At 45.1% G+C, this 576716-nt stretch overlaps 4 protein-coding genes across 8 annotated transcripts; 1 reads left to right on the plus strand and 3 right to left on the minus strand.

Annotated features, from left to right (window-relative positions):
* Positions 1–56481: 56481 nt before the first annotated feature.
* Positions 56482–294623, minus strand: HNRNPM (heterogeneous nuclear ribonucleoprotein M). Of its 3 annotated transcripts, XM_033956536.1 has the most exons (15): positions 294430–294622; positions 258394–258563; positions 215581–215633; positions 214331–214338; positions 214138–214231; positions 189516–189797; positions 175580–175733; positions 159416–159465; positions 153430–153490; positions 153216–153308; positions 122487–122531; positions 107500–107595; positions 87070–87824; positions 58827–58878; positions 56482–56871 (listed from the first exon to the last, which is right to left on the minus strand). In XM_033956536.1, the coding sequence occupies exons 1-15, from the start codon at positions 294510–294512 to the stop codon at positions 56708–56710; spliced, it is 2160 nt and encodes a 719-aa protein (XP_033812427.1). In that variant the 5' UTR covers positions 294513–294622; the 3' UTR covers positions 56482–56707. The 3 variants fall into 3 exon arrangements, with proteins under 3 accessions (XP_033812427.1, XP_033812428.1, XP_033812430.1); XM_033956537.1 differs by lacking the exon at positions 122487–122531 and having other exon boundaries at positions 294430–294623; XM_033956539.1 differs by lacking the exon at positions 58827–58878 and having other exon boundaries at positions 294430–294623.
* Positions 294624–294662: 39 nt separating this feature from the next.
* Positions 294663–388700, plus strand: LOC117365759 (ras-related protein Rab-11B). Of its 2 annotated transcripts, XM_033956541.1 has the most exons (6): positions 294663–294785; positions 316365–316484; positions 368703–368898; positions 371186–371379; positions 381059–381139; positions 387588–388700. In XM_033956541.1, coding segments are annotated over exons 2-6 (618 nt in total). In that variant the 5' UTR covers positions 294663–294785; positions 316365–316483; the 3' UTR covers positions 387734–388700. The 2 variants fall into 2 exon arrangements, with proteins under 2 accessions (XP_033812432.1, XP_033812431.1); XM_033956540.1 differs by lacking the exons at positions 294663–294785; positions 316365–316484 and adding an exon at positions 330851–331008.
* A 12189-nt stretch (positions 388701–400889) lies between these two features.
* Positions 400890–486027, minus strand: MARCHF2 (membrane associated ring-CH-type finger 2). Of its 2 annotated transcripts, XR_004540317.1 has the most exons (6): positions 485915–486027; positions 454830–455062; positions 438489–438684; positions 423914–424123; positions 423392–423655; positions 400890–406907 (listed from the first exon to the last, which is right to left on the minus strand). XR_004540317.1 is itself a non-coding variant. In XM_033954405.1 (5 exons), exons 2-5 carry the CDS (start codon positions 455030–455032, stop codon positions 423497–423499), a joined length of 768 nt encoding a protein of 255 aa, XP_033810296.1. In that variant the 5' UTR covers positions 455033–455062; positions 485915–486027; the 3' UTR covers positions 421697–423496. The 2 variants fall into 2 exon arrangements, 1 of the variants encoding a protein (XP_033810296.1); XM_033954405.1 differs by lacking the exon at positions 400890–406907 and having other exon boundaries at positions 421697–423655.
* A 34027-nt stretch (positions 486028–520054) lies between these two features.
* On the minus strand, positions 520055–557003 carry LOC117365907 (ras-related protein Rab-11B-like). Its single transcript, XM_033956848.1, has 5 exons — positions 556815–557003; positions 540888–541083; positions 530328–530521; positions 522399–522479; positions 520055–521289 (listed from the first exon to the last, which is right to left on the minus strand). The coding sequence occupies exons 1-5, from the start codon at positions 556852–556854 to the stop codon at positions 521144–521146; spliced, it is 657 nt and encodes a 218-aa protein (XP_033812739.1). The 5' UTR covers positions 556855–557003; the 3' UTR covers positions 520055–521143.
* Between the last annotated feature and the right edge of the window lie 19713 nt (positions 557004–576716).

A 576716-nucleotide genomic window follows, 5' to 3' on the forward strand; every position in this document is an offset into this window, starting at 1 on the left:
ATGGCAATTAGGAAAAGCACCTTCCATGTAAGAAGCCTGAATGAAGCTGTGGCAAGAGGCTCAAACGGAGGTTTCATGAGAGCAGAGAGAACCACATTCAGGTCCCAGATGACGGGAGGAGGCTTGAGAGGCGGTTTGATGTTGAAGAGCCCTCTCATAAATCTTGAAACCAGAGGATGAGCCGTGAGGGGTTTTCCGAGAATAGGCTCGTGAAACGCAGTGATGGCACTGAGGTGGACTCTGATGGAGGTGGTTTTGAGGCCAGCGTTGGACAGCGAGAGCAAATATTCCAAGACAGTTTCCACCGCCAAAGAGGTGGGTTCTTGATGATGCCGGAGACACCACGAGGAGAATCTGGTCCACTTCTGATGGTAACATTGGAGAGTGGCCGGTTTCCTGGAGGCGTCCAAAATGAGGCGGACCGGTTGAGATAGATTCTCAGGAGAGGTCAGCCCGAGAGAAACCAAGCTGTCAGGTGGAGGGAAGACAGGTTGGGATGTAGTAGAGACTGATTCTGCTGTGTAAGTAGAGTAGGAAACACAGGAAGAGGAATGGGCTCCCTGGAGCTGAGTTGAAGCAGAAGGGAGAACCAGTGTTGACGAGGCCACCGAGGGGCGATGAGGATCATGGTGGCATTGTCCTTGCGGAGTTTGGACAAGGTCCGCAACATCAAAGGAAGTGGAGGGAAGGCATAGAGGAACCGATCCCTCCAGTCGAGCAGGAATGCATCCGGGGTCAGACGGTGAGGAGAGAAGAGTCTGGAACAGAATTGGGGCAGCTGATGGTTGTGAGGTGCTGCAAAGAGGTCCACCTGCGGAGTGCCCCATCGAGCAAAGATGGAGAGTAGAGTCGGAGGGTCCAACGTCCACTCGTGAGGTTGAAGGATGCGGCTGAGATTGTCGGCCAGAGAGTTCTGTTCGCCCTGGATATAGACCGCCCTGAGAAAGAGATTGCGGTCCGTGGCCCAGGTCCAGATGCGCAGAGCCTCCAGACAAAGGGGGCGAGATCCGGTGCCGCCTTGCTTGTTTATGTAGTACATGGCGACTTGATTGTCTGTGCATAGGAGGAGGACTTGAGGACAGAGAAGATGTTGGAAAGCCTTGAGGGCGTAGAACATGGCTCTGAGTTCCAGGAAATTGATGTGATGACGACGCTCCTGTGGGGTCCAAAGTCCCTGGGTGCGTAGATCTCCCAGGTGAGCTCCCCACGCGTAGGGGGACGCATCTGTGGTGATGATCATAGAGTGGGGGGGCAGATGGAAAAGTAGACCCCTGGAAAGATTTGAGGAGTTCAACCACCATTGGAGAGATTGCTGAAGAGATGATGTCACAGAGATGGGATGAGAAAGAAGATCCGTAGTCTGTGACCACTGGTTGGCGAGCGTCCACTGAGGTGTACGAAGGTGGAGACGAGCCAGAGGAAGGACATGCACTGTCGAGGCCATGTGACCCAGGAGGACCATCATCTGTCGAGCAGGAATGGAGGGATGCATGAGTACCTGACGGCAGAGATGGAGCAGGGTCTGCTTGCGATCGGAGGGGAGAAAAGCCCTCATTAGCGTGGTGTCCAGAACTGCTCCAATGAATTGAAGTCGCTGGGTGGGAAGCAGATGCGACTTGGGGTAGTTGATCTCGAACCCCAGGAGGTGGAGGAGAGAGATGGTGTGATGAGTAGCCTGTAGCACAAGTGGAGACGTAGGTGCTTTCACCAACCAATCGTCCAAATAGGGGAACACCTGGAGGTTGTGAGACCTGAGGAAGGCCGCTACCACTATAAGGCACTTGGTGAAGACCCTGGGTGAGGAGGCGAGGCCGAACGGTAGCACCTTGTACTGATAGTGGTGGTGCAGTACCTGGAACCGCAGGTAGCGGCGAGAATGTTGATTGATGGAGATGTGAGTGTAGGCCTCTTTGAGGTCCAGGGAACATAGCCAGTCGTGTTGAGAAAGAAGAGGGTAGAGCGTGGCAAGGGAGAGCATTCTGAACTTCTCCTTGACCAGACACTTGTTGAGGTCCCTGAGATCGAGAATGGGACGGAGGTCTCCCGTCTTTTTGGGTACCAGGAAGTAGCGGGAGTAGAATCCCTGCCCCCTTTGATCTGGAGGTACTTCTTCGATGGCATTGAGAAGGAGGAGGGATTGAACCTCCCTCAGGAGGAGGGGGGTTTGAGATGAGTTTGAAGCAGACTCTACGGGAAGGTTGTCCGGAGGCAGAGTCTGGAAGTTGAGAGAGTAGCCGTGGCGGATGATGTTGAGGACCCACTGGTCCGACGTGATGACTTCCCAACGGCTTGAGAAAATGGTGAGACGACCCCCGATAGGCTGTGGAAGAGGCAGCGAGGGTGGATGACTGGCTATGCCCTGGAGAGAAGAGTCAAAAGGGCTGAGATTGTTTAGCAGGCTGAGGAGGCTTGGAGGGTTGAGTGGCCTGAGACCGAGCCTGGGCATGGTGCTGCTGTTGACGGGGTCGCCGAGATTGTTGGGGAGGTGGATTGAGTGGCCTGGCTGAGAACCTCCGCTGGTAAGATGATTGAGGCCGATAGGGTCGAGCAGGCGGAGCCTTCTTTTTCGGCTTGATCAGGGTGTCCCACCTGGTCTCATGGGCGGAGAGTTTCTGGGTGGTGGAATCCAGTGACTCTCCAAAAAGCTCATCCCCGAGACAGGGGGCGTTGGCCAGGCGGTCCTGGTGGTTGATGTCCAGGTCGGAGACTCTGAGCCAGGCCAAGCGACGCATGGCTACAGCCATGGCAGAGGCCCGAGAGGTGAGCTCGAAGGAGTCGTATATCGAGCGGACCATATACTTGCGCATTTGGAGAAGGCCAGATATGTGCTGCTGGAATAGCGGGACCTTGCGCTCAGGTAGGTACTTCTGGAGGGCAGACAGCTGTTGGACCAAGTGTTTGAGATAAAAGGAAAAATGGAAGGAATAGTTGTTTGCCCTGTTGGCAAGCATGGCATTTTGGTAAAGCCTCTTGCCAAACTTGTCCATGGTCTTACCTTCTCTGCCAGGAGGGGTAGAGGCATAGACACTGGAGCCCTGAGTCTTTTTTAAGGTGGATTCCACCAGAAGGGACTCATGGGGCAATTGAGATTTGTCGAATCCTGGAATAGGGATGACACGGTAAAGGTTGTCCAGTTTACGGGGAGCTCCCGGTACCGTGAGGGGATTTTCCAAGTTTTTGTAGAATGTCTCCCGTAAGATGTCATGTACGGGAAGTTTGAGGAACTCTTTAGGAGGTTGCTCAAAGTCTAAGGCTTCTAAAAAGGCTTGGGACTTTTTGGAGTCAGATTCAAGGGGAAGTGACAGAGCAGCAGACATTTCCCTCAGAAATTTAGAAAAAGAGGACTGCTCAGGTTTAGAGGTGGCATCAGGTGCCGATGGTTCCTCATCAGATGAGGAGGGATCCTCCTCGGTACCGAGAGGAGTCTCCTCCCATAAATCAGGATCCCTGACCTCTGGTGCGTGTCGGGACACCGGGGTGGAGGGTGCGGTGTGGCGAGTCTTGGACAAAGATTTACCAGAGCGCACCGAAACGGCACCAGGGGAGGACGATCGGCGTCGTTCTCGGTCCCGAGAAGAGTGCCGTACCGCCTGGTGCCGAGCAGGATCCACTGTGGGTTGAGAATGAACCACAGGATCATCAGGAAGTTGTTGGGCCGAAAGGATCGGCATCGAGGTGTTTACCGGTACCGAAGGAGTGGACACCGGGGGCTCGATGCGGGGCTCGGGCCGGTCTGGTACCGGAAGGAGCGGTGCCAGGATAGAGGGTAGCAGTTGTTCAAGCTGTTTCTTCAACTGCTCCTGAAGCTGAGTTTGCAGAATGGCCGAGATACGGTCATCCAGGGGTGGCATCGGAACCGCTTTCTTTTTCTTCGGTTCCTTGGATGCCGCTCCACGCCCCGGCGATGAGGAGGCCGATGACGAGGCACTCACCGTTATCGGGGCGGAGCGTTTACGGGACCGGTGCGATGCCGGTATGGACGGTGTCGTCACCGTAGCTGGAGGGCGCTCGAGGGAAGAGGAAGGCTTCTTAGCCGGCTTACCTGGCGCCAGTGGCGCCGATGCGGGATCGGTCGGTGTCGAGCTGGACGGTGCCGATTTCTGCGGTACCGCCGTTGAGGGTGATGAATCCATCGCCGACTCGGAGCCGAAGAGCAGGGTTTGCTGGATTCTTCGGTTTTTAAGTGTACGTTTTTGTAAAGTGGCACAGCGGGTGCAGGAATCTGCCCGATGCTCCGGACCCAGGCACTGCAAACACCAATTGTGTGGGTCAGAAACGGAGATCGGGCATGCACACCGCTGGCACTTCTTAAAACCGACCTGCGGGGGCATGAAGGGGAAGATAGCCTCCGCAAAATCGAAGTCCGAGGCCTGTATAATGGCAACAGGCCCCGCCGGGGCAAAAACGAAAGAAACAATAAAAATCAAAGTTTTTTTTTTTTTTTTTTTTGCAATTGAAAGAAAAAGGAAACCCGAAGGTAGAGGAAGAAAAATATATAACAAAAGCGCGAGCGGGAAGGCAAAAAGTGATTTCAACGGCCGTTGAAAAAATACACGCGTCTTCTTCGCTCCGCGGAAACGAAGAAACTGGGGACCACGCACTCCTTCGTCGGGCGGGAAGGCACTCGCGCACGCGCGGTGCGGCCAACTAGAAACTTCTAGTTAAAAGGTCCGTACCGAGGGCTCCGTCGGTGACGTCACCCATGTGTTAAGAATATGCTGCCTGCTTGTCCTGGGATAATGTACCTATTACGGGTATGCATAATGTGACCATTAATTTTTTTTTTTCATCAAAAGGGGGCATCTATTAATTGTCGGTCCCGCCCCCAATCTCGCCCTAGCCCCACCCCAACCATGCCCTAGCCCCGCCCCAATTTCTTCCATTCATGTACACATAATATCTTCATATTAATTCATAATGGTAACCTTAAAATAAAAATAAAAAAATACTACAAAGCACACTATACACAGAAAAAATGTTAATCATCATTTACATTTGGGGGGGTTTCAAAGATGTCAAGGCAAATGACTTTAAAATATGCAATGTCACCTCAGTAACTATAGAAAAATAGACAAATATAGTGCAAAATATAGACAGCAGATATAAATTCTTAAAACTGACACATTCTGATCACTTGAAAATAAAATAATTTTTCCTACCTTTGCTGTCTGGTGATTTCATGCGTCTCTGGTTGTGTTTCCTTCTGACTTTGTATCTTTTCTTTCATTTCTTTCTTTCTGCACTCAGGCCCAACAATTGTCCCTTTCTATTCCCTCCCTCCTTCCTTCCTATGTCCTTAGTGCCCCCAGTGCCTCCTTCCCGTGTCCATAGTGCCCCCAGTGCCTCTGTCCTGTGTCCATAGTGCCCCCAGTGCCTCTGTCCTGTGTCCGTAGTGCCCCCAGTGCCTCCTTCCCATGTCCCTAGTGCCCCAGTGCCTCCTTCCCATGTCCCTAGTGCCCCCAGTGCCTCCTTCCTATGTCCCTAGTGCCCCCAGTGCCTCCTTCCCATGTTCCTAGTGCCCCCAGTGCCTCCTTCCCATGTCCATAGTGCCCCCAGTGCCTTTGTCCTCTGTCCTTATGGGGCGATACGAGGAGGCCCTTAACGGGTCTTTCCCGGGCTTAAGCAAAACCACAATCTGAGCAATCTGAAGAGAAGGCGGGAGAGCCCCATCGCGGACCGCACTGTTAAACACATCAACCAGAACCAGGGCCACGTCCGCAAGTAGAAGTCTGTAAAATTCGTTGCGAAAGCCATCAGGCCCCGCCGCCTTTTGCAACGGAGAACTACCAAGAACCAACGATAGCTCTTCGACTGTAAAAGAAGCCTGCAATCGCGCATTCTGAGCGTCAGTCACCACTGGGTGAGAGACCTGATCCAAATAAAGATCCCCCGCCAATGAAGGAACCAGTGGAGCAGCATACAACTCCTGGAAATAATGGTGAAACACCGCCGCCATATCCTCATCCCTGTGGACCAGACCACCATCTGCCCGGCGAAGATGTAGAATTGGGGAAAACCCCTTAGCACGCCGAATTAAGTTGGCCAAAAGCTTACCGCTCTTATTAGCATGCAAATACAGTTGAAATTTATAATATGCCAAAGATTTCATAGCCCGATCATGTAAAAGTTCCCGCAACGACAACTGCGAGGCCAGCAATAACGCTCTATTGATTCCGGTGGGATGAGCCCCATAGCGGCGATGGTCATCCTGAACCTGGCGCTCCAACCGGAGCACCTGACGGTCGCGCCGTTTTTTCTTCCGGCTTGAGTAAGCAATGATCTCACCCCGCAACACCACTTTAGCAGCTTCCCAGTAAAGAAGTGAGTCACCTCTATGAGACGCATTATGAAAAGCATAGTCCTTCCATTTGTCTACCAAGAAAGTATGAAACTCCTGGTCAGAATATAGCGAGAGAGGAAACCGCCAGTGAAAGCCTCCAGGGGCATCTCCAGGAAACTCTAAAGTAAGAACAATCATAGCATGATCCGAAACATCATATCCCCCAATCTCCGCCGAGCTCACCTGCGAAAACAGGGAGTCCGTGAGCAACCAATAATCAATACGGGACTGCGTTGCATGGGCGCTAGATGTATGAGTGTATTCGCGGTCTCCAGGGTGTAACACCCGCCACACATCAATCAAAGACATAGAAGAAGCAAATAAGGGAAGGCCTCTAGTCGGGGCATACCTGTCATGAGGAAGGGGAGTAGAACTTGTCAATAGTGGGATCAAAAACTTGATTAAAATTCCCCCCCAACACCACTGGGAGATCCTGATGAAGGAGTCTGGTGAGGGAATGCATAAAGGGCCCATCCCAAGTGTTAGGAGCATATATATTACACAAGAGCAAATCCTGCCTATTAAGTGTGACTTTAGCTATCAGATATGCCCCTTCGGGTCAGACCATACCTTATGGGTAGTCAGATGCAGACCCTTGCGACATAAAATGACCACCCCTGCCTTCCGGTGCAGACCCGGAGACTCCAAAACCTCGCCCACCCACCAACGGCAGAGTTTAACATGTTCCGCAGAAGAGAGGTGGGTCTCCTGCAAAAATGCTATATCCGCCTTTTGTCGATTCAACGCACTAAGAATTTTTTGGCGTTTAACAGGAGATGTGATACCATGGACATTCCAGGAGATAAACTTAATTACCATGAGTAAGAAAAGCTAAGGTAAAAAGAAAGATAGCTGAATAGACATCCGGGGGAACCGTCCCAGCCAGCGGATCCTTCCCGGAATAAAAGATCACCCATAGTCCAAAAAAAACAAACAAAACCAAACTCCAGCACCCCGGGTCTCACAGCCACCTCCATTCACACCCAAGTACACCCATCCAAACACTCCACACATACAAACCCCAGCCCCAGACCACTTAACCCCCCCCCCCCCCACCCACCCAGCATCCTCCCAATCTCCAACCCCCAAAATCCCATGCACGGATCTGGGAGATCCAGATACAAGTCACGCTGAAAAGCCCTCCCGAGCCCACCCCCAACTTCCAGGTCAACAAAACACCAGCCCACAAAGAGGAATTACAGGAAAAATAGAACTAAAGGAATAACTCAACAAATAAAATAAGAATAAAATAATTACTGAGGAGGAACAGGCAGCTATGTGGGGGAAAACTCTCCCAATACAAAACCCAAAGAAGACAGCAAAGCAGAAAATAAAATAAACACGCAATATTCTGAGAGAGAACAGAACGAGAAGCTACATCAAAAGCAAAAGGCACACCATGGCAGGAAAACAGTCTATCCACAACGGAGGATCAGTGCCATGAAATCCAATACACAGTCAAACAACGACAGCAGAAACATAACCAAAGGGCTGGAGTCCGCGTACATGGGTCAGGCGGAGAAGATGTCAGCATCCCCCAAAACTCCAGCAACGCCACTCCACCGGCAGCCCATGGCAAAGTCCCGAGGCTGCATGCTAGCAGCAGCAAACCAGCAAGAAAGCCAGCCTAGTACAGTCCAGGAACTAGGAAGAAGAGAAAGGTCAAGGGCTATGTGCCGCTCCCGCTAGGCGTTGCACAAAAGCCAAGGCAGCGGCCGCGGATTCAAAAAAGTGAGAGCGACCCTCATGTTTAACTTTGAGACGTGCAGGATAGAGAAGCGCGAACTGGATGTGCAGCTCATGGAGTTGACGGCAAACAGCGGCAAACTCCTTTCTCCGGGCAGCCAATTGAACTGAAAAGTCCTGGAAACACAAAATCTTCTGATTTTCATAGGTGAGGGGGCCCTTCGCCCGAATAGCCCGCAGGATCTCCACCTTGTGGGCATAATTCAACACCTTGAAGATTACCACCCTAGGACGGGTAGCATCCTGGCGGCGAACTCCCAGACGATGCGCTCTTTCAATCCGCAGGGGCCCCGCAGTCGAAGGAAGCTGAAGAGACTGCACCAACCAGGATTCCAGAAAGGAATGCAGCTGCCCATCCAACACCGACTCGGGAACGCCAACAAGTCGCAAATTGCTGCGCCTGGAGCGATTCTCCAGATCCTCCACCTTAAGTTCCAGCTGGCGTATTTTTGAGTCTGCCGCTATCTGTGCCTCCCGAAACTGCCCAGCCGAATCCTCCAAATCAGACACCCTTTGCTGAAAGGAGCCAAACTCCGCTCTTAGATGGCTCACAGAATCATCCAATCCATCCAGTTTATCAGAAAGCTTTTGGAGCTGGGAGGTAAGGGTGTCTTGAATCGCTGCCCGCACCTCCGTAATAATATCTGCCACCCACTCAGAGCGTGGCGAAGAAGGAGACACGAGGGCCGGTTCCGCCATCTTGGAATCAGCAACCCGAGGCTTCTCCCGATCTTTGCGGGTCACTTTATTCAAGTTTCAAGTTTATTCATATTATTTGATTGAATGCTTTTCCAAATTACAAAGCGTTGTACAAAAGATAAAAAATATGATTTTAAAGAAATCACTTATACATAATATATTAATCAGACCTACAAGGGTAATTGCTTTTAAAACCACGGGAAACAATAGGAAAGAGGGGAGGAAATACAATTTTTGAAGAAAAAGTACATAAAAGGGAAGTACATTAGGAGGGTACATTTAGCCGCCATAGCTCCCCAAACAGAGCGCTAAACGCTGCTGGGATGTCCCCTCCGAAACCGGAAGTCGGGGAAAGCAAACCGCGCCGATAGCAACGCCGGCAGAGCACAGCAAAAGCGAGCGGGCCCGGAAGCTCCCTTCACACACGTCGGCTCACCAAGACGGCATCACGTGACCCCCTAGCGTGACTTTGTAAAACAGACCCAAAGTTTTTGTAGCAAGCCAGAAAAAAGGTAAACCAGCTGCAGACGCAGAACAGGAGGAAGAACAGACAAACAAAGGTGAGGAAAATTCACTACCATGCCAGAGCAATACCAATAGTGCCCCTATAAGTGACACAGCACCAGTAACAGTAGTACTACAGGGACATATGAAAGACAGTGACATTGAAAGAATAGTGGAGAAAGTGGGCCCTATGCCTTTTAACATAAATAAATGGTACAAATGGGCTACTGATATACTGATTCACTGGGGTCTAGGGAAATACAAAAGGAACAATGAAAATTTTGATAAGCGTATGCACCTAGCCCTGGGACCACACTATTATAAATTTGTCTCTCTCACTCATCCATACCAGTTTGTAAAGATGGGCATTGAACAACTATTTCACTGTACCTCTTTGCAAGTACTTAGAACTCTTTCACCCCTGCCAACTGATAACTAGAGCAGTTTGCATATAGAGTGTGGCTTAAAGAGCATGAACACTGGCCCAGTTCAGCAGATTATGGTCAGAGAGCTTAAATAATTTCTATTAGAATTATCCCCTGAGATTACTAAACACCTTCTGTTCTTTTCTGAGGACCCTAAAGCTACCCCTTTCGACACTTAACTGCTCAGGATTGGGTCTGTGTGGAAGACCCAGCCAGCTTACATTATTTCAGTATCAGAAGCCAAGAGATGGCGTGTGGAGGGATCTCCCCAATACAAGAAAACCACACACACAGGAAACAGAGGGCATGGCAGGGGTACTTACAGAAATTTCTCCACTTACATTCCTTTCCATGAACTCAGAAACCAAAAGGAAACATTAGAAAAAGATAAAATTAAATGGGAACAGGATAGACATACAGTGCAGTTAGAATTGGACAAAGTAAAGAGTGATTTGACAGCCAGGAAAGATAGCACGCATAGGGATGTCCTGACTTTGTCCAAATACCAAGGTTACTCAAGCCTTCACAGCTCTGCCAAACTCCTTTCATAACATAACATAATAAAAGATTTCTATACCGCATAACCCTTAGTTCAATGCGGTTTACAAAAGATTATGCTATGAGTGAATACAGAGATAATGCAATACACAAGAATTAGCTAGCTACAAATTTAGAAAAAAGAAAAGTTTTCTGTAACGTTTATAAGATATTGATCTGGTCAGTAATGGGCGGAATTCTTTATCAAATTGAGCTGCTTGATGGGAAAGACAGTGCCCATGATATTTCTTATTTTTACAGCCCTTAACAGAAGGGAACATAAATAGGGCATGGGATTGTCTACTGTTCCCGTGAATCATAGTAACAAATGTATTAACAAGGTAAAGTGGTGCGGCACCAAAAGCGGCTTTATAGTATAAACATCCCAATTTAAAGATCACTCTGTGGACTCACTTCAGAAGATGCAGGATAAGGGAAAGAAGTCAGACTTAGAATTCAGCTTGAGGTATGTGGCACCTTTGATATGGACACTTGCGGCCGCCCCAATGTTAATACTACCATAGAGGGTGAGGATAAATTAGCTTTGATTGATACAGGGGCCAGAATCAGTTTTACAGATAGAGCACCTCTTACTGGAGATAAGAAAAATGTGGAAATTTATGAGATTTAGGGTATAAATGACACAGCTTCAAAGTGTGCATCTATCCCTGTAGACAAGGAACATATGAAAGACATTGTAGAGACTACTGCCATCATGAGTGAGAATGCAGAGACAGAAATAATGGATGTGGCTAGCCTTGCATTGTGGCAGGATACAGGAATTCCAAATGTTTCTAAAACTTTGGTTCAGGAGATCATTCCTATGCAGATAGTCAAAGAATGCACTATTCCAGCGCAGCAGTATAACCTTAGTGTTACTCACTTAGAGGCTGCAGATGTTTCAGTTTGGGCACAAGAGAAGCTAGATTGTGGGAAAAGGTACACAGGAATTTTGTTAGAGGGCGAAGATCCTTAACACAAAAACAGCACCCAGTACTTCCTCCAGCAACAGAACTGGTGCCTAAGATGGAGGAGAGGGGTCTGAATGGACCTATCTCTTCAGCAGGTGGCTATCCAGCTTGGTCAGTTGCTAAACCAGAGGGCTCACTATAGACTCTCGGGCCCTAAATAAGGTTTCAAAGTCTGTAGCACCAGTGGCAGCCTCTTACTCTGAAATTTAACCTCAAATGTGCATTTTTCTCTGTCCTAGACATATCTAATGATTTTTGGAATCTGCCTTTTGCCTCTGAATGCCAGGACATGACAGTGTGGACAAAAGAAGACACATCTAGCCTGTACCTGACCTCTGCACAGCAGTGCCCACTCCTGAGTGCAGAAGAACCCAGGTGGCAGTGGGTCCAGGTCGGCCTGAATGGAACATGGACAAATTTTGCTCTAAGGGACTTGAGGATGTTGTAGATTTAAAATATTTCTTCTGCCTCATCCAAAGATGCTCTTCACTACTTCGGCCTTGACTCATCCAGTTCCGAGAGGCCTACGTCTTTTCTTGAAGCGTGCCTTATTGTTTGGGGAAAAAAGCTATTTTAGTTCATTGGCTGGATGTTCATCCTCCTACTTTGGTACAATGGAGATCCTTGATGATTTATCAATTGAGGATGGAACGTTGTGATGTTATGATTTGGACTCTGTGAAGGGCCATCAATTACAAATTACTTGGGATCCTTTCTGGGCCTCTTTGACCGGGTATGCTCGTAGCAATGTATTTAATGTTTGATTGTGAGATTCATTTTAGTATGGTGTGTGCTAAGTACTCTTCTACTGCTTTATGCCTTTAATTATTATTAGGTTTTTGGTTTTTTTTTTTTTTTATTTTGTTCTTTTCGGGTGGGGGGGAGGGTTTTATGGTATCAAAATGTGGTCTCTGTTATTTTCTGTGTCTGGTGGTTTTTTGATTGTGCTTTTGACCAATAAAAAAGTTTTTGCAATAAAATATTTCTTCTTTTCCTTAGCAGCCAGTTAGAATACATACATAGCTAGCCCAGACAAGTTTTGATACAGATATATTTTTAATGTACTCCAAGGATCCTTTTTATCACTGCAGAGATAGACGCTCCAAGGGGATAGTAGTGTTATACCTTTTCTGAATATGGGATGTTTATGCTATGCTTTATTTGTACATATACTTTGCTCATGTGCACACATTTTTGTTGTATAACAATGTGTTTATTTGCAGAGTTAAGTTCAGCCCTGAATCCTTGACAGATGGAAGAATAGTTTCAAGCTAAAACTTTGTGTTTTCTGTTGTGTCTGTGCCATGTGGTCTGTTTTGTCTATTTGTTTTAGTTTATGGGATACCCCAGGAAAATATAACATTGGCCATTCCTAGAGCTCTTTTCCTACTTTTTACTAGCCCAATTGGGCAATGTCCTTTTAGCTATAGTTTTCATAGCCAAAGTGTAGCTTAGTTAGGGGTTATATCATTAAGAAAAGGTTTTATACAGTGTTTTTGCCATGGTGCTTACTAGATATGATCAATTCAGCACGCATTTCTGACATTTTTTTTTTAAAAATAAAATCAGTACATAATTATGATCTCTGGCGTGCCATAATAGTTGTGTGCGGCTCACAAAAACATATCTTTTTGGAATGTCTGATTACGAACATTAAGTACCTGAATATTGTCTCTCTCTCTTGCAATACATATAGCAAGCAAATGCATTAATATGGTCACATGTTGTCACACTCAGTACAGGCAACATGGTTTCTCTCTTTTTCTATCTCTTATTTGGATCACACTGGAGTACAGCTGCTGAATGATACCTGGACTCCTTTCAAGCTGGTGTATCCCTCCCTGTATGCACAGACACCATTTCATCCCAAGGGTGAACTTTACCAGTTTAAAGAGACTGACAGATCCTGTGCAGGCATAATTTCATCCCAAGTATGCACCTCACCAGTTTAAAGAGATTGTCAGCTCCTACTGGACTAATTAATTTTCCTGCACCCTGACTGACTTCTCTACTTCCTCATACATGCTATATCACCTCAAAGCTGGACACTTTTGTTTTCACCTGTTCTTTCCACAAAATGTTTCTTGTTCGTTGGATCCCCAGATTCAGGACAGCCACCTTCCTAATAACGCTTTGCTGTACAGTTCAAGCTATTTACTGAACAATACCTGGTGTAGTCATTTATTTCATATGCTATGCATCCACTCCCTCTTGGTATGGGGAACGAGACATTTCACAAGCTGCTCAGTGTACAGAACTCCATACCTACAATGAATAACTTAAGAAAACCTCCAAATCATAGCATCACTTTTGAAAATGGACAGATTGCACAAACTTGAAAATTTGTTATGAGACGCTCATGTCTCAGTTTGGGAACTTTTATTTGGGTATTCGCCTACTGCAAATCATGTCTTTAATGTTTTAATTCACCCTATCGTTATCTTACGTAATGTACAAATTTTGCTATGTATTATTGATTTCCTTTGCTGTAAAATGAAACACATGTACATTTCTTTACAATGCATTTCCCATAAAGTTCCCCCTACCTTTTAAGACAGTTATACATGATTTTCCAGTATCTTCTGACACTTGCTAATTTGGTTGATCTGCCATGACCTATTGCATAACATACCAGGGTCAGACATAATATATGATCTCATATCCCATACTCATGGCATATTGGTACCTTTAGTGTACTTCCTTGAATCTAATGGGTTACAGGATCCGAGACAACATGGCTTTACAAAAGGTAAATCGTGCCAAACGAACCTGATTTAATTTTTTGATTGGGTGACCAGAGAGCTGGATTGAGGACATATGCTAGATGTAATTTACTTAGATTTCAGTAAAGCCTTTGATACAGTTCCTCATAGGAGTCTGTTGAACAAACTTGAAGAGCTGAAGTTAGGACCCAAAGTGGTGAACTGGGTTAGAAACTGGCTGTTGGACAGGCGCCAGAGGGTGGTGGTTAATGGAAGTCGCTCGGAGGAAGAAAAGGTGAGTAGTGGAGTCCCTCAGGGTTCGGTGCTGGGGCCTATCCTGTTCAATATGTTTGTGAGTGATATTGCTGAAGGGTTAGAAGGAAAAGTGTGCCTTTTTGCAGATGATACCAAGATTTGTAACAGAGTGGACACCGAAGAGGGAGTGGAAAATATGAAAAACGATCTGCAAAAGTTAGAGAAATGGTCTAATGCCTGGCAACTAAAATTCAATGCAAAGAAATGCAGAGTAATGCATTTGGGGATTAATAATTGGAAGGAACCGTATATGCTGGGAGGTGAGAAGCTGATATGCACGGACGGGGAGAGGGACCTTGGGGTGATAGTGTCCGAAGATCTAAAGGCGAAAAAACAGTGTGACAAGGCAGTGGCTGCTGCCAGAAGGATGCTGGGCTGTATAAATAGAGGCGTAGCCAGTAGAAGGAAGAAAGTGTTGATGCCCCTGTACAGGTCATTGGTAAGGCCCCATTTGGAGTATTGTGTTCAGTTTTGGAGACCGTATCTGACAAAGGATGTAAGAAGACTTGAAGGGGTCCAGAGGAGGGCGACGAAAATGATAGGAGGCTTGTGCCAGAAGAAGTATGAGGAGAGACTGGAAGCCCTGAATATGTATACCCTAGAGCAGGGGTGTCAAAGTCCCTCCTCGAGGGCCGCAATCCAGTCGGGTTTTCAGGATTTCCTCAATGAATATGCAGGAGATCTATTAGCATACAATGAAAGCAGTGCATGCAAATAGATCTCATGCATATTCATTGGGGAAATCCTGAAAACCCAACTGGATTGCGGCCCTCGAGGAGGGACTTTGACACCCCTGCCCTAGAGGAAAAGAGGGACAGGGGAGATATGATTCAGATGTTCAAATACTTGAAGGGTATTAACGTAGAACAAAATCTTTTCCAGAAAAAGGAAAATGGTAAAACCAGAGGACATAATTTGAGGTTGAGGGGTGGTAGATTCAAAGGCAATGTTAGGAAATTCTACTTTACGGAGAGGGTGGTGGATGCCTGGAATGCGTTCCCGAGAGAGGTGGTGGAGAGTAAAACTGTGACTGAGTTCAAAGAAGCATGGGATGAACACAGAGGATCTAGAATCAGAAAATAATATTAAATATTGAACTAAGGCCAGTACTGGGCAGACTTGCACGGTCTGTGTCTGTGTATGGCCGTTTGGTGGGGGATGAGCTGGGGAGGACTTCAGTGGCTGGGAGGGTGTAGATGGGCTGGAGTAGGTTTTAACGGAGATTTCGGCAGTTGGAACCCAAGCACAGTACTGGGTAAAGCTTTGGATTCTTGCCCAGAAATAGCTAAGATAAAATATTAAAAAATTTAAATTGAATCAGGTTGGGCAGACTGGATGGACCATTCGGGTCTTTATCTGCTATCATCTACTATGTTATGCCTGAATTTCTTTAGAAAGCTTCCTGCATCCCTTATACATTGTTCATTTGCTCAAAGATGGGGAAGATGTAGCATATTGGGTTTCCCCACCCAGATGACTGTACAACCTAGACAGAGGTCTGAACTCATAATGGAAACTGTTTATCTTCATAGGTTGAAGATTGTGCAGGACAAGGAGATGTGCTGATATAATGTTGGAGGTAAGAGAGGCATTTGCAAACTGTTTACCAAACATTTGCAAAAATGCATGCCATATAGACAGGTACCGCAAGCTTGCCTTCATTTCAAAGAATAAAAAAAAAGGTATGGAGTGTCAGCCCATCCTTAACTTTCTGGCCTTACTAATGTCAGCAAAGGCCTATGGGATATCATATCATTTATATCTGACCTTAGGGCGGGGTGTCAAAGTCCCTCCTCGAAGGTCGCAATCCAATCAGATTTTCAGGATTTCCTCAATGAATATGCATTTGCATGCACTGCTTTCATTGTATGCTAATAAATCTCATGCGTATTCATTGGGGAAATCCTGAAAACCCGACTAGATTGTGGCCCTCAAGGAGGGACTTTGACACCCCTGCCTTAGGGCATGTCAGTGCAAACAGCCTCAGACTGCCCCAGACAGCCTAAATTTACATCAGTGCTTAAAGGTAACAAAGGAGCTTGGTATAGCTAAGAGGTGCGAAGAGGTGGAGGGATTTGAAACAAGAACCCTTTGGAAAGATTGGAGGAATTCATCCACCACTGCAGAGATTGATGAAGTGATGTGACTGTAATCTCTTGTGAGTGGGTCTAGAGCTCGAGGCCATTGAGATGTAAGGGACCACTGAGGTATCCTGAGATGGAGCCTCGCAAAGGGGGTAATATGGACTGTGGACACCATGTGACCTAATAGGATCATCATTTGTCTGGCTGACATGGATAGAAGATGATAAACTTGATTGCAAAGTTGAATCAAATTGTATTAGCTTTGTTGAGGTAGAAATGCCATGAGTTGAATCGTGTTAAGCAGGGCTCCTATAAATTGAAGTCTGAGAGGGTTGATGTTGAGATTTGGGAAAGTTGACTTCGAACCCCAACTGCTGAAGAAACAGAATCGTTGACTGTGTTGCGGAGAACATCCCTTGAGGAGAGGCATCTTTTATGAGCCAATCGTCAAGCTAAGGAAAAACTTGGAATCCTTGAGCCCTTAAAGCTGCTGTCACTACTACTAGGCACTTGGTGAATACTCTGAGCAAGGATGCCAAGCCGAAGGGCAGAATTTTGTACTGAAAGAGTTGATGGGCTATCTGAAATCTTGGAAATTTTCTGTGGGCAGGATGAATTGGTATGTGGGTATAAGCTTTTAGATTCCGAGAGCATAGCCAATCATTTTGATCTAAGAGGGGATATAGAGTCGCTAAGGACACCATGCAAAACTTTATTTTTACTAAGAATTTGTTCAAGTCTCCGAGGTCTAGAATTGGATGGAGATCTCCCGTCTTCTTTGGGATGAGAAAATGCCGGGAGTAGAAGCCCTGATTCTTTTGAGAAGGGGGTACCATCTCTACGGCATTCAGAAGTAGAGATTCTATTTCCCAAAGAAGGAATGTCTGCTGAGGGTTGAAAGAGGACTGTCATGGAGGATGATTTCGAGGTGTAGTGATGAAATGAAGACAGTAACCCTCTTGAATGACTTTGTAAACCCACAAATTGGTTATCAGCATCCAACGTTGATGGTATAATTGGAGCTAACCTACGATTTGCTGAGAAAGAGGCTGACAGAGAGGAACAACGGCTATGCACTCCATGAGCACATCGAAAAGACTAAGCAGGTTTTTGAGGAGCTGTTGGCTGAGATTTTTGAGGTCGCTGTTGCTTTTTCTGCTGAGGTGGACAAGGGGCAGAAGGTTTAGCAGAATATTGCCTCTGATATGAGGAGGCAGGTTTAGATGACTGTGAAGCCGAGGGAGTCTTAGTCTTTGTTTTGACCAAAGAATTCCAGTTCTTTTCATGTTGAGTCAACTTTTGCGTGGCTACTTCAATAGAATCACCAAAAAGTTCTCCTAAACACAGAATGTTTGCCAATCTGTCTTGGTGGTTGATGTCCATATCTGAGACTATCAACCACGCTAGGCATCTCATAGTCACTGACATAGCAGATGCTCTGGATGACAACTCAAAGGCATCATAAGCAGACCTCGCTAAGTGCTTTCTAATTTGGGAAAGAGTGCAAAAGATGTTGTGAAATTCCTGAATATGTTGTGCAGGAATATATTTATCAAAGGTGGGCAATTTTTGTACCAGATGCTTAAGATAACAGGACATAGAAATTGAAATTAAGGACCCTGTTCACCATCATAGAATTTTGCTAAAGGTGATGTCCAAATTTGTCCAATAGTCCGGCCTTCTCGCCCTGGTGGTGCTAAGGCATAGACCCTCAAAGCAAAATATTTTTTCAGGATTGATGCCACAAGTAATGACTGATGCTGAAGCTGTGGTTTATCAAACCCCCCAGAGAAGAAATGTTTTCTTGGAGCTACTGTAACAGTCAGAGGCGTTTCCCAATTTTTTAAGAGTCTGTTTGAGAATGCCATGCAGCAGTAATTTGAGGAGCTCTTTGGGAGGCTTAAAAGTCCAAAGCTTCCAAGTATTCAGCACTGATGCCAGAGTCAGCTTCCAGTTTGACAGGTAAGTCTGTGCCTGTCTAATACATTTAGTAAAAGATAGTCTTTCTGTAGATCTTGTTTTCAGAGGAATTTTCTGTGGAGATGGTCCGAAGGGGCGTCATAAGCCTCAGTTGCAGAACCAGTGAGGTCACCTTCTGATTCAGAATGTAACTCAGAATCATATAGAGGCTTTGGAGAAGCTGTGCATTGAGGGGATCGATGCTTATAACGCTCTTTTGCGCTTTGAAGTACACGATGAAGATTGATTCTTCCTTGACCTTGAGCGCTAAGTAGAATGCCAATGTCTCAAAGTAGTGGATTGATGCACCAATGGAGAGCTGGACCTTCGATGCAATGATCGGGGAGTAGAACATCGAGCTGAGGATCGACGATGTCTCAGTGATCCATGTCAACGTTCTGAAGGAGAGCTGACTGTGGTACTGTGGGGCCTCATGGCACTATGCTCAGATTAGGCTGGTACCAAGGGAGTCGACATAAGCACTGGTGCTCTGTGCAGTTTGAAAAGATCACCGAGCTTCCTCTGAAGAACTCATCAAGCTTCCCCCTAAATGAAAGCACCGGTACTGTTGGTTTATCTGCCGGTACCATCGGTTTATCTACCAGTACCCTGGTAAGCTTAACTCAAAGAGGGTGACCTTGACAAGGATGCTTATCTTGAAGGAGACAATCGGCAATAGTGGTGAACTTTGGCGTCGCTGTTTGGTCTGCATCAAGGGACTCAATGCTGTTGTGACCTACGATGCTGGTTGGGAAGTAGATGGTTTCTTAGCTGGTTTCCCTGATGGTGCAAGATCTCTCGATACCGATGTCAGTGTAAGAGTCTTTGATGTTGATGGCTGTGAGATCTTGTCGATGTCCATGGCCATGCCAAACAACTTTTCCTGCTGAAGATGACAGGCTTTAATAGAACGCTTCTGTAAGGTGGAACACCAGGCCTAAACAGGGCAAACACCAATTATGAGGGTCGGTGACAAATAGGCCGCCAACACCTACAGCACTTTTTAAAGCCTTTTAACAGTTTTGACATGGACGGAAAAATGGCTTCAGTGAAATTAAACTCAATTTTGGCCGGAGGGAAAACCACGAAGGCCGAAGCCACCAAGAAAAGAAAACATTTAGTTTTCTTTTCTACAGATTTGTTTTTTTAAAGAAAAGATATACGACAAAAAAACAGATATACTAAAAAAACTAGTCATAAAAAAACGTGAAGCAGAATGGCAACACAGACTGATGGAGTTCAGTCAGAAAAGAACTTATTTGCTCTGCGAAAAACAAGGAACTGATGAACCGCAAGCCTATGTCGGGAGGGTAGGCATGTGTGGTGCGGACAGTTGCAAAGTTTCTAAAAACTTAAAGTGGCAATACACTTTTAATACTGTCTGTACCAGGGCTCAATGGATGATGTCACCCCACATATGAGAATATGCCTACTTGTCCTGAGATAAAATGGAGATACTGAATCTGTGCCAAGAATGGCTGCTTTATTGACCACAGACAAAAATGTTGCAGGCTGTTGCTGAGTTGATAGATTTGGTTTAAATGATTGATTTGCCCTAGACAGTGCCATGAGGACTGGTGAGAGGAATGTCTCTGATAAAGAGATTTTGTACTTACCCTGGTAAGCTCTTTTCCAATAGATATACGAGTCATTCTAGACAGATGGGTTATTTCCCCATAACAGCAGGATGCTGCAGAAGGAATCCACTCTGGATTTTTCACTCTGCCTCTGCTGTACTTCACTGGGTTCTCTAGCTCCACCTAGTTAGTACCCAAGCACCGAGAGCCACCCAATACACATGAAGTAGAGGCACCTGTAGCAACAGGCTTAAACAACTCAACAGTAAAGTTATCTGAAAAACACAGGCTACAAAGGAGCACAGAAACTACTCCCATAGAAAACAAACATATATACAAATTCTTCCCAGTCCCCATGGGCTGATGAGCATCCAAGAATCAGCTTGGAGAAACATGAACAGTAGGTAGGCGTAGTAAGGACTGGGCAGGGGTCTAGAAATGTCTCACCTATCTACTGCAAAAGGGCTTACCAAGGTAAGTACATAATCTCTCTTTCCAGTGCTAAAGGTGAGACATTTTAGACAGATGGAATGTACAAAAGCAGTCCCCCAAAAAGCTAGGGCAGGCTTGCTGCGCTGACCTGAAGACCAAGGACCCAGAAGCAGAGTCCTGTCTTGCTGCCACATCCACTCTGTAGAATTTGGCAAACGTGAACAGAAGACCACGTTGCCGCCCTGCAAATCTCTGAGGATACAGATCTAGCTTTGGCCCACAAGGAAGCCACACCCCTGGTAGAATGTGCCTTGATGGAAACAGGGGACCATTTCCCAGAATGTAGGCTGACGAAATGACCCTACAGATGCTTCTGGAAATCGTGGCTTTGGAAGCAGAAGCATCTTGCTTAACTGAATGAGTCAGCACAAACAAATGGTCAGAGAGATGAAACTCATTTGTGACTTCCAAATAACGCAGAACTCTGCGCACATCCAGTTTCTTTAAAGGTGATCATGTGTCCTGGAGCTAGTAGGCTGAAAGGCAAACACAATTTCTGATTAACATGGAAATACAAAACCATCTTCGGCAGGCAGGAAGGAAGGAACTGTCCGAAGGGAAACTCCAGTCTCCAAAATACAGAGGAAAGGGTCTCTGCAAGACAAAGTCTATAATTCCGACATACGACGCGCTGAAGTAATGGCAACCAGAAAAACATTCTGAAGCATCAAGTCCTTGAGGGATGCATCTCAAAGGGGCTTAAAAGAAGCCTTGGTAAGGTTAAACAGCACCAGTTAAGGTCCCAGGAAGGGAGAGATTGCTTAACCGGCAGTCTGACATGAAGAGCCCCCTTTAGAAATCTAGCAACATCAGGATGAGACGCCCACGAGGACAGACACTCCCAGGATCTAAAACAAGAGAGTCCAGCCACCTGGACCCAAAAAGAAACCACAATGAGGCTTTTTATATAGACCGGCATGAAGAAAGGCACAAATCAATGAAATCAGAGCTGAATAAGGGTCTACCTGGTCCTGGGCGCACCATTGTTGGAAGACCTTCCACACCTTAGCATCAGCTGATACCGTGGACAACTTCTTAGACTTCAGAAGAGTATCAACAATCATAGAAATACAATGTTTACAAATATTCAGAATTCAGCAATAAAAATCATTACTAAATCAAAGAAGTTTGAAGTTTTTAATACACCCCTCTTAAAAAACGCCCACTGGCTGCTGATTCTGCATAGGATAACATTAAACTAGCGCTTCTGCCATTTAAAATCCGGCATTCAAATCAACCTATTTTTCTTGACAGACTACTGTTGCCTTATGCTCCATCAAGAACACTTAGATCGGCAGAACAAAATCTTTTAACAATTCCATCTTTGAAAATCATAAATACAAGAAGAGCGGAGATTTTCTCTATAACAGCCCCACAAATTTGGAATTGTTTCCTGTCTTTTTCAAGAGAAGAAAAACAAATAGATAAATTTAAAAATATTCTTAAAAGTTTTCTATTCAATGATGCCTTTCAGAATTAGGTTCTGAAATAGTTGAAATCTTAAATTGATATTATCCATTAACAGTGATAGATAAGACTCTTCAAAATACCAGAAACTAGCCTTATAAGGCTAAAATCCCTCCCTCCCTTAATGTGCTTACCTTAAATGTTTATTTAAGAACATAAGCAGTGCCTCTGCTGGGTCAGACCACAGGTCCATCGTGCCCAGCAGTCCGCTTACGCGGCGGCCCATCAGGTCCAGGACGTGTATAGTAATCCTCTATCTATACCCTTCTATCCCCTTTTTCTTCAGGAAATTGTCTAATCCCTTCTTAAACCCCAATAACTCTGTCCTATCACACCCTCTAGAAGCGTATTCCAGGTGTCCACCTTTGGGTGAAGAAGAACTTCCTAGCATTGGTTCCGAATCTGTCCCCTCTCAATTTTTCTGAATACCCTCTCGTTCTTGTAGTTTTCGAAAGTTTGAAGAATCTGTCACTCTCTACTTTCTCTATGTCCTTCATGATCATGTAAGTCTATCATGTCCCCTTTAAGCCTCCTCTTTTCCAGGGAAAAGAGCCCCAGTTTCTCTAATTTCAGCATATGAAAGGTTTTCCATACCTTTTATCAATTGCGTAGCTCTTTTCTGAACCCTCTCGAGTCGCCATATCCTTTTTAAGGTACGGCAACCAATATTGGGTGCAGTACTCCAGATGTGGGCGCACCATTGCCCGATACAACAGCAGGATAACTTCTTTAATTCTGGTTGTAATACCTTTCTTGATAATACCAAGCATTCTATTCGCCTTCTTAGAGGCCACTGCGCACTGTGCCGACGGCTTCATTGCCCTGTCCACCATCACTTCCAAGTCCTTTTCTCCAGCCCTCCCATCGTATAGCTGTACTTTGGGTTTCCGTTTCCTACATGTAAGACTTTACATTTCTCTACATTAAACTTCATCTGCCATTTCGTCGTCCACTCTTCTAGTTTGTTCAGATCCCTTTGTAAATCCTAACTGTCCTCTTTGTTCCCAACTCCACTAAATAGTTTGGTGTCGTCTGTGAATTTTATTAATTTGCACTTCGTCCCAGTTTCTAGATCGCTCCAAGTACCGACCCCTGCAGAACACCACTCGTCACCCTCCTCCAGTCTGAGTAGTGTCCCTTCACTCCTACCCTTTGCTTCCTACTCGCCAACCAATTTTTGATCCATCTATGTACTTCTCCTTCCATCCCATGCTTCTTCAGTTTCTGTAGTAGGCGGTTATGGGGTACCTTGTCAAATGCTTTTTGGAAATCTAAGTATACGATGTCTAAGGGGTCCTCTTTGTCCATCCTTTTGTTAATTCCTTTGAAGAAGTGCAATAAGTTCGTTAGGCACGATCTTCCCTTGCAGAAGCCATGTTGGCTTGTTTTCATCAGTTTATTTCTTTCTAGATGCTCATCGATGCTGTTTTTTTATCAGCGCTTTAAAAAATTGTTGTTCTCCCCTTTTTCCTTGTGTTTCTTGTAAGTTAGTATTAACATAAGTACTGTCTATATGTCTTCTTTTATGTATCTTTTTTAAATGTAAATTGCTTAGAAATTATATAAGCATTTCATCAAATTTTTAATAAAACTTGAAAACTTAGATAGCAGACTATCCTTTGTGCTCTAGGGCTTTGCACTCAAAAGCCATGCCATAAGAGAAAAGTGACCTGGATCTTCCATGGACACTGGACTCTGCAGGAGGTCCAGATAGGTGCTCAGCCAAAGGCTGCAACCTCTGTGCAGACACATCAGATCTGCGTTATCACATTCCGCGAGGCCAATCTGGAGCCACCAGAATGATGTAGCCCAGATGGGCTGCAATCTTTCAAATGACCTGGTCAGTCATCGGCCAAGGAGGAAAAACACACTGGAGAATTTCCTGAGGCCACAGCTGCACCAGAGCAGTGAGCCCCTTGCTTCCGGGCTCAGATCTTCGACTTAAGAAGCGATCTGCTTTCTTGTTTCTTACCGTGGCCATAGGGGAGTGGTTAGGGACACTTTTTTGATTTGCACGATGTATGTGCCCAAGACTTTATAATAATGCCACCTGGAGTTGTCCACGTTGATCCTTCTAATATTTTATCACACAGTGCTGACCCTCTTCCACTTTTTCTTTCTTTTGTTCATATCAATATTTCGCCAGAAGTTCTATATTTCTCCCTCTCTGGTAGGCTATCATTGGAAACTCCTCAAATAAATCTTGGTTCAATTGTAAAATGTGCCAATGTTTTTTCATACTATCCACTAATAATTTAGTCTGTACATAATAAGGAAGCATACACACTAATCTCTCATCTTGTATCTGTAGTTGTTCCTGAAGTAGTAAATCACAATTGGCTTACTTAGCCCTTAAAAAGGCTTTGTGAACTGCTGTAAAAGGGTAGCCTCTCCATAATCCGTGCAGTTAGAATCTTAGATTGCTTCAGAAATTATTCTTCCTCCGTGCATATTTTTCAAAATCTCAAAAATTGACTCACCGGCAAATTGTATCTCAAACTATAAGGATGGTGTCTAAGGAACTGTAACAAAAGTGTTCCTTTCAACAGGTTTACGATATAGTGTAGTAATTAAAGAATCCTGTGCTTTTATGCTAAGCAGATCCAAAAACTCTATCTGATTCATACTATAATTTGCTGTAGATGTGGATTCAAAGAATTTATCCATCATATTTATCCATCCATCAGTGAGTCCTCTGAATTCTCCCAAATGAAAAATATATCATCTAGGAATCTCTTCCATAGAATAATTGGAGTAGACATACTTAGATTCAAACTGATCCACATATAGTATGGCAACTGAAGGGGCTAATGTTGCTACCCTCTGAATTTGCAAGTAATAATCTCCAGAGGACCAAAAATAATTCTTAGAAATTACCAAGTTGGCCTATTAAACCAAAACGTGGTGGAAATCAGAGGGTCACTCCTAATCAATAAATGTTATTCCAGCCGCCAGTGCTGCCAGCAGCACTAATTCTTACCAGCCTTGCAGGCAGCCACCCAGCATCCAGTGCCGACAGAGGGGTCCTTGTAGACCCCATAAAGAGAAGAGGGAGCCGCCAGTAGCACTATTTCTTACCAGCCTTGCAGGAAGCCCCCGCAGCCACCCTGCATTCAGCGCTGATGGAAGGGTCCTTGTAGACCCGATAAAGAGCAGCGGGAGCTACAGTCATGTGTCTGAAGGGGCAGGACATGGTTGAGCAAATAAGTGAGGTGAAGACTAAAGGATTGACCCCTGTCCAGATGGTCAAGGAGCCAACCCTTGATGTTTTTCCTAAGGACAAAGTTATCACTTCAAATGATATATGGCTGTTAATAGAATTGAGTCTTCTCTCCAAAGCAGTTTTGAAATTGTGTCAGTTTTCCTCAGATGTAACAGTTAAAATGAATGAGCATAATCAAATAGCAGAGTTAGGAGGTAAATTGGATAAAGTGGATAAGTCTGTGGGTAACCTACAAAGTACAGCTCTATCTAACATTAAAGAGTATATTGTTTCATGCAAAAATAGAAAAATGGAGTATATTAGAGTTTGGAATCTTTGTTTTCTAAATTTCCTGATCACGCATTTCCTTTCTCCTTTGGAACTAGTAAGAATGTACATGAGGGAGATTTTGCAATATTTTGAGGTGGATAATTTTCAACATGATAACCTCTATTTTGTTCTGAGGGCTTCTAGGGAAGAGAGAGTGGAAGGGGAAATTGATAAATTAGGCTCCTCAGATAGTTTAGATCTTTCTCAGTTTTTAGAATCATCTAAAGACACAACAACAAAATGCTACACTTTTAGTAGTTTTCAAGACAGTTAGATCTCTATTTTGAAACTCTATTTTGCTAAAAAAAACAGGCTGTTTTGTGGCCAAAGAATTCTTATATTTCCTGATATCTCTAAGCAGACTCAAATGAAGAGGAAGCAGTCCCTAACACTCAGGCCTAATGTCTTGGCAGTGGACGCAACCTTCTTCTTAAAATTTCCCTGTAAATCTCTCATATGCAAGTGATAAGTATGTCTTTTTAAATCCAGTCCAGTCCAGCTAGGTTTTCTAAAAGATAATATCCTAGACTAATAACATCCTAGACTTATTTGGTTATCTTTAACTGGGGAGGATAATTGAAGAAACGCATAGAAATAGATGCCACATTCTGCCTACTTAGTTTTTTTCCTTTACTAAATTTATGTTGCTATAAGGCCAGATAATGTGGGCTAGATCATTGAATGATTTTATTTTCCTCTTTGTAAATGTTTATCATGATACTTGTGGATTTTCCTGAGTTTGTTATCCTCTATAATAAAACCCTTATCCGCACATGCGCAGTTGACATGGCGAGATCCCTGCCACCGTGATTTGTGCTTCCGTGCCGTGCTCGATATGCAGCAGCAGGCTTAAGAACTGGAATTCCACTCAGGAGATAGCGGAGAGGGTGAACGTCAACTGGCGGGGCTTCCAGGAGCGCAAGAAGCAAGTGGCCTTGGCCATGCTGAGCCAGCAGGGAGGCAGACGGCTGTCAAAGCGCTCGAGCAGATGCAGGCCCGCGAGCAGCGCATGGGAAGAGGCCGTGGTGCAGATCAAGGGGAAACTACTGAAGCTGCGTCAGAAAATCACCAACACCATGCACACCCTGGCCCACCTGAAGAAGCTGCAGTTCGTGCAAGCCGAGAACCAGGTCAAGGAGCGTCTGGCTGAGGTGGAGGTGGCTGTGGTGTTTCAGCGTGACTTTCTCACCAAGACCAAGCAGGCCCGTGACAGCCTGCACATCAGTAATGTGAAGTTGCGCCAGAAGTGCAGTTTGCTGGGCAATGAACCGCTGCTGCGAGACTTTGAGGGCAAGATAGATGCTGGTGAGATGAGCTGCCAACTGGAGACGCTGAAGAATAGTCATGCAAAGCTCACCCTTAACTGCAATGCCATGAAGAAGAAAATTAAGGGGGCAAAGGACACCAAAGAGGTCAAGGTGACCAAAGCATCCTTGCAGTAGTGACACCAGGACTTCAAACCATCTTCTGTGGCATAGTTTGAAAAGTATGAATATTGCAGGGGGCCAGGGAGAAAGACAGACAGAAAGAATAACAAACAGACAGGGGGGCCAGAGAGACAGCCAGTTAAGGAGAGACAGAAAGACAGACACATCTTTTCTAGCACCAGTTAATGTAACAGGCATAAAGATTAGTATATAATTTGTAACAAATGAATAAATAAATAAATGTTGTTCCACAATCTGTAGTGCTTCATGCTGAGGTATCATGGTATATAAAGAAGTAACATCAAGTCACCAAGTAAGCTGTCTCCAAGATATTATTTAATTCCCCCAGGATGCATATAAGATGTGAGGAGTTCTGTAAATTTGAAGCCATCTTAACTGTTTCTGGTTGTAGAAAGTGATCAATGCACTGTGATAATGGTTCCAAGACTGACTTTTTTGTTGATACTATGGGGCGTCCCAGAGGATTCCGCAAATTCTTATGTACTTTAGGTAGAAAATAGATATTTGGAGTACTGGGGCTAAGTTCCACCAAAAACAATAATCATCCCTCACTGAAGTACTGGTTGAACCAGTTTGATTTCATACTGTAATTCTTTTAATGGATTAGATGTCAATTTTTTATATGCTACTGTATCATTTAACTCTAAGCTTAAGTACTGTATTGGGATCTCAACTGTATAATTGTGGCTCCTCCCATATCCGCCTTAGTTATCATGTCATCCATCGCTATTACTTGTTATAATGCTGTCCACTGTTCCTTCTTTGAATTGAATTTTCTTTCCCCTGTGTTCCATCTTTTCACCATCATGGAGATCCTTTAATACTAAATCTCTGAATGTCACTAGTATTAAAGGATCTCCATGATGGAACACAGAGGTGAATATGACACTGTATAGTGAAGAGATGGTATGATTTTGCATATTTATATAGTAGAGTGACACTTTAGTTAAGCAGCATCTGACTATATTACTCTTCCTCTTCTATAGAAAGAAATGTGTAAGAGAAAACATACTTGTTATTTATGTTAGTGTACTGATTAATCTAAAGGTTTTCAGTGCGTGTAGTGAATCACCTGAAGATTCTCATAGGCTGAGAATGAAGTATCCTGGTACCAGGTGCCCAATGAACTTCAGTGCTGATGGGTGTGGCATTCTTGGCACCAAGATCTCAATAAATGCAGGTATGTAAGAGGCACCAGTGTTTATGCCGCAACCAGTGGTAAGGTGGAAGGAGGCAAACTTTTTTTTTTTTAATAATAGTCCTTCGGATGAGGAGGCTGTCTGAACACCTGGGAAATTTGACTTGCAGGTCAGGTTGGAACCTGCCCATTTTAGTCAGAGAATGTCCCTGGAAACTGCAGCACCATTGATATGGATGGAGGCAGTTTAATGTAAGTAGGGTGAATGCTGTTTGGACATACAAGTCCATTGGGTCAACTTGCAGTAAGCCCACAGATGAGTTTGAAGAGGCTAAATGTCTAAGAACTCCATGTATTGAAGTTTTAACATATAGGCCTCTTTTTAAGATTGCATTGTTTTGGAGGCTGAATTGACTGGCTCACAAACTCCAAGGTGAACCTACACCACCTAGGGTATGGGTGGAGGTCTCAAGTAAATGTAGCTGTAATTTATGGTTTCCCCATCTTTCCCTCCCCTCCTTCTGCCAGGTCCAGCAGTACTTCTCCCTTCCCTCTCCCCCTGTCCAGCAGTACTTCTGTCTAGCGGCAGCTCAGTGTGCTTTTAAGTTGGCCACAGAGCTGCCACGAAGATTAATTTAGACGCAGTTTTCATCAACAGCGTCTAAATTAATCCTTACGGCAGCTCTGTGGCCAACTTAAAAGCACACTGAGCTGCCGCTGCTGTTCTGGAGGGTGTGGAGAAGATGCGGAAGGCAGGAGTCCAGGGAGATACATGGCACACTTGGAATTCTCAGGAAGCACACAGTTTGCAATACACTGGTGTAATCTAACAGAATGAGTCAATCTATGATGAAAGTTATGGGAAACAGCAAGTTATCTAAGTTGCTGCTTCATCTATATGGTCTCTAACAGCTGCTTGATATGGAAATAGAAGCACTCAGAGATCCCAGGCTTAGACTCATTTTGTTCATCCATTTTTTTATTTGCCGATAATGGGGAGGCAGGGAGTAAAAAGACAAAATAATAATGCAGATAAGGATAGTACTGTCCACAGCTGGTTGTAGTTTCATATTCAACATTCACAAAAGAACCTTTTATTTAATTTTAATAATTATTGTGCTTTGGTAAAAGTGTTTAACATCATTTGCACATATTAAAGTTGCAAGAATAGAGTTGGTTATAATATAGATCAGGGGTGCCCACACTTTGGCTTGCAAGCTACCTTTAAAATGACCAAGTCAAAATGATCTACCAACAATAAAATTAAAAAAAAATACAAAGCACACTATATGCAGAGAAAATGTTAATTATCATTTACATAAGAACATAAACATTGCCTCTGCTGAGTCAGACCATGGGTCCATCTCGCCCAGCAGTCCGCATCCGTGGTGGCCCCCCAGGTCCATGACCTGTATGTGATCTTTTACCTAAAACATTTTATTCCCTAATTATTTAATATCCTGTATAGAAACCATCTAACTATAAAAGATTATTTTATGGGAAATGGAGTTACAATATTTCCAGATTTGGCTAAAGCCTTAAAACTACAAAGAAAATTATTTCTTCAATTAACCTAGGGCTTTTACTAGGGGAGCTAATTTCCTTTTGAAATTCCCCTGCAAGTGCTTGATTACATTTCCAGTTATTAAGTTTGTCCTGCACGCAAATGTCAGCGCGCCACTGTCCTCCATGCTTTTGACGGTGTACCGCTCATTATAGAGCAGGGAGCATGGGGAACCTGCTGGGAGACCAAAATTAGCTCCCACAAAGAATCAGTATTCGGGATTTTTTTTTCAGAGGTCAAGGCAGATGACTTTAAAATTTGCAATGCCATCTCAGTAACAACTATACAAAATAGACAAATATACCCCTCCCCTTTTACTAAACCGTGATAGTGGGTTTTAGCGCAGGGAGCTGCGCTGAATGCCCCTCGCAGCTCCTGATGCTCATAGGCTCCCTGCGCTAAAAACCACTATTGCAGTTTCGTAAATGGGGGCCATAGTGCAAAATATGGACAGCAGATATAAATTCACTAAATTGAAAATGAAATCATTTTTCCTACCTTTTTGTCTGGTGATTTCATGAGTCTCTGGTTGCACTTCTTTCTGTAAATCCAATATTTATTTCTATCTCCCCCTGCCTTCCTCTTTATTTCTGTCTGTCTTTCTCTCCCCCTGGCCATCATGCCAATTTCTCCACTTCCCAGATTCTCTCTCCCTGCCCCAAGCCACCACGCCGATTTTGCCCTTCTTTCCTGAGCCAGGCCTGGCACGTAGAAGCGCCAGGCCCACAAGGCTCCCCCCCCCAACATAAATTCTGATGTCAGAGAGGAAGTTCCAGGCCAGTCAAGCAGTGATTAGCTGGCCCAGAACTTCCTCTCTGATGTCAGAGTTGGCGTCGGAGGTGAAGGCTTGTGGGTCCGGCGCATGTATGCACCTGGCCTGGCTCGGGGAGGTAGGACGAACAAGATCACAAAGGCAACACGATCAACTTGCGTTGCCTTTGCGATCTACTGGTTGATCACGATCGACCATTTGGGCACCCCTGATATAGATGCTGTGAGAAACTGATTGGTTTCAGCTATTAAGTGAGTGAATCATGTGAAACCTCTAGTTCCCTTAGGGTAGAGTAGCAGTTCTTTACAGTACTTGAAATACTCATCTCTGAAGAGACTGTGGGCTGCATTCACTAAAGTCAGCAATCGACGATCGCAGCTAACTGACCCAATTCACTAAACTGCCTCCACATGATTTTCCCCTCGATCGCCCATTTTCTGATCCGGCCATGCAAGTTAGTAAAACCTCATGCAAAATAGCCAAGCGATTGATTCACTTACATTGCTTGGTTATTTAGCATCAGGTTTTACTGATCCTAAAACTCGATTGCTGTAGCTTACTCATGCAAATGTTCGATTTGTTATCTGGGGGTTTAGTACATTTTCTTTGTACCATCACAGTTAAGAGCCTTTCTAGACCTCAAAAAGATTTCTGGTGATTTACAGACTTAACTGGATATATAATATATGGATATATAATATTTGGTTGTTCGTAGTTAGCTTTCTTTAAATATTATATGCTTTGCTGTAATCCTCTCCATGGGTTTAATGGATTCCCCTAGCCTAATGGTGGTCTAAGAAAGCAGTTACTTACCGTAACAGGTGTTATCCAGGGACAGCAGGCAGATATTCTCCACATGTGGGTGATGTCATCCACAGAGACCCGTTGCGGACAGCTTCTCAAGCAAACTTGATTGAAGATCTTGAAGTTTGCTAGTGCTGCACCGCGCATGCGCGTGTGCCTTCCCACTCAGCTAGGGTGCACGTCTCCTCATCGTGGCCTTCAGTTCAGATGGCTAGCAAAGAAGCCACCCAGGGGAGGTGGGTGGGTTGTGAGAATACCTGCCTGCTGTTCCTGGATAACACCTGTTATAGTAAGTAACTGTGCTTTATCCCAGGACAAGCAGGCAGCATATTCTCCACATGTGGGTGACCTCCAAGCTAACCAAAAAGGGACGATGGGATTGTTGGCAAATTAGGAGAACAGATTACGCAAACAGACTGGCCGACTTGGCCATTGCATCTGGAAAAAGTATCCAGACAGTGGTGAGAGGTGAAAGGTTGAACTGAAGACCAAGTGGCAGCCTTGCAAATCTCAATAGGCGTGGACCTGAGGAAAGTGACCGATGCCGCCATTGCTCTGACTTTATGCCCCGTGACCCGACCTTGCAGAGGGAGACCCTCCTGAGCGTAGCAGAAAGAAATACAAGCAGCCAACCAGTTAGATAAGATGTGCTTGGACACAGAACGCCCCAAACAATTCGGATCAAAAGATATGAAGAGTTGAGAAGCTGAGCGATGAGCTTGAGTACGTTACAGATAGAAAGCCAATGCCCTCTTGCAGTCAAGAGTATGTAGTGCCACTTCACCAGGATGAGAGTGGGGCTTAGGAAAATCCACAGAAAGAACAATGGACTGATTGAGGTGGAAATCCGAAACTACCTTAGGCAAGAACTTAGGATGAGTACAAAGGACCACCTTGTTATGATGAAAAACAGTAAGAGGGTCCGCAACCAGAGTTTCCAGTTCACTGATCCTGCAAGCAGACGTGAGGGAAATCAGAAACACCACTTTCCAAGTGAGATACTTCAGATGAGCCTTATCAATGGATTCAAACGGAGGTTTCATCAACTGAGCTAGAACCACATTAAAATCCCAAACCACTGGGGGAGGTTTGAGAGGAGGATGGACATTGAAAAGACCCCTCATAAACCGGGAAACAGCCGGATGGACTGAGAGCGGTTTCCCATTAAGTGGCTGATGAAAAGCAGCAATCGCACTGAGGTGGACTCGAACCGATGTTGACTTTAGACCAGACCGAGACAAGTGCAACAGATAATCCAGCACTGAAGACAAGGAGGAAGACAGTGGTTCCAGGGAATGAGCAGCACACCACGCAGCAAATCTAGTCCATTTCTGAGCGTAACACTGTCGAGTGGATTGCTTCCGAGAGGCCTTGAGAACATCCATTACAGACTGAGAGAAAGGGAAAGATGGAATCACGTCGAGAGGAACCAAGCTGTTAAGTGCAGAGACTGCAGATTGGGATGAAGCAGAGAACCTCGACTCTGAGTCAGCAGAGAAGGAAACACAAGGGAAGCAGAGGCTCTCTGACAGAGTCGAAGCAGAAGGGAGAACCACGGCTGTCTGGGCCACCGAGGAGCTATTAAAATCATGGTGGCATGGACAGACTTGAGCGTGACGAGAGTCTTCAGAATGAGAGAGAACTGGCCCGTCCAATCCAGAAGGAAAGCATGCGCCTCGAATCGGAGCGGGGAGTAAATTCTGGAGCAGAAACGAGGCAACTTGTGGTTGAGGGGGGATGCAAACAGATCAATCTGCGGAGTACCCCACCGAGCAAAAACCTGACGCAGAGCGGAAGAATGAAGCGTCCATTCGTGAGGCTGGAGAAGGCGGCTCAATTTGTCCGCCAAACAGTTCTGTTGACCCTGAATGTATATCGTTCTGAGAAAGATGTTGTGAAGTATCGCCCAGTCCCAAAGCTTCAGAGCTTCCCAGCAAAGAGACAGGGATCCCGTACCCCCCTGTTTGTTGACATAATACATCGCCACCTGGTTGTCCGTTCGAATCAGGACCACGCAGTCTCGAAGCAAATGACGAAAAGCCTTCAGCGCATTGAAGATGGCCCGAAGCTCCAGCTTGATATGGCAACGACGATCAGCCTCGGACCAATGACCCTGAGTATATAGACCGTCGAGGTGAGCTCCCCAGGCGTACTCGGAAGAGTCCATCGTTATGTCCTTCTGCGAAGGGAGAGAAAACCTCTGGAAAGATTGGAAGAGAGCATCCACCAGCAGAGAGACGTCCGCAACGAATGAGTCACCACAATGTGCTGAGACCGGATCCTGGTCCTGCCTCCACTGCGACGCCAGGGTCCACTGAGGAATCCTGAGGTGGAGTCTGGTAAAAGGGGTCACATGCACCGTGGAGGCCATGTGACCCAGGAGGACCATCATGAGCCTGGCTGAAACAGTGGACAGAAGAGAACCTACTGGGAAAGACGAACAAGCGCATCCTGCTGAGGCAAGAATGAGCGAAGACGAACCATGTCCAGCACTGCCCCGATGAACTGAAGGGACTGAGAAGGACACAACTGGGACTTGGGGGAAGTTCTCCTCGAAACCTAGATGCTGAAGGAACAGAATAGTCCGTTGGGTTGCTGCAATAACCTCCGTCCTGGACGATGCTTTGATGAGCCAGTCGTCGAGGTACAGAAACACCTGAAGACTGGCCACAGCCACCACCATGAGACACTTGGTGAAGACTCTCAGGGACGATGTTAGTCCGAAAGAAAAGACCCGGTACTGCAGATGGAGATCCCCCACCCGGAATCTGAGTAATCTGCATGAGGCCGGATGTGGGTGTAGGCCTCTTTGAGATCCAACGAGCATAACCAGCCCCCTTCGTCCATCAGGGGGTACAAGGTGGGAAGGGAGAGCATGCAGAACTTTTCCCTGACTAGAAATTTGTTCAGCGCTCTGAGGTCCAGGATAGGGCGCAGGTCCCCGATCTTTTTGGGGACTAGGAAATACCAGGAATAAAACCCCGTGCCCTGCTGTGACAAAGGAACCTCCTCGACCGCCTGGAGGCGAAGGAGAGCATGGGCCTCCTGCAGAAGAAGGGGAAGCTGTGACCTGTTGGAAAGACACTCGATTGGAGGCCAATCTGGAGGCACAATCAGGAACTGAAGAGAATAGCCGTCCCGAATGATGGAAAGAACCCAGAGGTCTGATGTGAGTTTCTCCCACTGGGGATAGAACAGGCGGAGATGACCTCCGATGGGCAGAGGGGAGGGCTCGTGGATGAACGGGGATGGAATGCTCGAACCAGGATAGTCAAAAAGGTGGGGCTGGCTTAGCCGTCGCAGGGGCCTGAGGTTTCTGAGAGGCCCTCTGCTGCTGTGGGCTCCGAGGCGACGGCTGCAAAAATGCAGGCGTAGACTTCTGGGGTAACGCCTCGGAGGCAACTTGTATGGTTTTGGAGGAGGTGCTTTAGCTTTCAGACATACCAAGGAGGCGAAGGAGTGTTCATGATTAGATAGGCGCTTGGTAGCCACCTCAATAAAGTCATTGAAGAGTTTGTTGCCCAAGCACGGAAGATTCGCCAAGCGGTCCTGAAGGTTCGGGTCCATATCAACTATGTGAAGCCAGGCTAGGCGACGCATAGCGACCGCAAAGGCCATCACTCTTGAAAGAGGTCAAAGGCATACGCCGCTTGCAGCATATAAAGCCAGATCTGAGATAGCGTATCCCGAAGCTGAAGAATCTCCGAACGTGATGGGCAGGCAAATCATCCTGGAAAGATGGCATGGATTTGAAGCAATATTTGAGGTAGGACATGAAAGTAAAATTGTAGTTCAGGACCCGGTTCACCATCATGGAGTTTTGGTAAAGGCGCCGGCCAAACTTGTCCATGGTACATCCCTCCCTGCCTGGGGGACGGCTGCGTAGACCCTGGAGGGGTTCGATTTCTTCAAGGAAGACTCGACCACAAAGGACTGGTGAGAAAGTTGGGACTTCTCAAACCCCTTACATGGTACAGTCTGATAGCGGGACTCCATCTTGGATGGAATGGTGGGAATAGTATAAGGCGTTTCCAAATTCCGGAAAAAAGTCTGCTTCAGTACCGGGCTCAAAGGGAGAAGCAGAGATTCCTTTGGTGGATGGGAAAGATTCATTTCCTCCAAATACTCCCTGGTGTATCTGGAGTCAGACTGGAGGTCCAGACCAAGCGCCGAGCCCTTATCCACAACAAACCCGGTGAAGGAAGATGGCTTGGCCGAGGAGCGCCCATCCGGTGGCGTCGAGGAGCCAGACCTCGGAGCAGCGGAAAAGGAGGGAGAAGCTTCCCTTGAATACTGCACCGGCATATTAGTGTCTGCCCGCAGAGACGCCGAAGCTCGACTAAGAGACAAAGGGGGCGTTGAGGAAAGCTTGCATTTAACCAGCATGCTGGGCGAGGACCCCGGAGTCCCAGAAACGGAGGCCCGAGGGTCACACCTCAGAGAACCCCGGAAGAGACCTGTCGACGCTGCGAGGGGGATCTCGATGAGCCCCGACCCGGGGACTGCGAGGGCACCAGAGATAAGCGAGGCCAAGAGGCACGCTCTGAGTGTGCCGGTGCCTCGAGGGCCTTCGAGGTCCAAGTTACTGGAGACCTGCCCCTGTGGGGAGGAGAGCCCCTCCGCCGCTTTGCCTGGGATGCCAGGTGAAGAATCACTCGAGGACAAATGGCGAGACTGCCAAGGCTGGCCCCAGGGAACCTCGACGCAATGCTCAGGCTGAGTCCCAGGGGATCAAGGTCGAGGCAAGCTGTGCCAGAGCTGAGGAGAGCTGCGTGGTCAGGATCGCCTTAAGCATATCCTCAAACATCGGCACCGAGACCAGGGACTCATGTCGGGCTAGTGCAGCAGTACGCTCCAATGAAGGCGATCTCAAGGTAGAGTATTCCCATAACTTGGAGGCACTCTTCGTCGGAGGTCTCGTTGAGGCTGGCAGGACTGCACTCACTGCCGAGGACGCCTGAGACTCCGTGGGAGGCTTCTTTGGTAACGGAGCTGACCCTAAAGGAGGAGCAGGTGCAGTCGAGACCTTTGAGGTTGAGGGAGACTTGCTCGGGGCCGAGGCCTTCGAGGTCGAAACCGAGGTCGAGGCCTTGTCAACCAACTTATCCATGGCACCGAAAAGTTCAGCGACCCTGGCATGCCGACGCCGAAGTACCTGGGGCTGGAGGGTGGCACAATGCGGTCAGTCGGTAGGGTGATTGGAACCAAGGAACAGGATACACCAACAGTGCAGGTCGGTAATTGAAATCACCCAACCAAACTTAGTGCACTTTTTAAACCCGGAAAGAGGCCATGACATAGGTAGTGAAAAAAACCCACAGCCGCACGAAGCCAAGCAGCCAGACAACCGGGAGCCCGCAGTTGAAGTCCAACAAAGGAAAAAAAACAAGAAAAGACGCGATGCACAGCGACTCCGATACTGAAAAAACAATAAAAGAGCTGCGGTGAAGAAGGCATGGAGAATCAAACACAGAGAACAGAGACAGGGCTTTCTTGCTCCGCGGAAGACTAAGAACTGAAGGCCACGATGAGGAGATGCACCCCCTAGCTGAGCGGGAAGGCACACGCGCATGCGCGGTGCAACACTAGCAAACTTCAAGATATTCAATCAAGTTTCCTTGAGAAGCTGTCCGCGACGGAGCTCTGTGGATGACATCACCCATATGTGGAGAATATGCTGCCTGCTTGTCCTGGGATAAAGGATATAACTTGATTTCCTCTGTTAATGTTTTTGTAGTATTTCTTTTATTGCTATATAGCATTACATTCCTGTGTTTCTGTAACAAGTGTTTACTTGTGATGTTATTTGCAAAATTAAATAAAGGAGGAAAAATCAGGACAGCAAAATTACTCTTCAGTGTTGACAGAAACTGCAGACTACTAATAAGCAATCACAAATCAACATATACGTTCAAATTTTATTTGGGTAAGACCACTCAATCACAATTTAAGGAGCCACATCACATTTGATTTTAAACAGAAACATGAAGACAGATAAAGCATCCACTATCCCCTCCTGTTCCATACATTCTTGAACTCAGTCTTCTCCATCACCTCTACTAGAAGACTATTCCATGCATCTATACCAGTGGTCTCAAACTCGCAGCCCTCCAGGTGCTATTTTGCGGCCCGCGGTCTGGACATGATGATCAACTGCTCCCTTGCTGCAGTCGATTGTTCTGGCCAAAGCTGAGGCCGCCGGCGGCTCCTCACACCATCCACACCAGCATTTCTCTTCCCCCTTCCCTTCCTTGTGAAGCAGTAGCATGTCTGACCGGCTCCCTTGCTGCAGTCGATCGTTCTGTTCAAAGCCGCTGGTGGCAGCTCCTTGTACTATCCACACCTGCATTGGAAGCCTCTGACGTCACATCAGAGAAGCTTCTGATGCAGGCGCAGATCACACAAGGAGCTGCCACCCGAGGCTTTGAATGGAACAATCGACTGAGCAAGGGAGCCGGCCAGACATACTGCTGCTCCACAAGGAAGGGAAAGAAAGGGGAGGGGAAAGAGAAATGCTTCTGCTGCACAGGAAAGGGGGAAAGGAAATGCTGCTGCTGCTGCACCCAATTGGGGAAAGAGAGGGAAGAAGGAAGACAAGGGAGAGGAGGAACAAGAGATGCCAAGTAGAGAGCTGCACGGGAACGGGAATCCCACGGGACCCGTGGGTTCCCCCTTTGGGTCACGGGGATCCCGTGGGGACGCCCCCTAGGGTCGTGGGGTTCCTGCGGGGTTGGATGGCACTCAAGCCGCGAGGCTTGTCTCCTTCTCCTTACCTGCCCTGCCGCAGCACACAGCCGAATGGAAGTCTTCCCGATGTCAGCGCTGACGTCGGAGGGATCAGCGCTGACATCGGGAAGACTTCCGGTTGGCTGAGTGTGGCAGGGTAGGTAGGGAGAAGGCAATGGTGTACCAAAAGGGGGGGGGGCGGTCTGCCCCGGTTGCAGCCATGGGGGAGAAGTGTGCACAGCCGGTCAGGTCCCCTTACCTTTGTGGCACTTCCCCCGACCGACCGACCGACCACAGGCCCGGCCAACAAACCTCCCTGCCCTGTAGCCACGAATCTAAATTACCTTCTTACAGCAGCTTCAATACTAAAGCTGCTGTAAAAAGGTAATTTAGATTCGCGGCTACAGGGGAGGGAGGTTTATCCGACCGGGCCTGTTCTGTTGTCGGTCGAGTGGGGAATCGCCACAAAAGGAGCAGGGAGGGAGAAAGGGAGGAAAGGTGGAGTGGAGAAGAAAAGACGCTTAAGGGATATGGGTAAAACTGAGGGGGGGGGAGGACGCTGAAAGGACATGGGAAGACGGGAGGGGGGGAGAAGGATGCTGAAGACAGAGGGGGGAGAAGGACGCTGAAAGGACATGGGGAAGACGGAGGGGGGAGAAGGACGCTGAAAGGACATGGGGAAGACAGAGGGGGGAGAAGGACGCTGAAAGGACATGGGGAAGACAGAGGGGGGAGGACGCTGAAAGGACATGGGGAAGACAGAGGGGGGGAGGACGCTGAAAGGACAAGGGGAAGCAGAGGGGGAGAAGGATGCTGAAAGGACATGGGGAAGACAGAGGGGAGAGAAGGCCGCTGAAAGGACATGGGGAAGACAGGGGGAGAGAAAGATGCTGAAATGACATGGGGAAGACAGGGGGAGGACACTGAAAGCACATGTGGAAGGCAGAGGGGGAGAAGGATGCTGACAGGACATGGGGAAGAGAGAGTGGGGAGAAGACGCTGGCAGGGAAGAAGAGAGATGCCAGGCTATGGGGGGAGCAGAGGGAAGAAGATGGGTGCCAGACCAATTTGGGAGGGGGGAGAAAGGGAGAGGCACAGTAACAGAGCAAATGGAAGACACAGAGAGAAGAGAGACAGTGGATGGAAGGAATTGAATGAGAACATGAGGAAAGCAGAAACCAGGCAACAAAGGTAGGAAAAGAATTCTATTTCTTTTTTTTTTTTTTGCTTCAGGATAAAGTAGTATATTAGTTGTGTTGATAAAAATTTATAAACATTAGAGGCTCTGGTAGAAACCCATTTACAAAGTATGTATTCTTCTCAATTAATATTTCCAAATTAATAAAGTCTTTTTGCTTATTTTTAAATGGGTTTCTACCAGAGCCTTTAATTAAGTAGCATAATTAAATGAAATAACTATTTCTGTAGTTTATAGGGATGGGCGGGGACATAGGGGATTCCTCACGGGGACGGAGGGATTCCTCACGGGGACGGGTGGGAGTTTGGCGGGGACGGGTGGGATTTCTGTCCCCGCGCAATTCTCTAATGCCAAGTTCATGGAAGGGAGGGAAAGGAAAAAAGATACCAGACCATGGAGGGGGAGGGAGAGATGCCAGGGTATGGGGGGGGGAGAGAAATATGCAGACCAGAGGAAAGGAAGAAAGGAGGGAGGGAGAGAAAGGAAGGAAAGAGATGTCAGACCATGGAAATAGGGACGGAAGAAGAGAAAGGGAGGGAAGGTAAGACATGGAAACGTAGATTTTGAAAAGAAAGCAGAAAAATTGAATATTAAGTTAATGCCAAAGATGGATGCAAGGCAGAAAGTGAAGATGGAGAGAAAAACAGTCAAAGAACAAGAAGGCACTTTGTGCGCAACTGGACAACGTTCTGGGGGAAGAGCAAGCTCTACAGGAAGGATGGACTCCACCTCAGCAGACGGAATGAGGCTACTTGCAAGCAACATCAAGAGAGAAATGGACAAGTTTTTAAACTAGGAAGAAGGTTCGGGAACCGGTATACCCAGAGGATAACATGCAAGAAGATAGAGGGAAAGACTCACTGGATTACAGGCAAGAGAGATCGAAAAGGACACAAGAGGGAAGGAAATGCAAGAAAGGAAAAAGCTACAAACTCAAGTGTATGTACACAAATGCAAGGAGCCTTACAAATAAGATGGGTGAATTAGAAGCCATAGTACAAAAAGATAACGTTGACATCATAGGCAACACGGAAACATGGTGGACTGAGGAAAACGTCTGGGGCACTGTGCTACCGGGATACAAACTATACCGCAGAGACAGAGTGGCTCAAAAAGGTGGGGGCGTTGCCATATACGTCAAAGAGGAAATTGAATCTGCTGGAGAGAACACGCCACAACTGACCGATAAGTTAGAGTCTCTATGGGTCAAAATTCCAGGAACAAATGGCCTGGAAATGAAGATCGGCATCTACTACCGACCCCCAGGGCAGTCCAAAGAAATTGATGGAGAAGTGACAGACGAGATTAAACGCAACTGCAAGGGAGGCAACACAGTTATCATGGGTGACTTCAACTATCCGGGAAAAGACTGGAACCTAGGCACCTTCGGCTGCATTAGAGAGACCAAGTTCTTGGATGCTGTAGGCAATTGCTTCCTGGAACAACTTGTCAAGGAAAATACTAGAGGAAATGCTATTCTGGACTTAATTCTAAATGGCCTGCGAGGACCAGCACAAGATGTAGAAGTAGAAGGGACGCTGGGAAGCAGCGATCACAATATGATCCACTTTGATCTGGACGCAGGGGAGAAACATCAGTCCAAAATGACAGCCATGGCACCAAACTTCCGAAAAGGGAATTATGAAGGGATGAGACTCATGGTAGGGAAGAAGAGGATAACCACTGTAAAAACGCTAGAGCAAGCTTGGTCCCTTTTTAAGGACACAGTCACCGAGGCGCAAAATCTATATATACCACGTATCAACAAGGGATCCAAGAGGAAAAATAACAAAGAACCGGTGCGGCTCACTGTAGAGGTGAAGGAAGCAATCAGAGACAAGAAAACTTCATTTAAGGAATGGAAAAGGTCAAAAACGGATGAAAACTGGAACAAGTGCAAACAACATCAACGCAGGTGCCATAAGGTGGGTAAAAGGGGCCAAAAGAGGAAAAAATAGCCAAGGAGACGAAGAACTTCAAGCCGTTCTTTCAATATATTAAGGGGAAACGATCCGCAAAGGAAGTGGTGGGTCCATTGGATGACCATGGAATAAAGGGAGCGTTAAAGGAGGACAAAGCAATCGCTGACAAACTGAACACATTTTTTTGCATCTGTATTTACCGAAGATGTACACAGCATACCAAAATCCATCAGGCTTTATGCTGGAAATGAAGACGGAAAGCTGACAGGATTGACGGTCAGTCTAGAGGAGGTATGTAGGCAGATTGATAGGCTTAAGAGCGATAAATCCCCGGGACCGGATGGCATCCATCCGATGGTCATCAATGAACTGAAAGGGACCATAGCTGAACTGCTTCAACTAATAGCCAATCTGTCGATCAATTCTGGAAAGATTCTGAAAGACTGGAAGGTGGCGAATGTTACACCGATCTTCAAGAAAGGTTCGAGGGGAGATCCGGGGAACTACAGACCGATAAGTCTGACCTCGGTACCGGGAAAGATGGTAGAGTCACTGATAAAGGACAGCATCATTGATCACCTTGACGGACATGGGCTGATGAGGACCAGTCAGCACGGTTTTAGCAAAGGCAGATTGTGTTTGACAAACTTGCTGCACTTCTTTGAGGGAGTAAACAGACAGATAGACAAGGGCGATCCGGTCAACATTGTATATCTGGATTTTCAGAAGGTGTTCGACATGGTTCCGCATGAACGACTACTTTGGAAAATTGCAAGCCATGGAACTGAGGGTGAAATACTCATGTGGATTAAAAACTGGCTGGAGCATAGGAAACAGAGTGGGGGTAAATGGACAATACTCGGACTGGAAGAGCGTCACCAGTGGGGTGCCGCAGGGCTCGGTGCTTGGACCCGTGCTCTTTAACATCTTTATAAATGATCTGAACATAGGTACGACGAGCGAGGTGATTAAATTTGCGGATGATACGAAATTATTCAGAGTAGTAAAGACGCAGGGGGATTGCGAAGATCTGCAACGTGACAATCAAGCTCAAGGAATGGGCATCGACATGGCAGATGAGGTTCAACGTGGATAAGTGTAAAGTGATGCACGTTGGTAACAAAAATCTCGTGCACGAATACAGGATGTCCGGGGCGGTACTTGGAGAGACCTCCCAGGAAAGGGACTTGGGAGTTCTGATCGACAAGTCGATGAAGCTGTCCACATAATGTGGGGCGGCAGCAAAAAGGGCAAACAGAATGCTAGGAATGATAAAGAAGGGGATCACGAACAGATCAGAGGTTATCATGCCGCTCTACCGGGCCATGGTACGCCCTCACCTGGAGTACTGTATCCAACACTAGTCGCCATACATGAAGGAGGACACGGTACTACTCGAAAGGGTCCAGAGAAGAGCGACTAAGATGGTTAAGGGGCTGCCATACAGTGAAAGATTAGAGAAACTGGGCCTCTTCTCCCTCGAACAGAGATTGAGAGGGGACATGATCGAAACATTCAAGGTACTGAAGGGGATAGACTTAGTAGATAAGGACAGGTTGTTCACCCTCTCCAAGGTAGGGAGAACAAAAGGGCACTCTCTAAAGTTGAAATGGGATAGATTCCGTACAAACGTAAGGAAGTTCTTCTTCACCCAGAGAGTGGTAGAAAGCTGGAACGCTCTTCCAGAGGCTGTTATAGGGGAAAACACCCTCCAAGGATTCAAGACAAAGTTAGACAAGTTTCTGCTGAACAAGAACGTGCACTGGTAGGGCTAGTCTAAATTAGGGTGCTGGTCTTAGACCTGAGGGCCACCGCATGAGCAGACTGCTGGGCGTGATGGACCACTGGTCTGACTCAGCAGTGGCAATTCTTATGTTCTTAGCACAGAAAAATAAAGTCACCAGCCAACAAAGGTAGGGAAAATGATTTTATTTTCAATATAGTGATTGAAATGTGTCAGTTCACCTTCCTTTCCTTTTGTACTGGTAATTATTTGTACGTATACACTGTGTGTTTATTTGTATAAAGTTGTTTTATTGCTTGTTACCCAATTTTAAATTGTCATATGCATTGAAGTATTTGACATTGCGTGTACAACAATTTGAGGGCTGCAGAAAAAATAGGGTACTTGGAGGGTTGCAGAAAAAATAGTTAATGTCTTATTAAAGAAATGACAATTTTGCATAAGCTAAAAATCTTTATAGTTTATAAATCTTTCCTTTAACTGTTAAAGGAAAGATTTATAAACCATAAAGAGTTTTACCTCATACAAAATTGTCATTTCTTTAATAAGACATTAACTATTTTTTCTGTGGCCCTCCAAGTACCTACAAATCCAAAATGTGGCCCCACAAAGGGTTTGAGTTTGAGACCACTGATCTATACCCTTTCTATAAAAAAGTATTTTCTTAGATCAATCCTGAGCCTATCACCTCTTAACTTCATCCTATGCCCTCTCAATTCCAGAGCTTCCTTCCAAATGAAAGATTTGCCTCTTACGCATTTATGCCATGTAGGTATTTAAACATCTCTATCATATCTCCCACCTTTCCTCCAAAGTATACATATTGAGATTTTTAAGTATGTTCCCATACACCTTATGATGACCACCGACCATTTTAGTAGCCATCCTCCGGACCGACTCCATCCTGGGTAATATCTGCCAAGTACGTTGATGCATTTGGTGGTGGTAAACCTTGGTGCACATAAGAACATAAGAAGTTGCCACCACTGGGTCAGACCAGAGGTCCATCACGCCCAGTGGTCCGCTCCCGCGGCAGCCCATCATGTCTGTGACCTGTGAAGTGGTTCCTGACCATTTCTGTAACCTACCTCTACATCTATCTGTAACCCTCAATCCCCTCATCCTTTAGGAACCTATCTAAACCTTCCTTGAAACCCTGTAGTGTGCTCTGGCCTATCACAACCTCCGGAAGCGCGTTCCATGTGTCCACCACCCTCTGGGTAAAAAAGAACTTCCTCGCATTTGTTCTAAACCTGTCCCCTCTCAATTTCTCCGAGTGACCCCTTGTACTTGTGGTTCCCCACAGTCTGAAGAATCTGTCCCGGTCCACCTTCTCTATGCCCCTCAGGATTTTGAAGGTTTCTATCATGTTTCTTCAGCCGGTGCGGGAGGAAGCAGGCCCGGCGAAGACAGCGGCGGAAGAGGGAGAGAGGAGAAGCCGAGAGAGGGAGAGGCAGGACACGGCGGCAGGCAGCGAGCGGTAGCGTGGGGGAGCGAGAGGGAGCTCCGCCCACCCCCAGCGCGTCACCGCCAGCGTCACCAGCAGAGCGCCGGACTCCCCCTTAACAGGAGGAGAGCGCGGCGCTTCAATCTTCATCTTCAGCCGGTGCGGGAGGAAGCAGGCCCGGCGAAGACAGCGGCGGAAGAGGGAGAGAGGAGAAGCCGAGAGAGGGAGAGGCAGGACACAGCGGCAGGCAGCGAGCGGTAGCGTGGGGGAGCGAGAGGGAGCTCCGCCCACCCCCAGCGCGTCACCGCCAGCGTCACCAGCAGAGCGCTGGACTCCCCCTTAACAGGAGGGGAGCCAACGGCGCACAGCCGTTCGGCGCACGGTAAAGGCGCTCGCCTTAGCAAGAGCGCCTTTGCAAAGGAGCCTGCAGAAGGAGCCAGGAAGCTGGGCCGACTAACAGGGAGCCCCAATACGTAAGTTACATTCCAGTTATTGTTCCTTTGTTTACTATTACCTAGCCACACAGCACACACCGAGACAAGCACTCTCAAACAGCTCAACAGCACCAACACAACCAAGACCAACGATCAACAGGAGGAGGACTGCTATCAGGAGGGCAGGACACACACAATTGAGAAGGAGAACAAGACATGAGCGCCCACGGAAGCCAGAAGATGAGCTTTCCAGTCTTCTGCACCGGCTGCAGTATGTATGACTACCTCCCCTCGGGGACTAGGGCATACGTTTGCAGCCGATGCGAGGAGCTGTACAGCCTGAAACTGCAAGTTCGGCTGCTGGAGGTAACTGTGATGAAACTCGAAGAACTCCTTGCCAGGAAGGAGGAAAACTGCATGCAGGAGAAGTTGCTAGGGGAGTCCGATACCAGCAAAGGGATCATGGAACTAGAAAGATTCATCGAGGAAGCCCACCAGCAACATGTAGAGATCCCAGGGCTGGAAAACTGTACCCAGGATACCCAGAAAGAAGGCCTGGAAGAGAGGAGAGAAGACACCCATGCAAACACAGAAAAAACCGAAGATGAGGTAGGAGACATCCGCACACCAGGAGGAAGAGAGAGAACGCAGGAAGACGTCCCCCCATCTGAAGAGCCGAAAACAATTTCAAGAGTAGCACTAGAGGAAGAGGACTGGCCCTATACCATAGACGTGGACTTACGACCCCCAAGAAACCCCCGAATAAAGAAGATGGGGATCATTATAGGGGACTCCATTATACGTCACGTGGACAGCCACACCGCAGGAGGAAGAGAGGACAGAGTCGTCACCTGTCTGCCTGGAGCAAGAGTGAAGGACGTGGCCAATAGGATCTCCAGGATCATAGACAGCACAGGGGGAGAGGATACTGCTGTGCTCATCCACGTGGGAACAAATGATGTGAGCGGACGGAAGTATGACAGGGAAAAGATGAAGGGCCAGCTCCGCTCACTTGGAAGACAGCTGAAGATCAGGGAGGTGAAGGTGGCCTTCTCCGAGATCCTCCCAGTACCAAGAGCGGATGGAAAGAGACAAGGGGAATTGCAAGCTATTAACGCCTGGATGAGACGATGGTGCGAAGAAGAAGGCTTTGACTTTGTGCGCAACTGGACGGCGTTCTGGGGAAAAAGCAAGTACTACAGAAATGATGGACTACACCTCAACAAGGAAGGAGCAAGAGTTTTGGCAGGCAACATGAAGAAGGCCATCAAGAAGGCTTTAAACTAACAAATAGGGGAAAGCCGACAGTCGACCACCAGTCAATGGCACGGACGACAGGATGCTCCGATGAAGGAGCCATGGGCTACTACTCATACACAGGAGGGGACGACCTGACAGCAAATAAGGAAGACAAGGCAGGAAGGGACAACTCAGACACAGGAGGGGATGACCGCACAGCAAACAAGGGAGACAACACTGGAGCAGTTAGGGATAACGTGAAAGAAACAGTAGGGACAGCAAAGAGTAGAAAGTCCAAAAAGGTAACACGAAGCGAACTCAAATGTATGTATACGAATGCTAGAAGTCTAGGAAACAAAATGGGGGAACTAGAGACAATAGCAAGACATGATAAGTTGGAAATCATTGGCATAACAGAAACATGGTGGAATGAAGAAAACAAATGGGACACCGTACTACAGGGATACAAACTATATAGAAGAGATCGAGTAGGGCAGAAAGGTGGAGGTATTGCCCTATATGTTCAGGAAGGAATAGAATCTGTTGAAGTGGCTACGACAGAAACGAAAGAGAAGCTAGAGTCCCTCTGGGTCAAGATTCCTGGCCAAAACAGCGCAGACACGAAAATTGGCCTTTACTATCGTCCCCCAGGACAGGCGGAGGAAACTGACTCAGAAATGATAGAGGAAATTAAACAAGAATGCAAGACGGGCAATGTAATAATATTGGGAGACTTCAATTTCCCGAGGATAGACTGGAAACTAGGAACCTCCAACTGCGGCAAGGAGGCCAAGTTCCTGGAGGTGCTAGGGGATTGCTTCCTGGAACAAATGGTAAAAGAGCCGACAAGAGGCAACGCCACCCTGGACTTGGTACTAAATGGCCTCACGGGACCGACAAAAGAAGTAGAAGTTACGGTACCGCTGGGGACGAGCGATCACAATGTGATCAACTTTAAGCTTGACATCGGGAATAGAAAACGTGCCAAAACCTTAACCAAAACCTTTAACTTTAAAAAGGGCAAATACGATCGCATGAGAGCCATGGTGAAACGACGACTCAAGAAAAAGGTGGACAAACTTGAAACGGTAGACCAGGCATGGTCCCTACTGAAAAATACAAAATCTCCACATTCCAAGGATCTCCAAAGAGGGGAGAACAAAAGGTAAGGGAGAACCGGCATGGCTTACCAGACAGGTGAGGGTAGCCATAAAAGAAAAGAAGGACTCTTTCAAAAAATGGAAACACATGAAAACAACCGAAGCATGGAAAATACATAAAGATGATCAAAAGAAATGTCACAAGGCGGTGAGGGATGCCAAAAAGGACTATGAGGAAAAAATAGCGCAAGAAGCCAAAAACTTCAAACCCTTCTTTAGATACGTGAAAGGGAAAAAACCCGCAAAAGAGGCGGTGGGACCCCTGGACGACCAGGGAAGAAAAGGGTACATCAAGGAAGATAAACAAATTGCTGACAAACTAAATTCCTTCTTTGCGTCCGTCTTTACGGAGGAGGATACCGCTAAAATACCAGAAGCAGTGAAAGTGTTTAGTGGAGTAATAGAAGACAGCCTCACCACAGTTGAAGTGGAGTTGGACCAGATATACTACCAGATCGACAAACTTAAAAGTGACAAATCCCCTGGACCGGATGGAATTCACCCAAGAGTCTTAAAGGAATTGAAGGTTGAAATCGGAGAGTTATTGTACTCCAGATGTGGGCGCACCATTGCACGATATAGCGGCATGATGACTTTCTTCGTCCTGGTCGTGATACCCTTTTTAATGATACCCAACATTCTGTTCGCTTTCTTTGAGGCTGTCGCACATTGTGCTGATGCTTTCAATGTTGTGTCCATCACCCCCAGGTCTCTTTCAAGGTTGCTCACCCCTAGCAGTGATCCTCCCATTTTGTAGCTGAACATCGGGTTCTTTTTCCCTACATGCATGACCTTGCATTTCTCTATGTTAAAACTCATCTGCCACTTTTTTGCCCACTCTTCCAGTCTCATTAGGTCTCTTTGCAGGTCTTCGCAGTTTCTAACCCTGCTGCAGAGTTTGGTGTCATCAGCAAATTTAATAACCTCACATTTCGTCCCCGTCTCCAGGTCGTTGATAAATATATTGAACAGGAGCGATCCCAGCACCCACCCCACTCCGCTCGTGACCCACTGCCAGTCTGAGTAATGGCCCTTTACTCCAACCCTCTGTTTCCTGCCTGCCAGCCAGTGTTTGATCCATCGGTGGACATCCCCCTGCACCCTGTGGCTCCACAGCTTCCTAAGCAGTCTTTCGTGAGGTACCTTGTCGAAGGCCTTTTGGAAGTCAAGGTAAATGATGTCTATGGATTCCCCTTTATCCACTCGGATAAAACCTTCCACACAATTCCCACTTACTGATGTAACACTGTTTATAATTTCTAACCAAATATTTGGTATAAGGGGCTCAGTTAGCCCGAAACCCTTCAGGTGTCTGGAGAATAGAGAGCAGGTCTGGTTTTTGGAGTTTCATACACATTTATGCCACGTTGGTATTTAAACGTCTATCATATCTCTCCTCAAACTTTTCCTCCAAAGTATACATATTGAGATCTTTAAGTCTGTCCCCATATACCTTATGATAAAGACCACTGACCATTTCAGTAGCCTTCCTTCGGACAGACTCCATCCTATTTATATCTTTTTGAAGGTGAGGTCTCCAGAATTGTACACAGTAGAGAATGACATGGGGACAAATTTTTCCCCGTCCCCGCGGGAACTCATTTTCCCATCCTGGTGAGTTCTTTTCCTGCTCCTGCCCCATTCCTGCAAGCTCTGCCTCATCTGCACAAGCTTCAAACACTTTAAAATCATAGGTGTGGAAAAATTAGGTCCTTACCTGTTCATTTTCTTTTAGTCCCTCCAGACTGGCACAGAAATGGATGGGTTTACGTTCCTCTGTCAGCAGGTGGAGACAGACACTAACTTTTGGATACAGTACAAGTGAGCTGTGCAGCCCCTCTTACAATCAGTCTTTATGAATAGCCAAGCAGAAATCAACTAGGCTGAATCAGAACATATAACGTTACACTCACATGGAGAAGACCAAGGAACAGTCCAAATTGGGCCGGGGACACTGTTGGATACCGATTAGAACAAGAACCTTTCAGAACTCCCCACAGTTCGCCAGCTAAACCGGCCAAACCAAATATCACTGCACTTAACTCCCCAAAACAACCAAATCCTGCAGAAAAAAACCTGTACTCTGCGAAAATACTGAACAGGGTAGGGTCTGTGCCAGACTGTAGGGACTAAAAAAAAAAATTAGCAGTTAAGGACCTAATTTCTCCTTTAGCATCCTCCAGACCGGCAGAGAAATGGATGGGATGTACCAAAGCAATACCCATCATAGGTGGGACCCCCGAAGGACCCTTACAAGAACACGCTCACCGAACACTGTGTCCAGACACACCTGAACGTCAATATGGAAGTGTTGAACAAAGGAATGGAGAGAAAACCAAACTTCAGCTTTACAGATATTCACCGGAGGTACAAGAGAAGATTCAGGCCGAGAAGCTGCTTACCCTTGAGTGGAATGAACTTTGAGTAACTCCGGAACATGCTTCTTTTGGAGAAGGTATGCCAAAGCGATAACCTCCTTGATCCAGTGCCTTGAAAGCACCATCCCCCTTACCAGGACCCGCTAAGAGGACAAAAAGGCGATGCAACTTATGGAACTCCTTGGTCTGCTGAACAAAAGGACCCTATGGACTCCAACTTGTGTAACTGCCTCTACTTCAATGAGCCCTCCCAATTACCCAAGACCGGGAGGACCATGGACTGGTTGACATGAAAAAACGACGAGACCATCTTCGGAAGAAAGGAGGAAACTGGCCGCAGCACGACCCGCTCACTAGAGAACTCCAGGAAGGGACTAGAGGTTATTTCAGACGGAGAAGAACCTGGCCAGGAGGTGGAGAGTGAAGCAGGGGAGTTTATGGAGACAGAAGATGACTATAGTCCCAGTGACCCAGGAGGGTGGTGCAGTTAGGCTGGAGCAGAGTTAAGTGTGCCAGAGGAATGTATGGAAACCTGATTTAAAAGTTATAAGCTGTGACAATCCTCCATCTAAAGCACAGGTGTGAAACTCAATGCCCATGGGCCAAATCCGGCCCGCCTTGTCATTTTATGCGGCTCGCAGTCCGATGTCCCAGTTACCTTGTGGCCGGCTCCTTCCTCCTCACAGGCATAGTGTGCATGGAGCCGCGAGTAGAGGCTCTTTGCATTTCCCAAATCTCATCCAGAAGCATTCCCTCTGACATTGTGACGTCAGAGAGAAGGCTTCTGGTTCAGGTGCAGGACGCACAAGGAGCTGCTGCACACTACGGCTTTGAGGAGGGGTTCAGCCACAAGATAACACTGGGGGGGGGGGGGGTATTGGACCACGGGCTGCATAAAATGGCCAGGTTGGAGTTGGCCAGAAGGTTAGACACCCGCCGGAGGGAGGCACAGCATGGAGGGAGGGAGACAACAAAGGTAGGGGGGAATGATTTTATTTACAAGTTTGTATTTGAATTGTGTCAATTTTGAGCATTTTAATCTGCTATCTTTAGCATTGCTCAGTAAGAAATATATTTGTTTCTTTTTCTCTAGGGGTTGTACTGCATGCAGAATCTTGAATCTTAGGGTGTTTTTAAAAATAGTTTTTGGTCCTGGATTTGCATAGGGGTTATCTGTGCTCTAGTAGGAATGAATGTTGAGAAGCATAGTGTGTGTTTTGTATAGTTTAATTTTGTGGTTAACCATTACCATTATGTGTTAAGATTATATTGTGTGTGTATATATATATGAAAAATGAATGGAAAAAATGGTGTTATAATTAGTATTATTATGAGGCCGTGGTTTGGGACGGAGATTGGGCGGGGTCTGGCCCGTGACTTAGCCTGTGTTTTGGATTTCAGCCCCTTAATGTGATTGAGTTTGATACCCCTGATCTAAAGTAAAGACTGCACCGAGAAGCCTGCACTTAATTAATGCCACAGAAGCAGCAAGGCAGCAGTGCCTGTCCATTTGAAGCAGCTTAAACAGGGTCCCCAAGTAACAAAGGTTCAAGGACTGTGGGGGCATTTGGGAGGGCCTGAACATCTGGATACAAAAGGGAGGCTTGCTTCCACACAGACTGCAGTGAAAGTCTTTAGTGGGACAAATTGCTGGTAAGAATAAAAGCCAAAAGAAGAAGTTGTTTTTTCCTATGGTGTAGAGAAGTGTGGGCACCTGAATTGCCAGAGCTGTGCTGGCAAGGACTGTTGTACAAAGTAGCCAGTGGTCCTAAGAGGGACACACTAGTATATTGAGGGAAAGAGAAGTCCTATTTTGATTTTCGTTTTGCTGCTAAAGTAGGGACAAGGACTGTCCGGTCCCTGAACTATATTACTGATAATAGACTCTAGACCTGTGGAGAGGGAACTGTATGATACATGCATATGGAAAGCAGTTTTGTTTTAAATTTTTTTTTTCTTTATAATAAACCCGGGAGAGGTTTTGTTCGAACTGAATTTGTGTCCGTGTTTTCCTTACACCAGCCATATATAAAAGGCGCATAAAAATCTTACCTGTGGCCCGAGTTGGTTTTTCCCATATGCTCGGGGCCTGGCCCAGCCACAGCAACCACTGTAAAAGCGCATCCGGAACGTTCCACGGAGCACGCACTACATCCCGAATATCCTAAGGCATAGGGAAAGAGCAGGATGCTGACCAGATCCCTCTAAGAAGAGAGTCCACCACACGAGAGTCCTTAGCTGCCTCTTCAAAGTGTAAAACTGAAGACACCTGAAAAATGAGCTCCTGCTACTCTGCCCGAGAAAAAATGCACCTCAGGAAAAAAAAACAACCTCTCTCTATCCAAAACATCAGACACCCCCCCCCCCCCAAACAAATCTGAAAAATCCTCCCCAAGATCCAAGTCCCTATCTGAAGGAAACGGATCAGCCATAAAAGAAAACCTCATCCCAAGACACATGCAGCTGCTTGGACGATGGCTGAAGGGGCCAGATAGAGACTGAACAGGTTGGCTGTGGAAGGGAAACCCCCCCAGAACCGAAGCAGGACCCCCAGTTACCTGTAAATAAGCCTTGCAAATGGCTAACAAAATCAGGGCTCAACAACTCAGGCAGCAATCTAGAAATTGTAGCATGAGCAGAAGACATATTTAAGACCTGTTCCCAACTCTCTAAGACAGGAGGAAGGTCGCCTGAGGCAGTGGGCAAAATAGACGAGTTTTCCGCCATAATTAAGGGAAGCACTGTCGCTAAACTGGCACCTGAAATCAAATGCAGAACTGAAGTCCAACTCGACCCCGCCGCAACAAACACCACTAGCAGCTCCAGCCACAAGGGAATCCCCAGCCTCCCCAGCGGTCCGCAAGCCCAAATCTGCCAGACCGCCTGCAGCCGAGGAAACTCCGCCATGGGCAACAGGAGAAGCCCGGGCGTCACTAGCACCTCCTGCCAATGAGCAGTGCATGCACAAATGGGAGCTGGACATGCCGACACCCAAAGCCAGGTCCCCCCGGAGGCAACAAACATTTTGTGCACCTGTCAGCTGCATTCACCGCTCGGCGTCCACATAAAACACACTTGTGCTGCTTTTTTGAAGCGCTCATACTGAATGTTCCAAAAACCCATATACAACAAAGCCATACAAAATGGCGGCCTGAGGACCACTTTATGCTCTATTTCTTGTCTTTTTTTTAAACTTCTCAGCTCACCAACTGTATCAAGTTAGAGTAGATCCCACATGGAACTAACTGTAGTCAGTGCCAGTATCTGTGGCAATGCATACAGTTGAGGCTCCTCTAAATACAGAAAACCTGGGGAGATGGGGAATGTGGGAAAGGACACGACCCTTTCAAGTGTAGCACCCCCCCCCCCCCAAGAGGGTCTCCCAAACTCTATCTGGACAGCAAAAGAGATCAGAATAATTCCCTAATCAGATCCAACAGGCCCAAAACAAGCCTCAGCATAGACTGCACAGTCTTACTACTCTACCTGCTGGAGACTGAGAAAAGACTGATTGCAAGAACAACTGCACAGCCCACTTGTACTGTCGCTTTCCACTCAAGCAGTTCCTGACCCAGTCTGTCAATCTGGAACCTATCCCGAGGGCATCCAGTTTATTTATCAGATGCCTGTGTTGAACACTGTCAAAGGCTTTGCTAAAAATTTAAATACACCACATCTGCACACTTCCTATATGCAAATCTCTGGTCACCCAAATAAATTGATCAGATTTGTCTGAGAAGACCAGCCTCTAGTGAATTCATGTTGCCTCGGGTCCTGTAATCCAATGGATTCCAGAAACTTCAGCGTTCTCTGTTTTAAAAGTGTTTCCATTAATTTACTTACCACAGAAATGAGACTCACCGGCCTATAGTTCCCTACTTCTTCCTTCCACTTTTGTGGAGGGTCCACATCCGCCCTTCTCCAGACCTCCGGTAACACTTCCAATTCTAGAAAAGTATTGAAAAAGTCAGCCAGCCGAGCTGCCAGAACTTCCCTACGTTCCTTCAGTATCCTCAGATGTACGCCATCCAGCCCCATTGCTTTTGTCCACCTTTAGTTTAGCTAGCTCTTTATAAACACAATCCTCTGAAAATTGATCAGTGTCTACCTCACTTTCATCCCTACTTGCATTTGTCTTCTGTGATCCCACACCCGGTTCTTCAGCTGTGAACACAGAACAGAATATTTGTTAAGCAATTCAGCTTTATCTTCTATCAACTTTACATATTTCTCCCCTTCACTTTTGAGTCACCACTTTTGTACTTATCACTAATATAGCTAAAAAATGTCTTGTCCCTCATTTCACTCTGTTGAATAATTTTTCTTACATTTACATCTTTGTATTCCTGACTACTTGACCAGCTTTTCAACTTTTCCAGATACTTTAGCCTATCTTCCTCTTTCTACCATCTTTTGTAGTTTATGAAAGCTAACCTCTTTTTCTTTACCTTTTCAACAACTACTTTTGAGAAAAAATGCAGCATTTTTTCCCTTTTTTACTTACTTTCCTTAACATATGGTTTGTTGCCCTTACAATAGCTCCTTTCAGTTTTGTCCACTGCTTTCCTACTTCTTCCAGATTTTCCCATCCAGACAATTCCTTGACATAATCCCTCATCTGAGCAAAATTAGTTTTTTTTTTAAAGTCTAGAACCTTTACTTATGAAAGAGCCATCTCTACACCTATCTTAATATTAATCACCATCATGGAGTGATCATTGAATGCCAGATCACCCACTGTAACATCAGAAACACTTTCCCTATTTGTAAGTATGGTTCAGTATGACCTCCATCCTGCGTGGGTTCCATTACTAATAGCTGAAACAGTTCTCCCTGTAGAGAATTCAGGATCTCCCTACTTCTAGGGGACCCTGCACTGCAGTCCACCATCCAGTCTTGTCAAAGAAAGACTGGATGGTGGGGCTGCGGTACATTCCAGGGATAGCCTTGAAAAAGCCTGAATAGGCGAAACATGTCGGCAAGGGTCCCCAAGCCGACAGTGATCCAATTAAAAAGATAAGTGCTGTAAATTAAATTAAGTTTTAGTATAAGAAGAAAAAAAGATATGGTTTACATAAGTTAAATAAAAAAAAGGATTGATGATGATTCTGCACAAAACAATGAAGGATTACTGGAAGAGTTTCCGATGATCCTAAAAAAATATATGAGATGATATGAAAGAATTTGTGAAGGTTCCAAATAAAACTAAACATTTTCAGCATGGATAAAACAGGAAGCATGCTAGAATGGGGAAAGCAGATGGCATTTGATTTATCGCCTTTCATGGTTACAAAGTGATTTACATCTCACATACAGGTACTTATTTTGTCCCTGTGGCAATGGCGGGTTAATTGACTTCCCCAGAGGCACAAGGAGCTGCAGTTGGGAATCGAACCAGTTCCCCTGGTTCTCAGACTACAGCACAAACCATTAGACTACTCTTCCACTCCACTACTCTGAGCAGGATGCATACCATAAGCTGTCTTCTGGATGGCTGTACTATCCATCTGCAAGTAGAATTTTGGTCTCAGTAGGCAAGTAAACAGAAGAGGCAATTAAAAAAATAACAAGCCCCCCTCAAAAAATAAAGCCATTACCAGGAAGCTTAAAATTTAACAAGCTGACAGTCTAATCTTACATGTTTCCAATGTGGAATAATATACCAAGGAATACTGTCCTAGAATAGTTAATAAGAGTGGAGCCAAAGATCCAGTGATAAAAACAGATCAGCACAACGTGTTAAAATTTATGACAAAAGCCATTAAAGTCAGTCACAAATGTTTTGCACAAGCATGTTTACTATATTTTCATATTTTACAATTTTTGTACCATGCCTTGAGCTATAGGAAAGGTGTGTTCCAAATATAATTTTTATTTTATTTTTTTAAACTGAGCCAAAAAAAATGCATGTATCTGAAAATCCATCATTTGAGCCCCAGGCCCCTCCCAACATACATACTCCAAACAGAAGGCTACATCCACGAAAATTAACTTCTAGAATCAGACTTTTCATATTGAAATCTGACACTTCCATCTTTCTGAACTCCTTTAAGTCACTCAAAAGTAGATGGCATTGATTGAAGGATGCAGCTAGAAAGCTCAGGCTCTCTTAGGATTGTGTTCAACTACTTTCTGGTATCATCTGGTATGAGGAGGGGGAACCATTTGTAAAACCTCAACGAGGCTGAAACATACAATCTTGATGCTTGACCTTGGGACTACTCAAAATGCCTATGTTCCACTATGGAAAAAAAAAGTGTTCTGCTATACTCTGGCCACACGCAGCAAACTTGATAGAGATTGGCCCTGATGATTCAGTATGAAATTAATGAAATCTGGGCAGTCTAGCAGTCCTGAGTTCAATCACCCATGGCACCAAAGAGGCCACACATAGCACTTCCCTAAATTACAAGAAAATCATGATGGAAAAGTTAGGATTTCTTTGTACTTACCAATATATAACCAAAAATTATCTTGGTTTAAGACCTCAAGGTTTCCTGCTCAAAAAGTAGTAGGTGTTCTTCGAGGACAGCAGGCATATATTCTCACACCTGGGAGACATCATCCAAGAAACCCAGTATGGACACTGCCAAGTGCGCTGTCACTTTAAATCTATAGACAGTGCCCATACGACGTGCATACCAGTGCCTTCCTGCCTGTCTGCTTGCAGGACCTGCAGTTCAGTAACAAAGCTAAAAAGCCAACTAGGGGAGGTAGGTGGTCTGTGAAAATATATGCCTGCTGTCTTCAGAAAATGGCAGTTATAGGTGTCTCCAAAGAGGTTGCTGGCAAAGAAGGGGCAAGAAAAACCTACAGCTTAGGGAAGATCCGTAAAGTAGTTCTTACCTTCCAGGTTTAATTGCTGACTGCAAAGCAGAAATGCTGCTCAGTGCAAGTAATTTGTTTCATCTTTATACCTGCTTAGATGGTTCCTTTAACCAGAGCAATAACATGGCTCTTTCTCCAATGGAGAATAGTATTAAAGAGGGGAAGGAAGGACTAAGACTAACACTTATAAGATTTTCTGCTGTCGGTCTGACACTTCAATAAACCGAATAGGCTTCCTCCTGCCAGGACTGCATTCACTTACACTTGCTTTTTTCCCCCCCAGATAACACCACACATTCTCAGTCCAATAACAAACATCACGCTGAAGCTTTTTGGTAATAGATATTTATTATCAAACGCACATTTTGTACATCTGTCAACAAAATCTCACGACTACAAACAGAAATGCTCTGCACAGATCTGTGCCCATTAAAAAAAAATTCTAAAATTATTCCTTGTTGTTGTCTCCTTATAAATCCATTTAACAATTTAAAATGTGGTTAACAGAGAAAAACAAACCCCAGACTCTACTTCCTAAGAACCAGAAGCAGGGAGTTAGGCATTTCGATCCATTCGTACATCAATTTCCCGCCCGTTGACTTTTATCCCATTCATCATCCGACAGGCTCTCTCAGCAACTTGGGGGGAGTCAAACCTAACTACACCGCAGCCCTTGGACTTCCCATTCTCCAGCTTGATGTCGGCATACATCACATGACCTACAAATGAGCAGTGCTCTATTAGTGGTATGTTAAAGTATATTAGACTACAAAAGCCAATACATGGAAAGATGATCCCAAATCCCTGTCCCCCTCCCAGCCTTTCCTAATACAGCTGCCAAACACCAGCACAAATTAATTAAAAGCTTTTAAGTCTCAGAATTACTCATCCTGACTGGCAGTTCTAGTTCTGGTCATAACATTTGCATTTGTTCAAGCCAACACACTACATATTTACTATTTGTACATGTCTATACACAAGCACATACCGGCTGGAGAACACATGTTAAATGTCTCTTAAGATACCTCAACAGATTTCTTGTAAATTTCCCTCATCCCACCTGCTAATCTAGAAATCCAGTCGCCACAATCATCCATCCCACAGCACTTCCAAATATAGTAAAAGCTTGGTTTACAAACATAATTTGTTCTGAAAACATGCTTGTAATTCAAAACACTCCAATATCAAAGCAAATTTCCCCATAAGAAATAATGGAAACTTAGACAATTTGTTCCACAACCCAAAAACTTTAATACAAAATATGGTATGTACTCGTATTGCAAGACTTTGCTTGTTTAGAACAATCATTACACTCTTGCTGTGTCAGACAGAGAAGAGCCATCAGCTCAGTTGTGATGTGACGTGTGTATACTGTATGTACTCATATTGCAAGACTTTGCTTGTTTAGAACACTCTTGCAGTGCCAGAGAGAGAAGAACCATCGGCTCAGTTGTGATGTGTGTATACTCTATGTACTTGTATTGCAAGACCTTGCTAGTATATCAAGTTAAAATTTAATAAAACGTTTTACTTGTCTTGCAAAACACTTGCATAGCAAGTTACTTGCAATCCAAAGTTTCACTGTTTCTCCAATGTTCCAGCACACCACCACTATTTGCTAGGAAATGCTATCCTTACCTACATGAAATAAGCATAGGAAGTGGAGATGTACTATATGGCACCCATTAATGCAAGCCAATGCACAATGGTTAAAAAAACACATCACATTCTCATCAATAGCTCATTCACATCAGTTACACCACCTTTTGCCAATCTAAATTGCAGCCAATGATGAATAATAAGCACAATATGCAGATGACATATGGCAATCAAGATATTAGTGACCATCCTCCATTCAAGCACCTCTTTTGGGTTTCCTACAGTCTACTTCTCAGAATCAGTCCCCGGTCTTTGATAAACAAATATTGCCACACTTGCTTACCACTTCCATCCACCAATTTATCTGTCGGTCTGTCCATACCAGAAATCAGTTGTCACTGACAGGAAAGTACGCTCTTACCTCATACTCCCCAAATACCTCAGCCCTACAAAATCAGCCTGATTGAACTGGTACTTGCAATGCCAACCACACCACCTCTCTCAGAGTCTCTTTCTTACTACATTTTATCCACATCTAACATGTTCCCAAGATTTTATCACTATAGAGACTGAGCCCTTTTTGTTCATCCCCTGCAGGCCTCATCTGTTAGCTTGTTCCTATCATATAGGGTATTCAGCATTTTCCTTGTTTTCCATCACTGCCTCTCTACAACTATTTTATGTCCAAGCACTAGATATAAACTATACAGCATTTATTTGATTTTTTAGCCCGTCCTCCCAGAACGGATTACAAATCAGGTACTCAGGGTATCTCTTGGTGAGCTCACAGTCTATCTAATGTACATGGGGCAGTAGAGATTAAGTGACTTGCCCACAGTCATAAGGAGCAGTGCGGGGTTTGATCCCACAACCTCAGTGTGCTGAGGCTGTAACTCTAACCACATTCTTATTCCCTCCTCCTACAGCATTCATGGACAAAGGAGCAGATTGTAATCATTACACTGTCTTCAGACTGGCTTTACCCCTAGCAGCCATCACATTGATGCGGTGATGGCTTTGTCTTTAAGGACCCATCTTAATGGGCATTATAGACTTTTCAGTAACAGTAACTTACCACATTCATTAAATTTATCCTTTAGCATTTTCCATGTGAAATCAAATGGCAGCTGGGGGGAAAAAAAAAAAAAATTCAGGGTCATTTTAGAGTTTGTTCGTTTTTAATCTTTATTCACTGGTACAATTCCCAATAGCAATTGTATCCCTTGGCTATGCACTTAAGACTACACTTTTCAAGATGTTTAAGGTAGAGAATAACATGGGGACAAATTTGTCCCCGTCCCCACAGGAACTCAATTTCCCTGTCCCATCCCCATGAGTTTTGTAGCTGCCCCATTCCTGCAAGCTCTGCTTTAACCGCACAAGCCTCGAACACTTATGATTTTAAAGTGTTTTAGGCCTGTGCAGATGAGGACAGAGCTTGCAGGAATGAGGCAGGGACAGGAAAAGAACTCAGTGGGACAATGAGTTCCCACAGGGATGGGGAAAAATTTGTCCCCGTGTCATATGCTGCTTTCATGTAGGTATTATTTCTATTAACATATCACCACAAATTAGGTCATTATGTAAGTTGAAGTGCACAAATTCTTTACTCATTTATAAAAATAACTGTCAAATAGAATTCATTTTTAAAACCATGGTACACTATAAAAGCCAAAAAGTAAGAACATGCCAATTCTATTTAAGCCCTCAGGAGCTGTCAAACCTTACACAAACTAGAAGTCAATAAGATATGCAACACACAGGAAAACCTAACACAAATTACTGTAAAATGTGCTCTGCTTTCTCACTAGGATGTTATGTATGGAGATGGGGCGGAGGTTCCAAAAAGTGATAAATTATACTTGTGCTCACTTGATTTCCATCATCTGTTACTGATGGATGTAAAAATACCAGAAACCATGCTTCCTGGAAGTATCCTCAAATGTAAACAGTGAATGAGGGGCATAGAGGTCTGCTGAAACACATACACAACCCTTATGGTGGAAGCAGAAAGCTTCCCATCTTTTCTATCACAAGTAGCTGATCACTTACTGTTATATTGAAATTCACGGACTAGGGATGTACATTTTCATTGTGCTCTTATTTAGTGTGTATTTGAATGCTAAAGATTCTACTCACTCCTCCCCACCCCCACAAAGAACACCAGGGAAATAAAATCCAAAGTGTCTTCTACCTGCAAACTTTTAGTACACAACTAGCCAATTACTCCCCATTTTGTAGCTTAGTTCACTATGTTTTTATGCTATGAAAAGGAGAGGGAGTAGCGTTTTTACTTTAATAAAAATCATATTAAAGCCGGGGAGAAAAAGCAAGATGGTGCTCGAGCAGGACGCGAGTTGAGGGAGCTCCCGTTGTTTTGGAAGTTTTTTCTTCTGCCTTATTACTTTTAATTACCTGCGGAATGCCCAAAAGACGGGGAAGGCCAAGAGGCAATCCTCCAGCGGCTCCAGAAACCTCAACGCCACGGCAGACTGCGATTACATCGCTCGCAGTCCATCAAACTTCTGCGGGTGTTCCTGTTGCTGTGCCAGGGGAAGTGCACAGCTTAGGCAGCGATCTTTCGATGAGCCTGCGTGGGCCGCACACTCCCCCTATGCCCGGAGATACTGAGGCGGGACAGACAAGTCTGGAGGACTCACAGATTGGTGAGGAGCGTTTCGAACGTCCAGCTAACCCGGATGTCAACACGTTGTCATCGACTAAGGCCTTGGAGTCGATGCAAGTTGGGTGTTTTCTCCCACTGAGAACGAGTGGTGGTGAGGGTGAGGGAACTTGCGGGTTCACCCGCGTGGAAGGAGCCACATTCCAACAGGCTGATCTTTCCCCCCTCAAGCCACTCGTGAAGCCGTCAGTGGTGACTTTGGATTCGATTTGGACCGCTATAGAAAACCTACATGTGGTATGTACTAACTTTGTTATAAACACTTTAAACTTATCTGCTAAGATAACCCATTTGGAGATTTCCTCTCAACTTCAGAAGGAAGAGTTATCTAAATTGGAGAAAACAACAAAAGAAATGAAGACTATGTTTGTAAAACAAACATCTGACAAAATGTTACTAATGAGGAAAATTGAAAATTTTGAAAATCAACAAAGGAATTTAAACTTGAGACTTTTAAATTTTCCTATTGCTAAATATTTTTCCCCTCTAGAACTGTTTAAAAAACTTTTGGTAACGGTGCTGAAAGTTCCAGACTCTAACTTACCCCCTGTACAAAAAATTTACTATTTAAAAAAGATTAGAGAGGACACTCAAGGGGAAAAGACTGAGTTAGACATCTCTGCATTTTTTGAATCATCTGTGATAGAGGTCATGCTACATTGGTAGTTACGCTTGTGTTTCTACAAGATAAAGAAATGTTACTGAAATTATACTTTAAAATGAAACAGGTCTTCTATTTAGGTGAAAAGGTGAATATATTTCCAGATGTATCTATATGGACTCAATCTTGCAGGAAAGAATTTTTTACATACCGTACAAGAGTGATTTCTTTAGGGGCAAGTTTTCAATTAAGGTTTCCTTGTAAGTGTTTTATTTCCTATCAAGGGAATAAGTATATCTTTTTTGAACCGGCCCAATTGGGTTTCTTTTTGGAAGGTAAAGGGCTTTTTACCGTGGCCCAGACTGAAACCATATAATGTGGTCATAAAATGTATGCTCGAGCTTATTTTTCCTTTTTATTATATATTTAGTTTTAAATCCTTGATTCCCACAAGGAGGTTTCTTAAAGCTTTTTCTCCCTTAATAGGTGGACTATATTCAAGAGATTTTCTTCTTTATTTTTGTTTCATATTCATTTGTTTAATGATGAATTGAAAAAGATGTATTCAGTATTCCTTGTACAATTCTGTATGTAACTATTTGAAAATTATTAAAAAAAAAAAAAAAAATCATATTAAAGCCACACAACTGCAGGATCTGCAAGGCAAGGAAGAGGCACTGTGGATCAATTTGGAAAGAGAGAAAGCAATGTTACTTACCGTAACAGTTGTTATCTAGGGACAGCAGGCAGCTATTCTCACTAATGGGTGATGTCATCCGACAGAGCCCCGATACGGACATCTTGCAAGCATGTCTTGCTTGAAGAAACTCAGAAGTTTCGAGATGCCCGCACCGCGCATGCGCCAGCGCCTTCCCGCCCGATGCTCCGGGCGTGTCTCCTCAGTTCAGGTAGCTAGCAGAGAAGCCAACCCAGGGGAGGTGGGTGGGACGTGAGCATAGCTGCCTGCTGTCCCTGGATAACAACTGTTACGGTAAGTAACATTGCTTTATCCCAGGACAAGCAGGCAGGTATTCTCACTAGTGGGTGACCTCCAAGCTAACCCCAATGGGATGGTGGGAGAGTTGGCAACTTAAGAGAACAAATTTTGTAACACTGTTTGGCCAAACTGTCCATCCCGTCTGGAGAAAGTATCCAGACAATAATGAGAGGTGAATGTATGAACCGAGGACCAAGTGGCAGCCTTACATATCTCCTCAATCGGTGTCGATCTGAGGAAGGCTACAGAGGCTGCCATTGCTCTGACCTTATGGGCTGTGACCTTACAGGGAAGGGATAATCCAGCCTGGGCATAGCAGGAAGAGATACAAGCCGCCATCCAGTTAGAGATGGTGCGCTTCGATACAGGCCGTCCCAACTTGTTTGGATCAAAGGAGACGAAAAGTTGAGGAGCAGTTCTGTGTGGTTTGGTGCGATCCAAGTAGAAAGCCAACGCACGCTTACAGTCTAGAGTGTGTAGAGCTGATTCTCCAGGGTGAGAATGAGGCTTTGGAAAAAACACTGGAAGCACAATGGATTGGTTGAGATGAAATTCCGAGACCACTTTAGGCAGGAATTTCGGATGAGTGCGGAGGACCACCTTGTCATGATGGAAAACTGTGAAAGGTGGGTCCGCCACCAAGGCCTGAAGCTCACTGACCCTGCGAGCAGATGTGAGGGCCACTAGAAAAACCACTTTCCAAGTGAGAAACTTTCGGGGAGCCTTGCTCAGAGGCTCAAAAGGAGGTTTCATAAGCTGAGAAAGGACAACATTTAGATCCCAAACCACTGGAGGCGGTTTGAGAGGAGGATTGACATGAAAAAGTCCTTTCATAAATCTGGAAACCACAGGATGAGAAGAGAGAGGTTTCCCTTGTAGAGGCTGATGGAAAGCCGCAATAGCACTCAGGTGAACTCATATAGATGTCGACTTGAGACCAGACTGAGACAGATGTAAAAGATAGTCCAAAACAGAGGATAGGGAGGCTCGCTGAGGCTCCTTAGAATTGGAAATACACCATGAAGAAAATCTAGTCCATTTTTGGGAGTAGCATTGACGAGTAGCAGGCTTCCTGGAAGCCTCCAAGACATCCCTCACCGACCTGGGAAAACTGGTGCGGAGTTACGTTGAGAGGAACCAAGCTGTCAGGTGGAGAGACTGCAGGTTGGGATGAAGCAGTGAACCTTGATGTTGAGTAAGCAGTGAAGGAAACATTGGGAGAAGGACCGGTTCCCTGCTGCTGAGTTGAAGTAGAAGGGAGAACCAAGGTTGTCTGGGCCACCGAGGAGCAATCAGAATCATGGTGGCATGATCCGATCTCAACTTGACCAGAGTCTTTTGAATGAGAGGAAATGGGGGGAACGCATACAGGAAGCGATTCCCCCAATCCAGTAGAAAGGCATCTGCCTCGAGACGATGAGGAGTGTAGATCCTGGAGCAAAAAAGAGGCAGTTTGAAGTTGTGGGGAGCCGCAAAGAGATCTAAATGAGGCGTTCCCCACTGAGCAAAGATCTGATGAAGGGGCATGGAATGGAGGGTCCATTCGTGAGGCTGTAGAAGCCGACTCAGCTTGTCCGCCAAGACATTGTCCTTCCCCTGAATGTAGACAGCTTTGAGGAAGGTGTTGTGGCGAACCGCCCAATCCCAGACTCTGAGAGCTTCCTGGCAGAGGGAGGCCAAGCCCGTGCCCCCTTGCTTGTTGACATAATACATGGCGACCTGGTTGTCGGTGCGAATGAGGACCACCATGTCGTGCAGTAGATGTTGAAAAGCTTGAAGAGCATTGAAGATGGCTCTGAGCTCCAGAAGATTGATTTGATGAAGTCGGTCTGCACAGGTCCAGAATCCCTGAGTGCGAAGCCCATCCAGATGCGCTCCCCAGGCATAGGTCGAGGAATCGGTTGTGAGAACCTTCTGGTGGGGAGGAGAATGAAACAGCAAACCTCTGGATAGATTCGAAGAGGTCATCCACCAGAGCAGAGACTGCCGAAGAGCAGGAGTGACTGTGATGTGTCGAGTCAACGGATCCGACACCTGAGTCCACTGAGATGCCAGGGTCCACTGAGGGATTCTGAGGTGGAGTCTGGCAAACGGCGTCACATGAACTGTAGAGGCCATGTGGCCCAGGAGGACCATCATGTGTCTCGCCGAGATGGTCTGGCGAGAAGACACAGACTGGCAGAGATGAAGAAGAGCATCCATGCGCTGAGAAGGAAGGAATGCTCTGAGACGAATGGTATCCAGGACAGCCCCGATGAAGGGCAGAGACTGGGTCGGCTGTAGATGAGACTTGGGAAAGTTGATCTCGAATCCCAAACTCTGCAGGAACAGAATCGTGGACAGGGTCGCCGAGAGGACCCCCGAGGCCGAGGGAGCCTTGATCAGCCAGTCGTCGAGGTAGGGGAATACCTGAAGACCCTGGTTCCTGAGTGCTGCGGCCACCACCACCAGACATTTCGTGAAGACTCTGGGAGACGAAGACAGGCCGAATGGAAGCACTCGGTACTGCAGATGGAGATGTCCCACCCGAAATCTGAGGAACTTGCGAGAGGCCGGATGAATGGGGATATGAGTGTAGGCCTCCTTGGGATCCAGAGAGCATAACCAGTCGTTCTGCTCGAGGAGGGGGTAGAGAGAAGCAAGCGTCAGCATGCGAAACCTCTTTTTGACAAGGAATTTGTTGAGGACCCTGAGGTCCAAAATGGGTCGCAGATCGCCCGTCTTCTTCGGAACAAGGAAGTACCGAGAGTAAAACCCCTGGTTCAGTTGGTCCATAGGCACCGGCTCCACGGCGCGAAGCCGGAGCAAAGCCTGAGCTTCCTGAAGAAAAGGGCGGTCTGATTCAAGTTGGAAGGATACTCTCTTGGAGGGTGGTCCGGAGGGACCCAATGGAAATGAAGAGAGTATCCCTCCCTGATGATAGTAAGGACCCAGAGGTCGGTTGTTATGGTCTCCCAGCGATGATAAAAATGATGGAGACGCTCTCCAATGGGAAAAACAGGGGGAGGCAGAAGGAAGTTGGTTATGCCCTCGACGAGACAGTCAAAAAGGCTGAGTGGTCTTAGGGACAGCAGGCGACTGAGACTTAGGCTGACCCTTCTGGGGAGGCTGACGCTTCGCCGCTTGCCTCGCAGGAGGAGTTTGCCTCGGCTGATAACGCCTCTGATAAATCAACAGTGGACGAGAAGGTCGAGACTGCTGAGGCTTCAGCTTCGGCCGAAGGATAGATTGGAAGGACTTTTCGTGGTCAGACAATTTCTTCGTGACAGTCTCGATGGATTCGTCAAAAAGATCCGCCCCAGCAAACGGCACGTTCGCCAGGCGGTCCTGAAGATTCGGGTCCATATCAATGGTCCGCAACCAGGCCAACCTTCGCATCGCCACCGAGCAAGCCGCCACTCGGGCTGAGAGCTCGAACGCATCATAAGCAGATTGCATCAACTGAAGCCGGAGTTGGGACAACGAAGCAACCACTTCCTCAAACTCAAACCTAGCCTGGGACTCGATGTATGGAGTGAACTTTTGAAGCACAGGCAGAAAAAATTCCAAGTAGGTTGCAAAGTGGAAGTTATAATTCAGGACTCTAGACGCCATCATCGAATTCTGATAGATGCGTCGCCCAAACTTATCCATGGTTCTGCCCTCGCGACCCGGAGGCACGGAAGCATAGACCTGGCCAGGATGAGACCGCTTGAGCGAAGATTCGACCAGGAGGGACTGGTGAGAAAGCTGAGGACCCTCGAAGCCTTTATGATGTACCGTGCGGTACCGCGAATCCAATTTGCCAGGGACCGCAGGGATAGAGTAAGGAGACTCGAAGCAGCGCATGAAGGTCTGGTCGAGGAGCTTGTGCAGGGGAAGCCGCAAGGACTCCGCCGGAGGCCGAGGCAAGTACATGGTATCGAGATATGCCTTGGAATATCGAGACCCCGCATCTAGAGTAATGTCCAAGTCATCCGCCATCTGCCTGAGAAACGATGAAAAGGACAGTTGGTCCGCTGTCGCCGGTCCGCGAGACGGACTAGAAGAAGACGAAGCTTCAGGCTCTAAAGAGGCCTGCGAGCAACAGGACGAGTAGAAAACCTCGTGGTCCTCGAACTCCGGCCCGGAGGGGGAGACCCCGTCGAAGCAGCATACCCCAACCGAGGCAACTTCTTCTGAGGCGAGACGGTTGAGTGTCGAGAGGAATGCTTCGAAGAATGCCTGGACCGATGCCCCTCTCGATGCCTGGAAGGGGATCGAGTCCTTCTGTGAGAGACTGGGTCAGACGCTTCCAAGGAGCAGATCGGACTCGATGCCGTCGATCGCAAAGGTGGAAGAGTCGGTGCTTCTCTGGACGTCACCCAGGCTTGATAGGGAGTTAGGAAGAACTCGTTCTGCTTCCTGCTATGCCCTGGACTGGATGGCCCCGAAGGTGGATGCCACACTAAATCATGGGGCGGAGTAATCGGTTCCAAGGGAGGCAGGTCACTAAACGAGGGTTTCCTCGAGGGAATGGGCTCCAAGGGAGGCATATCACTAAGAGAAGCCCTCCTCGAGGGAATCGGTTCCAAAGGAGGCAAAGCACTATCGGAGGACCTCCTCGAGGACCTGGACACCGCTCGCTGCTCCTCCTCGCCGAGCAACGAGGGAGTCCATCTTGAACATGGACTCCCAGAGCAGACAGCGGCGCTTAAACGCTCTCGCCGTCAGAGTGGAGCAAGGCCGGCACGATTTCGGAAAGTGATCCGGTCCCAGACACTGTAAGCAGCGTCGATGAGGGTCCGTGAGCGAAATCGCGCGCTGGCACTTGCTACACTTTTTGAAACTGGTAATCGGCCGGGACATAGGCCGGAAAAGCTCCGCCGCAAGGTCGAAGGCGCGGGGCCTCAGCCACGCGGCCGACCCGGAGTCGGAAGGAAAAGTTTTGGTTTTTTTTGAAAAAAGAAATCAAAGAAAGAAATAAACGCACAGGAGAGCCCAAAAGAACTCAACCCGCGGCAAAAAGAAGACAAAAAAAGATATTCAATGGGCGCAAATTGAAGATAGACTTCTCAGCTCCGCGGAAGAAAAAGAACTGAGGAGACACGCCCGGAGCATCGGGCAGGAAGGCACTGGCGCATGTGCGGTGCGGGCATCTTGAAACTTCTGAGTTTCTTCAAGCAAGACATGCTTGCAAGATGTCAGTATCGGGGCTCTGTCGGATGACATCACCCACTAGTGAGAATACCTGCCTGCTTGTCCTGGGATAATAGTAAATATATTTGCATTGCTATGATATACAGGCCTCCACAGATGGAAGAAGTGGACAGAGATTTAATAGTAGACATTCAGAATATATCTAAAAAAGAGGAAGTTTTACTAATAGATTATTTTAACATGCCGGATGTTGATTGGGGTATCCCTATTGCATGATCTTCTAGAAATAAGGAGATCCTGGATTTTCTACAAGGAGAACTGTTCCAGGAGTTGGTAATGGAACCCATGCAGGATGGGGTCATGCTGGACTTAGTACTTACAAAAGTATTTCTGATGTTATAGTGGGTGATCATCTGGCATCCAGTCATCACTGCATAGTACAATTAAATATTAAGACTGGTATAGAGAGGGCTCATTCAAAAGTAAATGTTCTAGACTAAAAAAAAAACAACAACTTTGTTCAAATGGGGGATCACATTAAGGAATTGTTGTCTGGATGGAGTAGAAATGTAGTGGCAAGTAAGTAAAAGACGGAAAGAAGGCAGCTTTGGTTCTCAAAAGTAGTAGCTGAGAAGGTAAGGAATAAAAGTTTAGTTTTTATAAACTACAAAAGATTGCAGAAAGAGAAAGACAGGCAAAAATATCTGGAAAAGTTAAGAGAGGCTGGTCGAGTAGTCAGGAAAGCAAAGATAAAGCTGGATGAAAAAATAGCTGACACGGTAAAACAGGGAGATGAGATTTTTTAGATATATCTGTGATAGGAAGAAGTGCAAAAGTGGCATTGTGAGACTCAAAAGTTAAGGGGATAAATATGTAGAAGCCAATAAAAAAAAGGGTTGATATGCTTAACAGATACTTCTGTTCTGTGTTCACGGCTGAAGCACTGGGAGCGGGACCACAAAAGACAAACGTGAATAGGGATGGAGAAGTGGTAGACCCTGATCGATTTTCAGAGGGTTGTGTTTGTGAGGAGCTAGCTAAATTAAAGGTAGACAAAGTGATGGGGCCAGAAGGTGTACATCCGAGGGTGCTGAAAAAACTTAGGTGATGTTCTGCTCTGCTGACACTGTCAATGCTTCTCTAGAATTGGGAATGATACCAAAGGACTAGAGAAGGGCAGATGTGGTCCCTCTACACAAAACTGGAAAAAGTAGGGAATTACAGGCCAGTAAGTCTGACTTCTGTGGTAAGCAAATTAATGGAAATGCTTTTAAAACAGAGAATGTTGAAGTTTCTGGAATCCGGTGGATTACAGGACCGGAGGCATCATGGATTCACTAGAGGTAGGTCTTGTCAGACAAATCGGATCATTTCTTTGACTGGGTGACCAGAGAATTGGATAGAGGGAGTGAGCTAGATGTGGTGTATTTAGATTTTAGCAAAGCCTTTGAGAGTGTTCCACACAGACGTCTGAGTGCCCTCAGGATGGGCCCCAAAATGATGGGCTGGGTCAGGAACCGGTTGAAAGGAAGACTACAGAGGGTAGTATGGTCAATGGAGATTGCTCTAAGAAAAGGGATGTTACCAGTGGTGTGCCTCAAAGTTCTGTTCTTGGGCCTGTTCTTTTTAACATTTTTATAATCGATATTGTTGAAGGGCGGTCAGTTATTGAATATTTTTCTTGCTCCACTAACTCTTCTTCTTCAATCTCTAGGGTTTACATTTTTTTAATCTAATGTACATTTTTATCTAATGATTTCCACCTTATTTTTCCACTTGACTCTCATTCAGAGCTTAGTTACTAATCTATTTTTGATAAGTTGGATAAAATCGCAGATTGGCTTACGCAAAATAAATTGAAAGTAAATTCTCAAAAAACAGCAGTAATGCTTTCTTGAAGGGACTCCACCCTTAAAATTATTAAACTTTAGTATGAAAGGTATTTGTTCCTTTAACATTTTCTACAACAACTCAAATTCTAGGTGTTATGATTTATGATAACTTAACCTTTCATTCTCACATTTCAAAGGTGGTTTCTTCCTCTTTTTTTGCTCTTCGTCAAATTCAATCTGTTCGTTCATTTCTTCGATTAGATTTTCTTCGTATTCCTATACATTCTTTAGTATTATCTAAACTTGACTATTGTAATTCTATTTTAGTTGGTCTTCCAAAATACCAGTTACATCGGTTACAACTAGTAGTTCAAAACACTGCTATTAGACTGCTTTACTGTCATTCAAAATTTGATCACTTTACACCTTTTAGAAGCTGAGCACTTGTATTCTTCCTGTTTCCTATTGAATTCCTTTCAAGTATAATATTCTTTCACACCAGGTTTTATCAAGTGGTCTTCCATCTTTTTTATTTAGTTTTTTGGCTCCATATCCCCCACAGAGAACTCTTCGATCATCACATCAACAGTTGTTGACAGTTCCCTCATTTAGGCAATTATTTCTTTATGGTCATAGAAACTTCTCAATTATGGCTCCTACCCTCTGAACTCTCTGCCTCTTTACCTTTGTACAGAAAGTTCATTTCAGACATTTAAGGTTCAATTAAAGGCCTATTTTTCTCAGGCATTCTGTTCATAGAACACATTGGGCATATAACTGCACAACACTTTTTTTTTCTCACAACCCTGTGTGCCTTCCTTTTCCCACCCTTGGAATTTAATTTTTTATTGTAATTACCCTTATTTCTTTTCCTTATGTTTGGTATTTATATGTAATATACATATTGATTTACTGATTTGTTCCATCTTCCCTCCCCTTTTTATATATTTACTATGTTGTGAACCGCTTAGATTTTATATTTGCGGTATATCAAATAAATTGTACTTGAAACTTTGCCTCTTTGCGAATGATACCAAAATCTGCAATAGAGTAGACACACTGGATGGTGTGAACTACATGAAGAAAGACCTAGCAAAGCTTGAATGGTCTGAAATTTTAGCAGCTAAAATTTAATGCTAAGAAATGCAAGGTCATGCATATGGGCTACAAAAACCCAAACGGTACAGTTTAGGAGGTGAAGAACTTATGTGGACGACAGAAGAGTGTGACTTGAGTGTGATTGTAGGTGATGATCTTAAGGAGGCCAAACAGATTGAAAAGGTGATGTCGAAAGATAGAAGGATGCTAGGATGCACAGGAAGAGGTGTGGCCAGTAGGAAAAAGGAGGTATTGATGCCACTGTATGACTCTGGTTTGACCTCATTTAGAATATTGTGTAAGTTCTGAAGAATGCACCTTCAAAAAGATATAAAAAGGATGGAGTAGGTCCAGAGGAAGGCTACTAAAATGGTGCATGGTCTTCACCATTCCCTTAGTTTGTTCAAGTCCCTTTGCAATTCTTCGCAGTCCTCTTTAGCCCGAGCTATTTAGTGGAGCTCGGAATAAAGAGGACTGTGAAGAATTGCAAAGGGACTTGAACAAACTAGGGGAATGGGCGACGAGATGGCAGATGAAGTTCAACGTTGAGAAATGTAAAGTATTACATGTGGGAAACAGAAACCAGAGGTACAACTATACGATGGGAGGGATGTTATTAAATGAGAGTACCCAAAAAAGGGACTTTGGGGTAATGGTGGACATGACAATGAAGCCGACGGCACAGTGCGCAGCGGCCGCTAAGAAGGCAAACAGAATGCTAGGCATAATCAAGAAAGGTATTACAACCAGAACGAAAGAAGTTATCCTGCCATTGTATCGGGCGATGGTGCGTCCGCATCTGGAGTACTGCGTCCAATATTGGTCGCCGTACCTTAAGAAGGACATGGCATTATTCGAGAGGGTTCAGAGGAGAGCGACACGTCTGATAAAAGGTATGGAAAACCTTTCATACGCTGAGAGATTGGAGAAACTGGGTCTCTTTTCCCTGGAGAAGAGGAGACTTAGAGGGGATATGATATAGACTTATAAGATTATGAAGGGCATAGAGAGAGTAGAGAGGAACAGATTCTTCAAACTTTCGAATAATAAAAGAACAAGAGGGCATTCAGAAAAGTTGAAAGGGGACAGATTCAGAACGAATGCTAGGAAGTTCTTCTTTACCCAATGTGTGGTGGACACCTGGAATGCACTTCCAGAGAGCGTAATAGGGCAGAGTACGGTACTGGGGTTCAAGAAAGGATTGGACAATTTCCTGCTGGAAAAGGGGATAGAGAGGTATAGATAGAAGATTACTGCACAGGTCCTGGACCTGTTGGGCCACCGCGTGAGCGGACTGCTGGGCAAGATGGACCTCAGGTCTGACCCAGCAGAGGCATTGCTTATGTTCATCATAAGGCATATGCGGACAGACTTAAAGATCTCAATATGTATACTTTAGAGGAAAGATGGGAGAGAGGAGATAAGATAGAGACGTTTAAATACCTACATGGTATAAATGCACAAGAGTCAAGTCTCTCATTTGAAACGAAGCTCTGCAATGAGAGGGCATAAGATGAAGTTAAGAGGTGATAGGCTCAGGCTCAGGAGTAATCTAAGGAAATACTTTTTTTTTACAGAAAGGGTTGTAGATGCGCGGAAGTGTCTCCCAGAAGAGATGGTGGAGACAGAGATTATGTTTGAATTCAAGAAAGTGTGAGATAGGCATGTGGGATGTCAAGAGAGAGGAAGAGATAATAGATATTGTGGATGGACAGACTGGATGGATCATTTGGCCTTTATCTGCCATCATGTTTCTACGTCTATGTTTCTATTTGTTTTTTAGGTCATTTTTCCTGCTCACCAGAAAGCTCTTTTGTAATGGGATGGAAAAACATATTACTGTATATGAAACAAAGATTTTTGTTTCAAGTATTAAAGACTATCCTGCATTTGTAAGCATCCCAATTCATTCTCTAATTATCTTTACAAGAATCTTTTAGATATGTGGGATCCTAAGCAGCTAGATTGCCAAAGTTAACACTAACAAATTCCATTTGTTAGATCAATTTAACTTTGTATGGATCCTTAGGGATCTATAAATAGAATGTTCTACTTTCCATATAAGATGTACAGAAGGTCCATCTTGTAGTGAAGCACAATCAGCAGCAGATAGTCCAAATCTTGTAAGATTTCAGAACCACCCATCTGAAGATCTGATCATGCTGTTGATTTGTATCTGAATCAACTCATGAGACTTTCACTATAGTGGCAATTTATGGTATTTGGGATGTTTCTTCATGATTGATATAGAGCACAAAGTTTTAGCAGATGTGCCAGGAAATTGTTACATGGTAAATATTTAAATGCTTGAAGAGTATGCAAAAATCTGGCTATACATCTTTTTGATCTTAAATACCTTTGTTTTCTCGATGCCAAGATTGCTCAACTATGGTTTTATCTTCTAACCAAGAGCTAGTGTTGAACTGAATTCTCAACTTCAGAATCAATTTAATATCTTCTGTCATTTCCTTTCTCCCTTACTCTTTTAGAATCTCTGCAGATAAAGTAGCCCCCCCCAAAAAAAAAAACAAAAAACACAAAACACCCTTCCTCTCTGCTCACTATAGGTCTTACATTCTCTGGAAACATTTTTCATTTTAAGACAATGAATGATATGTAACGTTGAATGAATTAACAGTACTTATAACCCTAAGGACCTCTGAAATGAAAAGAGAAACTTACTCTTACCAAAGAATAAAATGCATGTTAGCAGAGCAGACCTGTAAAGAGACCACTCTGTCTATATTTAGGGAAGAGCTGAAACTCTTAGCACCTGGTTTTATTTTTACTCACTGCTCAGTCAACTTTTAAGGAGGCTTTTAAGAAAAAGAGATTATGTACTTACCCTGGTAAGCTCTCTTCCAGTAGACAGGTGAGACATTCTAGACAAGTAGGTAGTGTCCCCATGGCTACATGCCATCTGCAGAAGGAATCCAGTTCAGATTTTTCTATGTGCACCAAGGGCCACCAAATCAGTGTGAAGTAGAGACACCCATACCAATCAAGGTCAAAGGAGTAACATGAGAATATCAGCTGCAAATAGCCAGCAAAATCTCAAGGGATCTCAAACTACTCCTGCCGAAAAGAGAAACATATGCACAATATACTCTCCAGCCCCAAGGGCTATCTGTTAACCAATGTACAACTTGGAGACGCATGAAAAACTGAGGCGCAGGATGGACAGGGCAAGAGTCTAAAATGTCTAACCTATCTACTGGAAAAGCGCTTACCAGGGTATGTACATAATCTTTTTTTCCAATGCAACAGGTGAGACATTCTAGACAAGTAGGACATACAAAAACAGTCTCCAAAAAGCCAGGGCAGGCCGACTGCACCGACCTTCAAGATTAAAGACCCAAAGGCGAAGTTCTGTCTCACCACCATATGCACTCTGCAAAACAGGGCAAACCGGTGTATAGAGGATCACATTGTTCAGTGCCTTTGTCCCGACGCACTTTTGACCTGACACCGGCTGAGAAACAGGCACATGCAGTTCCTGATCAACATGGAAAGTCAAAACCATCTTCGGCAGGAAGTAAAGTACTGTTCACAAGGAAATCCCAATCTCCGAGATTTGGAGTAATGGTTCATTGCAGGAACGAGTCTGGAGTCCAGAGACACAGTTCACTGATGGAGCAGCGATCAGAAAAAACATCTGGAGCATCAAGGTCAAGAGGGAAGCATCCCGAAAGGGAACAAAGGAAGTCTTAGATAGACTAAACAGCACCAGGGTGAGGTCCCAGAAAGGGAACTGTAGATAAAATCGGTGGTCCGTTGCAAAGAGCTCCTATCAGAAATCTAGCAACGTCAGGGCAAAACACCAAAGACGAATGATGACCCTGGGCATGAAAACAAGAGAGCCCAGCCACTTGGACCCAAAAGGGAGCCGCAGAGAGGCCTGTATTAAGACCAGCCTGGAGAAAGGTCAGCACCATAGAAAGTGGATCAGAATATGGCTCCGAGTGGTCCTGAGTGCACCAATGCTGGAATGTCTCCCATGCTGTAGCGTAAGCAGATACAACAGACAACCGCTTAGACATGAATAAAGTGCCAAGGACCACAGCAGAAGAGCCCTTGCAAACTAAGATTGCACGCTCAAGCGCCAAGCCGGAAGAGCAAAACGACCTGGGCCCTCCACACAGACCGGACCCTGCTTAAGTATGCCAGGATGGACGCTCAACCGAAGGCCACTACTCTAGTGAAGAAACAGCAGAGCTGTATAGAACAGCCTGCAAGGTCAGTCTGGAGCCACTAGAATGACATGACCTGGATGGACCGTGATCCACCAAAAGACTTGGTTTAGCACGTACGAGGGAGGAAAGACATACAGGAGGATTTCCTAAGACCACAGCTGCACCAGAGCATCGAAACTCTTGCTTCCAAGGTCGGATCTTTGTCTGAAGAATCAAGCTGCTCTGAACGTGCTTTCCCATGGCTGTAGGAATGCCCCACAAAGGAAACACACACACAATCTTAGAATCGGGAGGAGGCGCTAGTAAGTACTAGCTCCGAGTCCCTATTTATTATGCTTCTAAGCTAATGACATCACAGTAACTCCCTCGTTTACACATCTTATGATTGGTGGGTACAAAGGTACATGGTTTTACATTGGGGGATACAAAGATAGGTACATGCTTTTTACCTCGTGATTACCTCGTGCTTTTACCTCGTGATCATCCTCCAACTCAGCACTTAGACAACGCCCTGATTAACACGTGGACAGGGCCTGAGTCTATGCACATATACAATGTCTGTCAGCTGATGTCCTTACCAAATACGGACAGCTCAAATAAGATAAGCATGTGACAGTCCAAAGGTTATAATGCATGCTCCATAGCCTTAAGCTGTATGCAAAGTCTGATTGTTGCCCATATAAGGGATGCTTATACAAGATAAGGAAAAAGGGTAAATGTGTGTCAGGTTAATATGTGACAAAAGTCTTATGACAAGATGCTTGTATTTTTCCTTTACTTAGAATGGCTGCATGGCAAGGAAGGGAAAGGGAATAAGAGATAGGGCCTCAGATCCAAACACAGGCCTAGATCCACACACAGGCCTAGATCCGTACACAGGGCCTAGGTCAGTGTGCCGACCTGGCCTGCGTTCAGAATCGCCTGTGTGTTGACACTGCCCGTGTTCTGATGCCCTGGATCAGAACTTATCAGATCTCCATCCCTACATGGCCATGAAGTTGAAGCCCTGAGAGCACCTGGAAACCTTGTTTATGGAATGCTTTGAGTGGCTCCTTGAGGCAATGTAAAAATTAGAAGTCCTTCAAAAATCTCTGAAAACACATTTGTCAAAGCATTCTTTTAAACCAGGGGTGTCCAACCTGTGGCCCCGTGAAATATTTTGTGCAGCCCTGATCAAAGGCAATGCGGTGTTTTCCTCTGCTGTCCCCGGGTGTTTACCGTCTTGCCGGCTCCCTCCTTTGTCTTGCTGCAGCGTTTGCGCGTTTGTGTAGCCCCCAGAAACATTTTTTTTCGGCCAATGCAGCCCAGGGAAGCCAAAAGGTTGGACACCTCTGTTTTAAATCATAAGATGTATCCCTTACTTGATGTGTCTGAGTTTTGTACAGATGTATTATGTTGTTTTACTCTTTGTAAGATGTATTTTTGTTGTTTTTATTCTGGTTTTGGGTATGTGAAGATTGTAAACTGCTTAGGATATAAGCGATAGAGAAATTTTTAAAATAAATTGATATAGGCTACCGCTGTTGCATTGTCGGAGAAGACAATGACCACTTGGCCCTCCAGAGTCTTCTGCTAGTGCACTAGAGCCAGCTGAAGGATTCTGAGCTCCAACTAGTTGAGCAATCATTTCCATTGAGGGCATCCAATACCCCTGAATAGGACACCGAGTGCAGTGGGCTCCCCAGCCCCGAGGGCTGGTATCTATCAGCACCATGACCAAACTCAAGGGCCACATTTTGGATTTGTAGGTACATGGAGGGCCTCAGAAAAAATAGTGTCTTGTTAAAGAAATGACAATTTTGCATGAGGTAAAACTTTATAGTTTACAAATCTTTCCTTTTGGCCAAGTCTTAATATCAATATTGTTATTTATAGCTAAAGAGACATATGATCAAGAAACTTTTATTTTACTTTTGTGATGATAAACATACTAAGGGCCTCAAAATAGTACCTGGCAGGCCGTATGTGGCCCCCAAGCTGCGAGTATGAGACCACTGGGCTAGACAGACTCCAGAGACCAGGGACAACTGGTTTGTAATGCATCCCAGTGCGGAGTCCAGCGAGAGATAGTGAGACAAGTTGGAAAGAATGAATATGCACTCTCGCCCAAGGAACCACATGCAACATGGTAGTCACAGATCCCAGGATCTGAAAATAGTCCCACGCCAAAGGAGCTGGAGAACGGAAGAAATCTGGGAACACTGATGTTCCGCATGTCCCTGGAAGACAGATGCGGCCTGTAGCTATATCAGAGAACACTCAGGTATTCCAAGACTGCCCCATCTGTAATGCACAATCCAACCAAGGTCCTCTAGCACCTGGATCACCTGATCCACCGTGTGCCGACCCTTGGCCAATGGGGGAGCTCTGACTAGCCAGTCGACCAAGACTGGGTGTACTTACAGACCCATGTTACTTAAGTAAGCCGCTACAACCGCCATCATATTGGCAAAAGTACGAGTTGTTGTTGCTAGTCCAAAGGACAGAGCCAAAAACTGGTATGCTTGTGCAAGAAAGATCAGAATGTGCAAGTATTCTCCCATGAATCCAGAGAGGAAAGGGACTCTCTCGGGGCCACTGCTGCTTTGACAGATTGCACTGTTTCCATGTGTGAGCGTGGAATCTTGAGAACCTCATATACGTGCTGCAGCTTCACAATAGGCCTCCAGCCATCGGAGCCATTTAGTAGCACGATAAGCATATGGAGTATCTCTGCCAGAGCCTGAAAGATCAGGCGGCACCTGCTCTAAAACTTGAATATCCAGCAAGTGCTGTAAGGTGGCCTGTACTTGGGAGCGCCTTGTCTGGATGCCCTGTGAGAGATTTCATGAATCAATTGGTCAGAGGTCAGGTGAATTCCAATTGCAGCCTGACCAAATAAAGTTCAAATGCTGACAACCTGCTCCTATCTGTAGAGAGGAGTCCCCTAGCCTGGCGCAGTGTGCCTTCTTGGAGGGGGCACAGGACGAGAGCCAGATGGCTGGGCAAGTCTGTAGCTGGAAAACTGCTGCCAGGATCTATGGTCCGAGATGTTGCGCTGGAATACAAGTGGTAATGCCTGGAGCCACAAAATTAGAGCAACCAGAACTGCTAGAGGGTCTGGGTCTACTATCAGGCAGGGCCTTAAGGGGACTAACACTACAGAATCCATGAGGTGACTAGGCCCTTGCCAAACAACCGTCCTGGAAAGGGAAATCTCACCATAGAAACCTTTGGAAGTGAAATCACCAGCTCATTGTCTAATCCAGAGCATTCTGTGGGCAGAAATGGAAAATGCCAAAACCTGCATAAGGCATATAAAGCAGAAGTCACATAAACTGACCGAGCTAAAAGGAAGAGGGGAATCTACAGCCTCATTCTCCAGGGGGCACAGGCGAGAGACAGGCGCATGTCAGACAAACTTCAAATCCATAAATTAATTACCGTATTTTTCGCTCCATAAGACGCACTTTTTTTCCACCCAAAACTGGGTGGAAATCTCAGTGCATATTATGGAGTAAAGATACAATTTTTTAAACCCCCCTTCATAGTACCTGGTGGTCCAATGTGTATCCCTCCCTCGCGGTGCACACGTCAGGAGCAAGCTTTCTGCGCTCCCGCTTGGGCCCGCGACACTGGGAAAGGGAACAGGCGCACGGCATTAACGTGACACCTAGGAGTCTTTCCCACAATAGCAAAAATTCAGGTCACATACTCACAGCCCAAAGACTTTTTTACCTTTTGGAACCAACACAGCTGTTATCCTGCTGCGATAATTCCAACTACTTGACAACCCCTTCCCTGCGATGTCACTGTCCTCGTCCCACCTAGATTCACACACTATCGAGTACAACGCATCACTTGCCACTGAGCGCTACGACGTACCTCGGAAGTAAGGTTCCATGTTGCCAGAAGAAATACTACTGAGCCCGGGTAACTTTTCCAAAACCTGCCTCCTGCAGTCAATGAGAGGAAACCAGTCTTCTACTGTAACCAATCAGTGAATCCCTCTTGTCTTGTAGCCAATTGGAGCATTGTATCCTCACCTGCGTTGAGTATCTGTTTGTTCGAAGAGGAACAGGAGGTACCACAGGAGAGTGCAGGGTAGTTTTAGTCAACCTCAGTGATCCTTTGCTGTTTTCTTGCTGTAAGGTGGTTGGAATTGGGGTTATTGTATAGTTGTATTCGTTAATTCTGCTCAGTGTGAGATAATTCACAAATGTTATTACATAAGGCTAGGCTATACAAAGCTGGGTAAAGAAAATGATGGACTTTCTTTATGTTCCTTGCACAAATTCTGGTGATGGCCTTTAATGAACTCATTCTATTAGGGACGATACTAGAGCATTTGGAGTCCTAGCGAAATTTAAGCTTTGTGCTCCTGAGAGATGCAGTTTCTTTCTTTAGGAATGGGTCATACTTATTTGAAGGCACTCTGACACCCTATGAGCTTCTTCTCTCACTAATTAAAGTAATGATCTTCCTAATTTTGTTTAGCTGGGACCACATTAGCAAAAGAAAAAAAAAAAAATAGCCAATGTGTGAGAGCCAAAATTATTGCTGGACCTGATGTATGGGGGAAGGAGATGATTTAAAAGAACTAGGGGAGGGGTACAAGGGGATGATTTAAAAAGGTACTGGGGGTACGAAGGGATAATTTAAAAAGATATTGGAGGGGTATAAAAATTTTTAGTCGGCTGGGACGGATCCCTCCTGTCCAGGCCTACCATTAGGGGGGGTGGTGGAAGGGCAGGGGGGGTACAGAGCCTGGCAGGGAGTGGGGACAGAGTGCAGAGCTTGGCAAGGAGTATGGGGTTGGGTGCAGAGCTTAGCATGGAGAATTTGGTTCAGAATATTTTTTTCTTGTTTTCCTCCTCTAAATCTAGAGTGCGTCTTATGGTCAGGTGCATCTTACAGGGTGAAAAATACAGTAATACTTCCACTTAACACTCCCTCACATTTTTACCCATTTAATGTTACTTTCCTATCACATTTGTAGTTCTACTCTCCTTCCTTTTTTTCTCCCATGACTGTCTTGTTTTTGTTTGGTATGATTTAAGTAGTTTTTTTACTCTAGTTCCTTTAATGTAAATCGCTTAGAAATATTTATAAGCGTTTTATCAAATTTTAAATAAAACTTGGACAAGACGCTGCTAAAGCAGCCTGAAAGCCCAAAGCAGCTGCATCAAAAAGTCTTCGAAGGTCTATATCCACACAGCAGTCCTGCATATCTGTAAGCATCACAGCACTTTCCCTGGACAGATAGATACAATCAGGCACCTGCGTATCCAAAGAATCCACTCTAGGCTGATGCAGAACCTGCAGGTGCTCCAGTGTCAGAGGGTACAAATGAGACATGGTCCTCGCTAACATAAGAGCGCATTCCAGATATTCACATTGCTCTGATATTAAAATGATCATATCAGGGTGCCAGGGAAAGGTGGAAGACTGCAAATGTGCAACACAAAGCCAGTCGGAAAAAGAGGATGGAGCTGGCTGAGTGACTAAATGCAATTCTGCAAAGACTTAGAAATAAGATCCGGCAAAGACACAGACTAAATTAAGCTGAAGATCCATCAGTCTCTGGTACCCCTTTCCTTGGAAGTGCTGTATCTTGAAATAATGGGTCAGCAAGTTGGTCATCAACATAAAGACCAAGATCAGGAACAACGGCTGACTGAGACAAGGATGTGTCCAGAGAAGCAACGCCACTGGGAGATACAGTGGATGCGGAATGGGACCGCATAGGGGAAGAATGCCTGCTTTGAGAATTTTTGTTTTCACAACTGTTTTAGAAACTCTGAGAAAATCTCTGGCTCCTGGGGCGCATAGTCACCCTCTGATGACTTAACCATGCGCTTCAGAGAATGCGGATGGATCACAGCCGTGCTGAGCTCCAAAAATAAAGAAGGCTGCCCCATTGAGCTAGCCGAGTGTTGTCACCTGCTTGACCAGGGGTGAGGCTAAGCTTTGCGCTGCTGTCCTTCCCAGCTGCGCCACGCAGCACATGAACACTCCTGAAGCACCTAATTTGCATTATCCTGGCAAGAATTCACATTAGGAGAGCCTAAGGACTCCATCCCAACAAGATTTGAGGCAAAAAATTGCAGTTTTGGAGAAGCACAGAGCTTTTGAAAAAAAGATAGTTAAAAATCCAAGAAGGCCACCGCTGTGAAATTCGTGCCAAAATCATGATATTTTCCACATTTAGCAAACTTAAAAAACAGCGATTTTAGGATTTTTCAGATGGGGAAACACAGGGGGACATGCAGAAACCTTGAAAACCCCATTTTTCAGATCTTGTCCGATCCATCTCATAGGCTGTAATAGCCTGTACTCACTATGACCTGTTTGTTGATCTGTGCTGCAGCCTACTTGTATTAGAGAATCACTGCCTCATGCTGGGAATGAAAATTGATCTTCGGGTTGTCAAACAGACCCCATCCTAGACTGCACCTCCATCCCTGCGGACCAACAGACACGCACCGGATGGGCAGAAGCGAGACGACGCAGCTGGAACATTGTGAGACACCAACGAGCCTCCTAAAGGCAACAGCCTATACTCAATCCCTGCTGAACAGGTGAGAACTTCAGGGATGGCCCCAAGTTCCAAACAAACTAAGTAGCCTAGCTAACAGGTACTCACTGTGACTAGCCTGTCAGCTACAAATGTAAATCTGTATGTTCTCAATGCAAGGCAATGTAAAACGCTCAGAGCACAAGAATCCCAAAGAGAGAAAAAAATACTAGAAACACTGAATAAAATGTGGAGAGCAGAACGAACACAATCCTGCTGGAACGCGTGAAGAAGGGTAAAACTGTAGGTAGAGCCAAGGAGCTCAGTGAAGAACAGAAGAGGCACAGAGAAAATTCTGAACTGGATTCCTTCTGCAGATGGCACGTGGCATGGGGATACCATCTACTTATCTAGAATGTCTCAACTACTACACTAGAAAAAGCTTTACATATTACAAATGAAACTGTCTACCTCTTGTTCACTTGAAAAGGGGAAAAATTAGAAACCAGATTTGCCATCAATGAAATAGTGCCACAAATTTGTAGGCCTTAATTATCCACTCAGGTATGAAAGATTAACTATTCTATAACCAAACTTAAGCATAAATTCTTGGCAGATAAAAACCCAATGATTCATGGGGGATGGAAAACCAGAACTATCTGCTTCCAGTATACATTCGTTAAGACAAGAGTGATGAGTTAAGACATGGAACACTTGTAAACACCAGTAAATATAAGTACAGTAAAACCTTGGATTGCAAGTAACTTGATTTGAAAATGTTTTGCAAGACAAGCAAAACATTTGATTAAATTTTAACTTGATATACAAGCAATGTCTTGCAATACAAGTACATATAGTATACACATGTCACATCATCACAATTGAGCCGATGATTCTTCTCTCTTTGACGCTGCGGGAGTGTAATGACTGTTCTAAACGAGTAAAGTCATGCAATACGAGTACATACAATATACACACATCACAACTGAGTCAATGTTTATCTCTCTCTCTGACGCTGCAAGAGTGTAGTGACTTTTCTAAACGAGCAAAGTCTTGCAATACAAGTACATACACGTCACATCATCACAACTTCTCTCTCTGACGCTGCGGGAGTATAGTGACTGTTCTAAACGAGTAAAGTCGTGCAATATGAGTACATACAGTATACATGCGTCACATCATCACAACTGAGCCGATGGTTCATCTCTCTCTCTGACGCTGCAAGTGTAGTGACTTTTCTAAACGAGCAAAGTCTTGCAATACGAGTACATACGGTATACACGCGTCACATCATCACAACTTCTCTCTCTGACGCTGCGGGAGTGTAGTGACTGTTCTAAACAAGTAAAGTTGTGCAATACGAGTACATACAGTATACATGCGGCACATCACAACTGAGCCGATGGTTCTTCTCTCTCTGACGCTGTGGGAGTGTAGTGTCTGTTCTAAATGAGCGAGGTCTTGCAATACAAGTACGTATAGTATTTTGTATTAAAGTTTTTGGGTTGTGGAACGAATTGTATGAGTTTCCATTATTTCCTATGGAGAAATTTGCTTTGATATACGAGTGCTTTGGATTACAAGCATGCTTCTGGAACAAATTATGCTTGCAAACCAAGGTTTTACTGTACAAGTCAGTCATTTGTTTTCATTGATAGCAGAAACAGCAATGTTCATGTCTCTCTCTGTTTCACAAGACACTTATTTTTATTTTAACAAATAGTAAGCTACCTCTATCAAACTTTGTTTGTTTTTTTGTTTTTTTAAACTTACAGCCTCAATTTTGCTAAACCTATAAACAGCTATATTCATAGGTATTAAAACACCTCACATAAAATGGAGTTTGAGTGTGACATTGTGCAGGATGTGATTGTCATAAAACAAATGAAGCAATTTGGTTTTAACTAATGCAACTGCTCTCAATATTTGAGTTAATAGTCATATTCAAATCAAGTCTAAAAGTCCACCTTTTTGAGGCTGCTTTTAATTCCTAACACCTATTCACTTGTTCAGTTCCCATGTGTTTTATCATTCCCACAATAAGTAATTCCCTAATCCCTTATTTGTCCTGTTAGTCTGACAAGCAGGGCTTTAATGCTTAGTGTACAGTGCTGCATGCATCTAGTAGTGCTACAGAAAAGAGATTATGTCCTTACCTTGATATCTTTTTCCCAGTAGATAGGTGTGTCATTCTACACATGTGGGTTATCTCCCTAGGGCCACAAGCCATCTGCAGAAGGAATCCACTCTGGATTTTTTTCTGTGTCCCTCCTCTACTTCACTGGGAGCTCTACTGCCACCTATAGTTAGTACCCAAGCATAAAGAGCTCCATCAACAGTAGGGGCAGCAATGGGAACTTTCCCAGGTATCAACTGCTCTGCTTAAATAAAATAACCTTAAAACATCAAAGTTAAAAACAGCCAACAGAAGCATCAAAGAAGCTCAGGAATAACCCTTTATGCAATTTGAACATATCTACAGCATTCTTCAAGGCCCAAAGGGCTGACTGGCATCCAAGAATCAAACTTGGAGAAGCATAAACAGAATGAGTTGGGAGGTGCAGGAAGGACAGGGCAAGAGTCTAGAATGACATACCTATTTACTGGAAAAGTTATTATCAAGGTAAGGACAATTTCTTTTTCCAGTGCAATGTGTGTCATTCTAGACATGTGGGACATACAAAAGCAGTTCCAAACTCCTAGGATGGGCTGACTATGCCAACCCTCAAGACCAAAGACCCAAAAGCAGAGTCCAAGGCACATCTATTGCGGTGAAGATAGTCCCACACCAACACAGCTGTCTTGTCCAGGAGACAAGAAATCTGGGAGTACAACTTCTGTCTGCGTGCCTCTGGAAGATAAGACGTGACCCGCTGCCGTGTTGAACACCACACCCAGGTATTTCAGGGAATGTGTTGGCATCAAATTGCTTTTCACAATCAACCCAGCTCCTCTAGGACCTGGATCACCTGATCCACCTTGCGCTGACCCTCTGAGAATTAAGGGGCTCTGGTCAGTCAGTTGTCCAAATAGGGGTGTACCTACAGCCCCATTTTGCACAAGTGGGCTGCCACGACCACCATCACCTTGGTGAAGGTACGAGGAGCTGTTGCCAGGCCAAAAGGCAGAGCTGAAAACTAGCAATGATTTTCCAGAACATGAAACCATAGAAACTTGTGGTGCTCCAGGAAAACTGTAATATGTAAGTAAGCCTCTGTAAGATCCAGAGAGACCAAGAACTCTCCTGGGGCAACCACCGCTATGACAAAGCACATTGTCTCCATGCAAAAGTGCGGATCTTAAGTGATGCACTGATGTGCATAAGGTCGAGGATGGGCCTCCAATCATCCGAGTCTTTCTTTGTCATAATTAAATATAAGGAATATCTGCCCAAGCCTCAGTCTTATTGTGGCACCGGTTCTATGGCCTGACTATCCAACAATCATTGTACAATGGCTCGCACTTTGACCGCCTTGAATGGTAGTCTACAATCCAATCTGTCAGAAGCCGGGCAAATTCCATCTTTTAGCCAGACTGAACCCACCAATTGGATGAAATTTGAAATCAGGTCTGCAGGAATCCTGAAAGCCTGCCCCCTATATTTATTTATTTTTAGCATTTATATACCACTTATAGTGGTGTACAGTACATTCAGGTACTCAAGCATTTTTCCCTATCTGTCCTGGCAGGCTCACATATATGCAGAAAGGCCTCCCTCAGCCTGGTGTCATTGTGATTTCTTGGCAAAGGAAGTTGTACGGGAGGTTATGCCTGGGACCGGAGAACCTTTGCCTGTAAATCTGAGTTGTGGAATTGGAATACAGGTGAGAATGCCTGGAGCCACAAAAATTAGAGCGTCCTGAACCTCTTGAGGTTCTGAGTCTGCTGTCAGACAGTGTCCTAGAATAATGGTCCACCACAGAATTCATGAAGTCATCCGGGCCTTTACCAAATAACAACTGCCCCTTGAAAGGGAACCTCGTAAGAGTAGCTTTATAGGTGGGATCACCAGCCCATTGTCTGATCCAGAGCATTCTGCAAATAAAAATCAAATATGCAGACGCCTTACCCAGTACCCACATAAGGTCATACAGAGTGTCAACAACATAATCCACAACAGACAAGAGAAGCTAAGGCGGCGGCTCTATGCCCTCATTCTCTAAAGTGTGCACCCTGGACAAACAAGCTCGAGTAACAAAGGACACTGCTGAAGCAGCCTTGACTTCCAGAGCAACTGCTTCAAAGTGTCTCCTGAGAACCACATACACCCCAGCAGTCTTGCATATCCTTGAGCACCACACCACCCTCGCTGGGAAGGGATGTGCACTTAAGCCACTTGTGCAACCAAAGTCTAGTTTAGGCTTACAAAAGCTGCTGGAACTCCTATGCCACAGGGTACAGACGGGACATGGTTCTCTCCACTTTGATAGCACCTTCTGGAGAGTTCCACTGTTTCAAAATCAGAATACTATCAGGATGCCAGGGAAATACTGAAGACTGATCTAGCTCTCCACTTAGGAGAGAGGAGGTAGAAGGAAACGGCTAAGTGTCAAAATTCAACTCATGCAGAGACTCCGAAATGAGATCTGGTATGGCAACAGACTTAAAAGCAGAACCCTGAGATTGTCCCCAGGTTTGAAAGCTAGAAAAGGATCCAAAGATCTGGCACATGGATCCGGGCCCCAGCCATGGGACGAGTATTCCCAGAAAACAAGAGGTTAGTAAAATGATCATCATAGAGATTGCCCAGATCAGAGTTTGCCAGATCAGGAATAGCGGGTGACAAAGAAGAGGTTGTGCCTAAAGAGGCAAAGTCATTGAGAGAAGTCCAAGGTGGAAAGGGACTGCGCAGGCGAAGCACGACTATCCTGAAATGCATTCTTTATGAAAGAAATTTCATAAAGACTGAGAAAGCCTCCAGTCCTTGGAGCATAAAGTCACCTTTAGATGAATTAACCTTCACTGCGGGGTGTCTGCATCTTTCCACATGGAATGGTCAGCATTGCCAGGCCCTGAAAAGAGAAAAGGCCACCACAATGAGATACCCACTTGTTTTCTCACCTGCTTAGTCAGGCGAGAGGCTAAGCATGGCGCTGCCACCTCTCCCGACCAGGCCACGCAGCGCAAAGATGCTCTGGAGGCGCTAAATTTGCACAATCCTCGCGTGAAATTGGTGCAGAAGAACACAAGGACTCCATCCCAACAAGTTTTGAGGCAAAAATTGCAGTTTTGAAAGTGCAGGGAACTTTAGAAAAAGAGAGTGCTAAAAATCCAAGATGGCCGCCGATAAGAAATTCACACCAAAACTCGCAATTTAAACAAAATGCAAAGTCTAAAAACAGCAATTTTAGGATTTTTCAGGTGGAAGAACACAGGGGTCATGCAGAAGCCCTCAAATTTCCTTTTCAGATTTTCCACCCCCACAGGCTGTAACAGCCTTACTCACTGCAACCTGTGCTGGAAATGTGCTGCAGTCTGCCTCAGATCTCTTACAGTAACTAGAAGTAGAAGAATCACTGCCTCATGCTGGGAATGCCTCGCTGACGCTGATCTTCAGGCTGCCAGTCAGACACCGCACCTGACCGCACCCCCACCTCATTGGACTGGTGGATACATTAACAGATAGGTGGAGGTAAGGAATGCAGCCGGCACCCTGCGAGAGACTGTTGAGCCTCCAAAGGGTGCCTAACAGCCTGCGCTCAAACCCCTGTTAAACAGGAGGTGAGGATAAAGCGAGGACAGCCCCAGGCTCCAAACTAATGCAGGCTGGCTAGCAGGTACCATCAGGGATTGGTCTGTCAGCTGCAGACTTTAGTCTGCGTTTTCTCTATACAGGTAGAGCTGAAAAGAACGCTCAGAGCACAAAAAAACTTGAAAGGGGTTAAAAAACAAAACAAAAAAAACACAGAAGAAAATAAGAAAAAGGGGAGAGCAAAACAGAAACACTCCTTCAGGCTCACATGAAGAAGGGAAAAACTACAGGTGGCAATAGAGCTTCCAGTGAAGTAGAGGAGGGACATAGAAAAAATCCAGAGTGGATTCCTTCTGCAGATAGCTCACAGTCATAGGGAGATAACCCACATATCTAGAATGACACACCTATTGCATTGGAAATAAGTAATAATAGTAGCAGCAGCAGCAATAATAGCAAAAATGATTAATTGTACCACATGCCATTATTTAAGCAGCTCTTAAAGAGACAGGGTGGTTGCTGCTTGTCAGAAATATTTTAAAATTTTCAAATAAAACACAATTCTCTTTTAAACAAGTTAAAGAGCAAAACAAACAGAACCCACTTACATTTCTGACAAATATCTGGCAGCCTTTCCTCACGGTAGCAGCCGTGTGTCCTGCTGCTTGAGTCCCTGCTCCTCCATAAGCAGCTCCATAACCAACTCCAAAATTTCCTCGCTCCATGTCCATTGTTCTGTCAAAGTTGGCTCCCACACCAAGGCCCATTCGATCCAGTGAGGTTCCCATTGTCTGGCCCAAGCCTGTCCCCATTCTGTCCAAAGTACTGGCACTAATATGATCCAAGCCTATTCTGTCCATAGTCCCAGAACCCATACGGTCCATCCCTGCTGGCATTCTATCCATAACTTGACCCATTCCACTTCCCAATCTATCCATTGCAGAAGAAACCATACGATCAAGTCCTACTCCCATTCTATCTATACCAGCACCCATACGGTCTACACCTGTGCCCATTCTATCCATAGTAGAGCTTACACGATCAAGAGAGGAGCCCATTCTATCCATCCCATAACCCATCCCAGAAGTCATTCGATCCATATTTGAAGTCATTCTATCTAAATTCTGTCCCACCCTGTCAATGTTTGTAGGCAGAGGATCCATAGACATGGAACTCATCCTATCTATCCCAGTACCTATACGATCTACACCAGAACCCATACGATCCATCACCAGACTCATTCTGTCAATGTCAGGCCCTACTCTATCTATACCACGGCTCATATTAGAAGTCAGTCGGTCTATCCCGGAGCCCATGCCAGTCCCCAGCCTGTCAATGGCAGCCATGGTGCTGCTTGCAGTGCCTATATAAAGAGTTGCAGAAAAATGGTTAATGTTCTTAGGATCTTAGGATAGTTTTAAACAAATTAGAAAACATTTGGCAAATAAACTGAGCTGCAGCACCTTTTAAGTTCAGCAAGGAGCACAGAACAAAAATATTTACACATTTTTAATTTTCAGTGTGGTAAAAGAACCAGGTAAAATGTCCTTCCTCCACCTGTGAAGAAGAAAATAATTCAGTGTCCTTTCTATTAGCTCCTATAACAGTCAGGACCAATGGCCATTATCATTTGAGGAATGAAGTAGACCAGTAGCAGTAAATCATACAACACTGCTTCTGGTGCAACACCATCCTACTTCCAATTGCATACAATCCCTTCCCCAGTGTAAACACTTCCTCAAATTCTGAGGCTATAAAGAATTCAGAACAGTAAAAAATTGTGATTCATTTGTGTTATCAAATTTATGACACCTTTCCGGTAGCTCAAGGCGAGGTACAAAAAAAACTGAAAATAAAAAGATTCAGTAGTAAAACTGCAAATATTAAAACAGGCAAAACCACATGATTACAGCAACAGTGAAAAACTACAAGACTGCCAGCTCTACAGAGAAAATATACATTTGATGGGATTTATTATACGCCTTTCCAATGGTAGCTCAAGGCAAAGAACCACCAATCAAAATAAGCTAAAAAGTAATAGAACATAATATACATCAGTGATACATTTGTAAAGACCACTGAGGCTACACAGTAAGAGGTGAATGTGTCATTAAAAAGCCGTAATTTAATGCTTCTAGTTCTGGCAGCTCACAATCGGTTGCATTTTTCAAACTATGAGCCATTCCAGAATACTCGCACTAGCTAGGTATTACTATTAATTTGGTTGCTTTTATAGATGGGGATTCCAGGTGGTCCTCATTAGTTGATCTAAAAGGCTCTCTTAAGGATCTATCATATTGAACACTTAAAAAGTTGACATTCAAGTTAGTTTAGGGTCCACTGACGTCTTTTGTGGATTTGTTATAATTATCTTTTATCCTTATTTCTGTTGGTATAATACACACACATCTGGGGGGGGGAAGATGGGAAGTGGGGGTAGATGGGTATATCTTGTGTGATTTTATTCCCTGATGAAAATGTTGAGTGGGTGGGTGGGGGGTTATTGTTCTATGGATACTGATTGATTCTAAGTGCATATATGATTATTATTATTTGTATGTATATTGTATTGCATTTTTTGGTAGCTTTGAAAACTCAAAGATTTATTTAAAAAAAAAAAAAAGTTGACATTTTCAATTGAGCTTGACTGTGTATTGGGAACCAGTTTATTAAGATTAAAGGCCATAAAATAGAGCAAGACAGCAGTATCTAGAGGATGAGTACCCAATGTATTTCTTGGGTTAAAAGTATAGTGTCAATATCTGCAAATTCAGCAGAGTAGCCAAAAACAAAAAACAACAAAAAAAAACAACCTTTCCACTACAGCTGCAATTTGGGCCTCCATAAAAGAAGTGAAAAACGTGTCAGATCTTGCAGGTTTTAGAGCTTCTTTTATTATGAAAACACTATTTTGAATACTCAGATTATCTGATTTTCTTTGGATAAGAGGCATACAACTTACTCCCCCCCCCTTTACTGGTTCCACTGGTGGATGCTGGATATTATGCTGGATTTAATCAAAATTTAAAGCTTTAGACAGAGTTAAATGAATCTTTGTTCAACTGCAATTCCATGATTTAGTACTAACTTATGGTAATATGTCTATCAAAATAATCACAATATATTTTGTAGGATGCTCCATTTCTTGGCCGTCTGATAATAAATTGAAGTCTAACCTTCAACCCAAGTCTCCTGGATAAGAATCTACATCCCTTCCACTAAATTTATTTTTCTCAAGTACTTTAGCAAGAATGTGAGCCTTTGGGACAGTCAGGGAACTCTAAGTACTCTCTCTTCATCTTAATTAATCTTACTTATTTCATTTCTTCTTTCTCTACTGTAAACCGCTTAGAACTTCACGGAACAGCAGTATATAAGAAATAAAATTATTATTATTATTATTTTGCTTCCTGAAACTACACGGTCAAGTATACAGATTAGAAATCATTATCTAAGGAAACAGTGATTTCTAGAAATATTTTACCATTCACTGTAAACATACCTCTTTCAAAACAAGATTTGACAACTGTTACTTAGCTTTATCATACTTCTGCTAGTCTGTAATATCCAGACGTTAGTGCTAATTCAGAAAATTGCAGTTTGGGTAATAGTGTTGTAATATGAGCACACATTAAGCCAATAGTTGCTACCTATTTTCAGGCTCGATTTAAGATTCATAGTAACATTGTATAGAAATATAGAAACATGATGGCAGATAAAGGCCAAATGACCCATCCAGTCTGCCTATCCATAATATCCACTATCTCTTCCTCTCCCTAAGAGATTCCACATGTTTGTCCCACACTTTCTTGAATTCAGACTCAGCGTCTCCACCACCCCTACTGGGAGACACTTCCACGCCATCTACCAACCTTTCTGTAAAAACATATTTTCTTAGATTACTCCTGAGTCTATCACCTTTTAACTTCATCCTATGCCCTCTCTGGAGTTTTTCAATTAGAAGACTCTCCTCATGCATAATTATGCCATGTAGATATTTAAACATATATCTCCCCTCTCTCACCTATCCTTCAAAGTATACATAATGAAATACCTTGAAAGTTTTACTTAGATTGGGTCACTGTGGTCAGTAAACAAATCACATATATTCCTTGTCCAAAAGCGGACAAATGAAAAACACTATAAACATATATACGACAGAATTGTGTTCACCTGTTCATTTGGTTGCCTTCAGAAAAGATATAAAGGCAAAGATATTGTTGGTTTTTAGGGCTTCAATTGCACGTATGCTTTTGAACTAGTCTTACTGTCTACTATTTGAGGTATGGCTATTGCTGTAGTTTTAGCTTAAGTACTTTCAAGTATTTCTATTTTTCATTTTTTATGATGCCAAAATGGGTTTAGACTTTATCCATTTCTAGGTAGTGGTGAGAGGGGTTGAATATTAATTCAAGTTTTAAAGATTATATATTTAAAAATAAATATCAAGATAACAAAATGTTTAGTCGATACCATGAAGTTTTCTAATAATGCATTTATGATGTCTTCAAATTGGATATTTTGTTGCAATATATCATTGACTACAATGTTATATTTAACTTTAATTTTATGCTTGCATGGTGAAACTTAAGTGCCTTGAGCTGTAATTGGAAAGGAGGTACAGAAAATTTGAAGTATAAACCCCCACAACTGCCACCTGTATAAACACTATTGTCTAATGTTGCATATCTATTAAAGTAAAGTAATGGTGTCTAATTCATCACAATTTTTTTTTTACTTTTTATTTAGTAAGACACAACAAGAAGATCACAGATACTGAGTATTTCTCAAATCTGATGAGAATTTGCAGAATCATTACTACAAAGCTCTATGGGCAGAGGATGGTCTAATGATGGATTAGGCAGAAAATTACTAGCTTTCAGTAGTTTTTTGTGTGGCATTAGGCTCGGCTGTTTTTTCAGTGGAATCAGAGTCAGAGTCAATTGTATTTTCAGTAGAATTAGCAGCTGCTGCTTTTTCTTTTCCAAAATATTTTTCCTTAGCTGCATTAATTGCCTCACTATACACAGCTTTATGTTTTCTGCAAAGATCTTTATCCGACTCTAAGTTAGACTTCCTCCATCTTCGCTCCAACCTACGGCCTTTTCGCTTCAATTCCCGTAGCTCTTCAGTGAACCACGGGGCCACTTTAGCTTTAGGGTCTAAAACAGAAAAATTGACAACGTTTTTAAAGACTCCCTGAAATTCTCCTGTTGTCCCACACTCATCTGCAGGATCAAAAGCCAGAGATCAAAGATTGTGGAAGGACCACATGCAGTAAGAAGTAGGAGGGGCATACATGTGGTTAAATTTTTGTTGCTGATCTATTACGCTCCCCATGAAACAGCACACATCAGCACCAACTGTTGTGGAGTGTAATAGAATGGAAGATTAAGTTCTTACCTTGGTAATCTTCTTTCTGCTATAAAAGACATAGGATTCTGTACTGAAGCTATTGTCCTCCTTTAGTCACATACTTTGCACTTTGCAGAAGGGAGTCACTCATATCTTTCAACTCCCCCCCCCTTTCAACAGTGGGGAATAGCTCCCTCTTCAGTTAGTACCAAAGCAATCAAACTCCAATAAAACAGAAGAAAAGAGAAGGAGCATAGGGACTTCTGAGACAAACTACATTTCTGCTCTGCTCTGTAAATCATGACAAAAGAACAATAATTAACATGAACTCAAACTTAGGAGTATCCAGAAACCAACCTATTTGCCACTAGCACTATCGCATAAAAGCCCCAAAGGTTAAGAAAGCACAGTTATTTACAGGTGTTATCCAGGGACAGCAGGCAGATATTCTTAACTGATGGGTGACGACACCGATGGAGCCCCGGTATGGACAATCTTAGAGTGATTGCACTCTAAGAACTTAGAAAGTTCTAGGTGGTCCGCACCGCGCATGCGCAAGTGCCTTCCTGCCTGACAAGAGGCGCGCGGTCCCCAGTTAAGATAAGCCAGCTAAGAAGCCAACACGGGGAGGTGGGAGGGTCGTAAGAATATCTGCCTGCTGTCCCTGGATAACATCTGTTACGGTAAATAACTGTGCTTTATCCCAGGACAAGCAGGCAGCATATTCTTAACTGATGGGTGACCTCCAAGTTAACAAAGAGGGATGGAGGGAAGGTTGGCCATTAGGAAAATAAATTTTGTAAAACAGATTGGCCGAAATGTCCCTTCCGTCTGGAGAATGCATCCAGACAGTAATGAGAAGTGAAAGTATGAACCGAGGACCAAGTAGCAGCCTTGCAGATTTCCTCAATAGGTATAGATCTGAGGAAAGCCACAGATGCTGCCATAGCTCTAACCTTATGGGCCGTGACAGAACCTTCCAGTGCGAGTCCGGCCTGAGCTTAACAGAACGAAATGCATGCAGCAAGCCAGTTGGAAATCGTTCGTTTAGAAACAGGGCGATCCGGCTTATTAGGATCAAAAAAGAGAAAAAGTTGGGGAGATGATCTGTGAGGTTTGATGTTCTCTAAATAGTAAGCCAAAGCACGCTTACAGTCCAAAGTATGCAAAGCCTGTTCCCCAGGATGGGAATGAGGTTTAGGAAAGAAGACTGGTAAAACGATGGACTGGTTAAGGTCAGAGACAACTTTAGGCAGAAACTTAGGATGAGTACGAAGAACCACCTTGTCATGGTGAAAAACAGTGAAAGATGGGTCAGCCACTAGTGCATGTAACTCACTGACCCTTCTGGCAGAGGTGAGAGCGATAAGGAAAACCACTTTCCAAGTGAGAAATTTGAGATGAGCTGTGGCCAATAGAAACATAGAACATAGAAAGATGACGGCAGAAAAGGGCCACAGCCTATCAAGTCTGCCCACTCTATTGACCCACCCCATTGAGTCTGAGTGCTAGTGACCTAGTTCCTTAACTTGACCCTCGTAGGGATCCCACGTGGATGTCCCATTTATTCTTAAAATCAAGCACGCTGGTGGCCTTGATCACCTGCACCGGAAGTTTGTTCCAGTGATCTACCACCCTTTCCGTGAAGAAATACTTCCTGGTGTCACCACTAAATTTCCCCCCTCTGAGTTTGAGCGGGTGCCTCCTTGTGACCGAGGGTCCCTTGGGAAAGAATATATCGTTTTCCACCTCGACACGACCAGCGACGTACTTAAATGTCTCAATCATGTCACCCCTTTCTCTGCGCTCCTCCAGGGTATAGAGCTGCAGTTTGCCCAGTCTTTCTTCGTATGAGAGACCCTTGAGTCCGGCGACCATCCTAGTGGCCATCCGCTGGACCGATTCAGCTCGAAGCACATCTTTCTGGTAATGTGGCCTCCAGAATTGCACACAGTATTCCAGATGAGGTCTCACCAAGGTTCTGTAGTGGCATTATGACTTCAGGTTTGCGGCTGACGAAGCTTCTATTGATACATCCCATCATTTGCCTTGCCTTAGATGAGGCCTTCTCTACTTGTTTGGCAGCCTTCATGTCTGCACTGATGATTACCCCGAAGTCCCGTTCCTCTGAAGTCCTAGCTAGCGTTTCTCCATTCAAGGAGTATGTTCTGCATGGATTTCCGCTGCCGAGATGCATGACCTTACATTTTTTAGCGTTGAAGCCCAGCTGCTATGTCGAGGACCAGTTTTCCAACGTGAGCAGATCCTGCGTCATACTGTCCTTGAGGTTGCTTTCACTTACTATGTTACACAGTTTGGCGTCGTCGGCAAACAGTGTAACAGCAAACAGTGATACTTTACCCTGAAGCCCCCGGGTCAGGTCCCTTATGAATATGTTAAAAAAGGATGGTCCCAGGACTGAGCCCTGCGGCACTCCGCTAGTCACCTCCGAAGTCTCAGAGAGGGTGCAGTTGACCACCACCCTCTGAATTCTTCCACTCAGCCAATCATTGACCCATGCAGTTAGTTTCTCACCCAACCTCATCGATTTCATCTTGTTTAATAGTCTACGGTGTGGGACACTGTCGAAAGCGTTACTGAAATCCAAGTATACTATGTCCAGAGCCTCTCCTGAGTCTAGCTTTCCTGTCACCCAATCAAAGAAGCTTATAAGATTAGATTGGCATGACCTGCCTCTGGTGAATCCATGTTGACAGGGATCCCTTAGATTCCCTTCATCCAATATCGAGTCTAATTTACCTTTAAGTAGAGTTTCCATGAGTTTCCACACTATTGATGTGAGACTCACTGGTCTGTAGTTCGCAGCCTCTGCTCTGCAACCCTTTTTGTGCAGAGGAACGACGTTTGCTGTTTTCCAGTCCAGGGGTACTCTCCCTGTACTTAGGGAGAGATTGAAGAGCATGGCTAACCGTTTCGCCAGAACATCGCCTAGTTCCCTGAGCACTCTTGGATGCAACTCGTCTGGTCCCATGGCTTTGTTCATCTTGAGTCCTGACAGTTCTCTGTAAACATCAGCTGGTGTGAACTCAAAATTCTGAAATGGGTCTTCCTTGCTTTGCTTTCAGCTGTGGCCCGTGCCCTGGTGCTTTGCAGGTAAAGACTGAGCAGAAGTAATCATTCAGTAGTTTGGCTTTTTCAGAATCTGTTTCCACATAATTCCCGTCTGGCGTTCTAAGGCATACTATCCCGTTTGCGTTCTTTTTCCTGTCACTAATGTACCTGAAGAATGATTTGTCCCCTTTCTTGATGTTCTTCGCTAGAGTTTCTTCCATTCGAAGTTTGGCCTCCCTAACTGCTGTTTTGACCGCTGCAGACTTTGTCCTGTATTCAATGTTTGCTTCTTTTTCCCCGGTGCGTTTGTACGAGAGAAATGCTCTTTTCTTCTCCTTGACGAGGCGCGAGACCTTATCAGTGAACCATTGGGGTTTCTTTCTTCTTTGTTGTTTAGTTACTGATTTTATGTAGCGGATAGTTGCCTCATGAAGGGTCGATTTCAAGGTTGACCACATAACCTCCACATTATCCGTTCCTTCTTGAACCTGAAGCGTCTGATGGACGAAGTCTGCCATGTGTGCGAAGTCAGCACCCCGGAAGTTGAGTACCCTTGTTTTTGTTTGTGATCTAGCAAAGCCTTTCCTAAGGTTAAACCATACCATGTTATGGTCACTGGTGGCTAGCGGTTCTCCCACCGAGATCTCTGAGACACTTTCCCCGTTTGTAAGTACCAGGTCCAGGATGGCCTGGGCTCTAGTGGGCTCTAGTACCAATTGTTTGAGCCGTACTCCCTTCATGGATGTCAATATCCTCCTGCTATCACAAGTTGTCGCTGAGAATGTGTTCCAGTCTACATCAGGCATGTTGAAGTCCCCCAACAGAACAACGTCCCCCCGTAAGGTGATATTTTCAATGTCTTCAATTAAATCAGCGTCCTTGAGCTCCGATTGTCAATGGTTCAAATGGAGGCTTCATTAAAGAAGAGAGAACCATATTAAGGTCCCAGATAACAGGATGAGGCTTAAGAGGTGGTTTCACATTGAAAAGACCCCGCATGAATCTGGAGACCAAAGGATGAGCAGTGAGAGGTTTTCTGTGAACGGGCTCATGAAAAGCAGTAATTGTACTGAGGTGGACTCTGATGGAGGTAGATTTGAGACCAGAGTCAGACAAAGAGAGCAAATAGTCCAACACTTGCTCCACCGCCAACGAAGTTGGATTATGCTGATGAAGAAGACACCAGGAAGAGAACAGATGGTAACATGTTGGTAACATTGGAGAGTGGCCGGCTTCCTGGAGGCATCCAGAATATGACGAACAGGCTGAGAAAGGAGTGTATGAGCCGAACTCAGCCCAAGAGAAACCAAGCTGTCAGGTGTAGAGATTGCAGATTGGGATGTAGAAGGGACTGCTGATGCTGAGTAAGCAGAGTAGGAAACACTGGGAGAAGTATGGGCTCCCTGGAACTGAGTTGAAGAAGAAGGGAGAACCAATGTTGCCTGGGCCACCGTGGAGCAATGAGAATCATGGTGGCTGTCTCCCTTTTGAGTTTGAAGAGAGTCCTCAACATGAGAGGGAGAGGAGGAAAGGCATAAAGAAACCGATGCGTCCAATTGAGGAGAAACGCATCTGCTGCCAGACGATGAGGGGAGTAGAGTCTGGAACAAAATTGGGGCAGTTGATGGTTGTGAGGCGCTGCAAATAGGTCCACCTGAGGAGTGCCCCACTGAGCAAAGATGGACTGAAGAGTGACAGGATCGAGAGTCCATTCGTGAGGTTGAAGAATTTTGCTGAGGTTGTCTGCTAATGAATTCTGTTCGCCCTGAATGTAGACAGCCTTCAGAAAGAGACTGCGAGCTGTCGCACAAGACCAAATCTTTGGGGCCTCCTGACATAACAGACGAGAGCCCGTCCTACCTTGTTTGTTGATGTAGTACATGGCGACTTGGTTGTCTGTGCACAGAAGAAGAACCTGGGGAGAGAGAAGATGTTGAAACGCCTTGAGAGCATAAAACATCACCCTGAGTTCCAGGAAATTGATGTGATGTAGACGCTCCTGGACCGTCCAAAAACCCTGAGTACGGAGATGGTCCATGTGGGCTCCCCAGGCATACGGGGAAGCATCTGTTGTGATGATCATGTGATGAGGAGGCAGATGAAACAGAAGACCTCTGGAAAGATTGGAGGAGTTCAACCACCAGTCCAGAGACTGCCGAAGAGACGATGTCACAGATATGGATCTGTCGCCTGCGACCATTGAGTGGCCAGGGTCCACTGAGGAGTACGCAGGTGAAGACGGGGGGAGGGGAGTAACATGAACTGTCGAGGCCATGTGTCCCAAGAGTACCATCATCTGTCTGGCCGAAATGATACATTGGAGGAGCACGTGATGACAGAGTTGGAGGATGGTCTGAAGACGATTGGATGGAAGAAACGCCCTCATGAGAGTGGTGTCCAGGATCGCTCCAATGAATTGAAGTCGTTGAATGGGAATGAGATGAGACTTCAGGTAATGATTTCGAAACCCAGCAGGTGAAGAAAAGAGATGGTCTGGTTGGTGGCTTGAACGACTTGCTGAGATGAAGGAGCTTTGATCAACCATTCGTCCAGGTAAGGAAAAACCTGGAGATGGTGAGATCTCAGAAAGGCAGCCACCATTGAGACACTTTGTGAATACCCTGGGAGACGAGACTAGGCCAAAGGGTAGCACTTTGTATTGATAATGACAGTGATGGATCAGGAATCTGAGGTACTGTCTGGAGGTCAGATGGACAGGGATGTGAGTATAGGCCTCTTTGAGATCTAGGGAGCATAGCCAGTCGCCCTGATTGAGAAGAGGGTAAAATGTGGCTAGGGAGAGCATTCTGAACTTCTCCTTGACCAAACACTTGTTGAGATCCCTGAGATCCAAGATGGGCCTGAGATCTCCGGTCTTTTCTGGAACCAGAAAGTACCGGGAGTAAAATCCCTGCCCCATCTGATCTAGAGGAACTTCCTCTTTAGCGTTCAGAAGAAGGGATTGTACCTCCTGAGCCAATAGGGAGGATTGAGACATGTTGAAAGCAGACTCTTTTGGAGGACTGTCGGGTGGGAGAGTCTGAAAATTTAGAGAGTAACCGTGATGAATGATGGAGAGAACCCACTGGTCTGAAGTGATGAATTCCCAATGGTTGAGAAAAAAATGGAGACGTCCCCCGATAGGCTGAGGCAGAGGAGATGAAGGGGAGAGACTGGCTATGTCCTGAAGAAGCATGTCAAAAAGGCTGAGCAGCTTTAGGCGGAGCAGTTGTTTTCACAGGTTGCTGCTGTTGTGGACGAACCTGTTGCTGCTGCTGACGTGGCCTACAAGATTGGGCACGTGGTTGAAGAGGACGAGCAGAATAACGTCTCTGATAGGAAGACTGCTGTCGAAAAGGGCGAGACGGTGGAGGTTTCTTTTTGTTTTTCAATAAAGTGTCCCACCTGTTCTCATGAGCCGATAATTTTTGCGTGGTGGTATCGAGAGACTCTCCAAATAACTCATCACCCAGGCAAGGAGCATTAGCGAGGCGGTCTTGGTGATTGATATCGAGTTCTGAGACCCGAAGCCAAGCTAAACGCCGCATGGCGACAGCCATTGCAGTAGCCCTGGAGTGAGTTCAAAGGTGTCGTAGATAGAACGGACCAGGAGCTTCCTAAGTTGGAACAAACTGGAAGTATACTGCTGAAACAAAAGGACTTTACGTTCAGGTAAATATCTTTGGAGGGTAGAAAGCTGCTGAATTAAATGTTTCAGGTAAAAAGAAAAGTGAAAAGCATAATTACCCGAATGATTGGCCAGCATAGCATTCTGATATAAACGCTTGCCAAATTTATCCATTTCCTTACCCTCTCTGCCAGGAGGGACAGAGGTGAACACACTAGCGCCTGCAGCTTTCTTTAGAGTAGACTCTACTAGCAGGGACTCATGTAATTATGTAATACGCATTGAAATATTTGATATTGCGTAAAATCAAAATTTAATAAACTTGAACTTGAAACTTGATGCGAGAGCTGAGGCTTGTCAAACCCTGGAATAGGAATAATTTTGTAAAGGGTGTCAAGCTTACAGGGAGCTCCAGGAATGATTAAGGGAGTTTCCAGGTTTTTATAAAAGGTTTCCCTCAGAATATCATGGAGAGGTAACTTCAGAAACTCTTTTGGAGGTTGGTCGAAGTCCGATCAGGCTTACTGCCAGGCTCCCGGACAGCAGGGTCATCCTCATCAGAAGAAACCTCATCATCAGTACCGAGAGGTTCTTCAGAATCATCCCATAGGTCAGGGTCTCGCACCGATGGTAGTCGTCCTCGAGAGACCGGAGTTGAGGTGTCATCATGCAGGGACTTGCGCACCGACTTGCCCGACTGCATCGATACGGTACCCAGGGAAGTGTGGTGTCGAGTCGGCTCCAAAAGCGGTACCGGCTCGGAGACCGACTGGACGGTACGGTGTGCGGCTTTCGGTTCTGCCGACAGTACTGGCATGGATACTGAGGAAGCCGAATGGACCGGTGCCGAAAAGTGTTGACGCTGATAATACAGACTGAGCAACAATCGGTACCGAAGGCTCAGACCGAATAGGCACTGGAAGGTTCAGTGTCAATAGAGCAGGGAGGAGGAGTTGTAACTGCTCCTTGAGTTGGACTTGCAAGATAGCCGCTATGTGGTCATTCAAGGAAGGCACCGGTATCGCTTTCTTTTTCTTCAGTACCTGAGGTGCCGCTCGACGCTCTGGAGATGAGGAGGCCAATGTCAAGGCACTCACCTCAATAGCAGCGGAGCATTTACGAGGACGCCTCGTGGTCTGCAGGACTTGGCTCACTGCGGATTCGACCGGAGGGCCCACCAGGGTAGGGGAAGGCTTCTTAGCCGGTTTACCTGGAGGATGCGACACCGAAGAAATTTCTTGCGGTGTCGAAAGAGTCGGTATCGATGGATGTCGGCACCGAGTGGATGTTGATTCTATAAACCAGAGGAAAGGTTTTCTGCAGGAGCGAGCCTGTAATTCGGATATCAGCCTTGCTGAGACAGCGACCACAAGAAATACTGTCTTATCCGTAATGTCCAAAAAGGACGCATTTTGCAGAGGTTTGCATGGAGCCCGAGAGGCCCTTCAAAACATTAAAGGTCCCATAATCGGAAAGGCAGACAATGGAGGATGCAATCTAAGCCTCCCCTCCTCCCCCTGTGAACTGAGTGACATCTGGATGAGACACCAGCGATTGTTTACCTCCACGAGCCCAAAAGCACGAGAGGCCTGACAAGGCTCTAGCTGCTCCTTAGTGCACCAGAGCTGGAAAGCCTTACAAGTTATAATGTAAGCCACAAACATCAGGCTTCTTTGCTGTAAGGAGAGTCATGATGACTACTTCCGAGAAACCAAGTTAGGGCCAAGTGCTCAAGAGCTATGCCATAAGCCCAAAGCATTCTGGATTCTCCATGGGAACTGGGCCCTGAAGGAATACCGGATGAACCGGCAGCTTGAGACATCTGCTTCTTTGTAATTGCACCAGATCCACATGCCACGACTGACGATACCAGTCCAGAGCTACCAGTATTACCAGATCCTAGTGACTTGCGACTCTGTGGATGATCCAGCCGACCATGGACACATGGTGGGAACACAGAGTAGCTTCTCTGTGGGCCAGGGCTGAACTAGGGCATCCAGCCCTGCACTTCCTGGTTCAGCTCTGACTGTAGAAGCAATCTACTTTCGCGTTCTTGGCTGAGACCATGAGATCCATTTCCAGTCTTCTCTAGCACTGCACAATGAAGCTGAATGCTATCTGGGACAAAGATCACTCCTCTGGATCCAGAGTCTGCCTGCTTAAGAAACTGGCTTGGATGTTCTCAACTCAAGAAAGATGGGCTGCTGAGAGTGCCTGTAAGATAGCTTCTGCCCACTTGATCATCATCTGAGTCTCGAGGCATAAGAGTTGCTTCTGGTGCCTCCCTGATGTTCACATAAGTGATGGTAATGTTGGAGAATACATTTGACTGATTTTCCTATCAGGAAAGTCTCCAGTGCTTTCAATGCTAAATGAATGGCTCTCAGTTCCAGATGATTTCTGGACCACTTGCTTTCCGATGGCCTCCACTTGCCCTGGAGCGGAAAACCACAGCAGTGAGCTCCTCAGCCACTCAAGGCTGGTATCGGTTGTGAGCGTCACCCATGAGCGTCACACCCTTCGACAAGGCACCCCCCTGGAACTATAAATGTAAGCTGTTCCTTGCCCATGACCAGGAGAAGCTGTATCTATGGAAAATGTCACCGGGGGTAACTGTATGCCCATCCTGCAAAGGTGAGCTGCTACCACCACCATCACCTTGGTAAAGGTGCGCAGGGCCCTGGCCAATCCAAAACGTAGTGCCACAGATTGGAAGTGCCTCTGGAAAACATGAAATCTCGGATATCTTCGGAAAAATAGGAATGTGAAGATTTGTTAAACCCAACAAGACTAGGAATTCCCCTGGAGCCACTGCTGCAATGACTGACTGGACTGTCTCCATGCAGAAGCAGGTAACTCTTGGTACCTTGGTTTACTCACTTTAGATCCAGAATAGGCTGCCAATCTTCTGTGCCTGTAACAGAGTCCGATTCATCTTTGGGAATTGGTTCTATGGCATGAATATCCAAAAGACATTGTACCGTTGCTTGGACCCTGGCCTCTTCCTTTGGCCATCCGGATGGGGAGCTGAGACCAGATCTGAATGGAAGGCGAGAAAACCTGATCTTGTACCCCTTCCAAATGTTCAGAACCCAACAGCCTGATGAGATCTGTTCCCATTCTCTCTAGAAAGCCAAGATTCCTGCCAATGCAAGGAGGCATGGCAGGAACCTTGGAGGCTGAATCGCCTGCCCACTGCCTAATCCAGAGCATCTGCCAGGCAAAAATGGCTTAAGCAGGCAACTTGCTCATGACTACGATGTCAAAAAGCATCGGCCTCAATCCACTCCCTCCATAATCAAATAGGGACAGAGGTCTTCCACCTCTGAAGGATTACACCGCAACCTGGTATGACAGGCCATACCATAAACAAGGTAGCCACTGCCGCTTTGATACTCAAAGCCACCGCTTCAAACTGTCTTTTAAGGACCAAATCCACCTTCTGATCCAATGTTACCTTCAGCATCACCCCTCCCTCACTAAGAAGGGAGATGGGGTGGGGGGGATGCTGGCTTCGGCCTAATCCCTGGTAAACCCCTACCACCAACTCCCACTGTACTTCATAGAAACATAGAAATAGATGGCAGATAAGGGCCATGGCCCATCTAGTCTGCCCACCCTAATGGCCCTTCCCTTTTAATTTTTGTAAACCGTGTTGAGCTCTATATTTATAGAGAAGATGCAGTATATAAACTTAAGGTTTAGTTTAGATTAGTTTAAGAGAGATACAATTAAGTCACTTGAGATACCACGATATCCACCTTCAGCTGCGAAAACAGCTGTTGGAAATCTGGAGCCATAGGATAGAGCCTAGACATAGCCTTTGCAACCTTTAGGGAGCTTTCTGGTGACATCCATTGGTCAGTGACTAACGAGGTAATGTCCAGATGTGCTGGAAAGAAGGTAGTCTGTGCGTTTGTACCATTCATAACGGAACATTGGGGATGTTGAGGATCTGACTTCAACTCAGAGTGTGTGAATTGACTTATGATAATCTCCCCCCACCCAAAAAAAAAAAAAAAAAAAGTGGAGGACTTCAAAAAGACTGTACACTGGGGAATCGTAACCCTGATCAATAGCAGCCAAAGTCTCCTGACCTCTGGCCCCAAACAGGGACCCTAGATCATTCAAGGACGCAGCAGATTCTTGAGATGATAAAAGCATGGAAAGGAACTTCCAGGCCTCCACTGAGTGGTCAGTGAGACTTAGAGCCAGCTTGTTCTGAGGCAGGGAAAACTGCTTTGGATGGAACTCTCCCTGTATTGGTGCTGGCACACTCACTGGCAGCGCAGCACTCCCCAGGCCCGTCAAATAGGCTTTCCACAAGAGACTGAAAGTCTGAAAACTCTTGGACAGGTGCCCTTAAGGACCCCTGACTGGGATAGCTGGACCTCCACTGCCTCCTCATGCTTGCAGCTTCTGAATAGGATCTCTTCCCTATTGGGCCAGGCTTTTGGGAACTAAGGAGACTAAGCCCCAAACTCCTGCCCCTTAATCCCGCAGCCACTCCTCTGCTGACAAAAGCTGCACAAAAAAGGTATAAAGCAGCGGCAGATTGAACTGGTGAATCCACTGCCAATGATCTCTGGGCAAAAGTCCATGTGGCACGTCAGGAGGAGATAATTCACAGCTGGCTCCCTAATACCTAAAGGTGTTACACAAGGGCCCCCACAGCCTGCGCTCAAGATACATCACTGGTGAGCAAGCTCCCAGAGCTTTCGATGAATGACAAAGATTGGCCTGTGATCGGCAGCCCACCCTTGTGGGTCTGTGTTCTTTCCTCAGCAGAGTAAGCCTAAGAAGGGGACCTCCAGGCAACGAAACCATACAGGAAAAAAGAACCAATGGACAAAAAGACCAGACAATAACAAGTAAGAGAGCAGATCAGAACACACCTTCTCAGTTCACTTGCACAAGGAAAAACTGAAGAGAACGCTATTCTCTGCTGGTGAAGGAAAGGAGTTGAAAGATATGAGTTATACTTTCTGCAAAGTTCATAACTAAATGAGGACAACTGCTTCAGTACAGAATTCTATGTCTTTACAACAGAATGTGTAATTTCATTTGATATTCATACAAAATGAGTTTACACTAAAATAATACATCAGGATAAATAATTTTAGATCCCATATTTTACCTATGTTCCTTAAGCTATCATATTTAATGTGTCAGAAAACTTTGGCCTTTAAATGCTTTCAACAAGGCAATTCCTGACACATGCAAATACCTTTATAAAGGTTACTGTGTTAATGGTGCATGGTGAACAGGTCTTCTAGAGAGTAATTTTATAATAGGATGACTAGACAAGACAGCACCTACGTTATATGACAAAGATACTAACCTGTAGCAGGTGTTTTCTCGAGGACAGCAGGCATATATTCTCACAAGTGGGTGATGCCATCCACAAAACCCATTAGGACACCAGCAAGTGCACCATCACTTGCCCATACCACATGTATGCTGGTGCTCTCCCACCTGACGTCAACTTGCAGGACCATCAGTTTAGTAACAAATCTTAGAAGTCAACTAGGGGAGGTTGTGATGTACTCTGAGAACACCTGCTAAAAGGTATGTATCTGTTTTCTCAGAGGATATGCAGGCATAATATTCTCATATTTGGGATTCCCAAGCTGCCAGAATGATGACTCCTGGCAAAATTAATGAACAAATATGAGCCTGGTGAATCCCAAGGGGCTGGAGGAAAAGTTGGCACTCAGGAAGTAAAAAGATTCTACAGAACTGCTTGACTAAACTTTCTCCTGAGGTTTTGTTCCAAGCAATAGTGAGAAGTAACAGTATACAATGGGAAGCAAAAATTTGTGAACACCCATTCAGCAGTGCTGCCCAATTCAGGAAAAAATATTTCGATTCGATTCAGCCTATTGAATCGATTTTTCGATTCAATTTTCCTGCACAATTGGATGTTTTTTTTCCCCAAACATCCTGGTGAGTTTATTTTATAGCCTCTTCACCCTATCCTACCCACACTGGTGCTGTGGTGTAAACAAAATAAACAAACCAAACAGAATTTTCCTCTCTCTGTTAAATCCTAGCTCAGCTCTGGCAGGTTACAAATTTCAAATCTGGCACATTATAATCACAAAACAGAAATATATATATTTTTTTTAACCTTTTGTTGTCTGGTCATTTTTCAAATCATGTTGGTCCCAGGCTCTGCAATAAACGTCTTCTGATAACTTGCTTGCCAGAGTCTCTTGCCCAGATCCACCATCTCTCCTTTTCTCAACTACCCTGTTATCCAGCATCTCTCCCTCCTTCCCCACCAGCTCTCCCTTTCTCTTTCTAACTACCCTCCTATCCAGTATCTGTATCCCTCCCACCATCCCTTGAGTCCAACTTCTCTTCCTTTCTGTTCCTTCCCTCCCTAAATCTCATTGTCTATTTCCCTTCCATCTACCTTTTTTTATTTTTTTTTTTATGGTACACAAAATATTTATTGTGGTGTAGCACAATTATTAAAGATTTTAGCCAGAAAAGAAAAAGGCTTTACACTATTTCTCTAAGGCACATAAATGTGAGACACATCAGAGTGGCTGGGACAAGAACATTTCCTTGTTAGGGTTAGCCAGTGTGCCACTCTCCTGCCACCACCCCACTGGAACTTCCCAATCCCCCCAATCTGCGACACCCCCTCTCCAGATCCCCCTACATCAATAGACCTCCCCAAACCTGTAGAACCCCTAGTACTCCTAAGCCCCCCCACCACCACCACACCCCTGCACCTTTCCCAAAGAGAGTCCGGCAGGAGGGATGCTTCTGGGAAGAGGTCTGCCAGTGGCGGTAGTGATCCACTCCTGCCACCACTCCTTGTGTCTTCTCTCCACTGCAGCCTGCCCTCAGTGAAAACTTCCCGTTTCCGCTAGGGCGGCCGAATGGAGAGAAGACGCCCAGAGTAGTGGCAGGGTAGTGAATTGCATTCGCTACGGCCGCTTTTGCCTGGCCAGGGAGGAGAGGAGAGAGCCTTGCTGCCGGGAAGGAGAGAGCCTTGCTGCTGCCGATCTGCACCAGAAATCCGTTCAGGATTTTCCTCTGCCACTGGAGTCCTTGCTTCGTTGTAACTTCCAGTTTTGCAAAATCGGAAGTTACATCAGAAGCAAGGACTCCAGTGGCAGAGAGAAAGCCCGAATGGGTCTCAAACAAGGGGGCCAACGAATCGTTAAGTCCGATTTTCTTCAATAACTGATTTGAATCGTGAATCGGGCAGCACTACCAGTCAGAAGTTATAGATCTCACAAGTGTGCTAAGGAAACTAAGGCTATAATGATCTATTTTATTTCCCTGTGTTCTTCAGTAAATGTTTGTTTATTTGAAAGCATGTTTCTGTATAAACATTGTGATAGTTCAGTGTTTTTTTGACGAAATTCGGACTAAACCCATCAGAACACAGGTGAATAGATTTAAATCTTACATATACTGTACAAGTAGACTGAGGACCAAGTAACCTCTTTGCAAATGTCCTCAATAGATGCAGAGCAGAAATGAGTCACCAAGGCAGCCATAGCTCACTGTGGCTGTTATAGGGCCTGAAGTGTGAGCCAAGGCTGCATATATGCAAAGCAGACAGTTCACTAGCCAAGCAGATACCCCATATTAAGATCCCAAACAGATGGAGGCTTGATAAGTCTATTCCATATGAAACCACCTTTCATGAAAGGGCTACCAAGGGATGCATAAAAAAAGGTTTCTTGTCCAAGAGTAAAATGCACTGATAACACTGAGATGTACTCAGGCAGACTGTTTTTAGACCAGAGTTGGAGAGGGTAGGCTAGAATGGATGGCAATGGACATGTCACTGGAGGTTGAGCGTCAGGTTCCAAATCCCTTGACATGCTTGATGGGAGTTTTCGGGCTTTCAGTGACATAGAGGGGGAATGGTCAATATGAAGTCTAAGGGCTCAGTGAGGTCAAATACCTAGGATTCCAAAAATGGTTGACTCTCCTGGGAGGGGGAAAAAAAAGGACCGAGTGGCTCGAAGATCAAAAAACAAAAGCTGACAAAAATGAACCAAACTTGGGTAAAATACTAAAGCTGGATAAAGAGTGAATTATAAGGAAAACAATGAAAAATAAGTAAGAGAAGGCACAAGAGAATGGTAAACATTTAATATGATGAAGAGAACTGAACATAGCTTCTCAACTCTGCAAAAAGAACAACCCCCCCAAAACCTGATGGTCACACGAGCCAGCATTGGGTGGCACGGCACTGCCTATAAAATTTAAACCAACAGTGTACTTAGCACTGTCCATACTGGGTTCTGTGGATGATTTCACCTACATGTGAGATTATTATGCCTGCTTGTCTTCAAACTATTTTTATGAAGACAACTATGTACCCAACTTCATAAAAACAGTCTACTTTAAAGCTCCTGCACAAATTTACACTTGCTCGAAGGCCCACGCAACTCTATATATGTGCCATTAAGATAACACATGGACTTTAACACATTCAATTGCTGATCTCACCTACTTTGCCTGTTTTTCTACCCTAGAATGCCTTTCCACATAATGCACAACAATTGGTGTACATACTCCCCCATACAATTGTCCAAGTGCCCGCATGAGCTTTTCTACATGAGTCATATAAAATTATCTCCTGAATGAAAAAAAATGTACTTTAAGGATAACTATTATGTATTCTTTACATGATGAGCTTGCTTATAGTTTATCAAAAAAATTTTAATTACAAACATTACATTTCAGTCTGCTTTGGTTTTACAAACCCTACAATGACTGACTTGCTTTTGTAAAATTAACCTCATTTGATTGGACAGATATGGTCTACCACAGCTGTCTGCTCAGCACTTAATTCTTAGAAAAATATGAATTAAAGCTTTTCTAATGGGTGCTCAAATGTAGTAGAGGTTTAGTATTTATGAATTAAACACACTTCATAAAATGCAAAAAAAAAAAAAAAAGTCTTATTTAAGGTCTATGTTATCAGACAAACACTGCTTCTGCTTACCTATTCCTCTATCAAGAGCATCTCCAAAAGCTCGAGTCATACTTATGTCACCCCTGCTGAAGTCTCTCTCAAATCCTCCCATTCCACGTTCTAATTCTATGGAAAATTAAAGCATTAAGTGCACAGTTAAAAGCAATGAACATATACTTATCAAACAAAATAGAAAGAAGAGGGATATGCTAATGTCTCAACATGTTAAGCAATCTAACATTATAATATTGACCTTTGCAAACAGTAATTTCTCATTTTGGCCTCAAGTATCATGAGATGAAATGTTTGTAGGCATTTATTTTCCTACAGATCAACACAAACGAGAACAGAAAGACCTTCTAATCCATGTAGCTTGCTCAGTAATTCTGTCCACATTGCAAAGGATATACCGTATTTTCACGCATATAACGCGCGCGTTATACGCGTTTTTACCTACCGCGCATTATATGCGTGAGCGCGGTATACAAAAGTTTTTTAACATAGTTCCCACCCCGCCCGACGCCCGATTCACCCCCCCAGCAGGACCGCTCGCACCCCCACCCCGAACGACCAGCTCGCACGCGCTCCCACCCGCACCCGCATCCACGATCGGAGCAAGAGGGAGCCCAAGCCCTCTTGCCCGGCCGACTCCCCGACGTCCGATACATCCCCCCCCCCCCGGCAGGACCACTCGCACCCCCACCCCGAAGGACCGCCGACTTCCCGACAATATCGGGCCAGAAGGGAGCCCAAACCCTCCTGGCCACGGCGACCCCCTAACCCCACCCCGCACTACATTACGGGCAGGAGAGATCCCAGGCCCTCCTGCCCTCGACGCAAACACCCCTCCCCCCAACGACCGCCCCCCCAAGAACCTCCGACCGCCCCCCCAGCCGACCCGTGACCCCCCTGGCATCCCCCCACCCCCCTTCCCCGTACCTTTGGTAGTTGGCCGGACAGACAGGAGCCAAACCCGCCTGTCCGGCAGGCAGCCAACAAAGGAATGAGGCCGGATTGGCCCATCCGTCCTAAAGCTCCGCCTACTGGTGGGGCCTAAGGCGCGTGGGCCAATCAGAATAGGCCCTGGAGCCTTAGGTCCCACCTGGGGGCGCGGCCTGAGGCACATGGGCCCAACCCGACCATGTGCCTCAGGCCGCGCCCCCAGGTGGGACCTAAGGCTCCAGGGCCTATTCTGATTGGCCCACGCGCCTTAGGCCCCACCAGTAGGCGGAGCTTTAGGACGGATGGGCCAATCCGGCCTCATTCCTTCGTTGGCTGCCTGCCGGACAGGCGGGTTTGGCTCCCGTCTGTCCGGCCAACTACCAAAGGTACGGGGAAGGGGGGTGGGGGGGTCGTGGGGGTCGGCCAGGGGGGTCGCGGGTCGGCTGGGGGGGCGGTCGGAGGTTCTTGGGGGGGGCGGTCGTTGGGGGGGGGAGGGGGGTTTGCATCGAGGGCAGGAGGGCCTGGGATCCCTCCTGCCCGTAATGTAGTGCGGGGTGGGGTTAGGGGGTCGCCGTGGCCAGGAGGGTTTGGGCTCCCTTCTGGCCCAACTACACAAAGGTACGGGGAAGGCGGGTGGGGGTGTCGTGGGGGTCGCGGGTCGGCTGGGGGACGGGCGGAGGTTCTTGGGGGGGGGGCGGGCGTGGGGGGGGGGGGGTTTGCGTCGAGGGCAGGAGGGCCTGGGATCCCTCCTGCCCGTAATGTAGTGCGGGGTGGGGTTAGGGGGTCGCCGTGGCCAGGAGGGTTTGGGCTCCCTCCTGGCCCGATATTGTTGGGGAGTCGGCGGTCCATCGGGGTGGGGGTGCGAGTGGTCCTGCCGGGGGGGGGGGGAGATGTATCGGACGTCGGGGGGGGGGCATCAGGCTTTCAGGATGGGGACAGACCTTCAAGGGGGGACAGTGCACGGAAAGTCATGGCGGGCGAAAGGAGCGTCGGGCATCATGCGCGGTATACCCGTGAGCGCGGTATACAAAAGTTTTTGTACATATCATCGTGATTTCTGCGCGCTATACCCGTGTGCGCGTTTTACACGGGTGCGCGTTATTTGCGTGAAAATACGGTATTCCTTCCATGAGACAAGCAGAACAGAGGCAGTTCAGAGAAGGGCTATGAAACTGAATGCCTGCATCAAAAACAGCTAGCTGTATGAGAGATAATGTTTTAAAACATATACTGAAATCGACAGTACCAGAAGAACTTGCAGTGTTAGGCTCAGTCATCAATGGAGTAAAAAGATTAAACTTATCCCCATAATCCTCACAGAACAGAGCATTGAGCTTCTGTTGGAAAGTTAGCACTTGTACCTTTTGCTTGCTCGCAGGTACCACTGGTGCTGCGACACATTCCGGAAAGGATGACTCAGAAGTTGTCATCACTCCTCAATGGTGGAACTAATCACTTAAGGGGTTTTTGCTTGACCGGCATGAATAGGGAGGGGGAAGTGTATACACTTGCATAAGTAGTGGATTAAGCACAGTTACTTACCATAACAGGCGTTATCCAGGGACAGTAGGCAGATATTGTCACGTATGGGTGACGTCATCCATGGAGCCCCAATGTGGACACAGCTGCAAAAGCATTTTTGCTTGAAGAACTTTAGAAAGTTCGTGACTGATCACACCATGCATGCGCGAGTGTCTTCCCACCCGACATAGGGCACGCATCTCCTCAGTTCAGATAGCCAGCTAAGAAGTCAACCAGGGGAGGTAGGTGGGTTGTGATATATCTGGGCAGTCCAAAGAAATTGATGAAGAAATGACGGCTGAGATTAAACACAACAGCAAGGGAGGAAATGCAGTTATCATGGGCGACTTCAATTACCCAGGGATAAACTGGAACCTAGGCACCTCCGGCTGCAGTAGGGAAACCAAGTTCCTGGATGCAGTGGGCAATTGCTTCCTGGAACAACTTGTCAAGGAAAACACGAGAGGAAATGCAATTCTGGACTTAATTCTAATGGACTACGAGGACCGGCACAAGATGTAGAAGCAGAAGGGATGCTGGGAAGCAGTGATGACAATATGATCTGCTTCAACCTGGACACGGGAGCAAAACAACGATCCAGAACGACGGCCACGGTGCTGAACTTCCGAAAAGGAAATTACGAAGGGATAAGACTCATGGTGGGGAAGAAGATTAAGAAGAGAATAGGTGCTGTAAAAATGCTAGAGCAAGCGTGATCCCTTTTTTAAGGACACAGTCACCGAGGCGCAAAATATATATATATACTGCGTATCAACAAGGTATCCAAGAGGAAAAAGAACAAGGAACCACCATGGCTCACTGTAGCAGTGAAAGAAGCGATCAGAGACAAGAAGATTTCTTTTAAAGTATGGAAAAGGTCAAAAACGGACAAAAACTGGAAAAAGCACAAGCAACATCAACGCAGATGCCATAAGGCGGTAAGAGGGGACAAAAAGGACTGAAGAAAAAATTGGCAAGGAAACAAAAAACTTTAAGCCGTTCTTTCGATATATTAAGGGGAAACGACCCGCAAAGGAAGCGGTGGAGCCATTGGATGACCATAGAATAAAGGGAATGCTAAAGGAGGACAAAGCCATAACCGACAAACTGAACACGTTTTTTGCATCTGTATTTACAGAAGAGGATATACGCAACATACCAGAAGCTGACAGGCTATACCTAGGAAACGAAGACGGGAAACTGACAGGGTTGACGGTCAGTCTGTAAGAGTTATCAGGCAGATTGACAGTCTTAAAAATGACATATCCCCTGGACCAGATGGCATCTATCTGAGGATAATCAAGGAACTGAAAGGGGTTATAGCTGAACTGCTTCAACTAATAACCAATCTGTTGAACAAATCAGGAAGCATTCCAGAAGACTGGAAAGTGGCGAATGTTACGCCGATCTTCAGAAAGGTTCAAGGGGAGATCAAGGAAACTACAGGCCGGTGAGATTAACCTCGGTACCAGGAAAGATGGTAGAGGCGCTGATAAAGGACCGCATTGTTGACCACCTTGACAGACACAATCTGATGAAACCAGCCAGCACGGCTTCAGCAAAGGAAGATCTTGCTTGACAAACTTGCTGCACTTTTTCGAGGGAGTTAACATGCAGATAGACAAAGGTGACCCGGTCGACATTGTATATCTGGATTTTCAGAAGATGTTTGACAAGGTCCCGCATGAACAACTACTTCAAAAAATTGCGAGCCATGGAATCGAGGGTGAAATACTCATGTGGATCAAAAAGTGGTTGGGGGATAGAAAACAGAGAGTGGGGGTAAATGGACAATACTCGGACTGGAAAAGTGTCACCAGTGGAATGCCGCAGGGTTCGGTGCTTGGGCCTGTGCTCTTCAACATATTTATAAACGACCTGGAAATTGGAACAATGAGCGAGGTGATTAAATTTGAAGACGATACGAAGTTATTCAGAGTAGTGAAGACGCAGAAGGATTGCGAAGACCTGCAACAGGACATAAACACACTCGAGAAAGGGCCGCGACATGGCAAATAAAGCTTAACGTGGACAAATGTAAGGTGATGCATGTCGGTAACAAAAATCTTGTACACGAATACAGGATGTCTGGTGCAGTACTCGGAGACCCCCCAGGAAAGACTTGGGAGTACTGGTCAACAGGTCGATGAAGCCGTCCGCGCAATGCACGGCGATGATTAAGAAGAGGATCACGAACAGATTGGAGAAGGTTATCATGCCGCTGTACCTGGCCATGGTGCACTGGTCACCGTACTTGAAGGAGAACACAGTACTACTCGAAAGAGTCCAGAGAAGAGCGATTAAAATGGTTAAGGGGCTGGAGGAGTTGTCGTACAGCGAGAGATTAGAGAAACTGGGCCTCTTCTCCCTTGAAAAGAGGAGACAGAGGGGACATGATTGAAATGTTCAAGATAATGAAGGAAATAAACTTAGTAGAAAAAGACAGGTTGCTCACCCTCTCCAAGGTTGGGAGAACGAGAGGGAACTCTCTAAAGTTAAAAGGGGATAGATTCTGTACAAACGTAAGGAAGTTCTTTTTCACCCAGAGAGTGGTGGAAAACCGGAACGCTCTTCCGGAGGCTGTCTTAGGGGAAAGCACCCTCCAGGGATTTAAGACAAGTTAGACGAGTTCTTGCTGAACTAGAACGTACGCAGGTAGGGTTGGTCTCAGTTAGGGCACTGGTTTTTGACCTGGGGACTGCCACGGGAGCGGACTGCTGGGCACGATGGACCACTAGTCTGACCCAGCAGCGACAATTCTTAAGTTCAATGATCTGTGGTGGACCAATGCTCCTAAGTACGGAGGCCATCTAGATGAGCCCCCCAAACAGTAGGTTGATGAATCTGTCATGAGAACCTTCTGGTGAGCGGGCATGTGGAACAGCAAACCTCTGGAAAGATTGGAAGACAGAATCCACCAATGAAGAGATTGCCGCATGAGATGTCACTAATCTGCTGGGAGAGCTGGTTGAAAGCCTGTGACCACTGAGGAATCCTTAGGTGAAGTCTGGCAAAAGAGTCACATGAACTGTAGAAGCCATGTGACCTAGGAGAACCATCATGTGCCTCGCTGAGAGTGAAGGAAGGGTGGACACTTGTTGGTAAAGTTGTATGAGAGCATCTTGACGCTGCTGTGGAAGGAATGCTCTGAGTTGTACAGTGTCTAGAAGAGCTCCAATAAATTGCAGAGTCTGAGAGGGCTGCAGTTGAGATTTGGGAAAGTTGATTTTGAATCCCAGTCCATTTGTCACTACAATAACCCCTTGAGACATAGGGTCTTTGATGAGCCAATCGTCCAGATATGGAAAAACCTTGAGTCTGTGATTTTGTAAAGTTGCTGCTACTACTACCAGGCACTTGGTAAAAACTCTGGGAGATACCAGGCCGAAAGGTAGCACCTTTTATTGATAATATTGATTTCCCACACGAAATCTGATGAACTTGCAAGAGGCTGGATGAATGGGCATGTGAGTGTAAGCCTCCTTGAGATCCAGAGCATAACCAATCGTTGTGATCCAGAAGGGGATACAAATACGCAAGAGATAGCATCCAAAATTTTTTTTTGCTGAGAAATTTGCTGAGAGCTCTAAGATCCTATATCGGTCGGAGACCTCCTGTCTTCTTCGGGACAAGGAAATACCGAGAGTAAAACCCCATGTTCTGCTGTTCCAAAGGAACCTTCTCGATGGCATTGAGAACGAGCAGAGCTTCAACTTCCTGGAGAAGGGAGGCTTGCAGAGGGTTGGAAGGAAACTCTCAGGTTGGGCAGACTGGATGGACCATTCGGGTCTTTATCTGCCGTCATCTACTATGTTACTATGTCTCTTGGTAGGTGATCTGATGGAGCGTGAAAGAAATGAAGATAATGACCTTCTTGTATGATCGTGATAACCCAGAGATCGAAAGTGATTAATTTCCAGCGATGGTAAAAATGGATTAGATGACCTCCGATGGGAAGAGGGGGGGGGGAGTCAGAGATATATTGACTGAAGTTATGCTCTGCATGAGATGGTCAAAAAGGCTGATATCCCTTGGAAACAGCAGGTGTCTGAGCCTTCTGAGGACATTGCTGGTGTTGTTTTTATCTGTGGAGGTCTAGACAAAGGCTCAGACTTTGGGGAGGATAATGCATCTGGTACGATGAAGATGGTTTGTACCCCTTAGAGACTGAAGACATAGATTTCAATCTGAGCAACGAGTTACATGATTTTTCATGCTCCGAGAGATTTTTGGTTGCATTTACTATAGTCTCCAAACAGCTCATCCCCCAGGCACAGAATGTTGGCAAACCAGTCTTGGATGTTAGGTCCATATCCGCCACTCTCAACCACACCAGTCATCTCATGGCTATTGAGATTGCTGAAACTCTGGCTGACAGCTCAAAGGCATTATAAGAAGATTGTACCAGATTCTGCCAGAGCTGTTTGAGGGAGCAGTACATATAGTAGTCGATGGGAAGGCAAGTATTTCAAATATAAGGTGGGCATACTCTTAATCCAGTATTTCAAATACGAGGTGGGCATGGTATTAATCCAGTATTTCAAATATCAGGTGAAGTAAAAGTTATAATTTAAGACTCTATTGGCCAACATAGAGTTTTGGTATAACCGCCTCCCAAACTTGTCCATCGATCTACCTTCATGCCCTGGAAGTACCGTAGCATAAACCTTAGAAGGGACTGACTTCTTCAGAGTAGACTCCACTACCAGAGACTGGTGAGACAACTGGGGTGTTTCGAAATCAGGACAAGGTATAACTTTATACTGAGAGTCCAGGTTCCTAGGAATTGCTGGCACAGAGTATGGGGGGTCTCCAAATTTTTACGGAAGGTGTGCTTCAGGATGCCATTCATAGGAATTCTTTAGGAGGATGCTTGGTATCTAACTCCTCCATGTACTCCTTGGAATATTTGGAGTCTGCTTCCATCTTTATCAAAAGGTCCTTACCCATCTGTCTAATGAAACGAGTAAATGAGACAGGTTCTGATGATGAAGGTTCCCGATGAGAAGTGGAACGAGGAGAACACTCTGCTTGGGAACCGTAAGCCTCATGAGTAGATTGGAGGAAGGTGAAGCCCCATGAGTAGATTGGAAATTAAGATTTGAATCCTCAGGCATGGGAGAAGGGTACTGGCTCTTGGAATTGTACCAAGGTGAAGAAGCAGGTGATGCAGATTGCTTACGCTTGACTTGAGCATGTAGGGAAGAGATGCTTGGATTTGGTAGCATGTTTCCCAGATTTTGAGGGTGGAAGGCACGGAGATGAATATCTGGAAGGACCTGTGCCCAGAAGCACAACAATGTTTTCACATATGCTCTGGAAAAGCTGAACGGTACCTAGAAGAGCAATGCTTGGCAGAAGATGACTGATACTTCATGGTTGACGTTTTGGAGGAGTTGAACACCGATGCTTTGGTGCAGGTGAGGACCAAGGACTCTGTGAAGGTGAGGAATAAAGGTGAGGAGCAACACTTTGATGCAGGAGACCGAAGCCTTGAGGAGTAATGCTTTGGTGAAGCAGATCGATGCCTCGAAGACCAATGTTGAGAAGCATGACAATTATCAGTGTCAAGGCAATACCGATGGGACAATCTTGGTACCTTCACTTGGCATGGAGAGATGCTCAGGCTGGGACTGTACCGGAGGAGCCGACACGAGTGAGCATTTGAAACATGCTCCCAAACTCTAACTTAAAAAGAGCATCGAGATTCTCTTTAAAAGCTTGTACTGATACCTGGGTTGTGGAAGCCAGTATCACTGGCGCCGTGGCTCGTTCCGGTGAGGAAGACATCAAGGAAAATTCACCTCTAGATGTGGAAGCAATTTTATAATTTCAAATAAAATTCACAAGAACATCTTGCTACATGAAACACAGAGAAGGAAAATATTTCAAAAGAAAAAAGAAGAAAAAATTCTTACAATATAACCAAATCTTAATCCCCTTTTCTTAGACTACAATTTCAATAAGGGTAGTCAAACATATTAAGGGAGAAATTAATTACATATCATTTGCAGTAAAGCTTAGTGTGAATCAACGACTAATTCAATAAATCCCTTTTCCATTCATTCCTTGACGATTTTCTTAATATCTAGAAACTGCTTCAAGTGTTCTGGAGAATCTATAATAATAAAATGCTAAGCATGCATGCGCACTCTTATCCCGTGTTCCCTGAGTCCTGATATGTCGGGATGTGGCCACAAAAGTGCGCATTCGCGCTTACAAGGATCTTTAGTCCTTCCTGGCAAATGGTGGAGCGGCGAATGGAGGGTTAAAATCTGCCCCTTCTACCAACCGGACAAGTCGCCCCGCTGCATCTCTTCCCGGGGCCCGGGCTGCTTGGTCCATGTGTCCGGCTGGCTCACCCACCAAAGCCCCCCATGGTGGCTGCTCTTCCCTCATCCGGCCCCGCATCTAAAGCCTCCACGAAGGCTGGCTCCCATGAAAATGCTACCCTTCCGTTCAAAGCCGCGGCGGCAGCCCCCCCCCCCAAGAGCCGCACCAGCGTCGGAAACCCCTCTGACGTCACAACGTCAGACAAAAGGCTTCCGACGCCAGTGCACCTCCGGAGAGATGCTGCCGCCGCGGTCCCGAACAGCAACACAACATTTTCATGGGAGCCAGCCCTCGGAGAAGCCCAAGAGGAGACAACACCGCGAAAAGCTACAGCAAGGGAGCCAACCAGACTGCGAGTGCGGGGCTGCTGTAAGTGGGGATTGGGTGAGGAGCTGGCCAGAATGGGGTGGGGGACTTCTAAAATGTAAGGCTGCATGGTTTACAGATAAGGGAGAAGGGTTCCTAATGGACAGTGGGGAATGTACAAGTAAGGGAGAAGGGCTACTGCTGGACAGGGGGGGAGGAGGAAGTAAAGGAGAAGAGCTACTGCTGGGCAGGAGGAGCAGGGAATTGGGGGGGGGGATGCTGGACAGGGGGAGATAAAAGGAGAAGGGCTACTGCTATATAGGGGGAGCAGGGAATAGGGGGGGTGCTGCTGGACAGGGAGGAGGTAAAAGTAAGGGAGAAGGGCTGCTAGCACCCGTTAATGTAACGGGCTAAACAACTAGTAAAATGTATATTTGACACCCAATTACCTGACCAGGCACTTACAGGGATAAGCAAGAAGAAATGTAGCACCTAATTTAATTGTCTCTTGACGCTGAGAGAGGAAATACTTTCTTCGTTCCTGAGTAGTTTTAGAAACATCGGGCTATATCCATACTTTCCGACCTCCAAATAATTTCTGAGAGTTCTTAAAGTATAGTTTCAAAATCATATTGGCATCTTGTTCAAAAACAAAGGACACCAAAAGAGTAGTTCTTTCTGTGTCAGCTGTTAAAGTTTGTTCAAGAAGACACATTATCAAAATCAATCCGAGTCCCTTGACCATTCTTTTTCCCTAAATCCTTTTGTACATCCTTTCTATTTGGGAGGTAATATAGTTTATTAATTGGAGGAATATTATTAAGGGAAATTTTTAAATTCTCAGATAGATGCCTCTTAAGATAATCAATAGGTAAAACACCTGGAGCCAAAGGAAAATTCAGGAAACGAAGATTTAGCCGACAATTATAATTTTCTATCTGTTCAAGTTTCCTATGGATCATGCTATTATCCTTAATTGTAGCTGCTTCAAACTGTTGTAAATGTGTTATTTCTTCCTGTGTTTGCCTGGCTTGGTCTGTAAACTCCGTTTTCATTAAATCCACAGTCTTAGTATTGAGTTTGGTTGTAATATTAGTTACCTCCTCTGTGGTCTTAGTCATTTTAGTCTCCATTCATTGGAGCAGCAGCCAGATATCATTCAGGGACGCCTCCGTGGGAGCTGATACTTCCTCAGTTCTCTTGGTTGTAACCATCAGCTGTTCTTCCATTGATGCTGTACCCTCGCTGGGAGACCCCGTATATCCACTTCCTGGATCACGGCTCTCCTGCCCCAGAGCCCCAGTTACAGCTGGACACAAAGGCTTAAGGGAGGAAGGAGGTGAGAGAGGTGTTTCAAGGCCCGAAAGGGCAATAGGCTCTCCCATGCCTATGTCCAACGCCGGGATGTCTAAACCTCCGACTACTTGCGTCATCGCTGATAGAGCTGGGAAGAAGCAATCGACAGTCTGCTGGGCTGGGGTGGACGTTAGTGCCAGCGAGGATGTGGTTCTAATCACCCCCTTCCTCTTCGTATGCAGCATAGCGGGAAGCGCTGGAAAAATTCTCTGCAATCACCAGGTAATGAGGAACTCCAGCAGTTGTCGGTTCTTAACTGCTCACACACCGCCGCCATCTTGGCTACCCTTGACTCTCTACTTTTAAGGTCTGAGACCCCGTCTGGGAAGCTGGTAGCTTTTTAGCTGGCTTACCTGATGGAGTATTCGATGGCAACACAGACTTGGACACCGGTACTTCAGGGATGTCAATGCCTTGGATGTTGAGGGTTTGGTCAGTGTTGGGGATACTGAAGCAGCAAGCATGGTACCGAAAATCTGCTTCTGCTGTAATATACAGTTTTTGATGGACCGCTTCTGTAGCGTTGCAGAGAGCTAACAAGGCTCCACATGGTGATCTGGCCCTAGGCACTGGATGCACCACTTGTGGGGGTCTGTAAGGGAAATCATGCGCTGGCACCTGCTATACTTTTTGAAGCCGGCTAATGGGTGGGACATGGAGGGAAAAACCGCCTCAGCCAAATCAAAGTCCAAAGGCTGAGGTGAAGGACAATGCCCCGCCGTCATAAACAGCCGAAATAACAAAGAAGATATATATATATATATTTTTTAGTTTTATTATAGAGAAGAAAAAGAAGATTAAAAAAAAGAGAGAAATTCCATGGCAAGAAGGTACAAAAATCCACGCTGAGCGTTGGAACACGACTTCACCGCTCCGCAGAAAAATGAGAACTAAGGAAACGCACACCCTACTTCTGGCGGGCAGGCACTCGCGCATGCGAAGTCAGTCGCAAACTTATGTTCTTCAAGCAAAAATGCTTTTGCAGCTGTCCGCATCGGGGCTCCGTGAATTACATCCCCATACGTGAGAATATGCTGCCTGCTTGTCCTGGGATAACACTTATGATTTTAAAGTGTTTGGGGCTTGTGCAGATGAGGATAGATCATGCAGAAATGGGGCAGGGACAGGAAAAGAACTCGATGGGATGGGAAAATGAGCTCCTGCAGAGACGGGGAACAATTTGTCCCTGTGTTATTCTCTACATTAATATCTACATCTGAAGGCAAAATTAAAAGAAAAATTGAGACATGAAGACAAACTCATTTGGACAAAGTCCAGAGACAACTTTTTCGCTCTGCGGGAAATGAACAACTGAAGTATAGCTAGTCATCGGGCGGAAAGGAACTCACGCATGCATGCTGCGGGCAGTCTCAAAACTTCTTAGAAAGCTTAGTGAAAGTACACTACCGGGCTCCATGGATGATGTCACCCACATGTGAGAATATGCTGCCTGATTGTCCTAGGATAACAAATAACCCCTAGCAAAGAAAAAGAAAAAAGGGGGAGGGTGTGCTTGAGGATTCAGATGTTTGATCTGCTCTGCAATAGTAACTAAAAAAAATAAAATAAGGGGGGGGGGGGGTGCTTGAGGAACTCCCTGATCCAGATGTTTGATTGGCTCTGCAATAGTAACTAAAAGTTAACAACCATCCAACAGAGCAACAAAACGATGGTGAAACAAAAATCAAATAAATCCCCCCCCCCCAAAAAAAAAAGTGACCCCCAAAATCTCCACAGAGAAGAAAATCTAGAAGAAACCAAAAGAAACTCTGTGGAATGACGATGTTCCTATATGGACTTTATTTGAAAATGTCAAAGTTCCAAAGGTACACTAATATCATTCACATAAAAGTAAAATGATCCACATAAAAATCTTAAAGGACCTAGTCCGCTAGGTATGCAGGACCCAACACGGTCCACGTTTTTACAAAAAGTCTTCTTCAGGAGTCTCTGGGGATCCTATAATGATGAATACATGAGCTTGCGGACAGTACAGAAGTCCCAAAGGCCCCTAGGTGCCACCACGTCCACTCTGTAAAATTTTGTAAAGGTGTATTATGTGGCTGCCCTACAAATTTCATCATGCAGGACTGTCCTGGACTCTGCCCAGAAGATGCCACTTTCCACAGCCAATGTATGTCAAGAAATAGCCATCAGGAAATAGAAGCTCTAGAGACTGGTCTGCCCCAACTGCTAGCACTGGTCAAGACAAATAGATGATCCGATAGACGAACTCGCTTGTCACCTGGAGGTCCAAAGGGTTCAGGTCCTCATCAATAGAAAACTGCTCCTCCTACAAAAAAATCAGTGTCCCAAGAGGCGCTTAGACGAAAGAGGAGGAGATGGGGACGAAACCGGCTCCAAGGGGGCCCAAATCAGAGTGGACACCCCCGGGGCGGAATCAGGATCCTCGGCAGCATGAAGATAAGTCTTGCACAAGGCTAAAATAAAATCAGGTGAAAAAGAGGCCCAATGGAACTCAATGTCAAAGCAGAGGATCAGCAGAAACCTGCCCCTGTCTCTCCAATACAGGAGGATGGTCACCTGAGGCTGCAGACAAAATGGAGGCACTTCCGCCAAAATGGGAGCAAAGCCTGCTGAGAAAAAATGCCGAGGCCTGTAGCAGCTGATAAGCCTAACCCACCCCAGCTGCTAAAGCAGGCAAGCCAGCAGCAGCTGTAAGGAAGTCCTCAGCAGCTTTGGTGGTAAGGGAAACCTTATTTTCCTGACCGTTAGCAGCTGAGGAAATCCTTGCGTGGGTGGTGGGGCTTCCCCGCTGTCAGCTGCTGTTCTGCGAGGTGTTCGCAAAGGGGACAAGGCTTCCCCTTCACAGTGGCCTGCACACCATGAGCACAGGTGGGCCGAAGCTACCTCACATTTGGAGCACAATGAGCACTTTGTCCCTTTAAAAGTGCTCATTGCACAATATGTGACCTAGCTGAAAGAAATGTGTTGGTTAACAACAAAAATCAATTACAGTCAATTGAAGGCTCCCTTCAGACCGGCACTGCCTAAGCATTTTTTTTTCTGTCAGAACAGATTCCACTGGCTCTCTAAGCCATATGCCTTGTCAGCATCGGTGGCAAGGCTTACAGCTGAGGTACCTGTAGAAAAATTTGGGGGAGGTTGAGGACATGGGAGGGGGAGGAGAGACTCAACTCATGATATGTAGTGTGACACCCCGAGGTTGAATGGACCCTCGAAAGGGTCCCCGCAAGCTCAGCCTGGCACCAGACAGGGACAAGGCGGCCACTAAACAACTTCCAACAGGCCTACACTAACCAAGGAAAGCCTGGAAACTGGGCCTCTTCTCCCTTGAAAAGAGGAAACAGAGAGTACATGATCGAAACATTCAAAATACGGAAGGGAATAGACAATAGATAAAGACAGGTTGTTCACCCTCTCCAAGGTAGGGAGAATGAGAGGGCACTCTCTAAAGTTGAAAGGGGATAAATTCCGTACAAACATAAGGAAGTTCTTCTTCACCCAGAGAGTGGTAGAAAACTGGAATGCTCTTCTGGAGGCTGTTATAGGGGAAAACACCCTCCAGGAATTCAAGACAAAGTTGGACAAGTTCCTGCTAAACCGGACCGTACGCAGGTGAGGCTGGACTCATTTAGAGCACTGGTCTTTGACCAAAGGGCTGCCGCGTGAGTGGACTGCTGGGCACGATGGACTACTGGTCTGACCCAGCAGCGGCAATTCTTATGTTCTCAGTCTCAGCAGGTGTGTGGCAAGAAGACTGGTTAGACTAGAGGGAAGCACAGCTACTTGTATTACAGCCAAAAGGTTTTGTCTCAGTCCTCACCTGCTGGTCATGGTGAGCTATTACCCATCAGTGAACTGTACAGATCTGGAGAGGTGCTAAAGAATATGAGCTTGCTCTCTCTGCTCTTGAGGCTCACCAGATGCTTCACACAGCCCCCCAGCAACCTGATCTCCTGCCATATGAAATGTTTACTGGGTAACCAAGCCTTCAACCTGGCAGAAACTAAGGTTAAGAGGAGAATCTGGATTCCTCCAGATATCTCCCAAACAAGCAGCCACCATTGGCTGTACTTGGATGTTATTCCCCCACCCTTCCCCCATGGACACTCAACCAGAAGGCCTGTTCTTCGGCCTGACCCAGGAGCCTTTCCAGCCTGACTAAAATGCTGGAAACAGAATATTGAGCATATAGTGGTTGTATAGTGCCTAGCCTAATGGTAAGAGCAACAGGTTGAGATCCAGGGAATCCCTGTTCAAAACCTACTGTCTTTCTTTGTGATCTGTCTCAGGTACAAACTTAGATTGCAAACCCTCTAAAGAAAGGAAAATAACTATCATACTCTGAAGGTAAATATCCTTGAAATGAAACAGAGGAAGGCATGAGCTAAATCCAAAATTCCTTCCCTCCCTCTATACTGGGCAAATCACCACCAATTCATTCTCAATCTCTTCTGCTAGAGAATAACCAGTCTAGAATGGTCTGGTGGTAGAAAACGAATGCAGGATTCTCTACCATGACACAGTAGTTCAATAACTAAGTGCAAGTTCTACAAACATCTATTTCAGCTTACCTCCCATTTTGCTCATGGGAAAGCCCATTCCATCTATTCCCATTCCTAGAACAACAACATTATTTTATTAAGACAGATACACTGAATTCATAATGATACCTTGAACTCTTATAAAAGTGAAACATGACATTCAGGAAAAAGATTAGGTTCTTAACTCGATAATCTTTCTTGTAGATGTGTCTAGTGGTCTTGAATGCTAGAGTTTTGCATCTGAACTTGCAAGTTGCTTGCAGAATGCTGTCAGTCATATTTTGAAGTCCACCTCCTGCCCCCTCAGTTTGTACAAAAGCAATCAATTAGCATTAAAGAGAAATAATCGGAAGAAGGTAAATAGGGAAAAATCCGGCACTACAATTCTATTCTGCTGTAACATATCCATTAACATTCAAGTAACTGATCAAAACAGACAAAAATTGTGTGCTACCAGTACTAATCTTATAGAACTCTTGGCTAGAGAATGACATGGTGACTGTTACCCGCAGCTAGCCAAGGGTAACCCGCAGGAACGGGAGAAGAAATAGACTAGTTGCCATAGGTACGGGGACAAGGCCATTCATCCCTCGTAGAACAGTGAATGGCCTTGTCCTCGAAATAAAGTATCTGTCGCAAGTTGCCTCCTTTCCCACCCCTACCAATCATCAACCCCTCCCCCTGCCCTCCTGCCCCCTCATGAGTGCAGCAGCAGCCCTCCCTTCTTTCCTCTCGTAGGTCCAACATCCTTTGCACCCTCCCTCTATGGCTCCCTGAACGCTGGCAGGAAAAAAAAAGCTAGCCCACTAAACACAACAAACCCGCGGCCTCTTCGTACCTCCCAGGCCAAGCCCACTAGCAAATGGGAAGCTTCTTGAACAAAGTGCTGCTCTGGGAACCATGTAACTTCCGGCAAAACCGAAAGTTACATCGGAAGGAGGGTATCAGCAGCAAAAAGGATCCTGGAGCAGCACTGCGTGCAAGAAGCTTCCAACTAGCTAGTAGGTCCAGGTTTCCAGAGCAGCGCTGCGTGAATGAAGCTTCCAACTAGCTAGTAAGCCCGCCTTGGGAGGATCAAAGAGGCTGACCAAGGAGAATTGCAGATTTGTTGTGGGTTTTTTTTTTCCATCGTCGATAGCATTCAGTGAGCCACAGAGAGGGAGGGTGCGTGAGCTGCTGGACCCGCGAGATGGAGGGGGCTGCTGGATTAGCGAGGGGGGCTGCTGCTGCACCCACAAAGGAGGGAGCGGATTGCTTGGACTGCTTGACTGGCTGGAGCTGAAGGGGATGGAGACAGTTACTGGATCTAGTCTGGGAATTGTGAGGGAGAAGGGAAACATATTCTGGGCCCATGTGGTGGGTGGATTGGAGCTTGAGGGAAGTGAGAGGTGCCAGACTCATACCTGGGAGCTGAAGGGAGGGGCTAGAGCAAAGGGAGGAAGAGAGAAAGGGAAAGAGAAAAGCTGAACCAAAGGGATGAAGGAAGAGTGAGTGCAATATTGAACATAGCAGAGGAAAGATTGTGACACACATTGGTGTAATGGAGTAAAAGAGAGGAGAAGCTGGACACAGGGAGATATACAAAAAGAGGGGAGATGGTGGGCATGAATGGGAACATAGGAACGCTGCATGGAAGGGTATATGGACAGAGAAAAGATGGCTAGACATGGGGGGTAGAATAAGAATGCAGAAGGAAGATGCTGGATTTCGTGGGGGGCATAGGGAGATAGAGGAGTGATATATACACAGGGGGAGGGGATCATAGAATGGTGATATGATGAAGGCAGGGAGATGGGTACAGGGGAAATACTAGAAAGAGACGTATAGGAGACATGGAGAAGAGAGATGAACATGGGGAACAATACATACACAGAGACAGAAGATGGATAGTGAGCATGGAGAAAGAAGAAATGTCAAATGGTCAGGAGACCCTGGCAAGTGAGTAAAGAGAAGACAAAAGCAAACAAGAGACCAGCGCCTGAGACCAACATGATTTGAACAATAAAATGGCGAGACAAGGTAGAAAAAAAATGTATTTGTGATTAGAATATATTAGATTTGAAATATGTATCCTGCTAGAGCTGGTGTTAGACATAACTGTGGACAGTAAAGCCCAGGCTGTGCATCTTTAGCTTCCAGCTGGCTTAGGGCTCTCTGTCCAGGGTGAGTTGCCCTGTTTGCACTCCCCTAACACTATTCCTGCCATATGTGAGTAAAGTATTCTTTAAGCTAGATTTTTCTATGTAGCATTCTATAGTAATTTGACTTCAAATTTTTTGATAGTGGAGGGGATATTTGTAAGGGGAGGAGAGGGGAGACGGGTTTTGTTGATCCTTGCTCTGTATTATTTGTGATTTATAAAATGACAATTGTACAGAATATATATATTTTTTATAAGTTCAGTGTAAAATCACAACTATTCGAGGATTGTGTAGATGGGATCAGATGGTTTGCGGGGATGGGATGAGGACCGAGCTGGCAACAAAATTTTTTCTCCACGTCATTCTCTACTCATAGCTACTTGCATGTCCAGCTAATAAGCAGAGACTTAAACCAGACTTTAAGCATTTTCCTCTTTGTTCATCCAAGAGACAGAATTCTCCAAATCCAGACTGATCTTAAGGCAGGCAAAGCCTACTGACAAGGCAGGTCTTCAGGACCACTAGACACATCCACAAGAAAGCAGATTATCAGGGTAATAACCTAATCTTTCATTTTAGTGTAATGTGTCTAGTGGTCCTGAACACTACAGACATACCAAAACAGTCCCTAGAGTCTAGGGTGAGCCCGCTGAGCCTACCTTCAAAATGGCCATCCCACAGAACCTGGTAAAGGTATGAGGGGTACACTAATTAGCTGCTCTAAAGATTCTTAGGTGAAATTGCCTGAGTCTCTGCCCATGAAATAGTGACTCCTCTAGTGGAGTGCGCTTTCAATGTGACCAGTGGCTGCCTTTCACAGCCCATATATGCAGAGGAAGGAGAAATTAGGTCCTTACCTGCTAATTTTCTTTTTAGACTCTCCAAACCAGTACAGTTCACTGATGGTTAATAGCTCACCATGGCCAGCAGGTAGAGACTGAGACAAAACCTTTTGGCTGTAATACAAGTAGCTGTACTTCCCCCTAATATAGCAGTCTGCTGAATAGCCAAGCAGAACTAAGAAGTGCTACCTGCAATAGTAACAACATAGAAGCCCCTTCAGCAAACATCCCCACAGCTCGCCAGCTGAGCCAAAGCCACTGTATTTTTTAACCTCCCCAACCCTATAAAAATACTAGAACCCACAGAAAAATGATACTCTTCACGCAAATCCCATAAGAACAGACAGACCAACAGGGTGGGGACTGTACCGGTATGGAGAGTCTAAAAGAAAGAAAATTAATAGGTAAGAACCTAATTTCTCCTTCTTTAGCACCTCTCCAGACAGGTACAGTTCACTGATGGGACATACCAAAGCAGTACCCATCATGGATGGGACACCCGGAGAGCCGCCACCAGAACATGCTCACCGAACACCACGTCCCAACACACCTGAACATCCACACAATAGTTTCACACAACGGAATGCAGAGAAGACCAAACCGAGGCTTTACACATATCCACTGGAGGCACCAGAGAAGACTCAGCCCAAGAAGCAGCCTACCTGACCCGAGTGGAATAAGCCTTGAGAAAGTCCGGAACAGGCTTCTTCTGAAGAAGGTATGCAAATGCGATAGTCTCCTTGATCCAATGCGCAATGGTAGCCTTGGAAGCACCATCCCCCTTATGAGAACCCACTAAGAGGACAGAGATGATCCAACTTCTGAAAATCCGCAGTCCTGGTAAAGGTATGAGGGGTACACTAATTAGCTGCTCTAAATATTCTTAGGTGAAACTGCCTGAGTCTCTGCCCATGAAATAATGACTCCTCTAGTGGGGTGCGCTTTCAATGTGACCAGTGGCTGCCTATCACAGCCCATATATGCAGAGGAAGGAGAAATTAGGTCCTTACCTGCTAATTTTCTTTTTAGACTCTCCAAACCAGTACAGTTAATAGCTAAGAGCAACAGACATCCAAATTGCACAACTGCCTCTGCTCCGAAGAGCCCTTCCGATTACCCAAGACCGGGAGGACCACGGACTGATTGACATGAAAAGGTGAGACCACCTTCAGCAGAAAGGAAGGAACAGGACGCAACACAACACGCCCCTAGAAAACTCCAGGAAGGGAGGCCTACAAGAGAAAGCCTGCAGCTCAGAAACACATCTCACAGAAGTAATGGCCACTACGAAAACTGCCTTGAGAGTAATATCCTTCAACGAGCAGGAACCCAGGGGCTCAAAAGGAGGGCGCACAAGCCCGGACAGGATCAGATCCAAAGGCCGCAGTAAGTTGGCCGCTCTCAAAAAGCGAAACACATCAAAAAAAAAAAAGGTTAAACGCTTACCCTGTAGCAAACCGCGAAACACAGACAAAGCTGCAAGTTAAACCCGGAGAAGGCCAGGCCCCAGTCCAGGCCATCCTAAAATAAGATGCAAGGCAAAGAGGTGCGAAAGGAAACTACTCCACACGCAGCACACCACTCCTAAAAAATACACCAAACACATACATAAGCTCGAGACGTGGAAAGCCTCCGGGACCCCAAGAGAGTGGAGATCACTTTATCTGAATAACCTCTCTGATCTAGGCTTTCCCTCTGAAGAGCCAAGCCCAGATCCAACATTGGAATGGGGCCCTGAGTCAGAAGGTTGGGTGAGAGAATCTGCCACAAGACAAACCAGATTTGTGTACCACGAGCACCTGGGCCAGTTCGGAGCCACCAGGATCACGCGGCTGGGGTGCCAAGCAATGCAAAGAATTGCCCACCATTGGCCATGGAGGAAACACAAACATAAGGCCTGCCACCGGTCAAAGCTGTACCAGAGCATCCAGCCCCTCGGCCTGAACATCCAGCAAATGCAACTCTTTCATCATTTTCTTAGACCCCCCCCCTTTTGGGTGAAAATCAGGCAAATGGACTTCCTGATTAACATGCAAGGCAGAAACTACTTTCGTTAAGGAAGAACCATGCACAAGGAGAGACCTGCTTTCATAAACCTAAAGCAGAGAAAGCAATGTTACTTACCGTAACAGTTGTTATCCAGGGACAGCAGGCAGCTATTCTCACTAGTGGGTGATGTCATCCGACAGAGCCCCGATACGGACATCTTGCAAGCATGTCTTGCTTGAAGAAACTCAGAAGTTTCGAGATGCCCGCACCACGCATGCGCCAGTGCCTTCCCGCACCCAAGTACCGGGCGTGTCTCCTCAGTTCAGGTAGCTAGCCTGAGAAGCCAACCCAGGGGAGGTGGGTGGGACGTGAGAATAGCTGCCTGCTGTCCCTGGATAACAACTGTTACGGTAAGTAACATTGCTTTATCCCAGGACAAGCAGGCAGGTATTCTCACTAGTGGGTGACCTCCAAGCTAACCCCAATGGGATGGTGGGAGAGTTGGCAACTTAAGAGAACAAATTTTGTAACACTGTTTGGCCAAACTGTCCATCCCGTCTGGAGAAAGTATCCAGACAATAATGAGAGGTGAATGTATGAACCGAGGACCAAGTGGCAGCCTTACATATCTCCTCAATCGGTGTCGATCTGAGGAAGGCTACAGAGGCTGCCATTGCTCTGACCTTATGGGCTGTGACCTTACAGGGAAGGGATAATCCAGCCTGGGCATAGCAGGAAGAGATACAAGCCGCCATCCAGTTAGAGATGGTGCGCTTCGATACAGGTCGTCCCAACTTGTTTGGATCAAAGGAGACGAAAAGTTGAGGAGCAGTTCTGTGTGGCTTTGTGCGATCCAAGTAGAAAGCTAGAGCACATTTACAGTCCAGAGTGTGCAAAGCAGATTCCCCAGGATGAGAATGAGGCTTTGGAAAGAACACTGGAAGCACGATGGATTGGTTGATGTGAAATTCAGAGACCACTTTAGGCAAAAATTTTGGATGAGTACGAAGGACCACCTTGTCATGATGGAATACAGTGAATGGTGGATCCGCCACTAGGGCCTGAAGCTCACTGACCCGGCGAGCTGACGTGAGGGCCACCAGAAAAACCACCTTCCAGGTGAGATACTTAAGTGGAGCCTTGTTGAGAGGTTCAAACGGAGGCTTCATAAGATGAGACAGGACAACATTGAGATCCCAAACCACAGGAGGAGGTTTGATAGGAGGGTTGACATGGAAAAGTCCTTTCATAAATCTGGAAACCACAGGATGAGCAGACAAAGGTTTCCCCTGTAGAGGCTGATGGAAAGCCGCAATAGCACTCAGATGGACTCGTATAGAGGTAGACTTGAGACCAGACTGAGACAGGTGTAGAAGATAGTCTAATACAGAAGATAGGGAAGCTCGCTGAGGTTCCGTGGCATTGGAAATACACCAGGAAGAGAATCTAGTCCATTTTTGGGAATAGCATTGTCGAGTAGCAGGCTTCCTGGAAGCCTCCAAGACCTCCCTCACTGCTTGAGAGAACTGGTGAGGAGTTATGTTGAAAGGAACCAAGCTGTCAGGTGGAGAGACTGCAGGTTGGGATGAAGCAGTGAACCTTGATGTTGAGTAAGCAGTGAAGGAAACACTGGGAGAAGGACCGGTTCCCTGCTGCTGAGTTGAAGTAGAAGGGAGAACCAAGGTTGTCTGGGCCACCGAGGAGCAATCAGAATCATGGTGGCATGATCCGATCTCAACTTGACCAGAGTCTTCTGAATGAGAGGAAAGGGAGGAAACGCATATAGGAAGCGATTCCCTCACTCCAGTAGAAAGGCGTCTGCCTCGAGGTGGAGAGGAGTGTAGATCCTGGAGCAAAACTGAGGCAGTTTGAAGTTGTGGGGGGCTGCAAAGAGGTCTATCTGAGGCGTTCCCCACTGAGCAAAGATTTGATGAAGGGGTTTGGAATGGAGCGTCCATTTATGAGGCTGGAGAAGACGACTCAATTTGTCTGCTAAGACGTTGTCTTTCCCCTGAATGTAGACAGCTCTGAGGAAGGTGTTGTGGCGAACCGCCCAATCCCAGACTCGAAGAGCTTCCTGACAGAGGGGCCGAGCCCGTGCCCCCTTGTTTGTTGACATAATACATGGCGACCTGATTGTCTGTGCGAATAAGGACCACCATGTCGTGAAGCAGATGCTGAAAAGCTTGGAGAGCATTGAAGATGGCCCTGAGCTCCAGAAGATTGATTTGATGGAGTCGTTCCGCACTGGTCCAAAACCCCTGAGTGCGAAGACCATCCAGATGGGCCCCCCATGCATAGTTCGAAGAATCGGTTGTGAGAACTTTCTGGTGGGGAGGAGAGTGAAACAGCAAACCTCTGGATAGATTCGAAGAGGTCATCCACCAGAGAAGAGACTGCCGTAGAGCAGGAGTGACGATAATGTGACGGGACAACGGGTCGGACACCTGAGTCCACTGAGATGCCAGGGTCCATTGAGGAATTCTGAGATGTAGTCTGGCAAAAGGCGTCACATGAACTGTAGATGCCATGTGGCCCAAGAGGACCATCATGTGTCTCGCCGAGATGGACGGGCGAGAAGACCGACTGGCAGAGTAGAAGGAGAGCATCCATGCGTTGAGGAGGAAGGAATGCTCGAAGTTGAATGGTATCTAGAACAGCCCCGATAAAGGGGAGAGACTGGGTGGGCTGAAGATGTGACTTGGGGAAGTTGATCTCGAAGCCCAAACTCTGCAGGAAACAAATTGCAGTCAAGGACGCCGAAATGACCCCTGGAGCAGACGGTGCCTTGATGAGCCAGTCGTCGAGGTATGGAAACACCTGAAGACCCATGTTCCGGAGTGCAGCGGCCACCACCACCAGACACTTTGTGAAGACTCTGAGAGACGAGGAAAGGCCGAATGGAAGCACTCGATACTGCAGATGTAGATGTCCCACCCGAAATCTGAGAAACTTGCGGGAGGCCGGATGAATCGGGATGTGAGTGTAGGCCTCCTTGAGGTCCAGAGAGCATAACCAATCGTTCTGCTCGAGGAGGGGATAGAGAGAAGCAAGGGTCAGCATGCGGAACCGCTCCTTGACCAAAAACTTGTTGAGGACTCGAAGGTCCAAAATGGGACGCAGATCGCCCGTCTTCTTCGGAACCAAGAAGTACCGGGAGTAGAACCCCCGGTTTTGCTGATCTAATGGCACCGGCTCGACGGCCCGAAGCCGAAGAAGAGCCTGAGCCTCCTGGAGAAGAAGAGCGGTCTGCGTCGAGTTGGAAGGATACTCTCTTGGCGGGTGGTCCGGGGGGACCCGTTGGAAATGAAGAGAGTATCCCTCTCTTACGATGGTAAGTACCCAGAGGTCCGAGGTGATGGTCTCCCATCAATGACAAAAATGATGGAGACGACCCCCGATGGGAAAAACGGGGGGAGACAGAACGAAGTCGGTTATGCTCCCTGGAAGAGAGTCAAAAAGGCTGAGTAGCCTTGGGTGCAGCCGGCATCTGAGGCTTCTGCTGAGGCTTCTGAGGAGGCTGTCTCTTTGCAGGCTGTCTCGCAGGAGGAGTCTGTCTCGGCTGATAACGCCGCTGGTAAATCAGAGGCGGCCTAGAGGGACGAGACTGCTGAGGCTTAGGCCGCAGAATAGACTGGAAGGACTTCTCATGGTCCGAAAGTTTTTTAGTAACAGTCTCGATAGATTCATCGAACAGATCAGCCCCCGCACAAGGCACATTAACAAGTCTGTCTTGGAGGTTTGGATCCATATCAATGGTACGAAGCCATGCCAGGCGACGCATGGCGACCGAACAGGCCGCAGCACGTGCCGAGAGTTCAAAGGCATCGTAGGAGGATTGCATCAGCTGCAGGCGTAACTGAGACAGGGTAGCCACCACCTCTTCAAATTCAAATCGAGCTTGAGCATCGATAAAAGGGATGAACTTGCGGAGCACCGGCAAGAAAAAGTCCAAATATGAAGAGAAGAAAAAATTATAATTGAGCACTCGAGTCGCCATCATTGAATTCTGGTAGATACGTCTACCAAATTTATCCATCGTCCTCCCTTCACGGCCCGGAGGTACTGAGGCGTAAACCTGGGAGGGATGAGAGCGTTTGAGGGAGGACTCGACCAGAAGTGACTGATGAGAAAGTTGCGCCCCCTCAAACCCCTTGTGATGGACGATGCGGTATCGAGCATCCAATTTACTGGGAACTGCAGGGATGGAATACGGTGTCTCAAAACAACGCATGAAAGTCTGGTCAAGCAGTTTATGCAGAGGAAGGCGAAGCGTGTCCGCTGGGGGGTGAGGCAAATGCATGGTGTCCAGATACTCCTTAGAATATCGAGAACCAGTGTCCAACGTCACATCTAAATCATCCGCCATTTGTCGAAGGAAGGATGAAAAAGACAGTTGGTCCGCCAGCGCCGGCCGGCGAGACGGACTAGAAGAAGTGGAAGCCTCAGGATCCAGAGAGAGCTGAGAGCGGCAGGGAGAATAGGAGGTAGATGGTTCCTCATACTCCGGTCCCTCAGGCGGGGATAAATCTGACGAGGAGTATCCCATAAGCTGGATCTTCTTTTGCGGGGACACCTCCGAATGACGTGAGGAGTGTCGAGATGAGTGTCGAGATCGATGCCCCTCCCGGTGACGGGATGGGGAGCGAGATCTTCTGTGCATCGCACGATCCCCCGAAGCCTCCAAGGAATGGATGGGACTTGATGCAGTGGATCGCAGAGGTGGTAAGGATGCGGACTCACGCAGGGCCACCCAGGTCTGGTATGGAGTGCGGAAGAACTCTTCCTGCGATGCAGTATGCCCAGGACTTCGACTATCAGGGGCTGACACAGCACTCTGCTGTCGAGGGGGCGTGATGGGCTCCAAAGGCGGCATATCACTAAATGAAGCCCGCCTAGAAGCACCCGCCGCCCTCCGCCGATCCTCCTCGTCGAGCAGAGAGATCGTACGACGAGGAGGAGGGGGAGGGGGCGGACCGCCCCCCGGGACCGAGACCGGGAGGTCACCCTGAATGGAGGCGATAAGCCGGGGTCCCATAGACTGCATAAGCTCGACAAACTGAGCTTCCAGCAGGGATCGCAGCGAAGCCGATATGGAGGGATCCGCACCGAAAGGGGGTCCTCCAGCACGGTCTTCGCGCTCCTTTGTGGCCAAGTGCTTCTGCTTGCTAGCTTTAGGCACTTTGATGACCACCGGAGGGACAGTGGAAGGCGGTACCTGAGCCGAGGAGACAGGGGCAGGCACCGATGCTGAACCGGAAGCAGAAGTCGGAGTGAACGATGCCGGCTTCACGATGCCCGATGCAGGGGTAGTCGATGCAGGCTTCGAACGAACTGGCGAAACCGCAGTGGAAGTTGAAGCAGACGGCTCTTTGGCAGACTCCATCATAAACATTGACTCCCAAAGTAAGCAGCGCCGTTTGAACGATCGCGCAGTGAGCGTGGAACAAGGCCGGCACGATTTCGGAACGTGTTCTGGACCAAGACACTGAAGACAGCGTCGATGCGGGTCCGTCAACGAAATCGCACGCTGGCACTTGCTGCACTTTTTAAAACCGGTGATTGGCCGGGACATAGGCCGGAAAATCGTCGCTGCTAGGTCGAAGGCGCTCGGCCTAAGCCACGAGGCCGGCCCGGCTGAACCGCCGGAAGAAATAATTTTTACTTTTTTTTTATTTTTTTTTTTAAAACAACTTAAAAGTGAAATAAATCAAATAAACAACAAAACGCGGTAGTAAAGAAGGCAAATATACTGAAATTCAGTCAGCGCAGAATGAAGTGAAACTTCTCAGCTCCGCGGAAAGAAAAGAACTGAGGAGACACGCCCGGTACATCGGGCGGGAAGGCACTGGCGCATGCGCGGTGCGGGCATCTCGAAACTTCTGAGTTTCTTCAAGCAAGACATGCTTGCAAGATGTCCGTATCGGGGCTCTGTCGGATGACATCACCCACTAGTGAGAATACCTGCCTGCTTGTCCTGGGATAACACAGGAAACCATAGTAACTGTGGGAACAGGAAAATTTACTGTCAGTTTACCGTGGGAACAAGACCTTTTACCACTCCACGGTAGCAGTAAAAAGTCTTGCTCCTGCTGTAAAAAAAAAAATTGCACCCGGGTCAGACTTGGCATCGCCTCCCCAACTCCCCTCATGCTTATTTTACCTTCAGGAGCCAGCCATGTCACTATGAAGACAGAAGGAAACAAAAACCAGAGCCTGAGACCAATGTGATTTGAATAATAAAATAACCAGACAACAGGTATAAAAAATAATTTTAGTATCTATTTTGAGATTTAGAATATATCAGGTTTGAAATGTGTAGCCTGCCAGAGCTTATGTTAGACATAACTGGGGAAAACAAAGCCAACTACCTGGACATGCTTCTTTAGCTTCCAGCAGGCTTAGGGCTCTCTCTGGCCAGGGGGCAGTTGCCCTAGTTTCACTCCCCTACCACTATTCCTGCCATTTGTAACTGAGGTATTCTAATAGCATGATTTTTCCATGTAGCATTCTGTAGTAATTTGGCTTGTTCAGTTTTCTCAAGTGATGGGAATATTTGTGAGAGGTAGGGGAGGGGAGACGGGTTTTATTGATCCTTGTTCTGTATTTATGATTTCTAAAATGATAATTGTACAGAATATTGTTTCTTTTCATACTTTAATAAAATGATTTCAATATAAAATAGCAACTTGTGTGGATGGGATCAGACAGATTTTGCAGGTACGATTGTTCCAGTGTCGTTCTCTGCCAGAACAGAGCTTGTAACTCAAAAAAATGGTCTCACTGACATAACTGCCACCAGAAACACTGTCTTGACAAATTGCCGGGCCCGGATGGAATCCACCCAAGGGTTCTGAAAGAACTAAAGGAGGAAATAGTGGAACTACTACAGCAAGTTTGTAATCTATCCCTGAAAACAGGCGTGATCCCGGAGGATTGGAAGATAGCCAATGTTACGCCCATCTTTAAAAAGGGATCGAGAGGTGACCCGGGGAACTACAGACCGGTGAGACTGACCTCGGTTGCGAGGAAAATAGCGGAAGCGCTGATAAGACAGCATCGATGAGAATTTTGAAAGAAATAAACTTCTAACCACAAGCCAACATGGCTTCTGCAAGGGGAGATCGTGCCTAACGAACTTACTGAACTTCTTCGAAGGAATTAACAAACGGATGGACAAAGGGGACTCCATAGACATCGTATATTTAGATTTCCAGAAAGCCTTTGACAAGGTACCCCATGAACGCCTACTTCAGAAACTGAAAAATCATAGGGTGGAAGGAGACGTACACAGATTGGTTGGCGGGGAGGAAGCAGAGGATAGGAGTGAAAGGCCACTACTCGGACTGGAGGAGGGTCATAAGTGGTGTTCCGCAGGGGTCAGTGCTCGGACCGCTGCTATTCAATATATTTATAAATAATATAGAAACAGGGACGAAGTGCGAAATAATAAAATTTGCAGACGACACCAAACTATTTAGTGCTGCTCAGACTAAAGAGGACTGTGAAAAATTACAAAGGAACCTGAACAAGCTAGGGGAGTGGGCACGAGATGACAGAGGAAGTTCAATGTAGAGAAATGTAAAGTATTGCATGTGGGAAGCAGAAACCTGAGGTACAGCTATACGATGGGAAGGATGTTATTGACTGAGAGTACCCAAGAACGGGACTTGGGGGTAATAGTGGACAAGACAATGAAGCCGTTGGCACAGTGCACAGCGGCCGCCAAGAGAGCGAATAGAAAGCTGGGTATAATCAAGAAGGGTATTACAACCAGAAAAAAAGAAGTTATCCTGCAATTGTATCGGGCGATGGTGCGTCCACATCTGGAGTACAGCGTCCAATACTGGTCGCAGTACCTTAAGAAGGATATGGCGATACTCAAGAGGTTTCAGAGGAGAGCGACAAGTTTGATAAAGGGTATAGAAAACCTTTCATACACTGAGAGACTGGAGAAATCGGGGCTCTTTTCCCTGGAGAAGAGAAGAATTAGAGGGGATGTGATAGACTTACAAGATCATGAAGGGCATAGAGAAAGTGGAGAGGGACAGATTCTTCAAACTTTCAAAAACTACAAGAACAAGAAGGCATTCGGAAAAGCTGAAAGGGGACAGATTCAAAACCAATGCTAGGAAGTTTTTATTCACCCAGCGGGTGGTGGATACCTGGAATGAGCTTCCAGAGGGCGTGATAGACAGAGTACGGTATTAGGGTTTAAGAAGGAATTGGACAATTTTCTGAAGGAAAAGGGGATAGAGGAGTATAGATAGAGGACTACTACACAGGTCCTGGACCTGTTGGGCCGCCGCGTGAGCAGACTGCTGGGCACGATGGATCTCTGGTCTGACCCAGAAGAGGCACTTATGTTCTTATTCAGAAGGGAAGCCTCCCATAAGGCTTATACAGAGCTCTGAGACCTTGTAATACAGTGTTAAGATTCCAGGAAGGGAAGACAACACACCGGAGGGTGAACTGAAGAACCCCTTAAATGTATCAAGCAACATCTAGATGAGGCCAGAGAGAGTATTCCATTCGCCCCCCCCCCCCCCCACAAAAATAAATAAAACAAGAGCTCATAAGGGCTCTACATCATACACAGCAAAGCAATGCTGAAAGGACTTCTATGGAGAAGTGTGTAGCGCAGTGGTTGAAGCTATAGCCTCAGCACCCTGGGATTGTGGGTTCAAACCCCATGCTGCTCCTTGTGACCCTGGGCAAGTCACTTAATTCTCCATAGCCCCAGGTACGTTAGATAGATTGTGAGCCCACTGGGACAGATAGGGAAAATGCTTGAGTACCTGATTGTAAAACTGCTTAGATAACCTTAATAGGCAGTATATAAAATCCTAATAAAACTTGATGCTGATAATAAACTTGATACCATCAATGGCTTCTTAGCTCTAAGCAGAACTGAAACTACTATGTTTGAGCAAACTTTGCTCATCAGGGCTTCCTGTTCAAGAGCCATACCATAAACCCAAAGTGATCCAGATTCTTAAGAAGGACTGGACCCTGAGTAAGAAAATCTACTTGGAACGGCAGTCTGAAGCCTTCGTCCCTCTGGAGGCAAACTAGGGGAAAACACCCTCCAGGGATTGAAAACAAAGTTAGACAAGTTCCTGCTGAACCAGAACGTACGAAAGGCTAGTCTCAGTTAGGGCACTGGTCTTTGACCTAAGGGCCACCACGTGAGCGGACTGCTGGGCACGATGGACCACTAGTCTGACCCAGCAGCTGCAATTCTTATGTTCTTATACTATGGTCTGCGGGGCCAATCGGGATGAGGGGGCTGAAGGAACTTCCAGCTTCAATTCTCATAGCAAAGTAGAAATAATGTTTGAGAACACAGAGATTTATAATAGTCCGCACATCATGGAGGTCTTCCCTCTGGTCCAAGGCCACTACTACTTCTTGACCACTGTTCTCATGCAGAGAACTAGACAATGCCAGAGAAACTACATCCTGGGACAATAGTGGTATGGAATTAGAAACATAGAAACATAGAAAAAAAGCGGCAGAAAAGGGCTATAGCCCACCAAGTCTGCCCATTCCATGTATCCCCCCCCTGAGTTTACTCACTTAAAGATCCCACGTGAGTATCCCATTTTCTCTTAAAATCCGTCACGCTGCTGGCCTTTATCACCTGGAGTGGGAGTCTGTTCCAATGATCCACAACTCTCTCGGTGAAGAAATACTTCCTGAAGTCGCCACGAAACTTCCCTCCCCTGATTTTCAGCGGATGCCCTCTGGTGGTCGAGGGTCCCATGAGCCGGAAGATATCATCTTCTGACTCGATGCATCCCGTGATATACTTATACGTTTCAATCATATCTCCCCGTTCTCTTCTTTCCTCAAGTGAGTACAGTCGCAATTTCTTTAGTCTTTCTTCATACGTGAGATCCTTGAGCCCCAAGACCATCCTGGTGGCTGTTCGCTGCACCGACTCGATTCTCAGCACGTCCTTTCGGTAGTGAGGTCTCCAAAACTGAACGCAGTACTCTAAGTGAGGCCTCACCATGGCTCTGTACAACGGCATCACAACTTCAGGTCTCCTGCTGACGAAACCTCTGCGTATACACCCCATCATTTGTCTTGCCCTGGAGGAAGCCTTCTCCACTTGATTGGCAACCTTCATGTCCTCGCTAATGATCACTCCTAGGTCGCGTTCCGCTGTGGTCCTAACCAAGGTCTCACCATTTAGTACATAAGTTCTACGTGGGTTACTCTTTCCCAGGTGCATTACCTTGCATTTTTTAGCATTGAAGCCAAGCTGCCAAGTAGTTGACCATTGTTCCAGCAGCAGTAGATCGTGTGTCATATTATCAGGTATTAAGCTTCTGCCTACTACGTTGCAAAGTTTGGCGTCGTCAGCGAACAGCGATACCTTTCCCCTAAGTCCTTGCGTCATATCTCTTATGAATAAGTTGAATAGAATCGGACCCAGGACCGAGCCCTGCGGCACTCCACTTATCACGTCCGATGCTTCAGATGGAGTACCATTCACCACTACCCTCTGATGTCTGCCGCTCAGCCAATCCCCAACCCATGTAGTTAGAGTGTCTCCTAATCCTATCGATTTTAGCTTGTTCAGTAATCTTCGATGAGGGACGCTATCAAATGCTTTACTGAAGTCCAAATACACTACGTCCAGTGACTCTCCTGCATCCAGTTGTCTAGTAACCCAGTCAAAAAAGCTAATCAGATTAGATTGGCAGGATCTACCTTGGGTGAACCCGTGTTGGTGTGGATCACGCAGTTTTTCTTCGTCTAGGATTGTGTCAATATTCTGTTTGATCAGTGTTTCCATGAGTTTACACACTATAGACGTGAGACTCACTGGTCTGTAGTTTGCTGTTTCTGTCCTGCAGCCCTTTTTGTGGAGTGGGATTACGTTGGCGGTTTTCCAGTCCAAGGGGACCCTTCCTGTGCTTAGGGAAAGATTGAAAAGAACAGATAATGGTTCTGCCAGGACTTCCCTTAACTCCCTGAGCACTCTGGGATGCAGGTTATCTGGTCCCATGGCTTTGTTTACTTTGAGTCTTGATAGTTCGTTGTAGACGCTACTGGGTGTAAATTCATAATCTTGAAACGGGTCTTTCTGGTTATCTCCCGTCTGTAGCTGTGGACCAACTCCCGGCGCTTCTCGGGTGAATACTGAACAGAAGTATTGGTTTAGTAGTTCTGCCTTCTCAGAATCTGATTCCGCAAAATTACCGTCCGATTGCTTCAGGCGTACTATCCCATCTTTGTTTCTTTTCCTGTCACTAATATAGCTGAAGAAAGATTTATCCCCTTTCTTAATTTTCCGTGCTAGCTCTTCCTCCATTCGGAGTTTGGCCTCTCTGACTGCTGTTTTGACAGCTTTAGATCTGTCTAGGTAGTCCTCCTTCGCCCCCTCCCTGCCTAGATGTTTGTAGGTGATAAATGCGTCTTTTTTCTGTTTAACTAGGTCTGAAATTTCTTTACTGAACCATTGGGGTCTTTTGTTTCTCCTGCATTTACTTACTGTCTTTATGTATCGGTCTGTTGCTTCGTGTAGTATGGATTTCAGAGACGACCACATATCCTCCACGTTGTCAGATTTTGCTTGTTTATGTAGCTCCCGATGGACATAATCTCCCATGCGGTTGAAGTTTGTACCTCTAAAGTTGAGAACCCTTGTTGCTGTGGTTGTCTTAGGGAAACCTTTCTTAAGGTTGAGCCATACCATATTATGGTCGCTGGAGGCCAGTGTGTCTCCTACTGAGACTTCCGTGACGCTATCTCCATTGGTGAGGACCAGGTCTAGTAATGCCTGATCCCTGGTGGGCTCCAACACCAATTGCTTGAGACGTGCACCCTTTATGGAGTTCAATATTCTTTTGCTGCTACCCGTAGTCGCGGAGAGTGTGTTCCAATCTGCATCTGGCATGTTGAAGTCTCCTAGCATTACTGAGTCTCCACGCAGCGTGACGTTCTCTATGTCCTCGATTAATTCCATGTCTTTGTCCTCCTGTTGCCTGGGAGGTCTATATATCACACCAAGGTATAGGCATTTTTGGACTTTCCATCCTTCAAGTCTATATTAGACTGAACCTCCTGGAAAGGGTCTCTTCCCTTGGGAATGCACTTCCTGCAACTCCCCAGCCCTGGAGGACTTGGAAGAGGCTGAGCCCAGGGCTCCCACCCCTCCCCCATACGCTCCGTCGTATGTGGGACCTAGATATTCCTCGGCTGGCCATCCAGAACAAATCTGACATGATATAGGGATAGGAATGTCTTAGGGGTCCATCCTTGTCGATTTTAAGTATATTTTTAGGGGTTTTAAGGCAGATGGAGGCTTTATGTCCGCTGCACATAAGAACGAAGGACCCGACCAACATCCAACTTGCGCAGCTGTCTTAGCTCAGAAGAGCCCTCCCGACTACCCAAGACCAGGAGGACCACAGATTGATTGACATGAAAAGGAAAAATTACTTTCGGCAGAAAAAGAAGGAACAGGCCTCAAGACAACCTGCTCCCTAGAAAACTCCAAGAAGGGAGCCCTACAAGAGAAAACCTGTAGCTCAGAAACACGCCTAGCAGAAGAAATGTCCACCAAAAAGAACGCATTCAGAGTAAGGTCCTTCAAAGAGCAGCCGCCCAACGGTTCGAAGGGCGGGTGCATCAGAATAGAGAGAACCAGACTGAGATTCCAAGAGGGAACAGAGGGCCGCACGGGAGGCCTGAGCACCTTGGCCGCCCGCAAAAAGCGAATCGCATCAGGAATGGCTGTCAAACGCTGACCTGTCACAAACTCCCGAAAGGCTGACAAGGCCACAAGCTGAACCCGGAGAGAAGCCGAAGCCAGGCCTCTATCCAAGCCATCTTGTAAGAACTCTAGGATGTTAGGCACAGAAACGCGAAGAGAGACTACTCCCCGCACCTGGTACCACCCCTCAAAGAAGTGCCAAATCCACACAGAAGCCTGAGAGGTAGAAAGCCTCCAGGACCCCAAGAGTGTAGAAATCACCCTATCTGAATACCCCTTCTTACCAAGGCGACCCCTTTCAAAAGCCAAGCCGTAAGACAGAAGGGAGACGGGTCGAACATGGGAATGGGACCCTGTGTCAGAAGGTCGTCCAAGGGAGGCAGAGGAAGAGGATCTGCTACCAGCGTGTCACCAGATCTGCGTATCACGGATGTCGAGGCCAATCTGGAGCCACCAGAACCACCAGACTCGGATGGCGAACAATGCGGAGAAGAACTCTGCCCACTAATGGCCACGGAGGGAACATGCACAACAGCCCCTCTGTTGGCCATGGTTGAACCAGAGCATCCAGACCCTCGGCCAGTCCATCCCTGCGACGACTGAAGAAGCGGAACACCTTGGCATTGCCACTCGGGGCCATCAGATCCATCAGGGACTGACCCCAAGCCTGCACTATCAACTGAAAAGCCACGGGGCTGAGACACCATTCTCTGGGATCTAAGATGAAACTGAGTTAGTTCGCCTGAACATTCTCCACCCCGGCCATGTGAGAGGCCGAGAGGTCCAGAAGGCGTGACTCCGCCCAAAGCATGAGCCGAGCCGCCTCCTCCACCACCTGAGCGCTCTTGGTGCCCCAACGATTGACATAAGCCACTGCTGTGGCATTGTCAGACAGGACTCTGACCGACTTGCCCATCAAGAGGGAGCGGAAGGCTAACAGCGCCAGAGGGACGGCTCTGGAACTCCAAGCCCCCCCGACGGGCTCCCTGAAAGGACTGCATGCGCTAAGCCAACCAACTCCGGGGAAAAACCGGAAGCCTTGAAAGAAGCAGTCCCATGCCCCAGGCGAAACTTGCGAAATTCCCACAGACGCCCCCGGGCAATGCCAACCCGAGACGCCGGGCGGGCACGGTCCTCAGGCAGACGGGGCACCTCAGAGTCCGTCAGAGTCTGAACCACCATATCTAAGTCCTCTCCAAACAAAAACAACCCCCGAAAGGGAAATTTTGGGAAGTTCAGTTCTGGACGCAGCAACCGCCGACCAAGCGCGAAGCCACAAGGTACAGCGTGCGGCCACCAAAAGTCCAAGACTTAGCCGCACCAAGTCACAAAGAACAACCGAGAGGAACAAGGCAGTCATCTCAATCTTCACCATCTCCTGATCCACTAAGGACCAGTCATCAGACTCACGATCCAGGACACGCTCAGACCACCGAAACACGGTGCGAGCCACCAGCTCCACACAAATAGCCGCCTGGACCCCGAAGGCAGAGACATCAAAATTATACTTAAGAAGTGTCTCTAACGTACGCTCCTCAGAGACCCTAAGAGCAGAACCGTCCATAACAGGCACGGTATGCTGCTTAGTAAGTGCCGAGACCACCACGTCCCCCATTGGCGAAATTAAGGTAGCCCTATCCCCCTCCAGGATGGGATACCCATGAGCCAAGGCGCACACCAACCGAAACGGCACCCGTAGTCCACTGTGCCAGCACAAAATCCCGAAAATCCTGACGCACAGGAAAAGAGCGGGAAACAGGACAGACCCCCTGAAGCAGAGGGGCTCCCATACGCGGGGTCTCCGGTGGTGTAACTTCAAAAATGCAGCACCAAGGAGACCTGCTACATCAGGTCTAAAAGCTCATCCCTCTGAATAAAAAGCGCACCACGGACGCATCTGCTCTGGAAGATGGGAAACCCGCTGCCCCGCTGCCAGCGGGCGTCCCCTCTAGAGGATCCTGGAAGCCCGCCAAAGCGGCCAGGTCCTCAATCATGCCAACACGCTCCTCCAACCACCAATTTGCATTCCAAGCCCCCCGCGGGCGCTTGGATGAGGGAGGAGGAAGAGGGGACGCCAAACGAAAAGAGGGAGGCAAAGCCACAGGGGGCGCGGAGGGAAACCACCCCCGAAACCCCCCAGGTGCACGTGGGACCCCCAATTGTCTGCACAAAGAAATAAATTAAATTGGGGGCAAAAAAACCCCTGGGGGTCCCCAGAGACTCCCTGCCCCAGCAGGGGTCCCTGCTGAAACCTGCCCTTGTGTTTGCAATACAGGGGGAAGGTCACCTGAGGTTGCAGACAAAATGGAGGGGCCAGACAGAGAAAATGGCGAAGTTCCCGCCAAAATACTCCCTCCATGGCCTTTAGCGGCTGAGAAGCCTGAACAGTCCCAGCCGCTAAAACAGGCAAGTCGGCATCAGCTGTCAAAAAATCAGCTGAGAGGGAATCCTTCGGGGAATCCCTCCGTGGGCGGTTGGGGAAGACCGGGCTTCCCCACTGCTCCCCGCCGACTCGCAAGGCACCATCGGCGGGGAGCTCTGGGCGCCTGCAGCCGACGGAGCTCCACCACCTCACCGGCCCAAACCGCCGAGTTCAGGCCGGCCGCGAGTGCCTCGCGGCTGGACCAAATTGTGTCCCACTCCCCCAGAGAAGGGCACAATTGCTCCATACGCGACCTAGCTAGAAACAAAGTGCCGGTTAGATGAAAAAATACAGTAAAAAACAGTAAACTGACAGGGAAGCAACCCTGCAGACCGGCACTACCTCAGGATTTTTTTTTTTTTACAGAACAGACTCCACAGGCTCTCGAAGCAATATGCCTTGCTTGATTTAGGGGCAAGGCTTACTGCTGAGGCTCCTCTAAAAAAATGTGGGGAGGTGGAGGAAGGGGACCCCGCTCGAGACCCGCCAGGTTTGACACTCCCGAGGTCGGACGGACTCCCAAACAGGGCCCGCCCAAGCTCTGTCCGGCCAAAAACAGGGACTAGAAACCCCTAAACAAATTCCAACAGCCCTACCAAGGGAGATGGGTACAGAAGATCACTCAACACCTGCTGGAGGCTGAAAGAAGACTGATGTAAATAGAAAAGGGAGTATATTATATACTGTCCCACAGTTTTGTTTTCAGTCTCCACCTGCTGGTCATGATTGGATATATACCCATTTGTAAAGATTAACCTCTACTGGTCTGGAGAGTGCTAAAAATGTATATTTTTAGGGGTTTTAAGGCAGATGGAGGCTTTAGAAAAAAGATAATTTAAAATCCAAGATGGCTGCCACAAGTAATATTGCACCAGAAACGGTCCCTGACTTCCCTGAAGTAGAAAAATTGAAGGGAAAGGGGTTTTAGAGGTGGAGGACCTTGGCTCTGGCTTTAGAAACCTTTAAAATTTCAGTTTTGGAAACCTTCCCCCCAAAAAAAAAAAAAAAATTCACATAGGCTGTAATAGCCTTACTCTCTGTGCCATGTGCCTGCCTGCTTCAACTCAGGGATGCAACTGGAATAAATGGAGATGAACACTGCCTCACAGGTTCACCGGACGAACTTGGTCCTTGGGCTGCTAGTTGGACCAAGGTCAGACTGAGCCTCAAGCCAAAGAAAACCTCACAGCGCGAAGGGAGAGAGGACCACACAGATAGCCTACTATTTATCACAGCTAAGCCAGGAAGGAGCTAAACAGCCTGCACTACTGATATATATCAAGGATGTGAGCAGCTATGCAGAAGATGGACCCTGAGCTCAAAACCTACAAAAGCAGGCTGGCTACCTAGGTGTCCCTGAGAGGTGATCCTGCTAGCAGCAGACTTCCGCAGTGGAAGATGGATTCCTTGGTGGTGGAGGTTAGCAAGTGTACCTCTCTCCCCAATAATGGCAGAGTAGTATTAAAAGAGTTGCATCTTTTCCCAGACAGAGGTTCCAAAAATAGAAACCTCTGGGGCACTGAACCTCCGACTGCTTAGAAAACAATACCTGAAAGCAATAAAACCCAGAGTAGAAACATTCTGAGCAGCTTGCTTGCAGAAAAAAAAATTAAGGAGGCAGGAGCAGCTCCCTGGGAAGGAGGCAGAGTTCAAAAGATGATTGCCAGCATTCTACAAGCAACTTGCAGGCTCAAATGCAAAACCCCAGTGTTCAGGACCACTAGACACACTGCACTAGAAAAAGTTATTTAGTACTCTGAGCCCTTAAATTCTCCGTGGCTTTATTTAACAAATGCAATGAGAAAATATATCAAGCCACCAGATGCCATAATCTAATTTGTAGCAATTTTTGCCTTTTTTGAGAACAGAATAAACCCATGTCTTGACAAATGAAAATGCAGCTTAGAACACATGCTGGTGTAGTGCTACTTGCATTTCTATCCAGGCTTGATAGCACTGTATGTAAATATTCAAGCATGGTACTAATTCAATTGATTTTAAAGTTCACACCCTTATTAGCTCTTTTCAGTCAAGCAATGTTTTTGAAATAGATATGATTTCCAGTAACTTGATTTCAGATACTGTGTGAAACAAAAGCACAGTTACTTATCATTACCATTAACAGAAGTACAGTTACTTACCATTAACAGGTGTTATCTAGACACAGCAGGAATATATTCTCACATGTGGGTGACATCATCCACGGAGCACAGTACGGACAGTGTTAAGTGTATTTTCACCAAAACTTCAAGACTGCTTGCACCACACAATTGCCTTCCTGCCCGACATCAGCTTGTGATTCTTCAGTGCTTTATCCTAGGACAAGCAAGCATCATATTCTAACACATGGGATTCCCTAGCTTAATTGAGAAAGGACGGAGAGTTGGCCTTCAGGAAGAAAATAAATTTTGTTTACACTGCTTGGCCAAACTGGCCATCTCGTCTGGAAAATCTCCAGAAAGTAGTGGGTTGTAAGTGTGTGAACTGAAGATCAAATAGCTGCTTTGCAGATGCCCTCAATGGAAGTGGAAAGCAATAAAGGCCACCGATGCTGCCACTGCTCAAACTTTGTGGGCTGTAACACAATCCGCTTAGGATCAAATGAGATCAACAGCTGAGGTGAAGTTCCAAAAAGTAAGCCATGGCACGTTTACAGTTCAGAGATCAAATGAAGCTTCAGGAAGAAAACAACCAGCACAATGGATTAAGGTGACATTCCATGACTACCTTCAGAAGAAATTTTGGATGAGTGCAAAAGACAACCCTGTCGTGGTGAAAAACAGTGTAAGACAAGGGCTCAAAGCTCACTTACACGACAAGCTGAAGTGACACAGATCAAGACTAATTTCCAAACAAGATTCCTGAGATGAGTACCGTATTTTCACGCATATAACGCGTGCGTTATACGTGTTTTTACAAACCGTGCATAGCCTTGCGCGGTATACGCGTGAGCGCGCTATATAAAATTTTTTTTACATAGTTCCCCCCCCCACGCACCACCACCCCGAAGGACCGCTCGCACGCACTCCCACCCGCACCCGCACCCCCACCCTGAAGGACTGCTTGCACCCCCACAGCCTCCCGACCCCCCCATCATGTAGAAGCTCCTACCGGTGTCCTGCTGCTTCCTCTTCCGGCGGTTCGCCCTTTCTCTAACGTCAAGCCCTCTTGCTCCGCCGACTCCCCGACACGATCGGGGCAAGAGGGAGCTCAAGCTCTCTTGCCCCAGTCAACCGCGGCACCCCCGACACGATCGGGGCAAGAGGGAGCTCAAGCCCTCTTGCCCCTGCCAACGGCGGCACCCCCGACACGATCGGGGCAAAAGGGAGCCCAAGCCCTCTTGCCCCGCCGACTCCCCAACTCCCCCACAATATCGGGCCAGGAGGGAGCCCAAACCCTCCTGGCCACGGCGACCCCCTACCCCAACCCCGCACTACATTACGGGCAGGAGGGATCCCAGGCCCTCCTGCCCTCGACGCAAACCCCCCTCCCCCTAACGACCACCCCCCCCCAAAGAACCTCCGACCGCCCCCCCCCCCAGCCGACCCGCGACCCCCCTGGCCGACCCCCACGACACCCCCACCCCCTTCCCCGTACCTTTGTGTAGTTGGCCAGACAGACGGGAGCCAAACCCAACGACGGAATGAGGCCGGATTGGCCCATCCGTCCCAAAGCTCCGCCTACTGGTGGAGCCTAAGGCGCCTGGGCCAATCAGAATAGGCCCGGGAGCCTTAGGTCCCTCCTGGGGGCGGGGCCTTGGGCACATGGTCGGGTTGGGCCCATGTGCCTCAGGCCCCGCCCCCAGGAGGGACCTAAGGCTCCCTGGCCTATTCTGATTGGCCCAGGCGCCTTAGGCCCCACCAATAGGCGGAGCTTTGGGACGGATGGGCCAATCCGGCCTCATTCCGTCTTTGGTTGCTTGCCGGACAGGCGGGTTTGGCTCCCATCTGTCCGGCCAACTACACAAAGGTACGGGGAAGGGGGTGGGGGTGTCGTGGGGGTCGGCCAGGGGGGTCGCGGGTCGGCTGGGGGGGGCGGTGGTCGTTGGGGGGAGGGGGGTTTGCGTCGAGGGCAGGAGGGCCTGGGATCCCTCCTGCCGTAATGTAGTGCGGGGTGGGGGTAGGGGTCGCCGTGGCCAGGAGGGTTTGGGCTCCCTCCTGGCCCGATATTGTCGGGGAGTTGGGGAGTCGGCGGGGCAAGAGGGCTTGGGCTCCCTTTTGCCCCGATCGTGTCGGGGGGGCAAGAGGGCTTGATCTCCCTCTTGCCCCGATCGTGTCGGGGGTGCCACGGTTGGCTGGGGCAAGAGGTCTTGAGCTCCCTCTTGCCCCGATCGTGTCGGGGGTGCTGCGGTTGGCTGGGGCAAGAGGGCTTGAGCTCCCTCTTGCCCCGATCGTGTCGGGGAGTTAGGGAGTCGGCGGGGCAAGAGGGCTTGGACTCCCTTTTGCCCCGATCGTGTCGGGGGGCAAGAGGGCTTGAGCTCCCTCTTGCCCCGATCGTGTCGGGGTTGCCGCGGTTGGCTGGGGCAAGAGGGCTTGAGCTCCCTCTTGCCCCGATCGTGTCGGGGAGTCGGCGGGGCAAGAGGGATTGACGTTAGAGAAAGGGCGAACCGCTGGAAGAGGAAGCAGCGCAGGCGCAGGGCTCATGGAAGGGCCGGGACCGCCAAGAGAAAGCAGCAGGACACCGGTAGGAGCTTCTACATGATGGGGGGGGGGGTGCGGGAGGCTGTGGGGGTGCGAGCGGTCCTTCAGGGTGGGGGTGCGGGTGTGTGTGAGCGGTCCTTCGGGGTGGGGGTGCGAGCGGTCCAGCGGGGGGTGAATCGGACGTGGGGGGGGCATCAGGCTTTCAGGGTGGGGACAGGACTTCAAGGGGGAGGGGAGAGTCGGGGCGGGCGAAAGGAGAGTCGAGGTGGCCAGAGGAGTGTCGGGGCGGGCGAAAGGAGAGTCGGCCAGCATGCGCGGTATACAAAAATTTCTGTACATAAATTTGTGTTTTCCGCGCGCTATACCCGTGTGCGCGTTATCTACGTGAAAATACGGTAGTTGCAAGAGGTTCAAATGGAGGCTTCATCAGGACGGTGAGGCTTATTGTTAAAAGAACATGGAAGGCAGCAAAATGGTGTTTACCTGTGAGGATGTGTTCAGCTGAGCTCTGGATTCCTCTGAGCCTATTTCTTTTCCTTTAAGTAATTTTTTTCCTGCTTTTTTTAACTGAATGTGTCTCTATAGAGGAAAGGAAAGGTGCAGAGTTATCCCTCTGAGCCTTCACCCTAGCCTGAATTAAAGTAGCAGCTGATACTGGCGTTCACATTGAACTCCCCAGTTTCAGAGCTAGCCGCGACTTCTGGGCTGCTGCAGGACGATTTGACCCAGCAGCTGTTTGAGGCTTCTTTGAGCCCGATAGTACAAAACACTCCACTCAGACCCAATTCTAGAGTGCTATCGGCTCAGTTCACCGAGTCGAATTCCGAAAAGATTGAGGTACAGCTCAGAGAGAAACCCCAGGAAGCAGTTAGCTCCCAGATTTGTTGTCGGTAGAAGCACCAGCTTTCTCCAGAATAGAAACAGCTGGGAAGGAGTTAACTGTTTTAACTTCTCTTAATGAATTCAAATCGGCAGGAATGGTGACTTGAGTCCTAGATGCACCAAGACGATCGGTAAGACTAGGTGGGTCTGCACCGATCCGATTTTTTGGCCGATTTAAAAAGCTAGAGGCACTAAAAGGTTTATATGCAAATGATTCACACGGATGTTCGTTGTAATGCCTGACTTGGCCTCCGATTACACATGTGCAGAGCCAGTAAAGCCCTAACAGCTGAGAGACAGGGGAAGCCCCAAAAGCAGCCTCCTGCCACTCAGATGTTTGGGTCAGGAAACTTTTCTTTTTAATGGGCAGATGCTTTTTGTGTTACACACGCATAATATCTAACCGTGCTTCCCTCCTCCTTACAATGCTAAACGGTACCTGGGGGGAGCCTCCAGTGGTAGGAGGGAGTGGGCATCCCTTCTGACTTGACTTTTTTTTTTTTTTTTTTTTTGGGGGGGGGGTCATGGGGAGGGCTGTCATTGGTGCGGGCGAGGGGGGTGCGGAGGGGGTGTTTTTTTATGAGGCAGATATTGTGCATGTGTGCTCATTAAAAAAAAAAAAATGTCGCACAAGTAAGCCACTGGTCTTGACCAGTCACTTTTTTGGATTGCTACAAAAGTGATCACTTTTTTTTTAGTGGATTAGGAAACCATGTTAGAGCGTCAACCGCTCTACTAGTTTACATGTCATTTTAATATTAATTAGCTTATATGCATGGTTGGATCAGTGAATGAGCGATCGTGCAGAAAACCAGGCGGTAAATCGTTTTCTGCATCAGATTGGCAAATGCTATCTTCGCTAAAGCTGTTAAAATAGGTTTAGTGCATCTGGGCCTGATCGATTGGCAAATGTGATCTTCGCTAAAGCTGTTAAAATAGGTTTAGTGCATCTGGGCCTGACTCAGTCAAGTTAGTTTCTAAACCTGGATCATCAGGCCATTGGAGTATTGATCCTCCATTGGAGACATTAGATTCAGTTTGGGCAGCTCTTCTACAGTTGGAATCTTTGGTAATGCAATGTTCCAATGAACTGAGTGCATTCTCAGCTGAATTAGATTTAAATATTTCTCAGCAGGAAGAAAAAATGAGTTGTGACTCGAAGGGTGGTGACTTTGAATAGCGTGTAGAACAGGTTAATTTGGCAATTTCTGTTTAAGATCGGCTGGTGTCTCGTCAGAGAATGGAATCCATTGAAAACAGGATAAGAATTTCGAATTTAAGATTTGTGAATTTTCCTAGGATGCTTTAATGAAAATCCTAGACACACTTTAAAGCACAGGTGTCAAACAAAAAGCCCGCAGGCCATTTTATGCAGCCTGCAATGACTGTGTGCTGGCTTGAGGGTGATGCGGCATTTTCCTCTGTCACCCCCGGGGGTTTTACCTTCTGGCCAACTCCCTCCTCCTCATTGCCACAGTCGTTTCTGTGCACAAAGCTGCAGGCAGCGACTCCTCGGGCATCCCGCACCTCATCCGGAAGCCTTTCCGCCGACATTGCAACATCAGAAAGAAAGCTTCTGGTTCAGGCGCGTGACACGTGTAGGAGCCACCGCCCGTGGCTTTGTGCACAGAAAACTGTGGCAGTGAGTAGGAGGGAGCTGGCCAGAAGTTAAACACTCGCCGGAGGGAGCCACCTAGTTAAAGCACAGAATGGAGGGAAGGAGAGGGGTGTGTTGGAACTCGAGAAAGAGGGAGGGAAGGAGGGAAAGGGCATGAACTTGGGACATAGAATGAAGGGAAGGAGAGAGGGGAGCATGAGCCATAGAATGGAGAAAGTGAGGGAATAGAAAGGGAGAATTGGGTGTCAGAGAGGGAAACAGATGGTGCACATGAGAAGATGAAAAAAGAGGAGAATTGTTGGGCAGAGAGGGAGGGAGACAAAATTATTGGACATGGTGGTGGGAGAGGAGTGAGGTAGAGATGCATGGGGACGAGATATGCCAGACCATGGAGAAAGAGAGATAGAGATAGAGAAACACTTAGAAAATTAGATAGATTTTGAGAAGAAAGCAGAAAAATGGAAGAAAGTTGAATGTTAAAAGTTAATGCTAAAGGATGTATGGCTAATCTCTGTAAACAATGTCAGATATTTCCTTATGAACTCTTTACATTTTAAATGTGCTCATAAGCTCTTTAGCAAGGTGACACAACAGCGATACTATGTCGCTGAAACAATGCTTTAAATAACAAATATCACATTTAGATAGAGGGAAGAAATTTTGCTTCCGCTGTTATGGCAATCATTTGACTCTACAAAGATTTTGAATTACTCACAGGGATGGGAAAAGGACAAATTTTTTTTCCCCCATGTCATTCTCTACATAGCATCCTTAAGCAAATGGAGTGGTAATTTGAGTAGTCTTTAGGTACATCATCATAGTCCAATGCTTCCAGAAGCTCTTCCCTAGGTTTAGAATCTGTTTCTAGTTTTACTGACAAAGCATCTGCCGAATGAACTTTGCCTCCTGAAGTCCTCCACAATCTGCACCTAGGTGGAGGAGGAAATGGATCTGATGGAATTCCATACGATTCTGGATTAGATAGTTCAGGATCAGTATCATCATGTATTGAGATGGCTGAGCCCACTGTCCACTGCAGGAGACTCCCTGTATTAGACAGGAGACAGAGATTTGTGTCTTTCATGTGATGAAGTATGGCGATGATCAGTGTCGTGAAGAACTTTTATGAGGTCGCTGGGATGCAGGAGAGAGGATCTTGGTTTGTGTTGAGGAGTTTAGGAAATGGTACTTTGAGTTTTCCATGCTCCTTTAGCTGTAGATTTAGCAGGAGAGGAGTGTGATTCAGGACCATGTGATGTCTATGCTCTCTCGGTACCAGAAGGAGAGCAAGGATCGATACCATGGGGTCTCGAGGCACCATACTCAGGCAGCTTCTTAGCAGGCTTACCCAATGCAGGAACTTAGTCCAACATCGAGGGGAGACATCGATGCTGGTACCGCTGAAGCGGCAATGTCCTCTGAAAACCTTGCAAGACTAAAAATCTTTTCCTGCTGGAGACATTGGGCCTAAGTGAGCGGTTTTTGGGTTTTTTTGAGCGTAAGGCAGCAGGTATAAGGAGTCCACTTGATGCTCTGTCCCAAGACACTGAATGCACTAATTGTGCAAATCAGTGAGCGTAATGGGCTATTGGCAACGAACACAGTTCTTGAACCCACTGGAAGGCATTGACATGAGAGGGAAAATCGTGGTAGCAAGGTCAAAAAGCACAATTGTTGCTCAACGCCGAAAGGCTGAACAGGAGGGCACAAGGCCCGAGAAAGGGGGGGGAACCCCCTAAGTTAAATTTAAAGTCAACGAAAACCAAAACAAAGAAAATAAGAATTGCTAGTACAGTAATACAAAACAAAAATAAAGCACCTGAAGGGTAAAACCAAGACAGGATGGCAACTTGTATGGACAGAGTACAAATGCTACTTTTTCGCGAAAAATGAAGAACTGAGGAACCACGAGCTGACTTTGGGCTGGAAGACACGCGTGCGTACACGAAGCGGACAGTCATAGTTTATTAAAATTTGATAAAATGCTTCTCCTAGAATACAAAGTGTGGTATATTAAAAATTTAAATATAAATAGGGAACAAACAACAAATAATAAACACAGACCTTCGAAGACAGACATACTTGATTGGGTTACGACATGAGAACAGGGGAAAAAAAGGGAGGAACTACAATTAAGAAAAAGCACATAAAGGGAAGTACAGTAGGGAAGATGTGACAGGTTGAGTAATAATAATGTAAATGTTTATGAAAGATAAATCAATTGTAGGCATCTTTAAAAAGAAAGCATTTTCAACTACTTTTGAATTTATCCAAGTTTTGTTCAGCAAAATCCTTAAAGTGATAGTACTATGCTCTGTGGATATCACCCACATGTAAGAATATACTTGTCCTAGGATAAAATCTAGTACATATGCAAAAGATACAGTAGCACATAAAAACCATATAGCCTAACCAGTCTGCCTGAGACAAGGTATCCATTTGACAGTAAATTTATGAAAAAACTTAGGTCTCACCTGCTAATTTTCTTTCCTTTACTTCCTCCAAATCAGTTCAGATTAATGGGCTGTGCACTCCTATGAGCTGATAAGAAACTGAGAACACACTAGCCACAAAGTAAGTCTGTAAGTACCCTATGCAGTCTCTTACTGGCCAGTATTTTCTCAGTCTCAGCAGATGGTAAGTACTTGTGCAGCCTGGCTCATGTGAAGGGGCTGGTCAGGCTTTTTTTTTTTGGGGGGGGTGTCAGTTTTCCTCTCTTCCCTTCTCTTCCTGAGAGCAGTACTTCTTTTTTTTTTTAATTTGTATAATAACACTAGCACCAGAGACATTGCCAAAGTCCTCAAAGAGAGTTCACTGGGCAGCATCCACACCAGGCTTTGTTGGATATCAGTACCCAGTTGGGAGATAAGGCCTGCTTGTACTCAGAAAAAGGGAACAATGGAAAACCTTCAACCCAAACCTGTTTTCCTTTCCAGGCAGAAAATGTATTTATTGTTCATAACCAAAACCGAGCTCTATTATCAAGTTGATGGAATTATTCCAAATCTTGGGATATAGTTTTTTTGCTCATTATACAAATGGCTGCAAAAGCAGAACCCCCCCCCCACACCACACACACCTCACAAATAGTGGAGTTAAGTTTTCCTTCAAGCCTTCACTTTGAAAGCTTGGGGAGTTGGAGAACAGAAATGGTCATGAACCAAAAAGAAAGTACCAGGAACCAAATAGGATTTGGCATGTCATGCCATACTGCAATTTATATACTCTTATAACATAGCTTAATTGTAAAATAAAACACTTCCCCCACAGCCTTCCAAGTCTGAGACATGAAGTGCCCATTTTACCAAAACTTAGCACTTGCTAATAGCATTATGTAATACCACCATGATCTATTTTATTCCTGTAGCTATGCCATCAAGATAGCATGCATGCTGACTCATTAGTACCACTAAACCTTTGTAAGAGGTCCCTAAATGTATCCTAAAGCAAAAGATTTGAGGATGGGAAATATGTCAACTATTTCAAGCACCTCACCTGGAGGGCCCATGCCTATGCCTCGGCTCAGTTGATTTGCATCAATTGGCTGTCCTCCAGGGCCCAATCCCATGCCAATCCCACCAAGTCCTCCTGAAGAATAGAAGGGGAAGAAAAGGAAAACCACATTTCATGCTCTGATAAAGTAGTAAAAAATAAAGTTGCATTTAGACACTTAGAAAAATACATTAAAAAAAGATGAAATGAGACTTACGAGGAAGTTGTGGTGGCCTATCTGGAGGGAAGCCATCTCCTTTGGGAAGCGATTTATCATCCTAAAAAGAAAGGTAGATAAGTTCTATGAATTAATCAAATCATTCTGCATGGAAGAGCTAGGGAGAAAGAATGCAACAAAATTTAAAGTATTCCTAGAATCTGAAATTAATTTATTTTGTTACAGATACTTTGGTCATGATGAAAATAATCAGAATGTTGTTTGGCTTGTTTTTTGTGGGGGGGGGGGGGGGTGTTAAATTCTCCCAACAGTAATACAAGCTTGATGGCAGCAGAGATAAACTTATGTCACAAGATAAACAATTGTTTAAACTAAGGAGAAGACTTACATGTTAAATTTCTTCCACCAGACTAGTCCAGAACCTGTGGGCTGTGCCCATCTACCAGCAGATGGAGACAGAAAAAGTCCTGTGAACTTAACAGTGCATGGTCCCTTTATGAGGTGAAGTTTTTAGAATCTTGAATAACCAAAATAATCCACCAAATATACCAGTTTCTGCCTTTTTTTATTTTATGCTTATATTATAAATTTTAGATAGCAATAACAAGAAAATCTTGGTAATGGAGGGGGGGGGAAGGAGCCATCATTACCTATGTAATTACTATAGAAGCAGACCAAAATTTCAGTTTCTGCACCAAAACCAGCTCAAAATATTTTGCCCAATTTCAGCTATGTTTTCCGTTTCAACAAAAAAACACCATGTATTTTTGTTGTAAGCAAAATTTGCACTTTATCTGATTTGCTTCCCTTCCTCCACCCACCCTCCAAAAATAAAATGGAGTTGCTTCTCCTCCCTGACCCCCTTCAGTTCTTCCACTTCCCCCCAGAAGAGTGGAGATCACTTTATCTGAATAACCTTTCTTACCTAGGCGTTTCCCCTCAAGAGTCAAGCCATAAGACAAAAAGGAACCCGGATCGAATATTGGAAAAGGGCCCCGAATCAGAAGGTCATGCGAGAGAGGCAGCGGAAGAGAATGTGCCATGAGAAGACAAACCAGATCTGCATACCACGGGTGCCTGCGCCAGTCCAGAGCCACCAGGATCATGCGCCTGGGGTGCTGAGCAATGCGAAGTACTGTGCCCACCATCGGCTACAGAAGAAACACATACAGGAGGCCCTCTGTCAGTCAAGGCTGTACCAGAGCATCCAGCCCCTCGACCTGAACATCCCTGTGCTGACTGAAGAACCATGGCGCTTTGGCGTTGACATTCATGGCCATCAGGTCCATGACTGGTGGCCCCCAAGACTGCACAATCAACTCAAAGGCTGCGGGACTTAGATACCACTCTCCGGACGAAGCACATAATGACAGAGGAAGTCCGCCTGGACATTCTCCTCTTCTGCTATGTGGGAAGCCGAGATGTCCCAAAGATGAGTGCACACACCAGTAGCAGAGCAGCTTCCTGCACCACCAGACGACTCCTGGTTCCCCCACGACTATTGATATAACCCACCGCTGTGGCATTTTCCGAGAGAACCTGAACAGACTTGTCTGTCAACAACGTACATCTGGAACACTAGCAACACCAGCCAGATGGCTCTAGTCTCCAGAACACTGATTGACCAAGACACCTCCTCCAGAGACCAGCTGCCCTGAGCTGCGCAACCAAGGAGACTGATGCCCATGAGAAGCACTGTCCACTGGGGCTGATCCAGACTCACTCCTTGCATCAGATTGAAAAATTGTAGCCACCAACGAAGACTGCAGCGAACTAACACCCGAAGAACGGGAGGGTCCAAATCGTGCACTTGGGGCAACCAACAGCTGCAGCGGGCACATGTGAGCCTGGGCCCACCGAACCACGTCCAAGGAAGCTGCCATCGACTTTCCCCCAAGCTGATGTCAAAAAGAACCCCAAGGTACTCCAGGTGCTGATACGGAGCCAATCGGCTCTTGGACAAGTTGACTACCCATCCCAGCAACTGCAGGAACTCCACAACCAGAGTTGTAACCCGGAAACTCTCCTGAAAGACTTTGCTCAGATCAACCAGTCATCCAGATAGGAATGAACCAGAATGCCCTCCTTGCGCAAGGCCATCGCCATGACCACAATAATCTTGGTGAACATCCACAGTGCCGTGGAAGCACACAAAACTGACAGCGCTGTCCCAAGATCACAAAGCGAAGGAACCGCTGATGGGAGTTGCGAATTGGAACATGCAAGTAAGCCTCTGTTAGATCAAGAGAGGTCAGAAATTCCACCAGCTGAACTACCAAAATGTCAGATCTCACATGCAAATAGACAGAACTCGCAGAGCCCTGTTGACTCCCTTCAGATCCAAGATGGGCCAAAATGTAAACAAATACCGACCGGTGCCTCACTCTTGCGGAGGAACGGACACTACCACTTTGAGATCTAGCAATCTTTGAAGCATCTGGCGAAAGGCCCACTTCTTCCATGCCGCCTGACAAGAAGCGGGAAAAAATTCCAGAGCATAACCGTCCCAAATCACCTCCATGACCCACTAATCTGCTATGATCTCGGCCCAACCCTGGTAAAAGTCTCGCAACCTAGTGCCCACCGGAACCAAGGGAGGCGCCAGCAAGGAGTCACTGGGCAGGATGGGCGGAAGGGGAATCATGTCCCCCTCTCCCAAAAGGGCTGCATGCGCTGAAATAAACTGCCCCGGGGCGACCCAGAAGCAGGGAAAGAAGCAGCTCCTCAACCAGGGTGTTATCTGTGGAAATCACGCAAATGCCTACGAGCAATGCCACCCTGCTCATGCAGGCAGGCATTGTCTTCCGGAAGACAGGGCACCTTAAGGTCTGAACCAACTTGTCCAAAACCTCGCCAAACAAAAGAGACCCCCGGACAGGAAATTTCATCAGCCTAGTCTTAGATGCTGCATCCGCCTACCAAGCCCAGAGCTACAAGGTACGACGAGCGGCCACCCCGAGAGCCATGGACTTGGCTAACACCTGTGACAGGTCATACATGGCATCAGAGAAATAAGAAGCACCCATCTCAATTTTGGCTACTTCCTGTTCCACTAAGAAACAGTCATCAGACTCACGGTCAAGGACATGCTCTGTCCACCAAAAAGAAGCCTAAGCTACCAGACCGCCACAAATTGCCACATGGACCGCAAGAGCAGTGAGAGCAAAATTCTGCCGAGACCACCGAGTCCACCACTAGCGACTTCAAGGTATCCCTATCCCCCTCTGGGATGGAATACAGGCGAGTCATAGAGCGCGCACAACGAAAGGGTACTTATGGCACTTTACACTGCGCAAGCACAATATCCTGATGCATAAGAAAAGTGTGGGATTCTGAGTAGATCCTCCGAAACAGAGGATCCACCACACATGGCATCTCCTTCACGTCTTCCTCAAAACACAATACCAAGGAGACCTAAAGAATAAGCTTCTGGACTGGAGCCCTTCCCACTGAAAGATGCGCACCAAGATCCTCAGCAGCTGACGGAACCGTAAAATTGGCACCTAAAAGGATCCTGGAAGACTCCCAAAGGGTCCAGGTCTTCATCAACAGAAAACTGCTCCCCATAGAAAATTTCATCGTCCCAAGAGACTGGACACTTGGAAGAGAGAAGGATGAGGAGGAAACAAAAACGTCGTTGAGGGGGGCCGAACCGGATGCAGAGGGAACACCCTCCGAGGCGGAAGCAGAACCCCCGGCAACCTGAAGATAAGCCTTACAAAATCAGGAGAAAACCCCCTAGCAGCCCAATTGGACTCATTGCCAAAGCAGAGAACCCAGCAGAAACCTGCCCCTGTTTCTCCAATACAGGGGGAAGGTCACCCGAGGCTGAAGATAAATTGGAGGTACTTCCTGCCAAAATCGGAGCAAAGCCTGCCAATAAACATGCCCCTGAGGCCTCTAGCGGCTGAGAAGCCTGAACCGCCCCAGCCACTAAATCAGGCAAGCTGGCAGCAGCTGTAAAAGAGTCCCCAGCAGCATCAGCGGTAAGGGAAACCTTATTTTCCCGACTGTCGGCAGCTGGGGGGAATCCCTGTGTGGGCAGCGAGGGAAGCCCAGGCTTCCCCGCTGTCAGCTGCGCGCGTGCGAGGTACTCCCGAAGGGGATCCCTAGATGCAAGCACCCGAAGCCGACGAGGATGCCACTTTGCGGTGGCTGGTACACCGCAAGCACAGGCTGGCCGCATCGACCTTGCGTCTGGAGCACTTTTTCCCTTTAAAAGTGCTCATTGCGCAATACGCAACCTATCTAAGGAAAAAGGTGCCGGTTAGCAATAAAAATGAACTGATGGCTCCCTTCAGACCGGCACTGCCTCAGGATATTTTTTCTTTCATAACTTACTCCACTGGGTAAGCCATATCAGTATCAGTGGCAAGGCTTAGAGCTGAGGCACCTCTAGGTGGAGGAAATGGGGGGGAGGGACTCAACTCATAACCCGTCAAATGTGACACCAAACAAGGACAAGAAAGCCACTAAACAACTTCCAACAGGCCTACACTAACCATTTTCAGGGAAGACTAGCACAGCTTACCACACCTGCTTGGAGATTGAACAGACTGGTTAGACTAGAGGGAAGCACAGCTATTAGTATTACAGACAAAAGTTTTGTCTCAGTCTCCACTGTACCAGTCAGGAGAAATGCTAAAGAAAAGTCAATTAAAGCTAATTAAAAGCTTCCTTCCAGACTAGATGCCTCAGGCCTTTTTTTTTTTTTTTTAAATGGACAAGATAGCAGACCCCACAGGCTCTCAAAGCTGTGGCTTTTGCCTGAACTGTGGCAAGGTGTGTACAGCTGAGGCACCTCCAAGAAAAAAAATTTTGAGGAGGTGGGGGGAGGGTCTTGACCACTTGAGTGTGGCACCCCCAATGATGGATGGACCCCCAAAAGAATCCCCCCAAGCTCTGTCCAGCAACCAAAACAGGAACAATAAGGCCACTAATCAAATCTAACAAGCCCTAATTAACCAAAGGAAAGACTGCACAGGCTTACCACCTCCACCAGCCTACTTCTATTACCGCAAAAGTCAGTGTGTTCTCAATCTCCACCTGCTGGCAGAGGAGTGAAAACCCATCCATTCTGTGCCGGTCTGGAGGGATGATAAAGAATGGGAAGGTTTCAGAGGGAAGATCAAGGGACCTCTCTACTGAGAGAACATCTAGACACTGAGAAGCATCCTAAATCTGATTCATAGAAGTACTCTTCTGGAGACATCCAAATCTCAGCCCATGACAAAGAACTGGAGATCAACACCAGCACAATGCAAGTTGATTCAGATGCCCTTGGAACATGGCCCAGAGTTGCTCTCAAGGGCTGTCAATGAAGGCTGAGGTTTAGACTTGTCATGTTCTTCAAAGGCATTTGGGATTATCAGTGACCTGTTCTCAGCTCAATGGAGACTGTTGCACCCTGCCTGGTTCACAAAATACCCTCATCTCAGGGGGAAGTGGCCTTCAAAGCTATCCGTGACAGATGTCTCAGTGCTGTGCTTCAAAGGAGATAAATGCCAATGCTTTTTGGCCTCCACATGACACAATGGAATCCCCTGGCATTCAGGATGATCAATCCTCCCACATTCAAAACAGAAAATCCCAGTTAACTATATATGTGCCTAACCTGTTAACATACTCGTGCTGGTCTCACTGCTTCAAAACAAAATTAAATCTTGTTATATGTTAACAGACTCGGATGAAAAAGATAAAAGGAGCTCCGACTCTTGTGTATGTATATCTTTCTCCGTCAAAAACTCATACTTGAATTAGAACATTCCTTTTGCTACATTGGCAAGCAGTTCTCCAAATGACCAAGGAATTGCAAAGTATGGCGGTACCATCCACCAGAGATATAGAAAATACTAAAGACCTAGTGATCCATTATGCCCAAATGGGCACTATTTCTCTGTCTCCATCTGCTGGCAGGTGGGTACAACCCACAGGTTCTGGATTAGCTGATAAAGAAACTAAACAAATTTGTGTTGCTCCCAATTAGCTATATAATACAGCAAAAGTTTGGAAGGATTTTACTTACAATTTTCACAAGCATCGGACGGTCAAACAGCGACTGGCCATGGAACATTGCTGATTATACATTAAGGCGTTTATAAACTTTAATAAAAATTCCTGAATTTAGTGGCTGAATCATTGAATCCTGGCCAAAGACTTTGAAAATAATATGAAAAAAACAGATTAATTAGAGAAGTCACTAAATGAAAAATGTCACTCTTAGAAACTAGTATTCAAACATTACTGCCTAATTATAGCAGCTGGACAAAATTTTAAAAAGAGGGATAGCTTAATGTTGTAGAAATCTAACGTAGTATCTGAAACAGCTAACTGAATGACAGGATGAATAAAAAAAATCTGCTTACCTGTAATAAAGTTTCCCCACAGACATTACTCTCCCTGTGACCTTTGGCAATTCACTTAACACTCCATCGCCCCAGGTACAAAAACAGATTGTAAATCCACTTGTCAACAGCAGCAGATAAATCCAGAGATTGAGTGGGTCCTGTGGCGGTATCTACGATCGGGGCCAACTGCACTGCTTCCTCCACGATGTCATGCGGCTCCAGTGGGGATCTGAAGTCCAGTCCCTTGTTGGGGTCTGAATGGCAGTCAGAAGAAGCAAGCCATCTGTTGGACTCCAGGCTTGTAAGAGGCAGAAATCTTCATACCTCTAATCTGAGGTTTCCCTATGCAGCTCCAGCACAGCAGCATGGCATTGTGGGCAAGGCTACTGCAGCCTGTGCAGATAATCGGGGCGGGGGGGTCCATAAGTTATTTTTGAAGTTTCTGAGGTTAGGAATCAGGTCCCCTATCCCCAAACCCCTTCCCTGCAATTTTTGTGTTGACACTTTTTCTTCACGGGTTGTTTTAGGTGCTAGAAAGCACAGTTACTTACCGTAACATTTGTTATCCAGGGACAGCAGGCAGCTATTCTCACATATGGGTGACGTCATCCATGGAGCCCAGATGCGGACAGCCTCGCAAGCAGACTTGCTTGTAGAAACTCAGATGTTTAGAGTCTGCCACACCGCGCATGCCTTCCCACCCAGCACAGGGCGAGTCTTCTCCTCAGTTCAGATAGCTAGCAGAGAAGTCAACTAGGGCAGGTTCTGAGAATAGCTGCCTGCTGTCCCTGGATAACAACTGTTACGGTAAGTAACTGTGCTTTATCCCAGGACAAGCAGGCAGCCTATTCTCACATATGGGTGACCTCCAAGCTAACCAGAATGGGATGGTGGGAGCGTTGGCAGCTTAGAATAAATTTTGTAATACTCTCTGGCCAAAATGGCCATCTCATCTGGAGAAAACATCCAGACAATAATGAGAGGTGAAAGTATGAATCGAGGACCAGGTGGCAGCTTTGCAAATTTCCTCAATAGGAGTGGATCTGAGGAAAGCTACTGAAGCCGCCATGGCTTCGACTTTGTGGGCTGTGACTCGACTCTGTAGATGCCGTCCAGCCTGGGCATAGCAGAAAGTGATACAAACAGCCATCCAGTTGGAGATGGTACGCTTAGAAATTGGATGTCCCAACTTGTTCGGATCAGAGACAAAAAGTTGAGGAGCAGATATGTGTGGTTTGGTGCGTTTTAAGTAGAAGGCCAAAGCATGGTTACAGTCCAGAGTATGAAGAGCCGATTCTCCAAGATGAGAATGAGGCCTTGGAAAAAACACTGGTAGTACAATAGATTGGTTGAGATGAAATTCTGAAACCACTTTAGATAAGAATTTTGGATGAGTACGGAGGACCACCATGTCATGATGGAAAACTGTGAAAGGTGGATCCACAACTAAAGCTTGCAGCTCACTGACTCTTCGAGCAGATGTGAGGGCAAAGAGAAACACCACTTTCTAAGTGAGATATTTCAGATGAGCCGTAGACATTGGTTCAAATGGAGGCTTCATCAATTGAGCAAGGGGGCGGAGCCAAGGGCGAACGCGGTGCAATAGCATCAGGCAAGAGGAGCAGCAGAAGCAAAGAGGAAAGCAAGAGAGTCAGCAGGAGAAAGGGAGAAAAGCAGTTTTAAAGCTGTTTTAAAGCAGAGGAGGGAGACAGAGAAGAGCAGGAGGCTAGGGGCAGGGCGAGAGTTAGCTCTGCCCACCCCCACCGCGTCGGAGAGTCAGCAACCGAGCTCCCTCATAAAAGGGGGCGGAGCCAACGGCGCGCGGTGAAGGCGAGCGGCAAAAGCGCTCGCCTTAGCGAGAGCGCCTTTGTGAAGGGCCTCAAGAAGGGCCAAGTCACTACACCAAAGAGCACAGGGAAGGACTGAAAGGTAAAGAAGCGGCAAGCACAGAAGGTAAGAATAAGCAGGAGCAGAAGGGACGAACACATTCAAGCAGCAGTAAGGTAAGGAAGAGAAAAGACAGCACACACAAGAAGGCATCAAGGCAAGAAGCAGATATAGAAGGAACAACCACACACAAGCAAAAGTTAGGCAAGGTTGTGCAAAAGCAGCAGGCACAGAAGGAACAGAAGGAACACGTAAACTTAACTGTTTTCTTAAAGTAGTAACTCCGATGGAAGCAGAAGGTAACCAGAAGATGAGCTTTCCAGTGTTCTGCATGGACTGTCATATGTATGACTACCTCCCCTCGGGGAGACAGTCATACGTATGCAGTCGGTGTCAGGAGCTGAAAAGCTTGAGGAAAGAAGTCAAGCGACTTGAAGACAAGATACAGGAGCTAGAAGGAATGTACACCACAGAGGACCCTACCAGGGCATTTGAAGACTTCAAGAGTAAGAGACACATCGAGAAGGAAGTCAGGGAACTTGAGGAATTCATTGAGGAAGCATACAGGAGGAGGCTGGAAGAGAACGAACTCCAGAGGAGAGATGAAGTTACACCAACACCAACTTGGAAGGGGGAGCAAGAAGCAGGTGACCTCATAGAAGACACCCACAGAAGAATACCGCACGAGGGGGAAGAATTGGCTAGTCGATGCCCAGAAGAAGAGAGAGTGAAGCACGCTGAGGACATTGACCTGAGACCGAAACAAAAATTGAAGAAGGGAAAGTCAACGTTCCTGGTGGGAGACTCGATACTGAGGCATGTGGACAGCCACATAGCAGGAGGGAGAGAGGATCGACTGGTGACCTGCCTCCCAGGAGCGAGAACCAAGGACATCGTGGACAAAATTGGGATGATCCTGGATGGAGCGGAGACGGAAGAGACCGCAGTAATGATCCACATTGGGATGAATGATGTCAGCAGGAGAGACTACAGAAGAGGCACGCTGATAGAACAGTTCAAGATTCTGGGAAGGAAGCTGAAGTTGAGGGCCCAGAAGATAGTATTCTCAGAGATCCTACCGGTACCGAGGGCAGATGTGAAAAGGCAGGAAGAACTACAATCAATAAATGCGTGGATGAGGAGATGGTGTGAGGAAGAAGGATTCCTCTTCATGAGAAACTGGACAACGTTCTGGGGCAAGAGCAAGCTCTACAGGAGAGATGGACTGCACCTGAGCACGGCGGGAACAAGACTTCTAGCAAACAACGTCAAGAGAGGAATAGAACAGGCTTTAAACTAAGAGAAAGGGGAAAGCCAACAGTCGACCTAGCGTCGATGATTCGGAAGAAGGTATCCCGTGAAGATACTGAGGGGAAAAAAGGCAGGGAAGAAACAAGAGACAAATTACAGGAGTCAACTAACCCAGAAGAGGAGGTTAGAAAGATTGTAGCAAAAGAGAAGACACCAAAGACCGAAGCACAGGGAAAAGAAATGAAGACGACAAAATGCCAGGATCTAAACTGCATATATACTAATGCAAGGAGTTTAAGAAACAAAATGGGGGAACTAGAAGCCATGGCCAATGCAGAGGACATAGACATCATTGGAATCTCTGAAACGTGGTGGAATGAGGAAAACAAATGGGATACAGCACTGCCGGGGTACAAGCTCTATCGCCGGGACAGGTCAGGTCAGAAAGGAGGAGAAATAGCCCTATACGTAAAAGAAAGCATACAATCGACAAGAATGGACACAGCGGAGATGATCAACAAACTGGAATTGCTATGGGTTAAAATACCGGGTAGGAAAGGGCATGAAATAAAGATGGGCCTATACTATCGTCCACCCGGGCAAACCGGAGATAGCGATAAAGAAATGGATGCTGAGATGAAGCGAGAATGCAAAAGCGGTTACACAGTTGTTATGGGAGACTTCAACTATCCTGGGATAGACTGGAGTCTTGGAAGCTCAAGATGCGCTAGGGAGACAGAATTCCTGGAGGCTATACAAGATTGCTTCATGGAGCAGCTTGTTAGAGAACCGACGAGAGGAAATGCCACTCTGGATTTAATCCTAAATGGACTAAGGGGACCTGCAAAGGAAGTGGAAGTAGTGGGACCGTTGGGAAACAGCGATCATAATATGATCAAGTTCAAGGTTGAAGTAGGCATACCGAACGGAAAGAGAACCATAGCAACATCTTTCAACTTCAGGAAAAGAAACTATGAAGCAATGAGGGAAATGGTAAGGAAGAAACTTAGGAATACTTTCAAAAAATGGCAAACAGTAGAACATGCCTGGTCTTTTTTCAAAGACACGGTGAGCGAGGCACAAAATCTGCACATCCCCAGATTCAGAAAGGGGTGCAAAAAGGGTCGAACAAAAGACCCAGTATGGATGACTAAAATAGTGAAGGAAGCGATAGGCAATAAGAAAAATTCATTCAGGAAATGGAAAAAGGACAAAACTGAAGGGAACCAGAAGGAGCACAGGAAGTATCAAAAAGAATGTCACCGTGTGGTTCGAAAAGCCAAAAGAGAGTATGAAGAGAGGCTATCCAGGGAGGCACAAAATTTCAAACCGTTCTTCAGATATGTTAAAGGGAAACAGCCAGCTAGGGAGGAGATGGGACCGCTGGACAAAGGAGATAGGAAGGGAGCAGTGAAGGAGGAAAAAGAAGTCGCAGAAAGACTCAACATGTTCTTCTCGTCTGTATTTACAAACGAAGACACAACCAACATACCGGAACCTGAACAAATCTTCAATGGAAATCAAGCAGAAAAATTAACATCCATGGAAGTGAGCCTTGATGATGTACACAGGCAGATAGAAAAACTTAAAACTGACAAATCCCCGGGTCCGGTCGGAATCCATCCCAGGGTTCTGAAGGAATTAAAGGAGGAGATAGCGGAACTACTGCAGCAAATTTGCAACCTATCCTTGAAAACAGGCATGATCCCGGAGGATTGGAAGATAGCCAATGTCACGCCCATCTTTAAAAAGGGATCAAGAGGTGACCCGGGAAACTACAGACCAGTGAGTTTGACCTCGGTTCCGGGGAAACTGGCGGAAGCACTGATTAAAGAACACATCGATGAACATTTGGAAAGAAACGAACTTTTGGAAACAACCCAACATGGTTTCTGCAGGGGGAGATCGTGCCTAACGAACTTATTGCACTTCTTCGAAGGAATTAACAAACGGATGGACAGAGGAGACCCCATAGACATCATATACCTTGATTTCCAAAAAGCCTTTGACAAGGTGCCTCACTAACGTCTACTCCGGAAACTGAAGAACCATGGAGTGGACAGAGACGTACATAGATAGATCAGAAACTGGTTGGCAGGTAGGAAACAGGGGGTAGGGGTGAAGGGCCACTACTCAGACTGGATGAGGGTCACGAGTGGTGTTCCGCAGGGCTCAGTGCTCGGGCCGCTGCTATTTAATATATTCATAAATGATCTAGAAACAGGTACGAAGTGTGAGATAATAAAATTTGCGGACGATACAAAACTATTTAGTGGAGCTGGGACTAAAGAGGAATGCGAAGAATTGCAAAGGGACTTGAACAAATTGGGGGAATGGGCGGCAAGATGGCAGATGAAGTTCAACCTTGAGAAATGTAAAGTATTGCATGTTGGAAACAGAAACATCGTACAACTATACGATGGGAGGGATATTATTGAATGAGAGTAACCAAGAAAGGGACTTGGGGGTAATGGTGGACATGACAATGAAGCCGACGGCACAGTGCGCAACAGCCACTAAGAAAGCAAATAGAATGCTAGGCATAATCAAGAAGGGTATTACAACAAGGACAAAAGAAGTTATCCTGCCATTGTATCGGGCGATGGTGCGCCCGCATCTGGAATACTGCGTCCAATATTGGTCTCCGTACCTTAGAAAGGATATGGCGTTACTCGAGAGGGTTCAGAGGAGAGCGACACGCTTGATAAAAGGGATGGAAAACCTCTCATACGCTGAAAGATTGGAGAAACTGGGTCTCTTTTCCCTGGAGAACAGGAGACTTAGAGGGGATATGATAGAGACTTATAAGATCATGAAGGGCATAGAGAGAGTAGAGAAGGACAGATTCTTCAAACTTTCAAAAAATAAAAGAACAAGAGGACACTTGGAAAAGTTGAAAGGAGACAGATTTAAAACGAATGCTAGGAAGTTCTTCTTTACCCAACGAGTGGTGGACACCTGGAATGCACTTCCAGAGGGAGTAATAGGGCAGAGTACAGTACAGGGGTTTAAGAAAGGATTGGACAATTTCCTGCTGGAAAAGGGGATAGAGGGGTATAAATAGAGGATTACTGCACAGGTCCTGGACCTGTTGGGCCGCCACGTGAGCGGACTGCTGGGCATGATGGACCTCAGGTCTGACCCAGCAGAGGCATTGCTTATGTTCTTAACATTGATATCCCAAACCACTAGAGGTGGTTTGAGAGGAGGGTTGACACTGAAAAGTCCTTTCACAAATTTTGAAACCAACGGATGAGCAGAGAGGGGTTTCCCTTCAATAGGCTGATGGAAAGCAGCAATTGCATCGAGATGAACTCGAATGGATGTAGACTTGAGGCCAGAGGTAGGTAAGTGCAGGAGATAATCCAAAACGGAAGACAAGGAGGTATCTCGAGGCTCCTTGTCATGAGATGCACCACGTAGAAAATCTAGTCCATTTTTGGTGATAGCATTGTCTAGTGGCAGGCTTTCTAGAAGCCTCTAATGTGCGTCTCTTACAGGTTGAGAAAACTGAAGAGGATTTATGTTGAGAGGTACCAAGCTATCAGGTGCAGAGACTGCAGGTTGGGATGAAGTAAAGATCCTTGACTCTGTGTAAACAGAGACAGAAAAACTGGTAGAAGGTATGGCTTCCTGCTGCTGAGTTGAAGTAGAAAGGAGTACCAAGGTTATCTCGGCCACAGAGGAGCTATCAGAATCATGGTGGCATGATCGTTCTTCAACTTGACTAGAGTCTTGAGAATGAGAGGGAATGGAGGGAATGCATACAGGGGGAGATTCGTCCATTCCAGTAGAAAAGCATCTGCCTCGAGGCGATGAGGAGAATATATCCTGGAGCAGAACTTAGGCAGTTTGTGGTTGTGGGGAGATGCAAAGAGATCTGAGGAGCTCCCCACTGAGAAAAAATGTGATGATGAGGTGAAGAATTGAGTGTCCATTTGTGAGGTTGCAGAAGACGACTCAATTTGTCCGCCAGACAGTTTTTCTCCCCTTGAATGTAGACAGCTTTCAGGAAGGTGTTGTGAAGGATTGCCCAAACCCAAACCTTCAGAGCTTCTTGGCAAAGAGGGAGAGATCCCGTTCCTTCCTGCTTGTTGACATAGTACATGGCGACTTGGTTGTCCGTCCGAATGAGGACTACCTGGTCGTGAAGATTATGTTGAAAAGCTTTGAAAGCATTAAAGATCGCTCTGAGTTCCAACAGATTGATGTGACACTGACGATCCATGCTGGACCAGTGGCCTTGAGTACGGAGACCGTCGAGGTGAGCCCCCCAAGCATAGATTAATGAATCTGTCGTGAGGACCTTCTGATGAGGTGGCGTTTGAAACAGTAAACCTCTAGAGAGATTGGAAGAGAGCATCCACCAGCGGAGAGACTGTCTCAATGAAGGAGTGACTGTATTGTGTCGAGAGAGTGGTTCGCAAGCCTGCGTCCACTGAGATGCCAAGGTCCACTGAGGAATTCTGAAGTGAAGTCTGGCAAAAAGAGTCACATGAACTAGTAGTACCATCATGTGACTCGCTGAGAGTGAAGAGTGGGAAGACACTTTGTGACAGAGCTGAAGAAGAGCATCCAAATGTTGTTGAGGAAGGAATGCTCCGAGTTGGATAGTGTCCAGAACAGCCCCGATGAACTGTAGATTCTGAGGTCTGAAGTTGGGATTTGGGAAAGTTGATTTTGAATCCCAAGCTTTATATGAACCACGTAGTTCATTGGGTCGCAACAATAACCCCCTGAGATGTTGAATCTTTAATGAGCCAGTCGTCTAGGTAGGGAAACACCTGAATACCATGGTTCCTTAGAGCTGCTGCTACCACCACTAGGCACTTGCTGAACACTCTGGGAGATGATGCCAGGCCAAAGGGTAGCACTCTGTATTGAAAATGCAGATTCCCCACCCGAAATCTGAGGTACTGATGGGAGGCCGGATGAATGGGAATGTGAGTGTAAGCATCCTTGAAATCTAGAGAACATAACCAATCATTCTGATCTAGAAGGGGACAGAGGGATGTCAGGGACAGCATATAAAATTTTTTCTTTGACTACAAATTTGTTGAAAGCCCTGAAATCCAGAATGGGTCGCAGATCGTCTGTCTTCTTCAGAACTAGGAAGTAACGGGAGTAAAACCCCCTGCTCTGCTGTTCCAGAGGAACTTCCTCAATGGCACGGAGATGAAGCAGAGCTTGAACTTCCTGACGAAGAAGGATGGTCTGGGATGAATTGGAAGGATACTCTCTTGGAGGAAGCTCTGGTGGTCGGATGTAATGGTCTCCCATCGATGGTAAAAATGATGGAGAAGACATCCTATGGGGGGGGGAAGGGAGAACAGAGGCAGAACGATGGAGATTATGCTCTGTTTGAGACAGGCAAAAAGGCTGTGCAGCCGAAGGCTGAGGTTTCTGCTGCTGAAGTTGTTTCCTGGGGGGTGCTCGAGTGCAAGGAGCCGCCCTTGGAGGATAACATCTCTGGAAGAATGGAAGAGGTCGAGAAGGTTTTGCAGGAGCTGGCTTGGGCTTTGGTCTGACAATTGAAGGAAAAGATTTTTCATGCTTAGACAAGTTCTTGGTGGCAGCCTCTATGGATTCATCAAAGAGGTCATTGCCCTCACAAGGAATATTAGCCAGATGGTCCATCGCTACTGAGAAAGCAGTGACCCTGGAAGAAAGTCCGAAGGCATCATAAGGTGACTGGAGAAGATGTAACTGAGTTGCGCCAAGGTTGCAGTAAGTTGTTGAAACTCCAAATGCCTATGTTGATCTAGATTTTTTGTAAAATCTGGAAGGTGATCAATCAGGAACTTAAAATTAGTCGTGAAGATAAAATTATAGTTGAGGGCTCAGGAAGCCATCATGGAATTCTGGTAAAGGCGACGGCCAAATTTGTCCATGGTCTTACCCTCTCTTCCAGGAGGTACTGTGGCATAAACCCTGGAAGGATGGGTTCTTTTCAATGAGGATTCCACAAGGAGGGATTGGTGAAATAATTGTGAATTCTCAAAACCCTTGCAATGTAGAGTTCTATACCTCGATTCCAATTTGCCTAGAACAGCAGGAATCACATAAGGAGTCTCCAGATTTCGTATGAAAGTCTGAGACAGAAGCCTGTTAAGAGGAAGCTTGAGAGACTCTGCAGGAGGTCAAGGCATACTCATTTCCTCTAAATACTCCTTAGAGTACTTCGATCCAGCGTCCAATTGAATCCAGAGCATGGCCTCGAGGCGCCTCAAGTGGAAAACGAACACGAGGCCTCTCTGGAGTATTGGTATCCCAGGGAATAGACAGACTTTGATGAGGCATTGGAATCAGCTGAGTCCTCGGGTTCTGCAATCGATGTCCACGATCGAGGAGTTGGAGGCCTCGAAGAGCTGGAAGGCATGGATGAGGTAGGCTTCCCTCTGGAAGAGGACCTGCACCTCGATAAGGGCCTTGACTAACGACAAGATGCTGCCTGGAACAGGTCTCGTGTGAGGTCAAGACTTCGCCCTGTGCCTCGAAACGGGCAATGCCTTTGGAGAGGGTATAGGGCTGGAAGCTGTAGATTGAAACCCCATAGACTCAGTGGTTTGGATCGAAGAATCTCGAAGCACTCCCAAAGACTCGGCTCCTTGCATGGAGTGCGTCGATTCCAGACCAGACACTCGCAAAGACTCGGCTCCTTGCATGGAGTGCGTCGATTCCAGACCAGACACTCGCAAAGACTCGGCTCCTTGCATGGAGTGTGTCGATTCCAGACCAGACACTCGCAAAGACTCGGCTCCTTGCATGGAGTGTGTCGATTCCAGACCAGACACTCGCAAAGACTCGGCTCCTTGCATGGAGTGCGTCGATTCCAGACCAGACACTCGCAAAGACTCGGCTCCTTGCATGGAGTGCGTCGATTCCAGACCAGACACTCGCAAAGACTCGGCTCCTTGCATTGAGTGCGTCGATTCCAGACCAGACACTCGCAAAGACTCGGCTCCTTGCATTGAGTGCGTCGATTCCAGACCAGACACTCGCAAAGACTCGGCTCCTTGCATAGAGTGCGTCGATTCCAGACCAGACACTCGCAAAGACTCGGCTCCTTGCATAGAGTGCGTCGATTCCAGACCAGACACTCGCAAAGACTCGGCTCCTTGCATAGAGTGCGTCGATTCCAGACCAGACACTCGCAAAGACTCGGCTCCTTGCATAGAGTGCGTCGATTCCAGACCAGACACTCGCAAAGACTCGGCTCCTTGCATAGAGTGCGTCGATTCCAGACCAGACACTCGCAAAGATTCGGCTCCTTGCATGGAGTGCGTCGATTCCAGACCAGACACTCGCAAAGACTCGACTCCTTGCATGGAGTGTGTCGATTCCAGACCAGACACTCGCAAAGACTCGACTCCTTGCATGGAGTGTGTCGATTCCAGACCAGACACTCGCAAAGACTCGACTCCTTGCATGGAGTGTGTCGATTCCAGACCAGACACTCGTAAAGACTCGACTCCTTGCATGGAGTGTGTCGATTCCAGACCAGACACTCGCAAAGACTCGACTCCTTGCATAGAGTGTGTAGATTCAGCTCGAGGCACAGGCAAGGACTCGACCTCTTGTGAGCCTGCTGAGTGCCTAGGTTGGACTAAAGTAAGCAGATTCGAGGCAGGACAGTATTTACTCAGTAACTGAACAAATTCCCACTCTCGAATGGTCTGGATGGTAGCCTGCAATTGTGGATCATAAGAACATAAGCATTGCCCCTGCCGGGTCAGACCAGGGGTCCATCGTGCCCGGCAGTCCGCTCCCGCGGCGGCCCCCCCAGGTCCATGGCCTGTAAGTGCTTCTAACCTAAAACGTTCATACCCTATTCACCTAATGTCCTTTAAGTAACCCTCTATCTGTCCGAGTCTGAAACTGGACCACTTGCTGAGGCTAAAGGTGGCAGAGGAAGCATGCCTCGACTTGGAGGAATGAAGCTTGAGGATCACCGCCGGAACTGTCTGCTGAGGTATCTGACCTGAGGGAAGCTCAGGAGAAGACTTGGCAGATTTACTTGAGGTTGAGGAAGGTCTAATGAGTCTCAAGGTCGGAGTTGTGGAGGCAGGACACCTTGCAGCAGGCTTGACCAAGTCAGAGGTCGAGGGTATAGCAGGGGTTTCCATACTAAAAATCTTCTCCACTTGAACTCGACGATGTTTGAGGGCTAACACTGGCTACACTTCTTGAAGCCTATGACCAGTTGGGACTTAGAAGGAAAGATAGCCGACGCAAAGTCGAAGCCCGCAGGCTGAGGGAGTGCGGCAGGCCCAGCCAGTCAGCTGACGAAAATAAAACTTTTTTTTTTATACACAATAACTAAAAGAAAAACACAGCGACCCAGTAAGAGAAGGCACAAAGCAAACTAAGTTCAGTGCAGAGCATCAAAGACGGACTTCTCAGCTCCAAGGAAAACTGAGAACTGAGGAGACTCGCCCTGTGCTGGGCGGGAAGGCACTTGCGCATGGTGGTGCAGCAGACTCGAAACTTCTGAGTTTCTACAAGCAAGTCTGCTTGCGAGGCTGTTCGCATCTGGGCTCCGTGGATGACGTCACCCAGATGTGAGAATAGGCTGCTTGCTTGTCCTGGGATAATCGCTATAGTGGTGGCCATCTTGGATTTCTCCATTTTATTTTAAAAGCCTCCACCTGCCTCATTACCCAAACAGTACAGATGTACGGTACTTAAGTGGAGACACTTAGGTATCCACCACAAATCTGTCATGAATCTGATCTGAAGGAGGTCGTTCCATAAGCTGTATGGCATGTTGATTGGGGAGGGGGGGGGAGAGAGCTTTGGGCTTTGCCTCCCCTTCTGCTGGCTTAGGTGTTCAGAGCATTTTCTGGGCCAAAAATTCCAGCGGGAGCCAGAAAAAGCAGACTTGGTGTTTCCAGCAAAGTGCAACCATGTGTCAGTGGAAAAACACCAGAAGCCAGTGAAGGAGACGCTGCCAGGACCCTCTAGGCAACCTGGACAGTGGTTGGTTCCCGAATTCATACACATGTACGAAGCCTTTTCAGGTTTCAAATGCCAACCTAGCTCCGCAGGGGTCTTGGCGGAGGTAGTGCCAGGATTTTTAGCGAAAAGCACAGGATCCACCCCAAGGAACCATGCAGATTTCATTGGGAACCAAGCTCTGGTGGACTAGGAAGACGAAGGTTCAGAGTCCATGCCTTTAATTTTTCATTTAGTGTCCTCAGCTCTGGGAGATTAGCATCCCAGCTATGAGAGGCTGACCACAATCAGATGGCAGCCCTTGATTTCGGACAGGATCCAAGGGTGTAACGGTTATTCAAACTCTCCAAACTGTAAGGTATGATTGCAGAGGTACTCCAAGAACTATAGTTGGAGCTACCTCAAGCTTCCATAGCTCAGTGCTCACTCATTAACAGCACAAAAGAACAGAATGCAAGTTTTCCCTCACATCCAGATAGAGAATGACACGGTGATTATTACCCATGGCTAGCCGCGGGTAACCCGCCGAAAAGATGAAGAAAAAAACTGGTCACCACAGGCACAGGGTCAACGTCATTCACCACCCTGTGGAGCAGTAAAAGGCCTTGTCCACACAGTAAAGTATCTGCCTCATTGCTTCTCTTCCCACCCCTCCTAGTCAGCAGCCCTCCTTGCGATACTAGCTCCCTCCCACCGGCAGTGGCATAAACCCCCCCCCCCCCCCCAAAAAAAAAATCCACATCCGGGCATCTCTTTGCTTCTTCTGTACACCTCCCTCCCCCCTCACCTTCACGGGTGCTCTTTAGAATGTTCTCTTTCTGAGGTGTCCAAACGTGGTAACCTTTCTCACAAGCCCCAAAGCTTCTCTAACGCAAGCCACCCAGGCGGAAACAGGAAATGCATCAGAGGAGAAGCTTTGGGGCAGTCATGTGGGACTTGTGAGAACGGTTACCATGTCCGGACACCTCAGAAAGAGAACATTCTGAAGAACGCCCGCAAAGATGAGGGGAAGAGAAGGAGGTGGCGGCTAGGCGAGAGGAAGAGGGAGATGGCAGCTAGGCGAGGGGCAGAGAGGAGGGAGGAGGCGGCTAGGCGAGGGGAAGAGAGGGAGGAGGCGGCTAGGCGAGGGGAAGAGAAGGAGGTGGCTAGGCGAGGGGAAGGAATGGAGGTGGCTAGGCGAGGGGAAGGGAGAGAGGTGGAAGCTAGGCAAGTGGAAGAGAGGGAGGAGGCTAGGCGAGGGGAAGAGGAGGCGGCTAGGCGAGGGGAAGGGAGGGAGGTGGCGGCTAGGCGAGGGGAAGGGAGGGAGGTGGCGGCTAGGAGAGGGGAAGGGAGGGAGGTGGCAGCTAGGAGAGGGGGAGGGAGGGAGGTGGCGGCTAGGCAAGTGGAAGAGAGGGAAGAGGCGGCTAGGCAAGTGGAAGAGAGGGAGGAGGCGGCTAGGCAAGTGGAAGAGAGGGAGGAGGCTAGGCGAGGGGAAGAGGAGGTGGCTAGGCGAGGGGAAGGGAGGGAGGTGGCGGCTAGGCAAGGGGAAGAGAGGGTGGAGGCGGCTTGGCGAGGGGAAGGGAGGGAGGTGGCGGCTAGGCGAGGGGAAGGGAGGGAGGTGGCGGCTAGGCGAGGGGAAGGGAGGGAGGTGGCAGCTAGGCAAGGGAAGAGGCGGCTTGGCGAGGGGAAGAGAGGGTGGAGGCGGCTTGGCGAGGGGAAGAGAGGGTGGAGGCGGCTTGGCGAGAGGAAGAGGGCAGCTAGGCGAGGGGAAGAGAGGGAGGAGGCGGCTAGGCGAGGGGAAGAGGCGGCTTGGCGAGGGGAAGAGAAGGAGGAGGCTGCTTGGCGAGGGGAAGAGGGAGGAGGCGGCTAGGCGAGGGGAAGAGAGGGAGGAGGCGGCTAGGCAATTGGAAGAGAGGGAGGAGGCGGCTAGGCAAGTGGAAGAGAGGGAGGAGGCTAGGCAAGGGGAAGAGGAGGTGGCTAGGAGAGGGGAAGGGAGGGAGGTGGCGGCTAGGAGAGGGGAAGGGAGGGAGGTGGCGGCTAGGCGAGGGGAAGGGAGGGAGGTGGCGGCTAGGCGAAGGGAAGGAAGGGAGGTGACGGCTAGGGAAGGGAGGGAGGTGGCGGCTAGGTGAGGGGAAGGGAGGGAGGTGGCGGCTAGGCAAGGGAAGAGAGGGAGATGGCGGCAAGGCGAAGGGAAGAGAGGGAAATGGCAGCTAGGCGAGAGGAAGAGAGCGGCTAGGCGAGGGGAAGAGAGGGAGGAGGCGGCTAGGCGAGGGGAAGAGAGGGAGGAGGCGGCTAGGCGAGGGGAAGAGAGGGAGATATTGGAAGAGGTGAGCATAAGAGGTGGCAAGCTGTTGGTAGACAATGAAAGGGAATTTGAGGACTGGAAAGAAAGTAGACAAGAGGTAGAAAAATTGAGAAGGAATAGCAGAAAAGGGAAAGGGAGAAGAGAGAGATACTAGAGAATTGGGGGAGAAGATAGATAATCTGAAGGGAATAGAGAGGTGCTAAAAACCTTGAGAGAGGCACCATGTAGAAAATCTAGTCCATTTTTGATGGTAGCAGTGTCTAGTAGCAGGCTTTCTAGAAGCCTCTAAAATGTCTCTTATAGGTTGAGAAAACTGAAGAGGAGTTATGTTGAGAGATACCAAGCTGCAGGTGTAGAGACTGCAGGTTGGGATGAAGTAGAGATCCTTGACTCTGTGTAAGCAGAGATGGAAAAACTGGTAGAACTCTGCTGCTGAGTTGAAGTAGAATGGAGTACCAAGGTTGTCTCGGCCTCAATACAGAGTGTCTTATTTGGTGAAGAGCGAAGGACTGATGCTTTGAAAAAGTGCAACCACTTTTTTTATGAGTGTCAATGCTGTGATGTTGAGGATTGATGTTAATGTCTAATGAAAGATCGATGAGAGGTAGACCGACACCTCAATGGAGATCTGGAATCGGTACCCTGTGACATCAAGGCTATGCTTAGAAAACTAAGAACTGACCACGAGCAGACATCAGGCAGAGAGGTACTCGCTCATGAGCAGTGCAGGCAGTCATGAAGTTTCTTAAAACTTAAAAGTGATAGTTCACTTAACACATTCATACTGGGCTCTATGGATGACATCACCCACATGTGAGAATATGCTGCCTGTTTGTCTTAGACTATATATAAAATCCTCATTTCACTAAAGCATCCCAGATAAAGACTACTGACGAACATCTGTGGCTGCACTGTTTGGCTTATCTTAACTAAACTACACAGACTAGACCACATCTATGATCTGCTTAATATGAGGATTACTGGCTGGTTGTGAACTGCACAGGACAGTTATAGGTTCAGGTTCAATTTATTCTTGATACACCATGAATCATAATAAAAATGGCTAGACGATTTAAATGACAAAAGAGATTCTCAGCTTCCATCTGGTGGTAGGAAAGCATTAAACCTTAGCATCTGGACCAGTCTAAAGGACTTTGATTTCTATCCCGTTTTCCCCAAACAGCTCAGAACGGGTTACAGGTTAAACATACATAATAAAGGAACTAGTAACAAAATTAGCATGTATAAAATCCTTGTTTCATTAAAGCATTCCAGACAAAGACAATTGACTTGAACATCTGTGGCTGCAATGTGCTGAAAGTTCTTGATAGCAGGTTCATAAAATGTGAACAGTATTTATGGCACATCTAATTAGCATGTAAATTGAATTTTAAGCAAATTCTAAAATCAAATGTTATCTTAGAGACTAATTATATAAAAATGTTACACAAAGCTAGAAGGATACAGATAGCTTGCACAGCTTCAATGGCTTGTTCATAGGTAACTGTGCCAATTCCACGACTTTTCCCTTCTTTGTCTTCTAGTATATCCGCTCGCACCACCGCACCAGCCATGTTGAATACTTCCTTCAACTTCTTCCAAGTAACCTTATAGTCAAGCTAAAAGGAAAGTATTCCAGGTATCAAAAATGTCATATCATTTAATTCAGTTTAAATACAACCCAAAATTAAAACTACTTTCTATTTCATTTAGTTTATTGGGTTTTTTTTTGTTTTAGGTTTGGGAGCAGGGACACTAAGAGGGCAAGGGTTACAGAAATATAAGTGGAAAGATTAGGTTCTTACCTTGATAATATCTTTTCTAGCACAAGGGAATGGTATGCTGAACCATAGGGCTGTCCATGCCTACTCACAAGCATTCTGTAGAAGATGTAAATCACAGCTTTTCAGCTCCTCCTCCCCGGTATCAGCTGCCCTTTTCAATTCGTACCAAAGCTGGCAATAGCCCCTACAGAAGAAACAGGAGAAGGGATACAAGGAATTCCCCAAAACATAAATGTCTGATTTGCTCTGAAGAATTCAATGCTCTGAAGCATTGAATGAACAGTAATGTGAAAGCATTAACAAGCCTCTAAGAGAAACAATGAATGTTAGATAAATACAAATAAGACAAGAACATAACCTGAACATTTACACACAGACTTCATAATCCAGAGTCAGACAGGAAAAAAAACTTAGCTGTGTAGCTAACCACTAAACTGAGTCAGAAAGCAGGCGCATCAGATAATTGTTCGGCTATTGGAAAAGATATTATCAAGGTAAGAACCTAATCTTTTTTTTTCCCAGTGCAATAGGGATGGTATCCTGAACCATAGGGACGTACCTAAGCAATCTCAAAGGTCTACAGTGGGAGAGATGAGCCTGCACATAGCACCAAAGACTCAAAGCAGCATCTTCCTGTACTGCTATGTCCACCCTGTAGAGCTTGGGGAAAGTATGAAGGGAAGACCAGGTCGCTGACCTACAAATCTCCTGAGGAATAATCGCCCTGGCTTCCAACCAAGGAGGCTGCTACTTTAACGCGCCTTCAATGAGATAGGTGGCTGTTTGCCGCAACTGATGTATGTAGAGGAGATGGTAGATTTGGAAGAGGGTCTGCCTCGTCTCACCTGACTGGTTAACAGGAAAAGATGATCCCAAACACGAAATTCATTGGTCACCTCCAGGTAATGCAATAGTACTTAACATTCAAAAACTATAAGGCCTTGTCTTTTTTCTTGGACCCTGTGAGGTGAAATGATGGCAGTTTAACTTCTTGGTTGGTATGAAATGCCAAACTGACCTTTGGCAGAAAGGAGAGAACCGTCCACAAAGTCACTCCCACTTCCGTGATCCAGACAAATGGCTCTCTGCACGGCAGGGACGGCAATTCTGAGACTCTCCTGGCAAAAGTAATTGCCACCAAGAAGACTGCTTCAACCATCAGATCCATGAGGGAAGCTTCCTGTAAGAGCTCAAGCAGGGTTTCACCCTGTAAGATGTTAAGGTTCCAGGATGGAAACGGTTCTCGAATCAGAGGAGTGTCAGGACACCTTTTAGGAACCTGACTATATTCAGGTGGGCCGCTAGAGAAGCGCTCTTCTCTCAGCCTCAGAAACAGGAGATTTCTGCTATTGGAATTCTAAAAGATGCTACTGCTATTCCCTTGTCAAGGCCTTCCTACAGAATGCCAGTACAGATGAGATGGGGGAATTGCCCGGCTCTAACTTTTCTTTGCAGCACTGAAATGTCTCCCATGCCTTAGCATACACTGAAATAGTCATCAGCTTTTTTGGCTCGAAGAAGAGTAGCAATGATTACTTCTGAGTATCCTTTTTGGACTAGAGCTGTGTGCTCAAGAGACATGCCATAAAGCCAAAGTGTTTTGGATCTTCTAGGGCAGTAGTTCCCAACCCTATCCTGGAGGACCACCAGGCCAGTCAGGTTTTCAGGATAGCCCTAATGAATATGCATGAGAGAGATCAGCATATAATGGAGGTGCCAGGCATGCAAATCTGCTCCATGCATATTCATTAGGGCTATCCTGAAAACCCAACTGACCCGGTGGTCCTCCAGGACAGGGTTGTGAAACACTACTCTAGGGCACCTACGAGGGCAAGTCTAGATGCACTATAAAACGAGTGAAGTCTCAGACTAACGATATCTGCATACCATGATCGCTTGGGCCAATCTGATGCTACAAGAACTATTGTTCCTGTATGATGAGCTATCCAGAGGGTCACCCAGCCTACCACAGGTCAAGGGGGAAATATGTACAGTAACCCGGTCTCTGGCCGTGGTTGAACTACTTCTGGACTTGTATTTGGCACTGAAGAACAAATCCGCCTTCTTGTTCTTTGTAGTTGCCATGAGGTCAAATGTTGAACGACCCCTTTTTCTCACAATGGCCTGGAATGCTTTCAGAAACAATGTCCACTCTCCTGGGTCTAATGACCGTCTGCTGAGATAATCCACTTAAATACCGGCCACTCCAGTCACATGCACCTCAGATCGCCTGCAGGTGTATTTCTGTCCAACAGAACAATGCCTTAACCTGTTGGTGTGGTGTGCTCCTGGTACCTCTCTGCCTGTTTACATAAGCCACTGCTGTGGCATTGTCAGAGAAGACCGACTGCTTCACCCGCCCTCAAAGACTGCAGTCGGACCAGCACCATCCAAACTTTTTAGAGTTCCAGTCTGCTGATAGACCACTTTCTGCTGAGACTGAGTCCATTAGCCTTGTACTGAATGACCACTGCAATAAGCCCCCAAGCCAAACAAGCTGGCACCCATTAAGATGACCCATGAATTGATCCGAAGCAGGATCCCTTTTGTCAGAGACTGGGCGCAGCCAATAATTCATGTTGCATCTGGTGACCAATGAGATAGCAATACGTCCTGGAGGGGGCGCATGTGGGCCTTTGCCCAGGGCACCACTAACCCAAGGACTTGTAATGAAAGGTAATGCCATGTAGTAGACTTTGGCTTGGTCAACAGATCTGCAATCTGACCACAAAGCTTCTGTTTGCGTACTTCTGGAAGAATGACTTAGCCTTCTGCCATGTGGAATAAGATTCCACGATATTCCAGGGATTGTGTCAAAACCAGGCAACTGAAGCAAGAGACTGAACAGAGTGGCTGTGGAAAGGAAAAAAAACCCAGACGACCCCTGGAACTGAAGCACAACCCCCTGTAAATAAGTCTTGCACATGGCTAACATAAAATCAGGGTTCAAACAACAATCTAGAAATCGTAGCATGAGCAGAAGACAAATTTAAGATCTGTTCCTGTCTCTCTACGACAGAAGCAAGGTCGCCTGAGGCAATGGGCAAAAGATGCGTTTCCCGCCAAAACTGAAGGAAGCGCTGTCACTAAATCAGCACCTGAAATCAAACCCGGCACCAAAGCAAAACTCCATTGCTACAAAAATACCACCAGCAGCCACAGCAACAAGGGAATCCCCTGCCTCCCTAGTGGTCTGCAAGCCCAAATCTGCCAGACCTCCTGCAGCCGAGGAAACCCCGGTGTGGGCAGCAGGTGAGAGTCGGGTGTTACCAGTGCCTCCTGCCGACAAGCAGTGCACGCACGAAGAGCAGACAGATATGCCAGGTCCCCCTCAAGGTGGCTGGAACAATTTTGTGCACCCACCAGCTGCATCCACCACTGGGCACCCACATAAATCACACTTGTGCTACTTTATTTTTTTGAAGCGCACATACTGAATGTGCCAAAAACCCATATACAACAATGCCATACAAAAAAAAAAAAAACAGCAGCCTCAGGACCACTTTATGCTCCATTTCTTGTCTTTTTTTTTTTAACTTTGTCACAGCTCACCAACTGTATGAAGTTAGAGCAGTCTAGACCAGTATTCTTCAACCTTTTTACACCCGTGGACCAGCAGAAATAAAAGAATTATTTTGTGGACCGGCAAACTACTAGGACTAAAATTTAAAAACCCCGTTTACGCCCCATCTCCGTGAGCTCAGTCCCCACAAACCATCTGATCCCATCTGCATAAGCCGCAATTATGATTTTATATTGAACGTATTTTATTAAAGTATAAAAAGAAACAATATTCTGAACAATTGTGATTTTATAAATACAAATATACAGAGCACGGACCAACAAAACCCCTGTCTCCCCTCCCTTTCACATATATCCCCTCTACTATCAAGAAAACTGAACAAGCCAAGTTATTATAGAATGCTACATAGAAATATCATGCTAACAGAATACTGCAGTCCCCAGTTATGTCTCTAGCAGGATATATAATTCAAATCTGATATATTCTAATGACAAAATAGAAATAAAATTATTTTTTCTACCTTTTGTTGTCTCTGGTTTCTGCTTTCATCTTCTTTTCACTATTTTCCTTCCAGCATCTGCCCGTTCCATCCAATGTCTGCCCCCTCCCCCTTCCATATGTATCTGACTTCTTTCTATGCCCCTCTTCCTTGTCCATCCTCCTCTCTCCTTTTTACATCATTCATTCCAGCTTCACTGCCTTCTTCATTTTTATCTCTCTTACACCAGATCTAGTATCTTTATCCCTCTCTTATTTCTCTGCTGACCCCCTTTCCAGCATCAGTCTCTCTACTTTCTCATTTCTCTCTCTCCCCTTTCTCTCATCTGATCTCTCCATTCCACCCTGACCCCCTTCCCTCCTGTAATCTCCCTGCCAGCTGTTTCCTTCATTTTTTCTTTCTCCCTACCCTCCCTTTTTTTCCTTATCCCTTCCCTCCTCCCTCTATCCAACATTAACTCTCTTCCCATCCCTTTCCCTCCTCCCTCCCAGCAGCATCTCTCCTTCTTCTCCCTTCCCTCCTCCCTCTATCCAACATTAACTCTCTTCCCATCCCTTTCCCTCCTCCCCTCCCAGCAGCATCTCTCCTTCTTCTCCCTTCCCTCCTCCCTCTATCCAACAGTAACTCTCTTCCCATCCCTTTCCCTCCTCCCCTTCCAGCAGCATCTCTCCTTCTTCTCCCTTCCCTCCTCCCTCTATCCAACATTAACTATCTTCCCATCCCTTTCCCTCCTCCCTTCCCAGCATCTCTCCTTCTTCTCCCTTCCCTCCTCCCTCTATCCAACAGTAACTCTTTTCCCATCCCTTTCCCTCCTCCCCTCCCAGCAACATCTCTCATTCTTCTCTCTTCCCTCCTCCCTCTATCCAACATTAACTCTCTTCCCATCCCTTTCCCTCCTCCCCTCCCAGCAGGAGAGATCCTTCTAACTCCCTTCAAGTCCAGTAACAGCTCTCCCTTTTCCAGACCTTTCCCAGCCTCCTAAAGTGGCTTCCGGGTTATTCCATGTCAAGTGATCAAGGGCTCCCTGCATGACCATCACGGATTTTGATAAAACTTTATGCACAAAGTCCCACATGTATCAAACGAACTTTGGTAAAGTTTTAGTTTCGCCTGTGGAATATTCATGGAGATATAGCCATTTGTTTGACCCCATACTGCAATGACATACAGTACGACAGTGACATTCTGACAACTTTGAGACATAATATCTCACGAGCTATGTTTCCAAAAAAACTGAAACTTAGCTACCCTGCACAACTTTTGGAGCTCTATTCAGTGCTACCAATAATAATTTTTGTCGAGCACTGAGTGAATGGCTGAATTACAGTAAACTTGGCTGAAAAAATTAGTGCTCCAAAAAAAGTCAAAGTTTGACATTACTTAGCTCCCACAATAATTGAGTAATAAATGCGAAATTTGGCGCATGTCTCAGTACAACGTTGTTTTCAAAAGTACAATTTCAACCTCCAAGCTCTTTCCATTAGTTTACAAATTAAGTGTAAAGTTGCTAATTTGTGTAAAAAGGCCAAAAATAGGGTATTTTCAGCCTGCTTTTACAGAAAAATACCTTTCAGAAACTCTTTCAAATCAGTCTCATTAGAAAGAGCATATTTCAAACCCCCTAGAAAAGTGGGCTTCATTTTTCAACGCAGGTTAACAATGCCCGAAAAAGGGGGACAAAGTTGGGAGATGTCACCATGGCAACGGCCTACGTTACAACTTACAATTATGTCACTTTTCACACTGTTTTTCCCTGTTTATTTTTACTCAAGCTTTGGGTACAATTATAGTGTTCTTAATTAATGATTATTCCTAACTAGAAATTGAGGTGATAATTTTGTTGCATGCAGATCACAAATTACAACTTGTTTTCTTTTTCAGAGCCACATTATTATTAATTCAGTTTAAAATGGATGCCAACGAATCGACTAATAATAATCCTTTTCTGCCAGACTGTGCCACTGGCCAAAAATTGTTGTCAAAGTGTCATGACGGCACATTTTATTCTAAAAAATGGGGGCTCATTTTTTTACATAATTTGTCAACCGATGAAAAATTGCTTATCACTCGGCGCTCTGAAGTTGAACTGATGGATAAAGACCAAATCTGCCTCCACCACAAAGCAAAGTATCTCGACAAATACGAATTAAAGCAAACATCGTGTTGCAATCCATTTGAAAAGAAAAATCACATTGTTCAAAGTGGATTGTTAAAAGTCGATCTTGCCATGTCTAATGATTTTAGAAAAGTGGCAAAAATAAATATCAAGCCAGGTCAGAAACTTTGCAGTAGGTGCAAAGCCCAATACGTTTCAATGAGTGAAGCTACTGCAGCATCTTCATCTTCAGACGATTTTGATATCAGCATCTCCGATGCAGTTGATCAAAGCTTGACTGCTTTAGGAACCTCTCCATTGAAAATTCAAAGGTTAGCTAGTAGAGATAAAGCCGGCTATGTGATACGAAAAATTGAACGTGTGAAGAATGTGATAGCCAAGAAGATTACATCTGCTGCTGGAGTTTCAGCTGAAGAAGTTGGGCCGTCTCGTCAGTCTGTAGAATGCAATTTATGTGAAGATTATACTGACCTCATTGAAGAAATGAAAACGAAAATTGCAATATCCAACAGGTCAATGAAAGTTCAATTATTTGGGGACGATGGCCCCAAAAAGTTGGTCAATAAAGGAAACAGCAATGAAGTTTGGCGTTTCAGAGCGCATGGTCAGAACAGCCCAAAAAGTAAAGAAAGAGAAAGGCATTTGTTCTATACCTGATGCAAAAATTGGCAAGTCCCTTCCAAAAGAAATTGCAAATAGAGTTCAAGATTTTTATGAAGACGATGAATTCAGCAGAATATGTCCTGGCAAAAAAGATTGCATTTCAGTCCGCCTCAATGGTTTAAAAGTACAAAAGCAAAAGCGGCTGCTGTTGTGTAATTTAAAAGAGCTGTACATGGCGTACTGTAACAAATACAGAACTGAAATTGTTTTTCCAAATTATGTGAGCTCAGGCCAAAGTGGTGTGTAACCGTTGGTGCATCAGGTGCACACTCCGTGTGTGTCTGCACGATACATCAAAATGTAAAGCTCATGCTACAAGGCGCCAATGTCAAAGAGAACTACAAAGTTCTTATGGAAAAAACTGTGTGCGACCTAAATGTCAAGGACTGTATGCTACAACGATGTCAAAACTGCCCTGGTGAAGAAGCACTAACAGCATACCTGGAAGAAATATTCAAGGATTTAGATCCAGAAGAATCAATAGAATTTAAGCAATGGGTTCACGCTGACCGTGAAACATTAGAAACAAGCGTACTAACCATGGACAACTTTATTGAAAGACTTGCAAGCAAGATTTGGAAGTTGACAAGCCACCATTTCATTTCAAAACATCAAAGTGAATATTTGAAGATGTTGAAGACAGGCTTAAAAGAAACGGAAATGATCGTTTTGATGGATTTCGCTGAAAATTACTCATTTGTTGTACAGGATGCCGCCCAAGGCTTTCACTGGGAAAATTCACAAGCTACGGTACATCCTTTTGTTGCATATTACCTCAATGAAGTGGGCACATTGCAAGTTGTAAACTGTTGCATTATTTCTGATCATATGCAACATGATACGATATCTGTACACGTGTTTATTCAAAAGTTGATCGAATTTTTGGTAACTCAAACAAACATTACCAAAATATACTACTTCAGTGACGGCTCAGCTGCACAATATAAAAACTACAAGAACTTTGTGAATTTGTGCAATCACAGAAATGATTTCAACATTGAGGCTGAATGGAATTTTTTTGGAACTAACCACGGAAAATCACCCTGCGATGGAGTTGGTGGAACAACTAAACGACTGGCTGCCCGGGCTAACCTCCAAAGACCATCAACGGATCAAATATTGACGCCAAAGGATCTATTTAACTTTTGTGACCAAAATATACACGGAGTTAACTACATTTATGTTCCAAAAGAAGAAATTGAAGAAAGCAAATAGTTTCAAGAAGAAAGATGGCATAAAAGCAGCACAGTAGCCGGTACCAGAGAGCACCACCAATTTGTACCTTTCAATATTTCCTTTATCTTTGGGTAAAGAAAAAAGTCACTGTGGTCTATATCAGGTGAGTAGGGAGGGTTTTCTAGCTAAAAGTTCCCTCATAGGCAGTGCCATGTGAACTGATACATTGCTATGATGCAAGAGCCATGAGTTGTTGGCAAAAAGATAAGACTTTTTATCTTTCACGCAGCCTTTTCAGCACTTCCAAATAGTAAACTTGGTTAATTGTTTGTCCAGTTGGTACAAATTAATAATTAACAATCCCTCCAATTTCAAAAAAGGTTAGCAACATCTTGATTTGGACTGGCGTAACTTTTTTGGTCAGTGAAATGTCTGGCTTCCATTGTGCACGCTTTGTTTCAGGGTCGTATTGGTACACCCATGTTTCATCACCCGTGATAACACGGCCCAAAACATCTTGTCTCTCCAAAAGGTCTCAATAAACTGATTTGCTTTTGTTAAGCGGTGAGCTCCTTCAGAACCATTTTTGCGCACACCTTTCTCATTCCAAGATTTTCAGTTAAGATTTCCTGTTTCTCTATCGATGTTTACTTGGTCTGCTAAGCTTCTCGGTCAGCTGATGATTTTGTTGCACACTTCAAGGAACTTTTGCAATGTTTTTCATCAATTATGCTCGTTACTAGCCGCTCTGATCTTTCATCATCAGTGACCCTTTCTCTCCCCTCAGAAAAATATTTAACCCATTTGTACACTGCTGTTTTCTTCATGGTAATATTCCCATAAACTTGGACTAACATGTCCCTGATTTCACTTTCACTCTTGCCAAGTTTAACAAGAAACATTTTTAATGTAAATCTTTTTTATTAAACAGTGACAACAGCAGATACAACTATAGCAGAAAACAAGGTTTATAATAACAACCAGCTACCGCGGAGGACTGGACTCTTATGTCCTCCACGAGCATAAACAACACCCTGATACTGATATACCAAGGTTATGAAACCTTACCAAATTGTTTGCACAATGCTACTAACGTAAGCACATGGAGGCAAATTTGCGAACTTAAGTTGTCAGACTTTGTAAAGTTCCCAAAAAGAGCATTCGGAATTTCTTTGACTTAAGCATTTGTTGAGAGCTCAGTGGTAGAGTACTGGACGTAAACCTCCCATCTTCTTTGCTATGAGTAAGTATTTGGAATAGAACTCCTGATCCTTCTGCTGAGGGGGGTACTGGTTCGATGGCATTGAGTTGCAGAAGGTTCAAGAGTTCTTGAAGAGAATTCTGCTGGGAGTTGAAAGAGGACTCTCTCGGTGATCTGTTTGGAGAAGGTTCTCAGAGGTGAAGAGCGTACCCTGTTTCACCACCTGTAGAACCCACGTGTCTGTAGTGACCAAAGACCAATGTTGATGGTAATGGGCGAGAAAACCTCCAATGGAAAGAGAAGGGGTAGCATTGGCTGAACAGCCTCAAGGCTCTCTAGCTGTTAGAAAAAAGACTGAGTTGACTTTTGGTGAGCAGAAATCAACTCACTTTTGGGCAGGAGCCTAAGAGAACATTGGTGGTAGAGTGTAGCGCCATTTAAAGAACAATGAAATACTTATTTAATACAGTCCACAATCTGTAAGAAGGAGCAAAATTAAGGAAAACCCCTCGGGAAAAGGGGATTCATATACAATGAAATTTTAAAAAAATAAAGAAATGGAGCAGCTATTTGGTGTTAACCTGCCCTTTTAAATTAATCACCGCACTAAATAACATGTTTCATTCTGGCTGAGTTGAAACTCCTTTACCCTCAAGAAAGAAGCCTTGGGCAGGTTCAAAAAATATATTTACTCCCTTGATAGGAAACAAAACATTTACAAGGAAATCTCAATTGAAACATAGCCCCCCAAGGTAATTACTATTGGACGAAGTAATAAAAATTCTTTCCTCCTGGATTGTGTCCATTTGGAGACGTCTGGAAATATATATACCCTTTCACCTAAATAGGTGACTTGTTTTAAATTAAAGTATAACTTCAACAGCATTTCTTTGTCCTGTAGAAATACAAGAGAGACCAACAATGTCACCTGTCCCTGAATTTCAATATCAGAGGATTGCAATATAGCAGAAACATCCAACTGTGTATTTTCAACTACTACAGCTTTTCCCTTTTGCATTTGTTTTAAATAGTAAATTCTCTGTAGTGGGGGAAGGCTTGTTTCCGGAACCTTTAAGACTGTTAACATAAAGTTCTTAAAGAGTTTTTGTAGAGACAAACTTCGCAATCGAAAAATTAAGAATCCTTAAATTCAAAATTTTTTGTTGATTTTCTAAGTTTTCAATCTTCCTCAAGAGCATCATTTTATCAGTCATTTGTTTAGTAACCAAATTCGAGGTCTCAGTTGTTAACTTCTCTAAATTATTCAAATCCACCTGGTGCTGTTGAACAGAAGTCTCTAAAAGACTTATCCTAGAGATTGAATTTAAGGTAATAGAAACAAAGTTTGTGCATGCCGAGTGCAAGTTCTCAATCGCAGTCCAGAGAGAATCCAATGTTACCGCCTGTGGTCTCACCAGCGGCTTGAGGGGGGAGATAACTGCCAGATTTTCTTTGGCTTCTTTCCCGGAGAATGGTCTCCGTACTCCAACAGCTTCACCACAGCTTGCTCCCACTGGCTCCACACTCCCAGCACACAACGGCTCCAACCCAGGAGTCGGCGTTATAAGAAATAGACGAGTGCCAAGGATTGTAGTAGCATCTCGTACAGTGATGCTTGGATGACACAGCTAGAGGCACTAAAGTTGGTGATCGTCGCTAAACCTGTTTTTACAGCTTTAGTGACGATCGCTTTTATCGACCCGATGCACAAAACGGCCTACTATGTGTTTTTCCCATCAATCGCCCAATTTCTGATCCAGCCATACAAATTAGCTAAAACCCTATGCAAAGTAGCCAAGCTATTCCAAAACAATAATATAATAAAATAATGAGGTTTTAGCAATCAGAAAAATCGACAGGTCTGCCTAGCTTTTTTTTCCATGGCACTGTCCTATTAAAAAAAAAGAAAAAAAGTCCCCCCACCACTGATGGCCCTCCCCGATGACCTCCAATAAACATGGCACGAGAGAAAATTGGCAGGAGGAAACCACTCCCTCCTGCCACAAACACCCCACCCCCACCAGCCCCTCTCCCAAACAATGGCAGAAGAGATGCCCCCTCCCAACCTCCCCATACCTTTTTAAAAAGTTGGAAGCAGGAAGCCTGCTCTGAAGCTTCTGCTTCAGGCCGAGTCCTAAATGACTTGCCTTCTCCTCCCCGGTGGCATCATGTGATGCACAGGGAGGGGCCAAAGGATTGATTGGTTCAGTCACCTAAGGACCTAAGGAATATTCGCCAGGCAGTCTTGTACGTTGGAGTCTAGATTGGATCTCATAACCATGCTTGCCTGCACATAGCAATAGGTAAAACTGATGCTTGGGAGGTTACATCGAAGGCATCAGAGACTGACCGGGCCATGAATTTGAGTCTCCAGAAAATCACAGGTAGTTTGTTGAGAATCAGGAAGCTGAGCATCAGGAGCAAAATTAGAGGTGTTGAACAAGCTGCTTTAAATAAAAGGTCATATAGAAATTGTAACTGAGGATATGGCTTGTAAGCATGGAATTTTGGAAGAACCAATGACCAAATTTAACCAGAGTGTGACCCTCCTTGCCAGAAGTACTGGCATAGGTTCTGAAGCTAGATGACATTTTTAATACAGATTCTAGAGAAGACATTGATATATTGTAATTGAGGTTTGTCAAAACCAAGACAGGATTGAACTCAATATAGGGAGTCTAATTTACATGGTGCTACAGGCACAAGACTCCAAAATCTTAAATATGAAATCTTTCATGAAATTATGAAATGGGAGTTTGAGAAGATCCTCAGGAACTTGGTCGAAATCCAGGGCATCAAAAAGCTCAGCCTGTGGTTCAGATTCAGCCTCTGTTTTAACTGATAGAGCATAACTCAGTTGTCGAATGTATTTAGTAAAGGAAAGACTTTCCAGAGGCAATCTATGTCATAATGGAGTAGATGGATCCGAGTCCGGTCACATAAGACTTTGGTGCTGGGTAATCTGGGTCAGTATCGGTGTGTGAAGAAAGATCAGAGTCAAAGTCATCGATACCACAAGATTTAGCATGTCCACTCCTAGAAAATGTAAGACGCTGAGAAGTCTAATGGCTACGGTGCCGATGGGAGCGTCGAGAAGGACTTGATGTCTTCTTCCGTGCCGATCTGACAAAGTAGCAGTGTGGCACTGGGATCTGGATTTGTGTCAGGAGGAGACAAGGAGCGGGTACCATGAGGCCTCGATGAGCCTTGCTCGGGCTGGGCCGGTATCACTGAAGTTTGTGCAGCAGATATGCCGATTGGCTTCTGGAGCATGGCTGCCAACTCTTTCTTAAGTAGTTCTCACAGCTGATTCTCGGTTGGACAATTGTGGTGCCAAAGATTGCAAAGGTACCACAGGTTTTAAAAGGGCGTTGAGGTATTGGGGACCTCGATGTAGAAGTGAGCCTCAGTGATGACAACAGTGTGGATGGCAATCGAGACTGCTTACAATGCATTTTGGCCTTCATCGACTTACTCGATGATAGAGAAGCTGCTGACAAATGTTGAAAAGGACAAGAGTGCTTCTTAGCTGGTTTATCAGCTGGAGCCGGTACCGATAATACCAACGTCGAGCAAGGCTAGGACGCTGGTGTCGAGGCAGCCTTATCAATGTCAGACACAGTTGACATCATAGAAGTTTGAGGAGAACTGAAAAACTTCTCCTGTTGCAACTGTTAAGCCTTCAAGGAGCGCATCTTTAGTGTTGAACAGTGAACACAAGAGTCGACTCAATGCTCAGGGTCAAGGTACTGAAGACACAAGTTGTGTAGGTCAGTGATGGAAATGGCCCTGTTGTACGGAACACACCTCTTGAAGCCCACAGAAGGCTTTGACATGAACAGGAGCACCGCCGAAGCTAAATCGAAGGACTCAATGTCTACCAAGGGTTGCATGAAAATGAGTCAGAAAAAGATTCAAGGCACCCACAGAAACCCTGGCTTGAGAGGAAACATGGGGGCCTAGTCCCGGAAGAATAAAAACAAAAATTCAAAATTTTTTTGAGAAAAAGAAAAGTAGTAAATAAACTAAACGTAAAAAAAGGAAACACAGGAAGGAAGAGCTCCATAAAAACACGTCATTTTAGCTCTGCGGAAAACTAAGAACTGATGGTCCCGTGAGTTGACTTCAGGTGGGAAGACAGGCAGGCGCATGTGCAGTACAGGCGGTGGAGACTTCTAAGTTTAAAATGAAAATACACTTTTGTACTGTCCATACCAGGCGCCGTGGATGATGTCACCCACATGTGAGAATTTGCTGCCTGACTGTCCTGGGAAAAGCAACGATATAAAGAAAACAATTTCAAAGCAATCATGCAATGAATGATTAATGCAGATTATTCAACATCTGCTCTGTTACAACCTCAGAAAGTGGTACTTTGCAGACAAGCACAAAAAAAAGGAAAATCTGAGAGCATTTAAAATTATTTCAAATATACTTACATTTGCAATAAACACTGTACTGCCAAGTCTCCCAGTCTGTAAAGCATGGATGACTTCATTGGGAATGTTAGGGTTATTGAGGATACTGGGGGGAATGTTCACACCAGGTCCAAGTGGTCCTGGACCTGGCCCCATCCCCATTGGTCTTCCCATAGGGCCAGGTCCTCCCATAGGTCCCATGGGACCCATAGGGCCTGGACCCATGAAACCCATAGGACCAGGGCCTCCCATGCTGTTTATCATTTTTTGCACTGCTCTTCTGGCATGTTCTCCATCAGGATCCTGTTTAGGGGGTAGAAGAGTATAATGATTAACAATTAGGATTAAGAAGGAGCATCTGTGTATTAATGAACTTCTCAAGATTATGGTCTAAAAACTACATTTTCATCTATCTATCATATTGCATGCATAAAGTCTCAAGAGAATGAAAATTTTCTGGATTAGAAAGTACAGTGGTGCCTCGCATAACGGACGCCTCGTACAGCGAACGCTGCGCATAACGAACTTTTTGTCTTGCTCCCTATAACGAACTTCGTTTCACACAACGAAGTCGCCCGAGGGGCCCGGGGGGGGGCGGAACTACTCTCGCCGAAGCCGGGAACAGCAGCACCCTCCTGTCTGAATGCAGTGTTCCATCATCTCCCTCCACCTTACGTTAGATGCCGAGTTTTCCGGCTTTCTTTTTCGGCCAGCCACACACTTTCAAAGAGCAGCACATGCGCGCATGCTCTGTTGTTCAATCTTCTCCTCTGACGCAACCGGAAACCGGAAGTTGCAGGAGAAGAGAACATTGATCAACTTCAGCAGCTGCGCGTGCACAGCTTTTTGAAAGCGTGCGGCTGGGTGAAAAAGAAAGCTGGCAAACTCTGCATATAAGGTGAGGTGGAGGGAGGGAAATGTAGGGCTGCAGAACGAATTATTTTCTTTTATATGTATTCTTATGGGAAAACAGGGCTGCAGAACGAATTATTTTGTTTTACATGTATTCTTATGGGAAAACGCGTTTCACACAACGAACGTTTCACATAACAAACTTGCTCCTGGAACGGATTAAGTTCGTTGTGTGAGGCACCACTGTACTCTAGAACAGTGTTTCTCAACTCAGCCCTGGAGTACCCCCTTGCCAATCAGGTTTTCAGGATATCCAAATGAATATGCATGAATGAAATGAAATAGAGGCAGTGTATACAAATCAAGTTTATGTATATTACATTACATTAGAGATTTCTATTCCGCTATTACCTTGCGGTTCATTGTGGCAAAAGGAGTCACATGAACTGTAGAAGCCATGTGACCGAGCAGAACCATTATTTGCCGTGCAGAAATGGATGGAAGATGAGAGACCTGATGCCAAAGTCGAATGAGGGTGTCCTGACGTAGTTGCGGAAGGTATGCTCTCAGGTGTACAGTGTTCAAAGTTGCTCCAATGAATTGGAGAGATTGAAATGGGGTTAACTGAGACTTTGGAAAGTTTATCTGGAACCCCAGACTTTGGAGGAATATAATAGTCTGTTGGGTCGCTGCAATAACCCCTGGAAGAGAGGGGGCTTTGATGAGCCAGTCGTCGAGGTATGGAAATACTTGAAGATCCTGGGTGTGAAGAGCTGCAGCCACCACCACTAGACATTTTGTGAATACTCTGGGGGATGAGGCCAACCCGAAAGGAAGAACCGTGTACTGCAGATGAAGGTTTCCCACTTTGAATCTGAGGTACTTGCGAAAGGCTGGATGAATGGGGATATGAGTACAAGCCTCCTTGAGATCCAGCGAGCACATCCAATCTCCCTGATCCATCAGAGAATACAAGGTCGGCAAAGAGAGCATTCGAAACTTCTCTTTGACTAGGTATTTGTTGAGAGCTCTGAGGTCCAGAATAGGTCACAAATCCCCCATCTTCTTTGGAACTAGGAAATAGCGGGAGTAGAATCCCAAGTTCCGCTGGGAAAGAGGAATCTCCTCTACGGCTCGAAGGAGAGCCCGGGCTTCGTGAAGAAGAAGGGGAAGTTGCGACTGATTGGAAGGACACTCTCTTGGAGGGTGATCTGGAGGTACCTGAAGCAAGCGAAGAGAGTATCCCTCTCGTAGGATGGTAAGAACCCATAGATCTGAGGTGATGAGCTCCCACTGATGATAGAAAGTGGACAGGCGACCCCCTATGTGAAGAGGAGAATTCTAAAATAGGGAGATTGGAATGCTCAAGCTGAGAACATCAAAAAGACTGAGCTGGCTTGGTGGCAGCAGGAGTTTGTGACTTTTGTTGACGTAGCTGTTGCTGAGGGCAGCAAGGTGGAGGTCTAGAAAAAGCAGGAGTCATTTTCTGAGGGTAACGACGTGGAGTTTGTTTAAACGCTCTAGCTGGTGTAGTCTTAGGTTTAGGGCAAATGAGAGAAGCAAAAGAGCGTTCATGTTCTGAGAGACACTTAGTGGCTGCTTCAATAGAATCATCAAATAACTCATTCCCTTGACAAGGTAGGTTTGCCAAACGATCCTGGAGATTGGGATCCATGTGAACAATACACAGCCATGCCAGGCTACGCATGGCTACAGCAAAGGCAAAGACTCGGGAAGACAGTTCAAAAGCATCATATGAGGCTTGCAACATGAAGAGTCTCAATTGAGAAAGAGTCTTGAGGATTTGTTTGAACTCAGAAAGACGTGTCTTGGAAACATCCGGATAAAAGGAAGGCAACAATTTGAGAAAATGGTTGAAATAATTGGTGAAAATGTAATTATAGTTAAGAATCCGATTAGCCATCATCGAGTTCTGGTATAAACGGCGACCAAACTTATCCATAGTACGACCCACCCTGCCTGGAGGGACTGCAGCATAGATCTTGGAAGGATGGGCTTTCTTTAAAGATGATTCTACTACCAAGGATTGATGAGAGAGTTGGGACTTCTCAAATCCCTTACAGGGAACAGTACGATAACGGGATTCCAGCTTAGATGGGATAACAGTGATGGAATAAGGAGTCTCCATGTTACGGATGAAAGTCTGTTTAAGGACTGGAGTCATAGGCAAGTGTAAAGACTCTTTAGGTGGATGAGGAAGTTCCATGTCCGCCAAATATTCAGGAGTATATTTGGAATCTGAATGGAGGTCTGAGAGCCTGTCCCATGTCAAACACAAACTTGGCAAAGGAAGTTGACTTAGAATCCGATGTTTCATCAGGGGAAGGACTTCGAGACTTTGGAGCCGCCGAGTAGGAAGGAGAAGCCTCTCTAGAATATTGAGAGACTGGTTCAGACTCAAGATGCATGGTTACAGAAGAAGCTGCACTGTGAGGTGGAGTCATAGAATGTTTTTGCTTCAGGCTCCGCGATGGAGAAATACCCGGAGTGCGAGGCACAGAATGAGTTGAAGTAGGAGGAGAAGAGTCCTGGTGAGCTGGCTTCGAAGGAGGAGTCCTCGATCTGGAAGGACTTCGGGTCGAGACAGAGTAACATAGTAGATGACGGCAGATAAAGACACGAATGGTCCATCCAGTTTGCCCAACCTGATTCAATTTAAATTTTTAAATTTTTTTCTTCTTAGCTATTTCTAGGCAAGAATCCAAAGCTCTACTCGGTACTGTTGCATGAGAGACCTGTGCTTCGAGGTGGAAGAGCGAGGCAGAGAAAGCACAGTTACTTACCCGTAACAGGTGTTATCCAGGGACAGCAGGCAGCTATTCTCACATATGGGTGACATCATCCAACGGAGCCTCGATGCGGACGCCTCACAAGCAGACTTGCTTGAAGAAACTAGAAATTTCGAGTTGCCCGCACCGCGCATGCGCGAGTGCCTTCCCGCCCAATGTACAGTGCGCATCTCCTCAGTTCAGATAGCTAGCAGAGAAGCCAACCAGGGGAGGTGGGTGGGTTGTGAGAATAGCTGCCTGCTGTCCCTGGATAACACCTGTTACGGTAAAGTAACTGTGCTTTATCTCAGGACAAGCAGGCAGGTATTCTCACATATGGGTGACCTCCAAGCTAACCAGAATGGGATGGTGGGAGTGTTGGCAACTTAGGAGAATAAATTTTGTAATACTGTTTGACCAAACTGTCCATCCCGTCTGGAGAAAGTATCCAGACAATAGTGAGAAGTGAAGGTATGAACCGAGGACCAGGTAGCAGCTTTGCAAATCTCCTCAATCGGTGTCGATCTGAGGAAAGCAACAGAAGCTGCCATTGCTCTGACTTTATGGGCTGTGACTTTACTGTGAAGTGGTAATCCAGCCTGGGCATAGCAGAAAGAGATACAAGCCGCCATCCAATTGGAGATGGTGCGTTTAGAAATTGGATGCCCCAACTTATTTGGATTAAGAGACAAAAAGTTGAGGAGCAGTTCTGTGTGGTTTGGTGCGTTCCAAGTAGAAGGCCAAAGCACGTTTACAGTCCAGAGTATGAAGAGCTTATTCTCCAGGGTGAGAATGAGGCTTTGGAAAAAAAACACTGGAAGTATGATAAGATTGGTTGAGATGAAATTCTGAGACCACTTTAGGTAGGAATTTCGGATGAGTACAAAGAACCACCTTGTCATGATGGAACACAGTGAATGGTGGATTAGTAACTAAAGCTTGCAGCTCACTGACTCGTCGAGCAGAAGTGAGGGCAATAAGAAACACCACTTTCCAAGTGAGATACTTCAAATGAGCCTTATCAATTGGTTCAAATGGAGGCTTCATGAGGTGAGAAAGGACAACATTAAGGTCCCAAACCATAGGAGGCGGTTTGAGAGGAGGTTTAACAATGAAAAGTCCTTTCATGAATCTGGAAACCACCGGATGAGCAGAGAGGGGTTTCCCCTCAATAGGCTGATGAAAAGCTGCAATTGCACTGAGATGGACTCTAATGGATGTAGACTTGAGTCCAGAGTTGGATAGGTGCAAAAGATAATCCAACACAGATAAGGAGGAATGTTGAGGCTCCTTATGATGAGAGAAACACCATGTAGAAAATCTAGTCCATTTTTGGTGGTAGCATTGTCTGGTTGTAAGCTTTCGAGAAGCTTCTAAATATCTCTTACAGATTGAGAAAATAGAAGAGGAGTTATGTTGAGAGGTACCAAACTGTCAGGTGTAGAGACTGCAGGTTGGGATGAAGGAGAGAACCTTGACTCTGTGTAAGTAGAGAAGGAAAAACTGGTAGAAGATAAGGCTCCCTGCTGCTGAGTTGAAGTAGAATGGAGTACCATGGTTGTCTCGGCCACCGAGGAGCAATGAGAATCATGGTGGCATGATCGTTCCTCAATTTGACTAGAGTCTTGAGAATGAGAGGGAATGGAGGAAATGCGAAGAGGAACAGATTCGTCCAGTTCAGAAGAAAAGCATCTGCCTCGAGGCGGTGAGGAGAGTATATCCTGGAGCAAAACTGAAGCAGTTTGAAGTTGTGGGGAGCTGCAAAGCGGTCTATCTGAGGCGTTCCCCACTGTGAGAAAATGTGATGAAGAGATGAGGAATGGAGAGTCCATTCGTGAGGTTGTAGAAGACGACTCAAGTTGTCCGCTAAGCAATTCCGAGTTCCCTGAATGTAAACAGCTTTGAGGAAGGTGTTGTGACGGATCGCCCAGTCCCACACCTCCAGAGCTTCCTGACAAAGGGAGGCAGATCCTGTCCCTCCTTGTTTGTTGACATAATACATGGCGACTTGGTTGTCCGTCCAAACGAGGACTACTGTGTCGTGAAGCAGATGTTGAAAAGCATGGAGAGCTTTGATATGACACTGACGATCCGTACTGGTCCAGAGGCCTTGAATACGGAGACCATCGAGATGAGTGCCTCAAGCATAGGTGGAAGAGTCTGTCGTAAGGACTTTCTGATGAGAGGGCATTTGAAAAAGCAAGCCTCTGGAAAGATTGGAAGAGAGCATCCACCAACGGAGAGACTGCTTCAAGGAAGGAGCGACTGTAATGTGTTGAGAAAGAGGATCGCAAACCTGCGTCCACTGAGAAGCCAGGCTCCATTGAGGAATTCCGAGGTGAAGTCTGGCAAAAGGAGTCATGTGTACTGTGGAGGCCATGTGATCTAGAAGCACTATTATATGTCTCGCTGAGATGGAAGAACAGGAAGACACGGTGTGACAGAGTTGAAGAAGAGCTTCCAGGCGTTGTTGAGGAAGGAATGCTCTGAGTTGGACAGTGTCCAGAACAGCTCCAATGAATTGTAGATTCTGAGAGGGTTGAAGTTGAGATTTGGGAAAGTTGATTTCGAATCCCAAACTTTGGAGGAACCATGTAGTCCGTTGGGTTGCTACAATAACCCCTTGAGATGTGGAATCTTTGATGAGCCAGTCGTCTAGGTATGGAAAAACCTGGAGACCATGATTCCTTAGAGCTGCGGCTACCACTATCAGACACTTGGTGAGCACTCTGGGAGACGAGGCCAGGCCAAAGGGTAGAACTCTGTATTGAAAATGCAGATTCCCCACCCGAAATCTGAGATATTGACGGGAGGCCGGGTGGATTGGAATATGAGTAGAGGCCTCCTTGAGATCCAGAGAGCATAACCAATCGTTCTGCTCAAGAAGGAGATATAGAGATGCCAGAGACAACATTTGAAACTTTTCTTTGACCAAAAATTTGTTGAGGGCCCTGAGATCCAAAATGGGTCTCAGATCGCCCGTCTTCTTCGTAACTAGGAAGTAATGGGAGTAAAAAAAACCCTGTTTTGCTGTTCCAAGGGAACTGGCTCGATGGCATGGAGCCGAAGCAGAGCTTGAGCTTCCTGAAGAAGAAGGGCGGTCTGGGATGGACTGGAAGGATACTCTCTTGGAGGAAGGTCTGGAGGAACTTGATGAAAATGAAGAGAGTATCCTTCTCTGATGATGGAAAGGACCCAAAGGTCGGATGTTATGACCGTCCATCTGCTGTAAAAAAGATGGAGACGACCTCCGATAAGTGGAAAAGGAGACAGAGGCAGAACGATGGATGTTTTGCTCTGGAGTAAAGAGTCAAAAAGGCTGAGAAGCCTTAGGAGTAGCAGAAGGTTGAGGCTTTTGTTGCTTCTGCGGTGGCTGTTTCTTCAAAGGAGGGCGAGTGTAAGGCGCCGGCTTTGGAGGGAAACGCCGTTGATAGATGACAGGAGGGCGAGCAGGCCTAGATGGAGTTGGTTTAGGCTTTGGTCTGACTATGGAGGCAAACGATTTAGCATGGTCAGACAACTTTTTAGTGGCAGCCTCGATGGACTCATCAAAGAGGTCATTGCCTTCACAAGGGATGTTCGCCAGACGATCTTGAAGGTTAGAGTCCATGTCTATAGTGCGAAGCCAGGCTAGACGACGCATGGCCACAGAGCAAGCCGCTGCTCGAGCAGAGAACTCAAAAGCATCATAAGATGATTGCAGAAGATGGATACGCAATTGAGAAAAAGAAGCAATGACTTCTTGGAATTCAAAATGCATGCTGTAATCCAGATAACTCACACATTTTGGCAAAAGAGATAAAAGAAACTCAAAATACGTAATAAAATGAAAGTTGTAATTGAGTACTTTTGAAGACATCATAGCATTTTGATAAATGCGACGTCCAAATTTATCCATGGAGCTGCCAGGAGCAACTGTGGCATACACTTTAGAAGGATGGGATCTCTTTAAAGAGGATTCCACAAGCAAGGATTGATGCGACAATTGGGAACTGTCAAAACCTTTATGATGCACGGTTTTATATCTAGCATCCAACTTTCCTGGAACTGCTGGAATGGAAAAGGGGGTCTCCATGCATCGAGTAAAAGTCTGATCAAGAAGTTTGTGCAATGGCAGTTTGAGAGACTCAGCCAGAGGTTGAGGAAGGTGCATGGTCTCGAGATATTCTTTAGAGTATTTAGATCCAGTGTCTAGGGGAACATCCAGATCTATAGCCATCTGTCTCAAAAATGAGGAAAAAGATAACTGATCTGAAGTCGCACGGCTTCGAGAAGGACTCGAAGACGTCGAGGCAACTGGAGTCGAAGAAGTAGAAGCCTCAGCATGAAAGAACCTGGAGACCTAGACGATGCAGTAGACATCGGGATGTCTTTGAGAGCAGGCATTGGAGACTTGGAACGAGGAGTTGGAGGTCTCGTCGAGGCCGGAGAGGACCGAGGCTTTGAGGAATGATGTCTCGAAGAATGCCTCGAAGTAGGCCTCGAATGATGACGAGAACTATGTCTCAAACTGGATCTTGAAGATCTAGCAGAGGTTGCCTCGGAAGCAGTTGATCGAAGATCTATAGGCGTGGAAGATCCCTGAAGCAACTTTGAAGACTGGACTCCCTTGGTAGAATGGGAGGTATCCTGTCAATGCACTCTATGTGTTTCGTGCTTGGAAGCCCGACCAGCCACTCGCAGAGACTCCGTCCCCTGCATCGAGTGTGGAGGATCAGACCGGGGCATAGGCGGCTCGACCTTGTGGGAGACTTCTGTATGCCCAGGCTGAAGAAGATTAAGCAGTGTAGGTTCCATGGTAGTGAGGACTTTAAGAATCTGCTCCTCCAAAGAGGGTTGGGGTACAGCCGGCAAGGAGTGTACCACGTCTAAAACCGGCCCACCTGCCTTGGCTGGAGGTTCTCGCCCAGTGGTGTGAGAATGTTTCGATTTTGGAGGCTTCGAAGCTTTAATCACCACTGGCGGAACCGAGTGCTGAGCTATCTGACCTGAGGAGACAGGAGAAGATATGGCAGCCGAGGATGTCGAAGCAAGAGCCACTCCAAAAGACGAAGGTCAGATGAGGCTCGAGGTGGAAGCAGTAGAAGGAGAGGCATCGACCGGGGCCGATGCCGAAGACACCTTCGATGCCGAGAGATTAGAAGACTCCATCTCGAAGAGGTTATCCACCAGGAAGCAACGAGGCTTAAGTGTTTGGCAAGGCAGGCACGAGGTAGGATGATGAGTCGGCCCAAGGCACTTGAGGCAGCGTCCGTGAGGGTCCGTAAGGGATATTGTGCGCTTGCACTAGCGACACCGTTTGAAACCAGTAACAGGCCAGGGCATAGACAAAATGAAAGCTGACACAAAGTCGCAGGCCGCGGCTGAGCGGCCTGCACCGAACGAACGGATGGAAGTAAAATATATATTTTTTTTTTATAAAAGAAAGAAAATAAAGAACACAGCGATTCGTGAGAAAAATAAACACAAAACCGTGGTGAGAGAAGGCACGAACGATGAAGCAACCGGAGAGAGCCAAAAAGATGGACTTCTCGGCTCCACAGAAAACTAAGAACTGAGGAGACGCGCCTGTGCACTGGGCGGGAAAGCACTCGCGCATGCGCGGTGCGGGCGACTTGAAACTTCTAGTTTCTTCAAGCAAGTCTGTTTGTGAGGCGTCCATATCGAGGCTCCGTTGGATGACGTCACCCATATGTGAGAATACCTGCCTGTTTGTCCTGGGATAAGTTTCAGTATCCACAGAAGAATGCAGTACAGAGGACTTGCGACGAAGCTTGGAAGCAAGATGCTTCGAATGCTTCGAGCGGTGCTTCGAACGAGGCAATTCAGGTGAAGAATCACTGGAGGATAGTCACTTCGAAGTACGAGACCTGCCTCGAGATATGAGGGACTAGAGCAGTGTTTTTCAACCTTTTTTGGGCAAAGGCACACTTGTTTCATGAAAAAAATCAAGAGGCACACCACCATTAGAAAATGTTAAAAAATTTAACTCTGTGCCTATATTGACTATATATAAAGTAATTCTCTTGAATAGGAATCAAATAAACACAAAGAAAGTATTTTATAATTACTTTATTATGAAATATTAAGTAAACAGAATAGTGAAAAATTATAAAATACTTTATTCAGTGCGAAACCTGGGCCTGTTTGGCTGAACACAAAGCTGATATTCTGGCTGGAATCGAAGAAAGACACACACGTAGCTCTTCGTCAACAGCCGTTCCCTTCACCGCCCCGTCACCGTCATCCCTTTCACCGCCCCATCACCGCCACTGTCATCCCATTCACCGCCCCGTCACCGTCCCCGCTGCATCCATATAAGCCTTAGTACTGTAATATTTAGCTTATTCCTTTCTTATAAATCAAAGTTCCTGCTGCTGAACTAGAGAAAGAGATGTTCAGCTGGCAGGGCTTTGTTTATAAATTTTTATCAACACAACTAATATACTATTTTATCCTAAAGCAAAAAATAAATAAATAAATATAATTTTTTTTTTCTACCTTTGTTGTCTGCTTTCTGCTTTTCACATCTTCTCATTCAATTCCTTCCATCCACTGTGTGTCTTCTCTCTACGTCTTCCATTTGCTGTTACTGTGCCTCTCCCTTCACCCCCCCCCCAATTGGTCTAGCACCCATCTTCTTCCTTCCGCTCCCCCATAGTCTGGCATCTGTCTTCTTCCCACTCTGTCTTCCACATTTCCCTTCGGGGTCAGTTCCTCTCCACCCTCCTTCAATGTCTGTCCTATTCCTTTCCACCACCACCCTTCCCTCCCTCCTTTACCATCTGTTCCTTTCTACTACCCTTCAGCTCCTCTCACGTGGCTTATCTATCTACCTTCCTCCCTCTTATTTTCATGGCACGTTACAATGTAATTTGTGCAAGCCACTGGAGCCTGCGAGCTCGGTCCCTGTCCCATCCCCACAAACCATCTCGCTTCTGTGCTCCTATTTTCTCCATTTCTAATATCTCCCCTATGTATCTGTCATTGCCCCCCCCCCTGTGTCCATATACCATCCCCATGGCATGTCCCCTTTATGTCTCTGTCCCTATGCCCCATGCACATAATCTCCCCTCTTTCTGTTACCTTCCTGTGTCCAGATTTCCCCTATCTTCCTCTTCCATACCAGTGTGTCTCTTCTTTTCAACCCCATCTAGCTTTTTTCCCTCTTTCTTCCCCCCCCCCCTGCTTCTAGCATCTGGCTCACCTGCCTGTCCTTCCCTTTCTTTCCTGCTGTGGGTTTTTCTTTCCGTCTTCATCCCCTTGGCCCAGAATCCTTTTCCCTTTCACTCCCTCCTTCCAATTTGAGCCGGGAACACGAGCGATCGCACGGTCCCCGCAGCCACCACTCGCCTGCCCAATCGATCCTACTGTTTAGCCAGCTCTCTCCCTTCGCTTCGCCTCACCTTAGTTTGTAGGTTTTGTTTTTCGGTGACATGCACACTTTCCCAAAGAGCCGCGCAGCCACTCAGTGTTCAATCTTCTGCTCTGCTGCAACTTCCTGTTTCCGGTTGCGTCAGAGCAGAAGATCGAAACTGAACAGCAGCGGGGACCGGGGGAGTCTCATGGGAGCGCGTGCGGGACCCGGCCTGAGGCCTAATCAATGTCTGCACCGTACGGCACACCAGGCAACATCTCTAGTGTGCCGCGGAACAGCGGTTGAAAAACACTGGACTAGAGGATCCAGCTGGGTCTCAGGCTGGTCTACCCGAGGCAGAGTCGAGGACGGTAGCAGTTGAGCCACGATAGAGGATAGAGTGGTCAAGATATCGGCACCGAGACAGAAAGATCTGACCTCGTAGGTGTAGCAGTGCGCTCCAAAGAGGGCGACCTCGAAGGTGAGTATTCCCTTATCTTGGAGGCACGCTTAGATGGAAGGCGCAAGGAGGTCTATGGTGGCTTCTTAGGTACAGCACCTGAAAGAGACACAGGAGACTTACCCACCAAGGACGTCTTCACAGAGGTCACTGTCGAAACCTTCGAGGGCGTCGAAGTCGATGCAGGTATGGAAGTCACGGTCGAGGCCTTCGAGACCGAAGCTCCAGCCGAAGCCAAGTTCGAGGCCTTCGAGACCGATGTTGTCGTCGATGTCGGAGTCGAGGCCTTTGAGACCGGGGCCGCCGCCGGGGTCGAAGTCAAGGCCTTGCCCGAAGATTGCTCCTTGTCGCCGAAAGGTTGTCTAAACTGGGCACACCTACGACGAAAAGCTTGAGGTGTAAGAGTAAAACACAGTGACAGTCTTCTGGGGAATGGACCGAACCTAAACACTGTAAACTACGACAGTGAGGATCGGTGACAGAAATCACTCGATTACACTGACGACAGCGCTTGAACCCGGTAAGAGGCCGGGACATAGAAAAAATAAAGTCCGTGTCGAATGAAGTGAGCGGACGGGCCTAGGCCCAAGGCTCACCGACCGGACGAAGAGGGAAAAAAAACAAATTGTTTGTTGTTTTTTTAGAAAAGAAATAAAAGAAATACACAGCGACCGAACTTTTAAAAAGAAAGAAGCAGCCGCGGTGAAGAGAAGGCAAATTTCACTGCAGAGCTGAAGAAACGCGTCTTCTTGGCTTCTCGGAAAATAACGAACTGAGGATCCTCACAGGAAATGCGCCCCCTAGTTCGGGCGGGAAGGCACGCGCGCATGCGCGGTGCAGCACTCGAAAGTTCAAGATCTTCAAGCAAGTTTGCTTTCGAGGCTGTCCGCTGCGGGGCTCCGTCGGTGACGTCACCCATGTGTGAGAATATGCTGCTTGCTTGTACTGGGATAATACAAAAGTGCCGGTTAACAACAAAAAGCAATAACAAGCAAGGGAAGGCACCCTTCAGACCAGCTCTGCCTCAGGATATATATATATATTTTTTATTTTTCAGAACAGACTCCACTGGCTCTCAAAGTATTGGTGGCAAGGCTTACAGCTGAGGTGCCACTACAAAATTTTGGGAAAGGGGGGGGAAGAACTCAACACAAGACTTGTCAAGTGTGACACCCCCGAGGTCGAATGGACCCCCAAACAGGGGCCCTCCAAGCTCAGTCCGGCACTAGAACAGGGACAAGGAGCCCTAAGCAAATTCCAACAGCCCTAACAAGAGGAGACTAGCACAGCTCACCTACTACCTGCTGGAGACTAGAGAGCTGCACGGGAACGGGGATGACAGGAATCCTGCGGGACCCGCGGGGATCCCGCGGGTTCCCCCTTTGGGTCACGGGAATCCCGTGGGGACGCCCCCTAGGGTCGCGGGGATCCCGTGGGGACGCCTCCGAGGGTCGCGGGGTTCCTGCGGGGTTGGATCGCAGCGGGGTTGGTCGAGCCGCGAGGGTAGTCTCCTTCTCCTTACCTGCCCTGTCACAGCACACATCCGAACGGAAATCTTCCCGATGTCAGCGCTGACGTCGGAGGGAGGGCTTAAGCAAAGCCCTCCCTTCCTCCGACGTCAGCGCTGACATCAGGAAGACTTCCGGTCGGCTGTGTGCGGCAGGGCAGGTAGGAAGAAGGCAATGGCGTACGAAAGAGGGGGGAGGGGGCGGTCCGCCCCGGAGAATGTGCACAGCCGGTCAGGTCCCCCGATCGACCGACAACAGGCCCAGCCGACAAATCTCCCTGCCCTGTAGCCACGAATCTAAATTACCTCTTACAGCAGCTTCACTACTCCAGCTGCTGTAAGAAGGTAATTTAGATTCGCGGCTACAGGACAGGGAGATTTGTCCGACCGGGCCTGTTCTGTTGTCGGTCGGGTGCAAAAGCGCCACAAAGGTGGAGGCAGGGAGGGAGGAAAGGTGGAGTGGAGAAGAAAAGACGCTTAAGGGGGGAGAAGGCCGCTGAAAGTACTGGGGAAGACAAAGGGGTGGAAAAGAACGCTGAAAGGACATGGGGTAAACGGGAGGAAGGGGGGGGAAGGACCCTGAAAGCACTGGGGAAGACAAAGGGGTGGAGAATGCCACTGAAAGGACATGGGGAAGACAGAGGGGGGAGAAGGCCGCTGAAAGGACATGGGGAAGGCAGAGAGGGGAGAAGGATGCTGCCTGACAAGACATGGGAAAGATGGTGGGGGAGAAGGACACTGAAAGGAAATGGGGAAGAGGGAATGGGAAGAAGACGCTGGCAGGGAAGAAGACAGAGGTGCCAGACTATGGGGGGAGCGGAGGGAAAAAGATGGGTGCCAGACCAATTTGGGAGGGGGGAGAAAGGGAGAGGCACAGTAACAGAGCAAATGGAAGACACAGAGAGAAGAGAGGCAGTGGATGGAAGGAATTGAATGAGAACATGAAGAAAGCAGAAACCAGGCAATAAAGGTAGGAAAAAAATTATTATTATTTTTTTTTTTTGCTTAAGGATAAAGTAGTATATTAGTTGTGTTGATAAAAATTTATAAACATTAGAGGCTCTGGTAGAAACCCGTTTACAAAGTATGTATTCTTCCCAATTAATATTTCCAAATTAATAAAGTCTTTTTGCTTATTTTTAAATGGGTTTCTACCAGAGCCTTTAATTCAGTAGCATAATTAAATGAAATAACTATTTCTGTAGTTTATAGGGACAGGCGGGGACGTAGGGGATTCCTCGCGGGGACGGAGGGGATTCTCGCGGGGACGGGTGGGGACGGAGGGATTCCTCACGGGGACGGGTGGGGACGGGTGGGACTTTGGCGGGGACGGGTGGGATTTCTGTCCCCGCGCAACTCTCTACTGGAGACTGAGAGAAGACTTAAGATAGTGGGAGGGACAGCTATTAAGGACTATAACCAAAAATTTGGTCTGTCTCCACTTGCTGGTCATGGTGAGCTATTACCCATCAGCGAAGCCTGTACCGGTCTGGAGAGGTGACAAAAGAAATAAGTATTATTTCCCCATTATACAGCATGTGCAGCACCTTGGGGATTAATCCCCTCAATTACCTCTCCTTAAGGGGCTCCCTCAGAGACAGGTCCCTGGAACACAGTGAAGCTGCCTCTGATAAGGACAAGGAAGGAGAAGAGCCTCTGTCTGACAAGTCCCAAGTCTACACACACGCTCGCTTAGGAGGAGCCAACTGCACAGAGAGAGGTAAAGATATCTCTTTCAGACACTGCTTCAACAGATAATCCTGGTGAAGCAGAACAAACTTGGGTGGGGGGAGGGCGCAGAACATAATCCCTGAATCTGAAGCCATGCCTACTGCATCTGAACTGCTCTGCAAAGAAATAGATTCCAGTTGTTTGATTGCGGCACTAATATGGCTGCCTTTCATGCACTCAACAGTGGCGAAGCATGGCTTGAGGCCTCCAACGGACCTGCTTGCCCGGGCCTTCCTTGCAGCAGCAGCAGCATACTTTCCCCAGAACTCCCGTCTCTGGCCAAATTTCCCACATCCCATGGGACCACCGGTTTACAGGCCGTGCAGCATCCCACCATCAATTGATGTGTTCTACACCAGGAACTGTACTTCCTCCATTCTGCTGGCATTGCCACACTTTGCACGCCTCTCAGCCATGTGGAAGTTGCTCCAGCTGGAGTTCAAAGGAAAAGAAGGATGCACCAACACCAGCTGCCAGGTAAAGCTCTCAGACCTGCTTCCAGGTCCAGAGTAAGGACAATATACAGTGGCACTCTGCTCACACTGAAAGACTGCAAACTGACCCTCCCCTCCCAAGCATGTTGTGCCCAGCAAGAGAAAAGAAGGAGCAAGAGGGAGGCAGAGGGCTACCAGAAGGAGAACCTGGAGACTTCCAGGCAAGTCCAACTGACCAAATGGACCAAGAACACAGAGCCAAAACTGGGAACTGCAAGCTATGACCATTACCTGCTGGAAATAGAAAATACTGAAGAGAGACCGTACTGGTGAGGCTTATGAGGTGCTCATCGAGGTTAGTGCTTTCTAGATCTATCTGCTGGTCAAGTTTGGGATAGTGTGGAGAAATACCAGTGAACAAATGAACATGGTCAGCCAGACAAGATACTATAGTAGAACTTTAATAATATCATGAGTAACTAAATTCCTTCTTTGCCTCCGTCTTTACTAAGGAGGACACCTCAACAATACCTGAAGCGGAGAAACTGTTTACAGGAGAAATAGAGGACAGCCTCACCACAGTTGAAGTGAACTTGGATCAGATATACTACCAGATCGACAAACTTAAAAGTGACAAATCCCCTGGACCGGATGAAATTCACCCGAGAGTCTTGAAGGAATTGAAGGTTGAAATCGGAGAGTTATTGCAAAAACTTGCAAACCTGTCAATCAGAACTGGACAGATACCAGACGACTGGAAGAAAGCAAACGTCACACCAATTTTCAAAAAAGGATCGAGAGGAGAACCGGGCAACTATAGACCTGTGAGTCTTACGTCTGTCCCCGGCAAGATGATTGAATCACTGATCAAGGATAGCATAGTTCAGCACTTGGACACACACGACTTGATGAAACCCAGTCAACATGGATTCAGGAAAGGGAAATCGTGTTTGACGAATTTACTCCAATTCTTTGAGACCGTGAACGAGCAAATTGATAGTGGAAAGCCGGTGGACATAATATACTTGGATTTCCAGAAAGCGTTCGACAAAGTTCCACACGAAAGACTTCTCAGGAAATTACAAAGCCATGGCATAGAGGGAGATATACAAAGATGGATAGGCAAATGGCTGGAAAACCGAAAGCAGAGAGTGGGCATAAATGGGAAGTTCTCTGACTGGGAGAAAGTGACTAGTGGTGTACCCCAGGGCTCGGTACTTGGGCCGATCCTTTTTAATATTTATATCAATGACTTGGAAAACGGAACATCCAGTGAGATCATCAAGTTTGCAGATGACACAAAACTCTGCCGGGCAATCAGATCGCAGGAGGATAGTGAGGAACTCCAGAGCGATTTGTGTCGGTTAGAAAAATGGGCGGAGAAATGGCAAATGAGGTTCAACGTGGAGAAATGCAAGGTAATGCATTTAGGCAGTAAGAATAAGGAATACGAGTACAAAATGACAGGTGCAACTCTGGGAAAAAGTGAACAAGAAAGAGACCTGGGTGTACTGATAGATAGGACCCTGAAGCCGTCGGCACAATGCGCGGCAGCGGCAAAGAAGGCAAATAGAATGTTGGGCATGATAAAGAAAGGAATCTCGAGTAGATCGGAGAAAGTAATAATGCCGCTTTATAGGGCAATGGTCAGACCTCACTTGGAATACTGCGTCCAACATTGGTCTCCCTACCTAAAGAAGGATATAAAACTGCTGGAGAGGGTGCAGAGACGAGCAACTAAACTAGTGAAGGGTATGGAGAAACTGGTATATGAGGATCGACTTAAAACACTGGGATTGTTCTCCCTTGAGAAAAGGAGACTGCGGGGGGATATGATCGAGACTTTCAAAATACTGAAAGGAATCGACAAAATAGAGCAGAGAAGATTATTTACATTGTCCAAATTGACACGGACAAGAGGACATGAAATGAAGCTAAGGGGGGACAAGTTCAGGACTAATGTCAGGAAGTTCTGCTTCACACAGAGAGTGGTGGACATCTGGAATACTCTCCCAGGGGAGATTATTGCGGAATCGACAGTCCCAGGCTTCAAAAGCAAACTAGATGCATATCTCCTTGAGAAAGGCATATAAAGATATGGTGGCTATAAAATAAACCAGGTGTATACCTGGCGGGGCCTCCGCGTGTGCGGATCGCCGGACTTGATGGACCGAAGGTCTGATCCGGAGATGGCGCTTCTTATGTTCTTATGTTATCATTTAGAATGAAAATTTAGGTTCTTACCTTTGATAATCTTCATTCTGTAATAGAGAGCTGCACGGGAACGGGGACGACGGGAATCCCGCGGGATCCGCGGGCATCCCGCGGGTTCCCCCTTTGGGTCACGGGGATCCCATGGGGACGCCCCTAGGGTCGCGGAGATCCCGTGGGGACGCCCCCTAGGGTCGCGGGGATCCCGTGGGGACGCCTCCGAGGGTCGCGGGGTTCCTGCGGGGCTGGATGTACTCAGTCGCGCGGCTCTTCTCCCTACCTTCTCTGCTTGCAACACAGAGCCGAACGGAAGTCTTCCCGACGTCAGCGCTGACGTCGGAGGGGAGGGAGGGCTTAAACAAAGCCCTCCCTCCGACGTCAGCGCTGACGTCGGGAAGACTTCCGTTTGGCTCTGTGCTGCAGGCAGTGCAGGTAAGGAGGAGAGTAGCCTCGCGGTTCGAGTGGCTAGCAAGGGAGGGGGCGGTCCGCCCCGCCACACCCCGCCCCGGTTGCAGCACAGCCGGCCAGGTCCCCTTACTTTTGTGGCACTTCCCCGACCGACCGACAACAGCCCCGGTCCGACAATCCTCCCTGCCCTGTAGCCGCGAATCTAAATTATCTTCTTACAGCAGCTGTAATAAGGTAATTTAGATTCGCAGTTAAGGGCAGGGAGGTTTGTCGGACCGGGGCTGTTGTCAGTCAGTCGGGGAAGTGCCACAAAAGTAAGGGGACCTGGCCGGCTGTGCTGCACCCGGGGCGGTAGAGAAGGAGTGGGGAGAAGGACGCTGAAAGGCCATGGGGAAGACGGGAGGAGGGGGGGAAGGACTCTGAAAGCACTTGAAGACAGAGGAGGGAGAAGGACGCTGAAAGCACATGGGGAATACAAAGGGGTGGAGAAGGACGCTGAAAGGCCATGGGAAGGGCGGGGGGGGGAAGGAAAGCACTTGTGGAAGACAGAGGGGGGAGAAGGATGCTGAAAGCACATGGGGAAGACAAAGGGGTGGAGAAGGACGCTGAAAGGACATGGGGAAGACAAAGGGGTGGAGAAGGACGCTGAAAGGCCATGGGAAGGGCGGGGGGGGGGGAAGGACTCTGAAAGCACTTGTGGAAGACAGAGGGGGGAGAAGGATGCTGAAAGCACATGGGGAAGACAAAGGGGTGGAGAAGGATGCTGAAAGCACATGGGGAAGACAAAGGGGTGGAGAAGGACGCTGAAAGGACATGGGGAAGACGGGGGGGGGTGTGGAGAAGGACGCTGAAAGGCCATGGGGAAGACAGAGAGGGAGAAGGACGCTGAAAGGACATGGGGAAGCAGAGGGGGGAGAAGGACACTGAAAGCACATGTGGAAGACAGAGGGGAGAGAAGGACGCTGACAGGACATGGGGAAGATGGGGGGGAGAAGGACGCTGAAAGGAAATGGGGAAGAGAGAGTAGGGAGAAGACACTGGCAGGGAAGAAGACAGATGCCAGACTATGGGGGAGCGGAGAGAAGAAGATGGGTGCCAGACCAATTTGGAAGGGAGAAGAAAGGGAGAGGCACAGTAACAGAGCAAATGGAAGATGCAGAAGGAAGAGAGACAGTGGATGGAAGGAATTGAATGAGAACATGAGGAAAGCAGAAACCAGGCAACAAAGGTAGGAAAAGAATTATATTTCTTTTTTTTTATTTTGCTTCAGGATAAAGTAGTATATTAGTTGTGTTGATAAAAATTTATAAACATTAGAGGCTCTGGTAGAAACCCATTTGCAAAGTATGTATTCTTCCCAATTAATATTTTCAAATTAATAAAGTCTTTTTGCTTATTTGTAAATGGGTTTCTACCAGAGCCTTTAATTCAGTAGCATAATTAAATGAAATAACTATTTCTGAAGTTTATATGGACGGGCGGGGACGGAGGGGATTCCTCGCGGGGACGGGTGGGGTCGGAGGGGATTCCTCGCGGGGATGGGTGGGGACGGAGGGATTCCTCACGGGGACGGGTGGGGACGGGTGGGATTCCTCACGGGGACGGGTGGGACTTTGGCGGGGACGGGTGGGGACGGGTGGGATTTCTGTCCCCGCGTAACTCTCTATTCTGTAAATCCACAGAGGAGTCAGTACGACAGTTGTTTTATCTCAACCCACGAACTAGGTCTTGCAGAAAACCACATTCTTTCTCTGCACTTCCCAATTAGCTAAGGAACATAAAGTCCCCTACAGTTGAGCCCAAAAGCAAATGAATAGCACTGGAACAAAGTATATACACACAGGGGACATAGGAAACTTCCCTGCCAACATAACAGCATTCTGTTCTGCTGCAATATATAAGAAAATAATTAATGAACAGGAAACATGAAAAACAGGCAAGAACATGGCAGCAAAATGGAACAAACCTGCTGCATGCAACAAGAACAAAATGGAAAAGCCAGCAGTATAGATATGACCCACATCTGTAGAACAATTCCCCACAGGGTCCATCTGCTGGGCAAAAGATACTCAAGTTTGAAAAAAGAAACATCGGAGGCAGAACAAGGCAGTCAATGCAGAAAAACTGGCTCCTCCATGGATTTACAGAATGAAGATCAAAGGCCTGGAAGAAAGCCAGGATCACCAAAAAGGAAACAAGCAACGGCACCACCCGGTCCCTGGCACACCACTGCTGGACAGGAGTCTTGACACAAGTTCCCATAGTAGAGGGCTTCTTTGACCTCAACAGAGTGGCAATGATCATGTCTGAGTAACTTCTCAGAATCAAGGCTTGACTAAAGCACTGGGGATTCTCCACGGGAACTGAACCTGAGTGAGGAGGTCTCAAAGAGAGAGCATGAGCTTCCAGTTCTTCTGAAGTTGGAGAATGTCGCATGCCATCCTGGAGAAACGTAGGACAGCCAGCCGCCATACTAGCCACGAGGTCATACCAGCCCCAAGGTCATGGCAGCCCCTTGCCAAAAAGAGTTTGGCATGGAGAGCATTTGCCAAAAAGGGGAGCCTGCTCAAAGTCACCTTAGAGGTTGAATCTCCAGTCCAGTGGCAGATCCAAAACTACCTGCGAGCCAACACTGCATAAGCTGAGACCTTGCCTAGAACCCTTGAGGTCATATACGGTATCTGCTATATAGAAACATAGAAAGATGACGGCAGATAAGGGCTACAGCCCATCAAGTCTGCCCATACCATTGACCCACCCTTTTAAGTCTACTGGCCCCTAAACTTTACTGACCTGCTCTATTAAGTCTATATCCTAGCAACCCTATTCATTGGTATGACCCTCGCAGTGATCCCACATAGGTATCCCATTTATTCTTGAACTCTGGGATACTGCGGGCCTCGATCACCTGTACTGGAAGCTTGTTCCAATGCTCTATCACTCGTTCCGTGAAGAAGTACTTCCTGACGTCTCCACGAAACTTCCCTCCCCTGAGTTTGAGCGGAGGTCCTCTTGTGTTCGAGGGTCCTTTGAAAAGAAAGATATCATCTTCCACCTCGACTCGTCCCGTGATGTACTTTAATGTCTCAATCATGTCTCCCCTCTCCCTACGCTCCTCGAGAGTATAGAGCTGCAATTTGTTCAGTCTTTCTTCGTACGAGAGACCCTTTAGCCCCGAGACCATCCTGGTGGCCATCCGCTGAACCGACTCAATTCTGAGCACATCTTTACGGTAATGTGGCCTCCAGAATTGCACACAGTATTCTAGATGAGGTCTCACCATGGCTCTGTATAATGGCATCATGACCTCAGGCTTCCTGTTGACGAAACTTCTCTTGATACAACCCATCATCTGCCGTGCCTTAGATGAAGCCTTCTCCACTTGAGTGGCAGTCTTCATGTCTGCACTGATGATCACTCCCAAGTCTCGTTCTGCCGTAGTCTTGGTCAAAGTTTCTCCATTCAAGGTGTAAATTCTGCATGGATTTCCATTTCCGAGATGCATGACCTTACATTTCTTGGCGTTGAAGCCCAGCTGCCAGATAGAGGACCAACTTTCTAAAGTACGGAGGTCCTGTTCCATAGTATCCTGTAGATTGTAGCCGTTTACGATACTGCATAGTTTGGTGTCATCAGCGAATAAGGTTACCTTGCCTTGAAGCCCTTGAGTCAAATCCCTAATGAATATGTTGAAGAGGAGTGGACCCAGGACTGAGCCCTGCGGCACTCCGCTGGTCACTTCTGACGTTTTAGAGAGGGTACCGTTAACCATCACCCTCTGAAGTCTGCCACTTAGCCAATCTTTAACCCATGTAGTTTGTGTTACTCCTAACCCCATTGATTCCATCTTGTTCAGCAGTCTGCGGTGTGGGACGCTATCAAAAGCCTTGCTGAAATCAAGGTATACAACGTCTAAGGACTCTCCCGAGTCCAGCCTTATTGTTACCCAGTCAAAGAAGCTGATAAGATTGGACTGGCAGGACCTACCCTTGGTGAATCCATGTTGACTGGGGTCCCGGAGATTCCCCTCATTCAAGACCGTATCTAATTTATGCTTAATTAGTGATTCCATGAGTTTACACACTATTGAAGTGAGACTCACCTGTCTATAGTTCGCAGCCTGAGCCTTGCAACCCTTTTTATGCAGAGGAACGACGTTGGCTGTTTTCCAGTCCAACGGAACTTTCCCCGTGCTTAGTGAGAAATTGAAGAGCACAGCCAACGGTTCCGCCAGAACATCTCTTAATTCTCTAAGCACTCTTGGGTGTAAATTGTCCGGTCCCATGGCCTTGTTCTCCTTGAGCCTTGTCAGTTCGCTGTAGACGTCTTCAGGTGTGAACTCAAAATTCTGAAACGGGTCTTCCGCAATTTGTTTTGTCTTCAACTGTGGTCCGTGTCCCGGTGCCTCACAGGTGAAGACCGAGCAGAAATATTCATTTAGTATTTCGGCTTTTTCAGAATCCGCCACCGCGTAGTTTCCGTCCGGTCTTCTAAGGCGTACTATGCCATCTGTGTTCCTTTTCCTATCACTAATATACCTGAAGAAAGATTTGTCCCCTTTTTTAATGTTTTTTGCCAAAGTTTCTTCCACTCGAAGTTTGGCCTCCCTAACTGCTGTTTTGATCGCTGCAGACCTGGTCTTATATTCTATTTTAGTTTCCCTTTGCTGCGTACGTTTGTAGGAAAGAAATGCTGTTTTCTTCTCCTTAATGAGGTGCGAGATCTCCTCAGTGAACCATTGGGGTTTATTGTTTCTTTGCCGTTTGTCTATAGATTTTATGTAGCGATTAGTAGCTTCGTGTATGGATGATTTCAGGTACGACCACATAGCATCCACACTACCGGTCTCTGCTTGGTCCTGCAGCATCTGATGGACGAAATCTCCCATGCGTGTGAAGTCGGTGCCCCGGAAATTAAGTACCTTTGTTTTTGTGATTGATTTAGGGAATCCTTTCCTAAGGTTGAACCATACCATGTTATGGTCGCTGGAGGCTAGTGTATCTCCTACCAAGACCTCCGAGACGCTTTCCCCGTTGGTGAGTACCAGGTCAAGTATCGCCTGGGCCCTAGTGGGCTCCGTTACCATCTGTTTTAGTTGTGCACCATTTATGGAGGCCAAAAGCCTCTTGCTGTTACTGGTGGTTGCTGAACATGTGTTCCAGTCTGCATCAGGCATGTTGAAGTCCCCTAGCAGTACAGTGTCGCCCCGTAGAGTGATATTCTCTATGTCTTCTATTAATTCCGTGTCCATGTCTTCCATTTGTCTTGGGGGTCTGTATACCACACCAAGATACAGGCATTTATTGCCACCTCTTACCAGGTTAACCCAGAGGGACTCCCCAGTGTATTTGACATCTGTGATCCTGGTGGTTTTGATGTCTTCTTTAATGTATAGTGCTACCCCACCACCTAACCTGCCCTCTCTGTCACGACGAAGTAGATTGTACCCCAGTATAGCCATATCCCACCCATGTGAGTCCGTAAACCATGTTTCGGTTATTGCCACATCTAGGTTGGCATCCCTTATTTCAGTTTCCAGCTCTAGAATTTTATTGCCTAAACTGTGAGCATTAACATACATGCCCCTCCACACATTGTGTTTGCTAGGTCGCTGTAAGGCGTTTTCCACCTGAGTCTGTGTGGCTCCTAGAGAACTGTTTGCTATGTGGGCCCTTACCTTGGAAGCAGAGTGTCGACTCATCCCATCAGGATAGTTCCTTTCCGCACCAGTACATGAGTAAGTACCCTCCCCCAACTTACCTAGTTTAAAGCCCTACGAAGCAGGCGGGCTAGTCGGTGTCCAATTCATGGACCTATATCAGCTCCTCAACCCTAGAGGACCTGGAGGCGGCGAAGTCCAAAGCTTTAGTCCCCTCTCGTGTGACGCAGAACATGGACACTCCTCCGACGGAAGACTGGTGCAATCCACACATGAAGTCATCAGATTAGAGGTTGAGTCCATCCCTAACAATTTTTCACAAAAACGAGAGGTAACAAGGCAGGGAGAAGAAGCTGGGAGAAGAAAATGATCGATAAAATCCAAGATGGCCACTGGAATTAAATCTGCGCCAAAAACAGCCAATGAAAATGAGTTAGAAAGATAAAATTTGCTGAAATAGGGGTTTCAGAGCTGGGAGATCTGAACCCTAACCCCAGAAAGTGATAAACACCATGTTTTTAGACAACCCCCTCCCCCAGCCCGATTCTCGCATAGGAAGTAATGGGGCTGTACTCACAAATCTCCAAAGTGCCTGCCTCACAGCACTATCTTGCAACAGCCAGCAGCAATGAAGGGAAAGGAATTTCTGCCTCAAATTTTCTCCAAACATAGCAATCTTCATGATCTTCAGGCTGCTAGTTGGACGAACCCCAACTGAAGCCTTGCCACACGACCAGGGGCGGGAAAACACAACCTGTGGCCTTATACCCCAAAGGATCTTACCCATGCACAGCCTGGGCTTAAGCCTCTGACAAGGTCAGTAGGCAAGCTTGTTCCCAGGGGAAGAGACCCCGAGCCAAGAGATGGCACAAGCAGGCTGGCTCCACAGGTCCACCCAAAGTTGCCCTGTGAAGCTGTAGTCCGACTCCATGGAAACTGCATCCTTTCCCAGGCAGAGAACCCATCCGAAAGGGGTTTCAAACCACCGAAGCCACTGAAAAAGGACGAACTTAAGCAAATAAGAAAAAGCAAATCAGAAGACCTTCTGCATGGTCCGCTTGCAGAAATAAGAACTGTAGAAGAATGTGTTTTCTGCAAGACCCTGTACATGAGTTGAGATAAAACACCTATCTTACTGATTCCGGCGTGGATGTAATGAAGATGGATTAAAAACCCCAAACAAGTTTTAAAAACCTAGAGAGACTCCAACACAAATGAAATTCTCTACCACTTACTTCTTTAGCTTTCAGAGGTCTTCCGTTAAGCATATATTTGTTCAGAACTTCAGCAGCCTTTCTCATATTGTCTTCTTGTTTAAACTCAACCACCCTGTCAAATAAAATATTCATGAGTTAATTTTTTCTGTCTTCAAAAACATGACTATAAAATCAAACAAACAACAACACACACCTCAAACATGATACTTACGCGCATCCCTGGGTATGCAGAAATCATAGCAGAGTAAAGGGGAGGGGGGAAAAAAAAGAACAAATTAAACACATAATCAAGTATTTCAGTATTCCTAAATTTACAGGCTTTTTTTTTTTTAACATTTAACCTAACAGCTTAGAATCAACATAATAGATAGCATAAATATTTTAACTTCATATACAGAGAATGACACGGGGACAGAATTTGTCCCCGTTCCCGCAGTTAACTGTGGGAAACCATCCGTGTCATTTTTTAAGGAGGGAAGAATCAGAGTATGAATAGGCACAGCTATTGACCCTCAAAAGCCTTACATTGTAGGACTGAGATTGAGATAGACACTAGAGAATGACACAGGGACAAATTTGTCCCCGCAGGAAACTCGATTTCCCCGTCCCATCCCCACAAGTTTTGTCACTGTCCCTGTCCCTTTCCTATAAGTTTTGCCTTAAACACATAAGCCTCAAACACTTATGATTTTAAAGTGTTTGAGGCTTGTACAGATGAGGACAGAGATTGCAGGAATGGGACAGGGACAGGAAAAAAAAACCTGACAGGATAGGAGAGTTCCCGGGGACGGGGAAAAATTTGTCCCCGTGTCATTCTCTAATAGACACTAAAGAATGACACTGGATGTTTCCCACAGTTATCCACAAGGGGAAATTCTGTCCCCTTGTCATTCTTAGTGTGGCCAATTCACATTTCATAGTATTTCATTAACCATTTTACTTCAAAATCCCCCCCAGGACCATCTCATCTACCTGTGCCAGTATTTCTAGTCTCCTGCGTCAAAACTTGCAGTGATTTTGTCTCATCTGTTCCTGTGCATACATGCACACAAAAACCTTAACATCTACTACCGTGTAATACATTTGGGCCTCTTAACAGGTTTGATTACAGATTTTGTCAAACAAAGGTGTAACATTGTCAGCTACTGTTAATTCTGTCTACTGAACTTCCATGAACAGCCACCAGTAAGCTTCCTGTATAAATACACTTCACATGAAAATGCTTCTACAAGGTTCCATGCAGAACCCAAGCAAACAACGGCACCAATTATGGTTCACGATCACCTATGAAAAATGGAATACTATTTTTATCTGAAAACCCCTCCCCCAAAGATAGTAGTCTGTGCCAAACATTATCTGCCATGAAGTACCCAATTACCTTCCTGAATTCATTTCATACCACCATAGTTACATTTTGTCATGTAGTAAATCCACAGAAGAAGTAGTTCTCTCAACACTTACCCTTGACTTTCCTTCAGCGTCCATTAAGAGCTCCACGTATGTTACCTCACCAACTACAAATCAGATTCCAGACGACACATATACCAAGGGAAAAAAGCCAAGAAAACAATGGGAATTTAGAACAATCATCAACCTTGAATGGAGCCTGAGCCCTATAGAAGCCCAGAAGCACTCCATGTTCCCTAAACCACCACACTGGGCATTACAGGTGTGCAGTAAATCTCGAACATGCTAACGATATGCCATTGATTCTTCTCCCACCACGGCAAGCTGAGTTTCCTACCAATCAAATCACTCAAATACCAAATCACTAAATACAAAACACTGAAATGGCTGCTGAGCTGGAAGCAAGTCCAAAAATATAGATTTGTGATTGACTGTAAATTTGAACTGGCTAAAAGAAAGATTATATACCTTTACAAAGTTTTAAACATACATTATCACAGCTTCATCCTCAGACACTTGTAAGGACATTAGTAGTTAAAAAAATCAGCACATTAATAACTATTGTAGTTACTATTTCAGTTAACTAATTTTACTTTTAGTTAAGTAATTATTTTTAAGTTGCAGCTCTCTGGTGAGTGCCGAGATCCCCATTTAATAACTATTGTAGTTACTATTTCAGTTAACTAATTTTACTTTTAGTTGAGTAATTATTTTTAAGTTGCAGCTCTCTGGTGAGTGCCGAGATCCCCATTTAATAACTATTGTAGTTACTATTTCAGTTAACTAATTTTACTTTTAGTTGAGTAATTATTTTTAAGTTGTAGCCCTCTGGTGAGTGCCGAGACCCCCATTGTGTCTAGCACCAGAGATGTTATGGCACACTTCTAAACTGAATGGCAACCTTCCCCTCACTACCTACCCCCCCCCCAAAAAAAAAAAAAAAAATCAACTGGTTCATTAGTTTATCTCCTAACCCACCCCCAAGATGCTGCTTATCTCCCCTTCAATTGTACAATAGAAAGGAGGCAGGCATGACTCCCATTCACTCCTATCCCTAATTAAGTATGTCTTTTTAGTACAAGAAGTTTACAAATGTTCACTAATATTATAAACAGTATCATCCTACCAGTAGATGAGGCAGAGAAACAACTCTTTTCTATGATATTACCAGTATAAATGAGTGCTGCAGCCAGAACTTGTCAGTACACTACTGCCAAAGCAAACTTTATGTAAAGCTACTAAGTGAACCTTCTACAGATTACTACAGAGGGAAATCTGTGCAATTAGCAATGCAGAACTGGTGCACGTTAGTTTATTTTTCTTTCCATTAGTTCCAACCGATGCTATTTAACTTATTTATAAACGATCTGGAAATTGGGATGACGAGTGAGGCGATTAAATTTACAGATGACACTAAATTGTTCAAAGTTGTTAAAATGCATGCACTGTGAAAAATTGCAGGAAAACCTTCGGAAATTGGAAGACTGGGCGTCCAAGTGGCAGATGAAATTTAATGTGGACAAATGCAAAGTAATGCATATTGGGAAGAATAACCCAAATCAGTTACCAGATGTTAGGGTCCACCTTAGGGGTTAGCATCCAAGAAAGAGATATGGGTGTCATTGTACACAATACGATAAAACCTTCCGCCCAATGTGCGGCGGCGGCCAAAAAAGCAAACAAGATGCTAGGATTTAAAAATGGGTGGTAAACAAAGACTAACGATATTAAAACGCCTCTGTATTGCTCCATAGTGCGACCTCAACTGGAGTATTGAATTCAATTCTGGTCTTATCTCAAGAAAGATATAGTGGCACTAGAAAAGGTTCAAAGAGCGACCAAGATGATAAAGGGGATGGAACTCCTCTCGTGTAAGGAAAGACTAAAGGTTAGGGCTCTTCAGCTTGGAAAAGAGACGGCTGAGGGGAGATATGATTGAAGTCTACAAAATCCTGAGTGGAGAAGAATAGGTACAAGTGGATCAATTTTCACTCTGTCAAAAATCACAAGGACTAGGGGGACACTCGATGAAACTGCAGGGAAATACTTTCAAAACCAATAGGAAAAAAATGTTTTCACTCAGAGAATAGTTAAGCTCTGGAACGTGTCACCAGAGGTTGTGGTAAAAGCGGATAGCGTAGCTGATTTTAAGAAAGGTTTGGACAAATTCCTGGAGAAAAAGTCCATAGTCTGTTAAGACATGGGGGAAGCCTCTGCTTGCCCTGGATCGGTAGCATGGTATGTTGCTACTCTTTGGGTTTGGCCAGGTAATAGTGACCTGGATTGGCCACCGTGAGAATGGGCTACCGAGCTGGATGGACCATTGGTCTGACCCAGTAAGGCTATTCTTATGTTTATAGATCAATCCAGAGACTTGTGAAATTGTGCCCATCTACCAGCAGGAGAGAGAGAGAGAATACCAGAGCTCTGCCTTATAGTTATTTGTGCAGCATCCTCACTTCCAGTATTGCTTGATAAAAGAGCAATAGAAAAATCACTAGAAAAATATGAAATCTTCTGCCCGAAAAGAATAATGAAACCCAGTCTCAGAACTAGACTCAGACTGCAACTGTGAAGCCAACATGCATTCCTGAACCCAAACTAGGTCACTATTCTCATGTCCCCTCTCCAAAGCTGAACCACATCAAAACAGGCAGTTCAGTCACCGAGAGCACCCAGGGGATGGCTATGGTCCGAGTACAGATGGAAGGGGAACCAGGACGGAGGGCAGAGGTCTCTGTACAGACCGAGGCCATCCCCTCAAAGAGGTCTACAGTCTCAACGCAGACAGAAGTAATGGATCAACCAGACGAAAGCCTTTTGATGGAGCTGAAGAGCCTGAGAGAGGAGGTTCAGCGTCTAAGGAGCATCCGAGATGACGAGACCTTCATCGATGGAGTCATCCAGGAGCTGTCTCAGATCGCTGAACAGGAACCTGACAAGACCACCCTGGGAACACCCAAAGCGTCCAAAACGGCCACCTTGAGACAAACCGCTGGAATGCAGGAAGTGGTTGGGGACGCTGACTCCTGGCAGCTGGTGACTTCCTCCACAGGAAAACGCAGAGGACCTAACTCTGTCTCTTTTTCTCTCACACAGGACAGCTCTACATCGACACAACAAATCGCCCTGAGGAACAGATATCAACTGCTACAGGAAGGTCCAGAGACAGAGGTACAAGAAGATGTTCAGCAGACGATTCCAGCTCCGGAATCAACTGTACGGCTTACCCCTAAGAAGCGCAGAGTGGTGGTCATCGGAGATTCACTGCTGAGGGGCACCGAGGGACCAATCTGCAGACCAGACCTACAATCAAGAGAGGTCTGCTGTTTGCCAGGGGCCAGGATCCGGGATGTCACTGCTTGCCTTGACAGACTCATCAAGCCCCGAGACCACTTCCCCATGATTCTAATCCACGTCGGAACCAACGACACCGCCAGGAGCACCTCGGACAACATACCTGAAGACTTCAGGGCCCTGGGGGAGAAGCTGAGGAGGATGGATGCGCAGGTAATCTTCTCCTCGATTCTCCCAGTGAAGGGCAAGGGCAGAGCCAGAGAGGATCGAATACGGAGGGCGAACGACTGGCTGCGAGGATGGTGCAAGGAGATGAGCTTCGGGTTTCTGCACCATGGAGAAGCACTGCAAGGGCTACAGGGACATGACGGGCTACACCTGACCAGAAGAGGGAAGAATGTCCTTGGACACCGTCTAGCCCGCCTTCTCCACAGGGCTTTAAACTAGGTAAGTCGGGGGAGGGTACAGGCATAAACAACATACCTGGCGAATTAAACTGCCAATACTTTTTTGAGGCTGAGGTAAGTAGTCACCAAAATTCTGGGTCGGGGGTGAGTGCACACACTTTCAAGTCGGGAGTAGGGTCACATCATATTTATGGGTCACATTGTAATTCTGGGTCTAAGGGGAGTACACACTGTAGTTCTGGGTATATGGGGAATACACATTGTAGTTCTGGGCCTAAGGAAAGCACAAATAACGCAAACAATGCTAAAGGTGTTCAAATAGCTCAAGCAGAAATATCCCCATTGAGACGTAACAAAAATACAACGTGGAGGGCTATGTACGTCAACGCACACAGTTTAGGAAACAAGATCCTGGAATTGGAAACAGAAATAAGGAATGCCGACCTGGATGTGGTGGCGATATCTGAGACCTGGCTCACAGACTCCCACGGGTGGGATATGGTCATACCGGGTTACAACTTGCTTCGCCGGGACAGGGAGGGCAGAATGGGAGGAGGTGTAGCATTATATACTAAAGATGACATTAAGGTCACGAGAATCACAGATGTCCAGTATACTGGGGAATCCCTTTGGGTTAATTTGGCCAGAGGGAAAGACAAATGCTTGTATCTTGGCATAATTTACAGACCCCCAAGACAACAGGATGACCTGGATATGGAAATAATCGGAGATATAGAAAATATCACCTTGCGTGGGGACACAGTATTGCTATGTGACTTCAACATGCCTGATGTGGATTGGGTTACACTTACCTCTGCTTCCGGCAGCAGCAGGAGGCTATTAAACACTATGAAGGGAGCAAGACTCAGGCAACTGGTGTTGGAACCAACAAGGGATCAGGCAATACTGGACCTGATACTTACCAATGGAGAAAGTGTCACAGAGGTCTCGGTGGGCGACACATTGGCCTTCAGTGACCACAACATGGTATGGTTCAATCTCAGGAAAGGTTTCACTAAATCTACCACACTGACCAAGGTCCTCAAATTCAAGGACACAAATTTCAAAGAAATGGGAGACTTCGTTCACCAGGCGCTACAAAGCCAAGCAGAAACTGATAATGTGGAAGAAATGTGGTCGACTTTGAAAGCCACCATACAAGAAGCAACAAACCGCTATGTTAAATCAGTAAGTAAACGGCGAAGGAACAATAAGCCACAGTGGTTTACTGCGGAGATCTCAGACCTCATCAAGGAGAAGAAAAAAGCATTCATCTCTTACAAAAAATCAGGGAAGCAGGACTCTAGAGCAGACTACCTGACCAAATCAAAAGCCGTCAAAACAGCAGTCAGAGAGGCTAAATTCCACATGGAAGAGTCTCTGGCAAAGAACATCCAGAAGGGAGATAAATCCTTCTTCAGGTATATCAGTGACAGAAGAAAAAACTCAGGCGGGATTGTAAGTCTTAGGAATCCAGACGGAGACTATGTGGATAAGGATTCGGAAAAAGCCCAACTATTAAATGAAGCTGTGAGCTATGGAACGGGGAGTGGGTTTGGGAAAGGTAAGGGGATGTTGGCAAGGTAAGATAAAGAGAAGAAAGCAGGACCCAGAGGTGGAGGGGAAGGACAGAGGAGAGGAGTAATGTAGGACCCAGCCTCAACTTATATATATGTCACAGCATTTTTGACCATTTCTAGTCCTGAAATTGCTCTTGAATTATAGATGAGTATATATTGTACAGTAGGTCACAAGATGAAGATTTACACATCTAGTTGGATCAAGGGGAATGAGAAAAAATGTTAGATAAATGAGGAATATAGATGAAATTAAAACGCAAAATGTCAATATACTATGCAGCATAAATAGCCAACAAGGAAAATCAGTAGCAGAATTTGTAAAAGTTATATTCATTTGCTAAGAGGACCTAATATATTCTTATCTAAAGAGGCAATCATAACTGGCCCAAAATCAAATCAGGACGAAGGTGAATGAAGATTTAAGACTAATCTAACCCAGTTGATCCCAATCCTGTCCCAAGAGAACTGCAGTTAGGTTTTTGAGATAAATGCAATTGTGGGTATCCTGAAAACCTGACTGGCTGGAGGTCCCCTGGACAGATTTGGAAGCCACCCATTTAAATTACACTCGAATATTATACATATCTGTGCACGAGCAGATCTAAGGAAGAAAATAAAAGAGTACACATTAGAAGACAGTATGGATGGGCAAACTTATGGTATATTTGCTGTTTTCGCTTTTTCGTCAATACTCTTAATCAGCAAAGTTTTTTTCCACTGTTATAACAGATTTGTTTCTAAAATCAAGTATTACCAGCAATTTGAATAGCTCCTGATGATGTGCTATTTTCCAAAAACAACCAGTTAGCTAATGAAGCAAATCTTTCTGCTGAACAGCAATCCACATGAATGTTGTTGCAGATCAAAGAAAAGCCACCGACAAAACCTGTATTGAGGAACATAGACTTCCTGTTCTCACTCCACCTGCCATTTGGTACCAGTGGGCTTTCAAGAGATCCTTACTTGTCCCCAAATTGTAATTTGCCTTCTAAAACTTTGCTGTTATAAAAATCGAAACATTTGTATCTATAAAATGATAAATTCTGAAAATTGTGCAACTCAACAGCAGCAGCCATTAGTGGTTTAACAATGTTATATTATACTTCAAAATGAAAACTACATAAATTTTCAAAACACCTCCAATGGCCTTTTAAAAAAATAAAAAATAAAAATCAATCACTGTTGGCAGGCTATTTGTTTGTACTTGAATTTGCAGGTCAGTTCCAATAACATAAGATTACAAGTAAATCTCCAGTACCTGTCACCAGGTTTTCTGCTAGGATACACCAACTGCACCGTGATTCGAAGTCAGTATGCATGTGAACTGGAACTTACATTTGGATACAATGCAAACTTTCAAATCCAGATTTTAAACCACTTAAAAACTGTTTACCAAGAAATCTGAAAGGAAAACAACTCTCCTTATGTTTCTGAATTTATAATTGCTTAACTTAACCAGGAGCAAAAATAACAGCTACCAAAGTTGGGAAATATGGCTAGGTAGGGGCCATGGAAACCAGAATGTGTCAGAATAAGTAAAGTTGCTTACCTGTAAGAGATAAAGTTATACAGCCATATTCTAGTTTACATCACTGACAAAGCCTTGTGTGGCGTACTCCTTCAGCTCAGAGAAGTCTAAATTTGAATGTTTTCATCTCCCTTCCCCCACTGATCGATAATAAAAGCTAAATGCGAACTGGCATGGGATGGTCAATATATATAGGGACCTGGATTGGCCGTGAGAACAGGCTACTGGGCTTGATGGACCATTGGTCTGACCCAGTAAGGCTATTCTTGTGTTCTTATAACCCCTGTTACAGGCAAGCAACTTTGTTTCTCTCCAGAGAGTACTCACAGGAATGGAGTCACTCACTAGTGAGTTTCAAGCTGAAAGTCAGGTAGTTATGCTTGCTTTGGTGGCCGGGGAAACATCTGAATAGACAGGGAGTGCACCAGCAAAGAGGATGCAGAGAATAGTGGGGCCAAAAAGCTGTGTATTGAGCTAATGATCTTGGCAGTAATGTTCAATGAAGGTGTGAAACAATCACAAAGTCACAATACAAGTCATCTGTTATGGAGGCTACTCAGATATTTGCCATGAAGGGGCCTTACTTAGCTTGGAGCACATATGGCTGTGTTCAAGAGGAATTCATTGAGAGAGTGTGTATAATAGAGGGAAATGCAGTCTGAAATCATCTTGCTAGGGTTTGTTTGGAAGCCAGAGAACCAGGATTTCTGAACATTATGAACAGTTCGGAAGGCTTTGAGGTCTTTTGTTCAGTGAAGGTAGCAGAACAAAGCTCACCTGCAATTCAGGGTATGAAGAAAAGCCTCTCAGTCTAGTACGAGGTGGAAAAAAAAAATAAAAAAAGACATGGGTAAGATCACAGAATGATTTAGATCCGTGGTTCCCAACAGGGGCACTATCGCCCACTAGTGGATGCTGAGAAGTCTAAGGGGGCATTTTGTGTCCAAGTCATATTGAGGGGAGTGTTGAGGACCAGCCGCCGCCCCCTTGAGCAATTGGTGAATCCAATGGCCACTGATGGCAGCACTGTCTATGTTTTGATTCTTCAACTTTTGACACTTCACCTTTTTGACGCAAGGCACCCCGGCAGAAACAGGAAGTACATCGGAGAAGAATCTTTAGGACAGTCGCAGGGACTTGGTGAGAATGTTGCTGCATCCAGATACCTCAGAAAACTATGAAGAGCACCCGCGAAGGTGAGGGGAAGGGAGGAAGGTGGCCCGATGAGGGGAAGAGGTTGAGTGGCGCTGAAGGGAAGTGGAGGGAGGGGGGGAAGGGTAACAGATGCCACCACCAAATTTCCCCACCTGGCTATTTTTCATGCCACCCGGCTAGAAAAAATTTCCGGGGAGAACACTGAAATAAGCGAAAAATGAAATTACTACTTACAGTATCTTCGACTTTTACATACATGATGGAGATTAATATCTCTAAAACATATCATGTTTATTACAATATTTCCGTACATATGGATCTCTCTCATAATAATCATATTATCAATATTGTTATTACCTTCTAATAAAATAATTTAAAAATTTTGTCCTTGTTTTCCAATATATAGTATGTACAATATTGTTTATCCAAGGGGGGGTCGCTATCGAATCATTCGCTGAAAAAGTGGGCTCTGATTCAAAAAAAGGTTGGTAACCTATGATTTAGATAAAAATCTAAATCACCTTGGGGAGGAACTTGGGCTAATACTCAGAACTCTAGACGCTAAAAATACTGCAGAACCAGAATACAAAAATTAAATTTTACAATGTTCAACGTTAACAGAATGTAAATGATATTCATACTGTGCAAAAAGAAGGAATGTGCCTGGCACATGCACACAAGAGTTTTGCAGTGTGCATATTGAAGCCCAGAAGTACAGATGTACATCAGCACTGTTCCTCTGTTCCTTAAATAAGCTTTTCAAAATAAAAAGCCACTTAAAATCTTGTATTTAAAATGCAAAAACAGGTGCCAGTCTTCTACTTTTTTTGCTCAGACTCGCACATTTATTCCCTATCCCTGGAACTCAGGTTTGCACCAGCTTCCTTCTTTCAAATAAAATCAAAATCTACAGATTTTACAAGGAAAATTAGGAGAAATCATCCCTTTTAACTCTTCCCCCTCACCCAACACAACCAGCATCAGAGCATGTTTATTTTTAAGCACTGTTTCTCTGAGCATTGAGAGAATAGCTACATCCTTTTGCCTACAAGTAAATGCAATTTGTGCTAATCTTTGGTGCACACACTATGCATGGAATGCTTAGAAGATTCTAGTGCAGGAAAACATTAGTGCTGGCACTAGTCCATCAGTAATAATTTCTAACACTAATGTTAGGTTTTGAACATCTGCCCATTAAGAGTACTGATTTAGATTCATCCCATTAAGCAACACTGGTCTAAGGAAGGCAGTGAACTATTGCTTGGAATTTGCTGACTCAACCTTGTAGGGAGATGGGGACTGTTCCCCACACCTGGATACAAACATTCCAGATACTCATAGGAGGACCAAGTCACTGTGGGGGAAAATCCACACTTCTCTAACCATCATCTCTCAATGGTCATACTGCAAGCCAAAAGGGATCTAGGCCCTTACTGGAGCAGACCCCAACTCTTGAGCAGAAGTGGGTCCACCACTGGCAGATGCTGGATACCTGTATACCAAGGTCTGCAAGGCCAATCCAACACCACCAACAAGACCAGATGAATTTGACATGGAATCCTGAGCAACAAGCGGCCATGGAGGGAAATTAAAGAGGCGCCATCAATGGCCAAGGCATTTAATTGCCGAGAGAGACTGGGTCCTCTGTGACTGAAAGGGCACTCCACCTCCACATTAGCTCTGGACACCAACAAGTCAAACTGAGGCGGCTCCCAGCTGTCAAAAATGGGCTGTAAGGCTTAGAGCCCCAGCTTCCATTCTCCTGGATCCAGTAGAGCATGACTGAGAGAAGTCCACCTGCACATTGTTTTTGCCTGCAGATGTGTCTCCACCAACTGACAGACTCCTGGTCCCACCCTGCTTGTATGCCACCACCATATCATCACTCAGACTACCTTCTCTTTCAAGAGCGACAAACTCCTGCAGAGCCAGATGGACCTCCCGGTCTCCGGGCAGTTCATGGACCGGGATACATTTACAAGGTGCTCTGTGCCACATGTTCAAGGTGGTGAGCTCCCCTAACCAATGAGACTCATATTTGTGGAGACCAGTACCTACTGAGGAGGATCCAGAGGGAACCCTCTCATAAGGTTCAGCAGACAGCCCTGGGCGTGAGCAGGAGAAAATTACTCCCGAGAGGCCAGTGCCCACCAGAGCCTGCTGTAGAAAGCATATGTAAGTACACACCAATGGCACCACCTCCAGTCATAGCTATGGAACTTAAAAGCTGCAAATAGTCTTGGACCATGAGCTACGGAAGTTCACACAACTGGCACATCTGCAACTATAACTTCCCCACTCACTCCTGCAGAAGGAAAACCATCCCCCAGCTCATGTCAAAGTGGACTCCCAGGTATTCCAGAATCTGAGACATGAAGTGGTTCTTGGATCGAATTATGACCCAGCCCAGAAATTCCAAGAGAAGACCTAACTGACCTCCACCAATGAATCTGCTCAAATCAGCCAGTCGACCAAATACGGGTGAACCTGAACCCCTTAGCACTGAGGATGCACAGCCACCACCCCCATCACTTTGGAGAAAATGTATGGCACTATAGCCAGGCCAAAAGGTAAGGCCTAAAATTGAAAATCCTGACCCAGTACACAGAAGTAAATAATCATATAAAGGATATAACCCACTAAATATGGAAAGTGCAATACAAACTTAAATCCTAATCCAGGAAAAGGCCTCAGAATTGGAGCCTACGCGTAGTCCTATCATGGACTGAACTGTCAGCGTAGTAAAACACTCCACGCTCCAGTCATAGGCCAAAAACCTGGAGTCTATAAAGTTTTTTTCTAACTAAATATTAATTTTTGTAAATTTTTTTTCTTTTTTCTCTCTAAGTTAAACCCTAAAAGTCCATATTAAAATATTCATATCAAAAATGTTCAATTAAATAATGTTTTAAATAAACCTTCAGGGTGTATATTCTGCAGTTACTTTATTAACATAGCCTCACACTAACTAAATGTAGACGTTGCAGTTTCTTAAGGTTAGAGAAATGAAAGGAAACATAGTAGCAAATGGTCAAAAAGTCTCATACTGATTTTACAATTCACTTATCTTAAACGGTGTTCATTTGTAGCTTTAGGAGACAAGTCGCAGTCTAATGCCTGTGCACTGGCTATGCCGCCGACGCGGCAGCGTTTCGTGGACAATAATATAAGTCCACTGCTTCAGGGCTAATAGCCAAAGTACATTAAGGCATCTAGAATATAGCAAATAAAGGCATTAGTGTACGTTCTATATAAAGAATACAGTAACAGATGTAACAATACTCACTGCGTGCATGTCAGCTACCAAACATTCTCTAGCAAAAATAAAATGGCGACAGCGTTTAATTTATGCACTTCCATTCAAGGAAGTAGTCATGTGGCACTATGACCTCACAGTCATGTTCAAGTTAGAGCACTGAACTCCTATCAGAATAATGGCATAACTGGAAAGATATATTAATAAAAGTGTTGCCATTCTAAATTTCTGTTAAGACCACAAGGGTCTAAAGTCCCTAATCGATTAATCCAGCGTTGTTCACACTGAGCTAGATAACGTCTATAGTCCCCTCCTCTGGTGTTCCGATCGACAATCTCAATAACAATACCCTTAAGAGAAAGGAACCCATGATTTTTGTCAATACAATGTTTTGCCAACGGAGCAGTAAGCACTTGATTTTTAATGTTACTCTTATGCTCAGTAAGGCGAATGTTAAATCTCCTAGATGTTTGTCCTACATAGAGCAATTTGCAGGGGCATTGTAGAATATATACGACTCCTTGAGACTTACAATTGGAGGTATGTCTTAATTGATAGTTTTTATTATCTCTAGGGTTACAAAATATACTGGTGCTCATCATGATTATACACATTTGACAACTGCCACAGCCATGATGACCTTGGGGAGAACTGTCAGTATATTTCAACAATCCAGGAAGCATAGGTGGACATAAGATTTCCTTAAGATTTCGTTTTCTACGATATGCTATCCTTAGATGGAAATTTTGAAATATCCCTGAGATTTTTAAAATCTCACAATGTTTTCTCAGGGATCTAACGGTTTGATAACTATCATTTGAAAAAGTTAAGACACAAGTCATCACACGTTCCTCCTGAGATGAAGAGTTTTTATTTTTGGGAATCAGTAAATATTCACGATGGTTATATAATGCATGTTTATATGCCGCTGTAACAATTTTCAAAGGGTACCCTCATTGAAGAAATCGATTTTTCAGTATATTAGCTTGCCTCTTATATTCTAAAGTAGAGGAACATATTCGCCTAATTCTAAGGAATTGGGAATACGGTAAACTCTTCTTCAAGGTAGAAGGATGTGCACTAGAAAAAAGAAGTGCAGAGTTACAGTCAGTAGGCTTAAAATATACTTCAGTCTGAAATCTTCCATCTTGTATGGTTATTTGAACGTCAAGGAATGAGATTTTATCAACACTGTAAGAGTGAGTAAATTTCACTTTGGAATGACATGAATTTATATATTGCAGGAATTGGATAAGTTCTTCTTCATCTCCATTCCAAACAATAAAAATATCATCTATATATCGTATCCATATTTTAATCTTATTGAAAAATATAGAGGGATATATCCAGCTCCGTTCAAACTTATCCATAAAAAGATTCGCCAACGAGGGGGCCATAGTGATACCCATAGCTATCCCAGTTGTTTGTTGGAATAGGGAATTCTCGAACATGAAAAAACTGTCTGTAAGAACAATGTTGGCTAATTGAAGCAAAAACTCAGTTGGTACTTTAGGATTTATTCTTTTCTCCAAAGTTTCTTTCATTACATCCATTGCCTCAGCATGTGGAATGATTGTATAAAGAGAATATACATCAATCGTCACCATAATTGAATGGGAGTCCGGGACGATCGTTTCCAGTTTACCAAGGAACTCTGTAGTATCCTGAATATACGCAGTAGTTTGTTTGACAAATGTTTGTAAAAATTTATCAATATATATTGAGGAGGCCTCAAGTAAAGCACCACAATTTGAAACAATAGGCCTACCAGGTGGATCAGATATCGATTTATGAATCTTAGGCAACAGGTAAAGGATCGGAATTTTTGGATAAGGTACATTAAGAAATCTGAATTCTCTTTTAGTAAGAAAACCCTTATCAAGAGCTTGTTTTGTTAGATCATTAATTTTTAACTGTAAAGATGCCGTAGGGTCATCGGTCAAAATGATATAGTCATCACTATGTAGTTGTTTATATGCTTCTTTCAGGTAGAGTTCTCTACTGAGGACAATCTTACCACCTTTATCCGCTCTTTTGATTACTAGATCCTTATCCTGTGTAAGTGCTTTAATGGCTAGATATTCTCTTTTGCTCATATTGTTGTGTTTTCTATAGTTATGTATAGATTGATGATTCTTATCAATATCAGCCATAACTAGTTGATGGAACGTCTCTAATATCGGATCCGTTGGGCCTGGCGGGATCCATGTCGATTTAGGAGTTACAATAGATTCCCCTTTATCAGTAGATTCAGCATCAGTTTTAGAAAAGAATGCTTTAATCTTTAGCACCCGAAAAAATTTTTCAATATCCACCTTTGTCTGAAATATATCAGTAGGGGTACTTGGCACAAAAGAAAGGCCTTTAGATAGTACCAAAATCTCATCCTCAGTTAGAACATGATCAGACAAATTTACAATAGATGATTTATCTACAAGTATTTCAGGCTGAGTGGTACGATACTCAGAATTCCTCAATATAGAGGTCTGTGACTGCTATGGATAATTTTGACCTCGCTGGGAACGCGTCTGTGGTCTTTGCGGTCTCGGATTTGAATATTGATATTGATTTTGATAGTAATTGGGATTTTGATCTTGGGTCTGAGTACGATTACCACCTCTACGCCATCTCCCTCTACGTGATTGTCTTGGACCAGAATTAGATAAGTCCTCATCAGAGCTATTGCTGAAATTAGAGGATTCCGAAGTATGATCGAAAGTCACTTTCTTCTCTTTAGCAGAATGTTCTGGTGCTTTAGGTCTTAACCAGGGATAGACTTTTTGCAGAAGGTAATCCTGTTCATCCCTCTTATATTTTTTAAATGTATGTTTCTGGATTTCCATTCTAAATGTATCCACTTTCACTTTCATATTATCTTGATGTTGTTTGAATTCCACTTCTGTTGAATTTTCTCTCAAAGTTTTTAATTTCTCTTCAATTTCAATCTTCATGGAGGTCATGGCTTTTTTAGTCCGATCAATAACCAATACCATTAAATCTAATGAGCATTTATTGAGAATAGATACCCATTGTAAATTAAATTCAGTGTCATCATTAAACATCCGTGGTTCCTTAAACACACGTAAGCCTCTAGGAATGTATTCTTTTTTACAGTATTCTGTCAAGGTAGCTCCGTGTAATTCCGCACGGATATACCGTTTTGATAACAGTCCCAATTCATCCCATAAAAGAGAGTTATTCATTGTAGATTGTTCCCAATTAAGTGAAGTTGAGGAGTCCAGTACTGAGCTAATGAAGTCTGTGCTAAAACTTAAACCACTTTGCCAGGATTGTTGTGCCATTTTATTAATATACTGGGTAATATTAATCGATTAGGGACTTTAGACCCTTGTGGTCTTAACAGAAATTTAGAATGGCAACACTTTTATTAATATATCTTTCCAGTTATGCCATTATTCTGATAGGAGTTCAGTGCTCTAACTTGAACATGACTGTGAGGTCATAGTGCCACATGACTACTTCCTTGAATGGAAGTGCATAAATTAAACGCTGTCGCCATTTTATTTTTGCTAGAGAATGTTTGGTAGCTGACATGCACGCAGTGAGTATTGTTACATCCGTTACTGTATTCTTTATATAGAACGTACACTAATGCCTTTATTTGCTATATTCTAGATGCCTTAATGTACTTTGGCTATTAGCCCTGAAGCAGTGGACTTACATTATTGTCCACGAAACGCTGCCGTGTCGGCGGCATAGCCAGTGCACAGGCATTAGACTGCGACTTGTCTCCTAAAGCTACAAATGAACACCGTTTAAGATAAGTGAATTGTAAAATCAGTATGAGACTTTTTGACCATTTGCTACTATGTTGCCTTTCATTTCTCTAACCTTAAGAAACTGCAACGTCTACATTTAGTTAGTGTGAGGCTATGTTAATAAAGTAACTGCAGAATATACACCCTGAAGGTTTATTTAAAACATTATTTAATTGAACATTTTTGATATGAATATTTTAATATGGACTTTTAGGGTTTAACTTAGAAAGAAAAAATAAAAAAAATTTACAAAAATTAATATTTAGTTAGAAAAAAACTTTATAGACTCCAGGTTTTTGGCCTATGACTGGAGCATGGAGTGTTTTACTACGCTGACAGTTCAGTCCATGATAGGACTACGCGTAGGCTCCAATTCTGAGGCCTTTTCCTGGATTAGGATTTAAGTTTGTGTTGCACTTTCCATATTTAGTGGGTTATATCCTTTATATGATTATTTATAATTTGGACCACTTGGGTAGTTTGGATTTAGTTCCAGTACACAGAAGCACAGATTTCCTATGATGAACCACAATGGAAATGGATAAATAAGCCATCATGAGGTCCAGGAAAATCAAACTCCACTGACCACACCAACACGATGATCTAACACAGAACCTCTATCCAAAAGTGCTGGACTGAGGCAAGCATTGACCCCCTTGAGGTTCAAGATGGTCTGGAAAGAACCACCTCTCTTCGGGACCATGACAAACAGAGTGCATGTCCAGTGGAACAGAGTCCACCACTTCCATATTGCAGAGATGCTGAAAGGTAATGAAAGCCTGGCACTTTAGAGACGAGACGAGAAATGTCATGAAGGCATCTGGAACGGGACAGGCAAACTCCATCTCCAAAACCCACTGATTTGAAGTGTTAGGAATCCAGTCGTTGCAGAAGAGAGACAGCCTGCCTCCCACTGGAAACAATGAGGAACCCAGCGCAGTGTAGGCTGAGTGTCTGCAGTCCTGCCAGAGACACCCAAGGGCACGGCTCACTTGAGGCCTCAAATGGATCTGCTTGAAGAAGTGCTCCGAGCAGACCTGAAGCAGCCTGTGCATACACTTGCCAAGGCTCAGGGAGAAAAATGAGGGCAGCCAACGAATAATATTCTTTCTGAAACAAACAATGCTGCAGAGACTCTGAAGCAGGTATATCAGAAACAAAGATGACTGTGATACAAGCAGTTAACATTTAATAAACAAAATTACATAAATAAGAAAGGGTAAGAAACTAATACTGAGTCTTGTTGAAATCATACATACTGAGCAAGTGTTACAGGCCTTCAATATACAGTAATTGCACATTAGCAAAATTAATTCCACTGTATTAAATGGGACCTGCAGTAATTAACACATTAATGTGTTAGCACATGGTAGCATTTAATAAATATATCCCTTTTAACCAGAAATTACACATGCAAAAATACATATAAAAATCATAAGGAAAGTTATTTATCCTTTAAGAAATTTGGTAAATTGTTGTGTTATATCCACAAGTCCTTCTGAACAACCAACCAACCACAGGAATGAACACTAGGGACAGTATTACTAGTGGGTGTATATCTTTTCACATCTAGATACCACATGCTCCAACAAGAGAACAGGGAATTGGAAATATTTACAAAAGTCATTTAAAAAATGATATATACTGCACACCTGCAATCCCAAATTTCACTGCCAACACACTGAAAATAACCAAGGAATAACTCCTACAAGCAACATGGTCAACCATTAAAGTGTCTCTATACTCAAGCACCACTTGGTTAATATAATACCAGAACATCCAGGTCTATCTGTTTACCTTGTAATAACCACCATTCTATAATGCTGCCACTCAGTGAAGATGTATGTCATAACTCAAACTTTTTTTCCTGTCCAGCACAGGAAAGCTATTGGCAAGCCAATATCACTAAGACAAATCAAGTTCAATGATCCATCTTCTCTGAGCAGTAATAGCATAAAATCTCTTTAAAATTAGTTGATTAGATAACACCTGGACATCAACAGTCAGACTACACAAGTCTTGTTTTAACCAAGAGTCATGGAAGTCTAGAGAAACTTTAAACATTCCCAGACAAGCAGGTGAGAACCGATTTGGAAACTGTTGCCCATTTTATGCTCCTATATCCACAAGAGGTTATTCCTCCTAGCATAAAACGGCTGACTGACAAAGCAATTTGCTTCAACTTGAAGCAATCTGCTATGCCAGCACAGAAACTGGCATTAATCTTTACACAACTGTCCCAATACTGTATAAGTCAAGAGCCATTTGCATTTTGCTGAAGGTTCCAGATCTGGTTTGCACACTTCAACAAACTGTTTGGCCTTTAAGTCTTACAATAACCATACAAACTCAAACTGTCAATTACAATGTCAAAGCTACATCCCTGGTTCTTGGAATAATCCATCCAGTTCAAATTATTCGTTTTCAGCTAAACTGATATTTTCACCCGGATGCCAAACAAAATCTGACATACTAAAAAGCAGTCCAAATACTAAGAAAAAAAATTATCTGCATATGTAATGAGACAAGGCCTGCAAATAAGCAGAAGAAGTTTCACTGATCCTGATGGGAGTATGTGCAGAATGATGGCCGAACATCAAGGCAGGAAGCAATCTCACCATCAGATATGTTTCATCCATGTGCACTGGAGAGAAACCACAAAATACTTGGGAACGACATTCAAATCAATGTTAGCTAGTATCTACATATACAAAATTCTCTAAAAGGATAAAATCGTAGTTCTTTCACATACTGTGAAATTGAACATTGTAGTAGAGTACCAGACACTGGTTCATTCATAATTACAAAGATAATGATCACAATTAAAAGCTGTGCTGTTCATAAATTCCCATTTAAGGAATGATTAGGTTCTTATCTCAATCCTTTTTCCTGTAGAACAGCACACAATTCCTTTCGGATGGGTCGTGTACCCCAACTCGCGAGTTGGATTGTAGAAGGCATCATTTTTTCTCAGCTCCACCTCTTTGGCTTCCTGGGCAGTGCCCTCTTCCTTCAATGCATACCAAAGCAAGTGATAACCCCTATAAGAGGAAACAAGGAGAGGTTTGAGGAACTCCCCGATAATTTTAAATTTTGCTCTGCAATAAGAACAAAAAACAGTAAACAAATCATTGCAATTGCAGAACTAAAAGGGTGGAACCAACTCAGAACCTACCTGTGTGCAACCAGCACTAACACTTATGGCTGTCACAAGCTAAGCTGCTGGAAATTTAACAGACTACTATTCAATGCAGGCTGTATAAAGGAATCATATGCTGTTCAATAGGAAAGAGGATTAAAAGGTAAGAACCTAATCCTTCCTTCTGTGCAATCAGAATATGATTCCTTAAGGAAGGGATATACCAGAGCAGTCCCTTGATTCTAGGGCAGGACAGAGGAGCCTGCAACAAGCACCGAGAATACAAAGGTCATGTCTGCTTACACCGACATGTCCACTCTGCTAAAAAAAAAAAACAACCCAACAACTTCACAAAGGTATGAAGAGTGCAGCTGCCCTGCACATTTCACCAGACAGAATTGCCCTAGACTCTGCCTAAGAAGCTGATATACTTCTGGAAGAGTGAGCTTTCACAGCAACTAGTGGTGGGTTTACCACAGCCAATGTATGCCAAGGAGATTGCTATGCGAGACGATCAGGATATAAAAGCCTCATTATGCCAATCCATCAGGATATAGAAGCTTCAGAAATTAGTCTTCCCCAACAATTAGCACTGGATAAGACAAACAGATGGTATGAAAGCCTAAAATCATTTGTCACCTCAAAATAACGGAGAAGAACCCTCCATACATATCCAGCGACCTCAAAATCTTGTCTTGTTTCTTTTCATCTATGGACTGAACTGTAAGAAGTCTCACTTCCTAATATGAAATGCCAAAACTATCTTCAATAGAAAAGGTGGCACGTTGCGCAAAGACATCCTTGCTTCCATGTATCTGCGTGATAATGCCTGCAGCTCAGACACCCTCCTAGTCAAAGTGGTTACAACCAAAAAGTCTTCACAGTCAGATCCATGAGATGCATTCCACAAAGGTTCATGCAGAGCCTTAGTGAGGGCCCACATTGGAAACTGCTGCCTTACTCGAGGGCAAAGCCTCAGTGTTCTCTTAAGAAACCTGGAAACACCTGGATAAAAAGAATGAAAGACTAGCTACTTGCACTTTAAGAGGTCCAACTGCCAATACTTCCTGCAGGAACGAGAAGATCTCAGGAATGGAAGCATGGAAAAAATCCAACTGCTTATCCTGCACCAATGCTGAAAAGATTTCCATACTTTAGTGTATGCCACCACTGTCGCTGGCTTTCTTGACCATCTCCGAATATCCTTTCCACACTAAGGTTACATGCTCAATAGCCACGCCGTTAAGACTGAAGTGTTCTGGATTGTCTAATATCATGGACCCCTGTGACAGAATGCTGCAGTGCATTGGCAGTCTGAGGCAGCTGCCCTGCTGCAAATGGACTAAATCCCCATACCATGGGTTACAAAGACTACCAATCCCCAATGGTTCGCTAATCTGCGAATGACTCAGCCAATCATCGGCCACAGTGGGAACACAAAGCAGTTCTCTTACAGGCCAAGGTTATATGAAAGCATCCAATCCAACACTTCCTGTTTCAAGTCTTTGACTGAAAACTGCAGGGCTCTCTCTGTCCACCAACACCATGAAACTGAACGTCAGTCACCCCCAACATTTCACAATGCAATTAAACACTCACTGCAATGATGACCATTCCCCTGGACCCAACATCTACCTGCCGATGTGGTTGGCTTGGACACTGTCCACTCCTGCTACATGCGCTGCCGTTATTGTCTGCGGATGGACTTCTGCCCACTGAAACAACTGGGTTTCCAGTTTCAGAGAAGAACTCTTGGTTCCCCCATGCTTGCTGATATATGCTATCGCTGTGGCACTGTCTGAAAATAATCCAACAGCTTTGCCTTTCAGCTGTCTTCTGCGATTGCAACCAACGGCCTTGTACTTGGTGACCCTCGCAATGACTACCAGCCAAAGAGACTGGCCTCAGTCATTAGCATCATCCACAACTACTTGGAGAAGTCCTCTAGATCAGTGTTTCCCAACCCTGATCACAGCGCCGTCCTTGCCATCAGGCAATTACTCAGGTAGTCCAGCTCGTATGGATGGATGATCAGAAAGAGCCACCTGGAACCACAAAAACTGAAGCTCAGTCGCCAAATTCTAGACCCTTGGCGAAGCCTGCTGCTACAGCTTGGTATTACTTGCGGGCTTTGAGGTCCATGATGGCGACCATAGAGGTGATTCCATGGGCAAGAATGCACCTATGCCCCCTGCAGAGCTCATTGCTGGCACGTTGGTCATATCAGTCGGACTCACTCCAGAAGGAGTTAGCCTGGACAGTGCTTAAAATTGTGACGCCAGTCTGAGTCATTATCTAGAGCAGTGGTTCCCAACCCTATCCTGGAGGACCACCAGGCCAATCGGGTTTTCAGGATAGCCCTAATGAATATGCATGAAGCAGATTTGCATGCCTCTCACTTCCATTATATGCAAATCTCTCTCATGCATATTCATTAGGGCTAGCCTGAAAACCCGATTGGCCTGGTGGTCCTCCAGGATAGGGTTGGGAACCACTGCTCTAGATAATGACTCAGACTGGCGTCACAATTTTAAGCACTGTCCAGGCTAACTCCTTCTGGAGTGAGTCCGACTGATATGACCAACGTGCCAGCAATGAGCTCTGCAGGGGGCATAGGTGCACTCTTGCCCATGGAATCACCTCTATGGTCGCCATCATAGACCTCAAAGCCCGCAAGTAATACCAAGCTGTAGCAGCAGGCTTCGCCAAGGGTCTAGAATTTGGCGACTGAGCTTCAGTTTTTGTGGTTCCAGGTGGCTCTTTCTGATCATCCATCCATAAGAGCTGGACTACCTGAGTAATTGCCTGATGGCAGTCCAGCAAGGACGGCGCTGTGATCAGCCAATCGTCCAATGAAGGCTGAACCTGGATTCCTGCCTTGCGCAGGTGAGCGGCTGCCACCAACATTACTCTGGTGAAGATGCAAGGCACAGTTGCCAACCAAAAGGCAGAGCAGAGAACTGAAAAATGGCTCTGGCACATTGGACCTGAGATCTGGGAAAATTGAAATATGCAAGTAAGCCTCTGTCAGATTCATTTAGACCAAATATTTGCCTGGAACTACCAAAACAATGACCGTTCTCCCAGGCTTCCATTTGGAATCTGTGAATTTTCAAGGCAGCATTGACTGACTTGATATCTAGGATGGGCACGATGGAAAAATTATGTTCTTGACTGTTAATTTTCTTTCCTTTAGACGCAGCAGATGAATCCAGAGACCAGTGGGATAGCACACATCTACCAGCAGGTGGAGATAGAGAAACTGATTAACAGGTGGTCCTATTGGCTGGCACGCCTCCTGTTATCTTCAGTATTGCTCCTTGTCCAAGCATCCGGAACTAGAAATATGCTTAGCATGTAAAAAACTTCTTTCCCATAATAAATTTCAAAGGTAATAACAAAGATTACAACTACCAACTATAACAAAACTTCTGAAACTCGCGAAACATAAACCGAGAGCCAATAACTAGAAAAGGGCGGGGCTCTGGATTCATCTGCGTCTAAAGCAGTGGTTCCCAAACATGTCTTGGGGGACCCCCAGCCAGTCAGGTTTTCAAGATATCCCTAATGAATATGCATGAGAGAGATTTGCATACCTGTCACTTTCATTATATGCAAATCTCTCTCATGCATATTCATTAGGGATATATTGAAAACCTGACTGGCTGGGGGTCCCCCAGGACAGGTTTGGTAACCACTGGTCTAAAGGAAAGAAAATTAACAGGTAGGAACATAATTTTTCCTTCCTTAGAAACAGCAGCAGATGAATCCAGAGACCAGTGGGATGTAGCAAAGCAATCCTCAATCTGGGTGGGAAGCAAACGCCGCCTCTGCAACAACCGAAGTACTAAACTCAGCCTCCGTACGCGCCACCACATCCAACCAGTAATGCTTAGATAAAGTATTGTTGGAAGACCAAGTAGCCACATGACAATCTCCTCCAAGGAAAAATCCTCTGGACTGAGTCCACGAAGTAGCCATCGCTCTGGCTGAATGGTCATTAAGTACTTCCACCAACATCTTCCCTGCTGGCTGGCTTGGCACTGGCTGGGGGCTGGCTTGGGAAATGCTGGCTTGGGGGTGGGTTGGCTGATTGCCTTGGGGCTGGCTGGTTTGGCACTGGCTCGCTGGCGAGTATGTTTGGCTTGGGGGTGGCTGGCTTGGCACTAGGAGCTGGCTGGCTGCCAATAGACATGCCTATCTTTAGACATGCCCACCACTAACATAAGAACATAAGAATTGCCGCTGCTGGGTCAGACCAGTGGTCCATCGTGCCCAGCAGTCCGCTCATGCAGCGGCCCCTAAGTCAAAGACCAGCGCCCTGAGACTAGCCCTACCTGCGTACATTCTGGTTCAGCAGGAACTTGTCTAACTTTGTCTTGAATCCCTGGAGGGTGTTTACCCCTATGACAGACTCCGGAAGAGCGTTCCAGTTGTCTACCACTCTCTGGGTGAAGAAGAACTTCCTTACATTTGTACAGAATCTGTCCCCTTTTAACTTTAGAGAGTGCCCTCTCGTTTTCTCTACCTTGGAGATGGTGAACAACCTGTCTTTATCTACTAAGTCTATTCCCTTCATTATCTTGAATGTTTCGATCATGTCCCCTCTCAATCTCCTCTTTTCAAGGGAGGCCCAGTTTCTCCAATCTCTCACTGTATGGCAGCCCCTTAACCATTTTAGTCGCTCTTCTTTGGACCCTTTCGAGTAGTACCGTGTCTTTCTTCATGTACGGCGACCAGTGCTTGACGCAATACTCCAGGTGAGGGCACACCATGGCCCGGTACAGCAGCATGATAACCTTCTCCGATCTGTTCGTGATCCAAGTCGATCATAACTCCCAAGTCTCTTTCCTGAGAGGTTTCTCCAAGTATTGCCCCGGACATCTTGTATTCGTGCATGAGATTTTTGTTACCTACATGCATCACTTTACACTTATCCACGTTGAACTTCATCTGTCATGTTGCAGCCCATTCCTCGAGCACGATTATGTCACGTTGCAGATCTTCGCAATCCCCCTGTGTCTTCACTACTAGACGTGCCCTGTATATTGTCTACTACTAGACCACCAGAGGGGGACAAGGTACAGGGCACACCATTTGGTTCAGAATTTTTTTTTCTTGGTTTTTCCTCCTCTACAGGTGGGTGTGTCTTATGGTCAGGTGCGTCTTATGGAGCGAAAATACAGTAATCTCGCTGAGCCACCAAATTATACTGAGCGATGCTTGAGAAGCCTGCTAGATACTGCTATTGGAGCCTTGAAACACCGGGAACCACTGCAACAAAACCAACTGCTGTAACGTTCTCACGTGAAAGTGAGCCAAAGTTCCCAGTGGAATCAGCACCATGGATCATAGAACCTGCACAGAATCCTACACTCTAGTTCAGGGGTAGGAACTTCGGTCCTCGAGAGCCGGAGCCCGGTCAGGTTTTCAGGATATCCACAATAAATATGTAAGAGATGGATTGCATGCACTGCCTCCTTGAGATGCATATCTATCTCATGCATATTTATTGTGGATATCCTGAAAACCTGACCTGGCTCTGGCTCTTTATTGTGGATATCCTGAAAACCTGACCTGGCTCTGGCTCTTTATTGTGGATATCCTGAAAACCTGACCTGGCTCTGGCTCTTTATTGTGGATATCCTGAAAACCTGACCTGGCTCTGGCTCTTTATTGTGGATATCCTGAAAACCTGACCTGGCTCTGGCTCTTTATTGTGGATATCCTGAAAACCTGACCTGGCTCTGGCTCTTTATTGTGGATATCCTGAAAACCTGACCTGGCTCTGGCTCTTTATTGTGGATATCCTGAAAACCTGACCTGGCTCTGGCTCTTTATTGTGGATATCCTGAAAACCTGACCTGGTTCTGGCTCTTTATTGTGGATATCCTGAAAACCTGACCTGGTTCTGGCTCTTTATTGTGGATATCCTGAAAACCTGACCTGGCTCTGGCTCTTTATTGTGGATATCCTGAAAACCTGACCTGGCTCTGGCTCTTTATTGTGGATATCCTGAAAACCTGACCTGGCTCTGGCTCTTTATTGTGGATATCCTGAAAACCTGACCTGGCTCTGGCTCTTTATTGTGGATATCCTGAAAACCTGACCTGGCTCTGGCTCTTTATTGTGGATATCCTGAAAACCTGACCTGGCTCTGGCTCTTTATTGTGGATATCCTGAAAACCTGACCTGGCTCTGGCTCTTTATTGTGGATATCCTGAAAACCTGACCTGGCTCTGGCTCTTTATTGTGGATATCCTGAAAACCTGACCTGGCTCTTTATTGTGGATATCCTGAAAACCTGACCTGGCTCTGGCTCTTTATTGTGGATATCCTGAAAACCTGACCTGGCTCTGGCTCTTTATTGTGGATATCCTGAAAACCTGACCTGGCTCTGTATTGTGGATATCCTGAAAACCTGACCTGGCTCTGTATTGTGGATATCCTGAAAACCTGACCTGACTCTGTATTGTGGATATCCTGAAAACCTGACCTGGCTCTGTATTGTGGATATCCTGAAAACCTGACCTGGCTCTTTATTGTGGATATCCTGAAAACCTGACCTGGCTCTGTATTGTGGATATCCTGAAAACCTGACCTGGCTCTGTATTGTGGATATCCTGAAAACCTGACCTGGCTCTGTATTGTGGATATCCTGAAAACCTGACCTGGCTCTGTATTGTGGATATCCTGAAAACCTGACCTGGCTCTGTATTGTGGATATCCTGAAAACCTGACCTGGCTCTGTATTGTGGATATCCTGAAAACCTGACCTGGCTCTGTATTGTGGATATCCTGAAAACCTGACCTGGCTCTGGCTCTTTATTGTGGATATCCTGAAAACCTGACCTGGCTCCGGCTCTTTATTGTGGATATCCTGAAATCCTGACCTGGCTCCAGCTCTTGAGGACTGTAATTGCCTACCCCTGCTCTAGTTCTTGGATATCCTGAAAACCTGACCTGGCTCCAGCTCTCGAGGACCAGAATTGCCTACCCCTGCTCTAGTTCTTGGTGACTGAAGAAGTTTACAGTCTCAGGTTTGCCTTATTCAGTCACCCCAGTCTCTAGGAAGAAACATTCCTCGCTTACGTGAACAACACTCCCCCTATATTCCAATAATTAGTACAGGAGAAAAGAGCTCTTTGTAAATTTGAAGTTTCACATGGAAAGAATTGAAGAAAATAAATCACCCTTTTGTGTCTGTCAAATTGACCTGGCTGGAAGATGTCCGAACCAAGCAGTCATCTAAGAAATAAAGAAGCTGAATCTCCTGTTTGAGCCAAAATGCCACTACTGCCCTCATTTTCTAAAATGTTTGTGGAGCTGGGGCTAGACCAAATGGCATTTGCCAAAACTGATAGTGTTGCTCGATGAGAGCCAAGAGAAGATTGTGCTGTTCGGTGTCCATAGTGAAAATATAAATATTCTCAGTTTTTCTTCAGAAATGTCTAACTCTGAGAACTAATTTACCAGAATGAGATCTAGCCCCAGTCTGACCAATTCCCCCATCTAGGGCACTATGAAGAAAATGGAATAACTTCCCTTAGTTCCGGAATAACTAAAACTACTGCCTCGAGTTCCAGTAAGACTTAAAAGGAGTCTTGCACAAATGCAACCTTTGGAAGCTCAATACATGGTGACTCCAAGAAAGAATCTGAAATGGGAGGAGGATGCACAGTTGCAAGCATCTTGAAAAATGCCCAAAGCTCCCTGACTTGACATCATAGTGTTTGCCCTCTCACGAGAAAGCCTAAATAGTTATCAGAGAAAATCAAAACCCCTTCAGAATGAAGAACAGAAGGTTGGGGAACGGTTGGACGAGAGATGTAAATTCTGGAAGAAGTAAAACTCTCCTACGAAAAAGCAATGTTACTTACCGTAACAGTTGTTATCCAGGGACAGCAGGCAGCTATTCTCACTAGTGGGTGATGTCATCAGACAGAGCCCCGGTACGGACGTCTCACAAGCACGTGTTGCTTGTAGAAACTTAAAGTTTCTAGATGCCCGCACCGCGCATGCGCCGGTGCCTTCCTACCCGGAGATCCGGGCGTGTCTCCTCAGTTCAGGTAGCTAGCCTGAGAAGCCAACCCAGGGGAGGTGGGTGGGACGTGAGAATAGCTGCCTGCTGTCCCTGGATAACAACTGTTACGGTAAGTAACATTGCTTTATCCCAGGACAAGCAGGCAGGTATTCTCACTAGTGGGTGACCTCCAAGCTAACCTCAGTGGGATGGAGGGGGAGTTGGCGACTTAAGAGAATAAATTTTTCAATACTGTTTGGCCAAACTGTCCATCCCGTCTGGAGAGGGTATCCAGACAATAATGTGAGGTGAATGTGTGAACCGAGGACCAGGTGGCAGCCTTGCAAATTTCCTCGATTGGTGTTGATCTGAGGAATGCTACTGAGGCTGCCATTGCTCTGACCTTATGGGCTGTGACCTTACAAGGAAGTGATAATCCAGCCTGGGCATAGCAGGAAGAGATACAAGCCGCCATCCAATTAGAGATGGTGCGCTTTGATACGGGTCTTCCCAACTTGTTAGGATCGAAGGAGACAAAAAGTTGAGGAGTGGTTCTGTGTGGCTTGGTGCGATCCAGGTAGAAAGCCAAGGCACGTTTGCAGTCTAGAGTGTGAAGGGCCGATTCTCCGTGGTGAGAATGAGGCTTAGGGAAGAATACTGGAAGTACAATGGATTGGTTGAGATGAAATTCGGAGACCACCTTAGGCAGGAATTTCGGGTGAGTGCGGAGGACCACCTTGTCATGGTGGAATACTGTGAATGGTGGGTCCGCCATCAATGCCTGGAGTTCGCTGACTCTGCGAGCGGACGTAAGGGCTACAAGGAAAAGCACTTTCCAGGTGAGATACTTCAGAGGGGCCCTGTTGAGTGGTTCAAACGGGGGCTTCATGAGGTGGGAAAGGACTACATTGAGGTCCCAAACTACTGGGGGTGGTTTGAGAGGAGGGTTAACATGGAAGAGTCCTTTCATAAATCTGGCGACCACCGGATGGGCCGAGAGGGGTTTCCCTTGTAGAGGCTGGTGGAACGCCGCAATAGCGCTCAGGTGGACTCGTATGGATGTGGACTTGAGCCCAGATTGAGATAGGTGTAGGAGATAGTCCAGCACGGAGGATAAGGAAGCTCGCTGAGGTTCCTTTGACTTAGAAACACACCATGAGGAGAATCTGGTCCATTTCTGGGAGTAGCATTGTCGAGTGGCGGGCTTCCTGGAAGCTTCCAAGACCTCCCTCACTTCTTGTGAGAATTGGTGAGGGGTTACGTTGAGAGGAACCAAGCTGTCAGGTGGAGAGACTGCAGGTTGGGATGAAGTAGTGATCCTTGATGTTGAGTAAGTAGTGAAGGAAACACTGGAAGTGGTACTGGTTCCCTGCTGCTGAGTTGAAGTAGGAGGGAGAACCAAGGTTGTCTGGGCCACCGAGGAGCTATTAGAATCATGGTGGCCCGTTCGAGTTTCAGCTTGACCAGAGTCTTCTGGATCAGCGGGAATGGTGGGAACGCATATAGAAATCGTTTCCCCCAGTTCAGTAGAAAAGCATCTGCCTCGAGGCGATGAGGAGTGTAGATCCTGGAGCAAAACTGAGGCAGTTTGGCGTTGTGGGGAGCCGCAAAGAGGTCTATCTGAGGCGTCCCCCATTGCGTGAAGATTTGGTGAAGGGGGTTGGAATGGAGAGTCCATTCGTGCGGTTGTAGCAGACGGCTTAGTTTGTCTGCTAAGACGTTGTTCTCCCCCTGGATGTATACTGCTCTGAGTAGGGCGTTGTGGCGCACCGCCCAGTCCCAGACTCGTAGAGCTTCCTGGCAAAGGAGGGCCGAGCCCGTGCCTCCTTGCTTGTTGATATAATACATGGCGGCCTGATTGTCTGTGCGAATGAGGATTACCATGTCGTGGAGTCGGTGTTGGAAAGCTTGGAGCGCATTGAAGATGGCTCTGAGTTCCAATAGATTGATTTGGTGTAGTCTTTCCGCACTGGTCCAGAATCCTTGGGTGCGGAGACCCTCCAGGTGGGCCCCCCATGCGTAATTCGACGAGTCGGTTGTGAGAACTTTCTGATGGGGGGGAGAGTGCATCAGCAAACCTCTGGATAGATTCGAAGAGGTCATCCACCAAAGTAGAGACTGCCGAAGAGCAGGTGTGACTACGATGCGTTTGGACAGTGGATCGGATGTCTGATTCCACTGTGATGCCAGGGTCCACTGGGGGATCCTGAGGTGGAGTCTGGCAAAGGGTGTCACGTGTACTGTGGAGGCCATATGGCCCAGGAGCACCATCAGTTGTCTCGCCGGTAGGGTTTGGCGAGTAGCCACCGACTGGCAGAGATGAAGAAGAGACTCCATGCGTTGCCGGGGCAGGAATGCTCGGAGTCGGGTGGTGTCCAGGACCGCTCCAATGAAGGGGAGGGACTGGGTGGGTTGTAGATGAGACTTGGAGAAGTTGATCTCGAAGCCCAAATTCTGGAGGAAGTAGGTTGTAGCCAAGGCCGCCGAAGTGACCTCTGGGGCTGACGGGGCCTTGATGAGCCAGTCGTCGAGGTATGGAAACACCTGTAGACCCCTGTCCCGGAGTGCTGCGGCCACTACCACCAGGCACTTTGTGAAGACTCTGGGGGACGAAGATAGGCCGAATGGTAGCACTCGATACTGTAGGTGCAGATTTCCCACCCGAAATCTGAGGAACTTTCGGGAGGCCGGGTGAATGGGGATGTGAGTGTAGGCCTCCTTGAGATCCAGGGAGCATAACCAGTCGTTCTGCTCGAGGAGGGGGTATAGAGAAGCCAAAGTCAACATGCGAAACTTCTCTTTGACCAGGAACTTGTTGAGGGCCCGAAGGTCTAAAATGGGTCGCAGGTCGCCCGTTTTCTTCGGGACGAGGAAGTACCGGGAGTAAAACCCTCGGTTCAATTGGTCTGACGGGACCGGCTCGACAGCCCGAAGCTGAAGTAAGGTTTGGACTTCCTGAAGAAGGAGGGCGGTCTGCGTCGAGCTTGAAGGATACTCTCTTGGAGGATGGTCCGGGGGGGCCCGGTGGAATTGAAGAGAGTATCCTTCTCTTATGATGGAGAGGACCCATAGGTCCGTGGTTATGGCCTCCCATCGGTGGTAAAAAAGATGGAGGCGGCCCCCTATGGGAGAGGCCGAGGTTATGCTCCCGGGAGGGGCGTCAAAAGGGCTGGGGAGCCTTAGGTACAGCCGGTGGCTGAAGTTTTTGCTGAGACTTCTGGGGAGGTTGTCTCTTCGCAGGCTGTCTCGCAGCAGGCGTTTGTCTGGGCATGTAACGCCGCTGGTAGATCAGGGGTGGCCTGGAAGGTCGAGACTGTTGAGGTTTGGGTTTGGGCCGCAGGATGGATTGAAAGGATTTTTCATGATCCGACAGCTTCTTGGTAACAGTTTCGATAGACTCATCGAACAGGTCAGCTCCAGCACATGGTACGTTGGCGAGTCTGTCCTGTAGGTTGGGATCCATATCGATAGTACGGAGCCATGCCAGGCGACGCATGGCTACCGCGCTTGCGGCGGCGCGTGCCGAGAGTTCGAATGCATCGAAGGAGGATTGCATCAGCTGGAGGCGTAATTGGGAGAGGGAGGCTACCACTTCCTCGAACTCGAATCGAGCTTGGTTGTCTATGAACGGAGTGAACTTGCGGAGCACCGGCAAGAAGAACTCCAGATAGGAAGAGAAAAAGAAGTTGTAGTTTAGCACCCGTGACGCCATCATGGAGTTTTGGTAGAATTTTCTACCAAATTTGTCCATCGTTCTCCCCTCTCGGCCCGGCGGTACAGAGGCGTAGACCTGGGAGGGATGAGAGCGTTTAAGGGAGGACTCGACCAGTAGGGATTGGTGGGAGAGTTGAGGGCCCTCGAACCCTTTATGGTGCACGATGCGGTATCGAGCATCGAGTTTGCTGGGGATCGCCGGTATGGAATACGGTGTTTCGAAGCACTGCATGAAGGTCTGGTCCAGTAATTTATGCAAGGGGAGCCGAAGCGACTCCGTTGGAGGGTTAGGTAAATGCATGGTGTCCAGATACTCTTTGGAGTATCGGGAGCCCGTGTCAAGGGTCACATCCAGATCATCCGCCATTTGTCGGAGGAATGATGAGAAGGACAATTGTTCCGCCAGCGTCGGTCTGTGGGACGGGCTGGAGGAGGAGGAGGCCTCCAGGTCCGTGGACATCGGGGAGTGACAAGGAGAATCGGGCACCGGTGTCTCCTCGTACTCCGGGCCCCTCGGAGGGGACACCTCTGATGAGGAGTATCCCCTACGTTGCAGTTTTTTCTGCGGTGACACCTCCGGATGGCGTGAGGAGTGCCAGGATGAGTGTCTCGATCGGTGCCCGTCTCGGTGGCGGGACGGGGATCGGGATCGTCTGTGCATCGCATGGTCTCCCGAGGCCCCCAAGTGGATAGGGCTGGAAGCAGTGGATCGCAACTGGGTTTGCGATGCGGGTTCTTGCGATGCTACCCAAGTCTGGTAAGGAGTACGGAAGAACTCTTCCTGACTATGCCCAGGGCTTCGAGTATCGATCGGAGGTCTGGTCCCATGTTGGCGCGGAGGCGTAATGGGTTCTAATGGCGGCATATCGGTAAGCGAGGCTTGCCGCGCGGGCATCGCCGCCCTCCCCCGTTCGTCCTCGTCGGTTGTCGAGGTCGAACGGTGTGGGGGAGGGGGAGGGGGCGGACCGCCCCTTTGGACCGGTACCGGGAGGTCACCCTGTATGGCAGCGATGAGCCCGGGTCCGATGGTCTGCATGAGCTCAACGAATTGAGCTTCCAGCACGGACCGTAGCGAAGCCGATAAGGAGGGATCCGCACCGAAAGGGGGTCCTCCTGCACGGACATCGCGCTCCTTCGAGGCCGAGTGCTTCTGCTTAGTAGCTTTCGGCACTTTGATGACCATTGGTGGCACTGTGGAAGGAAGAGGTACCTGAACCGAGGAGACCGGGGCAGGCACCGAAGTCGAGCTCGTGGATGGTGTCGGGGTGAGCGATGCCGGTTTCACCACACTCGATGCAGGAGTGGTCGATGCCGGTTTCGCCCGAACCGGGGAGGTATCAGATGAAGTGGAGGCTGAGGGATCCTTAGCTGCGTCCATCTTGAACATCGATTCCCACAATAGGCAACGCCGCTTGAATGAGCGTGCCGTAAGGGTAGAGCAAGGCCCGCACGATTTCGGGATGTGGTCAGGGCCCAAACACTGCAAACAGCGCCAGTGAGGGTCCGTGAGTGAAATCGCGCGTTGGCACTTGCTGCACTTTTTAAACCCGGTGATTGGCCAGGACATAGGCCGGAAAATCTCCGCCGCGAGGTCGAAGCCAGTGGGCCTGAGCCACGTGGCCGGCCCGTTCGACCCGCCGGAGGAAATAATCTTCTTTTTTTTTTTTTTTTTTTTTACTGAAAAAGAAAAGAACTGTTAACTGTAATTAAAAGAAAACGAAAACGCGGACAAGGAAGGCAAATTTAACTGAATTCAGCTAGCGCATGAAGAAGTTGAACTTCTCAGCTCCGCGGAAAAGAAAGAACTGAGGAGACACGCCCAGATCTCCGGGTAGGAAGGCACCGGCGCATGCGCGGTGCGGGCATCTAGAAACTTTAAGTTTCTACAAGCAACACGTGCTTGTGAGACGTCCGTACCGGGGCTCTGTCTGATGACATCACCCACTAGTGAGAATACCTGCCTGCTTGTCCTGGGATAAAGCTAGTTTTGCGATATAAGAAGGAGTATGTTGGAATTCTGAAAACAGTACTAACTCCATGCTATGTTAACCAAAAACTTACTGCCTTTAAAGTGAAGACGTAATCTAGAAGCTGCATAAAGCTCACATCCCTAAAGAGAGCTTTAGGATGATTCCAACAGCCACATAGCATTTGCTACTCTGTGGGTTTGGGAGAATAGGTAACTTGTCCCTGGTTAGAAGGAGCCGCAAAGTCCTTCCTGCCTGGTTGGGGGTCAGTCTAGCATGTGCCATGAGAAAATAGTGACATGCGAATCCTGCTTGATAAACTTTGAAATCTGAAGTCCATGGCCCCTAGAAATAGAGAAAGACAGTCCTGCCCGCAGGAAGATGTGAAGTGTCATTATTCCTATAGAGACTCCCTCAACTTGGAATCTGTTCGTACTATCTTTAGAAATAATTTCTATAGCGCTACCAGACACATGCAGCGCTGCACAGAGGCACAAATAAGAAGGAAATCTACAAACATACAAAGCATCACCCATCAGGTACCCCGAGAGAGACTGAGAGATACCCATGAGAAACACAGGGTACTTCCTTGGTGCTTATATCACCGTGCCGCGATTTGCCTTCTGCCGACCCAGTCTGGAGATAAACCGAGACTGGGCGGCCTAGCACAGAGCAATCTCTCTGATAAGCTGCTTGAGAGCTAACTGTACAGCCCGATTAAACTAGCTGCTTCAGTTCAAGTGAATACAATAGAAAGACACACACACACACACGAATCTAGATCTGCCCAATCTTGCCTAAATCTACTGAAACACTCCCTAAGTGTCTATGAGCCTGAAAAGATAGAAGCCGCGGCATACCCTGACAAAAGTCAGCTGGAAAATAACTTCCCTGAAGGCTGCAGCTCTCCCACCATTGCTGGAGACCCAAGCACACTCCTGATTCGCGCTGAAATATGGCTGCTCCATCAACACTGTTATAAATATTGCTGGAGCCAACCGCTGCAAAATTTACAAAAAAATCTGGCTCGGGGAAGAACTATAATAATGCTACAGCACCGGGAAACATGTCACATCTCATGCACACTGCAATAAACCAGCTCCTTAATGGTGAAAAACAACCCCAAACAAATGGCTTCATACTGCTGCGGCAAACGACACCTAAAGTGAGCCTCGGGAGTAAATTTGAGTAATACTGCTGCACTGTAACTAAGTAGAACAAGCGGCGGGAAGGTACCAGCTCCCTCAACTGAGTTCAAGACATCCTCTCAAAGCCCTTCATCAAAGTAACATCCCTGAAGTTAAAAAAAATTTATTGCACAAAACTTAGCATTATTAAACCAACAGCGACTTAACCCGCAGCTCTAATACTCCAAACAGAACCTGAAGTTCACCAGTAATAACACACACATACTCACAAACTTGTTGTTAGTGCCGGTTGATGCTGGTAAGTGCTGGATGGCAGCACTAACAGGGCAGAATGTAGTAACTGTGGTCTCCCCTTTTTTTTAACAATGAAAGGAAAGAAGAAAAATAGAGACCCAGTCAGACTCTCCATCACTGAAGGGAGCGTGAGGCAGGGACCTGGGGGGGCCCAGATGCAACCCCTAAAGCTGACACCATTCAGCCGGACACCCCTGTCTCACTGAAGAGAAACCTCAACAGGAGATAATTGTCCAGTCACAACCAGAATTCAGGAACTAGTTGAATAGCAACCGTCCGCCTGCTGGAGATAGAGCATACTGAAGATACAGTAGGCGTGCCAGCTAATAGGGCCACCTGTTAATCAGTTTATCTAACTCCACCTGCTGGTAGATGTGTGCTATCTCACTGGTCTCTAGATTCATCTGCTGCTGTTGCTAAAGAAGAAGTTTATAGTTATCTCCCTGAGCCCGAGACCGGCTCTATGGCTCCAATCTATAATAACCTTTGCACAGTTGATCTGACCTTGGCATCCTTCTCACTGGAGAGTCCAAAAAGAGGTCCTCGAGTGGATGATAAAATTTGAACTTGTAGCCCTCTCGAATTAAATCCAGCACCCACTGGTATGAAGAAATCTGTGTCCATGTCTCCCCAAATCTCCCTAAGTGGGGAAGCTTGGAGGCCAACCTTGCATCACTGGGACCCCTTAGAATTGGCTGCTGAATGTGAGCTGGCTGTCTGAGCTCTCCAGGGAGTTACCAAGCCTTTGTTTATATCCTTAATAGGACCTTTGTGACGAGAATCACGTAGACCCATAACAGTCTTCTGTAGCCATGCAAGGAACTATGATTGAACTGCCTGATCATCATGGTTTACTGTCTGGCAATGATTTAGGACAATGGTCCATTATACTTACCAGATCATCTAGATCTTTGCCAAAGGACTTAAAGGGGAGCTGCTCAAAGTAGCATTAGATCACGAATTTCCCACCCACTACCTGATCCAGAGTTTTCTGAAGGCGGAAATTGTATAAGCTAAGACTTTACTCATATGTAACTCTGAGCATATCATAGATGGTGTCAGCCACGTAATCCACCCGCCAGACAACAGAGGTGGGGGAGGGGCACAATGCTTCTTCTGCACTGGAAATGGAGAAGGAATTTCTGCCTCAGACAAGCAAGGGTGGATTCCGGTGGCTTGTCTCTTTGGGCTGCTTTTTATTCAAGCTCAAAAATCTAAAACCCTTCATACTCCCACATGATTCTTCGAGGGGGGGAGGGGGAGACATTGACATAGACCTCCATAAAGCCTCCCAGCTAGTTGCGGTCTAATCAGCCTGTGTTCAAGCATCTGACTCTGCAGGGGTGAGCACTGCTTCCAGAGGACCTATCCCCGCGCTTCCAAGTGTAGAGCAGTGTGGTCCTCCTGACTACAGACCCAAACATCTGACCCTTCTCCCAGGCAGAGCTGTCCCAGGATTACTGGGAACATCTTAGCACAGGGAAGCCTTGAAAAAGATCAAATTAATACCCCAAAACAACTAATCTAGTGCAGAGCAGAGGAAAAACAACAACAAAAAAAAAAAGACAACTTCTCAAGTTGCCTGTACAAGTTAAGACTGAAGAGAGGGGGCACTGCCCAGGGACACAAAGAGGCAAAGCTGAGAAAACATGATGGATTGCAGAAGGCATCAAACTCACAAGTTGGGATACACAACCCATCCATAAGGAATCGTATGCTGCTTGCACAGGAAACTAAAATTGATAATTGTTGAAACTTTGAATGTCTCTGTTTGTTTTATCAGGTGTCTTTGGCTTCCACTAAATAGTCCAGTGTTGGTTGCCTGCTATGGTTAATTTTACAGTATAAACTAACTGTTACACAGTTAGGAAAAGATGCCATGAAGTCAGTTCATGAGAACTTCAACCAGTTCTTTTAGAAAAACCAATCACAGAACTTACTACTACTAATCATTTCTATAGCGCTACTAGACATATGTAACGCTGTACATCAAAACACAGAAGAGACAGTCCCTGCTCAAAAGAGCTTACAATCTAGTCAAGACAGAAACTGGACAAGAAGGTGCAGCAATAAACTGTGCTCAAGTGTGGGAATTACAGAGGGAATGATAAGACAGATTGGTGCTTAGAAGGTAGGTTGGAGTTTGGAATTGAAAGCATCTTTAAAGTAATTAGTCTAGAATGTATAAAAACCACAAGAAAATTCAGCCTGAAAACTACTATATATAATAGCAGTCATGCTTTATTGCTGGCAGCCAGGATATACAGTTGTGCTCAAATTTAGATACACCTGGCAGAATTTATCTACGATGCGTATCATTTGTGGAAAATATCTCATTTTTAATACATTTCAAATTAAACCATTATGCATCACAAAATAGCACAATCAACAAGCCATAGCAATACAGGAAATAATAAAATGTTCCTGTTCAAAAGATTGCATATCCTTAGCTCTTAAGATCATGTATTGCCCCCTTTTGTATCAATGACGGCTTACTTTGCAATCTTCTCAATTTTGAATGAAGCCCTTTATTTTCTCATGTGGTAAAGCTGCTCCTTCTTGGCAAAAGCCTACATACAGATCCTGTAAATGCTTTGGTTGTCTAGCAGGAACTGCATGTCTGAGGTCTCCCAAAGTGACTCAATGATATTGAGATCAAGAGACTGATCGCCACTCTATAACCTTCACTTCTTTCTGCTACAGCCATTGATAAGGTCAAGGGTTGACTTGGCTTTACCTTTCAGATCACTGCCATATTGGAAAGTCCAACTGCACCCCATGTGCAGCTTCCTGGCTAATGAATGCAAACTATCCTCCAATTTTTTTCTGATATGATGCTACATTCATCCTGCCATCAATTTTGACTAAATTCCCTGTGCAGCTGTAGTACACCCCCCCAAAGCAGCAGATATCCACCTCTATGCTTTGCTTCATATGCCTTGTTGACTCCTATCCAAACATAGCATTTATGACTGTGACCATAAAGTTCAATTTTGGTCTCATCACTCCAAATTATTTTGTTCCAGAAGTTTTAAGGCTTCTTGGGTGCAGTTTGTCAACACTGATGCAGCAATGGCTTTTTTTTCTGGCAACTCTACATGCAGCCCACTTTTGTTCAAATACCTCCTTATTGGGCATGCTAATAACAGCCACACTTCGTTTTAGAGAAGCCTGTATTTCAATAGAAGTTGCTTCTTTGCATCTCTACATAGTTTTCTGGTAGTTGTCTGAAACATTTCTTGGTCTACCTCACCATAATTTTCCACTTCATCAGAGTTTGAATAGTACTGAATGGCACTTATGAATCTTTGGATATCTTTTTATATCCTTCTCCTGATTTATAAAGTTAAACTACATTTGCTCTCAGATCTTTTGACTGTTCTTTTGCTTTCCTCATGCTTCAGTAACAAGCAAAGTCAGTACAGCCCTGGATGAAATGCACAAGGATTTTCTCAATGGCTATGAAACTCATTGACTAAACACAGAAACTAATTAAAATCAAACAAGACACAGGTGTGGATACTTACCCTTCGCTGATATATAAATGTGTGTGTATATCAGCCCAAACATTCAAGGGTTTGTAAACTTTTGATCAGGGAAATCTGTGCAAGTTCAATTTTCATTATGATCACTAAAAGACACACAATTCTTCAGCTTCACCACACCAATATTCCTAAGATTAAAGAATAGTGTTTCGCAGAATCACTCATTTTCCACAAATGGTACACATCTTGAAAATTCTGTCAGGGGTATGTAAAATGAGCACATCTGTATATCCTCAGGAAAACAGACTACGCAGACTAGATAGGCCAGTTAGTAGGTAAAGACCATCACTAAGATTGGATACCTCAAGTTCTATTTGGGAACCAAAATCTAAAAACAAAACAGAAATTACCTCGATAATAATCTCTCTTGTAGATGTGTCTAGTAAATCCTGAATGCTAGTGTTATACATATGAACCTGCAAGATGCTTACAAACTGGTATCACTCAGCTTTAAACTCTGCCTCCTTCCCAGCAGGCTTGCTCCTGTCCCCTCAGTTTGCACAAAAGCAGTCAAGAACCAAACTAATGGAAGACATCACCAGAAGGAGAGCAACGGGGAGAATTCCAACACTATATTTCTGTTCTGCTCTGAAACAAAGTATAACATTATCAAAATTATACAAAACTATGTGCAACCGGTACCAAATTTATGGAGCTCGTAGCTACTCAAGTCCTGCTAAGAAGCAGAAACTCAAGTCATTATATCCGGTGGCATATGAAGGGAGGGGGGGTCCACCCTGGGTGAAGACCATGAGGGGGTGCTCCCGAGGTCAGCATTATGGTCCAGGAACTTCACTTCTCTGCCGATGACGGACCTTCGTGGAAGGAAGGCCCGATGCCGACAGAGCAGCGCGCATTAAGGCTACAGACAATGAGAGAATGCTCTGAACAGGCTTCTTATGGCCCGCCGGGGCCTTCCCTCTGTTGCCGGGGTCTTCCCACTGATGACGCAGCAGAGAGAAGCCCTGGTGGAGCAGGCTGCAAAAAATAAAAAAAAATAAAAAAAAAATAATAATAATCTTACAGTGAGATGGGGTGGGTCGATCAGGTGCCGAAGTGCTGCACAGGGGGATGGGAAGGGAGGGATAAAAAGCTGCTTCACAGGAAGATAACCTTCTCAAACATCCCCCAGGGCCTGACAATCTGTGCACAGTTCATCCAGTAAACTGACATCCTGCCACCTATCTGGGAAAGTGCAGCCACTTACCTGGCATCATTGCACTTTCTTGGAGGCTGGAAAGGGATGAGAGCCAGAGGCCTGCTGCCTTCTGCCCCTACTGAACCTGCCACAAGCTCTGAAAAGACCTCTGCATCGCATGGCCTCCCGCATAAACACAAAAACTTCAAAATACTCAAAAATTCTGTGCCTGACCTCCAAGTCGTCAGGTCGCCCGGACCTTTTCCAAATAGAATGTGCCCTTTTAAGGGAAGCCTGCTGAGGGTGGCCTTCAAAACAGAGTCTCCTGCTCATTGTCAGATCCAGACCATCCGTTAGACACAGAAAGAATAGGCCTCCCCATGACTTGTGTCATACAGAGTGTCTGCTACTACCTTATTTTTCGCTCCATAAAGATGCACTTTTTTCTCCCAAAAAAGTGGGTGGAAATAAGGATGCGTCTTATGAAGCAAATATACCACTACACACCCCGACCCAGCGGTACTTTTAAATTGTGGTGGTCTGTGGACGGTTGCCTGCTTATTATGTCAGGGCCCTCAGCGCACAAACGAGCTAATGCCTGGGCCCGTAACACTTCCTAATTGTGCTGATGGCAGATGAAGTTCAACGTTGGAAGCAGAAATCTGAGGTACAACTATACGACGGGAGGGATGTTATTGAATGAGAGTACCCAGGAAAGGGACTTAGGGGTAATGGTGGACATGACAATGAAGCCGACGGCACAGTGCGCAGCGGCCGCTAAGAAAGCAAATAGAATGCTAGGTATAATCAAGAAGGGTATCACAACCAGGACGAAAGAAGTTATCCTGCCGTTGTATCGAGCGATGGTGCGCCCGCATCTGGAATACTGCGTCCAATATTGGTCGCCGTACCTTAAGAAGGATATGGCGATACTCGAGAGGGTTCAGAGGAGAGCGACACATCTGATAAAAGGGATGGAAAACCTTCCATACGCTGAGAGATTGGAGAAACTGGGTCTCTTTTCCCTGGAGAAGAGGAGACTTAGAGGGGATATGATAGAGACTTATAAGATCATGAAGGGCATAGAGAGAGTAGAGAGGGACAGATTCTTCACACTTTCAAATAATAAAAGAACAAGAGGGCATCTGGAAAAGTTGAAAGGGGACAGATTCAAAACAAATGCTAGGAAGTTCTTCTTTACCCAACGTGTGGTGGACACCTGGAATGCACTTCCAGAGAATGTAATAGGGCAGAGTACGGTACTGGGATTTAAGAAAGGATTGGACAGTTTCCTGCTGGAAAAGAGGATAGAAGGGTATAAATAGAGGATTTCTGCACAGGTCCTGGACCTGTTGGGCCGCCGCGTGAGCAGACTGCTGGGCATGATGGACCTCAGGTCTGACCCAGCAGAGGCATTGCTTATGTTCTTATGTACTTCGCTAGACGGCTGCCTGCTGATTACTGGTATTTCAGGGTCAGTGGTGCACAAGCGCGCTACCGCATTGACGTGTGCCACTTCTGAATGGCTGCCTCAGTTCTCGCAAGGCAGCCATTCAAAAGTGGCATGCACCCACGCAGCAGCGCGCTTGTACGCCACTGGCCCTGACATACCGGTAATCATCAGGCAGCCGCCCTGCGAAGCACTAGTGATCAGCACAATTAGGAAGTGTTGCGGGCCCAGGCATTAGCACGCTTGTGCACCGCAGGCCCTGACACTCAGCAGGTAACCTTCTGACTACCACAATTTAAAGGTACTGCCGGGGGTCTGGGATGGAATTTAAAGGTGCCAAGTATATATTAGTGTACAATGTGGTTCAGAATGGGGTTTTTTTTTCTTGTTTTCCTCCTCTAAATCTGGGGTGCTTTTTATGGTGAGGTACATCTTATGGAGTGAAAAATATGCTAATTTACCCCAGAAAGCATCCTCTGAGGGTCCTCATCTTCCTCCAAGACTGTGACCCAAGATAGCCAAATGTGGCAAGCATGAACCACAAAGGAAGCTGCAGCTGCAGCTTTAATTCCTATAGCTAAAGCTTCAAATTGCCTCTCAAGAAACACGTCTACCTTGTGATCCCAACTAGCCTTCAACATCACAACTCCTTCACTGGCCAAGGAAGTCCACTTTTGTGACCTGTACTACCAGTGGATTCACCTTTGGCTGAACAAACGGCTATTGAAAATCCAGAACTATGGGGTAAGCCTGGTCATAGTCTTGGATACTTGCAGGAACCCCTCTGGAGACGCCCAATGGCTAGTGACTAGCTTGAAGTCAGGATGCGAGTGAGAGAACGTGGGAGTAATTGAGCTGCTCATAATTGAGAACTGTGATTCAGAAGCTGTCGGAAATTCCAACTGTAATTCACAGCAAATTAGTTATTATGCCCAGGAGCGCTAATGCTTTCAACATCCGTCACACCATGGGGGTCTTCCCCCAGGACCAGTGCCACCACTGATTCTTGTCCACTGGTCTCATACAGAGAACCAGACCCTGTCAGGAAAATTGCATCATGGGACAATAAAGGCATGGAATCGAACATTCCATCCTCCCGGTCAATGTCAGACTGAATATCTTTGTCTAGTTCTGGGCCCTCATCTGCATGGGGTATAAGCTGAGGACTAAATCCCAGTGCCGCTGCTATTGTTGCATATTCAGTAGACACTGGGGGACCCTGGTAGTTTAAACAAGCAATTCACAGAAGGCTCACAAAATCCAGGGTGAAGCCTTGCACACAGGTCTCGATGATTGCAGCAGGGACTCCCTGAAGATCTTTTCAGGCTCCATGGCATTCACATGTCTGTGCTTAGCCAAATCATAAGAACATAAGAATAGTCTTACTGGGTCAGACCAGCGGTCCATCTAGTCCAGAGCCTGTTCTCACAGTGGCCAATCCAGGTCACTAATATCTAGCAAAAACCCAAAGAGTAGAAACATTCCATGCAGGGCAAGCAGTGGCTTCCCCCATGTCTGTCTCAATAACAGACCACGGACTTTCCTCCAGGAAATTGTCCAAACTTTTCTTAAAACCAGCTATGCTATTCGCTCTTAATACAACCTCTGACAATGCGTTCCAGAGCTTAACTAGCCTCTGAGTAAAAAAATATATCCTCCTGTTGCTTTTAAAATTATTTCCCTATAACTTCATTGGGGCTCTGGAAAGGGTCTCTTCCCCTGGGATCGAGCCACCTGCAGATCCCTGGTCCTGGAGGACTCAGAGGAGACTGAGCCCAAGGATCCTGCCCCTCCCCTTGACATAATCCTTGGTTGACAATCCAGCACAAACCTAGCATGAGACAGGGGTAGAAAGGCCTGAGGGGTCTACCCTTATCGATTTTAAGAAAAATCAAGGGGTTTTGAAGCAGATGCAGGCTTTAAGAAAGAGAGATAGTTTTAAAATCCAAGATGCCCACCACCAGAAAATTCATGCCAAAAACAGTCCGTGGGGGGGCCTCTCCTGAAGTTCAAAAACTACAGGGAATGCAGTTTTGGAGGAGGGGGACCGTAGTCAAGTGGTACTCGCCTGCCTCAGCTCAGAAGTGCAGGTAGAACAAATTTGCCTCACAAGTTTGCTTTATGAGCTCGATCTTCAAGCTGCCAATCAGACCAATGTCGGACTGAGCCTCAACCCCTGGAAACTATCTCACTGCAACGGGGGGGGAGGACCACACAGCTGGCCCATTAATAATCCTGGTTGAGCCAAGAAGGAGCCAAACAGCTCACGCTCAAGCTTCTAAGTCAGGAATGCAAGCAGCTACTCAGGAATATTACAGCAGGCTGGCTAGACAGATGTCCCCGAGGGCTGAGCCTGCTAGCAGCAGACTTCTTCTCCCAGGCAGAGGTCCTAACAAGAGGAAACCTCTGGGCACCGAGCCTCAAACTTAACACAACAGGGGAAAAAAAATGAAAATAAAACCACAGAGCAGATCAGAAATACATCTGAACAACTTGCTTGCAGAAGATAAATTGAGGGGGTAACATCAAGCCTACTGGGAAGAAGGTGGTTGAAAAATGAGCAAGGTCATTCTGCAAGCAGCTTGCAGATTCAGATGAACACACTAGTGTTCAGGACTACTAGAAACATTGCATTAGAACAGCTAATTAAACACACAAGCCAATACACCTTTAAAAGAAAACAAAGGCAGCATTAAGCAAAATTGTAGTTTGAAATCTTAAAATACTTGTATTAAGCTACAGAAATACCAAGTTAACAGTAGCTTTGTTTTAATTATGAATGTCCCAATGTGTCAGTGTAAAGTCTGAAAATTTAAATTCTAGCACACACCTTTTTATAAACAAATACAATGAAATCCTTTTGAGAAATATTACTAGAAACTGATAGTATGAATACCCAAGTCTCAGCTGGCTCAAACCAGGAATCGACAATATCCAGTCATCTTAAAATTCACATAATGTTCAGAAAGTCTCAATTCACAAATTCAACGGTTCCATCCCCACTTGCTTTTAAAACAGAAATAGTTAAGATTTCATGTTCCTTCTTCAGATACAGTAAATGTACGAAGAACCAACAACAAAATGTTCATTCTAGAATGTAAGAGGTAGCTACCACAACCAAAATTAAAAACTTCAAAAATATTTTCGTGAAATGTGCTATACCCGAACATATGGATAAAGTTCTTCTCTAAAAGAAAATTGATCTTCCAATCTTTGATAAATGCTCCAACCATTTGTAGAGCAGTATGATCGCAGAAAACTATCCCTGGCAATGTGAAGTTGCTTAAGTCAACAGGCCTGCCATGAACGGACTAAAATGTCCACTATACGAAACCGAAATCCAAGGAAAGGAATAGAACCACAGAACACAAGATCCTGTGTTCAAGACAAGGGGCTTGCCACAGGAATAAAGCAGACTTAAGTCTGCTCCAATAAAACAGCCATTACCTTTTTCTTTCACAAGGTCTTTAAGTGACTGCCATCTCACATCAAAGGGAATATTGGAAAGAAAGGCTCTGTATCTTCTCATGGGGTGAAAATAGGGCTCAAACCGATTTCCTCCTTTCTTGAAGCCTCTCTCTTTTCTCCTGTCATTTTGAAATGACCGATCATCATTGCTGTAAACAAAGTGAGAATTATTTCCATTTGGTTTGCAGTTCTTAAGATATGTTCATTGCTCCAAAGAAAACAAGGTTAGTTTGTACTTGTCCAGAAGGGGATAAAGTCACTGCATACTTACTATCACCACCTAAAACCAAATTGCCATTGGAGAAGGGCAGGAAGGGCAGAAAAGGAAGAATCAACCCTACCTATCCACACAGCCTTCAATTTGTGCACAAGCTAATCCCCTAGATGCACCAATTGTTCTTGCTCCTTTCATAAGATAAGCAATCTGGCTGTCAAAATATAACTCCTAAAACAAAAAATACACTCAACCCAGGAACATAAATATTTAAAACACTAAATATTGTTTCAGAACATACACAGTATTGAGATGTCAAGCTCCAGGAAGACTAACAAAAGATATGAATTAAAGACTACTACAAGGCAATTATGTACTTAGGCCTAGATTCACTAAGCAAACCGATTGTGTACCGATCGGTTTGCAAGCCCTTTAAACCAGATTTCCCTCTTGCACTATTCACTTACGCCTATAGCGATCCAATTCCGATCGTCCCTTGCAAATTTAAACTCCATGCAAAATAGCCAAGCGACTGATTCACTAACAATTGCTTGGCTATTTTGAGTCGGGTTTTACTACTGACAAAACCGACTGCTGCAGAATAGACCTTTCGGTAACTAAGTTACTGACAGATCTTCAGGTTTTTTGACAGGCCTGCCTGTCTTTTTTATTCATTTTTTTTCCATGGCACAGATATTTTGCATGTGTTACACACGCAAAATATCTGCCCCATAAAAAATAAAAAAAAAAATGAATAAAAAAAAACAGGCAGGTTTATCAAAAAAATGTACCCCCTCACAAAAACGTGCCCCCCAAGCACATCCACCCCCACTCCCGACCAGCACAGCCCACGCCCTACCTCCCTCTCTCCCCGCGACTGGCACAGCATTCGCCCCCACCCACCCCCGGCACCAAAAAGTTGGGAGCAGGAGAGGTGCTCAGTCCCTCCTGCTCCTAGGCCTCCCACCCTCCAACCCACCCCTGGTCTGCCCCAGCAGTCGGGCCCGGCCATCCCACCCCAGTACCTATAAAATAGTTGGGAGCAGGAGGGGTGCTCGGTCCCTCCTGCTCCTTCCAACAAGGATCGCCATCTTCGTGAGCAGGAGGGATGCCAGGACCCTCCTGCTCCTACACCGATCTTCAAAACAATGGCCAATCAGGGACTTCCTTAGGCTCCTCCCTAAGGAAGTCCCTGATTGGCTGAGGTGCCCCAGGCCCCTCCAAAGTGAGGAGCCTGAGGCGCCTCAGTCAATCAGGGCCTTAGGCCTCTCCCCATGCATCAGATGATGCACCGAGGAGGGGCCTAAGGCAGCTATTGCGCAGCGGCAGCCCGGGGGCAAGAAGACTTTACTCCTGATCCCAAAGATCGCCGTAGGAGCAGGAGGGTCTGGGCACCCCTCCTGCTCCCAAAGATGGCAATCCTTATCGGAAGGAGCAGGAGGGACCGGGGACATGTTGGAACTCAAGAAAGTGGGAGGGGAAGATGGAAGGAGAGAAGAGATGTCAGGTAATGGAAGGGGAGATAAAGCACAGTTACTTACCGTAACAGGTGTTATCCAGGGACAGCAGGCAGATATTCTCACATGTGGGTGGGTGACGTCATCTACGGAGACCCAGCGCGGACAGCTTTTCAAGCAAACTTGATTGAAGTTTCAAGTTTGCTACACTGCACCACGCATGTGCATGCCTTCTTGCCCACTAGAGGGCGCATCCCACCTCGTGGTCCTCAGTTCCATAACTAGCAAAGAAGCCATCCCCGGGGAGGCGGGCGGGTTGTGAGAATATCTGCCTGCTGTCCCTGGATAACACCTGTTACGGTAAGTAACTGTGCTTTATCCCAGGACAAGCAGGCAGCATATTCTCACATGTGGGTGACCTCCAAGCCAACCAAAAAAGGGCAGGTGGGAGGATGGCAATTTAGGAAAACAGATTACGTAACACCGACTGGCCAAACCGGCCGTCGTTTCTGGACAAAGTGTCCAGACAATAGTGGGAGGTGAACGTATGAACCGAAGACCAAGTGGCAGCTTTACATATGTCCTCCATAGGAGTAGATCGGAGGAAAGCAACCGAAGCTGCCATCGCCCGGACCTTATGCCCCGTGACTCGACCCGGGAGCGTAATACCAGCCTGAGCGTAGCAAAAAGAAATACAAGCAGCCAACCAGTTGAACAAGGTGCGCTTGGAAACAGGGTGTCCTAAACGATTAGGATCAAAGGACAAAAACAATTGAGGAACCTTCTGATGAGACCTGGTACGTTGGAGATAAAATGCCAACGCCCTCTTACAGTCAAGCGTGTGGAGCGCCGTCTCGCCAGGATGGGAGTGGGGCTTAGGAAAGAACACAGGAAGGACAATGGACTGATTGAGGTGGAAATCAGACACAACCTTAGGTAAAAATTTAGGATGGGTGCGGAAAACCACCTTGTCATGATGAAACACAGTAAAAGGCGGGTCCGCAACCAAAGCTTGCAGCTCACTAATCCGTCGAGCAGATGTGAGGGCAATCAGAAATATCACCTTCCAAGTAAGAAATTTCAGGGGAGACTTGTCGATAGGCTCAAAGGGAGGTTTCATCAGTTGAGCTAAGACAACATTCAAATCCCAAACGACGGGAGGAGGCTTCAGAGGGGGACAAACATTGATTAGACCCTTCATGAAACGAGTCACCAGAGGATGAAGCGAAAGAGAATGTCCTTCCAAGTGACGATGGAAAGCGGAAATGGCACGGAGATGCACCCTAACAGATGTCGTCTTCAGGCCTGAATTAGATAGATGCAACAAGTAGTCCAGCACCGAAGACACCGGGACCGAATCCGGATCCAGATGACACGAGGAACACCAGGAGGAAAACCTGGTCCATTTCTGGGAATAACACAGCCTGGTCGAGACCTTGCGCGAGGCTTCCAAAACTTCCCTCACCGACTGAGAAACCGGGACCGAAGTCAAGGGGAGAGGAACCAAGCGGTCAGGTGTAACGACTGAAGATTGGGATGCAACAGCGAACCCCGACTCTGAGATAGCAGAGAGGGAAACACAGGCAGAAGCAGAGGCTCCCTGACACTGAGTTGAAGAAGCAGGGAGAACCAGTGTTGACGAGGCCACCGAGGCGCAATGAGAATCATAGTGGCTCTGGATGATTTGAGACGAACCAACGTCCTCAAGATCAGGGGAAAAGGAGGAAACGCGTAAAGGAACCTCCCTCCCCAGTCTAGAAAAAAGGCATCCGCTTCTAGACGGTCCAGGGAGTACATCCGAGAACAGTACAGGGGTAGTTTGCGCGTCTCCGGGGAGGCAAACAGATCCACCTGCGGAGTCCCCCAGCGGTCAAAGACCTCGCGCAGGACTCTGGAGTTGAGTGACCACTCGTGCGGCTGGAGAAGCCGACTAAGTTTGTCTGCCAAGCAGTTCCGTTCTCCCTGGATATAGACCGCCTGTAGGAAGATGTTCTGGGAGATCGCCCATTCCCAAAGGCGTAGAGCTTCCCGGCAAAGGGACCAAGAGCCCGTCCCACCTTGCTTGTTCACATAATACATGGCCACCTGGTTGTCCGTTCGCACGAGGACTACCTGATCGTGAAGTAGGTGGCAGAATGCGCGAGCCGCCAGAAAGATGGCACGAAGCTCCAACACATTGATGTGACAGCGTCGGTCCTCCGCCAACCACAGGCCCTGGGTCCACAGACCGTCGAGGTGGGCCCCCCACGCGTACTCCGAGGAGTCCGTGGTCAGAACTTTGCGATGTGGAGGGACGAGAAAGAGCAAACCCCCAGAAAGATTCGAAGAGTCGGTCTACCAACGGAGCGATCGTCTCAAAGAAGGAGTCACCGCTATGAGACAAGAGACAGGATTGCAATCCTGGCGCCACTGAGATGCCAGAGTCCACTGAGGAATTCTCAGGTGCAGTCTGGCGAACGGAGTGACGTGGACCGTAGACGCCATGTGGCCCAGAAGCATCATCATGCGCTGAGCCGACACAACAGGTAGCCGAGAAATCAGACGGCTCAACCGAACCAAAGCCTCCAACCGAGGAGGAGGGAGGAACGAACGAAGGCGAACAGTGTCCAGCACTGCGCCTATAAATTGAAGTGATTGGGTTGGGCACAACTGTGACTTGGGAAAGTTTACCTCGAACCCCAGTCGCTGAAGGAAGATGATAGACTGTCGGGTCGCTGAGATAACCTCCTCCCTGGTCGGGGCTTTGATCAGCCAATCGTCCAGGTATGGGAAAACCTGAAGCCCCTGAGACCTCAGGGCTGCAGCGACTACCACCATACACTTCGTGAAGACTCGAGGGGACGAAGCCAGGCCGAAGGGGAGGACCCGGTACTGTAGGTGTAACTCGCCCACCTGGAACCGTAAGAATTTGCGGAAGGTGGGATGCACCGGAACATGGGTATACGCTTCCTTCAGGTCCAGGGAGCACATCCAGTCCCCTTCCTCTAAGAGAGGATACAATACCGGAAGTGACAACATCCGGAACTTCTCCCGGACCAGGAACTTGTTGAGCTTCCTGAGGTCTAGAATGGGGCGCAAGTCCCCGGTCTTTTTTGGGACCAAAAAGTAACGGGAGTAAAAAACCCCGCCCCCGCTGATCGGGGGGTACAGGTTCCACCGCCCGCAGCCTCAACAAAGCCCTGGCCTCGGCCATGAGGATGGGGAGCTGGGTCCGATTGTATGGGCAAGCCCCCAGTGACTGTTCCGGCGGCGCACACCAAAAGTTGAGAGAGTAGCCCTCGGAGACGGTCCGGAGCACCCAAGCGTCGGATGTTATCTCGGTCCAAGCCGCATAAAAGGACCGGAGTCGACCCCCTATGGGAAGGGGGTCCGGCGCAATCGCGGAGGAGGGCCGGCCCCATCCGCATCGCCCGTCAAAAATACGGCGCAGGTTTGGAGGGACCCTGCGTCGAAGGTTTCGTTTGTCCCCCTCTGCCTTGTTGAGGTGGACGCCGTGGCGGAGGCCTAGAAAAGGCCGGCGTTGACTTCTGAGGGTAACGCCTCGGAGGAGGCCGGAAGGGTTTCTGCGGCGTGGCCCGAGATTTCGGACGGACCAAGGAGGCCAAAGAGCATTCCTGCTCCAACAACCGTTTGGTCGCCGCCTCTAGGGATTCATCGAATAGTTCGGACCCCACGCAAGGGAGATCCGCCAAACGCTCTTGCAGGTTAGGGTCCATGTCGAGGGTGCGCAGCCACGCCAGCCGGCGCATCGCTACCGCAAAAGCCGACACCCTCGAGACAAGTTCAAATGCGTCGTACACCGCATGGAAGAGGTACAGGCGCAATTGAGAAAGGTTGGACATGAACTTGTCAAACCCATCCTTACGGGAATCCGGCAGGTCCTCTCTATACTGAGGGAGGTCCTTCACCATGCCCCTTAAATAAGATGAGAATGTAAAGGCATAGTTGAGAACCCTAGTTGCCATGAGGGAATTCGAATAGAGGCGACGACCAAACTTGTCGAGGGTCCGACCCTCCCTACCGGGCGGAACCGCCGCAGAAACCCTGGAGGGTTGTGTCTTCTTCAGGGCCGACTCGACCAGCAAAGACTGGTGAGATAGTTGAGCCTTATCGAATCCCTTAGGTGGGATTGTTCTATACTTGTTCTCCATCTTGGACGGCACCGCTGTGACTGTAAGAGGTGAAGTCAGGTTTTTAAGGAAGGTCTGAAGAAGGACCTTATTCAAAGGAAGCCTGGGGGTTTCCCTCGGGGGAGTGGGGAGGTCCTGCTCCTCGAGGAACTCCTTAGTGTATTGGGATCCCGCCATGAGGTCCAGACCCAAAGCACGTGCCATGTCCTGAACAAAACTGGTGAAGGAGGACGGTCTGGCGGGCGGCGAGGGGGTTCTCGACCTCTCCGCCGAACAGAAGGGGGAAGCCTCATGGGAGTAGTGCGGCTCCCTACCGGACCCCGAGCCCCAAGAGGCCCGATCCAATGGCCTCGAGGGGGTCGGGGAACGTCCACGTCTCGAAGACCCTCTGGGAGAAGTCCCAGGAGTCCGAGGGACCGAGGCACGCCCCCTCCTCCTCGGCGAGGAGTCACGCGAACCCCCTCGGACGAGAGAACGAAGCAACCTCGGGTTGTCGAGGCGAAGCTCCGATACTCGCAAGGCCTCACCCCCGAGAGGCGAAGAGCGATCACGGCGCCGAGGAGAACCTCGCGACCGCTTGGGCTTCCTCGGACGACGCCTCGCCCAAGGCCTGCCTGAGGGTGAAGAGCCCCGGGAGGACCTCGAGGAAGAGGAGGAGATCCGACGCACCCTGCGCACCTTGACACGGGGCCGGACGCTTTTCTCAGGCGGGGCCCCCGAGGCCGAAGTCGAGGGCAAGGTCGGGGTCGAGGTCGGTGCCGCCCCGGTGCCCGAGGGAGTCGAGGCCGAGACCGCCGAGGCCGGAGCCATCGAGGTCGGAGCAGCCGAGGTCGCGGCTTGCTGCAATTGCTCGAGGGCCCCGGAGAGCTCCGAGGCAATCAGGGCTCGTAACAGATCCTGGAACGCCGGGATCCCTACCATGGTCGGTAGGTCCGAGGCCGGGGGATGCTCCCTGGAGGGCGACCTCGGCCTTGAGTATTCCCTCGGGGCATTAGTGGCCCTATTCCTTGGCGGGGCCGAGGACGACCCACCAGCCGTTGAGGAGCCCGAGGATGGCTTCTTAGTCGACCCTGGAGTCGAGGAAGGAAGAGAGGACTTACCCGAGGCAGGCTTAAGCGAGGGTGTAGGCCTCGAAGAAGACGAAGGTCGAGGCGAGGCCGATGTCGAGGCCGGGGCCGAAGCCGAGGCCGACGTCGAGGCCTTCCCCGGCGCGGAGTCGACCGCGAAGAGCTCCGCCATCCTGGCACGGCGTCGGCGGAGCGCTCTGGCCTGAAAGGTGGAGCACCGATCGCAAGAGTCAGTCGGATGCTCGGGCCCCAAGCAGAGCAAGCACCACCGGTGTGGATCTGTAATGGAAAGTAACTGCTCACACCGGGTGCACTTTTTGAAACCCGTCAAGGGACGGGACATGAAACCCGAACAGGCCGGAAACAAGGCCTGCCGCGGCCGCGGCTCACGGGAGCCCCCGGAGCCGACTGAAGGAAAAACTCTGTTTAAAAAAAAACAAAAAAAAACGAAACCTATCAAGAAAGAAAAGAAAAGATAAAATAAAGCACAGCGACCGACGAAAAAACAACCGGACGTGGTGACAGAAGGCAAAATAGCAGAGCTCAATATCCACAGGGCTTCTGGCTCCGCGGAAAAAACTGAACTGAGGACCACGAGGTGGGATGCGCCCTCTAGTGGGCAAGAAGGCATGCACATGCGTGGTGCAGTGTAGCAAACTTGAAACTTCAATCAAGTTTGCTTGAAAAGCTGTCCGCGCTGGGGCTCCGTAGATGACGTCACCCACCCACATGTGAGAATATGCTGCCTGCTTGTCCTGGGATAAAAGGAGAGAAGAGATGCCAAGGCATGGGGGGGAAGAAAGGGGATAGAGATGCCAGACCATGGGGTGGAGTGGGAATGAAGGAAGGAAATGAGAAAAGAGAGATGCCAGAGCATAGGGGAGGGGGTGGAGACAGAAAAATGGAGAGGGAGTGAAGCTGAAATGAATCATGTACAAAGGAGAGAAAGGGAACAGGAAATACAGTTTATTGAAGGGACATAAAAAGAGAGAAGATGCCGTATGGAAGAGAGATCTGGAGTGGCGGGCAGCGTTCTCCGTTACTTGGAGCCATTGAGCAAGCTATTTTTGAGCGGTATGTATTTTTACACAAGCCTTCCTCCCTGTAAGAGTAGTCGGAAGAGCTAAAAGATTCACCACAGCGTAGCTAGGAAGTTAGTCTACGCACTGTGTGTGGTCTTTAATACAGTGTTTCCATTACAGATACAGTTTCACGGATGTATAAATTGCAAATCAGTTTCCAATTGTGGAGTGAGAACCTTACAGATCTACAGCTGGGTCTCCTGAGGCAGACATCGAAGATAAGTGTGGTTGAATCAATGATCCAGTGATTCTAATATAAATAATAGTGAAAATACAAAAAGAGTAGTTGCACCACTTGAAGAATTCAAAAAAGATATTAAAGTAATAGTCACATCTCAGAGAGTGATCTATATGAAATCGAGTATGCTGTGACTGGACGGTAAACTCTTGCCCCAAAAGGAGGTTCTCCTCCTCTTCAGAGTTTCACTTTTCTAAGCATATTTAAAAGTATCACTCCTCTGAGATTGTTGTTTAATTCAGTCAATTTTTTCATTCACAAACTTTGCTGACTGTTCATATAACACGTTATCCCTGGTTTTCGTCAGAAACAGAGTATGGAAGAGAGGGCAGACACTGGATGGAAAGGGCAGAGAGGGTGGACAGTAGATGGAAGGGGTAGAGAGAGAGAGAGGGTAGAGGCTGGGTGGAAGGGGCAAAGAGAGGGCAGATGTTGCATGGAAGGAAGATGGAAAAATTATGTTCTTACCTGTTAATTTTCTTTCCTTTAGATGCAGCAGATGAATTCAGAGACCAATGGGATAGCACACATCTACCAGCAGGCGGAGATAGAGAAACTGATTAACGGTGGTCCTATTGGCTGGCACTCCTCCTGTATCTCCAGTATAGCTCCTTGCCCAAGCATCCGTAACCATCAATAGGCATAGCATGTAAAAAACTTCTTTCCCATAACAAATCTCAAAAGGCAATAATACAGAATAAAACCCTCAATAATAACAAACTTCGAAAGTTGCAAAAGAAAAAACCGACAAACACTATCCAGAAAGGGTGGGGCTCTGGATTCATCTGCTGCGTCTAAAGGAAAGAAAATTAATAGGTAAGAACATAATTTTTCCTTCCTTAGCAACAGCAGCAGATGAATCCAGAGACCAATGGGATGTAGCAAAGCAATCCTCAATCTGGGTGGGAAGCAAACGCCGCCTCCGCAACAACCGAAGCACTAAACGCATCTACCGCATGCGCCCCCACATTCAACCAGTAATGCTGAGAGAAAGCACTCTTGGAAGACCAAGTAGCCACGAGACAAAACTCCTCCAAGGAAAAAACCTCTGGACCGAGTCCAAGAAGTAGCCATCGTTCTGGCGGAATGGTCATGAAGTTATTTCGCCAACCGCTTCCCTACCATCAAGCAAGCGTAAAGAATGTCCTCCTGGACCCATCGAGCGATGGAGGCTTTGGACGCCACCATACGTTTTGAGGCGTCCCGTGAAGAATACAAAAAGGTGATCTAAACAACTAAAAGTCGTTAGAAACCTAGCTCGTGGAGAACGCTACGCACTTTCAAAAAAATGCAGTGAATAAAAGCACGTCTCCCCATTTCTCCTCCCAGGAAGAAGGAAGGAAAAGTGAGAGTGTCATAAAAGAAAGGAGTACCTCCTTAGAAAGAAATTGTGGTACCGTCTGAACTGACACCTCAGATTTTGTAAATCAGAAACAGGAATCCCCGCCAAATAAGGCCTGCAACTCAGAAAACCGCCGAGCTGAAGTCATGGCTACAAGAAACCCCGTGTTCAACGGCACAGCCCTTTAGATTCTCAAAAGACAAGGATGAAATGAAGCCTTCGGTAAACTGCGAAGAAGTACCTTAATACTGTACTCCGGACAGGGCTTTCTAAGAGGTGTACATTTAGGAATTGAACTATATGAAGCTGAGAAGTAATCGAAGAGCAATATACCTAGCCCTTGTAACAAGCTAAGAATGGCACTTGAAGCTGAAGGGAATTGAACGCTAAGCCCTTGGCAATACACTTGTGCCAAAAAAGAACTCTGGAAAGGTGCAAATGTTGAGAAGTACCAAAGAAAGGAAAAACCTCCAAAAGGAAGCAGAAGCCACAGGTGAAGATGTCTGTATTAGAGAATGACACGGGGGAAAAATTTTTCCCCGTCACCGCCCCACCATCCTCTGCACCGCCCCGTCACCGCCACTGCCATCCCATTCACCGCCCCGCCAGCATCCATATAAGCCTCATTACTGCGAAACACCATGAAGACAGAAGAGAGTCCTGCCACTACTACTACTGCACTGAGAATCTGTTTCAGTGCCTCTGCCCTGTAGTAAAAACAGAACATAAAATAAATCAATTGACTTGTCCTCCCTTGCAATGACATGTCCCCATATAGCTCGAATCAGGTCAATTGTGCACACTAAAAATGCAGGAGAATCTGGAACGTGAGCACAGGCAGGCAGTGATACAAAAACAACAGACACCCGACCGATTGCAGTGTTCCGCCATCTCCCTCCCTCCACCTCACCTTAGATGTATTGTAGAGTATGCCGGCTTTCTTTTTTGCCCAGCCACACGTGCGGCTGCTCATTTGTTCAATATTCTCCTCTGACGCAACAGGAAGTTGCAAGAGAGGAGAAGATTGATCAACTCGAGCAGCTGCACGTGCGGCTGGGCGAAAAAGAAAGCCGGCATACTACATCAGTGTTTTTCAACCTTTTTACACCCGTGGACCGGCAGAAATAAGAGTTATTTTGTGGACCGGCAAACTACTAGGACTAAAATTTTAAAACCCTGTTTCCGCCCCATCTCTGCAAGCTCAGTCACCTCAGTAACAATAGAAAAATAGACAAATATAGTGCAAAATATAGACAGCAGTTATAAATTCTCAAAACTGACACATTTTGATCACTAAATTGAAAATAAAATCATTTTTCCTACCTTTGCTGTCTGGTGATTGATTTCATGAGTCTCTGGTTGCGTTTCCTTCTGTCTGTGTATCCTTTCTTTCATTTCTTTCTTTCTGCACTCAGGCCTAAGAATTGTCCCTTTTTATTTATTTATTTTATTTATTCAATTTTCTATACCGTTCTCCCAGGGGAGCTCAGAACGGTTTACATTAATTTATTCAGGTACTCAAGCATTTTTTTCCCTGTCTGTCCCGGCGTGCTCACAATCTATCTAATGTACCTGGGGCAATGGGGGGATTAAGTGACTTGCCCAGGGTCACAAGGAGCAGCGTGGGTTTGAACCCACAACCTCAGGGTGCTGAGGTTGTAGCTTTAACCACTGCGCCACATTCTCCCCTTATTCCCTCCCTCTTTCCTTCCCATGTCCTTAGTGCCCCCGGTGCCTCCTTCCCATGTCTTTAGTGCCCCCGGTGCCTCCTTCCCATGTCCTTAGTGCCCCTAAACATAGAAACATAGAATATGACAGCAGAAAAGGGCAATAGCCCATCAAGTCTGCCCACTCTAATGACCCACCCCCCTGACTTTACTCCCTTAGAGACCCCACGTGAATGTCCCATTTTCTCTTAAAATCTGACACGCTGCTGGCCTCAATCACCTGCAGAGGTAGACTGTTCCAATGATCGACCCTAGTGCCTCCTTCCCATGTCTTTAGTGCCCCAGTGCCTCCTTCCCATGTCCTTAGTGCCCCCAGTGCCTCCTTCCCATGTCCTTAGTGCCCCTTCCTGTCTTTAGTGCCCCCAGTGCCTTCTTCCCATGTCTTTAGTGCCCCAGTACCTCCTTCCAATGTCCCTAGTGCCTCTGTCTTTAGTGCCCCCAGTGCCTCCTTCCCATGTCCTTAGTGCCCCTTTCTGTCTTTAGTGCTCCTAGTGCATCCTTCCCATGTCCCTCTCACTGCCTTCCACACTTTGTCCCACCCCCACCCCCGAAGCCTGCCTGCCTACCTTTCTCCCTCCCTAGCCAAAGCCAGCCTGCTGCTCCCTGCCGCTCAAAAAAAAAAAAAAAAAAAAAGCCTCCTTCCTTTTCCCCTTCTCTTACCGCCATGCCGCAGCTGCTAAAGAGCCGGAAGTCTTCTTTCCGACTCAATTCTGAGTCGGAGAGGACGTTCTGGGCCAGCCAGGCAGTGATTGGCTGGCCCAGAACGTCCTCTCCGACGTCAGAATTGACGTCAGAAAGACTTCCTGTCGGCTTTAGCAACTGAGAGCAGGGGAAAAGGAGAGGGGTATTTTTTTTTTTTTTCCACGCGGACCGGCGGTTGAGGAACAGTGCTCTTCAATTCAAAGGTGAGGTGGAGGGAGGGAGATGGCCGGGTGGGGACCGCACGATCCTTGATTGCCTCACTGCGGAGACAAGTCCATTCACCGCTCCACGGGGCGGTGAATGGACTTGTCCCCATCCCCGCAAAGGCCACTATTTTTTATTCCCCGTTTCGGCGGGTTACCCACGGCTAGCCGCAGATAACTGCCACCGTGTCATTCTCTAGTCTGTATCGCCTGGATAAGAGAAGAAACAACCTGCTTCGCATAACCCTTACACGTCAGCCATGACTTTGCAAAAACTAGGTCGCAATACCAAAGTAGTACGAATATCCATGTTGATCGGACCCTAGGTGAGCAAATCCAGAGATACCAGGAAACTCAACAGTCCAGCTGTCGAAAGACTCATCGCAGATCCGCATAGCAAGGATGGCGCAGCCAATCCAGAGATTCTACAAATACTGTGCCCTGAAAGCGAGCTTGAGATGGCAAATCCAAGCCATCATCAGCCAGGGGAAAACACTGAAAAGAGAAACCAGAGGCGAGAAAAAAATGCCACGCTGCTACCCCCTCTGACTCCCACTCTCTGTGCCCGCCGAAGAAGCTAGGAAGCTTAGAATTTTGAGATGAGGCCATGAGGTCTAGTTCCAGGAGATCTCACTTCCATAAAAAGAGCTGGAACGCCAGAGCCAAAATTCTCAATATCCAGGATGTAGAAGATTTCACTAGTACTAACATTTACACTTTCTAGAGCGTACACAGCGCTGTACACTGTAACATACAATAAAAGGGCCATGCACAGATTTTGCAGAGAGAAAGTCTATCCAAACTCTTTTCCTGACCCATAAAATGATCTGGCAACAAAAAAGGAAGATGAGGGTCCACCCACTGAAATAGAACCACAACTTTACCTGCCAACTGAGTACATCACCTATTGCCCAGGCTGTAGAGAAATACCCCCATCATAATACTGACTGAAAAGACCTTCAGAAGAATGGTCTGAAGCTCCAGAAATGGTAGGCTGACCAAGCTCCAGAGTAGAAGAATGAACAAGTACTGAGTCGCCTCTTAAGACCAGACACCTGGAGCTGAGGATGGAAGGCACCGAGCCCCCCAACCCGATAGCCCGGGATTATTGGTGGCCATGAGCTAGTCCAGCAAAGACCGAGGCATGCCTTTGAAAAGAGAAATCTCACCGAGCCACCAAATCATACAGAGCAATGCTTGAGGAGCCTACCAAATAATTGGAGCCCTGAGATACCCGGAACCACCAGAACAAAAGCGACTGCTGTAGCGTTATAATGGGAAAGCAAGCCAAAGTTCCCAGTGGAGTCAGCAATATGGATCCTAGAACCTGTACAGAATCCCATACTGTTGGTCATGGTAACCAACCTGAGAATGCAAACCTGAGACTGTGACCCATAGCCCTAGTCTCTGGGAAGAAACACATTTCTCTCCTATATGAATAAAAACATCTCCCCGATATACCTATAAATAGTACAGGAGAAAAGAGCACTGTGCAAATTCGAAGATTCACATCCAAAGAACTGAGGAAAAGAAACCACCCTTTTCGTGTCAATCAAATGGCCCAACTGGAAGACGTCCGAATCAAGCATTCAGTCAAGAAGAAATTAAGTGAATCGCCTAGTAGCGCCAAAACAGCACCACTGCCCACATTTCCTAAAATGTTCGTGAAGCCTTGGGTAGGCGAAGTGGCATGTGCCAAAACTGAAAGCACTGTTCCAAGAGAGGCAAGCAAACCGGAGTCCATAGTGAAAATGTAAATATTCTCCCAGTTTTTCTGCAGAAATGTGTAACCCTGAGAAACTAATTCAGCAGAATGGGATCCAGCCTGCCCAATGCCCCCATCTTGGGCATCATGCTGTAAGTGGAACAACATCCCTTAGTTCCTGAAGAACTACAAGAACTGCCCTGAGGACCAGTAACGCTTAAAAGGAAAACACAAAACATAGAGACTCCAAGAACGAACCGGAAACCTGAGGAGCAGGGCTGTGGAGTCGGAGTAAATTTCGGGTACCTGGAGTCGGAGTCGGAGTCAGAAGTACAAAAAACCGAGGAGTCGGAGTCGGAACATTTATCTACCGACTCCATTTTTGAACTTGGCATACCAATCATGAGCGATTCTTTCAGTTATAGCACCCACTATATACACAGCACAAATGTTGCTAGCAGCTTCTGCGGCCTTAGAACCTTGATTAAAAGCAAAAAGAAGGTGGTGTTGAAAATGCTCATTTCTCTCAACTTGACATTCCATTTTAACGATCTGAAAATTAACCAGTGCTGTGGAGTTGGAGTCGAAGTCGGAGGAAATATCGGGTACCTGGAGTCTGAGTTGGAGTCTGAAGTACAAAAAACTGAGGAGTCGGAACATTTATCTACCAACTCCACAGCCCTGCTGAGGAGAATGCAAAGTTGTAAGCATCCTGAAAAATGTTCACAGCCCCTGACCTGACATTATAGCGTCTTCTCCCTCATGAGAAAGCCTGAAGAGTCATTGGAAGAAGTCAAGATCCCCTCAGAATGAAAGTGCAGAAGGTCAGGGAACGGCAGGATGAGAACTGTAGGATCTGTAAGAAGAAAGAAATTCTCCTAGGAAAAATCAAGTTTCGCAATGTAAAGAGGAATGTACTGGAACCATGAAAACAATACTAACTCCATGCAACGTGAGCGAAATACATATGTCCTTTAAAGTGAATACGTACTAGACGCAATCAAGATGCTGCATCTACCGCCCCGTGGAAAACAACAGCATCCTAACAGGTATCAGACAAAGCTCACATCGCTAATGAGAGCTTCAGGAATGAGGCTAACTGCCACATAGCGCGTGCTCCTCCACGGGTTTGATAGAATAGGTAACTGGCACCTGGTTAGGAGATGCACAGCCCTTCCTCTGGTCGGGGGGTCCGTCTAGCATGTGCCATGAGAAGATGGCGACAGGAGAAACCAGCGTGATAAGCATGGAAATCTGAAGTCCAGGCTCTCTCAGAAATAGAGAAAGAGAGTCCTGGCCGCAGGAAAATGCGAAGTGTCATTATGCCCATAGAGACAGCCCGAACTTGGAAACTGTTAGTACTACCTTTAGGCATATATATCCTATACCACTACTAGACACATGAAGCGCAGCACAGAGGCCCAAATAAGAAGGACAGTTACCAACAGACAAAGGCTCAATCTGCAGGGACCCCAAGAGAGACAATGAGATACCCATGTGAAATACAGGGCACTATCTTACTGCTGATCTCACTGTGCCGTGATTTGCCATATGTCGACCCAGTCTGGAGACAAACAGAGACTGGGTGACCTAGCACATGTCAGAGTATCTCTGGTAATCCCCTCGAGTGCTAACCCAGAGTCCGATTAAACTAGAAGCTTCCTTCAAGTGAATACAGTAGGAACACAGACAGACATATAAATCTGCCCAAGCTTGCCTCAAAGCTGGTGAAACACGTACAACTTGTCTGAACCGGAAAGGAGCGAAGCCGCAGCATACCCTGACCAAAATCAGCTGGAAATAAACTACCGCTGCAGCTCTCCCGCCATCGCCGGATACCCAAGCGCGCGCCTGATTCTCGCCAACACGTGCCCGCTACATCAATGCTCCTAGAAACAGTCAGATTCAAGCCCTGCAAAATTTACCCTGCCGTGGCCTGCATAGAAAGAAAATCAGACTCGGGGAATAAGTAGAACAGTGCGGTGCTTCCCACAGTGCCGAAAAAAAAAAAACATGTCCTATTTCATACGCGCTGCTATAAACTGCACAATCAGCTGCACATGGCCACAACAAACAGTGACGAAAGAGAGCCTCGGAATAAACAGGACTACTACTGCTGCACTGAAACCCAACGAGGAGAACAAGTGCAAGCATGAAATCACACCGCTACTGCCACGCTGTAACCAACAAGGAAACCAAGCGCGTGCATGCAAAGGGCGGGAAAGTCCCAGCTCCCTCAACGGATTTCTAGTCATAAAACTTAGCCTCAATAAAATATCCATTCCTTAAACATACGTTGACCGAACCCACAGTACTAAGACTCCCAAACAGAACCTGAAGTTCAAACAGTAAAAACCATATGCATACTCACAAGCTTGTTGTTAGGGCCGGTTGAAGCCAGTTAAGAGCTGGATGTGCAGCACTAACAGAGCAGAATGTAGCAACTGTGGTCTCCTTTTTTTTTTTTTTTATACAGAGAAGGGAAAGAAGTAAAAATTGAGACCCAGTCAGACCCTCTAGCAATGGAAGGTGAGGCAGGGACCTGGGGGGAGCCCAGGTGTAACCCCTAAAGCCAGCACCGTTCAGCCAGACACCCCTGTTTCACTGAAGAGAAAATCACAACAGGAGAAATAGCACTGCCAGCTCACTGAAGAGAAAACCTCAACAGGAGAAAATAAAGTTCCAGTCACAGCCAGAATCCAGGAGCTATTCAAATAGCGACCATCACCTGCTGGGAGATAGAGCATACTGGAGATACAGGAGGAGTGCCAGCCAATAGGACCACCTGTTAATCAGTTTCTCTATCTCCGCCTGCTGGTAGATGTGTGCTATTCCATTGGTCTCTGGATTCATCTGCTGCTGTTGCTAAGGAAAGGACAAACACTGTATAGAAAGAAGAGAGCAAAGGGAAGATGATTAAAGCAGAAATGACAAAAAGATAGAAATTGTTTTTGTTGTTGCTTTACGTAGAATCAAGTAGTATTGTAACTGTATTGATAAAAGTTTATAAATAGGAAATGGAAATAAGGCAATTTTTTGGGATTAAACCCCTTTCCTCAGGTCAGGACCCATAACATCAGTATACTGTACTGCAGGGGTGTCAAAGTCTCTCCTCGAGGGCCATAATCCAGTAGGGTTTTCAGGATTTCCCCCAATGAATATGCATGAGATCTATTAGCATATAATGAAAGCAGTGCATGCAAATAGATCTCTTGCATATTCATTGGGGAAATCCTGAAAACCCAACTGGATTGCTGCCCTCAAGGAGGGACTTTGAGACCCCTTCTGTACCGTCTTGAAGAAAGATTTGGCCTTTGAAAGCTAACTGAAAAATGGATTAGTCCAATAAAATGATATTTTCTTATTTCTCGTTGTTTTATTTCTATTTGTTAATTTTTAAAGTGGTGATTGTTAAGTATCAGATTTTTCAAATTAACATCTACTGTCTTTATATTTTGCACAGTATTAGGGGACATGCGTGACTGTTTCTGTGGTGTTGCATTGTATGCAGAGTCTGGTTTCTTGGCGGTTCAGTTTAACTTTTGTCTACATATTTCTATTTTTTAGTTTGCATATTATGCAATGGTGTTTCTGTGTGTATGAAAAGGACATGGTTTTCTGTTAGCATTGACTGCACAAGATCAATTGACTGTGCAGGATCTGGCCTGTTTAGTTTTACAATGCATGTGTTGGTGTTGTAATGCTCTCTGCAGTGTTTAAGATGCTGCCTTTTCCTAGGTGCACCCTTGTTGTGTGACTCATGGATTATTACTAAAAATAACTTTTTTATATATAGGAAGGGTGGTTAAAAAATGATCAGCACTGGCTGTCAAATATATATTAGGTGCACCAATGGATTTAAAGCATAGTTACTTACCGTGACAGTTGTTATCCAGGAACAGCAGGCAGGTATTCTCACAAGTGGGTGACCTCCAAGCTAACCAAAATGGGATGGTGGGAGAGTTGGCAACTTAGGAGAATAAATTTTGTAATACTGTGTGGCCAAATTGTCCATCCAGTCTGGAGAAAGCATCCAGACAATAGTGAGAAGTGAAGGTATGAACCGAGGACCATGTAGCAGCTCTACAAATTTCCTCAATAGGTGTCGATCTGAGGAAAGCTAGAGAAGCTGCCATTGCTCTGACCTTATGGGCTGTGACTTTACTGTGAAGGGGTAATCCAGCCTGGGCATAGCAGAAAGAGATACAAGCCGCCATCCAGTTGGAGATGGTACGCTTAAGAGATAGGACGTCCCAACTTGTTTGGATCAAAGGAGATCAAAAGTTCAGGAGCAGTTCTGTGCGGTTTTGTGCGTTCCAGATAGAAAGCCAAATCACGCTTACAGTACAGAGTATGAAGAGCTGATTCTCCAGGATGAGAATGAGGCTTTGGAAAAAACACTGGAAGAACAATGGATTGATTGAGATGAAATTCCGAGACAACTTTAGGAAGGAATTTTGGATGAGTGCGAAGAAAGCAATGTTACTTACCGTAACAGTTGTTATCCAGGGACAGCAGGCAGCTATTCTCACTAATGGGTGACGTGATCCAACGGAGCCCCGATGCGGACACCTCACAAGCAGTCTTGCTTGAAGAAACTCGAAGTTTCGAGTCGCCTGCACCGCACATGTGCGAGTGCCCTTTCGCCCAGCGCAGGGCGCGTCTCCTCAGTTCAGATAGCTAGCAGAGAAGCCAACCCAGAGGAGGTGGGTGGGATGTGAGAATAGCTGCCTGCTGTCCCTGGATAACAACTGTTACGGTAAGTAACATTGCTTTATCCCAGGACAAGCAGGCAGGTATTCTCACTAATGCAGGGGTGTCAAAGTCCCTCCTCGAGGGCCGGAATCCAGTCGGGTTTTCAGGATTTCCCCAATGAATATGCATTGAAAGCAGTGCATGCAAATAGATCTCATGCAGATTCATTGGGGAAATCCTGAAAACCCGACTGGATTCTGGCCCTCGAGGACCGACTTTGACACCTGTGCACTAATGGGTGACCTCCAAGCTAACCACAATGGGATGGAGGGAGAGTTGGCAACTTAGGAGAATAAATTCTGTAATACTGTTTGGCCAAACTGTCCATCCCGTCTGGAGAAAGTATCCAGACAATAATGAGAAGTGAAGATATGAACCGAGGACCAAGTGGCAGCTTTACAAATCTCCTCAATAGGTGTCGATCTGAGGAAAGTTAGAGAAGCTGCCATTGCTCTGACCTTATGGGCTGTGATCTTACTGTGAAGAGGCAATCCAGCCTGGGCATAGCAGAAAGAGATACAAGCCGCCATCCAGTTGGAGATGGTACACTTAGAGATAGGACGTCCCAACTTGTTCGGATCAAAGGAGACAAAAAGTTGAGGAGCAGTTCTGTGCGGTTTGGTGCGTTCCAAGTAGAAAGCCAAAGCACGCTTACAGTCACAGTCCAGAGTATGAAGAGCTGATTCTCCAGGATGAGAATGAGGCTTTGGAAAAAACACTGGAAGTACAATGGATTGGTTGGGATGAAACTCCAAGACTACTTTAGGAAGGAATTTCGGATTAGTGCAAAGAACCACCGTGTCATGATGGAACACTGTAAAAGGTGGGTCCGCAACCAGCGCTTGAAGCTCATTGACTCATCGAGCAAGTGAGGCCAATGAGAAACACCACTTTCCAAGTGAGATACTTCAGATGAGCCTTGTCCATTGGTTCAAATGGAGGTTTCATCAGTTGAGTAAGAACAATATTTAAATCCCAAACCACTGGAGGCGGTTTGAGAGGAGGTTTGACATTGAAAAGTCCTTTCATGAATCTGGAAACCACAGGATGAGCAGAGAGAGGTTTCCCTTCAATAGACTGATGGAAAGCAGCAATTGCACTAAGATGGACTCGGATCGAAGTAGACTTGAGACCAGACTGAGAAAGGTGCAACAGATAGTCCAAAACTGAAGATAAGGAGGAAAGTTGAGGCTCCTTATGATGAGAAAAACACCAAGTAGAAAATCTAGTCCATTTTTGGTGATAGCATTGTCTAGTAGCAGGCTTCCGTGAAGCTTCCAAAACATCCTTCACAGATTGGGAAAACTGGAGAGGAGCTACATTGAGAGGAACCAAGCTGTCAGGTGGAGAGATTGCAGGCTGTGATGAAGCAGAGATCACTGATGCTGCATAAGCAGAGAGGGAAAAACTGGTAGAAGGTATGGCTCCCTGCTGCTGAGTTGAAGTAGAAGAAAGTACCAGGGTTGTCTGGGCCACCGAGAAGCAACCAGAATCATGGTGGCATGGTCGGACTTCAGCTTGACCAGCGTCTTTTGAATGAGAGGAAACGGAGGAAACGCAAATAGAAAGATATTCATCCAGTCCAGAAGAAAAGCATCTGCCTCGAGGCGATGAGGAGTGTAAATCCTGGAGCAGAACTGAGGCAGCTTGAAGTTGTGGGGGGCTGCAAAGAGATCTATCTAAGGTGTTCCCCAGAGAGATGTGATGAAGGGGCGTGGAATGGAGAGTCCATTCATGAGGCTGTAGGAGACGACTTAAGTTGTCCACTAAGGCATTGTCCGTACTCTGAATGTAGACAGCTTTGAGGAAGGTGTTGTGGCGAATTGCCCAATCCCAAACTTTCAGAGCTTCCTGACAGAGGGAGGCAGATCCCGTGCCTCCCTGTTTGTTGACATAATACATTGCGACTTGATTGTCCGTGCGAATGAGGACTACACGGTCGTGAAGCAGATGCTGAAAAGCATTGAGAGCATTGAAAATCGCCCTGAGTTCCAGGAGATTGATGTGACACTGACGATCCGTAGTGGTCCAATAGCCTTGAGTACTGAGACCATCTAGATGAGCCCCCCAAGCGTAAGTTGAAGAATCGGTCGTGAGAACCTTCCGATGGGGGGGCGTGTGAAAAAGTAAGCCTCTGGATAGATTGGAAGAGAGCATCCACCAGCGAAGAGACTGTGTCAGAGCAGGAGTGACCTGGATGTGTCGAGTCAGAGGGTCGGAAACCTGCGTCCATTGAGATGCCAGGGTCCACTGAGGAATTCTGAGGTGAAATCTGGCAAAAGGAGTCACGTGTACTGTAGAAGCCATGTGACCCAGAAGAACCATCATGTGTCTCGCCGAAATGGTCGGGCGAGAAGAGACCGAATGACAAAGATGGAGAAGAGCTTCCAGACGTTGTTGAGGAAGGAACGCTCTGAGTTGGACAGTATCCATAACAGCTCCGATGAATGGAAGAGTCTGAGAAGGCTGGAGATGGGATTTCGGAAAGTTGATTTCGAATCCCAGACTCTGCAGGAACCAGATAGTTTGCTGGGTCGCTAGGGCGACTCCTTGAGACGTAGAATCCTTGATGAGCCAGTCGTCCAGGTAGGGAAACACCTGAAGACCATGGTTCCTGAGTGCAGCGGCCACCACTACCAGGCATTTGGTGAAGACCCTGGGTGACGAGGCCAGGCCGAAAGGAAGCACTCTGTATTGATAATGAAGATTTCCCACCCGAAATCTGAGGTATTGACGGGAGGCCGGATGGATGGGAATGTGTGGTTGACCGCTGGAACAATCTTCCACTTCAGGTCACTGAGGCCAGCAGCGTGCCTGATTTTAAGGCCAAATGGGATAGACACGTGGGATCTATTCACTGAGTTAGGTGGTTAAGGGTCATTGCGGTGGGCAGACTGGATGGGCCGTGGCCCTTATCTGCCGTCTATTTCTATGTTTCTATGTGTGTGTAGGCCTCCTTGAGATCCAGAGAGCACAACCAGTTGTTCTGCTCGAGGAGGGGATACAGAGATGCGAGGGTCAACATGCAAAATTTTTATCTGACCATAAATTTGTTGAGCACCCTGAGATCCAAAATAGGACGCAGATCGCCCGTCTTCTTCGGAACAAGGAAGTACCGGGAGTAAAATCCCTTGTTCTGTTGAGCCAAAGGAACTGGCTCGATAGCTCGGAGCTGCAGCAAAGCTTGAGCTTCCTGAAGAAGAAGGGCGGTCTGGGCAAAGTTGGAAGGATACTCTCTTGGAGGATGTTCCAGAGGAACTTGATGGAACTAAAGAGAGTATCCCTCCCTGACAATGGAAAGGATCCAGAGGTCGGTGGTAACAGTCGTCCATCGGTGGTAAAAATGATGGAGACGACCTCCTATAGGGGGAAAAACGGGAAATGGCAGAACGACTGAGGTTATGCTTTCTATCACAGTCAAAAAGGCTGAGGAGCCTTGGGTACAGCAGATGGCTGAGGCTTCTGCTGCTTCTGAGGATGTTGCCTCTTGACAGGCTGACGAATGGAAGGAGCCTGTTTTGGTGAAAAACGCCATTGGTAAAAGAGAGGAGGACGTGTAGGGCGAGGAGGAGCTGGCTTCGGGCAGATAATGGATGCAAAAGACTTCTCGTAGTCCGAAAGTTTCTTGATGGCTGCCTCAATAGACTCGTCAAAGAGGTCACTGCCAGCGCAAGGAACATTAGCCAGCCGGTCCTGCAGGTTAGGATCCATGTCGATGGTATGGAGCCACGCTAGACGTCGCATGGCCACCGAGCAAGCAGTAGCTCAAGCAGACAGCTCAAAAGCATCATAGGAGGACTGAAGAAGCTGCAGCCGAAGTTGGGACAAGGATGCAAGGACTTCCTGCTATTCAAAATGCTCACGAGAATCCAGATAAGGCATGAACTTTTGAAGGATGGAGAGAAAGAACTCAAAATAGGTGATGAAATGAAAATTATAGTTGAGGACTCTGGAGATCATCATGGAGTTTTGGTAGATGCGACGACCAAATCTGTCCATCGTTTTGCCTTCCCTGCCCGGAGGAACAGTGGCATACACCTGAGAAGGATGAGAACGTTTCAAAGAAGATTCAACCAGAAGGGATTGGTGAGATAATTGAGCATTGTCAAACCCCTTGTGATGTACAGTCTAGAGAGCTGCACAGGAACGGGGACGACGGGAATCCCGCGGGCATCCCGCGGGTTCCCCCTTTGGGTCACGGGGATCCTGTGGGGACGCCCCTAGGGTCGCGGGGATCCCGTGGGGACGCCCCCTAGGGTCGCGGGGATCCCGTGGGGACGCCTCCGAGGGTCGCGGGGCTGGATGTACTCAGTCGCGCGGCTCTTCTCCCTACCTTCTCTGCTTGCAGCACAGAGCCGAACGGAAGTCTTCCCGACGTCAGCGCTGACGTCGGAGGGGAGGGAGGGCTTAAACAAAGCCCTCCTTCCCTCCGACGTCAGCGCTGACGTCGGGAAGACTTCCGTTTGGCTCTGTACTGCAGGCAGTGCAGGTAAGGAGGAGAGTAGCCTCGCGGTTCGACTGGCTACCAAGGGAGGGGGCGGTCCGCCCCGCCACACCCCGCCCCAGTTGCAGCACAGCCGGCCAGGTCCCCTTACTTTTGTGGCACTTCCCCGACCGACCGACAACAGCCCCGGTCCGACAATTCTCCCTGCCCTGTAGCCGCGAATCTAAATTATCTTCTTACAGCAGCTGTAATAAGGTAATTTAGATTCGCAGTTAAGGGCAGGGAGGTTTGTCGGACCGGGGCTGTTGTCAGTCGGTCGGGGAAGTGCCACAAAAGTAAGGGGACCTGGCCGGCTGTGCTGCACCCGGGGCGGTAGAGAAGGAGTGGGGAGAAGGACGCTGAAAGGCCATGGGGAAGACGGGAGGAGGGGGGGAAGGACTCTGAAAGCACTTGAAGACAGGAGGGAGAAGGACGCTGAAAGCACATGGGGAATACAAAGGGGTGGAGAAGGACGCTGAAAGACCATGGGAAGGGCGGGGGGGGGAAGGACTCTGAAAGCACTTGTGGAAGACAGAGGGGGGAGAAGGACGCTGAAAGGACATGGGGAAGACAAAGGGGTGGAGAAGGACGCTGAAAGGCCATGGGAAGGGCGGGGGGGGAAGGACTCTGAAAGCACTTGTGGAAGACAGAGGGGGGAGAAGGATGCTGAAAGCACATGGGGAAGACAAAGGGGTGGAGAAGGACGCTGAAAGGACATGGGGAAGACGGGGGGGGGGGGAGAAGGACGCTGAAAGGCCATGGGGAAGACAGAGAGGGAGAAGGACGCTGAAAGGACATGGGGAAGCAGAGGGGGGAGAAGGACACTGAAAGCACATGTGGAAGACAGAGGGGGGAGAAGGACGCTGACAGGACATGGGGAAGATGGGGGGAGAAGGACGCTGAAAGGAAATGGGGAAGAGAGAGTAGGGAGAAGACGCTGGCAGGGAAGAAGACAGATGCCAGACTATGGGGGGAGCGGAGAGAAGAAGATGGGTGCCAGACCAATTTGGAAGGGGGAAGAAAGGGAGAGGCACAGTAACAGAGCAAATGGAAGATGCAGAAGGAAGAGAGACAGTGGATGGAAGGAATTGAATGAGAACATGAGGAAAGCAGAAACCAGGCAACAAAGGTAGGAAAAGAATTATATTTCTTTTTTTTTTATTTTGCTTCAGGATAAAGTATATTAGTTGTGTTGATAAAAATTTATAAACATTAGAGGCTCTGGTAGAAACCCATTTGCAAAGTATGTATTCTTCCCAATTAATATTTTCAAATTAATAAAGTCTTTTTGCTTATTTGTAAATGGGTTTCTACCAGAGCCTTTAATTCAGTAGCATAATTAAATGAAATAACTATTTCTGAAGTTTATATGGACGGGCGGGGACGGAGGGGATTCCTCGCGGGGATGGGTGGGGACGGAGGGGATTCCTCGCGGGACGGGTGGGGACGGAGGGATTCCTCACGGGGACGGGTGGGATTCCTCACGGGGACAGGTGGGGATGGGTGGGACTTTGGCGGGGACGGGTGGGGACGGGTGGGATTTCTGTCCCCGCGCAACTCTCTAGTACAGTCCTGTATCTGGAATCCAATTTTCCTGGAACGGCTGGAATGGAATAAGGAGTTTCCAGACAGCGGACAAAGGTTTGATCCAAAAGCTTGTGAAGAGGAAGCTTGAGGGATTCAGCAGGAGGTTGAGGAAGATGCTTGGTCTCGAGATACTCCTTGGAAAACTTAGATCCAGTGTCAAGTTAAATATTCAAATCAGTTGCCATCTGACGCAGAAAAGATGAAAAATACAGCTGATCTACCAAAGCTTGGCCTCGAGAGGAACTCGAGGATGTCGAGGCAGCTTGCTCCAATGAAAAAGGAGATCTGGATGGAGAAAAAGAACCCACCGGGTCTTCGAGATCCAGAAGCGGAAGGGACGAAGCAGTCGGTGGAGAATATTGAAGAAAAGGCTGCTTCCGATGAGGTGAGGCATGCCTGGATGAATGCTTCAAAGAATGTCTCGATCGATGATGCGAGCTGTGCCTCAAAGCGGGCCTCGACAAACAAGGAGAGCGTGTCCCCACCCAAGCCCCCAGAGAATGGATAGGACTGGAGGCTGTGGAACAAAGCAGAGGCGGTTGAGTGGAAGAACTTCGAGGCACTCGCAAAGACTCTGCTCCTTGCATCGAGTGAACGGGTTCCAACGGAGGCATGGGCAAAGACTCTGCTACTTGCGAGAGACTCTGCTCCCTGTAGAGAGTGTGCGTACGACTGAGGCACAGGAGGCGGCTCGACCTCGTGAGAGACCTCCGCATGCCCAGGCTGGATTTGTGAGAGAAGCTTCGGCCCCATGGTAGTAAAGAGCTGAATGAATTGCTTCTCCAATAAGGTCTGGAACGAAGCCGGCAAGGATGGATCCGCGTCTCCAATGGGACCACCTGCACGGGCTTCGTGCTCCCTCAAGGCCGTCTGAGAGTGCTTGGACTTAGAAGCCTTGGGCACGTCAAGCACCACCGGGGAAATGGGCTGCTGTGCTATCTGACCTGAAGAGACAGAGGAAGGCATTGCAGCAGGCATCGAAGACATAGCCGGTACAAACGAGGCAGGTTTGATGAGGCTCGGAGCAGAAGCTGTGGAAGCCTGGAGAGCACTGGATGATGTCGAGGGCGAAGCACCCTTCGAGGACTAAAGCTCCATCGAAGACTCGTGCTGAAAAGCTGCTCCCACAGGATGCAACGACGCTTGAAAGCACGAGACTTAAGTGTTGAGCAAGGCCAGCATGATTTCGGGAGACGTTGAAGCCCGAGACACCGAAGACAGCGTCGATGAGGGTCCGTCAGGGAAATCGCGCGCTGGCACTTGGAACACTTTTTAAAGCCGGTTGCAGGCCGGGACATAGGCCGAAAAAGCTCCGCCGCAAGATCGAAGCCACAGGGCTGCGGTCACGTCGCCTGCCTGGTCGAACGAACAGAAATTTTTTTTTTTTTAAAACAAGAAAACGAAGAAAAACAGCAATTCTGAGTAAAAATAACACCAAACTGCGGACAAAAGAAGGCACAAGTGAAAACACTTCACGCAGAGAGTCGAAGACGGACTTCTCGGCTCCGTGGAAAAGTAAGAACTGAGGAGACGCGCCCTGCACTGGGCAGGAAGGCACTCGCGCATGCGCGGTGCGGGCGACTCGAAACTTTGAGTTTCTTCAAGCAAGTCTGTTTGTGAGGCGTCCACATCAGGGCTCCGTTGGATCACGTCACCCACTTGTGAGAATTCCTGCCTGCTTGTCCTGAGATAATGAGAAAGTAGAGAGAGATTGATGCTGGAAAGGGGGTCAGTAGAGAAATGAGAGAGGGATAAATATGCTAGATCTGGTAGAAAGATAAAAATGAAGAAAGCAGTGAAGCTAGAATGAATGATGTAAAAAGGAGAGAGGAGGCACAGGTTGGATGGACAAGGGAGAGGGGCATAGAAAGAAGTCAGATACATATGGAAGGGGGAGAGGGCAGACAGTGGATGGAACGGGCAGATGCTGGATTGAAGAGACAGGGCAGACACTGGAAGGAAAAGAGTGAAAAGAAGATGAAAGCAGAAACCAGAGACAACAAAAGGTAGAAAAAAATAATTTTATTTCTATTTTGTCATTAGAATATATCAGATTTTAAATATATATCCTGCTAGAGACATAACTGAGGACTGCAGTATTCTGTTAGCATGATATTTCTGTGTAGCATTCTATAATAACTTGGCTTGTTCAGTTTTCTTGATAGTAGAGGGGATATCTGTGAAGGGGAGGGGAGACAGGGGTTTTGTTGGTCCGTGCTCTGTATATTTGTATTTATAAAATCACAATTGTTCAGAATATTGTTTCTTTTTATACTTTAATAAAATACTTTCAATATAAAATCATTAACTTCGGCTTGTGCAGATGGGATCAGATGGTTAAAGTAGACTTTAGAGCCTGTGGGGTAAATCCGGCCCGCCTGGTCCTTTTATGCGGCCCGCAGTCCAATGCCCCCAGTGTTACCTTGTGGCCAGCTCCCTCCTCCTCACAGCCGTAGTGTGCACAGAGTCGCGTGCAGCGGCTCCTCACGCGTCCCATACCTCATCTAAAAGCATTCCCTGATGTTGCGATGTCAAAGAAGCTTCCGGTTCAGGACACACGAGGAACCGCTGCACGCGGCTTCATGCACTCTGCAGCTGAGAGGAAGGAGGCACAAGAGTCGGGGGGCATCGGACTGCGGGCCGCATAAAACGGCCAAGTTGATAGCCGGCCAGAAGGTTAGACACCCTCTGGAGAGAGGCACAGCATGGAGGGAGAGAGACAACAAAGGTAGGGGAAATGATTTTATTTTCAAGTTATTTGAATTGTGTCAATTTTGAGCATTTTAATCTGCTGTCTATCTTTTGCACTGCTCAGGAAGAAATACATTTGTTTCTTTTTCTCTGGGGTTGTACTGCATGCAAAATCATGAATCTTAGGGTCTTTTATATATATTTTAGTACTTTTAGTTTTTGGCCCTGTATTTGCATAGGGGTTATCTGTGTTTTGATTGGAATGAATGTTGAGAAGCATAGAGTGTGCTTTGTGTAGTTTAATTTTGTGGTTAACCTTTACCATTTTGTGTTAAGATTATATTGTGTGTGTATATATGAAAAATGAATGGAAAAAAATGGTGTTATAATTAATATTATTATGGGGGATATGGTCTGGTGAAGAGATTGGGCGGGATCTGGCCCGCCACTTAACCTGTTTTGGATTTTGGCCCCTTAATGTGATTGAGTTTGGCACTCCTGCTCTAACTGATGATATCTGGTGTCAAGATATTTGGTCCGATCATTTCACTTATTTTAATTTAGTATGGAATCGATTAAAATTTAAAAATTATTCAAGAATAAAAAAAAGAACATCTTATAAGGAGCCATATTAATCCAGAGGAATATTGGTCACAATATGAGTTGTTAACGGAGCTTGATGAAGGGGTTGATTTTTGGGAAACAAGTACATCTATTTTAGATAAAATTGCCCCTAAACGAAAAAGTAAACGTTGCTCGAATAAACATAATAAGTGGTTTGATAATGAACTCCTAAAAATGAAACAATTAGTAAGACGATTGGAAAGGATCTGGCAAAAAAATGGAAAATTATTAGATCGGAATAATTGGAGATCCAACATAAAAATTTACAAACAATTGATTAAAAAACAAAGCATTTTATTAATCTAAAATTGATTATTTGGAATAATTCATCTGGCATTCCACAAGGTTCACCATTGTCCCCGTTGCTCTTTAATGTTTATATGTCATCATTAGGTGCGCAATTGTCTCAGCTGGGGATAAAGCTGTTTAGTTATGCAGATGATTTTTACTATCATTATTCCATTTGCTATTTCTGAAGTCAATGGATGACTGAAGTTATACTAAAGGTTAACTCAGAAAAAACAAAGTTTTTTGTAGCTTCACCATGCCCGTTTGATACTAAAACATCATTGTGTATAAATAAATTCAGCTATCCTATTCAATCTACCATTAGGTTTTGGGAATAATACTGGACCAGGGCTTGACAATGAAGAACCAGGTGGACTCTTTGGTCAAAAAGGGTTTCTTTACTCTTTGGAAGCTTCGGTCCATTAGGGCGTATTTTGATGTTTCATCATTTAGAATTTTGGTACAGTCTCTTATACTAAGCCAGCTTGATTACTGCAATATTGCCTATTTGGCAATTTCCCAGAAGAATATGCAATGATTGTGAATAGTACAAAATGCGGCGGTCAGGCTGATTTTTAGGTTGAAGAAATATTATCACGTAACACCCTCCTATCAAGTACTGCATTGGTTGCCAATGGAGGCGCGGGTGAAGTTTAAGTTTGGTTGCTTCTGTTTTAAGGCTTTGTTTGGTTTAGCTCCCAAACAGAGAATGACATGGTGGTTGTTCCCACGGCTAATCCGCCGAAACGGGGAAGAAAAAATAGTGGTCTCTGCAGGGACGGGGATATTGCCATTCACTGCCCCATGGAGCGGTGAATGGACTTGTCTCCACAGCGAGGCATTCAAGGATCGCGCAGTCCCCACCTGCCCAATCGCAGCATTCCGTCTTCTCCCTCCCTCCACCTCACCTTTGATGTAGAGCAGGGCCGGCAAGATGGACAGGCACAAAAAAGCCTCCTTCCTTTTCCCCTGCTCTCACCGCCATGCTGCAGCTACTAAAGCCGACAGGAAGTCTTTCTGATGTCAATTCTGACGTCGGAGAGGACGTTCTGAGCCAGCCAATCGCTTCCTGGCTGGCCCAGAACATCCTCTCCGACTTCAGAATTGGACGTCGGAAAGACTTCCTGTCGGCTTTAGCAGCTGCAGCATGGCGGTAAGAGCAGGGGAAAAGGAAGGAGGCTTTTTTTTTTTTTTTGGAGCGGCAGGGAGGCATCAGGCTGGCTTTGGCTAGGGAGGGAGGGACAGGCAGGCAGACTTCGGGGGTGGGACAAAGTGTGGAAGGCAGTGAGAGGGACATAGGAAGGAGGCACTAAAGACAGGAAGGGGCACTAAGGATATGGGAAGAAGGCACTGGGGGCACTAAAGACAGGAAGGGGCACTAAGGATCACTAGGGGCACTAAAGACAGGAAGGGGCACTAAGGATATGGGAAGGAGGCACTGGGGGCACTAAAGACAGGAAGGGGCACCAAGGACAAGGGAAGGAAATAGAAAGGGACAATTCTTGGGACTGAGTGCAGAAAGAAAGAAATGAAAGAAACATAGAAACATAGAAATAGACGGCAGATAAGGGCCAAGGCCCATCAAGTCTGCCCACCCCAGTGATCCTCACTATCTATCTTTGCGGATAGATCCCACATGTCTATCCCATCTGGCCTTAAAATCCGCCACACTGGTGGCCTCAATAACCCGAAGTGGAAGACTATTCCAGCGATCAACCACCCTTTCAGTGAAGAAGAACTTCCTGGTGTCACTGTGCAGTTTCCCGCCCCTGATTTTCCACGAATGCCCCCTTGTTGCTGCGGGACCCTTGAAGAAGAAGATGTCTTCTTCCACCTTGATGCGGCCCGTGAGATATTTGAATGTCTCGATCATGTCTCCCCTCTCTCGACGCTCCTCGAGTGAGTAGAGCTGCAAATTCCCCAACCGCTCCTCGTACGGGAGCTCCCTGAGTCCCGAGACCATCCTGGTGGCCATTCTCTGGACCGACTCCAGTCTCAGCACATCCTTGCGGTAATGCGGCCTCCAGAATTGCACACAGTACTCCAGGTGCGGTCTCACCATGGATCTATATAGTGGCATAATGACTTCAGGTTTACGGCTGATGAAACTCCTGCGTATGCAACCTATGATTTGCCTTGCTTTGGATGAAGCTTGCTCCACTTGGTTTGCCGACTTCATGTCTTCCCTGACAATCACTCCCAAGTCTCTTTCTGCTACAGTTCTTGTCAGGATCTCGCCATTTAGGGTGTAGATCTTGCATGGATTCTGGCTTCCCAGGTGCATGACTTTGCATTTTTTGGCATTGAAACTGAGTTGCCAGGACCTAGACCAGTGCTCCAGCAGAAGTAAGTCATGCACCATATCGTCTGTCATTGCTTTTTTGTCTGTTGTGCTTTTGCTCACTACATTGCACAGTTTGGCATCATCGGCAAACAATGTTATTTTACCTCGAAGCCCTTCTGTCAGATCTCTTATATAGATGTTGAACAAGATCGGGCCTAGGACGGAGCCCTGTGGCACTCCACTTATCACCTCCGACATCTCGGAGGGAGTGCCATTCACCATCACCCTCTGAAGCCTACCTCCAAGCCAGTTCCCAACCCATTTTGTTAAAGTGTCGCCCAAACCTAAAGAACTCATCTTGTTCAGCAACCTGCGGTGTGGCACGCTATCAAATGCTTTGCTGAAATCCAGATAGACGATGTCCAGGGACTCACCAACATCCAGCTTCCTCGTCACCCAGTCAAAGAAGCCGATCAGGTTGGATTGGCACGATCTCCCCTTAGTAAATCCATGTTGGCGGGGATCCCGCAGATTCTCCTCGTCCATGATCCTATCCATTTGGTGTTTGATTAGGGTTTCCATTAGTTTGCTCACTATTGAAGTGAGACTCACTGGTCTGTAGTTTGCCATATCCACCCTGGAGCCTTTCTTGTGTAGTGGAATGACGTTAGCCGTCTTCCAGTCCATCGGGACGTTACCTGTACTAAGGGAGAGATTAAAGAGCGCGGATAGTGGTTCCGCCAAGACATCTCCCAACTCCCTGAGTACCCTAGGGTGTAGGTTGTCAGGCCCCATTGCCTTGTTGACCTTGATTTTTGACAGCTCGCAGTAGACGCTGCTGGGTGTAAATTTGAAATTACTAAACGGGTCTACTGATTTAATCCTTGTATGTGGTTGAGGGCCGATTCCCGGCACCTCGCGGGTGAAGACTGAACAGAAGTATTCATTTAACAGTTGGGCCTTTTCCGAGTCCGTCTCCACATGGTCTCCGTCTGGTTTTCTGAGTCGTACTATCCCGCCTGAGTTCTTTTTCCTGTCACTAATATACCTGAAGAAGGATTTATCTCCCTTCTGGATATTCTTTGCTAGAGACTCCTCCATGCGGAATTTGGCCTCTCTAACTGCCGCTTTGACGGCTCTTGATTTGGTCAGATAATCTACTCTGGAGTCCTGTGTCCCTGATTGTTTGTAAGAGATGAATGCTTTTTTCTTCTCTTTGATGAGGTCTGAGATCTCCATAGAGAACCACTGTGGCTTGTTGTTCCTACTTCGTTTGCTTACTGATTTAACATAGCGGTTTGTTGCTTCCTGTATGGTGGTTTTCAAAGTTGACCACATTTCTTCCACGCTGTCGGTATCTGCTTGGGTTTGTAGCGCCTGGTGAACGAAGTCTCCCATGTCCTGGAAATTTGTGTCCTTGAACTTGAGAACCTTGGTCAATGTGGTAGATTTCGTGAAACCTTTCCTGAGATTGAACCAAATCATATTGTGGTCACTGGAGGCCAAAGTTTCACCCACCGAGACCTCTGTGATACTTTCTCCGTTGGTAAGTACCAGGTCCAAAATTGCCTGATCCCTTGTTGGCTCAATTACCAGTTGCCTGAGTCCTGCTCCATTCAAAGAGTTTAATAGCTTCCTGCTGCTGCCGGAAGCAGAGGAAAGCGTGACCCAATCCACATCGGGCATGTTGAAGTCACCTACCAATACTGTGTCCCCCCGCAAGGTGATATTCTCTATATCTCCGATTAATTCCAAATCTAGGTCTTCTTGATGTTTTGGGGGTCTGTATACCACGCCAAGATATAGGCATTTGTCCTTCCCTCTGGCCAAATTTACCCAAAGGGATTCCCCAGTGTACTGTACATCTGTGATTCTGGTGACCTTAATGTCATCTTTAGTATATAATGCTACCCCACCTCCCATTTTGCCCTCCCTGTCCCGACGAAGCAAGTTGTAACCTGGTATGACCATGTCCCACGCGTGGGAGTCTGTGAGCCAGGTCTCAGATATCGCCACCACATCCAGGTCGGCATTCCTCATTTCTATCTCCAAATCTAGGATCTTGTTTCCCAGACTGTGGGCGTTGACGTACATAGCCCTCCACATAGCCATACACAGACAGAAGGAAACGCAACCAGAGACTCATGAAATCAATCACCAGACAGCAAAGGTAGGAAAAATGATTTTATTTTCAATTTAGTGATCAAAACGTGTCAGTTTTGAGAATTTATATCTGCTGTCTATATTTGCACTATATTTGTCTATTTTTCTATAGTTACTGAGGTGACCGAGCTTGCGGAGATAGGGCGGAAACGGGGTTTTTAAATTTTATTCCTAGTAGTTTGCCGGTCCACAAAATAACTCTTATTTCTGCCGGTCCATGGGTGTAAAAAGGTTGAAAAACACTGATGTAGATTATGCCGGCTTTCTTTTTCGCCCAGCTGCTTGAGTTGATCAATCTTCTCCTCTCCTGCAACTTCCTGTTTCCGCTTGCGTCAGAGGAGAATATTGAACAAATGAGCAGCCACACATGCGCGGATTTTTGAATGCATGCGGCTGGGCGAAAAAGAAAGCCGGCATACTCTACATCTAAGGTAAGGTGGAGGGAGGGAGATGACGGAACGCTGCAATCGGTCGGGTGTCTGCTGTTTTTGTATCACTGCCTGCCTGTGCTCACGTTCCAGATCTTCCTGTTGCTCATTGTACTGCAGCATCTCCATGATTATGTGTTCAGGTGGGCATTTTTAGTATGCACCATTGACCTGATTCGAGCTATAGGTGAACATGGGGGACACGTCATTGCAAGGGAGGACAAGTCAATAGATTTATGTTCTGTTTTTACTACAGGGCAGAGGCACTGAAACAGATTCTCAGTGCAGTAGTAGTAGTGGCAGGACTTTCTTTTGTCTTCATGGTGTTTTGCAGTACTGAGGCTTATATGGATGCTGCGGGGACGGTGACGGAGCGGTGAATGAACATAAGAACATAAGAACTGCCATCTCCGGATCAGACCCATGGTCCATCGAGTCCGGCGATCCGCACACGCGGAGGCCCAGTCAGGTATACACCTGATGTAGTTTTAGTCACCCATATCCCTCTATGCCTCTCATAAGGAGATGTGCATCTAATTTGCCTTTGAATGGGATGGCATGAGGTGACGGGGCGGTGAAGGGGATGGCGGTGACGGGGCGGTGAAGGGAATGGCGGTGACGGGGACAGATTTTTTTCCCCGTGTCATTCTCTACTCCCAAATATATAATTGAGCTTTTCTCTTTTGCAACAAGAGAAACTCACATCTGAATTTTGTTTTTTCCGCCTGTTAGAGGATGTAAACTTAAAAAACATCAAAATCTTTTTTCATATCAAGCAGCGTTAACGGGGTAAGGATTTAGAACAATTGCTTTTGCTTACTGACACTTATGGGAAATTTAGGAGACATCTAAAAATGTATCTGTTTTCGAAGTATTTAGGCAGTTAATTCGTAAAAATTTTATTATGCACTATTTTGATCATTTCAGTGTTTCTAATTATTGGCTTTTAACTTTTTAGTTCTATTCAACTTCTTTTATTGGGGTTTTTTTTTTAAACTATTGTAAACCGCATAGAACTTTACAGCCTTGCGGTATATAAACTGATTATTATTAAATGCATGTAGAGCTTGGACATGGCTGTAGCAACTCTCAGAGGACCCTCTGGCGCCTCCCAGTGATCCGTGATCATCTTTGCTATGTCCTTATAAAGAAAGGACGAAGGCTGCGGCTTTGTGCTACTCTACTCATAAGAGAGCATTCCACTAGTGTTAACTGTCCAACCTCCAATTGCAACTCCTAGTGATTCAGAAATTAGCCAAAGCTGTCTTACTTGTAGGAAAGCTACTGGAGACCCGAGGACATTCCCGAAATAAGAGGGGAGGGTCTGAAAAAATTATGTAAAAGCAGTCTCACAACATGGGATGCATTACCCACTTGTCCAGGAATAGACTGTAAAAGAAATAGTGATGATCAGCACACAGCAAGCAGGCAGCAGAGCCATCATCAAATGGATCCACTTGTGGAGTCGTGCTCAAACAGGCAGCTGATGCCACACTATACATCCAGATGGAGCCGAATCTAACAGGCAGTTAGAGATGCACTCTACATCTAAAGATGGAGCAATACAAATAGGCAGGAGGAGTGTTCCAAACATACAGAGGGAGCCATGCTGAACAGACAAATAGAACCACGTTCTAGAGAAGGATTTACACTAAACAGCCAAGAGCCGCCATTCCCTACATCTAGAGGTAAATCCACACAGAATGGCCAGGCGGGGTTGTGGCCTAGAGCTGGAATATACTGAATGGGTTCCCTCAAAAATAAGCATCCCTAAAGGGTAGCTGACTTGAGAAGCTTCTTGAGAGCTGTGTCCATAATCCAACAAGTCACAGCAAGCGCTACCCAACTAGAGGCAGCCACAGACTGGGAGAAGAGGCAGACTAAGACAAAGGACATCTGCCAGGAAGGTTCCACCAGACTCTAGATGAGAAACTTCCAGAGACTCTAACATCTTCTATAGCCATCACAGCATTGCCCTGGCCATGTAACCACCACAAGCAGTGGCCTTAACGCCAGACACTCCAAATGTAAAAAAGTCAAATAAAACTGCTTCTCCAACTACTTTTAATTATTAATCATACTATACCACATATACTACTATACATGTAATCTCAGGTCTAAGCAGTGTGTATCCGAAAGACATACATATAAAAATAAATAAACTCTAATAACAGGAGAGGGCTACATTATCACAAGATACAATCAGCAAAATTTAAAAACAACTCTCCTGCCAAAACAGGTCCAGCCCACTCTCGAATGGAGCAAAATGGAGTTAAGAAACGTGTCTTAAGGAAAGTTTTACATTTGTGGAATTATTCTTCCATGCTACACGATGAGAAATCATTCCACCTCTATTGGCTGATATGACGGGTAACACCCACACGCTCAGGTAGAACAAGTGCAGCTTAAGACGAGAAATTAGAGTTTGAACCTGTAGGTGTCAGGAGAGCGAGCTTATGGGGGGAGTTCAAACTAAACCAGAGAGGGTGGTGATTAGAGCGAAGAGTGCTAGGGAAAGCCAGCATGAGGAAAGGGGAAGGGGTCTCAAAGCCTGCCCTAGTGAAAGGAGAAACCGGGCCTTACCAGGAAAATATATCACATTAAAAATACACTTTTTTTGTAAATAGTAATGAATCGCTGTAAGCGTTTCCAGAACCTTTTTTAAAAAGTATTTTGTACAGAATAACATAAGGAATCCCCCTCCCCTGAAGCCGCTTCTTCCTAATCCTCTTTCCCCGTTTTACTCTCCATCTGTCCCACAATGGCCGCACAGAAAAAAAAATTCCATCCCCTTCTCTCCACTGCATACGATGCTCACTGCTGGCACCAACGATTCCCTCCTCACCCTTTACTGTCGGTCTCGCTGCCAGGGGCGGCTCCTCCATTGCTAGCGTTATCGTCCATACTGCCTTCCGCCTCGGTCGCCATTTCCTTCACAGACTTAATAGCACGCGCCTTTCTTCGTTCTCCTTCTGCGTGAGATACAGAAAATGGCGATGGAAGAAACGGACTCGGGACCGCAAAGGGAGCTGGGAAGGGCGGGCTTGTGACGTTAGGCTAGGGAGGAGCGCGAGACTGTGGCTGATAGGCTAAATGCGGAGCGCACCGTAGTCTGGTGCGCGGGAACAGATTTATGTCTTTGTGTAACCTGTAAGGCCCGGGATAATAATTTATTTCATGCTCTTTTTTTCACAGCTCAAGGTGATTTGTACTCAGGTGTAATAGGTATATTCTTGTCCCCACAAGGCTTACAGTCTAAATATTAGGGTTACTATATATGTGAAGTAAAACAAGAGGACGCGTGACCTCGCCCCCACCAGTCTTAGTGTTACTGTTTCAATTATATTACGCAATTACCAGCAATTCATAGCGGTTAGCATACAAAGATGCTAGATTAATTGATTTAGGATGTACATAGGAGGGCCGTTCAAAAAAGTATCAGATCTTTATTCATAAAAAATACTCGTATTCAGATACAACAATCTTATACTAATCTCCTTCAAAGTAGTCTCCTTGGGCTGCCTTACACTTCTTCCAAACGGTTCTGCCACTGTTGGAAGCAGCGCTGGAACCCCTCTTTTGAGATTGCTGCAACTGGTCCATCGCATTCTACATGATGTCTTCTCTTGACTGAAATCTAGAACTTTTCAGGGTCATTTCAGCTTGGGGAAAAGCCAGAAGTCACATGGAGCCATGTTGAGAGAGTAGGGAGCCTGAGGAATCACAGGTGTGTTGTGTTTGGCCAGGAAACTTCGTATCAAATATGAAGAATGGGCAGATGCATTATCGTGATGGAGCTACTAATTGCCCGCTGTCCACAGGTCCGGCTGTTTGTGTCTCACACATTACAAAGGCGACGCAGACTCTCTTAGTACCTGTTGGTGATGGTTGTGCCATGTAGTGCGTGCTTGTGATGAACCATGCCACTAGAGTCAAAGAAGACAGTCAGCATGACTTTGACATTGCTGCGGACCTGCCTTGCTTTTTTTGCCTCAGGGATGTTGAATGCTTCCATTGTGATAACATCAACTTGGTTTCTGGGTCGTACTCATAAACCCAGGATTCTTCGCCAGTGATCACTGTGCTGAAGAAGCTGGGATCACTGTTCACAGTCTCCAGCATGTCCTGCGCGATCTCCAAACGGGTTTCTTCTGCTTGATAGTTAGCAGCTTTGGCACGAACTTCACTGAAATTCTCCTGAAGCCTAAATCCTCAGTCAAAATGGAATGAATGGATCCAATGCTGATGCTCGACTTGTCTGCAAATTCTCTGATCGTGATTTGACAATCCTTCATCACCAGGCAGATTGATAGGCTTAAAAATGATAAATCCCCTGGACCGGATGGCATCCATCCGAGGATGATCAGGGAACTGAAAGGGGCTATAGCTGAACTGCTACAACTAATGGCTAATCTGTCGATCAAATCAGGAAGGATTCTGGAAGACTGGAAAATGGCGAATGTCACACCGATCTTCAAGAAAGGTTTGAGGGGAGATCCAGGAAACTACAGACTGGTGAGTCTGACCTCGGTACCGGGAAAGATGGTAGAGGCGCTGATAAAGGACCGCATCATTGATCAATTTGATGGACACGAGCTGATGAGGACCAGCCAGCACAACTTCAGCAAGGGAAGATCTTGCTTGACTAACTTGCTGCACTTCTTCGAAGGAGTAAACAGGCAGATAGACAAGGGCGAGCCGGTCAACATTGTATATCTGGATTTTCAGAAGACGTTTGACAAGGTCCCGCATGAATGACTACTTTGAAAAATTTCAATCCATGGAATCGAGGGCAAAATCCTCATGTGGATTAAAAAGTGGTTGGCGGATAGGAAACAGAGAGTGGGGGTAAATGGACAATGCTCGGACTGGAAAAGCGTCACGAGTGGAGTGCCGCAGGGTTCGGTGCTTTGGCCCGTGCTCTTCAACCTACTTATAAATGACCTGGAAACTGGTACAACGAGCGAAGTGATTAAATTTTTGGACGATACGAAGTTATTCAGAGTTGTGAAGACGCAGAAGGATTGCAAAGACCTGCAACGTGACATAAACACGCTCGAGAAATGGGTCACCACAGGGCAAATGAGGTTTAACATAGATAAGTGTAAGGTGATGCATGTTGGTAACAAAAATCTTATTCACGAATACAGGATGTCTGGTGCGATACTCGGAGAGACCCCCCAGGAAAGAGACCTGGGAGTACTGGTTGGCAAGTCGGTGAAGCCGTTAGCGCAGTGCTCGGCAGCGGCAGTGAAAAGGGTGAACAGAATGCTAGGAATGATTAAGAAGGGGATCACGAGCCGATCGGAGGAGGTTATCATGCCGCTGTACCGGGCCATGGTACGCCCCCACCTGGAATACAGCGTCCAGTACTGGTCGCCGTACATGAAGAAGGACATGGTGCTACTCGAAAGGGTCCAGAGAAGAGCGACTAAAATGGTTAAAGGGCTGGAGGAGCTACCGTACAGTGAGAGAAAAACTGGGCCTCTTCTCCCTTGAAAAGAGGAGACAGAGAGGGGAGATGATCGAAACATTCAAGAAAATGAAGGGAATAGACAGTAGATAAATACAGGTTGTTCACCCTCTCCAAGGTAGAGAGAATGAGAGGGCACTCTCTAAAGTTAAAAGGGGATAGATTCCGTACAAACGTAAGGAAGTTCTTCTTCTCCTAGAGAGTGGTGGAAAACTGGAACGCTCTTCCGGAGGCTGTTATAGGGGAAAACACCCTCCAGGGATTCAAGACAAAGTTAGACAAGTTCCTGCTGAACCAGAACATATGCAGGTAAGGCTAGTCTTAGTTAGGGCACTGGTCTTTGACTTAAGGGCCGCTGCGGGAGCGGACTGCTAGGCACGATGGGCCACTGGTTTGACCCAGCGGCGGCAATTCTTATGTTCTTATTGGTCCTCACTTGGTCAATAACGATCTCATTTCTGGATGTTGAGGGCCTACCAGAACGTGCTGTACTCTCCACTGATGTGCAGCCATCTCTGAAGCGGTTGTACCACTCCTTTATCTGTGTGGTGCCCATTGCTTCATCCCCGACAGCCTGTTGAATCTTGCGGATCGTTTCCACTTGGGAATCGCCAAGCTTTACATAAAATTTAATGCAGTAGCGTTGTTCAACTTTCTCTGTCATTTTGTCAAAAATGAAAATCCAACTGCGCTCACATACACTTCCTCACTCATCGGCAGTCTGCTGGCGACTGACAGCTTCTGTAAGCGGGAAAAAATTCAAGCATATGCATTAGGGTCGCCTACATAAGTGCACCAAACCACGCCTCCCTAGCTTTATTTGTTTATGCAAGAAAAATTAAGGTCTGATACTTTTTGAACGGCTGTTATATAACAAGAGCTATTAATCAATGAAAAACATTATCCCATTATTAACTATTGAAATTGAATTTCTGGAACAAAAACATTTTAAGTCATTTTTAAAGATATTCAAGATGGTTATAGATCATTTTTGAGTTGGCAGAGTTGCTTTCAATCAACATATCATCTGACACAATACATCACCTGATACAATACATCATTAATTCTCATTGCCAGGAGACTTCTGGCAGAAGCATGGAGCTGTGAGCAGCAGGAGCTTGCAGCTCCAATATGCCTGACGCATATCTGCATTTTGTCAGTGTTTTGCCCAGCAAAATTGGAGCCTGCCCTACTACCATGCGATGCCCGCAGCTCAGAAGCGCATGTGAGAGAATTATGGCAACCAAATTATCTTCACCCAGAGAGTGGTAGAAAACTGGAACGCTCTTCCAGAAGCTCTTATAGGGGAAAACACCCTCCAGGGATTCAAGGCAAAGTTAGACAAGTTCCTGTTGAACCAGAACATATGAAGGTAACGCTAGTCTCAGGGCACTGGTCTTTGACCTAAGGGCCGCCGTGGAAAAAAAGATCATGAAAAGACTAGATCGACCAAATCCAAGATGGCAGAACATACAACCCCAGCGTCTCCACTGACTCCTAGCTCGGCATGGGTGGCTGAGGTGCAGGCTGCCTTGGAGGGAACGTTTGGGAACAAGCTGCAACGTGTGCTTGACAAGTTGGGCAACTTACTGTAGATCAGCGCTTTGCCTCCTTAATCTCTGAGGTGCAAGAGGCACAACAGCGTATCGGTGTGGAAGATGCAGTCCAGTGAATCTCTCAGGAGCAAGCAACTCATACTTCAGCATTGATGGACCTAAAAGCACAACTGGAGGATCTAGAAAATAGATCCCGCTGGAATAACCTCAGGTTTGTCGGTCTTCCGGAATAAGTGGAGGGAAAATCTTTAGGAGACTTTCTGGAATGTTGGCTAAAAGAATCCTTACAACTACTGGATATAGCGGGCCCTCTGCATATTGAACGAGCACACTGACTGTGCCAAAAGCAAAAGCCTCCAGGGAAGCTCACTCCTTAACTACAGACATAAAACGGATATCTTATGGGCACTGAAACAGACAAGCTACAATATAAAAACAAACAGATTCTTTGTTTTCAGGATTACTCGGCGGAGGCTTCTCAAGCCTGGCATCATTTCTGTCCACTTTGCTCTCGCTTGGTACAGCGTCAAGTTTCCTTCTTTTTGCTATACCCGGCAAGCGTCAAACTGTTTCACCAAGGAAGAGCACATCATTTTGATTCTATGGAAACAGCTCTTAAGTTTGTGGACAAACGTTTACCCAAAGGTACTGTATGACATCCACACGTGTGCAACCTGTGACTGGCTAAGGTTACCTTGCAGAATAAAGTTCACAGTGCCTACCTCATTGATGTTGCCGGATGATGTTTGCTGAGCCACATGATGGACATTTGAGTTTAAACATTGCTCTGGGACACTAAAATGGGCTGCTATTGATCTATCTTTAAGTTCTGACGCAAGCATCTAATTTTATTTCTTTATATAGCCATTGTTCAAGGTGTACTGTTTGTGTGAGTCGAAGAGGTTAGGGGGTGGCAGGTGTGTGAATGTGACATTTTGCCTGCCAAGGGAAAAGGTGCAAATCAGTGATCTGGTTGCACTAAACATACCTCTATGCATAATTGATTTGGTGGGTAGGCTTGCGGAGCCTCATCTAGCATTTATTAGGGAATTTGGGTAACATGAATGGGGGCTTTGTGGCGGGCATACAAAGTTTCCTGGAAGTGGCACCTAATATGGTGCGAGGTTTTCAATATGGGGAGGGAGGATTGGGGGAGAGTAAGGTGGAGTTATTGGGTGGAAATTTTAAAAGAGGAAGGGTAGGAGTGGAGACACAATATGTAGGGTTTCAAATGGTCTGGGGGGCGATGGCTGGGACGCTCTTTGGGTGACATAGTGCATTGTATTTTTTTCATAGAGATTTCTTTGACCCTGTTTTATATGGAGTTTCAGTTGACCTCTTGGAATGGGGGGGTTTACATTTTCCTATTAAGCGTTATAAGATCCTGCAGTTATTCAATCATACCCAGACAACTATAGCTTTCTTGCAAGAAACACGCTTGACTTCTGCAGAACGTGCTAAACTTTGCACATGGTGGGTAGGCTGGCATTTCGAGGCTCCAGCTCAACACAAGAAGGCAAGAGTAGCTATTTTGATTTGGAAAGGGACGCACATAGTGACTCAAGGTTTTAAGAGATCGTAATGGACAATATGTCATTGCTTCTGTTAGACTTATTGATAAGCCTTTGGAGACACTCCAGTGATATTAGGAGGGGACTTTAATGATGTTCCCAATCCCAAATTTAACTGCTCTGCATCAGTGGGGAGAGAATCTTCAAAATTAGTTATGGGAGCTTCACTTCTTTCCACCTTGTTGGATATGGTAGATGTCTGGAGGGTACTGCATCCCCTAGAGCGAGACTACTCTCATCTTTCTTGAGCCAACGGTACTCTCTCCCATATCGATATTATTTTGATCTTGCACCCGCTGCTCTCGGTAGTGACGGAGGTGGAAATAGGGTCTATAGAGATTTCAGACCATGCATGGGTGCAGCTACAAAGGAGTTGGGGGGGATTCTAAGGGAGAGAGAGGTAGCTGGCGGTTTCCCTGCTATTTGTAAAGAGATGCAAAATTTCAGGAATACCTCCTACAAAAATGGAAGGATTACCAATACACCTAATAAGGAATACTGCGAGGACCCCCATCCTTTACTGGGAAACTGTGAAAGCCGTATTAAGAGGGGAAATCCTAGCATAGTTAGCTCATCGGAAAAAGGCAAGACATAGAGAAATCTTACAGCATGAATAGTGGGTGACAATTCTGAGGCGGCAATACAGCTCCAATGTGACTTTGAATCTTAAAACGCAACTATTAGAGGCTCAGCATGCGTTAAATGAATTGTATCGGGGAGTGCAGAAAGCTGCAGCTTATTACAAATTTAACTGTACCACTTCACCAATAAGAATAGTCGCTTGTTGCCTAGATTGGTGGGACATGAAGGCATTATCACAATCTGGGATACACCCCCCCCCCCAGGATTTTACATCATAAAAGTGAGGAAATCAGCGCAATCATGAGTCAATTTTTTGTCTCACTATATGCCTCACCTGGCTTGGATACCTTAGATGGGGCAGTATATTTGGATAGTTTAGACCTGCCGAAATTGACTGCTAAGGAATCTAATTCCCTAGAACAACCTATCTCCTCTGATGAGGTGGATTGGGCTATTCAGAATAGCCCTTTGGGGAAGGCACCAGGACCCGACGGCCTAAGAGGTGAATTCTATAAATTACTTGTGGGGGAGATTGCTCCATTGTTAGCAGAAGCCTTTCATTTAGGGGTGGTGAAGGGTATTCTGCCTAGGCATCTTAACCTGGCACAATAATTGTGTTTCCAAAGACGGGCAGAGACCAGAACAAGTTTCAAGTTTATTAAAAATTTGTTTGACCGCTTATTCCAACTTCTAAGCGGTTAACATAATAAAATTACACAAAAACAGATTAAACATATTAAAACAGGGAGGACAAATTACTTACTCAAACATACGGCAACAAAAGGGCAGGTGGGGAGGAACTACAATAAGTATAGGATAGATAAGTCATAAAGGCTAAAACAGTAGGTTAGGTAAAAAATTGTCGAAAAAGGAAAAGAAAGAAAGTGGCCATTTAACAAAAAGCGTCTTGGAATAGAAATGTTTTTAGTGCTATTTTAAATTGTTTTATATCTAATTCGTTACGGAGATTTATAGGCAGTAAATTCCAAAATGAAGGGGCAGTGACAGCAAAGTTGTTGGTGCGTAAAGTATTTATTGATTTTAATGATGGTATAACTAAAAGATTTTGAGAAGTGGAACGAAGGGATTTTGTTGTTACGTACGGAATTAAAAGACTGTTAATAAAATCAGGTTGGTTATTCATTTTAGTTGTAAATGTTAAAAGTAAAATTTTATAATTAATTCTGTATTCGATTGGCAGCCAATGAGCGTCGACTAAAAGAGGGGTGACGTGATCATATTTCTTTGCCCCGCTAATGATTTTAATAGCAGTATTTTGAATGATCTGTAATCGTCTGATCTCCTTTTTTGTGATACCCTTATAGAGGGCATTACAATAATCTAAACACAAAATAACCAATGAGTGAATTAAAGTTTTCAATGCGGCAGCTTCCAGTAACTTAGAACCTACCTGAATCTTACAGACCGATCTTTTTCCTCAGTTATGAAGTCAAACTAATGGCAAAGATTCTGGCAAATTGTCAAGCCAGAGTTTTACCGTCTCTGGTGTATGAGCAGCAAGTGGGGTTTATTAGAGAGCAACCGGTGTCTGTTGGCCCTAGAGAAAGCACATGAGGATGGTGCCCCCTCTTTGCTTATCAGCTTTGATGCCTAAAAGGCATTTGATTGAGTGGGCATATGGGGATGGACCCATTCTTTTTCAGTGCCATTCAAATTCTGCACTGTGGCCCAAGGGCGCAACTTTTAGTGAATGGGTTGCTTTCGGAGTCTTTTGAGATTTACTGAGGTACCAGACAGGGTTGTCCATTGTCGCCAGTTTTATTTGTGCTCTCACTGGACCTCCTGATTCAGGAGGTACAATCTAATGTTGAAATCAGTGGTTTAATGTTGGGTGCTAGTCATTTCAAAATAGCAGTGTATGCAGATGATCTCTTGTGTTTCTATCTACTCCCCATAGGTCTCTGCCAATTTTAATGAAAAGTCTAAGAGAGTATGGAGACTTCTCTGGTTTTGCTTTAATCTTGGGGAAATCGGAAGCTTTGGCTTCCTCCGAACCTCTGTGTAGGACATGAAACACAACTTTTCCACTGAAATGGGCAGACACTTCTTTTCGTTATTTTGGGAGTTTTGTTATCAATAGATGTTACTCGCCTTTATCGTCTTACTTTCATATACTAGATCCCTTTTGACAAAGTAGCAGGGGTTATTGTTGTCCTTACTAGGTAGAATACATCTTTTTTGTATGGTTCTGTTCCTTAAATGGCTCTATGTCCTCCTATCTCTTCCCCTTTAGCCGCTGATAAAAGATGTTAGATAGAACTTTATACTCCATGTTCTTGTGGTTTTGTTGGGGAGGGAAAAAAGCCCAAATTATGGTGGAACTACTTTGTAGGGTCCTGGGCCATACACCTTTATAATCAAGCTTGTCTTTTATGACATCAAGTTTCAAGTTTATTAAAAAACATTTAGACCGCAAAGTACTAATGAGGAACCAAAAATACAGACTTGCATAAGTAGATCTCGTGATGAGTCACAAGACAAGTAATACACAACATATAAACGAACGGGAACAAAAGGAAAAAGGGAGGAACTACAATAATCAAAGTAAAGTTAACATAAGGACCATTAAAAAATACTTTGATGCTACATCCTTTAGATCACAGTTCTTCAACCGCCAGTCCGTGGACCGGTTGACGGTCCGCAGAAAATTTCTGCCGGTCCGCACAGGGCCGGCGAGATCAATTCGGCAGTTAAATTTCCTGCTGACTGCGGTTCCTGCTCACTAATGTTCCTCCCAGCCTCAGGCGATTAAGACAGGCTGCCAACGTCGGGGCCTTCCCTCTCTGAGTCTCGCCTGTTCGGAAACAGGAAGTTGAAACAAAATAGACGAGACTCAGAGAGTGAAGGTCCCAACGTGGCAGCCTGTCTTGATCGCTGCCCCTGCCGAGTTGCTGAAGAGGGCCACAGAGAGAGCTGCAGATTCAGGTGCAGGTGGAGGGAGATGGTCAGCGTGTGCGAGCAAGATCCTGGGGGGCCTTCACAGTGACTTCCTCCCCTCCCACCAGCTCTCCTACTTGCCAGGGCAGTGATTTACCGGCAACTTCCTGCAGGCAAGTACTGAGAGCTGCTGGAAGGGGAGACAGCCACTGTAGGAAGCAGGAAAGCTGCTGGATAAAGGCAGAGCTGTTACTGGACTTGGAGAGAGTTAGAAGGAGAGATGCTGCTGGGAGGGGAGGAGGGAAAGGGATGGGAAGAGAAAAGAGTTAATGTTGGATAGAGAGAGGAGGGAAGGGAGAAGAAGGAGAGATGCTGCTGGAAGGGGAGGAGGGAGAGGGATGGGAAGAGAGTTAATGTTGGATAGAGGGAGGAGGGAAGGGAGAAGAAGGAGAGATGCTGCTGGGAGGGGAGGAGGGAAAGGGATGGGAAAAGGAAGGAGGGAAGGGAGAAAGAAAAAAAGGAAGGAAACAGCTGGCAGGGAGATTACAGGAGGGGAAGGGGGTCAGGGTGGAATGGAGAGATCAGATGAGGGAAAGGGAAGAGAGAGGAATGAGAAAGTAGAGAGACATTGATGCTGGAAAGGGGGTCAGCAGAGAAATGAGAGAGGGATAAAGATACTAGATCTGGTGTAGGAGAGATAAAAATGAAGAAGGCAGTGAAGCTGGAATGAATGATGTCAAAAAGGAGAGGAGGAACAGGCTGGATGGACAGGGAAGAGGGGCATAGAAAGAAGTCAGATACATATGGAAGGGGGAGAGGGCAGACATTGGTGGAATGGGCAGATGCTGGAAGGAAAAGAGTGAAAAGAAGATGAAAGCAGAAACCAGAGACAACAAAAGGTAGAAAAAAAATAATTTTATTTCTATTTTGTCATTAGAATATATCAGATTTGAAATATATATCCTGCTAGAGACATAACTGGAGACTGCAGTATTCTGTTAGCATGATATTTCTATGTAGCATTCTATAATAACTTGACTTGTTCAGTTTTCTTGATAGTAGAGGGGATATATGTGAAGGGGAGGGGAGACAGGGGTTTTGTTGGTCCGTGCTCTGTATATATGTATTTATAAAATCACAATTGTTCAAAATATTGTTTCTTTTTATACTTTAATAAAATATGTTCAATATAAAATCATAATTGCGGCTTGTGCAGATGGGATCATTTGGTTTGCGGGGACCAAGCTCGCGGAGATGGGGCGTAAATGGGGTTTTTTAATTTAGTCCTAGTAGTTTGCCGGTCCACAAAATAATTCTTTTATTTCTGCCGGTCCACGGGTGTAAAAAGGTTGAAGAACACTGCTTTAGATTACTGGTGCAGTCTCTGATCCTATCAATTCTGGATTACTGCAATATCATTTATCTAGGTATCCCAAAGAAAACAGTACAAACATTGAGATTAGTGCAAAACACTGCAGTTCGCTTGATCTTCGGATTGAGGAAAAACAACCACATTAGCCCATACTACAGAAGATTGTACTGGTTGCCAATGGAGGCGCGAATACTGATCAAGTTTGCCTGTATTTGTTTCAAGCAGGTCTGGGGACTAGCGTCTTCTTACCTACTACCACATTTTGTATTACACAACCCCGCACGACCAACCAGAAACTGTAACATATTTACATACCCAAAGATCACAGGCTGCAAATACAAATCCTTTTTGGACAGGTCCTTCCTCTTCCAAGCAAGCAAACAGCAGTCCTGGCTGGGTAATTACATCATTGGAGCCAGGCTGACCTATGGCGCATTCCAGAAAGCAATAAAAACCGTACTGTTTGACAAATTCATCTCCTAAACAGAAGCCTTACCACTTACAAAGTTATATTATCCCCCTGTCAATTTCTGTGTAATATGCTGTTCTCTCACTTTCTGTATTGTTGCAATTCGCAGACTGTCCAGCATTATTCCTTGAATTGCACCCATGAGACCTAAATTACATACTTAAGATTAATTTTTCCTTTCTTGTAAATAAGTTGTACCCTCACTACTTGCATCCTGTAAATCGTGAACTGTCTAGTTTTATTCTGTAATTCGCTTATCCAGTAATTCACTTTATTCTGTAATCCGCCTTATTCTGTAACTCGCTTTACTCTGTAATTCGCCTTATTGTCCAACTCTATCCTAAAATTAGCAGATTGTCCAGCTTTATTCCAATATTGGTCGCCGTACCTTAAGAAGGTTATGGCATTACTCGAGAGGGTTCAGAGGAGAGCGACATGTCTGATAAAAGGGATGGAAAACCTTCATATGCTGAGAGATTGGAGAAACTGGGTCTCTTTTCCCTGGAGAAGAGGAGACTTAGAGGGGATATGATAGAAATTTACAAGATCATGAAGGGCATAAAGAGAGTAGAGAGGGACAGATTCTTCAAACTTTCAAAAAATAAAAGAACAAGAGGACATTCGGAAAAGTTGAAAGGGGACAGATTCAAAACAAATGCTAGGAAGTTCTTCTTTACCCAACGTGTGGTGGACACCTGGAATGCGCTTCCAGAGGAAGTAATAGGGCAGAGTACGGTACTGGGGTTTAAGAAAGGATTGGACAATTTCCTGCTGGAAAAGGGGATAGAAGGGTATAGATAGAGGATTACTGCACAGGTCCTGGACCTGTTGGGCTGCCGCGTGAGCGGGCTGCTGGGCACGATGGACCTCAGGTCTGACCCAGCGGAGGCATTGCTTATGTTCTTATGTTCTTGAGTTGCATACACAAGATCTATACTACATACTTAAGATTCATATTTTCCTTTTATCTATTTCTTATGTAATAAGTTGTACCCTCACTTCTTGCATTCTGTAATTTGCTGATTGTCCAGCCTTCTTCGATGTGAACCGCCTAGAAGCCTTTCGACTGGCAGTATAGAAGAATAAAGTTATTATTATTATTATTATTATTATAAAAGGTAAGGTACGGTAGGAAGGGGATTTAAAAAATAATAAAAAATATTAAAAATTTAGCCCTAATAAGGGCAGTTAGATGTCAAAAGTGTCTTGGAATAGAAAAGTTTTTAACTTATTTTTTAAATGAGGAAGAGATACTTCTGAACGGAGATGGTTAGGGGTGGAATTCTAAAGAGAAGGGGCGGTTACCACAAAATTATTAGATCTAATAGTATTGATGTGCTTTATTTTTTTTAATTCTTTATTTTAATGATGTTTACCAAAAAAATCAACAACAATAGTCTCAATACAAGGAATAATTTGCAATGTCATAATTAACATAATTCAAAAATAAATACATGTTACAATAAAACATCTTATTATATAATCAGTTAACCCCCCCCCTTGCCTCCCCCCTTCAGGAGGCCTGGTGACTCTTTTGATAAGGATAATATAATGGACAATTTAGATCTTTCAGAAGTCTTCTTTTTCCATTTCTATATATTTGTCCCATATATCTGTAAACTACATCCATTGATTTGTTAGAAGGGCCGACAATCTATATTTTTCGCATTCAATTCCTAATCGATCTCTTATATCTCTTATGGTGGGTATATTTGGAGTATGCCATTTTCTGGGCCAATATTAATCTGGCAGCTGTAAATGCTAAATCCATAAGTTTAGATTGGGTAGATGATAAACCCTCTACTCTAATTCTCAGCAGTGCCTTATCAGCACTCAAATCAAGAGGGATCTGTATTAATTTACTCACATAACAAAATACTTGCTCTCAATAATTCTGAATCTTTTTACATTCCCACCAAATATGATAAAATGTACTTTTTTCCCCACATCCCTTCCAACAAACATCATTTTTCTCCTTAGTATATTTACTAATTAGAACCGGAGTGATATACCATCTTGTTAAAAGTTTTATAGCATTTTCCACCAAAGCAGCTGCTCTAGTTATATGGGATACAATCCTTCCCCATTCATCAATTGACCATTCCTTCCCCGTATTGATGTGCTTTAAAGAAGGAATTGTTAAGAGATTTTGAGATATAGAGCGAAGGGCTTTAGAGGGACAGTAAGGTATGATTAGATTATTAATAAATTCAGGTTGGTTACTTGAACGGGTTTTAAATGTCAATAAAAGAATTATATAATTGATTCTGTGCTCAACAGGGAGCCAATGAATTTTGTGAAGAAGAGGTGATACATGATCATATTTTTTTGCATTGAATATGATTTTTGCAGCAGTATTCTATATGATTTGTAGTTGCCTGATTTCCTTTTTTGTTATACCCTTAAACAGTGCATTACAGTAATCGATACAAAATATTACTAGGGCAGTGTTCTTCAACCGCTGGTTCGAAGAAAATTCCTGCAGGTCCATGCAGGGCCAGTGAGATCGACGCAGTTAAATTTACATCAGGGGGGCCCACAGGCTATCCGGGCATCTCTTCCCCTTTCCCTTTCAAGGCCGGCGTTAGGGGTGGCAAACAGGACAGCTGCCCTGGGCCCCGCGATCCAGGCAGCTCACTTAGTGCCATCAGCCCTGCCTTCGGCTGTGGTACTGTTACAACGGACGGAAAAAACAAAGACAGAAGCCACGGGACTTTTCCTCTTGCCTGCATCGCTAAAGGCTCTGCCGATCTTGATCCCGCCCCCTTCTGAAATAACTTCCTGTTTTTGAGGGGCAGGATTGAGACCATCAGAGCTTAAAGCGCGTAGTAATGCAGGCAAGAGGAAAGGTCCCGCGGCTTCTGTCTTCGTTTTTGCCGTATGATTTAGCGGGACCACAATTGGAAGGTAGGGTAGGTTTTGTCTTTGTTATTGCTGCCCAGTTTAGCAGGTCCAGGGTCAAAGGCAGGGCTGATAGCAATCGAGTGCTGGAAGAGTGGATTGGGGCCAGCAGCCAAGGGAGGGAATAAGAGATGCTGGATTATGAGGAGAGTGAAAAATGTGACATACGTGTTGTGGGAAGGGGATGGTAGACCCAGGGGGGATTGGTGTGACAGAAGGGAGATGGTGGATCCCCTTGGGGGAGAATAGTTATTGGAACTAGGTGGGAGTTGGAAGAATAGGGACACAAAGACAGATGCTGGACCTTGCAGGGGGCAGAGAGACATGGAAAATGCTGAACACAAGAGTGGAGTATGAAGACAGGAGTAAGATGTTGGACATGGGTAGAGGGAGTAGGGAGACAAGGAGAAGATGCTGAATAAGGAATGGAGGGAGTAGGGTGATGGAAGATATCTGCTAGATTAAGATGGGGAAAAGAGGGCAGGTACTGGAATGGGACCGGGGAAGATGGTGGGTTGGCTGGCTGGTTCAGCAACAGGAAGAAAAAAAGAACACAGGAAGATGCTGGACATGGAGGTTGTATGGTGAAGGAAAAAAGCAGACTTGACGTGAATAGGAAGACAGGTGGGAGATGCTGGACACGGGGTGGATGCAGTAAGAAGAAAAAGGAGGTTCTGGATATTGGAGTAATAGGTAGAAGACAGGAAGGGACTGAAGACCTTGGAAAGAAAATTAAGAAAAGACAGAAGAAAGCAGAAACTGGGATAAACATGAACAAAATGGGCAGACAATAAAGGTAGAAAAAATAATTTTATCTTTAATTTCATGAACAGAAAATGCAGTTTTACTGTAAATTTACACTGTTTTCTTTTCCAAAGTTTAGAGTACTGTTTCTCTTTCTCTAGTGCTGCATTTTATGCAGGGTATGGCTTCTTCAGGTTTAATTTTTTGTCTACATATGTTAAATTTGTTATTGCTTACAGTTGTGTTATTCTATACAGGGACCTTTTTGCAAATATGTTCACTTTTTTGTGGGTTTATTTGTTTGCAGATAGCAGATGGGAAGGGTGGGCAGTGGCACTAAGCCCAAAGTGGGTGGTTACCAAATTTTCTCCCCACTGTCTCCCTGCCTCCTGCTCAAATTCTCTTCCAGCTGACTTAGGGCTCTCTCTGACCAGGTGGCACTCCCCTAACACTATTCCTGACATGTGTGACTGCAGTATTCTGTTAGAATGATATTTCTGTGTAGCATTCTGTAATAATTTGGCTTGTTCAGTTTTCTTGATAGTAGAGGGGATATATGTGAAGGGGAGGGGAGACAGGGGTTTTGTTGGTCCTTGCTTTGTATATTTGTATTTATAAAGTGACAATTGTACAGAATATTGTTTCTTTTTATACTTTATTAAATACGTTCAATATAAAATCATAACTGAGGCTTGTGCGGACGGGATCAGATGGTTTGCGGGGACTGAGCTCGCAGAGATGGGGTGGAAATGTTTTGGTTTTTTTTTTATTTTAGTCTTGGTAGTTTGCTGGTCCACAAAATAATTATTTTATTTCCGCCAGTCCATAGGTGTAAAAAGGTTGAAGAACACTGTACTAGGGAGTGAATTAGAACGTTTAAAGATGCAGGTTTCAGGAGATTGGCTATAGATCTAATCATTCGTAAACGATGGAAACAGCGTTGGACTATCGTGCTAATATGAAAATGGTATCTAAACTTAGGGCTCCTTTTACGAAGGTGCGCTAGGGTTTTTAGCGCATGCACAAAATTACCGCGCGCGGTAGCCAAAATCTACCGGCTCCTAAAAAGAAAGTGGTACTGGCTAGCGCGCTCGGGAATTTAACACGCACTATTGCACGCGTTAAGGCCCTAGCACACCTTTGTAAAAGAAGCCCTTACTGTCGAATGTAACCCCTAATAGCTTTAAAGAATTAACAATTTTAGTTAAACCTTCTTTATTAAGGAATATCATAAATTTTGATTTTTCAACATTTAATGCAAATTTATTATCGTCTAGCCAAGATTTTATTTTCTCTAATTTCAGATTTATTTTAGAAACTTCGTCTGGTTTACTGAGATCAATTGGATGGATTAATTGAACATCATCCGCGTACGTGAATATTGTGAAACCTATTGACTGCCCTAATGTTAAGAGCGGGGACATGAAAATATTGAAAAGTAATGGAGATAAGATGGAACCTTGAGGGATACCTTGATTATTTTTAAAGGGTTCTGAAACATTAGAGTTGAAAATGAGCTTAGAAGACCTGTCAGAAAAGAAAGATGAAAACCAATCCAAGACCTGGTCAGAAATTCCGATTTCTTGGAGACGTAATAGAGCAGGGGTGCCCAAAAGGTCGATTGCGAAGGCAACATGAGTCGATCACGTTGCCTTCGCATTCTACTTGCTTCCCCACACAGAAGCATTGGGCCGACCAGATTTCCTTTCCCCGATGTCAATTCTGACGTCGGAGAGGAAGTTCAGAGCCAGCCAATTGCTGCCTGGGTTGGCCCGGATCTTCCTCTCTGACATCAGAAATGACGTCAGGAAAAGGAAATTTGGTCAGTCCGACGCTTCTGTGTGAGGAAGCAGGGAGAGCTTGGAGCAGTGGTGGTTTGGAGGTCTGTTCCCCGATGGCGGCGGTGGTGGTTTGGAGGCCTGTTCCCCGATGGCGGCGGCAGTAGCTTGGGAGCAAGCAGAGAGACAGAAAGAAGGGGAAGCAGGGAGACAGAAAGAAAGAAGGGAAAAAGAAAGAAAGGGGGCATGGGAAGAGAAAGACACAGAAAGGGGGGCAGGGAGACAAAGAAAGACAGAAAGAAAGGGGAGGGGGCAGGGAGAGAGGAAGTAAAAATTGGCGGAGGGAATGAGGTCTGGAAGCATACATCAGGCTGAAAGAAGGAAAAAAATATTGGATGCACAGTCAGAAAAATAAAGTGCAACCAGAGACTCATGAAATCACCAAACAAAGGTAGGAAAAATGATTTTATTTTCAATTTAAGTGATCAAAATGTGTCCGTTTTGAGAATTTCTATCTGCTGTCTATATTTTGCACTATGGCCCCCTTTTACTAAACCGCAATAGCGTTTTTTAGCGCAGGGAGCCTATGAGCATTGAGAGTAGCGCAGGGCATTCAGCGCAGCTCCCTGCTGTAAAAACCACTATCGCGGTTTAGTAAAAAGAGAGGGGTATATTTGTCTATTTTTGTAAAGTTGTTACAGAGGTGACATTGCATAAAGTCATCTGCCTTGAACTCTTTGAAAACCCACAGAATATAAATGATAATTAACATTTTCTCTGCGTACAGTGTGCTTTGTGCTTTTTTAAATTTTATTGTTGGTAGATCATTTTGACTTAGTCATTTTAAAAGTAGCTCACAAGCTCAAAAAGTGTAGGCACCCCTGTAATAGAGATTGGGTACTGCCTTATATTCTGATGTGGATCTGGAGCGGGATTACTTTTATCCTTTGCACTTAATATACCTTTTACATGCTGGATAAGTGAACTGCTGAATCAGAGCAGCGTGTTGTTACGCCTGCTTTGGGCAGTGTGGAAACAGATCCTTCCTTTCTGGGGACATGATCCACATGCTAGTGTGTTGTTGCCCCTGGTTGGAAACTTATCCTTTACGCCAGGAATGACACCTGTCTTTAGTAAATGGAGGGATGGGGGAATAACTCAAATATTTCATATTTTGCCGGAGGAGGGCACACAGCTCTCATGTGAAGAATTGCTGCAAAGAGGCGTTCCGTCTCTTGGGGCACACTAGGCGTCTTGGCAAGTACAACAATATGTGAGATCCCTTTCCGCTAGCTCTCTGTCATGGGAGTTTGGTGCTATGTTTTATGACTTTCTTGAGACAAAACTGGAGGTCAAAATATCAGTGTCCTATTTCCAACAGAGCTTGCTTGCTTTACAGCCACCCAAAAACTGCTCCACTATTTTTAATCTGTGGCAAAGGGACTTGAATAGGGATCTGAGAATGAACACTCGGATAAGAGCTATTAAAGGTGTCCCTGGTGTGGTGTATAGTGCAAAGCTACAGGAGTGTCAATATCGTATGTTGTTAAAGGCATATGTTCCTCAATGTCAAGCTTATTATATGGGAAGCGTTGACACGCAACTACGTATAAAATATCAAGCTTCTGTGAATTCCTATTTTCATGGTCTGTGGGCATGTGAACCAGTGCAGGGCTTTTGGAGATATATTGCCTCTTTTCTGCAGGAAGTCTTGAAAACATCAATCTGTGTGTCTGAAACCACTATGCTTTTTTGCCATTTTTCCTTCCTGTCAATGCATACCTCATCAGAAAAATTGTTCCTTAGTAAATTCTATATTGTAGGAAAGAAGTGTATATTGAACTAATGGTTGTCTGAGCTACCACCTTCTTTCTGATACTGGAGAAACAAACCACATGAGCTGATGAGGTGGGAAGCGAGAACTGCTTATTTTTCCCCCAAAAGGCGTAAAGACTTTCTGAAAGTTTGGACTCCATATTTGAATATCTTGGCTCCGAGAAGTCGCGGCCAAGTTTTCAATTAGATACAATCATGTTGACACCTACCAGTGGTTGTTAATAGATATTGTAACTAGGGTTAGGTGGGGAGGAGGGAGGGGTGGGGGAGGGGAATGTTATGTCAAATGGGAGTCTTTAGAGCCCAGACCCACATGAGTTGAGGACTTTTATTGGAAAAGTATTGATTCTGCAGTGTTTGTGTGCATTTGTATTTTTAATTAAAAAAGGTTTAAAATAAATAATTCTCATTGCCATCTATCAGGCCACTTTCATGTCGTCAAAAACCCATTACCATACAGGACAAAACCAAAACATAGGCACCAGAAGCCCTTTAAATCTCTAAGGGCTTCGGGGCTGTTACCACGCAGCAGCTGCTAGCACGGCTTTGTAAAACAGGCCCATTGTGTAAAAGCCATCACTGGTACATCTACAATAATAAAACCCTAAGCGCGCATACACACTCTTACCTACGTGTTCCGTGATCCCTGATCTGTAGATCCATGGCCGGCAAGAGAGCGCATGCGTGCAAGAAGACACTAGGACTCCCTCCCGAGCCGCAGCCATGCTGACTGGCTTAGGCCCCGCAGGCCTCTCATGGAGCCCACCTTCCCAACCAGCATGGATGGCGGCGGTAGCAGCGATGCCGGGAGCGGGCCAGTACCAGGGTGAATTGAAGCGGCTGTCGGATTGAAGCACGCGCGGCGGCTGTCGGCACATGCAAGCTGCGGCGGCTTGAGGTGGCTGTCGGCATGTGCAAAGCATGGATGGCGGCAGTGGCAGTGATGCCTGGACGGGCCAGTACCAGGGCGACTTGAGGCAGCTGTCGGATTGAGGTGCCCGCGGTGGCTGTCGGCACGTGCAGGCAGTTGAGCTGTGGCGAAAGGCGTTATGCGGGTGCTGACAGGACAGGAAGGCAGATACAAATGGAACGGAAGTCAGATGCTGGACAGGGAGAACAGGTAAGGGGTGCCGCTGGTCAGGGAGTGCATGAAAAAGGTGCTGCTGGATGGGGGGGGAAGGAAATAGGAAGGGAGGCCTACTGCTGGACAGGGGGGGATGTAACAGGAAGGAAGGCCTACTGGTGGAAAGGGGGAGCAAGGAAGAGGTGTTTCTGGACAGGGGGGAGGTAAAACAAAGGGAGAAGGGCTGCTGATGGACAGGGGGAGCAGGCAAAGGGTGGTGGTGGACTGCCGAGGAAAGAGAGAGACAGAAAGAGAGACAGAAAGAAAGACAGACAGCGGGAGGGAGAGAGACAGAAAGAAAGAAAGACAGAGAGACATATATTCTAGCACCCGTTAATGTAATGGGCTATAAGGCTAGTCACTAATAATAAAACCCAAGCGCACTTGCGCACTCCTACCTGCGTGTTCCGTGATCCGTAGCTCCGTGGTCAGCAGAATGTTAAAGGAAGTGGCGTGTGCGCGTGCGGCGCAGGTACACGTTTGGAGCACGTGCGGTGCGTGCACATGTTTGGAAAGCCTTAGCAGACATGTGCAGTGGGAAATTCGTGCATAGGAGCGGCTGTTTACGATGCGTGCAGCATGTTTCCACAGCAGCGTAGGAGAAGCATGGTGGTTTCCTTCAGCTGAGCGGTTTCCGACGCTTCCCCTATCATTAGCGTGTGGTGGTCTTAGTTTCGACAGCCAGCAGTGGCGGCTGACCCAGACAGTAGCAATTGCTGGGGCCGGTAAATGGGGGGGCTGCAAGTATCAGCTTTTGGCACTGGAGGGAAGGAGTCATGCAGGCAGGCTGGCTTAAGCACGGCAGAGAGGGAGTGAGATAGGTTGGCTAGCTTCTGGGGAGGGGGTGGGACAAAGGTTGGAAGGCAGGGGGGACATAGGAAGGAGCACTGGGGGCACTAAGGACATGGGAAGGAGCACTAAGGACATGTGAAGGAGGCACTGGGGGCACTAAGGACATGAGAAGGGGCACTAAGGACATAGGAAGGAGGCACTGGGGGCAATAAGGACATGGAATGAGGCACTGGGGGCACTAAGGACATAGGATGGGGCACTAAGGACATGCAAAGGAGGCACGGGGGCACTAAGGACATGGAAGAGAGGCACTGGGGGCATTAAGGACATAGGAAGTAGGCAGTGAGGGCACTATGGACATAGGAAGGGGCACTAAAGACATAGGAAGGAGGCTCGGGGGGCAATAAGGACATAGGAAGGGCCACTAAGGACATGTGAAGGAGGCACTGGGGGCACTAAGGACATGGGAAGGAGACACTGGGGGCATTAAGGACATAGAAAGGAGGCAGTGGGGGCACTATGGACATAGGAAAGGGCACTAAAGACATATGAAGGAGGCTCAGGGGCAGTAAGGACATAGGAAGGGCCACTAAGGGCATGAGCAGGAGGCACTGGGGGCACTAAGGACATGGGAAGGAGGCACTGGGGGCACTAAGGACATGGGAAGGGGCACTAAGGACATAGTAAGGAGGCAATAGGGCAATAAGGACATGGAATGAGGCACTGGGGGCACTAAGGACATAGGATGGGACACTAAGCACATGCAGAGGAGGCACTGGAGGCACTAAGGACATAGGAAGGAGGCACTGGGGGCAGTAAGAACATAGGAAGGGGAACAAAGGACATAGGAAGTAGGCACTGGGGGCAGTAAGGACATAGGAAGGGCCACTAAGGACATGTAAAGGAGGCACTGGGGGCACTAAGGACATGGGAAGGAGGCACTGGGGGAATTAAGGACATAGGAAGGAGGCAATGGGGGCACTATGGATATAGGAAGGGGCACTAAAGACATATGAAGGAAGCTCAGGGGCAGTAAGGACATAGGAAGGGCCACTAAGGACATGTGAAGGAGGCACTGGGGGCACTAAGGACATGGGAAGGAGGCACTGTGGGCACTAAGGACATGGGAAGGGGCACTAAGGACATAGGAAGGAGGCACTGGGGCAATAAGGGCATAGGAAGGGCCACTAAGGACATGTGAAGGAGGCACTGGGGGCATTAAAGACATAGGAAGGAGGCAGTGGGGGCACTATGGACATAGGAAGGGGCACTAAGGACATAGGAAGGAGGCACTGGGGCAGTAAGGACATAGGAAGGGCCACTAAGAACATGGGAAGTAGGCACTGGGGCATTAAGGACATAGGAAGAGGGAGGGAATAGAAAAGGACAATTGTTGGGTCTGAGTGCAGAAAGAAAGAAGTACAGCGGCCAAGGAGAGAGAGAGATAGAAAGAAAGACATAGCGGAGAAAGAAAGACAGACAGACTAGCACCCGTTAATGTAACGGGCTTAAAGACTAGTTACATAATAAAGCATATTTGATCCTGCATATAATACTCTGCATCTAAAGGCCATGTTCTGTATCTAAAAGTTTCTAAAGGCCTCTATTCCTAAAGGCAAATCTTAATTCTCTGTCTTTTTTTACACAGTTTAATAATTAACCTTTGCTCTCTCTATTTCTTACAGATGCCAAGGATGTGTAATTCATAAACAAGCAGTTCTAACTTTCTCAGAGGCAATCAAGGCTGTACTTTTCTTATCAGGGAACAGAGGAATTAAACTGGGATTTCCAAGAAGAGATTCCAAGTAAGCATATCCTAATGCTCGATAAAAACAATTTCCATCTCTAAGGGTTTTTCTAATTGAAGAGTATCTTTTACTGAGATCCTTAACTTTCCACTGGAATATTTCATCTTCAGGCTGTAGCTTTAACCACTATGCCACACACTCCTGAGAAAATTAAAGAGTCATGGGATAGGTGACAAAGTTCAGTTCTGGATTAGGAATTGGTTATTGGATTGAAAGAGGATAGGGTTAAATGGTAATTTTTCTCAATGGAGGAGAGCAAACAGTGGAGTGCCACAGGGGTCTGTACTGAAACCAGTGCTATTTAACTTATTTGTAAATGATCTAAAAATTGGAACGACAAGTGAGGTGATTAAATTTGCAGATGACACTAAACTGTTCAAAGTTGTTAAAACATGCGAATTGTGAAAAATTGTAGGTAGACCATAGGAAATTGGAAGACTGGGCATCCAAGTGGCAGATGAAATTTAATGTGTACAAATGCAAGTGATGCACATTAGGAAGAATAACCCGAATCTCAGTTACCGGATGCTAGGGTCCACCTTGGGGGTTAGCACCCAAGAAAAGGATCTGGGTGTCATTGTAGATAATATGATGAAACCTTCCGCCCAATGTGTGGTGGCGGCCAAAAAAGCAAACTGGATGCTAGGAATTATTTTAAAAGGGTTGGTTAACAAGACTAAGAATGTTATAATGCTCCTATATCACTCCATGGTGCAACCTCAACTGGAGTATTGCATTCAATTCTGGTCTCCTTATCTCAAGAAAGATATAGTGGCACTAGAAAAGGTTCAAAGAAGAATGACCAAGATGATAAAGGGGATGGAATTCCTCTCTTATGAAGAAAGACCAAAAAGGCTAGGGCTCTCCCAGCTTGGAAAAGAGATGGCTGAGGGGAGATATGATTATTACAAAATCCTGAGTGGAGTTGAACTGGTACAAGTGGATCGATTTTTCACTCCGTAAAAAATTACAGAGACTAGGATATACTCAATGAAGTTACAGGGAAATACTTTAAAAAACAATAGGAGGAAATATTTTTTCACTCAGAGAATAGTTAAGCTCTGGAACGCATTGCCAGAGGTTGTGTTAAGAGTGGATAGCGTAACTAGTTTTAAGAACGGTTTGGACAGTTTCCTGGAGAAAAAGTCCATAGTTTGTTATTGAGAAAGACATGGGGGAAGCCTCTGCTTGCCCTGGATCGGTAGCATGGAATGTTGCTACTCCTTGGGTTTTGGCCTGGTACTAGCGACCTGGATTAGCTATCATGAGAATGGGCTACTGGGCCTGATGGACCATTGGTCTGACCCAATAAGGCTATTCTATTCTTATGTTCTTATACCACCTCTTATTTAGGAAGTGCCAAGTCCTCCCTCATTAAGGGCCCCTTTTATCAAGCTGCACTAGAGGTTTTTAGCGCAGGCCGGCATGATAAATGCTTTGATACTCATAGAATTCATATGAGCATCGGCTTGTGCTAAAATCCTATAGCACAGCTTGAAAAAAGAGGCCTAAATCAGCATTATCCAGCTAGCACATGGTAATACAAATGTACTAACTGGATAATGCTTTCATGCCCTTTCCCTGACCAAAACTTACCCTCTCCCAAACATAAGCATGCTATAAGCATATGCTTACAGCCAAATTATTGCAAAATGCTTTTGTGCATACTTATGTACTACTGTATATACAGGTACACCATCGATTTTCTGGCGACGGACAAAATTACAAGCGGGAACTTCAAATTCCCTTACCCGCCAGACCAGTTTACTGGGCGGCCCACAGGTGGCGTTGAGTGTAGCTGCATTGATGTGGATTGTTTACACTACAGAGATGCACAGAAACTATACAGAGAACATTTTATTGGGCCTCTAAGCTGTTTAAATAAAGTCTTTGGTGGATGTGAAAGGGGAGACATCGGGACCTGTACTGCAGTTATACAGTTATACCTTTGGTTCTGCAAAATAGTTAATCCAACAAGGTTTTGGAACCAGGGGTGCTGGAAAATTGGCAGTGTACCTTGTAATATCCTTTTTTTTCTCATGTTAAGCATTCATTAATGCTTAACGCAGTTTAGTAATAGGGTTCCTACAATGATACATTTTTTAAATTAGTTTTTGAGGGCTAACACCCCCTTTCTCAAGTTCATCTGACTTGAGGAAGAGGGTGTTGGCTCTCAAAAGATAGTCAAAAGAAATGTATGACATTAGTGCAAATAAAAAGTTTCACCTTAATGTGTAACCTTCTTTTTTTTTTTTTAGACTGATACAGCAATTGTGCTACTACTGTAAATGCAGCAGGGATATACATTTGTTAGCATACATTCCATTTGTTAGTGTACCTTAAAACTGTAGAGTAGAGAATGGCATGGAGCAAATTTTTCCCTGTCCCCATGGGAACTAATTTTCCTGTCCCATTCCAGCGAGTTCTTTTCCTGTACCTGCCCCATTCCTGCAAGCTCTGTCCTCATCTGCACAAGCCTCAAACACTTTAAAATCATAAGTATTTGAGGCTTGTGCGGTTAAGGCAGAGCTTACAGGAATGGGACAGGTACAAGAATAGCAACAAAACTCACGGGGACGGGGAAAAATGTGTCCCCATGTCATTCTCTACTGTAGACTTTGTCAAAAAATGAAAGGGAAAAAAACTAAATAGCCAATGGTATCTTAGGAATAGGGAGTGAAAATATCCAATTTGTTTAACAAAAAAACACTTCCCTCTATAAATGATAAAGTAACTTTTTGTAAAAACATCTGTATCTCAGCCGCTTACTAGAATGCACACAGGCAAATATTTTGGGCTTGTTGGCCTTTTATTTCCCAGATTTTCTGACTTTTTTGAGGCGTTGTTTCTCATATTTGTTTTTAAAAATTAATTGTTGTATGTCATGGGTTAATCTATATACAGTGGTGCCTCACACAACGAACTTAATTGGTTCCAGGAGCAAGTTTGTTATGCGAAACGTTCGTTATGTGAAACGCGTTTTCCCATAAGAATACATGTAAAAAAAAATAATTCGTTCTGCAGCATAAAATATGCTAAGATGACATAAAAAAAGATAAATTTTTGGTTATTATTTTTATTTAGATACATCTAAAAACATAATTGTTTTTTAAAACAACACACATTTTTTAAATTTAAAGACAGACTAAGTAGAGTCTAATTTTACAGTGAGAGAGGGCAGAGTCTCAGCGGCAAAAACTGGGACTTAACTGTTCATTTTTTTTTTTTCTACCGTGTTTCCCCGATGATAAGGCAGGGCCATCAAATAAGACAGCCCCCCCTTTTTAGAAAAAAATGTAAAATAAGGCACCCCCCCGCAAATAAGCCACCCACCGATACCTGCGCTTACCCGAATCGGGTGGTACGGTGGGTGACTCCGTGTGGTCCCTGGCACCCCCGACACGATCGGGGCAAGAGGGAGCTCAAGCCCTCTTGCCCCCCCGACTCCCCGACACGATCGGGGCAAGAGGGAGCCCAAGCCCTCTTGCCCCCCCCCGACTCCCCGACACGATCGGGGCAAGAGGGAGCCCAAGCCCTCTTGCCCCCCCCCCGACTCCCCGACACGATCGGGGCAAGAGGGAGCCCAAGCCCTCTTGCCCCCCGACTCCCCGACACGATCGGGGCAAGAGGGAGCCCAAGCCCTCTTGCCCCCCCGACTCCCCGACACGATCGGGGCAAGAGGGAGCCCAAGCCCTCTTGCCCCCCCGACTCCCCGACACGATCGGGGCAAGAGGGAGCCCAAGCCCTCTTGCCCCGCCGATTCCCCAACTCCCCGACAATATCGGGCCAGGAGGGAGCCCAAGTCCTCCTGGCCACGGCGACCCCCTAACCCCACCCTGCACTACATTACGGGCAGGAGGGATCCCAGGCCCTCCTGCCCTCGACGCAAACCCCCCCTCCCCCCAACGACCGCCCCCCCCCAAGAACCTCCGACCGCCCCCCCAGCCGACCCGCGACCCCCCTGGCCGACCCCCACGACACCCCCAACCCCCTTCCCCGTACCTTTCTGTAGTTGGCCGGACAGACGGGAGCCAAACCCGCCTGTCCGGCAGGCAGCCAACGACGGAATGAGGCCGGATTGGCCCATCCGTCCCAAAGCTCCGCCTACTGGTGGGGCCTAAGGCGCCTGGGCCAATCAGAATAGGCCCGGGAGCCTTAGGTCCCTCCTGGGGGCAGGGCCTGAGGCACATGGTCGGGTTGGGCCCATGTGCCTCAGGCCCCGCCCCCAGGAGGGACCTAAGGCTCCCGGGCCTATTCTGATTGGCCCAGGCGCCTTAGGCCCCACCAGTAGGCGGAGCTTTGGGACGGATGGGCCAATCCGGCCTCATTCCGTCGTTGGCTGCCTGCCGGACAGGCGGGTTTGGCTCCCGTCTGTCCGGCCAACTACAGAAAGGTACGGGGAAGGGGGTTGGGGGTGTCGTGGGGGTCGGCCAGGGGGGTCGCGGGTCGGCTGGGGGGCGGTCGGAGGTTCTTGGGGGGGCAGTCGTTGGGGGGAGGGGGGGTTTGCGTCGAGGGCAGGAGGGCCTGGGATCCCTCCTGCCCGTAATGTAGTGCAGGGTGGGGTTAGGGGGTCGCCGTGGCCAGGAGGACTTGGGCTCCCTCCTGGCCCGATCGTGTCGGGGAGTCGGGGGGGCAAGAGGGCTTGGGCTCCCTCTTGCCCCGATCGTGTCGGGGAGTCGGGGGGGCAAGAGGGCTTGGGCTCCCTCTTGCCCCGATCGTGTCGGGGAGTCGGGGGGGGCAAGAGGGAGCCAGGCGGAGAGAGGGCAGTTAAGGATGCAGCTCGGGCGACTTCGTTGTGTGAAACGAAGTTCGTTGTACGAATCAAGACATAAAGTTCGTTGTGCGCAGCGTTCGCTGTGCGAGGCGTCCGTTATGCGAGGCACCACTGTATATATAAAATCGGAGGTATGTGTGTATGTATGTGTGTATGTGCCGCGATCACGCAAAAACGGCTTGACCGATTTGAACGAAACTTGGTATGCAGATCCCTCACTACCTGGGATAATATGTTCTGGGGGTCTCGCGGCCCACCTGCACACGTGGGCAGAGCTACAAACAGAAATTCGGATTTCACCCATTCATGTCAATGGAAAAAATGTAAAAAGCTGCCAATCTCACAGTAATTCAAAAACGGCTTGACCGATTTGAACGAAACTTGGTATGCAGATCCCTCACTACCTGGGATGATATGTTCTGGGGGTCTCGTGGCCCACCTGCACACGTGGGCGGAGCTACAAACAGAAATTCGGATTTCACCCATTCATGTCAATGGAAAAAATGTAAAAAGCTGCCAATCTCACAGTAATTCAAAAACGGCTTGACCGATTTGAACGAAACTTGGTATGCAGATCCCTCACTACCTGGGGTGATATGTTCTGGGGGTCTCGCGGACCACCTGCACACGTGGGCGGAGCTACAAACAGAAAATCAGATTTCACCCATTCATGTCAATGGAAAAAATGTAAAAACCTGCCATTCTCACAGTAATTGGATTCTCAATCAATTGGATTCACAGTATATGCTTATGCAGATGATTTTCAACTTTTACATACCATTGACCCTACAAGTTCACATGACATATCTGACATTAATCAAAAGTTAGCCAAAATTCATGACTGGCTAAATACCAATCAATTATCCCTAAGCATTAACAAGACCACTACTGTACTCTTCTCAGGGAAAGAAGGATCACCACTTATTAATCCAATTTTAATTGACAATATGCCTCTTATTCAAACCAACACCACAAAAATTTTGGGAGTTTTAATAGATAACAAACTCACGTTCCGTGCACACATCAGTGCATTGATCAAAAATTGTTTCTACAGGTTGAGGATGATTCGATCACTCGCCCCCCTCCTTGACAAATTTTCCCTTAACACACTAGTTCATTCTCTAGTAATATCAAAGCTAGACTATTGTAATTCTTTATTAAAAGGGGCTTTTTTAAAAGACATACGTCGACTTCAATTGATTCAAAATACAGCTATAAAGATAATTACTGGTTCAAAGAAATTCGACCATGTTACACCTTTGCTACAAGAAGCTCACTGGTTGCCTATAATACATAGGATAACTTATAAAATAGCTCTTTTAGTCTTTAAGACAATTAAGACCAATACACCGGCTTTTATAGATAGGCTCCTGATCCCTTACAGTTCATCGAGAGTTCTTAGATCATCCTCTCAGTCTACCCTTAATGTTCCTTCCTTGAAAATTATCGGAACACGTCGTGCCTCTATTTTTTCGGTAACAGCACCAACGATCTGGAATTCTCTCCCTTTATACATAAGACTCGAACAAGATTTGCAGAAATTCAAGAGCAGTTTAAAGTGTCTTCTCTTTAAAGAAGCCTTTAACTGAATCCACCAAATCCATTATGAGGTACCATCCTATGATCTTTCCCATTCATAAAACTATAGCATCAGTATTTCTCTCATTTGATCTCTCTCTACTACCATCTTTCTTTCCTCCCCCCCTCCTAATGTACTTCCCTTTTATGTACTTTTCTTTAAAAAAAAATTGTATTTCTTCCCCCCTTTCCTAATGTTTCCCTTGTTCAATTTACCCCTGTTGGTCTAATTATAAAGATTATGTATTAGTGATTTTTTTTTTTTTTTTTAATTTCATTTTATTTCTGTAAAACGCTTTGTAATTTGAAAAGCGTTTAATCAAATTATTTGAATAAACTTGAAACTTAAACTTGTAATTCAAAAACGACTTGACCCATTTGAACGTTACTTGGTATGCAGATCCCTCACTACCTGGGGTGATATGTTCTGGGGGTCTCACGGCCCACCTGCACACGTGGGCGGAGCTACAAACAGAAAATCAGATTTCACCCATTCATGTCAATGGAAAAAATGTAAAAACCTGCCATTCTCACAGTAATTCAAAAACGGCTTGACCGATTTGAACGAAACTTGGTATGCAGATCCCTCACTACCTGGGGTGATATGTTCTGGGGGTCTCGTGGCCCACCTGCACACGTGGGCGGAGCTACAAACAGAAAATCAGATTTCACCCATTCATGCCAATGGAAAAAATGTAAAAACCTGCCATTCTCACAGTAATTCAAAAACGGCTTGACCGATTTGAACGAAACTTGGTATGCAGATCCCTCACTACCTGGGGTGATATGTTCTGGGGGTCTCGCGGCCCACCTGCACACATGGGCGGAGCTACAAACAGAAAAAACATGCAACAAGCTGCCATTCTCACAGTAATTCCAACTATAAAACACTTTCTATGACACTATAACCACTAGGGACATCGTTTCTATTCTACCAAGGAAACCATACATATAGAGTTTGTATGTTCTAACTGTGTTTGTAACTGTTTCCTTCATGCACCCCAGTTCATAATGTTATTACATTACATGAGTACTCACATATCCTGAACTAGGAACACAGGTTCCATTCTGAACCGGGAACAAACTGCATGGAGTTTCTTTTCAACCTGAGTTTCCACATATTGAGTTGTTTAAATCAATACTGAAACTTTTGGATGCCACTTATTCCAACAGATCTTCCTTTTCAGTTTAAGAGATTGCAAATTCCAGTGAGACTTGCATTCTCTATCACAATCAACAAATCACAGGGACAGACTATTACATACTGTGGAGTGGATTTAAGATTTTTCCCATGGACAACTCTATGTTGCTTGATCAAGGGTGGGTTCACCCAAGAATTTATATGTTCTTGCTCCTGGAGGTGAAACTAAAAATGTTGTTTATAATCAAGTTTTGTGTTAGTTGTATTGTATTCATTTTGTCAAATATTTCACATTATACTTTGAATATTGTACTTTTTATAAAGCTGTAAAAAAATAATTTCATTCACCACTATAAAGTATCTTTATTTCAATCCATTTACTGTGTTATTTCTATAATTAAATACCCGTGCAACGCCAGGGCATCAGCTAGTCTTTATTAAAATGAGTATGCTATGGCAAATTGTATCCGGAACTGTATATTATCCCAGGACAAGCAGGCAGCATATTCTCACATGTGGGGGTGACGTCATCCACGGAGCCCCGATGCGGACAGCTTTTCAAGCAAACTTGATTGAAGATTTCAAGTTTGCTAGTGCTGCACCACGCATGTGTGTGCCTTCCTGATCCACTAGAGGGCGCATCCCCTCCTCATGGTCTTCAGTTCTTAGTTTTCCGCGGAGCCAGAAAGCCCTGTCTCTCTTCTCTGCGTTCTTATAAGTGCCTTTCTAGCACCGTGGCTTCTTTATTTTGTTAGGGAGTCGCTGTGCATTTGTTGATTGATCGTGTATTTCTTTGTTTCAAAAAAAAAAAAAAAAAAGGACTTTTTATTGTGTTTCTGCTGGTTCCACTGGCAGACCCTTCTTGGGCCTCAGCCATGCGGCTAGGCCTCATTTGGCTGCAGCTGTATTTTCTTCTTCCCTGGCCTCTCTCTGGGCTCACCTCGTGTGAGCAGGATGGCCAGGACCATTTTTCCTTCGTTGGATCGGACTGAGTAGCTTCGATCCCCGGTAAGTCTTCTTTCTTTCTTTCTGTTCTTCTAGCTGCGTTACCTCGGTAATGCCACCGGCTGAGTCTCAGGCATTCCAGGCATCGAGTGCAGTCGTGCCCGCCTCTACGAGACCTTCGAAGCGTGCCTCCTTTCATGGGAATACTCATCTCGAGGTTGCCCTTTATGGAGCGCACTGCTGCACCTTTATTACCAGTTTCATTGGTACGGTGCCGACTTATGAACCTCGATGTGCCTCGACGTCGACTGGAGCTTCGTGCCTCGACGTCGACTGAGGCTTCGTGCCTCAACGTCGACCGAGGCTTCGTGCCTCGACGTCGACTGGAGCTTCGTGCCTCGACGTCGACTGGGGCTTCGTGCCTCGACGTCGACCGAGGCTTCGTGCCTCGACGTCGACCGGGGCTTCGTGCCTCGACGTCGACCGGGGCTTCGTGCCTCGACGTCGACCGGGGCTTCGTGCCTCGACGTCGTCTGGGGCTTCGTGCCTCGACGTCGACTGGGGCTTCGTGCCTCGACGTCCACTGGGGCTTCGTGCCTCGACGTCCACTGGGGCTTCGTGCCTCGACGTCCACTGGGGCTTGGTGCCTCGACGTCCACTGGGGCTTGGTGCCTCGACGTCGACTGGGGCTTGGTGCCTCGACGTCGACTGCGGCTTGGTGCCTCGACGTCGACTGTGGCTTGGTGCCTCACCGCCGCCTGAGGCCCTGTGCCTCGACGTAGGAGGCGGCTTGGTGCCTTGACGTCGTCTAAGGCTTTGTGCTTCGACTTTCTGCCTCGATGTCGACTGGGGCTTGGTGTCTCGATGTCGACTGAGGCTGGGTGTCTCGACGTCGACGTGTGCTTTGTACCTTCGACGTCGGCTGCGGCCGTGTGCTCCGCGTTACTTGACGCTTGTGCTTCGACGGCGCCTGAGGCTTGTGCCTCGACGTCGACTGAGGCTGGGGGCCTCATTGTCGGCTGGAGATCTGTGCCTCGTCGTTGCCGAGGCTTCGTGTCTCGCCTTCGACTGGAGCTTTGTGACTTGACGTCGCTTGGGGCTTTGCCCTTTGGTTGGCGGTGGCCTTGTGTCTCGATGTCGACTGTGGCTTGGTGCCGCAATGTCGCTGGGGGCTTTATATCTCGGCAGCGGCTGAGGCTTTGGGCCTCGGCGTCGCCTGCGGGTTTGCGCCCCGTTATCGACGGGGGCTTAGTGTCTCGATGTCGTCTGGGGCTCTGTGCCTTGACGTCTCCGGCTCCTGTTCGAAATGGTTCCCCGCTTTCTCTTCGGTTCATTCCGGGCAGCCGTGATGGAATCTTGTAGTATGGAGTTTGGTTGCCTAGAGGAGACTCTCTCCCTGCTCCGGCTCTATTGCTCCTGCCATGCGTTATCTCGCTTGGCGCAGAGTGTGGCTGAGGATCTGAACCTCCAGGATCGTCTCGCCACTTTTACTTGCGTGAGTTCTGCGCTTCTTGAGGCCTCTCTTGCGGTGGCCACTAACCGCCTCTCAGAACGCGACTGGTCCTTCGCCTATTGGGACGCCTTCAGCTGAATCCCGTCTGCCTTGGTGGTTTGGACTCCTTCTCCGGAGGGGCCCTCCGGATACCTTTCTTGTGTTCTCGGCCTCCTTCGCAGCAGCTGCAATAGCTGCAGCAGCGCCAGGTTATGGTCCAGTCACCGGCTTCGGCGACTCCTGGCCGTCTTTTTGACTATTCTCGCATAGCCTCAGGGCTGCTCTCCTTCTGGGATTCCTCCCCTCCCTTCGGGAGGGGTGTCTCCGTGTCTACGCATCGGGAGTATAGCCTCACTTCTGTCGGTTGGGCATTCCCATCCTCCCATCTGCGTCTGGTCCAGGCCCTTCGTGACCTGCACTAGTTCTAGTCTGGGAGTGGTTCAGACTCTGCCCGCCCCAGTCTCGGGAGTCCGTCGGGGTAGACCTGGACCCAGTTTGTCTGCTCGGCCTCAGGGGGGTGGTCCTTGTTTGTTTATGCCGGAAGGTGACCCCTCTGTCCTCGGTCCGCCTCCGGTCTTTTCTGCCTCGGCAGGCCGCCTGTCTGCGCTTGAGTCAGCTGGTGTCTCCACAGTCTTTGGCCTCGGCCGAGCTGATGTTGATCCTTTTGGGATCATGGGTCTCCCCGGTTCATGTCCCGATGTTCGCCTGGTTTCATCTTCGTGTTCCCCACTGGACCCGAGCATCTCAGTGGTGGCAGGATCGGGATCCCGCTTCCAAGCACATTGTGGTGCCTCCCTCCTTGACACGCTTGTTTCGTTGGTGTGCCACCTCTTCGTATCCCCGCATCAGAAGGTTCTGCCGATGGACTCCTCGGCATAGGCTTAGGGGTGCACCTCGACGGCCTTCGGACTCAGGGTCTTTGGTCAGGTGCGGGCCGTCGCAGCCGCATCAATCTGCTGGAGCTCCGGGCCATTTATAATGCCAGGGTGGATTTTCGTTATTGGTTGCAAGATTGCGGGGTCCTGGTGCGTCCCGACATCCCGGTGGCGATGTATTCTGTGACCAAGCCAGGGTGTACAGGTTCCCTGTTACTTTGCAGGGGAGCCCTTCGTCATTGGCAGGGGGCGTTACACCACTACTTATTTCTTTGGGCGGTGTATTTCCGGGGCGAGCAGCATTGTCTGGTGGACACGTTGAGTCGCCCTTCTCGGCCGCATGAATGGTCGCTCCATTCTCAGACTCTGCGGCATGTGGTTGTTCGGTGGGGAACCCCACAGGTAGTTCTGTTCGCTTCGCCCCTCACTCACTGGTTGCCTCGATATTGCTTGAGGATGTTCTCCCGGGTTCGCATCGAGGTGGATGCTTTCCTTCTCGATTGGATGGGCAGGTTCCTCTATGCGTTCCCTCCCTTTACTCTGATTCTCAGATCTTTGATGCACCTCCTGTCGGGCTGCGCCACCATGATCTTGCTGGCTTCTCTGTGGCCCTGACAGCTGTGGTTCTCCCTGCTCCTTCAGGGTGTCAGGGAGCCTCTGCTTCTACCTATGTTCCCTTCTCTGCTGTCTCAGTGTTGAGGTTTCTGTTGCCTCCCAATCTGCAGTCTCTACACTTATCAGCTTGGTTCCTCGCAACGTGCCTCCCTCCTTCTGTTTCTCTCAGTCGGTGGGGATATTCTTGAGGCTTCTCGTATGGGCTCCACTCGGCAATGCTTTTCCCAGAAATGCTCCTGATTTGCTGCGTGGTGTGCTGAGCACTGCATGGATCCACTCTCTGCCTCCTTCCCTTCAGTGCTGGATTTTCTGTTCTACTTGTCTCGGTCTGGTCTCAAATCGACATCTATCCGAGTCCACCTCTGTGCGATTGCTGCCTTTCCTTGGCCGCTGGATGGGAAGCTGCTCTCCGTCCATCCGACGGTTTCCCGCTTTCTGAGGGGTCTCTTCAATGTTCATCCTCCGCTCAAGCCCCCTCTGGTGGTTTGGGATCTTAGGGTGGTCCTGGCTCAATTGGTGAAACCTCCGTTTGAACCCATTGATAACGCTCTTTTGATCTGTTTCACCTGGCGGGTGGTATTCCTGGTTGGTCTCACGTCTGTTCGTAGAGTCCGTGAGCTGCAACCTCTGGTTGCGGACCCGTCTTCTGCTGTATTTTATCAGGACGCAGTGGTCCTGCGTACTCATTACAAGCTCTTGCCCAAGAAGGTTTCGGACTTTCATCTCAATCGTTCCATTGTTCTTCCGGTCTTTTTTCCGAAGCCCCACTCTCATCCTGGCGTGGTGGCGCTTCATACGATTGACTGTAAGAGGGCGTTGGCTTTATATTTTCAACGCACTCAGTCTCATCGGACGGTTCCTCAATTGTTTTTGTCCTTCGATCCTACTCGGGTGGGACGCCCTGTTTCCCAGCGCACCTCGTCCAACTGGTTGGCTGCTGGTTTGCTACGCTCAGACTGGTCTCGCGCTGCATGGTCGAGTCCCGGGACATAGAGTCCGAGCGATGGCGGCTTCTGTAGCTTTCCTCAGGTCAACGCCTATCGAGGAGATTTGCAAGGCTGCCACTTGGTCTTCGGTTCATTCTTTCACCTCCCACTACTGTCTGGATACTCTGTCCAGGAGCGACGGCCGGTTTGGCCAGTCGGTTTTGCGTAATCTGTTTTCTTGAATTGCCAACTTCCCTCCGTCCCTTTTTGGTTAGCTTGGAGGTCACCCACATGTGAAAATATGCTGCCTGCTTGTCCTGGGATAAAGCACAGTTACTTACCGTAACAGGTGTTATCCAGGGACAGCAGGCAGATATTCTCACAACCCGCCCGCCTCCCCAAGGTTGGCTTCTTTGCTAGCTATCTAAACTGAAGACCATGAGGAGGGGATGCGCCCTCTAGTGGATCAGGAAGGCACACACATGCGTGGTGCAGCACTAGCAAACTTGAAATCTTCAATCAAGTTTGCTTGAAAAGCTGTCCGCATCGGGGCTCCGTGGATGACGTCACCCCCACATGTGAGAATATCTGCCTGCTGTCCCTGGATAACACCTGTTACGGTAAGTAACTGTGCTTTATGTATGTGTCAGGCTAGGATAAAAACTTGTATTGCAAACTTGTTCTGAAATTATGTATATTAACCTGTAACCCATTCTGAGCTATTTGGGGACAACAGGATATAAAATGAAATAAATAAATAAATATATGCTCTACAGTAGAGAATGATAAAGCAACTTTTTGTAATAACAGCTTTACATATGATAGGAATAGCTCAGAGACATGAAGGGGCACAACGGAGGGTGTGAATCCCCAGCCACCTTACCACTCAATCATTGCTTAATCCTTCATACTTTTAAGCTTATTTTTTTTTAATATTCAAAAATTATTAATGGTGAAACTCTCAATTTCCCCTAAAGGCGTTCAGTAGGTGAAAAAGCACTTAGCCAAGAAACCAAGCTTTAGCTAAGTGCTTTTTCACCTACTAAACGCCTTTTTGGGAAATAGAGAGTTTCACCATTAATAATTTTTGAATATTTTAAAAATATGTATGAAGGATTAAGCAATGATTGGGTGGTAAGGTGGCTGGGGATTCACACCCTCCGTTGTGCCCCTTCATGTCTCTGAGCTATTCCTATCATATGTAAAGCTGTTATTACAAAAAAGTTACACTTCTCCCTCCGTATTCGCTGTGATAGGGGATTAACAAGAACCACAAATACTGAAAAACCGCAAATAACTTTTTTATATGTTATTTGCTGTTTTCTATTAAAAACCATTGTGAATATGGTGCAACTGCGAATAACATGGTGGGAGACCTGGCCTGTTTCTGAAGGAGAGGAAAAACATGGTGAACAAAGTGCTAGGAATCAGCGATTTTCTCTGTAAACGCTTGGAATCAGCGATTTTTCTATGCAAGCTGATGTAATTTGGGGGGAGGAGCCAGCAAGCTAAAAACTGTGAATAATCGAAACCGCGAATGCTGAAAATGTGAATACAGAGGGAGAAGTGTACTTTATCATTCTCTACTGTAGAGCATTTATTTATTTAATTCATTTTATATCCTGTTGTCCCCAAATAGCTCAGAACGAGTTATAGGTTAATATACATAATTTCAGAACAAGTTTGCAATACAAGTTTTTATCCTAGCCTGACACATACATAATATACAGTTCCGGATACAATTTGCCATAGCATACTCATTTTAATAAAGATTAACCCATGACATACAACAATTAATTTTTAAAAACAAATATGAGAAACCACCCCTCAAAAAAGTCAGAAAATCTGGGAAATAAAAGGCCAAAAAGCCCAAAATCTATGCCCTGTGTGCATTCTAGTGAAGCGGCTGAGATACAGTGGTCGAATTCAGGGTGTAGCTATCCCTGTTCAGCAGCAGGTGGAACCCAGACGCTGCGGTTGCTTCTCTTTTCCTGCAGCTCCTCCCCTTGCAGATTGCAGGAGGATCCTCGCTTCCTGCAGATTCTCAGCCCTGACAGCTGAGGAGCCTCTCGATTTTTTTTGCTTCTGGGTACGGGAAGCCCTCCGGGGGCAACACCAGCAGAGCTCAGAGTGCCATGGGGACGCGGGACGATGAATACGATTATTTGTTTAAAGGTGAGTGGACGCTGCTTTGTCCTCCAAGAGGTGTAGCAAAATGGTTCACATGATGGGTGAGAGTTGCTGATGATGCACTCTAGCAGCGAGCCTCAGCCCCCCTCCCATCCCCCTCTCTCAGCACTGCAGATGCCGCCTTTATAGATTCCCACAACCTCAGCTGCTCAACCATTCCATCCTTAGTCTCAGGCTCTTCTGTCTGTAGATTTCTCTTCAGCTTCACTGTAAAATGCTGGAGGTCAAGGGGCACATTTCAGCCTCAAAGATGTTTGGGGGTTTTTTCAGTGTCTGCTTGGGGATATACTGCCATCTTTTTGTTTTACTACTGTTACTTCTTATTTCTAGGCAGAGCCATTGCATGGGTAGTGAAAACCCTAAAGTGAATTTTCATCCTTGCTATCCCCTCCCCCCAAATAACTTTCAGGCCCTTTGGCTGTAACTCTCCCCTTCAAGTCTGATAATGAAACAATGACCATCACACAAAAATCCTATAAAAATGCAGGTTAAAGTAATTTTGGATCCAAATGGTGGACTTGAGAAAGTTTAGTCTTTTATTTTTTCTTGCCTTTTCTTCTTATTTCCTCTTTTCATTTTAATTTAGACTATATCATTCTTTTCTGTACAAGTGTTTTGCTTGATATAATTATGAAATATGATAAATAAAAGTATATGCTGATAGTTTCTTTGCATTTGTGTGGCTGTCAGGACCTATTGTTTTATTATGACTGCAGTTATTATTCATTGCTGCCACCTTAGGTAATCACCTAATTTTGCCTGATGTTGGGTCAGGCCCTGTTTCTAAGGCACAATTAGATAGTTGAAATGCTGTACAGACATACAGTAGAGTCAATCCTTGCTTTGTGGAAGTTACAATCTACAGGGCAAAGGAACACCTTTTTGGTTGGAGAGACCAAACAACCAATGTCAGGCGCTGTCCCCAAGCTTTCTAATTGCTGATGCTGTGGGACTTGGCCCCATTGTCCTACGCCATTCCATGGCCTATAGTGTAATCAAGATGCATAGGCAAAATAAAAAAAAGTGCCTTTATCAAATAGTTGAAAAGGGGAGCTGAGTGATTAATTTTTGCAGGAGGCTTGGACGATGCTGACAACAGTGGCCACTGTAAGGTTTCCCTGATAATGGATGAAAGACAAAGCCCTGAGCTGAACCTCCAGAGGGCTCAAGAAGCAGGATGAGTAAAGCTGCCAGGGTGCTAAGATGGCAGGATTTTTAGGATGGAGAGTGCATTTTAATAGTGTCAGGAGCAGGTAGAGGAATCATGCTTCCATCAAGTTATTAATGTGCATCGTACAGACAAAAATATCCTGGGACGAATATTCAAAAGCACTTACCGCCCAGTGATTTCTAAACCTATCATGGGAGAACCTCTGCTAGTCAGATTTTCAGGATATCCATAGTGAATATGCATGAGATTGATTTGCATACCCTGCCTCCTTGGACAGGTTTGGGAACTCATGACATATCCATACAGTGGCAGCCATTATTCAGATAATGTTTTGTCTCTGAATTTTCAGGAGTACTCAGTGGTGTAGTAAGGGTGCCGTCTCTTAGTGGAGATGCTGGCACTCCTCCTCCTCTCTGCCCCTCTCCTCCTTCCCACTTCTCCCCCCGCTGCCCGCCACCTTCACTCCCCCCCACCACCATATCTCTAGCTCTTCACCTTCGCAAGCAGCAACTCCAACCTGCTGCTCGCGCCAGCAGTGGCTCTCCCTCTGAGGTCACTTCCGGGTCCCACACCTAGAAGTGACAACAGAGGGAGAGCCAATGTGGGCAGCAAGTTGGTAATGCTGCTCGTGCTGGTGAAATTAAAGAGGTACGGGGGAAGGGGAGGGGAAGGAGTGGGAGAGGGGCACCACCACCATGGGCGCCTCTCACCCTTGCTTCACCACTGGGAGCACTGTCTGGATAGTGCCCTGAAAATTCTTACAATCCACCCTGCCACTATCCAGATAATACAAGTTAAGCTCATGCATATTCAATGTGGATATCCTGAAAACTTGACTGGCTGAAATTTCCCCAGTTAAGGTTTGGGAATCCATATAGTGCCAGGACAGAGCAAGGGCATTCTGCCTATTTCCATAGATAGCTGGCCATAGATTTCATAGATAGCTGGCCATAGATTTCCATAGATAGATAATTTATTAATGGTTTATACCACTTTTCACCAACAAACAAGGCAGTGTACAGACTAAAATCAAATTGAAAGGAACTCCATTAATCACAACAGGAGAGGGGAGAAAAGATGAGTTAACTGAGGTGCAGTCAGAGAATAAATTTGTCCTGCAATGCATGGGAATACCCACTAAGCAAAGGGCTTTAAGGGAAAGGCCAGAGAGAAAAAGTGAGTGGGATAGGAAAGTTCAGAGCGGAGCACAGATGGGTTTCATAGTGTGGGTGCCGGGTTGATTCGAGAAGAAAGCAGAAGATCGGGTCGAAGTAGAACAGTGAGCAATGGCAGAGCGAAGAGCCCGAGTGGGAGAGTAGGGAGTGAATAAGGAGGACAGATAAACTGGGAAACTGAGATGTATGTAGTACTTTATGGGCAAGGGTTAGGATTTTATGCTGAATACGGAATGTTATTGGGAGCCAATGAATATTCAGCAATCCTTGGAACTGGTGCCTATCAGTAATTTCTATGTCCAATCAGCGCCACTCTGTCTGGATAGTGTTGCTAAGTATAAATAATGCAATTACATTTCAGATTTATTTGGGTAAAAAGTTTTTTTTATTTTCAGACTAAAACAATTAAAAACCATAAGACCAATATTAAGCCATAGTAGCTTTAGGGCACCTAGATTACTGCAACGCCATTTACTCCAATATCTGAGATAAAATATCATTTATAGGCTATTTATAGGCTATTTTTTCAGCAAAGTCATTTTGGGAGGGCTAGTCAACTTCTGAGAGAACTTCATTGGCTATCAATAAAAAGAAGAATAAAGCTATATATGGGGATAACTCGAAGGGATTCATCTCAGACAGTTCAACAGTTCCTGTGCAACGGCACAAGTTAACCTTTCCAACTCTTCTAAAAGTTCACAGTAAAAAAATTTATTCGAGGCTACCCTTGTGTTTTAAAGCCCCAAAACTTGGAACTATCTCATAAGAACATAAGAATAACCTTACTTGGTCAGACCAAAGGTACATCGGTCAAAACCCAAAGAGTACCTGGCCAAAACCCAAAGAGTAGCAACATTCCATGCTACTGATTCAGGGCAAGCAGTGGCTTCCCCCAAGTCCATCTCAATAACAGACTATGGACTTTTCCTCCAAAACTGGCGCTATTTAGAGAATCCGAGCCTAAGAGCCCACATGCTATTCCCACACTAATCAATTAGCATGTGGAAGTGCCTGATTAGCGCTGTCATGACCACTCTTTACCCCCTAAACACCCCCCCCCTTAGAGAAAATTATTTTAGCACGCAGTGTACGTGCACATATAGGCAAATTTACTGTGGGACAGCAGTGCATGTCCCACAGCAAGTCCTTTTAATGTGCTGTAAGCACACACTAGTTCTTACTGCGGTTTTTCATAAAAGGACCCCAAAAGGAGGGAAATATCAACCAAACTAGACAATAATAAGCTGACTGCTGCAAAGGAGGACCACAACCATCCCCTCAGTGATGGACAATTTATGGAGAAGTGGTTTAATAATCCAAGAGATGAGACAGTTACATATTTCAATGCTGTGGCCAGTATGTAAAAATAATGCTGATAGTAGTATTTAATTATTGACCTATGTTTTATCACTCTTAATGTGTCAGAATCAAAACCATAGCCTCTCTTTAGCTGATTGTACTGAATTCATACTTTGGGCATAGAGGGATGTTGCAATCTCTTCCCCTGTGGTCTGTTCAGTTGTTTGAGCTGTATTTATGTCTTGGGTGTCTCAAGGTGCCGCTCTCTCCTCATATGGTCTCTGGCGTGGTGTGGTTAGAGCAGGGGGTTGAAAACCAGGGAAGCCTCAAATCCCAATGCTGTTCATTGCAATGTTTGTTAAGTCACTTAACCTTCTGTTGACTCAGGTACAAAATTAGATTGTAAGCCCTCTGGGGAAAGGGCAATACTTACTGTACTTGAATGTAACTCACCTGCAGCTATTACTAAAAAAGGTGTGAGCCAAATCTCTTCTCTTCCTTAAGAACATAAGAATAGCTTTACTGGATCAGAACAATGGTCCATCTAGCCCAGTATCCCATCTTCATGGAGGCCAATCCAAGTCACAAGTACCTGGCAAAAACCCAAATAGTAGCAGCATTCCATGCCACTGCCCCAGGGCAAGCAGTGGTTTCTCCCATGTCTCTCTCAACAGCAGTTTATGGACTTTTCCTCCAGGAATTTGTCCAAACCTTTTTAACACCAGCTACATTAACTGCTCTTACTACATTCTCTGGCAACACATTCCAAAGCTTAATTATTCTCTGAGTCTTTGTAAATCTTGATGCAGTAAAAAATCGATCCACTTGTATCTGTTCTACACCACTCCAGGATTGTGTACACTTTGATCATATCTCCCCTCAGCCGTCTCTTTTCCAAGCTGAAGAGCCCTAACCTCTTTAGTCTTTCCTTATATGAGAGAATTTCCATCCCCTTTATCATCTTGGTCGCTCTTCTTTGAACCTTTTCTAGTGCCGATATATCTTTTTTGAGATAAGGTGTTTGTGCTGTATTTGTATGTTGGGTGTCTCATGTTATAGCTTTCTTCTCCCAAGTATCTCTTCATGCTGTATTCAAAATGTAGGTAAATATGGGGGTGCTCCTGTCTCCACCCTGAGGTCTTCGTTCAGATATTGGAACTTATCAGGGTTTTGCTAGGGATGTCTAGGATGAAACAGCGGCTGATTGTGGTGCTCACAATTCATTCTGCTTTGTGTGCTGCAGCTAGAGAGGGGCTGGGGTGTACTGTAGGACTACATTGTATAAAGCTGAGGGGGACGTGAGCTGAGAGCAGCCAGGGTGGATCGGAGCTGTTGCATACCAGGGGAAATAAACTTTCCCGTTTCCTACTTCCGGAGTTTCCTTCCTTTCTCTTGGTCTCTCCCATTCAAAGTAGTTCTTAGCATAACCAGGCATTTTGCCCTTTAATTCACTGTCTTCCCTGTTTGTTTAATTGTCCTTTAAATAGTCTAGGGGAATTTTGAACAAGTGGTAATGATGCCGAATGCTTGGAGACTAGCTGTGGACTGCTTTATTGATTTGTTTTTCATTTTTTAATCAGATTGAATATTTGAGACTCTGCCTTTTGTCTACAGGTTTGGTTGGGTTTTGGGTTGGTTTTGTTTTTTTTATAAAGAACTGAATAGAACACCCGACTTGGGAATCAAAGCTGCCATGAAGTTATTGAGCTGACTTTTTGGGGCAGATTCTCAAAACTAAAATCTGCCTTTAACGTGCTTGCTAAACCTGATTGGTTCAGGCATTGATAGGAAATTAAGTCTGGACAGCTCAGACCTGTCAGAAAATTTTGCAAGGTTAGAGAATCACTTGACAATTATGGAGAATTGTTTGTAGTGCTCATTTTAATATTAATGATCTCGTTGTACTACATTTGCATGGCAGTATCGGAGACAGCTAGAAAACTCGGAAAAGACCACGGTAGGCTGTTTTAATAATAGAAGAAGTGACAGCAGGTAGCCCTGAGGAACCCCACATTTAGTGGTCCAGACTAGTGCTGCCCGATTCATGAAAAAAAATTTTGATTCGATTCAGCCTGTTGAATCGATTTTTCGATTCGATTTTCCTGCCCAATTGGGTGGGGTTTTTTTGTTGTTTTTTTTAAACATCCTGGTGGGTTTATTTTATATCCTCTTCACCCCCTTTGTCTTCTCCTAACCACACTAGCGCTGTGGTGTATACAAAATAAACAAACAAAAAGACTTTTCCTCTCTCTGCTAAATCCTAGCTCACATTTGCAGTCTAACACCAGCTCTGGCAGGATACATGTTTCAAATCTGACATATTATAATCACAAAACAGAAAATAAAATTATTTTTTCTACCTTTTGTTGTCTGGTCATTATTCAAATCTTGTTGGTCCCAGACTCTGGTTGTCTTCTGATAACTTGCTTGCCAGGGTCTCCATCTTTCTTATTTCTCTGTGCTAACCATCCATCTGCAGTCTCTATCCTCCCCTTCCATTTCCCTTCCCTCTCCCAGAGGTCTGGCATCTATCCTTTTATCGTTTTCATCCACAGATCCATCTTTTCTCAACTACTCTTTCATCCAGCATCTCTCCCTCCTTCCCCACCACCCCAGGGTCCACCATCTCTCCCTTTCTTTTCCCAACTACCCTCCTATCCAGTATCTCTTTCCCCCCTCTATACCATCCCTTGTGTCCAACTTCTCTCCCTTTCTGTTCCTTCCCTCCCTAAATCCCATTGTCCACCATCTCTCTCCCTCGCCTCTGTTTTTAGACCCATTATTTCTTTCCCCCAAAATCCAGCATATGCACGTCTCTTTGAACCCCCTTCCCTCCCTCCCTCCATGTACTTCTACACCAGGGCTTCCTTCCCCTGAAGGTCTATCCCCCCCGAAGGCCTGCATCTCCCCCTGAAGGCCGGCACCCCACCCCTGAAGGCCTGCCTGTCCCCCCTGAAGGACTGTGCCACCATCCCTGAAGGCCTGTGCCCCCCCTTAAAGGCCTGTACCATCCCTACCCTGAAGGACTGCGCATCCCCCCCAGAAGGCCTGTGTGTTCCCCCTGGCCTCCCATGCACCATTTACCTAATATGAGCAGCCTGCAGAGAAGATCGCGGTGCTAGCGATCTTTGCAAACTGCCATAGGTCCTGCCTTTGACGTCAGAAGGGGGGCGGGACTGCGGCAGAGGAAACAGCTCCGAAGACCTATGGCAGTTTGCAAAGATCGCTAGCACCGCGATCTTCTCTGCAGGCTGCTCATATTAGGTAAATGGTGCGTGGGAGGCCGGGGGGAAGCCGGACACCAGCACTTCCCAACTGACCCTCCCCCCTCGCTTTCTAAACAGGTGCGGCAGCAGCCAGCCAGAAAGAGCAGCGCTGCTGCTCCTGCTTTAGGGGGCAAGGGGGGAGGGTCAGTTACCGAATCAGAAAGCTGATTTTTTTGTTTGTTTGTTTTAAATCGATTCACCCAAAGTGAATCGGTGAACCGATTTGAATCGGGCAGCACTAGTCCAGACAACAGAAAGCTTGTTATCCTGACAAACCTGATAGGAGCATGTGACAGGGTGTATGTTCCATCATTGGCCAGCAGAGGGAAGACTCGGTATCAGAAGAAGGAGTCATTTGCATATGGATGCTGCAATGACAACTGGGAGCTCTCTACTCACCCTGAGGGAAAAAGAGATTTGAAAACAAGACTTTCATAACAAAGAGCCTGGCAAAGTAGAGCTACTTCTGGAGCCTAGACAACCCTTGAGGGGAGGAATGATGGTGAAAGTCTAACTCTCAGTAAGTCTAACCTTGACCAGACCATAAATGATAGAGCTTGGGGTGACTGGAGAGTTCAGGAAGGACCAGAGTGCTCAAGTTTAATAACCAGCCATGACTAAGTGACTGGAGAGTCCCCAGAGACCAGGAAACCAGTGTACTCAGGGATTGACCAGTAGCAGGAAGGTCTACAGGGACTAATGCACTGGGGGTATTGTGTGGTGCAAGTGATCAGTGGCTGATGGTGACTGGTGGAGGGACTGGAGGGACCAGTGGCAACCAGCAGAGGGACTGGTAATGGTATTGGAAGCAGCTAGAAGTGCCAGAGAGAAGCAGCCAAAAGAATTAGAGGTCCTTGGCTGATGGTGACTGGCAAGTGGCCAGCGGAGGAACCAGAGAGGACTGGTGTCAACCAGCTGAAAAACTGGTAATGGTAGTGGAAGCAGCCAGAAGACATAGAGATCCTTGACTGATGGTGACTAGAGTAACCAGTGGAGAGAATGGTGATGGTACTGGAAGCAGCCAGAAGACCCAGAAGTCCAGTGAGGGTTGAAGAAGACCCATGCTGACCAGAGGGACTGGTGGAGACCACCACGATCTTTGCTGGCCAGATTGACCAGGGAAGTGTGTTCAGAAGTGTAGAGTAGGTAGTGAAGAGTGTCTGGGAGAACCTAGTGGTAGAAGAGAAAAATGTGACAGAGAAGCTTGGTGGTGGTGAAGTGACATGAGGTGACTTCTCAGCACCAGCATCTGCCCATTTAAACAATGCACCTAAAAAAATTTCAAGTTTATTCAGCTCTTGATAGACCACCTATGTCTAGGCAGTGTACAATTATATTTCATTAGAGGCGACAAGAAAAACTGAGGTACAAGAATGAGGAACAAAGATAAGGGGACAAGATGGAATGACAATAAATGAAAAGCAAACACAAACAGGATCACAGGGAGAAGAGAAAGGGTTGCAGCCTGCGAGTAGGAGGGTGATGGTTGGCAAGTAGGAGAAGGGGGATTTGAATTTTCATTCCTATCTTTTCAATAGTCTCTCAGGGTGAGTTACATTCAGATCTACTTGGTGTTTCCCTGTCCTTGGAGGGCTTACAGTCTGTTTGTACCTGAGGCAAAGGAGGGTTAAATGACTTGCCTAAGATAACACTGAGATTTGAACTCTGGGCTAATGGGGAAAGGAGTGGAGAAAAGTCCAGAAGTTTTGCATGAGGGTGGAGAGTGAGCACTTATCCTTGAAGAAATGCACTCCCACCAGCCTAGAATTACCAGATGTCCAGGAAAACCTGAACATGCCCAGATGTTTGTCCAGGTTTTGGAAGGCCCCGAGCTCAGGGCCCTGTTTGAAGTGCTTCCGAGCATGCACAGATGCAATGTGATGACATCACATGCATGCTTGCAATCGCATCGCATCCGCGCATGCTTGGAGGCCTTCCAGACATGGCCCCAAACTTGGGAAAGAAGAGACAAGGTCCATGTGGGGGTGGTGATTGGGGCGGGACTGAGAGCAAAATGAGGCAGGGCCATGTGCCCTTTTTTTAAACAAAGAAATCTGGTAACTCTACACCAGCCTTTCTCTTCCTCAAAGGACTGGGGATTTCATCCTTGATGAATAGGCCCAGTGGCGTAGTAAGGGAGGGCGGCGGACCATTCCTGGTGTTATCTTCGTGGGGGGTGCCGGCACCTCTCCTTTTTTTGCCCCCCCTGCATACCTTTTTAAATGTTTGCTGACATGAGCAGCATCTTCCACTTGCTGCTCGCTGTCTACATACCAGGATGTGACATCAGAAGGGAGCTGAGGAGGGCGCGAACAGCTGATGGAAGGTGCTGTTCGCACCGGCAAACTTTTCAAGAAGGATGCTGGGGGCGCTCAAGCAGCAGAGAAGAGTGAGGGGGGGGGAAGCACATGACACAGTGATGCCAGGAACCTCCACCCTAGGTACCAACCTCCCTCGCTACGTCACTGAATAAGCCCTGGAGGAATTTTCAAATCCTTGCTGTGGGACATGTCCATTTAAGTATGGGATAGTGTCTCTGATGTTTGGGGACGATTGTGAATTTCTAAGTCTTAAGACTTTTTTTTTTTTTTTGTATAGTTTGGAGCTGTTAGTTATAATCCTATCTGGTATGGCTTGAGATAAAGTACTATGGGATGTCACTGGCAGTCTGAGATGTGTGCACTGGAGATAAGCTAGAGCAGGAGTAGGCAATTCCGGTTTTCGAGAGCCAGAGGCAGGTCAGGTTTTCAGGATATCCACAATGAATATGTATGAGATGGATTTGCATGCACTGCCTCCTTGAGATGCAAATCTATCTCATGCATATTTATTGTGGATATCCTGAAAACCTGACCTGCCTGTGGCTCTCAAGGACCGGAATTGCCTTCCCCTGGGCTAGAGGAAAGCTTGTATTTTAAGCACACATCATAAAGGAAGCTTGTAAAATCTTCTTTTGAACTACAAAATCAGCTGTCCTCCCTTTAGCCCACATATACATCAAACTTTGATAAACACATTCACTGACATACATACACAGATTCTCTCTCATATACAGACACAAAATTGGGATATATACAGCATGACGATGGCTGGAAGGAAACAGAAAGTTGCCCAGTCAGTTTCCTTTTGTCCTGCTATCTGCTGGTGGCAGATGCTATGACTTCCTGCTCACAGACAAAGATGAATGGTCAGTTTTTCCTGAAAGCCAGATGCACAGAGCTCCAGCAACCTGATGGAAAATACCGAGTTGGAAGTGAGTTACATTTTCCTGGTGATGTTCAGCACAAATAGCATGCAAATTAATATGCATACTATTTGTGCCGAGTACCATAATGGAAGGGGAAGGAGCTGTGCGTGCAGGGCTGTGATTGCCAGAGTTTCTTTTCCTTGGATGCAGCTGTTGTGTGTGTTTTGTGTGCATGTGTGTCCCACATCTGTGGTCAAGATGCAGCTGTTAGGCTTGAGACATACATGCACATAAAACACACACAAACAGCTCCTATTCAAACTACCGACAGCTCCAGACCTGCCCGAAAAATTTGACCGCTAAAAGATGGTTGGTCCCTGCTATGCATTACATGGAATGCTCATTTTAATACTAATAGCTTTATTTATATCCCTTCATACCTTTCAGTTCAAGACGGTTTACAACAAGAGAGGTTGCATAAATGCAGCAAAGTTACATCATGAGCATGAAGTAGGAGTAAGCAAACAGGTGTGAAACGTAATTATATATAACAGGATGTAGGAGCATGCAAGTAGACATAGAGGAAATCGTTTGAGGAGGTTTAAATGAATTTGTCAAATGAATGGGTTTTCAGTGATCTTCTGAATGATTGCTATGATGATGATTTAATGAGTTCCTTGTAATAAATTTGCATAGGATTCTTAGTGGCTGCTACTGGGATTGGTAGAAGCCCCCGAGAACCCTTTTGTGTGTCAAAGGCTGAACTAACTTGCAAATAAGACTGGCTTTTGAGCATCGGGGCCTTAGTCAGTCAGCAGTGATAGAAATCTCCCCCTCCCATCTAAAATCCTTCAGGCTCCATTCACTGTGGGCCAGATTCGGTAAATGGTACCCATAGTTAGGTGCTGTTAAGATCTGTGCTAAGCACCAACTCTTTAAAGGTCGCTTACCATAGGGTTGCCAGATTTTCTCTATTAAAAAAAGAGGACACCTGGTCCCGCCTCCCATGAACCTTCTTGAGATCGGGACGTCTGGAGGGCATCTGCACATGTGCAGATGTCAGCACGACGACATCACATGCATGCACGTATACGTATTAGAGAGTTGCGTGGGGACAGAAATCCCACCCGTCCCCGCCAAAGTCCCACCCGTCCCCACCCGTCCCCGTGAGGAATCCCTCCGTCCCCACCCGTCCCCGTGAGGAATCCCTCCGTCCCCACCCGTTCCCGCGAGGAATCCCCTCCGTCCCCACCCGTCCCCGCGAGGAATCCCCTCCGTCCCCGCCCGTCCATATCAACTTCAGAAATAGTTATTTCATTTAATTATGCTACTGAATTAAAGGCTCTGGTAGAAACCCATTTACAAATAAGCAAAAAGACTTTATTAATTTGAAAATATTAATTGGGAAGAATACATACTTTGCAAATGGGTTTCTACCAGAGCCTCTAATGTTTATAAATTTTTATCAACACAACTAATATATTACTTTATCCTGAAGCAAAATAAAAAAAAAGAAATATAATTATTTTCCTACCTTTGTTGCCTGGTTTCTGCTTTCCTCATGTTCTCATTCAATTCCTTCCATCCACTGTCTCTCTTCCTTCTGCATCTTCCATTTGCTCTGTTACTGTGCCTCTCCCTTTCTTCCCCCTTCCAAATTGGTCTGGCACCCATCTTCTTCTCTCCGCTCCCCCATAGTCTGGCATCTGTCTTCTTCCCTGCCAGTGTCTTCTCCCTACTCTCTCTTCCCCATTTCCTTTCAGCGTCCTTCTCCCCCCCCATCTTCCCCATGTCCTGTCAGCGTCCTTCTCCCCCCTCTGTCTTCCACATGTGCTTTCAGTGTCCTTCTCCCCCCTCTGCTTCCCCATGTCCTTTCAGCGTCCTTCTCCCTCTCTGTCTTCCCCATGGCCTTTCAGCGTCCTTCTCCACCCACCCCCCGTCTTCCCCATGTCCTTTCAGCGTCCTTCTCCACCCCTTTGTCTTCCCCATGTGCTTTCAACATCCTTCTCCCCCCTCTGTCTTCCACAAGTGCTTTCAGAGTCCTTCCCCCCCGCCCTTCCCATGGCCTTTCAGCGTCCTTCTCCACCCCTTTGTCTTCCCCATGTCCTTTCAGCGTCCTTCTCCACCCCTTTGTCTTCCCCATGTGCTTTCAGCATCCTTCTCCCCCCTCTGTCTTCCACAAGTGCTTTCAGATTCCTTCACCCCCCCCCCGCCCTTCCCATGGCCTTTCAGCGTCCTTCTCCACCCCTTTGTATTCCCCATGTGCTTTCAGCGTCCTTCTCCCTCCTCTGTCTTCAAGTGCTTTCAGAGTCCTTCCCCCCCTCCTCCCGTCTTCCCCATGGCCTTTCAGCGTCCTTCTCCCCACTCCTTCTCTACCGCCCCGGGTGCAGTACAGCCGGCCAGGTCCCCTTACTTTTGTGGCACTTCCCCGACCGACTGACAACAGCCCCGGTCCGACAAACCTCCCTGCCCTTAACTGCGAATCTAAATTACCTTATTACAGCTGCTGTAAGAAGATAATTTAGATTCGCGGCTACAGGGCAGGGAGGATTGTCGGACCGGGGCTGTTGTCGGTCGGTCGGTCGGGGAAGTGCCACAAAAGTAAGGGGACCTGGCCGGCTGTGCTGCAACCGGGGCGGGGTGTGGCGGGGCGGACCGCCCCCTCCCTTGGTAGCCACTCGAACCGCGAGGCTACTCTCCTCCTTACCTGCACTGCCTACAGCACAGAGCCAAACGGAAGTCTTCCCGACGTCAGTGCTGACGTCGGAGGGAGGGAGGGCTTTGTTTAAGCCCTCCCTCCCCTCCGACGTCAGCGCTGACGTCGGGAAGACTTCCGTTCGGCTCTGTGCTGCAAGCAGAGAAGGTAGGGAGAAGAGCCGCGCGACTGAGTACATCCAGCTTTGTTTAAGCCCTCCCTCCCCTCCGACGTCAGCGCTGACGTCGGGAAGACTTCCGTTCGGCTCTGTGCTGCAAGCAGAGAAGGTAGGGAGAAGAGCCGCGCGACTGAGTACATCCAGCTTTGTTTAAGCCCTCCCTCCCCTCCGACGTCAGCGCTGACGTCGGGAAGACTTCCGTTCGGCTCTGTGCTGCAAGCAGAGAAGGTAGGGAGAAGAGCCGCGCGACTGAGTACATCCAGCCCCGCAGGAACCCCGCGACCCTCGGAGGCGTCCCCACGGGATCCCCACGACCCTAGGGGGCGTCCCCACGGGATCCCCGCGACCCTAGGGGCGTCCCCACGGGATCCCCGTGACCCAAAGGGGGAACCCGCGGGATGCCCGCGGGTCCCGCGGGATTCCCGTCGTCCCCGTTCCCGTGCAGCTCTCTAATACGTATGACATCATTGCGTCGATGTCTGCGCAAGTACAGACGCCCTCCAGATGCAGCCCTGAGGTCGGGGACTTCCAGAACCTGGACAAATTGCCAGGTTTTGGAAATCCCTCCAGGCACCTGGACAGTCCTCTAAAAGAAGGACACGTCCAGATTTTCACAGTTGTCTGGTAACCCTAGCATAGCGTTGAGCAGCTTTATAGGAGGACTTGCACCTGCTGAAACCTGGTGCAAATCCTCGCTCCCAGCTGATGGCAGTTGGGCAGGTAAATCCAAGTGTTCTATATCATTGTGCCTGACTTGCCTGTGCCCTTCCCATGACCATGCCCCCTTTGGAGTTGCATGTCATGAAATTTAAATCCAACTCCCACAGTATATTAGAAGGTGATGCTTCAGAGGAAGCGTGTAATGAAAATGAATATAAATATATTTGTGATATGAGGAGGTACAGTATCAGTGAATAATAGTGCCTTCCTGGCACTTTAAGAATAACAAATCCGTACCGAGAATCAGTCTCACTTCACTACTAGTTCACATCATACCGCTCCTTCTTAGTGCATGAAAATTTTTTTTTTCTTGTGTTAAAAATGTATTTATAAAAACACTATTCCTCTGAGCCAACACCTAATATATGTGACATGAACGGTCTAAAAAGCATGTATACTGTTCATGAAAAATAATAATAAGACACAATACATATCTGAATTTTTTGTGAGTAGGACAGTCACGGCTGCCGGCCCAAACCAAAACTGGCACTTGTAGCTAACGCTCCCACCAACACCAGGTACCAACACCTCCAACGAGGTAAACGTTTCAGATTCTTCTTCAGGGATTATGATGCATCTGATCATCTTTTTATCCCAATTGTTTATTGCGTGTAAGTTTTCCACATGAACTCTATTTTATTAAAACTGCTATAAAATTTAGGCACACATGTTATAGAAGAGAGTCAGGGCCAGCTCAACCTATGGACTAGGTGAGGCCCTAGTCTAGGGCACCAGTGATAAAAGGCGCCAAAATCCCAGTCTGTCATCTCTCCCTCTCCTCTGCAGGTGGTGAAGGAAAGATGCCAGATTGGGATTCAGGATTTTAGCACTTTTTATCACCAACATGGGGGGGAAGACTTGAAATAGATGTGTGTGGGGGGGGGCTACTGCATCATGGATGAGGAGGGTGCACATGCAAATGTTGGTTCTGGGCAGTGGCATAGTGAGGGTAGGAGGCGCCCCTCCATGCCCTCATCTTTGCCCCCTGCTCTCTCCCTTTCCCCCCCCCGTACTTCTTTAAATATTTGTCAGAATGGGGCAAGGCCATGTGTCCACTTTTTTAATGAGGAAATCTGGTAACCCTACATTGTAGTGACTGTCCACTTTTTTAATGAGGAAATCTGGTAACCCTACATTGTAGTGACTGGCTTAACTTTATCCGCATGCTTGCATCCACCTTCAAAAAATCTACACCAATCAATTAGGCACGAGCCCCCTTTGCTTGGCTTTTCTGTGCTCATCCATGTTTATCCATGTGAGCTATAAAGTTAGCTTTAACACTAGCTACCTTGGACATCTTTTGAAAATTGTTATCTTGGTTCACTCCTCAGGCTTTCTAAACTTGTGGGGTTTCAGATTTTTATTTCATCTGCAAAATGGCAAAACTTTTCCTGACAATCTAAATGTTCAGCAGAAGTGGAAACCAGGCCTAGAACCGATCCCTGCAGCAAGCATATGAACTGGTAACCCACTTTTCGCTGTAGAAGGGGGAAGAGAGGGCATATTTCTATGAGTGAGTGCACTAGAACTACATGTGGTCTTTTACGCCCTGCACGTTCAAAGAAGGAACTGATCCCTCCATCTGAAATTGTAGTGAATAAGTTACTAATACACTAACTGGTAGCATATTTAAGGCAAATTTAAGGAACAATCTTTGTTGTAAATTAATATTTAAGCTGTGGAATTTCTGATCGGAGGCTATGGTCAAGGCAGCTGGTAAAAAAAAAAAATTTAGACAAGTTTCAGGAAAACATTACCAAATATTAGCCATATAGATTGGGAGACTGTTTAATGTTGGGAATGAAAAAAATGGAATGGATCTTCCCATTAGGATCTGTTGGGTGCATCCAAATGACCTACATTGTCAAAAACAGGATGCTGGACTGGACAACATCTGGCCCAGCACAGTGCTTAGAAGAAAATGGTTTTGATTTAGGCCTGTGTGTGTGTGTTAAGAGAATCGGCTATTAGCAGAGCTGGTAGGCATCCTAGGCTTCCCTTCATCCTTACTCCTCTCCTTAATTAAATCTGAGGCCACTAGTCTACAGCCTCTTTGACTTTGTGGACTAGTCAGGATTTTTCGCTGCATTTGCTCTTTGCTGCTTCCAAGAAGCTGCTGCCCTAGGTGGCAACCTAGTCGTACCAAATGGTTGGGCCAGCCCTGGCTGTTAGTTAAGGCTCAGGCCTGATCCAAGTGGAGGCCAAGGTTAGCTCACTTGCACATTGTGAAGAGTGGAGAAAGGCAAAGTGTAGTGTCCAGGGAACAACGGCAACAATGCAAACAAGAGTCTCTTTCACGGACTTCTCCTGATACGGCCCAGCACTGTCAGTCTACTCCCTAAACACACTCCCTCAGCTCCAACACAGACTCTTTCCCTCCTATACTTCGCCTCCTTTCCAACACAGATTTTCTTCAAGAACATAAGAAAAGCCGGCTAAGGTCTATTGAGCTCAGCACCCTGTTTACAACAGGGGCCACTCTAGCTCACAAGCAGCTGGCAGATCCCACAAAGTGGATCTGTTTCTCATATCTCATTTCCAGGAATAAGTTTAGCTGTATGATGATTTTTCATGAACTTTTCTTATTTATTAAAAAATTATTTATAACCTGCATATCTTCAAAGCTTGGCAAGGGACAGAGCAACATACAAAATATGCTAAAAACATGCTCACAAACAACATTTCATACAGAATATAAAACAGAAGAATCTAAACATTCTAAGAGAAAGAGCCAAAAAAAACGCTTATATAGTAAACCCCTTTTCTGACTTGCAAAAGCACAGTAGTTTGGCACAGAAACAGAGGAAAGGAATTCCAGAGCATTGGACCCTGGACTGAAATCATTGACTTGCGATTACTTGAGAGTCGCACCACCGCTAAAGACGGCACATCCAGACAAGTTTCCTCCAGAAATATTATTAGCCTTTGCCACATCCACTGACAAGAGATTCCATGGTGCGGCATGACAAAATACTTTCTCTAATATGTTTTCAATTGCAGTTCATTAGTTTTAAACCTTGTCTGTTTAATGGTGTTTGAAAAGGTATAACAGCTATCCACTATCTAATCTTCCATCTCATGATTTCATAAAACCCCTCTCAGTTTTCTCTTTTACCAATCTGAAGAGTCCTATTCTGTTTAGCCTTTAAGAGAGAAGTTCCCTCCTTTATCAGTATTGCACACAGAATCTAATTGTCTATCTTACTCCATGGTCAATCAAATTTTAGTCTGTATTATATCGCTCTCATTTAAATTTCAGTGCTATTAATAAGTATATTTTTTAAACTGTTTCATGGTAGTCTTATTATTAAGTCTTGGTTTACTGATTATAACTTTACCCCATTCATTGTATCAATGTATATATTTGGTCTCTCTAGTACTGTTATGCTGTTAGCAAAAGCCTGCTGTACACTGCCTTGGATGAATCTCTTCATAAAGGCGATTAATAAATCCCAATAAATAAATGTAGAAATGAACTCACAGACATAGAAATCCCCTCCCCCCCAACTCCTTGGAATCCCAGACACATTTTTTGAATGGTTTAATTATTTATCGATATGTGATATTTATTTATTTATTTTATTTTAAAAATTTCTATACCATTTTAAATTAAACAGTTTACAGAATTACATACATAATTTAAAAACAAAATCATCATAACATAGACAAACAAATAATCCTCAAAAAAACATATCTACAAACTACAACCATGTTACAAGAGGTCGTAAACAGTTCATCAGCTTTGCCAAGAAGGGCAATATATTGCGTTTACTAGTGCAATAGGTGTGTCATTCTGGATGGACAAGTTGTGCAGAAGGAATCCACTCTAGTTTTTCGATTCCTCTTCCTTCACCAGAGGGCTCTGCTGCCTCCTTCAGTTTTTCCTTCTGCAATGAGCTGGAAGGAATCTCTGTGATCTGCTCTATATACTTTTTATTGTTTTGGGTATTTTTCAGTGCTCCAGAGCGCCCCAGGTTGAGGGGAAAGCTCTGCCTGCTTGGAGAAGAAGCAGATTTGAGATCTGCAGCTGACAGGCCAATCCTTCTGTGGTACCTGTTGACCAGTCTACAGAAACTGTTGTGGAGCTCGGAGTCCGGATTCCTTGAAGCTTTGCTTGCCTACTGGATTGCAAGGGCTTGAGCGCAAGCTGTTAGGCACCCGTAGAGTGCTCATCTGGGCTTTTCAGGGTGCTGGCTGTGTTTTGTCTCCCCCCTTTCACATGCATGTGTCCGCGGGGGTTGAGGATCAATAAGATTTCTGTCTGAATGGCATCCCGAGGATTTCAGCATTGGAAGACAAGTCCAGTGAGGCAGTGATTTCTTCTCCAGATCTAGCTAAAGAGAGCTGAGGCAGGCTGCAACACATCCACAGGTCACAGCGAGTAAGATGTTGGTAGCTTGAATAGGAGCTGTTTGTGCATTTTTAATGTGCATGTATGACCCAAGCCTAACAACTGCATCCTGACCATAGGCATGAGACTCACATGAACACATAAAACACACACAACAGCTTATGGCCAAAATTGGAGGGTTCTTGCAAATCCTGATGTTGCAGGTTTCTGCCACTTTTTATAGGGTCCCCCACTTCTAAAATCCTATTTCAGTATTTAAAAAAAAAAATTCTGCTAAACCGCTGTAGGGCCATTTTGTGGCACCAAAATGCTGCCACAGTGGCCATGTTAGAGTTCACAATTTATTTCAAAGTTCTCCAGAACCTTCAAATCACCTTGTTTTGCCTCAAAACTGGTAGGGAAGGAGTCCCTAGGCTTTTTTACCCCTAATTCATGCCAAATTGAAGAGTACCCTTGTGCTACATGCCGTGTGGTGCGTGAAGAGGGGGGGAGGGCAGAAGCTTCAGACTTAGTCTCCCTTTGGGCTCCAGGGCTGAGGAGACATTGGAGGATCTATCTGCCAGGAGTAATTCCCTTCCAGAGCCCCGGAACACTGACTTTCCTAAACACAGGAGCATGGAAGCTGTGAAGCTCAAAAGACATAAGATGAAGTCAGCTAGAGGGGACTCTGTGCTGCCCAGTATAGCATTTGTCAGTATGATGTGGAGAACTTATCTGGAAGGACGAGATCCCCAGAGGAAGTCTGGCAGCGCACCAGGAGGCATACGAGGGGGCTTGGGCTCCAAGGGCACGCCTAGCTCAGTTTCAGAGACTGGCAAGGATCCAGTGGGCCTTTCCGTTGGAGACTCTGAGGACGGGGTGTCTATCTGTATGCCTTTAATGTCACAGAGTGAACCCTTCCTGCTGGGAGATGCAGGTAGGTGTGAGTATGCAGTTACGGCCCTCAATCAGGGTGTTGACCCCAAGATTCACCAACTGTTCACACCCTCAGCTCTGTTAGAGCTTATGACTAACTCCCTTCAAGATTTGAACGTGGACTCCCAACAGGTCCCTTCTGCTCACTGCTCTATACTGAGCAGAGTGAGAGCCCAGTTATCTTTGTTTCCCTGGTATCCTAAGAATAGCCTTACTGGATCAGACCAATGTAGGATTACCAGACGTCCGGATTTCTCCGGACATGTCCTCCTTTTGAGGATATGTCTGGGGTCTGGATGGCTTTTCAAAACCTTGCACTTTGTCCGGATTTTGAAAAGCTTCTAAATTCGCCGTTGGGCAAAACGTTCTGCCCAACGTTCAGGGGGCGGGGCTAGGGCAGGATTGGGGGCGTGACAGGGTGGGGATGGGAGAAACAGGGTGGGCCTGGGGATGGGTCTAGGGTGACCAGATTTTCCAAACAGAAAATCTGGTAACCCGCCTAGACCAATGTCCCATCTAGCCCAGTATCCTGTCTTCAAGGAGGCCAATCCTGATTTAGCATATTAGTCACGGAGCATTGAGATGCTCCAGAAGGATACCTAAAGGTAGCCAAAACAATAACTCGGTTGTATACAATGGCCCAAGAGTGTCAGCAGACATTCACTCAGCCTGCGGTAGATTCCTTAGCAGTGCAAGTAACCAGTTGCACATCCCTACCAAGTGAGGAAAGTGTGGTATTAAATAATGCAGGATTGCAGAGTGGATGTGATCCTAAGACAATCTGAAGGGCTGTCCTTGGGAATCAAAGCAACTGCAGCAGCTTCATTTGTGACAAGTGCCTGTCATACCGAGTTGAGGGGGCTTGCGCTGGTGGAGGGCGAACCTTTGCCCCAGCTCCTATTAGCAGGAGTGGATTACATGGACAATGCTCTCTACATTGGAGTCATTAGCAGAGTCTTAGCTTATTCTATCTTAGCCCGCAGAATGCTCTGGATCAGACAATGGGTGGGAGATTCTACTTCCAAGACTGCCCTCATCAGACTTCTTTTCAAGGGACAAATGTTTAGAAAGAGGCTGGATGATCTCAGGACCAGTGTGGCAGATAGTTGGCCAAAAGCTCTACCTGACAGCAGACGGCGAACCTTGAGAGGCCCTGGATGGTCTAATTTTCATGGCTTCAGGTCTTTTAGGCCGTACTCTGGAGGAGCCTCTGCTCAAAGATTCTACCAGGGTTCAAGTCAGAGATTCTCAGGAGCCAAATGGAACCAAGCCTCCAATTCTTGTCCCGCTTTAGCCTCCAAGAAAGCACAATGATGCCAAGTCAGGAGCCATTCCCCTGAAGATAGGGAGATGCTTTTGGAGGATGCGTCAGACCATTAGGTGCTGAAGATCATTCAGAGAAGTTATAAGCTCGTATTCGCCCATCCTTTAACAGATTGGTTTGTGAACTCCCCGGTGGAGCGTCCATAGAAAGCAATCAAAATTATGTCTAAAGTTCAGATGACATTATACATTCAGACGATAGAGACTATGCTGCCCGAGGATTCAGGCGCAGGCAGATATGCCATATGTTTCATAGTGCCCAAGAAATGCTCATAGGATTGGAGACCCATTCTGGAACTCATGTACATCAATGTGACGCTGAAAGTCCCACACTTTTGCATAGAGGCGGTGTGGTCAGTCATAGTGGTAATGATGCTAGCAGAATTTTTGGACTCTTTGGATTTGACAGAGGTCTACCTTCATATTCCCATCTTTCCGGAGCACAGGAAATGCCTGAGATTTCATGTCCTGGAGAACCATTGCCAGTTCTCAACTCTTCCCTTTGGACTGGTGACAGCACCTTGCACGTTCACCAAGGTGATGGTGGTGGTAGCTGCAGAGCCTGGGTTGCATAGTGAATTTCTGAAAGAGCCAACCAGCTCCATCCCAATCCTTGGAATACCTGGGAATCTTCTTCAACACAGCAGAGGTCCGTGTCTAACTTCCAGAGGCATGCAGACAAAAGCTGTGTACCCAGATAGCGAATTTGTTGGCCTAGCTAGCTCCATTTGCAGGGCCATACATTCAAGTGCATAGCTCCATGACAGCCATGACCCTGTAGGCAAAGGCTTATACACGTCCTCTCCAGAGTGCTCTGCTATTGCATTGGTCCCCACAGTCAGACTCCCTGTGGTCTCTGCTGTGGACTCCGGTAGCCTGGGTCAGTATGGATTGAGGCTCCGCCACTCAGAATAGCTTTGTGGGTAATTGTGACAACAGATGCCAGCCTGTTCGACTGGGGGGCTCACTACAACAGATCTCAATCCAGGGGCATTGGTCGGCCTCCCAGTAGAAGTGGTCAATCAATGGATTAGATCTTCAAGCTATTCGATTGGCGTAGCTATTTTTCTAATTTTATCCGTTTGATGAGTCAGTGTTTGTCTGCTTCAAATGTCTCATACATTTCTGGTTTCTGTTTATTTCTTATTGTAAGCTTTTTAAAAAATGGTTATTTGCTATTTTAAACTGCTTTGCTGTAATGTGAGATGTCAAGAATTATTATTATGAAATTATAATCTGCAGTTCAGATGACTATATCTCAGGGATGCATAATCAGCGCTGCTGAATGTCCAGGTGACAGGTAGAGAGAATCTTTACATCAGAACCCATTAGGAATCTTTAAATCATCTGTGTAGGTTAGGGAACTCCTCCTTTTGTAGCAGAGGGTTGCTATTCGGACTGAAAAGTGTTTTGGAGTGAAAGAATTTGCTCTCTGTGTTATGCAGAACCGCCTTCCCAATACTTATCTAAGGAATGACCTTGCCTAAGCTGAAACAGAAAGGACAGGCTGAAAACATGATTTATTTCTTATCTGCTGCAAAGGTCCTCCGCTTTATCTTCCTTGTATACCTCTTTCCCCCACCCTTACTCAGCCCAAAGCGTGAATGATAGATCTGTAACCCCTGTACATACTGTTCTTTACTGTCCATCACAAGGCCTCTCCTCATTAGGGAGCCATCATGAACATCTCTTTCCCTTACTTCTTTCCACCCATTTTTCAGCAGGGAGCCTTTCTCCTTTTTAATTCACACTTAACTCTAAGCTTGCCAGTTTACCGAGGTCAATTCAGACCTGCCGATCCATTCCTGGATTTATCCCACTGAAGATGTGACATGGGTGGGAGACGGATTCTATCTCCCAGTGCTCTGATTGCACCCCAGGAATGCGTTGGAGTCTACCATAAGAATGCTGATGGAAACATTTCCACTAGTGCATTCCTCGAATAACAGAGACCTTGGAGGTACCATGTTATGAGAAGGGAGCACTCGCCACTAACTGAGCCTACAGGAGGCAGGCTCAGGCAAACAGAGCCTCATGACCACCCCTGTAATAAACTTATTTATTGATTTATTTAAAATATGTATAGACCACCGCACTTACAATTCTAAGTGGCTCACACAAGAGCATACACAGAAAGAAACCCTCTCTCTATAACACATTTTCAAATCATCACAGAAAACTAAGGGCCCCTTTTACAAAGCTGCGGTAGCGAGTCTGCCCTGGCAAATGCACCATAGTGCTACCACAAATTTGTAAAAAGAGCCCTAACATAAGATAAAAACAACAGTGACAATAAGTTCAAACTAGTACGGTGTTTACAAGCAGCGAGAAAATTCAAAAATAGCCTAAAATAAATATATAATTTAAAACTCAAATTTTGCACAACAGATCTGTCTGACACTGCAGTTAATTATATAACAGCAAATGCTTGCAAAAAACAAGTGTGCTTTTAAACACTTTCTAAATTGCAATATTCTAAATTCAGTAGTAAAGCATTCCATAAGGAAGCAACCGCAACATAAAAAAAATTGAAGTTAGGTATTCTGATAGACTTATCTGATGGAAGGATGGAATGTCTAGTAATCTGCAAAATGCAAACTGTGAACAAGTCTAAAGATTTGGGTTTAGCAATTATCAGCAAGCACTACTGTTTAAGGCCTTATGGATTAGAGATAAGCATTTAAATTTCACTCTTCACACAGATGGGAAGCCAATGCAGTTCTTTCAATTACAGTGGTGTGACCAGGTTACCCATTCCAGAAGAGAGACTTTTTGGCCATCCCAAAGCAGTGTAGTATTTGTAGTCCATGATTTTATTCATTGAAATCAGTTCTGCAGGTCCCAAAATGCACCAGCTGAGGTTGGCAGAATCTTGGATTGGCCAAAAAGTCTCCCTTCTGGAATGGATAATCTGGTCACCCTAAATTACACTATTGTTTCATTCCAGTCACTCTGATTCTTCCATAACTGTATGGATGCAGTGGTGTACCAAGGGTGGGGCAGTGGGGGTAGCTCACCCCAGATGCACCCCTAAAGGAGTACTTCCCATATACACTGTTCCATTATTAGGCGCCGCCCTGAGCTTTTCATTGTGCGCAGTTCCATTCTGTTCTGTGTTTTCCTCCTCCTTTGGCTTCTCCAGACTGGTGGTGGTAGCGAAGAAAAAAATTGGCAAAATGAGGGTCACAGCTGGGTACAGGAGGGAGGGGGTTCTGCACTGCTTACCCACATCCTGCGGCTGCTGATTCTTCTCCTTTGACGTCACATTTCTTTCAGAGTAGAGCCAGCAGCCACAGGTAGGTAAAGTGCAGGCCTTGCTCTATCATTAACATTGTTTTAGAGCATGATGGGTGAGAGACAGAGAGAGCGGGGAGATGCTTGCTGGATTGGGGAAAAGAGAACAGAGAGAGCCAGGTCCAGGAGATACTTGATGGATGGGGATGGGTGAAAATGAAAAGAGCCAGGAGGTGCTTGCAGGAATATGTGGGGAGATGACAAAGAGAAAGCTTGCAATAATGTGTGTGTGTGTGGTGGGGGGGGGACAGAGAGAAGCCAGGAAGACCTTGCAGGAAGGGGGAACAGAGAGATCAGGAGATGCTTTGGATTGAGAAAAGAGAGAAAGAGGACAGGTGCCATATAGGGGGAGAGGCCAGGAAAGGGCAGACACTGGATGGAAAGGAGAGAGAGGGGCAAAGCTAGATGAAGGGAAGAGCAGAAAAAGGCAGATGGAAGGGGTAGAGAGAAGAGCAGGTCATGGAAGGTGTAGAGAAAGAGGGGAGACACTGGCAGGAAGGGCAGACGTTGAATGGGAGGGGCAAAGAGAGGGCAAGTACTGGATGGGAGAATCAGAGTGGGCAGACGCCGGATGTAAGGGGTAGAGAGAGAAAGAGCAGATGCTGGATGGAAAGGTAAAGAAAAAAGGGAGACGGATGGAAAGGAGAGAGGGTCAGATGCTGGATTGAAGGGGTAGAGAGAGAAAGAACAGATTATCCCAGGACAAGCAGGCAGCATATTCTTGACTGATGGGTGACGGCACCGACGGAGCCCCGGTACGGACAATTTTAGAGTGATTGCACTCTAAGAACTTGGAAAGTTCTAGTAGGCCGCACCGCGCACGCGCAAGTGCCTTCCCGCCCGACAGAGGCGCGCGGTCCCCAGTTTCTTAGTTTCCGCGGAGCTAAGAAGTCGCACTTTTCAACGGCTGTTGAAAAGATTTTTTTCTGTCGCCTTCCCGCTCGCGAAATCTTTTTGGAAATTATATTTCCTTTTTTTCTTTTATTATTTTCTTTAAAAAAAAACAAACAAACAGTTTTTTTCTTTTTTCTTCATTTCGTCGGTTTTGCCCCGGCGGGGCCTACTGCCACCATCGAGGCCTCGGCCTTCGATTTGGCAGAAGCCGTTTTTCCTTTCATGCCCCCCCAACCAGGTTTTAAAAAGTGCCAGCGGTGTGCACGGCCTATCTCTCTTACGGACCCGCACAATTGGTGCTTACAGTGCCTGGGTCCAGAGCATCAGGCTTCTACCTGCACCCGCTGTGCCACTTTGAAAAAACGTACATTAAAAAACCGACAAATCCAACAACGTTTGCTTTTCGGTGCCGATATGTCTGACCCTGCGACATCGACACCGGCATCGGCACCACCTCAGTCGGCACCCACTTCGTCGACGCTGCGCAACACTGCGCTGGCGTCGCAACACTCAGGTAAGCCGGCTAAGAAGCCATCTCCGTTGGAGCGTCCTCCGGTCTCAGTAGCAGCGAGTCCAATCCTGCCGACCTCGAGGCGCCCACGGAAGCGCTCCGCTCCTATTGAGGTGAGCCCCTCGACATTGGGTTCCTCATCCTCGGAGCATAGAGCGGCACCACAGGTACCGCAGAAGAAAAAGGCGGTACCGGTGCCTTCGCTAGATGAGCGGATTGCTGCTGTCCTGCAAGTGCAACTTAAGGAGCAGTTGCAACAACTCCTTCCCGCACTTTTGACACCGAGCCTTCCAGTCCCGGTCCGGTCTGAGCCACCGGTACCGACAGTGGAGCGCCCTCCTTTATCGGCATCCACTTTGTCGGTACCGGTTCACACTGCTTCCTCGACTTCGATGCCAATCTTAGCACCGGAACCGAGAGCTCAACACCAGGCGGTGCAGACTTCGGTACCGACGCAGCATGTCACATCTCCTGGTACCGTGTCTATGAGGTCGGGTAAGTCGGTGCGCAAAACCCGACACCTGGAACCCTCCACTCCGGAGTCTCGAGACCGTGGCTCTCAGATTCGGGACCCTGATTTGTGGGGTGACTCTGAAGAGCCCTTTCTGTCTGAGGGTGAGTGTTCCTCTGATGAAGAGGATCATCTTGTTGCTGATCCCTCTTCTAAGCAGGATTCCACATCTTTTACCTCTTTCTTAAAAGAGATGTGTGAATCTCTTTCTATTCCTTTGGAGGCTGAGTCGAAGAAATCCAAGGCATTCCTTGATGCTCTGGACTTTGACCAGCCTCCAAGGGAATTTCTCAAACTTCCTCTCCATGACATCTTGAGAGAGACTTTTTATAAAAATTTAGAGACTCCCCTGACTGTACCGGGAGCTCCTCGTAAATTGGACTCCTTATATAAGGTTATCCCTATCCCTGGTTTTGACAAACCTCAGCTCCCGCATGAGTCTCTTTTGGTGGAATCCACACTTAAGAAATCAGCGGGAGCTAGTGTGTATGCCTCAGTCCCTCCTGGCAGAGAAGGAAAAACCATGGACAAATTTGGCAAACGTTTATATCAGAATGCCATGTTAGCCAATAGGTCAGGGAACTACGCTTTTCATTTTTCATTTTATTTAAAGCACCTCATTCAAAACATGGCTGCTTTTGAAAAGTACCTCCCTGACCGCAAGAAATCTGCATTTCATGCCTGCTCTTCTTCTCTTCTCCAGTTACGCAAGTTCCTAGTTCGGTCAATTTATGACACATTTGAATTGACTTCTAGGGCCATGGCTATGTCTGTTGCCATGCGTCGGTTGGCATGGCTCAGAGTCTCAGAGCTCGATGTAAATCATCAGGACCGCCTAGCAAATGCTCCCTGCTTGGGTGATGAGCTCTTCGGAGAGTCCATGGATTCCACTACACAAAATCTGTCTGCCCATGAGACTCGGTGGGATACTCTCCTGAAGACTAAGAAAAAGACTCCACCTGCTCGGCCTTTTCGCCAACAATCTGCCTACCAGCACCGCTATGCTGCCCGTCCCTTGCCACCGGCTACTCAACAGCCTAGACGTCAGCGTCAGCAACAGCGACAACCACCTAGGCCAGCCCAGCAGCAACAGGTGAAGCCTCCTCCACCACAAAAGTCTACCCAACCCTTTTGATGTGGTTCTCCAAAGCATAGCCAGTATTCCACCATCTGCCAATCTCCCTCGACCCATAGGAGGACGTCTTTCTTGTTACACCAGCCGTTGGGAGAACATCACATCAGATCAGTGGGTCCTCAACATCATCCGCCACGGCTACTCTCTCAACTTTCAGACACGTCCTGCACAAAGTCTGCCAAGAGAGTCTGCTTTGAACACCTCTCAGTCTTCTCTCCTTCTTCAGGAGGTTCAATCCCTCCTCCTCCTGAACGCCATAGAGGAAGTTCCTCGAGATCAGAAGGGGCAGGGATTCTACTCCCGTTATTTTCTGGTCCCCAAAAAAACAGGGGATCTCAGACCCATCCTAGATCTTCGCAATCTCAACAAATGCTTGGTCAAGGAGAAATTCAAGATGCTTTCTCTGGCAACTCTTTATCCTCTTCTCCATCAAAGCGACTGGCTATGCTCCCTCGATCTCAAAGAGGCATACACTCACATTCCGGTCAATCTGGCCTCCAGACAGTACCTCCGCTTCATGATCAATCATTGTCATTACCAATACAAGGTGCTGCCCTTCGGTCTTGCCTCCTCTCCAAGAGTGTTCACCAAATGTCTGATTGTGGTGGCTGCCTTTCTACACTCTCACCACCTTCAAGTCTTTCCTTATCTGGACGATTGGTTAATCAAGGCCAATTCATCTCAAACAGTGCTCCTGGCCACCAACCAAACCATCCTGTTTCTACAGCTTCTGGGGTTCGAGATCAATCTACCCAAATCTCATCTCATCCCCACTCAGAGACTTCAATTCATTGGAGTGGTGCTGGACACAGTCCTCATGAGAGCATTCCTGCCGTCCAACCGTCTTCAAACTCTTCAATCTCTATGTCAGCAGGTGCTTCCACAACGTTCCATTTCTGCCAAGCAAATGATGATACTCTTGGGTCACATGGCCTCCACAGTTCATGTCACACCCCTCGCACGTCTTCACCTGCGCACTCCTCAATGGACCCTAGCTACCCAGTGGTCCCAAGCGACGGATCCTTGCTCATGACACATATCTGTGACATCATCTCTTCGTCAGTCTCTACAATGGTGGTTGATATCCTCAAATCTTTCCAGAGGTCTTCTGTTTCATCTACCTCCTCATCAACTTGTCATCACCACCGACGCCTCCCCTTATGCCTGGGGAGCTCATTTGAACGAATTCCAAACTCAAGGACTTTGGACAGCCCAGGAAATGAAACATCACATCAATTTCCTGGAACTCAGAGCGATGTTTTATGCCCTCCAGGCCTTCCAACATCTTCTCTTTCCTCAGGTCCTCCTGCTGTGCACAGACAATCAAGTTGCGATGTACTACATCAACAAGCAGGGTGGGACAGGCTCTCGTCTCTTGTGCCAGGAAGCCCAGAAGATTTGGGCTTGGGCCACAGATCACCAACTATTCCTGAAAGCTATCTACATTCAGGGAGAACAGAATTCCTTAGTGGACAAGCTCAGCAGAATTCTCCAGCCTCACGAGTGGACACTCGATCCTTTAACTCTTCAGTCCATCTTTGCTCAGTGGGGCACTCCTCAGATAGACCTCTTTGCAGCTCCTCACAATCACCAGCTGCCCCTATTCTGCTCCAGACTCTACTCTCCTCACCGTCTGGCAGCGGATGCATTTCTCCTCGATTGGTCCAATCTGTTCCTGTACGCTTTCCCTCCTCTGCCTCTCATGTTACGAACCTTGTTCAAGCTCAAGAGGGAACGAGCCACCATGATTCTGATTGCTCCAAGGTGGCCCAGGCAACATTGGTTCTCCCTTCTACTTCAACTCAGTTCCAGGGAGCCTTTCCTTCTTCCACTGTTTCCTTTTCTGCTTACGCAACATCAGGAGACCCTTTTGCATCCCAACCTTCCATCTCTGCACCTGACAGCTTGGTTTCTCTCGGGCTGACTTCTCATGATACTCTTTTGTCTCAGCCCGTTCGTTCCATTCTGGATGCCTCCAGGAAACCGGCCACTCTGCAATGTTACCATCAGAAGTGGACACGGTTTTCTTCCTGGTGTCTTCTTCATCATCATAATCCCACTTCCCTTGCAGTGGAGACCTTATTGGATTATCTTCTTTCTTTGTCTGACTCTGGCCTCAAGTCTACTTCCATCAGAGTCCACCTCAGTGCTATTGCTGCTTTTCATGAGCCAGTTCATGGAAAACTTCTCTCGGCTCATCCCTTGGTGTCCAGATTCATGCGGGGTCTTTTCAATGTGAAACCACCTCTCAAAGCCCCTCCGGTAATCTGGGATCTCAATGTGGTTCTTTCCGCCTTAATGAAGCCTCCTTTTGAACCTTTGGCTACCGCTCCTTTCAAGTTTCTCACTTGGAAGGTACTTTTCCTTATTGCTCTTACCTCTGCCAGGAGGGTCAGTGAGCTACATGCACTAGTTGCTGATCCACCTTTTACAGTCTTTCATCATGACAAGGTGGTTCTGCGTACACATCCAAAGTTTCTCCCTAAGGTTGTCTCGGAATTCCATCTCAACCAATCCATTGTTCTGCCTGTCTTCTTTCCGAAACCTCACTCTCATTCTGAAGAACAAGCTCTGCATACTTTGGACTGTAAGCGGGCTCTGGCTTACTATTTAGAGTGTACTAAGCCCCACAGATCAGCTCCCCAACTCTTTCTGTCCTTTGATCCGAATAAATTGGGATGTCCTGTTTCTAAACGTACGTTGTCTAATTGGCTGGCAGCGTGCATTTCTTTCTGTTATGCTCAGACCGGACTGACACTGGAAGGTTCTGTCACGGCCCATAGAGTTCGAGCTATGGCAGCATCTGTGGCTTTCCTCCGCTCCACGCCTATTGAGGAAATCTGCAAGGCTGCTACTTGGTCCTCAGTTCATACTTTTACATCTCATTATTGTCTGGATGCTTTCTCCAGACGGGATGGACACTTCGGCCAATCTGTTTTGCAAAATTTGTTTTCCTAATGGCCAACCTTCCCACCATCCCTCTTTTTGTTAGCTTGGAGGTCACCCATCAGTCAAGAATATGCTGCCTGCTTGTCCTGGGATAAAGCACAGTTACTTACCGTAACAGGTGTTATCCAGGGACAGCAGGCAGATATTCTTGCGTCCCACCCACCTCCCCGGGTTGGCTTCTTAGCTGGCTTATCCTAACTGGGGATCGCACGCCTCTGTCGGGCGGGAAGGCACTCGCGCGTGCGCGGTGCAGCCTACTAGAACTTTCCAAGTTCTTAGAGTGCAATCACTCTAAAATTGTCCGTACCGGGGCTCCGTCGGTGCCGTCACCCATCAGTCAAGAATATCTGCCTGCTGTCCCTGGATAACACCTGTTACGGTAAGTAACTGTGCTTTCTGGATGGAAGGAGCAGAGAAAGAGGGAAGACACTGGATGAAAAGGTGAGAGGGGCAGATACTGGATGGAGGGGAAGGGGCAGGAAGAGCAGATGCTGAATGGGAGGGGCAAAGAGAGGGCAGATGCTAGAGAAGGCAGACGCTGGATGTAAGGGATAGAGAGAGAAAGAGCAGATGCTGGATGGAAAGAGTAAAAAAAAAAGGGAGACGTTAAATGAAAAGGAGAGAGGGGCAGATGCTGAATGGAAGGGAAGGGCAGAGAAAGATGCTGGATGGAAGAGAGTAAAGAGAGGATGAGGAAAGCAGAAATCAGAGATAACAAAGGTAGATAAAACAAAAGATTTTTTTTTCTTTAGGATAAAGCAGGGGTTCTCCACCCAGGCCTCAGGACACACCTAGCCAATCAGGTATTCAAGATATCCACACTTAATATGTATGAAATCAATTTGCATACACTACTTCATTGTATGCAAACATTTTTTTACTAACTTTCTGGAGATTAAAATCCCCTTCCTCAGGTCAAGACAGGATACTACAACAGTAGTATACTGCAGTGGCTCTTAACCCTGTCCTGGGGGTCCCCCAGCCAGTCGGATTTTCAGGATATCCCTAATGAATATGCATGAGAAAGATTTGCATATAATACAGGTATGCGAATAGGTCTCAGGTATAATCATTAGGGATATCCTGAAAATCTGACTGACAGGGGGTCTCCCAAGACAGGGTTGAGAACCACTGGTATATTGTACTGACCTGAGGAAGGAGGTTTTGGCTCCTGAAATCAAATTGAAAAACATATTAGTCCCCAAAAATGGTATTATCATATTTAAAAAAAAATATCTATTTGTTAATTTGTAAAGTGGTGATTGTTATTTTAGTTTTTTTTATTTACATCTATATTTATATTTTGCACATTACTAGGGGACACGCATCACTGTTTCTGTTTTTGTGGAATTTGCATCGTATGCAAAGTCTGGCTTCTTGAAGTTTAATTTTGTCTACATATTTCTATTTGTAGTTTGTGGTTACTTATTCTATACTGGGTGAGGGTGTATCTGTGTCTGCGAAAAAGACATGGTTTTCTGTTGGCACTGACTTTGCAGGATTGATCTGTATTAATCTGTCGGGTTTAATTTTACAATAGGTGTATTGTTGTTCTATTGCTCTCCTCTGTCTTTAAGATGCTGCTTTTCCTAGATATACCTTTGTGTGACTTAAGAACATAAGAATTGCCATACTGGGACAGACTGAAGGTCCATCAAGCACAGTTTCCAACCCAGGTCCCAAGTACCTAGCTAGATCCCAGGTAGTAAAACAGATTTTATGCTGCTTTGTAGAAGTTACTGCTTATGGCAGTGTATCGCAAACTGTGTGCCTCGCAGTGGTGTAGCGAGGGTGAGTGGCGCCCCTCCCCCACTCCTTCCCAGCCTCCCCCTGCCACATGCCGTACTTTTTTAATTTTCCAGGTGTGAGTAACATCACGAACTTGCTGCCTGCATCGTTTCAGCTATCCCTCTGAAGTCACAAGGCCCGGGGCCCGGAAGTGACGTTGGAGAGAGGCAACACCAATGTGGGCAGCAGGTCGAAATACTGCTCGCGGAAGGAAAAATGAAAGAGGTAAGGGGCACATTTGTGCAGCAGTGAGGGGTCGGGAAGGAGCAGGGGAGGGGCAGAGAGGAAGACAGGTGCCTGCGCCCCTTACAAAGACCGCACCCATGGCGGACCACCCCCCTTACTACACCACTGGTGCCTCGCAAGATTCCCGATGTGTCACCAGACAGTGGAGAGGAGAAGAGGCTCCAGCTAGAGAATGACACGGGGAAAAAATCTGTCCCCGTCACCGGCCCACCATCCTCTGCACCGCCCCGTCACCGCCGATCCCTTCACCGCCCCGTCACCGTCACCGCCATCCCTTTCACCGCCCCGTCACCGCCACTGCCATCCCATTCACCGCCCCGTCACCGTCCCCGCTGCATCCATATAAGCCTTTTTCCTTTCACTCCCTCCTTCCAATTTGAGCCGGCAACACTAGCGATCGCACGGTCCCCGCGGCCACTACCTGCCTGCCCGGTCGATCCTGGTGTTTGGCCGGCTCTCTCCCTTCTCCTCACCTTAGTTTGTGGGTTTTCTTTTTCGGCAACCTGCGCGCTTTCCCAGGGAGCCGCACATGCGCGGCTGCTCAGTGTTCGATCTTCTGCTCTGCTGCAACTTCCTGTTTCCGGTTGCGTCAGAGCAGAAGATCGAGGCTGAGCAGCGGCGGGTGTGCGCGGCTCTCTGGTAGCGTGCGGGTCGCCGAGGAGGAGGATCTGCGGACTGGGGTGAGGAGAGGGGAGAGAGCTGGCTGGACACTGGAATCGATTGGGCGGGCGGGTGTGAGCTGCGGGGACCGCGCGATCCTTCATGCCTCACTGCGGGGGACAAGGCCATTCACCGCCCGCGGGGCGGTGAATGGTCTTGTCCCCGTCGCCGCAGCGACTGCTAGTTTTCTTCCCCGTTTTCGGCGGGTGACCCGCGGCTAAAATGCGGTGGCCGCGGGTAAACCGCCACCGTGTCATTCTCTAGCTCCAGCATCGTCTGACTGCCTACAGGACATGCCTCTCGGGGCGAGAGGCACATTCTATAGGCAGTCAGCCGGCGCTGGTGCCTCTCCTCCTTCCTGGCATCTTTCCTTCTCTCTGCGCCTTTTCTTTGTCAGCAGCTCCCCACTGGCGTCTCAAGGCCTCGTCTGGAGGGCCTCCAAGCATGCGCAGATGTTGAGGTGATGCATGACATCATTGTGTCGATGTCCATGCAATTTTGGATGCCCTCGAGCTGTGGCCTCTAATTTAGTGTGCCACCAGCTCGCAAAGTTTGCTAGATACTGGCTTACGGTATGGTAAAACTGATCTGTAGGTCCTGAGTGACATTTGCTGTATTTTGTATAAATTAACGACATCTTTCTCAGTAATAACTCAATGCAAGTTACATTCTGGTACAGTAGGTATTTTGCGGTCTCCTGGAGGGCAATACTGTTTGTTTTTACTGGCATGATGGTTACATTTTTACTGCCTGTGTTTCTTTTCTGACCATTTGTTTCATTTCCTGATTATTACTCAAAATAATGTTTTTTCTTTCATATAGAAGAGCGGGGTGTTAAAAAAATGATTAGCCCTGGATGTCAAATAGACTAGGTACGCCACTGACGGGATGAACATCCTTCTCAGTTTTGCACTGGTTTGATTTGTGGCCAGCTCCTCTGAGTAAGGGTCCTTAGATGTGGATGCCTCTCTCACAGGGAGAGGAAATGATCTGAGAAATCATTGATGTACTATAAATGGAGTCAGATCTGATTTTAACTTAAGGTCTACAGAGATCCACATGCCTTACACTTCTGGAAGGTTCATTCCTTTCTACAGTTCCTTCTGAGAATTCCCAGTATTTCAGAAGAAAGTTTACAAAAAAGGAAATTTTAATAATTTTAAAAGGATTTGGGGGCCATTAACAAATTATTGTAATGATTAGACATAATTTTCCAATGAAAGTACATTTATACATAAGAGGAGAAGGGAGGGTGGAAAGTTCTTTTAAAGGTCTTATTACAGATATGAGTACAACTTGTATATGATGTTTTGAATCAAATTACTTGTGGAAAGTGTGGGTAGAGAGGGAATAAATTTATTTATGTAAAATCATAATTGAATGAATATCAAGTGATATGTAAAAGTTTAACATGATGTAATATTGTGCACTTGTAAAATGGAAAAATGAATGAAGAATTTGGAAAAAAAAAAAAAGATTGCTTTTTACTTAGAATTTCATTTTATGATGACCGTGCAGGGAGTGTTATTATGCAACGTTATTACCTTTTGAAATAAAGAGTGTGTCTACTCTAGTGTGCTGCAGTTTAGGAAGCTGGTAAAGACTATCCCCCCGTTTACAAAAGCGTAGCGCGGTTTTTAGTGCCGGCTGTGGCAGCAACAGCTCCAACGCTCGTAGAATTCCTATGCCTGTTCGAACTGTTATCCGCTGCGGCCAGTGATAAAAACTGCGCTATGCTTTTGTAAAAAGAGGGCGGGGGTATGTTATTCAAAAGAAAATTTTCTTGAATATTCAATGTATTCTAGTCAGGTTTTATAGTTTGGAATCTATGTAAGATGATGTTATTTGAGAGAATTTTTTTTTTACATGTGTTTGTTTTTATGACTTTGCTTGTTAATTTAGCCCCTCTCCCCTTTTACAAACCTGCACAAGAGGATTTTAGCACTGGCTGGCACGCCGAATGCTCTGCACTGCTCCGACGGTCATAGAGCATCGGAGCAGCACAGAGCATTCAGCGTGCCGGCCGGCGCTAAAAACTCTTGCACAGTTTTGTAAAAAAAAAGGGGAGGGGGTTAATTTTATTGTGTATATTTTACTGTACCTTGCACAGAATTGTTGGATGTTGCAAGTAACAAAAGTTTAAATATATAAATAAGCCTAGGCAGCAGGGCCAGAAACCTGTGTACTGTAGATCTAATTATGCTGATTTTCTCCTTGGTTTGGCAAGGCTGAAGTTTTAATGAGGGGGGGGGGGGAGATAAATTTTAGTCTATAACAGGGATAAATTTGTAACTAACTCAATTCTGCCCGGTCCTCTACTCCTCCCCCATTGAAAAATCTAAAATCCATGAGGCAGGAGGGATGCCCCTTCCCTGCTGCTGCTGTGAACCCCCCACCAACCAACCCCCCTGACAGAACTGCCCCAAACCATCCCCTCCCCTTCCCCACTCTTCTTTCTAAAAAAAAAAAAAATCAGCAGGAGGGATGCCCACTCTCTCCTTACATCGGATGCCCCAAACCTGGGAGGGGCCTTAGGCGTCTGAGGCAATCAGGGCCTTAGGCCCCTCCCTGTGCATCCCAGGATGAACCAGGAAGGGGAAAGCCCGCCATTTTGGAGTGGCAGGTCTGCGAACAGGTACAAGGGTGGTTCTGGAGTGGGGGAGCCGGGGGGGGGCATCTGGTTGCAGGAGGGAGTGGGCACCCCTCCTGATGATTTTTCTTAATGTATGGTGAGTGGGGGGGTCCTGCGAGGGGGGGAGGTTGGCTCAGCGCAGGGGGGTTTCTTGGCAAAAAGGAGTGGGCATCCCTCCTGTCTCTATTGTGGTTCTGGTGGGGGCCTCATCAGGGGGTGGGAGGGGGGCGTCATGGCATGGCATTGTTTTTTTTTTTTATATGGGCCAGATATTTTGTGTGTGTTACATACACACACAACATCTATGCCCTTAGACAAAAAATGAAAAAACAGGCAGACCTGTCGGTAACACAGTTAAGTGGACCTGTCTGTTTTTTCGGGTCAGTAGTACTGATCCAATTCTGCCATGCAATGTTAAGCCATCAATCAGATGGCTGGTTTTAATATTAATTACCTCATTTGCATGCCAGAGTCGTAGAATGTATGACCGCACGGAAAAACACATGATGAGTCGTTTTCTGCATCAGGTCAGCAAATTCTGTCGGTCACTAAAACAATCAAATTGGTTTAGGGATCATCGGTACACAATCGGACAGTTTTGTGCATCTAACCCTAGACTAAAGGTATCTTTTGTCTTTCTTGGGACCCTGGCATCTATTTATTCAAACAGATTACAGCTACTTGCTGAAGGTGGAAACCTCTCCTCCTATTTTAAAGTAGATGAAAAAGCTTCATTATATTTGTAAAATGGAGAGATGCACAAATTGGAAAAGGTCTGGGACTCTTTTATGGTAAATTACCCATAATATAGGGATCCTTTTATCAAGCCGCGCTAGCGGGGTTAGCGCGTCGGACATTTCAACACACACTAACCCCCGCAGCCGGCTAAAAAACTAACGCCTGCTCAATGCAGGCGTTAGCGGCTAGCAGTTTAACGCGCGGTATTACACGCGTTAAACCCCTACCACAGCTTGATAAAAGGACCCCATAGTCTTTTTCCAAAGATCTTTCTTTATCTTTATTTTCTGATAGGTTGTGGAAGTGGCCCTGAAGGGGAGGGGGGAACCCTGCTGTCGGGTCATAATGTGCTTATCATTGGCTTACTACTGAGGGAGAAATATAGAAACATGACGGCAGATAAAGGCCAAATGGCCCATCTAGTCTGCCCATCCTCAGTAACCATTATCTCTTTGTCTCTCCGAGGGATCCCATGGAAAGGGGAGGGATATATTGTTTCCTATACTTTTTGATAGTCTGTAATAATTATATAGTGCTTATATACATTGTTGAAATGTGTTAAAAATAGATGTATCATTAGTTTTCAATTTTGAATGGATTTTTGTTTACTGGAAGGTAATCGCGGAGGCAGACACGGTCAAAGTCTGCCTCCATAATTTCCTTCCTTCAGGACCTAACAGACCGTTTGCCTTTTTTTTTTTGTCCAATGGGTCATTTTGCGTGATGGATATCCACTTCTTGTTTATTTGTAATATGCTGTGCAATTGAGCATTTATGGTTTTATCAATTGCTAATAAAGTCCTCCATAAATAAATAAAAAAGTGGCAAGATTTCATGCTACCTATCCCAGGAATAAGCAGTGACTTCCCAAGAGCTGCCTTAATAACAGTATATTGTAGTTCCAGCCCCCTTTCCAGCTTGTCTCTGTTCGTTAATTTTTTGTTAGTTTATTAGTCCTTAAAAGCTAGTATTTGTCCTAATGTTGTTGTGTTTTTTTAAACTGTATTTTACTCAGTAGATAGTTTTAACATTTTTGTACACAGCCTAGAAGGTTTTATTAGGTGGTATAAGAAATTTTAAATATACTTGAAACTTGAAACTTAAAAATGTGATATTCCCTCAGGAATTTGCCAAACCAAACCTCTTTTAAATCCAACTATATTAACTGCTTTTATTATTTGCCCTGCCAATATGTTTCAGAACTTAACTGTGCACTGAGTGAAAAAGATATTTTCTCCTATTTGTTTTAAATCAAATTTTAATCAAAAGACTGCATTTTGATTAAAATTTTGATCACAATTAATGGCATGTTGGAGGGGGGGGGGGGGGTTTCCCCGCACTGCGGCTCCTTGTAACTCCATCAGTCTCAAGGAACTACAGGGAGGGGAAAAAATACCCCTCCCACATACTTTTAATCATAATTACAATTTTTTTTTTTTTTAAATTCCTTATTCATTTTCAAATTTACAATAAGTGTAACAATACATCCAAACAAATTAACAATAAATATAACACTTAATAATCATCAATGGTACAAATAATATGCTCTTATCTCCCACCCTTTCAGGATGTGTGGGAGCCATTTACAAAGTATTGTACCGATTAGATGACATTTTATTTTTTTTTTTCCCTTAAATTTACAAGTTTGATTGTGGGGGGGAGGGGAGGGTAAATTTATTGTTACATATTGTATGAGGTATCATAATTACAAATTTTAATTGAAATGTAGCTCTTAAAAAATTTTATTAAGTAATGGAATGGAAATTGAAAAATTACAAATTAAAGAATTTTTAAACAGCATGCAGAACAGCTATAAACAGCCTTAGTTTTCACAGTCTACTTCAGCAAAGCCAACCTAGTTAATACGTAACCTATTATTTGTGTTTTTCTATACCTGTAATCATGTCCACAGAGATGAAGATCAGTCTCTTCATCAACTCTTTCCTGGTACTTTACCAGTAGTGGGGGTTTTTTCTGGATCAGACTCTGACAGTGATCTGGGCTCAGACTGTGGCTGTAACCAATTCTCTTTCTCCTACAGTGGTTCTGATCGGGGACTCAGGTGTTGGGAAGAGTAATCTCCTGTCACGTTTCACACGAAATGAGTTTAACCTGGAGAGTAAAAGCACCATCGGAGTGGAATTTGCCACCAGAAGCATTCAAGTAGATGGGAAGACAATTAAAGCCCAAATCTGGGACACAGCAGGGCAGGAGAGGTACCGCGCTATCACCTCTGCGTAAGTATCACTTAAATCTTGCTTGAACAAACAATTTTATTAACCACTTTTATGAAGAGATTCATTCATTCTTATGCTTTAGGGCGGGGCTACTCAAATGGCAGTCCACAGTCTGGACTATAGAGCCTTGCTGTGTAGACCACTGGGGTGCAGAGCTCTAGTTTCCCCTCCTTGTGCTTGGACCCAACATTGCTGCAGCTCCCCTCTTCCCCCTGATGATCCTCCATACGCCACAGCAGGTCACAGCAGAGAGAGTGCTGAAAGCTGTCTCTCTCTGGCTGGCAGTGCCTTTCCTCTACCGCACCCACCCACAGGAATTTGCTTCAAAGAGGCAGGACATGGCAGAGAAAAGGCTTCACTGGCTAGAGAGGCAGCTTTCCTCACTCTTTCTACCATGGCCCACTGTGGTATGTGGAGGACTGGCAGGGGGAAGAGGGAAGCTGCACCAGTATCAGACCTATGTAACCATTGGGGGGAACAGGAAGGGAGAGATGTCAGATCCAGGCTTAGAGGGGATAAAGAGATGCTGAACTGGCTGAGGGGGGTAGAGAAAAGATAGAGATTGGACCAGGGGAGAGAGAAGTACAGACGTTGGAACTAACAGAAAGAGGGAGAGAAAGATGCTAGACTATAGATAGTGGGTGGGGAATGCAGGAGGAAGTGGAGAGAGAAGCTGGAAGTAGGGAAAGTCAGGGACACAGAAGAGCTGTTGGCCCTGAAGGAAACATAGGTACAGGGTCATAGAAGGGAAATACTGGACACATGAGAAGGAATAGGGACACAGAGGGGCTGATGCTGAACAGGATGAATAAGGACATAGAAGGAGGGCACTGGACAAGGTGGATAGGGACAAATGGAAAAGATGAATGCTGGACACAGAGAAAGAAGAAATACCAGAAGAACAGGAGACCCTGAAAAGAGTTCAGAAAAAAACAGAAAAGCAGAAGAGAGACATTAAGAGCAAAGCAAGGCTCAGAAAAAAAGATAGGAAAAAAGTATTTATTAACTTATTAATATGTCAACTTTGTGAATGTGCATCCTTCCCTCCCCTCCTCCAAGGCCCCTACTGGGAGCAATAGTGCTCTATAACAGTTGTGCACACAGCATAGGCGTCGGAACAGGGGCCACATGGCTCCCCCCCAAAAATTGGTAGTTGAAAGTCAGAAGAGTCAGTTGTGGCTCTCCTGACTTCCCTACCTACCTCCTCCCCAGCCGCTGTAATTTTGAATCTTTGGTCAGCTGGCAGCGACAATGAGTGAGCCTGCTGCCATTGGCCTGCCCCGGAACTCTTCATTCTGCAGCATCCTGCCTATGTGGGAACAGGAAGTCGCTGCAGAATGAAGACTTCCAGGGCAGGCCAATGACAGCAGGCTCACCTAGTTGTCGCTACTGGCTGCCTGAAGATTTAAAATTATGGTGACCAGGGAGGAGGTAGGTGGGGGAGTCGGGAGCTGGAAAGAGAGATTGTGTCACAGGATCCCGCTGGGGTGGAAAGGAGGCTGGGGCTGGAGGGGTTGAGAAGGCAGGGAAGAACAGATGCTGCATGGACATGGGCTGGGGGGTTAGAAAGGGAGGGAAAGAGAAACAGAAATATGATGGCAGATAAAGACCAAATGGCCCATCCAGTCTGCTCATCCACAGCATCCACTATCTCCTCCTCTCTCTCTAAGAGATCCCACATGCTTTCTTGAATTCAGACAGTCTTTGTCTCCACCACCTCTACCAGGAGACTATTCCATGCATCTACCACCCTTTCTGTAAAAAAAGTATTTTCATAGATTACTCCTGAGCCTATCACCTTTTAACTTCATCCTATGCCCTATTACTCCAGAGCTTCCTTTCAAATGAAAGAGACTCGCCTTGTGCGCATTTACATTACGTAGGTATTTAAACGTCTCTATCATATCTCCCCTCTCCCGCCTTTCCTCCAAAGTATACAGATTGAGATTTTTTAATCTGTCTCCATATGCCTTATGATGAAGACCACGTTCAGTGGACAATTGAAATTGAGGGGGAGGAGGTTAATTCAAAGCTGCACAGGAAACCCCGGGTATACTTACTGAAGACAATCTCTGGCACACAAGGTTTTGTTGGATGACATCACCTTAGAGAGTGGATGTATTACCCTGCATTGTCTATGAAGAATAACAATCATTTGTTTCATCACTACCCCTCCTAAAATGAACATGTACAATTGTGACTACTTAGGTTGTCTAATGATTAAGCCAGCCCTGTTTCAACTCTTCTTTTTGCCCTCATTTTTAACACTTTTTATTGTGGCTTGTAGGTATTATCGTGGCGCAGTGGGGGCCCTGCTGGTTTACGACATTGCCAAACACCTGACATATGAAAATGTGGAGCGCTGGCTGAAGGAGCTCCGTGATCATGCAGACAACAATATTGTCATCATGTTGGTCGGAAACAAGAGTGACTTGCGACACCTGAGAGCCGTGCCCACTGATGAGGCCAGGGCATTTGCAGGTAAATTACCTCTAGGACAGGGGTAAGCAACCCACAGCTTGGGAGCCACACATGGCTCTTTCACCACATGATTGCAGCTCCTCTCTTGCTTCAGCAGGTCAGTGGCAGCGATTCCTATAGCTACCTGCTACTAACCCGGAAGCCTCTCCTTTGCCACATCCCGCCCTCTGTCAGAACTTCCTGTTTCTGCCCGGGCAGCACACAACAGATGAGAGGCTTCCAGGTTAGCAGCAGCCAGCTACAGGAATTGCCGTTGACCCGTTGAAGCAAGAAAGAGCATAATATTTGTGAGTGGGATGGGGTTGGTGGGGGGAAGAAATATGTTGCAGGAGGAATGAGGGAGTGAGAAATGGACATATGGGTGGAGGGGAAGGAGAGATGGTGCATGGGGAGAGAGGGAAACATGGACCAACTCTGTATGGAAATACAGTGTCTAAAGTTTCATTAAATTGCTTTTCTTTATTTTCTGTAAGTACTTGAAGTTTTTGTGTTAAATACATATACCGTATATTTTGGACCACAAGACGCACTTTTCCACCACCAAAAATGGGGTGGAAAAGGGGGTGCATCTTATGGACCGAATACACTGCGCCCCCCCTTAGTACCTTTTTTAGTGGCGGTGGTCCAGCGCGGTCTCCTGGACATCTGCCTTTGTCTTAGAAGAGCGACGCACAATGCAGGAGCGCGACCTTTGCGCTTCCTGCCTGGTTGCATCGCTCTGTGATTGGCTGCAATCAGTTACTGACTGCAGCCAATCACAGAGCGGCGCGGGACCAGGCAGGAAGCGCAAAGGTCATGCTCCTGCATTGTGGATCGCTCTTCTAAGACAAAGGCAGCCTTCCAAGAGACTGCGCTGGACCACCGCCACTAAAAAAGGTATTGGGGGAGCTGTGGGTGGCTTCTGGCAGCTTTGGGCTGTGGGCTTCCCAGCACTAGATGCACCAGACCATCAGATGCTCCTACGTATAGAGGAGGAAAAACCAAGAAGAAAAAAAGTCTGAACCAAAATTTTTTTTCTTGGTTTTTCCTCCTCTACAGGTGGGTGTGTCTTATGGTCCAAAAAATACGGTATACCTATATTGCATTAGAAATCATATCTCAAACCCCCCTTCTCTACCCATTGCGATTCTTTGTAAATCTTGGGTCAAACATTTAGGGTAAAATGGCTCTTTGCTTTAAAAAGGTTGCTGACCCCTGCCCTAGGGTGTCCAGTGCCTAAATGAGGAATTCAGCTATCAATAATTTCTCTGATGATTTTGAAAACAAGAGTAGCAAAAACAAAAAACTCTGTGGAGATGGTGATGTTCAAGATGCAGGCTTTATTAAAAGTACAATTTAATAATCCACACAAGATATATCTAGGACCCAAAGCAGCAAGGCCACAGTTTTGAGTTCCATTTCAGCTAAACCAGAGAAGCAAATTTCAGCAACTTGCTTCTCATAGGTCTTCTGTGTAACCAAATCTCTCCCCTTCAATCTGTTCAAAATTCTGTTGCATGACTTATATTCTGCCAGAGTTGCTATGCTCACATCACCCCTCTCCTCAAGTCACTTAATTGATTCCCTATCAATTTCTGCATACAATTCAAACTCCTCTTATTGACTTACAAGTGCATTCATGCTGCAGCTTTGCAATATCTCTCCTCTCTTTTCTCTCCCTATACTCATTAGGAACTCTAGGCAATTCTCTCCAATCGGTGCCCTTCTCCTCTACTGCCAGTTCTAGACTATGTCCCTTCTCTTGCACTTTATGCCTGGAACAGACTGCCTGAGTCCGTATGTCTAACTCAGTCTCTGATAGCTTTCAAATCTAGACTAAAAGCCTAATTTTTTAAAGATTGCTTTTAACTCCTAATTCCCACTCGCTTGTAAAGCACCCAGGACTGTTTTGTCACTCCCTCAGCCCTACTTGTCCTGTTCGTCTGTTTTAATTAGCTTGTAAGCTCTACCGAGCAGGGACCGTTTCTTGAATGTTTAATGTACAGTGCTGCGTACATCTAGTAGTGCTATAGGAATGATAAGTAGTAGTACCGGTAGTAGTAGATTCAGGGCTTCCTTTACAAAGGCGCGCTAGCGGTTTAACACGCGTAATAGCGTGCGCTAAACTGCTGGACGCGCTAGCCGCTACCGCCTCCTTTTGAGCTGGCGGTAGTTTTTGGCCAGCGCGGGGGTTAGCGCATGATGAAAAGTCATGCGTGTTAACCCCGCTAGCGCGCCTTTGTAAAGGGAGCCCTCAGTTTCTGCCAGAATCACAACTACTGGTTTCAGTTTATCTCTGTGTAGAAGAGCCTCACGATTATTATGCATTACTTTAACAATAGTTAATTTATGTTCTTATATAGCATTTTATGCATACTCTCTCACAAGCATGGAAAACTATTAAACCTAAATTAATTTTAATTACTACAGCTTAGGACAACGTCTCTCAAATTGTGCGCCCAGAAAAGATTTAGGGTATGCCATGAGAGATTCCAGAGTTTTACTTTCTTTTTAAAAATTCCCTTCATAAGTATACACTAGAATAGATGACATGTACATCGTGCACGCAAGAGTCTGTCAATGTTATGAGCATCTGTGTGCGTAAGGACACAACCGCCCAGACAAGCATCATTCTTTGACGTGATTGGTCCTTTAAAACTAATGGCAAGTAATTTGATTTTTATTTTCTATGCAGTAGTTATCCTAACTTGAGCAACAAAGCATTCAAGGCTTTGTTACCGTTTGGATTTTCTTATCTTTGCGAACTTGGATTTTCAGTTCTGACAGAAATTAAATTGAAAAAAGAATGACTGCAGATGGTGGATGATGAAATAAATGCATCTTTGCTTATCTATTATCAAGTTAATTTGCAATAAAAAATGAGCACATCCATCGCGTTGATTAACAATTCTATTCTATCTACTTTAGTTTCACCGTTGTTACAATTACCCATACGTAACTTAAGAACTTTAAATAAATAAGTCTCAAATTTAGGGGTCCTTTTACTAAGGCACGCTAGCCATTTTAGCATGCGTTCATAGACTATAATGGATGCGTTAAGAACATAAGAATAGTCTTACTGGGTCAGACCAATGGTCCATCAAGCCCTGTAGCCCGTTCTCACTGTGGCCAATCCAAGTCACAACCCAAGGTGTAGCAATATTCCATGCTACCAATAGAGGGCAAGCAGTTGCTTCCCCCATGTCTAAAACGGCTAGCTCGCCTTATTAAAAGGACCCCTTAGTTTTATGTTGGTTTTGCAGTTTTATAATTTCAATTATAAAGTGCCACGAAAAATATTTGCTCCGTTTAGTGTACCGGAGCTAAAAAACTTTGAGACACTCTGGCTTAGGAGGTCACAATATGGATAAGTCTGGTCCTGCCAAAAGTGATTTGTGACTTGGTACTTAAGTGTGGGGGGAGAGGACTTCCTTTACTTTTAATTACTTTCCTAACAAAAAGTGTTGTTGCCCTTTCAATTTTTTCCCACTGCTTTTCTACTTCCCCCAAATGTTCCCATCCAGCTGATGTCTCTAGGTATTTCCCCATCTTAACAAAGTTAGTTTTTCTTTTTGAATGAATCCTCTCAACACCACACAAATTGTTGATCACTGAATGCCAGATGATCACCCACAAGATCAGACCTACTCTACCCATTTGTGAGTGCCAGGTCCAGTATGCCCCCTCCTACATTGGCTTTCATTATCGGTTGCTGGAACAGTTCTCTGTGCAGAGAATACAGGATCTCTCTGCTTCAGGATGGCACCACAGCACAGATGTCCCAATCAACATCCGGCATATTGAAATCACCAGTCAATAGTACTTCCCCTTTCTTAGCAATATTGTGAATGTCCTCAATGAAATCACTCTCCCATTTCTTCTACCTGTGTATCATACCAGTGGAAATAGATATGCCATTTCTTCTTTCCAGATTAACCCAACGTGTAGCAAGGCGTGCAGTTCTAGCGATTTAATATAATCTATAACATATATTCCGTCTCTGTTTCTTTGTTTCATGTCCATCCCAAACAGATTAGAGTCCTGTATAACTACATCCCAGATATGACTTTCTGTTAACCATATCACTGTGACTACCACTAAACTCAAGTCTGCCTCTACTATCACAGAACTATATTTACATTGCATTAATATTTATGGATCACTAATATGTGATTTACAATTTAGCCATTTACAATTCTGGCCATATCCAGGGATTACCGGTACATTATTTCATTAGGGTTCATGACTTAGATAACTTGGTTTGTGTTTGTGTAGGTGTATGATTATGGCTTATAGTTAGGAGAGGAGATTGACTATATCTGGTGTTGTAGTCTTGATATTATGGGTTCTGGCATGGGTATCACTTTCCTGGTTTGTAGGGAGCTTGGTCATCTATCAAGATAGGAGAGGTGATTAATGCCTTGTTTGGTTTCTGGTGGTTGTAGCCTGTTGTATATGAGGGGGGGGGGGTAAGGTATGTTCCAAATACTGTAGATAGTTTTTTAGGCCTTGAAGAAAGTTTTGGTAGGAGGGAGGTGGGGTGTTCCTTAATTGTGCTGGTAAAGGATTATACCATTTTGCTGCCAAGTATGGGAAGATTGTAGAGTGAATAGTTTTGTATTTGATTCCTCTAGGAGGGGTACAGATAAAAGACTATTACACAGGTCCTGGACCTGTTGGGCCGCCGTGCGAGCGGACTGCTGGGCACGATGGACCTCTGGTCTGACCCAGCAGAGGCACTTCTTATGTTCTTATGTTCTTATCAGGTTGTATTTGTCTTTGGGAGATATTTTGATTAAATTCAACATGTAGTCTAGAGTTTTGCCATGGAATATTAAAAATATCAGTGTAAATAGTTTAAAAATACACCTTGCTTTGAATGGAAGTCAGTGTAATTCAAGGTCAGGGGTGTCACTTTGTCAAATTTGGTTGCTCAGAAAATACATCTGGCTGATATGTTTTGAATGGTTTTGTATTTTTTTCCATATATTTTCTTTGCATCCTACATAAAGGACATTGCCATAATCTAGTTGAGATCGTACCAGTGACTGAACCAAGATATGAAAATTTTCTTTCGCGAAGCAATGCTGAGTTCGTCTCGGTTTTCTGTGTTATGAATATTTTCATGGTTAATGCTCGCCTTTGTGCCTCCAAGGATAGGTTCTTCTCAAATATAATCCCTAGGATTCTCGGTTCTGATTCCAGTTTCAATGGCGTGTTATGCAGTGTTATTTGAGTGTTGTCATTGGTGGGTTTATCAGTAAAAATTTGGGTTTTTTTCTTTATTTATTTTCAGTTTCTAATATCTGCGTATGAGAAGTGAGGTCTTTCTTGTCCGAGTGTCCTAGTGTTGACATCAGTACGTTGAAAAGTACTGGTGTGATTGGCAAGTCTTGGGTAGGGTTACCAGATTTTACTTTAGTAAAATTCGGACCCCCCCAGACCTGCCCCCAAGCCCACCCAGTCCTGTCTCCACCACACCCTAGCCACGCCCCACTGCCTGCTCTCGTCAGGCAGGAGAGTATTCATGCATGTGCAGATGTGATGCAATGATGTCCTGCCCGATGTGATTTCGAGGAAGCTTTTCAAAACCCAGACAAAGTGCCAGGTTTTGAAAAGTCGTCCGGACTCCTGGACATATCCTCGAAAAGAAGGACATATCAGGTGAAATCCAGACATCTGGTAACCCTAGCCTTGGGGTACTCTGCTTGATGCTGATAATTCTTCTGATCTTTCTCCATTCGTTTTAATGCTGTATCTTCTGTTTGTTAGAAATCCTTCTAGCCAGGTGTGCACTTTACCGCTTATCCCTATAAAGTTTAGGACTGGAAAGTGGCGAATGTTACGCTGATCTTCAAGAAAGGTTCAAAGGGAGATCCGGGAACCTAAAGTCCAGTGAGTCTTGACTTTGGTACCAGGAAAGATGGTAGAGGCGCTGATAAAGGTCCACATCATTGATCACCTTGACGGACACAATCTGATGAGGACCAGCCAGCACGGCTTCAGGAAAGGAAGATCTTGCTTGACAAACTTACTGCACTTCTTCGAGGGAGTAAACAGGCAAATAGACAAGGATGACCCGGTCGACATTGTATATCTAGATTTCAGAAGGTGTTCGACAAGGTCCCGCATGAACGTGTACTTCAAAAAATTGCATGGTATGGAATCGAGGGTGATATACTCACATGGATTAAAAAGTGGTTGGCGGATAGGAAACAGAGAGTGGGGGGTAAATGGACAATACTCGGACTGGAAAAGCGTCATGAGTGGAGTGCCATAGGGTTCGGTGCTCGGGTCCGTGCTCTTCAACATATTTATAAACGACCTGAAAATTGGTACGACGAGTGAGGTGATTAAATTTGCGGACGATGCAAAGTTATTCAGAGTAGTGAGGACACAGGATTGCGAAGACCTACAACGAGACATAAACACACTCAAGGGATGGGCTGCGAAATGACAAATGAGGTTCAATGTGGATAAGTGCAAGGTGATGCATGTCGGTAACAAAAATCATATGCACGAATACAGGATGTCTGGTGCTGTACTCGGAGAGAGCCCCCAGGAAAGAGATTTGGGAGTACTTGTAGACAAGTCAATGAAGCCGTCCACGCAATGCGCAGCGGTGGCAAAAAGGGCGAACAGAATGCTAGGAATGATTAAGAAGGGGATCACAAACAGATCAGAGAAGGTTATCATGCCGCTGTACCAGGCCATGTTGCGCCCCCCACCTGTAATACTGCATCCAACACTGGTCGCAGTACATGAAAAAGGACATAGTACTACTTGAAAGGGTCTAGAGAAGAGCGACAAAAATGGTTAAGGAACTGGAGGAGTTGCTGTACAATGAGAGGCTAGAGAAACTGGGCCTCTTCTCCCTTGAAAAGCGGAGACTGAGAGGGGATATGATTGAAACATTCAGGATATTGAAGGGAATAGACTTAGTAGAGAAAGAGAGATTGTTCACCCTCTCTGAGGTGGAGAGAACGAGAGGGCACTCTCTAAAGTTAAAAGTGGACAGATTCTGTACAAACGTAAGGAAGTTGTTCTTCACCCAGAGAGTGGTAGAAATCTGGAATTCTCTTCCAGAGGCTGTTATAGGGGAAAACACCCTCCAGGGATTCAAGAAAAGGTTAGATAAGTTCTTGTTGAACCAGAACGTACGCAGGTAAGACTAGACTCAAATAGGGTGCTGCATGAGTGGACCACTGGTCTGACCCAGCAGCGGCAATTCTTATGTTCTTATGTAATAGGAGCTGATGGTCCACCACATTTAATGCACTAGCTAAGTCAAATTGTAGAACAAGGACTTCTTGTCCAGTGCTCATGCATGTTCTAATCTCAGCTGTCAAGGGCAATGAGTAGTGTTTCAGTACTATAGTATTTTCTAATAGTATGGTATGTCGTAGTTTATAGTGTTCCAGGTACTATATGATTTGATTTGTTATTATGCTTTCTAATAGCTTGACATGAAGTGTGATTGAAGTTACTGGTCTGTAAATTGTTCATTTCTCCATTTTGATCTGTTAGGATCAAAATGGAGTTAGAATGATTTTAGGAGTTAGGTGTTAGAGTGGAGTTAGGTGTTAGAATGGAGTTAGGTGTTAGAATGATTTTTTCCTAGGTATTTGGGGAGTATTCCTTTTTCTAGTGATGTGAGTATTCCTTTTTCTATTGATGTGAGACTCACCGGTCTGAGACAGCAAACTACAGACTGGTGAGTCTCACATCAATAGTGTGCAAACTAATGGAAACTCTAATCAAACGCCAATTGGATACGATCCTGAACGAGGAGAATCTACGGGATCCCTGTCAACATGGATTTACTAAGGGGAGATCCTGCTAATCCAACCTGATCAGCTTCTTTGACTGGGTGACGAGGAAGCTGGATGTTGGGGAGTCCCTGGACATCGTATACCTGAACTTCAGTAAAGCATTCGATAGCGTACCACACCGCAGGTTGCTGAGCAAGATGAGTTCTATAGGATTGGGCAACACATTGACGAAATGGGTTGGGAACTGGCTTGGAGGTAGGCTTCAGAGGGTAGTGGTGAACGGCACCCCTCCGAAATGATGGAAGTAATCAGTGGAGTGCCGCAGGGCTTGGTCCTGGGCCCGATCCTATTCAACATCTTTATAAGAGACTTGGCAGAAGGGTTGTGAGGTAAAATAACATTATTCGCCAATGATGCCAAACTGAGCAATGCAGTGGGCAAAAGCACAACAGACATAAATTCAATGTCCGACAACATGATGCACGACCTACTCCTACTGGAGCGCTGGTCTAGGTCCTGGCAACTTAGCTTCAATGCCAAAAAATGCAAAGTCATGCACCTGGGCAGCCAAAATCCATGCAAGACTTACACCCTTAATGGCGAGATCCTAACAAGAACTGAAGCAGAACGAAGAATTAGGGGTGATCGTCAGTGAGAACATGAAGACTGCCAATCAAGTGGAGCAAGCTTCATCCAAGGCAAGGCAAATCATAGGTTGCATACGCAGGAGTTTTGTCAGCCGTAAGCCTGAAGTCATTATGCCATTGTATAGATCCATGGTGAGGCCCCACCTGGAATACTGTGTGCAATTCTGGAGGCCGCATTACCGTAAGGAAGTGCTGAGACTGGAGTGGGTCCAGAGAATGGCCACCCGGATGGTCTTGGGACTCAAGGATCTCCCGTACGAGGAACGGCTGGATAAGTTGCAGCTGTACCCACTCGAGGAACGCAGAGAGAGGGGTGACATGATCGAGACATTCAAGTATCTCACGGGCCGCATCGAGGTGGAAGAAGATATCTTCTTTTTCAAGAGTCCCGCAGCAACAAGGGGGCATCCGTGGAAAATCAGGGTTGGGAAACTGCACAGGGACACCAGGAAATTCTTTTTCACTAAAAGGGTGGTTGATCGCTGGAATAGTCTTCCACTTCAGGTTATTGAGGCCAGCAGCGTGCCTGATTTTAAGGCCAAATGGAATAGACACATGGGATTTATTCAAAGAGAAAGGTAGGGGAGGTCATTGGGGAGGGCAGACTAGATGGGCCGTGGCCCTTATCTGCCGTCTATTTCTATGTTTCTATGTTAGCCAGTCTAATAGATAGTTGTAGTACATTTTTTATTGATTTTTTTTGGTAGTAAAATTGGGCAGATATCAAAATGAGCACTGAGATTTGGGTTATTTGGGTAGTAATCTTATTAACTCTGTTTCTATGATTGGGAAGAATTCCTCCAAGGACCTATCTGTACGGCTTTTTGTTTGTGAAGGGTCTTCTCTCTCTTTTGTTTTTGTAATGTTTCCTAGTACTTCTATGCAGTTCGCTGCATTTCCTTTGTTAGTTCTGATGTGGTGTACTTTTACTTTGAAAAAGGTTGCCAGTTCAGCTGCTATTGGGGTATTTGTTGATTTGGTTGTTAATATAAACCAAGATTTTTGGGCCTCAAAATAGGGTTGTCTGTTTATATTCGAACCTCCTTTGGATGATGGTACATTTTTTCCTTCCCTCCCCACCAGTAGTGGGCCAACAATGCTATTTTCCATCCGTCCAGATGCCCGGCCCTGCTATCCTTCACCCCCCTTCCCATGACCAGTACAGCTCTCTCACCCCCTCCCAATGACCAGCACTGCTATCCCACTGATGACCATTGTTATTGCCTCTAATTTACTAAAAGCAGTATGTTTTAACTGTGAACTATGTATGTTTTTTTCCAGAAAAGAACAACTTGTCATTTATTGAAACATCAGCTTTGGACTCAACTAATGTAGAAGAAGCATTCAAAAATATTCTGACAGGTAAAGCCTCTTCCTATACTGGGGTTATGCTCAGGCGAAGCCCTCCAACTCCCTACTCCCAACAAGTAGACTTTTTCCTTGTGCCAACATAGTATTTCTCTTCCTTCCCACCCCCTTGTGATCACATGCTAACAGGTGAAATTCCTCTTTCATGGGATTTTACCCTAGTAGGTCAAGTCTTCTCTCCATAGGGTCCCCTCTGACAGGGTAAGTCTTTCTTCCATTCCTCAGGCCTCACCCAGACAACTCTGACTGGTACACTGAACTATTCTGTAACATTCTTCAAGGATGTCTGGTTACAGGAATGTTCAGCCTGATCCTGTTTATGTTCCTGCAGTTATAACTGAAACACACTTTTATTTGTCATCAAAAACAAAGTAGGTACATACATTTATCACAAACACTAATATAGGGGAGCTGCAGCAAGTAGTTGACAGGTAAAACATCAAGAAATTCCAACCTTTGGAAGAACTTATTTCTTGGTTACCATCACACAGGACAACTTTCTGATTATCCTAACACTCAGCAATCCCCTTCTGTATATTACAGGCTTTCTTCTGCAGGTGATAGTTGGGCACAGTTCTTAATTCCTGTCCTTGACTCAAGTGCCAGAAAACAGACCTAAATTATTAGTGTGCCTGAACTGTGCAAATTAGTCTGTTTTGTGTTTTTTCCAGAAGATTATGTACTTTAATTTAGTGTTTAACATTAGTTTACGCACAGCTAGAAAAATTAATCCCAAAGAGCGCATTTGTAGTTTTGCAAAGGTCTTTTCAGTTAGGCAGTTAGAAACTACTCTTTTATTTTGTTGCTTTTCAGTTAAACAATAGTGCCTGATTAAAAGGAAATATTAAAAGGGCAGGATTAGTGCAAGGTGCAGCTTGACATCACTTTCACTTTAGAAGTACAGCTAACAAAAAAGTAACCCAGACTTCAACTGCTCTTTGTCCTGAAGAGGTGCTGAGTAAGGATCTACTAAGGGGAATATCTTACCTGCCGACATTCAAACTTGGGAAAAGTTAAACTTGGGCTTCAGTAAGTTATTTAATTGTCCTTCTCTGTTACTTTTTTAGTTCAGTACTCTGCTTTTTCAGCAGTCAGTTTAGGCAATAGCATAGCCTTTAGAGCAGGGGTGTCAAAGTCCCTCCTTTAGGGCTGCAATCCAGTCGGGTTTTCAGGATTTCCCCAATGAATATGCAAGAGATCTATTAGCATACAATGAAAGCTGTGCATGCAAATAGATCTCATGCATATTCATTGGGAAAATCCTGAAAACCCGACTGGATTGCGGCCCTAAAGGAGAGACTTTGACACCTCTGCTTTTAGAGTCTCAGAGCCTAATTCTCTAATATCACGGGTAACATCCATTGAGTTGCTGTAGTGCCGGCAAATTGTCAGATTTCAAAATGGTGATCAATGTTGAAACAATTTTGCATGCAAATGAGTTTCATGGAGATCCACCTTAATCCCATCCAAAAGTGACTAACATATGCACAGAGCTGGCAGGGGAAGCCCCAAACCAGTCTCTTGCTGCTCAGTTCAGGGCAGGAAGACGTTTTTTTTAAATGGGCATAGATGGTATACGTGTGTTACATACATATACAAAATCTGTCCCCATGCTAAAAAGTTATGCTGCCACCCCCCCCCCCCCCGACGGCTCCCTCCTGACGACAGCCCCTGAACAACAACAAAAAAAATTGGCCGCCCACCCGGTCCCCCCTCCTCTTTGTGAATATCGTCAGGAGGAATGCTTGCTCCCCTCCTGCCTTGGTGGCCACCCAGACCCCTCTTGACTCCCTCCCTCCACCTTCCTTGAAGTTTGGCAGGATGCACTGGGAAGGGGAAGGATATTGAGAGTATGAAGCCTTGTTAATCCCAAACTCGTCTTGATGCCGATAGTGCACAGAGTTGGGGCAAAAGCTTGTTGTGTAATAATTAATAGAGCTCCCTGACGTAGCCTGTTATATGGTGAAACAAGGACCTTGTTGGAGAATATAGGAGAATACAACGCTGGCTGTGAGATTGAAAGAACAGAAGCTGAGAGAACATTGTAGCATGCAACATGAAGGCGAAGACCAGTCATTGAGTTAAGTGGCAATTGTTTTTCTTTTCCCTGTGCACAGTGGTGGACTTTTTGTCCAGTTGTAAAGTCATATTTAGTTTAAGTGGAGTTTTTTGCCTATGATAAGACTATGAACGGCTTGAAATCCTAAGTAGATTGTTGTTTCTCCACATGTTGGTCAAATGTGGGTTTTCTAAGGACGTGCCCACTACTGGCTAATAACATACAAGTGTCTGTATATTTTAGAAAATAATATTGTTATCAATAATTTAATTCTTGAGAAATATTTAAATACCTACATGGCATAAATGTGCATGAGGCTAGTCTCTTTAATTTGAAAGCAAGCTCTAAATAAGAGGACATAGGATGAAGTTAAGAGGTGATAGGGTCAGAAGTAATCTAAGGAAATACTTTTTTGCAGAAAGGGTGGTAGATGTGTAGAATAGTCTCTTGGTAGAGGTGGTGGAGACAGTGTCTGAATTCAAGAAAGCGTGGGACAGGCACATGGGATCTCTTAGGGAAAGGAGGAGATAGTGGATGCTATGGATGGGCAAACTGGATGAGCCATTTGACCTTCATCTGCCTTCATGTTTCTTTTTTTGACATTCTGAGAATCAGATCTTTGTGGCCCTCTAGGACCAAAATGCTGAACTTCTAATATAAACCTAACTATGTTAAAATCTACACAAATGGGTACTCTAGCATTTCACTATGGAAATACTTTACTCTTCCCCAGTCTTACTGGTCATCCAAAGTTAGCTGATCTCGTGAGTTCTGTGAAAAAATTAGCAAGATATGAGAATATTTCTAGTACTATTACTTTTGATGTCATCCAACAGTTCCAAAACCTTTAAGAGGAAAGCAAGTTCAATACAAATACTTCTTTATAATGTGACAGTTAGAAAGGTGACAACAAACCCCGTATATAAATATTTAATTTTTGACTGTAGTCCTTCAGTTATTCTGGTAACCAGCAACTGTAATACCTCCAACAGCTTTTCCTTATGCTGTTCACCTGTGTGCTGAAATGCCACAGGGCTGGAAATGTAATCTGCCAGAAGCATTTATCATTATCATTGCCCCCTTCCACCTCTCTTTTCCCAACCTACCCACCTCCAACCCCCCCCCCCGACCTACACTCCCCCCTCTCTCTTCTAACTTCAACTACTTCCTTGCTCCTAATATTGTTCAATTGTTTTCGAACCACTTGTAATTTATTGCTTGCTTCTAATAGTGTTCAATTGTTTTTAAACCACTTGTAATTTTTTTTGTTAATCTAATGTAAACCGCCTAGAACTCCTTGGGTATGGCGGTATACAAAAATAAAGTTATTATTATTATTATTATCTGGTGTGTCATTTGTAAAGTGTCCATACCAAATCTAAAAATTATCATATCATTGTGCCTAACAGTTTAAATGCTAGTGTCCATAAAAATCCATCGAAAACGTGCATATATATAAAACACATGCTAACACTTGGCCTTCACATCGCTCCTGTAGCTCCTTTAGTTCCAACAGCTGTGGAAATAGCATAGGTCCGATGAAGCTTAGGGACCCATAATCTTGATCAAAGGGCCAGAAACGTCAGCAAAATTGATTTATGGGGCACACTGGCCCAGTAAACAAAAAAGACAAGCAAAAGACAAGCCTCGGTCCAATAGCAAAATAAAGAAAAAAAGAGGCAAGTGAGATGTCTAAAACCAACCAAGGAAACTACATTTATTAGTCCACAATCAAAATCCAACAGGGATAAACTTACTCAGCAGTAGTGGACCCAGTCATCGTCACAGGAGAAAACTGGCCCATGTACCTTATAGATCAGGGGTGGCCACACTTTTTGGGCCTGCGAGCTACTTTTAAAATGACCAAGTCAAAATGATCTACTAACAATAAAATTAAAAAAAACACAAAGCACTCTGTATGCAGAGAAAATGTTAATTATCATTTATATTCCGCGGGTTTTCAAAGAGGTCAAGGCAGATAACTTTATGCAATGTCACCTCAGGAACAACTATACAAAAATAGACAAATATACCCCCTCCCTTTTTACTAAACCATGATAGCGCTTTTTAGCGCCGGGAGCTGCGCTGCTCTCGATGCTCATAGGCTCCCTGCGCTAAAAAATGCTATTGCGGTTTAGTAAAAGGGGGCCATAGTACAAAATGTAGACAGCAGATAAAAATTCTCAAAACCGACACATTTTGATCACTAAATTGAAAATAAAATTATTTTTCCTACCTTTGTTGTCTGGTGATTTCATGAGTCTCTAGTTGCACTTTCTTCTTCTGACTGTGCATCCGATATTTCTTCCCTTCTTTCAGCCTCCTGTATGCTTCCTCTCCTCCAGACCTCATTCCCTCCCCCAACTTTTTCTTCCTCTCTCCCTGCCCTCCTCCCCTTTCTTGCTTTCTCTCTGTCTTTCTTTCTGTCTCCCTGCCCTCTTTATTTTTGTATGTCTGTCTTTCTCTCTCCATGCCCCCTTTCTTTCTGTCTCCATGTCTTTCTCTCTCCATGCCCTCCCCAAGCCACCGCTATCGGGGAACAGGCCACTACTGCCGCAGCCATCGGGGAACAGGCTGCTGCCATAAAGAGGACACTGAAGCATCGGACCGACCAACCTTCCCCACCCGACATAAATTCTAACGTCGAGTGAGGAACATTGGTCAGCCCGGCACTTCAGCATCCTCTTTACATAGTCGGGAAGCAGGTAGAACGGAAGGCAACACAGGTTTGCAAAGAGAGAAGAATTGCTCTCCAAACAAGATAGAAAATGCATAGCTCATTATTACATTCATGAAATTTATGGCATCATTCCTGAACGACAGATCCCAGAAAGTTCTACTAGGGAAATCCTTATCTGAACCCAAACCACTCCACTATAGAGAGCCTCAGGGAGCCTTACTATCACCACTCCTCTTCAATCTCTATGTCAAACCAGTACTAGACATAGTGGAAAAACACCGAATCAGAATCCACTATTTCGCAGATGACTTACAACTCTACCTCCCACTAGGCCAACACTGAGACACACAAATCAAAAATCTCCAGTCTTGCTTAACTGAAATAAAGACTTGGATGACCGGGGACAAGTTACAGTTAAATGAGTCCAAGACAGAACTTCTCTGGATCCACAAAGATCTTTGCATATACCCCCTTCTATCCTTATCCTGGGGCACAAACACCCTTACACCCAAGGATAACGTCCGCAGCCTAAGAGTAACTCTCGACTCAAACTTATCAATGACAGATCACTTATCCAAACTAGTATCTTCCTCCGGGTCCCCAGTCCGGCTGGCAAGCCCACCATCCTTGGAATGGCGGGCCTAGGGCCTGATTGGCCCAGGCGCCTAATGACCCACCCATAGAAGGGGCCATAGGCGCCTGGGCCAACCGGATTGGCATCCTGGCAGCCACCAATCTCCCTCCCTCCATTCCTGAAGCAGCAGAGTTGGTCCTGACAACCACTCCAAACCCAATCAGCTTCCCTCCCCTCCAGCTGCCGAAGCATCGCAGCTTCCACCAATCTCCCGCCCTACAGCTCCTGGAGCATCATGGGAGCCACCAATCTCCCTCCCCCGTTCCTGAAGCAGCACAGCTGGTCGGTCCTTCATTCCTGAAGCCCAGCTGGTCCTGACAACCCCCCTCCTTCCTCCCTCACCCGACGATGTAGTAGCAGCTGGCGAGCAGAGGAAGCACCAGTAAACAGGCAGCTTCCTGCCAGCCCCAGCAAGGCCTTTCCTCTGTCGCATCACAACCAAAGGCGGAAGAGAAAGTGATCAAGATAGAAGGGAACTTGATGCTTGACCTACAAGTGGGGGTGGGGGGGATGATAGAGTGAGGTGGGAAGGAAGACCCAACCATCTTTACAATAACTCTCAAATAACCAGAAACTACAGTTATCTGACATCCACCAATCCCCATGGGTGCTAGATAACTGAGATTCTACTGTACTTTCAAAGTGTTATGCATTAATAGTGCCTGAAGAACAAATTTATAAATCAGTATACAACGCATCTGAATGATTAAAATCTGAATTACATAAACAAGCTTTTCATGGTGTTATAGAGGGTAGTTTCCAGCATGATACCTTTGGAAAACCCTGGTGAGGAACAAGCTGTACCTGGTCCTTCTCCTCCTCTCTACTATGAAAAAGACTAGAGCAAATGGCCAAAATCACAAAGGGCAGCTGCTTACCATATTCTCAGAATAAGATTTAAAAAAATCTTCTTTCTTCTGTCCATAGTATACTGTGGCACTCTCAGGCAGCACTTGCCTCTGTGGAAACTAAGCTTCTCAGAAGGATAGCAGAGAAGTGCATTGGAGTAGGGAGCATAAAACCGTTTCTCCTCACTGATCACTTTTATCTCGATCCTTTCCTTTTGCAGAGATTTACCGCATAGTGTCACAGAAGCAGATTGCAGACCGCTCCGCCCACGATGAATCTCCTGGTAACAATGTGGTGGACATCAGCGTACCTCCCACAACGGATGGACAGAAATCCAGCAAACTGCAATGCTGCCAAAACCTGTGACCCATTAGCATCACTTTCTGTCCCTCATGCCACCTCTCATTCTCTCTGCTAGTGCTGGAATAACACAGCAGTGCCACCAGAACCTATGGCTCTTTGGAAATGTTGCCTGTCTCGCTCGCTGTCTCTTATCTTGTCTGAAAGCATTGGACTAACACTGTAGTGCTATCAAAAACTGTGACCAGTTGGCACCACTGTTGCCGCCCATCTCCTCCCCCTCTTCTCATCCTAGATACCAGCACTCCAGTAACACTTCTGTGCTAGTACAATGTGTAACTTGGTGGTTCTGTCTTCCAGCAATGGAGCAACACTGCAGTGCTGCTGCTGCTCCTTCTCCTCCATCAGTGTTCCTGTCTGTTAACAGTGGAATAGAACGCCGTGTCCTCCATAACAAAAAAGTCACACCCTGCATCTGCAGCTCCTGTGAAAGCCCAGCCCGGTCTCTTTAAGAACATGCTGTGTTGAGCCTCATGACATCTTTGGATCGAGCAGTTTTTCCCAACCCAACTCTAGCTTAGCTGGAATCTTAGATCCAGTCCTGTGATTTTCTAAACCCAATCCCAATTGCATTCTAGTTCATGAACCTACTTATAGCAGAGACTAATAGAAGAAAAGCAGAATTGGATCTGAGGCTCCGGCTGGTCTGGAGTAAAGTAAACTCCTCTTCCCCAATATGGCAGTAACCACAGGTCTGCAACAAGGCCTAGCTGTGATCATATAGAACAGAATGATAAAGACTCAGTTCCAGTGCTGCCAACCAAGACTTCTAAGTCATGAGATTTCACTTCAGCCCTAGTTTTCTGCCTGTCATTTTAGTGCTTGTAACAAAGCCCAGAATCCATTAAAACTGAAGGTCTCTAACATGGCCTGGAGTGAGGTTGGCTGCACAATTTTTAATTTCTCTGTTTTAGTTTTGATCCACAAACTGGATTCTGAACCTCAGTGAAATAAAAATAAGCTGTGATAGACACAGTTGCTTGGGGGTTTTTTTTGTGATAACGTCTCAAGAGTGTCTGGCCTTGTTTGGAGTATGTGATTAAGGGAAATGCATAAAAAAGTAAACCAATACCAACAAGACTGCATGTTCCAAACTTCACTTCAATTCAAATTAACAAGTGTGGTGGAGAAAACGACCTCCGTGATCCACCCGAGGCAACTTGTGTGTCCTTTAACCCAGGTTAGGACGTGCACACTGCCAATTGACTAAATCTGTATCTTCCATCAGTTGAAAAACTTCCACCTTATATTATATAAAAATATACTTGTCTATATTATTGAAATACTAGTTTTTTAGCCCGTTACATTAACGGGTGTTAGCAGCCCTTCTTCCTTACTTTTTTCTCCCCTCTGTCCAGCAACACCACCCCCTTTCTCTGCTCCCACTGTCTAGCAGTAGGCCTTTCCCCTTACTTTTACCTCCCCCCCTGTCTAGCAGCATCTCTTCCCTGCTCCCCCTGTCCAGCAGTAACTATTCTCCCTTCCTTTTATCTTCCCCCTGTCCAGCAGCACCATTTGTTCCAAATTCCAGCAGTCTCTCCCTATCATCAGGCCCTCTCCTCCTCTTCCCATTGCCGCGTTTTTGTTTTTTTTCATTGAGGCCGGCTTCCAACCTGCTGGAACTGTTGCGTGCGCTCCGCAAATAGAATACGGCCATGGAGGCACACATCACGGTGGCAGGGATTACGGTCTCCTATGTGCGCATGCAAGCTTAGGGTTTTATTATAGAGGATATGGGGTATGAAAGAACACTTATCTGAGCAATGATCCCAATGGGAGCCCATTTCAGGGGATACCAGAGTGCTCAAAATTAAGTCCTAAAAGCTCTGTACAGTACATGCTTCCCAAAGTATATTTATTATATACTGCAAGGGGAGTGGAGGTTTGATGCAGATCCAGTGCATTGGCAGTGTTCAGGTCCTAAAGGGGTTAAAGGACACAGAAGTTGCTTCGGATGAATCACGGAAGTCTTTTCCTCCATCACAATTGTTAATTTGCTTTGTAGTGCGTTTCAAACCGGCAATCTTGTTGGCACTAGTTCAGAGCATGGCCAGGAGGTAACAACTCATAACATATCAACATTTTCAAACTAACTGAGCTCTGGAATGAGTTACCGCTTTCACTTAGAAGTCTAGGTCCCTTTGTTTTATTTCGGAAATCTCTGAAAACTTTCTTTTTTGCTAAACGCTTTGGAAACTAAGCCATTCTAGATTTCATTCTTCTTTTATATTTATGTACTATACTTACATTATTGTAAACCGAGTCAAGCAACTTTTGGTTGAAGACCCAGTCTATAAAATTAAGTTTTATTAGTTAGTTGGAAATGATGGAACCTGCATGGTCCATCCAGTCCTCCCAACAAGGCAATCAGAGATGCAAATACCACTCTGTGGAAGTTACACTCCTCATTAAGCACTACTATGGCAAAAGGGCAGTCAGCAATTCACTACCATGCTAACCCCAGACAGACCATTATATATGATGCAGTCTTGGAGCACAGTACCATAACAGCAGGTCTATAGTCTGAAGAGTGGCTTAATTTTTTGACTGCAGCATAGTCACATTCATTATCAACATGATTAACCAACAATATTGCTAACATTTTACTTATTTCAACCTTAAGATGTCGTCCTTCTCCCCCCACCCCCCAACTTTGAGATACACAGCACCTGCTCTCATAGCAAATGAGGGACAAAGAGCTCCCTCTAATATAGTGATATAAGCCCTAAATACCCGAGTCCAAAGTATATATTTCACTAGTAAATACTCGTATATGAGACTCGCAAGAAGGAGTTGCTTGGTCACCTTTTAACAAAAATGGTGAGCATCAAAATATTTAGGCATCATAGACAGAAAAACCTCTCTTTCACGCAATCGTAATATGGTATAGATTCCGTCGTGGATATATAATTTAAAATGTGTATTGTTGTTTATAAGATCTGGAGAAGCCCCCTCGTATTTGTTAGACCTAGTGGCTCCGTTGCAAGGATTGTCTATGAGATATAAGGTTCCAAATCGATCTATTGCCTTTTCCAGTGTTAGAAACGAAACTTTAAATCTGTCACACAACTTTTCAATTCAGTGTCATATGACTGAGCTCTGGAACCAACTCCTCTTCTTTTTGAGATCCTGCAATCGTTATGTAAGCTTGCTGCTCATCGTTTTTGTCGAAAGGTGTCCAAGCATCTGAAGTCTTTTTTTCCTCTCCTTCCTGCAAGTCTCATATTATTACAAGTGAAATATCTAATTTGGACAGCAGCATTTAAGGCTTATATTAAAATACATGTAACAATTATCTTTCTTTGCCATTTTCAGGACGCAGACTATAGAAGGCTGCTGGGAAATCCAGACGGAGAAAACCATGAGCTGTAAGTTTAGAAAACACACTGAAAAACAGGGCCTGCCCAGATGGTAAAAGTTGTGTATTTCTATGCAGAAGCACCATGGTTTGATTCTTGGGTCAGAACCTCTGCTGCCTGGATCAGCCAGGATTAGGGATCCTGGAAGGACAGCATTCACAGAAAGTGGGAATTATGGTCACTACACAAGTGTGGCACTTGGATGGTTAAAGTCCAGACTATGTAGTCTGTAAGGTGCTAGGCTATATGAGCCCCAGCCCAGGATGATTACTGCAATGACCAAAAATGTGTTGGGAGTGGGATATAAAAATAGGGGTGGGGGTATCCCTGAATAGCACATGTGAAGGCTCATGCTGCCAGATCCCAAACAGGTTTTGATTGAACTGGGGAGAATAAGAAGTAGAACATTTGGGTTTAAAACATCACACTGAAGAACTATCTGGAAATCAGGTTGAGATCTTCAGGGTGAGGCCCCAGAGGATGAAATGAGCAGATATCTGAAAAACATTTATCAATTTGTGCTGCACCAAGGCACTATGAGAGCCAGCTGAAATTAATCCAGTTATATACCTAACTTTCCCAGAAACAAATTAAGGGTGGAGATTCCCCAAAATTAGTGTAATGCTCCAGATAAAAATAAATAAGACCCAAAACTAGAAGGCATGAATTGAGGTTACGGTGTGGTAGACAGGGGTAATGAAAGGAAATTCTTTTTCACGGAGAGAATGCTAAATGCCTAGAACGCCCTCCCGGGGGAGGTGATTGAGAGGAAAACGGTGACAGAATTTTAAAAAAAGCACGGGATGAACACAGAGGATCTCTAATTAGAAAATGAATGGTATAAAACAAACTTAAGGCCGGTACTGGGCAATTCTGCATGGTCTGTGTTCCATATATGGTGATTTGGTTTAGGATGAGCTGGGGAGGGATTTGATAGAAGCTCCAGTGACAGCATGATTAGGATAGGCTGGAGTGGGCTTCAATGGCAACGAGAACCTAAAGACAGTGCCGGGCGGACTTCTATGGTCTATTGCCCAGAAATAATAAAGAAAAGACAATTTAAACATGAATGTAAAATGAGTACGAGTATATGCTAGGTAACTATAGAACACTTAGCCTAATATTGGTACTAAAAGCTGTCATTAAAAAAATAAAACCCAGGCTGGTTGCACACTTGGAATACATGTAAAAACTAATGAAGAGCAGTAGGAGTTCCAGAGCAGGTCCTGCTCCATCACCTTTACAGGTTTGTTTCATTGTTTTTCACAATATCTGTGAATATTTGGATTTGAAAGGTTGCTATTTGATTGGTGATCATAGCCATCAGAACTAGGGACTAATTTAGTACAAGAAACAAATACAAAAAAACATCAAACCAAAAGGGATAGAGAAAAGTGTATAGCACAGCATATGTCCAATAAGACAATGCATAACTCTGGGACATGCAAGGAAAAGGGACAAATTCTCAAATCTCACTGCTAAAAAAAACCTCGCATTCACATGCAAATGAGGTTTGCGGAGGGTCGCCTAATTTCAATGGGATCAATCGCTGGTGATAGTGATTAGCACATGTGCAGAATAGTCCATGGAAAGAGAATGCACATGTGCCAGGAAAAGCTATGCCGTAGACACACATGTCATAGGATAAGGATGGGTGGATAGGAGGGGCAGAGAACTACCAGCAAATGATAACATCGTTGTGTAAATCATAGGCATGCCAATGCTATTGAATGGAGGGGAAGGGGGGGGAGCAATCATCAGCTTTCAATGAATATGCGCATAAGATATGCCTTAATACAAGTGCTTGAGATGCATGCTTTTGAAATTTTTTACCCATTATTATAATTTAATAATGTGTTTTCTTTTAATTTTTATCATGAGCCACATCCAGATACACGAGCCTGGGATGCGCTTTTCACAGTACCAGCAACCCAGGACCAGTCAGTGATTTGGGTCATTACAACCTGGCGCTTCATTTGGAGAATCAGCCAGCAATGATAGCGAATCACCCAGAGTACTCATTTTAATATTAATGACCTAATTGTACTACATTTGCATGGCAATCTGAGGTTGATAGGAAGCTCAGAAAAGACCACGGTGAGCTGTTCTGAGAATCAGGTAGTAAATTACTGGCATGCTAAACCGGCTGGAACTGGTTTAGTGACCATCATTAAAGGCATGGTGAGTTTTGAGAATCCGGCCCTCAGTCTCCAAAAAAGCAGCAGGAAAGTAGAGAAGTGAGGAAAAAATGAAGAAAGTTCAAATCCAGTTACAAAGGTCTTTAATGAATGTTGTGTTCATCTACAATAGTCCATGACACAAGGGACTTGACACAGCTGTGTTATGGCAACAATACTTGTGTCAGGATTCTCAGGTTCTAAACTGTGTCACTACCAGAATATGATGAACTGGAATCCCTTTTCAACTAGTAATGACGTGAATGAGTAAACAGCCTTGCAGATCTATTCTAAGCAGGTTCCCTTCAGGATTACCGACACCACCATGGCTCTGATATTATGAGCCTTAAAATATCTTTTCAGGAGGAAGCTTACATCTTCCACTTATGCCCAGGCAATCTTTTAACCAATTAGATAGTGTGCTGGACTATGGCAATCCAGGTTTGGGCTTATAAGAACCATAAACACTGGGTGGACTTTTTAAGGGCGTCAGGACCAGATGCACTAAAGTCAGTGATTATCTAACTATTGTCGCTAAACCAGTTTTGACTTGTTTAGCAACCATCGCCCAATGGTTTTCTGCACGATCGCTCATTCTCCAATCTGACCATGCAAATAAGCTCACTAATATTGGAAATGCCATGTAAACTAGCAGAGTGATTGATGCACTAACATGGCTTCCCGATGCACAAAAAAAGTGATCACTTTTAGCAATCCCCCCCCCCCCCCAAAGTGACTGGTCAAGACCAGTCTCTTACCTGTCTAACCATAGTTTAGCCCTTTTTTTTTTTTAATGGGCACAGTTGCTGCACATGTTACATATGTGCAATATCTGCCCCTTTAAAAAAAGCACCCCTCTGCCAATGACAGCCCTCCCAAATGTCCCTTCCCCATAATGAACCGGCACTGGGAACCGACCCCCCCCAGCAGCAAAAACAGCAGGAGGGATACCCACTCCCCCCCCCCCGGTGTGATAAAAAAATGGAAGGGATGCCTCCTCCCTCCTGCTATGCCGACCCAACCCCCCAGGTGAGAGAAAATTGGCAGGAGGTGATGCCCACTCCTGCCTATTATCTCTCGTGGGTGCGGGAGGGCAGGGTGCATACCTCCTGACAATTTTTGCTAGTGCGGGGTCCACCATTCCCGGTGCCACGTTTGTCAGGAGTTGTCAGGGAGGGAAGTCATCTGTGGGGGTGATGGAAGGAGGCGTTTTCATTTTGTTTTTTTTAATGGGGCAGATATTGTGCATGTGTAACAAGCACAGCATCTATGCTCATTAGAAAAAAAAAGTTTTCTGCCCTGAACAGCTTGTGTGACTCACTCTTACAGCGATCAATTGGACGGGAGAGTCAGGGATTACTATGAACCTCCACATGAATCATTTGCATGCAAACTTTTTAGTGCATCAATAGCCAAAAATTGGATCGGAACAGACCCACACTGTCTTACCGATTCTCTTTAGTGCATCTAGCCCTCAGTCTGCTCCAACTACAAAGCGAAAAATTTTCCAAGCCAAGCTGCAGAACGTATGTTCACCTTCGTTAACATGTGGAGTGGGAAAACATGTTGGAAGGACAACTGACTGGTTACTGTGGAAATCCAACACCTCTTTAGGCAAGGAATTCAGGCTTGGTATGCATAATCACCTCCTATTGTCACAAAATCCTGCAAGGCACAAACATGTCACTATAGACTATAGCTCAATTGTGTGTTTGCCAACAGCTGAGAGCTTGGTGGGAGACTTCATCAAATTCAAACCCACAAATTGCACTGAAGGTTGTAGAAAGATGGGTTTACCTTCCACACAGTAGTGATATATGCCAATTGTACTAATACACCCTTTCAAACATAAACTCACTTCTATACCGCAAATACTGCTAAGTTCCATGTGGTTCACAAAAGATAAAGAATACAGCAACAGAGATTTAACTAAAAAAAAAAAATTATATAAAAAGATGCGTTTTTAAAGCACGTCAAAACTGTTGATAGTAGTTGGAAGATGTAAATACATGATTCAGGTCTTTAACCCATAAAGCCACTTGAAAAGACAACAGATGCTCCTGAAAGTTTTTAAATTTACAACTCTTTGGAGATGGAAAAGAGAATAGCGCATGAGAATTCCTAGAATGTTTGGGATTAGTGATGATAAAAGATTCCATAAGATATTCTAGGATGAGACTCTGATACATGTGGAAAAAAGTAGTTTTTGTATGGGACAGTAGGGCCTTTCCATCACCCCAAACCTTTTCTACTTGTATTTAAAACTATGAAGCTTCCTAGTGGAGTGTTTCCCGGAATCCTGAGGATTTGAGTGATATCACCAGGCAGATTCAGTGAACTCAAATGTTATTCTCTAGAAAAAAACCTGCACATCCAAGTTTCCAAGTTTTATTAAAAATTTGATAAAACGCTTATGATTTCTAAGTGATTTACAATAAAATAATGATAAAAACAAACAGATAAAAAACATAGACATCACTAAGACAAATGTTCATTTACCTGAGATCCAATACCTGCAGATACAAAAGCCTATGGACATCAAAATCCATCACATGCATTGGGCAGGACCTCAACAAAGGTCTCTATCAATGCTCAGTGCTACAGATCGTTTCTTTAAAACAATGAACCTGCAGTATCCGAGTCAGTTCTAGGGCCCTTGGGGTCAATGCTTCATGCATGTAGAATGGACTTAGTCAAATAAAAACACTCTTCTTTCTAACCTTGATGGCCATGAAGACACCTAAGCATGATCTTTTGACAGGTATGTAGTTAATGATCTTGTATTCAAGTCTAAGGTGCATCGCGGTCAGATCATGGAGATCAGTAATCATCCTGCCTCATTCTTGAAGCTGCTGGCGTCTTCTGTTTTTGGAACATCAGAAGAAAAATAGCAAATGCAAAATCAAACTGTTTAATAGTAAAAATCTCAAACAATGTTGTTGAATGCATCTATATTAGTGCAGGGTATGGCTATGTAAAAAATAATTAAGGAAAAACTGTGAAAAAAGCTAAACTAAAAAAAAAAATCTAACCTTTTCTTGGGTGGAAAGGAGGAAAGCTGAGGAAGTCCCAAATTGAAAAAGACCCTTTAAAATACACTTTTTCCTATGCATGAAATCCTGAAAAAATTCATGACCATTGGGCTCTATGTACCGAGATGGCACTAAATAAACACGAACACATACATGGGAAAACCTATGTACTTCTTGGCATGAGTCAGACGCCTTAAATGTTGGCAGGCTGTTAAAATAAAGATCGGGAATACAGAGTTTATATAGTGAAGGAAGCCCCATCCCTGAGGAAAGCCTCTGAAACGCATTGGAAAGGGTGCAGCTACAATGAAAAAAATAAGTGATAACAGTTTCATCTAAGATGTAATCAGTTCTGTAGATTTTTGAATTCAATATAAATTAAGAAGAAATATAGAGAAATAATAAAAAGTTAAGCATATGTGACCTGGAAGGATGTGAGCCGGTAATCTGATGTCTGAAGAAGTATAGATAATTGTATTCATACCTGCAGAAGATGATGATATTGGTTTAAATCTCAGCAAGTTGAATTTAGTTTGGCCTCTATTTAAGGCATCTGTAGAAGTAGATGTGATTCTGGAAAGGACACCTACCGCTGATTGACACAAAGTAGGCACCCATTTTGCAGGCGCCTACTGCAGCAGGCATTGTTTCCAGAATCAGGCCCTTGGAGCTGTAAAAAGAATAAAAATATATAGTATAGAAAGAAAAGGGGGAAGTGGTCACATATTGGGTTTCCTATTAAAATGACTGATCATAAAATCCCGTCACCCTCCCTTAACTAACTCCAATTTTCTCTCCCTCGGCTGTTCCAAAAGGGAAATGACTTCTAAGAAAATTCTTTGCACGATTAGGGTCATGGAATACATAATCATTATTAAACTTTAAAAAGCTACAAAGAAATGAAAAACTACTCCAATATAGCAAAATTCTTGATGCAAGTCCAAAAATAGCTTCCTTTTCCTATTGAGTGGTTCTAGGAAATCAGGGAAACCCCCCCCCCCCCCCATATCCTAGACCATGGGTCAGCAACCTGTGGCTCTCCAGGCCCTGACCCTTTAATCTACTTCCCAACCTCAAGATCCTCCCCCAGGCCTACCGAAGTACCTGGTGGTCCAGCGGGGATCTTTGTGGCAGGAGCGTGGCCCTCTCGCTCCTGCCTCCTCGCAGTTACCTTCTAAAATAGCTGCCGCAACCTCCCAGCTGCAAGAGCTAAAATGTAAATAAATTATGTTAGGAGTGCTCCCCCTTTGTGAAGCCCTCTCCAGAGCCAAAATGCTGTTTCCCCCCTAAGCCTCAAATTAGCTGTTGTGCCAAATAGGGAGAGAAGACAGAAGGGAAGCCAGCAGTGGCAGAAGGAAGAAACAATTTATTTTATCTGCTCTCTTGCCACCATGATCAACTATTTGGGGGAGGGTTGAGAAGTGATAGAGAGTCAAAAACATGGAACTGCCAGGCTCTGGGGACAGAAGTTCTTACGAGTGTACGAGGCAGCACCTAACTCTTGAGATTGAGGAAAAAATATAGCTGCGCTAATACTGGTTGTGATATTGGACCCACAAAGCCAGGTGGAATAGTTAGACACATAAAAAAAATAAAATAAAACCAGTTACTTTTAGACCAAGTTTCTGTAAAACCTTTTAATATCCCTCCTGATGTTGTTCTTCCCTAAATGTTTTTTCTTTTGGTTATTTTATTTTAAACAAATGTAATTTATCCTTGTATTCTTTATGTATCTTCAAATAACTATAGATAAGATTGTATGTTTTTATTGTTTAAATCAGGTGTGTCCAATGTCGGTCCTCGAGGGCCGCAATCCAGTCGGGCTTTTCAGGATTTCCCCAATGAATATGCATGAGATCTATTTGCATGCACTGCTTTCAATGCATATTCATTGGGAAAATCCTGAAAACCCGACTGGATTGCGGCCCTCGAGGACCGACATTGGACACCCCTGGTTTAAATGGTCGTTATTTGTCCCCCCAAAATTACTATTGTTAAACGCATTGAATAATTTGATACAGCGTTCAAATCAAAACTTTAATAAAACTTGAAACTTGGGTAATGGCACGTTCTATTGTTTTCCCCTCCATTCCCTGCTAACTGCAGCACACCAATATACTGAAACAGTTTCAAGTTGGGATGACAGATGCTTACATAGAAATTTAAGTTTGGATTATTGGAATATGTGAGCGAGTCCATGACTGTCTTAGGTGTGAAGCTGGATTGTAGCCTTACAATCAATTTACAAGTTGCTAAGACAATACAAGCATGTTTTGCACAAATACATCTATTACATCATGTAAAACCTATGTTGTGTCACCTTTTGATTTCCGTACAGTTGTCCAAGTGATGGTTTTGTCAAGGCTCGATTATTGCAATGCCCTGTACCTTGAAAAAACTAAGACAATGTGCAGAGCATTGCAAGTTGTGCAAAACGAAATAGCAAGATTGATAATGGGAATAGCGAAATATGATCATATTTCACCTTATCTTAAAACAATTACATTGGCTGCCAGTTGTTTTTAGAATCCAGTACAAAGCAGTAATGATTTGTCATCAATTCTTGTATGGTACTATACCAGAATTATTTAAGAGCAAGATGACCAATTATTTACCAAATAGATCTCTGCGTTCTGAAAACTCAGCCTTATTAATATGCCGAGACCGGTAAAATGACCTTCTGTTGCGCAGGGGTTAAACTGTGGAACTCACTTGTCAGTCAATTACGCAAATGTCATGAAAAGGGCAGTTTTTTAAAAAACTACTCAAAATGCAGTTACCTACTCCCCTGATATTCGCGGAGGTTCCGTCCCAGGAACCCCTGCGAATCTTGAAAAACCGCGAATATGGTTTTTCATGGGGGAAACGCAGGGATAGGCAGCAACATAGCAGTGGCAGCCACTGCACAGCCCGTTAGCAAGTCTGAAGAACGAATAGAAAAGCATGCGATTCGGGCACCTCACAGGAGGTATGCGCTCCAGCGAGGAATCTCGGACCAGCTGTGTGTGCATGAGGCAAGAAATCCAGTGGGGGGGGGGGAGACAGGAGAGGGCAGCCGGAGAGAGCAGCCGGAGTGCCTGCGAGTGAAGGAAATCACTTGCGGTATGCTCCGACCGCCTCTTCCTGCACTAAAGTCGGGCCTCACCAATCAGGAGCTGCGTGTCATAGCTTTTCAGTGATTTTGGTTACTCTGGCATGTTAGTTGGACCAAGTGACCCCTGATGCTGGTGTTCCTCAGATGCCAAAACACAGTGCTGTGTCGGGTCCACAGCTTCTGCTTGTGTCCTTTTATGAAATAAACAAGTTGGTTTTACATCAGTGTTCTTCAGTGGAGTGCTCATTGTCCGTTCCCACTTCTTTTTGTACTGTAAAATTATGTAAACACTATTTTTAAAAATTTACATGTTTTATTTATTTTTTCAAGTATTTCTTTATAATCCTTCAATATAGTCTCCCTGCTTTGCAATGACCAAGTCCAAACGTCTGGGAAGCTTCATTATTCCATCTAAGACACCGTTTTTATTCAGTTGCCGAATGGCTTGGGTACTGGCGGAAAAAAGCTCTTCCAGAGATGCAAAACGATGTCCACATGTAGGTTGTTTCAACATTGAAAAAGGTCGAAGTCTGCTGGACTCATTCTTCAAGGCAACGCTCACCCACACACACATAGGAAATGTCATCTGAAAAACTATGCAAATACAGCTGGGAAGTGTTACCTCATGCTCCCTACAATACAGACATGAGTGGCCCAGCAAGAGCAACTGAGGCTGGGTTTTGTGCATTTTTCTGCACATTTTTCACAAAAAATCACAATAATACACTGCTGTGATACTTCTTCCACATGGAACTTTGTCTGTAATGATGATGCCTTCATGATCATAAGCAAAAATCATCATTTGTTTGACTTTTGATTGAGCTTGTCAAAATTTTTTTGGCCATAGAGAAGATGGAGCTCACCACTTGTCATTGAAAAACTACACAAATACGGCTGGGAGGTGTTACCTCATGCTCTCTACAGTCCAGACATGAGTCCACCAGACTTCGACCTTTTTCCAAAGTTGAAACAACTTTTGCGCGGACATCATTTTGCATCTCTGGAAGAGCTTTTTTCTGCCGGTACCCAAGCCATTTGGCAACTGAACAAAAATGGTGTCTTGGATGGAATAATGAAGCTTCCCAGACGTTGGGACTCAGTCATTGCAAAGCAGGGAGACTATATTGAAGGATCTTAAAGAAATACTTGAAAAAAAATAAATAAAAACATATAAATTAAAAAAAAAAATAGTGTGCATTATTTATGAAATGACCCTTGTAAATAAATAGACTGCTAAAGCATTTTGAGATCTGTAGTCTTGCTAAGAGCCCCAGATGAAAAGGTAAAGGAGGTGTGTAAGTACATCCAAGTGCTTTTGGAACTGGCATAAAGTAGGCCCTGGCTGCTAGTGCATCCTGGGCATACCATCAATTCCAATGCCAAGGTATGGCTATGTGAGCAAAACAGCACGTGATTTCTTCCACCCACCTACACATATAATCCAAGCAAATTAGCAGGAACTGTCAGCCTACAACATACCAGTACCACAAACAATCCCCAGATCTTTCAATGCAATTTATTTCATGGCTGTAATTAAAACTCATACTTAGTAAATATAACTTATTTACAAGTTAACACAAATAATAATCTTAAGTTTGAAATCTATAAGCCAAAGGCATAAATATTAGAAACCTCAGCGGTAGGATATTTTACAGTATAACAAAAACAGCTGTAATAAAATTGCATATAATACATTATATATAAAGCTCAGTGGCTACAATAAAATCAGTTGGCTAGACTTCTCTCTGCCACCTGTTGTACAATAATCATTTATACAGGAATAAAACAAAGTGCATGCAGTTTTTTAAACTCTAGTTAGGCTGCACAGAACCCCGTCATGTCTGTTATTCACACTTATATACACAAAGGCGCAGTGATATCCCATGTGTAATGGTCTCCATGGAAGAATCTCAACATGATGCCTTTAGAGCTTGCAGCAGATACAAGGAATAAAGATGTACAACACAGTTGCGATACAGAGGACAAAAAAATAATCAACAAATTAATCAAATCAGTCTTTTGCCATGGACCTTTGGTAAACTCATGTTGGATTTTGCACAGTTCCACGAGGGCTTTTGCCACCATTAGCCTCGATTTTTTCAAAACAAATCCAATTATCCAGTTTGAGAAACCTGTGAATCTTCTTCAGGTTCTGCAAATTATTTCAAAAGCCTCTTCTAAAGAGGCTCGCATGAACCTTTGTGACACAGTCTTTAGGGAAAGTGAAACATTTCTTTTACTAAGAGGGTTTATGGACTGCATTTGCCATACTGGTGTGTTCTTGCCTCATTGTGACCATTCCCAGTTAGCCAACAAGGAAACAGCTATGACCCGTTTCAGATCCTACCACCACTAAGGCTGTTTATCCCTATAAAAACATTCCAGTGGCCATCAAGAGAACCAAAGTATATACTGGGGCACCCTTCATGGAGGCAAGGGAGGGGGATTCAAATACAACAATGGCAGAGCAAAGTCAAATGCTTCCAATAGTCAAAGTCAGCTCTTATATGTGAGCCATTACAGGCTCAGGAGAGTTAAAAAGGGAGTCACACAGAGCAAACACACCAAAGTTTTTGCAAGTTGAAAACACAAACTCTCCAGCCTTAAGAATGAGGTTGAATTGTGAATGTGCTAACAACAAGCAAAGCTATAATGGTGAAATACACAGTAGAAAATGATACGGTGACAAAATTCGTCACTGTTCCTATCCCCACGAATAACTATGGTAAAACATCTCCATGTCATTCTTTAAGAAGAGAGGGAAGAATCAGAGTATGAATGGGCACAACCACTGACCCTCAAAAGCCTTGCTTTGAAGAATGCTGATTGCAGAAAGACTGAGGTTGAGATAGACACTAAAGAATGACACAGGATTGTTTCCTGCGATTATCCGCGGGGACGGGAACGGTGATGAATTTTGTTATCATGTCATTCTCTAATACAGAGCATTCATCATTTAGAATCTCATCTATTCTAATGGGTAGCCAGTTGCATAGGACACACCTTTCAGTGCACATAGCTACACTTGTGCCTGCAAATTGATCTACAAAACACACTTTTGACATAGTTCTACTGCAAAACAAATCATTAAAACACTATGATGGTCTCCTTAACAGCTGCCCCGTGAACTTGTTTCACTGGACCTCAGCTGTGGGTCTGAGTGTTCACTTAACCACATCAGCCTTGTGTTGAAATTAGTGCTTGAAGTAAAACAAAGGTGATTAGTACAACAATCACAATATGACTAACATTGATGTCCCCCAACAAACATTTATAACTTCATTTAGGAACACTGCTGCTTGTGGAAAGGCAGGACTGTCATCGGCGTGGAGAAACAGACCGTGAAGGAAGAGACATTTTCTCAAGGATTAAGCTGATCTGCTCTTAGCGGTCCATGAAATTTCATACTGCAAAATGCTGTATTTAGATGCTGTCAAAAGTTTGGAAATTCTGACATTTAAGAGATGAAGCCAATGGAGTAAGAGAGACAGGCAAAATGCAAGACAAGTCAATGAGCTATCAGGTGGGTTCAAAGTTTCCAATGGGATGAAGTAAAGAGGGAAGGAGAAGGAAGAAAATCATTTAGACATTTATGAAAGGACTTTTTGTCCCAGTGGGACGTCAAGGAAAATCACTAGGCCAGAAGTATGCTGTCTATATACTGTATGTGTAGAACATTTATTGAATTATCTTTCTAATATTCAGCCTATTTACATGCTGTTGTGATCCTGATAATTACCAAAATGGGAGGGGAGTACTAGTTGCAGTTTAATGTCACACGTGTAACATATTAGCATAATGCACTTAAAGAAACAATAGACAGGTGCAGTATTTCATGAATGAGCCAATCTTTGTTTAATATTAAAATCAGAATAAACCCTCAGTGTAAATTAATGGACCTATTTTCTTATGTAATAATATTCTATCTGTACACACAAGATCCCTTACATAGAGAGTGAGAGGAACACATTAAAGCTGGTTGCTTCCGACTGGTTCATCCACAAGGACAATCAAACCCAGCATTTCCAAATTATTAGGGGTGCTAAATTCATCAAAGAGTTTGCTCAATATTGGGGGTGCTCAAGCACTCACAGAGCTGGCACCTATGGCCCAAACGAAGGTACCACTAGATCAGCATCCTGTCTTTCAACAGTGGCAAGAAAAAGGTTCTTATGACTTTTCTCCAATTCTGTGACAATTCAGTTTTATTAACAGCCTTTGGAAAACGAACCCTATCAAAGCTGTTTGAAAATATATTATACAAGATATATAAGGTGCATAAATGTCTTAAATTCTGATTTTACAAAACAGATACACACATCTAGAATGTGAAATGGCAAGAGGCATGGCTTGGGCTTGTTTTGGGCAAGTCTATGGCAAGCTTATAAAATGAACTGTTATTCCCCATTTCAGAATAAATATCTATGTCCCAAAAAAATAATGATGGTGGGATTGACACTTGCTATCTAGAAGGGCTAGGTTTCAGAAAAGTACTCAATTGAACAGCATTCTGTAAAGGAATTAGGGCAGGTCGTCCTCTTAATACCCCAGTGCTGATGGTCGTCCCCCCACCCCTGCCCCCAGAAGCCAAACTGGTAAGAGATACCAGGCTCTATGACAGCTTCAGGAAAAATAAATGCTTATGTTTTTAAAACTAAGATAAAAGTGTCCAGGCTCATCAACATTTTATGTTGCTATTTCACAACATACAAGGTCTGTTCAAAAAGTTCCAGGACTGATTTTATAAAAATTTATTAAACAATCTTGCAGTTTATTCCATTGGGTCCCCTTCAATGTACTCCCTTTCCCTACATATACACTTTTCCCCATGTTGTTTCTACTTCTAGAAACAGTCCTTAAATGAATCTTTAGGAATCGCCAAAAATAGCTGTGTCGAATTTTGCTTTATGGCTTCAATGATGTTGAATTGCTTTCCTTTCAGCATTTATTTAAGTTTAGGAAACAAGAAGTCAGCAGAGGCCACGTCAGGAGAGTAAGGTGGCTGAGGAAGAACTGTCATCACATTTCTTGTGCAAAATTCGCAAATTTTGACAGCGGCGTGAGTGGGCACGTTGTCATGATGCAGAAACCATGACTACTCCCCTCCAAAGTTTGGGCCGCTTCCTCCTGATTCTCTCACAGAGTCATTTCAACACTTTCAGATAGATTAGTGCACCCCAAAACCCTCACTTGATCAACATGATCATCATCGGTTGACATTGATGGTCTTCCAGTTCGCGAAGCGTCTTCCAATGATTCATGACAACTTTTGAAGCGTGAATACTATTCAAAACACCTTCCACGACTCATGACATGTTCCCCATAAGTCACTTTCAACATTTCATAAGTTAATGTAGCAATCTTACCCAATTTAAAATAGAACTACATACTGTAGCACTGCTCATTGAAGTCACACATGATGAAAAATAGCCAATCACGAAAACACACTTTCACAAAAACTGCTGTTGCTCGGAGATGAAAACATATATCAACAAATGGAAAGAAAGGAGGTTACTCGTGAGGTTTCAAGCTACTCAACTCCACCTAGCACGTCTGAAAATAACTTCCTGTTGGTGCACAATTCAAACTGTCCTGGAACTTTTTGAACAGACCTTGTAAATGTTTAGGTCCTATTTTGACCTGTTGATATTTTTAGACATTTACTTTTCTAAAACAAATGTTCACGTAATCAGCTCATAAATGTCAGGTTTTCCATATATTTTAGTACGGACTCTATTTATGTTGACATATTCTGTTTCAAAATGCTGGCAAAACTTGAGATATCCTGACTTGACCTGGACATTTCAATTTTGATTTTAATGTCTGTTCTAAAATGCTGCTCTACACAAGTATTATTTCCTCTTGGTCATATGTTTGATATCATGCTTAAAGAAGTCCAATAATTAATGAGACCTAACTGTCCTTTACAGAAGCCAAGCTGACCTCTTCCAGGTTATCATATTTACCTATGACTAATGATGGTCTTATTCAATTCTCCAGGAAAAGGTATCTATGGATCCCTGGGTCATTTCTGGACCCCTTTTTAGAGAGCTATTACATTGCCAACTCTCTAGTCCTATGATAGCTTTGTAATTTCACATTTAAGTTCCTTTCAAATTCCTTGGGCAATGTTACTTAGACCTGATGAGTTGCTATTTGTTAATTTATCAACTTGCTCTAAAGCTGCCTCTAATATTGTCTCAGTTTGATCCTTGAAAAAAAAGATCCTGGTTAAAAAAATAAATTTGCCAGTATGTGGGTCACACAAGGATGGTGGCTGTCCTTCAGCCAGTTTCCTAAAGCCATTTTCTTTTCTGTTGACACAAATGTAACTCAGCTATTATGAAATTCATATGCAATTGGTTCATTAGATCTTATCACTAAGTATTTATGCATTTATTTTTCATTAGCATTTTATGATCATAAAAAGAAGATTTAGGAGGCATGCCCCAGATGATATTACAAAAAGAAAACATGGGAATGGAATTTGCTCAGGGTGACTTCTCCCAGATTCTTATCTGAATGATACCAACTGATTTTACTGTTTATCACAACAACCAAACTGCAGTGATATTCAGGACACCTGAAGATCATTTGATCTCGCAATACTACTATTTAGACAAGAGAATAAATAAATCCCCTTGTTACAGAGTAGTTTCACAGTACCAAAAGAGAAATGGAGACATTAGATTTTACCTGCTAATTTTTTCCCCTTTAGTACCACCAGATCAATCCAGAACTTGTGGGTGTTTTGCCCCCACTGGCCAGCAGATGGAGGTAGAAAAATGCAGAAGTATGCTCTGCTTCATAAGAACACTGTGTAACTCAAGCACTTCAGTATTTTGATAAAACAGGAGACATCTAAAATTCTAGAGAACAAAGGAACCTTCATTCCTTTAAACACTTCTAAAAACATAACTGTTACTACATGAAATTATTCAGGAACTCGTCAACAAGAATAATTTGAAATCTGAGTAGAGAAGATTAACTAAAGGAAAAAAAAGTGATTAGGTTCTTACCTTGCCAATATCTTTTCTAGTATATAATTGTGTCATTCTGGTCAGCAGGGCATTCTCCCCAAGCTCGAGAACTGTGCAGAAGGAATCCATTCCAGGTTTTCAACAGAGGGTTCTGCTGCTTCCTTCGGTTTGTATCAAAGCAGGTGATAGCCTAAAACAGGAACACATAAGAAGGAGTGGTGCGGGGAGACTCCCCAAACTACAAATCTGTTCTGCTTTGAAAGTAAAACAAACAGGCAAAAACAGAAAAGACCTTTGTCTTAGGATACAGATGCAACAACAAAGAGAAGACAAGGGGGTTGTTTGAATCAACCAAAAAAAGTCTTTATTCAAAATAATAAGTTTCTTATATAAAAAATTTCCAACAAGGATCTCAGTTTTGGCGTTAGGAAGACGCCTTCTTCAGGACACACTCAGCTGAAAATGATGCTGATACAAATTAGCTTGAGCTGGGAAAAAAACATCTGTGCTGAGCTGATCACTGTAAAAATTTTTGCATCTGAAAGTAAAACAAACATGTTAAACATTTTATTTGAACAATTGAAACAACAAAATAACCATACCAATCACAAACATTTATGGAGATCAAACATTCCCCCAATGTGTTATAGCGATACCCGTGGAGGAGCATAATAAAAAAAGTCCCCCTTTGGCATAAGTCAGTAGACACTGAAGTTGGCAGCAGGGAAATGTGCATTCTCAAAAAAAAGTCCAAATTGAGGTTTTTTTGAGAATGGCCTACCTGCATGTTCAGCAATCTATTGGCCCAAACTGCTACTAGGTCTATCCCGACCAAAAAATTGCCCAAGCACCAAATGCCCAAACCCAGACCTTTTAGGCGGAGGGGCCAGTCCTTTGCCTAAAAGCAGGATTCTGTAACTGGGGTCTGTCAAAAAACAATGCCGTTTACAGAATCCTGTAACGGGCCTACCCCCCACCGCAATGATTGCGATTCCCCCCCCCCAACAAAATCCTGAACCGGCAGGAGAGATCCCAAGCCCTCCTGCCGAAGATGGTACCCCCAAACTTCTCCCCGCCCCGCGAATACAGGCAGGAGGGATCCAAGGCCCTCCTGCCCACAGCACACCTCGACACCCTCACCCACCCTCAAATACAGGTAGGAGTGATCCCAGGCCCTCCTGTCCATGGTGCACCCCCACCTCCCCTTTACAGGCAGGAGACGCACACCCTCTTGACCCCCAAACAGCCCCCCGAACCCCCACCACTGCCCAGGCCCCCTCTAACCCCAGACACCCTCCCTAACTTACCTGAATGTTGGCCGGCCAGACGGGTCTTAAGTCCGGCCAGCCGGCAGGCCCGTTATCCTGGAATGGCAGGCCTAGGGCCTGATTGGGGTTGGCCCCATGTGCCTAAGGCCCCGCCCACAGGAGGGGCCTAAGGCAACTGGGCCAATTCCGGTAGGCCCAGGCACCTAAGGTCCCTCTTAAGGGGGGGGGGGACCTTAGGCCTCTGGGCCAATCAGGCCCTAGGCCCACCATTCCGAGGATAACGGACTGTTAAGGGATAGGTGAACTCTAGCTTGTACCCTCCCTGAATGATCTCCAGCACCCAGCAGTCTGAAGAGATCTGCGCCCAGACCTCTGCATATACTGAGAGCCTTCATCCTATCCTCGGGGGTAAGACTTCTGCCTTGGCATCATTGCACTTTCTTGGAAGTTGACCCGAAGGCTTGGCTTCGCCTAGGTTCTGTAAATCTCTGTCTTCATCCCCGATAGGATCTCTGAGATGAGGCTCCTCTTGTTGAAAGCGCCTGAAATTACAAAAATTAGACTGCCCAAAACCTCAAGAGATTTGCAGTCTGCTGTCAAGCAGAGATTTTGGCCAGCAATCTGCCACACTGGCCATCAGATCATCCAGACCATTTCCAAACATCTGTCCTTTGAAAGGGAGTCTGCTGAGAGTAGCCTTGGAGGTGGAATTTCCTACTCATTGCCTGATCCAGAGCATTCTGCAGGCTGAAATCGAATAAGCTGAGACTTTGCTCATGACTCTGATATCGTAGATAGCACTGGCCACATAATCTACCCCTGCTAAAATCAGCTGGAGCAAAGGCCTCTGCCAGGGTGAGTCCATGCATCTTGATATGACAAGCGCATGCCACAAAAGAGGCTTCTGCAGCTGCTTTGATCCCTAAGGCCAAAGCTTTGAACTGTCTTTTTAGGACCACATCCATTCTGCGATCCTGCATATCCTTTAATACTACGCCTCCCTCAGCAGGGATGTGCGCTTGGTTACCTGAGCTACCAAGGAATCCACCTTAAGCTGAGCCATAAGTTGCTTCTCCTGTGCCATAGGATACAGACTAGTCACCTTTAAAGCTACCTTTAAAGAGCCCTCAGAAGCATCTCAGTGCTCCATGACTAAAATACTCATATCAGGATGCCAGGGAAAAGTGGGCTGAGCGCTCACTCTGCTCAAGATAGAATACTGTGGAAGAGGCCTGCTTGGAGTCTAACTATAACTCCCGCAGGGAGTCAGTAATGAGCTCTAATAGCACTGAAGGCTTGAACACCCAGCGTACTGTGGGATCTTCCCCTTTGTTGAGGGCCACTACTGCATCCTGTGTATTTGCTCCTATCTGTGACCCTATATTGCCCAGCAGGAAAGACTCGCTCTGTGACAGCCAGGGCATATAGATTGATCCCTTGCCTTCAGAGTCCCTGTTAGAAAGGTCCACAAGATCCTGGTTAGTCTCTGCCAATGACACCGATTCGTCCTGGGAGCCCAAGCCTCCTTGTGCAATCCCTGGTTCACTGCCAGACCTGGCTATCCAAATAAGCTCTTCACATCAAAGTAACAAATTATGGAAAAAAGGCTTTACTAGGCAGCACTTGCACCTCTTGGGCTTCACAGTTTTGCAGCTTTTATGCTCTTATGCTTAGGTAAACCGCTGTTCTGAGGTTCTGGAAGGGATTTCCTCCAGGTAGACAGGCCCCCTAAAGGTTTCTCAGCCCTAGAAATCAAAGGGGAGGCTATGTCTGATGGTCCCGTTCCCCCCTTCATGTGCTGTGTGGCACAAGGGCACTCTTCCAGGATCCAACCAGTGCAGATCTGGCAAGCATTAGGCATAAGAGCGTCTGAGGACTCCACTTCTACCAGTTTTGAGGCAAAATGAGGTGATTTGAAGGATCTGAAGAACTCTGAAAAAACTGGGAAATCAGGATGGCTTCCATGACAGCATTTTGGAACCAAAAAATAGCCCTAAAACAACTTTACTAAAAGTAAAAAAAACCCAAAAAACAAAAACAACCTTCAGAAAACAGGATTTTAGAAGTGGGGGACCCTACAGGATTTGGCTGAAACCTTCAAAAATAGAGCCTCCCTCCCCCGATTTTGCCCATAGGCTGTGATAGACTTATTCACTGTGATGTGGTCTGAAAGTGCTGGAGCCTGCTTCAGCTCTAAAAAGTAGCTGGATCTGGGATAAAAATCCCTGCCTCAATCAGCCAGTCCTTCAAACACTAAGATCTTTGGGCTGCCAGTTGGACTGAAGATGGAACTGCACACATGAAGGGGGGAGGGGGGAGGCAAAATCGCAGATGGACCATCAAGAGCCCTCTGAGCTATGCTACTTCTCCAAGAATTCATAAGGTGAGCGCAGTGGTGAGGTTTGCAGTCCCGGACATTCGCTGTATTTTCGGACCGCGAACCGCCAACAAGGAGAAGGCAGCGGGAGAGGCAGAAGAGAGATGCCAGAGCGCCGCGAGTGCAGGAAATCACTCGTGGCTTGCTCCGACCGCCTCTTCCTGCACGAAGTCGGGCCTTATCCAATCAGGAGCTGCTTTGACACGCAGCTCCTGATTGGATAAGGCCCAACTTCATGCAGGAAGAAGCGGTCGGAGCGAACCATGAGTGATTTCCTGCACTCGCGGCACTCTGGCTGCTTTCCTGCTTCCCTCTCCTGCTGCCCTCTTCAGGCTCCCCCATGAAAAACTGTATTTGCAGTTTTTCGATATTCGCAGGGCAAATCTCGGGGGAGCACTGTACCGCCAAACCAGTAAAAGGTTTTAGATGTTTCACAGCAAGATAAGGCTGAACATCCAGCCAATTCACAATACAAGAAAAGCTATTTTTAGAAGATAATTAATGCCTATAGATTAAAAGCATCAACATTAGAACACTTAAGTTACAAATTGATCAAATAGTTGCGTTTTTAGTAATTTTCTAAAATTATAGTAAGATGGAACTTCTAGCATAATTTTGCCAAACCAGGTTTTCAATTTAGCTGCCTGAAAAGCGAGAGTTCTCTCTAAAAATATCTTAAAACGATATAATTTGACAGGAGGGTAGGTAAATAACTGGACTTTACGTGTAGGCTTGTTTGAGTAATTTAAGGAGCAATGGGAAACAAGGTAACCTGGAGACATAGTAACATACCGAAACATACCGAAAATTGATTTGAAGCAGATACATGAAAATATGAATAAAACTCTGGCCTCTATCGGTAACCAATGTAATTTTTGGTAATAGGGAGTAACATGTTCCCATTTTTTCAAATCAAAAATCAATCGAACAGCAGTGTTTTGAACCACTCTTAGTTTTTGAAAATTTTCTTATAGGCACCCAAGTAAATTATATTGCAATTCTCAAGGATAGTCAATATTGATGACTGAACCAACAGATGAAAGGAAACTGTATCAAAATATTTCTTAATTGTTCATAGTTTCCAGAGCTGAGAAACATTTCCTGAGTAACAAATCTGTATGCTATTCTAAAGTAAGATATCGATCTAAAGTCACTCCTAGTATTTTTATGGACTGTTCTATAGGATAGTTCAGACCATTAAAATGTATCATTGATTCTTTAATCTTGTCAGTAAGACTGGTTAAAAAGAGTTTAGTCTTTTCAGGATTCAATTTCAAAATAAAGAACAGGAGAGAGCTGGAGGAGGAAAGGGAGAGACCCAGACTCACTGGGGATGCCCCCTGAGAGGCATCAGTCACTTGCTCAAATAATTTCACTGCTCAACTGGGCACCAGCCAGCTAACTGGTCCAGAAGCTATACTGTAGACCAGTGTTCTTCAACCACCGGTCCATGGACCAGTGCCGGTCCACAGAAATTTCCTGCCGGTCCACAGGGCCAGCAAGTGCATCAGGCCCAAAACAGTGATCTTCAACTGCCGACTCACTGTGCGATCGATGCAGCGTTATCTTTGAGCCAGCTCCTTCTTCCTAACTGATTCAGTGCACAAAGCCACGGGCAGTGGCTCTTACGAGCATCCTGCACCTGAACCAGAAGCCTTCTCTCTGACGTTGCAACGTCAGAGGGAAGGCTTCCAGATGAGGCACGGGACATGCAAGGTGCAATTAGTACTATTATGGGGGCGGGGTCTGGGGTGGAGATTAGGTAGAGATGGGCGGGGTCTGGCCCACGACTTAGCCCCGTGTTCTTCAACCGCCGGTCCATGGACCGTTGCCGGTCCACAGAATAATTATTTTATTACTGCCGGTCCATAGGTGTAAAAAGGTTGAAAAACACTGCTGTAGACCACCTTTCACCTGCTGAAGATATAAAAATACTGAAGTGTTGGAGCTACACAATGTCTTTAAAGGGAACAGCAAAATTCTATATTTTCTTATCTCTACCTGCTAGCTGATGGGTGCAACATCCACAAGTTCTGAACTGATCTGGTAGGACAGTTAAGTTAAAACAGATACTTACTCTGTTTGACTGGAGGTATTATTGCTCTTAAAAACTTTTCACATGCTACAGTACCGGAGTTTAACTTCTCTTTCAGAACTGTGGATTTATTAGTAGTATAACATTTCCTGGGCTAAAATAACTTAGTAAACAGGTAGCTAGGCACTGAACAATAGGGCTACTAGTGAGATATTAATTTCTGATGAGATAATTAAAACACAAGAAGCTTCTCTGAACCATCTAGCATTATAAACAGATCTGCCACACAGGGTCACATCATCCAACCTAGCATCCGCAATCCAACTGGGGGATGCACTAAAGTCAGCGATCATTGATAAACCTAAGGATACTGAGGGAGGAGCCTAAGGACCTGATTGGCTTGACCAATTGGCTTGAGCAGTCAGGGCCTTAGGCTCCTCCCTCAGGCTCCTCCCTTAGTATCCTGGATACAGAGGGAGATGTCTAAGGCCTGATTGACTCAGATGCCTAAGGAAGGGGCCTTAGGTGACTGAACCAATCAGGCCCCTCTACGTGCATCACATGATGCACCCGGAGGGGAAGGTGCATCATTTGGGACTGGTGGCCGAAGCAGGAGCCTCTGTGCGAGCTTCCTGCTTCCAATGTCAGAGGTTCAGAAGGAGGTTTGGGGTGAGGTGGGGACATCCAGTGGCAGGATGGAGTGGACATCCCTCCTGTCACTGTTTTTGGGTGGCAGGGGACCTCTGGTGGCAGGAGGGATTGGCCATTCCTCTTGCCACATCACTGCCGTGGAGGGGGGTCATATTGGCAGGAGGAAGTAGGCATCCCTCCTGCCATTTTCGCTGCCAATGGGGGGGGGCTTCCCCTGTCACTGCTGTTAGGGCTCTGTGCATGTGTCAATCGCTCACTGAGTGATTGATCAGTCGCATTTGCATGCAAACTTGATAGTGCATCGATCGCTGCTAGAGAATCGGTCGCTATCTTTAGTGCATCTAGTCCCAAGTTCACATTTGGTACATGTTTACAAAACCAAACATACATTTAAAAACAGGGTATATGTGGCTTGTTAAACAGCCTCTTAACTGACTATTTTTAATACCCTTTCACATCTTTTAGTATATAACTTGATTTCACAAGTTCTTGTGTCCACAAGCTCCCCAGGTGAATTACATTTGCAGTGATGGAAACTTCCCTCTTTTATGCTCAGCTGTTTTATCAAATACCCTCGAAATTGTTTCACAGCACACAACAAAAGATGGCTGGCATGGAGACAAAGATTTTTGGTATGTAAGGACTTGGAACACAAGTTATTAAATTGTACCATAAGACCATTACAACAATGAGAAATACTTTAGATATTCAGGATACTGTGTATGTCCCAAGCTGTCTAAAACCGACTCTGAAGTACTAGCAGGAAGATTAATTCATCAGTAGCAATAACCTCACTCACTTTCTGCTTTCAAGAGAATTTTCCTTGGCATTTCTTTTCAACAGATATACAAATTGTGGAAGGCCAGGAAACCCCACTTTTATCCAACTGCAAGGAAGGGCAGATGGTACATGAAAATGATAGCTAAGTAGTTTGCTACACTTCCAACTACAGCTAAATTGCACCAAATATAAAGGAAAAAATATTTCAGGCCCTTGATATACAATATTAGGAAAGCCTCGATCATACATTGCACATGGCCCTAAAATAAGCTCAGAAGCTAGAGCACATATATAGAACTCAGTTTTATACAATATACATGATGTCTAATTTCTATAGGATATCTAGGTAGGAAGAGGTATGTCTAAGCCAGGACATTCACAATTTGCTTATAAAAGGCTCAATGAACACACAGTACGCAAAGCACGTATAAGGCTGCAATAAAACATATACGTATTGTAGTGGCACATACAATAAGAATATAATTTTATTGACAAAATTTCACATAAAAAACACTGGCATCACCTGGTACTTTGTACGCATAAAGTGCCAGCAATTATATGAATAAACAGCAGATTTTGCTAGCTTTGGGCTCCTTTTACAAAAATGCGTTAGGCTTTTTTTATCGCTGTCCGCGGTGATACTAAGCTCCTACGCTCATAGAATACCTATGAGCATCAGAGCTAATACTGCTGCAGCCAGTGATAAAAAAGCCTAACGCAGCTTTGTAAAAAGGGTGTGTGTGTTAATTTTACCTCGAATTTTAGTTCTACGTTGCTGTTTTGGGTGTTCAATGTTTGTCTATTTCTATGGATTACTTCAAAAGTGACTATGTTACCCATTTAGAAGTCCTTGACTGTTGGGTTGTAATTCTTATACATTAATAAATATATGCGCATGTGCAAACATTTACAAGTCTTAACTTCTGGGTTTTGCAAAATTGCACATCCAAGGAAAGGGGAAAAGCAAGAGGAGATTTGGGCTTAGCTCATGCTTTTTTTTCAGTTGTACTTCAAAACGAGCTACATTCAGATACAGTAGGTATTTTCCTGTTCCCAGAGGGCTTACAATCTAAAGGGCAGATATTCAACAATGTTTAAACAGACAGTGCTCTGTTACAGAACTGCCCAAACATCCCAGAAGTTATATAAGCACTGATGATATTCTGTGCTAGTGCTTGCATAGCTAACTGGACAAGCAGAACCGTGTAAATTGCAGTCATAACTTTGCCTGGTTAGCTAAGCGGGTAAAGCACTGAATACTGGCCATATCTGCTGGGTATTTCCACTCACTGGGATATTCAATGCTGGTGCCCAGATATGACCTGCCACTGAAGATCCAAGTTTAGTTAAATCAGCTGTGGTCAGTGTTTAGAAAAATGCTTACTGGCATTGGCTGAATACAGACCTGTAAGTTTATATCTGAGGCTTGCCCAAGAATCACAAGGCGCCACGGTGGGACCTGAACCGAGATTCTCTGGTTCTGCTCTAACCATTAGGATATTGCTTTATATACAAAGGGAACCAATTAAAGCAAAGCTTCAAACTCAATTATTATTTTTTTTTTACATTTTTGAGGTGGTTACTCTAGAGAGATGAGCACACTTCAATCACTTCTCCAAAACCCAGTCCAAACAAGCAAAAAGCTGACGCTCATATGTGATTTGGAGCAGGTATAAATGCCAGCAGGGAAAGTATAGTTTCACTATCCTTATATACTGCCTTTGATTGTTAAGTTCAAAACGGTTTACAATATCTGAAGAAATCAAGACAATTTCTTGGGAATTACAAAAATTAGCCCTTTGAGCTTACGTTGAATGAATCTCTTAAATAACAGTTTTAAAGTTCCTCCTGAAAAGTACATAGGCCATTATTGAAATGACTTGGGGAAATCCATTCCTAGGATAAGCAGCATAAAATCTGTTTTACTACTTGGGATCTAGCTAAGTACTAGGGACCTGGGTTGGCCACTGTTGGAAACAGGTCACTGGGCTTGATGAACCTTCTGTCTGTTTCAGTACGGCAATTCTTATGTTATTATGCTCTTATCTTTGGTGCTTGAAAAGCAAGAAATTTTTTATGAATTTTCCATTTCTCTACACTTTTTATAGATGGGAATGAGTGAGGGCAGTTATAAAATCTTCTATTATTGATAAGAGCTGTAATCTCAGAATGAGACAAAATATATTCTGGGCTTTTTGCTTTGAGGGCTTTACATAACCTGCATGAAAATTTAAATAAAATCCTGGCCTCCATTGGCAGCCAATGAAGTTTAATATAAAATTTTGAAATTCTATCCCATTTGCTTACAGAAAATGTCAACCGTGTACTGGATTGTTTGTAGCAGGTATAAGTCTTGCAGAAAGAAAGATTAGGTTCTTACCTCGATAATCTTCTTTCTTGTAGATTGTCTAGTGGTCCTGAATACTAGTTGCTTGCAGAATGCTGACAATCACCTTTTGAACGCTGCCTCTTTCCCAGGGAGCTACTCCTGCCCCCTCAATTTGTACAAAAGCGATCAAATAGCACAGTAATGACAGACATAACTGGAAGGAGAGAAAAGGAGAAAAATCCCTAACACTACAATTCAATTCTGCTCTGTAACAAAAATCTCTCTTAACATTATAGCATTCAAGTAACTGATCAAGACAGGTATAGAAACTGTGCAAAAAGCATTTGTCTTATATAGAGCTTGTAGCTACTGTCATGTCCTGCTATCAAGCAGAGTCTTAAACCTGACTTTATGTTCTTGAGTGTTTTTCTTTCTTTTTTTAATATCCTCTCAGTTCATCTGAAAAACAGAATTCTCCAAATTTGGACTGATCTTAAGGCAGAAGGCAGGTGAAACCCACTGACAAAGCGGGGCTTCAAGACCACTAGACACATCTACAAGAAAGAAGATTACCGAGGTAAAAGCCTAATCTTTCTTTCTATGGCAACGTGTCTAGTGGTACGCTGGGGATGTAACAAAGCAGTCTCTGGAGTCTAGGGTGAGCCTGCCTTCAACATGGAGGACCGAAAACGGCATCTTTACTGGCTGCTACGTCCACCCTATAGAATCTAGTAAAGGTTTGAGGGGTAGAACAAATAGCTGCTCTACAGATTTCCTTGGGCCAAACTGCTCAAGTCTTCGCCCATGAGCTAGCGACTCTAGTGAGTGCGCTTTCAATGCAATCAGCAGCTGCTTACCACAGCCCACATATGAAGAGGAAATGGCCATTTTAATCCATCTGGAGGCTTTAGACACCAGCCTCCCTTTCTTGGCATGACTGGTCAGAACAAAAAGATGATCAGAAACTCGAAACTCATTGGTAACTTTGAGGTACTGAAGAAGCACTCACTTGACATCCAACAAATGCAATACTTTATCCTTTTTCTTAGTCCCCTTAGGGTGAACAGTGGGCAAGTAGACTTCTTGATTGACGTGGAAGGACGAGACTACTTTTGGTAAGAAGGATGGAACCATGTGCAAGGAGAGCCCTGCTTCCATAAACTTAAGGAACAGTTTCTTGCAGGACAGCTTGTAACTCGGAAATTCGTCTCACCAATGTAATCACCACTAGAAACACAATCTTGACTGTACGATCCAGAAGGGAAGTCTCCCGTAAGGACTCATACGGAGCTCTATTAAGACCTTATAATACGGTGTTAAAATCCCAAGAAGGGAAAGGGAGGTGCACTGGAGGGGGCAACCAAAGAGCCCCTCTAATGAACCGGGTGGTATCTAGGTAAGAGGCCAGAGAGCCTCTTTATTCCTGAGCTTGGAAACAGAAAAGGCCTGCTATCTGAACCTTCAATCATCTAACCGACAAACCTTTCTAAAGTCCCTCTTGCAAAAGTCCAGAACTACCAAAATCAGAGTTCGTAAGAGCTCTACATCATCCACAGCACATCAGTGCTGAAAGGACTTCCAGGTCTTGGCATAGGCTGCTATTGTCGATGACTTCTTAGCTCTAAACAGGGTTGAAACAACCACGTCTGAGTAATCCTTGTTCATCAGGGCAGCCTGCTCAAGAGCCATGCTGTAAATCCAAAGTGTTTCAGATTCTCGATAGGGACAGGTCCCTGAGTGAGAAGATCCACTTGGACCAGCAGTCTGAGGCCTTCATCCCTCTGGAGATGAACTAGGTCGGAATTCAGGCCAATTGGGGGCCAATAGGACTACCAACTCTGGATGACTTACAATCCTGCAGATGAATCATCCTAGCATGGACCATAGGGGAAACACATACAAGAGCCCTTTTTCCAGCCACAGTGGGCTTTGAGCCTGGATTTGAATACTGCCAGAGATAGAGCTTGGTGTACTGATTCAGGCAGGTTGCTTCAGGCATAAGAACATAAGCAGTGCCTCCGCCGGGTCAGACCATAGGTCCATCCTGCCCGGCAGTCCGCTCCCGCGGCGGCCCAAACAGGTCACGACCTGTCTGAATCACCAGAAGGGGCTCCCTTGCCACCTTGGTTTCTCATTGAAGTCCTATCTTCCCATGCACGACTGGTTAGCTTTCTATACCTGTGTTACATCCCAGCACCTCTCTCAGTATCCCACGATCCCTTTATCCCTCAGGAATCCGTCCAATCCCTGTACCGTACTCTGCCTGATCACTTCCTCCGGTAGCGCATTCCAAGTGTCCACGACCCTTTGGGTGAAAAAAAACTTCCTTGCATTTGTTTTGAACCTATCTCCCTTCAGTTTCTCCGAATGCCCCCTTGTACTTGTTGTCCCCTTCAGTCTGAAGAATCTGTCCCTATCCACCCTCTCTATGCCCCTCATGATCTTGAAGGTCTCTATCATATCTCCCCTGAGCCTCCTTTTTTCCAGAGAGAAGAGCCCCAGCCTATCCAACCTCTCGGCGTATGGGCAGTGTTCCAGCCCTTTTACCAGTTTCGTTGCTCTCCTTTGGACTCTCTCAAGTACCGCCATGTCCTTCTTGAGGTGTGGCGACCAATACTGAACGCAGTATTCCAGATGTGGACGCACCATCGCTCGATACAATGGCATGATGACTTCCCGCGTCCTGGTTGTTATGCCCCTCTTTATGATGCCCAGCATCCTGTTGGCTTTTTTCGAGGCTGCTGCGCACTGTGCAGATGGCTTCAGTGATGCATCCACCAGCACACCCAAGTCTCTCTCAAGTCTGCTGTCTCCCAACAATGCCCCCCCCCAATTTGTAGTTGAACAACGGGTTCTTTTTCCCTATATGCATGACCTTGCATTTTTCCACGTTAAAGCGCATTTGCCATTTGTTTGCCCAGTCTTCCAGCTTGTCCAGGTCCCTTTGCAGGTCCTCACACTCCTCCCTGGACCTAACTCTACCGCACAGTTTGGTATCGTCTGCAAATTTTATAACCTCGCACTTTGCCTCCTTTTCCAGGTCATTGATAAATATGTTGAAGAGTAACGGCCCCAGCACCGATCCCTGTGGCACACCGCTCGTGACTCCCCGCCAGTCAGAATATTGGCCCTTCACTCCGACCCTCTGCAGTCTACCCGACAACCAGTGCTTGATCCATCTGTGCACATCCCCTCCCACCCCGTGGTTCCACAGCTTCCTAAGCAGCCTTTCATGTGGCACCTTGTCGAAAGCCTTTTGAAAATCGAGGTAAATGATGTCTATGGGTTCCCCATTGGGTGCAGTAAGGCAGAAGGGGCGGAGTCAGGAGTTGGCAGTAGAAGAGAAGAGCACAGTCGAGAGACTTACCCAGAGAAGAGAGTTCTGGAGGTGGGGTATAGGGAGAGATATTAAGGAGTTGCAGAGTAAATACATTTGTAGGTCAGTAAGAAGAGTTTGAACTGTATACGGAAGCTTCTGATAAATCAGGGTTGCAAGTTGCTTCTCAGGGGATGGTGCCCGAACTCCAAAAATATTACATCAGGCTGGCTAGACAGGTGTCCCCGAGGGCAGATCTTGCTAGCAGCAGACTTCATAGAAACATAGAAAGATGACGGCAGAAAAGGGCCACAGCCCATCAAGTCTGCCCACTCTATTGACCCACCCCATTGAGTGCTAGTGACCCAGTTCCTTAACTTGACCCTCGTAGGGATCCCACGTGTATGTCCCATTTATTCTTAAAATCAAGCACGCTGGTGGCCTTGATCACCTGCACCGGAAGTTTGTTCCAGTGATCTACCACCCTTTCCGTGAAGAAATACTTCCTTGTGTCACCACTAAATTTCCCCCCTCTGAGTTTGAGGGGGTGCCCCCTTGTGACCGAGGGTCCCTTGGGAAAGAATATATCGTTTTCCATCTCGACGCGACCAGTGACGTACTTCTGCTGCGTAAGTCTGCGTCTTCTTCCAGGCAGAGGTCCTAACAAGAGGAAACCTCTAGGCACCGTGCCTCCAACTTAAAAAGACAGGAACCCCCCCCCCAAAAAAACAAAACAAACACAACAACTAAAAACTGCAGAGCAGATCAGAAACATCTGAGCAACTTGCTTGCAGAAGAAAAACTGAGGGGGCAGAAGCAAGCCTGCTGGGAAAAAGGTAGAGTTGAAATATGAGTGATTTCATTCTGCAAGCAACTTACGGGTTCAGATGCATAACCCTTGTGTTCAGGACTAATAGACACATTGCTCTAGAATTAGATTTTAGCAAAGCCTTTGACAGTGTTCCATATGGGTGTCTAATAAATAAACTGGGTGCCCTCAGTATGGCCCCAAAGTGACGGATTGGGTCAGGAAATGGTTGAGTGGAAGGCAAAAGAGGGCAGTGGTCAATGGAGATCACTCTGAGAAAAGGGATGTTACCAGTGGTGTGCCTCAAGGTTCGGTTCTTGGGCCTGTTCTTTTTAACGTTTTTGTAAGCAATTTTTTGAAGAGCTATCAGGTGAGATTTGCCTCTATGCGGATGATACCAAAATCCGCAATAGAGTAGACACCCTGATGGTGTAAATAACATGAGGAAGGACCTAGCAAAGCTTGAAGAGTGGTCTGAAATTTGGCAGCTAAGATTTAATGCTAAGAAATTCAAGGTTGTGCATTTGAGCTGTAAAAACCTGAGAGAACAGTATAGTTTAGGGCAGTGTTCTTCAACCACCATTCCATGGACCAGTGCCGGTCCACAGAAATTTCCTGCTGGTCCACAGAGCCAACATGTGCATCAGGCCCAAAACAGTGTTCTTCAACCGCCGGTCCATGGTGCAATCGATGCAGTGTTATCTTTGAGCCAGCTCCCTCTTCCTAACTTATTCAGTGCACAAAGCCATAGGCAGTGGCTCCTACGGGCATCCTGCGCCTGAACCAGAAGCCTTCTCTCTGACGTTGCAACATCAGAGGGAAGGCTTCCAGATGAAGCAAGGGACGTGCAAGGTGCAATTAGTACTATTATGGGGGCAGGGGCTGGGGTGGACATTGGGTAGAGACTGGACTTAGCCCAGTGTTCTTCAACCGCCGGTCCACAGAATAATTTTTTTATTTCTGCCGGTCCATAGGTGTAAAAAGGTTGAAAACACTGGTTTAGGGTCTGAAGGACTTTTGTGCACGAAAGATGAGTAGGTCTTAGGTGTGATAGTATGTGATGATATTAAGGTAGCCAAATAGGTTGAAAAGGTGATGGAGAAAGCTAGAAGGATGGTAAGGTACATAGGGAGAAGTATGGCCAGTAGGAAAAAGGAGGTATTGATGCCCTTGTATAAGACTCTGGTGAGACCTCATTTAGAATATTGTGTACAGTGCTGGAGACTGCACTTTCGAAAAGATATAAACAGGATGGAGTCGGTCCAGAGGAAGGCAACTAAAATGGGGAAATCCACTGCTTATTCTTAGGATAATCAGCATAAAATTTGTTTTACTTCTTGGGATTTTGCCAGGTACCTGTGATCTGTGTTGGCCACTGTTGGCAAAAGGATACTGGGCTTGATGGACTTTGGTCTGTCCCAGTTTGGCAACTCTTATGTTCCTGGGATGGAGTCAGTCCAGAGGAAGGCTACTAAAATAGTCGATGGTCTTCATCATAAGGTGTATGGGGTCAGACTTAAAAATCTCAATATGTATACTTTGGAGGGGAGATATGATAGAGACATTTAAATACCTACGTGATGTAAATGCACATGAGTTGAGTCTCTTTCATTTGAAAGGAAGCTCTGGAATAGAGGGCATAGGACAAATTAAGAGGTGATATACAGAAAGTGTGGTAGAGGCATGGAATAGGCTCCCGGTAGAGGTGGTGGAGACAAAGACTGTCTGAATTCAAGAAAGCGTGGGACAGGCACGTGGGATCTCTTAGGGAGAGGAGGAGATAGAGGATGTTGCAGATGAGCCATTTGGCCTTTATCTGCTGTCATGATTCTAAATGGAGCCAACCACTTATAGAAATGCCCTCTTCCTGGAAGTCTAGCAGCTTCTGCTGGACTTTATTTTTCACTGCTTTTTTTGAACTCTATTCCTTATTGCTCTTGAAGTTCCTTTGAACACTGCCATTCTTAGGACTGGAGATGGTGGTGGTGGAGAGATATAGCAGGGAGTTTTAAAAATTCATTAACCAAGCACCATTTCTATTTTTGCACAGAGTGGTATAAATCAGGAGTCGCATCTTACAAGCCAGACAGCCATCACTAGCCTATGCAAAGAAAGGTTCCAGTGGCTCACAGATTTTAGGAACCTCATAAGTGTATAACCATTAGCAAAATTTTCTCTGTAGCTATGTTAAAGTGAATTGTGCTATGATGTAACACTGATTTGGGGAATTAGCATCCATAACTGCCATCAACAGCTTACTTCTAACAATCCTAAACTAAACCAAACCAGAAGCCACATACCAAGGATGCAAAAAAACTAAGCTGTTTAAATTAGAGTGGTGTTTTTATGCTAGTCATGGGCATGGGGGAAATTCTGAACAAGAATTTCTGCAGATAAAACACTTTTGAAAACTACAGGCTAAACTATGCAAAGTATTCTAGCCACATTGCCAGGTAGCATTCAAGGGCATATTTAGGTCTGCTGAGAAAATCTTGTAGAGTCCATTTTTAAATCTATATTTGTTGCTCTCCTTTCATTTTATACTTATACAAAAAGCAGTGCAAACTGCAAGAAAGTAAAAGATAGTGCATAATTTTGAATTTGATTGTTGGTGCAAACCCAGCAGGTAAGTGCCCAAGTCAGTGCAGGGCAGTTTTTATTATTGGTGCAAGAATATTATTGATGTTATTTTTGTATATTTTTTTTATTTATGTCTTGTATTATGTGTTGATTATTATTTGTATATTGTATATTTTAAATATGTTTTAGATTGTAAGCCACCTTGAAGGTTTTCCATAGGGAGGGATAGAAAATTCTAAATAAACTTGGTGGGATCTGCATTGTTTCGAGAAGCCATGGTGCCATCACTGGCATTTTTGTATGAACTTGTAAATCACAGTTTGAGTCACTGTACCCCATTTCCTGGCCTGCACCGTACAAAAGGAGTATTAAATAATCTTATATAGAAGGAATTAAAGAAATGCACACACAAAAGGTGGTAAGAATCTCTACCCTTTCCTACCAATTATGGGGTACCTGAACTGAAATATATTTCAGTAGGGAACAACTCTTGGGATAATGCCAATATTGCAAAGAAATCAAAGCTACAACATCCAAATGTGTCCTTGTTCATCGAGGCTTAGCTGAACCTCCTGATTCAGTAAAATTAGAAGGCAGTGGGACACCCTACGTGTGAATCAGTCACTGGACCCATGGATCCAATCCTGGAACATTCAGCAAGATTCAAAGGACTGAGTACACAACAGGGCCTGGCCTACAATATGGAATTAAGATGCATCCAAGGAATGCCAGTCAAAAAGGCAGCTTTACCCCCACCCCAAACATTGAAAAGTGCTGTAATTACTATAGAACAGGCAATGAATCTCAGTTCCCTTAATGCTGTTATGGTTTCTCTCATATATCTCTTCCCACAGAAGATCCATTGCTTTGTATATTACCTTGTTCTATTGTGATCAGATTAAATGTTACAGAATGAAAGGTGCCTGGAGCCTGCGCCCCTTGTCCTCGGCTTATTCTGCAGAAACAAGTTCCAGGCTAGCAGTTCATACTATGCTTTCGTCCGCGGTTTTCTTCATTAGCTTTGCTGAAAGCAAGGAATGCTGGGTGAAGTGGGTGTTCTTTGAGTCCGGAATCAGTAATAGGACTTTCTGATTGGTCCTTCTCCACTCCGAGTACAATTGGCAGTGATAACGGAATGAAACCTGAAAAACAAAGGGGAGAATCAGTTACATGTCAACATACCTTCTTTCTGCAGTACTTTTAAGGCCTAAAGACTGCCATCTGCTGACCTTTGGCCAAACACCAGAACAGATTACAATCTTTAGGTATCAGTATTAGGATCCCAATTTTAGCTAATCTTGGCACTGGTGGGTTAAAATGTCCATATGGGCACTCCTATGTGGCATTGGCCAGACTGATCATCAAATGGACTGCAGAAAAGCTCGGTCATATTTACTTACCAATGTCCAAAGAACGTAGATAGTAAAAAGTGCTATAGTAAGTGCTATGAGTCCGACAGCCTCCAACCGGCTATTAAACTGTAAGTGATCCTGGGCTCCACGAAGACAAAGCCAGCCTGAAATAGCTGCCAGCGGTGTAATGAACAAAAAACAGACCATGTCACAGAACAGTGTTCTTTTCTCATTCCGAGGTCCTGGATCCTTCAGCCACTAAAGAAGAGAATGCAGAGGATAAAGAGATAGATTTTGTAAAGGCTGGTTCTAACTGTACTCAACAGTGGTAGTAGAGGTGGGGGGTGTCTTTTTTTAATTCTTTTCCCATTTTCCTCCTTCTGTCTTTGATGACCCTGGATGATGTGCCTTAACAGCTGTAGAACAGGGCTACAGGGAAACCTCCCACAAGCACCTCTCGCTACACAAATCATTAGTCAAGAGGGGTCTCTCATCTTCCACCCTCACCAGACCCAAGTACATTATCTCTGTGGCATATCCAAAGCCTCAGTATTGCTTATAATTGAACACAGAAAGAACATGCTAATAAAATACTTAGAATCAAGATATGGCACAGAACTAAAATAAAAAGGTACTCTTTAAAAATCTAAAGTCCCTAGACGTCCACCGTCCTCCCATATTGAGTCTTTGTGCTGCTTTATTGTCCTCCCTGTGTATTATTTAGTCCTTTGGTAGGGTGGGGAGGGGGAAGTATTGTTTAGTTTAGTTCAAGATAACTGGATGACAATGGTTGTATGGCTCTGTTCTTTTTCTTGTTGTTGTATTCTATGATTTCATCAATAAAAATTGTTTAAAAAAGTTAAAAGGAGACAGATTCAGAACAAATGCTAGGAAGTTCTTCGTCACTCAGAGGGTGGTGGACACCTAGAATGCGCTTCCAGAGGAGGTGGTAGGACAGAGTACGACATTGGGTTTCAAAAAGGGTTTGGACGATTTCCTGAAGGAGAAGGGGATTGAAGGGTATAGATAGAGGGTTACTATACAGAATATTAAATGATTAGGGAATAAAAGATTTAGGTAAACTATCATTTACAGTTCATGAACCTGGGGGGGCCGCCGCGGGAGCGGACTGCTGGGCACGATGGACCCCTGGTCTGACCCGGCAGAGGCAATGCTTATGTTCTTATAAGGATTCAGGGACAGACTTAAATGCACATGAGGCTAGTGAGATGCTGTGGGGTGATTTGAAATGGGCTGTACATGCAAGAAACCCCTCAAACATCTCGCAGCTGAAAGAATTCTGCATTGAGGAGTGGGCCAAACTTTCCTCAGACCGATGTCAGAGACTGGTAGATGGCTACAAGAAGCATCTCACTGCAGTTATTTCAGCCGAAGAGGGTAACATTAGCTATTAGGGTGTAGGGTGTGCTAACTTATTCCTCAGTTAGAATAAGCATTTTTGTGGATATCTTTTGTTTAGTGAGTAAATCAAGGAAAATTTGTGTTGATTACCTGCAATTACATCATTTTCTTTTCCAGAGATAAATAAAAAAAGATTTGACATCGAAATGTGAACATTTCTTAAGCAAGAACTGAATATTTCATGGGGTGTCCTAATTTTTTCACATGACTGTATGTGGGTGAGAGGTTTCCCTGTACAGGTACTACTATCATGTCGAGATGTTAAGGAAATAAAACAGAGGTCTCACAACCATTTCATACTGTGCCACTAGGACAAACCAGCTGAGAATCTGGCACACCACTTGGACAATAAGAATTATGTTTTTTCGTTGAAGTTTAAAGACCTGGCTTTTAAAGAAATATCTGATGACATCTCATTAATTTTGGTAGTTGATATCTTTGGTATAGAATATTTTGGTATATTAGGAAGGAAAATTATCTCTCCATCTTGCATCGCCGTTCTCCTGCCCTTCCCCGAATCTCTCCTGACGCATCGCCATTCTCCCGCCCTTCCCCGCCCAGCGAGCCCATGGTTTTAACCTGCGGGTTTAAAGCAGGTTAAAACCACAGGCTTGCAGGGCTAAAAACTAAAGTTTTAAGTTAAAAAAAGTTTTAAGTAAAAAAAAAAAAAAAGGTCATGTCTCAGACGGGCATGCGCAGACCATCTACAGATGCGCATGCGTGGGGATCGCTATGGGGCAGATGGGGGCGTTCCTCCGATTGCCCCCATCTGCATATTTTTCGTTCCTGAATTCATCGGACCTGCCATGATCGGGCCCAATCGGGCAGGTTAGTGAATCCAGGCCTAAATAAGATACAGGCAAACTAGGCACATGTCTAGGGCCCAAACATTTAGAAGAGCCCCGTAAAATGTGCTAATTCAGTGGTTTCCAATCAGTATACTTAGGTGGGGGGTGGGTCAGAGTTTTCATCATCCACAAAAATCTATCTAGTTTGCCCACTTGCTATGCACTGTCCTCTAGCTGGCAGGGGGAATAGGCAAGCAGCACCTGCCACATGATTTTGTCTAGCCATCTCAACAAAAAAGGCGAAGGAAGAGAGTGGCATTTCTGTGTTCTTCTCAGCCAGTAACAGAAGGAGTGCCCAAGCTATGTTCCCAATGGTGGCTGTTCGGCACCCTTTGCCTTGCTAACCTGGCTTACCACATTGCATCAAAGAGAAAAGAGAAGGAGATTCACAGTGAGGAGAGGAAAGGGTGATGCACGGAGGTGGGAAATATGGCATCAGGAGAGGGAAGTCTGTTTTTCACATCCCTTCTCCTTAAGACAAACTCTTATTTTACTCCTTTAAACCACACCCCCTATGATCAGATTCCTCCTCCTTTTCAGCAAAAATATTTACCCATACAAAAACATTTTAGTATTTGCCCCCAGTGAATCCAGGAAAGGCAGCTGAGAGGGCTCACAGAATATGGAGAACATTTTAAAAGCCTTGTGCAGTTATTGTACAAGTAGATATCTTTTGTTTGTGTAGCTTACATACATAGAAACAAAGAACATGACGGCAGAAAAGTGCCATGGCCCACCTAATGGCCCACCCCCTAACTACCTCCATGAAGAGATCCCACATGCCAATCCCATTTTTTCTTAAAATCTGGCACGCTGCCGGCTTCAATTACCTGTTGTGGAAGATTATTCCAGCGATCAACCACCCTTTCGGTGAAGAAATATTTTCTGGTGTCGCCATGAAATTTCCCACCCCTGATTTTCAACGGATGCCCTCTTGTTGCCGTGGGTCCTTTAAGGAAAAAGAGATCCTCTTCCACCTCGATACGGCCTGTGACATATTTGAACGTCTCGATCATGTCTCCCCTCTCTCTGCGTTCCTCGAGTGAGTACAGCTGCAACTTACCCAGTCGTTCCTCATACGTGTAAATACCAATTTTAGAAGGCGGGCATTTACATGCATACTTGGGGCTACTTTTACTAAGCTGCGCTAACGGTTTTAGCACATGAGCTGGCTTTTGGCAAGTAGCGCGGGTTTAGTGTGCGGGGCAATTTAGCGAGCGCTAAAAATGCTGGCGCACCTTAGTAAAAGGAGCTCTAGGTTTGGAAAGATGCTCTAAGTGGCCCCAAAATACAAGTCTACATCCCATTTAACAATGGAAATTACATGTATATTTTTAAAACTCCCCCATCATTTTATACCTACTCCAAGACTGAGCAGGAAACTGCTTACCCCTAAGGCATTTAAAATTATCTAGCAAGTGTAAAAAAGAAAAACATTATTTTGATTTGGCTGAGGTACTTATCTGTTGTTGCTATAGCTATGGGGTGCAACTGGGCTATCCCATCTCCTTACTGCAATATTTTATAATTATGTAATCCATATGTCTGTTGGTTGTCGATAAGTTTAAATTATGATCTTAATTTCATTTTAGGTATTTTATATATTCTATTTATGAGCACATTAAGCGCGCTAACCCTGCGCTACACGAAAAATACTAACGCAAGCTCTATGGAGACATTAGCGGGTAGCACGCGAGGCAATGTAGCATGCGCTAAGTGTGCGCTAAAACCACTAGCGAACCTTAGTAAAAGGAGCCCTAAATGTATTTTATGTAATTTTTTTTTTTTATTTATAAATTTTGAAATTACATCAAGTAGTCACTTGTACAGAAAGTAGGTTAGTAAGAATATAACTTATAACCAATATAAATCACAATCACAATCAACCTATTTAGATTTAAAAAAAAAAAAAAAAGAAAGAAAATTAATAAAGAAAGAAAATTCTTTTCAACTAACCAACTCAAGTCCTCAAAATAGATCCAAGATTACATTATGCGAACAAAAGAATATTATAATAAGAGGACAAATTACAGAGAGAACTGAGATGTGAGGAACAGCTTATATAAACTATTGAGCTATTGTTGGTTCCTCTTTATCCTGTTGATACAAAGCCAGAAAAGCGGTTAACTGTTGTGGTTCAAAAAAGACATATTTAACTGAACGGAAGCAAATAATACACTTGCAAGGATGTCTTAAGTAAAACGTCGCTCCCAGTGAAGTGACTCCAGGTTTCAATAATAAGAATTCTCTACGACGCTTTTGAGTTTCTCTAGAAAGGTCAGGAAACATTTGTATTTTAATGCAAGAAACTCTGTTTGTTTTCAAAGAAAAATCTCGATAATCATATTTATCTATGGCGAGAGCTACTGTCACAACCATTGTCCATTGTAGAGGGTACAGCTATCTCTCTGTCTGATGTTTTTAAAATTTCTGAAACATTCAGTGGTGTTTGATTCGATGTTTTAAATTGCAATTGAGCCCCAGCTTTATTTGGTAAGTAATACACTTGAGTAAATGGTGGTAGAGTTTCCTCAGAAGCTTACAATATTTCAATCAGCATTTCCCTAGGAGTGACCGTAGTTAATCTAGGAAAATTTATAAAATTATTATTCCTGGAATTATTTTCAAGTGTTTCCATTTCTTCCTGAGATTAATATTATCTTTAATTAGGGACTCTTGTACTTGTTTAGCCGTAAGCATATCTTGGTTAAGCTTTTGAATCGAAGCCTTTGAAACAGTTAAATCAGCGGTTAAATCTTTCAGCTCTCTAGAATGTTGAATCAATTTTCCCTCTATGTATTGGAAATTGGGACTGATAGTTTTAGTAAAATTTGCAATCAAATCCCATAATGAGTCTAAAGTCACTTGTGCTGGTTTCTCCCATATTGGCAACCTTTGCTGGGTGTAGAAATGCTCACCGTCCAGAGAGGAAAAGCTTTCCTGGTTTGATTCTGGCTGGATCCGGTTGCTTGTCCTACCCCGGCTTCTTCTGCAGTTGCTCCCTGGTCAGAGAGCACTGCTTCCTCAGTCTCCAATGTTGTTCTTACTGCCTCAGGGGAAAGTACCTCCTTCTCCGGGGTATCCTCTACCCCTGGAGAACTGGTAGACCGGGATCACAGAGGTGGAGTTCTCATGTCGGGGCTTAAGGTAGTTTCAAGCCCAGGAGAGACAACTCCAGCCTCGCTTTGACCGGATGCTCCCAACGGGCTGCCCTCCAACGCGAACAATGCTGTTCCCTGCATCCGCCGTAACAGCTCATCAAAGGACGGCAAATCAGAGCGCTGCAAGGCACCAGTCGCGCTCCTGCCCCTTCTCTTTGGCATCTTAAAGAGAATCGGGCTGCAAAGCCACCAAATCGGGGGAAAATGGTAAGATGACTGGAGCTTTCAGAAGTGTCGCTCTCAGAGCCTCTGTACCGCGGCCATCTTGGATCCTCGGTCTTTTTCATGTAATTTTTTTTAATGTACACTACCTTTCTGGTTTAATGAAAATGCAGTTAATCAAATTAAACAAACAAGCAAACATATTTCATTCAGCTCCTTAATTGGTTCTTCTTGTCTCTGTTTTGTGAAATCTGGCATTTGAGCATACAAATCTTCAAGTGATGCTATTTCTATTTTTTTTTTCTGTAGCATGTATAAGATTGTGAAATGAATGCTCCTACTGTACACATTTCCCAGCATCCTCATATACTCACTAAATAAAAAATAAACTATCGTTATTATCTCTTAATCGTCAAAATTCCTCTCTTTTCAAAAATCTAACACCTCCTGCTCTCTAGGACCCTTGTCCCTCTCTTTCTTCTTGTTCCTTTCCTATAACCCTTCATTGGAGTTCTTTTCTTCCTAACTCTGTAAACCGTGCCGAGCTCTACGCTTGTGGAGATGGCGCGGTATACAAACCTAAGGTTTAGTTTAGTTTAGTCTTCTACTCTTTTCCCCTGGTGTTCCCTTCAACCTTTCTCATTTAATCCATCTTTCCATAAGTGCGTTCAGCACCTGCCCCCTTGTGGTTAAACAAAGTCCATCTGTATAACAAAGACTGTAGCACACTCAGATGATATGTCAGTGCAGTGTTTCTTAATCTTTTCTTGTCCAAAGCACAGTTATATTAGCAGAAATGTTGTGCAGTACCTTGACCTCTGCAAAGGAAGCACTGTGGATACATACAATTTATATGGCCAAAAGAAAAACTAAAGAAGCACCAACAGACACATCTGAAGCTGGAAAAATTCAAAGGAAGTGGTTGAGAAAGAGAAAGGGGAACAGCTGCTATGTACAACACAACACAACATAATCCAGCTATCTGTGCCATTTGTGCTGCTTGTTCATTTCTGAGCTCCATGGCTAATGTGGTATCTAAGGAGGAGAGAGGAAGGTGCGACTACATGTGCCCATAAAAGAGACCTTAAATATTTAAGGAACATCTCTAGGGCCTCTTGCTGCTACAAGGCTTTCATAGTAGAACCCATGTGCTGATCTTGACCCAAATATCAGGCAGTGATGAAGTTTTCTGTGGCCCACTTGATCAGTGTTTGGAATGGCGATCTAGTGCACCAAGCCAGTGGAGTACCAAGGCCGGGATGGGCGGTGCACCCCAGGTGCAGGCCATGAGGGGGTGTTCCCAGCCTTGGAGTCATGGTCCAGGAACTTCCCCTTTGCACAGCTCGACCCCAAGGCTCTGTGAGGTTCCTGTGGCCCAGCATGTCTTCCCTCTTTTCTCTGCGCCAGTCCAATGTCACGCTGAATCACTACCGGCTTCGGCAGTGATTCAGCAACATTGCCCATGGCTCCCCTTCCGCTTTCCAACTACCATGGTCCACCTAGGCGGAAACAGGAAGTTGCATCATTGAAACAGACCATGGCAGACGGAAAGTAGGAAGGGGAGCCATGGGCAATGTTGCTGAATTACTGCTGAGGCCAACAGTTTTTTCAGCGTGACAGAAGGTGAGGGTGACATCAGACTGGTGTGGAGAGGTGAGAACATGCTGGGCCGAGGAGGAAGCCTCCTGGACTAACTGGGTTTGTTTTTGGATTTTTTAAGTACGAAGGGGGGTATTAATTAAGAAGTGCCAGATTGGGCGTGGGGGAGAGCTTATGGGGCCAGAAACAGGGGACAGAGAGAAAGAAATGGTGGGCAATGGTCTGAAGGGAAATTGGACTTAGGGTGGTGTGGAGGAAGAGGGAAAGAGATACTTTGAAGGGAGAATTGTTGGGAAGAGAAAGGGAACAATGATGGACCTGGGGGAGGGAGGGAGGCAGGCAGGGGGAAAGATGGGATGGGGGGCAGTTGGATCTGGAGATGGAAGGGAGGAATGCTTTAGGCCTGGGGTGGAAGCGAGAGAGAGATGCAGCATCTCTTTTTTCTTCCATCTCACTGTTCAGCATCAAAGGGGGAGGGAAGAAGAACAACAGAAAACAGATGGTTAACAAGACTAAGAATGCTATAATGCCCCTGTATCGTTCCATGGTGTGACCTCATCTGGAGTATTGCATTCAATTCTGGTCTCCTTATCTCAAGAAAGATATAGAGTTGCTAGAAAAGGTTCAAAGAAGAGTGACCAAGATGGTAACGGGGATGGAACTCCTCTTGTATGAGGAAAGACTAAAAAGGTTAGGGCTCTTCAGCTTGCAAAAGAGACAGCTCAGGGGAGATATGATTGAAGTCTACAATATCCTGAGTGGAGTAGAATGGGTACAAGATGATCGATTTTTCACTCCATAAAAAATTACAAAGACTAGGGAACACTCGATGAAGTTACAGGGAAATATTTTTAAAACCAATAGGAGGAAATTTTTTTTCACTCAGAGAATAGTTAAGCTCTGGAACCCATTGCCAGAGGTTGTGCTAAGAGTGGATAGCGTAACTGGTGTTAAGAAAGGTTTGGACAATTTCCAGGAGGAAAGTCCATAGTCTGTTATTGAGAAAGACATGGGGGAAGCCACTGCTTGCCCTGGATCAGTAGCATGGAATATTGCTACTCCTTGGGTTTTGGCCAGGTACTAGTAACCTGGATTGGCCACCGTGAGAACGGGCTACTGTGCTTGGTCTGACCCACTAAGGCTATTCTTATGTTCTTATGAGAGGGAGGGGGATTCTGAAAGTGGTGAGCCATGTGGATGATATCAAAAGGGAGATAACAAGATGAGTGAGAGAACAGTGGTAGAAATGTGGTAATGGGGAGTAGATAGAAGGAAATAAGAGGCTGGGAAAAGAGTGAGATGGGAAGTGGGAGAGTTACAGACTGAGAGGAGATGGAGAATTGAGAGGTAGCTCAAAATTTTAAAAGAAGAAGGGTGAGAAAGAGGGCAAGATTTGAGTGTACAAAAGCAAAAAAGAAAATAAAAAGTTAAGAAAGCTGTAAGAAAAAAATCAATACATTGGAGACAGGCATAAGGAGGGAATGGAACAAGAGAGAAGAATAAAAATGAACAACAGACACTGGAAAGAGAATTAATAGAAGATAGAAAAATAGAAAACATAGAATATGATGGCAGAAAAGGGCTGTAGCCCATCAAGTCTGCCCACGCTAATGACCCACCCCCAGACTTCACCCGGCTAGAGATCCCACATACATATCCCATTTCTTTTTGAAATCGAGCACGCTGCTGGCGTTAATCACCTGCAATGGAAGTTCATTCCAATGATCGACTACCCTTTCGGTGAAGAAATACTTCCTGGTGTCGCCATGAAATTGCCCACCTTTGATTTTCAGCGGATGACCTCTTGTGGTTGAAGGCCCTTTAAAAAGAAGATATCGTCTTCCACCTCGATGCGGCCCGTGATATATTTAAAAGTCTCAATCATGTCCCCCCTCTCTCTACCTTCCTCGAGCGAGTATAGTTGCAGTTTATTCAGTCTTTCCTCATATGGGAGGTTCTTGAGTCCCGAGACCATCCTGGTGGTCATTCGTTGAACCGACTCGATTCTCCGCACATCTTTTTGATAATGTGGTCTCCAGAATTGAACACAATATTCAAGATGAGGTCTCACCATGGATCTGTACAGGGGCATTATGACTTCGGGCCTCCGGCTGACGAAACCTCTACGGATGCATCCCACCATTTGTCTAGCCTTGGATGCAGCTTTCTCCACCTGCTTGGCAGTTTTCATGTCTTCACTAATGATTACTCCCAAATCACGTTCTGCCCTAGTCCTAGCTAAGGTCTCACCATTCAGAGTGTAAGTTCTGCACGGGTTTTTGCTGCCAAGGTGCATGACTTTACATTTTTTGGCATTAAAGCCTAGCTGCCAAGTCGAGGACCAATGTTCCAATAAGAGCAGGTCCTGCTCCATACTGTCGGGTAAGGTGCTGTTATCTACTATGTTGCATAGTTTGGCAGCGTCGGCGAATAGTGTTATTTTACCTTGAAGCCCTTGAGTCAGGTCTCTTATGTATATGTTGAAAAGGATCGGTCCCAAGACCGATCCCTGTGGCACTCCACTGGTCACCTCCGATGTATTGGAGGGGGTACCGTTAACCACTACCCTCTGGATTCTACCGCTTAACCAGTCATTGACCCATGTCGTCAATATCACTCCCAATCCCATCGAAGTCATCTTGCTCAACAATCTGCGGTGCAGGACGCTATCAAAAGCTTTGCTGAAGTCCAAGTACACGACGTCTAGAGACTTCCCCATATCCAGTTTCCTTGTAACCCAGTCAAAGAAGCTGATCAGATTGGATTGACAGGCCTTCCCTTTGTGAATCCATGCTGCTGGGGATCCTGTAGATTCTCCTCGGTCAGGATCATATCTAATTCTTGTTTAATAAGTCTTTCCATGAGTTTGCTCACTATTGAGGTGAGACTGACCGGTCTGTAATTCGCAGCCTCCGTTCTGCAACCTTTTTTGTGCAATGGAATGACGATAGCTGTTTTCCAGTCCATGGGGACTTTTCCGGTACTTAGGGAAAGATTGAACAGCACGGATAGTGGTTCCGCCAGGACATCACACAACTCCCTAAGAATCCTGGGGTGTAGATTATCCGGTCCCATGGCTTTGTTCACCTTGAGTTTTGATAGTTCGCCATGGATGCTGCTGGGTGTAAACTTGAAATTTTGAAACGGGTCTTCCGAGGTTTGCCTTGCCTGCAGTTGTGGACCGGTCCCCGGCGCCTCACAAGTAAAGACTGAGCAAAAGTATTCATTTAGTAGTTTGGCTTTATCAGAATCCGTTTCTGCATAGGTCCCGTCTGTTTCCCTGAGATGTACTATCCCATCTGTGTTTCGTTTCCTGTCGCTAATGTATCTGAAGAAGGATTTATCCCCTTTTTTAATGTTTTTCGCTAGTTGTTCTTCTGTTTGAATCTTGGCCTCTCTGACTGCCGCTTTGACTGCTTTAGACCTGGTCAGATAGTCTTCTTTTGCCACCCTGTTTCCTGTATGCTTGTAGGAAATAAAAGCTTTTTTTTTTTCCTTGACAAGATCCGAGATCTCTGCAGAGAACCACTGGGGCTTGTTCTTCCTCCGTCGTTTGCTTACTGTTTTTATATAGCGGTTTGTTGCCTCATGCAAGGTGCATTTCAGGATTGACCACATAGCCTCTACATTATTGGTTTCAGCTTGGTTTTGTAGCGCCTATTGACGAAGTCTCCCATGCGTTTAAAGTCAGTGCCCCGAAAGTTGAGGACCTTTGTTGCTGTGTTTGATCTAGTGAAGCCTATCTTGATGTTGAACCATACCATGTTGTGGTCGCTGGAGGCTAGTGTATCGCCTACCGAAACTTCTGAAACGCTTTCTCCGTTGGTGAGTATCAGGTCCAGTGTCGCCTGATCTCTGGTGGGCTCCAGCACCATTTGTTTGAGTCACGCCCCTTTTATGGAGGTTAAAAGCCTTCTGCTGCCGCTGGTAGTAGCGGAAAGTGTCTTCCAATCAGCATCGGGCATATTGAAGTCCCCTAGCAGAACCGTGTCCCCGCGTAAAGTGATGTTCTCAATGTCTTTGATTAGTTCCATATCCCTGTCTTCCTGCTGTTTTGGGGGCCTGTATACTACACCTAGATACAAGCATTTTTCGTTTCCTCTGGCCAGGTTCACCCAGAGTGATTCCCCAGTGTAGTTGACATCTGTGATTCTGGTGACTTTGATGTTATCTCTAGTGTATAGTGCTACCCCACCCCCTATCCTTCCCTCTCTGTCCCGACGAAGTAAGTTGTATCCTGGTATAGCCATGTCCCACCCATGATGATGGAAAAACCAAGATGATGGAAAAACAAAATGTCCAGACAACAAGGTAAAAAAAATTGTTTTATTTTGAATTTATTAACTGGAATATGTTAGCTTTGGGATATGTGAATCACAATTATTTTTGTATTGTATTCAGTGGCGTAGTCAAATACAGCTGATTTGGGGGAAGGACTGGAGCCCCAAATTAGTGGATGGGCACCAAAGTTTCTCCCCGCCTGAGTGCAATATATAAATACTTGAGCTAGTGGGGATTTCCAAGCCCTTCAAACAGAAGACATCTTCCTCCAGTCCAGCAACCAGAAATCTCCAAACTTTGCAGCTAATGGAAATATCCTCAAGCTGCCACTGCTTTCATGCATGCATGAAATCCAAGAAGGGCGGGAAGGCAGCAGCAACAGCCCTGCAATATTGCTGCCAGCTGCAGAACTTGGAAAGTTGGAGGGGGAGCAGATGGCTGTCAGTTGGTGAGGCTTGGGGATCCCTACCAGCTACAGCAAGGGAGATGTTCATTTTGAGGGAGCCTAAGCTCAAAGTGGGAGCCCAGCTTCCTCTCATGGTTATGCCACTGATTGTGTTCAAAATGAAGTACTTGCCGTGTTTAACTTTTTGTGGTTTCCAGTTCAGTATTGGCATTCATATTTCTATTTCTAATTTGCGATCCATCGCTCTATATTTGGTGCAGGTCTGCCTGTTTTGTGTGTGAAGAAGTAATTTAAAGGTGGATGGGAGACGGGCAGGTAGAAGAAGAGTCTCCTCCTTAATTTCTGTCCTGCTCCCCCATCCCAGCATGTCTAAAACTGACCCTGGGAGGGAGGGATGGAAAGCTGCTACACAGGAGGATAGGAAGGAGGAAGAATTGTTGGACATAGGCTGCAGGAAGGGAGGATGCAACAAAGAGGTACAAAAGGGTGAGAGGGAGAAATCCTACTTATGTGGAGGGGAGGGAGACATGCATGGAGAAGAGAGAGAGAAATGTTTAACACAGGGTGAAGGGCAGGGAGAGATAGTACATGGGGGGAGGAGTTAAAAAATGATCAGCCCTGGGTGTCACACATGCCCTAGGTATGTCACTGCACCTAGCATTGGCTCCCCTTGATCACGATTTAAGCCAAGCAACAATTTCACCACTCTTCCTCTTACAGAATATCAATAATTAAAGAATATGTATTTTCTGTATATTCCTTGCAGGTATCTTACAAACCAGAGGGCTTTATGGAAAAGAGGATTTGCTCACTACTGTCTTACCATTGACAGGCATCTACAAATGGCAAAAAAAACAACTAAAACCCAAGAAATAAATGGTCACCTATGATATAAACTAGTGGACCACCTCCTTTCTATAATCCCTAGTTATCACTGGATTTCCACTGTTCCTTCTCCTTAGGATTCTACTCTAAACAGCTACATTAAACGGGCATGGGAGCGGAGGAGTGAGGTGGCATTTGATCTACTGCTTCTACTCCCCTCTACCCAAGGGCTGACTGATTATTCAGGCAAATCAGGCAGACTCCGAAGACACAAAGCAATAATAGGTCTAGTACCCCACCTCATGATCCAGCATAATCTCCTTATGTCCTGTCCCAGTATCTTTCCATCTCCCCACCCCAATCTATGGCACAATCCAACATATCCACTTCCCTCGCCCCACCCATGGCTCAGCATCACCCTCTCTCTCAATTATTCCCTACTCCCCCCCACAACAGTCTATCTTAAAACTGATCTTTTGAGATTCCTAGCAGCAGCAATGAAAAAAACATGGGCTGCTTATGGCCTGCCCTCCAGCGCCTTTCTTCTGAACTATCCTGCCCCCTCTGACACAACTTCCTCTTTCTACATGGTCAAGACAGGTCAGAGGGAAGGCCCCTAGGGCCTGTAAGTGTTTTGAATGCTGCATCTCCGATACCAATGTTTGGTTGTGATGGTGTTTGCAAATTGTTGAAAGATATCAATATATAGACCCTAAATACTCCAGTATGTCCTAAATGCCACCAGGGCACCAACTTGTTTTCCCATGTTTTTTGGTCTTGGCCTAAAATAAAAGTCCTTTGGAGGGCTATTCTAAGATACTTAGAACGTATCTTTGGCCACTCCCTCCTGCTGTCCCTGGTAGGGTTTCTCTTGGATAAATATGAATCATTTTGTATACCTACCAGGAGACACTGGCTGCTGATTAGAAAGGCTGCAGTTCTGGGCAAAAAAATAATCCTTGGTGTTTGGATGCAATCAACCTCTCCTGCTTTCTGGGCCTGACGGAATCGTCTTCATGATTTGATGAGTTTATAACAAAGACATGCTCGTCTTAATTACAAATGAAAACGATTCTTGCAAATTTGGGATTCTTATATTCAATCTTTAGCACCTAGGGCTAAGAGTTTAGTCCTTAAGTCTTTTTAGACTTGGCTTTGGTAGCACAGTCTTGCAGGGGATCTCTAGGGTTGATTGACAGGTGTGGATGGTTGTGGATGAGTACGTGTGTGTGTAAACAGGGTGTGTGTGTGTGCAGGGGTTTATTTTCTTATTCTGTTTTACTTACATTATAGGGGTTCTTATGATTAGGATGCTGTTTATTGGGGAGTATAAGAGTCCAACTCTCTTAATTTTTCTTTTGTACTTGGATAAGTTTGGTTTTTGCTGAGTCCTTGCAATCGGTATCAGGGAGGGGAGCACTAGCTATGTCATAGGGTTTATTGTTTATGGAATGCACATTTCCTTTGGAATCTGTATTTATTGTGCGATTTGTTTATATTTTTTCAATAAAAATGATTTGACATAATAAAAAGACCTTAAAAAATACCCCTCTCATTCAAAATGCTCTGTTGAGTAACGTACAAGTTACTTGCCCCCTATTCCCCCCCTCAGGAGGGATTCCACTCTACACCCATAATAATATGAAAGCAAATAACTAACCAGAAAAAAAATATATATCTGATTCCTTCTGCTTTCATATCAATGTACTTCATGAGGCTAGCCCGCTCCCACTCTATCCCCTACACTGCTAGTCCCCCTTTCCCCATTATCATGCCTTCTGCTTCTATCCTCCTATTACATGGCCATCCTCTAGGATCCCCAGTATCCTAGGCAAGCCAACAGAGCATAAAAAGGGGTGGGATAAGTTTTTTTGCATGCAAAGTCTCAGAGTATATTCGTAACTAGAAACTGAAGCTACCTCTGTCAAAGGCCTTGGCTTCCGCTCCACACTGAACTCGGTATGGCAGAGCTCACAGTAGCTCGTATTGGATGACGACAGCCACTTCTCAAGGCAACTTTTGTGCACGGTCCCCAGTGTCCCTGTACAGTCACAAGGAGACAGCAGTCCTTCACCACCGCCACCCTCATGGCAGATTCGACAGATGGGACCATCACTAGACAAGCAGAGAAAATGCACTTTAATTAAGGGAGAGGTAAACACTCTGCTTCAAGTATACTTCCATTAAGATAGAATCAAGCCATCACAAGTACCTCTAACCCACAGATAGAACTTCATAGTCTCTAAAGGGCAGGACAGTTTAAGGTTCACGGTTGATTTTAGATTTAGGACATTCCGCTGAGAATTCACTTCTGCAAATTTCAAAGAGAAATTTTGTACCTGTAGAGTTTGCACTTATATCAAATATAGGCAGAGTCTGTGTGGGAAAATATTAATAAGTTTATTAGGATTTTATATACTGCCTATCAAGGTTATCTAAGCAGTTTTTACAATCAGGTACTCAAGCATTTTCCCTATCTGTCCCGGTGGGCTCACAATCTATCTAATGTACCTGGGGCTACGGAGGACTGAGTGACTTGCCCAGGGTCAAAAGGAGCAGCGCGAACCCACAACCCCAGGGTGCTGAGGCTGTAGATCCAACCACTGAGCCACACACTCCTCCAAATCCTAATGGGTACATCCCTCAAAAAATATTTCCCCTGGTAATGACCATTTCTCCTAAACCTAAAACTAAGCTTATGAAACCTGGCAGCAATATTTAGCTGTTAAGCCCCAGGGATTTACCTAAGTAACCCCTTAGCTATTCAAACAAGTTTCCTTGAAAAATGTCCTCTTACAGCTGGAACAATGGCAACATCATAACAGGGCAATTAATACACTAGAGCAGGGCTGTCCAACGTCAGTCCTCGAGAGCTGCAATCCAGTCGGATATTTTAGGATTTCCCCCAATGAATCTGCATGAAATCTGTTTGCATGCATTGCTTCCATTGTATGTAAATAGATCTCATGCAGATTCATTTGGGAAATCCTGAAAACCCAACCTGATGAGGGCCAAGGTTGGATGCTCCTACATTAGAACCATCGAGAAATATTAAAAGTGCTTAAAGGCTGTAATAATAAACAGGAACAACACATACAGCTATGCTGAAGAGGCACTTCATGATAAATTGAAAAAAATGTTTCTGCTTCTCTTTGATCCTAATCATACCCCTCCAACCTCTCCAACTGTACATCCTAACAACTTCAGGTACCCTTACCAGTCTGAGCATTGCCTTCTGCAGAGTGTGCTCTCAGATGTCACCCTTTGGTCATACTTGTAATGATGCTAATCCTTTCTCCCTCCTTCTCTCTCCAGGTCCTGAGCATGCCACTGCTGCAGTATACTCAGGCCCAACTAATTATGCTAGATGAGGTTCTAACCCTGGATCCCCTGTGCTTCAGTACAAAAGACTGCAGCCTGAACCACAAGACTGATCTACCACTCAGCACAAGAGTTGTTGCCATTGTCTTACCCTGAAACAAGGCAAACTCTCACACTGCATACATGATCATCATTTGTAATATCAGCATACATTAATGTAAACTCTGGTCCTTATATGTTAGGGGTGCACAATCTTTGTTCACAAGGGCTGCAGTCTAGTTGTGTTTTCAGTATTTCTACAGTGAATATGTATGAGATAATAATAATAATCATAATAATAATTTAATAACTTTATTTATATACCGCAATACCTCACAGTTCAGTGCGGTTCACAATAAGAGGTAAGAACTATAAAAACACAGTATATTATATATAAAATATAACATTAAGAAATTATTAACTTATCTAGATTATACAGATTTATCAAACAGATAATAATAATAAATTTATTTTTATATACCGCCATACCCGAGAGTTCTAAGCGATTCTCAAAAATTGGATAAGATACAAACAGTACATTTAAAAAGACAGCAATTGAAGGCATCTAGTGGAAGAAATACATAAAATATAAAGTGCATGCAGTATAAAAGAATGCGGAGAATTTTACAAAGCAAGATAAAAATATAAAAAGTATTAAGACCCTAGCCTTTTGAATAATTGAGTTTTTATCTGTTTTCTAAAATCCAGGTAAGAAGAGGCTTCTAACACACACCGGGCAAGCCAAATATTTAATTTAGCTGCCTGAAAGGCAAAGATTCTTTCACAAAATCTTTTATACTGGCAAAATTTTACTGAGGGATAGGCAAATAGATGTATTCTTCGAGAACTCTTGTTTGTATAACTCAGATTAAAATGAGAGTTTAGGTAACTCGGAAGCATACCGAATGTTATTTTATAACAGAAACAAGAAAACTTGAACAGAACTCTGGATTCAAATGGGAGCCAATGAAGCTTTTGATAGGAGGGGGTGATATGCTCCCATTTCTTTAGGCCATAAATAAGACGGACAGCCGTGTTCTGGACCACCCTTAATTTTCTAATAATTTTCTTGGGAGCGCCTACATAAATAATATTGCAATAGTCGAGAATACTCAGGATAGAAGATTGTACTAGTAGACGAAATGAAACTTCGTCAAAATATTTTTTAATAGTACGGAGTTTCCAGAACACTGAAAGGACTTAAAGGACCTGGTAAGAAGAAGAATTTAAGATCAAACCACTAAAACATTTGTTCCAAAGTCTTGTCTGAAACAATAGGGTTCTATTAAGAAATCTTTTGTATACACATCTTTTTATTGAGGGGAAAAAATAAGGTTGTATTTTATGAAGAACATCTGTTTTTCTACTAGTTCAAAACGATCTAAAAGGTAACTTAGTATAAGACCATATAATGTTTTATAACAAATACAAGCCAATTTAAAAATTATTCATGCTTCTACCAGAAGCCAATGCAACTTTTGATAGTATGGTGTTACATATTCTGGGTTTTTTTAGATTGAAAATTAGACGCACAGCCGTATTTTGAATAATTCGCATCCTCCTAATGATTTTTTTTATAAGAATCTAGATAAATGATATTACAATAGTCTAAAGTACTCAGAACCAAGGGCTGCACAATCAATCTAAAAGACAAAAAGTCAAAATAAGATTTAATTGTGCAAAGCTTCCATAGTGTGAAAAAACTTTTCTTTACTAAAGCATCAAGTTGAGCATCGAACGATAAGTTTCAGTCAAGATATACTCCTAAGGTTTTAATAACTGGACCAAAAGGATAATTAATTCCATTCAATGTTAAATAATTTTCTTTAATCTTATTAGCGAGACTTGCCAAAAAAAAATCTTAGTTTCATTAGAGTTTAATTTTACACTACATTCTTTTGACCAGTGCTCAACAAACATAATTATGGATGATACAAAATGTTGAGTATCCGATGTTAACGAAGAAATAGGGACTACAATAGTTATATCATCTGCATAACTATATAATTTCAAGCCTAGACTTGTCAGTTTATTGCCTAAGGATGCCAAATAAACACTGAACAGTGAGGGAGAAAGTGGAGAACCCTGTGGAATTCCACTTGTGTTACTCCAGACTTGAGAATATTGTTCATCACTACAAACATGGTAAGTTCGATATTTTAAAAACCCTTCAAACCATTGGAGAACAGAACCCGAAATACCAATTGCATCTAAACATTTAATCAGAATTCCATGATCCACGAGATCAAATACACTGCTCAAATCAAACTGTAAGACCAGTGCACGCCTACCTATACGGAATAATTTGTGAAGATGATCCAGTAAAGAAGCTAAAACTGTTTCCGTACTATGGAGGGGACAAAAACCAGATTGGGCGTCATGTAAGATAGAAAATTGATCCAAATAATTCATCAATTCAATGTTAACCAGGCCTTCCATCAGTTTTACAAAAAACATCTGCAATTGGTCTATAATTAGTAATTAAAGACAAAGATTCATCTGGATTTTTTTGTCATTGGAGCAATAATGATATGGCCTAACTTTCGGAAATTCTTCTTTACGTAATAAAGTAATTATCTATTCATACACTTCTTTTTTAAAATGGATAGGAACTGATTTCATAATCACTGGAGGACAGATATCTAGTGAACAATATAATTTTGCATATTTTGTATAAAGTTTAATAAATTGATCTCGATCTGGAATTTTAAAAGATGGGAGTATCATCAAAGGATCTGTGACAATCATTCCCATAGACGTTAATCTTAGACTAAGGACTTTAACTAAAGTATAATGCTAAATCATCTGAAGAAAAAAAAAAGATCCTGTTGGGGTTGCAAAAATTGTGTTAACCAATCTGAACAATTGTTTACTATTCAATATACTTATTCCTATTTTTGAAGAATAGTAGTTACGATGTTTCTCCTTTACCTTCTTCTTATAATCTTGTATCCTTGTTCTCCATTTCAATCTATCTTCATCTCTTTTTGTTTTACTCCAAATTCTTTCAAGCTGCCTTGCTGCACGTTTAAGCTCAAGAAGCTCAGAATCATACCATCCATCTATAAAAAAGATCTCATGCATATTCACTGTAGAAAATCTGACCGGGTCAGATCCCTGATATCTATCTATCGGCCCTAACATATACCATTATCATGCCTTAGGATTAGAGTTTAGGTAGGAAATACAGATCACTAGATATTGGATTAGGACAAAAAGCTTAGTTACTCACCTGTAGCAGGTATTATCCATGGATAGCAAGCAGATATTCTCACAAGTGGGCGACATCATCCATGGAGCCCGGCATGGATAGTCAAAAAGTGTACTGTCACTTTAAACATTTAAGACCGCCTGTACTGCACGCATAAAGGTTATCGACAACTACCATGAGCCTGGTGAAACCAAAAGGGTTAGAGGGAAGTTGGCATCTAAGTAGAAAATAAATTTTGCAGAACTACTTGGCAGAACAGCCTATCCTGTCTGGAATGATTCTCCAAATAATAGTGGATGTGAATTATAGAGCTGCATGGGAACAGGGCCGATGGGAATCCCACAGGGATGGAAGCACTTATTGTGGGGCTCCCACGGTGTGTACCTGTGCCTGGTGGTCTCCTCCTTCCTTCCTTCCCAGGCAGCCGCATGTGTTTCTTCACAAGGCTGTGGGCAGCAGTTCTAACATGCAGCCTGCGGCCGACCCGGAAGCCTTTCATCTGACGTCAGGCTGCCTGGGAGGAGGAGGAGGAAACTGTTAGGACACAGGTACACACTGAGGGAGGGGGGCACAAACTTGGGACACAGAATGGAGGGAGGGGGTATGTTGGGATATAAAAGGGAAGGAGGAGGCACAAACGGGACACAGAATGAAGGGAGGAAGGGTGAACTTGGGACACAGAATGGAGGGAGGGGACATGAACTTGGGACATAGGATGGAAAGATGGAGGGAGGGAATATAAAGGGAGAATTATTAGGCATGGGTGTCTGAATGAGAGGAAATAGACAGTTCACATGGAGAAAAGAAGAAAGAATTGTTGAACATAGGGAGGGAGAGAGAATTATTGGACATGGTGGTGGGAGAGGAGTGAGGTAGAGAGATGAGAGGGAGAAATGCTGGATATTGTGGTGGAGAGGGAACAGTAGATAGATGGAAAGGGATGCAAGAGGGAGGAATGTTGGACATGGTGGTTGAGGGAGAAATGTGGCATGATGCTGGAGAGGGGTGATAGAAGAAATGTTGGGCATGACACTGGGAGGGGGGCAAAAGATGCTGCACAGAGGCAGGGGATGAGAGGGAGAAATGTTGAACTTGGCAGTAGAGGGAGTGGAAGAGATGCACCCTGGTTCCCTCCCTCTCTCCACTCCCTTTGCAGCAAGAGAAGGGATGAGAGAAAGAGAGATGATAGACAGTGAGAGAGAGGGGAAACCTGTTGCATATGGGGGTGGAGAAGAGAGAAGAAGAAATGCTGTGCAGAGGTGGGGAAAGAAAAAAGTGGGAGACTGATTCAGGACAGAAGGGAGGGAGAGAAGAGAGAGGGAGAAATGATAGACCATGGTAGGAGGGAGAGAGGGTACAATGAGAGGGAGGGAAGAGCTAGACCATGGTAGGTAGAACCAAAGGAAAGCAACCAAAGAAGAATTTGCAGAAAACAGGAAAGCAGAAAAAAGAGAAACTGGAACTAACTTGATGGAAAAAGAAATCTCTAAACAAAGGTTAAAAAAGGAATTTATTGACTGAAATACATTAGCTTTTGGAAATGTACACAGCAGATGTTTTTGCATTGTGTTAAAACAGAAAAGGAAACTAATTTCTGGTTTTATTTCTCCAGTGTTGAAATATTTGCTGACTTTAGCTGGTGGGGATTCCCAAGCACCACCAACTAAGGACCACCTCCAAAAGGTGGCCAGAATTCCCTTCTACCATGCATAGTAGTCACTGGCAACATCCTTGAATCACTGAGGTTTGATTTCTGTCCCCGTGCAACTCTCTAATGTGAATGTATGAATTGAAGACCAGGTAGCTGAAACTGGGTATGTTGATGCAGGAGCTTGCACAGAGTGCAACTGCAACATCCTAGCAAGTTCTTTCTGCAACAGTGCTCTTAGTCCATCTTATAGAGATGGCACTGGTACCGATATTGGCAAAGGTACAGAAGGCGCAGTCTGCGTCAGGTGTTGAAGCAATGTTGAGACATGCCTCAGACGAGACTGTCAGCCTAGCATTGCTAGCAATCAGCATTTTCGGTTAGCCTAACCAATGTCAGCAAAGGCCTATGAGAGATCATATCATTCATGTCTGACCTTAGGGATTGTCATTGCAACAACCTTAATTCAATCATACATATCCCCTCCATCCTTACATTTTGGGGGCTCCTCCATCCTTACAGAGACATCAACTGCAATGATAGCAATCTGGCATGAGTGCATTAACGCTTAGAATGTGTCGTGTGAAGACATTTGAGACGATGACGATGCCTGCTTAAATGAGGAAACATGTTTATGCTTCTTAGCTTTTTTATGAAGCTCTTTTGACAATAGTAGCACCAGTGGGGAAGATGAAGCTATTGGTGCCGGTGTCAATGCTGGAAGTTCAAGGTTGAATGTTGGCATCAGAGTTTCCAGGCATGATCGATGCTTGCGAAGTTTACCCAAAAAACTTCTCAAATTGCAACTTCCTGGCTTTTAGTGACCTCTTTTGCAACTGAGAGTAGAGCATGCAAGATATATCTCAATGGTTAGGACCTAGGCACTGGACACACTAATCATGTGGGTCTGTAACTGAAATGGTCCTGTGGCACTGAGTGCCTGGACTGAAGCAACTAGGAGCCTTCGACATCGAATGAAAAACTTACAATGCTAGATCAAAGGACTCAATTGTCTGGGGAGGTCAAATAGATGGTATACTGAAAACAAGTCAATGTTCATGGCCTGAAAAGAGCCCTAAGGTCTGAAGAAGAAATTCATTAAAAACACAGAAAATTTTTTAAAAAAATAATGGAAGATTAGGTTTATACCTTTGATAATCTTCTTTCTGTTAGTCCCTGTAGGATTCCATATGCTAGGTGTTCAATCCCAACCCGCAATCCGGGAGTTGCAGAAATCCACAAACTTTTCTGAGCACATGATCCTCCCCCTTAGCCTATGAGCTAGCAATCATGTCCAGTTAAGTCCCAAAACCAAGCAACATAACTGGACAAATCCATGAAAAGGGGTACAGGGAAGGATCCCCAGCAACATAAGTAATTCTAGAACAAGCAATAAACAGGCACAAAGGTAACTCAGAAACATTGAAGAACACAGAGATAGGAGGGATTCCTGTAAAGGGTGCATGGGATGCTTTGGCTTAGGGGATTGCCTTCAAGGAGGCTGCCTGAGACCCCATAATCTGCAGATAAAATCAGGCTGAGGGAACAGGATGATCCAGGAAAATTCTGATCTGTTGTCGAAGGTTCTGCCTATGTACCTTGAGAAGAAATACATGACCCTGTCTGGAGACGAAGAGAAGCCCCAGAAACTCCAGAGACTGGGAGTACGCCAAGCATCTCTTCCTGAACTTGCCATCGCCTGCAGCAGAAACCCTACCGTCTCCACCATACTTTCGTACACCCGATGAGATGGAGCAAGGATCAACCAGCTCTCCCAGGAAGGGTTGACCTGGACCCCCTGCTGGTGGAAAGCCACCACAACTACCATCACTTTGACGAAAGTGCGGGTGCCGTTGCAAAGCCAAAGGGGAGAGCTGCGAACTAGAAATGCTGCTGCAGAACATGGAAATGCAGAAACTTGTGATGCTTCAGGTAGATTGTAATATGGAGGTAAGCCTCGTGAGATCTAAGGATACTAGAAACTCTCCTGGAAAGACAGCAATCACTGTGTCACAAGAAGCGGGTAATCAACTTTAGATCCAGAATGGGTCTCCAGTCCTCCGAGCCTTTCTGGAAAAGGTTCCAGCATCCCAATGTCTAAGATGTGATGCAGAGTATCGTGGACCCTGGACTCCGTTCCGGTAAACTTGCCGGAGTTCAGAAACCAAGCCGGAGGCGGGCAAAAGAGGACTAACTAGTGTTCGATGAAAGTCAAGTCCACTCTTGACAAAACTGAGAAGTCAGCCTTCGATGAGGAAGCCATGCCTGACCCCTGGTGTCATTGGGGATTTTTAATTGCAACCACTGCACAAGAACTTGAGGATGCCTGGAATTGGAACCGCTTTTGTGCGGCCGTAGCCCTAGGAATGTCTCTGGGAGGAAAAACCTGTGTATCCCTGACGACACCTGCGGGAGGAATGAAGAATACTATGACCCTCTCCCGATATCCAGTGAAACTTGTTCATAGGGAACGACTTAGGGCAACGCTCAGCAACACCTGTGTAGAGGTCATTCACACCTATACCAACAAGAAGCTGGCCCTAGAAAAGACGTCTGCTTAAGGTGATCCTTGAGGCAGTGTCCCCAGTCCAAAGATGGATCCAAAGAGTCCGGCGTGCAGACGCTGCACCAGCAGAGAATGTACTAAGAAGTCAATTGAGATCATAAAGGGTGCCCGGCACCTAATCCACACCAACCATCACCAGCGGAGGACAGGCATGCACCTACACAGATGATGCATTGCGCACTAGAAAAGAATGTTTTGTAACATGATATCCACCCTGTCCTTAAACCTCACTCCCCCCCCTATCAATAGGGAGGGCTGCATGGTGGATAACCTGTGCTATGGCGGAATCTACCTCAGGCTGTTCAAACCTGCCGAAAATCAGGATCCAGGTGATAAAGCACAGACATAGCTTTAGAAAGTCAGAAAGAGCTTTCCGGGATATCACATTGTTCTGAAACCAGATCAAGAAGCTATGGACTGAATGGAAAAAAGGGCACAGGAGAACGGTTTAGGACCGAAGCTTGAGAAATGAAAGGTGGAGAACCCAAATGGAGCTCTTTCAGATCATCACCTATAAAGAGGTAGACAGAAGCCTGCTTAAAAATCTGTGAAGAAGGGTCAGCACCCAAATCCAGATGCTCAGGGCGACCAAGGAGACCAGTCTCAGCAAAGGCATCAGCTGGATCCAAAATAAAGACAGTGGAAGGGCTCCTGAACAGGAAGCTTCACCACAGGTGCAGCAGACCAAAAAAGCCCCGATGCACCCGCCAGCTAGTTCAAACGAGCGGGGTCTGAGGAATACGCCTTTCAGAGGCGCCAAATAAAATCTAGTGAAAAGGCCCATTCCGCAACCATGGCAGGGCTCTGTTGAGATTCAAGCGCTGTGCCAAAAGAGTTCCCAGAATCAGAATGCAGGCATTTTGCACAAGACTCCAGGACGGCCTCTAGGTGAGATTTTCTATGGAAGGCATAGATCCAGGCTAGCTCCCCAGCCCAAGATTACTTGGAGGAGGCCAAGTCCAAAGCTCCTGCCCCCTCCCCCAGTGCACTATGGCATATAGTACACAATCACTGATCTGGCACCAATCCGGCGCAATCAATATCCACATTCAACAGATTAGGAGCTGGGTAGTTCATCCCAAATGATTTTGTGTCAAATTGAGGGGGTTTTGGAGGTAGAAATAAAAGTTAGAAAAAAAGATCAATTTTAAAATCCAAGATGCCCACCGTCATGAATTTGCGTCAAAAACGGCAAAAATAAACAAAAACTGAAAATAAAAAAATAGCGATTTGGGGTCTGGGGAGGTGGGAGACCTGAACCCTACCCTCAAAAACTGTGAAAAAAAGACTTTAAAATCGTTTTACAAGCAACCCCCAAAGTTCCCATAGGAGATAGTGGAGGTTTACTCACTATCTCTTATGCCAGACTTGTCAGCAGCTTTAAACAGCATTAGAGTGGAGGAAAAGGATTTTCTGCTTCAGAAACAGTTCCACAGACTTGAAATCTTTGGTCTACCAGCCAGCAAGACACTGACTACAACTTCCGCCCCCACGGATCCTCGTCCACATGGTCGGGGGTGAGAAAGGCAGCCTGCGCCTTGAAACCCAGGTGGGTTTCACTCCAGACGCATACAGTCTGCGCTTGAAACCTGTGACAAGGTCACTGGCAAGCAGACTCCCAAGGGAAGGGACCTGAGTCTAGAAATGGTGGCACACAGGAGGCTGGCTCCACAGATCCACCAGAGTTTCTCTGTGAAGCAGCAGTCTGGCAATGTGGGACTTCATCATTTCCTCTGACAGGGGACTACCTGGGAGGGGGTCTCAAGGCACTGAAGCCACCGAGAAAATGAACTTTAAGCAAAAAAATAAATAAATAAATAAATACAAATAAAAATAAGCAGAGCAACTGCAAAGACTTCTGCAAGGATTGCTTGCAAAAATTGTAACTGGATATGTTTGCTAGGTCTCAGGCTAAGGGGGTGGAGCATGAGCTCAGAAAAGTTTGTGGATTTCTGCAACTCCTGGATTGTGGGTTGGGATTGAACAGCTAGCATATGGAATCCAGAAGGAACGTAACAGAAAAGAAAATTAAATAGAAAAATAAGACTAAGGCCTCTTCTACTAAACTGCGCTAGCGGTTTTAGCGCCGGGAGCCGCACTGAATGACCTGCGCTGCTCCCGAGGCTCGTCGGGAGCTAGCGCAGTTTAGTAGAAGAAGGGGTAAGCGTAAGAAAAAAAATAAAACTGGAAGGCATGAAAAAACCCACAATAGTTTAATGTGCTTAGAGAGACTCTAAAGAACAGCTTCTCAGCTCTACGGAAAACTGAAAATGGATGGTTCTGCGAGCCATTGTTGGGCGGGAAGCCTTCAGCATGCACATGGTATGGGTAGTCAAAGATTTAAAATAACAGTGTATACTTTTTGATTGTCCATACTGGGTTCCGTGGATGACATCACCCACATGAGAATATGCTGCCTCTTGTCCTCGGATAATCTGGATTTTAAATCTTATTACTCATCTTTTCATGCTGAGTTCAAGATAAATTACATTCAGAAACAGGAAGTAGTTTCCTGCTTAACAGGGCTTTCAATCTAAGTTTTGTACCTGAGTAATGGGATAGGGGTAGGGGATGGAGGTTAGGCGACTTGTTCAATGCCAGAAAGGGCATCAGTGGAAGAAAGGGAATACTGGGTCCCCTGGATCTTAGCTCACTGCTCTAACTGCTATGCTACTCTTCCATTCCATTCCAATTTTTACTCTCACTGTTTTAAATAACTTTTTGGCTCTTATGAACGACTGTCTTACAGAGTAAGTTATAGAACAGGTAGAATTATCTAGGATTTACCATGAAACGTGTCACAAGAGTTACTATATTAGTAAGAGGATTCTCTAACTGAATAGAAAATGGTGGTAGATTTAATGCTGTACAAGATGCTGTCCCTTCCGACCATAAGAAGAGGGTGCTCATTCAAAACTGAGTTGCTATAGGTCCAATGGGGTTCCCTCAATGCTGTATCACTTGGTCAGCCGAACGATCAATGAGTCCTCCGGAATTTTAACAACTGGTGAGGTAAACAGCTACAGTATGGACTATAGCACCCCAAGACACTCAGAGTATGCATACAGCATGAACAACTGAAGGAGAACTCAGAGGAGGAAAAAGTCATACCCTGAGACATTCAAAGCAGACATACAGCATGAAGAGTTGAAAGCGGACTTCAGGGACATGACAGCAGTAAAACACCCAAAGGAGGAATACAGCACAAATAGCCAAAGAAAGACTTCAGGGGAGAACATTTTTTTAAAACAATGTGATCATTAAAAAGCTGCACTTTATTCTTTTTTTTTTTCCAGTGAACTTAAAAATCTTAAATATTGTAGGAAAAAAAATTATTTACAATGTCCAATGTGACACGGACAAGAGGACATGGACTGAAGCTAAGGGGGGACAAGTCCAGGACAAATATCAGGAAGTTCTGCTTCACGCAACGAGTGGTGGACCCCTGGAATGCTCTCCCAGGGAGGTTATTGAGGAATCCACCGTTCTAAGATTTAAAAGCAAACTAGATACACATCTCCTTATGAGAGGCATAGAGGGATATGGGTGACTAAAATTACACCAGGTGTACACCTGGCTGGGCCTCTGCGTGTGCGGATCGCTGGACTTGATGGACTGAAGGTCTGATCCGGAGATGGCAGTTCTTATGTTCTTAGTAATACTAGTTTATGGGGAAAACACAAAATTAACAAGCCAGAAGATTAAAGCAGAGATAAAGAGATCAAAAACGGAAAAGAACATATCAAGGGATCTTAGCAATTTTTTGCTAAAAATGAGGATACAGAAAAATGCACACAACTGAGTTAATGACTAGCAGACTTCAGTGGTGTGATAGCCAAAGCACACCTTAGGTTCTGTGATTAACTGACAACATAGGCAGAAAAATTCTTGTGACAGGGGGCAAGAAACCAGCGACCCTAACAAATGCTTCAACAAGCCAAGTTGGTTTTTTTTTAAATTTACACAGCAAACTCCCCTCCATCTATTTGCCTTCCATGGTTGCTGCTGCCATTTTTCTCCGTGAGAGACTGGTGAAAATTGTTAAGCAGTTGACTTTGGGCTCGGAGGTGAACTGGGAGGGCCCACACCCCCCCTCCCAAACATTAAATACACCTTGGCTGGCAGGAATCCCAAGGCCTGTCATCTGAAGATGTCTTACACCAGAACCCCCTGAGCCATATGAACACCAGTAGACTTCTATCTGCTAATGACTGCATTCAACCCCTCCCCTCCAAACGCATGCTTAGTTTATACTTATGACTTAAGCATGAGTGGGGAGTGCAGACAGTGGTAGATGGATGCATGCTATCAACTTCCCTAGTGCTGACAAGGCCTGGGGCTTTTGTCAGAGGATGTCTACCATCTACACCGAGGATAAGTGCTGCCAATGAGTGAGCCTGAATCCAAAGTGGATGGGCCTCTGCCCACCCGTGACTATATCACTGGAATACAGAGCTCTCAATATGAAAAGCAACGAGGACATCTATGTACTGCCAAACAAGATCACCATGGCGTCAGCATGCTGAGAAGCACTTGGGTAGTGCCTAAATGGGAGAGTAATGAAAGGCAAAGAAAGCTACTCTTTCTAGTGAGTATTAGAACTAAAACCTATGTCTGCACACTTTTGGGGTGGTAATTTTCAACAGGATTCCTAACATAAAACTGCTCTACAGACGGCAGCCACAGACTCTGGTAACAGGTGGAACTTTTACACAGGAAAATTTTATTCACCATCACCCCATTTCTAGGTGATTTTCTTTATATTTTCTTCTAAAGACTAAGGAGCTTAAAGCAGAAGTCCACTAATCATTTTAGAAGATTCCTCAAAGTGCTGAAAAATTTCTTCATCTGCGCATTATCAATTGGTTTCTGAAAAGCTTGCATTAACTCACTAAATTGATGGGAAGAAGAATCAGCAAGCAACAGGCAGTGTTAAATGATATAAAACTTTCATAGGGATCAATCTTTAGGGATTGTGCAAGAAATGATGGACATAAAACGTTACAATCCCCCTGCTCCCCAAACACACGTTGGCCTGCAAAGGCTAGACAGCTTGATGGAAAACTTTTCAGCATCTGCAAACCTTGAGATGGCACATACATAGTATTGCACTCAAACTGGTATACTTGTGGGCAGATAGACAGATCAGATGCAATAAAAACATTCAGGACCTGCAAAGAGGCAAGTAGAGAATGACACGGGGGAAAAAAACTGTCCTCGTCTCCACCCCGTCCCCACGAACTCAGTCACTGTGAGCTCAGTTCCCATCCTCACAAGTTTAGTCCCCGTCTCCGTCCCATCCCCGCAAACCATCTGATCCCATCCGCACAAGCCTTGAATAGTTTTATACTGAACTTACTTTATTAAAGTATAAAAAGAAACAATTCTGTACAACTGTCATTTTATAAATCAGAGTTCTGGCTGCTGAACTAGAGGAAGAGATCTTCAGCTGGCAGGGCTTTGTTTATAAACTGCTTGTATTGTAGCTTGTATTGTAGCTTGTATTTATCAACATAGCTACAATACTACCTTTGTTATCTGGTTTCAGCTTTCCTCATCTTCTCGTTATTCTCTTCCTTCCATCCACTATCTGCCTTCTCTCTGCCTCTTCCATATGGCATCTGCTGTATTTCTATGCCTCTCCCTTCCATCTCCCCCTCCTATTGGTCAGGCACCCATCTTTTTACATCCGCTCCCCCCATAGTCTAGCATCTCTGCCTTCTTCCCTTCCATCTCTCTCAGATGGTTTTTAGCATCTCTCTCCTCTTTTCCTCTCTTTAGATCTGGTATCTGTCTCCTCCCCCTCCCCCCAATGCTCTGGTAACTCTCTCCTCTCTCTTTCCCTTCCTTTTCTTTTATGCTCTTCCTTCTCAATTTGATTTCTACCTCTTGTCTACTTTCTTACTTTCCAGTCCTTACCCTCTTTCCCTCATCCCATCCAGTATTTCACTAACTCTATCCTCTTCCCCAATCCAGCATGTGCCCTTTTTTCTTTATCCACTCCTTCCATCCAGTATGTGCTCCCCTCTTCCCCCACTTCCATCCAGCATCTGCTCCTCCCTCTCCCTTTCCTTTCAGCGTCTGCTCCCCTCTCTCTCCCTCCCCACTTCCATGTAGCGTCTGCTCCGTCCTCCACATTTCCCTTTGGTGTCTGTTCCTCTGTCCCCTCCCTGCTTCCATCCAGCATCTGCTCCTCCCTCTCTCTCCACTTCCCTTCAGTGTCTTCTCCTCTCTCTCTTCCTCAATTCCATGCGGCATCTGCTCCCTCTTCTCTCCTCCCCATGTTCCTCTCTCTCCCCTCCTCTTCGGTGCCACTCGACCTCTTCCCCTCATCAGGCCATCTCCCTCCCTCCCACCACCTTTGCGGGTGTTTTTCAGAATTGAGGATTTCTCTCTCCGAGTGGCCTGGTCGCCATAGCCTTCTCACAGGTCGTGCGCCACTGTCCCAAAACTTCTCCTCTGATGCGAGCCGCCCAGATGTAAACAGGAAGGTGCATCAGAGGAGAAGTTTCAGGACAGTGGCGCGTGACCTATGAGAAGGCTATAGTGTCCGGGCCACTCAGAGAGAGAAAACCTTGATTCTAAAAAGCGTCCGCAAAGATAATGGGAAGGGAGGGAGATGGCCCGACGAGGGGAAGAGATGCCCGGACCATGGTGATTGGGAGAAGGGAGGGGACTTCTGGACCGCACAATCACGAGGAAGGCTGCTGACTGGGAGGGGTGGGAAGGAAGACAACACGTGGCAGATACGTTACCGCAGGGACAAGGCCATTCACTGCTCCATGGGGCGGTGAATGGGCTTGTCCCTGTACCCATGGCTACCAAACTTCCCCCCCCCCCATTTATGCAGCTAGCCACGTGTAACAGTCACCATGTCATTCTCTAGAGGCAAGCACTTTATGGTGAAAAGGAGCTCTAGAACAAGAGCATGATATGAGACTGGAATGGGTTAGACCAGGGTTGTCCAATGTCGGTCCTTGAGCACCGCATTTCAGTTGGGTTTTCAGGATTTTCCTAATTAATTTGCATGTACTGCTTCCATTGTATGCAAATAGATCTCATGAATATTCATTGGGGAAATCCTGAAAACCCGACCTGGTGAGGGTCGAGGTTGAATACTCCTGGATTAGGCTGAGCAGCAAATTAAAAGGTGCTAGACATGTGAAACAGCCTTTCAATGTATTAGATGGAGGGAGTTGGACTAGCAGAGAAACTTTAGCTTTGAGAAAAATGAAGGTAAAGTCTCTTATAAAGTACGTTCTGCTATAGTTCAACAGAAAATGCACTAATAAAATGGGGGCCATATGGCTTTTATGTATTGTCATAAATCTTTTCTACGAAAAATCTATTGTCCTAAATCTTTTCTACGAAAAATCCTTGATCTGAAAAAAGAAAAAGAAATTACTATTAAATAACCATAAGGCTCCAGAAGCATCTCTTCCCAATTCAGCTGGAACCGTGCCATCACTCTGTACCTCTGTGTCCCCAGAGCTTTGATTACTGTGGATAGGAGTCGGCCGTCTTTTGCAGTGACTTGTGTGACATACTGTGGCCGTCTGATGTCAGACTCCTCCACTGACTTAAAGAGAGCAGCATTCCCGGTACAGTCACATAGGGAACCAGGAAGGTGGCAGCAGTCGCCTGTCGTCATGGCGACCAAGAACACCTTCCCCTTCATGCACCAGCTCCCACAGTCATGATGATGGGTCTGCAATTTAAAAGAAAACACAAAAAGGAATTTCTATCTGACATTATCAATGGTCACCAGCCTGACATTATCAATGGTCACCAGCAGAAGCATCAGCTTCATCTAATAGTTTCAAGTTAGAATAGTCAGACAATGTACTGCTGTGAAAAGTATAAATAATCGTGCAGGAACAAAATAAAGAGCAAACATCAACATTATAAGACTTTTTCAGTAGCAATATCACCAAAAGGATTATTTTTGGCATACCAAGATAGTAATGAACCTTACTCCTAAACCACGGTATGTGGCGTATCATCTCAGTCTCAAATACCAGTGGTAGTCTAGCAAGAACTCATAGCTCACACAGAGGAACATCTGTCAGAATAGCTCCGAAGAAAAATGCTACAAATCTGATTTTTGTATGTAAGTAACTGTGCTTTATCCTAGGACAAGCAGGCAGCATATTCTCAGAGGCGAGACTCCCTAGCTAAATATAACAGGATGGAGGGAGAATTGGCCAATAAGAAGAAAATAAATTCTGTAATACTGCTTGGCCGAAATGACCATCTCTTCTGGAATAGGATTGTAGACAGTAATGAGATGTGAACGTGTGGATTGAGAACCAAGTGGCGGCTTTGCAAATTTCAACAATGGGAGTGGATTGTAAGAAAGCCACTGAGGCTACCATTGCTCGAACTTTGTGTGCTGTAGCAGAAGGAAATACAGGCCGCTAGCCAAGTAGAAATAGTTCTCTTGGTGACAGGTCAGCCCAAGTTCTTAGGATCAAAGGAGATGAACAGTTGAGGTGAAGTCCTGTGCGACTTGGTCCTTTGCAAGTAGTACGCCAAGGCACACTTACAGTCCAATGTATGAAGAGCTGCTTCTCCAGAATGAGAATGAGGTTTTGGAAAGAAGACTGGAAGCACAATAGATTGATTGAGATGAAATTCCATGACAACTTTTGGAAGGAATTTAGGGTGAGTGTGAAGAACCACCTTGTCATGGTGAAATACTGTATATAGTGGGTTGGAAACCAATGCTTGAAGTTCACTGACTCAATGAGCAGAAGTGAGATGGAACAATCAATTTTAACTTATAAAAGCATTTTTGGACTTATGAGCTTATGTGCTGGTGATAAAATAGTTTCCTGTGATTTGGATGAATGGAAATGTGCGTAAAAGCCTCTTTGAGGTCTAGAGTGCATAGACATTTTTTTGTTCTAGAAGGGGATATAACGTCGTCAGAGACAATATACAAAACTTTTCCCTGACGAAATACTTGTTGAGATGTTGGAGGCCAAGAATTGATGTATACCTCCCGTCTTCTTGGAATTAGAAAATACCTGGAGTAAAACCCTTGATTTTTCTGGATAAGAGGAACTTCCTTTAAAGCACTGAGTTGAAGTAGAGCATCTATATCCTGAAGAAGAAGGGACATCTGCTGAGATGTTAGAGAGGACTCTCTTGGAGGGTAGTTTGGAAGAATGGATTAAAAATGAATAGAGTGCCCCTCCTTTATGACTCTTAAACCCCACGTATCAGTGGTAATGAGAGCCCATTGTAGGTAAAATGCTTAAAGACGGTCTCTGACGGGAAGAGGAAAAGGCTGTAAAGGTGTTACATGGACTATGCTCTCTAGAAGCAGGTCAAAAGGACTGAGCTGGTTTCTGAGACATAGATGGTTGCTGCTTATGAGATTTTTGTTATCTCCGTCTCTTCTGAGGTGGTAGTTTGGCTGAAGAAGTAGTATATTGTCTCTTACAAGAAGAGGACGATGACTTCTGAGCAGGTTTGCTAGACTGGGGCCTCTTGGTCTTATTAAAAGTGTTTCAACTCTGCTCATATAGAGTCAGTTTCTATGGGGCGGACCTTCTCACCAAAAAGCTCTTCCTCTACACATGGTATGTTGGCTAGTCGGTCTTAAAGATTGATATCTATGTCAGTTACCCGCAACCATGCCAAACACCTCATGGCTATGGCCATTGTCAAAGCTCTGGATGTCAGCTCAAATGCATCAAACGAAGAACGAGTTATATACTTCCTTGTTTGTGTTAGAGCATGAATGATATTCTTGAACTCAGAAAGATGAGCTGGTGGAATATACTGCTCAAATACTGATATTTTCCTTACTAACATTTTTTAAATAAAGGACATGAAAAAATTGTAATTCAATACTCTATTGACTAGCACTGAATTTTGATACAAGCGCTGACCAAATTTGTCCTTGGTTCTACCTTCAAGTCCTGGAGGGCCTGTGGCATAGACTCTGGAAGTAGATGTATCATACCATATCCAGTGTTCTCCCCAGAAATTTTTTCCAGCCGGGTGGCATGAAAAAGTAGCCGGGTGGGGCGGGGAAATTTGGTAGTGGGGAAAATTAAATGTATACTATTTTTATTAGTTAATTATTATTATTTTCCAATGCTCGATATGACTTCCTTTTTTAAGGTTTGTCACTTGTGCCAGAATATTTTTACTAAATTTAAGAAGTATCCAATTCTAGAAGTGAATAATTAGATATTCACCCTCTTTCAAATAGTATAGAAGTTTAAAAAAGGGAAATGAGTTAATGAAGTCATTAGGTTCAATCTAACCATTTATTTCTGCATGAATTTAAACAACTAAAAAAAAAAAAGATTAATATAGCTCATCCAGTCATACAAGAAATGGCTGTACAACACCTCTAATAATGTTTTGATCACTAGGTTCCTTCCTGAGGTCTCACTGAGGATATGAAATAGATGCTATCCCCACTTCCAGACCTCTTCCACATAATTTATGGAGAGTGTTACTGAGCCTTGAAGGACACCTGTGTGATTGATCTTTATCTGCTTCTTTTTTATTTTGCTGTAGTGCAAAGTAAGAGCTAGGGCAAAACAGTATAGGTAAAGATGCAGGTAATAATTAGCAATGTATTAAAAATATTTTATTTTTATTTGCTTATAATGTCATTTGAAAGTTGCTTGATGATAATACAACTTTAATTTAATTCTTTATAATGTGTGTGTCTGTGTGTTGGGGGGGGGGGCAATACCTAGGTCAACAGTAAAGTTAGAATAGGGTCATTAAATCCAGTGGTGTACCTAGTATATATGACAGCCAGTGCTAATCATTTTTTTAATAACCCCCTCCGCTATATAAAAAAATATATTTTTAGTAATAATCCATGAGTCACACAATAAGGGTGCATCTAGGAAAAGGCAGCATCTTAAACACTGCAGTGAGCATTAGAACACCAACACACGCATTGTAAAACTAAACAAACCAGATCCTACACAGTCAATTGATCCTGTAGTCGATGCTAACAGAAAGCCATGTCCTTTTCATACACACAGAACACAGATACACTCTTGCCCAATATGGAATATTTACAAACTAAAAATAGAAATATGTAGACAAAAGTTAAACTGAACCAAGAAACCAGACTCTGCATACAATGCAACACCACAGAAACAGTGACACATGTCCCCTAATACTGTGCAAAATATAAAGACAGTAGATGTAAATTTGAAAAAAACTTCTACATAACAGTCACCACTTTACAAATTAACAAATAGAAATAAAATAATGAGAAATATGAAAATTCCATTTTATTGGACTAATCCATTTTTCAATTAGCTTTCAGAGGCCAAATCTTTCTTCAAGACAGTACAGGGCAGTATACAGCTGTTATGGTATCCTGTCCTGACCTGAGGAAAGTGTTTATTCCCCCCCAAAATTGCCTTATTTCCATTTCCTATTGATAAATTTTAATCAATACAGTTACAATACTACTTGATTCTACCTAAAGCAACAAAAATATTTTTTTCTACCTTTTGTCGTTTCTGCTTTAGTCATCTTCTCTTCACTCTCTTCTTTCTATTCAGCATTTGTCCTCGCTCCCTTCCATGCAACATCTGTCCTCTCTCTTTGCCCCTTCCACCCAGCCTCTACCCTCTCTCTACTCCTTCCATCTACTGTCCACCCTATCTCTGCCCCTTGCATCCACTGTCCACCCTTTCTGCCTTTTCCATCCAGTGTCTGCCCTCTCTCTGTTCCATATGGTATCTTCCCTCTTTCTATGTCCCTTCAATAAACTCTATATCCTGTGCCCTTTCTCTCCTTTGTACATGATTTATTTCAGCTTCAACTCCTCTCCATTTTTTGTCTCCACCCCTCCCCTATGCTCTGGCATCTCTCTCTTCTTTCCTTCCTTCCCACTCCACCCCATGGTCTGACATCTCTGTCTCCTTCCCTTCTCCCCCCCCCTCTCCAGTATCTGCCTCCTGTCTTTCCCCTTTGGTCCAGGCCTCTCTCTTTCTCTCCGTCTTTCTTCTGTGAGGTGATCATGTTGATCTTGAACACTGAATAATTCTTCCACATTCTCCATATCACTGTACTGTAGTCTGGTCCAGCAGACTGCTTTGGCAATATTACATGGGTAATAGTAAATTCATTATGCATCAGCTTTCCACACAGAATGCCACAAGTCTCTATTTCTTGTGCTGTGTTTACATCTGCCAGCAGCAGAAACTTGTGAGACAGATCCCTTGGCAATACTACACTTCGGAGCCCTTTGACCATCTGGTTCTGTATGGCTGCAGGCTTTAAAGTTCTGTTTAATGGAGGAGACTGTCCAGCATACATAGTTGCATCACTCTTAAGGATCTGATCAGAGATTACATTAGACAAGGTGGTATTTTTAGGCATAGAAAAACAGGACATGTTCTCTTCAATCTGCTCTGATGCCTTCAAATGCCCTTTAATGTTCGTCTGATCTCGGGCTAAATCTTGCCTCCTGAGCTGATCTTCAAAGGAGAGCGGAGTGAGAGCCATATCGGCAGTGAAATCCGTTTTGGGCCGCATGTTGTGTAGGGCTGGACTAAGACAAGTTGTAAGCTTCCTTCCATCGCTGACCTATCTTCCATAAGTCAGCAACGGAGGGAAGCTTACAACTCGCTGCTCTTGCTTGCTTCGGGCCTTCCTCGTTGCCGGGTCCTGCCTTCACGAAAACAGAAAGTAGGCAGGACCCGGAAGCGAGGAAAGCCCGAAGCAAGCAAGAGCAAGTTGTAAGCTGACCTGTCTCCGATAGCGAACCCATGCTCCGGGGCGTGTGCATGCCCGACTTCCCTTCTCTTCCCCCCTCGGGACGTGACTTCTGGTTTCGGAGAGAAGCGGCATGCACATGTTAGAGCCCCGGAGTATGGGTTCAAGTCGCTAAAAACTTAAAAAAAAAAAAACATTCAGGCTCTTGCGATTCAGGCTGTGCCGAGTCAGCCAGGTAAATCTCCAAGCCGGTGAGAAGGGTTTTTTTTAAAATGTTGAGCAGAAGGCGGCAGCAGCAGCAGGATTGCGATTGAGATTACAGCCGGGCGCTCATCTAAATTAGCTGGGCGGAGCGCCCGGCTGAAAGGCCCTGGGGAGAACACTGCATACCATACATTTTCTTCTATACCGCAATTTTACGCTAGGATTCACTGTGGTTTACAACAGATTTAAGATCAGGACATGTACTTTGGATGTAGAATTGGGGGAAAATTAACTTTAAAAAAGAATGCGCTGAGGGAAGGCAATACAGCATTAGAAAACACAACTCTTCGCTCCGCGGAAATTGAAGAACTGAGGTACCACGAGCCCTCGTCAGGCAGGAAGGCATTCATGCATGTGCGGTAATGGGAAGTCTAAAAACTTTTGATTTCTTAAAGTGCCAGTGCACTTTTAACTGTCCATATCGGGCTCCAAGAATGACGTTACCCACATGTGAGAATATGCTACTTGCTTGTGCTAGGATAAGACATGGTAGTAAAAAGAAGTGAAAAAGTGACATTGTGAGACTCAAGATGAAGGGGAGAAATATGTAGAAGCTGACAAAAATACCTGAATACCTGATTACTATTCAGTGTATTGTAAACTGCTTTGGATTAATTTCGTCATGAAAAAGGCAGTTAATAAATCCCACTAAATAAATAAAGATAAGGTGGAATTGCTTAACAAATATTTCTGTTCTGTGTTCACAGTTGAAGGGCCGGGAGCAGGACCACAGAAGACAAACACAAATAGAAATGGAGGTGTGGAAGACCCTGAACAAATTTTCAAAGGACTGTGTTCATGAGGAGCTAGCTAAATTAAAGTTGATGGTGCTGGATGGAATACATCCAAGGGTACTAAAGGAGCTTAGTGAAGTTCTGGCAGTTTTGCTGACTGACCTTTTCAATGCTTCTCTACAAAAAGGAGTAGTCATGGAGGGCTGGAGAAGGGCGAATGTCGTCCCTCTCCTTAAAAGCAGAAGTAATTTATCAAGCGGTAAACCATGTGTTAAGTCCTTTTTATGTCAGGGATGTGGTATGGGCAGAGGGGGCATGGAAGCATTAGCAAGTTAGCGTGTTATACTTACCGCTAACTGGAATGTGGGAGCACTTACCGCCTTCTAAATAGGAGGCGGTAAGTGCTTCCCACATTAACTGGGGCAGGTACTGCAGGCTAATTGAAACTAACGTGGGCCAGAATTAATAAATGCTGGTTCCACTTCCACTGGTTGCCAAAATTTGCAGCTACTGTCTGGTATAGTCATGTTAAACCATGGTAATTACATTTTTTTTTTTTTTTTTACTGTGGTTTAGTAAAAGAACCCTTAATAAATTAGTACAACCAAATCTAAACTTCAAAGTTAAAATATAACTTAAGACAGTCCTAAACCAATTCCACAGCAGCATTAACAGAGATCCACTATGTGCTGCATATTCAATGATGTTATCAGTAGCATTTGGCACAGTCTCCTCAGTCTTGCTGCTAAAGAGATTACAGCAAATTGGTAAAGTTTATGTGTGGTTTGAATCATAATCAGATAGGTAGGCAGAAGCAAGCTTGAAAGGTGATGTGCTGAATAGTACTCCTTGGGATGAGGTGTTCCACTGATTCTGCTCTTTCTAGCATATATTCGGTGCTGCTCTGCACAAAGCCAAAGTCCTTAGACATCCAATTCAGAAAATAAAAACATGAAGTTTCCAAGTTTTATTAAGGTTTGTTATCTATGCAATATCATATACTTCAATGCGTATAACATTTTTTTTTAAAAAAGGAAGGACAAAACAAAATGATTTTATACAATTGAATACAAATTATATACGTTCTAATACATAACTGGTACAGAAGGCAAGGGGGATGAACTACAATCTTTAAAGAAAGAGAAGAAACATTTAGGGAAGAACACATATGGTGGGAAAACGTAGGAAAAAAAAAAGGAGATAAAGGGAGAAATAATCATAGAAAAAAAAGGATAAGTTTGCAATCTACTCGTAGGTCTGATTAAGGTCTAAAAGATTTAGTGTTTGGTTAATTATGTTGTCTATGTTTCAAATACGTCCTTAAAGAGGAAACTTTTTAAGGAACGCTTTAATTTTTCTAAAGAAGAACATAAGAAGTGCCTCTGCTGGGTCAGACCAGAGGTCCATCGTGCCCAGCAGTCCGCTCGCGCAGTGGCCGACAGGTCCAGGACCTGTGCAGTAGTCCTCTATCTGTACCTGTCTATCCCCTTTTCCTTCAGAAAATTGTCCAATCCCTTCTTGAACCCCAATACCGTACTCTGTCCTATCACGCCCTCTGGAAGCGCATTCCAGGTGTCCACCACCCGTTGGGTGAAGAAAAACTTCCTAGCATTGGTTTTGAATCTGTCCCCTTTCAACTCTTCCGAATGCCCTCTCGTTCTTGTAGTTTTCGAAAGTTTGAAGAACCTGTCCCTCTCTACTTTCTCTATGCCCTTCATGATCTTGTCTCTATCATGTCCCCTCTAAGTCTCCGCTTTTCTAGGGAAAAGAGCCCCAGTTTCTCCAATCTTTCAGCATATGACAGGTTTTCCATACCTTTTATCAAACATGTTCATTGCTGTAAGTATAATGTGGTGCTATAATCGAGAAAATGGTAGATCTCCTGGTCCCTATTACTTTTAAAGAAGGAATAGTCAGTAAATGTTGTTGTGTTGATCTAAGTAAAGGAAGATAAAGGCTAAGTGGCCCATCAAGTCTGCCCATCATCATCAGTAACCATTATCTCTTCCTCTCTCTAAGAGATCCAATATGCCTATCCCAGGCCCTTTTGAATTCAGACACAGTCTCTGTCTCCACCACCTCTTCGGGGAGACTGTTCCTTGCATCTACCACCCTTTCTGTAACAAAGTATTTCCTTAGATTACTCCGGGAGCCTATCATCTCTTAACTTCATCCTATGCCCTCTCATTGCAGAGTTTTCTTTCAAATGAAAGACTGTATGCTTTTGGCAGCATTTGATGTGGGAACAAGGCTGTTTGAAACTTCATTGGTAATGGGGTCTCTCCATAAATTTCACAAAGACAGAAGCAATGTCCCGACTTTACATCACTTGCAGGATATTGTTAAGTTGTGCCCAGAAGTATCTTACCTCTGCTTTATATTAAACAATGAACTATTTATGCAGCTGTGTGTCAATAAGGTAATATGAACCTCTTTTTATAAGTTGTGGCTTTTATGAAGATTGTGTAGGTTCATGGATACCGTAAAATTTGGAACTGTGGTTTAAGTACTTCTACTATCATAAACATAAGTAAATTACTGTAACAGAGAGTGGTAGAAAACTGGAATGCTCTTCCGGAGTCAATTATAGGGGAAAACACCCTCCAGGGTTTCAAGACAAAGTTGGACAGTTAAACTGGTGAGACTGGACTCATTTGGAGCACTGGGCTTGACATTGGGACCGCCGCGTGAGTGGACTGCTGGGCAGGATGGACCATTGGTCTGACCCAGCAGCGGCAATTCTTATGTACCTGGATCTGCCAGCAACTTGCACGTTCTTACAATTGCTAAGAACATAAGAAGCGCCATCTCCGGATCAGACCTTCGGTCCATCAAGTCCGGCGATCCGCACACGCGGAGGCCCTGCTAGGTATACACCTGGCTTATTTTATAGCCAACCATATCTTTATATGCCTCTCTCAAGGAGATATGCATCTAGTTTGCTTTTGAAGCCTAGGACTGTCGATTCCGCAATAATCTCCCCTGGGAGAGTATTCCAGATGTCAACCACTCTCTGTGTGAAGCAGAACTTCCTGATATTAGTCCTGAACTTGCCCCCCCTTAGCTTCATTTCATGTCCTCTTGTCCGTGTCAAATTGGACAATGTAAATAGTTTTTTCTGCTCTATTTTGTCGATTCCTTTCAGTATTTTGAAGGTTTCGATCATATCCCCACGCAGTCTCCTTTTCTCAAGGGAGAACAATCCCAGTGTTTTAAGTCGATCCTCATATTCCAGTTTCTCCATACCCTTCACTAGTTTAGTTGCTCGTCTCTGCACCCTCTCCAGCAGTTTTATATCCTTCTTTAAGTAGGGAGACCAATGTTGGACGCAGTATTCCAAGTGGGGTCTGACCATTGCCCTATAAAGCGGCATTATAACTTTCTCCGATCTACTCGAGATTCCTTTCTTTATCATGCTACTAAGTTTCTGTTAGGGTAATTGTTGGTTTTGGACACTGTAAACATATCATCTATCTTGATCTATCTACATTGACTTCTCATGCTTAAGTTTAATATTCAAAATAGTCCATAAGATGATAATGCTGGGCATTATCAAAAAAGGTATCACTACCAGAACAAAAGAAGTTATCCTGCCACTGTATCGAGCAATGGTGCGCCCACATCTGGAATACTGCGTCCAATACTGGTCACCATACCTCAAGAAGGACATGGCAATACTCGAGAGGGTTCAGAGGAGGGCAACGAGGATGATAAAGGGTATGGAGAACCTTTCATATGCCGAACGGTTAGACAGGCTGGGGCTCTTTACCCTGGAGAAGCGGAGACTGAGAGGGGACATGATAGAAACTTATAAAATCATGAAAGGCATAGAGAAGGTGGAGAGGGACAGATTCTTTAGACTAGCAGGGACAACTAAAACAAGAGGTCATTCAGAAAAACTGAGAGGAGACAGATTCATAACGAATGCAAGGAAGTTCTTCTTCACTCAGAGGGTGGTGGACACCTGGAACGCGCTTCCCGGAGAGGTGATAGGACAGAGTACAATTCTGGGGTTCAAAAAGGGACTGGATGACTTCCTGGAAGCGAAAGGGATAACAGGGTACAAATAGAGATTTACCTGACAGGACATTGAGTGAACAGGGTATGGGTATTTTAAGTTAGGTAGGGAACACTTTCAGGTCATGGACCTGGGGGGCCGCCGCGGGAGCGGACTGCCGGGCACGATGGACCCCTGGTCTGACCCGGCAGAGGCAACGCTTATGTTCTTATGTTCTTATGTAATCTCCTTTGTCCTTATACCTTTCCTAGGACATATCTAGTCAGTAAGAGTTGCTCATTATACCCTTCCTTAGTATTGTGAAACGGACTGGACTAGTCTGTACAAGGCATTCTTGATCACTGGGCTGCAGTTGTAGAATTCCACTAAACATTCCCTAGAATACACTTCCCCCTCCGTATTCGCGGGGGTTCGGGGCAGAGCCAGCCCGCGAATATGAAAAAACCACAAATAATATTAGGGCCGGTTCTGCCCCTAACCCCCGCTTATTTTAAGCTCTGAAAGCCCCCCCCCCCCTTAAGCCTTACCTGGTGGTCTAGCAGGTGTTCAGGCAGGAGCGATCTTCCCATGCTCCTGCCCCGTGCAGATCGCTCACAGGAAATGGCTGCCTTGAGCTCCCGTAGTCTCTCGAGCCATTTCCTGTGAGCGATCTGCACGGGGCAGGAGCATGGGAAGATCGCTCCTGCCTGAACACCCGCTAGAACACCAGGTAAGGCTTCAGGGAGGGCTTACAGGGCTTAAAATAGCCCGAAAAATGAAAGTGATTTTTTTGTTTTGTTTGTTTAAAACCGCAAATAAGTGAATCCGTAGATACGGAGTTCGTGAATACAGAGGGGGAAGTGTAGTTTGTTTTGGTCCTTTCAGAAAAAAATGTAAAGTGGTCCAGCCTCATGATGAGCGCCAGCCTTAAGATCTGGCACATTATAGGCCAGTGGTTTCCAACATTTTTTTTCATGTAAAGGGCCGCAGTCTGAATACAAGAAAGCTCTGAAGGTCATCAAAAGATTTCAAGCTTACATATACTACTAATTTTGTAAACCACATTGACCTGCGTGTTCAGAGGAGCTACTAAACATTAAAAATTAATATTAATATTGATTCTACAATACTTCAAGGATATATTTTTTTAAAAACTCACTATTTTGGATTGTCAAAAGTAGCAAACTCCATAGACACCTGAGTAACACACAGAGGCAATTGTAAACAATCTCAAGTGGGTATTTCCAGGAATTAAAGCACATTTCAGCCAACTGTGGCCCCAATGCTCAAAAGCTTTCTGTGCTGGTTAAGACTCGTAAAAGCAGTCTTACTGGCATGGAAGCTCTCCTCCTGATGCTCAAAAGAATGCATCAAAAGGAGCTCATCAGTATTTAAATGAGGTCTCCTTGTGATGCACAAAAAGGAATACAGTGTTCTCCCAGTTGTTCGCGGTTGGCAGTCCTGGTCATTCATGGTATTTTCTGACTGCGAACCACCGACAAGGAGAGGACAGCAGGAGAGGCAGTAGAGGGCAGCCAGAGCGCCGGAGAGTGCAGGAAATCACTCACTGTATGGTCCGACCGCCTCTTCCTGCACTAAGTTGGGCCTTACCAATCAGGAGCTGCTTTGACACACAGCTCCTGATTGGTAAGGCCCAACTTAGTGCAGGAAGAGGCAGTCGGAGCATATAGCGAGTGATTTCCTGCACTCGCCAGCATTCCCGCTGCCCTCTCCAGTCTCCCCCATGAAAAACCGTATTTGCGGTTTTTCAAAATTCACGGGGGTTCCTGGAACAGTACCCCCGCGAATATCGGGGGAGTACTGTACTCTCCTTTTAGAGGGTAAAATATCTAAATATTGTTGTGCGGGATGGAGGGAAGGGGATTTAAGAATCCAAGGATAAAACTTTGTAGACTTTATAAGACTTGGCAGCAAGGTGGGTTAAGATTGCCTAATAAAAAGAAATATAGCATGCTTACTAAGGCATTTTTGCCAGAGAACATTATACACCAATTGACTATGAAAATGCTTAACTTTATCCTTGGCACTTAATTTTTTTATTACATAATTCAAAGAGAGGAGTGCTTGGGCAATTTAGATAGAATATGATTTTTTTAAGGGACACATGGAGAGAATTACATAGGCTGTAATGCCAAAATACCACAAAAATACAGATCCAACTCCCCATATGAGGCAATATAGATCTTTCTTCCAGGAACAGAGGATGGGCTGTTTTCTTGGTGGTCCAAGGGGAGCTTAACACTATTAGAGTATAAAGATGAAAAAATAAGGGACTTTCAAATTTAAGGCAAGGGGACCAATTTGAATTCTGCTTTATTCAGGGATCTTAAATAATATTTCAACTGATAATAAGCAAAGTAAAATGTTACAAGACCTTTTTTTTAAGGAAGTTACAATTGATCTCTAATTTCATAAAGTTTTATAAAAAGCTGAACATAAATATTGACTGGGAAGAAATACCAGATAAATACAGTAGAATAGAGATCTAGGTAGGGTGGTAGGGAATATAGTGTTGGACAAATTGATAGCATGGATATCTGTGCTAGTTCAGGGCTCAGTTTTGAGACAATGTCAATTCTGGATTATTCAGAGAGCCTATTTCACTCTGACCTAGCTGCATAAATTTGTTAGGGTGCAGAGTAATCTCTGTATGAAATATGTGTAGGGGGGGGGAAGCACGTTCATTCATGCAGTGTGGTCATGCCTAAAAATTCAGGAAATTAGTTGGTATGTAGGGAATCTGATGGGTCAGATTATTCAATTGCATCCCTAAGGAATATTACTAGATAGAAGGTTTGGGTAGATAGTAAAGCATGTATTGTAGGAAAGAAGTGTAAAGTGCAACAATGGGGGAATACAGACCCCTTCCCTTCTTTTCACTTATGGTGTAACTGTAAAGGTTACACACACTCTTGATGATGAAACAGCAGGGAACAAAATTTACACTCAAATGGAAAAAAAGAGATTCCTTATGATTTTAGAACCCTATTTACAACCCTATTTACAATCATTAATATCTAACCATAAGTTTAATTTTAAATAGCTTGAGAGGGGGAAGCTGGGGAGGAATAAATGGATAGGAAAGAACCCATCAGTTACAACTATAGGAGAAGAGGGTGAAGGATTCAAATATCATTCACACCAAAACACATGAATATTTTCAAGTTAAAGGGATAGGAGGAATTCATTATGGGGAGGGAAAGATGGATGGATGATAATATAAATCTTAGTTGGTTTATTATTTGATCATAATTATTGCATTGTGTTAAGGTTGAATGAAGCTGTATATAAAAGCACTATAGGTGGATAAATCACCAATAAGAAAATTAAATTAAAATCCTAAAAAACAAAATTGAATTTATCTTTAACTAGCTCAGAGAAATGAGAAGTATGATTTAAATGAGAGAACCACTGCTTCTTTACTATGCAGTTTTTACAAAGTAGTACAAATTCTTCAAATTTATAAATTTCACTAGTGGGGTGTTTTTTAAAAATTGTTTTAAGGTGCTTTCCTACTGAAATGCAAGGTACACCAGCAGTCACAAGCAGTGTTCCCTCTAAGCGGGCGGGTGTTGTGAGCAAACTTTTTTCACCGTGAGCCAAAAATATCGGGCGCCAGCAAGTTATGAGCCAACTCGCCCGATTCTCCTCTCGCCGCCCTGCCATCTGCCGTACGCCTCTTCCGATCGTGCGCTGTGACGAGAAACGTGTGCGCTGCGATGTAATATTTTGTGCGCCAGCGCACGCCAGCGCAGCTTAGCGGGAACACTGGTTCAAATGGTTTTATTTATTTCCCCAAATTTATTTTTGTTATACGCATTGAAAATATTTGATATTGCGTTTAAATCAAAATCTCAATAAACTTGAAACGAGTGCCCGTGAGATTGTGGGAGGGTTAAATACTCAAAACTTAGAAGTTTTTGCTACGCCAGCTTTCTGGTATCTTTACATACAGTGGCGTACCTAGCATATGTAACATCCGGGGCCCATCATTTTTTGGCACCCCCCCCCATCTGTAAGAAAAACATGATTTTTAGTAACAAACCACACGTCACACATGAGTACCTAGGAAAAGGCAGCATCTTACATATTGCAGTGAGCAGTACATCAATACACCCATTGTAAAACTAAACAAGCCAGACCAGCACAGATCAATCCTACACCGTCAATCCTAACAGAAAACCATGTCTTTCGAACACACAGAACACAGAAAACACCTTCGCCTAGTAAGGAATATGTAATCACAAACTAACCCCTCCCTCTTTTACAAAACTGTAGTGTGGATTTTAGCTACGGAGGTAACAGCTCTGATGCTCATAAAATTCTGAGCATCAGAGCTGCTACCACCAAGGCTGGTGCTAAAAACGCTTCACAGTTTTGTAAAAGGGGGGATAAAATAAAAATACATAGACAAAGGTTAAATTGAACCAGCAAGAAGCTGGACTCTGCATACAATGCTTCACAGAAACAGTGACACATGTCTCCTAAAGCAATAAATAAATAGAAATTTTTTTCTACCTTTGTCTTCTGTGGTTTCTCCTTTCCTCATCTTCTTGTAACTCTCTTCCTTCCATCCACTGTCTGCCGTCTCTCTTCCCCTATATGGCATCTTCTCTCCTTCTATGCCCCTTCCAGAAACTGTATGCCTCCCCCTTCCATCTCTCCTTTCACCCCATTGGTCTGGCATCTCTCTCCTCGCCTTCCCTCTCCCACACCTCTCCTCATAGTCTGGTATCTCCCCTTCCCTGATTCTCTGGCATCTCTCTCCTTTCCTTTTCTTCCATCTTTCGCTCCCCCTCCATGCTCTCACATCTCCCCCTTCCTTTTCCCTTAGACTGGCATACCTTCCTCCTACGCTCCAAGCCCTGGCATCTCCTTTAATTCCCTCCCTCATCTTCCTTCTCCCTCCAGCTGGGTACCGCAACACTCTTCCCTGCAGCTCTGCACTTCCCCACAATTGCCATGCTTCGGTTCCTCTTCTTCCTTCCTTCCTCCCCCCCCCCGCGGGACCCTGCGGCACCATCAACTCTTACTCCCTCTAATGTCGGCCCTGCAGCTCCAGACTTCCTCGCACCTTCTCCCCTCCCCCTTTGGATCGCTATTATTTTAAATGTTATAGCCGCGGAGCTGTATCCATCAGTGGAGATGTCTAACCTCGGCCTGCCCCGGAACTCTTACTGCAGCAGACGCCCGTCTAGGCAGGAACAGGAAGTCACTGTTGCAGTAAGAGTTCCGGGGCAGGCCGAGGTTAGACATCTCCACTGATGGATACAGCTCCGCGGCTATAACATTTAAAATAATAGCGATCCAAAGGGGGAGGGGAGAAGGTGCGAGGAAGTCTGGAGCTGCAGGGCCGACATTAGAGGGAGTAAGAGTTGATGGTGCCGCAGGGTCCCGCGGGGGGGGGGGGGGAGGAAGGAAGGAAGAAGAGGAACCGAAGCATGGCAATTGTGGGGAAGTGCAATCCCCCCAATGCGTCCCCTTACCTTACCGACGCGTGTGTGCGCTGTGAAGAGAAACTTTGCGCTGCGATGTAATATTTTGTGCGCGAGCGCAGGCCAACACAGCTTAGCGGGAACACTGGTCACAAGTCACTAGAGCCATTAGACCTGACATAAGTGGGGAGTGTGTGGCACAGTGGTTAGAGCTACAGCCTCAGAACCCTGAGGATGTGGGTTCAAATCCTGTGCTGCTCCTTGTGACCCTGGGCAAGTCACTTAATCCCCCACTGCCCCAGGTGCATTAGATAGAGTGTGAGCCCACCAGGACAGACAGGGAAAAATGCTTGAGTACCTGAATGTACAGAACAGTCCTAGCCCCAGAATCGAGAATCAAGATCCTTCATGGCATTCTTCCTCCCGTTATTCCACTATCTTGGAACTCCTCTAATCCCAATTCCACCAGATCCTCCCAAAAATTAAAACTATCCTTCCCGTCTATAAAAGGTATATCCCATGCTGGAAAACTAGAGACATCCCTCCCCTTTAGAATCACCGAGCTCTGGAACAACCTTACATCCCCTCTCCGAAATTCGAGCTCCCTCCAACTCTTCCGAAAACATCTGAAAACTTGGCTTTTCTCAAAAATGTAACACCTTCCCCCTCTCTGGTACCTAAACCCTCTATTCCTCCTTTACTCTTAATCCACAACCATCCTTTGGAGTTCCATTCTATCTTAGTCCTGTAAACCGTGCCGAGCTCTACGATCGTGGAGAAGATGCGGTATACTTGGAGTACTGTGTTCAGTTCTGGAGACCCCACTACCGTAAAGACATACTAAGAATCGAGTCGGTTCAACGAATGGCGACAAGGATGGTCTTGGGGCTCAAGGATCTCACGTATGAAGAAAGACTAAAAAAGTTGCGGCTGTACTCACTTGAGGAAAGAAGAGAACGGGGAGACATGATTGAAACGTATAAGTACATCACGGGACGCATCGAGTCGGAAGATGATCTCTTCAGTCTCATGGGACCCTCAAACACCAGAGGGCATCCGATGAAAATCAGGGGAGGGAAATTTCGTAGCGACTCCAGAAAGTACTTCTTCACCGAGAGAGTGGTGGATCATTGGAATAGACTCCCATCGCAGGTGATTAAGGCCAGCAGCGTGACGGATTTTAAGAGGAAATGGGATATTCACGTGGGATCTCTAGGGGAGTAAACTCTGGGGTGCGGATAATTGGAATGGGCAGACTTGGTGGGCTATAGCCCTTTTCTGCCGTCTTTTTCTATGTTTCTATGTTTCTATACAAACCTAAGGTTTAGTTTAGTTTAGGACGCTGAGAAAAGAGCTCCTCTATGAACCCTTGAAAAAGCCCTTGTGGGTGAAATAGGTCCCATCGGGGCATGCTAGAGACACTGCATTAAATGATAAGTAAAAAACGAAATATATGCTGTTTTCTAGTCTTTATTTATTTTGAGGAAAGACAAAAATACAAGCTACATATAAGTAGAAAGCTATGATATAAGTCCAGATAAAGAACAATCATACATATGGATATACTGTTGGCTCATATGCCACATTGTAACTTGAACCCTAATTAGTGAGGTTCATATTCATTGAGGGGCCCGGGGCGCCTCAGCAATCCGTGCAATCGGTTGGGGGCGTGCCTCCGATCGCCCCCATTTGAATGCAGATGGTTGGGGAATCGGTCGGCCAGCCTCCAATCGCACACGGATCGGAGGGTTAGTGAATCTAGCCCATAGTAAATAACAGCAGTTGAACAGTCCATCCAGTGTGCCCTTTAATTACATGCATTACAATTTCATGATTAAAGTGTCTCTTTTTTTGTTATTTCTGGTTCATAGACCTTAGAAGTCCCCCGGTACTGTCCTTAGGTTCCAACTACTGGAGTTGCTGTCAAAGCTCACTCCAGCCTATCCAAACCATCTCAAACTTTTGCGGGATTCAGACCGTGAAAGTCTGTCCAGCATCATCCTCGTGTCCTAAATTGCTGGGGCTCCCGAAGCCTTAGGATAGGCTTGGAAGAGCCTATCCTAAACCGAATTGCCATATACGGCAAGTCTGCCTGGTACTGGCCTTAGTACTTCCATTTATACCAATCATAGTCTAATCAGAGATCCTCTGTGTCCTCAAGCTTTCTTGAATTCCATCACTGTTTTCCTCTCCATTACCTCCTTCAGGAGGGCATTCCGGGCATCCACCACCCTCTCCGTGAAAAAGAATTTCCTAATATTACTCCTAAGTCTACCACCCCGCAACCTCAGTTTACGCCTGGAACTTCAGCTTTTGCCGTTGTTCCGTTAGCTTTCATGGTCACACTGAGGATATACTCTTCACATTAAATTTACACTAATAGGTTAAATATAAGCAAAAATTTATCATTAATAGCATTTCTGACCTGTCTCGACTATTCTAAAAGGGAAAATATAATTTGGGAAGTTATTAGTGAGTTCCCCGATTTGGTTTTTTGAAATGTGCACTTAGGTAAAGGTATCTTTTCAGCAACATTGTGATTTTGCCTGCCTTCTGGTATGTATTAGAAGATTATTCTCTTTCTGAATCTCTCTCCCCTCTCATTCCTCTGTGATATACTGCTCTCTTTTCTAGCCTATTCTAACTGTTAGTACTATCTTCTCCGAGTCCAGAGTTTCTGTCTGCACTTAAAGCTTCAGATTATTCAATTACTCTCCCTCTAGGGCAGCATACTGTGAATTAGGGACAGCCATTATACAGTTTTTGGATTGTTAGAGAAAAGTCTTGTTTTTATTTTACTTGTGCAAGTAACTTTCACCTTTTTTCCATAATGTACGGTTCTAGTTTGTAGTACATAAACAGGATTATGTTTGGCTTGCTTGCGTATTTTTTATATATGATATTTTCTCTCTTTGTATGTATGCGAGATGTGCTTCTGGAAAGAAAATATTTTCAGAGAGAAAAGGTATTGGATAATTCCTAAGCTCAGATGTGCGAGATGCGTATTGGGCTTGTCTGGCGTGTACGAATGATATCTTGGGTACTGTGTGAGTGTAATGGTTGTAACGGGGCAAAGGGTATTGGGCATGGCTCCTGTGGCTCTTTACAAAGGCAAGATTACAAGACAGAAACTGACCTATTTTGGACATGTGATGAGAGTGAATTTACTAGAAAAGAAGGTGCTACTCGGAATGGTCAGAGGTAAAAGGAAGCAGGGGAGACCAAAGGCCTGTTGGTTGGATACCCTCAAGAACAACATGAGAATGAACATCTGCAATTGAAAAAAGCAGTGGAAAACATGGAAGCACAGCGAGGACTGGCCTACAGAATATCCAAGGATCGGACACGACTGAATGGATAGTAGTAGCTTCTTTTTGAATTAGGCACAGGTATTTAGGCGAAGAAAAAACCCTGGCATAAATTGGTATAAACTAAACTAAACTAAACCTTAAGTTTGTATACCGCATCATCTCCACAGAAGTAGAGCTCGGCACGGTTTACAGGAATTGATATAGAAAGGAACTCCAAAGAAAAGTAGAAGAACTTGGTACAGAGAAGTTTAGAGAGACTTAGTATATCGAAGAGGGAGAGGTCGTTACATTTTAGAGAAAAGCCATGTTTTTAAATGTTTTCGGAAGAGTTGGAGGGAGGTCAGACTCCGAAGCGGGATAGTAAAGCTGTTCCAGAGTTCGGTGATCCTGAAGAAGAGGGATGTCCCTAATTTTCCTGCATGGGATATGCCCTTTAAAGAGGGGAAGGATAGTTTGAATTTTTAAGTAGATCTGGTGGTGTTGGATCTGGTGTTCCAAGATAGTGGAAAAAGGGGAGGAAGGATACCGTGTAGAGACTTGAAGGTTAGGCAGGCGCATTTGTAGTGAACTCTAAGGATTACTGGGAGCCAGTGAAGCTTAGCCAGTTAGAATATGCCTACCGCCTGACCGCCCTGAGTAGGCCTGCTCATACTATCGGAAGCTAAGCAGGGTCGGGTCTGGCTAGTACCTGGATGGGAGACCACCTGGGAATACCAGGTGCTGTAGGCTGAGGGGCCCTATGTTGGGCAGCAGCGACATAGTAGAGCTGCACACTGCGCAGAAGAAGGCAAAGGAAAACCATTCCTGTACTCCGCCGTGGATGCCTCACTGTGAATGTTGCCATGAGTTGGTGTCCGGCTCAATGACATGATCCATCTAAAGTTAGAATACCTAACGATGCTTAACATTGCTTAAGTGGCGCTAAGTGTGATTCTATACAGTACACCTTTTACAGAATCATGCTTAGTGCGGCACTAGTCTGTGCCGATTTTGTCGGCGGCCCTATAGAATTGGGCAAAATGCATTAGGAAATAACAGTCCCAATATAAACACTCAGATCAAATCTGCAAAGTACAGCAGACATCACCATGAAATGTAAAAGCTGTTTAATGATTACAGCTGGAATTCTTCACACAGAGCCTCTCCCATAACATGCCTTCCACATGAGAGAAAAACCACACAAAGAAAACCAAAGACATCTCCCTGCCAGCACTGGAAGCTATGGAATCTTTTTAAATGTTCTTTTCCTTAGCTTCTTCCCAGCCAGCACTCAACAAGCAGGATGCCTTCTCACACTCCTAAGCTATTTGATCTTTCTTTCTGGTTCACCCAGAGCTTTCTCCCTTTCCCCAATTTAAGCAAATTTGCTTTTTGATTGGACAAATTTCTCCAAATGCTAGTATTAGTGCACTGGGGTTAAGAAAAAACTAACGGAGTTAAGCGTCCACTCATTTCTTATGTTTGGGGTTTTTTTAATGTCTGGTTTTTACAAGAAATCAAGTCAATGGTTGTTAGAAACTTCGTCCAAACAGTTCAAACTCATCCCTATCAAGAGGGCCGCAATCCAGTCAGATTTTCAGGATTTCCCCAATAAATATGCATGAGATCTATTTGCATGCACTGCTTTCATTGTATGCTAATAGATTTCATGCATATTCATTGGGGAAATCCTGAAAACCCGACTGGATTGCGGCCCTCGAGGAGGGACTTTGACACCCTTGTTCTAAATCATCCTAAGGAGAAGAATTCTGAATCTGCTTGTAGTGCATTTAGGACTGCAAAGAATTAGCACCTGTGGGCTGACAAGCAGACTTTCAAAGAAAACATTCCCCAAGAAAATAAGAAAACTTTGTTTCCACTTTGCACCTTCTATATTCCAGATGTAAAGTACGCTTAAATACGAGGGTCATTTCATAAATAATGCACACTATTTTTTTTAAATTTACATGTTTTATTTTTTTTTCAAGTATTTCTTTACAAACCTTCAATATAGTCCCCCTGCTTTGCAATGACCGAGTTCCAACGTCCGGGAAGCTTCATTATTCCATCCAAGACACCGTTTTAGTTCAGTTGCTGAATGGCTCGGGTACCAGCGGAAGAAAGCTCTTTCAGAGATGCAAAATGATGTCCATGCATAGATTGTTTCAACTTTGGAAAAAACGTCAAAGTCTGGTGGTCTCATGTCTGGAATGTAGGGAGCATGAGGTAATACCTCCCAACCATATTCGTGTAGTTTTTCAATGACATTCCCTATGTGCAGGCGAGCACTGTCGTGAAGAATGAGTGGCTCAGCCAAGAACAACTGAGGTCGGGTTTTGTGCATTTTTCTGCGCATTTTTTTGCAAAAAAAAAAATCATGATAATACACTGCTGTGACACTTCTTCCACATGGAACTTTGTCTGTGATGATGATGCCTTCATGATCATAAGCAAAAATTATCATTTGTTTGACTTTTGATTGAGCTTGTCAAAATTATTTTGGTCGTGGGGAAGATAAAGCTCTCCACTCGTCATTGAAAAACTGCACGAATACGGCTGGGAGGTATTACCTCATGCTCCCTACAGTCCAGACACGAGTCCACCAGACTTCGACCTTTTTCCACAGTTGAAACAACCTATGCGTGGACATCATTTTGCATCTCTGGAAGAGCTTTCTTCCGCCGGTACCTGAGCCATTCGGCAACTGAACAAAATGATGTCTTGGATGGAATAATGAAGCTTTCTGGATGTTGGGACTGAGTCATTGCAAAGCAGGGAGACTTATTGAAGGATTGTAAAGAAATACTTTAAAAAAAAAACATGTAAATTAAAAAAGTGTGCATTATTTATTAAATGACCCTCGTATAACAACATAGTAATGACAGCAGATAAAGATCAATATGGTCCATCAAATCTGCCGAGTTGTACCTGTCACTCCACGCCGGTTTGTGCTCCTGTTTGGGGTATATAGGATTTCAAAATGAACTCTTCATGACTATTCTCTCACCTCTAACTTTGCCCATATGATAGAGGATGACCAAAACTGTTCCCCCCACTCCCATATTTTTGGCCAGAAGTGTTACAAAAAAATGTCTGTCCATTTTTGGCAGAAACCAAATTACAGCTAAAACGTATTGCCTAGTTTCAGCTGAAACTGAAAACTATTTGTGAACCAATGAGGCCACTGGGGATTGTCCGAGCTTGCAGTTAGCAGCTCTCTGCTAAACCCACCAGAGATTATTACCCTCCAGTCCCAGAACTACAAGCACAGGCTGACAACTGGGAGAGACATTTTAACAAGGACTTCTTAATAAGTCTGACACATTTAAGTTCCCAAGTCAATGCAGATTTAGTTAAAATATCCTTTGAGACAGGATGTTTAACTACAAAAAGAAAAATCATGGATTACCAGCTTTTTATGCTTACTCAAACAGTGCACAAATATCAAAAGAAAGTAATACTAAGATGTTTCCTATTTTGTATTTAGTTAAAGGGCAAGTTTGATATAGATTCTTACTAAAATAGAGGCAAAGGGGTCCAGACACTGGTCTACACTGTAGAATTTATGCAAGCCTAATTCACAATTCAAAATAAAAAAACATATTGATGTTACTGAAAGAAAGGCCTATATGCTTTGAAAAATTACAATCAAGAACAATACATTTCGTAAACTATTTTCTAATATATCACTGTAATATTTCCTTACTAACACTATAAGCTTGACCAGTACTTGTGCTTGAAAACAATCACTGCAGGTTCCTTTCTCACAAAATCTAGCTTCAAGTTTGATTAAAATGCTGTATCTTAATCATACCCAACGAGAGTCTGAAAATTCTTTAGAACCACCCAAATACTATTCAAGTCAGAAAAAAGGAGACTTCAGTTAATACAAAACACCGCAATCAAATTAATATACAATGCTAGGAAATATGACCATGTCTCACCGTTGTTGATAGATGTCCATTGGCTTCCAATTGGCCAAAGGATCATTTTTAAAATAATGTTGCTTATATTTAAAACTCTAGCATTCAACGAACCCCAATTTATATCAAGATTGTTAATACCACACAGTACTCAACGCCCACTTCGTTCATCTAGCCAAAATCTCCTCTCTGTTCCTTCTTTGAAAATTAAAGGAATAAGAAGATCGGACATGTTCTCTGTGATGGGCCCTCAATGGTGGAACTCTCTGCCACAATATATTAGAAACGAAAAAGATGTCACAATGTTCAAAAAATCTTTAAAATCTTATCTTTTTAAAGATGCTTTTAATATTTAAACTTCTTAAGTAAGGTTTCAAAATGTGCTACAGTTTAACCACCCCCCACCCTCTTGTTTTTTCCATTTTTCTACCAAAATGAAAATTGTAACTTTTTCACTTTCCCTCCCGACTCATGTTTGTATTTTATGAAAGAATATTGTCATTATGTTAGTTTCTTTGTATTATACTCTATTTTTAATTTTGTTCATCGCTTAGTAATTTTAATAAGCGATTCATCAAACATATTAATAAACTTGAAACATATAATAATTTAAATAATGAAAGACCATATTTTACCTTCAAGCAAAAGCCTCTGCACACTAGTGCTGCCCAATTCAGGGAAAAAAATTTCAATTCGATTCAGCCTATTGAATCAATTTTTCAATTCAATTTGATTTTCCTGCCTAATTGAGCGTTTTGTTTTGTTTTTCAAAACATCCTGGTGGGTTTATTTTGTAGCTTTTTCACTCACCCCTCCCTTTTGCCCTATCCTACCCTCCAGGGATTCAAGACAAAGTTGGATAAGTTCCTGCTAAACTGGACTGTACGCAGGTGAGGCTGGACTCATTTAGAGCACTAGTCTTTGACCTGGGGGTTGCCGCGTGAGCGGACTGCTGGGCACGATTAACCACTGGTCTGACCCAGCTCTGACAGCCTGAAACCCTCAACCCCACTAGCTTCTCACATGTCTTCAGATGGAGGAATGCAGCCGGCACCCTCTACAGTCACTCAGCTTGCGCTCAAGTGCCTGATAAATCAGAGGCAAGCAGAGCTCCCGGAGGAACACATCCCGAGCTATCCTATGAATTAATGCAGGATGGATAGGTAGGTGCCCTACAAAAGGGTTGTCCCCTCAGCTACCGCCCTCTGATCCAGAGACTGTATCTTCTCCCAGGTAGAGCTGTCCCAGAAATCCTGGGACCCTCTGTAGCACCAGGAAACCTCAAAAGTTGGATTAAAAAACCAAAAATAATACATCAGATTCAGAGCAGATGAAAAGACACCTTCTCAACTCACTTCAGAAGGAAAAACTGAGGAGCTGAGGCACTGCCCAGTGACATAAGGAGGCAGAGTTGAAAAATGTAGATGATGCCTTCTGGAATCCTTCAGGTGAAGGGAAGAAACCTACTTGTCACAACTACTGTACCCTTTGCACTAGAAATAAGTTTGAGAATATTATAATGCATCTGTATCATTCCATGGTGCAATCTCATCTTGAGTATTACATTCAGTTCTGGACGCCTTATCTCAAAATAAAGATATAGTAGAATTAAAAAAGATTCAAAGAAGAGCAGACAAAATTATAAAGGGGATGGGAATCCTCTATATGAAGAAAGGCTAAAGAGGTTATGGCTCTTCAGCTTGGAAAAGAGACAGCTGAGGGGGAATATGAATGAGGTCTACAGAATCCTGAGTGGTGTACAACATGAAAAATTCTTAGCCCATCCAACTTCCTAAATTCTGAGTGTTATTTTGCCACTGTAGCTGAAAAGAGTGCTATTTTATTTTGCAAAGTGCCAATTTGCAGAATCATAATGCTATGTTTTGACATTATTTCAGACCATTGATTGAACCATGTCAACGAAAAGTGTGGAATTTTCAAGTCTGGAACTCCGAGCCGTCACAAAGTTCCTATTCCTGCTGAAGAATACTCCAAAGGAAATCCATGAAGGTATGATGCAAGCACTGAGTGACAAATACCAATCATACCCCTTAGTGAAGAAGTTGTGTGCAAATTTTCAGCATGGAGATTTCAAGACTGAAGATGCAGCAAGGTATGGGAGACCTCAAACTGTATCAACTCCTGAAATTGTTGACCATGTCCATGACCTGATTTTGGCAGATGGCAAATATCGGCTAAAACAATTGCTGAGATACTACAAGCAGCTAGGTATGCAGAAGTCATCAGCCAAGTGGGTGCCCAAATGTTTTAATGCTGCTGAGAAACCACATTGAGTGGACACTTCCAAGTTGATTTTGCAGCATTTCCAGCAAGCTGGTGCCAACTTTTTGGAACAACTAGTTACTGTTGAAACATGGTAGCACCACTATGATCCTGAGACTAAACATAATTCATGCAATGACGTCACTCAGGTTCTCAAAGGCCAAGGAAATTCAAGACCCAAATGTCAGCAGGAAAGGTCATAGCCACAGTGTTTTGGGCCAAACAGTTAATGCAGAATATTACTGTAACTTGCTGTGCTGATTAAAGGAGGCACTGAAAAGAAAAGAGGAATTCTCTTTTTGCAAGACAATACACCTGCTCACAAAGATGACAAAACAATGGATGTTTTGATACAGTTGGGGTTTCAGTGCATAGACCATCCACCCTACTCACCAGATCTTGCTCCAACTATTTTTTGATTCCAAACCTTAAAAACAGTTTGAAAGGGCAACAATTTTTGAGTGATTTTGGAAGTGATTGCAGCAGCAGAGCATTATTTCAGGTGACCAGACATCAGAGTGTGCCAAGTGTGTAGAACTTAAGGGTGAATATGTGGAATAGCATGTAAGTTTCATGGCTCTACGTCATTCCTTTCTTGGTGGGGCTGAGAACTTTTCAGCACCTCTTTGTTAAAGTGAATCCATTTTTTACGCTTTCAAAAAGTACAAAGACTAGGGAACATTCAAAATTACATGGAAATATTTTTTTCACTCAAAGAATGGTTAAGCTCTGGAACTCATTGCCACAGGGTGTGGCAACAGTGGTTAGTGTATCTGGGTTTAAAAAAAATGTTTGAACAAGTTTCTGGAGGAAAGGTCTGTAGCAGGGGTGTCCAACCTGCGGCCCTGTGAAGTATTTTGAGCGGTCCCAGTTGAGGGCGATGCAGTGTTTTCCTCTGCTGCCCCCGGGTGTTTACCGTCTTGCCGGCTTCCTCTGTCTTGCTGCAGCGTTTACGCATTTGTGTGGCCCTAGAAACATTTTTTTCGGCCAATGCGACCCAGAGAAGCCAAAAGGTTGGACACCCCTGGTCTATAGTCTGCTATTGAGATAGAAATGGGCAATACCACCGACTGCCCTGGGATAAGTACAGTTGTATGGAATGTTATTACAGGTAATTGTTATCTAAATTTGAAGCAGGATAATAGGCTAGAACAGTGTTCTTCAACCTTTTTACACCTATGGACCAGTGGAAATAAAAGAATTATTTTGTGGACCGGCACCGGTCCGCCGACCGGCGGTTGAAGAACACCTGGCCAAGTTTCGTGGGCCAGACCCCGTCCATCTCCACCCCAGACCCCGCCCCCTAATAGTACTAATTATAACACAATTTTTTCCATTCATTTTTCATATATACACACACAATATAATCTTTTTAACACATAATGGTTAACCACAAAATTAAACTACACAAAACTATATTCCTAAACTTGCCATTTGTTTTTTGCATCAATAAAAAAACTTGTTTGATCGTAAATTACACAAAGCGCAACGTATGCTTCTCAACATTAAATCCTACCAGAAAACAGATAACCTCTTTGCAAAGATGGGACCAAAAACTAAAAGTACTAATATATACAAACAAAACCCTAAGATGGAAGACTCTGCATGCAGTACAACCCCAAAGAAAAAGAAACAAATGCGGACCGGCACCGGTCCATGGACCGGTGGTTGAAGAACACTGGGCTAGAAGATGAACTTATTTTATGGTACATGTGATTTGTGAGTTTACATATTGGACTCCTTTTACAAAGGTGCGTTAGGGCCTTAACGTGCGCTAACCGCTACCGCCTCCTCTTGAGCAGGCGGTAGTTTTTCGGCTAGCGCACTAAAAACGCTAGCGCACCTTTGTTTATGTTGAAGTCAGAATCTGCAATGTCTTTTTAAGATGCTTTATTCTATAATAATTTTATTTATGTTTTAATTTGTAATTGTTTTATATTATTTTAACTGCTTTACTGATTTTGTGTATGTGCTTTTGTACTCCACCTAGATGGCCGATAGGCAGATTGAAAACATTTTAAATACGTAAAATAAAAAATAAAGATCTCATGCAAATTCATTGCAGAGAACTGAAAACCCAAATGTGCTCAAGGATCGAGTTGAGATTTCTGGGGAAAAGGAGGACATATGGAGCATCTGAAGCTGAGAAATAATGTTTATAATTAAATAGCCAAACTTTCTAGCAGTGGTATTTCTAAACATAGGCTACACAAGAGTATCTGACAGGCAGCCTATCATCAGACGTACATTAATTTTAAAACACTGGAGTCTATAAGTTGATGCTATTGTTACAGCCTTTCCCTAGAATGAGTCAGATATCCCAAACAGTTGTGTATCCAAATAAGGAAAAAAGGAATTAAACACAGAGCCCAGCACTTTGCCAAAGGTCCTGAGGAACCATTGCACCCCTATAAGAGAGAGAACTTAAAAATGTACCACACACTGCCACAGCAGCTGCAGCCTGCAAACTGGAGAAAAATGCCATGTAGTGAGTGACAAGATGGAAAGCCAAATTTCAGGTCTGGATCAACTTTAGTGCCATAAAGTTTTCTTCGTTTCTACAGATACGTTTTCCACAGCAGCAGCTCTCCTCTCCCACAAAGATCAAACCAGCCAAAATTCTCTGTGTAGCTTTCCCTGAAATAACCTGGCAAATGCTGCAGCCACAACGAGGCAGGAATTTCCACCACCCCTCCTCTTTACAGATTGCTTTCCCTCTTGGTCTGTCAAGTTAATAATTTCAGCTCTGAACAGTATTAAACTGCATTCCCCAAAATCTGCAAATAACTCTCCTATAACCAAAGGATTGAAGCCCAATCCTCTCAGCTCTGGTGCAGAAAACCAAGCACATTAGCAAATGAACAGCTAAAGGGACAGTCACAAAAAGTGGAAAATCACAGACATCTTATTATCTTCAACTTAGAAAACTTTAAAAGCTTTCTTGTTTTCAAAATGACTGAATTTATTTGAACTTAATTACTGTAGTACAAGTTTTTACTGTCTAATATTGTAATTCTGGACAAGTTGATCTAGTTTTTTACTTTTGTTATCCATTCACAAATAATTAGTTAAACGCAAAATTGCAAAGCTTGTATAGTATAGCTTACCACATCAATAAAGCAATTAAAATAAAAATATAATTTTGAAATCTGATGCTGTAGCTCAGTTTTAAATGTGAACTATCTACTGTAGATAAATTCTCCTCTCAGTGAGGATCACAAAGCTAAAGACATAACCATACATATCCCCCCCTCCTTTATTAAACCATGGTAGAAGTTTCTACCACAGCTCGGCCCAGAAAGCTAAATGTTCCAATGCTGCTCTGACACTCAAAGAATTCCTATGAGTGTCGGAGCATTTAACGCCCCAGGCCATGGTAGAAACCTCTACCACTGCTTAGTAAAAGAGGGGCATAATGATTCGATGAGGAATAAATAGGAAATTACTGGCCAGTAAATCTGTGGTAAGCAAATTAATGGAAATGCTTTTAAAACAGAGAATGGTGAAGTTTCTGGAATCCAATGGATTACAGGACCAGAGGCAACATGGATTCACTAGAGGTAGGTCTTGTCAGACAAATCTGATCAATTTCTTTGACTGGGTGATCAGAGATTTGGATAGAGGGAGAGCACTAGATGTGGTGTATTTAGATTTTAGCAAAGCCTTTGAGTGTTCCACACAGACATCTAATAAATAAACTGAGTGCCCTCGGGATGGATCCCAAAGTGATAGGCTGGGTCAGGAACTGATTGAGTGGAAGACGACAGAGGGCAGAGATCCCTCTGAGGAAAGGGTGCCTCAAGGTTCTGTTCTTGTGCCTGTTCTTTTTAACATTTTTATAAGCAATATTGCTGAAGGGCTGTCAGGTAAGATTTGCCTCTTTGCGGTAATACTAAAATCTGCAACAGACACCCCAGATGGAGTGAATAACATGAAGAAAGATCTAGCGAAGCTTAAAGAATGGTCTGAAATTTGGCAGCTAAAATGTAATGTGTTTGGGCTGCAAAAATCCAAAGGAATGGTGCAGTTTGGGGGGGGGGTGAAAATCTTATATGCACAACAGAAGAGCGGGACTTGGGTGTGATTATATGTGATGATCTTTGGTGGCCAAACAGGTTGAAAAGGTGATGACAAAAGCTAGAAGGATGCATAGGGAGACATATGACCAGTAGGAAAAAGGAGGTATTGAAGCCCCTGTATAAGACTCTAGAGAGACCTCATTTATAATAGTGTATAATTCTGGAGACTGTACCTTCAAAAATATATAAACAGAATAGAGTCGGTTCAGAGGAAGGCTACTAAAATGGTTGGTGGTCTTCATTATGAGGCATATGGAGACAGACTTAAAGATCTTAATATGTATACTTTGGAGGAAAAGAAGGAGATGAGAGATATGATAGAGATGTGTAAATACCTACATCACATAAATTAACATGAGGTGAGTCTCTTTCATTTGAAAGGAAGCTCTGGAATGAGTGGACATAGGATGAAGTTAAGAGCTGATAGGCTTAGGAATAATATAAAGAAATACAGTACTGTACTTTTTTTTTTAACAGAAAAATGTGGTAGATTCATGGAATAGTCTCCCAGTAGATGTGGTGGAGACAAAGACTGTGTCTGAATTCAAGAAAGCATGGGATAGGCACATGGAGAGGAGATAATGGATGCTGCAGATGGGCAGACTAGATGGGCCATTTGACCTTTATCTGCCATCATGTTTCTATATTTCTATGTTTCAATGTCAATCTTTTAGAATAGAGACATTTAGCCCCCTTCTGAAATGGAGTATAAATGTCTATGAACTTCTCATGCCCTTATCCCACCCAAAACATACCCAGACTGCATCCCCTTGTCATTGGGATTGATAGGTGCATTTCCTGGCTTTATACAATGGAAATTCAGACCTTTTTGTAACATAAATGTTTATGCATGTATCAAATGCAAGCAGGGCTTATAAAATGAGGACCTACACGACTTTATCTCCCCTTTATCCACAGCCAGCATGAAGCTTGTCAGATTTCTAATGAAATTGAGTCATGAGACTGACTGTTGAGATGAAGAATGGAACACAGGTCCATGGAACAATCACAGGTGTGGATGTCAGCATGAATACCCATCTTAAAGCTGTGAAAATGACCCTAAAGAATAGAGAACCTGTGCAGCTGGAAACCTTGAGCATTCGAGGAAATAACTTGCCCAAGATGACAAGGAGCTGCAGTGGAATTTGAACCAGGCTTCCCTAATTCTCAGCCTGCCGCTCCAACCATTTAAGCTAACGAGGGGTTAGGAGTGAAGATGGGTTCAGGGACAAGAGAAGAGGCGATAAATGAGTGTGTTTAGAGACATTGATGAGAGAGAATACATAGCATGATTGTGTTCAGAGGCTGAAAAGGAGTTCAAAGATGGGTGACGGCTGCAAGATAGAAGGATGGAGGAGAGAGAAGATGGAATGGGAGGTTCAAGGATAGGAAAGGGGTAAAAGAAATGGAGAACAGGGGTGGACAATGAAGAAGGAAAGTGAATCTAGGGGTGAGGAGAGACGGCAAAACATGGGTTCAGGTTAAAGGAGGACCAGTAAGTAGAGATAACAAGTCGTCCCCTAGGCTTGTGTTTCACGCATTTGGCTGTCCCCCTTTTCCGCAAGCATTCAAGGAGCCGATGCACCCTTCGCCCGGTCCGGCATCGCTCTTTCAAAACAACCCCCCCCCCCCCCCCGGGGAACGGTATTTCTCTCTCTCTCAACCAATCAGCTCCCCCCTTCCCCGTCCAGCATCTATCTCTCTCTTTTTTTTCTCTCTCCCCCCGTCAACCATTTCCTTCTCGCCGGTCCAGTAGCTTTCCCTAGCTCTCAACCCACCCCATCCGGCATCGCTTCCTCATTCTCAGCCCCTCCCAGCCTTACCTTCAAACTTATCGCCAGCAGCGATTCATACAGGTAGCTTTCAGCGGCCCCGAGCTACGCCTCTGCCTCGTCCAGTCCCGCCCCGCCGGAAGCAGGAAGTTGCATCACAGGGGAAAGGGGGCGGCGCGGCACGCCGCGACAGAAGTTGAAGGGCGGCGGGAGGATTGGGGAAGGGAGGGGGGGTCGTGGCGTTGAGACGGAGAGATGTCCGGTCGTGAACGAGGAGGAGCGCTTGGGAGTGACGGAGATGCTGAGCGGGGTGTGGTGGGGTTTGCTAGAGAGAAACATCAGACTACGGGAGGGCGGTGGAATGGGGGAATCAAAGAGAAGACCAGACACCGGACCGGGGGGGGGGGGGGGAGAGATGGAGATGCCCGGCTCACGCTAGGCTTTTCGAAGCATCGCCTAGGGCTCATGCAATTGCACTCGCCTTTCCACACGCGTGTATGTTTGGTCTTGATGCCCTTGTACGTTTCCACACTTACTCACCTTTGAATCTGTGAACACAAGAATTTACTATATACAGACCGTATTGACTCTAGGAAAACACAATCTTGCAAGGGTCCTTTGCCTAATCTAGGCTCCTAGGTAGACACCTACTTAGAAGTCTATGTGGGCACCCACTCGGGTGCCTACATAGGCTCCTAAGTAGGTGCCTAAGTGAGTGCCTACCTACTTAGTAGGTACCTATTTAGGTGCCTAGATTGGCGCCTTGCTTGAAATGTAGATGAATGGAGGCCAGGAAGACTAAGATTTAAGGATAATTAAAGCCAGTTGGTTTGCACAACACTAATCATATCAAAGCTGTTTAAATGATGTGTATGTATGACATCATGACCTTATTGTATAGTGAAGACCTAATTGACCAATCTGGTTATTCAAGTGCATACGCTCCATGATTTGTGGTTATGACTGAAGACCTGGTTTTAAGGGTAAACTGAGTGCAGGGAAGGGGTTATCCAGCCACGATGGGGGATGGGCATAGAGCCACAGTGGGGTATAGGGAAGGAGAGATGTTGAGGGGGATGGGAAACAGAGTTGGACCAGGGGGAAGAGAGAGAACATTGGACCTGGAGCTAGAGAGAGGAAGAGAGCATTGTACCTGGGTAGGGTTATCAGATTTCCTCATTAAAAAAGAGGACACCTGGCTCTGCCCCATTTTGCCCCAGCCCCACACAAACCTCATCTCTTCTTCCCCAAATTGGGGCTGCATCTAGAGGGCCTCCGAGCATGTAGATCACTACACGTAAACAGCAGTTTTCTAAATGTTCTATATGTATGTGTAGCCAGTCAAGATGATTTGCCATGAGTTATTTCTAGATTACTTTATTCTTATAGCTTTATGCTTTTCATACAAGTGCTACTACTCAGTTGTGGTTTGGATATTGCAACTTGCAAATTTGAGGCAGCTAACTGATTATCAATAGTTTTCAGATAGATGTCCCATATATGACAATTCATTTTAGGATGGGTTGGAGAGGACTTTGATGGAAACTCCATTAATTTGGACTATCAGAACAATGCCCGGCAAGTGACAAGATGGTTTGGATAGGCTGGAGTGGGCTTCAACGGCAATTCTGGTAGTTGGAACTTAAAGACAGTTCCAGATGGATTTCTACAGTCTATGTCCCAAAAATGCCAAAGAAAGATAATTTAATCATGAATTAAAAAGACAATTTAAAGACTTTTGGGCAGACTGGATGGACCGCTCATGTCTTTCTCTACCGTCATTTACTATGTAGGTAACACATGAGGTCTGCCAACTTTGCACCAGGTAGGCAAGAGACCAGGTGATCCGGCAATTCTTATGCTCTTATGTTCTTCCTGCCACCCATCTTTCTATATACTTAATAATCAAATCACCAACAATAAACTGTCCTCTCCCTTCCCTCCTGGGCAGAAGCCGCTAGAGATACATCCTTGGTGTTTCCTATGACCATTAGAGAACTGGAATAGTGGAACCAGTGTGCAGGTGTATTGGGAGGCAGAGATAGAGGTTTTTTAAATGGGGGTATATTTTATTTCGTTATATCTGTGTTATTCCAAGTTTGCTTTTATTTCCTACTTGTGTCATCTAGTTCTATGTCAATCCCACCTCTTTCCACAAAAACTCAAGATTATGAATATGATAAATATGGTTCCTTGCCATTGGTATTATGGCCAGTGCCACCACCCCAATCTCAAAGACATTTTCTGTTGAGTTTGATTGGCCCCATAGTTAGTTCTAACAGTCTGACTACTATTTGCCCTCTCTGCCTATCCTCTTCTTTAAGCCCTCAACCAGACTCAACACACATTATTTGCTGCTACTGTAGAGCCAGTCTCACAGTATGAGTTGTGCAGATTCCATGGTTTGTACTGTGAGACTTGTACCTTGTGGCAGCAGGAAACGATGGGGACTTCAGGAGTATTTGGAGGCAGAGAGGACACAAAGCACAGAACACTTTAACAAATAAAGAAACAATTAGGGGGAATAGCAACATGGAGGAAACAGAAGACTACTACCCACTTAAAACATGAAAAGGTGAACTCACGCATAATACAAAGATGAATATATGATACTAGTCTTTAAGCCCGTTACATTAACGGGTGCTAGAATATATGTATGTCTGTCTTTCTGTCTCACTCCCTGCCCTTGTGTCTTTCTTCTTTTCTTTCTGTCTCCCTCCCTCCTATTATTTGTCTTTCTTTCTATTTGTCTCTCTTTCTGCCCCCTATGCAGCATTTATCTCCCCTTGTCTACTTTCCTGTACAGTAGCCATATCAGCATTCCCTCCTCCTCCATTTCCTTGTGCATAAGCATTTCCCCCCTCCCTACTTCCCTGTGCAGCATTTTCCTCCCTTGGGTGCTAGAATATATGTGTGTGTCTGTCTTTATTTCTTTCTCTCTCTGTCTCCTTAGCCACTTTTTCCTGTCCATTCTCCCTTCTTTTTACCTCCCCTGTGTCCACCACCACCCCTTCACTGCTCCCCTTATCCAGCAGCAGCCCTTCTCCCTTTGTTTTACCTCCCCCCTGTCCATCATCACCTCTTCCTGCTCCCTCTGTCCAGCAGTAGGTCTCCCTTCATTTCCACCACCACCCACCCACCCCACCCCCGTCCATCAGCATCTCTTCCTGCTCCCCCTGTCCAGCAGTAGGCCTCCCTTCATTTTTTCCCCCTGTCCATCAGCATCTCTTCATAGAAACATAGAAAAAGCGGCAGAAAAGGGCTATAGCCCACCAAGTCTGCCCATTCCAAGTATCCCCCCCTGAATTTACTCCCTTAAAGATCCCACGTGAGTATCCCATTTTTTCTTAAAATCCGTTACGCTACTGGCCTTTATCACCTGGGGTGGGAGTCTGTTCCAATGATCCACCACTCTTTCGGTGAAGAAGTACTTCCTGGGATCGCCATGAAACTTCCCTCCCCTGATTTTCAGCGGATGCCCTCTGGTGGTTGAGGGTCCCATGAGCCAGAAGATATCATCTTCTGACTCGATGCGTCCCGTGATGTACTTATACGTTTCAATCATATCTCCCCGTTCTCTTCTTTCCTCAAGTGAGTACAGCCGCAACTTCTTTAGTCTTTCTTCATACGTGAGATCCTTGAGCCCCATGACCATCCTGGTGGCCGTTCGCTGAACCGACTCGATCCTCAGCACGTCCTTTCGGTAGTGTGGGCTCCAAAACTGAACACAGTACTCTAAGTGAGGCCTCACCATGGCTCTGTACAACGGCATCATAACCTCAGGTCTCCTGCTGACGAAACCTCTACGGATACACCCCATCATTTGTCTTGCCCTGGAGGAAGCCTTCTCCACTTGATTGGCAACCTTCATATCCTCGCTAATGATCACTCCTAGATCGCGTTCCGCCGTAGTTCTAACCAAGGTCTCACCATTTAGTACATAAGTTCTACGGGGGTTTCTCCTGCCCAAGTGCATTATCTTGCATTTTTTAGCATTGAAGCCTAGCTGCCAAGTTTTTGACCATTGTTCCAGCAGCAGTAGGTCGTGTGTCATATTATCAGGTAATAAGCATCTGCCTACTATGTTACAAAGTTTGGCATCGTCGGCGAACAGTGATACCCTTCCTCTAAGTCCTTTCGTCATATCTCTTATGAATAAATTGAATAGGATCGGACCCAGGACCGATCCCTGCGGCACTCCACTGATCAAGTCCGATGCTTTGGATGGGGTACCGTTTACCACCACCTTCTGAAGTCTACCGCTCAGCCAATCCCCAACCCATGTAGTTAGAATGTCTCCTAATCCCATCGATTTCAGCTTGTTCAGTAATCTTCGATGAAGGACGCTATCAAATGCTTTACTGAAGTCCAAGTATACCACGTCCAGTGACTCTCCGGCGTCCAGTTGTCTGGTAACCCAGTCAAAAAAGCTAATCAGATTAGATTGGCAGGATCTACCCCGGGTGAACCCGTGTTGGTGTGGATCACGCAGTTTTTCTTCATCTAGGATTGTGTCAATATTCTGTTTGATCAGTGTTTCCATGAGTTTACACACTATAGACGTGAGACTCACTGGTCTGTAGTTTGCTGTCTCTGTCCTGCAGTCCTTTTTGTGGAGTGGGATTACGTTGGCTGTTTTCCAGTCTAATGGGACCCTTCCTGTGCTTAGGGAAAGATTGAAAAGAACAGATAATGGTTCTGCCAGGACTTCCCTTAACTCCCTGAGCATTCTGGGGTGTAGGTTATCTGGTCCCATGGCTTTGTTTACTTTGAGTCTTGAAAGTTCGCCGTAGACACTACTGGGCGTAAATTCGAAATCTTGAAACGGGTCTTTCCGGTTATCTCCCGTCTGCAGCTGTGGACCAGCTCCCGGCGCTTCGCGGGTGAACACTGAACAGAAGTATTGGTTTAGTAATTCTGCCTTCACAGAGTCTGATTCTGCAAAGTTACCGTCCGATTGCTTCAGGCGTACTATCCCATCTTTGTTTCTTTTTCTGTCGCTAATATAGCTGAAGAAAGATTTATCCCCTTTCTTAATTTTCCGTGCTAGCTCTTCCTCCATTCGGAGTTTGGCCTCTCTGACTGCTGTTTTGACAGCTTTAGATCTGTCTAGATAGTCCTCTTTTGCCCCCTCTCTGCCTAAATGTTTGTAGGCGATAAAAGCGTCTCTTTTCTGTTTAACTAGGTCTGAAATTTCTTTACTGAACCATTGGGGTCTTTTGTTTCTCCTGCGTTTACTTACAGTCTTTATGTATCGGTCTGTTGCTTCGTGTAGTATGGACTTCAGAGACGACCACATATCCTCCACATTATCAGTTTTTGCTTGTTTATGTAGCTCCTCATGGACGAAATCTCCCATGCGGTTGAAGTCTGTGCCTCTAAAGTTGAGAACCCTTGTTGCTGTGTTTGTTTTCGGGAATCCTTTCTTGAGGTTGAGCCAAACCATATTATGGTCGCTGGAGGCCAGTGTTTCTCCTACTGAGACTTCCGTGACGCTATCTCCGTTGGTGAGAACCAGGTCTAGTAACGCCTTGTCCCTGGTGGGTTCCAATACCAATTGCTTGAGACATGCGCCCTTTATGGAGTTTAATATTCTTCTGGTGCTACCCGTAGTCGCGGAGAGTGTGTCCCAATCTGCATCTGGCATGTTGAAGTCTCCTAGCATTACAGAGTCCCCGCGCAGTGTGATATTCTCTATGTCCTCGATTAATTCCATGTCTTTGTCCTCCTGTTGCCTGGGAGGTCTATATATCACACCAAGGTATAGGCATCTTTCATTCCCTCTGGCCAGGTTCACCCAGAGGGATTCCCCAGTGTATCTAACATCTGTGATTCTGGTGGTTTTGATGCTTTCCTTAGTGTATAGCGCTACTCCTCCTCCCAATTTACCCACTCGGTCGCAGCGAAGTAGGTTGTACCCTGGTATAACCATATCCCACCCATGCGATTCCTTGAACCAGGTTTCAGATATCGCTATCACGTCAAGATCGGCATTTGTTATTTCAGTCTCTAATTCTAGAATCTTATTGCCCAAGCTGTGCGCATTAACATACATGGCCCTCCATTTCTGTGAAGAGTTTACTTTATGAGTTAGTGTGGCTCCTAAATTATCATTGATATTTCTCCCTGAATTAATGTGGATGTCATTGGTACTTACCTTAGACTTGGTAGTGTGAGTGCGACTTGCCTCCTCAGGGTGGTTTCTTACTGCTATGGGATATAAGTATATACCCTCCCCCAACTTACCTAGTTTAAAGCCCTATGGAGTAGGCGGGCCAATCGATGTCCAAATACGTTTCTACCTCTTCTGGTTAGGTGGAGTCCATCTGGTCCTTGTAGTCCCTGGAGCGTCTCGCCATGGTTTAGGAATCCAAAGTTCATTTCTCTGCACCATTCTCGGAGCCATTCGTTAGTCCGTTGAATACGCTCTTCTCTAGCTCTGCCTTTGTTTCTTACTGGAAGAATTGATGAAAAGACCACCTGTGCTCCTATCTGCTTCAACTTCTTTCCCAGCGCTCCAAAATCTCTGGGTATGTTCTCTGTGGTATTTCTCGCAGTGTCGTTTGTGCCTACATGGATGAGAAACATGGGAAAATGATCATTAGGTTTTAGAATTTTGTCTAGGTTAGTGGTAATATCCTGGATCTTGGCTCCAGGGAGACAGCAGACCTCTCTTGACTGCAAATTAGGCCTGCATATTGGTCCCTCGGTGCCCCTTAGCATGGAGTCACCAATGACTACCACTCTTCGTTCCTTCCGACGGGGCTGGTCCGCGTGCTCTGGAAATGATGTTGTGAGCTGGGCATCCTCTTGAGCCTCTTCTGATATTTCCTCGGTGGCTCCTTCCTGTAGGATCTGAAATCTATTTCTCAGAGTTAGCTGTGGTAGTGATGAACTGCTATCCTGTTGAAGAGAAAAAGAAGAAGAGAGTGAGAATGAGGTGGGTTTATTTCGCTTGCCTGTAGAGGAGGTTACTAGCTGCCAGGGGCCTGCTTCTCCAATCATCTCCTGTATTCCAATCGTTGTGTTTAGCGCAGTAGGTTTGGGCGTGTCGAGGATGGACCTGTTGTGGGTTCTCTCTGTGAGGTGCGACAGTTTCAGGATGGCGTCGTCGATGAAGGCCTCGTCATCCCTTATGCTCCTCAGGCGCTTTACCTCCTCCCTGAGGCTCAGTAGTTCCTGTAAGATATCCTCGCCTAAGCTTCCCAGCTCCTCTGTCTGTGTAGAGACTGTAGTGCACTTTGAGACGCGGCAGAGCAAATCAGGGCAGTAGAAGTGCCTGAAGCAGCGTGTGAAGACTGCTGCTTAAATCGCCGGGTAGGTATTCGGGTCAGCGGCAAGGGAAGGGTGGTGAGCGGCAAAGGACTCTCTGAGAGGGGGGGGCAAATGCGCTGTGTTGGGGGAAGGGTAGGCAGATGCGGGGACCGGGTTGCGCGTTTTCACAGCTTCTGTGGTGCCTGAGCTGCAGGAGAGGGAGCGGGTTGTACGAGGCGGGGGAGGCCCCGACTTCCCGAGCTGCAGCTTCTTCGTCGTTGAAAGTCGCCACCGCCGCAGCTCCTGTCTCGCAGCTGTGTAATTTTTTTTATTTTTATTTGAAAGCCGCCGCCGGGGCCGCACATGCGCAGTCGTATTTTCGCGACAGCTCAGGGAACACGTTTTTTTTAGTGCGCATGCGCGGCCTACCATTTTATTATATTAGATATAGTACACAGATGGTATAAATAGGTAATATATATATACATATATTTAACTCATGTATTGTAACACCATTACTGAAGCTCATGCAAACCGCTCTGAATTGACTCCCCAGTCATTAGTAACGTTATAGAAGCTTCCAATAAACATAATCAGCTCTCGCTGAAGATGTGTGAAGGCCCACTTTACACAGAGACTTCCTTGTCAGGACAGTCACAATTCCGTCACAATTTTACAAAAGACTTTGTCAATTTTGTGAAGTCTTTTGTAAAATACAGTAAGGAGGTGCAGGAGTAAATGTGTCTCTGCTGGCACATCCAGAGGAAACAGCAATTTTGGATAGCTGCATGTGAAAAAAAAAAAAAAAAAAAAGGAGTATCCTGTTCTTACCAAAAGTTCAGTATCTGAAGCTTTCTAAAATTGCTGCTCCTGAGATCATCAATCCTTCCCAACCCCACATCTTTCCCAGCACTCTCTTTGATATCGAGTAGTCCCTTGTACCCCCCTCCCCCATGCACTCTTGAAAAGGCAGATCCCGCTCCTAAAGAATACCATTCTCTCAACCCAACCCAGGATCTTTCCAGGGGTCTCCTTGATGTCTAATAGTAAACAGGAACAATCTGCAATTGCTGTTTCCCCTTGGGGAGCTGGGTTCAAAATAGCACTGGTTAACTTCTAGCAGTAGTTTCACAGTGCTATTACTAAGAGTCAAGTATCAAATAAGGAGCAAAAGCCCTTATTTGGCAGCTTGATCTCTAGGTTCTAATACTAGGCATTGATTATTGCCATTTTGAGCCTGGGATCTGATGGGTTAGGAGCAATTGAGGATCACCTCTGCCCACCTTTAGATACCAGGCAGATCTCTGATAAGATCTGGGAGAGGTGAGAGTGTTCATTGGGGGGGAGGGTCCTGCCATTGTTGGGAGAAGAGTTCAGGAGACAATTTGATGTCAAAAGAGTAGGCAGAGATTAAATTGACTAATCTTAATCTCAGAGGGATGCAGAGGACATCTCCAATTCTAGGTGCCCGACTCGGTTTACTAGATGAATTTTATATGAGGTAAAGGGCTTCCTCCAAAAAAAACCCACCTGCACTACATGATCATTAATACAACTTTCTCCAACCCGGGCTTTTAGATGGCAGGAAAGGTGTGTCTACAAAGGGGAACAGTTGGGAACACCTCAAGCTCGTTCAGAGTCGGTTAGGGACGGTTTAAAGAAAAGGAGAAGTAAGAGGCGGAGGTGGGGAGACAATGGGGGGGGGAGCAACTAGGCAGGAACGGCTGCAGCATCCCCTTACACAAAAACTGCCTGCTGCAACCACCACCCTAGCGATGGCCAGACCCGCGCCGAGTATGGAGTTGGCACCTCCTAGCCCCAGGCGCCGGGTGCGTAACCAGCCCACACCAACACAAACAGGTGAGAGATAGGAAGAGGGGCCGTGAGAAAGCGCATCTGTCTGACATCATCCTGACCACAGTGCAGCTCGCGCCTCAAGACGAGGGACTCGGGCGAGTGATGCCACATCCTGCCCCTTGCTGTGTGTGTGAGCGCATAAAGCCCAGCTGTCGCGTGCACACTGTCCCTCAGTAGCCGGCGGCGAGATCCAGCACTGTTCTCAGCAATCGCCTGCCCCGTTGTCCCCACGCACAGCTTCGGGATGCCGCCTCTGACATTTCGGTGTCCCCAAGCTATGAGTGGGGACAACAGGACAGGGGATCTGAAAAAGGGACAGTCCCGTTCAAAACGGGACATACATACTGTAGTTTTATTTTATTGCTAATGTGATTTTGGAAAAAAAAAAGTTTAATTTTTAACCACTGTTAAGATAATTTCATAAAATATCTTGCGTGTGCGAGGAAATTGGTTTTCTAAAATTGTGTGGGTCTGTATATGGGTGGAGGTGTTGCATATTTTATAAAATAAAATACACAAGTATACGTGTACTTGCATTTTCTTTGAATCAGGTATAACTTTCGGTGCCACTGGAGATTATTATAGGAGCCTGTTAGATAAAGGCAATGTATATAATTTGCCTTTGTAAAATAGGAGTGTGGGTTTTGTTTTAACATACATTTGGCTATCAAGAATCTAGTAAACAGAAAACTGAAGACAGAGAGAAACATATTCCTGTTTTCTTGATGAAAGAGGAACTCCATGCACATCTTAACTGCGGTACCATGGTGAATTAGGCAAGTCTCTTATTCTTAAATAATTGATGAATTTAAAGAAACCTGAAATTTTGTTTTGTAAAAGAGAGGTTTTGCTCTTGGATGAATACAGCCCCTAATTATTTTATTCTTAGTTTGGTCTAAGGCAGGGGTGTCAAATGTCAGTCCTCGAGGGCCGCAATCCAGTCGAGTTTTCAGGATTTCCTCAATGACTATGCATAAGATCTATTAGCATACAATGAAAGCAGTGCCTGCAAATAGATCTCATGAATATCCATTGGGGAAAACCTGATTGGATTGCAGCCCTCAAGGACCGGCATTTGACACCCCTGGTCTAAGGCATAGATTTGCAAACTTGAATCTGGAAGTACGCTAGCCAGTCAGGTGTTCAGGATATCTGCAATGAATACCAGGAGAGGGCAGAACCCTGGAATCCCAACAAGGACTGCGTTTCAAGGAGTAGGCAGTGATCAACAGTATCAAAGGCAGCAGACAGATTGAGAAAGATGAGGATAGAGTAGAGGCCTTTGGATCTGGCCAAGAAGAAGTCATTGGAAACTTTAGTGAGGGCAGTTTCCATGGAATGCAGCGGACAAAAGCCTGACTGAAGTGGATCCCGAATAGCATGGGATGAGAGGAAGTCCAGGTAATGGTGATGAACAGCATGTTCAAGTAATTTGGATAAGGGGAGGAGGGATATGGGACAATAGTTGGAGGGATACGTAGGGTCCAGTGAGGGTTTCTTGAGGAGGGGTGTGATAATGGCATGTTTGAAGGCATCAGGGTCAGTTGCAGTGGAGAGCAATAAGTTGAGGATGTGACAGATAGGAGGGATGACAGAAAGCGAGATAGCACCAAGTAGGTGAGTGGGAATCAGATCGGAAGAGCAGGTAATGGGTTTGGAGGATGAGAGATGTATGGTTTCCTCTGATATCAGAGAAAGAGGAGAGGGTGGGTGGCCGGTGTTGAGGGGAGGTTATTAGAAGGGGCAGATGGAGGGAGGGGTGAGGGAAGCAGCCTGGTTGACAGCTCAAAGCGAATCTTCTGAATCTTATTGTAGAAGGAGGAAGTGAACTGCTAAACACAGGTCACTTCTTCCTTCTCTGCAGGCTCAGCCTCAATTGCTTATGTGAACTGCAAGACCCCTCCACTTTTCATAAACTATCTGGTCTAAGCCATCAGAGGAGGAGGAATTAGTGACCTGTGTTTAGCAGTTCACTTCCTCCTCTTTCCATGCAATCTCTGGTGGGTGGAGAACTAGCTCCATGAGTACAAGAAGGATGTATGCAGAGTGTGCTACTATGAAGGTTAGTGGGAGAGCAGACAAGGTGAGTGTGCCATTGGGGAAGATGGGATAGGCTGAAGACTTAAGAAGGAAAGAGGAAGAAATTTCAGCCTTCCCTGTCAGCAACAGCAGATGAATCCAGACGGATAGGATAAGTCCATTTACCACAGGCGGAGATAGAGAACACCAAAGCTGTGAACCATCATCTCAAATAGTATGCTCCTTAGTTCTCCAGTATACTCTATCTCCAGCAGGTGGATGGATGGTTTTTTCTTTGCTCCTGGATTTTCTGCTGAAAGAAAAGCTCCCATTGTAGTTTTTCTACTCTGGATAAATGTGTAAAAAAACACTACAAACAGACAGCACATAATTCTCCCAGGAGTAATATACAGAGGATAATAGTCACTGTGTGTTCCTGAAGATAGAAAGCATTTTTGGCAGCAGCAGTCATAACAGCAGACATTTTTAGGAATTTATTCCTCTTTCTGAAGAAGCTAGAAAAGGGATTGGGACTTGTATACTGCTTTTTTTGTAGTTTTACCACACTCAAAGCTGTTTACATACAGGTACTTCAAGCATTTTTGTGCCCTCATACAAACTAGTGACGCCTTTTGATTTGTTGTAAGAAGAGAGACTCTAGGAGTTCTGCAGGATAAGGCCCAGGAATTGGCTAAAAAGCTAAACAAACTGGATTTCAAGGTAACAACTGGTTGGTTCTGTTGTTGGAAGGCTCGCAGTGGCTTTGTCTACAAGTGTATGCATGATGAGAAGGATGCTGATCTCTGGATTTCTGAAGTTCTGCCCTGTCCGTTATATAATTACAAACCTGATGACATCTAGTGACAAAACTGGAATTAATTACCGTGCATTGTCAGATGGAACATTGGCACACAATACGGAGAAAATTATGGGCAGCAAAAAGGCAAAAAATTGAATTACAGTACTGGTCTGTGCAAACATGAAAGGCACCGACAAGCGTAAATTGCTCTTCATTGGGAAAAAGCAAATCACCAACGTATTTTTGGGGATGACGTCAAATATTTTCATGAGTGGCTAATTGTTTTTGACGGTGACATGAAGAGGCAGGGCAGAAAGGTTGATGCTACTGTTGACAACTGTATTGAAACTCAAACTACACACACGGATCAATTTATAGATTATGCAACCCACAACTGAATATGTGTAAACAAAGGAGGGGGTATAAAGGATAATTTATAATACTTCCTTTCAACAATTTTCTTTTGCACATCAGTGTCTTATTTTATTTACAGTTAATAGTTTACTCTTATTAACCCACTATTCTAAACATTTAAACAATACCCTGATTTGAAAATAGGACTCATCCCCAAAATATATAGAGAGGTTGAGGTATCATATATATGCATTGTTCTCAGTAAAGAGACCTCTTATAACTTAGGTATTATTTCAAGTCCTCATCCTGAATGCATGTGATGTACTCATTTACTTCAAAACCTCCTTCCTAACCTCAAGTTTGTTTATTTATTTATTAGTTAATTAATTAAAAGAACTGACTAATTAACTGGGGGTACAATCCTTTAATCAACGTTTGACGTTATTACCTTGATTTATTATTGTATTATCAAAGCTTAATATCCATTTGTCAATTATATACTTCTAAATATGTACTTTGTAGAAGAGCAACAACACTTATCTTAGTGGCTTTCCAGCCAAAACCAAGGTTGGGGGATCATGAACTACCCGACGCTCAAACTAGACTTGGAGCGTTTCAGCTAACAAATAGGACTTGAAATAACATCTAAGTTATAAGAGGTCTCTTTACTGAGAACAATGCATATTTATGGGGGATTAAGTGACTTGCCCAGGGACACAAGGAGTTGTGCTGGGATTGATCCCACAACCTCAGGGTGCTGAGGCAGCAGCTTTACCACTAGGCCACTCCTCACCTCCAAGGAACAGCAAATATTTGCAGCAGATGGGGAAGCATTGAAATAGTCCATCGATGTGGATAATGAAGAGTATCAACATCACATCTTGTCAACAGACAGCACTAAAATTATTGTACTTTTGGATCAAGTCAGAGGAAAATGTGCATGTGTGGGATTTTTGTTGTTGTTAGAATCATCCATTGAAAGCTAGAGAACAGCACAGAGCACTCCAAAGAATATAGGCTGCAGCTTTATCTGACCTTAGGTTAATTCACTAAGGTGATTGAGTTCTTGTTTTCCCCTTAACATGCCTACAATGGTAGTTCCAATTCTGTTGGGACATTAAGCATTAAAAAAAAAAAAAAAAAAAAAATCAGAACTACAAAGTTAACCAAGGAATGAAGCAATCTAAAGGGGATGGGATTTGATATACTGCCTATCTGTGACTACAATGAAAGCAGTTTATATATTGTACTTGGGGCAATGGAGGGTTAAGTGACTTGCCTAGAGTCACAAGGAGCTGTAGTGAGAATCAAATCCAGTTCCCCAGGTCATTGCACTAACCACTAGGCTACCCTTCCACTCAAGCCCAGATTCGGGTATTTAGTTGATAAATGACAACTTAGAGAAAGACAGAGGGCAAACACAAAACAGTGGATCTGGGCAGCCATTAGAGTGGGATGGAGTGCAATCTAAATCATAGAAGGCATGCTGAGTCAGACCAAACGTTCATCAAGCTCAATATCCAAGCTCTGAAGGTAGTCCAGCCAGGGTACAAATAGCCAGTTGATCTAATTTAAAATATATGAACAATGGTATGCCCCTTTTTATAGCACTATCATTGGACTTTCCTTCCAGGAATTTATTCAAGCCATTTCTGAACTCCATTCTACTAGTCATCTTGACTACATCCTCCAGTAACAGATTCCACAGCATAACTGGGCCCTGCATAGAAAAAAAAATGCATTTTATTTTGAGTTTCAGGAAATGTCTGCTTGTTCTTAGTGTATGGCAGTTGAGAATCCAGTACTATGGGTACCTATTGGACTTAAAAGTCCTATTAGTTAAGGTAATGGCATTGTATCTCTTGTCTGACATCAGTAGTAGGCAGGCACAACAGTAGTATGTGACCATCTGAGAAAGAAAAGTGAAAAGAAGAAGCTAAGAGTGACATAATCAGGAAGAACTGGTAGCAAAAGGAAATTCTTAACTATAAAACCTTGACTCACCTTAGAAACCTTGTCTTAGGTTCCTGATCCTTCCTGGCCTCTGACTTTAAGCATAACTGCATAATGCTTTCCAGCCTAAGCCTTAATCCATAAACTGGGTGAAATGCTGCAGCATTACCCAAGCCAGTATATTAACCTTTCTAAATATCTAGGAGTACATAGAATCTCCCCTATTAGTGTGCTGAGGGAATAGGAAGCCCTCAGCTGACCTCTTGAGATACACAAACCAGTACTTCCTCTTTTCTTAGCAGCTCTTCCTGGACTCACTCTATATTTGTGATCCAGGAACATCCTCAAGGCTGAAGGAAAACACTTCTGACTTTAACTACAGGATGTGAGGATTCTAATCCCACACCCCCGATCCTGTAATTCCAAAGTCTATATTAGTGCTCAAGAGTTCCTGAGTCTCAGTGCTGCAGTCTTCAGAACTCTACTACATCTTAATCAGAGTAGCAGGTATAGTTTAGTTGAGCTATAGAAGTATAAAGCCTCAGATATACTGTATATAGTTAGTTGATGCTTTGTCTCTTATTTTCACATCCACAAGTAGTAGAGTGCTTTTTTGTTTGGGGAGGGCCCAAAAGCTCAGCCCTAGACCCCACCCAACTCTGCTGGGGGGCATGATCATGTGGCAAGACCTCTCCAGCTCCTGACTCCCCCACCTACCTCCTCCTCAGCCACTGTCATTTTAAATCTTCGGGCAGCCAGCAGCGGCAACAAGGTGAGCCTGCTGCCATTGGCCTGCCCCAGAAGCCTTCATTCTGCAGCCACCTCTTTTTCCCGCCTAAGTGCGATACTATAGAATGAACTCTTCCATGGCAGGCCAATGGCAGTAGGCTCACCTCATTGCCGCTGCCCAAAGATTTAAAATTACAGCAGCCAATAAGGAGGCAGGTGGGGAGTTGGGAGAGCTATAGCTGACCACCAATTTTTTTTTGGGGGGGCATGGCCCCTTTGGCCCCCCATTCAGATACCTATGCACACATTTCTGACAATTTATATTGTGGCAAAGAAGCGACCAGCAAAGATTGGGTTGGAGGTTCAAAGTGTGTGAAATGCTGTTTTATTGGCTTCGCAGAGGGTTTTGTGTCCCAGCCAATACATGAATTGTGTGTGTGTGAATATTCATATTCCAGATATTGAATAGGCAAACCCCATTGTGGAAGATTAACTTTTCAATCAACACTATTGGGAAGGGGGAAGGTTAACATCCCTCCTCATCCACCCCACTCATGATCTTTTAAACTTCTACTATATCTCCTCTTGATTGTCTTTTCCAGGCTGAACATTCCTATCGAAGTGGTCTCCAACACGACTCCCAAAGTCATCCATTGCAGTCCTCAAACATTTGCCTGAAATGCTCTTCAAATCATGTAAATGCATTAATTTGCCTCTATTAGTATCAGTCAAATATCTTAAGTATGTTACTCAGGTGTCTCATTTATGGAATTTGCTACTGTTGATAATCCAAAATAAAGTAAGTTTTAAAAATATATCCTTGAAGTGTTATAGAATCAGTTAGTATTAATTTTTAATGTTGAATACCTACTCTGAACACACAGGGCGATATGGTTTACAAAATTAGTAGTACCGTATTTTTCGCTCCATAAGACACACCTAACCATAAGACGCACCCACCTCTAGAGGAGGAAAAACCAAGAAAAAAAATTCTGAACCAAATGGTGTGCCCTGTACCCTGTCCCTCCTCTGGTGGTCGAGTGGTAGGCCGGGAAAGGGTACAGGGCACATCTAGTGGTGAGCACGCCTAATGGTAGGCAGCCTCAAGCCAGCCAGCCTGCTCCAGGCCAACCAGCCAGCCCCAAGCCAGCCAGCTCCAGGCAAGCCCCCGTACCTTTTTTTTCTCTCTCCAAAAGCTCCAGCCCGCTTCGCTCCATCCCTGCCTGCCACGGTAGCCTTGCTCTTCTTCCCGGCCAGCAGCGAAACAAATCAGCAGCATGGCCATCAGGAGCAAGCTTTACGCTCTCCTGCGTGTCCCCATGCTGCTTTCCGAGACTCGCAAGAGCTTACGGAAGCCATTCGGAAAGCAGCATGGGGCCGAGCAGGAGAGCATAAAGCTTGCTCCTGACGACCGCGCTGCTGATTTGCTTTGCTATTGGGGAAGTGAGGAGCTGGCTGGACAATGGACCACCAGGTAAAGCAGAAGCAACGGCGGGTGGGCGGACGGACCGGGGGGGACTAAAAGGGGGTGTTAAAAAAGGTGGTGCAGTGGCAGTGGGTGGGCAGGTTTAAAAAAGAAGTGCTGCGGCAGCGGGTGGGTTTAAAAAGGAGGGGCGGCGGCATTGGGCGAGTGGGTTTAAAAAGGAGGTACAGTTGCAGCGGCGGCGGGCAGGCGGGTTGAAAAAGGAGATGCAGCGGCAGCCGGGTTTTACAATGGTACGGAGGGGAGGGTAACAAAATTGGTACCTTCGCTTCATAAGACGCACCGAGATTTCCACCCACTTTTGGGTGGAAAAAAGTGCGTCTTATGGAGCGAAAAATACGGTATATGTAAGCTTGAAATCTTTTGGTGGCCCTCAGACTCTCGTATTCACACTGTGTCCCCTTTACATGAAAAAGGGTGGAGGCCAGTGCCCCAACCTCTGAATCCTTTCTTCATATGCTGTTCCTTTCCCTTGATCATTTTTTACTTCTTTGAACCTTTTCCAGATTTGCGATTTCCTTTTTGAGATGAGGTAACTAGAATTGTATCCTGTATGCAAGTTGTAGTAATATCCTGGACTTCATCGTAATTCTGTTTTAGTTACCATTCCTTTGTCAAACAAAACCTAACACATTATTTGTTTTTTACAATTTTCACTGGAAATTTCAGCTGCATATACAATTATCTAGTGACTCCAACATCTTTTACGGGGGAGGTAAGAAAAGCATTATGTAGGTGTAATTAGGGTTATTTTTTCCCTACGTTCATCATCTTCCACTTGTCCACAAAAATTTCCATCTGGCATTGATTTATAAATTTATATACCACATTAATGGCAGTTTACAGTGAGAATTACAATAAAATGATCTTAGAAGTGGCTAAATTGCAACATTAAAAGGGGAATTCAAGGGGCACTAACCAATTTAGCACCTGCTAACGATTAGCACGCGCTAAATGCCAAGACGCCCATTGGATCTCTTGATAAATTCCCTCCTAAATATAAAAAAACAACCATGAAACATTCAGACACAGAAAACAATACCAACCTCCTGAAAGAGGTAAAACATTCCATTCTATTTCTTAAATCAGAAGTCTCAAATCTCAAATAAAACAATGTTTATTTGCACCAGCGGTAAAAAAGAAGGCAGGAGTAGCAATATTGATTAATAAAAAATGTTCAGCAACATTTAATATGGTAAAGGCAGATCCTCAAGGAAGGTGGGTACTTGTTGACATGAGCATGGGCAGTAATACAATGGCGTTACTAAATATATATGCACCTAATTCGAATCAAAGTGAATTCTTTAAATCTCTACAACAATTAGTTTTACCACTGGCTACTACTAATTTAGTGGTGGCTGGGGATTTCAATGCTGTTATAGATCCAATAATGGATAAAAAGCCTAGTAGAATTATGAAATCAATGGGATTAGAAAATTTGATACAAGCATGTAATTTGAAAGATATATGGCGTATTCTTCATTTTAATGATCGGGAATTTACATTTTGTTCACATGTTCATCAATCGTTTTCAAGAATTGATTATATATTTGTTTCAGATCAGATTGTACAGCAAGTTGTAAAAGCTGACATAGAACCAATAGTAATATCTGATCATGGTGGTGTGTGGATAGAAGTTAACTTATTAGATCAAGATAATTCCAAACCTGTATGGAGGTTTGATAATACTTTGCTTGCTGATTCTAAATTTTGCACTGAATTTCAGATAAAAATGAATGAATATTTCAGACTTAATGACCTAGAGGAAATGTCGATTGGAATATTATGGGATGCTTTCAAAGCAACTATGAGAGGACAAATTATATCATATTCTGCGTATAAAAAGAAACAGATAAGAAAGCAATTTGCAAATTTGGAAAAAGAAATTAAAAATTTGGAATTAAAATTGGTTAATAAATGGGAACAAGAGACATTTCAATTATTGTTAAAAAAAAATGTGAATATAATGAAATTTCCTCTGGATTAGTAAGGAAAGATATTTTTGCTCAGCAAACGATGTATTATGGTAGTGCAAATAAGGCTGGAAGATTATTGGCAAATTATTTAAAAGCAAAGAAAAGAAAGGAGAAAATAAGCATAATTAAGGATGAATTAGGACATTCTCATTCTCAAATTGGAAATATATTAAAACAATTTTTAAAATATTATAAGTCACTGTATTCTTCTGAGTCTTATTTAGATAAAGAGAAAGATGGGTTGGATTTTTGAGTTTAGTTAAAGGACCTAAGGTTCCTGATCATATAAAAGGAAGTTTAGATAAACCTATATCATTAAAAGAGTTACAAATGGCATTGAAATCCCTTAGAGTTGGGACCGCTCCAGGTGGAGATGGATTTACAGTGGAGTTTTATAAAGAATTTCAAATTTCCCTTTTACCATATTTATTAAAACTATATCAGGACCAACTGAATAAAGGTTGTATATCAGGCACTATGGCAGAATCTTTAACTATTGTTTTGCCAAAGCCAAATAAAGATCCAACATTGGTGTCAAATTACAGGCCTATATCTTTAATAAATGTAGATGGTAAAATATTAGCTAAGATTTTAGCATTAAGATTGGCTAAAGCTCTTCCGCATATAATAGGAATAAATCAAACTGGATTTGTTGCTCAAAGACACTCTTCAAATAATACTAGACTGGCATTTCAGATGTATTATTTAACAAGACAAATTAATGATCCGGCTTTTTCAGTATCACTAGATGCTGAGAAGGCTTTTGATCGTGTAGAATGGAATTTCATGTATCAAGCTATGGAATGGTTTGGTATTGGATCCGGATTTATACAAATGATTCAAGCACTGTATAGCTCCCCAACTGCTCGTTTATACATAAATAATAATTTTTCAGATGCTTTTAAATTGCAGAGGGGAGTTAGACAGGGTTGTCCATTATCTCCTTTGCTCTTTGATATAGTTCTTGAACCCTTGTTGTTAGCTATTCAACAGGCAAAGGACATAGAGGGTATTCCATGTGCTGGAGTGGAATATAAAGTATCCGCTTATGCAGATGATATATTGCTTCATTTGAGGAATCCGGAAACAACAATTCCATGTCTACTGGAGATAATAGATACATTTGGAAAATTCTCAGGATACAAAATAAATTGGAATCAGAAATTTTACCTTTAAATGTGCATTGTACATAAGGTATACTTGATTCTTTCCCTTTTATTTGGAAAGAGGATGGTATAAAATACTTAGGTATTTGGTTGAATAAAACACTTGAAGAGACAATGAGAATAAACGAAAAATTTTTATTACAAAAAGTAACAGAGTTATGTGAGCAATGGAATCCTTTACATTTGTCATGGTGGGGAAGAGTTCAAACTGTTAAAATGATGATTTTGCCTGTAGTTTGCTATCAATTGGGAATGATACCAGTGTTTTTTCAGGGGTCTTTTTATAAAAAATTAAATAGTATTCTGGTTAAATTTATTTGGCTGGGTAAAATTGCAAGAGTGGCTCTAGTGTCTTTGCAAAGACCAATTGAGGAGGGTGGGGTAAATTTTCCCAATTTTTATAGGTATCATCAGGCCTATATCATGCGCCAAGGTATGTATTGGGTCCTCCCAGAGCTTTTGGAACAATTACCAGAGTGGTTAAGGGTGGAAAGATCACTTATTTTTCCACTTAGGCTTGATCTTCTGCTTGGTATAAAAGTGCCTAGAATACGTAAAGACAATAGAGTATTAATGGATACTTGGAAAACATTACGATTTGTAGATAAATTAACTAGTGATTCTATTTTAAAATCGAAACAGCAGACTATTTGGGTAAACTCCAAGATACAAATAGGCGGGTTTAAGATTGTCTGGAAGGATTGGATTAAAGCAGGTATAAGATCCTTAACGGAAGTAATTGATAATGGTAAGCTGCTTGATTTTTCACAATTGCAACATAAATATGGTCTGAATAAAAAACAAAGTTATAAGTGGTTGCAATTGAAGCAGGCTATTCAGGTGGGGTTCCCTGAATGGAAATCTTTAAATGATCATTACAGCTTAGAATTCTTATGTTTCCAGGCAGATTTTCTGGGACACCAGGCCGCAAAGTGGTATAAAATGATATCTAATTATTTGAATAAGAAACCAAAAAATGGATTAAGAGATATTTGGAGCATTGAGATTAAGCATCAAATTAATGCATCTCAATGGCCACGTATTTGGTCTTGGAGAATTAAAGGTACGATGTCGGCATCTATTAGGCAAACATGGTTCTTTTTGTTGCATAGAGCATTCTGGACCCCTACTAGATTACAAAAATTAGATTGCTCTAAGTCTAATAGATGCTGGCATTGTAAAATTGAAATTGGAACTTTAGACCATCTTTTATTTTATTGTCCATGTATTCAGGCATTTTGGATATCAATATGGGATCAAGTTAATATATTGATGGAAAATCATGTAGCATTATCCTACGACACAGTGATTTTTGGAATGTGTATGAGGGCCAAAAGTCAAATATCTGCAGCAAACAACAAATTATTGATGATTCTTACTGGAGTGGGAATTCAACAAATAACGACTAATTGGAAAGACTGTTCTAGATTGAATTGTAGTTTTTGGTGGAACTCAGTTTGTCATTTATATAAGATGGAAAGATTTCTTGCCGTACAGAGGGGATATTTTAAAAGGTTTAAGGAGGTGTGGAGGCCATTAATTGAATATTGTAATGATTAAGGGTTATTCTTTTTCCTTAGGGGATAATTTGTAAAAATGGGGGGGAGGGAGAGTCTAAATATGTATATGTTTGGATAAAATATTTTGTTGATAGGGGAGGGGATGGGAGGTGGGTGGAGGGAATTAAAACATGTGTAATAATATTGCTTAAGAATGTCAAGTGAGTGATGTGAATTACTTGTAATAATATTGTACACTTGTTGAAAGAAATAAAAAGGAATAAAGATGAAAAAAAAAAAAAAAAAAAAAAAAAAGAAGTCTCAAATCTCTCAAGATCCTTTTAAATTCTTCAAACTACTTTGGTTTATGTAATTATTTTTAAAATCAACTTTGAATACTGTACATCATCTGCCCATTTACTCCCCTCCCCCTTTCACAAAACAGTAGCGCAGCTTTTAGCGCTGGCCGTGGCAGTAACAGCTCTGATGCTCATAGAAATTCTATGAGCGTCTGAGCTGTTTTCGCCACGGTCGGTGCTAAAATCCACACTACTGTTTTGTAAAAAGTGGGGGGAGGGTTAATTACATCATTTACTATTCTAGTGCAAAAGGCATACGAGTCTTGAACCATATTCACCTCTATTTGCGAGTTGTGTATAAGAAATCATCTACATTTTTTTCTCTCTCAGCAATGCCTCCTGCCTCACTGGGCTGTGTTAAATTCCTCATTTTTTTTTTTCTACATGCAAGTTGGAAGGGGTCTTTCTGATATGATGTTGATTTGGGGGGGTTTTATCCAAATTTTGAGGCTTCATGGTGTTCCAGAGGTCCTGTGTCATTGGGGCAGCTGTGCCTGGAAGATGACACAGATTCTCATGGCTGAAGTCTAGAGCTGGGAGAGTAATCCTTTTACAGGGAACCTACCTAGCCAGCCTGCTTAATACTCTCAGAGGCTCAGAGACCATTCCCCCGATAGTAAGACTCACTGGCTGGGTTCTGGAGCTGGAGTGCAGGCTGTGTGGCCCCATGTTGGTCCTGCGGGTTCTATCAGGCGCTGCTGCATTTTCTCTCCCCCATCAACGGATGTGGAGCTAGGGGTTTTTAAGGTCTCAGTCCAATTTCTGGTCTGACTGACAGTCTGAAAATTAAGCATTTGGATTATTTTTATATGCTTGTCTGAGGCAGAAGTCTTCTCCATTTCCCAGCTGCTGTTAGAACTGCTTGTCTCTGGGAGATATCGGTGGGAGGGTGTCTTGGATATCAATTTTAAAGGGTTCTGGGGCTAGTATTTAGGTCCCCTACCTCCAAAAAACCCTTTTCACAATCATTTGTGTTTTAATAGCTCTCCCAGGCTGGTTTTTTGGGCTAAAATGCTGCTGCTGGGCCATGTTGGATTTCCAAATTTGGATTTAAAAGCCTCTATCTACCTCAAAACACCTACAGATGGATTCCTCAGGCTGTTTTACCCCCGATTCATGCCAGATTTGTGCTGGATGGCCAGTGGAGGAGCATCCATGTGCCTCACACCATTCCTCCAATGAAAAGTTCATCTGCAGGAACCGGAGATCCAGTTGGAACAGGACTGAAATGACTGGGAGGTCAGAATTCATGCTTTTACTCCCTCAGAGTGAACCTTCTGTTTTAGAAGATTCAGGATTCACGCAGAAGCCATCAGCAGAGTCTATGGCAGACCTGGACCAGCCTTTTAAGCCAGCGATTGTGTTGCAGGTCATTTAATTTTGATTGTAGAACTGGTGCTGCAATTATCTCCTGATTTTTTGGGCCTTGGTTGAAAGAAAAATAGGTGTGTGTATGGCATAATAGAGTGATTGATGGGGGGAGGGGGGTTCATTTCTCTTCTACTGGGCTCATATGCTATCCACTCCAAGTCCTACTTATCTGCCTTCCCCTTGTCCTCTTTACTGTTACCAAGATCTGTTTTCTCATTTTCCTCTTGAAATGACTGATTTCCAGTTTCCCATACAGCTTAAGCCAAGCAATTTTGTGAAATGTAAAACAGAGTCTGGGGGCATTTAATTTCTGCACACATTTTACTTCATATTTCATATTATGGAAAACAAAATTCTTCTTCAAATCAACACTGAAAGTTACATTTATCAAAGCTTAAGAAAATTGTAGAAAAGCACCAATGTACAGGCAAGTAGTGTTGAATGCTGTTTTACTGTATATTCATATTACAGAATAAAAATCATGCACAAATCAAAAACATGCATATACATAGGCATGTATATATTATGTATCTACAGACCTAATCACAATTAACTGAGCACCAAATAACTGAGAAGCAAATACAAAATTTAAGGCCAAGGTGCAAGACCACACACCACAAATCAAAGCTGTCAGTTAACCTGACAGTGCTTCCAGGAGTACTCAAAGAACAGGTACTGTTCTTTGACCAAGATGACAAATGTTTACTTCTGTACAGAAACAGCAGTGGTATTAAGATGAATCCTGGGGTTTGGTTTCCCCTCTGGATCCTGATCTTCAGGACTTTAGCGAGATGAACAGCCACTCCCCAGAACCACTTAGTGTAAGAAAAATCCGTCTCTATTACTACCAGTCAAATAAGTTATACACTTCTCCCTCCGTATTCACTGTGATAGGGGATTAACAGAACCACAAATACAGAAAAACCGCAAATAACTTTTTCATATGTTATTCGCTGTTTTCTACTAAAAACCATCGTGAATATGGTGAAACCGCGAATAACATGGTGGGAGACCTGGCCTTTTCCTGAAGGAGGCGCAAAACACAGTGAAGAAAGTGCTGGGAATCTGCGATTTCTCTATGCAAGCTAAAAACTATGAATAATCGAAACCGCGATTGCTGAAACCACGAATATGGAGGGAGAAGTGTAGTGACCCTTTTGCTATCTGCTCTAATCATGCTACCCATATCCTGAGGAATTTGTTACTGTGGTAGAGAAACCATTCAAGTTAATTTCTCAAAAACATCATGTGGAGGGGGTGGCAGTGGCATCTCATGCAAGCATTGAGAGATCTGTTAAAAGGAAGCATCATGAAGTACCACAGATGTTTTTAGGCTCATATGCATGGTGACTTTACCAGCTCTGTGCCTGCAAGGATTCTGGGCTTCTCCATTCTGCCATACAAAGTCCGAGCAGAAGCAAAGCACTGATCCCTGCCTGCGCTGTAGGGCTGAGGCCCAGAGTGAAGTATTCCTTTCCTGTGGTGGTGGTGCTGCTGCTGGTCCTCTTTTCTTGCAGTCTGAAATGACCAGCAACACAAATGCACTAACCCCGGGCGGAAAGGCTGTGGTAGAAGTAGCAATGTAGGAGACAAGCAGTTCATGCTTACCCCTGCAGCTCTGGGACTACAGTCACAGAGGGAGAGCATGCAAATGGCAGGAGATATGTTCCTATTAAGATCCCACTTTTCATTAGGACATGGGACCGTGCTTTATCAAGCACTAATAGCTTCACATTCTTTTGAGCAATATAAATGTTTCAGATTTCATGGGAACCGAACACCTTCTTAGATAAGAACGATTAGGAAGCTGGTAAACCTCAACATAGCCTGCTTCCAACTACCACAGCTTCACTCAACTATTCTCTGAACCTGATTTTTCCAACACTTCTAAATAAAGCTGCTCAAGCAAGAGGACAGATTTCATGATACTACGTACTTTGCAAACATGGAGGCAAGTAGGAAGCAGGAGTGTTTATACTAGCAAGAGGACAAAAACCAGTGGACAATCTTATACATCTATGCTAATCTATGGCATATGATAAATTAGGTTCCTTTTCGTGTCATTGAAAGCTAACCTTTGAAAGAAGCTCCATAAAAGTATTATTTCTTCAGTTTCAGAACAAGCCATGCTTCAAAATTACATAGACTAAAAAATAGGCCAGTGGAGAGAGACAGCCTCTTACTTACCATGATTTATAAAATAAAATACAAGCATCAAACAGAATAAATGCTAAAGCAAAAGGCAGAAGCCCAGGGCAGCAACTCAAGGCGCAGAGGACAAAAAAAGGTCTTTGATTCATAAGTATGTGATTTTCTACTTAAGTTTTGACCTACTTAAAAAAAAATATTCCATGGGCAATAAATGCATTCTCACTCAGCTCTTTTCTGCATGGCTCTTCCAGTGATGGAGCAGAAAAGAAAAGAATGTGGAACTGATGATCCAGAAGAAGGCTGTTTCACAACCTAAACACGGCCCGTGTTGGGTCTATGCCAAAATTCATATACTATTTTTGTATTATTGAACAATTTATTTTGTTTATTTCTGCACCTTACTCAAATAAAAGGTTTTTTTATCAGGATCATCAGTTCCACATTCTTTTGTTTTTTGGCTCTTCCAGTGAATCATCATGCCTAAGGATTCCTCTAGTGTTTTCTATTATTTCCCATCATCATGAAGTGGTTCAGCATATAAGGCACAGGGTAGGATGTGCCTTACTCAAGAACTGTTACAAATATTCTGACTAGTCAGAACTAGAGTTGGGCAGTCTTTTCACATGAATGTCCTTTGCAATTAGAGTGAATACTATTTTACAGATTTTTGGCCCCCCCACCCAAAAAAAAAAGGCCTAAAAATAGGAGTCCTGGTTTATATTTGAGTCCTCCTCAGCTCCATGCCCCTCCCCCCCCCAGGCCTGCGTTGAAAACTGGTGAGGTTTCTACAGGAACTCGAAGCAGTCATTTCTGACAGTGGGTTTGCACAGGGCAGCAGTGTAGAAGAATCGCTTCTGCCCCAGTTTACCCCTGGACCACCAGGGCATCAAAGGTAGGCCTTTGCGAGGTTCAGGAGGTGGAGTAGTGCAGAGCTTGCTGGGACAGGACACAGGAGGGGTTATTCCTGTTCCAGCTCATGGCTGGACCACCAGGGCTCAAAACAGGCCTGAGGAGACCTGCAGCAGGTCCAGAAGAGAAGTACAGAGCCAGCTGGGACAGGACAAGGAGGGATTGCTTCTGTCCCAGTTCACCACTAGACCACCAAGGTTTAAGATAGGCCCAAAGAGAGGCCTACAATGGGCATCAGAAGTGAGTGGGATGGGTGCAGACAGAAGGACAGGATAGGAGACCACACCTCAGGGAAGGCAGGAATGTGGATATCAAGGAAGGGGAGGGGTGGGGTGGAGAAAAATGATACCTCGGTTTATATTCAAATTGGTTTATATTGGAGTGCATGCTATACATATCATGCACATTAATTCCCTCACAGTATGAGCATGCAATCTTACGTCCGATGGTTCACGAATGCATGGTCTTATTGGTGGGTACAATTTGTTAAAATAAATACAATCTTTAAGAAAAGAACGTGTACATAGTTCACACTTAATGACATTTGTTTTCAGCCAGGAGGGGAAAAAGTGTCAAAATTTCTGAGTGCACATCCTTAGCCAGAACAGTGCTTGCCCCAAGTAGTACTCCAAGCCCCTACCAATACCAACAGTCATAAAAGAATAGGTCTACTACTTGCCACTACAGGCTAACTAGTGAGCTAGCCTCTGTTCTCTCATACTTATTTCCTTCTAACCCTTCCTTATCAGGGGACAGCTCACTAATATCCTGACAGATCAAGGTAGCTACAATAAATACTGGCCAAGATAAAACATTGAACAAGTCATTTCCTTCCCCTCCCTTCCACCTTAGCAGCCCCCGAAATACACCCATTGCCTCATTAACCATACAACTGTTTCTCCCTGGACAGGGATCTTACAGCCACACAAGTAGGTGACGTCCCCTTGACGGAGCCGACCCGGCAGTCTAAGAGCTGCAAAGCTAAAGAGCTTTGTGCATGTGCTAGCCCTCCCCCCCTCAAGTAGCCCACCTGGCCCCTATATAAGACCACCCCCAACCGGCACACCCAGTTTTTAAAGTTTCCGCGATACAACCCGACTCGGTAGTCTGAACGGGTCCACCCGTTCTCTTATCGCTTCAACTTTTATTTCAACTTAATTTCGATCTAATCATAACAATATGCCTGAAAAAGCCAAACTGGCTTTAAACGCTGCTCCACGTGCGACCTCAAGATGTCGGCGACGGACCCGCACGCCTCCTGTATCCGCTGCCTGGGTCCCCTCCACAGGACGTCTTCATGCGCTCACTGCGCTCAAATGAACAAACGATCGCTCAAGATTAGAGCGCTGAAAATAAAGGATTTTATACTCCCTACCGCGGCCTCCGCTCTCTCCTCCGCCTGCCAGCAAGGAGCATCGGAGCCGCAGGGACCGCCTCCCAAGGTGCCGAAGCTGGTGCTTCGGAAAACAGCTCAGGCACCAGCGTCTCCTGCGTGTGTCTCGTCGGTGCCGATGACGTCACACGCAGGGACACTGCCTATTGGATCCCTGGCTCCTCTTCTGCCGATTGGCTCAGTGACTGCTCCTACTGGCCAATCACGGCAAGATCGCTCCCTGTCGGTCCCGCCCTCGGCACCGACTGATTCCACACGTCGGCACCGAGCTGATGCTAATAAGGAGCCTGCAGCCCAGCGTTCTGCCCCCCCAGACCGACATGGGCACTCTAATTCAGACAGCCCACCCAGGAAACTGAAGAGGAAAGCTAAACATATTGTTTCCTCCAGTTCCTCCTCCTCCTCTGGCTCTCCTCCTACACTGAATGCTACTGCTGCGGCAGCTCCTGTCCTGGATCATCCCCAGCTCTCTCACCAGTCTCAGACTCTGATGCAGCCTACACTCTTTCAACAGTTCCAGCTTTTTCAGCAACAACAACAGCTGTCTACATCTTCTCCGCTACTCTCCGAGCAGCCTATTGAACTAGGTAACCTGCTTCCATCCTCACCTTATCTGATCCAGCAGGATGCCCATCTATCTGACTCTCTCTCCACTACCTCTTCTATGGCGGCGGAGCTGGAATCCTACTATGCTTCCTCCTCGCGCTCACCCTCGCCTGATCTGCAGACGGATCCCCTGCTCTCTTCTCTGGCTCATGACGACACTCCATCTGAGCGGGATAGAGCATCACCCCCGGAAGACACCTCCTACCCACGCTTCCTATCCAAGATGGCATCTTCTTTACAATTGACCACCACGGCCCAGCCGGACCCCCGGGAACAGAGACTTCAGGTCCTTAAGTATCTTAACATCCCAAAAGAAGTAGTCTCTTTGCCACTTCATGCTACTCTGGCTGATTCCCAGAAAGCTATATGGAACACTCCCTACTCGTCCCGGGTCACGAAACGTAGTCTGGAACATAAATACAAGGTTCAGGATGTGGCGGGATTTGGCAAAACTCAACTCCCTCACCAATCCCTGGTGGTCCGCTCTGCCCTGCGGAAATCCAAATCCTCCAAGGACTTTGCATCTACTCCACCGGTCCGCGAGATGCGCATCATGGACTCCATGGGTAAACGAGCTTACCAAAACTCCATGCTGTCTGGGCGAATAGCAATCCATCAGTTCTTCTACACTCAATACCTCTATTCTAACATGGAGGATTTGAGAAAACTGGTAGAGACCTTACCGGTGCCCATTCAAGAAGATTTTATTGCCGTCCTCACCAACTTCGAGGAATGCTCCAAGAACCTTATCCTAGCAGCTGACGATGCCTTTGATACCGCCATGCGGGGAGCGGCTACAGGTATTTCCACCCGCAGACTGGCATGGTTACAATGCTCTAAACTGGGGGTGGATATTCATGCGAAGGTGGCAGATGCTCCTTGTCTCGGAGACAGCTTGTTTGGAGACAAGGTTAAGGATCTGATTGAAGGACTTAAAGAGGATTGCACCACACTGGATGCTCTGGAGGAAGATACAGCGCATCACTCAAAACAGCCATTTAAGAAACAACTACCCTCTCAACGGCAGTTCAATCCCAGGAAGTCGTTTTCTTCTGCTAGACAGTTTACTCCATATACGCAGAAGCAGTTTCGGCCCTATCGGCAACAATACTCCAACAGAGCCCCACGAGACCGTCGCTCTCTTAAACAATCTCAACCTACGGGCCAGAAGCCCCAACCCTCCTTTTGACAACCCACCTCTTCCAGCTGTTCCGGTGGGAGGTCGGTTGAAGTTTTTTCTTCAAGCCTGGCAAGATATAACCACGGACACCTGGGTCTTGCACATTATCCAACATGGATACCGCCTTCGATTCCTGACTCCTCCTCCTTGGTGCCCCCCTTCACACCACTCACTTCAACCTTCTCACCTGATTCCGTTGCAACAGGAGTTGGCTCGGTTGCTGGACATTCGAGCAGTAGAGCCGGTCCCCGAACACCAGTGGGGCCAGGGGTTCTATTCCCGTTACTTCCTCATACCGAAGAAGTCGGGAGGCGTCCGCCCGATTCTAGACCTACGGAACCTAAATAAATTCATATTGAGGGAGAAGTTCCGCATGCTCTCGATCCCAGCCATCGCTCCTCTGATCCAAGTAGATGCTTGGCTCACGTCCATAGATCTTCAGGATGCATATCTCCATATTCCCATACATCCCTCACACAGACAGTACCTCCGGTTTGTGTTTCAGAACCGGCACTACCAATACACTGTTCTCCCTTTTGGCCTATCGTCATCACCAAGGGTCTTTTCCAAATGTGTCATCACAGTCGTAGCACATCTACGCAAACAGGGCCTGTCTATTTTCCCATACCTAGACGACTGGCTCATTTCAGCTATGACGCCCTGCCTCACAAGCCATGCGTTGAGCGAAACCATCAACCTCCTTCTACAGTTGGGGTTTCTTCTCAATTTTCCAAAGTCTCATCTCCTCCCATCGCAATCTCTGCAATTCATCGGGGCAATGTTTCAGACTCAGCAAGCTATGGTTTTCCTTCCGGCTCTATGAGCACACGTCATCCAACAGCTGATGTCCCCCTGGTACCCAGGGCTCTGGGTCACAGCCAGGGAGATTCTCACCTTGCTAGGACACATGGCTGCCACAGTACAAGTGCTGCAGTTTGCACGCCTAAAGATGAGACCAATCCAATGGTTTCTCAAGAAACATTGGAATCAGTTCCTTCAACCTCTTTCCACGCCAATACAATTAACGCCCCAAGTGCTTCAGGACTTGCAATGGTGGTTTCACGTGGATCCCCTATCGCATGGGATTCCGTTTCATCCTCCTCAGCCTACTGTCACGATCACAACGGACGCCTCCAAGAAAGGCTGGGGCGCTCATCTCCTCAATTGGTCCACGCAGGGCACCTGGTCCCCTGCATTGACTCGATACAGCATCAACTTCCTGGAACTGCATGCCATCCATCTCGTTCTGCAAGTGTTCCAATACCACTTACACAATCAGGTCATACGAATCCGCACCGACAACCAAGTTGCCATGTTCTATGTGAACAAACAGGGGGGGATGGGCTCTGCTCACCTATCCCGCGAAGCAGTCTCCATTTGGAACTTAGCTCTCCAGCTCCACTCCACCCTGCAGGCTGTCTACCTTCCAGGCACGGACAACCAGCTCGCAGACAGACTCAGCAGGCAACTCAGTCCTCACGAATGGTCACTTCAGAACACAGTTACGCGAAAAATTTTTGCAAAATGGGGCACTCCGCACGTCGATCTCTTTGCATCCCAGACGAACGCCAAATGTCCCAAATTTTGCTCCAGGTACGGAGAAACACCCTGTCTGGCAGACGACGCGTTCCTCCTCCACTGGTCTCAGCATCTCCTCTATGCGTTTCCTCCGATTGGAAAAGTCCTTCAAAAGGCCATCGCAGACAATGCCTCCCTGATCCTCATCACGCCGTATTGGCCGCGACAAGCCTGGTTCCCCGTCCTCCTCAACCGGGCGTCTCAGGCTCCTTGGATTCTTCCTCAGTTCCCGGATCTTCTCACACAACACGACGGTCAACTGCTACACCCCAATCTTACGTCTCTCAGATTGACAGCCTGGCTACTGCTCCCACGCTGACTGGGGACTCTGCCTTCCCTCCGGAGGTTCTACACATCCTTCTTGCCTCCAGAGCTCCGGCGACTCAACGATCCTACACCGCCAAATGGACCCGGTTCCAGAGTTGGTGCTCCACCCATCGGGTGCACCCCAGCACCTCTACCTTGGCTCAGGTCCTCCGATACCTTACCTCTCTGCAGGTCTGCGGGCTATCTTACAACTCCATTCGCCTGCATCTGGTGGCCATCTCAGTGTATCATGATCCAGTGGACACGATCTCTCTGGTACGCCATCCAGTGGTCAAGCGCTACTTCAAAGGACTTCTTCGTCTTCATCCTCCTCTCCGACCTCCTATGCCGGTCTGGGATCTCAACCTCGTGCTGCAGGCTCTCATGGCTCCCCCATTTGAACCTCTCTCAGTTACACCACTCAAATTTCTTACCTGGAAGACTCTATTCCTGGTAGCGATTACCTCGGCTCGCTGCATTGGAGAGCTCCATGCCTTGGTATTCTATAGTCCCTATACCCAATTTCTTCATGACAAAGTGCTGTTACGCACACATCCCAAATTCCTGCCCAAGGTAGTCTCAGCCTTCCATTTGAACCAATCCATCGTGCTGCCTACTTTTCATCCACCCCCTCACTCTTCACTGGAGGATGAACGATTCCACACTCTGGACTGTGCCAGAGCGCTCCGAATATATTTGGACAGAACTGCGACTCCCCAACGCCCGTCTCAGTTGTTCCTCTCAATACGGCCATCTTCATCTCCTAGACCAGTTTCAAAGTTGACATTGTCCTCTTGGATTACCCAGCTCATTGCGTACTGTTACGCCTCGGCCTCCAGTCCTGCCCTTCAGGAAATCCCTCCTCATGTCACGGCTCATGACCTCAGAGCTATGTCTACCACCTGGGCTAACCTTCACCTCGCTCCTCTCCAAGAGATCTGCCGAGCGGCTACCTGGTCCAGGATTCATACCTTTGCCAAGCACTACTGCCTTGATGTGGAATCCAGAGCAGATGCATCACTGGGTTCTACGGTCCTGCAAGCGGCTGTATGAGGCGTCAACTTCCCTCCTCCTCTCTGTCTCAGGTAACAGATATTTATTATTATTATAATACCAGGTGTTATTCTGTTACCTTCAGCTCGGGAGGCACCTACTTGTGTGGCTGTAAGATCCCTGTCCAGGGAGAAATAGAAGTTGCTTACCTGTAACGGTAGTTCTCCTTGGACAGATGGATCTTACAGCCACACAATCCCGCCCAGCCTCCCCTATTGTTGCCGCCAGCTTTATACCTAACTGGGTGTGCCGGTTGGGGGTGGTCTTATATAGGGGCCAGGTGGGCTACTTGAGGGGGGGAGGGCTAGCACATGCGCAAAGCTCTTTAGCTTTGCAGCTCTTAGACTGCCGGGTCGGCTCCGTCAAGGGGACGTCACCTACTTGTGTGGCTGTAAGATCCATCTGTCCAAGGAGAACTACCGTTACAGGTAAGCAACTAATATTTCTCTGCATTTTCCTGTCCTACTGGTAGGACAGGCAGCCAAAGGATGACCAACTCTCCTTATTTCCTGGGAACTCCCATATCAGAGAGCTAATAAGCTAATTTTTATTGTATCCTCCTGGCTTAGTTCTGCGGCATAAGTGGACAAATACATAGAGGTTAGGACTAAAAAACATGCAAATTTGTACATTTTTATTCTATATTGTGACCTCAATGTAAATTGTTTTTTTTTATTATTATTATTATTATTATCCATTCCATGAACATTTGCTGGAGTGATGGTGCGCCACTAAAAATTCATGGCTGACAGGCGGTCACCCTAGGAAGCCATGTTTACAAAACCTTACCAATAGCATCAAACTGATATAGGCTTTATGTGGCGTCTGTAATATCAGTGCTATTATAATCAATACAAAACAATCGGATGTCATGCATGCAAGACAACCTATTATCCCCTCTCAAGTTACAGAACAATGACAGAAGCTGCTGCTGAACTTCTGAATACTGTATTGAACTAGTAAAAAAAAGACACGCAAGGTCTGTTTTCATGTGAAACATTTGGGATACTGAACAATCAAAGAAAGGGTCTTACTAATCTTGACAAACTAACATGCCAACACTAAGGCGCCGATTCTAAAAACGGCGCCCGAAGTTAGGCAGCGGTAAGCAATCTGCCTAACTTAATTGGGTTTAATTGGCGCACTAATTGGCTGCACCGATTAAAAAACAATTATAACTCAATTTAAAAAGCCAGATGCGTTTGAGGGCGCCTCCAGAAAGGCCCCCATTATCCCACCTACGGCGGAATCTTATGTTGCCTAACGCCACTGGATGTGTGGTTAACACTGGAAGTGGCATTAAGTAGAGAATGACACGTGACAAAATTCATCACCGTTCCCATTCCCGTGGGAAATAATCCCATGTCATTTTCTAATGTCTATTTCAACCTGTCCTTCTACACCAGCATTCTTCAAAGCAAAGCTTGCGGGTCAGTGGTTGTGGCCATTCATACTCTGATTCTTCCCTCTTTCATTAAAGAATGACATGAAGATGGTTTCCCGCGGTTATCCATGGGGATGGGAACGGTGATGAATTTTGTCACCGTGTCATTCTTGAGCATTAACCCTTTCAGGACCATAAGGATCATAGGCCAATTTTTGTGGTTTTGACGACATTTTTATGGTAAAAAGGGCTTGCAGATGCCAAAAAAATTGATTTTTTTTTGTGAAATATCATTATTATTTTTTTTTTTAAATCACACTTCTGGCTTATGGACAGTGTGGCAAGTGAATCTTCTCGTCAATCTGGCAACGACGCTAATGAATGAATGTCGGAACCAGTTTGTTTACATAAAGGCAGTATCATATGGAATCCGTACATATCAAATTTAGAACTGTAGACTATCCCAATCAAAATTTATAGGATTTTAAAGTTATGGGACAAATATGTCCCTTGGTCCTGAAAGGGTTAAGCATTGTAAGGCACCTCTGTAGGCGTGATTCTTGCGAATGGTAGGAGCTGGAAATATAAGCTTTGAAAACCCTGGCCTACATTTCCAGCGCCTACCTTTCACAGAGCCGTGATTCTGTAAACGGCTCCGTTGCTGGATAGACACGCGATCAGCGGCTGTTTTTACGGTGGCCGCCGATAACTGCACCATTTACAGAATCCAGGCCTAAATGCCAGATACTTCTCGATACAGCAACACCTGTTATAGCAACTCGTCCTACGGAATAAACTATAAACTCTTCTACAGCTTACTAAGAAAGTAAATCCAGCAACATTCTACCTTGCAGACAAATGGAAAAGTTTACAAAAGTTATTTTTCTTTGTTTTTCTTTACATGTTACACTTTTGCATCGAATTTATAAAATACACAATGTGCATTTCTCTACCATGGGTGAAGTTTTATAAAAGGTGCTACTCTGGCCTCAAGATTAGACTGGATCAGAGGAGCTGCAGCTAATCCAATGCACCTCTTTACATGTGGAGAAACAGGAGAAAATAGGACAAACGCATGAACTGAACACCTAACACTACTCCGTCACGAAGTATTATGACACCACCACTCACTGTACACCATTAATATTGTAAATGCTATGTGGAGGCTGGAGTTAGAATCTGGTTAGTACAAGGAATCAAATAATGCATACAAAAATTCCTGCTGCAGCGGCTGACGGCTCTGTGCTCCCCAAGCTGAACAAAGGGTTCAGACAAAAAGATGCTGCAAACCCAATGAGCTTGCAGAACTATGCAGCCATAGGAAACAAACACTAAGGAGATGGATTCACCAGTATACAGAACATTCCATTTGGACCTTCCCCCCCCTCCACTCAAATGCAGTCTCCATGATCACACACACTTGACTGAAGATTAAAATAAGTCTGGGTACATAAGAAAAAGGGGACAGGGTTAGGAAGAGTCCTACACATTCTTAGATTGAATCCTCATGCTTTCGCCCATTAAGATGGACAAACCCTGTAGTCAAGTCTGGAAAATTCCTCCCAGCCACAGCAGCAAGATCAACTAAATACTCCCAACCAAGTCTCAGGTCATGGCACCAAGAGGGAATTTTTCAGAAGGGCATGACATCCCTATAATGATGGTGGAGAGGGAGTCGGTAGGAAACAGATACAGTGGAAAGCAGCTTGTCCGTGTGTCTAGACAAAGCGCAGGAAGGCAATATTGCAGCATTAATCCCAAGCTGACTGATGTAATGAGACTCGGTAGGGAATGGATGTTGATGCCAATCAATCACAGGTTCTGGCAGCACTGCAAGTTATTCCAGCGCTGGCAGAGAAGATTATGAGAGGCAGAGTAAAGAAGGTAAATGGGTATCAAAGTCACAGGTTCTGGCAGCACTGCAGTTTGCTGGATTTCTGTCCATCTGTTGTGGGAGGCACGCTGATGTCCACCACATTATTACCAGGAGATTCATCATGGGCGAAGCGATCTGCAATCTGTTTTTGTGACACTATGCGATAAATCTCTGAAAACAGAAAATAAATAGCTAAACGCCTGGTGTTTATATAAATACCCTCTCCCCCCCAAACTCCCCAAAATACATTTTCTGCTGGCCAAGTTTAGGCCTCATTAGAATGAAAGTGGATACTCAAAATAGCAGTGAGTGTGACTGAAGTGCCTTCTACATGGTAGTGAGGAAATAACACTCAGAAGGAAAGAGTGAAAAGCATTAGATCAGAGGGAGGTAGAAAGGAGGCAGATGCTAACAGGGAGTAGAAAAAAAATAAAAAGCAAATTTATTTATTTATTCAATTTTCTATACCGTTCTCCCAGGAGAGCTCAGAACGGTTTACATGGGTTTCTTCAGGTACTCAAGCAGTTTCCCCTGTCTGTCCTGGCAGGCTCCCAATCTATCTAATATACCTGGGGCAGTGGGGGATTAAGTGACTTGCCCAGGGTCACAAGGAGCAGCGTGGGTTTGAACCCGCAACCCCAGGGTGCTGAGGCTGTAGCTTTAACCACTGCACCACACTCTCCTTAGATTCTGCTCTTCTAACATTTGTCCTTCTCCAAGTTCTTTTTGCCCTTTAATTCCTTCCAGGCTCTCCCCAGATGGGCTAGAGATCTACCTTCCTAACATGCCGCCGTTTCATGAGCAACTGTTTACTGCTGATCCTGACATTTCTTCCTAAGCTGACCTGTATGCATGCAGAGAGCACTGTGCTTCCAAATATGATGTATTTGTTCCCTCCCCTCCCTACCAAATGTCTGAGCAAGACAGCAGGGCAGAGAGGCTTAAGACCTAATCTGGAATTCTGACATTTCTTATTAGTTCAAATATGGAGGAAGCTAGTTAATAACACAGAACAGAGCAATCTACCCTTCCTCCCACAAAGCCTCAGAGAAAATAAGCTCACTGTGCTATGCAGGTATAACTTGCTTTTCATCATGTTCACTAATAGAGGCTTTGGTAAAACAGAAAAGCATGTTGGGTTACCATCCACCTTCCTGGAGCTCTTCAGGGCCTTCTACTCCATTGGAGAGTGTGTGTGATTGTGGGTAGCTTTTACCTATTAATCTGTGACCTGGAGGGAGGAGAGGGTTTCTGCTCTCAGATGGGGGGAGCTGCTTTACCTGTCAGAATATTTTTGAATGCTTCCTCTACGTTAGTTGAATCCAAGGCAGATGTTTCGATGAATGATAAGTTGTTTTTTTCTATAAAAGAGAATGCATAAACACTGTTCTTAGAATGTAAATTAAGCTTCACTTTTTTAATCCACTAGCTTCCTTCTGTGCTATTAGAAAGCAAAGGAGTTCTCCATGGACAGAAGGATAAGTCAGCCACATATAGGTGATATCATCTGACAGCTCCCAATTGGACGGAATTGCTCTCCAATAGCTCAGAGAGCGTGTGCAGGTAAGTTCAGTCTCATTCCATCCCTAGCTAGGGTCGGGTCCTCCATTGGGTGGATTGTGTGGCCGACTTATCCTGCTATCCATGAAGAACTCCTTTGCTTTCTAACAGCACAGAAGGTAAGTAACTCCATTTTCTCATAGGACAAGCAGGATGTTAGCCACATATAGGTGATTGCCGAGACAAGGGGCATAAAGAGGGTTAGGTGCCCGAGAAGATTTTGGCCTTTATGGCCCTTGACATGATGGGGTAGGAGGCCCAATCCGGAGGTGCAGGAATTGTAAGAGATGTAGATGAGGTCAGGTTGTTGTCAACTAAGGATCAAGAGTGTCAAACTGACAGGCTTTTGAATATATAAGGTTACTGTTGATACAATGTGCCAAGAGGGGAAGCCCCAGAAATGTCAATTTCCAGTCTGCATGACAACCATCAGTATCAGTTCCTAGTCTGTATAACAGCTGCTGCCCCTGGTGGTGTTACATTAACTAGTGGGACAGGAATACTACCAGTTTGTAGTCTGCATGTCAATAACCAGTGATGAAGATTACCAGGACAGGATGATTCAGAGTGGCCGTGCCACATCAGTATACATTAACAAGTGGAACAGAAATACTACAGGCTTGTAGTCTGCATGATGGGCACCAGTAGTGACAATTACCAGGATAGGTGACTTGGAGTGAGGGCAACTGGAATGAGTGGTGGTAACAAGTGCAGCAGGACTGTGGGGGAGAAGCTCAGAGAACCTAGACCACTAGAAAGGTGTGGTATGTAGTAGCAGTGGCCCTGAGGGTTTACAAGCTGGTAGGGGGCTATTTCATCCCAGAAATAGTCCTAGGACCGCACAAGGTGTGAGAGCGGTGCTAGGAAGTAGCACAGGAGGTATTTGGGTTTATGGAGCCCAACATAACGGGCAGTGCTTGGGTTGCTTTTTGTGTTCAAGGATGAAGTAAGTGGCTGTGCTATTGTGTTGTCGTGGTAACATGGTTGCTGTTAGCCCCCTATATCACAGACATCAATTTTATATGTATCTAACATAGGAGATTGAATTCTCCAGTGCTCAAGGGTTAAGAAGTTGTAGAAGTAGTGTGTAATTTATGTGGTTCCAAAGCAAGTTGTCTTGGTGGTGATCAGAATTAGTCCATTGATTTTTACACATTCTGGTAGGTTTCAGTGTGAATGCAATTCCGGATAAGGCTGCTTAGGCACTAGTTGGTGATAATCCGTTGATTTAAACCAGGGGTGTCCAACCAATGGCAATATCCTCAAGCTGCCACTGCTTTTATGCATGCATGAAAGCCAAGAAGTGTGGGGGGGGGGGGGGGCAGGGAGGAGGGAAGGCAGCAGCTCTGCAATATTGCTGCCAGCTGCCGAACTTGGGGAGTTGGAGGGGGAGGAGGTGGCCGTAAATTGGTGAGGCTTGGGTGTCCCTACTAACTACAGCAGGGGAGATGTTCATTTTGAGGGAGCCTAAGCTCAAAGAGGGAGTCCCAAAAAAGCAGTAATATTTACCCTGATTAAATGATCCTCCACGTGTGCCACTGACAGCTGATTCAGCATCCCCGCTCTGATGAGGCTCATCGCTGAAGAGGCTCACCGTAGCTGTAATAGAAGTGAATGGGAGAACCAGGAGCGCGCATCCCTACTCAGAGTGGGGATGCGGAAACCTGTGGCTGCTCCCACTGTCAGCGGTGCACGTAGAGGATCACTCAGTCAGTGTAAGTATTACTGCTTTTTTGGGTTCCTCTCCACAGTGTCCCTTTAATGAAGGTTTATTATTAGATATGTACATCTTCTATAGTAGTGATTGCAAATTTGGGACCTGCTCAACCTTTTATTTTGCTCATCAGCTAGTGTTAGTGTTTATGTGGCTCCAGAAAAATTTTTTTGGCTAATGCGGCCCAGGGAAGCCAAAAGGATGGACACCCGTTATTTAAACAATTTCAGTTGTTTTTGGTATAAATCCTATTCCAAACAAAGCTGTTTTGGCACTACTCTGTATTTTTCCCTTGAGTTCCAATTCCAGTTAAACCATTAGATAAAGTCAGTCCTTTAGGCCCTGGTACCTTGGTGAAAGGAAATGAGTCTTATGTGCAGCAGAGTGAGACTTTTTAAAATCAATCCAAAGGCAAGGTATTTGGGATATGATGCATAGAAAGAGGTGTGATGGCTTTATCAAGAAAGCTTTCCACTTCCTCCTACTGGAAGATTAGCCTCCATTATGTTTGCAGTACAGAGCTCATGGCCAGTTCCAATTAATCAGAAGGGTTGGCATAAGCAATCGGGGCTTATGAATTTTTATTGGTGTAATGTAGAGCTTGATAATGGGAATGAGGTTTGATGTGGGTATTAGGGGAGAATCCTGTTGGCAAGAATGGCAGAACTCTTTAGTTTGCGGAAAGGCCAACACAAGTACTGCCAAGCAGGCAGTTGTGGAGTGTACACTTAGCGAGCAATTTTTTTTTTTTTTCCTGTCCTGTGTATAGGTTTAAGCATTGAGAGATACTGGGCTGGGCTGGTAGTCATGCCTTGGAAGGCTACAGGTCAGAACTGCACCTGGAGAAATTGGTAGGGTGCATTCCTTAATCCTCTTGGGGGAACGATGTTACTCAAGATGTTGGTTCGTGCTAAGTGGCACTGAGGCATGAACAATTGAGAGCTGCGTTTCCCAGTGTGATCGTGGATAAAGGTCTTTATACCAGGGCCAGAAGTCAGCAGCGATTCCCAGAGTACCAAGTTTTAAAAAAAAATTTGGTCTTTATTAGGGTCTAGGTTGTATTTCTGTTGATTTACCAAAGCTGTAACCCACCTAGAACTCGAATTAATGGCGGATTCAGCAGGATGTAAGATTGCACATAACATAACATAACCCATATGATGCTGTTGAAGACTCTGCAACTTTTGTGTCATAGTGACATCTGTACCTTGACATTAGAGTTCCGCAGGGTGGTAAATCCCAAGAAATTACCTCCCTGGATGCCATCTTGGGGTTGTTGTGATACTCACCTAGCTGGCCCCTCTGGTTTGGGGGACGATAGTTTTCCATCAGTGAGCTTAGCAGAGAACCCTTGTAGATCTCTTTTTTAGGAGGGTGGTGTCCCTAGTTTCCCATCTTTGGATGAAGATAGTAGGGACTCTATATGGAAGAACCTCTGCATGGTTGTTTTACATGATGGGTGGTTCCAGTGTCTTACTGTATGGTGGAATCTCTAATTGTGGCACGTGTTGGGTAGGTTCCCAAAATATTTCAAATTGCCATGGTGAATAAGGTCTGCATTGAAGTTTTTTGTCAACACAGGAATATGGCGTTCCAGCTAAAGTGGTTGCCTGGAAGTGGCCCCAGGAAGGGGGGCAGGGGTGTGCCAGTTGGGAAATATCAGGTCTAGCTCCGATACATGCTGAGACCAAACACCAAGTAGCCTCCAATAGTAGCCTCACCCTCGGGAGGTTTTTCTTTTTTTCCCCCCAGTTCAGAACTGGTAGGCCCCAGCACTCCCCAAGCCACAAAAAGACAGGCAAAAGTGGCAAGGCAGATGATGGCCGATAAGGACCTTTGCAGTCCATCCAGCAAGGTATGTTGTTGAATACCCCAGAGGGAGGGGCAAGAGGCTGAATGTGCTGAGGCAGGGGGTGGGGTGGAGCTGCAGGTGGACTCTAGATGTGTTCTGGGCAGACTGGGTGGTGTTGAACACCTGGGTTGTCCCCCGACACCAACCTTACACACTGTAGGAAATGCAAAGAGAAGGGACTGGAAGGATGCAGCCGCCAGCATTGAGATGTGCGAATTTGGGCCATCTCGTGACACTACCCTTCCGTGCCAGAGGCCATGTGGCAAGGAGGGGCCAGATGGAAGCAGCGCCGGGATTGAGGCACCAAGTGCCTTTAGTTCTGGTAGAAGTGGTTCCGGCTCCCATGACATTAAGGCTCCTTCTGCCCTGCAAGCATCTCTTGTCTCTACAGCAGACCTGGTTGGCTAGCTTCACTTTGTCATGAACCTGGAAGCATATGGGGTTGGGAGCTTCTTGACACCCCCATGAACTGAACTATATTGATGATGGGAGATGGGCAGGTAAGTCCTGATGGCCAGATACTGATGATGGCAGCAGCAAGGCCTGCATGGCAATGAAAAGGGAGTTGGGACCCGTATTCACACCCCACTAAAATAGTTCTCCAAGTCTACCTAAATCTAAATGATGTCGTATGCAGTCAGATTCCCCTGATGTACTCTGACCAAACTTCCCCAAGATGTCCTCTGCTCAGAATAAGATCGATTCTGGGTTCCTGATAGCTGGGTGCTGATCCAGCACCATGGTGTGGCCAAGCCTCCCCTAATGACTCCTCCGCTCAGAATGGGACCAGTTTTGGGTTCCTGATGGCTGAGTAATTGAAGAAACAATTTGGGGTTAAGGTTATGAGCTCATTATGGTAGGGTAAGATTCTTTACCAATAGTCCTCATGAGAGGGAAGTCTGGAGCCTCAGAGAGAGGACATGGTGGCGGCTAATTAGCACCAGGATAGAAGGCATGAGAAGACAGCCCTTGTTGCGGTTGGTATTGCTGAAGACTCCATACTGCTTGGTGTGGGTACAGTGTTCTGGAGAGTGCTTCGCCTGTGCATGACAGAACGGACACATGTGGCCATACAGCAATCAGGCAGCCTGTGCACATGGGTGCAAAATTGTGCAGCCACAGAACAAGCAGGGTGGATACGGTGTGCTAGTCCTAGACTTTGGACACATCGTGTGTGTGGAAATTCCATGAGGGGGCCGGAACCAGGACGCTAGTTCAAATCGATGTGATCAGGTTGTTGTTTTGGTGGAGAGATGAAAAATCCAACCATTAGTAACAGCAAAACTTTAGACTGAGATAGGAAGTGGGTTTGGCTAGACTATCTATTAATGTACTTCTTCCCGCACATTCATGTTATGTTTTTATATACTCCCTTTTTTTTTTTTTTTTAAAACTTATTTCTAATTATATTGTAAGCCGCTCAGACATTCTTTGATTGGAGACAGTGATATCAAATTTTAATAAAACTTGGAAACTATCTATTGCATATGCTCTGAGGATTTTTAAAAAGTTTCTCTGAGCTATTGGAGAGCATTTCCGTCCAACGGGAGCTGTCGGATGTCATCACCCATATGTGGCTGACACTAGAGAATGACACAGGGAAAAAAATTGTCCCCATCTCCACCCCATCCCCATGAGCATGGTCCCTGTCTCCACCCTGTCCGATCCCATCCGCACAAGCCTTGAATAGTTATGATTTTATATTGAACTTATTTAAAGTATAAAAAGAAATCATTATCATTTTATAAACACAAATACAGAGCAAGGATCAACAAAGCCGTTCTCCCCCTCCCCTTCATAAATATCCTCTCCACTATCAAGAAAACTGATTAAGCCAAATTACCACAGAATGCTACACAGAAAAATCATGCTAACAGAATATTGCAGTCACACATGACAGGAATAGTGTTAGGGAAGTGCCCCCTGGTCAGAGAGAGCCCTAAGCCAGCTGGAAGCTAAAGAAGCAAGGCCTGGACTTTGCAGTCCCCAGTTATGTCTAACACTAGCGCTAGCAAGATAAATATTTCAAATCTGATACGTTCTAATCAAAAAATAGAAAATAAAATTATTTTTTTTCTACCTTTTGTTGCCTCGTCATTTTATTCTTCAAAACATGTTGGTCTCAAGCGCTGGTCTCTGTTTTCTTTTGTCTTCTCAACTCACTTGCCAGGGTCTCCTGACCATTTGAGTTTCTTTTTCTCCATGCTCACCATCCATCTTCCATTTCTATGTATGTATTGTTCCCCATGTTCAGCATCTCTGTCTCCTGTACATCTCATAGTATTTCCCCTGTACCCATTTCCCTGCCTTCATCATCTCACCATTTTATGATCGCCTCCTCCTGTGTAGTATCACTCCTCTATATCCCTATGCCCCCCTTGTCCAGTATCTTCCTTCTGTGTTCTTATTCTCCCCCATGTCTAGCTATCTTCTCTCTGTGTCTATTAACCCTCCCATGTCTAGCATTACCCCTCTGTGTCCATATACCACCCCCATGCAGCATTCCCCTTTTTGTCCCTTTTCCTATGCTCCCATCCATGCCCACCATCTCCCTTCTCTTACTCCCTTACACCAATGTGTTTCTCACATTCTCTATCCTCCCTCCCTCCCTCTGCTATGTTCAATATTTCACTCATTCTTCCTTTTTAACCCCTTCTGGCCAAGTCCCTCCTTACGATATAGCTTCTGGTTTTGCTAGAAATTACATCAGAAGGAGGGACTTAGCCTGAAGAAGGTCCCAGAGCAGCCCTGTGTACAATATTGCCTCTTTTTCCATGAAGCTTCTAAGAGGCTGGTAGGCCCACCCCGGACGGCGCAAAGGGTCTGACCCAGGGGAGTCGTAGGTTTTTTGTTTTGTTTTTTTGCCAGTTTTGAACTGCGATTGGGAGCAAGAGTGCGAGGGGGGGGGGGCAGTTGCACTTCAGAGAGGCAGCTACTGGACCCGTGATCGCGAGGAAGGGCTGCTAGCCGGGAAGGTTGGGAAAGGAGGCAACTCTCAGCAGATCCATTGCTCGGACAAGGATGTTTACCGCCCCGTGGGTCGGTGAAAAGTCTTGTTCCCATACCTGCAGTAAAGAGCAGATTTTTTTCCCTCCTGTTCCTACGGGTTAGCTGCAGCTAGCCGCAGGAAAGAGTCCCCATGTCATTCTCTAGCTGACACATCCTGTTTGTTCTAGGAGAGCAAACTTTTTTCTCATGAAGGCAATTCTTACAATGAACACAAGACCTGCTGAATTTGTTCTACCTTTCCCCATACCACCAATAGCACCAAAGAAGCAAACGTAAAAGGCTAAATATGGAGGACCTTTTGTCTCCCTTCAGCCCAGCCTGCTGGGTAAAGTCCTCAACCAAAATACATTTCTCAAAACTGAGAGCAGGCAGGGTTTAGGACTAAACATCTCAAGGAAGAAGATATGGCATCAAAGGGAAAGTCTGGTCCACAGCTCATATGACTGAAAGTTTGAGGAACAGTTTATTATCTCATTAACACTCGATACCCTGCCTTTCCGAAAACCACCAAAGTGGCTTACAATAAAAATTACAAACATACATAATTACAGTTTTAAAATTAACCCACCAGTCATCACACCCCATCCCCCTGAACATCCATGATTTCAAAAGTTTTTAAAATTAAACAAACATCTTAATTATTTGTAATTTGTAAGCTGAATTAATTCCACAATCCAGGGGTGGGGGTGGGGGGGGGGGGGGTGTCGGGACACGACACACTATACCTCTGGCCTACAGTAAACTAATGTACAGATACCCAGAAGCAACATCTATAATCATGGTCAGGTCTCTGCCCCATCCCACCATCAGTTTGCTTTTCCTAGGTTAATCCCATCCAAACAGCTACAGCACAGATTGCTCACTGTTACAAAATTATTTATTTTTGTCACAACAGTCTTGGAAAAAAACGTACTAAACCATTTGTAGCTATCAAAGAGAACATTAATGTTTGATATCTATAGTGGAAAACAGCCAGCAGCATTGTGTGCTGTTCCTTCTCTTCAAAACAGCAGCTCTAACTACATCTATCATCATTCAGACTGGGCATGCTTACAGATTCCTTGCGCCACTCACCTGCAAATGCCCGGGCTTCATCTGTGGGTACGGCTCTCAGGTGCCGCAGGTCACTTTTGTTTCCAACCAGCATGATAACTATATTATTGTCTGCATGATCACGAAGCTCCTTCAGCCAGCGCTCCACGTTCTCGTATGTCAGGTGTTTGGCAATATCATAAACCAGCAGGGCCCCCACAGCACCTCGATAATACCTACAACCAGATTAAAAAGTATCATAAATAAGAGAACCTTGGAAAACTGGCAAGTGAAGTAGGGAGGCCAAGAATAAAACCCAACATCTGAAATAAATGCACTAAGAACAAAATTAGAGAATTACTTACCCAAAACACCCAGTAACACTAACCCAAGGGAACCTGAATATTTTAAAACAAGCAAACAAAAACCCCATGGAAAGCAATCAGTAACAGAACAAGTGGGGATGGAACAGTACACATGACAAGAGGGTTTTATTGTAATAATCAAAAACAAAGTCTGAAACTAGTGTTTAAGCCGTTACATTAATGGGTGCTAGAATAGATGTATAGACTTTTAGCACAATGGGGCACTGAGGTGTTTCTTTCTTTCTCTCTACCTGGCCCGCTGTCTGTCTTTCTTTCTTTCTATCTCTCTCTCCCTGCCTGCTGTCTTTCATTCTGTCTCTCTCTCCCAGCCCGCTGTCTGTCTTTCTGTCTGTTTCTCTCCCAGCCCGCTGTCTTTCTTACTTTCTGTCTCTCTCCCTGCCCCTGTGTCTCTCTTCCTGTCCCCTGTCTTTCCTTCTTTCTGTCTTTCTCTTTCCCTGCCTCCTGTCTGTCTTTCTTTCTCTCTCCCTACCCCCTGTCTGTCTGTATTTCTTTTTCTCTCTTTCCCTGCCCCCGTCTGTCTTTCTTTCTGTCTCTCTCCCAGCCTCCTATCTGTCTTTCTTTCTGTCTCCCTGCTCTGCAAGGATTTCATTTCCTTTCCAGTCGGTTGGGAGGGAGGATTCAGCTTTTTTAGCGTTTTCCAGCTGAGGCAATTGGGGAGGTAGATTGGATGCGTCCCCGAGATGCAGAAAAGATGTCCGATTGCAGCTCTCCTCCCTTTTACCTCCGGCTCCTTGGCTTCCCAGGCAAGCGAACCCAGTCACAACGCCTGTTACGACCCCCTTTGTCTCTCTGCTCCTTCATACCGGGATTTCTCTTCCCCCCCCTCATGCGCACTCTCTCAAACTGTGACAGCTTCTGTCAACTTCGCCCTTACCGGGCCAGTCTCGTTCGCCTCTGCTCCTGGACCGTTCCGACTCCATCTGTCACTCCCAAACAGAGGCGGTCTGTTCCCTCAGAACATGACCGATTCTCCTTCCAGACAGTCACGCCCACCTTCTGACCGGCCGTTTCTCCCTTCCTTCACCCTCGCTTTTCACTCTCAGAAGGCATGGTGGTGTACTGCGCATGCGGAGGCACAGAAACACGGATGCACGGAGTTTCAAGTGCACATGTGCGCTAAGGGTTTTGTTGTTATTGATAAAATCATTTTCCCTACCTTTATCGTCTAGTGACTTTATTTTTCCGTGCTTTTAATATGTTTCTAGGGCCTCTTGCATGCTTCTCCTCTGGTCCTCCTTCCCTCCCCCACCTTCTTCCTTCCTTTTACCTCCGGCCTCTGTCCAGCAATACCCCTTCTACCTTCCCTGCTCCCCCTGTCCAGCAGTACCCCATCTTTCTTCCTTTTACCTCCCCCCTGTCCAGCTGTACCCCTTCCCTGCTCCCACTGTCCAGCAGTAGCCCTTCTCCCTTCCTTTTATCTCCCCCCTGTCCAGTAGTACCCCTTCTCTCTTCCCTGCTCCTCCTGTCCAGCATCCACTAGCTTTAGTTATCTTTAGCTGCGGTTTCATCAGACAGCCTCGGGGCCTTTGCTAGGCCGGCCCACCTCACATCATAGAAATGGGCCGGACTAGCAAAGGCTCTGCGGCTGCCTGATTAAAACCACAGCTAAAGCTAAACTAAAAGATAGTGGCAGCTGTGTGACTAAGTTAAAATCACACTGAACTCCGCTGCTGGTCCGGGGGTGAGAAGAGGAGTCCCAGCAGCGTATACCCGGCAGAAAGTCAGCCGGCGTCAGCGATCGGAGCAGAAGGCAGGAAATCAGCTGAAGCAGGCACAGGTGATCGGCAGCAGAAGGTGAATTATTCTACTGCACATGCGTGGCACGCCAGCATGGAGTTTGAAGTGCGCATGCGCACTAAGGATTTTATTATTATGGATAGACTGTTCATAGCGACAGACTGTTTTTGATTATTACAATAAAACCTGGTACAGTTCCATCCCCACATAACAAGGCAACAAAGCAGAATCAGCTTCTAATACCTGGGATAGGATACCATCAGCAAAAACAGGTGTGTGATGCCAAAGACAATGGCAAACTTCTGTACAATTTTGCCATGAAAGTCAAAACACAATTACCTAAACCTTCCATACCCAGAAATGTGTAGTTAAGAGAACATGAAAAACTTACATATTGTAGTCACACCTAATTCCATCCTCTTGAGTGGGCCTAATAAGCTTAATAGAGGAGTACTTCTCCTGTCTGAGAGAGTTCAGTTCTTGCTCATGAATCTCCTCTACCACATAGTGAATAACAAAAACCTCTCTCCTGTCTGGAGACTCCAGGATTAAATCAGCCCCCTGAACTAGAAGCCAAAAAATTTCAGTTTCAGCACCAAAACTGGCACCAGGTTTTGATTTCAGCCAAAAATGCTGGTGCAAAAATTGCTGCTTACTTTCTGCCACCCTACTCCCCAACCCAAATCATTGCTCTTCCACTAACCCAAGGGCCCTTTCCTGCTCTACCTTAGAAGCCCTATTAGCTTAGTCGGGGCAAGAGCAATACCCATTTGGTCCTGCCCTGAAATCAAAACCGCTGTCGAGACTGCCACTAAAGGTCATAGTATTTTGAGATTGAAGCCAGCATAGACAGAAGAAACTGTGAATTTGTCTGGTTGTGGGGAGGGTTCAGCTTTGGCCAAAAACTAAGCAGCAAATTTCAACCACAGATTCTATTGCAGTCAGCCTCTGTCCTAAACCATTACTTGCTCCTTTGTTTTTAGCCTGAGAACCAGCACAAACTAGTAGTGCTTGCCTATTTTATAGTGAGGCATGGAAAAGGATAATGCTAAAGGGGATCTCTTCTAAGTAGGTATGTACATAGGTAAAAACAATCTCAGTTCAATTTTTGGAAAAGTTGGCCACTCCCCAGGATGCAAGGTTGTCCTGCTGAGATAATCAGCTTGTACAATGAATGGCAGCTTGGCCTCCAGACATAGTGGAGAACTCCAGGTGTCTCCCTACAGATTAACATAAGCCACTGCCGTGGCATTGTCCTAAAACACCGACTGTTTTGCTGTTTAGAGGTTTCTCCAAATGCCTGCCAGGCGAGCCAAATAGCCCATAGTTCCAGGTGGTTTATGGACCACTTCCTCTGCGATGGGGTCCAACAGCCCTGGACTGGATGCCTGAGACAATGACCTCCCCCTAACAATAGAGACTGACATTGATCATCAAAATCACTCAAGAGGAGATGCAGAGTGGCATGCCTCTCGCCAAAGACTCCAGTCACAGTCACCAACGCATCCTTTGCCGAGCTTCTGCCGTCCATGACAGTGGCTTCTGGAGCGAATCAGTCTGAGGAGACCAGTGGGACAACAAAGCATGCTGGAGAGGACACATATGAGCTCTTGCCCATGGTTGCTGTCATGGAACCTAGTACTTGGAGATAATGCCATGCCATAGGTGCTGGCATCATTAAGAAGTCCAAGATCTGTTCCATAAGTTTCTGTTTGTGTGGCTCTGGAAGAAAATCATGGCCCTCTGTCGTGCTGAATTATAATCCCAAGTACTTCAACTTTTGAACCGGCTCTAGGTGACTCTTACAGAAGTTTACAATCCAACCCAGGTCATCTATCTCTTTCCATTTTGGATGGAGCCCTGATCAGTCAATCATCCAATTAGGGATGTACTTGAATTCCCTCTTTCAAAGATGGGCTGCCACCACTACCATTACCTTGGTGAAAGCGTGTGGTGCCATGGCCAGACAATGGAAGAGAGGAGAACTGGAAATGCCTTCCCGAAACATGGAATCTCAAGAATCTTCTCTGTGCTGGATAAATTGGGCCATTTGGCCTTTATCTGCCATCATATTTCTATAACATAACAAACATTTTGTACATCGCATAAGTTCTATGCTGTTAACAAAAGGTTAGAAAAAACCCCAAACATACCAATTGTTTTCAATTGCTTTCTGAAATTGCAATACAACACTGAACTTAATCGCAGAGGTTTCAAATCCCTATCCCAAAGGGCCGCCTGGTAAGAGAAGAGATGCTGATGGTATTTTTTATAGCAACAATCCTTTACTGATATAAAGTTAAAAAGACCGTGGGAGCTTCATGAACGTTTGGATTGTACAATGGAAAATGAATCAATTAGGTAGTTAGGTGCCAAACCAAACAGAACTTTAAAGCAGATATAGGCAAATTTTAATTTTGACTTGGGCCTCAACAGGTAAGCAGTGAAGTTTCCAATAGAAGGGGGCCATGTGGTCAAACTTCCTCAAACCATAAATCAAGTGGACTGCAGCATTCTGGACTATTCACAGTCTACATAAATTCTTTTGTGTACCTACCAAATACACTATGTTGCAAAATAGTTCAGTTGGCTCAACAATAAAAATTGGACCAAAGTAGGACCTTAAACTATGTAGCTTCCATAATGTGTAGAAGACCTTCCGCACTAATACATCTAATTGGTTTTGCATAGTTAAATTCTGATCTAAGATGACACCCAAGATTTTGATGGTGGATTATATTGGGTATGAGAGGCAGGCTTCCATCAAATCCATGGAGATCAGAAATTCCCCTGGTGTAACCACCGCAATGACTGACCAAACTGTCTCCATGTGGAAACACTGCACCTTTAAGGCTGCATCAGTGGACTTCAGATCCAGGATCAGTCTCTATTCTTCCGAGTCTTTTTAGGCACCATGAAGTACCTAGAGTATCTGCCCAAGCCCTGGCCAGCGTCTGTCCACCATTACATGGCTTTGATCACCTTTTTTAGCTGCCCAGCTGAAGACTCCACAAAACAATCCACCAGGGGGTAACTGAATTCAAGTTGGTATCCTTCTTGGATTATGTCCTGCATCCAGTGGTCTGAGCTGATAGATTCCCACAGGTAGGAGGTTGGCTTATGGAATTCTGGGAGGTGAGTGAGCATGAATATGATTCTGCAATCTTTGAGACTTTTTGGAGACCATGGCAGAATGTGATCTGGAGGACAGGGTCCATCTAGAGAATTACCATACATTTGTTGTGACCCCTGCACTATTCGCTGTGTAGAGAATCCACCAGAGTACTGACAAAGGCAGCTGAAGCCACAAAAATTATTCCAAGTAGAACCTTGAGAGTTCCGAGGCCTAGTGTACACATGGAGTGGTGAATGGCCTTGAATCCGCAGTTAAGAGAGTGAACATGCGCGGTAATCGAGCACGCAATCCGGCAGCCTCCACTCTCCCACCGTCCGTCCGGGCATCTCCCTCCCTTTGTGGCAATTTCTACAAGGCTATGCATTCTATTGCAGCTGGAGCCTTGAAGTTGCGTCGCGTGTGGCTGCTGAAAAGGTCTCCTCTGATACAACATCCTGTTTCCGGTTGCGTCAGAGGAGACCTTTCCAGCAGCCACACGCGACGCGACTTCAAGGCTCCGGCTGCAATAGAATGCATAGCCTTGTAGAAATCGCCACAAAGGGAAGGGAGGGAGGAAGATGCACGGACATCCAGCGGGAGGGAGCTGCTGGACCGGGCGAAGGGTGCTGGGGGGGGGGTGGAGAGGAGAAGATGCTGAAAGAGCCTGAAGGGAACTGGGGAAGAGAGAATGGGGAGAAGATGCTGGGAACTGGGGAAGAGAGAGTGGGGAGAAGGTGCTGGGAAAGAGGCTAGATTAAAAATATTTGTTTTTCGTAAGAAAGGTCACTCTGCTTCAGTGCATCCAGTATACAGATTTCAATAGTCATATGGTTCATAAATTTCTTTGGCTACCCTGATTCTTCCCCACCCCCATCCCACCATACAACAGCACTGCATTACATATTCCAGTCAGTAAACTGAAAATAAAACGCCTTTTCTACCGTTGTTGTTCAGGAGATTTTAAAAATCTAATCATACTGATTGTTTTTCTGCTTTCTTCTTGTCTGTCTTGTAACTCTTTTTCCAGGTTCTCCTCTTCATTTTGCTTATTTTCTTGTTCCTCCTGTCTTTGTTACTTATTTCCTTAATTTGTCTCTGACTTATATTTTTCTCTTTCATCTCATTTTCTCTTCTGTGCCTCTATAACAGCGGTCTCAAACACGCAGCCGCCCAGGGACTATTTTGCAGCCCGCAATCTGTCCTCTCCACTTCACAAGTTTTCCGATTGCGGAGAGGACAATCGCGTACAGACCGCGACTGCTGTAATTTACTTGCGTCGGAGGGAATGTTGGCAAACGGTCTCCTGGTGGCGCTGTGCATCTCGCGGTCTCAGCCTCTCTCTGCCCGGATCCGGAGCACATGGCTCACTCTGCCCTGCAGCTCGCCCACAAGCACCGGAACCAAGCAACGAGGTATCCCAGGCTGTGGTGGCGGTTGCAGTGTAGTGCATGAAAGGGACAGTTATAGAGCAGTGGTCTCAAACTCAAACCCTTAGTGGGGCCACATTTTGGATTTGTAGGTACTTGGAGGGCCGAGTTCTTAGTTCTCCCTACTTATCTTCCCCAGCATGGGGCTGACCAATTCTCGCCACCCGACGTCAATTCTAACGTCGGAGAGGAAGTTCTGGGCCAGCCAGCCAGCGATTGGCTGGCCCAGAACTTCCTCTCCGATGTTAGAATTGGTCGGCTCCGCACTGGGGAAGATAAACAGGGAGAGCTAAGAACTCGGCGCCAGCCTGTTCCCCAACTGCGGCGGTGTTAGCCTATTCCCCGATGGTGGCGGTGATAGCCTATTCACTGGCTGTGGTGGCGGCCTGTTCCCCAATGGCGGTGACTTGGGGGAGGGCAGTGAGAAGGGAAGCATGTTGGGGACCCCTGCTTTAGGCGAGCTGTACTCAAGTGGCTAAAGAGCCGCAGTTTGCTGATCACTGTGAAGAAACACCACCACAGGAGAAATCATAGGGGGGAGGATCCAAAAAAATTTCTGTGTGCCAGACAATTGTAATAAATCAAAGCCTATGTGAAGAAACACCACCACAGGATAAATCATAGGGGGTTAAAAAAAAGAAATTTCTGTAGGACAAATAATTGCAATTTCCAAAGAAACACATTTTTCACATACTTTCCAAGTACCTACAAATCCAAAATGTGGCCCCACTAAGGGTTTGAGTTTGAGACCACTGCTCTATAACTGTCCCTTTCATGCACTACACTGCAACCGCCACCACAGCCTGGGATGCCTCGTTGCTTGGTTCCGGTGCTTGTGGGTGAGCTGTAGGGCAGAGTGAGCCATGCGCTCCGGATCCAGGCTGAGAGGGGGCGGAGGGAGGCTGAGACCGCGAGATGCACAGTGCAACCCGACAGCAGTTTAGAGACGCAAGCCAAAGCGGGCGGAGGGAGGCTGAGACTTGAAGAAGCACAGTGCCACCAGGAGACCGTTTGCTGACATTCCTTCCGATGCAAGTAAGTTACAGCAGTCGCGGTCTGAATGCGATTGTCCTCTCCACAATCGGAAAACTTGTGAAGTGGAGAGGACAAATTGCGGGCTGCAAAATAGTCCCTGGGGGGCCGCTGCTCTAGGCAGAACTACAGTCTCCTGGCTCCAGTCTCTGATCGAGACCCCACATAACTCAGGAGGGACGCTTGGCTCTGGGACAGTAAAGGCATAGAATCTGACTCACAGTCTCCTAGTCATAATCAGACTAGTCCTCTGGTTCTTGCCCAGGAACATCTGCTGTAGAAAGCGTGCTTGGAGAGAACACATTCTCTTGCACAGATACCATTGCTCCCTCGATCGACATAGAAGACCCCCAACAGTTTAAGTAGGTTTCTATAATAAGCTTACAAATATCAGTGTGAAGCCCTGATTGGGAACCGCTGAGGTGTTTTTTCAGGCTTCATGCTGCCTTTTCCTGGACTCTGCAGCTTCCACACAATTGTGCTTAACTTGAGCTCCATTCCCAGGTGAAGTTCTTTTCCCTGGTCAAGCCTCAAGGGTGCCAGACGGAGCTAAGCTCGAAGTTCCCAGTCCTCATGTGCCCTGCGGCACATGACACATGGCCGCTGTTCATCTGGCATTGCAAACCTGGCATGATATAGGGGTAGCTCCACTAGAGGAGTCCATCCCAAGTGGTTTTAGAGCAAAATGAGGGATTTTTGAGGCAGATGGAGGCTTTTATTCAAAATCAGGAAAATCCAAGATGGCTGCTGCAAAAGTGTGGTCACACTAAAACGGCCCAATAAAACCCACCCAAGGGTCAAAAATTTGAGAAAGAGGTTTATGGAGGTCCCTAAACTCAGTCCCAACAACTCTTAAAACCTGTCAATTCAGACCTCCTCCCCTGATTTTCCCATAGAGATCAATAGGCAGTACTCACTGTCTGTCTGTGCTTAGTTAGCCTGTTGCAGCTGTCACGGAAGCTGAGAATGGAGAAGACACTGCTTCACAGAACACCAGTTCCACAAGCTTGGATCTTTGGGCTGTCAGTCATACTTAAAGACCAACCAAGTCCTCAGACCCCGCAGATCCACATGCAAGCAGGGAGAGCAATTTATGCAGCTGGTACCTGTTAAGCCCTGCTTGACCGAAAATGGAGCCAAACAGCCTACACTCAAGCACCTGATAAAATCAGGATGCAAGCTAGCTTCAAGGGGAATGGACCTTGAGTTCCACGAGTTCCAATGCAGGCCTGCCGGACAGGAACTCCAAGGGTTGCCTTGCTAGGTGCACAAGTCTGACCCAAAGTCTGCATCTTCTCCCAGGCAGAGTTACCAGGGACAGCACTGAAAAAGCCTTGAACTCGGATTTTAAAAAAGCTGAAAATAATGATTATCAGAGCTGATCAGAATTGCATCTTATCAACTCGCTTGCAGAAGGGAAAAACTGAAAGGGGCTCCAAAGCACTGGAAGAGGCAGAGCTGAAGAATGTAGATTTCATTCTTCTGCACTCAACTTGCGAGTATAGAAGAGTCACCTATTGTCAGCACTCATATGTTCTTTGCACCAGAAGTGGAATTACTAGCTGTGATATTATGGTGGCGTTTGTTTATGCATCTCCAATCCTCTAATAATAATCCCTGCGCCTCAAAAGGAGGACAAACAAACTTCATGATTCAAATGAATGGAACCACCACCTTTGGAAGAAAGGACAGTACTGTATACAAGGACTCAGAATCTTCAGAGAAGGAGAGAGAGGGATCCTGACATGACTTGCAACTCAGAGACCCTCCTAACAGAGGTAACAGAATCACCATCTGGAGGATAAGATCCTTAAAAGAAGTCACACAGAGGCTCGAATAGAGTCTCAGAAAAGGAACTTCTACTGCTTAGGCAGATGCATACTAGATGATTGAGGGAGCACCACAGCTTCTACAGTAATGTCACTGATACAATTCAGTTTTCTCTACTTCCATCTGCTGGTAGGAAGGGACGACAACCCATTGATTCAGAACACTGGAGCCAATACAGTCAAACCTCGGTTTGCAAGTTACACGGTTTGCGAGTGTTTTGCAAGACGAGCAAAACACTCAACAAACTTTTGTCTCGCAAACCGAGCGCCGCCCCGATAAACAAGCACTTACAGCTGTAGGCAGCCTCTTCTGTCCACCTGCCAGCCTTCCACACCATGTTGGAGAACCTCTGAGCCCACACAGCCGAGCGCCGTCCCACCTGCACGTTGCGTATGATCACACACGTTAACCATCGATGTTGTGCGTGTTTATATGTGGCATGTGGGACGGCGCTCGGCTGCGTGGGCTGGTGCTCAGCTGCGTGGGCTCAGGGGTTCTCCAGTGTGGTGTGGAGGGCTGGCTGGTGGATGGAGGTGTCTCCTTGAGGCGGCGCTGCCTGCAGCTGTACAAGGACCCCCGATGGTTGCGTGCAGCTGACCACCTACAAACTGCAGCACCCAGTACCTGACAGGTACACACCCCTGTGCCACCCCGCACCACTTCCTCCCAGTTCCTTGGTACCTTTTGGGTTATGGAACGAATTGTCAGCGTTGCCATTATGGCCTATGGGGAAAGTTGCTTTGATATAAGAGCACTTTGGACTACGAGCATTCTTTTGGAACAAATTGTGCTCGTAAACCAAGGTACCACTGTACTAAGAAAAGGTCAGTTTCTCTACTTCCCTCTCTTGGCAGGAAGGGAACACCACCTGCTTTTTCATTTGCGTGTTTCTACAATTTATGCAGGTGAAAGTTAAAAAACCTCATCTTTTTGCTCACTTAGGGATTCATTGTAGCATACTATTTAACTAGGGGTACCTAAATGTTTGAGATACATTGTAATAGTCCTAAGGTCATACTGTATCTTCATTTAATTTATTTTGTAACTTAAAGCAGATAAACACAGCAGTACTTACGCAGAAGTGATGGCTCGGTACCGCTCCTGCCCTGCTGTGTCCCAAATTTGGGCTTTAATTGTCTTCCCGTCCACTTGAATGCTTCTGGTGGCAAATTCAACTCCAATTGTGCTTTTACTTTCCAGATTAAATTCATTGCGTGTAAAGCGTGACAAGAGGTTACTCTTTCCAACACCTGAATCACCAATCAACACCACTGAGAAGCAAGGAAAAAAAAATCCCAGATATCAGTGTTCGATTAGAATAACAACCAGAGGGAGGGAAATAAATACTGATGGTGACATTTAAGTAACTTTATTCTTCATTTATTATATTATATATTATGTCATTATTAAATGTAGGAAATCTGAAAATCTTGAATGATATATATATTACCTGTACAGATTATAGTGCAATGTATGTAATATTTACTGTTCTTTTATTTGTTTGTCACTGTTTTTAGATTTAAAAAAATCAATTAAAAAAAAAAATATATATATATATAAAAAAAACAACATCCAGAAAATCAAACACAGAAAACTGGCATATTTAATATAACCACAACCATGCAGAAAAACCTAAACCCAATTTCCACTGTAAAGCCTAAGGAATCAGACAAGACAAGGAGGGGAAGATTCTCAAAACTAAAATGTGCTTTAACGTGCTCACTAAACCGGTTCCATACGGTTTAGTGTGCATGTATTTCAGCAGTGTTTTATCAAAACTATGTCTTTATCGAATTTTCTAGCAGTCTCCGATACTGCCATGCAAATGTAGTACGAGGTCATTGGCTCATGCACTGACAGGAAAGAAAGGTTTGATAGCTCAGACCCCCTACCCCAATGCAAATCAGAATTTAAAAAAACAAACCACAAATTGAAGAATCGGCAGGAGAGAAGCCCCTTCTCTCCTGCCAAACTCGCACAATCTCTGGACACGCACCTCTGGCAGTGGGAGAGATGCTTAAGGCCCCTCCTATGGCAGGGCCTTAGGTGGCTAGACCAATCAGAGCCATAGGTCCCTCCCCAGTGCATCCCAGGATGCACCAGGAAGAGGAAGGCCCGCCATTTTGTAAGTAGCAGGTCTGCCAGCCAGAGTGGAATAGGTGTCTCTCTGGCCGAACTTCCTGAATAAGTCATCGGGAGGGAGTGCATCCCTCCTGCTGCAGGGTGAGGGTAGAGTCAGGGGATTGTGCAAGTGTGGCTGGAGAGAGTGGGCATCTCTCCTGCCGCATTATACATTTTTTAAAAAAAATATATGGGTATATTCTGCGCATGTGCTGATGGCTACCACTAGCGACTCATCTCAAGTAAAATTAGTGAGCCTATGTGAACATCCGCAAACCTTATTTGCATGCGGGGCCTTTTGAGAATGACTCGCCTTTTTAAAATTGTTACAATAGTGACCTCAATAGCAAGCAGCCTGTCAGATTTTACCATGAAGTTTTGAGACTCTTCCTCCGAGTACCATGTAAAGATGGTAGCAGCCTCTTGATTCTCCAAACTGCCAATTCTCTTGGTTACTCTAGATCAGTGTTCTTCAACTGCCAGTCCGCAGAAATTTTCTGACCGGTCCACAGGGCCAGCACGTCCATCGGACCAAATACAGCGTTCTTCAGCTGCCCGTCCACTATGCAATCAATGCAGCATCTTCGGGATGGCTCCCCGAGTGCTGCAGTGCACAAAGCCATAGGAAAAGGCTCCTATGCGTGGCCTGTGCCTGAACCGGAAGCCTTTTCTCTGATGTCGCAACGTCGGAGTGAAGGCTTCCAGATGAGGCGCCGCTGCCCACAGCTTTGTGCAATGCAGCACTCAAGGAGCCGGCCCGAATTCGCTGCGTTGATTGGACAGTAGACTAGCCCAAAGATAACACCGGGGGGCAAGCAAGAAGGCAAGGCACATGGAGGGAGAGACAACAACAGTAGGGGGAAATGCTTTATTATTTTTATTTAGCGATTGATTTGTCTGTTTTAATTTAGTGATTGATTTGTCTATTCAGGAAGAAATGCCATTTGTTTCTTTTCCTCTAGGGCTGTACTGCTTTCAGAGTCTTGCATCTTAGGGTTTGTTTGTAAATATTAATACTTTTAGTTTTTGGTCCTGCGTTTGCATAGGGTTGTTTTCTGGTAGGAATACAGTGTGCTTTGTGTATTTTAATTTTGTGGTTAACCATTATGTGTTTTTAATACAATTATATTGTGTGTATATATGAAAAATGAATGAAAAAAATGGTGTTACAATTAGTACTATTATGGGGGTGGGGCCTAGGGCGGAGATTGAGTGGAGATGGGCACGTCTTAGCCCAGTGTTCTTCAACTGCTGATCCGCAGACCGGTGCCGGTTCACAAAATAATTATTTTAATTTCTGCTGGTCCATAGGTGTCAAAAGGTTGAAGAACACTGCTCTAGATCACAGGTGTCAAACTCAAGGCCTATTGGGCAAATCCGGCCCACCTGGTCGTTGTTACACAGTCCGCGGTCTAATGCCCCCCGTTTTATCTTGTGGCTGGCTCCTCCTCCTCACAGTAGTGTGCACTGAGCCGCATGCAGCGGCTCCTCGCACGTCCCACACCTCCTCCAGAAGCATTCCCTCTGACGTTGCAACGTCAGAGATAAGGCTTCCGGTTCAGGTTCAGGTTCAGGATGCACGAGGGACACTATGGCTCTGAGGAGGTAGGAGCTGGCCACAAGATGACACTGGGGGGCAGGTTGGAGCCGGCCAGAAGGTTAGACACCGCCAGAGGGAGACACAGCATGGAAGTAGGGAAGCAAAAAAGGTAAGGGGAATGATTTTATTTTCAAGTTAGTGTTTGAACTGTGTCAATTTTGAGCATTTTAATCTGCTGTCTATCTTTTGCACTGCTCAGGAAGAAATACATTTGTTTCTTTTTCTCTGGGGGTTGTACTGTATGCAGAATCTTGAATCTTAGGGTGTTTTAAAAAAAAATATATTAGTACTTTTATTTTTGGTCCCGTATTTGCATAGGGATTATCTGTGTTCTGGTAGGAATGAATGATGAGAAGCATTCAGTGTGTTTTGTGTAGTTTAATTTTGTGGTTAACCATTACCATTATGTGTTAATAAGATTATATTGTGTATGTATATATATGAAAAATGAATGGAAAAAATTGTTTTATAATTAGTATTATTAAGGGGGGCGGGGTCTAGCCCGCGACTTAGCCTGTGCTTTGGATTTCAGCCCCTTAATGTGATTGAGTTTGACACCCCTGATCTAGATCAATGATTCTTAATCTTTTTTGAATCATGGACCCCTTTTTAAGAATCCTTCCCCAGAAATATTCATATAAACACAACTTTGCATACAATGAATAAAATGTACTTTATTTATTGAGATTTGATTTATTTATATATATATATATACACACACACACACTAGTGTTTAAGCCCAAGTACCTACAAATCCAAAATGCTCTTTACAGGAGGATCAGCAGCAGCGGCGGCGAGTGAGGGCCGAGGTGTGTTCTCTGCCGAGGACGCGGGCAGGGAGAGAGCTTGCCTGGCTTCCAGGGTGAGGGCGGGAGGAGGGGAGTGGCCAGAATGTTCCCTGCCGCTGGGTTGGCTGCCACGGATCACACACCACAGCGGCAGGGAACACGAAATCCTAAGTGCGCATGTGCGCTTAGGGTTTTATTATATAGGATATATAATAATACTTTGTGTTTGTCATATGTGTGTATATATATATATATATATATATATATATATATATATATATATATATATATATATATATATATAAATAAATACATATGACAAACACAAAGTATCATTAAACTTTAAAGAAAACAAACACTCCTCTTTTTATGCAAAAGTAATGGCCACTCATTATAATTATGAAATACAATACTCTTGTGCAAATTAAAACAGATCTACTACTACATTTTCTACTACCTTTACTACTACTACTACTACTACTACTACATCTACACTTCCCCCTCCAGATTCGCGGTTTTAGGACTCCTGATTTCGATTATTCACGATTTTCTAAAACCAGAATCACCCCCACCTCCCTGGAACTTACTTGACGGTGTTTCGGGGCAGGAGCGATCTTCCTAGGCTCCTGCTCCATGCAGATCACTTATCCAAAATGGCTGCCATTGCGTTTGCGTTGCTGCCGGAAGAGAGCAGGGGAACAGATCAGGAGGCAGCCGTCCCGCGAGGCAGGAGCGCGGGATTAAAAAAAAGGAACTGTAGGGGGGGGGGTGTATGTGTGTTATATTTGCTCCATAAAACGCACCCTTATTTCCATCCACTTTTTTGGGGGGAAAAAGTGTGTCTTATAGAGCGAAAAATACAGTATAAACGATATATATATATCCATCATATAAAACCCTTAGCATGCATGTGCACTTCAAACTCTGTGCCTCCATGCTGGCGTGTCACGCATGCGCAGTAGAATAATTCACCTTCTGCCGCCAATCACCCGTGCTTACGTCAGCTGATTTTCTGCCTTCTGCTCCGATAGCAGACGCCAGCTGACTTCCTGCCTATGCTGCCAGGACTCCTCTTCTCACCACTGGACCAGCAGCGGCAGCAGCCGCGGTTTCATCAAGTAGCCACGAGGCCTTTGCTAGGCTGGCCCACTTCGATGATGCGAGGTGGGTTGGCCTAGCAAAAGCCCTGAGGGTGCCTGATGAAACTGCAGCTAAAGCTAAACTAAAGCCAGTGGATGATGGACAGGGGGGAAGTAAAAGGAAGGAAGAAGGGCTACTGCTGGAAAGGGGGATCAGGGAAGCGGTACTGCTGGACAGGGAGGGGAGGTAAAAGGAAGGAAGCATAGTAACTGGTCAACAATACATATTAAAAACAAAAGGAATTGACCCCAAAATATCCACAAAGAAGAAAATCCAGAGAAAACCAAAAAAAACTATGTGGAGTGACGATGTTCCCAAATGGACTTTATTTGAAAGTATCAAAGTTCCAAAGGTACACTAAAATCATCCACATAAAATAATTCCATCCACATAAAAGTAAATCATCCACATAAGAGCCTTAAAGGACCTAGTCCGCTAGGGATACAGGACCCAACACGGTCCGCGTTTCAACAAAAAGTCTTCTTCAGGGGTCCCTGGGGGTCCTATAAAGGCGAGTACGTGGGAAACAATTGTGTGGTGAACCGGAAGTGAGACACTGCTTGCATTTGCAAATTGGCTTATTATCTTAAAGTAAAGATTGTGACTATTAAAGATTAAAAGGTACAATTCATACCCAAATTGGAGATGTTTGAAGACAATTTTTGGATTATTATAAAGCTTTATATTCTTCTGAGCTCTATTCAAATAATGAAATGGAAGGCAGAGAATTTTTAAACTTAATTAATGGGCCAAAAATTCCCAAGTATATGAAAGAAAAACTTGAGGCGCCTATATCATGTACAGAACTCCAGTCAGCATTGAAGTCTCTCAAAGCTAGATCCGCTCCAGGTAGTGATGGTTTCACAGTGGAGTTTTTAAAATCTTTTCAAAATTTATTATTACCTCATCTTTTAAATTTATATCAATCACAACTGACTAAGGGTTGTATATCAGGTACTATGGCGGAATCGTTAACCATTGTTTTGCCAAAGCCAAACCGAGATCCCGTGTTGGTTTCAAACTATAGGCCTATATTTTTAATTAATGTGGATGAGAAAATCCTGGCAAAATTATTGGCTCTAAGATTAGCCAAGGCTCTCCCTTATATGATTGGTATGCACCAAACGGGTTTTGTTGCTCAAAGACATTCTTTAAATAATACCAGATTGGCATTTCATTTGTTAAATTTAGGAAAAACAATAGATGATCTGGCCTTCTTTGTTTCTTTGGATGCAGAGAAGGCCTTTGATCGTGTAGAATGGACTTTCATGTATCAAGCAATGGATTGGTTTGGATTTGGATACGAATTTATTCAAATGATTCAAACCTTGTATAGTTCCCCTTCTGTCAGATTATATATTAACTAGTCTTATAGCCCGTTACATTAACGGGTGCTAGAATATATGTGTGTGTGTCTGTTTATTTCTTTCTGTCCTTAGCCGCTTTCTGTATTTGTGTCTTTCTTTTTCCTCAGCTGTCCACCCATTCTCCCTTCCTTTTACCTTCCCCGTGTCCACCAACACCCCTTCACTGCTCCCCTTATCCAGCAGCAGCCTTTCTCCCTTTTTCTTATCTCCTCCCCCTGTCCAGCAGCACCTCTTTCCTATCCCCCTGTCCAGCAGTAGGCCTCCCTTCCTTTTTCTTCCCCCCAATCTCTTCCTCTGTCCATCAGCACCTCTTTCCGGTCCCCCTCTCCAGCACCCCCTCCCCCCTGAGATACAGTAAGTAATGTAATCCAACCAGCATTTCCCACTGCTATCTCCACTTTTTCCTCTTCTGGCCTGCAAGGTCCTGGAGCACTACTGCCAGGTTGTGCCTGGCTGTTTCTATGGGAGAAGCCTGGGTTCCTCCACCTCCTGCGTTTCTTTTGTCAGCCCCCTACAGAGTCACCTGATGCTAGGCAGTTACTCTTCGACCGTTTCCTCCGCTTACTGCCTGACACATCTTCCTCTTCCAACTTCTCCCCTAAGTGTGCAGTATTATGAGGAGTGGTGGAGGGTTTATTTTGCAGCTTCCGTGGCCGACAGCCGCCGCGGCCTGCAGCCTCGTGGGAGGAAGGCGGCTGCAGTCTCGTGCAACTGGTCAGGTGGGAGTTTGTTCGGTGTCGAGCGTGAGACTCTGTTTCCCACACAGCGCCGCGCTGTGCTTGGAGCGTCTTTGGCGGAGAGGGGAGAGGCCTGTGCAGGAGGAGAAGCCCCGGAGCCGCCGCCATGCAGCGGCTATACACCGCGCTCCTCAGCATGAGCGGCAGCAGCTGGCAAAAGACCAGCTCGTTCGCCGACTTGGGCTCGGGGCCTTCCGCTGTTGGAGGAGCGGAGCGGACTTCTGTAGGCGATCGGGTGGGAGGCTCAACGGGGATTGGGGGGAGGGGCGAAGACGACGACGAAGAAGAAAGAACCGTAGGCGCGCATGCGCATTCCTGCAATGCCACGGACCTACATCTCACAGATCAGGGATTACAGATCACGCAGTGTGAGTGCGCATGCGCGTCTACCGTTTTATTATATAGGATAATACATTTTCAGAGCGTTTTTGTCTGAAGACGGGAGTTAGACAAGGATGTCCCTTATCTTCTTTGCTTTTGTTTTGAAACCCTTGTTATTGGCCATTCAGCAAGCAAAGGAGATACAGGGAATTCCATATGCAGGTCGAGATTATACGGTTTTGGCCTATGCAGATGATATTTTGCTTCATTTGAAGAATCCTGAATCTACCATCCTGCATTTACTGGAATTGATTGATCGATTTGGCAAACTTTCTGGGTACAAAATAAATTGGAGTAAATCAGAGGTTCTTCCATTAAATGTGCATTGTGTAAAAGGGTTATTTTACCCATTCCTTTGGAAGGAAGAGGGTATAAAATATTTGGGTATCATGATTTAAAGAACATTGGAAGATACAATGACAGTAAATTAAAAATCCTTAATTATTGAAAGTCAAAGAAATGTGTGAGCATTGGAACCCTTTACATCTTTCTTGGTGGGGGAGAGTCCAAACTATCCAAATGGTTATTTTTCCTGTAGTTTGTTACCAAATGAGTATGTTGCCAGTTTATTTCCAAGGGTCCTTTTAAAAAATTGAAAATTTATTTGGCTGGGTAAAACTGCTAGAACTGCTTTAGTAACTGCTTTAGAACTGCTTTAGTGGGGTAAATTTTCCAAATTTTTATAGGTATCATCAAGCCTTCATATTCCGTCAGGGTATGTACTTCTCCCTCTGTATTCGCGGTTTCATCAATCACGGTTTCGATTATTCAAGGTTTTTAGCTTGCTGGCTCCTCCCCCCAAATTACATTAGCTTGCATAGAGAAATCGCTGATTCCAAGCGTTTATAGAGAAAATAGCTGATTCCCAGCACTTTCTTCACCGTGTTTTGCTTCTCCTTCAGGAACAGGTCAGGTCTCCCGCCATGTTATTCGCAGTTTCACCATATTCACAATGGTTTTTAATAGAAACCAGCAAATAATAAAAAAGTTATTCGCGATTTTTCTGTATTTGCGGGTCTGTGAAGTGTATTGGATCCTTCCTGAACTCATGGAGAATCTATCAGACTGGCTGATATTAGAGTCACCACATGTCCCCATTATGTCTGAGCCATATTTTGAGTATCAAGTTGCCTACAATATATAAGACCAATAGTATTCTTTTTTTCACCTGGAATACTTTAAAATTTATTAATAATTTAACACCTACTCCAATACAACAATCCACATGTCAATCTCTATGGTTAAACTCCAAGATACAAATCGGGAAGTCTAAAATCCTCTGGAAACATTGGCTGCAGGCAGGCATACATACTTTGGATGATGTGATCTCAATTAGGAAAATGCTAAATTTATTACAACTGCAACAATCATTCGGCATATCAAAGTCTCAAGCTTATAAATGGTTGCAGTTGAAACAGGCAAAAAACTAGTAAAGGAACAAGCTACTTTAAATACCTTTTTAAACGAGAGTGGCGCTCAGAATCCAAGATGGAGTAAAAAACTTCAAATTGGGGTGCAAACCCCTAAAATGCGTTTTTTATAGAATCAATCATTGCACCATTTTGAGTGAAAAGGTAATAGAAAGTTCTTATTGAAAAACACTCTTGCTTTAAATGTCCAATAAATGTCCAATAAAGTGAAAATGTTCCAACTATTATATAAGTTCAACTACATGAGTTCAAATCAGAACTTATCTTAATGGTTCAGATAGCGTTGACCCGGCGAGGTTCTGACGCGTTTCGCCAATCCTGGCTGCCTCAGAGAACCTACTGCACTGCTAGTGAACTACTGCTTAGTTTAAAGGTGCTTCTTTATCTGGTACAAAGGAACTTCTTTTACATTTCCTGTGACCAGTTGAAACAGGCCATTTAGAAAGGGTTCCCCGATTGGCACAACTTCAGTATAGCCTGCCAGGCCTATGTTTCCAGACAGATTTGCTAGGGCATCAGGCCGCCAAGTGGTATAAATTAATATCTGATTATTTGAATAAAAAAACCTAAAACAAGCCTAAAAGACATTTGGAGCATTGAGTTAAAGCAGCAGATTTCTGCTACTTAATGGCCACGGATTTGGACTTGGAGGATGAGATGTACAGTGCAGCATCTATGAGACAAACCTGGTTCTATTTGTTACATAGAATTTTTTGGACCTCAGTTCGTTTGCAAAAGTTGGACAGTTCAAAGTCTAATAGATTCTGGCATTGTCATCCTGAAGTAGGGACACTGGATTGTTTGTTGTTTTATTGTCCCTTGATACTCAATTTTTGGAAATCAATATGGGGACAAATTAATAGGATATTGGAAACATCGATTCCATTGTCCTATGATGTGATCATTTGTGGGACGTTGTTGAACGCTAAAAATCCATTAGACAGGTATAAAGCAGACTCCTTATAATTATGACAGCGATTTCCATGCAAATGATCACTAAGAATTGGAAAAACTGAGACAGGCTAAATTTTTCCTTTTGGTGGGAAACTTTATGTCTACATTATGTTATAGATATGAAAAAATGAATTCAGAACTATTGGGTCATAATAAATTATTTAAAACAACATGGGTCCATTAATGCATTTTGTTAACTCCAATTAGTTGTATAATGCCTTTATTTCCTATTTGATTTGCACATACATCCAGGTAGGGTAGGAAGGAGGGAGGGTGGGGAAAAATAAATTTTGTATTATTCTTTGATCGAATGTAGTGCTGTTCATGATATTAATTGTATGTAAAATTTATTGCACTCTCTCAGGTTTTTTCAAGTTTTTATTAAAGTTTGATTGAATCGCTTATCTAAATTCTAAGCGAGATACAAAATTTATATATAAAAGAACATAAATACAAAAAAATCATAAACATATTTAAAAATAAAAAACAACACTAATAATCAAATAATTAAGAGTTTAAGTAAAACATCAAATGGCGTACTAATTGGTTGACAATTTAACAGACAAACATGAAACGGGATGGAGGCTGGGTTGGAACTACAAGTTATACAGGAAAGAAAAACAAATAAGGAACAAAGAAAATGGAAGGGAGCACTGCTACTTGTTTCTTTTGGAGAAGATCGAAGAATAAAAGGAATGAGAAAAAAATCAAGTGTCATATGCTTCTTTAAATAGGTGGCTCTTGAGTAGGCCTTTGAAACGAACAAGGTTATTCTCCTCCCTAACAGGGGCTGGAAGGGTATTCCAAAGCTGCGAGGCCACCACTGAAAAAATTTCATTCCTTTTTCTTCCTATAGCCCTAACAGCAGTGAAAGGAGGCTGCTTTCCCTGTCACTGCTGTTAAGGCTGTGAGCATGTCTCATCGCTCACTTAGCGATTAAATCGGTCGGGTTTGCACGCAAATGGGCTTAGTGAGTCTAGGCCAGGGGTGGGCAACTCCGGTCCTCGAGGGACAGAATCCAGTCGGGTTTTCATGATTTCCCCAATGAATATGCATTGAAAGCAGTGCATGCAAATAGATCTCATGCTTATTCTTTGGGGAAATCCTGAAAACCCGACTGGATTCCGGCCCCCGAGGACCGGAGTTGCCCACCCCTGATCTAGCCCAGAGTGGCTGTTTAGAACAGGGGGTCTCAAAGTCCCTCCTTGAGGGCCACAATCCAGTCGGGTTTTCAGGATTTCCCCAATGAATATGCATTGAAAGCAGTGCATGCACATAGATTTCATGCCTATTCATTGGGGAAATCCTGAAAACCCGACTGGATTGCAGCCCTCAAGGAGGGACTTTGAGATCCCTGGTTTAGAGGGAAACACTTTAGGCCAGGGGTGTCCAAACTGTGGCCCAAGAGCTGCATGTGGCCCTGTGAAGTATTTTGTGCGGCCCCAGATGAGGGTGATGCAGTGTTTTCTCTGCTGCCCCTGGGTGTTTATCGTCTTGCTGGCTCCCTCCTCTGTCTTCCTGCAGCGTTTGTGCAGCCTCAGAAACATTTTTTTTCAGCCAATGTGGCCCAGGGAAGCCAAAAGGTTGGACACCCCTGCTTTAGGCAGTTCCTTTTTGTGCTGGAGGAACACTTTGAAGCAAGTAATTGCAATAATTATCTACAGATCATGCTTGATATTACTACGGCGGCACATACTCTGTGAACAACCAGCCTTATACACCACATGATTAGTGTGTTAGAATTAATCATAAACTGTAGTTTATTACTACAATTATATCTTATCAGTCTTTTATAGTATTTCTTCACGCTAAAAATTGCTGTGTAAAATACAGTCACTGATCAACACATAGGCAATTAAGAGATTGTCACATTTGGGTACTAATACCTTATGACATTTTATAGAAATAGTGCACTGCAAAAAGATCTTCACACCCTTGTGTGATTTTTTCACTTTTTGTTGTCTAAAAATACAATTCAAAATGCATTTAAGTAGGAATTTGTTTCACTTATTTACACAATATGTTACTTTAAAAAGTTTATCAAAAAGAATGAGAAACCAGCCTTGATTGTATTGTATAGTACGAGGGGGTGCTGAAAAGTTCTCAGCCCAACCAACCAACTCCCTAAATTCTGAGCGTTATTTTGTCACTCTAGCTGAAAAGAGTGTTATCTTATTTCGCTAAGTGCCAATTTGCAGAAACAAAATTCTATGTTTTGACATTGTTTCAGATCATTAATTGAACCGTATCCATGTCATTCTCTTCTTGGTTGGGCTGAGAACTTTTCAGCACCCCATCGTAAGTCGTCACAACGTTGATTTGGTGTATTGTAGAATCCCCTTTTGTAATGATAACAGCCACGAGTTATTTAGGATAATAAGCATGTACCAACATTGCACAGCGGCATAGTGTAGTTTTTGCCCATTCTTTGCAAAATAACTCAAGCTCTTTCAGGTTGGTTGGGGAGAGTCTGTGAATTGTAGTCAAGTTTTATCGCAAGTTTTTCTGTTGACTTATGGTCTGGGCTTTGACTGAACCAACTGAACATTAATTTAACTCTGGCTGAACCACTCCATTGTTGCTTTTGCTTAGGACCATTTTCCTGCAAAAAGGTAAATCTTTTCTCTCAAGTCTGTGGTTTTCTCCAGGACCTGTTTGTACTTTACATCAATAGAATGGCTGTTGAAGAAGCAGACTGCTTGAACCATGTGTTTTTCAGGGCCACTTTACACTCTCCAACTCTTGTCGGTCTTTTTTATAAGCCCCTCTGATCATAGTGCTCCATACTTTCTCCAAAACATAATGCTGCCACCACTGTGTTTTACTGTAGAAATAGTATTCGGAAAGTGATGTACTGTGCTTTTCACCACACATGGTGGTACCGGTAATCCTCTATAGAATACCTAAAGATAGATGCCAGGATGATGTGCATTAAGGGGAAAATTCTATAAGAAGCACCTTAATAAATAGGTGCCTAACTTACCCCCCCCTTAACTTTTATGAAGCCACGGTAGTGTTTTGTGTTTTTTTTTTTTTTTAAATCGCTGGGAACCCAATTTTCCTCCAACCCGATTCACTAACCTCTGCGCCGATCATCGTCCGATCCGCGCATGCAAATGAGGGGGAACGACATTCAAATGTAGGCAGGCAGCGATTCACTAAAAAAATGAGGGACACCGACTGGGCTGATTGATCAAAAAATAAGCGACTGCTGAGGACCATTTGCTCAGGTCCTTTCCGACTGCTCTGCCCTCTGTCGCTCTGCTCTCTGCCCCGACTCTCCTGCTCTTCCCCACAGTGCAAGCCTGTGGTTTTAACCCGCGGGTTAAAACCACGGGTTCGAAAGTGAAGTTAGAAAAAAAAAATAAAAAAATTGCTGCTTTTGTAAGCATGCGCAGATCATCTACAGGCAAAGAAGATGGTCTGCGCATGCTTCAGGATCACTCACTAGCGATCCGTGTGGTTTTAGGGGGGGGCGTTCCTCCAATTGCCCCCATTTAAATACTGACCCGTTGTGGATCAGTCGGCCTGCCGCAAATCGGCCACAGATTGAGCACGATTGGCAAGTTAGTGAATCTAGTTCTATGAGGCTACTCTTTGACATGCTTGAAATATGATTTGCTTTATTTAACACATTTGGTTACCATACAGCTTAATACCAGAATATTCAAGACAAAAGCATCCTGGTTACTTAGCCCAATAGAGTATAAGAGCTGAAAACCTAGGCTAGGATTTAAATTCTGCACTCTGTGGCAATTCATTAAAGGAGGCTCTGGGGATGTGTGCAGTGAGAACCTATTCTTTATTGGCACCTGAACACTAGCATAACCGGACATTGGTGTGTTCAACATCTACCCACCGACAATTACATCAGCTACAGACCTGGCATAACTATGGGTGCATAAATGCAACAGGGGCGAGCATAGCTTACGGTATTCTGTACGTAACTAACTGGGAGCTCTGACCATAAACTGCCTATATATATATATATTTCCTTGCATTTATGCACTAAGTTAGACACACTGATTCAGACTACCATTAGATGCCCAGGTTCAAAGAAAAGTGACCAAGATGATAAAGGGGATGGAACTCTTCTCATATGAGGAAAGACTAAAACGGTTAGGGCTCTTCAGCTTGGAAAAGAGACGGCTGAGGGGAGATATGACTGAAGTCTACAAAATCCTGAGTGGAGTAGAACAGGTACAAGTGGATCAATTTTTCACTCTGTCAAAAATTATAAAGACTAGGGGACACTTGATGAAGTTACAGGGAAATACTTTTAAAACTAATAGAAGGAAATTTTTTTCACTCAGAGAATAGTTAGGCTCTGGAATGCATTGCCAGAGGTTGTGGTAAGAGCGGATAGCGTAGCTGTTTTTAAGAAAGGTATGGACAAGTTCCCGGACGACAAGTCCATAGCCTGTTATTGAAAAAGTCATGGGGGAAGCTACCGCTTGCCCTGGATTGGTAGCATGGAATATTGCTACTCCTTGGGTTTTGGCCAGGTACTAGTGACCTGGATTGGCAACTGTGAGAACGGGCTACTGGGTTTGATTGACTATTGGTCTGATCCAGGCTATTCTTATGTTCTTATTAGAGAATGATATGGGTAACCCGCTGAAATGGTGACAAAAAAAAAAAGGTCACCGCGAGTACAGGGACAAGGCCATTCACTGCCCCGTGGAGCGGGGAATGGTCTTGTCTCTGCAGTTAAAAAAGTGAGCACGCGCAGTGAATGAGCATGCAGTCCGGCAGCCCCCTCTCTCCTGCCGGCCATACATCTCTCTCCCTCCCTCCCTTTCCCGTACCTTCTGTTTGTGGCGATTTCTATAAGGCTATGCCTTGTATTGCAGTCAGAGCCTTGAAGTCACGTTACGTGTGGCTGCTGGAAAAGTCTCCTCTGATGCAACTTCCTGTTTCCAGTTGCATCAGAGGAGACTTTTCCAGCAGCCAACACAACACGACTTCAAGGCTCCGGCTGCAATACAAGGCATAGCCTTATAGAAATCGCCATGAAGAAAAGATAAGGGGAAGAGTGGGAGGTAGATGCATGGCTGGCCGGAGGGAGGGAGCTGCTGGACTGCGCGAAGGGTGCTAGGGGTGGGGGGATGGAGAGGAGAAGACGCTGAAGCAGCCTGAAGGGAATTGGGGAAGAAAGAGAGGGGAGAAGACATGGGAAATGGGGAAGAGAGAATGGGGAGAAGACGCTGGAAGGGAAGGGGAAACAGAGAGTGGGGAGAAGACGCTGGAAGGGAAGGGGAAACAGAGAGTGGGGAGAAGACGCTGGAAGGGAAGGGGAAACGGAGAGTGGGGAGAAGATGCTGGAAGGGAAGGGGAAACAGAGAGTGGGGAGAAGATGCTGGAAGGGAAGGGAGAACAGAGCTTGAGGAGAAGACGCTGGAAGGGAAGAAGACAGAGATGCCAGACAATGAGGAGCGGAGGGAAGAAGATGGGTGCCAGATCAATTGGGGGGCGGGGTGAAGGAAGAGGCACAGTAATAGAGCAAATGGAAGGCGCAGAGAGAAGACAGACAGTGGATGGAAGGAATTGAATGAGAAGATGAGGGAAGCAGAAACCAGACAACAAAGGTAAAAAAAAAATTTCTATTATTTAGCTTTAGGATAAAGTAGTACTGTATATTAATTGTGTTGATAAAAATTTATAAACAAAGCCCTGCCAGCTGTACATCTCTTTCTCTAGTTCAGCAGCCAGAACTTTGATTTATAAGGAAGGAATAAGCTAAATATTGCAGTACTGATGCTTGTATGGATGCTGCGGGGACGGGGCGGTGAAGGGGATGGCAGTCTGGGGACGGGACATGGACAGAATTTTTCCCCATGTCATTCTCTAGTTCTTATCTTCCACTGCCTTAGGTTGAAACGCTTTCTTTAAGCCTACTGGTGAGCAGGGAAACAGAAGCACCTACTGCAGTTACACGCAAGTTGCCTTGAACTACTTGAAGACAGGTGTAAGCTAAAGTTAAAAATCACCCTAGCCCTGAAATCATTACAAGTTTTTGATTTGAAAATAGCCAGCCGTATGCAGACACATTTGAATAGCTAGTTTATGATTAAGCTACTACCGAAGATAAATGACCGATCAGCGTTTCCATTTTTCCTTCTTTTTAAAATGTATTAATCTTTAAAGTGGACTAACAAGAAGACTACCATACTGTTTTATCCCAGGTTTAGGGTATAATAAGAGTATTAGCAGACTGCAACCAGGACTGATCTTAAAATATAATCGGTCTACTGTCCGATATCATCGGGCGAGACCTATAACGCGGGCCTCCTCTTTTATGGACAACCTTCAGCGTCCAAATATATGACGTCATCATGGCGTTTGTGACATCATACCGACAGGCCAGGTAAGCGGAGGAAGGGAAAGGCGGAGGACCGGCGGCCAGGCCTTAGACTTAGAGGGAGTAGAAACGGGTGAAGCTGAAGCCCAGGACCCACACACCACTTCACTCCTGTTAGCCTACCTTTGAATAGATAGTCGTACTCATCGTCCCGAGTGCCCATGGTGGCAGCACAGCGCCGGCGTAGCTTCGCTCCTTAGCCCTTCAACCTTGTTACCGAGCCTACAGCGGAAACAACAGCCACGGAAATCTGGACTCGGCCGTCGTGGGCGGAGCACTCGGCCTTTGAGGCGAGATCAGCGGCCAATCGGAGGCGACCGAACGGGGAAGGAGAAGGGAGCGAATTGTAGGCGGGCGTTGGGGGGGGGGGGGCGATTGATAGGGCTTTGGACCAATTGCATGTGCAGAGAGGAAGTGGGCAGGTCTCCTTTTGAGTAACGGTCTGGGAGTGGGGAGGGGTTGTAGCGAGTGTTGGCTGAGGAGACCGGGAGGTTGTTGGATGAAGAACTTGCACATAACTGAAACCCTGACCTTCGGGGCATTGCTTCTCAACTCAGTCATCGGGGAACATATGTCTACAATTAATATGCATAAGATAATTTGCATTATAGTCTGCCATTCTACCTTACGCATACACGCTGTGGGTAGTCTGAAAACCATCTGATTAGCTAGGTGTGTCTGGGGGGGGCCCTGGGTTGAGAACTAGTGCTCCTAGAGTAGGGGTGTCAAACTCAATCACATAAGGGGCCGAAATCTAAAACACAAGCTAAGTTGCAGGCTGAATTTTTTTATTAAGATAGGGCTCCTTTTATGAAGGTGCGCTAGGGTTTTTAGATGAAAATCTACCGCCTCCTTTTAGCATGCTCAGGAATTTTAAAAAAAGGAGGCGGTAGTGGCTCATGAATTTAACGCCCGTTAAGGCCCTAGCGCACCTTTGTAAAAGTATAGATCCTTCCTTGCCCTCAGACACCTGTGGTGCGGTCAGGCATTTGTGTGGAGTGCCCTGATCCAACCTAGCTTTTACACTGGGACTGGGTCCTTCTGCCTGCAAATGGATACTGAGGCAGTGTGGTGAGGAGCTTGGAGCACCGCTGGGAGTGGGGCAACGTGCTCAGGCGCTTAGATGTGGTACAGTGATCGCGGGTCACATAAAAAGGCCAGGTGGGCCGGATTCACTCCCGGGCCTTGTGTTTGATGTGTGTCCTAGAGCTGTCCTCGTCACCAATGCTTTGAGGGCTTCCAAGGGACCTGCTTTTAAGGATATTGCTAATGAATGTGCTTGGAGAGATTTGCACACCTACTAGTTTCATAAATATTCATTTCTAAAAAAATCTTGACCTTTCGGCAGCCATGAGGACTGGAAATGAAGATTACTACTACACTAGGGACAAACCTAAGGCTGCCAACTGGATACAGATTCTTAGGATAGGGTTGATCCTGTCCTGGGTTTACCCATTGCATGCTGGCACTGTAGTTTTGCTTTTCTTAGGGAATGCAATGGGGAATAAAGAGCTACAAGTTTCTACATGCAATGGGGTAAACCCAGGACTGGATTAACTCTGGTACATAAGAATAGCCTTACTGGGTCAGACCAATGGTCCATCAAGCCCAGTAGCCCGTATTCATCGGTGGCCAATCCAGGTCACTAGTACCTGACCAACACCAAAGATTAGCAACATTCCATGCTACCGATCCAGGGCAAGCAGAAGCTTCCCCCGTGTCTTAATAACAGACTATAGACTTTTCCTCCAGGAATTTGCCCGAACCTTTCTTAAAACCAGCTATGTTATCTGCTTTTACTACAACCTCTGGCAACGCATTCCAGAGCTTAACTATTCTCTGAGTGAAAAAATATTTCCTCCTATTTTAAAAGTATTTCCCTGAAATTTCATTGAGTATCCCCTAGTTTTTGTAATTTTTGATAGAGTGAAAAATGGATCCACTTGTACCTGTTCTACTCCACTCAGGATTTTGTAGACTTCAATCGTATCTCCCCTCAGCTGTCTCTTTTCCAAGCTGAAGAGTCCTAACCTTTTTAGTCTTTCTCAAACGAGAAGAGTTCCATCCCTTTTATCATCTTAGTCATTCTTCTTTGAACCTTTTCTAGTGCCGCTATATCTTTCTTGAGATAAGGAGACCAGAATTAAACGCAATACTCCAGGTGAGGTCGCACCATGGAACGATACAGAGACATAATATTTTTGGTCTTTTTAATCATTCCTTTTTAAATAATTCCTAGCATCTTGTTTGCTTTTTGGCTGCCACCACACATTGAGCGGAAGGTTTCATCGTATTGTCTACAATGACACCCAGATCCCTTTCTTGGGCGCTAACCCCCAAGGTGGTCCCTAGCATCCGGTAACTGTGATTCAGGTTATTCTTCCCAATATGCATCATTTTGCATTTGTCCACATTAAATTTCATCTGCCACTTGGACGCCCAGTCTTCACAATCCGCATGTGTTTTAACAACTTTGAACAGTTTAGTGTCATCTGCAAATTTAATCACCTCATTCGTTGCAATTTCCAGATGGTAGCTTTAGATGACTTTTTTGTTCTTGCTCCTGCCTGCATCTTTAAGAAGCACTGAGCTGATGCAAAGAGTCAGAATTAAGGGAAAAGTAAAAATGCACTAAATTTCAGTAGGATATTTCATACATTGGGAGCAATTTAATTTTTGTCTGTTTGTATGTGATTTGTACACCTTCTGTGCCATCCTTTAATGGAATAGTTTTTCTGTAAATTTTCATGTGCTAGAGTCTGCATCAGGTATTACACTTCTCCCTCCGTATTCACTGTGATAGGGGATTAACAGACCCGCGAATACAGAAAAACCGCAAATAACTTTTTTATATGTTATTCGCTGTTTTCTATTAAAAATCATCGTCAATATGGTGAAATTGTGAATAACATGGTGGGACACCTGACCTGTTCCTGAAGGAGAAGCAAAACACGGTGAAAGTGCTGGGAATCAGAGATTTTCTCTGTAAATGCTTGGAATCAGCAATTTCTCTATGCAAAGTGATATAATTGGCGGGGAGGAGCCAGCAAGCTAAAAACCGAAGGAGCGCACCTAAGGAGCAGGTCCTGCTCCTTTATGCGCTCCTTCATGCAGCTCCTTCTAACTCTGATTTCTTCCCTTCACTACCTTTCTCCTACTAAAACTTTTTCAAACTTTCTTTCCTCTCACAGAACCTTTCTTCTTATATGCTACCTACTAACTTCTCTTCTAACTCATAACTTTCTCCACTTTATTTCTTCTGCTCCCTTAATTTCCCCTACAAATAAAATGTCCTCTATCCCCGCCATTTGGGGTCACCGACCTCATAAATATACATCTTATTTAACATCTACCGTAATCCGACCTAGACAATATATCACCATACCAATACATCCCCCTAATACTCTCAATCCCAAACAACATAACTCCTCTTTTAAACTCAACTCTGGCCTGATAAACGTACGTTCCATAAAAAACAAATACCATTTAATCCATGATATCATTACACAACATAATCTTCAAATATTATGCCTTACTGAAATCTGGTTATCTCAGGGAGAAGAAGCTTACATTACCCAAGCCTGCCCTCCTAACTATAAAGCTATTTTTCAATCCCGCCTAAACAAAAAAGGAGGCGGTTTAGCTGTTATCTATCATTCCTCAATCTTTCTCCAGTCTAATACTACTAATCTATCCTCTAATGCTCCAATTGAAACTCTCCAATTTTCCATTAAACACTCTTCCTCTCTTAATTTCCTTCTGATCTATTTACCCCCACCTGTATCTAAACTCTCACTTTCTTCCCCGATCTCCACCATATCTGACTTTAATATCGCCTATCCTGATTCTATAATCCTCGGAGATTTCAATATTCACTTCAATTCTCCTAATCATTATAATACTTCTGAACTATTAACCTTGTTCTCCGATCTATCACTCTCTCCACTCATCCACATGCCTACACATTCCGCTGGAAACACTCTCGATATGATTCTAAGTCCAAACTCTATCAATCATCTTTTCCAAAATTTCCATTTTCATTCAATACCATGGTCAGACCACATTCTGATTACCTGGCAATTAGAACTTCCAGTATATCCCTACCACGATCAACAAACAACTAATATCCCTATCACCCGCGACATTAATAAAATATCGCTTCCGGCTATTCAGTCCTCCTTTGACTTAAATCTTAAAGATTTTTCTTCCCTCTCAGTCATTGAACAATTTCCTCTCTGGGAAACTTCCACAACATCCTTACTAGATTCCCTGGCACCCAAATCTGAAAAAAAACCCCACCTCTAATCAATCCTCCAAAAAACATCACCCCTGGTACAACGAAAAACTAGCCCTTCTCCGCCAACAACTTCGATCTGCCGAAAATAAATGGCGTAAGACACGCCTTAACAATTATCTCATTCTGTTCAAAGAAAAAGCCTCTTATTATAAAAAAAACCATCCAACAAACTAAAAAAGATTATTATTCTAAGCTCATCTTATCTACCCGCAATTCTTCTACTCTCTTCAGTCTTGCACAGTCGCTTTCAAAATATTCCAAAAAAACCCAAAACCCACCTATCTCAACTTTGCCATCCGCAGCTGAACTTTCACAATTCTTTGACACAAAAATCAAAGATATAAGATCACTCCTAGGACCTTCATTACCTACCTTTTCTGCTCAAACTTCTGTCGACTCAACTCAACTACCCTTCAGCTCCTTTGCTAACTTCAAAATGCCCTCATTATCACATCTATTTCTCATCTTACAATCTCTTAACTCCTCTAATAACCTTTTGGAAAGCATTCCTCCATTACTTCTTAAAAAATTCTACTCTTTCTTCGGCCCATATCTTTGGGAAAGGATCTCCAAATCTCTTTCTGACAGCTCGGTCCCTATTGCTTGGAAAACAGCTCTCGTCTTTCCAAAACTCAAACAATACAACACAGATCCTACCTTACCTAAAAACTATCGCCCTATAGCCAATCTACCTTTAATCTTTAAACTTACGGAAAAAATTATTCATTCACAATTAACAGAATTCTTTGACAAAACTCACGCTCTTCATCCATGCCAAACTGGCTTTCGCTCTTCACACTCCACAGAACTATCTCTACTAGGTCTTATCTCAACCATACAATACTATCATGACCACCAAAAATCTACTATTCTAATCTCTCTCGACCTGTCTGCAGCCTTTGACACTATTGATCATTCTCTTCTTCTCTCCAGATTAAAAGACTGCGGTATTACAGGTTGTGCTCTTTCTTGGTTCATATCCTATTTTCACGAACGCTGCTCCAAAGTTCAAGCTAAAAATGAAACTGCCTCAACTATACCACAAACATTCGGAATCCCACAAGGTTCAATCTTATCTCCTTTACTCTTCAACATATTTCTATCTCCTCTTCTTACTTTGGCGCAATCTATAGGATTTACAATCTACGCATATGCCGACGACATACAACTCCTTCACCCAATCAACACTACTAACATTTTAGACATAAAAGAAATAAACAATAAATTGAACATCATAAGTGACTGGTTATACTTAAACAAACTCTCACTTAATATTGATAAATCTTGCGGGCTCCTTCTTCCAATCAAAACATCTGAATCATTATTAGGAACAATCTCAATCAAATCTCTACCACTACAAATGGAAACCAAAATAAAACTCCTTGGTGTTACCTTCGATAGAGAGCTTACTTTTCACGACCACATAAGTTCGGTCGTAAAGATCTGCTTCTTTAAACTTCGTATTATTCGATCACTATGTCCTATCTTAGATACCGACTCAATCAACATTTTGGTTCATTCCCTAGTCATTTCCCACTTAGACTACTGTAACTCCCTTCTTAACGGACTCCCTCAAAAAGAACTACGACGACTACAATTAATACAAAATACTGCAATAAAACTAATATACAAAAAAGGTAAATTCGAACATGTTACTCCTCTTCTTAAAGAGGCTCATTGGCTCCCTATCACCCATCGCATCACCTACAAAATCATCTTACTTTCCTTTAAAATTAAACTCTTCCATCAACCTCTATTCCTTGATAAACTACTAATCCCACAATGTTCCCCTCGCACGTTAAGATCCACTGATCAAAAACTTCTCTTCATTCCATCTCTAAAAGAATTCTATTACACCCGAAAAACCAACTTTGCAGTAACTGCACCCACATTATGGAACTCTCTTCCACAATACCTACTTGACGAACAAAATTTAATCAAATTCAAGACTGGCTTAAAGACCTTATTTCAAGACGCTTTCGATTGAACTTAGATCATCCCTTTTCATCTCGTTTTCCCCTTTTTTTAAAAATTTTATTTCTCTTTTTCTGCTTCTTACCGCGAGTAAGTATTCGCTTCGACAATGTTACCTTATCCCTCTCGTTCTATCCCCTCCCCACTTTCTCCTTCTCATCTAAATTATGTAACTTCTCCCCTCCTTCCCCTATTACCTTCACCTTCTAGTTTGTCTAGTCTATGTCATTAACGTTCACTTCGTATTATAAATTTTTAGCTTTTACAATATATTGTTAACCGGCCAGACATTTGCTTGATGGTCAGGATATTAAAAACTAATAAACTTGGAAACCGCAAATAATCAAAACCACGAATGCGGAAACCACGAATGCGGAGGGAGAAGTGTATAACTAGCATGGGAAAATCTTGAGCAGAGCACTACACTAAAGCATACCAGATACATACCAACCAACTCCTCTCAAACAAATGTGGAATAAATTGTGGAGCGCCTCAGTGCTGAACCTTTGTTGTTTACCTCCACCCTCCCTTTTACAAGACCACAAAAGTGTTTTTTTAGTTCAGGCCGGCATGCTGAATGCTCAGTGCTACTCCCGACACTCATATAATACCATGTATAATACAATGTGTGCCATGCTATGTTTGCCATGTGGTGGAACTCTGTTCCGAGAGAATTCAAACTAGAAAAGGACACCAAGTTCAAGAAAGGAATAAAGACGATACTCTTCACAGAACACTTTAGCAAATAAAGAAACAATTAGGGGGGAATAGCAACATGGAGGAAACAGCATGCTACTACCCACTTCGAACATGAAAGGATGAACTCACAAATATATATGACATACAGAAACCATAATAATACTATATGTACAAAGATGGAATATATAGGTAAGCTATACATATATTTAACTCATGTATTGTAACACCTTTACCAAAGCTAATATATTGTAACACCTTTACTGAAGCTCATGCAAACCGCTTTGAATTGACTCCTCAATCATTAGTAGCGGTATAGAAGCTTCCAATAAACATAAACTTGTATATATAATACTATGCCTGCCATGATACGTTTGCCACACTTGTAATACTATGTTTATCATGGTACGCTGCCTTGCCATGCTGTGTCACACCTTGCCGTTTGTCATATTTTTTTTTTTTTACCCATGCTTTGTTATGTATGTAAACTTGTAACCCGTTCTGAGCTCTCCTGGGAGGACGGGATATAAAACCAAATAAATAAATACCTCAGAAACTTGTCAACCAGTGGTCAATGGTGCCATCTCCTGGCCAGACTGTATAGTATGGGGGAAATGTGGAAAAGCAAGTTTTTACTTATACCTAGAGTGTATGTACTTAGTTATATGCATATCACGCCTACATATTCCCAGGGATATAGGGTGGATTTCAAGTTCAGTACATATGCATTTCATAAAATAGACTTCTGCACATGTCACAGATAATTTTATAAACCATTTTTTTCACACATACTCTGCTCATTTACATATCTAAATAAACTCTTATACAATGAAGTTATACCTAAAAGCCAGCACTTACTTGTAAAATAGGCATGTTCACTGAGACAGTATGGCAATTCTCACATTCTTATGTTTTTATAAGTACTGAATAGCATATATACGAGACCCGATCACCTCGGCATTGTGAACTGCCCACTGTTTGCCGATTGACAAATGATATATATTCAAAGGCCTAGTAATGGCCTACAAACTTTTCCATGACATGGTACCAACCTACATAGCCTACAAACTTCCACCCTATGCCCCGAATCAACCACTTCGCTCGCAAGAAAAAAAGCGATTACGCATGCCCTTAGGACGTGCCCTCCACCTTGAGAATGCTCGAAAAAGATTTTACTCACACTATCTACTGTGCCTCTGGAACAAACTAACTACCTGCATAAGATCATTAGAAGGTCTACTGAACTTCAGGAAGGCAATAAAAACTCACCTCTTCCCCTGACCCTCTATGAGAGTGCACTAATCCAAATTCCCCGAACCTTCTGACAAAGTGCCCTGACCCTTCACTATTTTAAGTCTTAAACATAATCAAAACTTAAACACATTTAAAAACCCACCCGTCGGCACATGGATGACCTAAAGACAGGTTGTCCAAGTGCCGATAATCAAACCGACTTTCTGGATGTATTGCAGGACTTTTTATGCCTCTGAATGCCACTGTGTGCCTAGAGCTGAAAGGGGCATATCTGGAGGAGTGGGTATGGGAGCTGACCTAGGCTTAGTCATCCTGCAGGGATAATCGAATGTTTTACTAGATATTCTGGATGAAACTTAAACATTGTGAGTTAGATGATGTAAAAACCGTATAAGTGCCTAAAAGGTATCCAAAGTGACCAGATAACTATTGCAGAGACAAAGTAAAGACCCACACACACTCCTCCAGTGTTCACTAACCCCTCACAAACCCACAAAGATCAGAATAAAAAAAGTACATACCTGTATCCAGAACATCAGCATCTGGTATAGGAAAGCCTAGTAGAGCTGCACACTGGTATTTTAAATAGCCTGAGGGTGGTCTAGAGAGGAGGACCCAGGCCAATAAGCCACTCTAACCACTACATTTAAGGTGAAACGTGCACTCACCGAACTCCCCTACTCTACTGCCATATAGGTGCCATCTGCAGCCATTGGGGTTGTAGACAAGTGGGTTATGGGGGTGTTTTTTGGGAGGGCTCACCATAATCTATATGGGAGTTCAGGTGAGATGTTTATCTGGCACCCTTTTTGTGAAGTTCACAGCAGTGCTTAAGGTGCCCCACTGCTCTATTGCCATGTATGGGTGGCCAGTCCATCATAATGCTGGCCCCTCCCATGTCCAAAAAGTCTTGTTCTATGCGTTTGGGACTTGGATGAATTTTTGGTTGAGAATGCGGTATAAAGATAGATAAAGTGGCAGTCTGGATGTACAGACAGACGATTTTTGGAAAAAAAAATATTCTAGACATATTTTTTTGAAAATGGGCATTTTCCCACTGTCAACTTTGGGCGTGTTACTCAGTGCAGCGCCCGCGACAGGAGAGGATCACACCAGTCTTGTTTGCTATTTTGTTTGTTCTATTCAATCTGATTTCTTGATGCTCTATGTATTGATTATTCTGGACCCCTGAGGAAGAAGTGTTTTTTGAAACACTGACCGAGTTGGGTCCAGTATACATGAAAAGAAGAACCAGTGTTTGGCTATATTTATTTTATGTATGCTTTTTATATATGTTTTTATAACTTTTATTGAATAAATTCCTGCACCTTGTACATTTTCCTGCAGTTTTATTTTGCTTCGCATCTTCACTGCAGTTCCTGTTGGGTTTTTTTGCTTGAACTTTGGGCGTTTAACACCATCCACCCAAATCGAACTTAGACGTATGTTTTGATTATGCCCCTCCACATGCTTCATCCTGACTGGCCATGCCATGTTTTCTCATAAAATGTTCTTCCGTACTCTGTCATACTGTTTGCCATCTTTGTCCTACTATAACTATACTATACACTATATTTACCAAAATATGTTTTGCCATACTATATCTGTCATGCTAGTCTCTCATGCCATGTTGACCACACAATGTTTGCCACTCCATGTCTTCCATGCTATGTTGCGTCATGCGCGCTTGCCTTACCATTTTTGCTAAATCGTGTCATACTATGTTAACCGTTCTTTGCAATACTATGTTTGCCATGCTATGTTTCACCATACCATGTTATGTCATATTATGTTTTTCCATGCTTTGTTTTGCTACCTCTGTTAGACAATGTTTGCTATGCTATCTTCTACTGTGCTATGTCTGAGAGTGTGGTGCATGGTTTAGAGCAACAGCCTCAGCACCTTGAGGTTGGGGGTTCAAACCCACTGTGATCCTTGTGATCCTGGGCAAGTCACATGGTCCCTCATTTCCCCAGGTATATTAGATTGTGAGCCCACAAGGACAGAGAGGGAAAATTGCTTGAGTACCTGAATAAATCCATGTAAACCGTTCTGAGCTCCCCTGGGAGAATGGTATAGAAAATTGAATAAATAAATACATACAATTTTCTGTCAGGTAATTTTCAAACAGTTTGTTGGAAAACTGTTGTAATATGTGCACATACCTACTGCACATGTTATGCAGCCTTTGATATAATTATTCTTTAGGGGACAGGAAGTGACGTCACTTGGAAGTATGGCTGCTTAATTCATGAGCTCCATTTGTGGCACTTAGATCCTTCTAAAACAGGTCTAGTTCCAAACGTATAAGTTCTGTCCAGGATGTCATGCAAAATGTTTGATCATTGCAGCAAGACATCCATGTCTAACCTGCCCTTGAGCCCAAAGCCGGCCCATAATACACCTCCACCATGCCCATCTCGTGCTCTGAACGTACAGAGGCTGGAACACCTCGCTAGATGTACAGAAAGATGATTTTGATTATCGGCACTTGGACGTCCTGGTAATGAGGATGTCGAAGTACTGATTTAAGATGCTTTTTGGACGTCTATGTCTTTTGATTATAGGCCCCTAAGTATGTCCATGTGCAACTGCAGAGGGGGAGTTTTCATGAGAGGCATGGGTGGATTAGTAGTGTTCCAGAAAATTGTGCACAGTATTATAAAATACCGCAGATGTGCATTCAACTTGCACGTCAGGATTTATACTTGATTTATGCCTAAAATCCAAGAAAAAGTCTCTGCCTGTTTGGCTGGCATTACTACCTGGATGTCCTGCTGTCTTCTGAAGCAAAACATGCCCATGACTGAGCTGTTCCTCTTTCCTCCTAAACCCTCTCCTCTTCTCCCTCCATTCTCTGTCTATAATGCTGTAATTGTCCCAGTCTGGGCTTGCAAACTTGGAGTCATCTTTGATATCCAACAAACTGCTAAGGGCTGTTGCTTCTATCTCTACAACAGCGGTCTCAAACTCGCGGGCCCCCAGGTGCTATTTTATGGCCCGTGGTCTTGAATGCGATCTCGCACTCTGGGCAGGAACAGAGGCTCTGGCGCCAGCTGACTTGCAACTTCCTGCTGCCGTCCCTATTGTCTTCACGTATATCCCCAAAGGCAGGAGCCCCGGCATACGCGATGGCAGCAGGAAGTTACAAGTCAGCTGATGCTGGCACAATCTCGCATATGGGTATCTACGCAAAGGCAGGAGTCCTGGCATACACGACGGCAGCAAGAAGTTGCACGTGAGCTGGTGCCGGAGCCTCTCTTCCTGCCCAGTGTGCGAGATTGGATACAGACCATGGCTGCAAAATACAGGTATTGCTGGACAGGGAAGGTGGGGAGGAAGGAAGGGAGAAGAGGTACTGCTAGACAGGGGGAGAATGGACAAGGGGTATTGCTGGAAATGGGGAGCAGGGAAGGGAGAAGGGGTACTGCTGGACAGGGGGGAGGTAAAAGGAAGGGAGAAGAGGTGCTGCTGGACCTGGCAGAAAGGGAAAGAAAGGAAAGGCGCTACACACTGGAGGGGAGAGTGAGATGGTACATGGGGAGGCAGCATGTTGGGTTGGGGGTGGGAAGGAGGGATGCAACTGAGGGAAGAAGCAAGGATAGAGAGAGAAAGCGTGCAGGAGGCAGAAAGTGTTGGACTCATGGAGAGGGTGAGATGGATGGGGGGCAGAAAGGAGGGAAGGAGAAATGTTACACTGGGGAAGGGGGAGAGGGCAGAGAGTGAAAAATTGGACTCATGGAGGGAGAGAGAGAGATGTTGTTTGGTTGAGGGAAGGAGGACCACAGGAGAAGCATGCAGGAGGAAGAGAGAAAAAAATGTTGGACTGGTGGAAAGGAGGGGAAAATGTTGAATTGGGAGGGGGGCCAGAATTGAGGAAGGGAAGGGAGATGGATTGCAGGGGGCAGACAGGAGGAAGGGAAAGAGAAATGTTAAACTGGGGGTGGGTGGGAAGGAGAGAGATGTCATACCATGGAAATAGAGAGGGAAGGAGAGAAAGGAAGGGAAGGGAAGATGTGGAAAAGTAGATTTTGAGAAGAAAGCAGAAAAATGGAAAAATTGAATGTTAAGTTAAAAGGAAAGATTTATAAACTATAAAGAGTTTTACCTCATGCAAAATTGTCATTTCTTTAATAAGACATTAACTATTTTTTTCTGCGGCCCTCCAAGTACCTACAAATCCAAAATGTGGCCCTGCAAAAGGTTTGAGTTTGAGACCACTGCTCTACAACATCACCAAAATTTGCCCCTTCCTCTTTGAGCATACTACCCTTACCTTTGTCCACACTCTCATAACCTCATGCTTAGATTACTGCAATCTACTTCTAACTGATCTCCTGCAGTACCACCTCTCCTCCCTGCATGACTCATCTACCAACCTCACTACACATCACCCCTCTCCTTAAATCACTTCACTGGCTCCCTATCCACCTTTGCATAAAGTTCAAACTCCTATTACTGACCTACAAGTGTGTTCATTCTGCTGCCCCTCAATATCTCTCTTCTTCTTTCTTCTTAAGAATACATCTCCCAGAGACCTCTGTTCCTCATATAAGTTGCTCTTAGCTGTATCCTTCTCGTCCACTGCCAATTCCAGACTTTGGGCTTCTTTTACTAAGCTGCGATAGTGTTTTTAAGCATGCGCAGAATTTTAGCGTGTGCTAAACCTGCGCTACGTGGCTAGAAGTGTAGGAGTGTGTGGCGCAGTGGTTGGATCTACAGCCTCAGCACCCTGGGGTTGTGGGTTCAAACCCCGCGCTGCTCCTTGTGACCCTGGGCAAGTCACTTAATCCTCCATAGCCCCAGGTACATTAGATAGATTGTGAGCCCACCGGGACAGAGAGGGAAAATGCTTGAGTACCTGATTGTAAAAACCGCTTAGATAACCTTGATAGGCGGTATATAAAAAATCCTAATAAAAAATAATAGAACTAACGCCAGCTCAATGCTGGTGTTAGCATCTAACACGAGCTAAGTGCGTGCTAAAACTGCTATCACAGCTTAGTAAAAGGAGCCCTTTGTTCCTTTCATCTAGCTGTACCCTGTGCTTGTAATAAGTTGCCTGAGTTTGTCTACCACACCCCTTCCTTTCCCTTGTTTAAATTCAGACTGAAAATCCACCTTTTTGATATAGCCTTCAATCCATAACCCTACTCCCCACTTTCCACCAACCTAACCAGCAGATTATCCATCCTGTTTGTCTATCTTATCTGTCTAAAGCCCACCCATAACACACCACCACACCTATCTCGTGCTTTGAACGTAGAGGCTGGAACACCTCGCTAGATATACAGAAAGACGGTTTTGATTATTAGTACTTGGATGTCCTGGTGATTAGGCCGTCCAAATGCTGATTTAGGATGTTTTTTGAATGTCTTATGTTTTTAAATTATGGGCCCCCTAATATATTTTGACACCCAGAGCCGATCATTTTATAACATATGAACATATAACATATGATCTCCTCTATATGAACATTGTATTTTTAGTAATAATCTACAAGTCACACAACCAAAATGTACCTAGGAAAATGCAGCATCTTAAACACTGCAGTGAACACTAGAATATCTATCCACCCATTGTATGGAATAAGTAATCACAAACTAAAATTAAGAATTATGTAGACAAAAGTTAAACTGCACAACCAAAAAGCCAGACTCTGCATATAGTGCAACACCACAGAAACAGTGATGTATGTCCCCTAATGCTGTGTAAAATATAATTATAAAAATAGCAGATGTAAATTTAATTTAAAAAGACCAATTATCACCACTTAAATTAACAAGTAGAAATAAAACAAAAGATGGAAAATAAGATAATATCATTGTATTGGACTAATACATTTTTGATTAGCTTTCAGAGGCCAAGCCTCCTTCCTCATGTCAGTACAGTATACTGCAGTTATGGTATCCTGTCCTGACCTGAAGAAAGGTCGCTTGTAAGGAGTTCATTGGCTAGTTTGGTGTCACATGATCAGGGGTTTTGACTTATTAGCTCCCTTTATGCCGTGATTTTTTCCATTTCCGGCTCATTAAACATGGATTTAGCATTTCGCTAAGACATAGAACTGCTCTGGTAAGCCCCGTAGCAATTTTTAAACTTAGATCGTTTATACCGCTGGGGACGTAACACACTCCTTACCAGAAGTTGGCTTACCTCAGTCAAGCAGAATGTCTAAGGATTATGCTGAGGTCACTTCCTTCTCGCCTGGGCCTCCTTAACCTAAGTCTAGCCCTGTCTCTTCTATTTCCTGGTCCCTGACTCCTCCTTTCCATGTCACTTCCCCCTAAGGAGAAGCTACCTATATTAAAGTAGCTTTGACATTGTGAGGGAGTATCCAGCAAGGAGAGTTGAAGACTCCCTCACAACCCTCCTTGGACACAGTGAAAAACCTTGCTTAACAATGGAGGTCCACAGCATCCACAGGTGCCCTTAGGGATGGCTCCTATGGCTAGTGGTGTAAACTGAACATTTCCTCAGCCCTAGAGTTACCAGATGACCAGGTTCCCTGGACATGTCCTCTTTTTGAGGGCTCCATCAGGTGTCCGGGCGACTTTTGAAAATTCTTCATTTTGTCTGGGTAATCACAATGCTCCAGTCTCCTGAGGTCGTGGATTCCAATCCTATGCTGCTTCTTGTGATCGTGGGCAAGTCACTATCCTCCATTGCCCCAGGTATATTAGGTACAGTGTGAGCCCTCTGGGACAGTGAGGAAAAATGCTTGAATGCCTGAATGTAAACTAAGCTATATGTGGTATGTTATATGAATGTTCTTCTTTGCTATTAAAGTTTCACTTATGGTATTCTGCTAACATTTATCATACCTGTTATATGATTGTTTTACAGTGCTGCTTATAAATTATTTATATTTTAGAGCTGTACCGAATAGCACATTTTACTATTCAGCCGAATACGAATAAAGAAAAATATTATTTGGCCATTTACGATTAATGGGTATTGAGTTTTAGTATGTTGTTGTTAGGTGCCATCGACTCGTGTTCGAGTCCTAGAGACTTGATGAATTGCGGATCTAAAAAGAAATTGGTTGTGTGTTAATCCAGAAAGGTCCTCCATTGTCATCCCGATGGTTGTTTTCAACGTGTCCAGCCATCTGATTACAGGTCACCCTCTTTACCTGGTTCCTTCGATCTTCCCAAACATGATGTCCTTCTCCAGTGATCTCTCTCTTCTGATGGTGTGACCAAAATACGACAGTTGAATTCATCATTTGGGTTTCGAGTGACATAGTCAGTTTGATCTCTTCCAGAATTGATTTGTTCTACTGGCACTCCATAACACGCCTAAAATCCTTCTCTAGCACCAAAGCTCAAAAGAATTAATCTTCTTTCTGTCTTGTTTCCGTAGTGTCCAGCTTTTGCATCAGTAACTAACCACTGAGAAAATGAGTGTGTGGACAAGTCTGATCTTCATTTGGAATGTTACCTCCTTGCCTTTGAATACTTTGTCAAGAGCCTTCATTGAAGAGCAACCATTCTGCGGAGTATTTCCTCCTTGCTTTAGTATAACAAATAATAAAAGAAGCAACATGAAAGTAGAGATCAAGTATTTATTTTAGTAGGATTTATCAAAGTAGAGCCCCAGATTATTCATATTTGAATTTAAATCACTATTTGGCAGAATATGAATATTGTATTTGGGGCACTATTCGAGGATGAATCAAATTGAATAGGAATACATTGGTACCTTGGTTTACGAGCATAATTTGTTCCAGAAGCATGCTCGTAAACCAAAATACTCTTATATCAAAGCGAGTTTCCCCATAGGAAATAATGGAAACTCACTTTGATATGTTCCCCCCCCCGAGGCCAGCGGCGCTGCTCCCCCCCACTCGCAAAGGTCCCCCCTGTGTGAATCGGCACACCCCCGCCCGAACAATTTGAACTTACCCCCCCCCCCCCCCCGTCTGGCATCGGCATGCAGCCCACATGACTTGCCGGTGCCGCTTGAAGATCTTCCTGCCTCTGCCGGGCCTTGAGTATGCATCTGCGCATGCTCAAGGCCTTCTAATTCTCCCTCTCGCCGGTGCCGGTTCGAGCGGGGGGGGGGGGGGAAACGATGCCGGTTCTCGGGGGGGGGGGGCATGCTCGCAAATTGAGTCAACTCGGTTTGCGAGACAAGTTTTGCGAGAATGTTTTGCTCGTCTTGCAAAACACTCGCAAACCGAAATTTTGACTGTATTTGGTACAGCCCTATTGCTGATACTGTATTATGTTAGTCCTATACTAGGGGCTCCTTTTACTAAGGTGCGCTAGTGTTTTTAGCGCACGCAGGAAATTACCGCATGCTACGCTTCTAGAACTAATGCCAGCTCTATGCTGGCGTTAAGGTCTAGCGCACGGGGCAATGTAGCATGCACTATTCCGTGCGTTAGTAAGGAGCCCTAGGTTTCAGTTTGCCTCATTGATTGTATTTCGGTTTGATCATTTTACTATTGTAATACTGTTAAAATTTGTATGATGTCTCGTTATCAACCACAAAGATCCCTGCGTTCTGAAAGTGCCACATTGTTGAAAACAAAGCTAACCCAAAACATGTAGATATGAATGCCATGACTTTCACATGTGCAGGAGTCAAGCTATGAAATGGCCTTGTTGGCCAGATTCAAAAATGTGGAGAAAATTCATTTAGGAAAATGTTGAAGACTCAACTATTTGTTGATGCATTTTTCTGAGCAATTGATTTTATGTAAGATTGAACATATTTGATTTATTTTCTTATTTTGTATAGATTTTTAACATTTTATGTATGTAACTCCTTGTAAACTGTTTTGGAAAAAAATGTTATAGAAATTTTAAAAATAAATAAAATTGTAAATTTTAATGTCAAGTCATACTTGCTGTACATTGATTGGATGAAATTTCTTCATAAAGGCAAATTAATAAATCCTAATAAATAAACTTTTCAATCATACTCAGATTGTTTGGAAGTTGTGTGTTCTAATTGGACACCTGGTAATAAAATAAGATAATTTTACTTTTATTGAAAGACAACTTTGACAACACTCAGCTTATAGTGGCATAAAAAATCCCTAGAAAACCACAACCAGCTAACATTGCCACAGACAATATCCATAAATTACAATAATATATTTAAATACCAAAACAAATTGCAACAGAAGATTAGTATGTGCAGAATTACAAGTAAGTAGCTAATGAGCTATTGCAGGTTAAGTCAATGTGACTCAAGTATTGGCAGGGTACCCTAGCTCACTCCAGTTATACTCATCCCGGGGTATCTGGTCCTGGTTTTATCCCACCAGTGAGTATGGAGATGTGGTTCTTATTTCTCCAAGAAAAGTGTGTGGCAGGAGATAAAATCAGAACTGAATCATTAGAAAACAAAACACGCCAGAGCCAGTTGGTACCTTTGGGAGCTTCAAATCCCACAACTCGCTCCTATCAAGTTCTCATAAGAACCCAGCTCTCATTTTCAAACTCCTAAATGGACAAACCAGGACTGGCTCCAGACCAGCATGGATGCTTGCCAGCCCTGTGTTTTATCTAGCGAGCCCTGGGATTTGCCCATATCAGTCATGCAGTACTCCAAATCCCACAATACACAGCTAGGACAAGGTTATAAATCCACTTTCCATTGCCTTGGCTTCTCAGTGTTTGCTGGCAACTTAGCATGGCCATGTGGCTTTCTATTCTGTACCTTGCAGGAAAAGAGGCAAGAGTGAGCATTAGATGTCCATGTTCTAGTTTCTGCTCTTACAAAACAAAAAGCAGAAGACCTTTGTTCTGCGAGAACAATGATAAATCCAAAACAACAAAAGGGGAACAGGAGTCTCCCAGAAATAATATGAGTTAAAATGGGCCCTACACAGGCTGTGTTTCGGCAGAAGTTTGTCTGCCTCAGGGCTCCTGATGGACATTGTGAAATTGAACGTGAGCAATTAGGTACGAGTATAGATGACGCTACTCTGGCCACACAAAGCATCATCTAAACTCATACCTAATTGCTCATGTTCAATTTCTCAGCGTCCATCAAGAAGGCAAAGTTCTGCCAAAACAGTTTTAACTATTATTTATGGGAGCAATTAGCAGATTGTGAGATTTCTTCAATATATGATTTGTCTGCATTTAAGACCTTTTACTTTTGATTATGATAAACTTTTGAATTGGACGACTTCTGTCACATCCAGACTCCTGTTCCACTTTGGTTATTTTGGATTTATCTAGTTTCTGCTCTTTACATTTTTTAAGTGAGCAGCACATGTGTTGAATGCTTCTCTTGCCATTTTACAGGAACTGAACCAAGTAAAAGCAGCTTTTTGGTCAATGAAAAAAAACACTATTTTTATTTGCTTCTTACATAAAGCACATGATAATAAAATCCATGAAAAACCAAACAGGACTGCCATGGTTGAGTGGATAATTTTAATACTTGACCTTTAGGAGAATATTTGCAGTGGTCAAAGGAATTAAGGTTAACAGCTTTGCCAACCTGACTCCCATGTTACCAAAGGCTTCTGATTCAGCCATGGTTTTCAACTCTCACAGCAAGCCAGGACCCAAAAGTATGGGTACAAGGAACTAAAAGTGGAAACCAAGGCTGCCAACTGGATCCAGAGTTGCCTGATAGAATTAATCCAGACCTGGGTTTACCTCAAGGCATACAGGGACATTCTGATTTCCCCATTGCATTCCTAAGAAAAACATAACTACAAGTCCCTGCATGCAGTGGGGTAAACCCAGGACTGGATCAACTCTGTTGGGCAAATCTGAATCCAGATGGCAACCTTAGGGCTAAATCAGAATGGGATTGGCTTGGCAGAGCAGTCATTGTTGGGCCTTTCAAGGACCCACTTTATGAGTTGGTCCTGGGGAAAGGACTCAAGCCATTGAGCTGGGATGCAGGTTTAAATATCTTATAAGAAAATGCCACAGGTTTCAGTAAAACACACTAGTTAAAAAATGAGGCACTTAAAACATCCTTAAAGCATACTTTAAGGCCTTAAAAGGAAATGCCGTAAAAGCAAACAGCCAATCATCAAGTCTCTTGTAAAAAGAACCTGAGTTTCACTGCCTCTACGTTTTGGGTCTCTTAGTGAACTGTATCACTACCCCTTTTGCTCTGTTCTCTTCAGCTCCCCCTTATAAAGGCCAGGAAAGTGGTCAAGTCCAGTAATGATGATACAAAGAAAACCTAAAAAGCAGTGACCTGATCCTCTCCCCAACTTCAGTGCATTTATCAAAAGAACACCTCAATCACAAAACAAATATCCAAAGAAAAGTAAACAGGCTGCAAAAAACTGCTGTAAAATGAACCCCTCCTCCCCCCCCCCCCCCCCCCGATCAAAAACCTAGACCTCTCTCCATTAAATAGTGCTGCTGCCCCAGGCTTCTGGTCAGCCAGCCCTGGGTTTCCAGTTCTGACATTTTACAGTCAGATATCACTTTGACTAATATGAAATGGGTGGGGGGAAGGGGGACCCGAAACTAAGTTTTGGCTTAGTTGCTCTTTCTGATGGAGCTAGGGGTAGGTGTAGGGTTACCATACAGCTCCAGAAAAAGGAGGACGGATTAAGACATCCAGGTTTTACTTCCATTGAAAGCAATGGAAGTAAAACCTGAGTCTCAATGCATCTTCCTTTTTCTGGAGCCATATGGTAACCCTAGGTGGGTCATTCCCCAGCTGTGTGGTTAACTAAGCCAAGGGAGCTTCATTCCCACCTGTCTGCAAAACTGCCATGTTATCTAGTTCCAGTAATGAGATTTTAGTATAGTCCTGGATTTTGACAACCCCATCCCAGTGCATTAGGACATCAACCGAACTGATTT

The sequence above is a fragment of the Geotrypetes seraphini genome, chromosome 8, assembly GCF_902459505.1.
Source record: "Geotrypetes seraphini chromosome 8, aGeoSer1.1, whole genome shotgun sequence".
Lineage (NCBI taxonomy): Eukaryota > Metazoa > Chordata > Amphibia > Gymnophiona > Dermophiidae > Geotrypetes > Geotrypetes seraphini.

What these genes read in the sequence shown, in the direction of transcription:
- HNRNPM (XM_033956536.1), bottom strand. Translation starts at nt 294,512, where the DNA reads ATGGCGACCGAGGCGGAAGGCAGTATGGACGATAACGCTAGCAATGGA. An exon ending in TAGGCCACCACAACTTCCTC is followed by an intron (nt 153,309 to 153,429) that starts GTAAGTCTCATT and finishes TCTATTCTTCAG; the next exon opens with GAGGACTTGGTGGGATTGGC. An exon ending in GGATAAATTTAATGAATGTG is followed by an intron (nt 56,872 to 58,826) that starts GTAAGTTACTGT and finishes GCTCATTTGTAG; the next exon opens with GTCATGTGATGTATGCCGAC.
- LOC117365759 (XM_033956540.1), top strand. Translation starts at nt 330,969, where the DNA reads ATGGGGACGCGGGACGATGAATACGATTATTTGTTTAAAG. An exon ending in TACCGCGCTATCACCTCTGC is followed by an intron (nt 368,899 to 371,185) that starts GTAAGTATCACT and finishes TGTGGCTTGTAG; the next exon opens with GTATTATCGTGGCGCAGTGG. An exon ending in TGAGGCCAGGGCATTTGCAG is followed by an intron (nt 371,380 to 381,058) that starts GTAAATTACCTC and finishes GTTTTTTTCCAG; the next exon opens with AAAAGAACAACTTGTCATTT.
- MARCHF2 (XM_033954405.1), bottom strand. Translation starts at nt 455,032, where the DNA reads ATGAAGGGGAAGGTGTTCTTGGTCGCCATGACGACAGGCGACTGCTGC. An exon ending in AAAGCTCTGGGGACACAGAG is followed by an intron (nt 438,685 to 454,829) that starts GTACAGAGTGAT and finishes CTGCTTGTCTAG; the next exon opens with TGATGGTCCCATCTGTCGAA. An exon ending in TCTACGTTCTTTGGACATTG is followed by an intron (nt 423,656 to 423,913) that starts GTAAGTAAATAT and finishes TTTGTTTTTCAG; the next exon opens with GTTTCATTCCGTTATCACTG.
- LOC117365907 (XM_033956848.1), bottom strand. Translation starts at nt 556,854, where the DNA reads ATGGGCACTCGGGACGATGAGTACGACTATCTATTCAAAG. An exon ending in TACCGAGCCATCACTTCTGC is followed by an intron (nt 530,522 to 540,887) that starts GTAAGTACTGCT and finishes ATCTGGTTGTAG; the next exon opens with GTATTATCGAGGTGCTGTGG. An exon ending in TGAAGCCCGGGCATTTGCAG is followed by an intron (nt 522,480 to 530,327) that starts GTGAGTGGCGCA and finishes TCTCTTTTATAG; the next exon opens with AAAAAAACAACTTATCATTC.